The 454,915-nt window shown below is 37.8% G+C and overlaps 11 protein-coding genes and 2 long non-coding RNA genes across 32 annotated transcripts; 9 read left to right on the top strand and 4 right to left on the bottom strand.

Annotated features, from left to right (window-relative positions):
* Positions 1–475: 475 nt before the first annotated feature.
* Positions 476–89,918, bottom strand: LOC101736721 (GPI transamidase component PIG-S). Of its 2 annotated transcripts, none has more exons than XM_004928915.5 (11): positions 89,705–89,918; positions 20,165–20,255; positions 10,969–11,108; positions 9,156–9,368; positions 8,207–8,404; positions 7,780–7,880; positions 5,150–5,327; positions 3,970–4,148; positions 3,102–3,243; positions 1,747–1,939; positions 476–630 (listed from the first exon to the last, which is right to left on the bottom strand). In XM_004928915.5, the coding sequence occupies exons 1-11, from the start codon at positions 89,736–89,738 to the stop codon at positions 516–518; spliced, it is 1,584 nt and encodes a 527-aa protein (XP_004928972.1). In that variant the 5' UTR covers positions 89,739–89,918; the 3' UTR covers positions 476–515. The 2 variants fall into 2 exon arrangements, with proteins under 2 accessions (XP_004928972.1, XP_012548186.1); XM_012692732.4 differs by lacking the exon at positions 89,705–89,918 and adding an exon at positions 42,891–42,998.
* LOC101743692 (protein I'm not dead yet) lies at positions 43,008–106,654 on the top strand. 2 transcript variants are annotated; one of them, XM_021349740.3, is made up of 15 exons: positions 43,008–43,244; positions 91,357–91,489; positions 91,821–91,968; positions 92,567–92,832; positions 93,507–93,621; positions 94,331–94,428; positions 94,841–94,966; positions 96,142–96,267; positions 96,679–96,793; positions 97,128–97,219; positions 97,543–97,643; positions 98,386–98,478; positions 99,002–99,195; positions 99,825–99,962; positions 101,247–106,654. In XM_021349740.3, exons 2-15 carry the CDS (start codon positions 91,440–91,442, stop codon positions 101,526–101,528), a joined length of 1,944 nt encoding a protein of 647 aa, XP_021205415.1. In that variant the 5' UTR covers positions 43,008–43,244; positions 91,357–91,439; the 3' UTR covers positions 101,529–106,654. The 2 variants fall into 2 exon arrangements, with proteins under 2 accessions (XP_021205415.1, XP_004929095.1); XM_004929038.5 differs by lacking the exon at positions 43,008–43,244 and adding an exon at positions 91,192–91,282.
* Positions 106,655–107,364: 710 nt separating this feature from the next.
* Positions 107,365–137,349, top strand: LOC101736577 (alpha-tocopherol transfer protein-like). Of its 2 annotated transcripts, XM_021349744.3 has the most exons (6): positions 107,381–107,767; positions 114,085–114,209; positions 125,199–125,295; positions 128,128–128,148; positions 132,022–132,163; positions 133,485–137,349. In XM_021349744.3, exons 1-6 carry the CDS (start codon positions 107,475–107,477, stop codon positions 133,731–133,733), a joined length of 927 nt encoding a protein of 308 aa, XP_021205419.1. In that variant the 5' UTR covers positions 107,381–107,474; the 3' UTR covers positions 133,734–137,349. The 2 variants fall into 2 exon arrangements, with proteins under 2 accessions (XP_004928971.1, XP_021205419.1); XM_004928914.5 differs by lacking the exon at positions 128,128–128,148 and having other exon boundaries at positions 107,365–107,767.
* Positions 137,350–138,834: 1,485 nt separating this feature from the next.
* LOC101743551 (probable inactive serine/threonine-protein kinase scy2) lies at positions 138,835–143,127 on the top strand. The gene is made up of 2 exons (XM_012692730.4): positions 138,835–138,989; positions 139,396–143,127. Exon 2 carries the CDS (start codon positions 139,402–139,404, stop codon positions 141,067–141,069), a length of 1,668 nt encoding a protein of 555 aa, XP_012548184.2. The 5' UTR covers positions 138,835–138,989; positions 139,396–139,401; the 3' UTR covers positions 141,070–143,127.
* A 25,325-nt stretch (positions 143,128–168,452) lies between these two features.
* On the top strand, positions 168,453–169,110 carry LOC101736449 (uncharacterized). The gene has a single exon (XM_004928913.4). The coding sequence runs from the start codon at positions 168,453–168,455 to the stop codon at positions 168,972–168,974; it is 522 nt and encodes a 173-aa protein (XP_004928970.1). The 3' UTR covers positions 168,975–169,110.
* A 13,664-nt stretch (positions 169,111–182,774) lies between these two features.
* On the bottom strand, positions 182,775–328,753 carry LOC101743410 (WW domain-containing protein tag-325). 4 transcript variants are annotated; one of them, XM_038016404.2, is made up of 13 exons: positions 327,489–328,753; positions 228,097–228,219; positions 214,988–215,132; positions 213,921–214,138; positions 211,311–211,457; positions 209,887–209,999; positions 208,891–209,005; positions 208,276–208,387; positions 195,716–195,853; positions 188,997–189,172; positions 187,915–188,053; positions 186,783–186,888; positions 182,775–186,299 (listed from the first exon to the last, which is right to left on the bottom strand). In XM_038016404.2, exons 1-13 carry the CDS (start codon positions 328,713–328,715, stop codon positions 186,095–186,097), a joined length of 2,964 nt encoding a protein of 987 aa, XP_037872332.2. In that variant the 5' UTR covers positions 328,716–328,753; the 3' UTR covers positions 182,775–186,094. The 4 variants fall into 4 exon arrangements, with proteins under 4 accessions (XP_037872332.2, XP_037872333.1, XP_037872335.2 ...); XM_038016405.2 differs by lacking the exon at positions 327,489–328,753 and adding an exon at positions 253,279–255,174; XM_038016407.2 differs by lacking the exon at positions 195,716–195,853.
* Positions 251,224–259,193, top strand: LOC119629688 (uncharacterized). Its single transcript, XR_005245614.2, has 3 exons — positions 251,224–252,543; positions 256,526–256,744; positions 257,398–259,193. It is a non-coding gene; the product is annotated as an uncharacterized LOC119629688 (long non-coding RNA).
* LOC101736327 (trichohyalin) lies at positions 300,596–339,665 on the top strand. 5 transcript variants are annotated; one of them, XM_021349765.3, is made up of 6 exons: positions 300,596–300,835; positions 323,438–323,557; positions 336,095–336,288; positions 337,264–337,455; positions 338,074–338,253; positions 339,336–339,665. In XM_021349765.3, exons 2-6 carry the CDS (start codon positions 323,515–323,517, stop codon positions 339,561–339,563), a joined length of 837 nt encoding a protein of 278 aa, XP_021205440.1. In that variant the 5' UTR covers positions 300,596–300,835; positions 323,438–323,514; the 3' UTR covers positions 339,564–339,665. The 5 variants fall into 5 exon arrangements, with proteins under 5 accessions (XP_021205440.1, XP_021205438.1, XP_021205437.1 ...); XM_021349763.3 differs by lacking the exon at positions 323,438–323,557 and adding an exon at positions 330,343–330,466; XM_021349762.3 differs by lacking the exon at positions 323,438–323,557.
* Positions 339,666–340,112: 447 nt separating this feature from the next.
* Positions 340,113–391,132, bottom strand: LOC101736190 (rhomboid-related protein 2). 4 transcript variants are annotated; one of them, XM_012692748.4, is made up of 7 exons: positions 390,746–391,132; positions 374,391–374,649; positions 373,132–373,173; positions 348,800–349,040; positions 347,831–348,044; positions 346,401–346,551; positions 340,113–345,841 (listed from the first exon to the last, which is right to left on the bottom strand). In XM_012692748.4, exons 1-7 carry the CDS (start codon positions 390,830–390,832, stop codon positions 345,693–345,695), a joined length of 1,143 nt encoding a protein of 380 aa, XP_012548202.1. In that variant the 5' UTR covers positions 390,833–391,132; the 3' UTR covers positions 340,113–345,692. The 4 variants fall into 4 exon arrangements, with proteins under 4 accessions (XP_012548202.1, XP_012548203.1, XP_012548204.1 ...); XM_012692749.4 differs by having other exon boundaries at positions 348,800–349,004; positions 390,746–391,127; XM_012692750.4 differs by lacking the exon at positions 373,132–373,173 and having other exon boundaries at positions 348,800–349,004; positions 390,746–391,127.
* Positions 366,361–367,365, bottom strand: LOC134200308 (uncharacterized). Of its 3 annotated transcripts, XR_009975149.1 has the most exons (3): positions 367,211–367,365; positions 366,877–367,127; positions 366,361–366,772 (listed from the first exon to the last, which is right to left on the bottom strand). It is a non-coding gene; the product is annotated as an uncharacterized LOC134200308 (long non-coding RNA). The 3 variants fall into 3 exon arrangements; XR_009975151.1 differs by lacking the exon at positions 367,211–367,365 and having other exon boundaries at positions 366,361–366,683; positions 366,877–367,204; XR_009975150.1 differs by lacking the exon at positions 367,211–367,365 and having other exon boundaries at positions 366,877–367,204.
* Positions 391,133–391,654: 522 nt separating the features above from the next.
* On the top strand, positions 391,655–409,930 carry LOC101736053 (uncharacterized). 3 transcript variants are annotated; one of them, XM_038016502.2, is made up of 7 exons: positions 391,655–391,847; positions 396,902–397,384; positions 399,041–399,251; positions 400,242–400,397; positions 401,090–401,225; positions 403,172–403,407; positions 409,113–409,930. In XM_038016502.2, exons 1-7 carry the CDS (start codon positions 391,771–391,773, stop codon positions 409,428–409,430), a joined length of 1,617 nt encoding a protein of 538 aa, XP_037872430.1. In that variant the 5' UTR covers positions 391,655–391,770; the 3' UTR covers positions 409,431–409,930. The 3 variants fall into 3 exon arrangements, with proteins under 3 accessions (XP_037872430.1, XP_037872431.1, XP_037872432.1); XM_038016503.2 differs by having other exon boundaries at positions 401,099–401,225; XM_038016504.2 differs by lacking the exon at positions 396,902–397,384.
* Positions 409,931–411,743: 1,813 nt separating this feature from the next.
* On the top strand, positions 411,744–449,417 carry LOC101735927 (carboxypeptidase D). Of its 3 annotated transcripts, none has more exons than XM_012692745.4 (22): positions 411,744–412,416; positions 414,500–414,741; positions 417,235–417,416; positions 417,824–418,020; positions 419,257–419,369; positions 420,655–420,758; positions 426,049–426,279; positions 428,245–428,439; positions 429,521–429,606; positions 430,883–431,083; positions 432,349–432,434; positions 433,267–433,423; positions 434,459–434,625; positions 435,360–435,470; positions 437,229–437,385; positions 438,566–439,232; positions 439,922–440,094; positions 440,508–440,646; positions 441,410–441,612; positions 442,250–442,349; positions 442,621–442,752; positions 444,979–449,417. In XM_012692745.4, the coding sequence occupies exons 1-22, from the start codon at positions 411,970–411,972 to the stop codon at positions 445,077–445,079; spliced, it is 4,191 nt and encodes a 1,396-aa protein (XP_012548199.1). In that variant the 5' UTR covers positions 411,744–411,969; the 3' UTR covers positions 445,080–449,417. The 3 variants fall into 3 exon arrangements, with proteins under 3 accessions (XP_012548199.1, XP_004928966.1, XP_012548200.1); XM_004928909.5 differs by having other exon boundaries at positions 426,070–426,279; XM_012692746.4 differs by having other exon boundaries at positions 426,118–426,279.
* Positions 449,418–450,016: 599 nt separating this feature from the next.
* LOC101735799 (uncharacterized protein KIAA2013 homolog) lies at positions 450,017–454,586 on the top strand. The gene has a single exon (XM_004928908.5). It carries the CDS (start codon positions 450,182–450,184, stop codon positions 452,054–452,056), a length of 1,875 nt encoding a protein of 624 aa, XP_004928965.1. The 5' UTR covers positions 450,017–450,181; the 3' UTR covers positions 452,057–454,586.
* Positions 454,587–454,915: the final 329 nt, after the last annotated feature.

A 454,915-nucleotide genomic window follows, 5' to 3' on the forward strand; every position in this document is an offset into this window, starting at 1 on the left:
TGAATAGCAATTTATGGCTAGGTCATTTTAATGACACCAAAATTAGCATATTTTTTATTTTAATACAAAAGGCGAATCCCGCGTTTTTTTTAAACTAAAATTTAATTCATCTTATTGGTCGCACCTTATCAATCAAGTGATTTTGATTTCAGTCTAACAAAGTGCGTACATGGTTTTTTTTCTTTTTTTTACTTTGTGGTTTTTCATGTTTTTATTGTAATTTTTTTTTTTCGAAACATTAATACTAATTTAAGACAATTGTTACTTTGTGGGCAATTGTGTTGCTTTGTGTGTGACGACTTTCTTACGTATTCTTCAGTTCTCCATTATCCCTGCCTGTATCACTTCAAAAACTCTACCACGAAAACAGCTACAACTATATGAGGGCTATATTAGCTATATTAGAATATTATCTTAGGGCTATATTAGCTATATTAGGGCTACATTACAATTTTAGGATAAAATAAAACGCACATAACCTAAAATATTTTATTTGTAATACTTTAAAATAAATTTCAATCAGTTTTTTCTTTGTGCACCGGCTTCCCCATGAACCATAATAACAATATTCTCAATGACAAAACCACCGGGAACATTATCGGTAAAAACAACGGTATGTAGATCGCGTATCTGAAATGTGAATAAATATATAAATGTACATATATTAAACATTCATACGACAGCAAATGAATTATGCATGTGGGAAACTAGAATAGTAGCAATAACGATTAAGTTTTTTACATTTCATTGTGTATAATTTATTTTAATTTCGACACGCTTTCATTAAACAATTCAATGTCCAAACAGGAATATTATCTATCAATTTGTAAGGAAATTCAATATTGCCAGTTTGACTTCGATTTTTTTTTTAACAAATGAATAAGTTGAATTTTAATATAATTAAAATTACTTTCACGGTTTATTGTTGTTTTTAGTAAAAAAAATTTTGGTCACTAATGAACTCAGGTCTTTTTCGTTGACATCTGAATGTTGTCCTAGCTATTTGAACCTCTTAACAACAGGTGACCTGTGCGCTCGTCCACCCATTTAAGCAATAAAGAAAAAAGAAAATATATATCACAGAAGTTACATATATATATGTCAGGGAAACCGCATTATTAACACCATCGTCAGACATCATAGGGGCGAATAGCTAAGGTGATCGAGTTAAGAGAAACATTGAGTACACCAAATATGTTTGTTGTCTTAGAACAATTTAGAAATCTTCTCTTGACGTTAGCAAACGAAAACGAATGACGGTTCTTAGGACGGAGGCGCCGCTCTTCAAGAAGGCTGGTTGGTAAGTGTGATGGCGTCTACGCGCCTCCATCGGCTAGGCTCTGTCGTAGCACGAAGTTAGCCGAGTTCCGATGACATTACGATCGTGTTGTCACCTCTCGGGAATCGTGCCGCGTTTCGTTTTGCTACCAAACTAACGACCGTCTCCGACATATATTTAATAAGTGTAATCTATACTAATATATAAATCTACAGTGGTTTTTACGGATGTTCTGTTACAACTACTGAACCGTGCATCCGATTGACTTGAAACTTGGTATTCATGTAGAAAATACATGTACTTAATGGATAGGCTAATATTTATATGAGTGTTGGACTCCCTAATAATGATGACAATAAATAATTATGTTTATTTTAAATGCCCAGCGAAGCGGGCGAGTACGGCTAGTTATAATATATAAGCGGTACGCTGCTTGTATTACTCTTGTCTATATGCTATATACTAACTTCTGATCGTCCGGGAAGTACAGCAGTGCGAGTAGACCGGGGTGCGTGAAGGCGCGCTGCGCATGCGCGTGCGCCCGCCCCGCCCGCGCCGCGTCCGCCCCCGCGCCCTCCCCCGCGCCCGCCTCCAGCTCGGACACCGCGGCCGCGATGGACGCGCCCACTTCATCGTTTATCACTATGTTCGATATCTCCTCTGAAGAGAACAGCGGCGGCTTAGTACGCAGTGGACGCACCCTCGTATACATCACCAGCTACTAACACACTATTCATATCCCGTCATCAGGACTAAAACCTGGTGGAAGGGTAGCGGAAGCAAAAAGAAATACCAAACTCATAAATTGCAGGTGGTAGGACCTCTTGTGAGTCCGCACGGGTAGGTACCACCGTGAAGCAGTAATGCGTTTCGGTTTGAAGGGTGGGGCAGCCTCAAGTTGGGTGGCGCATTTACGTTGTAGATGTCTATGGGCTCGAGTAACCACTTAACTCCAGGTGGGCTGTGAGCTCGTCCACCCATCTAAGCATAAAAAAAAATTACTGTTGGAATTGTTTAATACCTAAACGCATCCCAGTAATATTAATATCAACTGACAGCTGTCACTCGCCTAATATATGTCAACGTCAATTGTAGTTGTCACCCTCTCTTCCCTTTTTGGCCTACGACCACTGACAAATAAATGCGTATCGCTGTTCGAATAAAAACTATCCTTGCAAATCTCCGTCTTTTCATACGAAACCCAGACTATTAGTCCAACAATTACCACTTCAAAAGCTTCGGGCCGGAATGTAGGTATGATATTTTATTTAAAGGTATGAGTTTTTTTAGTGAAATAATCGAATGATTACTGGTGGCTCGAAGGCCTTTCCAGTTTCACTAGGACAGGTGGGCGAGCAAACGCTCAGCCAGGAGGAGTGGGATTTGCTAACAACTGCCCGAACGCCTCCGAAGGAGACCTAACAATTCAATAGCAGCTGCTTCGCGAATGAATCTACTACTACCGGATCAGAACCGCGACCCGACGCTGATGCATGGGTAAGGTTGCACGTCGAACTCTTTGTCGAGTCGGTTACCGGGGTCCCTAAGCCTGCTCCTAGACGCTCCTGAAGGCGCTTATTGCAAGACCTGTTGGACCTGATGGATGCGTAAGGACGGTATGAAAGTTAACAATTAATATAAAATACTTAAGTACAGTAGTAATCCTTACTATGATTGCCTTTGGTATAAAACGAATTGAAAACGCTCAGAATTCAAAAACAATAATGTAATAAACGTTAATTTTTTGAAATGTTGTCAATTATGATAGTTGTTTTGAAAAGCCCTAACGCTACTTTATATATAATAAGTCAAGATGTATTACCCAATAATTGCGCTAGAGACTGTAGAGTTCTTTCAGCGGATGTGACCTGCTCTAAGGTCCTGATGCGGAGTAGCGCGTCCACCTCCCAGCGGCGCGGCGACACCGACCTCGAAGGCTCTAAGTGTGCTCCTTCGATTGCGTCCTGTCAATTGCCGAAAAAGCTATATTAGGATTAAAATCCTACATTAGACTTCCAATGAGAATGATCTACTAGATTACACTGCGCCATGAGTATAGGTATTCCAACAACAAACCTACCACAGCACGAAGTCACTATTAAGAGTGAGGCACACAAAATAACTCCTAAACAAAACCAGTACACGCAAAGCCAGACTGATGACCTAACTTTCAGATTCTGCACGATATTTGCTTCAGGTATCGCGACGGCCAGCAGAGTCTATCGACAAACTTGTTGTTCAGGGTAGGGTCAACAGTAAAAGACCTCGTGGACGTGGCCTCAAGTGTTGGACTGATCAACATTATATATCGGCGCAACATTACTATTTAGTTAACTAAGATTAGTTAAAGTTAACTGTCTTCTTAATATTGACATAGTTTGTTGACTATTGTAAGTCCAACGCGTGTAAGCAATTGTTTAAGACTGTGTTCATAACAATTCATGAATCATAACAAAAAAGCTTCTTCAGCTATCTGAATGGAGAAAACTTAACTGACGCTTAAAAATATCGAACCGTTGATGCTAATACCAAATAAAACGGACATTTAATTACAAAGATGAATGTCGCTTATTAAGCGAAACGTCTTAAGCTATATGGCCTTTCACCCCCTCGATATCTTCTTCCCATTTGGTATATGGTCTTTCCTTTTCTTAGTCCTAGTTTTGTGAATTACTAAAACTGAAAAATACCTTTTTCGTGATCCCGAGCAACTCCCTGAGGTGGGACACGAACGCGCCCATGATCTGTCCCACGCTGGGCTCGAACTCTCGGACCTGCTGGGAGCACTGCTCGGCCGGGGGACTGGCGATCACCACGCCCCCCCACTTGGGGGACATAAATGCTTGTATCGACAAAGGATTTTTGCGACCTACAAGGAAAAGCTTCATTACGGCGACCTGAATACGCCGTTTGGTTTATTAAAATCGCTATGATATTTTTTTTGTTATTATTTTTTGCTTTTACAGGACGTTTAGTGAGACCGCACGTGTAGGTACCTCCGCCCTGCCTATTTCTGCCGTGAAGCAGTAATGCGTTTCGGTTTGAAGGGTGGGGCAGCCGTTGTAACTATACTGAGACCTTAGAACTTATATCTCAAGGTGGGTGGCGACATTTTCGTTGCGGATGTCTATGGGCTCCAGTAACCACTTAACACCAGGTGGGAGGTGAGCTTGTCCACCCATAAAAAAAATCACAGCAAATGGATAACGCAACGCGAAAGTCATGATCGTAGGGCATATTCTGAGCCCACACGGGTGCGGACCATCATCCTATCTGCTTTTGCCACGAAGCAGTCAACCTTCGTTTGGAGTGAGAGACAATCACAATGCCATAAAGTCGAGATTTCAATGTCATGCCTTAATAGTTCAGCGAACTAAGAATCGAAATAAATAGATAAATAAATAAGTCGCACCGCTCGATACGATTATATCGAAGATCTCATCATTTAGGCCACGGCGGTAAGAGACAGAAGGTCAGATATCAAAATTCTAACTTTCCCAATTAAACATTTTAATTTGTCGATAATGTCGAACGCATTAAGGTTTTTTTGTTATTGCTTAGATGGGTGGACGAGCTCACGGCCCACCTGGTGTTAAGCGGATACCGGAGCCCATGGACATCTACAACGTAAATGCACCATCCACCTTGAGATATAAGTTCTAAGGTCTCAGTATAGTTACGATGGCTGCCCCGCCTTTTAAACCGAAACGCATTACTGCTTCATGGCAGAAATAGGCAGGGTGGTGGGACCTACCCGTGCGGACTCAAAAGACGTCCAACCACCAGTAAAAAGGAAAAAAAAACTACAGGTTTTTTTTTAAAGTGACGTATTCCTAAGTTTTATCTGATTTCCTAAGGTAGCGAGTTTACCTTCATTATCGTATATAATGATGGGAGCTTTATCGCAGGGAACGATGTAGAGCGCCAGGTTGATCGTTGATAGCTCAGAGACGTGCGTCGCAGCTCGTTCCTCGAGCCTTGTCAATAACAATGACAGCCTGTCCTGACGCACGGCGAAGTGACGTCCCCATTCACTGACTTCTTTTACCTTAATTATGAATAAATTGTGAAAGATTAAAATACAGTTCCCGCCGATAAACATTGCACAACGACTCATTAAGAGAAAGAAGAAAGCGACGATCGGCTAATTTCGGCTTCGGAGACAGAGATAGCGCTATACGAATGGGAATGCTCTGAGGAATTGTTTGAGATGTTCCCCTCATCTCCTTTTTATCATCGTACCTCCCGCCATCGGAGCAGAGTTCATCCATATTATCTGGAACCGCTGCGTTCATCGACAGTGCGTTTCCAGAGGTCTTTTTTGCCACGTACCATCCGGCTATGGAATGAGCTCCCCTCCGCGTTTTTTCCCCAGCGCTATGACATGTCCGTCTTTAAAAGAGGCTAGTGGAGAGTAGTATTAAGCGGTAGGCAGCGGCTTGGCTCTGCCCCTGGCATTGCTGAAGTCCATCGGCAACGGTAACCACTCACCATCAGGTGGGCCGTATGCTCGTCTACCTTCAAGGGCAATAAAAAAAAAGAAGCCTAAATTGGCAGATGTGCTCATAGATAATACACATAAATTAGTTATAGATAAGCAACTCAAGCACTCAACAAAAATGTTTACGGGCGTCGGCCATTAGATGGTTTCGCTTTGATTTGTTTCTCATTGCTCCTGTAGGTGGCAGTAATATATTACCTATCCTATATTTTATTTTATAATGAAGGATTTTGTAAATTTTCTGAAACCACTAATTGATAAAAATCAATTTGTCTATAACAAATAAAGACTTGTATGATTTATTAATTCTTTATTTTCTGTGTTTAGTTGCATAATATTTAAATGTCTTAATTTTAACAACATATAAGTTTAGGGCATCCGCTACAAGATGTCGATAGTTACCATGTAAAAAAAATACTTGTCTTTAATTATCGCAGTTTCAGAGCTCTGGATGTTCTGTATTTTTCCGCGTTTACAATATTCCGTTTGACATTGACAGCAGTGGCTCTGACAGATAATCTATATACTAAAAAGTTTTTGCTTCACTTTTTAGTATTACTAAAACGTGAAGCAAAAACTTTGAAACCCTTTTTACGAAAATTGCGCGGACGAAGGAGTATGAAATTTCCCACACTTATAGAGAATATAGAGAAGAAGTGTAGTATACTATTTTTTTTTTTTAATTATGCATAAAAAATGCATTAAATCAATAAAAAATACATTACACACACTACCATGTATTTGACACAGACACGCATGTATACTCTTTTGTTTATTGTTAGTCTGTGGTCTAATTGAGAATAGATTAATATTGTTCGTCTATACTCTATAGTGTAGTTTTGACGAAATCTGTAAATATAGAAGTATAGTCTTTGACAATAGAACCATGATAATACTCAAACTTATAATTTAAACTAATTATAGTCGTATTTCAATCACTGGGCGACCACTAGTATTAATTTAAAAGTCAACTAATAGAAATCAACATTACGAATTTTCCTCTCTTCATCATTTAAAACTATAGTTATTTTCTTAATGTTTTTCTTATTAAATAATTTTTCTGAAATTTTTTGGAAAAAAGCTAGCAAAAAATGGGCACTTTTGGTAATTTTAGAACGTTCTTGGTTCCTGCAACTAATCCGTACTAATATATAAATCTACAGTGGTTTTTACGGATGTTCCGTTATGCAAACAGGATAGAAAGAATCCAAAAACGGTTCCTTTATCATCTCGCTTTTAATGATAATAAGTGTCACCAACTGAAATCATATAAGGAACGCCTTTCGTTCTATCGGATCCAGTCATTAAGCGCACGACGTAAAGCAGCTGATATTGTGTTCCTTTACAAGCTTATACACAGCATAATAGACTCACCAGAAATACTTGAACGTATTCACTTAAGCGTACCGCGCTTGGGCAGCCGCTTATGTAATCGGAAAACTTTCCACCTACCAAAAATCAAAAGTAATCTTGGCCAGCACTCTCCTGTCTATCGTATGACTTCCCTGGCAAATAGTATACGTAATGAAATTGACATATTTGTTCGCCATACTTCTCTAGCCTCACTTAAAATAAATTTAAGTTCCGTGATCCACACCGAGCTGTAGACCAACCACATTTATTTTTATTTCTATAGAACATTCATTTCCCTCTTTTAATTTTTTATTTTTATTGTTTTTTTTTTGTAAGTTTGTATATGCAGTTTTTTTTGTTTTCTTTGTCTTAATTTAATATTAGTTAACGATATTTTTATCTTAAGCACAAACGCTCTTAAGCAAGATGTGTTCACACCCAAAAGGGTGAATTCTATAATGTATTATTTTATGTAAATAACCTCAATGTTTATGTGTGCAGTTTTCATCCAGTTGTGTGAACCTAATAAAAAAAAAAAAAAAAAAAAAAAACTACTGAACCGTGCATCCGATTGACTTGAAACTTGGTATCCATATAGAAAATACATGTACTTAATGGATAGGCTTAATATGTATATTAAGCTTACCTCTCTAGCTTGAAAGTCGAAGTCGAGTAGATGAAGCCATTGCGACTTCAGCGTGAAGTTGTGCAAGGAGCTTAACTCGTCGACAAAGCTGCCAATGTAATCTGAGAAATGTATACATTTTTTTAATGGTTTAGATGGATGGACGAGATCAAAGCCTACATGGTGTTAAGTGGTTACTGGAGCCCATAGACATCGACAACATAAATGCGCCACCCACCTTGAGATATAAGTTCTAAGGTTTCAAGTGTAGTTACAACGGCTGCCCCGTCCTTCAAACCGAAACGCATTACTGCTTCACGGCAGAAATAGGCGGGGCGGTGGTACCTACCCGTGCGGACTCACAAGAGGTCCTACCACCAGTAAAAGTTGGACACTTTTAACGGACCAAATCTGGAAATTGCTGAATTAGGTGAAATCTTAGCCATACCCTCGACAGCTTCAGCGGCATTCCAAACAACTTTCATTGTATCAGGCCTTGGATGCACTATGGACAGTGTGATGTGGTAGGCCGACTCCGGCGGGAACCTCGTGCTTCGGGCTTGATCAGGAGTGTCCGATCTGGATCCTCGGAGTACCGAAGTCTGATATATCCAGCCGTCTAACGCTTTCACTATCGTTTCTGATGCTGTACACATTATTAGATGGGAGTTTTTATTCGCATACGAGCAGATAAGTTCACAGTTCACCTAGTGTTATTGATCTGTAGCTGGGTTCGTAAAGATACAGCAACTTGAATGACATGGCTTGGAGAAATGAGTGGAAGAATTTTTAATGTTGCTATACAGATGGGTCTACAGATGCGAGCCTAAATTACTCTTCTCCACTAGTAAAATTAGAATAGACATTAGGGGCGAGAATGGTAACAATTTCGTGAGAAGATATAAATTGGAGACAGATTATAATCATTTACGATCCTCTTACGCAAAATATTATTTTTTTAATATCACTAGCGACCCGCCCTCGCTTCGCTTCTGAAACTGTAATATATTATTGGTTTCTCCACTATTTAATGGATGTTATTATACATATAAACCTTCCTCTTCAATCACTCTATCTATTAAAAAAAACCGCATCAAAATCCGTTGCGTAGTTTTAAAGATTTAAGCATATATAGGGACAGATATAAGGACAGAGAAAGCGACTTTGTTTTATACTATGTAGTGATCCATAAAACGTTCATAACATATAGCCCTTCTATACCACTGCTTCTCATTCTCTTTAACAACTTCTTCACAATCACGACATACTTGAAGTAGATGATAATTTTTGATTTATGATCTGTCTAAATAGGTTTCTTAATTTTGTTGGAAAGATAAAGCTTATAAAGGAGATTATAAAGCCTTTACGAACTGTTTCAGATTGTGGATAAAATTTACCTTTCTCATCATCGAAGAACATTATTCTTTCGTTGCCAACCCAGATATTGTGAGACAACGATTTCTTTTGCACCACGTGGAATATATTTTCTTGGTCGAGGTCCAATGTAGAAGCTAGTTCTTCGACGGCTTTCTCCATATCAACCACCGACCGCAAAATGTGCTGTTGTCGCTCCGACATTACTGTTTTCTCGATTTTGATCTTTATTATATCTGGAAATGTTTTGAAATTAATTTGAAATTGCATACGGGCAATTAACATAATCTTAAGTACATCGATGGGGTGGTCTGTTTTGAACACTACCCAATAAACTTCAGCGTTGCCATCGACTACGCAGGAATATGATCGTGCCAAACCAATCCAGCATAATTAATTAATTGGCATACTAATACTGACACTTCTACGATCATCCAACCCCAACTCGTAACTCGGGTTCAGTCCTCGCGACCGTAACATTTAGCATTAACATTAATTAATTACTAGCTGAACCGGCAAACTTCGTAGTGCCTCAATCGATAAATAAAAGACCTAAACTTTTGTATAAAATAAACGAAAAACAAACAAAACTGTTATTTTTATTTAATTCCAAGCATTTTCATATTTATCTACCTTTTAAACCTTCTCTGGACTTCTACAAATAATTCGAGACCAAAATTAGCCAAATCGGTCCAGCCGTTCTCGAGTTTTAGCGAGACCAACGAACAGCAATTCATTTTTATATGACACCATTAATTTTTAACATTTTAATTTTAACATTTAACTATTATATATTTAACTATTTAACTTTTAACATTTTAGCATAGAACATTTGTACATGATTGAGTGTATTAAAGTGAGTTAGTAAAATAGAGACTTATCATTAGTAAACGACTACTGCGCCCCAGCTCTGTGCCCAAACGCTAGGATCCCATGTGTTCCCAAATTATTACCATGAAACCGTTGTCTTTATATCTGCTAATTGTTTATTAAGCTCGGGTGGGCGTGGGCATTTAAAATCAGGTGGGACGTGCGTGTGTGGTGGGCAGGAAATACGTCAGCCTGCCCGTCAAAGGCAAGGAAATAAAGAACTTTTCTTTCGATTAATTAACACTCGTTAAAACCCTCTGACCTACTTACGAAAATGAAAGTAAACAAAACATAAATCTTGTCTGTTCATTTGGCCGAAAATCAACAACGAGACTGCAGTCAGATAACACAAACTTTTGGTCTACGTAAATTAGGTCTCGGAAGATATGCCAAATAAAGGTGGCCTCAGAAATACAAAGTAAACAGTGCGCAGTCAACAGCCTCAAGCAAGGAAATCCATCCGTGATAGGTATCTGAAGCGAGAGAAGAATAAGTCTGGCACTAGCTGCGGATGATTGGCATAGCGGGTTCACGAAGATCCCTCTATAGCTGCAAAGATGCCGCTTGCTTGGTAAATGTGTCTTTCGGTGGTTGTGGAATGCCTTACCCTGCGTAAACCATGTTGCTAAGTTATGAGTGGATTTGGATAGACAATTTCGACCTTATTTTACTTGTGGTAGGACCTCTAGTGAGTCCGCGTGGGTAGGTACCACCACCCTGCCTATTTCTGCCGTGAAGCAGTAATGCGTTTCGGTTTGAATGGTGGGGCAGCCGTTGTAACTATACTTGAGACCTTAGAACTTATATCTCAAGGTGGGTGGCGCATTTACGTCGTAGACGTCTATGGGCTCCAGTAACCACTTAACACCAGATGGGCTGTGAGCTCGTCCAACCATCTAAGCCATAAAAAATAATATTTAGAATGCCTACAACAGACCAGATCCATTTAATTAAAAAAGGACTTACCAGATTCAGCAAATGCCTTCTGTATCTCGCTGACGATCTTAGATGCTGTAGCGTCATCGTTGGCTAAGACTTTCAGTTCAGTTGTGACGAAATGCGATAGAGGTTTGAACGATGAAATCTTTTCGTACGGCAGCGACACCCTGGAAAATTTGAATTGGGGTTTCTCAACGGTTTGATCTAAACATAAGCTCTGCGAAATAATTACAATTATCTCCCCTATAACACGGTAGATTGGATCCGCGTTATAGGAGACGCGTTGTAGGAGTATTCTCGCATAACACGCTTGTATGAACCCATATAAAGCGCTATGTACAAATATAATATATAAAGAAACATAATGCAATACAAATCAGAAATCAGAAAATTAATCAGAAATCTCCAAACGCTTGAAGGGGGCTACACGTGATGCTATAAGGCTGGCTGGTACTTTGCACAGAGAGTGAGTCTGGCTGTGCAACGAGGTAACGCAGCCAGTATCTTAGGAACTGTGCCCCCTTCAAGCGCATTGGAACATTTGTTCTACTGTATATAAAACTAGCGACGCGCCCTCGCTTCGCTTCGGAAACTGTAATTTATTATTGATTTCTCCACTATCTAATGGATGTTATTATACATATGAACCTTCCTCTTCAATCACTCTATCTATTAAAAAAAACCGCATCAAAATCCGTTTCCTAGTTTTAAAGATTTAAGCATACATAGGGACAGAGAAAGCGACTTTGTTTTATACTATGTAGTGATAAAAAAAAAGTAAGAACACAAATTTAATAAATTAATTTAATTTCATTTTATAACAACACAATTAGCACACGTGCAAGGGTACGTGAAATTCATTATGAGCTGTAGAAATTATTATATATTTCACAGTATGTTCAGAAATGTAGAGTGTGGAATCGCGTTATATGGGGGAATATCCGTGTTATACGAAGGATTGAAACCGCGTAACATGAAAGATTGCGTTATAAGACTACCGTTTTATATGGGGGATTACTGTAAATTAAGATCCGAAAGAAACTTTTGAGTTCAAAGTAAGCACTGCCTTATCTCACTGTATTTTATGAGAACCGGATTTTACTGACGGTAGGACCTCTTGTGAGTCCGCACGGGTAGATACCACCACCCTGCCTATTTCTACCGTGAAGCAATAATGCGTTTCGGTTTGAAAGCCATTGTAATTATACTGAGACCTGAGAATTCGTATCTCAAGGTGGGTGGCGCATTTACATTGTAGATGTATATGGGCTCCGGTAACCACTTAACAACACGTGGGCTGTGAGCTCGTCCAAACATCTATGCAATAAAAAAAACTTAAAAAAAAAACCGGAAATAGTCAAAAGGATTTCATATTTAAATAGCGCAAAACAAAAAGGTAATAAATCCAATTTTCGTGGTACTGAACCTTGGCCGAATTTTCGCCTACGCACGATCTTGTCTACGTCATCTATGCCGAATGAAAGTCTCTACACATCGGATACGTTAGTCACCGATAACGGTAGGAGCATCGCGATGAAAAAATCTAAGCCCTAATCTCAACCTGTAATTTAACTTCACATTCGCAAACAACTTTTTTTTTCCTACCTAAGCTGATAGTCTTGACAAGGCTATTTCAGCGGAACCTTAACTAGTAGTTGAGCTCACGGGGCTCAAACCTGACGACGTTGCTAACACGAACCCTAGCAACAGCCGTGCTTCGCAGAATCTACCATCGGATCGGAAACGCGACCCACTGAGAAGATCCGGCGAGAAACTCAGTGGGCTGTGTCTGAGGGTTAATTATCGAGCCCTTAATCGCAAGCGACGGGTTCGACGAGAACGGTGACCGGTGCTTGAGGTACCTAAAAGCACCGTTAGTGGATCGAGAGGATCCGAAATGACATGTTTCCGGCGACGTCGACTGCTTTCCATTCTTTCCGCAGGATCGGGAATGACAAACAACCAAGTTTGCTACGACACTATCGCAACGTCTACCACCGGAGTAGAGTTCATCCATACTACCTGGAGCCACTGCGTTCATCCACAGTGCGTTTCCAGAGATCTTTTCTGCCACGTAACATCGGCCTTTGGAATAAGCTCCCCTCCACGGTGTTTCCCGAGCGCTATATCCTTCTTCAAACGAGGCTTGTGGAGAGTATTAAGCGGTTGGCAGCGGCTTGGCTTGGGAACTTGCATTGCTGGCGTCCATAAGTGACGGTAATTCCTCATCATCAGGTGAGCCCTATGATCGTCTGCCAACACGGGTGATAAAAAATAAAAACTAAAACCTTCATCAGACTCAATTCCCATGCAAATTCAATGATTCAATTGATAGCTACAGTAAGGACATGGTGACTTTTAGTAAATCCGTTATTGCTTCTTGTAAGCTCTCGTAACTATACTGAGACCTTTATATCTCAATGTAGGTGGCGCATTTACGTTGTAGATGTCTCCAGTAACCACTTAACACCAGGTGGTCTGTGAGGTCGTCCACCCAACTAAGCAATAAAAAATAAATAAATAAAAGTCGCTCGTTATGAATGACATTGTCAAATCAGGCGTTTTATGAGAGCGACAATATAGAAGATAACCTGTGACATGCTGTACCAAAATGCAACGTTATCGAATTATATAAATATAAGTTTACTTCAAAAGATTCGGTTATCGTTACAGCGAAAGGTCGATGAGCAATAAAACGCGGATAATTTGGCGATAAGCGTTCGCGAGACTGTTTATTGTTATGTTAAGAGGTTAATTAATATCTAGATTTAATTTAAATTAAATTTAGGTATTGAATTCGATCACTTTTTTTTTTTTTTGTGCAAGACGTGTCACCTGATGGTAAGTGATTCACCGCCCCCCACGGTCACCAGCGACGCCAGTGCGTTGCCTATCCTTCAGGTAAGAATAAGAATAAAATAAAACTTCGCAATTGCTAACCGTGATAATGGTTGTGTTTCCTTTATTCTACGGCTAGCCTTTTTTAGTGGTTAGACTACATCGTAAATACATCTGTGTTCCATTTATTTATTTTCTTTGTTTTCAATGCGTCCTAACAAATGTCGACAAACACAATAGTCTGGCTTACTTCTATCGCGAACCACTCATACCTCCGGCTTTGAAGGGATCCAACTGAGTTTCGGTCTCATGTTGCAAGTTCTTTTTTTTTATTGTTTAGGTGCGTGGACGAGCTCACAGCCCACCCGGTTTTTAAGTGGTCACTGGAGCCCATAGACATTTACAACGTAAATGCGCCACCCACCTTGAGATATGAGTTCTAAGGTCTCAGTATAGTTACAACAGCTACCTCACCCTTCAAACCGAAACACATTACTGCTTCAACAAATGGAGAGGCTGGAACTTAAATTCGGTCTGCTTAGAAATAGACAGTTAAATTTCTGGGCCGTAGATAAGATAAGAAGGATCGTCGTGTTCCCTTGTAGGGGCACGGAACGGGCCTCGAGGCAAACCCCTCTGCCCGGGCAGAACCGTGATAATGGTTGTGTTTCCTTTATTCTACGGCTAGCCTTTTTTAGTGGTTAGACTACATCGTAAATACATCTGTGTTCCATTTATTTATTTTCTTTGTTTTCAATGCGTCCTAACAAATGTCGACAAACACAATAGTCTGGCTTACTTCTATCGCGAACCACTCATACCTCCGGCTTTGAAGGGATCCAACTGAGTTTCGGTCTCATGTTGCAAGTTCTTTTTTTTTATTGTTTAGGTGCGTGGACGAGCTCACAGCCCACCCGGTTTTTAAGTGGTCACTGGAGCCCATAGACATTTACAACGTAAATGCGCCACCCACCTTGAGATATGAGTTCTAAGGTCTCAGTATAGTTACAACAGCTACCTCACCCTTCAAACCGAAACGCATTACTTCTTCACGGCAGAAATAGGCAGGGTGGCAGAGATAGGTAGCATTTAAGGCCGTGAGTGAGTGTGCTGAGCACGCTGCGAACAGCCCTCCACCATCTCACCCCTGCATCACTTCACCCCGGCCCTGAGTGGCAGAGAACTTCTGCCCGGGCAGAGGGGTTTGCCTCGAGGCCCGTTCCGTGCCCCTACAAGGGAACACGACGATCCTTCTTATCTTATCTACGGCCCAGAAATTTAACTGTCTATTTCTAAGCAGACCGAATTTAAGTTCCAGCCTCTCCATTTGTTGAAGCAGTAATGTGTTTCGGTTTGAAGGGTGGGGCAACCGTTGTAACTATACTTGAGACCTCAGAACTTACATCTCAAGATGGGTGGCGCATCTACGTTGTGGATGTCTATGGGCTCCAGTAACCCTTGTACACCAGGTGGGCTGTGAGATCGTCCACCCATCTAAGCAATAAAAAAAATAATTAATAATCAACAGTTTTAATGGACAATCCTCCCAAAATCAAAACACTTGTTTGAATATGAACGCATTTCCCTTGCGGCAGATGTATGCAAGAGGCAGTGGTGTTGCCACCTAACTTTACCATAATTAATTGAAATTATAAGTTTGTACACTATTATGATTCTATTGTCATAGACTATTATTATGCTTCTATAATCACAGATTTCACCAAGACTACACTTTAGACAAATATTAATAGAGACAAACAATATTCAATCTATTCTCAACTTATCCACAGACTTTAACAATAAACAAAATCGTATATATGCGTGTGTGTGTCAAATATATGTTAGTGTGTGTAATGTTTTCTTTATTGGTTTACTGTATTTTTTATGCATTATTTAAAAAAAATATTTGTATTGTGCACTCCTTCTCTATATTCTCTATAAATGTGGGAAATTTCATACTCCTCCAAGTTGCCAATTGCCAGAAGGTTCAAAGTTTTTGCTTCACTTATTAATATATAGATAATATGGCGGTAGCCATTATAGAACCAAAGATATTTGACACATGGCTGAATTTCGCTAAATGACATTTTCAAGATAAGCTTGCATATACAAGTCCCGAGGAATTTCACCTCTTCGATTGAAGATCTTCCCTTTGTCGTTAACTCTTAAAATAATTAGACTTCCCCAAGTACAACGACAATATAAATACAGAGTATGATACTGCAGTCTTATATTAGGTTAGTGTGTTTTGTTAATATTAGTAGAGTTTATCTTATTTATTTTTAAGTGAGCAGTAATTTTATTGTAATTTACAGTGAATCTAATTGCTGCGGTAATTTTTCTTATGCGTTAAGCATTTTTTCTCGTTCCGAGCTAAATTAAGTCGTTCTTCTATTTAATTAAGTATTTGTAAAAGTTTTTCTGGCGGTATCCATCATACAACGCAAGATATTTGACAGATGCCTGAATCTCACTTACGACATTTTCAAGATAAGCTTGCATATGAGTCAACTATTATCAAAGCCGGCAATCTGACTTTTGGACAATGATTGGTAAATCAGAAAAACGAATTATTAACTTTGTATTCCATTGGCAGTCACAAAACTCTTCGGAACGACATCTTAGATAAATAACAGGTTAACTATTAACCTTTATTGAATGCAGGTTTTGAATCGTATTCTTTGAAGGACACGATTATATTCAAATTAATCTGTATTGACATATCAATAAAAATGTTTGTCCAAATGCACAGATTGCCACCTTTGATAATAGACGACTCATATTATCTATACTAATATATAAATCTACAGTTGTTTTTACGGATGTTCCTTTATAACTACTGAACCATGCATCCGATTGACTTGAAACTGGGTATCCGTGTAGAAAATACATGTATTTAATGGATAGGCTAATATTTATATGAGTGTTGGACTCCCCCTACACCAGTTGCAGGGGTGTTAATGATAAGAATCTTTGTGGGGGTAAGAAATAATAATGTTAATTTTAAATGCCCAGCGAAGCGGACGGGTACAGCTAGATATATACAAGTTGTAACAATAACATTTGTACCGTCGGTCTACCGAGCAATATCACCCGCTCGGTGGAAGATTTTCCATCCGTCGTTAAGCCCAAACTTTCAATTTATTCTTTAGTTAAAATTAAATAAATAAAAATAAATCAAGTATTTGTAAGCATTTTATTTTAATCGTAAATGAAGCGTATCACTTTTCGCTCATTATCGTTGTGTAATTTTACGACCGTTCTTGGATGTTAATTAATATGATTCAAGTACAAACGAAGCTTAAATTTTTAATACAATCCGACATTGATAACGGGCAGTGTTTTTGAGTGTCTTTGATAAAAAAAATACATTTTCAGGCCACAGCTATCCACTGCTGGACATATGTCCCTCTCAAATTGCGGCAGAGCCAAATTAATAGCGCTCCTCGTTCGAATTCTTATATAACGTCGCTTTATGTCTTTTTTTTTCCTACCTAAGCTGGTAGCCTGGAGCGGCTATTCCAGCGTAACCGTGAGCTAGTAGGTGAGCTCACGGGGCTTAAACCTGATGCTAACATGAACCCTAGCAAGAGCCGTGCTTCGCAGAATCTACCACCGGATCGGAAACGCGACCCACTGAGAAGATCCGGCGAGAAACTCAGTGGGCTGTGTCTGAGAGTTAATTTACTCGTCGAGCCCTTCGTCGCAAGCGACGGGTTCGACGAGAACGGTGACCGGTGCTTGAAGTACCTAGAAGCACCGTTAGTGGATCGGGAGGATCCGAGATGACGTGTAAGCTTTATGTCACTAGAAGTGAAACTTCTTTAGCGGTGTGCAGGATTCTGGTTTTCTTCACTTTTCATCCATAAATTAAATTTCTCTTGTTATAGGAAATACTGTGTATAAGAGAAACGACTTAGCTTGTTTAGTCCTTTCCCTCTCCCCACGGTCGAGTGGTTCGCGAGACGCTTTATCTATTTTCTCACTCTCGCTCCTCTAAATTGTATCTTTTCTCTCAAGCCGTAACGAATCTGTCACGAATTAAATTTTACTCTCAACGCAGCTAAAGAAGTTTCACTTCAAAAATCACAACATGAATATTTTCTTCCGTTAGCGCGTATCGGTTATTAGAAATCAATGTGCTTAGTGCGAGTTACTTAACGTTCTCGATAGCGTAAAAGTTAACCCAATTTTGTATGCAGTTGGAACAGCGCCCCTAACGGCAAACGTACGCAAACGATCCCATTCCATACAAATATGAGCTATCTTTTACGCTATCGAGGTTTTTTTTTTTTTTATTGCTTAGATGAGTGGACGAGCTCACAGCCCACCTGGTGTTAAGTGGTTACTGGAGCCCATAGACATCTACAACGTAAATGTGCCACCCACCTTGAGATATAAGTTCTAAGGTCTCAATTATAGTTACAACGGCTGTCCCACCCTTCAAACCGAAACGCATTACTGCTTCACGGCAGAAATAGGCAGGGTGGTGGTACCTACCCGTGCGGACTCACAAGAGGTTCTACCACCAGTAATTACGCAAATTATAATTTTGCGGGTTTCATTTTTATTACACGATGTTATTCCTTCACCGTGGAAATCAATCGTGAACATTTGTTGAGTACGTATTTCATTACAAAAATTGGTACCCGCCTGCGGGATTCGAACACCGGTGCATCGCTCAACACGAATGCACCGGACGTCTTATCCGTTAGGCCACGACGACTTCAAAACTCGCACTAAGCACACTGAAATCAGTTTGAAAAAAAAAAACCTTTTACGTTTTGTTTCGCAATGTTTCGTGTTCCGGCAGATTGAATTGATTAGGATGCTGTTCAAACAAGATTTTACGCTAGACAAGATTGATTATACGATTCGCGATTTTAAGCTTACACGTTGAGACCGGCGAGCGCGTCCTATACTCATTCCGAATCGCGATTAATCAGCGCCTTATCTTACATCTTTTTCACATTATGATGGAGTGTGTCCGCGGAATGATGATTTGAGACAACAATTCTTTGCAAAATATACAAATTTTCGACAAGTTGGAGGTGTAAATTGCGTATTAGCCTTCCCGGAATCCGAAATGGCTAAGTCACTTTATAAAATACTAGCGCCCCGCTTCGGCTCCGCTCGGGTCTTTAACAAAAATTTCAACGATATTTGACGTTGTTTTATTTTTTTAAATAAAATAACACTTATTGTGGCATAACTATAATAGTCAGACATATGATGTCGCTACACTTTTTGTAAATAATAATGTGTTCTACAAAGTCGTAGTACATTATTGTATTCTATCATCAATAGTTTTCGCAGGGCACGCGATGTAAAGCATATTTTTGGTGATTTTTTTACACCTTGAGTTATATTATTGGAGTTTTAGTAACGATCCCTATTTTTTTTCAAAAAAGATTATAGCCTATGTCACTCGGGAATAGTGTAGCTTCCAAACAGTGAAAGAATTTTTCAAATCCGTTCAGTAGTTTCGGAGCCTATTCAATACAAACAAACAAACAAATCTTTCCTCTTTATAATATTAGTATAGATTATAATATTAGTATAGATATAATAAAATAGTGTTGGTGGGCCTTCAGAGACGACAACAGTTTCCTTTTTTTTTATATAATTTTTTGTTACTATCTTTTGTTGCACAATGGAGTGACATATTCACTAGGTGAATAATCTCCTTAAATAAAGATTTAAAAACAAAATCTTACATCTGTTTACACGGTTTGAGAGACCGAACAGACATCCTTTTGATGACCACGAGAGAAATTTCCGTGACCTTGATTTATTCTCTACACTATATCGACATTGGTTCCGTGGTCTCCATTTCGCAATTGCTATGCCCGCTGCCGGGGCAGAGTCCAAAACACCAGTGTGCTTAGTGCGAGTTTTTCAACTTCTCGAACGCGTAAAAGTTAACTCAAATTCGAATGGAGTTGGAACAGCTACCCTTAATTTGCTCCTAACCCGCAGTAAGCACACAGGAGTCATTGCATTCATACGGTTCCGTGAAAAGAACTCGTTTTCACTATGCTGGGCGTTATATCATGTCATCTGGCTATGTTATCGGCAATTAAAACATTCGAACCACGCTGATGACTTTTGTAACAATGCGCGTGTATATGGAGAATTCATAAGACCTCTCCATCCAGATATTCATATATCAGCTTGTGTTTAAAACTGATAACATAGTGATAAGAGACTTGTCTCGTACTTTCGAGCTTTGGGCTGTCCGCACGATGAGCCTTATATATCGGGCCGCATGAAAATTACGTCTATGAGTAAGTGAAAGCCGCTCGCTTTCTCTTTTTATAGGCAATTGAAACTATTGTTATTAATGGACATTAGTATAATGACAAAGACAAATGCCATGGTTTACCTGTAGACTTCCGTAGTTTTCCACCATAGCGGCATCCCGATGATGATTAGGACCCCTACGAATGAAGCAGAGGCCCACATTCGGTTTGATTCTGTAAGAAAAACAAAGAAACGTCTCGGTTTTACTATATATTTTTTTTATTGCTTAGATGGGTGGACGAGCTCATAGCCCACCTGGTGTTAAGTGGTTACTGGAGCCCATAGACATCCACAACGTAAATGCGCCACCCACCTTGAGATATAAGTTCTAAGGTCTCAGGTTTAGTTACAACGGCTGCCCTGCCCTTCAAACCGAAACGCATTACTGCTTCACGGCAGAAATAGGCAGGGTGGTGGTACCCTCCCGCGCGGACTCACAAGAGGTCCTACCACCAGTAATAAGCGAGTGAGCCTACAGTGCAATACCAAACTCAAATTTCCGTTTAACAAAACAAAACAAAAACATTCTTTCAGGGTTCTGACGTAAAAATATCATTATCAAACCATTCTACGCATCAATTGCTTGTATAAATTTGTTTGTGTCCCACAATAGAACATCCCTAATTGATTCTGATTTTTGTACAAGGCTTGTTGATGAGCCCGCATGTCAATGATGCGAACGACAAATAAATCATCATTTACGTAATGTCATTCTGAATGAAATTTCATCGCGAGTACAAGATAAAACCAGATAACGAAGACCCATCAACTAAAACAAGGTTGGCGGACTATATTGCACAACTCACTCCAGTTTTTATGATTCTAATATTGAACTAACGGACGGTTAGCGTGGTATGGACATGTGATACGTAGAGAGAAGATGCATGTGACTAGGAGATGTATGGTAGTGCAAGGTAGAGGGGGAAGAGGTCGACCGAAGAAGACATGGATGGAGTATGTGAATTACGATATGAGAGAAAGAGGAGTGAATTTTGAGATGACGGCTGATGGAAGAGAATGGAAGAGAAAAATTAACTGTGCCGACCCCACATAGTGGGATAAGGTGGAGAAAAAGAAGAAAAATATTGAACTAATCCAACGAAAGCGTATTGTTTGCGTGCTTGTAAAATTTTCATTTAGTCTTAAACTTGCTAAGATAAATTGATTGTACATCTTTTATATATTGGTTTTCATTGTTTTAAGGAGCATGTTAGAGACAGTCTGAAAGTGGCACCTGTGACAGAGAAGTTGAGAAGTGCGCGTTTGGGATGGTATAGACATGTGATGAGACGAAATGACAATGAGGTTGTTAAGAGAGTTTTAATTATGAATGTGGAAGGCTTTAGAGGAAGAGATAGACCTAAGAAGATATGGATGGATTGCGTGAAAGACGATAATTATGTATAAGAGGGGAGTGAGCCGACCCTAGTGTCTGGGAGGAGGCAGGAGAATGATGATGATTGTATAACACCCGGGAAATCATCAATGCGTTGGACCGACCAAATTAAGACTGTAGTGGGAGGTTTTCTAATTTAGTGCAGTAGAATGGCCTCGAGCAGGGAGGGATGGCGAGATATTGTGAGACGTATCAAGTTAGAGGGCAGTCCAACACCATATGACGATCATCACCATTCTATGAAGAGTGACATGATTGGGAAGGAAGGTAACAAGAGAATGCAACCACCATCTTTGAAATGTGAGGCTATAGTGTTAATTGTATCACGACTCTCCCCCTTTAGACCCGAACGCATGACTACTTCGCGGCAGAAATAGCCAAGACCTTATACCTACTCGTGAAAAGAAAACGCCCTACCCGCAGTTGATAATAAATAGAAGATCTGTCGTATTTAACGCAGCAGAGCAGACGTAAGTTTCACCAACCCCAGCGGACTCACAAGACGTCCTACCACTAGTAATTACGCAAATTATAATTTTGAGGGTTTGATTTTTATTACACGATGTTATTCCTTCACCGTGGAAGGCAATCGTGAACATTTGTTAAGTATGTGTTTCATTAGAAAAATTGGTACCCGTCTGTGGGTTTCGAACACCGGTTGTGTGGCTCGACACAAATGCACCGGACGTCTTAACTCTTAGGCCACGACGACTTCAAAATTCTAAGGTCTCAGTATATATAGTATAGTTACAACAGCTGTCCCACCCTTCGAACCAAAACGCATTACTGCTTCACGGCAGAAATAGGCAGGGCGGAAACATTAAAGTTGATTTATATTATAAAACTTACACATTATGTATTAACAGAATTCAGTATTTGATGCAGATCGGTACGTAAACAATATATTTGCCAAATAAATATTTTATCAGTACCATGTTTTCTTACGAATGGCCAATGCTTCGCCACCCCTGATTCACTCTATTTAATTTGGCTTCAGGGCTTTTAATTAATTGGTTTCGTTTGTGTGATACGCAAGGACAGTGGCGCAACGGACCGAATTATGAAGATACAGCATCTAGTGCATACTTTTTATGTCACTGGGTCTTCGTAAGCTGGTTACATATGGGAGGCAGCGTGGTCGACAATAAGATGGGTCAGGTGTTAAATAAAAGTAATTGAGAACAATTTACATGTATTTTTTGTGGGCGTGTCTATTTGACGTTTTTTTTTTCTTTTCGATGACGTCCATTTTGTTTTGATTTGCTGGCAACACTATACGCAGTGTTGGCGAAATGACGCATTTCGTTTAAAAATCAAGGATAAATCAATACGGATGTATTGTGTAGTGATATATTACCACAGTTTAAAGCTGTAGACGTGAATGGATATAATTACTGCGTAAATAAGAAACACGACTGATGAAGAAAGTTTAGTGGTGGTAGGACCTCTCGTGAGTCCGCGTGAGTAGGTACCACCGCCCTGCCTATTTCTGCAGTGAAGCAGTAATGCGTTTCGGTTTGAAGGGCGGGGCAGCCGTTGTAACTATACTTGAGACCTTAAAACTTGTATCTCAAGGTGGATGGCGCATTTACATTGTAGATGTCTGTGGGCTCCAATATCCACTTAACATCAGGTGGGCTGTGAGCTCATCCACTTAAATAAGCATTAAAAAAAACACGATAAAGCTTTGTTGGTTGGACGAATTACTATAGACTCGAAAAAAAATTAACTAAAAAATTAAAAATAAATAATACAGTCAAAACCGTTTACTGCGACATCGTTTAATACAACATGCCGGTTATAATAACCAAGAACAAAGGTCCCGGCTGAATGCCATATGACCGCCTTATTAAAAATATTGCTTTCTACGACATTGGTTATAATGACATACCTCATAAAACGACCACATTTAACTAATATTTCGGAGAATTAGATCTGTTAGAACGACCGACTAAGCTGTATTGTAAACAATTTGAATAGGTATCCACATTTGTCTTCAATGGCTTTTAAAATCAGGAAAGAAAACAATAGGATTTAGTTTAGTGTAGTCTTTTCTAATTCTTAGAAACAAAACACGTGCATGCGGTAGTCAAAGCCCGCTTCTTCATATCTCTTCAGTTAGTTTGTTACTTCTATATCTATACACAAGACGCACCGAAACTTTGTGGAGTTGTTCGTGAAACTTTCAAAATGTCGCAAAGAAAAATAAAACAAATTAATATTGAATAAAAATCGCGTAGTATCGCGTATTATAAATATATTTTTCCAATAATTCCCTATCGATTTGTTTGTACTTGCACGATACACATTAAACATCACCGGTTGTTACGACTATCGGTTTTTACGACTGAATATGAGCAGTCCCTTCGATGTTGTTATAACAGATTTTGACTGTAGTTAAAAAAAACTAAAAACACGCTTTTTATAAAATTCAACTAAAAAATTAAAAAATTTCTATTAATTTATATCTAATTATTATTATATTACATCGTGTATTTGTATGTATATTTACGGGTAATATGTATGTTTATGTGTATGAATATGTATGTATATATATTTCACTGGATTGATACACCGCGCGTAGTTCGTTTTCTAATGATTCTTGTCCACCTGATGGTTGTCTGGAAGACATGGCTCTTAGTGATAAGACCGGCAACTGTACTTTTTTTTGTATTTAATGTAGGTATAGCATTATTTATTTATTTTTGGGGGTACAATAAAGAATACTCTCTCTCTCTCTCTCTCTCTCTCTCTCTCTCTCTCTAATTATCTAATACTGAAAACTGAATGTTTGTTTTATTCTTATTGTCTGCATTGCCACACGGTCCAGCCGATTGCAATCCAAACATTTAGTGCTAGTCACTGCGGGTTTCAATAGTTTAATATCAATCCTTTCGAAATTTTTCGAATATTAGCAAAACCGGATTCACCTTGCCGATTTAAGAAATCTTCGTCATCAAAGTGGCCAGCGAAAGAAAGAGATAACGAGATGTTTCAGGTTTCTATTGCGCATCTGCTCTTTTGTATAAAAAAATCTCTACGTCATTTTACAAAAAAAATTAGTATGAACTTAGCTTGTACACATACTGTATAAAGTAATTTAAAAAGTAAAGTAAATATTTACGTAGACAATAAATTGCGTATAAGCTGGAATTGTATTCCAACAAAAATATATTATAGTTTCCACAAAAACACTTCTAACATCCCTAACATTAGAACATCAGTGGGTAATAATTCCTAAATTGGCAGATAACATTACTAGGCACAATGGGACATTGAGCTAGAATCTAGACAAGTTATGCGGCCTGAATGACTATGACAAGGCTAATGGGTAGTTATACTGCAATATTTATTAATGAATGCGGCTTTATACAAGTGGCAATGATGTATCTAAAAGCATCTATATTAATACGTGAAGCAAAAACTTTGTATCCCTTTTTACGAAAATTGCGCGGACGGAGGAGTATGAAATTTCCCACACTTATAGAGAATATAGAGAAGGAGTGCACAATGCTTTGTTTTTTTAATAATGCACAAAATATACATTAAATCAATAAAGAAAACATTACTCACACTGCCATGAATTTGACACCACACATATTATGTATATATACTCTTTGTTTATATGGTTTATCTTTAATATTATTTGTCTATAGTGTAGTCTTGGCGAAATCTGTGATTATAAGAAGTATAATAGTTTTTGACAATATAACCATAATAATGTTCAAGCTTATAATTTCAATTAATTATAGTCGAATTTCGACTACTGCGGGACCACTAGTAATATTAAATCAATCACTGGCATGACGTCACAGACAAACTTTACGGATGCGAGGTAAAATACATCAGATTAAAAATGATTATAATTAATTATGAAAAATAACACCGTAGCTAATTGATCAGGGGGATAATTTTAATCTACATTCCGTTCATGCTAATATTAGAAAGGAAAATCTAACAAAGCACTTAGATTTCTCTGACGAAAATCGGATGACTCACGCGTCTTCAAGACTGAAGGCAAACTTCAAACGCAGTATAGGATTACGGAGTCATGTGATTGTTTGGCCAAAATTATTCAGCTATCCGACAAAGACTATTTGGATAGCCTCCGTCAAGTCTATTTTTTCATTTTTACGTCAAGACGACGATAACGTTTCCGTGTATACAGTCTTTCGGGGGATTAATTTTGGAAATTCTGCGGCGTTTCATTGTAATCACGTCGCAATATTTTGATGAGCAGATAAAAAAAACAAGTATTTTCCTGCATTACAATACAATTAGTGGATACATTATCAAAACTTATTTAGAAGACTATTTTAAGAAACCGAATCTGCACGGTGTTCTTAAGCGACAGCTCGTAAATATGGTATGTTATTAAATAGGGTTTGGACTACTATACCTCCTGTTTTTACCGTGAAGAAGTCATCTTGGGTGGAGGAGTAATACAAGTTTAGTAATACAGGTTACAGTAATACAGGTACACTAATACAGTAATACAGGTACGGTAATACAGTAATACAGGTTACAGTAATACAGTAATACAGGTTACAGTAATACAGTAATACAGGTACAGTAATACAGGTACAGTAATACAGTAATACAGGTTACAGTAATACAGGTTACAGTAATACAGGTACAGTAATACAGTAATACAGGTTACAGTAATACAGGTACAGTAATACAGTAATACAGGTACAGTAATACAAGAAACGCGTGTTTATGTGTGTGTGTTGTTAATTCTTCAAACGAGGTTCGAAATGAATGAATACGGAAAGCAGCGGCATAGCTGGATGCCTGGAACAGCTGTTTTCCTTGAGCGATATTGACCGATCACCAGCAAGTGGATCTGCCTTCGAAACAAACAAAAAACTAGATAGATCGAAAAATCGTTTGATAGTTAACAACAATCAAGAATATCCTAATAATTGTTGAAAGAAAAAGCATGGTACTTCATTTCTTTTCGGTCTTTGCACAGTGACCACACCGTTTATATGTTTGCTCTGGCGGTACGATGTTATCCATTAACTATCCTTTGTTGGCGGCACATAGGATAGGACTTGGGCCGGAAAATGACAAACAAATTTTCCTAAGCTGGACTATTGTTCTCAGATAATCACGCATGTTGCTGTTGGCGTCTGTTATATGATCCACGCCATGTCTAATTTAGTCGGAGATTATCTTTACGCTTTAAATTTTAAGATATTGGAAAATACATTAAGAGATTTTTATAGGTTAACCGATATGATCTATTGTCTCTCTCTCTCTCCCTCTCCCCCTCTCTCTCTCTCTCTCTCTCTCTCTCTCTCTCTCTCTCTCTCTCTCTCTCTCTCTCTCTCTCTCTCCCTCTCTCCCTCTCTCCCTCTCTCCCTCTCTCCCTCTCTCCCTCTCTCCCTCTCTCCCTCTTTCCCTCTCTCCACTCACGTACCTACTCGTTTTCAATTTTATTGAGCATGGTCACGCCGTCTAAAACCATGCCGAATGGGAAGAGACTCAGTACCTTAATGCAGACCTTCTGTAACCGCTATTGGTTTTGTCTGACCCATTACTGTTCGTACCATTGATCTCGCAACCCTGTACATGTCAACTACGATGTTAACATAATGTTCGGGTTTATTCCTCATGCGAAGGCTCCACCAGATCGTGTTTCTTGGCATGCGGTCAAATGCCTTTTTCATGTCCAAGGATGCGACATACAATGGCCGAAGTTTCGCACGATACTCCTCAACGATCGTGCTTATAGCAAACATAGGATCGGTGGTAGATTAGCCCTGCATAAAACCATAGTGGTTTTTATCTGGTACATGATCTGCTGACTATGAAACTGGAATTGTTAAGAAAAACCATTAAAATCCGTTTATTTGGCTTTTAAATATGATTTTGCCTCAATTTCAGCGAGCACAATTTATTGTAAAACATTTATAAGTAGGTTAATTTTTTTATCCCTCTCCAAGGAGTTTCGAACCTCACTATCGAAAACCTATAAAAATATAAACATATTCAGTTAATTACGAAATTTGTCGCAATATATATGCAAAGACAACATAAAACAAAGAACAAACAAACTTCGCATTTACAAAAACAATGTACTGCGCACCTTATGCGTATGTACCTTATCAGGCGGCACACACTAGTACCCAAAGGATCAATGTAAGACTAAGCAATTAGCGTTGAATTACGTCAGCATGTAAACGCGTGCAACTCTACAACGATGTTGTCATATTCGTGAGTGACACTTTCCGGTGTAGATTCCGATCCGGTAGTAGATTCATTCGCGAAGTAGCTGCTCTTGAGTTGTTAGGTCTCCTTCAGAGGCGCTCGGGCAGCTGTTAGCAAATCCCACCACTCCTGGCTGAGCCTTTGCTCGCCCACTTCTCTTAGTGAAACTGGAAAGGCCTCCGGGCCACCAGTAATTCTACAATCATTAAACAAAACAATCATGTGTGGTCTGTAGACTGTCTAATTCGTGCACGGTGCATTCTTATCGAGTAATATACATAATATATATTTAGAAATCACGACTCAAAATATAAATGTGTTTAAAATAAATAAAATATAATTAAAAAAAATATTAACAAAAAACAATTCTCATCCCCAGGTTAGAGCCCCGTGAGCTTACTTACTCGCTCTACGAATCTAGTATAACCCGTCGAGGTTACTAGAACAGGTAGGGAAAAAAAACAATTCTAAACAATTAATGATTTTAAATAGTAATGACCAAAATTCGGGTAGGTAAGTTAATACGCGAATGTACATCGTCCGTCTACCCCTGGCGCCAACAAGCGAATGAGAATGAGCTTCTTCTCATGCCGACCATGGCGCGTCCGGTGTGGCCTGATCGTGACGTAACATGGCGTGATCGGCAAACCACGCCCCCTCTTCGTCAGTTTTATGCATATTATATTATACAATACTATAATCTCTATCGTTACTATAATATCTTTAACATAATCTCGTATATCGGGGTGTACTAAACAATCCCAGCGTCGCTTCCTGCGCTCCCAAAGTATCCGATTTCCGCCGAGACATAGAATGGCAATGGCGTAACATAGATACTTTGAATAGGTTGAGTTTTTAAGTTCTTATTACAGTAGCATTTCTTTTCAGAGTTTTATCTATCTATCTATAAATATAAATAAATAATAATATCTATCTATCGAACAGTGATGCGTTCCGCCTTCTTGTAACGGCCGCGGTGTTTTTATTATTACGTAGTTGTTACTGCGTAGACGCAGGCAAAAGATCTCGTGATCTCGCGAGCTCGATCTCGACTAAATCCGCACCGCTCTGGATACCACCGTCTACGACGCCATGTACACCGCCGAGAACAGAGGAAGATGGCGAAACATCATCAAAAAAAGGATAATGGGAGGAGATGGTTACGACCCTCAGACATGAGGAACGCGACTCAGGGAGGAGGAGACGCAGTTTACGATCTGATGACCCGGTCGTAGACGTCGCAACATGGATGCCGCCACCCACCTTGAGGCTTGAGGTTTATGTATAAATTGTTCAGTAATTCCGCATTTTACAATTTTTGCGCGTTTGCTTTTTATCACACGATACTACTATGCCTTCATCGTCGAGATAATTCGTGAACGTTTCTTATATAAGTATTTCATTACAAAAAAAATTACCCGCCTGCGAGATTCGAACACCGGCACCGTCGCTTCACTTCATATGAATACACGGTTTTATCCTTTAGGCTACGACGATTACTACTACATCTATATATTAACACGTGAAGCAAAGAGTTTGTATCCCTTTTTATGAAAATTTCGCGGACGGAGAAGTATGAAATTTCCCACACTTACAGAGAATATAGAGAAGAAGTGCTGAATATAATAATTTTTTTAAATTATACATAAAAATTGATTTAACGAATCACTGCAACAAGACATTACAGTAACACCATTGAAGTATGGTCTATGCATTACACACACTACCGTGTATTTGACACAACACATATATAATGTGTTTCTTATCATAATTTTGTTATTGTTTAAAGTCTGCATTCAAATTATGAATAGATTGATATTGTTCGTCTTAACTGTTAATCTGTTCTGACGAAGCATGTTGCGGATAATAACATGTACTTTTAGGTTAGGAATATTGTGTTCTTTTTTTTTAAATAAATAAAATTGAAATTTCCATCTGTAAAATCTGTGACTATAGAAGTATAACAGTCTTTGACAATAGAACCATAATATTCACACTTATAATTTCAATTAATTGTAGTCGAATATTTCGACTACTGAGGGACCACTAGTTACAATAGATACTTCATTCTATACTAATAGCGGATGGCGGTATTCAAGTTGTAATGCCACTTCGACAAAGCGGCACGACACGAGAACCCTCTCATCGTGGCCGAACGTAACTACATTCCCGATCCTGCGGACAGAATGGAAGCAGTCGACGTCGCCCCAAACACGTCATTTCGGATCCACTAACGGTGCTTTTAGGTACCTCAAGCACCGGTCATCGTTCTCGTCGAACCCGTCGCTCGCGATGAAGGGCTCGACGAGTAAATTAACCCACAGACACAGACCACTGAGTTTCTCGCCGGATCTTCTCAGTGGGTCGTGTTTCCGATCCGGTGGTAGATTCTGCGAAGCAAGGCTCTTGCTAGGATTCGTGTTAGCAACGTCGTCAGGTTTGAGCCCAGTGAGCTTACTAGTTAAGGTTGTGCTGAAATAGCCTCTCAAGGCTCTCAGCTTAGGTAGGAAAAAAATGTTATAATGTCTGTGTTATTCACCAAAAACACAACTCCCGGTGGGCCATGCTCTAGCCCACTCATTAAAAGCGTAAAAAAAAAATTTAAAAATGTTTAGTCAACAAATTCACAGATCTATGTCACAACAAGTATGCTGTGTTTGAACGGGCTACACGTGCAACAAACTTTGACTAGCACACATTCATCATTCTTGACAAAATGACAAAATACGAATTAAATGTTTGCAATTCCGAATTCTTATCTGTTTGTGGTGGTTTAAATTCTTGTTTAATTTAATATTACTTATTTAATGTTAAAGTAAATACATACACATTCATGTTTTGGAACGATGGCCGTACGATAGTAATATAGTTCAATTCAATTTAATCGTGCTTGTGTTAAAAAAAGTATTCTGTGAATGAGAAAAATTGCAAGGGTGTTGACTGAAAAAAAAATAGGTACCGAATTTGGATACGCCCATTAGTACACAGCTCACGGAATTTCTCGCCGAATCTTCTGAGTGGGTCCGATCCGGTGGTAGATTCTGCGAAGCGCAGCTCTTGCTAGGGCTAGTGTTACCAATTTCTCTCAGGTTGAGCCCGTGAGCTCACCTACCAGTCCGCGTGAAGTTGGAATAGCGCCTTAGGATTTACCAACGATTAGGTAGAGAATAAAGAGCCATTTAATGGTGTCGTGGGTCGTAATGTCCACGCAGGAGTGATCACCGCCTGCGTTCCAGTTTTAAGGATGGGAATCCCTTACTCGCCTTTTGCGATATTCAAGGGAAGCGAGTGGTACTATTCTAGACCCATCGTTTCCAGTCGCATCTATGTTAAAATTACACGATTATGACGGTACATGTAAACGAAACCTTGACGACTGACGTTATCGCAATTCCTTGACATCCATCCATTGAAACTTCATCTTTGTACCGTGAAACATTAAGAATATATTAACACGTCAACAATTTTAGGAACGATAATATTTGCTTGGTTTTTTTTCTCTGTGATATACGATATATAAATTTGCTAGTCGTTTTGGACATAATGACGAATTGCTTTTACGATTCTATCTCGCGTCTATACGGCGTGCAAAATAATTACCATAAATTGTGTGCAAAGCGCTCCCAACATAAGTATTTATATACACACATTTGAAGGTAGTTAACATAACTAGCAATGAGGTAAAGGTGAAATGTCGACAATGAACTACATGTGTGCGCTGGTATCGCCTTATAGTCAATAGCAACCATGAAAACTGTATTGGAAACATCGGAAATTATTAATTGAATGCATCGAACGGTAAATAGAATATAGTTTCAATTCTATGTTTAATACTGTTACGCTCTGGGGTTCGGGATAACTAAAAATTGTACCGATTTACAAGTTAACACTGTATTAGCACTTAGAACACTTCACAAGCACTTTAAAATTCTCAATTCGCTTCTTTCGCTTCGCTTCCGGTGATCCGTTCGCTGTTTCGCTTCGAGTAGTTTCGATTACTAACAGACTGCGTGACATCTCTGCAACGCTTTTATAGTCGAGACGAAATCCCTAGCATCGTCGAGAATATTCCGCACAAGTCGAGTATTGTGTGTTTCACCAATCTGACAATAGATGGCGTTGTACTTCTCGAGCGTTCTAGATTCTAATAGATCCTTCGATATTCGTTCGGCTATTTGACGATAGATTGCGTTACTCTTACAGGTGTAACAACACGTTTACACGTATTCTTGTAAAATAAATTTTAAACGTACCTTTCAGTGTCTTCAAGACGTGCGATTAACTTGAAAATTTGCAGTCGTATCAGCTATTAGTAGTTACCAGTTGCCAGAGATAAGATCACACATCGCGAATACAATGATGGTGAATCAAGATTAGAATCAAGCATGTTTTGTACTTTTGAACTGGATGGCGATTGGTGGCGGAAACACGTCGCACCTTCATATTCAAGTGAAGTATTAGATTTGGACAGGAAAATAGAGTGATTTAGGGGCGTGTTATGAGCCCGCACGGGTAGGTACCGCCAACCTGCATATTTCTGCCGTGAAGCAGTAATGTGTTTTTTTTTTATAGCTTAGATGGGTGGACGAGCTCACAGCCCACCTGATGTTAAGTGGTTACTGGAGCCCATAGAAATCTACAACGTAAATGCGCCACCCACGTTGAGCAGTTACAGTTTGAAGGATGGATAAGCCGTTGTCCTGTAAAACTGAAAGACTTATACTCTATTCCAATTACGAAGTCCCTTTTGACATTTTTAGAACGTAACTCTTCACGTTTCGCATGATTTGAAACAATAATCATTTTAATACGCTTTTATTAGCTTCAGACGTATGTATGTTAGTATGTAACGGAATCTTTGAACATGATTATTGATTGAAAACGTCGGATTAACTCCAAATTTGATATACTTATTAATGACCGATGACAATTCAATATTTAAACGCACACGCACACGCACACACACAATAACAAAATAACAACATCTGTCTCATGGGACTTCGTAATTGGAATAGAGTATAGAACTCATGGTTCAAGGTGCGTGGCGTCATTTACGTTGTTAATGTCTATGAGCTCCGATAACCACTTTATACCAGAATACCAGGTGGATATGATCACGGCCACCCATCTAAGCAGTAAAAAAAAGTCTCCTAATATTATTAGTACTAGAGGTCCCGCAGTAGTCGAGATTCGACTATAATTAATTGGAATTGTAAGTTTGTACACCATTATGACTGTATTTTATACTTCTATAATCACAAATTTCGAATTTCGCCAAGACTATACTATAAAAAATATTAACAAAGACAAACAATATTTAATCTATTCTCAATTTGACAACAGACGTCAAGAACAAAAGTTTGACAATAAATAGTATGCATGCGTGTGTGCATCAAATACATGGTATGTAGTGTGTGTAATGTTTTCTTTATTGATTTAATGTATCTTTTATGCATTATTTAAAAAAAATATTAGCTTTGTGCACTTCTTCTCTATATTCTCTGTAAGTGTGGAAAATTTCATACTCCTCCGTCCGTGCAATTTTCGTAAAAAGGAATACAAAGTTTTTGTTTCACGTATTAATATATAGATAGTCAGAAAACTTTAAGAGTGGCTACAAACGCGCATAGCATTCTCCAGACCTTGCCATTCGCCTTACGGATCAGTGGTGTGTATTAGATTCAGGACTCGTCAAAAAAAGGCATTGTTAAAGATGCCACCAGTTTTAATAGTTTTTTTTTTTTTAAACAATCACGCCACGTTACCTGGTCCCGTCATAAGTTCGTAAAGAACTTGTGTTACAGATACCAGATAACGGAAATAAATGTAAGATTTTCATTATACACATACATATATTTAATATACATCCATATAACCCTGGAAAACACATTTATATTTATCATACAAATATCTTCCCTTGGCGGGATTCGAACCCGCGACCCCCTTTTGTAGTGACCATGTCACTTACCACTACACCAGACGGCCGTTGATTGTTAAAGATGCCATCAGTGTTAATAGATAATTACGTCACAATCTCGCGTATTAACGGGTTTCCGAGCGCCAGAGATAGATCTCTGTTATATGTGATAATATTAATTAAGCGATCTATTATGTTATAATACATTACGTCATTCGTTATGTGACAATGCGACGCGACGTGAGCAAAGTGTGGATAATATATTAGGCATCCATTCTTATTTACTTGATCCGCCGACAAAATATTTTCATGTTCTACACAGTAGACGGATTCGTGTCTAGATTATATTTAGCGACTGCAGATATGACGTCATTTTTTTTTATTAAATTCCGCTGGCTGGTCGTTGTGTCTAGGATGAACTTTTTCCACGTTTTTTTATATATGTATGGAGTGGGATATGCTGAAATGTCTATATATATATATACATATATATTTTTTCTTGCTTAGATGGGTGGACGAGCTCACAGCCCACCTGGTGTTAAGTGGTTACTGGAGCCCATAGACATCTACAACGTAAATGCGCCACCCACCTTGAGATATAAGTTCTAAGGTCTCAGTATAGTTACAACGGCTGCCCCGCCCTTCAAACCGAAACGCATTACTGCTTCACGGCTGAAATAGGCAGGGCGGTGGTACCTACCCGCGCGGACTCACAAGAGGTCCTACCACCAGTAATTACGCAAATTATAATTTTGCGGGTTTCATATTTATTACACGATGTTATTCCTTCTCCGTGGAAGTCAATCGTGAACATTTGTTGAGTATATATTTCATTAGAAAAATTGGTACCCGCCTGAGATTCGAACACCGGTGCATCGCTTAACACGAATGCACCGGACGTCTTATCCGTTAGGCCACGACGACTTCAAATGCCCTGTAGATCCGGTGTATGTCCTAACTGGTATCAATTGATGAAACCGCTGAGATTTAAATCCAGCAGGAACTGTCAGTAGCCATTGACCATTTCTTTTATTTTATTATAAATCAACTTTGATGAATAGTCGGCCCCCTGATTACAGAAAACAAATTTGTAACGAAGCATAATTACATAATTACCATTATTTTTAATCAAATATGTAAATAATTTGTTTGTCTTTAATTAAAGTAATATTGACTTTATTCAAACAGATACTTTAGTTTAAGCTTCTACATATATCTGTGTACGACTCAAGTGTCAGTTTTGATTATTATCTTATTGATGACTATCCAAACTAAGCTCTCAATCATCTGCCTTAAAAGGATATTTGAGTTCTTCGGTCACATTGCCAGAAAGAGTGGTGACAATCTTGAAAAATTTCTGCTATCTGGCAAGAATGAGGGCAAAAGATCTCGTGGCCACAATCCAATGCGCTGATCCGACCAAAACCGCACAACTCTGGATACCACAGTCTACGATGCCATACACACCGCCGAGTACAGAGGAAGATGGTGAAACATCATCCACACAAAAATAATCGGAGAGATGGTCACGACCCTCAGAAGACATGAGTTGCTTAGATGAGTGGACGAGCTCAAAGCCCACCTGGTGTTAAGTGGTTACCGGAGCACATAGATATCTATAACGTAAATGTGCCAACCTCCAAACACTTTTCTAATTTAAGCTCAGAGTCTGAAGATACGCATGACTAAAACACTTTTAAAGCTTATTTATCAAGGCAGTTTATAACAATGATGAACATTTTCCCAGATGTATTGTACTTAGATAATTGACATTCACATAGACAGAAGGATGAAAGTTAACAATTTTTCTTCAACAGTTCCACTGTCTTCATGTCACTGATGTTACCAAATTGAAGCGTGGGACAGCCGTTGTAACTATACTTGAGACCTTAGAACTTATACTTCGAGGCGGGTGGCACATTTACGTAGTAGATGTCTATGGGCTCCAGTAACCACTTAACACCAGGTGGGCTCTGAGCTCATCCACCCATATAAGCAATAAAAAAAAAAGTCTCCTACTCATTGATGTATTGAAAAATATTTTATATACTCTCTCCTAATACATAATTCAACTTCCCTTACACCTTTTTTATTTCTTTATTGCCCTTGTAAGTAGACGAGCATATGACCCACCTAATGGTGAGTGGTTATCGTCACCCATGGACTTCAGCAATGCCAGGGGTAGAGCCAAGCCGCTGCTTACACCTGACTCACATAATGATGGTGCTTACAACTAGATCCAATACCGTTGACATTATTTCAAATTGGTATTGTCTTTTGGCGACAAGTAATTAACTAAAAACTAAGAATAGCCGTTGATTACTTTTAATTTTAATGTTTTACTGCATTATGATAGATAAGAATGACCTGACGATAACAATACCAATGGACTTTAAAAGTTATCTGTCAGTACTCCGCAGTAATTATGTTTAATGTGTTACTATTATATCGTTCATTCGTAAATATAATAATCCGAAACCAGTTTAGAAAGAGATTATTGTAGATTATTATTGTTGTAACAAAAAAATATTTAAAGGAGGTTGGCTGTTATAACTTTTTGTTTTTCAATTCATTAAAATAAATAAATAAATTGCCAGACGTGTTAATTTGTTCTGCGTGAAACGAAACGTAAAAGTCTAAATGTATATAAAAATTAAAAATAAATATAAATACGTTTGAAGTCGTCGTGGCCTAAAGGATAAGACGTCCGGTGCATTCGTATATAGCGATGCACCGGTGTTCGAATCCCGCAGGCGGGTACCAATTTTTCTAATGGAATATGTACTTAACAAATGTTCACGATTGACTTCCACGGTGAAGGAATAACATCGTGTAATAAAAATCAAACCCGCAAAATTATAATTTGCGTAATTACTGGTGGTAGGATCTCTTGTGAGTCCGCACGGGTAGGTACCCACCGCCTCGTCTATTTCTGCCGTGAAGCAATAATGCGTTTCGGTTTGAAGGGTGGGGCAGCCGTTGTAACTATACTGAGACCTTAGAACTTATATCTCAAGGTGCGTGGCGCATTTACGATGTATATGTCTATAGGCTCCAATAACCACTTAACTTTTTTTTTTAAATATACGGTAGTCGGAACAATATTTGTCGATGAAAACCACTTCAGTCGTCCATGATCTCGAAAACTGTAAAATATTTGAAACGTCGGACAAAAAAAAGTGACGATAATAATAAAATGCAAAATTCAACCGTAAAAGTAATTTTTAATTGTGTTTTTATACTGACGGTCTTTAACATCACGATTACCATTTATATGTTACCATACCGTAGCTTGAATATTACGGACATATTGGCAGAAAGCTAGGCGGTAATTAGTTAAGCCTGACTGGCTGGTCTGGACTACTGGTCAACAACCAATTATAACATATCAAAATCCTCAGTTATGATGAGAACTTAGCCCACTGAGTTCCTCACCGGATCTTCTCAGTGGGTCGTGATTCCGATCCGGTGGCGGAATCTGTGAAGCGCTACTCTTGCTAGGGCTAGTGTTAGCATATTCTCTAATATTGAGCCCGTGAGCTCACCTAACTAGAAGCCAGAGAAGCTAGACTATTCCTAATGACCTATGCTTTAAGGCTACCAGCGACTTAATAGGGGTTTTTTTTTGAGAACTGTGCACGTAGGAGTACTATTATTTGACATTTCGCTTTTTCGCATTCATCATCATCATCATCAGCCTATAGCAGTCCACTGCTGGACATAGGCCTCTCCAATTGTTCGCCACTGTGCACAATCCTCGGCTTCTGCCAGCCACCCTGCACAGATCATCACCCCACCGAGCCTGAGGGCGTCCTGCACTGCGTTTTCCAGTTCGCGGTCTCCACTCAAGAACGCGTTTACCCCAACGGTAATCGGTTATCGGTTAACGGTTGTTTCGCATTAAAAGTGTACAATTTCCAAAAATATTCGAAATTGAGTTAGCATGCGTGTAAACATTTGGTATCACCAATATTTTTCTCATAAATACTGTACTAGTTTAGTTTTTGTTTTTTTTTTAGACAAAATTAATACATAATTTTATCTTACTTTAAAAGAAAGAAAATGTAATTGTTAAAAAGTTAATGTTGCAATGATGATTAACATTAAAAATATTACATATTAAACGCTTTAAAACGCTCTCCTGTAAAATTAGTAAGTTTTGAGATTATACAGTTTTAATGCGAGAAAACGATTTACGACTACCTCTTTTAAATGCGCGAAAGCACCAGACCCGCAGTCAGAAGGAAAAAGAAAAGAAAAAGAATTGTGAAACCATAACGAATACGACCCCCACACCAAGAATGTGGCTACGCAGAAGAAAATGCCTCTATAATAATATGTGTAGCTTAAAAACAGAAAAAAAAAAACACGCATAGATAACAAACTCATTGTGCTTTTTGGCCCATCCGGGTGATGGAAGGCCGGCTATCCTCGACCCACGCTGGTTCTGGTCCAGCGGGGTATTCCGTAGGATAGCTCACTCTAACCGGCGCCATCTAGGCGGGCTTCAGATAGCCTGCCGACCGAGAGGGCTGGTGGTCGTGACGCCGACGACCGCCAGTCTGGCGTCCCGAGGGGGAGGGTGATGGGAGAGATGTGCTCCGCACTAAACGCTTCACTTTCCCCCCTTTGCCTCTTCATGAGTTCTGTCTCATGCGAGGTTTGGACGTTGGTTGTTGAGCGACAGGAGGTTTTAGTCAGTTCGACTCTGACACACCCCACCCTCCATCCCCAGGAGGGCGGGGAAGTCCGGCGATTTCCTGCTGAACAAAAAAAAAAACAAAAAAATAGATAACAAACTGAAAGAACAGTTTTTTTTATCTATTTCCTTATTCTGTCGCCACTGGTCAAGATATTCGAATAGGGAGCTTCTAAAATTATTACTGATGCAAAATTTCAGGTTAATCCGACGTCTTGGATCCCGCTTCAGAATTACTCTCAATGATTCCGTTACAATGAGAACGAACATACATACGTACGTACGTACGGAGCTAACAAAAGCGTGTTAAAACAAAAAAACCGTTTATTATACACAGATGCAAGCCATCGAAACGTGTAGGTACGTCACAAGCTGTAGACTGCGTAGGTACTTTCGTGTCTGTCTTGCGTGTCAAGGTTGGCGCCGCGCCCCCACCGAGAACCGGTTACGCGAGCTAGGAAGCTAAGTCTTGTATTCAATCTACGTTATTAAAAACTAGATGCGCTGTTCTAAAATCTGCATTATATCTGTGGACCGAATGGTAAACAGTCGATGTCGCCCTAAACACTTCATTACGGATCCTCCACATCCATTAACGGTGCTTTTAGGTACCTTAAGCACCGTCCTCGGGCTCGTTGAGTAAATGAACCCATAGACACAGCCCACTGAGTTTCTCGCCGGATCTTCTCAGTGGGTTACATTTCTGATCCGGTGGTAGATTCTGCGAAACACGGCTCTTGCTAGGGCTCGTGTTAGCAACGTTATCAGATTTGAGCCCCGTGAGCTCACCTACTAGTTAAGGTTCCGCTGATATAGCCTCTCAAGGCTATCAGCTTAGGTAGGAAAAAAAAGGGATCGTATTCCTTAAAAACTTCAATATCAAAGTACAATGATCCCAATGCTTGCCGAGATCTCTCATTAAATAGCTGATCTAAGATCTGTTCAAAACTGTATACGTTGATTAACTATAAATCTATACATCTATCTATATATATAAAAACGAATTGCTGTTCGTTAGTCTCGCTAAAACTCGAGAAAGGCTGGACCGATTTGGCTAATTTTGTTCTTGAATTATTTGTGGAAGTCCAGAGAAGGTTTAAAACGAAGATAAATATGAAAATACTCGAAATTAAATAAAAATAACAATTTTGTTTTTCCTTTGATGTTATCTCCCGTCGGACGGATTCCTTTTGTTTGTTTTAAGTTTATTTTATACTAAAGTTTAGGTATTTTATTTATCGATTGAGGCACTACGAAGTCTGCCGGGTCAGCTGGTTAAGAATAAATAAGAATCTAAGGTTATTATTACGAGTGACATTTAAAATTTAACTTCCGATTTCTACAAGTATACCTTACTTCCTTGCTCTGGCGTTTTAAAAATAATCTGTGAGTAAATTAAAAACAAAAACAAATTGTAAATCAATCACTGTCAATAAATAATGACAATAGTTTGATCATGTTCTAAATATATAATTAAAATGATCTGTTACCCCTAATATTTGATTTGCGAAACTCTAGACTTCTGGTTTTATAGATAGATAACGAAATGTAGATTAAATCGATACAAGAAATTCAAGTTATAAAATACTTTATAATTCGTCTCAAGAGAAACATTCAGGAAAACGCATTCAGAAGAGATGGACCGCGGTCAAACCTGTACGATTTCAACTTGACTTACACGATTATCTATGATGCGTTTCACTGTATCATCTACATCAAATTAGTAAAAAATAATGTTATACACGATACAGAGAAGGACTCATTAAGGTATTCAGTAGTGAGCAAACGATTTAAAGGACACGACTAATTAGTTTAACATAGAAATTACAGTTTGGGATCAACATTAATTACAGTTAAGTACCGAAATTATAGCTAGAGTAGTTATACCAATTACAGTTAAGGACTGTGTGTCTAGTGTGAGTTGTTTAACGTTCTCGATAACGTAAAAGTTAACTCAAATTTGTATGCAGTTGGAACAGCATCACTAGCGGCAAACGTAGGCAAACGTTAAACGCACAGACAAACGCTTTGGTTTCAAGTATCGTTAGGACTAGTCGCATCCGGAGATGGACCGCGGACCTACGAGATTCACGAAGATATCGAATACGGGATCATGTTATTGCCTATTTAACACGACGTCGTGTCTCAATCCATGAAAATTTGTTAGACAAACAAACACAAGCATAAGATTTTTATGGCAAACTGGTGGTAGGACCTCTTGTGAGTCCGCGCGAGTAGGTACCACCACCCTGCCTATTTCAGCAGTGAAGCAGAAATGCGTTTCGGTTTGAAGAGCGGGGCAGCCGTTGCAACTATACTGAGACCTTAGAACTGATATCTCAAGGTGGGTGGCGCATTTACGTCGTAGATGCCTTTGGGTTCCAGTAACCACTTAACACCAGATGGGCTGTGAACTCGGCCACCCATCTAAGCAATTTTTTTTTTGGCAAGCTATATTGTTTACATTTAAAAGCGGTAACAAGGTGTGAAATATTGAAGACTATGCTTATTTAATGCTGCGAAATACGTCTTATACGAAGCGCTAATTAGGTATCTCGTGATGATTGTTTCGTCTCTATGTCAAAGTCCACAAGACCCGGTCGTAGTGAGACTATGGAACGAAATCGTGTGCGATATACTGAATTTTCGAAGTCAAAAAGAGATGTCTATTGACTTTAGTAATAGCCATATAACACTAACGAAGACCGTCTTCTTCTTATTCAAACACACAAAAAAAAAGAAACTTTTTAAGTACTGTAATGCGAATTTATAATAAAATTATAAAGCTGAGGATTTAATTTGTTTGGTTGAACGCGCTAATCTCAGAAACTACTGGTCCGATTTGAAAAAAACTTTCAGTGTTAGATAGATCTAGATCTGTTATTCAAATATATTTTCACCTTCTACGTAAATTAAGACAGGGGTAAAATTTAGCGTTATCCCAAAGTAACTAATCCACGAGGACGAAATCGCGATCAAAACCTTGTTAAGAATGTATTTATATTTTTAAACATTTGTAATAATAGTGAACACGTAAATAACGTTATGAAAGTGAGATGTTTCAATGCTTTTCCGTTCTGGGCTGCCAGGGCCGGTCCTACGTTATTTTAGGACTAAACAGAACAAAAAAATCCGAGGCAATGCCAACAGCTTCCTGCTTCGTCTGGTACGCGGTATGATCTGATGCTATTTTCGTCATTAATAAATTTATTTTCACGATGATCGGGGTTGAGGGTTAAAAACGTAATCCTTCAAAACGGAAGTCAGGACTGCTTCACGATAGAAATGGACAGATTTTTTTTCCAACCTACGCTGATAGTATTGAGAGGCTATTTCAGCGTAACCTTAACTAGTAGGTGAGCAAACGGGGCTCAAATCAGACGACGTCGCTAACACGAACTAAGAGCCGTGCTTCGCAGAATCTACCACCGGATCGGAAACGCGACCCACTGAGAAGATCCGGCGAGAAACTCAATGGGCTGTGTCTGTGGGTTAATTTACTCGTCGAGCCCTTCGTCGCAAGCGACGGGTTCGACGACGACGATGACCGGTGCTTGAGGTACCTAAAAGCTCCGTTACTGGATCGGGAGGATCCGAAATGACATGTTTTGGGCGACGTCGACTGCTTTCCATTCTGTCCGCAGGATCGGGAATGTAAGGTAGGGACGGGTTTGTGGTGCCTACTTATGCAGACCTATAATATACCTTATGACTAGTGTAAATATTATCTTTTTTTATGAATCAGGGATTACTGGTGGCCCGGTGGCCTCTCCAATTTCACCAGGACCGGTGGGCGAGCAAAGGCTCAGCCAGGAGGGTTGGGATTTGCTAACAGCTGCCCAAGTAAATACTATCGCTTCTTATCTCTATATTGGGAGCTCCGGATTCGATTTCTAGTCGAAGCATTTACTTTGTCAAATACATTTCGTAGACCCATAGCAAAGGAGGAAAGGTTTTCCTATCGGGGTAGTTACTTATAAAAAATTCATTTCATCGGAACATGAAATTAATATTCTGTTAAAATTGATGATATTCATGACATTTCGCGCGCATCGCACAGAGTCTACAAAAAATTCGCGCGCATTTAATGTTACATAATATTCAGAACATGCCTCTACACTCAAATTAGACTCGTGGTTAATGTTATTGTTATCTCAATAAATGTATTTTTATACACACAAAAAATCTCATAGTATACATAGTTGTGTTTATTTTGTATACATAGCATATTTAATATAATCATTATATTTTCCTTGTTAGAAGCGCTAAATTAAACATTATACACGTGTTAGTTATTGCAACGTTTTATAGTACATAATACGTATTTGTAAGACTGTTATTAAGATCTTTGCGACGAAATGATCGTTTTGTTTTTCTTACTTACGATACATTGTTTTGCAAAAACAGGAAATCGATATATTTACGTAATACTCGTTCGTACGGATGTCAACGTAACAACGGTCATTTCCCCGGCGACCTTCTCTCTACGCCAACAAAACGGCTCAGTTCCACGCCTCAATAAAACATAAATAATTAATTACTAAGAGCGCACACGTGAATTTAACGCATGCATTACGAACCTTTGCACATCGCACGAAAAAAAAAAAAAAAATAGGCCGTCGCGTTCTCAACCCACGAGACTAGAAGCGAATACTGTCTAGAAAAAAATAAAGTCCAGCATATAATAACAGCAGTTGCCCAGTTGCTCTGCGTTTGACAGTTCTGATTTCAGTCAGTCAGTCCGCATTCGTGTTGCGTGCTGGACGCCTGTGCAACTAATATATTTTCCCGCTAAAATTTATTTACGTATTGTGTTTAAAAAAAAAAAACATTTTTACATTAAATTAAAACGTGCTGTGCTATTTTCTATATTTATCATTCGTACGTGATTCGATCTGTATTCGGTGTGAATACAAAGGATTTTTTAAATTCAGGTGAGTTTTAATGAATGTGTCTCATTTATTATTTATTAGAACCGCGCCACGATGAATGCAAGTTTTATGTAGACAATGTGTGATTTAAATATTCATAGCATTAATACACAAACGATAATGTCATAAAAAATGAATGCTACGAATACAACTGTAAAATAAGCCATAAAACCCCGATAAAGAATAAGCTTTAGAGATTGCAAATACAAAAATTAGCTAGTAGCATATATTTTTTTTTAAATTTTTTTTTTGTTGTAATTGGGCAAACGAAACATCAACGTACGTACCTATCAAATACCGGAGCCTTTAGACATTACCACAGAGTACTCGTTTTGTGGTATAAAATCAAAATGTCAAACTTTAGGGTACATACCCCGATTCCAATCAGAAATCATATCCGTAGTTGAACATGCTGTGAAGATGCAGCCGTTTTACCAATGAAACCACCAGATCCAGCAGACTGATTTAAATTTAAGGCACAAAACCAATTAAGTATGTAAAATAAAAATGTGTATATGCTGATAAAGAAAAACAGTGGTATAACCAATTTGCATACAATATATATTATAGTCAAAGACACTATGACTTGTATTTTTTTGTTGAATACGTTTGTTTCATCGTTGGAGGTCAAGATAATTCCAATTGAATATATATATAGCGCGTGCTTTCGTCCTAGCCTCAAGTTCAAAGCTTATAAAAGCATCTACAGTCGAAAAATGAATTAGAGCTTTTAAGATTTACATTAAAAAGCATTGCAGAACTCTGAAAGGTTCATATGATGTCCACGAGACTGCCAAATTAGAAAATGACTATGTCATTCAATATACATATAGCCTTTACGAGGTTAGGTACCTAGTATTATTATCTACCTGGTATTTTATAAGCTTACCTCTACGCGTCTTTAAAAAAAATATCAAGAATTGTTCTAGAATATAAAACAGTGGTTCTCAACTTTTCTTTTTAAGGCACCATTTGACACTCTTACGTATTCAGTTAAGTACCCGATTGAAGTTAATGAAAATCTATATATATAAAAATGAATTGCTGTTCGTTAGTCTCGCTAAAACTCGAGAACGGCTGAACCGATTTGGCTTATTTTGGTCTTGAATTATTCGTGGAAGTCCAGGGAAGGTTTAAAAGATGAGAAAATATAAAAAAGCTCGGAATTATATAAAAACAAACAATTTTGTTTTTCCTTTGATGTGTCCCCTTGATGTGTCTTTTATTTATCGATTGAGGCACTACGAAGTCTGCCGGGTCAGCTAGTAAAAAATATAGTTGATCAGTCATCATTTCAAATTTCGCCCACGTTCATCACCCACATTTCAAGTTGGTAAAAATCTCACAAAAGGTTCCTCTTATTGCCGTTGAAAGCAAACGATCATAATGCCCATCTGAGGGTAAATAGTAATCTTCGCTATTAAAAATCAGCGAAGTAATCAACCAAGCGGCTGCCTAGTGCATCTGTAAAATCGCATAACCCCGAAACTTATAAGTCTTAAAGATCTAACATCACAAATAAATAAAAATTCGAGTTATCAATTTAGGGTTCGTAATTATTTTTTTAATAAATGAATTTGTCAAAAACTTCGATACACTTAATATTTTGTGAAAATGCACAACCCTAGAGTTAAAAAATTCAGAAAAAAATAAGTAATATTATAATTTTACAAGGGTATACCGGAACCTTAATAACACCGAACCATGAATGGAATTAAAATTCTCTTACAGACTGCGGTAACAAGAGCTTTGTAACTGATAATAAATAAATCTTTGTTATACGAAGAAGGTATATCAAATAGTAATGATGATGCTGAAAGTAATAAGAGCTCGTTATTTGAGGAATATTAATCATATAATCTTGTAATCCTAAGAAACAGTTTCAAACTTATCACAATTGATTTTATAAGTAATTTAATATTCATTAGAGTTAGTACGTCCGCACTGTAATTAAGTACTGCATATTTATGACATTAAAAATACCAGTTTAATACTAGCTGATCATTACTAGTTACCGTCAGGGTTAGGGTCAGTAACAACAATGATAACAGCCACGTAATAATAGGTTCTGAGGTATCACAATCATGCATTAAAATAAACATTTAAAGAAAGCATTCAAGTAATTATCCACGATTCGTCTATCGTAACTGGGCTATATTTAAATATTTACGACCGTCGTGGTCCAAAGATCACGTTGGCACTGTTGAAGTTCCGGTTTTGACTTTCGTTGCGATAAAGTTTTAGGGGCATATTTTTTGAATAGGGCACTTCTTTTTATTGCCCTTGTAGGCAGACGAGCATACGGCCCACCTGATGATGAGTGGTTACCGTCGCCCATGGACTTCAGCAGTGCCAGGGGCAGAACCAAGTCGCTGCCTACCGCTTAATACTCTCCACAAGCCTCTTTTAAAGAAGGACATGTCATAGCGCTCGGGAAACACCGTGGAGGGGAGCTCATTCCATAGCCGGATGGTACGTTAATTTAAACATCATTTATTCAATTTATCTATGTTATACCTAGTAATACATAACGGTAATAATAGTAATATATGTATTATAATATACAGTTGAGGAGTTTTATTTCGTTTCATCGAGCTTGAAATCACAACGATTCTAAAGAAGTTTCATTTCAATATATTATACTTTTGTACTCACAAAAGTTTCATTTTTACCCCCCAAAATTCCGGATGGTACGTGGTGTAGGAATATCTGTGTGCATTGGCGGTGGGAGTGAAATTGTAGAGGCATAGTCCAGTAGTAGCTGGATATAGTGTTTTACCTTCGATTACGTAACTTCAATGTCGTCGTTTATCTAGAGATCCGAGATTTGAAACTCTATTACATTGGAAAAGGGTTATAGTAACATATATTTCTAACTAAAACGCTGTTACAGTTAAAATTCCTGAGTACCGATGTTAGTAAGTGTAGCGGACTTGGTTTAGTCGAGTCGCACACAATAAACATGTTGCAGGCTGTCGTGTCCTTTATCATTATCACCTTACATAATACTCACGCTCTGTATATAAGCACAGACTCAATAGTAAGCTTAGCAGTCAATGCTTAAGGGACGTAATATCGCAAAATCTGCCACTCACCCTGATACCTAAGTTTGAACCTTTCAAACTGAAACGCATAGTAGCTTCATGGCAGAAATATTCAGATTTTTTTTATTGCCTAAGTGTGTGGACTAGCTCACAGCCCACCTGGTTTTAAGTGGTTACTGGAACTCATAGACATCTACAACGTAAATACGCCACACACCTTGAGATATAAGTTCTAAGGTCTCAGTATAGTTACAACGGCTGCCCCACCCTTCAAACCGAAACGCATTACTGCTTCACGGCAGAAATAAGCGGGGCGGTGGTGCCTACCCGTGCGGACTCACAAGAGGTCCTACCACCAGTAATGGAGTAGATAAGATAGTCTCTTCATAAGCGATAAAGGCCTAATCCCTGAAAATTCATTTACTTCCCTGGCTCGATATATTTACTTGAAGACGTCCGATAGAACAATATCGGAAGGATTGATTTTTATAACCATTTAAAAATATTAATTATACATTCTGCTATATAATTTTCCTCGATTCATTTGCAATGTCCTTATTCTTGACAATCGCTATTACCGAGTTAAATAATTGAATTAAATGAAGGCCTTTCATGTTATAGAAGACCTTGCAACTCTCCTGTGACAGCTTCCATATAATGACTCATTTTAAATCGTTTAAGATTGTAATTTTCAATATTTTTTTTATTGCTTAGATGTGTGTACGGGCTCACATCCAAATTTGTGTTAATTGGTTACTGGAGTCCATAGACATCTACAACGTAAACGCGCCACCCACCTTGAGATGTAAGTTCTAAGGTCTCAACTATAGTTACAACGGCTGCCCCACCCTTCAAACCGAAACGCATTACTGCTTCAAGGCAGAAATAGGCAGCGTGGTGGTACCTACCTTCTGGTAGGCGACAGCATCCACGCTTAAGTATGTGGTAAGAAGGGGTTCCTCTAAAATCAGTCCATATCGTCGAAAGCCATGGAAAATACTGCTGTTTATTTCATCAGAACGAAAACAGCAGATCTTCCGGGAAATTTCCCAAAGTAAATATTTTGATATACGTAATACTACATTACATCTTCCGTCGCGGCGCATGCAAGTAACCCAGACCTTTCGCGAATTCTGAACTCGATAACAATGCATGTGACGCGTGTGCGCGGACTAACAAGAGGCGCACATGTTTCAGGTTCAATTCAGATATCATATTATGAGATATTGTGTAATACTATTTAGTATTTTTCTCAGTTTTATTCAGTCTTAGACATAATTAGAAATTACTTTAACGAGTTTAAGCTCGCGTTTTTTAATGTTGCGTTATTTTTTTATTTTTTACTAGCGACCCGCCCTCGCTTCGCTTCGGAAACATTAAAACAGACATGAAACAAAAAAAAAAAAAAAAGCCTATGTTCATCAGGGACAATGTCGGCTTCTAATGGAAAAAGAATTTTTCAAATCGGTCCAGTAGTTTCGGAGCCTATTCGAAACAAACAAACAAACAAATCTTTCCTCTTTATAATATTAGTATAGATTACATTGATGGGTGGACGACCTCACAGCCCACCTGGTGTTAAGTGGTTACTAGAGCCCGTAGACATCCACAACGCAAATGCACCACCCACCTTGAGATATAAGTTCTAAGGTCTCAAGTATAGTTACAACGGCTGCCCCGCCCTTCAAACCGAAACGCATTACTGCTTCACGGCAGAAATAGGTAGATAGAATAATACTATTTAGTATTTTTCTCAGTTTTATTCAGTCGTAGACATAATTAGGAATTACTTTAACGGGTTTAACTCCAATTTTTAATGTTGCGTTATTCTTTTATTTTTTATTACATTGATGAGCTCACGACGTCACGGTTAGGAAGAAAAAAAAAACGGCTGTTTATGAATATTGGAATCCCATTGAGATTCTAATGGAACGTACAGAAAAGTTCTGCGAGTGCTCCCATTGCTTTTGTCATTTCAACGTGCATCTTATCAAGTTTATTTTAAACTTGTAAACACAAGGTAATTTTAAGAAAAATTTCAACATTTTCTAGAAAAAAATAATCGTTGTGCTTTTTGACTTATCATCATTTGCAAAATACAGAAATCTTTTTTAACACGATATTACGTGATCTATATAATATTTAACTATGTACGTACGTGTTTCAGTATAATTTTAAACAAATGCAAGTCGTCTGATTTTTAACTGGTCCACACGGGTAGGTATCACAGCCCCAGCCTATTTCAGCCGTGAAGCAGTAATGCGTTTCGGTTTGAAGGGCGGGGCAACCGTTGTCACTATACTGAGACCTTAGAACTTATATCTAAAGGTGGATGGCGCATTTACGGTGTAGATGTCTATAGGCTCCAATAACCATTTAACACCAGGTGGGCTGTGAGCTCGTCCACACATGTAAGCAATAAATAAAATAAAACTTGAATTTTAGCATGCGTTTCATGAAACAATGACAAAATATACAATAAAATTTTATCATTTCGACCTAAAATCCTGACCACGATAACGAGAAAATGTTCATTTAAAATTTTACTATTAATGAAATACATACCTACGTATATTATGTGATAATAACCAATGCTGAATAAACTAACAAAAGGATAAACTTACCTCCTCATACAAACACATCTATACTAATCTATATATACTAGGGGTCCCGCAGTAGTCGAAATTCGACTATAATTAATTGGAATTGTAAGTTTGTACACTATTATTATTGTATTTTATACTTCTATAATCACAAATTTCGCCAAGGCTACACTATTAAAAAATACTAACTAAGACAAATAATATATTATTATAACCTATTCTCAATTTGACAACAGACGTCAAGAACAATAGTTTGACAATAAATAATATGCATGCGTGTGTACGTCAAATACATGGTATGTAGTGTGTGTAATGTTTTCTTTATTGATTTAATGTATCTTTTATGCATTACTTTAAAAAAATATTAGCATTGTGCACTTCTTCTCTATATTCTCTACAAGTGTGGAAAATTTCATACTCCTCCGTCCGCGCAATTTACGTAGAAAGGGATACAAAGTTTTTGCTTCACGTATTAATATATAGATATCTATATATATAAAAATGAATTGCTGTTCGTTAGTCTCGCTAAAACTCGAGAGCGGCTGGACCGATTTGGCTAATTTTAGTCTTGAATTTTTGTGGAAGTCCAGAAAAGCTTTAAAAGGTAGATAAATATGAAAATGCTCGGAATTAAACAAAAATAACAATTTTGTTTTTCTTTTCCTTTTGTTTGTTATAAGTTTATTTTATAGAAAAGCTTAAAATATTTTATTTATCGACTGAGGCACTACGAAGTCTGCCGGGTCAGCTATATAAATATACAGTGGTTTTTACGGATGTTCCGTTATAACTACTGAACCATGCATCCGATTGACTTGAAACTTGGTATCCATGTAGAAAATACATGTACTTAATGGATAGGCTAATATTTATATGAGTGTTGGATTCCCAAATAATAATGACAATAAATAATATTATTAATTTTAAATACCCAGCGAAGCGGGCGAGTACGGCTAGTATATAAAATATATATACAGTCAACACCGTTTACTGCGACATCGTTTAGAACAACATGCCGGTTAGAATGCCAATAACCTAGAACAAAGGTCCCGGCTGAATGCTATATGACCGCCTTATTAAAAACATTGCTTTATACGACATTGCTTATAACGACATACCTCATAAAACGACCACATTTAACTAATATTTCGGAGAATTTGATCTGTTAGAACGACCGGCTAAGCTGTATTGTAAACAATTTGAATAGGTATCCACATTTGTCTTCAATGGCTATTAAAATCAGGAAAGAAAACAATAGGATTTAGTTTAGTGTAGGGTCTTTTCTAATTCTTAGAAACAAAACACGTGCATGCAGTCGAGTCAAAGCCCGCTTCTTCATATCTCTTCAGTTAGTTTTACACAAGACGCACCAAAACTTTGTGGAGTTATTCGTGTATGTATATACAAAACGAAATTTGCATACATACACGTTCGAATGAAATTTACGTCACTGCCCACATCGAAATCAAAACAGAGTCGTTGTGTTTATCGAGTCGAATGAAACTTGCATAATTTGTGGAAATAAACGGTAAGATAATTTTAAAAAGGACCACATTTGTACAAATATTAGTATTAAATAACACATGTCTAGTGCAGTCTACAATGTAGATAATAATAAATGAATCGATGTTACGATAAAAAAAAAAGAAGTTTAAACATTGCATTAATGAGAAGACAAATTTTATTTTATTAAATAATTGTATCACAGTTTACACGACACAAATACTTAAGTTTTCTTCTATAAATAACTATTCTTTTGTTTTGATTCTAAGTTTGACAAACGGACGTAAATCAAAGAGCAACTTTAAAATTAATTTATTTTATTGCCTAGATGTGTGGATGAGCTCACAGCCCACCCGGTGTTAAGAGGTTACTGGAGCCCATAGACATCTACAACGTAAATGCGCCACACACCTTGAGATATGTTCTAAGGTCAAGGTATTTACACGGTATTTTAGTGTAATAAAACGATGATTTAATCACTGGCCTGTAAAATACATATTTATGATTTACGTTTTAAACGAATTCTAACGTTTTTTTCACGTCAACGTGCACAGTGACAGCGTGTGACGTCATATGTGGCTAATAGTTGTGTGTTCGTTGTATGATCCATTGATCGTGAGACGTTTGCGAGATTCACCAGAGAATAGGCAGCAGATAAGTATGTATTGTATGTATAAGCGTACTTAACACCGTCTCCTCTTCCTTGCGGCGATAAACCCCAATGCCGAGGATCGTGGCCTCGTCTAAGAACTTTCTCCTGGATTATTGCATTAATAAGCTCATTAGTGAGCTTTTTTCAGTTCGCGCAACGTAATTTAGTATAAGTAGACACGTTGTGAGTCCGCGCGGGTGGGTACCACCACCCCGCCTATTTCTGCCGTGAAGCAGTAATGCGTTTCGGTTTGAAGGGTGGGGTAGACGTTGTAACTATACTGAGACCTTAGAACTTGTATCTAAAGGTGGGTGGCACATTTAAGTTGTAGATGTCTATGGGCTCCAGTAACCTCTTAACACCAGGTGGGCTGTGAACACGTCCACCCATCTAAGCAATAAATAAAAAAACCGCAAGCTCAATGGTTTCGGACGAGAGGTCATCGCGCCACCGTTTGTTTTAGATTGCTGGCTCTCTAGACATTTTTTCTCCTACCTATGCTGATAGCCTTGAGAGGCTATTTCAACTTCGCCCTAATGTGTAGGTGAGCTCACGGGGCTCAAACCGGAGTGTTGCTAGCACTGGCTTCTGCAAGCGCTGTGCTTCGCAGAATCTACTATCAGATCGGAATCGCGACTCATTGAGAAGATTCGAAGAGAAACTCAGTAGGCTGTAGGTTGTCTGTGATTGCAATGTATAAGTTGATTTACAGGTCCAATGAAAAACATATTGTAGTATTAAATAACATTTCCCTATATTGTGAACATTCCATTGATCTTGCGGTTATGTGTATCATCATTACTAGTTCATTTAAAAGTTATTTGTTTACGTTCGATTGTTTGTTTTTAACTTTGTTGAATGAGTGTTTGTTGTTCGTCACCTTTTCTGAGTTCACAAACACAGATTGGTATGAAATTTTTAATTTTGCAAAAATTTGCGATCTTTCCTTGGCGTTACGGAATGAATTGACTTAAAACCTTAGTTAGTTTGTATTTTAATCAAAACTTGGCACTAGTGCTAATTTAAGATGATATTGTAGATATACTTTTTTGCCACGTACCATCCGGCTATGGAATGAGCTCCCCTCCACGGTGTTTCCCGAGCGCTATGACATGTCCTTCTTCAAACGAGGCTTGTGGAGAGTATTAAGCGGTAGGCAGCGGCTTGGCTCTGCCCCTGGCATTGCTGAAGTCCATGGGCGACGGTAACCACTCACCATCAGGTGGGCCGTATGCTCGTCTGCATACAAGGGAAAAAAAAAAAAAAATACGACAAAGAGATCTTATCACCACCGAGCGAGTGATATTGCTCGGTAGACCGACAGTCCGAATGTTTTTTTCCCCTACCTATGCTGATAGCCTTGAGAGACTATTTCACGGCTATTTCTAACGTGTGTAGGTGAGCTCACGAGGCTAAAACCGGAGTGTTGTTAACACTGACCCTAGCAAGAGCAGTGCTTCGCAGAATCTACCACCGGATCGGAAACGCGACCCACTGAGAAGATCCGGCGATAAACTCAGTGGGCGTCCGAATGTTGTATGTAGTTCAGAACTTGTATATACGCAAGCTTATCTTGAAAATGTCGTTAGCGAGATTCAGACATCTATCAAATATCTAAATGTTCTATGATGGCTACCGCCACAATATTAATTCCTACCCTTCGTCATAGACATTTACAAAATAATTTTGCACATTGAAACCCTTGGCTTATACCGTCTAAGCTAATACTCGTAGTAAAACTATTATAAAATTTCATACCAATGAAACTTCACAGAAACGTACTACTTGCAAATTTATTACATACCTTTTGTTTAAACATAACGACAATAAATTCACGTTTTCTTTTCTGGTGCAAATGCAAACACGAAATGAAATATTGTTGGGGCTTTGATCATCCTGACCCAATTATTTCAAAATCAGAACGAGCTTCAAAGTACCAAAGTACCAGTACAAGTAAGTAAAAATATAAAATAAAAATATAATTTCAAACAGTTGTTTATGACAACTGTACTTCTCGATTATAGAATCTACTTTTGAGCGACGGTCTTTCTGACGTTGAAAGATAGATAGATCTATTTCGACAAAGTTTTATGGCAAATATTAGTAAAAAGAAATACGTATTTATCATCAAATTGATTGTTAAAAAACAAAGTGTACTTATTTTTATTTTGTTTCAGTGGGTGGACGAGCTCACGGCCCACCTGATGTTAAGTGGTTACCGGAGCCCATAGACATTTACAACGTAAATGCCGCCACTCATCTTGAGATATGAATTCTAAGGTCTCAGTATAGTTACAACGGCTGCCCCACCCTTCAAACCGGAATGCATTATTGCTTCACGTCAGAAATAGGCAGGGTGGTGGGACCTACCCGTGCGGACCCCCAGGACGTCCTATCAGCAGTAATTACACGAATTATAATTTTGCGGATTTAATTTTTACTAAACGATGTTATTCCTTCACCGTGGAAGTCAATCGTGAACATTTGTTAAGTACGTATTTCATTAGAAAAATTGGTACCCGCCTGAGATTTGAACACCGGCGGCGCACACGAATGCGCCAGACTTCTTTCGAATGGTAAACCGTCGACGTCGCCCAAAGCACGTCATTACGGCTCCTCCTGATCCATTAACGGTGCTTTTAGGCACCACAAGCACCGGTCACCGTCCTCGTCGAACCCGTCGCTTGCGACGAAGGACTCGACGAGCGAATTAACCCATAGACACAGCCCACTGACTTTCTCGCCGGATCTTCTCAGTGGGTCGCGTTTCCGATCCGGTGGTAGATTCTGCGAAGCACTGCTCTTGCTAGGGTCAGTGTAAGCAACTCTCCGGTTTGAGCCCCGTGAGCTCACCTACAAACGTTAGGGTGAAGCTGAAATAGCTTCTCAAGGCTATCAGTATATGTAGGAAAAAAAAGACGTCTTATTCTTTCCACGACGACTTTAACTTGGTATTGCAATTAGCATCGTAGACAATGGTGCTCTAATGACATCGGAATAACTCTAAACAATTATAATTACAACGATTACTGTACTTAATTATCGAGCTATTTCATTCACATATCCTTTTATGTAAGTGTTAGATTGAATGAATTCTATCACCACAACGGCGGGTTGCTATATTTACTACTGATCACTACAGCCTTACTCGCTACAGGCTAGTATCGCAATATTGGCACATGCCACTGTCGTGCTGTAACGCAGACAAAAAAAAACGATTTGTGAGCATGCGTGAGCAAAGGTCACCTCAAATTAAAATAACAAAGAGATGGACGAGCTATTTTAGGTAGGTACCTACTCAGATTTGAATGCTCTCTCTAAATATGTGCGTCATCCCTCTACGCCATACAACGTATCGCACATACGTTAAATGCTGCTATTTATGATTTTTAAGACTTCAGAAAGGTCAACTCGTTACGATGCTCCCATTTTAAAGTCTCCATTTATAAATAAAACATGTGCACGTTTGAAATGCATCAATCCCAAATTTGAATAAGTTCTAATGATGATACCATTTGAAGACTTTATTAGAGTTACTTATTTATTTTTCCTCAAATGTCTTTCGTTGGCAGCAGGAAAACAATGGACAATCCACCTCTAGGGAAGACTGAGAAGCCACAACTTATACATGAGTTTACGCTTGTTACTAAAGCGTCCAATCTCCGACGAAATATATGGGACAAGATCGGATCCTTGCAACTTGTCCCTCAGTGCTGAGGGCCGTGACCTTTACGGAGCACTATTGTTCGGATAAGGTTCCTCCATTGATTCCTATTCTTTGTGCAGTGGATGGCGGCACTGATGTTGGAGTCCATTGTCGTCTTAATTTGATCAGACCAGTGCATGGGGCTACGCTTCCTTGGCCTTTTTGCCTTCCACTTTGCCAGTAATTAGTAGTCTCTCGAGATTGTCACCCTTCTAAGATCGGCTTGACGAGACAATACTGCCGAAGCAGCTCTCTAGCTCTATTAGCTCTGCTTATAGCCTAATGCTCAGTTGATTTAACATCAAATTTATTTATGATTTCTTGAAACTTTGTTCCTCTTCATCTGAGTGATAGCATCTAATGTTTATTTCTTAATACTTCCTCGTTTATTTGGCAGCTACGTATTTAACTGACCTTGCTTGATGTTGGTCGAAAGATTCGGTTACGTAAACCGTGAATTAAATTATCAATCACGGTGGTCAAATAAAAAATAAAAAATGACATTGAATATGTATTTGCCTTTTGGATTATTGGTACCGAAAACAACTACAAGGAATGATGCCGATATGCTTTTTTTTTGTTTTTTTGGAATTCGAAAACGGTTAATGCCAAATTGCTTAATGAAGCGATTTTAATTATCTGTCATTTGTAGACAGTCTGAGAATCTATATATTGATACGTGAAGCAAAAATGTTGTATCCCTTTTTACGAAAATTGCGCGGACGGAGGAGTATGAAATTTTTCACACTTATAGAGAATATAGAAAAGAAGTGCACAATGCTAATATTTTTTTTAAATAATGCATAAAAGATACATTAAATCAATAAAGAAAACATTACACACACTACATTGTATTTGACGCACACACGCATGCATACTATTTATTGTCAAACTTTTGTTCTTGACGTCTGTGGTCAAATTGAGAATAGATTAAATATTGTTTGTCTTTATTAATATTTTTTATAGAGTAGGCTTGGCGAAATTTGTTATTATAGAAGTATAAAATACAATCATAATAGTGTAAAAACTTGCAATTCCAATTAATTATAGTCGAATTTCGACTACTGTGGGACCTCTAGTGTTATTAACGAAATGTGAGTTAGGTCACAATTTAAAGACATACATATTATGTATGTACATACCTCTGATATTTGTGTACTTAACGCACTGCGTTTATCATACTGAATTTTGATCATGAGCACTAAAAGCCAAGCCAAGCCATGGACCAAGGAATTATAATCTCGCATTAACAACACCTCATTCTCGTACAATAAAAGTAAAAATTAAATTTTCTGATACTAAAGAAGATTCAAAGTTGACCAACTGAAATTATCGCGCATCACGAGGTATTTGGGTAAATAAATTTCGATCTGATAATATCGAATAGAATATTTACGGAAATTATTTCTTTACTCTTTCGGTGATTTGTCCTTTACTTATTTTTAATATAAATTTCAGTAATTTGTTTAAATTTTCTCGTTCTATATACATTATGACTCATATGCTTCGTTATCTTGGAAATTGTGACCAACTCGTGTACAGAGTTCCGATTCAGATTCAGATTTAGCATGATGATTCACGTATCTGAACAAAAGACTGAGATGGGATACATCGTATTTGTTAATGTTTAATAACATTATCGTTAAAGCTTGACTGGCTGCAAAACAGTTTTAGATACCGAGTTTTTTAGATGGGCGGACGACCTGGTGTTCATTAATCAAATCATTAATCATTCAAACGTAGTGTGGGATGCCCTCAGGCTCGACGGAGTGATGATCTATGCAGAGCTGGATGAGAGAACCCGAGGAGTAGTGTCCAGTGGCGTGCAATTGGAGAGGCCTATGTCCAGCTGGCTGGTAGGCAGCGGCTTGGCTCTGCCCCTGGCATTGCTGAAGTTCATGGGCGACGGTAACCCACTCACCATTAGGTGGGCCGTATGCTCGTCTGCCTACAAGGGCAATAAAAAAAAAAAAAAAAAAAAATGTCCAGCAGTGGACTGCTATATGCTATATATAGAGCCTCTTGACCAACTTGATCATCTACTCACCGATTCTCTGGCTTCAATCTAACAAATGTTCCAGCTATTTAGTGGTAATCACAGCCTAGAGGTGACTAGACGACAAAATATCTGATACCTCATATTTTAATTAGGATAATCGTTCATCGTAATTTTCATAATTATAAATTGTAGTTTATAGCTTGTTATAATATATGTATTTAGGGCAAAATACCTTCTCCTTTCTGATTAAAAAAAAACATCAAGGTAATAAATACTTACGATGTGCGTTAAACTAATTGTGTAATATTTTATCTAATTAATGATAATTAAGATCATTTGGCGTTTCTAAGACCAGTGAATCGGCAATTTCAAACATATCTTTAAAACATATCCTTAAAGCTTCAGCAGAAATTTCCAAAAAGCGGAAGTATTCGGGTTTGGGGTCTTCTTATTCTTTTTTGCCTTTCGCGGTTGAGACGATGGGCCCTTGGGGCCACTACTGAACCGATTTTAAAAATTCTTTCACTGTTTGGAAGCTACACTATTCCCAAGTGACATAGGCTATAATGTTTTTTGAAAAAAAATTAGGGATCCTTACTAAAACTCCAATAATGTAACCCAAGGTGTAAAAAAATTACCTAAAATATTCATTACATCGCATGCCCTGCGAAAACTATTGATGATCTAATAAAATAATGTACTACGACTTTGTAGAACACATTATAATTTACAAAAAGTGTCGCGACAGCATATGTCTAACTATGATAGTTACGCCGCAAGGAGTGTTCTTTTATTAAAAAAAATAAAACAACGTCAAATATCGTTGAAATTTTTGTTGAAGACCCGAGCGGAGCCGGAGCGGGCCGCTTGTACGACATAAAAATAAAATAGAAATTGAAAAGACTTGCACGATAGTCATTAACGATGTCTTAGCACCTACTTAAACGCAGAAGACAGGGCATTAAACATGATTAAGCTGGAATTTGCATCAATTGAAATTCTTATTCAAAATTAACGATATAGATATTCTTTTTATTATTTCGTCACCCCATGTTCCGTCTGGCACAGACAAATCATTGAACTGTGTGGCGAGACGAAATCTTTAAATATCTTCGTAAAAAACGTTAATTTTTTTCATTTACGCCACAGAAATTTTCCTCACAAAATTTAATATTCTTACTTCGTAATTTTACTTTCCCTTAAATACTTATACTCGATGTGGAACGATGGCATGCAGCCGGCACGATGTCTCGCGCCGTCAATGTTATCGTCAATGGCAATAGGTCACATACTAATTATTACAGGTTCGTGTGAACTATTACATATACAGTACTTATCTGCGCGCGAGCAGTTACGACTATGTTTATATATATCATGGTTATTGGCTTATTTATGGCTTCTTGGCCTTTTCAACCACCCACCCACGATGGTGGTTTAGACAGATTTTTTTCATTTACATGATCGGTTAAAAGTCTTGGCATCTTGGTATCCTAACTATTTACGTTTGTTTACTATATCGGTTAACTCAAGGGCGTATTTGCTGCTAAATTGTTCTAATAATTATGTTAAATTTACGTGATAAAAACATAATATTTATATCATTGTTAACAAGATCATGTCATGTTTCCTTTTAAAAATAATATAAACCTCAAGTAAAGATTTGGAAATCTTTTCGTTAATATGTATTTCAAAATTTCGAAAAGTTATTTCAATGATATAAATAGTAAAATATAAACAAATATAATACCAGACTCTTTTGAAAAAATATACCGGGTGTTACAAAATGCCCCATAAAAATATAATTAATTATCATAGCCAAAAATTGTGTCAACCCTAGTAAGCTGTTATGTCAGGGAACCAGATTATTTTACAGAAAGGCCTATTTTACCTAATAATTGTCTACTTTAATAGTTTTTTCTATTTTTCATTCATAAATGTTTGCTACCTCAATACAAGGATATTGTCATTAGACTCAAGTACTGGCTTCAAAAAATATCCCGACGAGCGAGGTTATGTACTGAGCAAGGCGGAGCACACTTTAAGCCCACGTTATTACGGATCCTCCCGATGCATTAACGGTGCTTTTAAGCACCACAAGCACCGGTCACCGTCCTTGTCGAACCCGTCGCTTGCGACGAAGGGCTCGACGAATCAATTAACCCATAGACACAGCCCACTTTTTTTTTTTTCCTACCTAAGCTAATAGCCTTAGGGGCTATATCAGCGTAACCGTGGCTAGTAGGTGAGCTCACGAGGCTCAAACCTGATGACGTTGCTAACACGAACCCTAGCAAGAGCCGTGCTTCGCAGAATCTACCACCGGATCGGAAACGCGACCCACTGAGAAGATCCGGCAAGAAACTCAGTGGACTGTGTCTGAGAGTTAATTTACTCGTCGAGCCCTTCGTCGCAAGCGACGGGTCGACGAGAACGGTGACTGGTGCTTGAAGTACCTAAAAGCACCGTTAGTGGATCGGGAGGACCGGATCTTCTCAGTGGATCGCGTTTCCGATCCGGTGGTAGATTCGGCGAAGCACTGCCCTTGCTAGGGTCAGTGTTAGCATCACTCCGGTTTGAGCCCCCTGAGCTCATCTACTAGTTAAGGTTACGCTGAAATAGCCTCTCAAGGCTATCAGCATTGGTAGGGAAAAAAAAACACTAAGCCGTTTCTGTAAATTTGACGTTTATTGTTAAAAAGTAAGCGTTCGTTTAGGTTGTTTCTTTAAGTTACGTTTTTTTAAAAATGTTGTCGTATATGTAGGTACATTCTGCGTACTTTATTCTTTAACTTTACTGAAATAGGGTTTGCACAGCAGTGAAAGTAATAATTTATTTTTTATTTTTTGCGGTATGTTATACAGCGTTACTACGGTTCTTAAATATTGTGAATGGACTCGTTATAAGGACTTATTTAACCTCCTTTCGGCTTTATGAATAGTTTTGTAACACCCTGTATAGTTGAATGATACCCATCCAATCAGTCTACCCGTTGGACAAGCTGAAATGTATACAAATTGAAATAATGGATATTTGATAAAACGCATTACGAAAACCATGGCATCAAAACCTAATGCAACCGGTTTTCAATTATAAATGGCATGTAATTGTAAATTTTATCTATGTTTGTTCTATATTCATGAGTCATTCATTATTTACGATGTACGAATGTGTAAGACGTTATCGACATGTGGTCACATTGTAATGAAACCTTGGCAGTGAACTAAGAACGGAGCGGATCGAAAATGATTGAGAAGCCTTTTAAGATAACCGTTTGACTCTAATATGAGTCGTCTATTATCAAAGGTGGCAATCTGTGCATTTGGACAAAAAAATGTTATTGATATGTCAATACAGATTGATTTGAATATAATCGTCTCCTTCAAAGAATACGGTTCAAAACCTGCATTAAATAAAGGTTAATACTTAACCTGTTATTTATCTAAGATGTCGTTCGGAAGAGTTGTGTGACTGCCAATGTAATACAAAGTCAATAATTCGTTTTTCTGATTTACCAATAATTATCCAAAAGTCAGATTGCCGGCTTTGATAATAGTCGACTCATATAATACAAGATCATTGCCTGATTCATATCGATCATTTTAATTTCCCAAACAATAGTGGTAAAGTTTTTCGACTATAGACGATATCTACAGTGTATATTTATTCAGTACTGGTGGTAGGACCTCTTGTGAGTCCGCACGGGTAGGTACCACAACCCCGCCTATTTCTGCCGTGAAGCAGTAAAGCGTTTCGGTTTGAAGGGCGGGGTAGCTGCTGTAACTATACTGAGACCTTAGAACTTATATCTCAAGGTGGGTGGCGCATTTACTTTGTAGATGTCTATGGGCTTCAGTAACCACTTAACACCAGGTGGACTATGAGCTCATCCACTCATCCAAGTAATAAAAAAAATTGTATAGCTAAATCGGAGTGATGCATGAGTAATAGAGGTGTATTTATTAAGTATCATAATTGTCACAATATAGGGTACAGGGTTCTAAACTTTTTTTTATTTTTTTTATTGCTTAGATGGATGAACGAGCTCACAGCCCACCTGGTGTTAAGTGGTTACTGGAGCCCATAGACATCTACAACGTAAATGCGCCACCCACCTCGAGATATAAGTTCTAAGGTCTCAGTATAGTTACAACGGCTACCCCACCCTTCGAACCGAAACGCATTACTGCTTCACGGCGGAAATAGGAACTAGTTTATTATAGCTTTAACTATGTGAGGACCGGTTCGCCAAAGACCTTTTTATTCGCGCATGCTTCATTCGCGTTTTCACTATTCGGGGGTAAAAAAAATGCGACTAAATTTCTATATTCGCGGCAAAATCTTTCTTTATTCGCGGATCTAATCTGTACATCGGTACATACACATTGATAAAAAGGATCCCAATATGTAGGTATCCAACCGAATATCCTTTGTAAGCGCGCTTTTCCATATTCACGTTTTGTGTATTCGCGGCATATTTAAAAATCATAAGCCCCGCGAATAAAGAGTTTTTACTGTATTACTAGCTGACCCGGCAGACTTCGTAGTGCCTCAATCGATAAATAAAAAAGACCTAAACTTTTGTATAAAATAAACTTAAAACAAACAAAAGGAATCCGTCCGACGGGGGACACATCAAAGGAAAAACAAAATTGTTATTTTTATTTAATTCCGAGCATTTTCGTATTTATCTTTCCTTTTAAACTTTCTCTGGACTTCCACAAATAATTCAAGACCAAAATTAGCCAAATCGTTTCAGCCGTTCTCGAGTTTTAGCGACACTAACGAACAGCAATTCATTTTTATATAATATATAGATGGGTTTCCGAAATATACACGTAAAATAACATTGTATTTAAACTAGTATATAAGATTGTGATAAAAAGCGCTCTCTCAATATGAGCTTCTCTTTCCTAATTACATGTACAGTATGGTAAATTACAAGAGGAATCCACGAAACAAGCACAACTTGATTTCAAAATGACCAATCGGTATACACTCTAATTATACGAACAGTATTTCTGACGGGCCAAACTGTAATATATATATGTCGTGGTTAACGACTTTTATTAATATTAAGAAGTTGTTTTGACTATTATTTTAAATGATGAAATGTTGTTTTGATAAATGTCACAAAATGTAGGGTACACTACGTGGCGCCACAGTATAAAATGGCGGTACGTGGACAGAGTCGTGGCATTCCGTGTCAGACAGTCATTCCGTCCGTCTCAGTCAGTCGGTCTGTCGGTATGTGCAACGAAACTGTCGGTTTATCCTGTCATTGTGAAAGTTGTGTGTGTTGAGTTTCAATAACTATTATTCAAAAGGTTTTATTGACTAAACTGAGTTCAATCGAATACGAATGATGACGGAACCTACCGCTCAGCCATCCCTGGTCGCGCTGCCGCCGACATCAGAAGTGGGATCAGGACTCTACTCTCATTGGCGTGACGTGTTTGAACATGTTCGAAGTACAGCAAAAAAACATGATGCAGATCAGAATACTAGTAGTGGTACGCCACAAGAGCGTGAATGCAGCATACGTAAGTCGTGTCATAACGTCTGCTACCTCGATGGAAGATCTGAGCCACGAAGAAATCGTCACATCTTACGTTCTGGCTCATGTTGCCCAGTTGACTCTCGACTTATCACATGGTATTTACTAGCGGAAATACGACACGTAACAAGCTATTGCTTAATTAAGGCAAGTGCAAGTCTCAGGTGAAACTTCGATCGCAATAATGGATCTGTCATGACGAGCGGGTAGTTCCGACAAGAATTATTTTAAGCGGCTGACTTCTGCTAGAGTTACATGGCACTAGTGCAGTAAACCAGGACATGAGACTGTGAATTGTCGCTGAAACTTTAGAATCTGCTAGATTCAATACCAATAACACTACACGTTCGATGACTTCGGGCTCCAGCAATCAAGCAAACAAGAAAGCAAGCAAGTTCCCGTGGGGAAGAAAAATTGACACATCTGAAGTCGTCGTGACCTGTAAGATAAGACGTCCGGTGCGTTCGTGTCTGGCGATGCGGCGGTGTTCGGGTTCCGCTGGCGGATGCAGGTTTTTCCGGTGAAGTGCGTGCTTGTGCGTGCTTGACAAGTGTTCGCGGTTGGCTTCCTCAGTGTGGGAGTAACATCGTGTAGGAGAGGTGGAACCCGTAAAATTGTAGATTGCGTGGTGGCTGGTAAGATTCGCTGTGGTAAAAAGTTTGCGTGGTGGTAAAATGTCTTGTGAGTCTGCACAGGTAGCCGGAGGTGAGTCTTCCGCGGTCGCGGCCTACCCAGTCCGCGAGAACCGGGCAGATCGCCTCGACGGTACGGAGGCCGGCCGACGGGTCCGCCAAACGACGAGACCACGCCTCCAGCACGGACTGCCGAGATTGGAGCCCCCGCGCTCCAGCTACACTTGCGCTAGGGCGCGCCACCTCGTAGGAGACTGTGAGGTATCCTTGAATGACTCTGAATGCGATCGCGCGCTGCCGGCGTCGCAGCGCGGCGACGTTCTCGTGGGTAAGGACGTGGCACCAGACGGGTGCTCCGTATAGTGCCATCGACCGCACGGGTACCGTCACCCTGCCTATTTCTGCCGTGAAGCAGTGGTGTATTTCGGTTTGAATGGTGGGGCAGCGGTTGTAGCTATGCTGAGACCTTGGAACTTGTATCTCGGGATGGATGACGCGTTTGCGTTGTGGATGTCTGTGGGGTCCAATAACTACATGGCACCGGGTGGGTTGTGAGCTCGTGCATAGTCCACCCATCTAAGCAAAAACATTGCCATGAGTTGCCGCCGAGGCAAATTGATGCCGCAATGTCATCGACGGCCGCGAGCAACGCAGCAGCGGAGCGACGTGTCGGTGGCTGCGTGGTGTCGGGTATTTTTGGTAAATGAGAAAAATCTGGTGAGTCGTTTTTATTTTTATTTGGAATCTGGTGCCGAATGTTCTCTTGTCGAGAAATCTATATGCGATGGTTCTCATAAAGGGTCTGTTGTTTTGACCAAAACTGTACAGAACAAATCCTTTGCGATGGTTTATTGCTTACTCATTTTTATGTCATGTACTACCCGATAGTTGTTTTAATCGGTTCAGTGAGATTGAGCATTCAGCGAAATAAGCACTTAAATCTAGTGTGTCCTTATTCGAAGCCCAGACTTGCGCTATTGCTGACCAAGCTCGCAATGAGCTCATGGAATTGTTCTTGACAAGAAGTGCTAGGAGCATATCTTTTTTTAAATTGTTCTATCCAACGTATAAAATAGTCACAGGGATGACTGTTGATTAGAGTCACAGGGGTGACTGTTGATTAGAGTCACAGGGATGACTGTCGATTAGAGTCACAGGGATGACTGTCGATTACGGTCACAGGGATGACTGTCGATTAGGGTCACAGGGATGACTGTCGATTAGGGTCACAGGGATGACTATCATTGAACACTTGTAGTCACAGGGATGACTATCATTGAACACTTGTAGTCACAGGGATGACTATCATTGAACACTTGTAGTCACAGGGATGACTATCATTGCACACTTGTAGTCACAGGGATGACTATCATTGAACACTTGTAGTCACAGGGATGACTATCATTGAACACTTGTAGTCACAGGGATGACTATCATTGAACACTTGTAGTCACAGGGATGACTATCATTGAACACTTGTAGTCACAGGGATGACTATCATTGAACACTTGTAGTCACAGGGATGACTATCATTGAACACTTGTAGTCACAGGGATGACTATCATTGAACACTTGTAGTCACAGGGATGACTATCATTGAACACTTGTAGTCACAGGGATGACTATCATTGAACACTTGTAGTCACAGGGATGACTATCATTGAACACTTGTAGTCACAGGGATGACTATCATTGAACACTTGTAGTCACAGGGATGACTATCATTGAACACTTGTAGTCACAGGGATGACTATCATTGAACACTTGTAGTTACAGGGATGACTTAGTTACTGTGTACATGAATTGTATGGGGAGAACTTGCAGCAGTAGTAAATCACTTATTTTCGTTTGTGTAATCTTTCAATGTCGTTATAGAATTTGTGTTTAGAATAAAAATTATTTGATGACTTTTAAATTTTACGATAAGTCGTAAAGTGTAGTCAGGAGTGATCGAGCGGAACAAGTGTTCTCGTGGATGTTTTTGATTGTAGGTTAACCATCACACGAGGACGTGTGACGTGTCAGAATGGCCGTGTCGTGGTTAACGACTTTTAGTAATATTAAGAAGTTGTTTTGACTATTATTTTAAATGATGAAATGTTGTTTTGATAAATGTCACAAAATGTAGGGTACACTACGTGGCGCCACAGTATAAAATGGCGGTACGTGGACAGAGTCGTGGCATTCCGTGTCAGACAGTCATTCCGTCCGTCTCAGTCAGTCGGTCTGTCGGTATGTGCAACGAAACTGTCGGTTTATCCTGTCATTGTGAAAGTTGTGTGTGTTGAGTTTCAATAACTATTATTCAAAAGGTTTTATTGACTAAACTGAGTTCAATCGAATACGAATGATGACGGAACCTACCGCTCAGCCATCCCTGGTCGCGCTGCCGCCGACATATATTTTACTGCACTTACCTCGAAAACAATTTCAAAACTAGTTAGGCAACTTATGCACATTTCGAGGTAGACTAACTAGGATTATTCCCTTCGTTGAAAGTAAAAATTGTCTGTGTGCTTAGTGCGAGTTTTTTAAAGTTCTCGATAGCGTAAAAGTTAACTCATATTTGTAGGGAATGGGATCGTTTGCCTACGTTTGCCGCTAGGGGCGCTGTTCTAACTGCATACAAAATTGGGTTAACTTTTACGCTATCGAGAACGTTAAAAAACTCGCACTTAGCACACTGAGCTAAAGCACGTTTTATTTTGGACATCAAAGACCGCCGAGCTTATTATACCCAACGGTGAATCATTGTGTATCACACTGAACAGATCACGTTAAAACCACCAGATGGATTTTTATATTTGAGGAAAAGGGTGCCAGGAATGAAAAGTAGAATATTTTACTTGTTTCCCTGGCATTTACAAGCGCATTCACGCCGTCCTCGTCCAGCTCGTTGATTACGACGAAGAGTTAAGCGGGTTTCAGACTACGCTATAATATATAATATATAGCTCATTTGCAAGCCGAAAACCGAAGCCAATGGAAGCTGATGGTACAAAGAGCCACGAAGGGCTTTCAGGGACACGACCTCCAGCAATGAAGTATTCGACTAAGAAGAGAGATATAACTCATAGCACAACAATATCGCACACCGTACATTGTTATGGAGACGTTCACACTGTACTATATATATATTTATTATTGGCTAAGTATAGGCTGCTATACTATATGGCACATAGTATAGCGTAATCTGAAAGTAGCTTTTGACGAGCGAACATTACCCATAGACACGGCTTACTGCGTCTCTCGCCGGAATTTCTGAGTAAGCCGCGATTCCGATTCGGTGGTCGAAGCACTGCTCGTGCTAGGGCCAGTCTTAACAAGTACTTCTGGGTTGAGCCCGTGAGCTCATCTACCCGTCCGTATAGCTGGAATAGTCCCGTAGGCTACTAGCAAACAGCTAGGGAAATATATAAAGCGCATGTTACACCATTGATCTCTATTCTCGGGTCGCCGAGTCGTATCGCTTCGAGTGAATATCGTCCAATCGAACAATGAAATGTCGAGTGTGTCACAATTAAAACTACTGTTTTGGTTTTAACTCACGTTTATTTATATATTAATACGTGAAGCAAAAACTTTGTATCCCTTTTTACGAAAATTGCGCGGACGGAGTAATATGAATTTTTCCACACTTATAGAGAATATAGAGAAGAAGTGCATGTCGGCGTTACGCCAGGGTTTACACACAATAAGGTCTTTTACAATTAAAATACAATACAATTCTATAAAACTTTAACATTACTTGTTTACAACAAAAAGCCACGCCTGAGTTATTCAGTGGTTCTTACACAATTAGCCATTTTGTGTTGGTTATAGCAACTACAACTTCTTTTATACAAACAAATGTAATTACTGCGAAACAATTCACAAAACATAGCTTAATATTCAAAATACATATTTTAGTGATTTTACATGACTCACATTTAATTTATTTTACATGAATTACTTTTAAGTAATATTAACTAACATTGTTATTATCCAGCCTAATAATAGATGGCGCCAACAACATCATTGCATAACAATTACAATACTTAATTAAATTATTAGTACTGTTAATTATAATATAAATTATTATTAATATTTATGCTTTATTCATATTTAATCATTTATACAGTCATTTGTGTTTTTAAACAATAATATAAACATTAAACATATTCTGAACATTTTCACATCAAAACAGTGCCTGCTAATTATTAAATATGGTAGAATAACAGTTTTGTTGCTAATAATAAATAAATATTAACATAGAATAAACTAAACTATATATTATTATGTTAATTATTGCCAACAGTGGCGTTTGCGCCCATATGCACAATGCTAATATTTTTTTTAAATAATGCATAAAAGATACATTAAATTAATAAATAAAACATTAGACACACTACATACCATGTATTTGACGCACACACGCATGCATACTATTTATTGTCAAACTTTTGTTCTTGACGTCTGTTGTCAAATTGAGAATAGATTAAATATTGTTTGTCTTTGTTAATATTTTTATAGTGTAGTCTTGGCGAAATACGTGATTATAGAAGTATAAAACACAATCATAATAGTGTACAAACTTTTAATTCCATTATTTATAGTCGAATTTCGACTACTGCGAGACCTCTAGTTATTACAAGTCCAGTCTGGTATGAATCGGCCAGATTCGCTAGATCGATGTAAATTGATGTCTAATTATAGCGCCGTCCGCTATTTAACTGCTGAACGAGATCCAAGACCGAAATCCAAGTTCGATGATATTCAATTTTTTTGAGAATGACGTATGAAAATACGCTTCTTTTTTTGATTTAAGACGATGAGTAAGATGCATCCGCAAATACCGTGTGTATAAACATCGCAATATTTTTAGATTTGACTTTGCGACCGCATTTCGTCCCATTTTCGTGCAAGCATTTACGTTCCAAGATATTATTTTGTGATGCCTTTTCTCTTTTCGCTGTTGATGATAATTGTTTAAAGGTTGGTCGAAACAAAGAACCCTATAAATATCAGAGCTTTGGGCCGAGTCTAAGGTGAACGTTGAATAGGTGATTGAATTCCAATGAAAGTCATTGACTATAAATTATGTAGTTAGGTACTATTAAACTTTCATGGGTATTGCCATTCTGCCGATATAAAATCGCGAAGTATTCGCGCTTTCCTGTATTAAGATGGAGACAGCTGTTACAGAATACTATTTTGAGTGACTTGGTCTTGGGGGTGAGGGAGGGTATCCACAATATGTGCATGTGATCTATGGGCACCGCGGATTACTTAGCTGAGCGGTGAGAACGAAAAGATCACAACAAAAATTTGGTTTTGACTAGTCTAAGTTGAATTCAAATGTCATCGGATCGGATAAAACTAGATTACATTTTTTCGAAGTTGGCTGACGCAAGAATGAGTACACTAATGTAATCTGTACCAATTATTTTTCAATGTTTTTCGTTAGTTATTTATTCTTTTTTATTGGACTAGGTGAGTGAATGCGTTCATAGTCTACCTTAGTTGTTGAGTACATTGAACTTTTTGGTGCATTTCAGCATTAAAATACGCAGACGAGGATGAATAACTGGTTATTTGTGTGAATCGTCCAAATTCTACAGAGTTTTTTTTTTACGTATTTTTATGTTTTCTTTTAATCATATTTACTGTCTTCAATAAATTTATACACATAAACAAACCTATAAAATATGCTTATTGAAGCGGCTAACTCAAAAACCTTACCACCAGTTTCCCCACGCTTCCAACCAAAAGCGGTCCGAATAGAAAGTTCTAGAACTCTAGAATTAACCTTACCACCAGTTTCCCCACGCTTCCAACCAAAAGCGGTCCGAATAGAAGGCTCTAGAACTCTAGAATTAACCTTACCACCAGTTTCCCCACGCTTCCAACCAAAAACGGTCCGAATAGAAGGCTCTAGAACTTTAGAATTAACCTTACCACCAGTTTCCCCACGCTTCCAACCAAAAACGGTCCGAATAGAAGGCTCTAGAACTCGAATCGTAAATTTCACACATTGCAATCTAGTTTCACACCACACGATCCAGTTTAATCTGTTGTAATAAATTTAATTAAGCTTACTTTCAAATGTTTTACAAGCACACGCTGAAGTAGCAGCACACGTATAAGATGATAATAATAATAAAAAAATGGATTACGGTGATCGTTTCAGTACACAGACTTTTTTATTTGATAATGTTCTTTTATCATATTTAGTGTTGGTTATTAGGGTTTCTGCGTATACCTTTTTATATGTACACAGACATCCGTATCATTAAATGTTATTGTCCCTGCATTATGTTACCGGTATATTAAAGCTTGAAATTTAAGGTATTAAAAATTTATATTCCTTTATTTTTGGATGATTTCACTTTTAACTGTCTTCGACATTAAAAATCTGTAACGTGTATTAGTCATGCTTCGCTGTGATCCGCAAAATTTATGGAATCTCAATTCAATTATGACGACTCTAGCTCTATCTATTTTACAAGGAAAGTATTAAAAAAAACTAAAGTACTAACAACTGCCTAGAATAAATTAACATAAATCTGATTCAGTCAGTATAACTAGTTCAGTAAGTCAAAAAATCAATCCTAGGCCTTCAAAATCATATTAGTGAATGCATTTGATATTTAATACATAATTAACAATTGAAATTAAAATGGTTAGTTTTTTAATACCATTTGCATTTGGCATAAGTTTAGTGACACAATTTGTCCTCACGTACGCTATGATAAAAATTGAACTAACATAAGCCGATGATGGAGATTTGATTTTGTTCTTTTAATGCCCAAGACCGATGAAAACGGAAGAATTTGATTTGAGCCCTACACCCCAGCAGAGGGTAATTGGAAAGAAAGAAGGAATGTAAAAAATAAAATAAAATACATTTAGGTATTCAGTGAAGATTACACAAAGTGTAAAAAATAATTAAATAAAGACATTAGCAGCGAATGCACGACCTGCTCGGCATTCTGTTGCAACCTTATCCTTTATGAGAATATTTTTTGTTCGTTGGTATTTCTTTCATGAAGTTACAGAACGACACGAATCCTGGGTACAGTTGATAATGAAACAGTCAAGCTGGAAGCCGTGTGACTGTTTATCCCGCCAAAATGTTTCCCGTCGAAAGAAATTCAATTTTGTCTGCTCTGGGAGTCAACTATAAATAGGTTAGAAGAAATAATTGCGTTTTAATATTAATTACCGTTCGCTCGGTGATCGAAATTCGACCATGAATTACATTTCCAATTTTGTTTGACTGTCGATATTTTGCAAATAATTCTGACTACCTCCAAAACTTTCAGACGTTCGTTAACAAGAAAGAAGTTGTAAAATATTCGAAATCTCGGAAATATCATAAAGACAAAAAATGCGATATTAAAAATATCATACAATTAAAGTTCGTTAACAGCTAGTAAATCACAAAGAATAACGATAATCGGTTGAAAAAAACAGACGAGGGAATACACAACAGTTTTGTGTTTGTCTTTTTTAAATAAATTTAGCCCTTGACACAAATAGTACTATAATAGCGGCACACACTCGCTAATTTCATTCAAGGAAGCGACAGACAGACATTTTTGACGGACCTTGGAGTACATAATAATATAAAGCTATAAATACAAGTTTTCTTCGATCTATTTTGGCCGCCAGGAATAGAATTTTATTGCCGATAGCATTTCAACGATTTGAAATTGTTATGATCATGTACCGAAATGATTTTGTAAATCTTCGATCTCTTATAATGGCTATAGATACGCTATATTACAATACACAAGTCACAATCGGTAGACTACAAACAGATAGCCGAGTCCAGAAATCATTCGCCGACGTTTCATTAATTTCTAGATGATGACCGGTTTTTTTTTTCGTAACGCCATCTTGTTGTGTCTTTAAAGCGGTTAGTTGCCCTCAATTAAGAAAAATAGTATTATTATTCGCCAATACATGTCGGGAAGAGTTGATTATTGAAAACACGAATAAAACAACATTTTCTGAAAATAAATCGTAGCTAGATCGATTTATCGCCCCCGAAATCCCCTGTATACTAAATTTTATGAAAATCGTTGGAGCCGTTTCCGAGATTCAGATTATATACATATATATTAATATACAAGAATTGCTCGTTTAAAGGTATAAGATTTTCCCTTACTCGGGTTCGTTATAATCAGGGATCAAGCCTTTACTGAAGGCTACATATATGAGCATATAACCAGAAATTTGTGACCAAACAACACCAGAAGTGGACCGATGTTCTGCTAAAGATCGCGACTATCCGCTGGCTTTGAGCTGCGCAAGATCGACCATTGTGGTGAGACCTGGGGGAGGCCTATGTCCAGCAGTTGAAGTCTGTGAGCTCATGACGAAGACCATAGTCAACTGGCTTTAGTTAACGCTTCTAACGGGCACGGCTTTTGGGTCAGAAATATGCAAATGTGCATCGACTAGTTAGTTATCCAAACATTAGAATATTGTAATAAAGAACTTATTAAAAACGTATTAATATTCAATCATTAATAACTTTAACGATTAATATCATTGTTATAACTTAATAGTTGTCTATTATTTCTATTGATAAATATGTACTAGAAAATTCGAGCTAATAGATATAATTTGATTAATTATACTTTTGACTGACTAGGTGGTGTTAGCGCCCTTGACTGTTGTGCCGAGGATCGTGGGTTCGATTCTCATATCGGGCAAACATTCGTGTGATGAACCGGTCTGTTTGCTCTTTGTTTGGGAGTTTATTATGTATGTACTTAAATATATATAAGTGCGTTTATCAGTCTTTGGCACCTATAACACAGGGAATCGTAATTTGGGGCCGAATGACCGTGCGGGATATGTTCCCAGTTATCTATTAATATAATTGTAGTTGAAGAAGATGGTAAAAATTTGCATGTAACACACTTAAAAGTAGCTTAATTGAAAAATTCCTACTTTTATTATAATGGACTAATATTATAAAGAGGAAAGATTTGTTTGTTTGTTTGTTTCGAATAGGCTCCGAAATTACTGGACCGATTTGAAAAATTCCTTTTCCATTAGAAGCCGACATTGTCCCTGATGAACATAGGCTACTTTTTTTTTTTTTTTTTTCTTTTTGTTTTCATGTTTGTTTTAATGTTTCCGAAGCGAAGCGAGGGCGGGTCGCTAGTCGTGTAATAAAAAGCAGTTACGTCTAAAATGTTCAATTTCCAAAACCGCAAAACAGAAGATCGAGATGCAATGTTTTTGCGGTCAAGTGGAAACCTTGATTCCGGGAGTTATTTTGATCGGCGGTACCGAGAGCCAACCTATACAACGTAATTGGCGCCAAACAGATATTTTATAACTATAAAGATAGCACTGTTTCGCATTATTACGTGCAAATAGAAAGAGAAAGCACTCTAAAATTAATTGAATCAAGATATTATATCTATACTAATATATAAATCTACAGTGGTTTTTACGGATGTTCCGTTATAACTACTGAACCATGCATCCGATTGACTTGAAACTTGGTATCCGTGTAGAAAATACATGTACTTAATGGATAGGCTAATATTTATATCAGTGTTAGCTCCCTACACCAGCTGCGGGGGCGTTAATGATGAGAATCTTTGTGGGGGTGAGAAATAATAATGTTAATTTTAAATGCCCAGCGAAGCGGACGGTTACAGCTAGTATAATATATATATTATTGCATAGATATGTAGACGAACTCACAGCCCAACTGGTGTTAATGGTTATCGGAGCCCATAGACATCTATAACGTAAATGCCGCCACCCACCTTGAGATATGAGTTCTAAGGTCTCAGTATAGTTACAACGGCTGCCCCACCCTTCAATTGAAGATATTCAATCAGTACAAAAGACGAGGGTTCTACTAACACTACACTACACTAACAGCGCATTTAAACGGCCGTCTGGTATAGTGGTAAGTGATATGGTCACTACACAAGGGGGTCGCGGGTTCGAATCCCGCCAAGGGAAGATATTTCTATGGTAAATATAAATGTCTTTTCCAGGGTTATGGATGTATATTAAATATATGGATGTGTATAATAAAAAAATCTTACATTTATTTCCGTTATCTGGTACCTGTAACACAAGTTCTTTACGAACTTATCACGGGACCAGTTACCGTGGCGTGATTGTTAGTAAATATTTATTTAAAAAAAGATAAAAAAAAGTGATTTATTTTATGATAATTATTAATTACCCTCAATAGTCTTACGTGTTACAAAAAAGTTTTTTAATTATCTTCTTTGGTATACAAACACATTTAGCGTTTTAAATTGTAACGGCCGTGGTTAGACGAAGTCATTTCCTTCCTGTTGCCGATAAAATGTAGTTTGATAGTGCGGTCAATAACTGGTTTTATTGAAAACTTGAATACTGACTGACTCAGTGTTCTTTATGTTGAATATTTAAATAAATGCATGGTGTTATTAGTCTATACTAATATTATAAAGAGGAAAGATTTGTTTGTTTGTTTGTTTCGAATAGGCTCCGAAACTACTGGACCGATTTGAAAAATTCTTTTTCCATTAGAAGCCGACATTGTCCCTGATGAACATAGGCTAATTATTTTTCATTTTTTTTATTTTATTTTTTTGGTTTCATGTGTGTTTTAATGTTTCCGAAGCGAAGCGAGGGCGGGTCGCTAGTTATAAATATTTTTCTGACAGATATGAGTAGAAGAATTATTATTTCAATAATATCTTAAAAAGCACACCATGATTTTTTTACAATAAAATATATTTTTTAACGGTAGGCTGTGGCTTGGAACTGTAGGCAGGGGCTTGGAACGGTAGGCAGCGGCTTGGCTCTGTCCCTGGCATTGTTGACGTCCATGAGCGATGGTAACCACTCACCATCAGATGGGCCGTATGCTCGTCTGCCTATACAGCAAAAAAACACTATTTTCAATTTATTTCAATTTATGAAAATTTATTTTCTATTTTTTAGTTGAATTTTATATAAAGCGTGTTGTTTTTGTTTTTTTAAACCATTATATTATTTATTGTTGCGTAAATGAGTTGATTCGAGCTCACAGATCGCTTCGTGTTACGGGAACCTATAGACATCACCATTTACATGCCGCTACCCACATCGAAGTTGAAGTCACAATGGTATTGCGTAAAGGCTGTCGCACCCTTCAATCCGAAACGCTTGGGCTGTTTTGGGGCCAATATCCGCTGATATTGGCCCCAAAACAGCCTACCCTACCCTACCACTGTACGTAAGTAAGTACAGTTTCATTGTACTTATCCTTACGATTTTACAGAACGTCTTATCACCAGTAAAGCCAATCGGCGATTCCGTTACCTTGGTATGCTTACAGAACCCTACTGCTGATTTTTCGGTAAATTATTTAGACGAAGTGGTATAAGGTGGGGGTGTCGTGGCGTACAACCTCTTTGACAGGACATACGCCCTACAACGACTGGACATAAACTAAGAGAGAAACTTGAAAGACGTGATTCGAAAAGAAATTGAACAAAGACGACCGTTCACTACACAGATAACCACCCTTCACCGAATCCTGATCATGCAGGAGCCAGTCACCGTCGACGCCCTAGACACGTCCTTACGGATCCATCAGATCCAATAACCTTTGCATTAGATGCCTTCAGCTCTAATACTAAGAGCAGGCTTAGGGACCCCAGTAACCGTACTCGTCGAAGTCGACAAAGAGGTCGACGTGCAACCTAGCCCATGCATCAGCCCGCTGAGTTTCTCGCCGGATCATCTCAGCGGGTCGCGATTCCGATCCGGTAGTAGATTCATTCGCGAAGCAATTGCTCTTGTGTTGTTAGGTCTCCTTCGGAGGCGCTCGGGCAGCTGTTAGCAAATCCCACCCCTCCTGGCTGAGCCTTTGCTCGTCCACCTGTCCTGGTGAAACTGGAAAGGCCTTCGGGCCACCAGTAATCTCTCAATCATAAAAAAAGATAACCACCCTCCATCCCAACCCCATTGGGGGTTATCTGTGGTTCACTAGCAGTGATCATTTTCTCAACGTCATTCTTAAAATACAAACATCGAACTAGACGACAAAGAATGGACCGATCATTCAAGTGGTATGTGGTGCTTTTTCTCTAATGGTTTTTGCACTTTAAGGTGATAATAACAATGCTCTAAATCGATTATCTCGGGCGAACGCAGGAGGCGCTTACTATTGTCGTTATATTATTATTACGTAACGAAATATCTTCTTTTTTTTTTATTGCCTTTGTAGGCAGACGAGCATACGGCCCACCTGATGGTAAGTGGTCACCGTCGCTCATGGACGTCAGCAATGCCAGGGGCAGAGCCAAGCCGCTGCCTACCATATTATATTATATTATTATATGTATTTACTAAAAGACATTTTCGTGTATAGTAAATTATGGGAAGTTTCCATTTATTTAAGACTAAAAGTTTATTCCCCTTTCGTTTCCCGAATCTATAAATATAAATTAGACAGAGACAAAATATTTAAGTACCATTATTTCGTCTTCAACTGATTTTCTTTTTTCCACGAGATAATTAGCTATTGGCGAAGCTTTAGTTTTGACAGTTTTCTTTCTAAAATATCAATAACAGAAGCTGTTTTAAAATTAGTACAAATATTTATATGATTAGCACGTGCCCGGTTCCAAAGGAGCGACTGATTGACTGAATGATCGAATGAGAGACTATATACAAGGCTGAGTTATAAATACATATCTTCACTCAAGATGTTGTAAACAGCAATACAGATGTTTGGAATAACTGATAAATTCAAAAATGTTTGGGTAACTTTTTTTCTGTAAATTTTATTAGTTTAATGTTGTCGGTTTCAACTGTGAAACTGAACCAGACCTAAATCTACTGTAAACAGAACTAATTGGATAGAAAATCTTAACAACCGTAGGGACAGAGAATGAGGTCTTGGAGAAGAATGAATTAGCGTAATTACGGTCGGTTCGGTTACGACACCTTAAAACCGAGAATTGGTTACGGCATCTGTGTGAGGGATTTTCTTCAGATCAGATGCAATGCTTTAAGTAAGAAAAAAAAGTTCTATGTTGCAGTTCAAGACTAACATGATGAACCGTGTGGTCGCCATTTGTTTGTCAATTTATAGTCAAATCAAAAAATACGAAACTTGACTGCGCCGAGCAACTTATTTTCATCACTACATAGTATAAAGCAAAGTCGCTTTCTCTGTCCCTATGTATGCTTAAATCTTTAAAACTACGCAACAGATTTTGATGCGGTTTTTTTTAATAGATAGAGTGATTGAAGAGGAAGGTTTATATGTATAATAACATTCATTAAATAGTGGAGAAATCAATAATAAATTACAGTTTCCGAAGCGAAGCGAGGGCGGGTCGCTAGTTCAATTATAAATTGTTGATGTTCACATGGTGCGCAATTGGCGAATACGACAAAAAACCAACCAAAATCTTAAACTTCCAAGGTTTTTAATAACAACATCGATGCCAAACAAATAGATTAAATGCTACATTAGGAATAGGCCTTTGATCCCAACCTATTTAACAAACAAACGACGAATGATCTTAATATTCGGGAAATAGCTTTCCACGCATATTAGAGTTCATCAGGCACTTTTAGTATCAAAACAAAGTAGGTATTTAGTGTAAATTGAAAACTTCTTCTTTTTTTTCTCCACCTTATCCCACTAGGTGGGGTCGGCACAGCAAATTTTTCTCTTCCATTCTCTTCTATCAACCGTCACCTCAACACTCGCTCCTCTCTCACTCATATCGTCATTCACACACTCCATCCATGTCTTCTTTGGTCGACCAAGAGGTCGGGGAGGGAAAACCCCTCTACCTTGCACTATCATTTCCATACATCTCCTAGATTGAAAACTATTAATATGAATCGAAAATGGAATGGAAAAATGGAATGCCCACGAAATTAAACAAGATTTATAATTTAATTTAGCACTACGCTACGAGAGGTCTTAGATCTTTTTCATGACATCGTTTCTAAACTCACGAGAATAAGCGCTTTGACGTAATATACAAATTACTGTTTGGACATATATTTTCTAGGCTTAGAGTAAGATAATAATTTTTTGATATTATATTAGATTAGTCGGTATCAATAAATATACGGCATGCTGTTCAAACCTTGTAGTGAATTATATTTTTTATAGAATTTGGCAACATACCAGAGATGTAAATAAGAAATTGCGTTAAACACAAATGTATTCCCAACGTACACGTGTAGCAATCGAAAGTATTGTCAAAACAAAAGTATGTTATCTAAATATATTTGATAAAACTGTTGTTGGCACTAATTTCAAAAATTCACTAAATTGGTTTAAGGTTTAGCACATCGGCTATGAAAATAAGGAAGAGGCTGATAATGTCTAAATATTTTTGACACTAAAGGTCGTTATAGTTGACACAAGCATTAAATTCGTATTGAAGGTAGCGAGCAAACCATGTATTTATTAAAAGACATTGCGAAATATTTATTTAGTTAGTAATATGTATTAAAAAACGGTAACTGTACACATTTCGAAGGTTTGCTCGAGGCCAAGACTCCTTTAGATTTTCCGTGTCTGAGAAAATATAGGTATACTTTAAAAAAAAAATCGCGACGTTTCTAAAATATTTTGCTTCAATACGCATGTTAGATATTTTAATGCATTTCCAAACTTGGAACTAGAGAATGTTTTATATAAATTTCGATTTAGTACGTCAGTGCAACCTAATTATGCCGTTATTTTGAGTATTCATATTCGGAATATGTTAGGTCGCAGGAGAGGATTTAGACTTAATGCCGCTCCTGGGCACGGGAAAAAATCCGCCCCAATACTGGAATTTTACCTAAACTTATAGTTTATATATTTTATTTTTCAAAATTAAAATAACCAATTCATTGCAGAAGCTTTATCATATATATTCCAAAAACATAAATAAATATTTGTTTTTTTTCTAACATTTATAAATTTTGCTGTAAGGGAGACTCATATATTCACAAATAATGGATGAATTGAATTTGTTGAATTATCAATTAAACAGAAAATTATTAATTAATAGAATTAATTAATTATATTGATTACTCTTGATAAGACTAAAAAAAAATTTTTTACTTTCATAATTTTGCCGCCCTAAAAAATTTGCCGCCCTGGGCACTTGCCCCGACTGCCCCTAGTATAAATCCAGCTCTGTTAGGTCGGGTATTTTGCCGTGCCTGGCAGTGACTTGGTTGCCGTCACTTGAAGAGTTACTGTTTCACAGTGCGACACCGATGCAACAGGCATCTTAAAAGCAAAAGAGATTTTACTATACGGGTAATAAATTGTTCTCAATTTAAGCCATTAGAATCTTACTGTTCAAATGTACACAAACTCCAATTTTTTAAGCTCTCGTTTTTTTTCCATAACAATTACAAAGTATGCTAATTTTTTTTTTAGTCTTTTAACGACTTGCATGAATAAATAACACAATACAATCAAACATGTCCTTCACGATTCAATGGTACGCGGCTCACGCATTGAAATTGAAGACGGCATTCAACGTTCGTTACATTAATGAAACATTTACTGCAATTGATCTGTAAACAGAATTATTCTCCGTAATAGGTCTGTTATGGAGATGATGTAAAATAGCCTTGCTATTAGAACTTGATTTGCGGAAAGATTCAATCAGAGAAAGAGCGTATGTGGCTAGCGTGATTATATTCTGAATAATCTATATATTAATACGGGAAGCAAAAACTTTGTATCCCTTTTTACGAAAATTGCGCGGACGGAGGAGTATGAAATTTTTCACACTTATAGAGAATATAGAGAAGAAGTGCACAATGCTAATATTTTTTTTAAATAATGCATAAAAGATACGTGAAATCAATAAAGAAAACATTACACACACTACATACCATGTATTTGACGCACACACGCATCCATACTATTTATTGTCAAACTTTTGTTCTTGACGTCTGTTGCCAAATTGAGAATAGATTAAATATTGTTTGTCTTTGTTAATATTTTTTATAGTATAGTCTTAGCGAAAGTTGTGATTATAGAAGTATAAAATACAATCATAATAGTCTACAAACTTACAATTCCAATTAATTATAGTCGAATTTCGACTACTGCGGGGCCACTAGTTCTGAATAATCACACTAAACACATATGCGTTTTTGATAGTTTATCTATTGCGGAATTACAGACAGTCATAGTACCATAAAACGCAGAACTTACAAATGCATGTAAAAACTCAAGGTGGTCAAGAAATAAGCACATTGATCATCATTTTTCTAAGTGTACTCCAAAATAACCTGCATCAATCCAACTTTCTTATTGGCTCCTTAGAGAATATTCCCTCGTTTATAGAAGCAGGGAATTCTGGATCTGAAGAAAAGTTTGTCAAGAAATTCCGACGCGTCAAATAAATTACTCAGTTACTAATTTAGAAATAGATTAGTCCTTTTTGCTTATTGCCAATGGAACGAACTAATATTTAAAAGTTAAGAACATTACATACTTAACGCATCTTACATAACAACATTCAATGGCGTCTAAGTATTTGTGATGACGTCTTAAATTACCATAGTCAATTCGAACTTTAGACAGGAACATTTTAAGTGTCTTTGCTTTTTAATGCAAATGAAATATTTACGACGCAATTTTCTAGTCTGGGGTCATATAATAGCACACTAACATTAATTATCAAACGTAATAAAAGACAAATATGACAATATGAATATATATATACTGCACTAGCTGACCCGGCAGACTTCGTAATGCCTCAATCGCTAAAAAAAACCTACACTTTTGTATAAAATAAACTTAAAATAAACAAAAGGAATCCGTCCGACAGGGGTGGGTCATCAAAGGAAAAAGAAAATTGTTATTTTTATTTAATTCCGAGCATTATCATATTTATCTACCTTTTAAGCCTTCTCTGGACTTCCACAAATAATTCAAGAACAAAATTAGCTAAATCGGTCCAGCCGTTCTCGAGTTTTAGCGAGACTAACGAACAGCAATTCATTTTTATATGTATATATAGATTAGACGAATATAGATTCGACGGATTTAACCCTGTTATGCAACGTAAGCAAGGAACCCATCATGTGATTCGTGCCGCTTGCAGAAGCCATTAATAAACATATCGGATGCTACGCGTTTTCAAATGTACGCCCATTATTCAAGATCATCAAGACAGCCGAAGATACAATTTAGAACCAGAGGCAATAAACAATGCGCATACCGAATATGTTTTGGTTCGAACCGGTTGCCGTCTTATATTGCAGAATGTTTGATCAAACTGTGGTGAAGCTGTTGACGTCATCAGACACGCCCCCCCTTATATTAAAAACTCCAGCGTCACAGATGTGGGCGTTTGTCTTAAAGCACCTTGGACTTTGGACGTTGTTTTGTTCATGAAAGTTTTCCTTGGTACAGTTTGATTTCGCTCATTTTTCTTGGTGATTATTCCGAGGAAGTGTATACGATGATTTTCGTTTTACACAACACGTTTTTTTTTTTATCGCTTCTTCTTTCTGTATTAACATTATGAGACTGTTTACTTTATTAACGGTCTTTACTGAGGTTGGTAAGAAAATGTTAACTATGAATGTGGAAGGATATAGAGGAAGAGGTAGACCTAAGAAGAAATGGAGGATTGCGTGAAAGACGACATGGGTAAGAGGGGAGTGAGTGAAGAAATTGTATATGATAGAAGAGTATGGAAGGAGAAAACATGTTGCGCCGACCCCAGGTGACCGGGAGAAGGGCAGGATGATGATGATGATGATACTTTATTAACGGCCGTGAAATCAAACGACGCGTATTTTGTCATCTTAATCTATACTAATATATAAATCTACAGTAGTTTTTACGGATGTTCCGTTATAACTACTGAACCATGCATCCGATTGACTTAGAACTTGGTATCCATGAAGAAAATACATGTACTTAATGGATAGGCTAATGAGGTGAGTGTTGGACTCCCTAATAATAATGACAATAAAAATAATGTTAATTTTAAACGCCCAGCGAAGAGGGCGAGTACGGCTAGTTTCTCATAATATAGTAGTAGTCATTTTTAAAAGTACGAAAACAAGGTTTTTTTTTAATGAACATCGTAGGTAGTTTTTCGAACTTTTTCCGATTTCAGTGGTCGTTTTGAGCTTTTTATTAATATATTTCAATTGAACAGAATTATCTGGTAAACAGGAAATAAATTGGTTAAGGTACCTAATGTATTGAGTGAACACTGTAGTGTATGAATTGAGCACTGGCGTTTCTATAACGACGGAAATATCTTTCAACACAATTGTATGTTTCTTTTATTTGTTTATCGCTTAGGTGGATGGACGAGCTCACCACCCACCTGAGGTTAAGTGATTAGCGGAGTCCATAGACATATACAACGTAAATGCCGCCACAGATCTGGAGACATGAGTTCTAAGGTCTCAGTATAGTTACAACGTCTGCCCCACCCTTCAAACCAAAACGCATAACTGCTTCACGGCAGAAATAGGCGAGGTGGTAGTACCTACTCGTGCGGACTCACAAGACGTCCTACCATCAGTAAAAGTTTGTACAAGACTTTTGTTGTGACTGTGGATTTTTACATACAAAATAATATAACATACGGATTTTTTTTTTTAATTTAATAAATGCCACTGAAACTCAGGGACAATGTTAAACTGGTACACATAACAAAAAAACCCAAAACGCAAGGTTTATTGACAATGTCATTAGCTTGTTTCCGTACGTACATTACAAGCAACTTACTAGTTTTCAGCAGCAATAGTGCGTGTCAATAAATTATCCAAACTTCGGTTCTCCTTTAGTTTAGTTTACTGCTAAACAGAATTAACACATTTTTGCTAAAATCGTGACTGGCCATTAGAATTCTATTTAACATGTAAAAATTCTCAAGCATCTTCTATTTACTAATGCGAATCATGTGATGTGTGAGCTTTTGCAAAAATGGAATAAGATTCATAGCGGAGTACCTTGTAAGGAATTTGCGAGTCTCCGACATGATCAACAATTGAGTCGTCTATTATCAAAGTTGGCAATCTGTGCATTTGGACAAAAAAATGTTATTGATATGTCAATACAGATTGATTTGAATATAATCGTCTCCTTCAAAGAATACGGTTCAAAACCTGCATTAAATAAAGGTTAATACTTAACCTGTTATTTATCTAAGATGTCGTTCAGAAGAGTTTTGTGACTGCCAATGGAATACAAAGTCAATTATTCGTTTTTCTGATTTACCAATAATTGTCCAAAAGTCACATTGCCGGCTTTGATAATAGTCGACTCAATTATAAATTGTTATTGGCACTTCAAGAGCTCAACAAAAAAACAAATCGATCCAAACCATGAAAAAGTAAATCCTTCAGGCAAGAGATATCTTCTTTGCTATCTATCATAATACTAGATATTGTCAGTGGAGATTAGGACCTTTAGTCTTAGGCCCGTCAAACCCTGGTATAAAATGAATGTGTTTCAGATTGAAGGGTGGGTTTGAACAGATATTAAGGGCATCCGATATTGTACTTCAAATAGTAGTTGGGATTATGGCATCGGTAGTAAGTGTGCTAAACATTTTGCGGACCAAGCCTCTTTTGTTATATAGTACCCACTTTCTATTATACATTTTTCAACAAACGTACCACGATTAAAAAGGGGTCCAAAATAGGGATGTGAAAAAATAATCAAATTTGGAAATAATCGATTAAAATCGATTTTTTAAAGTAAAAATCATTTTATTTTCAATGTTGATTATTGTAAAACTTTAATTTGTGTTAATAGTCTGTTGTTTATTTTTAATTAATATAATAATAATATTATAAAGAGGAAAGATTTGTTTGTTTGTTTGTTTCGAATAGGCTCCGAGACTACTGGACCAATTTGAAAAATTCTTTTTCCATTAGAAGCCGACATTTTCCCTGATGAACATAGGCTACTTTTTTTTATTTTTTTTTGGTTTCATGTGTGTTTTAATGTTTCCGAAGCGAAGCGAGGGCGGGTCGCTAGTAATTAATAAAACTTATACACAATAAATAAAATATTTAAGGTATATTAATAATTTTGAAATTAATTAAAAAATTAAGATATAATCGATAATTTCTTAAAGAAAAATCGATTAATTAAAATCGTTTTTTTATGCAGAATATTACAACCCTAATCCAAAGGCCCTTGACAAAAATGTGGTCGAGTTGATTAACAAAAATCTAGCATGAACCGGTTCAAACATTCATTTTAACCGGTAATATCGTGATAGAATATAATATTATAAATGTACCGCTTATTCTTCTCAATACTAAACAAATCCGAGTACAAACAATCAGTAGTTTCATCTTTGATCATAAAAACTTATCAGCGGCATCCTTGCGAATCATAATGATAAGCCTTACCACATTAAGTACGCGTTTTTTTACCTACCTAAGCTGATAGCCTTAGATAGGCTATGTCAGCGTAACCTAACAAGTAGGTGAGCTCACGGGGCTCAAACCTAAGAACGTTGCTAACACAAACCCTAGCAAGAGCAGTGCTTCGCAGAATCAACCGCCGGATCGGAAACGCGACCCACTGAGAAGATCCGACGAGAAACTCAGTGGCCTGTAGCTGTAGGATAATTTACTCGCCGAGCCCTTCGTCGCATGCGACGGGTTCGACGAGAAAGAGTACGCGTAGCCGTCCTATATCTTGACTTTCTGCTTGAAGAGGGGGGTCATTATTTTTAGCCCGTTATTCCGTTGGGGTCGAGATTTCGATTTAAGGTCTTCCTGGTATAAGCCGCACACTAGTGACACTTGGCCTCATGTGGCTATCGAAGAAATCATATTCCAGACCACAAAGTGGAATACCCAAATGTTTTGACAATAATGATTGCAGCGGGCTTTGTTTAGTCCAGGGGTTCCCAAACTCATTTTGTCCACTGCCCACTTTGAGAATAATTTATTTTTAGCGCCCCCATTTTTTTATCTACTTAAAACCACTATAGCGAGATCTCAGTCGGTGTCTAAGAGTCCTCCTAGATGAAATTACAAATCACCTCCTAACCCTCTACATAACGCCCTCATTTTATGGGGTACGGGGTTACGGGGTATGTGGGACTTGACGATCTGAATAGCAGACCGCGGGCCCAAGGAATTTTAGGGCCTACCCACTAAACGACCCCCCTACACTCGTCGTCAAAGCGTCCGATCCCCTCCGGGGTCAGAACCCGGATGAGGTAGGCGGGTTACCGCGGTCAACACTGCAACCAGACAGCGCAGCTCACCCCAAGGACGCCCAGCCGACGGAGCCTTCGAGGCGAATCGAAGGCTCTGAAACGTCGGCCGTCTCGGTAATTAGGCCTGCAGCGTCCACAAGGGGCGTTATCACCCACTTTGGGAAAGGCTAGTTTAGTCTGTGTCGAGTCGTCGCACAATAAGCAGGTTGCAAACTGACGCCTCTTTTATCATTATCACCCTACATAATACACACACTCTATAACACAGACTCAATTGACTCAATACGATCATGGACCATTTGAACAACGATGCTTCGTGGCAGAAATAAATAAGAAAGGATTCTGTGCCCATAAGAACTCACAAACTATCCGGTATCTGCTAATGTATCCTATTATAAAATTCAAGCCTATCTTATTAAAATTATCCAAGTCAAAACCTTGATAAGTTTACTTTCTAACTAGAAACAAATGCTCGAATTGACATTAACAATATATAATAACACGAGTATAATACATAACTAAGTCTTATTAATTAAAACCATAATAAATAAAGCTGAACGGCGCTGTTGCTCATTTTCCTGATTCGTGCAGTCGGTTTCCGGATTGGTGACGTCGTAGGTTCACGGCCTCAGTCTTTAGCGAACGGACAAAGTTAATTGAATTGCGTCCGTGGCTTTGCAGGCAGGTCGCCCGGTATAATGAGATCGAGTGCATTGAACGTTCAAGAAAGACTGCCGATTAAAGAATGAAATCGTATATTAAGATCATACCCGCAAAATACCAAATATAAAAACTTTTTTTTTAAGCTGTACTGTCGAAAAATATTCATCTATACATGTAAATAAAATTGGAGTGTCTGTTTGTAATATTGTAAAGCTTTTTACTACATTCATACAATATATATACGGTACATACACCAAAATAGCATTTTTTACAATTTTTGTCTGTCTGTCTGTTTGTTCTGGCTAATCTCTGGAACGGCTGGACCGATTTTGACGGGACTTTCACTGATAGGTAGCTGGTAATATAAGGAGTAACTTAGGCTACTTTTTTAGACTAGCTTCGCCCCGTGGCTTCACCCGTGGTACGACAATAACCGCGGGTAACATCGCGGGACTCGGCTATCAATAATAAAATTTAATGTTTCCGAAGCGAAGCGAGGGCGGGTCGCTAGTTAAAATTAAATAGAAGAGAGATAGAATGATTAAAACGCACGACCGTAAAAGTAGTTTTAGAATTATCTAGAACTCACGAAAATCGAAGAAAAATACAATACAAAAAAACGTCTATATATTCCTGTACATCCTGGTGGTAGGACCTTTTGTGAGTCCGCGCGGGTAGGTACCACCACCCTGCCTGTTTCTGCCGTGAAGCAATAATGCGTTTCGGTTTGAAAGGTGGGGCAGCCGTTGTAACTACACTTGAGACCTCAGAACTTATATCTCAAGGTGGGTGGCGCACTTACGTTGTAGATGTCTATGGGCTCCAGTAACCACTTAACACCAGGTGGGCTGTGAGCTCGTCCAGCCATCTAAGCAATAAAAAATTTTTTGTTATAAATGCAGCATACACAGTAACAATATATTAACGCATTTGAACCACTAAACACATAATTATCAAGATTGTTCAGGTTCAGGTTGTAATGGGTTTTTTCTTCGTGTAATAAACGACAGAATGTTGACCCAAGTTAGTTCTATAGCGCGGCATTCAATGGTTTTCCTGTTTTTAACACGGCTTCCTAAGCGTCGATTGCACAAAACATCAACTTTCAAGAATACGCGGAAATTCGTTATCACCGTGGATAAGTTCGTATTAAAAATAATACACCTTGTCTTTTTCTACACTCAAATGACCTCTCGACATATAACAGACTTTGATAATCATTATTTTTGGACCAAGTTGCAATTTTGGTCTGATAACTAAGCCCCTATACACTAGATTGGCTTTAAGCAGTCTCAATTATTTGCTGTAACGCTGTTCATAATGTAAATGAAGCTTAAATTTTGCACAATGAAACAACGTAATCATTAATAAAAAATTTAATTCTCATTAACTTTTTTTTTTAGTTAATTAGAAATGTTTTTACTCAGTACGCACAATAATTATTCCTTTCTTCTTGCTTTACTGCTGGTAGGACCTCTTGTGAGTCCGCACGGGTAGGTACCGCCTATTTCTGCCGTGAAGCAGTAATGCGTTTCGGTTTGAAGGGTGGGGCAGCCGTGGTAACTACATATACTGAGACCTTAGAACTTATATCTCAAGGTGTGTTGCGCATTTACGCTGTAGATGTCTATGGGTTCCAGTAACCACTTAATACCAGGTGGGCTGTGAGCTCGTGCACTCACCTAAGCAATAAAAAAAAAATTGCTGTAAAATAGAAGCAACGCTACTCTATACTGATATTACGACGATCGTGGTGTGTTCATTAATGGACGAGAAATCAGGCACGCGGACGTGGATCGAATTTATTTTAATATGGCGGCATACAGTCTGTCAACTTTTTTTCCAGTTTCCGTTTTGTTCATACACATTTATTACCCACAAATTATGAAATTTAGCAAAAAGTGCAACACGCATACATAAAACGCTCTGAGGAATTGTTTAAGATGATTCCATCATCTCGTTTTTACCATCGCACCGCCCGCCACCGGAGTAGAGGTCATCCATACTACCTGGAGCCACTGTGTTCATCCACAGTGCGCTTCCAGAGATCTTTTTTGCCACGTACCATCCGGCTTTGAAATGAGCTCTCCTCCACGGTGTTTCCCGAGCGGTATGACATGTCCTTCTTCAAACGAGGCTTGTGGAGATTACTTAACGGTAGGCAGCGGCTTGGTTCTGCCCCTGGCATTGCTGTAATCCATGGGCGACGGTGACAACTCACCATCAAGTGGGCCGTACGCTCATCTGCCTACAAGGGCAATAAAAAAACGTAGTACTGATAGATATATACTTAAATAGTGATGCTATCTTTTTATTTTAAATTAACTACCACTGTTATGTGCGTAACATATCTTTCATTTGCCATACTGCCGTTGCCAGCCATATAATCTACAAAAAAAAACAACTTACATAAGAATTGGCAACATATCTATCGCCATATTCAAACATCCCAAAGCAATTTGTGAGCAAGAGAAAATAAAAGCAAAACATATATTGGCATACAGTCGTGGCATCAATTACGTAAATTATAGTATTATTAAGGAATGCTGATGTAGAGGATTCCGAATAGATTTAAACAAATTCATCGCCTTGAGCATCCCGAATGGATCATGAAATGTTTTAGCTCTTACTGTAAATACCATTTAAAGAAACCGAATTCTTTTTTCGTAAAATGAATTGAGAAATAAATACCCTATTCTGTGTTCTAAATGCCAGTTTTTTTGCGTTATCGATAACGTAAAAGTTGGAACGCTTGCCTACGTTTGCCGCTAGGGACGCTGTTCCAACTGCATACAAATTTGAGTTAACTTTTACGCTATCGAGAACGTTAAAAAACTTGCACTAAGCACACCGGTCGACAAGAAACGGGTTTCTCAGCAGCAAACGGGAAGCGAGCACTGTACAATTTTAAAGAAAATTAGTAAGTACATATGCGATAACGATGGTAAAAAACGGGTTGAATTTAGCTTTTATATGTTGTATGCTATAATATTTTGTATGTTGCGCGTATATATATATTTTTTTTTTCCTACCTAAGCTGAGAGCCTTGAGAGGCTATTTCCGCGTAACCCTAACGTTTGTAGGTGAGCTCGCGGGGCTCAAACCTGATGACGTTGCTAACACGAACCCTAACAAGAGCTGTGCTTCGCAGAATCTACCACCGGATCGGAAACGCGACCCACTGAGAAGATCCGGCGAGAAACTCAGTGGGCTGTGTCTGAGAGTTAATTTGCTCGTCGAGCCCTTCGTCGCAAGCGACGGGTTCGACGAGAACGGTGACCGGTGCTTGAAGTACCTAAAAGCACCGTTAGTGCATCGGGAGGATCCGACATGACGTGTTTTGGGCGACGTCGACTGCCTTCCATTCTGTCCGCAGGATCGGGAATGTAGTTACCGGCGGCCACGATGAGAGGGTTCTCGTGTCGTGCCGTGCGCGTAAAGAAGCGGGAATGCAAATGGGTCGTTCGTGAGTTCTAAATTCAAAAATACGTTGTTCAGTAAACTTTTTGAAAATCATACACCTTCAAGGAGGATTAATTAGATTCCATAAAGAAGGCGTCACAATCATGTAAGCTCTAAATCTATAACTGTTTTGGAAAATAAGAACCACCACCGCTAGCCCTGAAAATCACAAATCTGAGTATCAGGTACCTATTTGTTTCTCTATTTGCGTCTCATAGTATTTTCATGTTTTTGAGAGTAATATTAGCTACATTGGCAAAATATTTGATTTAGGTACATTAGATAAAATGTTGATAATTTAAGCACCATAAAATGTAATGAAAAATGTTTTAGCTATGCTGATGCAATAGTAAAATGTACAGTAAATAATTTAGTCAACCATGATTACTGCAAATAATTTAGTCAATCATGATTTTAACTTATTTTTTATTGCCTAGTTCGATGACTGAGCTCATAGCCTAAATTGCTTTTGATTAGTTACTGGAGCTTAAGAGACATGACAACAGAATACCGCCACACGCTGTGTCATGAGCTCAAAGCCTCAAAGGCTCACACGAGACCCTACTACTATAATCATGAAAAATATTACTTGCTGGTTTGATTTTAATATACAATGTATTTTTTCTTCTTGGCAGTCATTTCTGAACACATTAATTACATATTTCAATCTTTTTTGACCTGCGTGCAGTTGTTCGATTCGAAACTGGGCATGTTATTTTTGAGGTCACTATATCTTTTCGCCTCCCACCTTGAGATTGAGACTAGTCTCAATTAAGTTAAAAAACATAAAATAATTACTAAAATACATAAATATAAAAAGTATAATAAAAGCCCAAAACAGAAGGAAGAAAAGGAAATATGAGAATAAAGTTATAAAAGATCATTCATCATCATGAGCTCATAGACATCCACTAGATAGGCCTCGCACAAGGGTCACCACAATGATAGGTCCTGGGCAGCCCGATATGAGAGAGAGAGAGGAGTGAGTGTTGAGATGACGGCTGATAGAAGAAAATGGAACAGAAAAAATCGCTGTGCCGACCCCACCTAGTGGGATAAGGTGGAGACAAAGTAGAAGAAGCCAGTTAACCAAATAATGAGTGTATCATTTTCTTTAAAGACAAAAATCTTGTTGATATTAAACGGTATTTATTGCACACACATAAATTCTGATTTTTAACCTTAACAAATTGATCTGTGTGACGAGGTCAATATATGATATCTGTTATTACAATGAAATATATAATTGTAGCTATTTACATCAAATCTAAATATTTGTTAGATTGCTTACCTAAAGCATTTACAAATTTATAACCTATAATTTAAAAACATTTTATGCTTATTATCCTGGCCAAAATTGTCTTTATTTTGTCCCAGAATACATATATGTGTATAAGATCATTTGTATTATGTAAAATTACTGGGTTTAAACTACAAATATGACTTACCATCAGCATTGCTTATATTATTTTCACTTCCCATTTTCAACACTGGCCGTGTTTATTGATTGCTAACTATTACGAGGTGTATTACAATCACTGTTCACTATTTTTCCTTCAAAATGAATTCAAAGTGTATGTTATAAATCGAAAAAATACCACATTTACTGTTTATCAGCTGTTTTAGTAAACAAATTTATGAAACTGACATTTATTTTTGTTATGTTGGTCATCGTTTTTTTTTTGTACAATTTTTCCTTATTAGGAAAGGCAAAAGGATCTAAGCCCATACAGCCTTGTCTGTTCTATATAATTTCTGAAATAAGGTCATTTGCATTATCTTTTGATTGTTATTTTATATAGGGATTTTATAACCTGGTATCTAAGACCTTTAGGTCAAGTCTTATTTTAATTAAATTCTTAATGATAATATTATGAAGTGAAATGAAATGAAGTTGATTAATATGAAACTTGCCATGAAATGAAGTGAAATGAAATAAAATGAGTTGAGATGATATGGTATGCAATATAATCTCAGTAATATGGTGGCCATTTACTGAGATTTTTTCAGTGGACTTTTTGGAGGATCCCGAGAAGTTACATCCAGCGGCTTTGTTTTATTTTCCCACATTTGCGCACTTTCACAGTTAATAAACCACCGTTATTACACATTGAAACCTGAAGAAACATTAAATAGAAAAAATAAAACAAATGACACAACTTCAGTTCTCGTGTTCTCGCCAAAAAGTCTTTTGGTTATGTATCTTCAATGTTCAGAATACGTGCATCAGGGAGCAATAAGAAAAAAAAACGTGTGAATTAAAGTGCGACAAAATATTTTTTGTCGTAATTGAATTATTTTTAACTCATAACTAATGTTTAACACATTTTTTGCTGAGATGACTGAACGAGCTTACGGCTCACCTTGTGTTAAGTAATTATCTAAGTATGGAAATCAATCACTGCTGGAATGCACTCTTTGATAAATGTGAGGTCTAAGTTTCAACTGTATAGTAGTCCAACACTAGAAATTGAAATTTATTATTGATTCGCAGCAGACAATAGACTATTTTCAATAGAATTTATTTAGACAGACAATAGGTATTTATTCATTTAGGCTCTCAAAAGCACCAGTATGAAATTTCACAAAAATACATTGTGACACATTGATGCGTGTAGTTCATTACATGTATAAAATACTTAAAAATACATCTTTAAATCACAAGATCTTTAAATCATTTTTTGGTAATCGAAAGGGAAGAATTATTTTCTGTATGTTAAAAGTGAATTTATACCTTAAATCATATTCATAGCCCTCAAGAGACTGTTTCATGTTAGGGAGAAACTTGGCTACGGCTCCCGTTGTTGGTATTGATAGGCGATTATTCAAATAAACCACAAAAATCATTAATTACGATAAAAAAATCCACGACATTATTCTACATAAGTAAAAAATAATTCGCACAGTCTGCTCAATACCTTACTAATCTGTCTCACTACGTGAATGTTGGCTAAACATGACGCGACGCTTGCGTCACGTACCCAACTTCATAAATTCCGCGATTTTAGAGTCGTTTTGAATTCAAGGTTTCGCTCATTTGTATTGGAAACTTTAAAATTTATCGAAAACTTCTTTTATACATTTGGATATTTTGTTTCAGATGTTTTGAGAATGTAAACACATCTGCGTGAAGAAGAAATTTTGAAACCCGATCAAGTCCATTACTTGGAGAAACAAATTACGATGTCTACCGCCGTGGTTGAGAATGGACAAAATGTTAATGATGAAATTAGGTATAATTATTATTTAACTACTACACTAATGACATTAAAGCTATTTTAGAAACAAACTAATGCTTAAGCACTAATTTTTAGTTAAATTTTATCAGGTTCAATTATAAAAAAAAATTAAAGTTTAGAAACATTTTAAAGTTGCCATAATCTGCGGCTTATTAAACTTATGTTTAAACGAGTACCAAGGGATCGCTTGAAGTCAAATTACCAATTCAAGTCATTATCACACTTTTATTACTATTAAAATAATTTTGATACCAGCCATTCGACTATTAAGCTCCAGAACATATAGTAATTCAAAGTCAGTAATAAAGTAAAAAACTTTTTTCAGGGGTCAAACATACTACTTCCCTGGGGGTGGGTCGAGTGCATCGCTATGGCAACGGATAAATTTATTTATATCTATTTACTGGAAGTCTATAATAGTAGTGCTAACACCACTGCTACTGCTGCCCATACCGATCTTGAATAATGGACCAGTAAGTTTAAAAAAAGTACCATAAAATGTATATGTAATGTGAAACTACTGCTGCAGTTATTAAAAAATTATAGATTTATTTAAGATTGAAAATTAAAATATTTGATTAAATTAAGCGGCTACCTTATTTATGTATTTATGTGGTACTTGCAAGAATCTATTTAGCGGTAGGCAGCGGCTTGGCTCTGCCCCTGTCATTGCTGAAGTCCATGGGCGACGGTAACCATTCACCTTCAGGTGGGCCGTATGCAAGTCTGCCTACAAGGGCAATAAAAAAAAATAAAAGAAAAATATTAACCCCACTGCAGCAAATATTCCATTAATGCACCTATAATGAGCAACAATATTTCAAAACCAAATCTATAGCTGCGGTGGCATTAATATGCAAATATTATTTTTATTTACAATATAATGAATGCATACTTTTGCTTTAAAATATTCTTGGTTAAATGATTGTTTTTGCCACTTTGCATTATTCCAGTGTCATCATACTCTATGTATAAAGACAAACCTATTGGATTTGTGAATAAAACCCTTTTCAATGACACATTTTGTAGTCAATAAATTTTTATATTGCAGCCAATTAACACAATTTACAGGCCTACAGATGTATGTACGTGGTCCTAATCATGGCAGTGTTTTGGGTCCTCGAACTCCTCCCCCTACCGGTAACTTCAATGTTGCCGATCGTCCTGTTCCCGACTATGGGCATCTTGGATTCGGATAAGACCTGCGCGGCCTACATGAAGGAAACCAACATGATGTTCATGGGAGGCTTGATGATTGCTGCTGGGGTGCAGCACTCCAAGTTGCCAAAGAGGGTTGCACTATGGACAGTTCAAGTCGTAGGCTGTTCACATAGAAGGTATGTAAAAGTTTTGTTTAGTCTTGTTTTTTACTAAACAGCGATGATCGTTTGATCATAATCGTATCGTCTTCTCGCATTAAAACTGTATAATCCAAAAACTGACTAATTTTACAAGAGAGTGTTTTAAAGGTTTAATGTGTAATATTTGAAACATTTTTTTTTTTTACCAATTACATTATCTGTCTTTTAAAGTAAGATAAAATTACCAAGAATTTTCAGGCCCTTGTTTGTTTTCTGTACTCCAGACATGTAATATTTTATTAATGTCGGTCATCTGAGTTGTTACACCAGACCATCATCTAAAGTTTTTCTATTCCTTGAGAATAGTACTTTAATCTCCCTGAAAAAACAGAAATTGGCATAATTACTTCAGTGCACCACATAGGGCAATAGTGAATTACGTGGCTGTCAAAGGGTTAAAATTGTAGATTAAAACCACAACAAAATTTAGGGTTGAACGGAATGAACCAAATTCAAAACGAATACATTCTGTAAACTGTACTTGAGACCTTAGTACTTATATCTCAAGGTGAGTGGCGCATTTACGTTGTAAATGTCTATGGGCTCCAGTAACCACTTAACACCAGGTGGGCTGTGAGCGCGTCCATCCATCTAAGCAATAAAGTAGAAAACTAATCCCCATCTTTGATTTTGTCAATTTATTTTTTCAGGTTGAACTTTGGATTGACGTTTGTGACTATGTTCATATCTATGTGGGTATCTAATGCAGCTGCCACGACCATGATGGTGCCAATCGTAGATGCCATACTCGAAGTTTTGGAACAGGTAAACAATAAACTTAGTAATTAATGATATAAACAAAAATTTAAATAAAAGAAAAGTAATATAAAATTTTCGGGTATGTGAGTCGACTATTATCAAAGGCGGCAATCTGACTTTTGGACAATGATTGGTAAATCAGAAAAACGAATTATTGACTTTGTATTCCATTGGCAGTCACAAAACTCTTCGGAACGACATCTTAGATAAATAACAGGTTAACTATTAACCTTTATTTAATGCAGGTTTTGAACCGTATTCTTTGAAGGAGACGATTATATTCAAATAAATCTGTATTGACATATCAATAAAAATTTTTTGTCCAAATGTACAGATTGCCACCTTTGATAATAGACGACTCATGTGAAAGCCATCACAAGAATCTATTTAGAAGATAGACATTGCGGCAACAGATCACATACTAAATTTATGAGAGTGAGGACTAGTGTAAGACTAGAGTTTTGCAATGAGACTTTTTTATTGTAATTGTGAGTGGTCACTGGTGCTCATGGACGTCAGCAATGCCAGGAGTACTAGCGACTAGTTTCGCCGCTAAACTTTACTAACAAAGTCTGACAAATTTCATCCAGAGGAAGTGTATCATACATTAGAGATTTCATATTCCCCCAGCTACAACACATCTAAAACTATATAGTGAAAATGCTAAAGAAAACTTTAATTTGACATATTAATGTAACATTAATATTATCCGCAGCAAGGCCTAGGTGACGTGTACATAAATAAGAAGAATCAGCCAACAGAAAATGGTAAAGAAGCGAAGGCCAGTGGACCAGTAAAGAACACTGATGATGAGTAAGTGGAAAATTATTAAGTTCATTAATGTTGCTGTTAAGTGACAGAGTTAACTGTTATCGTATTTTTTGTTGCTCTAAAAAGATCAGCTCCTCAGCTAACACATCACATAGTGTAAAGTAGTCATGAGATCTCATAGACTTGGATGATTCTCACTCACATTGAGGCCCAAGAACAGATTCTCTGAGTTCTCTGTGTGATACATGCCTGTGTGGGATCACAAAATGACATAAGTGCTATAAAGATTGGCCCAACCTATATAGTAAAATAAGTAAGTATAAGTGCTTAGTGGTGAACAATTGGAGACGCCTATGTCCAGCAGTAGACAGCTATAGGCTGATGATGAATGAATGAATGAATATAGTAAAATTACAAAATTATCCGAAACAATTTTTTTTTTTTATTCCCACAGAGCACCAATGCCAAGTAACATAACTATATGCTACTACCTAAGCATTGCCTATGCCTCGACCCTTGGCGGTTGCGGCACTCTGGTCGGGACAGCAACGAATTCTGCGTTCAAAGGAATTTTTGATTCGTAAGTAAATATACAGTTGGTTTTAACTCTGGTAATACAAAACAGAAATTTCACAAACGGAGCCTGGCCCCGTCTAGAGGCTTAACGGTTATAGCATCACATAGACAACATGACGTCGAAAATGTTGTCAGACTTTTGATTGCTTTTTTAAGGGATTTTATGACCTGGTGACTAAGACCTTTAGGTCATGTCTTATTTTAATTTCTATTCTTATTTTTATGAAAAATTATAATATGGAGTGAAATGAAATGAAATGAGATGAGATGATATGGGATGAAATATAATCTCAGTAAAATGGTGGTCATAACTGAGATTTTTTCAGTGGACTTTTTGGAGGATCCCGAGAAGTTACGTCCAGTGGCTTTGTTTCATTTCCCCAAATTTGTGCACTTTCACAGATACTAAACCGTTAATAAACCACCGTTATTACACATTTAAACCTGAAGAAACACTAAATAGACAAAATAAAACAAATCACACAACTTCACACCTCGCGTTCCCGCCAAAAAGTCAACTTTTGATTGCACGCCATTGAATCCACAGAAAATCGTTGACATATACTCGGATGCTTAGACACAAAAAATTTTTAATTGCATGATTTATCGAATACTATAAGTTTTACAATCAGTGACGTATTTATAAAAAAAAATGTTACGTCATCGCATATATTCGTTTTGTATAGAAGTTTAAAAGTCCACATGTGAGTTGGCAAAGTATAGAGACGGCAAGCAGGTTGCGGACCCTGGGCCCTTGGCGCTGGAGGCTGAATCTCACGCGTCTTCATGGTGCCGCTACAAGCATCAGTATCGTCTAAATAGAGATCACTGTAGATAACATCACTACTAAATATAGTACAGTGATGTTTGTTTGTAGGGATAACTCATTACCCGACGCTACCGGAAACGGTCGTAGTACATCTTGTACACATAGTAACAGATTTCTAATTACAAAAAAATAGTTGGCAATTTAACAAAATCTATTACCAAAATCTATATTGGAAATTCATATGTTTTTTACACTAAGACAAAATATTGTAGTGTTACTCCTAGGTTTGCCAATAAATAAACTGATTTTTGTGTACATTTTCTGTTTCATTATGTAACTGTATTTTGCTAAACATACTTAGTGAGGTAGTAAATATGTTGTAACACTGATGATTACTGTTATTATTACAGTGAGTTTCCTGAGTACTCGAGTTCGGTGAACTTCTTCTGGTTCATGGCGTACAGCACTCCGCCGATGCTGCTGATGCAGTTCCTCGTGTGGATGTCGTTACAGATCACCTTCATGGGAATGTTCAGGTATACAGAACTAACTGAAGTCCAGTTTTTGCGAGTCGCAGACATAACTAGCACTAATTTTATGGTTCACGAGTTGTTCCATCGTGACCACGAAAGCTTTAAACTAATAAAATGGAAATAGTAAATTTGACATTAAATTGTAAAAATAGGTTTGATTACAATCCAAGTCTGTTGTTATTAACCATAAGCCGGACATGAGACTTCTGCAACAGAGTACCAGCATATTGTATAGAGCTAGACTAGAGCGTAGTAGTCCTCAGTAGGGAGCAGTGCGGGTATGGCCGAGTCTCTTGTCTCCTGTCTGCTACTAAGGACTCTTCTCAAGCCTCGTTTGAAGAAGGAAGGGTCACGTGGGAACATCCAGCGCGAGCTGGAGCATGATGTATTAATGGTAACAATAACTGCCTGCAGACCTAACAGCGAAGCCGCCAAGGCAGTGAACCTCGCCAGCTCCGGCTCCACGAATACCATGAAGGTTATCAAGGAGACGTACAGGAGTCTAGGACCCATCACTTTCCATGAAAAAGTGAGTTTTTACTATCACGCACTTATACATATTTTATTATTATCCACGTCCGTATCTGTTCCTCTCACTAAGAAACAAATACTGTGACAACTGAAACCTTGGAACTCATGTCACAAGGTGGTTAGCGGCATTTACTTTGTAGATGTCTATGGGCTCCGGTAACTACTTAACACCAGGTACGCCCTGAGATTGTCCACCCATCTAAACAAAAATAAATAAATTTCGAAGGAGTTCTTGAACAGATTCCAAAGAGGAATTATTATTATTAAGTAGATGTAAGACTCCATAATGTTCGTTTGAGGAGGAGGAGTAGTTAACCCATGGTGACGTTCAGGCTTCAGGTTTCCTGTTCATCTTTGCGGTGCTCCTGTACATCTTGAGGAAGCCAGGCTTCATGCCGGGCTGGGCTGACGTCCTCACCGCCATGTAAGTACTGCACGCACTCCGACAGTGCTTTGTAATTATATTATCTAAACAATTAATGTATATTTGAATCAGTGAATTTATTTATCAAGGGCTGTTGTACTCAGAATCCAAATTTGGCGGTTTGTAAATTTATTAATTATGAGTTATTTAGTTCACATCACTGTAAAACACAATTAAAATTTCTCTCTGCGCAATGTCTGTATTTGTGTGTCAGAAATATCGTTCGTTTAGTATATTAATTTATTGCATTGTTTTAATAAAATTAGTCGAGAAATTTGTGACAACCCTGCGTTTCCCAACTCATGTCCCTTATATAATTTCAGGAAAGTGAAAGACGGCGTGACGTCAATGTTCATAGTGATCCTGATGATCATACTGCCCATGTCCACGGACTTCCTCAAGTTCTTCTCATCTAACGCTTCTTGTGAGTAGATCGTTCGTTGCCAACACATTTAATTACAAAATTAAATTCAAATAAATTTCAAAATTAATCCTTTTACTGCCGTGTAGGTCACCGGTGCCCTACGCGGCGCACTCAAGTAATTATGTCGATTTCTGTTACTAAGCGCCCGGACTGCCTAACTTTGCATTTTTTTTATTAATATCCGTTTTAGTCTCTTAGGTCTCTTAGAAATAGATTCATTCTCAGTATCTTTTTACTGGTGGTAGGACCTCTTGTGATTCGGCACGGGTAGGTACCACCACGCCGCCAATACTGCCGTGAAGCAGTAATGCGTTTCAGTTGGTAGGATGGGGCAGCCGTTGTAACTATACTGAGACCTTAGAACTTATATCTCAAGGTGGGTGGCGCATTTACGTTGTAGATGTATATGGGCTCCAGTAACCATTTAACACCAGGTGGGCTGTGAGCTCATTCACCCATCTAAGCAATAAAAAAAAATCTTCAGGTTCGTCTTTCTCAGTCTACTAGATATTCTGGCGCCTTAGTAAGAAGATCTGCGAGAAAAATAGCGTAATTACTTGAATGCGCCGCGTAGGGCACCAGTGACCTACATGGCAGTCAAAGGGTTAAGAAATTGCTAACGGTGATCTCTGGCAGATAACCGACTATTAAAGTAATATCAACCCAAAGACGTACAATGAACACTAAAAGTTCTGATTGATCTGTCGCTCACAAACACACCTGACCCGCCGTGTGCTTGCAGACGAGGAGCTGGCGGCCTCCAAGCCGTCGCCCAGCATCGTCACGTGGAACATCCTCAAGGAGAAGATTCCCTGGGGATTACTGTTCTTGTTGGGTGAGCATTACTGACTTGTGGATTAATTACTGTTATTGTTGAATGTGTAGTATTATAAAAGATGTACCAAACTATTTTAATCTGTACTAGCTAAACGGGCAGACTTCGTAGTGCCTCAATTGATAAATAAAATACCTAAACTTTTGTATAAAATAAACTTAAAACAAACAAAAGGAATCCGTCCGACGGGGGACACATAAAAGGAAAAACAAAATTGTTATTTTTATTGGATTCCGAGCGTTTTCATATTTATCTATTATACTTTTTAAACCTTCTCTGGACTTCCACAAATAATTCAAGACCAAAATTAGCCAAATCGGTCTAGCCGTCCTTGAGTTTTAGCGAGGCTAACGAACAGCAATTCATTTATATATATATATATATATATAAGATTCTATCAATAAGTACGATTAGAACTGTTTATAGATTTTATATACATAATAAAGAGTAAGAATTAAAAATTGCAGACGTTTATCGCGATCAAAATATAGTGCTGTGAATTTAAATAAGCGGATGTTTCCAGGCGGAGGGTTCGCGCTGGCGGAGGGCAGCAAGGCGACGGGCTTGTCGTCCATGATCGGCAGCTCGCTGCAGGGGCTCGCCGGGCAGCCGCACTGGCTCGTGCTGCTCGTCGTGGTGCTCGTCATCCAGTTCATCACCGAGTTCACCTCCAACGTGGCCATCGCCAACCTCACCCTGCCCGTGCTGGCCAACATGGTGGGTCTTATCTCCGTCTCGATATCTACTAGAGTTTATTACATATGACCTTTTGAATATGTGGCTCAATTAGCGCGCCCGCCCGCTGACGTTGGAAAGTCCTCCGGACCACCCTTAAGTAACATTGTTTGGCTTGTTCCATAAAGAAATCATACTTTTATGTATTTTTTTTTTATTGCTTAGATGGGTGGACGAGCTCCCAGCCCACCTGGTGTTAGGTGGTTACTGGAGCCCATAAACATCCACAACGTAAATGCGCCCGCCGCTCACCTTGAGAATAAGTTCTAAGGTCTCAAGTATAGTTACATTACACAAGTATAGTTTCATCTTTATTGAATACGCTACCTAATGGATTAGACAGAACAGAAACATCAAATGTATTTTTATATCAACAACAATGTTTATTGATGTGTGATGTGATGAGTGCGTCATGCGTAGCAGCAACGTGGGTTGGCTGGCGTGCGGGACTCGCTGTATTTTACACAGAGACTTGACATCACGTCTCTGACAGCTACCTTAGCACCAGATGGGCTGTGAGCTTATCTGGACAATAAAAACATACTTCAGAGTATATTAAGGCAGAGGTGATTACGTTGTACTAGAATATTAATAGTATGCTGTTCCTCCAGGCTCGCGTTCTGAGGATAGACCCGCGCTACCTGATGGTCCCGGCCACGCTGGCGTGCTCCATGGCCTTCCACATGCCCGTGGGCACGCCGCCCAACGCCATCGTGGCCGGGGTCGCACACATCCCCACCGCCAGAATGGTGAGCATCCAAGCGATTTCAAAATTATTGTAAAACAATATATTTCAGTACTGTATACACAATACGTACACAATACGCAGTGGAATGTAAAATCTAGCGACGCAATTTTTTTTTAAGGGATTTTATGACCTGGTAACTAAGACCTTTAAGTCATGTCTTATTTTAATTAATACTGTTATTTTTATGAAAAATTATAATATAGAGTGAAATGAAATGAAGATGATTAATTTGAGACATTAATCAACTGGGATGAAATGAAATGGGATGAAATATCTCAGTTAAATGGTTGTCATTTACTGAGATTTTCTTAGTGGACTTTTTGGAGGATCCCGAGAAGCTACGTCCAGCGGCTTTGTTTCATTTTCCCACATTTGTGCACTTTCACAGATATTAAACAGTTAATAAACCACCGTTATTACACATTTAAACCTGAAGAAACACTAAATAGACAAAACAAATCACACAACTTCACTCCTCGCGTTCCCGCCAAAAAGTCCTACTGACGCAAGGGTCATCGTCTCGTGTCACTGATCGCTTTACATTGCTGGCTGTCGAATTACTAACAAACGACAAGTATTTTTGTTTAATTAATTACTTCAAGAAACATTAACCTAGTTTAGCGTCACTACATTGATACAGCAATTAAATCAATTAATAACTGGAAAAAGTTCGCATCGGTGAAGAATAAAACTATTACTGAAATGCAACATGTAAAAACATCTCACTATTTAATGTTTCGTAGGGATCAATAAAGGCCATTTTCATAACATTTAAGAACAAACTTTTTTTTATTGCTTACATGTGTGGACGAGCTCACAGCCCACCTGGTGTTGAGTGGTTACTGGAGCCCATAGACTTCTACAATGTAAATGCGCCACACACCTTGATTAAGTTCTAAGCTCTCAGTATAGTTACAACGGCTGCCCCACCCTTCAAACCGAAACGCATTACTGCTTCATGGCAGAAATAGGCAGGGTGGTGGTACCTACACGTGCGGACTCACAAAAGGTCCTACCACCAGTAAAAAGAAATCAAATGTACACGTAAGCGCTTGCGCATGCAATTATTGCATTACGCTGCACCAGTTGCCCGGCGGTCTTTATGTAAAAACATATGTACCATCTTACAGAATAAACTTTGTCTTTCATTACTGTGTATTAGTTCTTTATTATTGAAGTCACAATCGGTAACAACATCTACAGAAGTGACCCAAAATCAAACATATTATGTATATCATTTTTTTTATTAAATCTGATTTGAAAACGAGCATGAATATAATTCCAGGCCGTCGGCGGGATCGGACCTAAGATTATAACGACATTAATAGTGTGGGGCTCGTACCTGACTTGGGGCTCGGTGATATTCCCGGTCGGGGACGCGCCGACCGCGCTGTACAACGCCACCGCGACCGCGCTCTCCGCCAACGTGACCCTGGGCTGCGACATCGCCTACTCCTCGCTGCCGGCCGCCGGACGCTTCAACTGTACCGTCCCCGGGAACGGGACCGCGCTGGCCGAAGTCGCCAAGGGACTCTTCAGATGCGACTACCTGCCCTACGACAGTTGAACTTTGGTGTCATAATGCCGGATGTCTAGAGGCGTTTCAAATGTAACTTAAAACGGGTTTCACTGTCCAACTTGAATATTGAATGGAATAGTTTGTTCTCATTAAACCAAGCATTATTATTATTATAAACCTATATAACATTTGATATTGGAGTTGGATGAGTATTTGGTGTTTTTCTAAAATATATAGTTATACAATTTTACCGTAGAAAAATTTGAATACACTGTATGAATTAATGCGGAGTACTTACAAAACATACAGGAGACTATGTTTCTCTTTTAAAAATTATGTACTTACTTGTCATTTTCCACAATAATTCAAAACGAGTACATACTTAAATTTTTTAAAATATCCGCGTATTATATAAGACTTCAAACAAATATCGTGAGAAAGCACAAAGCTATTTTTATATACATTACTTGTTTTAAAAACTATTCGCTCGTATTTACTACGAGTTCGGATTACAGTTAAATCCTAAAATATGTGTAAGTCACAATTCATTGCAGTTACGTTACACTTGCCTCCACAAAACTTACTGCAGTAAACTCCAAACCCAAAGTTCAAACATTCAGTGGTCGCTCAAACTTTTTTCTAAGTGTCTTAATGTTACTTGAAATGAATTCACAAGACACTTAAGAACCGAACGCATGATTTTTAAAACCGAATCGCATTTTAGACAATAATACTTAACTTATTTACCTACATATGTGTTATACCAACGAATATATACAAATATAGTTTTGTATGATTTTTTGTAAGTTCCGGCAACCCACTAAGCATTTTATATACGTATGAATTCAGTCGTGCTACTCCGTAGATGAATTTCGTTCGTGTTAAATTGACAGCCCGAAAAGAAAAGCCAGGAAACTTGTTTGTATTTTAAAAAGAAATTACTTATAAGAAAAAAAAAGGTTATTCAAATGTTGGTAACAAAAAACCTACTAGAAAAATAATATTAATCTTGGCAACACAAATAGTGTTGCCAGCGTGATTTCTGACATTTAGTAGAAATATTTTTCTATAAATAGTAGTAATGTTTCGAGATCCTGTTCTCTGACAATTCTTTCTACTTTTCTTCTTTCATTGTCATTCAGCACGTGTGACGTTCTGAAGGTTGAAGGTTGCAGGTTGTAGTCTTGAAGTTTGTCTACAGAGTAAACGAGAATTCAGTTATTTAATCGTAGCATTTATCTTATTAACTTCGTGTCTGGTTATTCATACTGATGTTGTTTGGAAATATTTAAAACTCTGTTCATTGGTTAATATAGTTTTTAGTACTAGCGCCTCTGGACACTGCTAAGACTTTCTTGTTCGTGTTGTCTAATCGAGGCATTCTAAAGAGACAACCGCATACCATAATTATAATACAGAATACAATATATCATAGTGTTACGCACTGGGGTTCGGGATAAATAAAATTCCAGCAAAGTATAAATTAACACAATATTAGCACTTAGAACACTTCACAAACACTTTAAAACTCGTAAAACTGTTTCGCTTCGAGTAGTTTCGATTACTATCGGACTGCGTGCCATCTCTGCAACGCTTTTATAGTCGAGGCGAAAACCCTAGAATTGTCGAGAATATTCCACACAAGTCGAGTATTGCGTGTTTCCGCTATCAGACAATAGATGGCGCTGTACTTCTCGAGCTTTCTAGATGCTACAAGATCCTTCGATATTCGTTCGATTATACGTCAATAGATGGCGTTACTCTTAGGCGTAACAATACAATATTCAAAATTAATACGGGTACTGGTTTAATTTATTAAAGTTTTGGCTATGAGTGGCGGTGCTCTATTATATTCCCTTTCCGACATCCGTAACTTTGACGTCACTATACAAAATTGCGCGCTTCTCTGTGTAACATAGCTTCCTTATTTGGGAACAGATTCTGAATTTATTTTGTTAAATGGTTAATTTATGTTTGCTGAGACAGTAACAGCCATTAAACAAAGAGTTTGAAATATTTCCAAAAATTACATGCAGTAGTCGAAAACTGACCATTTTCTGATATTAATGTATTTGTACCGGTCTATTTTTATACGTCTTATTAAAACGTCGTAAAGAATTAAATGAGTGCCTACTATTGTAGGACGTTATTTATAATCTATGCTGAATATTTTCTTAACGACCCAATCACGGGCCTTTGTACTGTAATGGCGCTACGTGATTGGTCGATTTTTAAAGAGCATTCTTTTTAAACATATTTTGATGGGTCGTCTCTCATTTAAATGTGACATTTTCTTGGATGACTTAGTTCAAACGGAAATAAAATCGTCCCTTCCTATAATGTCACGTACGATAGAGACGAATATTGAATTTAACGATAAAGTAGAGAGAGAGATATATATATATTTTTATGTAAAATTTTATTAATCCGGAAACGAACGGACGTTCCTAATTTCGTAGTAGAAGATTGATCTGATAATGTGTGAGAGTGTAGTGTCTTTTATTGAATATTTGCGTCTCATGTCTACGGGATGCTCGAGAATTAGACAGGGTGGGTACGCACAAATTTGTTCATTTTTAACATTATTAACCCTTTTAGTGCTGAGCTAAATTGCTAAAAAAGATTATTGAAAGAAAGGACCTTATATAAAACTTTATAAAAAAATAATATAAAATCAATGCTAAATTAACATCAAAATAATTTTAAATAGTTATTTATAAATGTTATTGACTTGTTACAAGTGAGACCTTAGAACTCATGTCTCAAGGTGAGGGGTGTCTTGAAGGGCTAATAAACACTATAAATCGCCTAAGAAACTAATTAGTTTTGTAATTGTTGATTAAGGAATGTATGTTTTTAGCATTCGTGACCACAAAATTTAACGTATTCTTATTTTTCGCGTCGGTCCCCCGCTGTGGTGCATGCGACTGTGTTGTAACGAGTACTTAGGAAAATTAATGACGACGGAGATTCATGTGTGTGTGTGCTTAGTGCGAGTTTTTTAACGTTCTCGATAGCGTAAAAGTTAACTCATATTTGTATGCATATGGAACAGCGCCCCTAGCGGCAAACGTACCAACTCCGTACAAATTTTAGTTAAGTTTTACGCTATCGGAGAACCTTAAAAAAACTCGCAACTGAAATAATAATTAGTCACAATTCAGTATGTTTTTGAATGTGAGCACCCGTGAACACAACATCAGTAACGTGCGTCCAGCGTAACTGTCTTAACGCGAAAGCTTAACTAACAAAAATATACACAAATCCCGTAGATTAATTTAAGTGTGTGTCTGTAGTAGTTAAATAAAATTGTGAAGGAATAAATAAAAAAAAATTCTGGTAACACTTTTAGTTAAATTATCAATCCACAAGAGTGGCGGTAGCGTTATATTAGTCATAGTTTTTTTTGTTGTTGTTTTATGAATCATTTAATACACATCCCTATTCTAGGGTGCAAGAAAATTTAGCTTGTCATTGTTATTGGCACGGAGAAGAGGTGTGTATTTGTAAAACTGCATCGTAAAATTTTATTTTTAGTGAAAGTTATCTAACGTGTAATGGCAATAATAAATATGTAAAAATTCTATTAATCTCGGGCGACATTTCGAGGTATGGAACGGTGATGTGTTTTTGCTAGTAAATTAAGAAAATTCCATTTGAGACAGAGTACTATGAATACCAAACGCACCGATCATTGTTTTCAAGGTCGTGTGGTGTTTGACTAAATTAGTAGCCGCGACGAATTTCTGTGTATGCAGAAAGAATTACAACCTTTGATACATAACCTAAAAACTCTTTATGCATAATTTGAAACAATATTGAACCCGTCGTCGATTTTCGTTTATCGCTATTCTCCATCCGCATATTGTACTTGTTACGATAAAAATCTGATTCCGTAATTTCCTAAATCTAGACCTCGATAGTCTACGGAGCAGTTTCTGATTTAGCCAAACCCACATTCCAAAACGCCTGATTACTGTGTATACTTCAATGGGAATATGTATATAATTGCTTAACTTCGATGGCTATTCTATGACATTGACCGAAGAAATTATATCTACTACACCTGTATTAAACAAGTGAGATTCACTCACGTGCCGGTGAACACAATGTAAATGGCACTTATTTGTCTAAAAGTGAATGTAACTAGAGCTTTAGGACGGTGAGTAGATTTGAGTCTATAAGAGTATGACATTGACAGAAGAATATCTACTACACCTGTATTAAACAAGTGAGATTCATTCACGTGCCGGTGAACAAAATCTAAAATGAGACCTATTTGTCTAAAAGTGAATGTAACTAGAGCTTTAGAACGGTGAGTAGATTTGAGTCTATAAGAGTATTTTAGGCGCTTGTGAATGTATGCGCCATAAGGCGCGTGCGTCGCTTAAACTATCTCAATACCAATAATAAAAGGTCGGATCTACTTATTGTGAAAATCGCCGATATGAGGATTCGTTTAGTTTTTTATGTTCAGGTCTCATAAGTCTGAATTGTGAGATAAACTTTAAATAACTTATCTTAAACACATACATCAGAAGCAATTACAATTTAAGTCTTGACTTAAACTCTTGTTAAGTCTTAACTTGGTTATGGTTATAACTAGAAGCTGGCAACACTAGCGATTTGAAGTTCGTTATTGTCTTTCAATAGTCAAACTCAGTGGTAGCCAAGTTGAAGTTAACCAATGTTATCCTTGATAAACAATGATGCTTTGAAAAATTAAAATTTAACTAAATTCATTTTCGAAGTCAGTTTATACGCCACAGTTTATCAAAGCGAAACTGGCTAGCCGCAAATTACGAAGTACCTGCATTAAATATGTAAAAAAACTTTATAAGCGAAACTGGAAAGCCGCAAATTACTAAGTACCTACATTAAATATGTAAAAATGTAATTTTTTATTTCGTAATATGCGGCTTTCTATGTATTCCACATGGAATACCTATGTTTTCCAGAATATGTTCCCAATTCTCAGTATTTCCTAAAAACCTTTTTTTTTTTTATTTTCTTGCAAATTCACAATTCGTACACGCTGTTCTGCTCGTGACCACGGTTGATGTTGCTCGGTTTTCTCATTTTGTAGTAATTAACTATTGGCGTTAGTAAAAGCTCATTTGTAAATAAAGGAATGGAATATTGTTTGTTGTTAATAAAAATTCCAATGTATTAAAGTGTGAAGTTTTATTTCTTCGATGTATTATGATTCTCAAGAGTGTAAATGTATTTTGCAATGGAAAAGTAATGAACTTCTAGTATATGTTGTGTGTATATGTTGTGGATAATTTTTGCCAGCCATCGTATTCCGTACAGGATATCAAAATTATAAAAATCTTCAGTTTTTGTTTATGTCGTTTCACCGTGAGAAAAATCGTAATAGACAAAATCTGTTCATCCGATAAATCTTTTGGCACATAATTTGGATTTATCTAATTTTTCAGTCCAAGATCTATGCTGCTTTGTGAAAATATGTCCATCGACGCAGTGGACTGTTTATAATCAAATTCTAAATCTACGGGCAACTTCCCGTTTATTTAGTGTTCAGTCAATTTTAACAGGTTAATAATGATAATCTAGCTTCTGGTCTTGAGTACTTGATAGAATATTTATGATGTAACATACATTTGTCATATTGATAACAAGTATTATCATAATCATTTTATAGGCGAATGATGCGAATTTGGTTTATTTTCGTAGAAAAATAGCTTCGGCTACAATTTAATACATAAACCTTCAAAAATGATGATATGGTCGACCGTCATGATTTTAATATAGTAGAAAATTAAACTTTCAATGTTTATCAATTTCCTGGCAACATTAAAATGAAATGACAAATCTATATTGACTTAAAAGTCTTACTTACCAGGTCATAAAATTCCTTTATATAAAAATAGACAAATACATTCAGTTTTTCTTTAGTTGTCATAATAGTGCGAAAGTGGGAGTGTCGTTAAAATAGACCGGAAACTAAATAAACGCGAAGTTAAATTAAAAATGCCCGTAGATTTAGAATTTGATTATAAACAGTCCACTGCGTCGATGGACATATTTTCTCAAAGCAGCATAGATGAACTAAGAGCTTGGACTGAAAAGTTAGATAAATCCAAATATGTGCCAAAAGATTTATCGGATAAACAGATTTTGTTGTTTTACAACGCTTGTTATGGTGATGTTGAAAGAACAAAGTCATGTATAGAAAAATATTATTCTTGTAGGAAGAATGCACCTGAATTTTTTGACAATCGATATCTCCATTTGGAAGATATGAAAAACGCGCAACAAGTTTTGTAAGTTATTTTTATTGAGAAGCTTTTCATTCTGATATGCTATTATTATTACTATTAATTAAATACTAAATAATAAAAATATGTATGTATTGACTTTTTGCAATATTCTATGATTTTTTTATTGAACAAATCTTATTTCATAATTGAATTCAAACTCTTATAAGTATCGAATATATGTGTAGCGTTACGTAAATAAATTATTAAAACAACGATAACACTTGTTTACCAAAATCTACTGTTAAAAATTCAAATTTAATACAACATTTTCACAAAATACTAATGGCCAGAAACTTTTTTAACAAGCAGTTTATCCACTTAATATTGAATTGCCCATATCTATCACTAACTAGCTAAACTAGCTAGCTACCTATTATTTGCGGCTACGCCCGCGTGATCAGAGAAGAGCATCTGTGCAGCTTCCTGTGGGAATGAAATGTCTTTTTGGTGTAGAAAGTAGCCAATGTCACATCCCTGACCTAATACTATCATTTAAAAAAAGTCATATCAATCCATTGCATTGTTTCAATGTTAAAGAAGAACAAACAAACACACTTTCAAATTTAAAATATTAGCGTTTGTTTTAATCACTAAGGTGAGCAGATGGACTGCTTAATATGAAGTGATTACTGATATTCCTTAAGGACCTTATAACATTGATGATGCAGTGTATCATCAGAGATAATTGAAGAATCAATTGTAATAGTAGCAGCGTAAGAAGCGTAATTGTTAAGCATACTGTAAGAGGGACTCCTCAATCTGATTGCTTTAAGCTCCCACTCAATGTATGGTTGCTTTATGATAGGAATAGTTAGGTGTAGGTACCTGCCCTTATACCTATACCAAACCTTGGTACCCATTTAATTAACATAGAACAATACAGCTATGTAAGGAACAAATATTATTATTTTCATATAGGGAAAGACAGTACTTATCTGTTGGTAATTTCTTATATTAATTTCTTAATTAATTTCTTATATTCTTCTTCAATTTGCATTACCTTAAACATAAGTTTTAAGAGTCTAGAAGAGTAATTAAAAATGCAATTGGCATTTCAGAAGATGTAAATAATTTATCATGTTCTATTTTAGTGCTTACAAAGGTCAAGGAATATTTAAAAAAATGAATTATTCATTATGCTATTCACATCTTTGCAAAAAGGTACTAAAATTAATATTAATTAGGTTAAAATTAAAATAATATGTGAGATAAATTTTTTTAAAGTAAAATTTGGTATCTAATAACTATTTATATTCTGCTGCTACAATATTAAGATTTACACCTGACTGTGTTCTCAAGTCAAGTTCCTTGAAACAATGCTGAAATACTTTGGCAGATGAGCATTCATTTGCATAATCGCTAAAATGCAGTTTCAACACTGTCTCATGTGTGTACATTAATGTAAGGGACTATGCCCATTCTGACTGAGTGAATGATGTTTTCTGTCACTTAGACTTCGAAACCCCTCAATTTTGTGTGAAAAAATCGCTAATCGTTGTATAATAAGTTCAGCACGAGTGATTACGACAGGAACGTGTATTTATTGAGGATTTCTCAGTATATTGTTCTGCCGCCTATTGTGACTGAAGTTTTGGAACACATTTATCAATAATACTAATTTTTTATACCTTATTTTAGGGAAAAAAAACAATAATTAATTTATACAGTTAATATATCTATCTCCCATCATTGTGCGCCCCCTGTAAACAAAGAAAACAAAAATATACATCAATGGCGAAATTTGAATATTGCTAGGAATCACGTCGCTTCGAAATTTGAATCGAATCTATCGATATTAATTTTATTATCGATTTTTTTTAATTGTAATTTGACAAAAATAAATATAATAAAATAAATTGTCAAACCGATGGATAATAAATTACAGAAGATTGTTGTATAAAACCGGATGTGCGCATAATGATTTCCGTCTGGTCCATGACGTTACTGTAAATTATGCTGTGTATATTTAAAGTTAAATTTAGGAGTATACCAATTAGTTTTTCGTTTCACATGGCCTCTTGATTCGCTACATTGATAGCAAATTGTTGAAAACAGACTAGAATCAATAGGCAGGATGCCTGACCTCGCCCCCGTTCGCAGTCGCCTGTCTGGCCGTCGCCTGCAATGCGAGCTTAAAGGTGATTGATTCGTCCAAGTTTATTTCCTACTTGGACCGATTGTATCTATGTTTACATGTTACTTCAATTGGCTGGTCCTGTGACTGTCTATGGAACATCAATTACAGTTTGTACCATACACATTATGCTTAATCTAAAATATAAGAAATACAATAATGGTATTTAAATGGCCGTTGTATTCGCGTTCGAGTGATGCGTCTTTTCGTCGGTTCAGCGTCCCTAGTCCGAGTTTTTTAACGTTCTCGATAGCGTAAAAGTTAACTCAAATTTGTATGGATTTGGAACGTTTGCCTACGTTTGCCGCTAGGGGCGCTGTTCCAACTGCATACTGAGTTAACTTTTGCGCTAACGAGGACGTTAAAAAACTCGCACTAAGCACACCGATAGGCATGTACCAAAACTTGCTACTAAATAGATATGTGTTCATAGCATCTTGTAATAAACTATACCACAAAAAAAATTACAATTACCTTCATTATTGATTTTGGGCAGATTGTGAGCTAGCAAACAGTGTCCTAAAATCTAGAAACACGCAAACTTTGAACAGAATTTGCACACGAAAATGTGTATGCGTAAGATTTCATAACATGATTTCTTCAAAACGGCCACAATGGACACAAAAATGGGGCCACGGCGAACATACAGCCTTTAGAGTAAATCGGATATGGGTATCTGTTGTCATTTAGCTGTGCTAAGGCGTGACAACTTTTTGAGTGAAATAATATATCGAGAGGTGAAAGGATATTTGGTTTAAGCGACATTTTTGCAACTTTACAGGAGAGCTATACAAAGCGATTCTGCGAAGCACTGCTCTTGCTAGGGCTAGTGTTCGAAATTTTTCTCAGATTGATCCCGTGAGCTCTTCTACACACGTGTAGCTAGAATAGCCCCTTAGGCTACCAGCGAATAGGTAAAAGAAAAAAGTTACCATCCTGAATTTTCATGAATGATCACATTTTAGCCCTCGAAGGACAGCATAGCTTTATGTAATTGTTTTTGAAGTTATACTTCTTTAGGCGCGTTATGAAAAATTGATGAGAGTGAAATTTTACGAAGTTGCCCACTAAATCACTCATTACAATACGACCGACGTAACTTGGCGAGTCTGAATATAGCCGCAGGTGAATTTTTCGAACCGTACCGAGAATTACCGAATTTATACGATGTTAAGACAAGGGATGTCCAATATGCGTGTTTGAGGATGTTGTTTAATCGATTAAAATTGAAATAAAAAAAAAGAAATAAATTTAATAAAAATAAAGTATAACTTCTTACGCGCGTACATAAGTACACGCACCCTTTTTTTTGTATCTCCGGCATTACAGAACGTCTCGGAACAAATAATGATTTCGTGATAAGTTATTTTTTACGTAAACCTACGCCATCGCAAACGATTCAAGGCATTTCAGAGCGACCTTTATTTTTTGAATTGTTTCACCCTATTGCATCGGAGAATGCTCTATTGTATCAGCCCACAGACGTCCACTGTTGAACATAGGCCTCTCCTAGGCTCGCCACAAAGATCGGTCCTACGCTGCTTGCATCTAGCGGATTCCCACGATCCTCAAAATTCGTCGGTCCATCTTGTGGGGCTACCCACGCTACGTCTACCGAGAATGCTCACGTTACCTGAATGTCTTTTATATTTTTATTAATTCCAAAAACAACGAAAAATAATCCGAATTTGCTTAACAACGATGGTTATTATAATACCAGTAGTACTTTATGGTAATCGATTTAGTTCTAAATATAGATCCAGACGCTTTTTCTATGTTAGGGGTTGTGACCTTTAATCTTACGAGAATGAATTATTGTGCGTTTAGACTTCTAATAATCTATAGAAATGTGACCAACACCCCATCGCGCAAGACATTGTCCGTCGGAAATGGCGTTGGATAGGACAGACCCTACTGCGCAACGGAGTCAACGCAGCATCAATCGCGTTTCAGTGGCAACCGCTTGAGAGGAGAAGACCTGGTCGCCCTGTACATACTTGGTGACTGACCGTGGAGAGTGAGATGAGGACTACCAACGTGACCTGTAGTGATGTCAAGAAGCAAGCGCAATATAGGGTCAAGCGGAAACAAACCCTCAGATACAGCCCACTGAGTTTCTCGCTGGATCTTCTCAATGGGTCGCGTTTCCGATCCGGTGGTAGATTTAGCGAAGCACGGCTCTTTCTAGGGTTCGTGTTGGCAACGTCATCAGGTTTGAGCCCCGTGAGCTCACCTACTAGTTAAGGCGACGCTGATATGGCCTCTCAAGGCTATCAGCTTAGGTAGGGAAAAAAAAGCGGAGACAACTTGTGAGGGCCCTATGTACCAGCGGGGTACCCTAGGATTACAACAACAACAACAACATAAGTCTATCCACCAAATTTTTTCATTTGTGGGAATTATCTGTAGTTAATTAATTCTATAGATATATAAATTTATAAGTTTTTATTGACAGAAGACTGACGAGCTTAATAATCTGCTTAATGGTAAATAGTTTACCGTCGGTCCTGGACATACGCAAGTCCAAGGCATGAGAAACCCGGTTCCCAACGCTGAAGGCGCTTCCAACTTCAATTATCTTGCTCTTATTGTATCTATATAGTTACATTCCAGCTCATTACCTGGTCATCCATCTTCCCTTAAGAAACAAGATAGGAATAAAATGAGAAAAGATTTTGATAGTGGAATAGTTGAATTTTTCACTTTCTTCGCGTTTCCACTGTAACGTATTGTCTCATTGTTTTTACAGCTGCATCTTCTCACCGAAGTTGAGCTTTAAAGTTCAATTGAAACATGCACTTTTAAACGTAGGGATTACTTTACTTTTGTCCAAACATATCCAGGTTTTCCTAATTATTTGATTGATTGATTTGCGAAAATTCCGGAAACAAAAACACGTTTTATCTCATCGATCGCTACTCGACCCTCGCCTTTAAAGGGCATACGTAATCTACCGTATCTGTTTTGATTATTTAACGCGAGCCACAAGGAAGTAATGTCCTTTATCTAGGACGTAAGAATTTCCTGTCCTTTTTTTTTAAATTGCGTAAATTGGTGGACTTGTACGCTTATATTCCACGCGTCTTAATTTTTCGTGTAATTTAATAATTACGTCTGATTTTAATGTTTCTAAAGCATCCGTTCTCGTAACGAGATGCGGGGTAAACCGGTTGTTAAATCTAATTTTTTGTGTGTTGTCGAAGCTCGTATACAATAATTAGAAGCTTTTTTTATTTAAGAAGTTTCATTTTTTTATTTTTATAAATGCTATTGTTGTTGATTCGCCATGTGAATTTGATTATATCGACAATACAGTTGAAATAATTGTTGTCTATTAATTAAATCTTGCCAACATTCTTGTTTTGTTTTATATGTTACTAGCTGACCCGGCAGACTTCGTAGTGCCTCAATCGATAAATAAAAGACCTTAACTTTTGTATAAAATAAACTTAAAGCAAATAAAACGAACCCGTCCGACGGAGGACACATCAAAGGGAAAACAAAATTGTTATTTTTATTTAATTCCGAGCATTTTCATATTTATCTATCATAATTCAAGACCAAAATTAGCCAAATCGGTCCAGCCGTTCTCGAGTTTTAGCGAGACTAACGAACAGCAATTCATTTTTATATATATAGATAATGGGAAAAAAATTACACAGGTAAGAAAGCACGTATTGGATAACGCACAGTACATGGTTAAAATTTAAAAAGTTACTGTATTTCAGAATTTCAGAATGCATTCCATCGCGTAGACATACAGAAACCTTATTTATCTATTCCGTGTACAGAACAATTTATACATACTAGTATATGTATAGGTCGCGATTTTTAATGTGTGCCATCAAATTTTGAAATAGTTGAAAGAAGGTTTAGAATCACTGTTTTCAACATTCACGATTTTTTTTTTATTGCTTAGGTGGGTGGACGAGCTCATAGTCCACCTGGTGTTAAATGGTTACTGGAGCCCATAGACATCTGCAACGTAAATGCGCCACCCACCTTGAGATATAAGTTCTAAGGTCTCAGTATAGTTGCAACGGCTGCCGCAGCCTTCAAACCGAAATGCATTACTGCTTCACGGCAGAAATAGGCAGGGCGGTGGTACCTACCCGTGCGGACTCACTAGAGGTCCTACCACCAGTTGATAAGTTTGAAATTTATGATGAAAAAAAAATTGTTTCAGAGAATTCTCATTTCTGCCAGGGAAGTCTTGCGATGGCTACGATATCGTCTACCACAGGCTCCACGATACAGATCCGTCGAAATACAGCCTTGAGACCGGAGTCAAACTGCTCTTCATGACTTTAGGTAAGATTTCTTCACCGCTTATTCACTTATAATAGTAAACTACTGGTGGTAGGACGTCTTGTGAGTCCGCACGTGTAGGTACCACCACCCTGCCTATTTCTACCGTGAAGCAGCAATGCGTTTCGGTTTTAAGGGTGGGGCAGACGTTATACGGTAAAAACTGAGATCTTTCAACTCACGTCTCAAGGTAGGTGGCGGCATTTACTTTGTAGATAGATGTAGATAGGGCTCCGATAAACACTTAACATCAGGTAGGCCGTGAGCTAGTCCACCCACCTAAGCAATAAAAAAAACAATAGGTTTAATTAAATTATATACTTATTTATAATTGAACTACATACTTTTGTCATGGATTACGAAAACTAACCTCGTAGTATTCGTAACGCCGAAATAAATATAAGGACAGTAAAAAAAACGCGAGCTTAAACTTTAAAAATATATATTGAAGTGTGTGTGCTTTTCAGGATATTATCAAAATAACCCTTCTGCTCATATCTGTTCATCAAATATTTATAAGTAATAATACCATGCACCCCACGCTTTTTTTACAATAAAATCATTTTTCTAATACTATTTGTAATTCAAATTTAGTATCATTTATTTTCCTTTTTTTAGTTGGTTTTTTTTAAAAACTTATTTTTGAAACTATTATTTATTTTTCATTTTTTTTAATTTCTATTTTTTTTAAATTTTTTTTTTCAATTTTTCAAATATTTCATCTTAATCAGTCGGTAACTTATCCGAGGAATAAATAGGTGATCGGCGCGCCCGGTAGTTTCCTTTCTTGGTCTTGACGCAGACACTCCGCGTCTCATGAAAATAAAAAAAATCGCTAATCCTGATTATCCTAATAAGGATAACGGATCAAATTGCTTAAAATATTGAATTGTCATCGGTCCTGAATAGGTATGCCAAATTTCGAGTTAATCCGATGTTTTGAAGGATTCAAAATCAGTTTCAAAGATTCCGTTACATACTAACATACGTATAAAGCTAATAAAAGCGTATTAAAAATAGGGGAAGTCGGACAAAATATTATATTTACCAGACCCATTGAAAGAAACCGACGAATTGTATCAGAATTTAAAATCTCAGGATATTACAGAGGCCAGACAAAACCTTGACATTTTTAGGTTAGTGCCTTTTGCTGACGCGAGGTTGTAGTTCTTTCAGCTATAAAGGGTACATACAGTTGTTGTACATCTCCGATGAAACTAACCCTTAGAGCGCGAACCGTCGATAGATCGACTCTATTAATGCGTGTAAAGTGCGGAGCGTCGGAATACCGACTATTTGCGGTTTGTCCTTTACGGTATTAAGGTATCGACCTGTACGGACGTGTCTTAGCGCAAGCATGTATAACGTTTTTAATAAGTTAATAACATTTAGAATGAGCATTTAAAATTATTTTGTGGGGAATTTAGCATTGATTTTTTCATTTATTTTTAATTAAATATTCTTACAAGGTACTTTTATTAAAAAAAAATTAGTAGTTTCTGCTAAAGTATGTAAAAATAATATCAGCACTAAAACAGTTATGGATGTTGGCGGTTATCATCTATGCCACTATGAGTGTGCTAAAAAAAAATTAGTTTAAAAAAAAAAACAAAAAACCACGCTTAATAGCAAACGGAACCAACAATTAATTTCATATTTTTTCATCTCTTCATACTGGTCAGGATATTAGAGCGAAGCTGTAAAATTATTGCATAGTCGTCGGTGGACGAGCTCACAGCTCACCTGGTGTTCAGTGGTTACTGGAGTCTATAATGTGCCACCCACTAAGGTCTCAAGTATAGTTACAACGGCTGCACCTTTCAAACCGAAACGCATTACTGTTTCACGCCAGAAATGGGCGGGGTGGTGGTACCTACCCGCGCGGACTCACAAGAGGTCCTACCACCAGTTCTTACATGAAGCTTGTGTTTGCGCACGTTTAAGAACAAGTTAGCTGCTAGAAACTACCATAGCCATATTAAAACGCAGGAGAGGCGCGGATATTAGCTTTTAAGTTAATAAACAGAAAATTTTGGTCGCCGTGGAACCATGATGATGGTGATGAGGGTTTCCACGATATTGTATCCCAATCTATCTAAATAGACAACCTCGCATCAGTCTATCATACCATAACACATTACCGTGGATGAGAGAGTTAAACAAAATCACGCTATTTCGTAACGCGCTCAAACTTTTTATGTCAGATACCTTAAACAAATATGAGGTTTACGTAATTTTCAACCGAGCACGAAATGTGAACGTACTGTGTTGTAATGTTAAGTTACGAAATTATAATAATATATTTGTTGGTGTCGTGTAAATGTATATGAAATCAAACTTAAATCCGGGACAGAAGGTGAATATTAATGTTTTTATTTATTTATTTATTTATTGCTTAGATAGGTGGACGATCTCACAGCCCGCCTGGTGTTAAGTGGTTACTGGAGCCCATAGACATCTATAACGTAACCTCGAGATATTGAGTTCTAAGGTCTCGGTATAGTTACAACGGCTGCCCCATCCTTCAAAGCGCAACGCATTACTGTTTCACGGTAGAAATAGGCGGGGCGATGATACCTACCCGTGCGGACTCACAAGAGGCCCCATCACCAGTAAAATGAAATATTCTTTCTTTTTCCCTCATCTAAAAAAAGTCTCCTTCACTTGTTTCTTTTCTTGCCTACCTATGCTGGTAACCTCGAGGGGTTATACTAGCTTCACCAAACGTGTAGGCGACCTGACGCGGCTCAGTCTGGTTAATTTGGTAATACCAGCCCTGGCAAAAGCAGTGCTTCGCAGAATCTACCACCGCATCGGAATCACAACCTACTAGGAATATCCGGCGAGAAACTCAGTGGGCTTTTTTATTTCTATTAATTGACTTTCGAGCAGCGTGGTCTGTCAACACAGATAACCCCCAATCTGTGTCTGGGGGTTATCTGTGTCAAACAGCTGTCAAGTTTCGAAACGACCCGGATTTTTGGGAAGGGATTCATTTGACGTTTACCGCGATAAGGGACTTAAAAGTAAAGTTAATGGTTAGGTTATAAATGCTTAGGTATGAAAGGTAGGAGCAAATATTCATACGCGTACCTTATCAGCACGTTTAGAACCTCTTGTGAGTCCGCGCGGGTTGGTACCACCACCCTGACTATTTCTGCCGTGAAGCAGTGAAGTTCGGTTTGAAGGGCGGGGCAGCCGTTGTAACTGTACTGAGACCTTAGAACTGATATATCAAGGTGGGTTGCGCATTTACGTCGTAGATATCTATGGGCTCCAGTAACCACTTAACACCAGGTGGGCTGTAAGCTCGTCCACCCATTTAAACAATAAATTAAAATAAAAACAGTTCGCACCAGAGAAATCTGCGATGAAGGAATAACATCGTCTTATATAAATCAAACCGAAGTAAATTTTGCTGGTAATAGAGACTATTGTGAGTTCATACGGGTAGGTTCTGTCGTCCTGTTTATTCCTTCTACGCAGTATTCTTGTTGTCCGGTCTGAAGGGTAGGATTGTAAAACACAACTGAGACTTTAATCTCGTGTCACAGGATAGGTGTTTTTTTTTTATTGCCTGTTTTGCGATACATTAAATACAAAAAAGTACAATTGGCGGTCTTATCGCTAAGAGCGATCTCTTCCAGACAACCATCAGGTGGACAAGAATCATTAGAAAACGAACTACGCGCGGTGTACCAATCCAGTGAAATATACATATATACATTTACACATATACACATACACACATACACATATACATATATGTACACATAGATATATCTAGTTCTTTGATTACTTCGCACGAAACTCTCAAAGCTCAACTAAAATCTGACAATGGTTTCCGATTATTATCATTATGCCATTATCTATTAAATACACTGAAAATATTATGAACTTAAAATCTTCCTTCAGCTTATCCATAATTATTTTGTGAAATAAAAAGCACGTGGTATGCGCGAGCTTGTAAGTTTGGCTTTTATGTTCAACTCGACGTTGCGTCACGTCGCGTGTCGTTATCTGATGTATCCACAGAAGGTACTTCTTACTATTCCAACACGTCATCGCGAGCTAATAAATCACGCCCAACACTTCACCGGAAAGCAATAACAATATTCAATATCTGTATAGTTTTTATTGTATCATTCTTAAATACCTGTAGCTTTTTTTTCCTAGCTATGCTGATAGCCTTGAGAGGCTATATCAGCTTCTCCTTGACGTGTAGGTGAGCTCACGGGGCTCAAACCGGTTTGGTCGCTAACACTGGCCCTAGCTAGAGCAGTGCTTCGTAGAATCTACCACCGGATCGGAAACGCGACCCACTGAGAAGATCTGACGAGAAACTCAGTGGGCTGTGTCTATGGGTTAAAACCTGTAGCGATTGGTAAAGAAACAAAAGAAAAGAGACAGTGATATAAGCGCAGTAATATTTTACAATACTAAATTTTTTTTGTATGTTTTTAATTCTTAAAATCCTATACAGCGTACCCAAAACTAAAATAAATAATAAATAAATATTTACTAACAATCACGCCACGTTAACTGGTCCCGTGATAAGTTCGTAAAGAACTTGTGTTACAGGTACCAGATAACGGATATAAATGTAAGATTTTTATTATACACATACATATATTTAATATACATCCATAACCCTGGAAAAAACATTTATATTTATCATACAAATATCTTCCCTTGGCGGAATTCGAACCCGCGACCCCCTTGTGTAGTGACCATGTCACTTACCACTACACCAGACGGCCGTTTAAAAATGAAATGTCGAAAATGAATCAATTTAGAAGTGTACACGTCAATAAGTCAAAACAGGATTTTAAAATCTTAATAATACTAATAAGGAGGTCCTTAAAATTACTACACTTACCTAAGTGCTATAAATCGGCCCGACTGAACTGACTCCAATAAATTTATGACTGTGGTCACTTGACTACAACATCACTGTCAAGATCGAAGGTCGACAACTATGAAAGCTGCTCAGAGGCAATCTTCGTATTATTAACATTACTACGGGCCGCTGGTTCGTTTTGATGATTCGATTACCTAACAACATTACAAAATATGCCACGAATTATAATCAAAACTACTTTTCGGTCACGAAAGTGAAGCATTAGAAACGTCGGGGATAATATAGTGACAACTTATTGGTGGTAGGACCTCTTGTGAGTCCGCACGGGTAGGTACCACCACCCTGCCTAATTCTGCCGTGAAGCAGTAATGCGTTTCGGTTTGAAGGGTGGGGTAACCGTTGTAACTATACTGAGACCTTAGAACTTATATCTCAAGGTGGGTGGCGCATTTACGTTGTGGATGTCTATGGGCTCCAGTAACCACTTAACACCAGGTGGGCTGTGAGCTCGTCCACCCATCTAAGCAGTAAAAAAAAATCCGTATACATTCTTAATTTGTATGTGTGATATTACCTTTTGTATTTAATTCGTATATCGACAATGAACTATGTGAATTCACTGTAAGTAATTAAAACTGTGGTGAATGTTAATGCTGAGTTAGTTAGCGAGTGACAAGGTCGACGAGCTGACTCGCCACCGCCGATACAATCTCGAACGTAGATATTGCGTACTTCGTTGATAGTTACGGTGTTAAGCCGTTGCTTTTGGTCCACACCAAAGAGGTTTATCGCCTTCCTGGAGCAATAATTGATCTCTCTTCCCAGTTATTTAACCCACATGGTGGTGGGGACAGGTTTCCTTACTGTACTTCTCCAATTCGCTCTGTCTTCGACATCCTCGTCAGCAACATTGCATTCCCTTTTGTCCTTCAGCACTACATCCTTCTACCTTGTCTTGGGTCTACCTCTAGGTCTCCGACCGGGGTGGTCGAGCAGTAGTGCCAAATTTCCGACGTAGTCAGGTGGCTTCCTTTCTACGTGATAGGAAACACATCACACAACGTCATTTGGCCTTGAACCACTTCTTTCTTCTTCTTAGTCGAATACTTTATTGCTGAAGGTCGTGTCCTTGAAAGCCCTTCGTGGCTCTTTGTACCCTCAGCTTCCATTTGCTTCGGTTTTCGGCTTCTCTCAGGGCGTTGGTAACAGAGAGTCCAGTGAGCGCAGTTATCTGATCCTTTATTTTGACTTATATACATTTATTTATACGAGTAGAACAGAAAACGAATCTATGTGTCGATGTGGGAAACAAAATCACGATCCTTATTAATTTACCTATATATTGTTACGCGCTGGGGTACGGGATAAATAAAAAAATCTACCGAAGTGTATATTAAATCTGTATTAACGCTTAGAACACTTTAAAATTCTCAATTAGCTTCTTCCGCTTCGCTTCGGGTGATCCTTTCGCTGTTTCGCTTCGAGTAGTTCCGATTACTAACTAACTGCGTAATATCTCCGCAACGCTTTTATAGCAGATACCACATCCCGAGAATTATCGAGAATATTTCACTCATTTCGAGTATTGTGCTTCTGCTATCTAACAACAGATGGCGTTGTACTTCTCGAGCGTTCTAGGTGCTACTAGAACCTTCGATATTCGTTCGACTATTCGGCGATAGATGGCGTTACTCTTACCGGCGTATGAATATTAATACGTAAAGCAAAAGCTGTACCTTTTTTAAGAAAATTGCGCGGACGAAGGAGTATGAAATTTCTCGCACTTATAGAGAATATAGAGAAGGAGGGCAGAATGCAAATATTTTTTAAATTATGCATAAAAATACATTCAAATCAATAAATAAAGCATTACATACACTGCCATGTATTTGACACACACACGCATATATTTTTGTTTTGTTTTGTTTATCGCTCTTTTGTTTATTTTAAAGTTCGTAGTCAAATTGAGAATAGAATAATATTGTTTGTCTTTAATATTATTTGTAACATGATATATGGTAAAAATTAGAATAATCAAATACTTAGGTACTAACAAAAAACATGTTCTTGAATGTGTTATTGAGTTTGCCCCTTTTTTTTTAATTAAGCCTTTTGTACGGAAATAATTAAGAACCGGTTTGTAATATTTGAAGATATAATATATAAAATAATTTACAATGGGAGTTTTGAAGCGTTACGTGGCATACCACGCTGAAGCAACTTACAGCGTTCCGTTATGTAGGTACCATAGCTGGTGATTAAGATTGGTTGGTGGATTTTTATTTGTGGTAGGACATTATTGTGAGCTCATACGGGTGGGTACCAAGATCGTTGCCTATTTTTGTCGCGAAGCATTTTTTATTCTTTTATTGCTTAGATGCGTGGACGAGCTCACAGCCCACCTGGTGTTAAGTGGTTACTGGAGCCCATGGACATCTACAACGTAAATGCGCCACCCACCTTGAGATATAAGTTCTAAGATCTCAGTATAGTTACAACGGCTGCCCCACCCTTCAAACCGAAACGAATTACTGCTTCACGGCAGAAATAGGCAAGGCGGTGGTACCTACCCGCGCGGACTCACAAGCGGTCCTACCACCAGTAAAAATGTCAATTATGTCAATTAATTTAATAATAATTGTAAATAGAAATGCTTTAACAAAAACGGACTTCAAATAGAAAAAAAAGATATTCCGAAACAAATTAATATATACTAAAAACAGTAATAATCGAAATCGGTTGGCGTGATATTGAGTTATTCATCTATTTGTCGCGCACGTACTTAATGCAAATTTAAGACTTACATGGTTTTCTTAGGTATACTGTTATCAGAACGGGACTAAAAGGACCACACGGGAAGCGACAGCTTTCTAATAAAAAAAGAATCATCAAAATCGATTCACCCAGCTAAAAGTTATGAGGTAACAAACATAAAAAAACATACAGTCGAATTGAGAACCTTCTCTTTTTTTGAAGTCGGTTAAAAACGCGAGACATTTTATAACATAATCACTACATAGTATAAAACAAAGTCGCTTTCTCTGTCCCTATATCTGTTTGTTTTTTTTTTTTTTTTTTTTTTATTGCTTAGATGGGTGGACGAGCTCACAGCCCACCTGATGTTAAGTGGTTACTGGAGCCCATATACGTCTACAACGTAGACGCGCCACCCACCTTGAGATACAAGTTCTAAAGTCTCAGTATAGTTACAACGGCTACCCCCACCCTTCAAACCGAAACGCATTACTGCTTCACGGCAGAAATAAGCAGGGCGGTGGTACCTATCTGCGCGGACTCACAAGAGGTCCTACCACCAGTAATTACGCAAATTATAATTTTGCGGGTTTGATTTTTATTACACGATGTTATTCCTTCACCGTGGAAGTCAATCGTGAACATTTGTTGAGTACATATTTCATTAGAAAAATTGGTACCCGCCTGCGGGATTCGAACACCGGTGCATCGCTTCAACACGAATGCACCGGACGTCTTATCCTTTAGGCCACGACGACTTCATCGATTCGACTTCACGACGATTTGTCCCTATGTATGCTTAAATCTTTAAAACTACGCAACGGATTTTGATGCGGTTTTTTTTAATAGATAGAGTGATTGAAGAGGAAGGTTTATATGTATAATAACATCCATTAAATAGTGGAGAAATTAATAATAAATTACAGTTTCCGAAGCGAAGCGAGGTCGCGGCGGGTCGCTAGGTACATATATAAAAACGAAGTCAGGAGTTTATTTAGTTAAAAAAAATCGCTTGAGCCAAGTCAAATCAAACGGAGATAACACAAATACGTATGACGAATTTGTTTTTAATTGCTCGATGTCACCCCTTTATCTTGGAACCATATCGAGGGGTGAAAGGCTATTTAGTTTAAGTGACTTTTTGCAGCTTTATACGAGAGCGATTTAAGGCTTAAATTAGAAAAAATATGTACGGATTAAACTTAATTGAAGTTCAATTAAAAACGTCGAAGCGTTAATGATAATACCAAATAAAACGGATCTTTAATTACAAAGAGAAATGTCGCGTTTTAAGCGAAATGTCGCTTAAACGAAATAACCTTTCGCGTGGTGGTAGGACCTCTTGTGAATCCGCTCGGGTAGGTACCACCACCCTGCCTATTTCTGCCGTGAAGCAGTAATGCGTTTCGGTTTGAAGGGTGGGGCAGCCGTTGTAACTATACTGAGATCTTAGAACCTATATCTCAAGGTGGGTGGCGCATTTAAGTTGTAGATGTCTATGGGCTCCAGTAACCACTTAAGACCAGGTGGGCTGTGAGCTCGTCCACCCAGCTAAGCAATAAAAAAAAAGAAGCGATATATTATTCTGAAAATTCGAAAACCCGCTTGAAGATTTTAGCCCCGATTTGGTCATCACATCATTATAATCTAATAATATTCATAGTTTAAGGAATAACCGTTAATATTATAATTAAGCATAAAGTTTTCCAAGAAGATTATTTGCTTAGATAATACAATTTATATTAACCTGTTTTATTCATTAACATTAATCATACACATACTTGTGTGAAGTTTTTTTTTTATATCCTTGCGTCACAGATCACTATGGTTTTTATTAATTTTGAAAATATTCGACCTCTGTGATTGTCCATAAAGCATATATTAAATTGATTTTTCAATGTCCGAACCGCTCTCAAGGTTTTTTGGAGCCAAAAGTAGTTTAGGGATTCGTGAATAGTGCAACAAATTTTTTATTGTCTCTTTAACGTTCTCGATCGCGTTAAAGTTAACTTAAATTTGTATGAAGTTGGAACAGCGCCCCTAGCGGTAAACGTAGGCAAACGTTCCAGCTCCATACAAATTTGAGTTAACTTTTACGCTATCGAGACCGTTAAAAAACTCGCACTAAGCACAGAGAACAGCGTATAACACTACTTGGCAACGCTCAGGGAACATCGTGGAGGAGAACTCATTCCAGAGCTTGTATTTTGGCCAAAATTAATGAGCTTCGGTAACCACTTAACACCAGGTGGACTGTGAGCTCGGCTACACATTAACGCAATAAAAGAAAAAAAAAACTTGTTAAATGTTAAAAACATGTAATTCTTATCATCACCGGGTATTTTATGAGCCGTTAATGTGTTTTAAATCGTAAAAAGATGACAATGTTGCCTCTTGGTTTGTTTCTTAACCGGGTGAAGGTTGAACTAAGTAACACATATAAGTGGACTCTCAATAAATTACTGCTCTTCTCTACAACCGCAAACTATTAAAGCCTAGACAAAGAAAATAACATCCTATTAGGGTTACCTTTATTCTCGATCGACTTCCACGGTGAAGGAATAACATCGTGTAAAATCTAACCCGCAAAAATTATAATTTGCGTAATTAATGGTCCTATACGAATTTCAATTTTTCAGTACAAATCGCCAATTTCATACTTTAAATCCCCCTTTTTTTGGTCAAGAGGAATTTGCCGGACTTCCGCCTTCCACTGCGGATGGAGGGCGGGACATGTCGGAGTCGAACTGACTAAAACCTCCTGTCGCTCAACAACCCACATCCAAGCTTCGCATGAGACAGAACTCATGAAAAGGCAAAGGGGGGAGAGTGAAGCGTTTAGTGCGGAGCACATCTCTCCCATCACCCTCCCTCACTTTAACCCCTATTAATATTGAATAAACATTATCCTTATCACACTTTAATGTCGTATGGCGTATGATTTTAAAATGTTATCAACATAATTTGAGTGCTATAATAACATTTAAGGTAATTATATTGAATTTTTGTGATAAAAATAACAATGTCGCCATTATTATTATTATTATAATCATTGTTATTATACCATTGTTATTATAGATGTATTATAGGTATATTATATGTATGTATATGTATTAAAAGTATATTAGAGGTAATATTTTTAGCCTACCTATGCTGATAGCCTTGAGAGGCTATTTCAGCTTCGCCCTAACATGTAGGTGAGCTCACGGGGCTCAAACCGGAGTGTTGCTACACTGGCCCTAGCAAGAGCAGTGCTTCGCAGAATCTACCACCGGATCGGAAACTCGACCCACTGAGAAGATCCGAAGAGAAACTCAGTGGGCAGAAGGTATATAGATGTTGCGAGCTTTATATAAAATTATCGTCATCATTTTCAGATGCCTGCCTTTACAAAAGAGGTCCATCACCTGGTTTTATATTTCTATTCGACATGCGCGGTGTACGTTTTGGACACATAACGAGAATTAGTTTATTGTAAGTATGTTATTTAATTTAGTATATTGTTTCCAGTGGCATACCCTTATAAGTGAGATATAATAAGATTTATCGTCGTATCGTGAGATATAATAAGATTTATTATCCCTATAACGTCAAAGTACCATATAAAAAGAACACTGAGAAATTAAATTTCACTAATTTACTCAATATGTTTATTTATTGTACACATCAAAAGTCAGCTGCTCACGATTTTGCGTGAGACCCGCGGCCATGGCTCTAAGAATCTGGTTCACAGAAAAAAACTGACTAAACAAGTATTTATGATTCACTTAACAACCGAATATCTTTATTCATGTACATTAATATATACTAGAGGTCCCGCAGTAGTCGAAATTCGATTATAATTAATTGGAATTGTAAGTTTGTACACTATTATGATTGTATTTTATACTTTTATAATCACAAATTTCGCCAAGACTACACTATAAAAAATATTAACAAAGACAAACAACATTCCTCCTCCTTCTTTTAGATAATTTGGCTCCAACGCCTTTGGCATTGATTTTGCCAATGTCAAAGTTTTAAAAAAAATGACAGGTGCTTATAGAGAATCTATTCTCAATTTGACAACAGACGTCAAGAACAAAAGTTTGACAATAAATAGTATGCATGCGTGTGTGCGTCAAATACATGGTATGTAGTGTGTGTAAGGTTTTCTTTATTGATTTAATGTATCTTTTAAGCATTATTTAAAAAAAATATTAGCTTTGTGCACTTCTTCTCTATATTCTTTATAAGTGTGGAAAATTTCATACTCCTCCGTCCGCGCAATTTTCGTAAAAAGAGATACAAAGTTTTTGCTTCACGTATTAATATATAGATTATTTAGTTTTCGGGATCGTCTACTCTAGTATGACTATTATATCGAGAAGTGAAAGACTATTTTTGGCTTAAGAGACTTTTTTGCAACTTTACAGTAGAGCTAATTAAAGTTTAAATTTTAGAAGAAATATCATAACAGAAAAGTTCAGATTTTTTTATTGCTTAGGTCGGTGAATGACGGCCCACCTGACGTTAAGTGGTTACCGGAGCCCATAGACATGTATAATGTAAGTGCCGCCACCTACCTTGAGATATAAGTTCTAAGGTCTTACAGTACAACGGCTGCCCCACACTTCAAACCGAAACGCATTACTGCTTCACGGCGGTAATAGGCAGGGTGGTGGTAAGCTATTTGAAAGAGTTAAGATAATTTTGAAGATCAATTAAAAACATTGAGTTGTTGTCTTTTGAAACAACCGCGTTCTATTGTGTATTCCAAATTTAATCGACTTCAAAACCAGAGGAGGTTCTTCATTAGACTATTTTCTTGTGTGTTACCTCAGAACTTTTTTCTATGCGAACCAATTTTGATGATTCCTTTTTTAATTCAAAACTGGTGGTCTCAATAAATTTTATCAAGATTTGACCGGTAATTTTGAGTTAGCCTCAATAATTCGTATTTAATTGAATTCGATTATATTCATGATGTTCTTTTTTATTTTGTTGAAGTCGGTTTATATTTTTGGTAAAATTTTGTATTCATACCAACATAAGTTTACCTAAACCCTTTGGAACCTCTGGAAGAATCTAAGTTTGTTATCCTAGCACCACGATATGTCCTTCAAACGATTGTTCTGATACCTGGCCGCGTTTATACGTGTATAAACCGCGCAAATAAACGAATCTAAAATGGCGGCGGCGATCATGCGCTCTCACTCTAAACTATTGCTGTCTTTAGTCGCACACGGCGCGTACTGCATGCAAAAAAAATATCAGTTCTGAATATTTATTCATATCATATATCAAAATATCAAATAAATAAATAATTAGTAAATATATATTATTATATTTTTGTTGCATCCCAGATGAGACACCTCCCCCTCTGCCAGGGCACCAAAGTAAAGTACATTCACATTTGTTTTTTTATATTTTTTTGCAATAAACAACTTTTTCTTTGTATCTTTCTTTTTTTATTTGTTGACCCTACCATCTGTCAGTGCAGGTACATAGACGCCATTTTCGATTCGTTTCTTTATTGGCGCGGCTTATACATAATCTACTGCTCTTGCTAGGGCTAGTGTTAGTAAATTCTCTCAGGTTGAGCCCGTGAGCTCACCAACCCGTCCGGGCGTAGCTGGAATAGCCTCTTAGGCTACCAACGTATAAGTAGGGGAAAATAAAGAGTGACCACCTTCTTTACATTCTTCACAAAAGCTGTAAATACTCCCGTTCGTTGGATTAAGCTTAACTTAACCTTTCTTCACTACATAGTATAAAACAAAGTCGCTTTCTCTGTCCCTATATCCATATGTATGTTTAAATCTTTAAAACTACGCAACGGATTTTGATGCGGTTTTTTTTAATAGATAGAGCGATTGAAGAGGAAAGTTTATATTATGTATAATATCACCCATTGAATAGTGGAGAAATCAATAATAAATTACAGTTTCCGAAGCGAAGCGAGGGCGGGTCGCTAGTTCGTGATAAATCGCCACCATACCAATGTACCAGTAGAAATTTGGTGGGTGGCGCATTTACGTTGTAGATGTCTATGGGCTCCAGTAACCACTTAACACCAGGTGGGCTGTGAGCTCGTCCACCCGTCTAAGCAATAAAAAAAATAAAAAATAATTAACACATTAAACCTGACCACACTTCTTATGTTGGTGATTTCCCTAACATTCCGCCCTCGTGGTATCCATTTCAAATTAATTCAATTCTCCCAAAAAAGGTGCGTTAATGCGCTGCTAGTGTATACATTTAGTACTAGTAAAGTAATTAAATTTTAAATCATATTTTTAACTATTTTTTCTCAAAATCTCTTAGCTGTCAAAAGGAAAGAAAAAGGTAAAATATGGTATTGTTTTTTAGTTGTCGTGTTTATTTCATTCGAAAATTCTAGTTCACATACATTAATCTTAGTCGTCGTGGCCTAAAGGATAAGACGTCCGGTGCATTCGTATCGAGCGATGCACCGTTGTTCGAATCCTGCAGGCGGGTACCAATTTTTCTAATGAAATACGTACTCGACAAATGTTCACGATTGACTTCCACGGTGAAGGAATAACATCGTGCAATAAAAATCAAACCCGCAAAATTATAATTTGCGTAATTACAGGTGGTAGGACCTCTTGTGAGTCCGCACGGGTAGGTACCACCGCCCCGCCTATTTCTGCCGTGAAGCAGTAATGCGTTTCGGTTTGAAGGGTGGGGCAGCCGTTGTGATTATACTGAGACCATAGAACTATATCTCAAGGTGTGTGGCGCATTTACGTTGTTGATGTCTATGGGCTCCAGAAACCACTTAACACCAGGTGGGCTGTGAGCTCGTCCACACATCTAAGCAATAAAAAAATAAAAAATCTTACGTATAAACGCATGACCCAGAATCTGTTTTATGGTTTAATCTATTTTAAAAGCACTAACTTAGTATTACCTCATCACGCAACAGTAGGAAACGTCCTCACAATGTAGCTTGAATTCCTTAGTGGATTGTAGCAAGCATTTTCACTGTGCCCCTAACAATGACTATAGTCAGGTGTTGGGTAAGCTTGTCTATATTCTCTGGGTAATATAAAATTAATGTATTAAAAATAAGATAAAACCATATAATATATGAGTTTCAAGTTTCTTTGTAGATTTAAATGAGAAAAATTTGTAACTAAATTCTAGATTGTTCTTTTTTAATTTTCATAATGAGTATGTTATTTTAAACTGTATAAATTTATATAATAACTAGTCAGGTCATAAGTATTGTCACACAGTAAAAACTTTCTTTTAGAATGCTGGCCACAAAAAAGTTTATTGAATTCGAATTTCGAATTGTTCATGAAAATAAAAATGTATACTTTTTAGAATTTTACTCATTTTTAAATATAGAGTGGACGCTTAAAGAAGACCGGGTTGCAGTTATTGCGTTGCATCGTTGCGGTTACGCGCCAATTCAAATTTTTAACATACTGAAAAATTTGAATATAACCAAAAGATTCGTTTATCGTACCATCAAATGATACAATGAAGACTCTAGTGTAGATGACAGGTCAAGAAGTGGTCGCCCTCGGTCTGTTAGGACTCCAGCAGTGATAAAAGCTGTGAAGGCGCGAATTCAAATATATCCCAAACGTGAGCAGAAACTGTTGGCCCTTCAGATGGGGTTAAGCAGAACCACGGTGAAAAGGGTGTTAAATGAAGACTTAGGGCTTCGGGCATATCGAAGAAAAACAGGACATCGTTTGAATGCTCGTCTAATGGACCTGAGACTGAAGAGATGCCGCGCTTTGCTGAAGCGGTACGCGGGAAAAAAATATCGGGAAATTCTTTTTTCGGATGAAAAAATTTTTACCGTAGAAGAGAGCTACAACAAACAAAATGATAAGGTGTACGCACACAGTAGTGAAGAAGCGAGCAACCGTATTCCGCGTGTCCAACGAGGTCATTTTTCATCCTCGCTCATGGTATGGTTGGGAGTTTCTTATTGGGGCTTAACAGAGGTACATTTTTGTGAGAAAGGTGTAAAAACGAATGCAGTTGTGTATCAAAATACAGTCCTGACGAACCTTGTGGAACCTGTTTCTCATACCATGTTCAATAACAGGCACTGGGTATTCCAACAAGATTCGGCGCCAGCTCATAGAGCGAAGAGCACACAAGACTGGCTGGCGGCGCGTGAAATCGACTTCATCCGGCACGAAGACTGACCCTCCTCCAGTCCAGATTTGAATCTGTTAGATTACAAGATATGGCAACACTTGGAGGAAAAGGCGTGCTCAAAGCCTCATCCCAATTTGGAGTCACTCAAGACATCCTTGATTAAGGCAGCCGCCGATATTGACATGGACCTCGTTCGTGCTGCGATAGACGACTGGCCGCGCAGGTTGAAGGCCTGTATTCAAAATCACGGAGGTCATTTTGAATAAACTTTAGTGTCATAAGAATCTATGTTTTGTTAAGTTCATTTTGGTATATGAATGGTTACATAATGAATAAACTTGTTTCAATAATTTTATATTAAACGTGTGACAGAATTTATGACCTGACTAGGTAATATGTATACGTATTTACAGTGACATCTCTTCGATTATTATATATACGCTTTCTATAAAATGTAATGATACTATTCAGTAAACAGTTGTATTACAAACTGGATTTTAAAAAACCTGATTTTTAATTTGATACTTCTTATACATTAAATTACATGTTGTTTTGGAATATTTAAAAAACTACATCGTAATGGTTTTATTTATTCAAATATGGAAATTTTAATTTTTTTTTTTTAGAATAATTTGTTTTAGAATAAATTAATTGTAATAGGTACCGTTAAAATTTTATAGTTTCATGGTAGAAGCATAGTTGTGAATTTATAAAATAATTTACCTATTTTTCCTTTTTCTTTTTGTCTTTGCTCGTTTTCAAAGCCAAGGGGCGCGCGATTTCGAAAATTTCTCAAAGCTTAGAGGAAGCTTCTTTCGAATATAATTAGAACTAAAATTAACGTCCTTAAATGCAAATCTAGACCTTTTTGATTCCACAGGATGGACATGGTTCCGATGACGATAATTTTAATCAAAATTTTCGATGTTGTGGCTTTTTTGTATAGCCGCTGTTTCCACTATTGAAAACATGTCCCTGGCAAAATTGTTTTCGATTGCTTAGAATAGTGAATGAGCTCACGGACTACACTGTGTTAAGTGATTCCCCATAGACATCAAAAACGTAAATGCTACTAAACGTAAACTATCACCAATCGATTAGATTGTAATGCCAATCCAGTATAAGCCAAATTCTTCGTTTTACCAAATTCCCAAAAACATCTTCTTTGTCTCCACCTGATCCCACTAGGTGGGGTCAGCACAACGAATTATTCTATTCCATTCTCTTCACCCATTTTACTGGTGGTAGGGCTTCTTGTGAGTTGGCGCGGGTAGGTATCACCGCCCTGCCTATTTCTGCCGTAAAGCAGTAATGCGTTTCGGTTTGAAGAGTGGGGCAGCCGTTCTAACTATACTGAGATCTTAGAACTTATATCTCAATGTGTAACTCCTACAGTAACCACTTAACACCAGGTGTGAGCTCGTCCATCCATCTAAGCAATAAAAAAAAAAGAAAAAGAAACAATATATCAGCCGTCATCTCAACTCCTCTCTCTCTCGCTCATATCGTCATTCACACACTCCATCCATGTCTTCTTCAGTCGACGCCTTCCCCCTCTACCTTGTCCTACCATTTCCATACATCTCCTAGTCACATGCATCTCCTGTCTACACATCACATGTCAATACCACGCTAACCGTCCGTTCTTTAATTTTTCAATAACACAATTCCCAAAAACGTAATACCAACATATCGTTGTTAACCGACTTCAAAAAAGGCGGAGGTTCTCAATTCGTCTGTATGTTTTTTTTTTATGTTTGTTACCTCATAACTTCTGACTGGATGAATCGATTTTGATGATTCTTTTTTTATTAAAAAGCTGACGCTTCCCGTATGGTCCCATTTCAATTTGGTCCAGTTCTGATAATGGTATCCATGAGAAAACCATATAAGTCTTAAATTTGCATTAAGTACGTGCGCGACAAATAGATGAATAACACCATAACTCAATATCACGCCAACCGATTTCGATGATTATTGTTTTATTTTAGTGTATATTAATTTGTTTTTTTTTGAAATCGGTTTTTCTTAAGACATGTCTATTTACAATTATTTGCAAAACAATTCCAGGTCGCTGCGTAAATTCTTCAATTACATTCAGGAAGGCGTCCCGGTCCGTATGCGGGCTATCCACGTTCTGAACACCGAACCCGTTTTGGATAAACTCATATTGTTGATCAGGCCGTTTATGGACAAAAAGTTTTTTGATATGGTAAGTGCAATCGACATTGACCGCGCGTTTCTTAGTGAGAAACTAACGATATTACAACGCAGTAATTGTTCTAATATCGTCTCCTTGCATTAATACTGTGTAATCTCAAACATACTAATTTTACAGGGGAGTGTTTTAAAGGTTTAAACATGTAATTAATATCTTTAATATTAATCATCTTTGCAACATTATTTTTTTTTTTTTACTAGTTACATTATCTGTATTTTAAAGTAAGATTAAATGATGTATTAATTTTGTTAATAGTAGTCAAAACATAGGTAAACTAAAAAAAAACTATAACTAAGCTACGCTCTTTTGACAGTATTTATATTAACTCAATTTCGAATATTTTTGGAAATTGTACACTTTTAATGCGAAAAGGCGATATAATGTATATACAGAGTGTATTCATATTCTGAAAAAAGAGTGATTGCTGATAGGAAAACATAAGTCGTCTGGAAGTCGTGATCTAAAGGATAAGATGCCTTATATCTGGCGATGAGACTATAGCGGTGTTTAAATCCCACAAGTACCGATTTTTCTATTATAATAAGCACTCAACTCGTGTTTACGAATGGCTTCTATAATGTTTTTTTTATTATTATCATAATAGGTGGACAAGCTGACGATCCTCTTGGTTTAACGCTATTAAAACGCGAATAGCATCGCTAGTATCGTTCCAATATACAATATACAGGGTGTATTCAAATCTGAAAATAGAGTGATTGCTGATAGGAAAACAAGTTGTCTGGAAGTCGTGATCTAAAAGATAAGATGTCTTGTATCTAGCGATGAGACTATAGCGGTGTTGAAATCCCACAAGTACCGATTTTTCTAATAAGCACCTAACTCGTGTTTATGAATGGCTTCTATAATGTTTTTTTTATTACCATAATGGCTGGCTGACGACCCACCTGATATTTTGAGTGGTTACCGGGGTCCATAGACATCAACAACGTTTAAAATGAACTATCCTTTTCAGGTGTTTTCTTTGTTAAAGTGCGTTATTGATAAAATCTACTCGTTTTTGTTATTTGAAACATTTAAAAAACATATACATCATATAATAATATAATATATAATATCATATCATATAATATATAATACAATGGAGCTAAGTTTATTTTTGAATTGTGGTTTATTCTAGTTTCAGCTTGGGAATTGCTTTTTTAAGACCCCGTATATTTTTAAGTGCATTTAATTAGACTATTCCCGGCCAGTGCAAATAAAAATTAATCCAAAAAAATTGTCTCAGAATCAGTCAGATAGTTGCGGACTAACAAATAAAGCCATTGAACGCGCTCATATTATTTACTTCCAGATAAAATTCCACAACAAAACCGAAGACCTGGAATCGTTTTACGAAACGGCAATACCCAGGTCGTCCCTGCCACCGGACCACGGAGGAACGCTTCCCGACACCCAGACTCTGCACAAGAAATGCATGCAGCAACTCCAGCTCCTAGAGCCGTACTTCAAGGCTGAAGAGGAACAGAGAATCGCCGCTCTGCCCGACAAGAAACGGGAGAAGGCGATGGAGAAAGCCTTCAAGAATCTAGAGATAGATTAATTTGACAATGTTTTGTATATGTTACGGTAAATGTACGCTCTTGGGAAATGTACAATTTTACCGGTAAATGTACACATTGACCAAAAAGTTAGGTATTACTGGTGGTAGGACCTCTTGTGAGTCCGCACAGGTAGGTACCACCACCTTGCCTATTTTTGCCGTGAAGCAGTAATCCGGTTTCGGTTTGAAGGCTAGGGCAGCCGTTGTAACTATTCTGAGATCTTAGAACTTATATCTCAAGGTGGGTGTCGCATTTACGTCGTAGATGTCTATGGGCTCCAGTAATCTCTTCACACCAGGTGGGCTGTGAGCTCGGCCACCCAACTAAGCAATACAAAAAATAAAAAAAGGTATATGTGAACTGAATATAATGTATATGTACATTTCCAGGTAAATGTGTACTCTTGCCTTCGCGTTTTGGTAAATGTATACTCTTACCTTCATGTTTTAAGAAAAGTTGGAATCTATATATTAATACGTGAAGCAAAAACTTTGTATCCCTTTTTACGAAAATTGCACGGACGGAGGAGTATGAAATTTTCCACACTTATAGAGAATATAGAGAAGAAGTGCACAATGCTAATATTTTTTTAAAATAATGCATAAAATATACATTAAATCAATAAAGAAAACATTACACACACTACATACCATGTATTTGACGCACACACGCATGCATACTATTTATTGTCAAACTTTTGTTCTTAACGTCTGTTGTCAAATTGAGAATAGATTAAATATTGTTTGTCTTTGTTAATATTTATTGTTAATATTTTTTATAGTGTAGTCTTGGCGAAATTTGTGATTATAGAAGTATAAAATACAATCATAATAGTGTACAAACTTACAATTGCAATTAATTATAGTCGAATTTCGACTACTGCGGGACCTCTAGTACAAATAAATTAATAATGTTGTTGCAGTAAAAAAATATTTATTTAAATAAACATAATACAAAAGGCTTTAATAAAGAAAATTATTTTTTATTAAAAAATGTAAATGACAAACAAAACATACTTTTCTTTGCATATTATATAATATGTCGTAGGTTAGGTTAGGTCACTTATTGATTTCGTATTTTGTATGTCATGCTGACATTTACCAAAACGACATGGTCATTGTGAATTCTATGTACATTTTCCCTTCTTTGAAATTGTAAATGTTAGTTGAATGCACATTACCCAAACGAGGAGGTAAATATCCACATTTACCGGAAAATGCCATGTACATTTGCCGCAATATCTACTTTTACCGTGACATATATATCGCCCAACAATAGCTACAACAATAGCTATTGCGCTTTGTATTGAACTCTCTTCTTCCTTGCCTTGTCTAAGTGTTAAATTTACTTATCTTCATAGTTAGATATTAATGAGAATCTCATAAGGTCGATAATTCGGTGGTTGTCTATTTTTAATTTAAGCATCATTATTTTTACCGATTTAGGATTTATTTTTTCTTTTATAACGAGAAATACATAGGAGATAACAAAAAAAAACACAATTACATCTGATACACGTGAAACTAAATTTAAAAAAAAACTTGGTGCACGTGAATGAAGTGAAACTTCTTTTTCTATGTGTAGTATTGTGGTTTTCTTCATTTTGCGACATCTTCAACATTTATATTATATATATATTTTAAATTATAAATAGAAAAATAAAAATATATTATATATTCTTTAAATGCTTCATTGAATTAATGGATGCTACTCGTTGCTAACGCTGGCGCTGTAGCAGGTTCACTCTCGCTCTGTCTCTTTCTATTCCCCCTCCACCGGACCGTTAAACGTTTAACGCAACCTTGCTGGAAGTCGCATTAGAAGTTTCACTTCAATTATTTAATTAAAACTACTTTATGATTTAGTCGTCCGTCTGTCCACGGAAACTGTAAGGTGCTCGTATGAACGTCGGAGATAATGAAATGACTATAAAGAAACGCGATATTAAACCGTAAAAATAATTCTATGTTATGTCTATGAACCGCGAAAACCGAATAAAATATTTCACTAACACAATATAGGTATATAATATGAAGTCGTCGTGGCCTAAAGGATAAGACGTCCGGTGCATTCGTATGAAGCGATGCATCGGTGTTCGATTCCCGCAGGCGGGTACCAATTTTTCTAATGAAATACGTACTTGACAAATGTTCACGATTTACTTCCACGGTGAAGGAATAATATCGTGTAATAAAAATGAAACCCGCAAAATTATAATTTGCGTAATTACTGGTGGTAGGTCCTCTTGTGAGTCCGCACGGGTAGGTACCACTATCCTGCCTATTTCAGCCGTGAAGCCGTAATGTGTTTCGGTTTGAAGGGTGGGGCAGCCGTTGTAACTATACTGAGACCTTAGAACTTATATCTCAAAGTGGGTGGCGCATTTACATTGTGGATGTCTATGGGCTCCAGTAACCACTTAACACCAGGTGGGCTGTTTGCTCGTCCACCCATCTAAGAAAAATAAAAAAAGTAACAGCCAGCCTTAGTGTAGCTTCCTTCTAGCGTTTGGAGATTTGTGATGATATTCTTCTTTAATGGAATATTATGTTAATTACCACTACGGAGCGACTAAACTAGGACCATGACGTACAAACTAAAAGAATTAATCTTTGTAATAAATTCAATAAAAAAAAAACTGTTCGATTTAAAACTCACACGCTTGGGTTATGACATTCTATCTATTTATTTATTGAGACATTCGTCACAACATTGTCTGAGTAGAGAGCCGTATTACTAATAATACTCGTAGTATTCTATTGAACAGCATAGTATAGTATAGTATACATTTCTATAGTAGCTTCCACCTCACGTTACAAGGCAGGTGACTATTAGTAATATTTATATTAGCTATTCCTTTATGAAAATAACTTTTAAAATATATTTACTGGTTTATTTGAAAATTATGTAGTACTTAATTGTTGTAATACATATTATTATTTAAAAAAATAAGTAAATATAATACATAAAATACATAAAACGTGTAGCACATTGTATGACAAAAAAAAAAACTCAGGGACCTGATTATTGTGAAATGGTAGAATAAAGTAGTTTATTTTGTGCTCTGGCATCACTGACATGACAAGTATTGCATCGCTTAGCTAAATAATAAAAAATGTTATAATAAAATTCGTTTAAAAAACGGTAAAGTTTGTTAATGATAATAATTGTACTGATAAGCATTACTCATACATAGTCGAAATTTTTTTATTAAAAAGTAATATTCGATTTTTATGATTGTTGTTATTCAAACAAATTTAAATACCGTCCGCATCTGACCGAAGTCATTGTATCATATTTCTTTGCTGTTTCGTTAATATCGTATAGGTAAAAATTAAATATTTTCCACTTAGTTCTAAATAAATCTTGTTATTTATCTATGTCTCAATAAAAAAAAAAACTACTATAGGTGGTGGTTGTATTAGAACTTATATATTATATTAGAACTTATATATATTTAAATTAGTACTAAAGGTACAATGTATTAGAAGTGTAGGTATCCATCACGTTTTTTTTTACTTAATTTGTGATAATTGTTGTGGTGTAAAATTATTTGTTTGGTTCAAGGAACCGTCGCTATGTGATTTTAGATTAAAATAAAATGAACAAAAGAAATTTGTGGGTTTTAATTTTTGATCATGGTAAAAACCACTTTTTATTTATACAAGTCTTCAGTTGACTATAATACATAAAGAAATAATCAAATATTCTATATTCGACGGCTCCAAGCCAAGGTCTGTCTGCTGTAGTATGGATGTCAAAATCCAAAGACTGAACTGAACATTACATAGAACTTTTCCAGCTACTTCCGGAAGAACAATAATGTAGCGTGTAAATAGCTACATCACATTGTGTGTGATTAGGGAATGGTTAAAAATGAAGCGATGCGATTTGAAAAGAGAGACATTTTGGTGCGCGCGGGCAAAATGCGAAATCATAACCTGAATCAGAAAATAGAAAACTCGTGACCAACCTGATGCTCTTAAAGTCCTCGTCCTCTGCAGCGGTAGGGCTTCTTAAATGGTTATTCAGCGGTGAACGGGAAGCGAGCACTTCATAATATTAATTAAAGTTCTGGTATGATAAGATAGTGGCGCGTAAAGTCAGTTTAATCCAGATTAATTTTTCGCGTTGCGCGGGAAAGACCAAGAATGCGAATGTGACGTGCGTGAGTTCTAAATTCAAAGTTACGTTCTATGGTGATTCATTTTGTAAATTCCTACGCATTCAAGGAGAATTTATTGGATCTCAAAGGCATCACAAGCGTAAAAATTATAAATTCAAAACTGTGTAGAAAAAAATACGGCGCTCATACTCTTTTTAAATATCTGCTTTTTAAAAGAGATGGCATTCACACTATGCCGTCTATGGGTTTTAATAATAGGGAAGTAGATTGATAAAATATGTTTTTGAATAGTGGAGATAATGTTTCAAACATGTAATGCCGAGAGATGATCAGCGCGTTAGAATCCTGCGAAGAGTAGTAATAACGCTTATGTCATGAAGCTGGAGGAGCAGTGACTATTTTGTCTCTATATGTTATCTCTCAGAAAAGAACCGTGGGGATCGAAAGCCAATGCTATACCGATATTTGGAATGATAATAAATAATAATACAAATTTAGGTGTGTGTTAAATTTACTACAATATCACCAATCGTTAAATATCCCTCTATAAAATATTGAACTGGCGGCCGCTAGGTGCGGAGTATGCAAGCAATGCACAGAACAAAAAAACGGTTAGATAAATCTCCAAACCATTGCTAACTAAGTTAGGGAAATCAAATAAAATCGTCAAAATAGCAATGACCTTACTATTTCCCTAGGATGGATCGCCAGTTCAATGATCCCACAGGATGTTAAGGGCAGCTACTGAACGCACCTACCACTGTTTCCGATATCGACCTACTAAGTAGAACTGGTCAGAAACTCACCATGCTCATATCATTTAATTTTGTTAACTTTCATTCTATAATCAATTACATATTATATTTTACATTTCACTTCTTATACAACAGACTTTGTTACAAAAGGTTTCGTTGTATGGCCTACGTTCCCTTAGCGTGCTTAATGGACGAATAAAAAAAATAGTTTAACCGTCACTGTACACCTGCCGAGTTTTTTGTTTACAATATTTTAAACAGAAAGTTGTGAATGAAAATTATCTTTTTATTTGATTTTATTAATTACATATTTCTCATATGAATGTTCTGTGTTCGTAATTATCTTACCACGAGATTTATGTACAGATTTGCAGGTGAACATTTACTTTTTCTAAAATCTGTGTAACGCTGCTTTAATACTGATAATAACTAATAAATGCGTACGGATGGGTGAATTTACTTTTTCATTGTCCTTAGAACATAATTTTATGGAATTACAACTCTTTTTAACAAAGTTATTTGTAGTTTATCATTTTAAATATATTGTGGGATACATATACTTCGACGTATTTCTATCAAACAAATAATACCATTCTAATTATTATAAATAATAGACGTTCTATACCGTAAAACTAATGATATTTCTAATATTAACTATATTTTGTTAAACAATCTCGACAATCTTTGATTAATTAAATAAATGAACCCGCATTTGATTTGGCAAAAAAAAAATACAAATAAATTTAATACTGTTTCAAAAAGCTGTTATTCTATTTCCAGTTTATTATGGAACCAGTCAACAACAATCAGTTTGAAGTAATACCAGATTTAAATAAAAGGAAGATCACAGCTCCATCACAGAATGTGTACCTCAACCCAGCATTGGATCTTCTTGCCAATGAAGATCCCATGTGCAATAATGCGATGGAAATTGTTCCCATAAAAAAACGCAAACGAGCAAGAAGCTGTGACATAACCGCATTTGAGAATACTGCCCTTGATTTGGGCATAAGTAAAGCAGCGGTCAATGAGTTTTTAGTTAGAGAACTGAACAACGTAAAAAATAATTTAAGAATGCAATCAATGGATATTAATGATAGACCTAGTTTATCATTACCAAACACATCCATAGATAAACCGGAAGACATTAATATGGAGCCTATGCATTCAGAACCAATTTATGCTAATATTAACACCAAGCCTCTTTCCACAGACACAATTAACAATACCACAGATAGTACTCGAATGTTTGAAATCGAAGAAAATTCCAAATCGGATTTTTCCAATAGAGATTCTGGTATTTCAGTTTTAGAACCAAAGAACGTAACCAACACCGATATATCCAGTGTAATGAATCTATCAAATATAACTAATATTGAAAGTACTGTAACAAGCCAAACATGTAGTAACAATACTAACAACATTAGTCTAAGTTTTATAGATCATTTGGCTTTAGACTCACCGAGTGTTTCAAATCAATCACTTTACTTAGATGACGATTTGAATGAAAGCAATATAATGGAAATTAAAACTATAACAATTATAACAAAGAAGAAACGTATACACACATCGAACAATACCAACCCGTTTCTTGTTCCTAACTTCAACACAGGAAGCTATGTACCAAGTAGCAATCCTTTCTTCGATAACATTCAACCAGGAATCGACTATACCAACGAGAATCTTAATATACCAACACAAGAAAGTAATTTATTACCGAGGAAATTATTCAGTGATACCAATAGTACAGTTTCGACTGAATCAGGATTCAATATAGAAGGAAATGAATATGAAAAAGTCGATAATTACAGAGCAGAAAGTCCAGTTTACGAAAATATAGACGAGACATACAACAAACAAAGCAAGATATTGGGATGCAACGTTTCACGATTCAGTGCTGATGATATAATGAACATTAATAAAACCAGCCAATCAAACAATGATTTGAACGCAAGAAAAGACATAAAACACCAGTTAATGAAAGTGAAAAATAAATTATCGAAAAAAGTTTTTAAATCGTTGAAAAAAACATTCAGAACCGAGAAGGTTGATAGGACATCGAATCCTTATGAGGTGCCGAGGAAAATGAAACAAAAAACTGAGGTGCCCGGTATAGAGAATCCGGCCCTGCGTTTGGACAACTCTGATGAAATTGAAATAGAAGATGTCGATGAACATGAATATGAAAGTGTAAAAACGCTTAGGAACACTCAATTAAATATGAATCTCACTCCACTGAGAGAGAAAAATGAATGTAATCTCTCACATAACAAAACATACACTCCCGGTAAAAAAGTGCGTTTCGACTCAACTTTAAATCAAGAGAAAGTGATCACCGGCAACAGTTTTGATGGGGACATCCAGAGTCCAGGGTTCGACGTCAAGATAGACAAGTATCATGATGAACTGGAGAATTGTATTAATGAAAAGAAATTCTTGCAACAAAATATGTGATGTTACATAAGACTGAATTATGGAATAAGTCATCTTCCTTTCATCATCAGCAGCTTAGGTCGAATAAAACACAATCTATCCTTATGTTTGACCTGAAGTTGTTTATAAATTATACTTGCACTTCTTTCTGTCTACCCCATAGACCGTAACTTCATATTAGCCCAAAAGACATGTCACTGGTACACTTCGTAACAAGCAAAGCGACCAAGTCGGCGGTTTTTAAGGTAGCACGTACTTAACACTTTAATCTGTTATGTTTAGCGCCAGTAACCACTTAACAGCAGATAGCTGTGTACTCATGCTCTCATAAAAATAAAATATTATATGCAAATTAAAATCTTTACCTAGTAGGTAACTAAAATTAAAATACAGTAGATTGTGGGGAATAGAGACTAGAGTTAGAATAGGGACAAATCTGGGACGTCACAATACTTTTGTTGAGTTTTTTAGATTAAACTTTGTTGAACTGAAAAATACTTTTATTTTATTTTATTTAAGTTAAATAGTTTTAGTCATCAAAGTTTTATAACTCATTAAAGATATTAAACAGTTAAATGCATAAAGTTAGGTATCTACCAACCTAACAACTAAATAGTTCCAGCCCTATCGAAAAACTATTGTCCCTATATCTAACCTGATTCACCCCAAAGCCAAGGTGAATCGGGTCAAGCTAGTTTTTGTGTATATTTTGTAATGAACGATGTATAATAATAACGCATCGTATATAAAAATTTAAGCCTCCGGAACCATTTTAATCTCAATTTTATTGGTATTATTACCCTAAGAAAAACCATAGAAAATTTGTGTTGGATTTGGAAAGGGTCCCGATTCCCCCCAATCTACGGTATAGATTTTTATTATCTCGGTGGTGCAGTAATTAGCGCCCCTGACTGTTGCGCCCAGGGTCGTGGTTTCGATTCTCACATCGGGCAAACATGCGTGTAATAAACAGCTTTGTTTGTTCTTTATTTGGCTGTGTATTATCTATATAATGTATATATTTAAATGTATACAAGGCTGTATGTCAGTATCTGGTAACCATAATACATGGAATCCTAATTTGGGGCTGGATGACCGTGATCTGTTTCTAGTTTTTATTTATTTATTATTTATTATAGATTGTAGGTTTTTTTTTACAAATAATATATTATGACCTTTCACGGATGCAATCTCTGTTACTCCGGTCTCCAGATATCTCATTGTCTTAACAGGAATTTCTCTATACGCTTTCTATTTGGAAAATAAAGCTGTAAGCTTCCCAGGGTTGGCACCGGTTTGAATAATTAATATTTGCTGTTCGTTTTCGTTCTTTACATTACCTTTGAGTTTCGGTAACAGCGTAACATCGTGTAGACATATTATATACTGTACTGTATAAGCAGTAAATAAAAAAATCTAACATTTCAAATCATAATTATAATTGCTTCATGGTTTAATCTCGCGTTTATTATTTTTAATTTATTATTCTCAAGTACCCAATTCTAAACGTCGAATTATATTATATCCGAAACATTTGTAACTTTTTTATACATTTAGGATTTAAACAATACCTTGTAACTAGGTACCTATCTAGTACCTTGAAAGCTTCAAGTAAGAATTTGTCTTAGGGGTCAATATTTAGATCTCGTGAACCCCAAAATGAATTCTCGTATATGTCGATGGGAAACCTGTTGGTATCGATGGAACCTGGGATCACTTTGGGAATCCCTACCGAAAGCGGTACACGGACCCCTGTCTCGTACTTTAAGATCTAACTTCATAAACTTCTAAGTTAAATTCTGCTATTTTCTTTTTCTTTGTAATTTATAAGTATTCTTTATAAATTAAGTTTAAGTACAAGAATAGATCTCATAAAACTGAAGTAAACCCACCAAAAAACAAAAGCCAAAATTAATGTTCTGTGAAGAATTCTCGACCTATTCTTAAATTTTAAGTTAACAACATATTTAAATACGTAATACGAATTTTTTCAATAAATTATTTTTAATGGGTGTTGTACCTAATAAGTTATTTAATATTCAATAAATTTACCAATAAATCGATAACAGGAATTACGAATTTTTTGTTTTATTTACCTCAGTATAATTTTTGTCAGGTAGGTACTTGGAAAATTAATAATAATTCCTTAATAGTGGAATAAAAATTACAGTGATTATATCTTTATTGAGGTAAACATCGAGGCAGAATATTATCCTCCAGAATGTAGAGTGTCAGTACATATTTTTGATTTTAGTTTTTAAAATGACTACTAGATGCCGCTGATGTTTAGAATTGCGGATAGCGTTTTGTACTCATGTTCCTCTGTTAACCCGAATTGTAAAATTATTTGCATCTGCTTTTTATAAAAAAAAAAAGATATTTTGTTTTTATTTTAGAAACGTTCTATATTTTTGCCCGTTTTCTCTGCACTTGTCAGATCTACACCAAACAAGCTAGAAAAAAAAGCAATAAATATACGCATAGGGGCATAGAGTGTTCCTGAAATTGTTGACAAATTATAAAAAAGGTATTTTTTCCTACCTGTGCTGATAGCATTGAGAGGCTATTTCAGCTTCGCCTTAACGTGTAGGTAAGTTCGCGGGGCTCAAACCGGGAGTGTTGCTAACACTGGCCCTAACAAGAGCAGTGCTTCGCAGAATCTACCACCGGATTGTATATGCGACCCACTGAGAAGATCCGGCGAAGAGGGCCAAGCTACCACCTTCAGTACTGAGGAGAAAAACGAAGTTGTAAAATTGGTCAACGAAGGCAAATCTTTGGAATTTATTGGAGCGAATCATCCTAATCGATCTGTCTAATACTGCGACTTTTTGTTTGTTATTGCCCTTGTAGGCATTGAGCATACGGCCCACCTGTTGGTGAGTGGTTACTGTCGCCCATGGACTTCAGCAATGCCAAGGACAAAACCAAGCCGCTGCCTAAAGTGTAAAGTTTGTAATATGCTAACACCAAATTATCAAATTGGCTTTAGAAAAAACGCAATCACTGTCGGCAGATTTATTTGGCTTTAACTTTTTCAAGGTAAATTCGATCTCTAGTGTCAGGTTTTTGGGTTCCAAGGGAAAATCAGCTCCACTGTGTCAAGAACAACTTCGTCGGTAGTAGATTTATTTGCGAAGCAGTTGCCTGAGCGTCTACGAGACCTAACAACTCAAGAGCAACTGCTTCGCGAATCAATCTACTACTGGATCGGAATCGCGACCCGCTTAGATCCGGCGAGAAACTCAGCGGGCTGATGTTTAGGTTAGGTCACAACTCTTTGCTGAGTTAGACGAGTAGTGTTACCGGAGTTCCTACTTTTAGTGTTAGAGCTAAAGGCATCTAATGCAAGGGTTATTGGATCCGTAAGGACATGTCTAGGGCATCGACGGTTACTGCATCCTACATGATTAGGATTCGGAGAGCATTGATAATACGTCTCGACGTGTTGACTGAGAGGGTGCACAGTTTTCAAAATCACTGAACACGTAAACGCTTAAACTAACATTAGATTAAACATTAAAAACCATTTCTTTTCCCAACGACCCAAAAACGATATTAGGAAAAACACCAATGAATATGTGTGACAATGTATACAATATTTATTTATTTCAGGTATTCTAGGCCAGACGATCTTGTAAACGAAATGTTTAATACGGATCTGCTCGCCCAATTTCGTCTTAGACTTCATTTCACACAATTTAAGTATTAATCTTCCGGATGTTTCACAAATAGAAAATGGCGTCACGGTGTGCAAAGTCGTAGGTACCGACTGACCTTGGCTGCGATGCACCGTGTCTGCAGTTTTATTGGATAATCTCTTGAGCACGTGGAACTTATTCTCGTAATAGATAAATTGACTTCGAGAACAAGGAATATAAGTAAATTGGCACAGTTGATGCGAACGAAACAAATATCAAGTTTTTTTCTAACTTAATATTCGGTCAAACAAAGTATTCAGCTTAGAACTTTAATACTGGTCTGTACGTTCATATTTTTAATTGAATTTAATTTCTTAAAGTGCGTCTAAGTTTGTCGTGCGTTAGAAAATTGTGTCATATAGGCCGTCAGCAGAAAAGTGGCTTAACCCACAATTTTTCATATTCGTGCTCATATCTTACATTATTTGAGTCGACTATTATCAAAGCCGGCAATGTGACTTTTGGACAATTATTGGTTAATCAGAAAAACGAATTATTGACTTTGTATTCCATTGGCAGTCACAAAACTCTTCTGTTCTGAACGACATCTTAGATAAATAACAGGTTAAGTATTAACCTTTATTTAATGCAGGTTTTGAACCATATTCTTTGAAGGAGACGATTATATTCAAATCTATCTGTATTGACATATCAGTAACATTTTTTTGTCCAAATGCACAGATTGCCACCTTTGATAATAGACGACTCATTTAAAACAAAATAAATTTTGATGCAAAACTGGCCTATACCTAATTTGAACCATAGATATCAGATGGCTTTGTAAACATTATTTTGGCGCGTATTGTTTTTGCCTGCGAAGCAGTGTAAAAGTAAATTCAAGCCTCCATACTAACTATGGTAAGCTTAAGCTACTTTTGCGCTGACAGCCTCATATATACACTCTTTCACAGAAATACTGATCATTTGTTGTAATCAACATTTTAATCCAACCTGTCTGTAGCTGTGTATTACAAAAAACTTAGGTATGTCGGATTGTTTCTTGCATTAGTCATTAGACCCTCACATTCCACTTCGTCTTAAGGTCGCGGTTTGTTTGTTTTACCTCCCAGTAGCCTTGAGGGGTTATTTTACTTTCACCGGACAGGTAAGCTCAACCTGAGAGAACTTGCTAACATCTCACCTAGTAAGTGGCTTAGTGACTTAAAATACTCTGTGGCTATATGCTGTTGGCTAGAATAGAACACCAGCCAGATGGTCAGATCTAGTAAGAGAAGTACTTGGCGGTAGTCTGTACCATGCGGTCCATACCACCCACGGTCGAGCACAGTGGAAGAACATCACATGTGGTCGCGATCCTCAGTAGTGAGGGAACGATATAGAAGAAGAATAGGACCACCCATGTCTTCCGTTTGGAATCGTATATGGCCATAAAGTTATTTTTCGGTTGATTTTTAACAGTATTGACTTTCTCTTATTGTCCATAGAACCACTAGGGAACTAGATATCTGATTGGGTTATACCAGATATCTAATTTTCTGTTGTTAATAATTAGACATGGCATTAAATGTTTTTTTAAAGTTTGTACCTAAACCTTACTGAGACTTTGAACGCGTACAGTTCTATAGTTCTACTGGGGAGGTCTAGCTTCATTAGACAGAATTTTCTCTAGTCCTTTAGGAGGACTAGAGAAAATTAGCTTAGGCTTCTAATCCAACAAGTCAGTTATACTATTTATCTCTTTTATTTGAATTTATGAATTTGTTTTATGTAAGTCCGTATTTAATTTTAACGCGCCGAAGCTGTCAGTATCTCCGGATTTAACGGTCGTAATATTTTTCTGCCAACAAAGCCTACTGCCATAATTCTGCACTGTGTAACTGCACGTAATTACGCGAAGTGTGTAGGTACTTCAATTTGTTGGAAGACGGTTATTTTTATGCTCCATTAAAGTAAACGATCTATTTTTTCCGGTCGTTTGCTTCCCGGGATTATTGATTAGGCGAACAAAGGAGGAACTTGGTAGCTTGTCCGACGAACAATTAGCACACATCGGTGTGCTTACTGCGAGTATTTTAACGTTTTCGATAGCGTTAAAGTTAACGCGAATTTGTATGTAGTTGGAACAGCGCCCCTAGCGGCAAACGAAGGCAAACGTTCTAACTGCATACAAATTTGAGTCAACTTTTACGCTATCGAAAACGTTAACTCGGACTAAGCACACGGTATGAGGAATAGAACTTTTCGAAAACAAGGGCTAGTCCTATTTTCCTGTAAACATAGTATTCGTATTCGTATGTCGTATCACTATTATCAGAGCGGTCGTGGTCGTCATCCAGCATCATTGCTGTGGGCAGACGTTATGCGCCACACGAGCAATCGCCACTCCTCCCGGTTTGTGGTGAGCCTGGTGCACTCATGCAAACAGCCGCCAACTGCCGACTTGATCTGGTCGGTCCATCGCATGGGCACTCTTCCACGCGGTCTGGTGCCTTTTACTTTGCCCTGAACGACAAGGCGCTCTATGGAGTCATTTCCTCGCCGGGAGACATGGCCAAAAAATGATAGTATGCGTCCATGCACGCTGCTTAATGTCGAGTTCTCGAAGAATAGAGATATTGGTGCGAAGTTCGGTCCATGAAATACCAGCATTCGTCTCCAGCACCACATATCTTGAGCATCAACCTTCTTTCTCTCGACCTGCCGCAAAGTCCACGTCTCCGTAGCGTATAAGAATATGGGGAAAACAAGAGTTTGTACGAGCCGGATCTTTGTGGCTTTGGTAATGCTTCTGTTCTTCCATATCTTCTTCAGACTGTCCATTGCATTTCTTGTGATCGCCATACGCCGCTTTACTTCATCTACGCAACCGCCATTGTTCGATATCAAGACTCCAAGATATATGTAGAATTGTAATAATCTTAAAATAATCTTCCTATTGATAAGAAATGATTTATGTACGTTCTAAAAATGTTGTTTATGTATAAAAGATAGAATACTGGCAATGGTAAAGTCGAATAGGTCGGGTCGTCTGGCGTCGCTCGGGTGTCTGCGCAACGAACAGGAAAAGGGTTACCAGCTTCAAGAAAAAATAAGAATAGACCAGATTTTAATATATATTTTTTTGCTAAGGTGGTTAGGTTAGGTTAGGTTTTAATAATATCATGACCATCTTTAGCAGATATAGAAATGTACTAACTGTACCCGTCCGCTTCGCTGGGCATTTAAAATTAACATTATTATTTCTCACCCCCACAAAGATTCTCATCATTAACACCCCTGCAACTGGTGTAGGGAGTCCAACACTCATATAAATATTAGCCTATCCATTAAGTACACGTATTTTCTACATGGATACAAAGTTTCAAGTCAATCGGATGCACGGTTCAGTGGTTACAACGGAACATCCGTAAAAACCACTGTAGATTTATATATTAGTATAGATGACAAGACGTTTCATGTTAAATTTTTGGTCATTAAATTCCTCAGTTTTAAGCGAACGAGAAAAAATTACTTACATTTGTTATTAAAACTATCTTAAAGCGCGACTTATCTCATAGTATTTGTTATTTTAATTCGATTATTTATTAGAATGATGTCGGTGATTCGCGAAACCCTAATAAAACACATATATTTTTAATACGCTTTTATTAACTTCAGACGTATGTATGTTTGTAACGGAATCTTTGAACATGATTTTGACCCCCATAAAAACGTCGGATTAACTCGAAATTTGTTATACTTATTAAGGACCGATGACAATTAAATATAAATAAAATAAAAACAATTGAAAATATTGAAATTCAACTAAAAAATAAATTTTAATAAATATGAATAAAAAATAGTGTAAGAAAAAATGAATTTATTGTAAAAAAAGCAGTATCTTATATAATCAGTAGTTATAAATATTTTGTGAACAGATATGAGTAGAAGGGTTATTTTGATAATATCCTGAAAAGCACCCCACGCTTTTTTACAATAAAATCATTTTTTCTTACACTATTTTTTATTCATATTTATTAAAATTTATTATCTATTTTTTAGTTGGATTACGTATTTTGTTAGTTTTTTTTAACCTATTATTTATTAGTAGCTTAGTTTCATTACTTAACCTGTGATCTGAAAGTAGATTCAATTATTTCGCAATATGGTGACCTAATATATAATTTGATTTTGTTCGACCATGACGTATGTACATATGGGCGCAAATGCCACTGTTGGCAATAATTAACATAATAATATATAGTTTAGTTTATTCTATGTTAATATTTATTTATTATTAGCAACAAAACTGTTATTCTACCATATTTAATAATTAGCAGACACTGTTTTGATGTGAAAATGTTCAGAATATGTTTAATGTTTATATTATTGTTTAAAAACACAAATGACTGTATAAATGATTAAATATGAATAAAGCATAAATATTAATAATAATTTATATTATAATTAACAGTACTAATTATTTAATTAAGTATTGTAATTGTTATGCAATGATGTTGTTGGCGCCATCTATTATTAGGCTGGAAAATAACAATGTTAGTTAATATTACTTAAAAGTAATTCATGTAAAATAAATTAAATGTGAGTCATGTAAAATCACTAAAATATGTATTTTGAATATTAAGCTATGTTTTGTGAATTGTTTCGCAGTAATTACATTTGTTTGTATAAAAGAAGTTGTAGTTGCTATAACCAACACAAAATGGCTAATTGTGTAAAAACCACTGAATAACTCAGGCGTGGCTTTTTGTTGTAAACAAGTAATGTTAAAGTTTTATAGAATTGTATTGTATTTTCATTGTAAAAGAACTTATGTGTGTAAATCCTGGCTTAAAGCCGACATACACATATGAGTGTGTACGCTCTCAGGCGGCTTGGTTTCTCAACGAATCTGCTCAGCTGGTCGCGATTCTGATCAGATGGTAGATTCATCTATTGAACAACTGCCCCTTCAGCTTGTAGACCTCTCTTAGAGACTTTTGGGAGTCGTTAGCTAGTCTCCCTCCTCCCGGATTAGCCATCAAGCTGCCTCATTTGTATATCAATCCCTATATCTTAAAAAAACATACATTTTAAAAGCCGATGTAAGCTAATTAAGTGACGCCATATGTGTCTATATATATTATTTATTTGTTACCTGTAGAACAAACACTGAATTTCTTATCGATTACTTTCAGTGGTTAATCTGCATTCCGAATATGCTGGTAAAGCCGGAACGATCTGAAAACCGATCTATCTATATAAAATAGAATTAGGCTTCAACAATGACCGATCGTACAAATAAAAAAATTAAAAAACATTGCTATAAAATTCACAGACAGCTGATAAATCCTGACGCGCGCCGGTCACCCAGTTCTGCGGCCGGGTATGACCGGGGTCGTCGACCCGGCTATCCGTGTCACGGAAGCCTCACGTGCCCACACGTCCCGCGCTGGTATCCGCAATATATTACGGACCTTTTCCGTTTCATAAGGATGAATGGTATGGCATTTCTTTTGAATCATGCTTCCTATCGCGGTTTTCGGAACATTTCGTTCTCATAATTCTGTGGCTCTCAAATTTGTTAGCAAAATAAACAGTATTTCATTGGAGGTAAAGTATTGAATATTAGTATAAAGTATTGGAGTATGACTAGGACAGGGTTTAGTTTGAGGCTGCACAGATAAGTATCACGAACCTGCCTCTTTCTACCGTGAATAAGTCCAACATTCCAGTCTCAAAGATGGGATGGGTCGACTGAAATATCACGACAATAACGTAAAATAACATAACAACCTATGTATTATATATAAAAAATAAATATGTTAAGGAAAACCTTTATTATTTAAAACTATTTTATTTTTAAAAAGGATTTTTCTTCGGTGTCATGGAGTGAAGTCTGTCATTGAGTAAAAAGAGAGTTAGGTAAGTTTTGGATAGTTTTTTAATACTGTTTACTGTTTAATTTTTAATATTAATTTTAAAATAGACTAAAGGGCTTTAAATGTTGTCTTTTTATTACGAGTATATCACAGAAAACACAATTAAGTTTTCTATTGTTTGTTCATTCCGAAGTATTCCATATCATTATATAAATTAAATATGATTGGTGTGGATTGAGAGAGGCCTATGACAAGCAGTGGACGACTGTGGGCTGATGACGATGATGATGATATATAGAAAAACATAAAAATCAACTTCACAACTCTTTTATTATCGTGCGAGAATAATTCTCGAGGCTCAAATGGTTTTAATCAACGCCAATTGAACTCCTCGGAAAATAACGCACACTCCAAACTCGAATAGCTATTAACATTTAATGTCGATTTGTCTATCACGTGATTTTGCGTAGAGACCATGAAGATTGTTATTAAAACTTTTTAACTACACAGACAATATTCAATGATGAGATAGGACGGGATTAACCCCAACAATTCCTCAGAGTGTTCCCCGTAGAGCATACGTTACAAAAATGGAACCGAAGTCCTGTGTCCTTAGTGCGAGTTTTTTAACGTTCACGATAGCGTAAAAGTTAACTCAAATTTGTATGCAGTTGGAACAGCGCCCCTAGCGGCAAACGTATGCAAACGTTTTAACTGCATACAAATTTTAGTTAACTTTTACGCTATCGAGAACGTTAAAAAATTCGCCCTAAGCACACTGTAGACTCAGAAATTCCAATTCTCGAGAACCACTGCTTCTGCATTTAAAATGCTCAAAGAATTAATAGTTCCATAGAATAAGATAATTTTGAGTACTTTACTAATGTCTTGTTTATTACCTAGAAAACAAATTTACGTGGTAAACATTAACCTTTGCATCGATTCAAATGGTATTATTTTATTTCTATCATCTGAAAATCCTACAAATATATCTAGGTTTTAACAGCCAGACAAGTCGCGTACGTGGATTAAAAGATGCAAATCATTTCTAAAAATATATAAAATACTTACTTTCCCGTCTCTGTGTATTTTGAAGCTCATTTTGATAATGAAAAAACAATCCAAAAGTAAGGTTTCGTATGTAGATACAAAACTATCAGATATTATTAATAAAAATAGACGCGACAGTAACAAACTATGTACATATTGCAATCTACTATCTATACAGTAAGCTAACTAGTAAGGCAGATAGCACTATTGAATTATTAAATGATAGATATTGTCAAACTATTGTTGTTTTCGTTTTCTAATTAACTAAAGGTAATATGTAGTGATGAAATTACATTTTTTACTTTGTACGCCTGTGGCAAGACATGTTTAATTAACATGGAGGCGTTGAAACCTAACAAAACAACTTCCAATGTTTTGACAGGTATATGTTTCACTGTTTCTTTCTTTTTTTGGGGTTACAGGGGATGCTCTATCCTTTTCTTAGGTTATAGAACTTGTTTAGCACGTTCAAACATTAACGTTAAAGACGTTTATCTTCTTTAATTCTAAACCGATGCTCATTTGTGATTATTAACATCTGTAGTTGTTTATCGTTAATTATTTTACAAGATATCTAACTTAATTATTACAACATCTGTTCACATTAACATTTAATAATATTGTTACGCCGGTAAGAGTAACGCCATCTATCGCCGAATAGTCGAACGAATGCCAAAGGATCTAGTAGCATCTAGAACGCTCGAGAAGTACAAAGCCATCTATTGTCAGATAGCGGAAACACAATACTCGACTTGGGTGGAATATTTTCGATAATTCGAAGGGTTGTGGTATCGGCTTTAAAAGCATTACAGAGATGGCTAGCATTCAGTTAGTAATATAACAGTAGTAACATAGTAATATAATAGAAACAGCGAACGGATCGCCTGAAGCGAAGCGGAAGAAGCGAATTGAGAATTTTAAAGTGTTTGTGATGTGTTTTAAGTATTCTAAGTGCTAATACAGGGTTAATTTGTAATTCAGTAGAAGTTTTTATTTATCCCGAACCCCAGTGCGTAACAATATGCTCTATATATCATTAAACGTTTTAAATAAACAGAGCTAATAAAATAAATATATGTAACGTGAATTTATTTATTTAACTGTTAGTCACGGATCCCTTTGTCTACAATTATTTAAGACGGCAATTGTTCTCTTGATTTTATCTTTACAGCGCTGTTTGTGATTCTTATCACGAAAACCAGCAATCTTTGTGCTACAGACAAATACATGTATATGTACATCGTGTACTCACACGATAAATTCAGAGTATATTGAATGTTATAGTATGCCTTTATTGAAGACTAACTGACCCGGCAGACTTCGTAGTGTCTCAATCGATAAATAAAAGACCTAAACTTTTGTATAAAATAAACTTAAAACAAGCAAAAGGAATCCATCAAAAAAAAGGAAAAACAATTTTTTTATTTTTATTTAATTCCGAGCATTTTCATGTTTATCTACCTTTTAAACCTTCTCTGGACTTCCACAAATAATTCAAGACCAAAATTAGCCAAATCGGTCCAGCCGTTCTCGATTTTTAGCGAGACTAACGAACGGCATTTCATTTTTATATATATAGAAGAAGATAAATAGATAGATAGATAGATGTTATTTCCCTTGATTACTGCAAAATAGCATATCACACGATGCAACAGCAGACGAACCCAAAATGATTTGTTTAATTCACAATTTATTGTCTTTAATGAATCACACGTGTGCTTAATATAATTTTATGTCATCAAAAAATACTTTTCTAGTCTTTATTTGTTGATTTTTATCGTCTAAAATATCTATTACATTGTACAATAGGGTCACCGTATTTTAAACACGACCTATATAAGCAAAAGCCTCCAAAGATCGGTCTGGTCTTTTATTACTTTTGAGTTCCTGCCTTGATAAGGTCCCTTATTATCCACATCTCGTGTTTATTCATTATAACATGGTCTGTCCATTTTCAATCTTCAACCTCAAGACAATAATTTACCATTTACATTATTTTATTATTATTACAAGAGTGATATATTTCATGATTTATTATTTTTGCTTTAATAATTTTAGTTTAACCTTTAGGTTCAAGAGAAAATTAGGTAATGGTCGCACGTAACGAGTGAAATATCACAACGACATCTCTCACTTTGATCTTATACTGAATTAGGACGAACGAAATGTTTTACTTCGAAGCAATCATACGTTCCCGTTTGAAGCAAAAATAATATTTAATTATTTTTGCTTCAAACGTGTCGGCTCCGGGACAGCCCGAACGGCCTCCTGGCCGCGATAGGGAGTCGCTATTGCTGCCCTATACTGAGGCACTGGAATGAAGTCCATGGCTCAAGACCAGCCATGGTCAATGTAAAATAAATATTTTTTTTTGTATTACTAACACTGCATATGGAATTTAATTCTGAAATAAAAATTTATTATTATTATTATTATTCATTTTTCGACCACCATATCTCAAGGTTGGAGTTCTTGTTGTATTCTCTGACAAAGCATTCTCTCTTTGTCCCTGTAAATAGCCAGAGTTCTGTTTTTTAGCTGCTGCCTGATCATTTAAATCCTTGTCTTGATTTCCTACCTAAGTGGATGGGTTGACTTTGAATATTTTATTAAATATCTCCACCATATTTATGATAAAGATAATTCCAATAGCGTAATCATAATATAATATGCTTAACCCAGCACATTATATAATGGTAATAATATTATAGTTATTACTGATTATTGTAATTCTTTCGAGGTAATTAATTTATTTCAGTGTTATTTTTCTCTATTTTAGATTTTCCTAAAAGATATATATTTTTCTTATTTCTTTATTGCTTAGTTGGGTGGACGAGCTCACAGCCCACCTGGTGTTAAGTGGTTACTGGAGCCCATAGACATCTACAACGTAAATGCGCCACCCACCTTGAGATAAGTTCTAAGGTCTCAGTATAGTTACAACGGCTGCCCCACCCTTCAAACCGAAACGCATTACTGCTTCACGGCTGAAATAGGCGGGGCGGTGGTACCTACCCGCGCGGACTCACAAGAGGTCCTACCACCAGTCTTTCTGGTTGTTTGAGGTAAACCTTGGTTTTGTTTTAATATGAGTTCATTAATTTTTTAGCTTTGTACATTTTTTTGTTCACAGTTCTAAGGTGTGTTTTCCTGTAATCAATGATTGTGTACTCCCGTACGAAGAACTCTTTTTTAATATTTTAACAATACTTATATTGCGTATATACTTTAATGGAAAACATAAATCGGTAAATAATTCAGAATCAGGAGAATTATCATGTATGAAGTTTATAATATAGTAACAAAAAAGAGTAAGAACCTCCGTGCTTGCTCGATAAAACAATGTTTTATTCAAAATACATACACTCTCACACAGAATGACATACCCGTGTATGTAAATCTATGTTTAAATTCATTTCAACAATAAAACATTGGTTAGATACAGTCCCATGAATAAAAAATAAAAAAAAACGGATCCTTATAATTCTACTAAAATGCATAAAACATATTTTGTTACGTATCTTATAGAATTTACAATTCGAAACTTTGTATTTTGAATTTTAAATATTTACAATCCTCTCCGAAACAGTGTTATGGAATTTTGGAGAATTTTAAATGTATTCACTGGTGGTAGGACCTCTTGTGAGTCCGCACGGGTAGGTACCACCGCCCCGCCTAATTCTGCCGTGAAGCAGTAATGCGTTTCGGTTTGAAGGGTGGGGCAGCCGTTGTGACTATACTGAGACCTTAGAACTATATCTCAAGGTGTGTGGCGCATTTACGTTGTAGATGTCTATGGGCTCCAGTAACCACTTAACACCAGGTGGACTGTGAGCTCGTCCACACATATAAGCAATAAAAAAAAAAAAAATGTGATGAAATTGGTAGCTCCAAAATATGCTATTATGGCACTCAGTATACTTGTATCAAGCGATGCCAAGTAGAAAAATACAATACCATTTAGCCCACAGAGTTTCTCGCCGGATCTTCTCAGTGGGTCGCGTTCCCGATCCGGTGGTAGATTCTGCGAAGCTCTGCTCATGCTGGGGCTAGTGTTAGCAGCACTCCGGCTTGAGCCCCGTGAGCTCACCTACTAGTTAAGGTTACGCTGAAATAGCTTTTCAAGGCTATCAGCTTAGGTAGGGAAAAAAAAACTTCGTAGTACTAGGTATATCAAAATATAGATAGATCTCCAAGTTCGCCGAGAGATTTCCAATCTTTTAACACCGTAGTCACGTCAACGGTAGGTACCAATAGTTTTAGTGTAGATTTTAACGCGAATTCGATTTTTATTCGCTGTCATCATAGCGGATATTTTTATTTCATAAAATAACCGCTAATAAATTATTTAGGCGGCAAATTTCTCATTCGTCCGGCGTCTGTGAGTGATTATTATTACTTCGGTAAACACTCAGTTAAAGATGTTATCTATTTTTTTTTTGTTTTCAAAGATATTGATTACTTTTTAACTAGTTTACGAATAAGCTTATTTAAGCAAATCTTTAAAACTCTTAAATAGTGATTTTTCATTCTCGATACTTACCTTAGTATCCAAGTATTGAGATATAGAGTATACTGAACGAACACAATGTTCGACTTTTGCGTATCTTGTATCAAACTTTTGATTATCTACTCTTTTTCCCCAAAATAGCGCTCACACGAGTTTTGCGACAGTCCTGGAAGACAGAATCTTATCTGCATATATATTATACGTGAAAGAAAAACTTTGTATCCCTTTTTTCGAAAATTGCGCGGACGAAGAAGTATGAAGTTTCCCACACTTATAGAGAATATAGAGAAAGAGTGCCGAATCCTAATTTCTTTTTAATATGCCTATAAAATATATTAAATCAACGAAAAAAACATTACACACGCTACCATGTATTTGACGCACACACGCATGCATATTATTTATTTATTGTCAAACTTTTGTTCTTGACGTCTGTGGTCGAATTGAGAATAGATTAAATATTGTTTGTCTTTACTAATATTTGGCTAAAGTGTATACGAAATCTGTGATCATAGAAGTATAATCAAACTTATAATTTCAATTAATTATAATCGAATTTCGACTACCGGGGGACCACTACTAAATTCTAGATTCTTGTCCCGGATAGCATCCACAAGAGAGCATCTAATAGACTTCCATAAAGCCTTTGTCTATTGTACTTTTAACTTCAGAACTGTTTCGCATTCGTTAGTCCTGAGACATTTCTCCGTTCTAATAAGGTTTCGACGACAGGTTAATGCTTCTGCAGTCCCGTGCCAAGATCTTTATTAGGATTCCCCTCCCCTTTTCGATCTCTTTCCGATACTCATTTTAACGTTTCTATTCTAATTATGCATACGATAATTATTTTATATGTCGGTTCGCCGCGCCAAGTCGGTCGACGAGTTAAATTATTTTCCAACGGAAAGATAATACGTTATTTTTCCCGCGTTCTTCGTCATTTTCTCTGTGTCTACGCGTCGCTGTACGTACGCATGCCTCCCCCCAGTATTGAATGGACGCTCGTGACAAGCTGAGCTATGGCGGCTCTATCGATCTGAGCAACAGTCTGCTAATTTTACATAACAAGAGCAAAAGTATCCGTCGTTAACGTGTTGTGCGAGTGTATTTTTTTTATTTTCGTTTATAAAAATAATAATAATTATTATTAAATAAAAAAAATATATGTATATACATAAATATAGTTTTGACGAAGTGCCTTTTCTAAATCGTGACAACTTATAAAACAGGTAAGCGCTTCGGTCAAAGATTGTTTATTTTTGATATTATTTTTTTTGATAGATAAATTTTTTTTGTTGTTGTTATTGCAAAAAGGAGTTCTGAGTTTGGAGGTTGGATGCATAATCGTGTTTTTGTTTACGTCGCGTTATCGATTTTGTACGTACCAAGAAGAACCAGGCGCCGTGAAATATAAGTATTGTATTTGTTTTTAAATTTCTTCTTTCGAATCACGGATTAGCTATTAATCAGAGAAGTCGCGTACCCTTTACTTAATAACCGGATATCGTTTAGCGAAGCAATTGTTTTGTTGACTACATTCATAAAAGCGATTTATGTTCATTGATTTACCAAAAAGCGAACGAAACGGAAACATTTCAATAAATATTTTATTGAATGATAATTTTATTGAAAAAATGTATGCTACATTTATAATAACTGTGATTTTATTATATTATATACTTATTATAAATTATTTTGAGGTAAATGGCTCATTGTATTTAAAATGACAAAAACATATAAGTTTAATGAAACCATGTCTATTTTCGGAACGGGAAAAAGTGACAATTTGCATTGCAAGCAATTAATATTTGCGAAAATAATTTAAGATACATTATATTTGTTTGCGAATATATCTTTTTAAATCGAATTAAGATCATAACAGCTTCAAACATAAACAACATGATTAAAAACTAATGATGTTTTTAAATTATCTTGTTCCTCTGTGAAATAAGTTTTTCTTATTTAAATTTTTTTATAGGTCATCTAACTAGTTGATAATTTTAAAATGAGCCAAATATGTTTATTACAGATATACGTTTTTTGTTGATGGTCTGACTGACGAGCTTCTTTGATTGTGCTATGCGGTTTTCGTTAATATATCTTAAATTAATATAGGCGCCATTTTTTTTAACATCATAATATAGAAACCAAAAATAAATATGTACAGTTTGAGGGGTCAAGCCTATTGTACTGGTAAATTATTTTTTCAATATCAAATACTTGAAAATGAATGATTTTGTACTTATAAATTACCATCTGGTACTTCCTTCGCTTTTTGGGAATTGTAAATATAAAGAAGACTTTTTTATGGTTTAAGTTCACGTGTTTTACGGCTTACTTACTACTTACAACGACGCGACGAAAGGTTAACCGTAAAAGTATTGTAGTTTAAATATACGAACAACATCGCCTAATAAATAAAAAATTAAAAACCCACAAAATTATAATTTGCGTAATTACTGGTGGTAGGACCTCTTGTGAGTCCGCGCTGGTAGGTACCACCACCCTGCCTATTTCTGCCGTGAAGCAGTAATGCGTTTCGGTTTGAAGGGCCCACCCTTCAAGCCGTTGTAATTATACTTGAGACCTTAGAACTCATATCTCAAAGTGGGTGGCGGCATTTACGTTGTAGATGTCTATGGGCTCCAATAGCCACTTAATACCACACAACTAAGCAACAAAAAAATAAAAAATAAAAAAATATTATCTTCTATTTCTTTTGAGCAGATTACAATATGAATGCGATTTTTATGTTTGATTTGAGAAACTGTGTCAGTCATTCGTGCGACCACGAAAACTATACAGCATCCGAAATTTCAGAAATAATTTAATACAAAACAAAATACGCGACATTAAACCGTAATCTTGATTTTAATTAATTACCGTTTTATTTCACTTGAACATCACTACATAGTACAAAACAAAGTCACTTTCTCTGTCCCTATATCCTTATGTATGCTTAAATCTTTAAAATTACGCCACGGATTTTGACGCGGTTTTTTTTAATAGATAGAGTGATTGAAGAGGAAGGTTTATATGTATAATAACATCCGTTAAATAGTGGAGAAATCAATAATAAATTACAGTTTCCGAAGCGAAGTGAGGGCGGGTCGCTAGTAGGTATTTATATATGAATGCGATTCGCGAGTTTGATTTTATTGTTAGCTTGTTGTCCCCTGCTTCCATTGATGGTCCCCTTAAGTGACGTGCCCTTGTATTCAGGAAGAGGGACTTCCACAACTTCCAGACACAAATACTTTCGAATGAAACTGATACGAAATGGTTTCTCTCACAACTGTGTAACTACTATCAAGTTTTTAAGCTATTGCATAGCTTTTATTGAGCGCGATGACCGAATCATGAAATTCCGTAACGAAAAAAACCTTACACCCTCACTCCGCCTACCATGTAGCTCGCGTTCAACACATTCACACGTTGCGCTTGTGTAGTGTCTGTGAATAAGCGCGTGGCGTGACGTCACACTGCATGCGCAACATAAAAAGTCTGCCCATCTCTCTCTCGCGCGGTCTAGCTTATGAGTGTGAAGGGGACAGTTAAGGTCGTGCTTTTATTAATGTTTAATATAGCGTGGTCTTGTTTTATTATTGTTTTAATATTAAATTATCATTGTCTAATTATAGTTGCATAAGTTGATAAAAAATACTATGCAATAGCTTTACCGCGGCAGTTTCCGAGTGCCACACGTTTTTTTTTATAATGAACTGTTTGTTTTTTATTAACATTTTCTTGTGTTTTAATTGGACTTTATTAGTTTGACCTGCTAGCTATCTTGACCTATAATATCAATTTAGCGGAATTTTTAAAAGTAATTTTCGTTAACCTCAAAACGTCTGATAAACTTATAAAATTTCCACACGCATCAAGAACTGATGACGATACAATAGTTTTGTTACTTTAGTCTTGCGTCCTGTCTAGGGTTGCCCAGATAAAAATCGATTGTATAATTTTTAGTTGGCTTTTCTGTTTTGATGTATTTAGCTTTCTTTAAGCTGAAAATGTAGCTTCGAACTTTTCTTCTCGACGGACACTTTTGTTTGTTCCGTGATGTCATGGCGTGAACCACGAGAAAAGTTAAGAACTATAAAATGAAGTTCATGAAATATGTCGTCCCATCAATTCTCAGGACGTGGCATGGAGCTTTGTATACGTGAAGGTTACGTCGATTCCACGTTATTAGAATGACCGGCCGCTCCTAGCTCGTCACGGGGAAAACAAATGAAGCAATGGTCAACAAATGTTCACGATTGACTTCCACGGTGAAGGAATAACATTGTGTAATAAAAATCAAACCCGCAAAATTATGATATGCGTAATTACTGGTGGTAGGACCTCTTGTGAGTCCGCACGGGTAGGTACCACCACCCCGCCTATTTCCGCCGTGAAGCAGTAATGCGTTTCGGTTCGAAGGGTGGGGTAGCCGTTGTAACTATACTGAGACCTTAGAACTTATATCTCGAGGTGGGTGGCGCATTTACGTTGTAGATGTATATGGGCTCCAGTAACCACTTAACACCAGGAGGGCTGTGAGCTCGTCCATCCATCTAAGCAATAAAAAAAAATAAAAAAAAAAAAACTTATTTCTCAAGGTGGGTGGCGCATTTACGTTATAGATGTCTATGGGCTCCAGTAAAAACTTAACACCAGGTGGGCTGTGAGCTCGTCCACCCATCTAAGCAATAAAAAAATAATGATATATAAAAATATTGAAATATATTTCTGTTCAGAAGCAGTATAACATGGTAATTAATTAGTCCCACCCAGACACCAGATAAAACGGGATTGAAGTGGTGGTGATGGAAGTGGGGTTGCGACATTAATATTGTTCCGATATCTACTTTACAGCAGGTGTACTGGGAGTCCGTTTTCTCAATGCGTTATTTTTTTTTTCCTACCTGTGCTGGTAGCCTTGAGAGGCTATGTCAGCGTAATCGAGCGAGTAGGTGAGCTCCCGGGGCTCTAACCTCGGGGTGTTGCTAACACTAGCCCTAGCTACAGTAGTGCTTCGCAGAATCTACCACCGGATCGGAAACGCGACCCACTGAGAAGGTCCGGTGAGAAACTTAGTAGGCTAATGCGGTTACTGTGTTTTCTTTGCTCTGTGATTGATGTAGACATTTTTTACTAGACGTCTCTGCCAGTCAGACGTCCTTGAAGTGACCCGCGTGTCTAGTGATCGCGGTAGCCTCTCCTATCTCTCTCGGTCCCTATCTTGTGGTTTGGACATTTGAGAGTGCAGGGGAGCCATTTAGTGGGTCTCCTCGTCATGGGGATCTCGTAAGGAGATTCAGTCCCCGGTCCAAAAAAGGAACTTATTGTTCCCTTAAATCATATTTCGTTTTCATAAATAATTATTAAATCAGTAACAAAAGAGAGCACATAGCAATAATGTCTTCACTCTTATATCTCAATTAACAATTGCATTCGAGCCATTGACTTTTTTTTTATTGCTTTGGTGGGGGACGAGCTCATAGCCTACCTGGTGTTAAGTAGTTACTGGAGCCTATAGACATCTACAACGTAAATGCGCCACCCACCTTGAGATATAAGTTCTAAGGTCTCATTGTAGTTACAACGGCTGCCCTATCCTTCAAACCGAAACGCATCACTGCTTTTATGGCAGAAATAGGCAGGGTGGTGGTAACTACCCGCGCGGACTCACAAGAGGTCCTACCACCGGTAAACTCCAGTAATTTAACCACAAAGCCCGCGGCGCACGATGGCGAAACTACACGGTCGCGCAAAAGCGTCGACGTTGTTAATTTAGAAAAAGAAAAAAACAAAAATATTTCGCGATCACAAATAAATTCGGATGCTTACATTTAACTATAAATAACGCAACACTCGTCCAATCAAGGTCGTTTGTCATATTACTGTGATGAAAATTAAATTCATAATATGATCACATAATCTTCGTTGCATTATTCGAGCTCTGAATTTAGATCGATAGCTCGGTTCGAAAGAGTAAGCAGTGCGTGATTCAATGGCAGTAAGATATTTTAGCTATTAAGTTTTATTTAAACTAGAGAAGTCCCGCAGTAGTCGAAATTCGACTATAATTAATTGGAATTGTAAGTTTGTACGCTATTATGATTGTATTTTATACTTCTATAATCATAAATTTCGCCACGACTACACTATAAAAAATATTAACAAAGACAAACAATATTTAATCTCAATTTGACAACAGACGTCAAGAACAAACGTTTGACAATAAATAGTATTGCGTGTGTGCGTCAAATACATGGTATGTAGTGTGTGTAACGTTTTCTTTAATGATTTAATGCATCCATTGTGCATTATTTAAAAAAAATATTAGCATTGTGCACTTCTTCTCTATATCTATACTAATATTATAAAGAGGAAAGATTTGTTTGTTTGTTTGTTTCGAATAGGCTCCGAAACTACTGGACCGATTTGAAAAATTCTTTTTCTATTAGAAGCCGACATTGTCCCTGATGAACATAGGCTACTTTTTTTTAATTTTTTTTTTTTTTTTGTTTCATGTGTGTTTTAATATTTCCGAAGCGAAGCGAAGGCGGGTCGCTAGTTCTCTATAAGTGTGGAATATTTCATACTCCTCCGTCCGCGCAATTTTCGTAAAAAGGGATACAAAGTTTTTGCTTCACGTATTAATATATAGATATGTTTGCCTGCAATTTCGTTTAAAAAAGGCGCGAATGATGTAATGAATGATTAGCCCACTGAGTTTCTCGCCGGATCTTCTCAGTGGGTCGCGATTCCGATGGTAGATTCTGCGAAGCACTACTCTTGCTAGAGCTAATGTTAGCCAATTCTTTCAGGCTGAGCCCGTGAGCTTACCTACGCTGGCAAACCCATTTAAGGCTAACAGCCTAGGCAGCAAAAAAAATCGTTAGACTGAAGATAGGAGGGAGGGCCGATATTTTGCGCCGGCCCTAAATACTGTGGGATAAGGACAAGATGAAGTTACTTTCAATTTCTCAAGAAACAAGTCGATGAATTATTCACTAGTTAATTAATACAGTTTTCAATAGTTATGATACTTTTCTGTTCTACAAAGAAAATAAATAACAAAAATATTTAATAGCTGTAACTATTTGTCATAAGAAAGAAAGGCGTTTGTTTCACACTGTATTATCATATTAGATACATCCATAATTCTATATCTGAGATTAATGAAATGATTACTTAAAAGAACACACGGGTAAATGTATAATCAGTAATTTATGGTCTTAAAATTATCTCATGAGAACATTAAAATGTTTTTAGATTGATATACTCTGGTAGCGAAGTTCCGGGTGATTGAATTATTATAAGTGAAGACTGTTGGCAGGTCATGTTTCGCTGTGTGTGGCTATATAGTCATTTGTTAAAACCACACTGGCGCCATCTGGCGCCCGTGTGGTTTTAACTGTTTATAGTGTAGTTTGTACTGTAGATACAGTACATTGATAGTACTATGACAGGAACTTCCCTTAGCTCCGAACAATTGTATACGGGTTACCGTACTCGTCAAACTCGGCAAAGAGTTCGACGTGCAACCTAACCCGCCTAACATCAGCCCGCTGAGTTTCTCGCCGGATCTTCTTGCGATTCCGATCCGCTAGTAGATTCATTGGCAAAACAGCTGCCCTTGAGTTGTTAGGTCTTCTTTGGAGGCGCTCAGAAAGCTGTTAGCAAATCCCACTTCTCCTGGCTGAGCCTTTGCTCGCCCAGCTGTCCTCGTGAAACTGGAAAGGCCTCCCAGGGCCACTAGTAATCCCTCAATAAAAAAAAAATACAATTCTATCAAGTTACGTTGCAAACGGATAAATGTTTTATCTTAATACTTGTAAAGAAAAACCTTTATCATTTAAAAGCTTTAGTTTTAAAAAAGATTTTTCTTAGACGGAATCACTCACCTGTCTGTCATTGAGTGAAGAAAGAGTAGTTATTAATTTAAAAAGAGGCTTTAAATGTTGTTTTCTTATTATAAATTTTTTTTATTGCTTAGATGGATAGACGAGCTCACAGCCCACCTGATGTTAAGTGGTTACTGGAGCCCATAGACATCTACAACTTAAACGCGCCACCCACCTTGAGATATAAGTTCTGAGGTCTCAGTACAGTTACAACGGCTGCCTCACCCTTCAAACCGAAACGCATTACTGCTTCACGGCAGAAATAGGCGAAGCGATGGTACCTACCCGCCCGGACTCACAAGAGGTCCTACCACCAGTAAAAAATGTTTGCGCTGAATTGTTTAAGCATCATAACGGATAATATCTCAAGGGATATTCCTACGTCCTGGAGCTTCGGAAACCGCTCATCAACGTTCTGGTCGCGGTCTCATCTGATCTGTCTCAATAAAAAAACAGTTCCATTGAAAATACGCGAAGGTCAAACTGGTGATAACGTCTTCTAAATTTAGTAACAAACCACGCAACCATATTGAATACGAAAACACGCACGAATATTTACAATTTAAATTTGTTTTTATCTTGTTTTGTGGCGGAGCGGTTTCGTGTATCGCATTCGACATATAGAAACTGAGAAACTGGAAGTAGTATGTATATGTACTCTTACATACATACATACATATTACATATAACGTGCTCACTGGTCGCCTGGCGTTTAGAAATGAGGTTTATATCTCAAGTGTATACGACTGTACCTTCAAACCAAAATGCATGTCTTCGCCGCAGAAATATGCAGACTGGTAGAATCTTCGTGCGAGGTCATAAGACGCCCTACCACTAGGCATTCGTGAACATGATTTAAGCACGTAATTTTCTAGAATAATTAGTACCTATCTGCGGGATTGGGACGCCGGCATCGCTATGTACTCTTTACGGCTTTAGGTTACGGTTACATATTATTTACGTTGGAGAATTCATTTTAACAATGTCTAGCCGAAGGAGAGATAGAGTTTTTTTAGATAGAGGTCTTTAGCAGATCCTGCAGACCGAATGGTAAACAGTCGACGTCGCTCAAACCACGTCATTTCGGATCCTCCCGATCCACTAACGGTGCTTTTAGGTACCACAAGCAACGGTCATCGTTCTCGTTAAACGCTTGCGACGAAGGGCTCGGCGAGTAAATTAACCCACAGACACAGCCCACTGAGTTTCTCGCCGGATCTTCTCAGTGGATCGCGTTTCGCGTTTAGATTCTGTGACGCACTGCTCTTGCTAGGGCCAGTGTTAGCAACACCTCCGGTTTGAGCCCCGTGAGCTCACCTACACGATAGCGTAAAGCTTAAATTGCCTCTCAAGGCTGTCAGCATAGGTAGGAAAAAATAAATAAAAAGCCACATAACTGTGGTACCTACCACCCACCATGCCGCCACCCACCATGAGATATGAGCTCTAAGGTCTCAGTATAGATACAACAACTGCCGCATCCTTCAAACCGAAACGCATTACTGCTTCACGGCAGAAATAGGCAGAGCGGTGGTCCCTACCCGTCAATGGCGGATCCGGGGGGGGGGATCATGGGGGTCATGACCACCCCCTGAGCTGGTTCCAGGACTTAGGTGGACCACTAATTGAATATAATAATTTTATTTATATATTTTGTCACCATACAGATTTTATGTAACTACATACCTTCAATATTTAATTCATTTAATATAATATATAAACTTTGTATAATGGCAAACGTTTGGGAACGAACGCATCTAAATTTGACTATGTAACCCCCTCCTGGCGCCAAAGCTGGATCCGCCCTTGCTACCCGTGCGGACTTACAAGAGGTCCTACTTCGAGTAATTTTTTTTATATAGATTAGAGTAGAGTCGCGATTTGATTAAAACCCCTCTAATCTTTATTGAATATCAGATGACGATGATGGAAATTAAAGATACATACAGCAATTTAACCACACTTTTTTACTGCCAATGCCAACCAACATAGGACGAGCCTCAACTAAAGTACGAATTTTACTCTTAATTCTTAAATTGACGGGGACCAAAACAAGCTGATTCTCACTGGTGGTAGGACCTCTTGGGAGTCCGCACGGATAGGTAACACCACCCCGCCTATTTCCGCCGTGAAGCAGTAATGCGTTTCGGTTCGAAGGGTGGGGTAGCCGTTGTAACTATACTGAGACCTTAGAACTTATATCACAAGATGGGTGGCGCGCTTACGTTGTAGATGTCTATGGGCTCCAGTGACCACTTAACATCAGGTGGGCTGTGAGCTCGTCCACCCAGCTAAGTAATAAAAAAAAAACAAATACTGCCTAAATTTTCGTAATAAAAAAATATATAAAATATACGAAAACAAAGCCTAAATCGGTATCTTTCAAGATAGTTTGAGGTATTGTATAACGGGCCTTTAGATTGCCTTTAAATCAATAGAGACGCAAGTAGGTCGGTCAACGCGGCGTCTTTCAAAACATTGATAAGTGGTACGGTTATTTGAACGTAATTATATTCGTTACTATTCTATTGTTTATGGTACAATAAACCAGTAATGTTTGTTTATATGTGGCATTATATTGTTGATTGTAATTTAGATGGATATTAGCAGTCATAGGAAAATTTTTGTTTACTTTATACGCTGGTGTGAGAAAAAGAGATAAGGTATAGATAAACACGTAATTTATGTTCGTTGCCGGGCATTTTGATGCACGCTAAACTCGTCGAATCAAGGGAACTATTGAACACGCGACATCGCTTCCTCCTGTCGAGTTCTTCCATATCTAGTCTTCGTAAAAAAAACCCGTAAATAAATCGAAAAAATAAAAACCGCGAATCACGCAACGTGAAAGCCACGTTTATAAGTAATCGTGAATTGAGCATTTGCCAAATTTTATGCGCATCTTCATTCGAGCGGGGATACGGTATGAGGGGATCGATCGGGCCCGCACGCCGCTTCGATAAGTAACTTTTTAAGCTCACTACAGTTTGGAAGAGGCCGGTCGGTGCATTGTTTGCAAGCGGTCGGACCGTAACGCGCTCATGACCGATAACCTCGCGTTGGATCAATACCAGCCAGCTCACATTAAGCTGGCAGGTGTCCCTCGGGACGCCCGCACGGACCTACCTATCAGGGCGAAGAGCGTCTGCTTGGCGGAGCGACTCCGCTCCAAATATGCAAGGGCCGTTCGCAGCGCCGATCCAAAACGCTTGCGATATCCCGATAAAACGTTTGTTCATCGCCAACCTTCCGCCGCCGATATTAAGCGTAGACAGTGTGCGAATAATAACGTTGTGATCAAACCGCAAAATAGGAAAATAGCGCAGAAACTACCGTGCGCTGTCTCCGTCCAAACTCTGTCTATAGCAATGAAGTATGCTGATAATCCCAAATCTAGGCATTCAACCTCCAAACTAAACCAGAACTTAGGTAACAATAAGCAGGTCGATATTAACAAGACTAAGCCAAATAATCCTCCTAAACAGGTCGCCGACAACAAGAGGCTGTGTCAGACTGTCGGCAGCGGAAAAGAGACGGAGAACAAACTATTATTACAGATCAGGGAAGCCGAACAAGTGTCTGACTTTGAAAGGATTCTTAATACTAATGCAATACTCTGCGAACGCGCGAAGAAACACGTGTGGCGCGCCTGCGGTCCCGCCCTTAAGCCGTCAGCATCCGTCTTGCCGCGACCGCGCTCGTCCTACTCTCTCTACACCGTGAGCCAAGCGTACCACTATCTTTTCAGACAGCACGAAAAATCTCTTCAGCCCCTCATCGATGAGTACCGCCAGACCACGGACGAGCAACGATCCGCCTGCCCGCCGTCGAGCCTGCTAGGCAACAACTGGTTTGATAATTTGCAAGACTTATCCGAATTTTACGAAGACGACCAAGCGTTGCGTAAAGAAGTAGAAACAATAACGGATCGCATAATAGCCGCTGAAGTTAAGGCTTCGGAGGTAAAACAACGATCTGACAAGAGGAGCAAGAACTTCAGAGTTAATTTGGCGGGACTGATCGGTCTGCACGTCAACGGCGAAGGCTGCTCCCCGAATCACGACGAATCTGGAACGTCCCCGGAAGTCGACAGGGACGCAAAGAACGAGGAGGAATGGCCCGCACCGATTATGAGCACGAACTCTAATGAAGAACGAATTTCACAGAACGCTATAAACGTGGAGTACTTGGCACGGAGTTTAGATTTGGTTAAAATCGAGAGTGATGGTAAAATACCGACAATAACGTTCAGTGATTGTTGCGACGGATGCGCTAAAAACGTTCTGCCCGACAATACGAGCCTCGCCGCGCATCTGGCCGTGCCCCCTGTTGACATCGTTAACGAGGCCCGCCCGCCGACGATGTGACCTCGTCTCTCGCCCATCTGCGCATTATCATTTCATTATTGAACACAAACAAAATGATCGCAATAGAAGCTGAACAGCAGGCGTTGCCCAAGGACGACATGATCCAGAAGGCGGAGCCGACAACGTCACAAAGAACGCTGACTCGATCGAGCGCCATCAGCCAAAAGTCAGTGGACGTTATCGTTCACCCAGAGAGCTCGAACAATCCTCTTTACAGATCGAAGCTCGCGCCGGTCAGGTCGTCGTCAGAAACCCAACCGGGCAAGAAGACGATTACTTTGAGGAAAACAAAAAATTCGTCAATAGAATCAACGATGAGCCTTCCAAACCAGAAGTCTTTGGAGAAGAAGCACGGCGGGCTGCGGCACCAGAAGGCGGTGGGGGCGCAGTCGGACATCACGCTCACCACGCAGACATCCATCACGGACGACCGGAAGGCGTTGAGGGAAGCATTGTATCAGGGTATATTTCATAGGCACAGGAGGACGATTTTCGCGGTCGGCTCCTTCCTCAGGATGCTAAGGAGCAAAACTTCGAACTACGACTCAATAAGGTCGGATTCTGACGAGATATAGCACCAGGATATTAGTGCATTAAACGATGGTGCCATAGACTGATTGTGCTTATAATATTAGTTAGTTATTTAATACGATGTTAACTAGATTATTAAGGGTATTATGTTCAACTTTTATATTAAAATGTTCCTAATTAGTTGTGACTGATTTAATTTGACCCCGCTCCACAAGGTTGCTGTTGGAATTTATGGTGTTAAGTTACGTTGGATTCGTTTAATTAATTAGTCGGCGAAGTTGTCCAATAGTATCGGATTTCTTTTCATGTTTCATTACATACTCGATTGGGAATTAATTGCCAGGGATTGTTTTTATACGTTCGATAGCAATCGCAATAATTTAATTTATCATTAATGCGGCTAAAAAGATCTTTGTGTGAAGAATTTAGATTTTTCAAGATTCAGAAAGTACCTAATGTTAAAAGACATACCTGAAGAGGACTTATTTTAATTATGTTTTTTTTTAATGTTTAAAGCACAGATTAGTTTGAATAATATTCATTGTTTGACATTTATTGACGTTTCACCTAAATTCATAATTGTTGTTCTAAAAGATTTAAATTTTGTAGATATCAACCTTTTTACCGTTTAAATAATATGTGAAATGATTTTCGTTAATAAACAAAATGGTTCTGTGGTGCAGCCCTGATCGAAATCAGCATATCGCGTGACACGCAACAAGGCCGCCCCTAATAACCTTGAACGAAGAAGCAAACAGGACTAAGTACTTTTTATTACTTGACAATTGTATCGAATCTGTGCTCCACTAATAATTTTGAGGGGCCTTTTGGCGGGAACGCGAAGAGTGAAGTTGTGTGATTTGTTTTATTTTGTCTATTTAGTGTTTCTTCAGGTTTAAATGTGTAACAACGGTGGTTTATTAAGTTTAATATCTGTGAAAGGGCACAAATGTGGGAAAATGAAACAAAGCCGCTGGACATAACTTCTCGGGATCCTCCAAAAAGTCCACTGAAAAAATCTTAGTAAATGACCACCATTTTACTGAGATTATATTTCATCCCATATCATCTCATTTCATTTAAATTCATCCCAGTTGATGTCTCAAATTAATCATCTTCATTTCATTTAATTTCACTCAATGTTATCATTTTTCATAAAAAATAATATAAATTAAAATAAGACATGACTTAAAGGTCTTAGTTACCAGGTCATAAACTCCCTTTAAAAAAAAGTAATGTTGGTATTGACCATGGAGTTAATAAGTACCTACAACAACTCTATGGTATTGACATTAAAATGGAAATGGAAATAGAAGAACCGGCTTTTTAAACAAAAAAAAACAATGATAAATAAATGTTGTCTATGAAATTGTAAGCCGGCGTGAACAAGTTATATTTTGTGTGAGAGTTAAATAAAAGGTTTCTTTTAAATAAATATAGAAAGTTTTTTATAACTCCAGTGGATGAGAACGAAAATAGCTAACCACTATAAAATTTGGCAAAAATGTTTTTATATAAAACTCAAATAGGATGACTAGTATTAGGTGAATAAATATGTCAAAATATGCTTTAGTTATTTTTGTCTCCATTCGCATTTCAGAAATGTCACCAAAATTGCCTTTTTTAATTTTTAACTTTTGTTTTTAATTGTTTAAATTGATTAATATCAATGGTTATAACATGTCTTGTTTAAAAAAAAACAATTGAAACTTATTGTTGGTTAGTTTATAGATATGTAATTTAAAAAAAATGCACCGACGTATTTTTCCTTAAGTATTGTTTGTTATATATTGTTAGCATAATAAAAGAACCGTAAGAATTATTTTACATATTTTTATTTCTTTTTTATTATAAATAGTATGTGTGCATCGTAATTAAGTGTTCATGATTATCAACAAAATTGGTATTTTAGTGATTTGGATAAAGCAATTTCTACGAAAGGATTAGTGCTTAAAAAAACAAAGAAAATACGAAAACATCAGTGTGCTTAGTGCGAGTTTTTTAACATTCTCGATAGCGTAAAAGTTAGCTCATATTTGTATGGTATGGGATCGTTTGCCTAAATTTGCCGTTAGGGGCGCTGTTCCAACTGCATACAAAATTGGGCTAACTTTGACGCTATCGAAAACGTTAAAAAACTCGCACTAAGCACACTGAAGTGCAGCCTCCAGCCGGCTTTACGACAAAGAATAGGACATATTTGTCCACTGCACTATGAATACTGTAGGATTAATCTGTCACAAAGCAACTGGCCAATCTAATTAAATCTATAAACTTATTTATCGCCTGCAATTTGCTTTTACTTTTGGACGCGTTTACGACACATAAAAGTTAACTCATATTTGTATGGAACAGCGCTCCTAGTGGCAAACGTAGGCAAACGCCCAACTCCATACAAATTTGAGTTAACTTTTATTGTTATCATATCAATATTTATCATAACAATGTGTCCCTTTCTCTTCCGATCCAAGTACCTATGCCTACCTCAATACCCTGCCAAATTATTCCTTATTTCGTGTGAATTCAGTTACATTCTGTAGGGGAAATATATCCACGGGTGGCTATACGTGTTAAAGACACCAGTGTGCTTAGTGCGAGTTTTTTAACGTTCTCGATAGCGTAAAAGTTAAATCAAATTTGTATGGAGTTGGCACGTTCGCCTACGTTTGCCGCTAGGGGCGCTGTTTCAACTGCATACAAATTTGAGTTACTTTTACGCTATCGAGAACTTTAAAAACTCACACTAAGCACACTGAAATCTATTTGGGAATGTGTAAGAGAGTAAAGCGTCATACTCATCTTTTCATTTTCAAGTTTTTTATCTTTCATTTGTAGCAGTAATTTATAAGCACAATATACATCAATGTTAAGTGTTGCTATGACAAAGTTCATATATACAGGGCGTCCCAGAAAGAATGGATAATTCTGAAACACCTAATACTCGTAGTAGAGCTATTGAGGACTCAAAAAAATTTTTTTTTTCTTAAGTATTACCCAAATTAAAAATAAAGAAAAAATACCAAATTTCATGATTAAAATTTAAGTCCAGATTAACTTTTATAAAAAAAAAACAAAATGTGTGCAATTCACACGTGGTAGAAGTGAAACCTTCCAAAATTAAAATACAATTATCCTAAACGTCTTAAGTATATGTAAAATTTTGTCATTAGTAAATAATTGTAAGGTAGCGCCCTCTGTGAATTGATATTTTAATTTCACGTATAATCCTAAATTAAAATTCACTACAAGAGCTTTCATACACATGTTAGTATTAAAAAAATCTCACAGATGGCGCTGTATTAAATAGTATGTATATTTCTGTCTCATTCTTTGCTGGCTTCATCCTACACATTTTTGTATTTGTGTCTCTTACCTGTCGTTTTTTCCGTTGCATCCGGTTTGAAATCACAACGATTCTAAAGAAGTTTTCACTTCAATTACACTAGCTACTCATACGATTTCCGACATATTCCTTAGTATAGTCCATGTAGAATATTATAACACCAAAAAGCCTATGGATTTCATTTATTTGTAGCTGTTGTATATTCCAGAAACGCACAGCAGTATGGAAAATATCAACTTTTTTTAAATACGTAATTCGGGTATTACCTGAGAATTTGTTTTATTTTTTATTTTGTGTCCCCAATAGCTCTACTATGTGTTTTAAGATTATCCATTCTTTCTGGGACACCCTGTATATAATTATTTTAATTCACAATCGACCACATCTCAAATGTTCTGTCACCTGTGGCTTAGAAACTTTTTTGTTAATGCTTAATAATAAGTAAAATTAAAATATTTCTTACGGATATTTTAATAAAGTGCTTTTAATAAATAGAGCTTATAAGAAAAAGTACCGTTAATACATTTTACATGTAGTTTTTGTATATCATTTGCCATAGTATATGATTTGTCATTGAAAGTATTTACAGATGATATTGTACAAGGTGGTTATTTTGTTTTGTTTGTTTTGTATATAGAGGTTATTAATTACTAATTATTACAGCTTTTCCCATCAGAAAATGCATGAGGTTTTACTCAATTTTTTATGTATGAAAACTTTAGCTAGTCCATGAAAATAAAATTATGGGACTTTGATAACGTTTGTAACAGAAAAATCCTATGTTCTGCAGCCTCCCTCTGAGAGACGTCCTCCGTGCGTCGTGTTCCTCAGTGCTGAGGATCGTGACCTTTACGGAATACATACGTAAAGGTTTTCATCCTAATTATTTCTATTATCATTACCTAAATTACAAGATACGATAAAGACTAGAATTTATTACTTTTGATTTGACTTTTTTTAAGGGATTTTATGACCTGGTAACTAGCTCTTTTAGGTCAAGTCTTATTTTAATTTTAATGAAAACTTATTGATATGAAAAACGATATTATGAAATGAAATGAAGTTCATTAATATGAAACAACATGAAATGAAATGAAATGAAATGAAAACGAAATGATATGAGATGAGAAAATTGGGATGAAATTTAGTCTCAATAAAATGGTGGTCATTTACTAAAACTTTTTCAGTGGACTTTTTGGAGGATCCCGAGAAGTTACATTCAGCAGCTTTGTTTCATTTTCCCAAATTTGTGCACTTGCACAGACACTAAACAGTTAATAAACCACCGTTATTACACTTTGAAACCTGAAAAAACACTAAATAGACAAAATAAAACAAATCACACAACTTCACTCCTCGCGTTCCCGCCTTCTTGGCGGTTGTGTCACAGATATACCTAACCAACGACTAATAAAGCTCAATTCTAATGTGAGTGAAATGCAAAACAGTTGTTACTCTTTTTTTTTATTTAAGGATGTTGCTGAAGGTTTTTTTTAGATTATTTGCCGCGTTTTTGTCGATATCTAAAAATAATAGGTTCAATGACAAATCATACTACAGCGATAGCTATTATTATATTATGTAAATATGACGTAAATGTTTGTGAAACCATTTTTGGAACATTTTAAAAGTACTTTTATATAAATGTGTAGGTACGAACGTAAGTGGACTTGTGTATTTTGTGAACAATCACTTATGAGGATTTAAAATAATGACGTTAAAAGTCTAATTTTACTCTGTAATGGAATTTTGTTTGTCTGAAACAAATTTATTTGCGTGCAGAATATAAAAAAAAAAAAGTGTCCGTTTTCGAAATGAGAAAGGTTGAAAATTGTAACGATATATTTATTACGTGTTTCGTTAAAAATAAATGCTCACGCCACTGTCTAATTTATTTTTATAAGTTTAGTTTGTATGAAGCGTTTTCCGCTGTAATAATTGTCATGTTAAGTACGTTTTAACAAAATTGAAGACTCCCGGGTAAAAAACTCGATCACTTGCAAAACCTAGTCCAGGATAAATTTAATAGCCTCACCTACCGTAGATTGAAAACACAATTTTGAACTTTATATGACATAAAATCTTTCCTTAAAGCAATCGTGTTGATAATAAACAAAATTAAAACGTTCTGAATTGAGTTTGAACCTGTTTGGACAAACAAACTTTTTAAAAGAGACACACAATGTCATTATTTTAAACTACTAATGCAAAACTGATAATGGAATTAATTGTCTATACACTAGCTTTTTATACGAGATGTAGATTTATGTTATTAGTTTTAATTATAAATTGAGTTAATTTTGTAAGTTATTTTACAAATTGAATTGTTCATTACCGCGTTAAATTGTTTAAACTTTTCCGTATATTTTATAAGAACTATGTTTGTTATGTTTAAGTTCATATGATAATGCAATTAAAAACGATAAAGTGTAAATAAAATTGAGTTAAATTGTCCAAACGTTGAGAAGGTAGATATTGGTGGAGCGAATTTGTTGATTTATGAAATACAGATGTATTTTATGACAAAGCCGTAATATACGACAATAGCGTGCAATTTTTTTCTTCTTCGCAGTCTTATTATTCACCCCACAGACGTCCACTGCTTCACATAGGACTTCCATACTACTCCGCAGTATTGACTTTTAAAATCTTCAGTAGCTAGGTTAAAAACATGATTCTTTCGTTATCTATATATATATAAAAATGAATTGCTGTTCGTTAGTCTCGCTAAAACTCGAGAGCCGCTGGACCGATTTAGCTAATTTTGGTATTGATTTATTTGTGGAAGTCCAGAGAAGGTTTAAAATATAGATATGCTCGGAATTAAATAAAAATGACAATTTTGTTTTCCCTTTGATGTGTCCCCCGTCGGGCGGATTCCTTTTGTTTGTTAGTTTAGGTCTTTTATTTATCGATTGAGGCATTACGTCTGCCGGGTCAGCTAGTAATATCATAAAGTTTAAATATATTTCACTCACCAGTGTTTCCCGACATGTCATGTTCAAACGAGGTCATATTGAAATATTACGCTTAATCAGTACGACAAATTTCCACAGCGCTCCTGAAACGTGTGTGATATACTCATGTATTTTACATTTTGTATTTAAGTGTGAAACTATAGATGTGGGATAACGGCAATACTTCGAAATTATAAAAAAAAGTATGAGTCAAATTACGATTTAAAAATTGCGGAATTTCTTCTTCCTAGCGTTTACCCGGTCTGGTGCTAGGGTCCGCTTTCCTATTTAAACTCCTCCACTTTGTCCTGTTTTCGGCATCCTTTTGGCCAAGGTTATTCTCGTCCATATCCGCCTTTACCACATCCAACCAGCGTTTCTTGGGGCTACCGCGGGATCTTGGAGCTGGTACGTAGAGGTTAAGATATCAGGAATTTGCTTGTCAAAAATTAAAAGTCCTGAGGCATTCTTTCAGTTGAGATGTTCATGTAAAAATAATCTTTACATAAACAAAATCTATACGATCATCGGATTGACATTTTTCGCAAAGGTCTTATCGGCCAACCTCAATAAACCTCATTCTAATTAGTCGAAGTTCTGCCAACGTTTCAGATCGTAGCCAACTTGAAGTTTTTTTTTCCGTCTACCAGAAGGCCCTAATATTTAATCCGTTTAATTTTATCATCTGACAAATTACAGCAACTAAAACCTGATCTAGTAAATTTCTTTAGTCCAATTTTAGTTGCGGTTTTCCTTCTCCATCTTATCACCCCTAAGTTCTTGGAGTACTGTACGATGCCGTCCGACCATCTGAGCGTGGACCTATCTCCTTACCTTTAAACCAGTTTTATGGCGCCGCTCGCTCACCTCAATCTTTAAGATGAGGAGGAAATCTAAGAGGCTAGCGCGGATTATCCAATCGTCATTTAGGCCAGTTATCGGCCGTGTTTTGTTTTGTTATAGACAGATCAAGGTATTTGCGAAACTCAATAGCTGTGATATAAACTACAGCAGTTCAGTTTTGATAGAGGACCAACTGAAGCTCTATCGTCACCTCGATCAAAAGCCGTAGATCCTATTGTATTTTAAAGAAGATACAAGTTCGGCAACATATTGAATGCATCTATTAAATTATTGTATGTAGCCGAGCTAGTACTTTTATAGTATTTTACTGGTGGTAGGACCTCCTGTGAGTCCGCACGGGTAGGTCCCACCCCGCCTATTTCTGCCGTGAAGCAGTAATGTGTTTCGATTTGAAGGGTGGGGCAGCCGTTGTATCTATACTGAGATCTTAAAACTTATATCTCAAGGTGGGCTCCTATTGTAGTTCTGCACTCTACCAGATAGTAAACAAAGGAAATAATGAACAAAGTAAGCTTACTTTGTTCTGAAACAACAACAAAGGAAACTTACTTTGTTCTATGAACAAGAGTACAGTACAGTACAATTTACAAGATACCGAAGTACGATGATCTTGTACACGTGAGCCATAAAAATGTTTTTTTTTTATTGCTTAGCTGGGTGGACGAGCTCACAGCCCACCTGGTGTTAAGTGGTTACTTGGGCCCATAGACATCTACAACGTAAATGCCGCCACCCACCTCGAGATATGAGTTCTAAGATCTCAATATAGTTACAACGGCTGCCCCCCCCCCCCCCCGCCCTTCACGTTAAGTTAATTATTTCATAAATATTAACAAAATACAAATGTTCAGTAAAGAAAACAAGTTAATTTCACACAAGCTAACCGAGGTCATTGTGTTAACAAATACAAAAACTTTAACTGAGAAAATGTTTGGCGCTTATCTTAGACGTCTTATCGCGAAGATGAAACTCAAACAAGCTGCAGGCCACCAAGACTATGTTAGTTCCTTGTGTGCAGAGTTGGCTAATGTTGTTAAATATAAAAAAAATCGGAAATGTATATAATACATACACGAGATTAAATCTTAAAACTAGTTTTCATTGTTAACAAAATTTAGTTCAAGCTTAATGTTTCTCGCAGTGTATTTTTCGCATTTAATAAACATTTTGGTAATCGAAATAAATAAAAAAAACATTCATCATTTAAATAAACATTGTTTTGCATACATTTCTTGATATTGTTACGATTTACAGATTTAGGTGAACAATTAAAAACAAAAGAAGTTTTTTTTTTATTTTTAGCCATCATTACTTACACACATAATTATCGTAGGTACTATACAAATAATAATTTGCTATCGAAGTAAAAGATAATAAAACAACTTTGAACTCACGATTGCGTCAAACAAGATACCTATCCTTGACATTTGACGTAAGATGATTGTTACAAAATGGCGGGAGTAATGCAATTTGAATTTCAAGGAAAATATTATGTTTTAAATGGATTATTTTAAAGTTCTTGCGTTTGTTGTTCATAGAAAGATTAACTTTAATTAAATTTAAACACGTAGTTGCTTCGTTTATATTTTCATTAAAGATTATAACTGGAGATTTCAATCTTTGGGCTTTGTGAAGGAAGGAACCAGAGGAATCTTGAAAAGGTCTTTATAGTTGGAAGCAGTCTATAAATAGTCAGGTCAGCACGGATGGTTTAACTATGTGTCTTTCGTAGTGACCAATATTTGTTTACGCTTGAATAGTCATGGCCTCAAAGAGCATTATTACGTAGGTTCATTGCGTAGCTGTAATTTGATCAAAGTATCTGTGGGTCAACCCTTTCGCTCTACTTCATTCGGCGTTTGCCCTTTTAGGACCGTTGGCACGGTCACTATATAATAATCACTACATGGTATAAAACAAAGTCGCTTTCTCTGTCCCTATATCCCTATATATGCTTAAATCTTTAAAACTACGCAACGGATTTTGATGCGGTTTTTTAATAGATAGTGTGATTGAAGAGGAAGGTTTATATGTATAATAACATCCATTAAATAGTGGAGAAATCAATAATAAATTACAGTTTCCGAAGCGAAGCGAGGGCGGGTCGCTAGTATATTATATAGATGTGGATTAACATTGGGGTTGCCACCTTTTTTTTGCATATAAAGTACATTGGTTATTATAGGTAGGAAAAAGTACATAGTATTAAAATAAAGTACAATTTATTATTTATTATTATTATGTTTAAATATGTACATATTTTAATTACAATTGAATAAATTAAACAAGAAATTGTGACGATGAATTACAATGACATTGTTGACATTTGATTGTTGATTAATTTGCGTTCAGAAGAGTACAATTACCTGAAATAACGTACAATACTTTATTATAAAGTACGGGTGGCAACCCTAATTAATATTGACGCGATTAAACAACTTTGGCATATCTGTAATAAATGATGTTGGAAAACTCAAAGCTGGAATTGCGTCTTTTTCATTATGTTTTCAAATCGATTAAAATCTCAAACTGTGTTTTACGATACCGTATTGGTCCCTTGTTAGAGCCGGCTAGAAACACAGCCAATTGGTATAGAAAAGTTTGCTTCTAAATTTTAACCTAAATGAAGCAGTCAAAAAATTATTCGTATTTTTGCAGCGAAGCGCCCTAGTTTGAGACAGCCATTATACAATGCTATCGACAATTCGACCTCATGTGCCAAAGTTCATTCAAACAATCACATTCGGCAATTACTTGACACCGGCTTTCAATGAAATTCGATTAAAAATACAATAAAGTACATATTGTGTTACTTTATTATACATACATATTATTAAAATTATTATTTCCAAATTTTTATTTATCTGATACTGACCAATGCTATTATTAATAAAATACGGACCGCTAATTACATTTATTTGTTAACCGCATTTATCGCTGACCGTAACACAACGCGCCATGTTTGTTTATGAAATATAAATTAAGAATACGTATTTTGAAAAAAAATATTGAGGTAAAACCTAAAAAAAATATCGCAATGTTTTAGACCAATGTTTTTTTATTTATTATGACGGTACATTAGTTTCTTGTATGAAGATGACCTTATTTTGTAGTCGTCGTGACCTAAAGGATAAGACGTCCGGTGCATTCGTGTCTAGCGATGCAACGGTGTTCGAATCCCCCCGGCAGGTAGCAATTTTTCTAATGAAATATTCTTATCCTTTAGGCCACGACAACTTAAAAAAATATTTGTAAGTAATTTTGCAATTTATTCAAAAATCGCACTCCAAAATGGGGTGTTAATAATAAGTCATTACTTTCTTTATTAAAAAATTACAATCCTAATGTGAAGTGGGATAATGCAACCATGAAATTCGGCATGAAATAATGAATAACGATTTGCAATAACTTTTTAAATTATATATCTATGTCTGTCCGTGTTAGTTTTAAAAATTAAGAAGGTTTAATGTTAAAAAAATGTATTTTATTTCGTGATTTTGTTAAAAGACATTCCTGATTCTGAAACGGAATGTGAATATGTTGTGTGAATTCGATCTGTCCGTAAATTACGAGTGTATAAAAAAAATTAAATAAGACTGCGTAAAGATTATGAATAATTGATAATTAATTAATGAACAAAATTGTGTATTTCTGTCATAAACATGATTGTTATTACAGTACTGGCATTGTATTGTTTGTTTTATTTCACTCTATCGCTTCATTAATCAGGCCGTAAGCGACTATTTTAGAAGTCGTCGTGGCCTAAGGGATAAGACGTCCGGTGCATTCGTGTTGAGCGATGCACCGGTGTTCGAATCTCAGGCGGGTACCAATTTTTGTAATGAAATACGTACTCAACAAATGTTCACGATTGACTTCCACGGTGAAGGAATAACATCGTGTAATAAAAATAAAACCCGCAAAATTATAATTTGCGTAATTACTGGTGGTTGGAACTCTTGTAAGTCTGCGCGGGTAGGTACCACCGCCCTGCCTATTTTTGCCGTCAAGCAGTGATGCGTTTCGGTTTGAAGGGTGGGGCAGCCGTTGTAACTATACTTGAGACCTTAAAACTTATATCTCAAGGTGGGTGGCGTATTTACGTCGTAGATATCTATAGGCTCCAGTAACCACTCAACACCAGGTGGGCTGTGAGCTCGTCCACCCATATCTAGCAATAAAAAAAATTATCCTGATCATCGCTGACATGCATTGAAAGATAACTCCATAGTGGGGTTATAAGTCACGTTGAGTCTATATTGAAGCCCTGAATCAATGGTTCTGAATAATTAATTGACCTGGAACAATTGACCCTTGGCCATCTGGCTCCAAATTGCGAATACCACTATGTGAATCAGATACACACTTAAATCATCTATACATATAAATAAAATTGGAGTGTCTGTTTGCAATATTGAAATAACCGCTTTTTACTATATGCATATGAATGAATATGTATACGGTACATACAGCAAAATATTTTTTTTTACAATTTTTGTCTGTCTGTTTGTTCCGGGTAATCTCTGGAACGGCTGGACCGATTTTGACGAGACTTTCACTGATAGGTAGCTAATGATATAAGGAGTAACTTAGGCTACTTTTTTTCGACTAGCTTCGCCCCGCGGCGTCACCCGCGATACGACAATAACCGCGGGTAACATCACGGGACTCAGCTATCAATAATAAGTTTTAAATAAATAATCAGTCAGGACACTGTGACGGAAATACATTACATTAATTTTAGAAACGTGTTTTTTTTATTATTTCTTCCTAATCTGTATATTAAATAAACAAATGTCCGGAAGAAGGATTCCTTCTTCTTCCAAAAGTGATGAACTTATCATATAAGTTTTTTTATTGTCCTTGTAAGCAGACGAACATACTGATGGTGAGTGGTTACCGTCGCCCATTGACCACAGCAATGCTAAGGGCAGAGCCAAGCCGCTGCATACCGAAAGTGTTGAAACGTTTGTAAGTTTTCAACGTCTATTTTACCCTAAAAATTCCGATAAACGGGCACATTTATTTCTTGTGGTAAGAACAGGTATATGAAATTTGGTGCGTCTCACTTTGAAAACGACGGTTTTCCATACAACCGTTCTTCTATTGTGCGACCTTCTTAGGGGAAAAAAACCTTAGATGCTTACACAATATAAAATACATTAACTGCCAAAGTTTCAAGGTTGTTACTCCAAGCGCCGGTGAATCAATCAGTCAGCAAAATTATTATACTTATATGTATAGATATCAGGTCCAATGAGGCGAACCGATGGACTGGTGGAAAAAGGTGGTAAGATCGAAAGGTAAGAGACCAAAAAGAATGGAGTGCATATGAAGACACCTACACTCAAAATTGGGTGGACACGAGTTGTAGAAGTATAGATTAAGCCCCCATACAAGGAGAATACAAGCCCGCTGAATGTTTGGCCACAACGGAAATGTAAAACTCTGGTTTGGTTGCTAATTACAATAGAAATTAAAATAAATTGTGCATTTTGTAGTGGAGAAACACCTAAGTCTTTAGGTCTTTTGGTATCAGCGTTAAGAATCTGACTGCCGAGCATCCCGCATATAACTCGTAGGTATTAAAATTGGTTATGGTATTTAGTATGGGGTCTGTGTGTAATGTTATCTTTGTGCTTAGTGCGAGTTTTTTAACGTTCTCGATAGCGTAAAAGTTAACTCAATTTTGTATGGAGTTTGCCTGCGTTTGCCGCTAGGGGCGCTGTTTCAATCCCATACAAATTCGAGTTAACTTTTACGCTATCGAGAACGTTAAAAAGCTCGCACTAAGGACACTGGTCTCGAATGTGAATTTCCATAAAAAAGGATAAAACAGGACGTTTGTTTAATTTGCATTTGCCCCGCTGTATCTATTATAGGTGAGGCAGGAACTAGCAGCGGAACGTAATATGAGGGTGCATTATGGTTTGTCGAGGTAAAAATCAAACTTTGATCTCATGGTTCAAGACAGGACCCTAAATGTCACAAATAGTGTCGTGTATAAATTTAATACGCATATTGTAATTTGTTTACTATAAATATAAAAACAAATAAAAAAGAAAATAAACAAAATAAAATTATCATTAACGTTGTCAAAGGTAATTAAATATGCATTAGTAAGGATAAATCACTGGTCAGATCTTGATAAAATTTTAATGGCACCACATGAGCAGTTGCTTTGAAATAAAGAGAGAATTATCCAAATCCGTTCTCCTAGAAAAAAGTTCAGATAATACTTAGAAAACATATAATACACAAGCGACCCGCCCTGGCGTCGCTTAAGAAACATTAAATTTTATTATTGATAGCTGAATCCCGCGATGTTACCCGTGCTTATTGTCGTACCGCAAGTGACGCCGCGGGGCGAAACTAGTCTAAAAAAGTAACCTAAGTTACTCCTTATATCATCAACTACTTATCAGTGAATGTCTCGTCAAAATTGGTCCAGCCGTTCCAGAGATTAGCCGGAACAAACAGAGACAAAAATATTAAAAAATTTCATTTTGGTGTATGTACCGTATATATATTCATATGCATGTAGTAGAAAGCGGTTATTTCAATATTACAAACAGACACTCCAATTTTATTTATATGTATAGATAAAAAATAAGCGAATTGCAAAACTCCTTTTTTTATATTAGGTTAGAAACTATGTTACGTGAAATAAAACATTAAAACAAATTGAATAAATCGATTTAATATCTTGTAATTCTTCATTAAACCGTTCACATAACCGTTACATATACACTCTATGATCTATACAACAATATATTAAACTTTAATAAGCCGGAATTCAAAACAACTTTGGTCATTAGCTTATCGTTTACAATAATCATTAAAATTGGTGTTCTTTCTTGAGTATTTTAATGTAAATAAGCATTTATTTATATATGTACATCAGAGCTTAAAGGTCGCATATTTACGTGTTGTTATCAAATCACTTGGTTGCCATTTATCTCAAACAATTAACGGATATATTTTATTGCTTAGATGGGTGGACGAGCTCACAGCCCACCTGGTGTTAAGTGGTTACTGGAGCCCATAGACGTCTACAACGTAAATGCGCCACCCACCCTGTGATATAAGTTCTAAGGTCTCGAGTATAGTTACAACGGCTGCCCTACCCTTCAGACTGAAACGCATTACTGCTTCACGGCAGAAATAGGCGGGGTGGTGGTAACTACCCGCGCGGACTCAGAAGAGTTCCTACCACTAGTAATATTCTTAAAATTAAGTAATACGTTAATGGCGGCTTGAAATGTTTTTTTTAAAGTTGATAACATACAACCTTTTGCCTCTAATGTCGAGATTATAACAAGGCATCTTTTGACAATAGTAATGTCATTGTCTGTATATCACTACATCTTATTTGTATACTAGCGTAATCATTACGCAGATTTCTATGTGTACTTTTTAGGTTAGACAATAACTTCTTTGTCTTATTAAGCGATTTCAAAGCTCAGTTCCATTTTGGATTTGATTACATTGGATTTAATTACTAATAATTATTTTATTACATTGTATTTTTCAAGTCCGTTTATTATTTAGGACTAGAGCCGTCGACATACAAGCATCGCTATTAATAGTTCAAATATATATTTATTTATACTTACAAACATTTATAAGAAATAATAGTATAAAATGTTACAACAACGCTGTTTGTTTATCACATAAAAATAAGTATTTTGGTCATCTAAGATGAATATTTACAAAAGAGGAGAGAGATGAGATCGATTTTTATAACAAGTTCGATTAGTTGATGTGGACGTTTGCATCGAAGTGAGCAAGCTTCGTGTGATGCCCATTGGCTCACGTCACCACTTATCACTAGATTGGCTGTGAACTCGTCTGCCCGACAACGGAAACACAATACATTTCTTTGGCTTCACTGTGATAAAGACAATAATAGACGCTAAAACAATAAAAGATATCTAATTATTTTTGAGAGCCAATTCAACAACAAGTCCAACAAGTCATAGAGCTTTTATTGGACATCAAGATAATCTATACCCTAAATTATTTAAACATCATTACGGTTCTATTACAGACATTTCTTTTTATTGCCACAAAACTCGAAATATCCAACTACATATGAGGCCGTCAGCGCAAAAGTGGCCTAACCCATAATTTTTCATAATCATGCTTATAATATCGACGCTTGAAAGGCAAACGTGACTAAGCGACAATAACTGCTTTGTACATAAATGATAGGCAATAACCATATTCGATGCGCAAAATATATATATATTTCTAGGTCTATTAAAATCATTTCAATCCTACAGCTACTAGCTAGATTCTACTACAGCTAGATTCGTTAAAATAGATTTTTTTTCAGGTATTTCAACTTTAAATTAGTCTACTGTAAAGTTCACGCATTGTCGCTTAGTCACGTTTGCCTTTCAAGCGTCGATATGTATATTGCAATTTATTTTAAATATAATAAATTTTGATGCAAAACCGGCCTATCCATAGTTTCACTCATAGATAACAGATGGCTTTGTAAGCATTATTGTTTTTTTGTCTACTCAAATTCAGATTCATGAAAAATTAATCATCATTGTTCCATAATAACTATGGTAAGCTTAGGCCACTTTTGCGCTGACCGCCTTATATGTCTTAGATTTAAAAAAAAAATTTTCATTCATAAACAAATTGCTATTATCTGTGCACACTCTGGAGCACTATAGGCAAAAAAGTACAAAAATTATTGATGTAGAAGCAGCAATGTTTTTCACAGTACATATTTACGTGCTCCAACTCGAGTCGTGTAACCAAGAACTAAATAAAGCTCTTAACAATAATTTATGTATAAAAAGCGATCTCATATAAGGCACAAAGTCTAACTTGGCTTCAAGCCTATGTCTAATAAATGTAGGATCACACTAAACTCTCAAAGAAGCGGTACGAATAACGTATAAAAAAATTTAGAGTTTTATTGAGAGTTCGAGAATTTTAAATCCATACGAATATTTTGGACCCGGAAAATAACTTTGGAAACTACGCATACATTTAAAACTAAACTAAATGGTTACGTTATTCATTTTGATCTCTGTATAATTTATCATTTATATATTATTTAATTTTTAATTCTATATTATATCTTTATAAGATAAAAACAACGGTATGTTCGTCTTATTGCTTGAAAGATGATTAGGATGAGTCCGAACTAACCGCTAAAGTTCAATTCAATCTCTCAATCTCTTTCGCTCGCCTTCAGATATGACTAGCGGAACAGAGTCAACAAATAGTTGATGTTTATCATCATTATATTTTAATTAATATTAACAATTACTTATTCGTAGTGTACTTTATTTACAAAAACCATATGTAATTAATTGTACATTGCTCGTTCTAATGAACCAACCTTCTGTTTTGTTTTGTTTTTAATCAAGATAGTAATCTTGTTATTCATTTACATTAAGAACCTCATGCAGTCTACAAGAACATTTTCAAACATTCAAAACACGATGGACGTGATTCAAATTTCGAGAAAATTTACAGCGATTCTGTGATTTAAACCACTTTGAATCCAATTTTAATGTTCAGTAACGAACCGTTGCTTAATAACAATTAGTAAGATTTTTGCAACTATATGTTTAAACCAAGGCAAACCAAACGCAGTAAGTTGAGAAAAAACAAGAACGTCATCCAGGTATAGTACGAGAATATATTTTATAAAATATATTTATCTATTCAATAAAATTACATATAAAAAAACACAAGTTCTAACGTGTTTCACTGTTTATTATCCTTCTTTAAATATTTATTTTTAATAATTCCGCTAGTATTATTCGCCTAAATTTAGATATCTAAATACGTCAGTTCTCTCTTTATTTGATGAAAACCACTGATCATATTCACGAGTACCAAACTTAAATTTAAATGATTTTAAACTTACTTATACCATGAAACCATGTATCTGATTGGCACTACTTTATCGTTTAACTTTTACTTACAAAACAATTTTAGACTAAACCTGTTTTAGTTGAAATCAAAATCACGCTTTTTTCTTTGTTTTGTTTTCTTCACTGAATATCTCATTGAATTCGTTCAGGAGGATGTCGACGACGTTGTTCTGTTGGATGCAGTCGACGGCTATGTTACGTGCCTTCGCCGTAACCGGGGCCCATAGTATCGTCGGCCCGAATACTATGGCTAGATTGGCTATGTGCATCCTATTTTTTTCACTGTACTGCTGTACCCTGTGAAATAACATAGTTCGCTATAACCCATCAAGTTAAGGTGAGGAATTAACGTGATTGGAAGGTAGTCCACGTTTTGTTCGAGTTGTCATAGCATATCAAGTTAAGGTGAAGAATCAACGTGATTTGCAAAAAAGTCCACGTTTTGTTGGAGTTTTCCTGAGAGTAACTCGTCGAGTTTAGTTTGCAGGAAAAATGAGAAGATAAAATACCAGTAGACACTTAGCGTTGTCGATGACAATGAGCACCGCAAGTGACCAGTAAGATAATTGAGTCAATTCACTAACATGTGCAACCGTTATATTTGATTAAGAAATAAATTATATCAGTCAAATGACTTAGTTCGCAGAGCACTAACCCGCGAACTTCCAAACTCTAAGTGTATTTCTTCTTTACAAGCCATAAACTCCGAAATCTTTCTTCAGACGAGACTTACGGAAATTCACTCAGCTATGATTGAGCTTAATAAACATATTCAGTTACCTTAATAAATGTTCTAATAAGAATTTGAGCGTGTCCCTGTTGCATTGCGGCAGCGCTTGTATTATTTCCCTGAACTCTTTGATCTTCGCTTCCCTTGGCTTTATAGCTGCAAACGAATTGTTTACGATTAACCATTGCTTTCGATGTACACCCAAGCTTTCGGTTCATACGGTTTTAACAGGTTAAGGACCGAGATCTTTTTGCGATTTTTGCCAAAAGTAATTAAATACATATGGATAAAGAATTACTCAAATAAGCTATTCCTAGTTTTCGTTTTTTGATTATACTATTATGTTTTCAAATAGTTCCCCTTCAATTTGTTATAGCTACTAGCCTATATGAGCCATGGGGGTCTGCGTTTCCTACATATTCAATAGAAAACTTGCGGTCTGGGGTATTCTAGGCAGGTGAGTTGCGGAGATCACAAGGGATCGCTAATGTTGTTTTGCCAAAGTAATAGTATCCACCCACAGGGACCGCTCCGGTCCTTAATCTGTTAAGCTTGAGGTGGAAGCTTCTATTGTTTTGTAATGATAAAATATAAGGTGTGAAACTCCATGAACCACCAGCTATGTATTGATAATCGAGGAAGTTTGGAATGACTATATTTAAGGAGAAGTAGGCGTATACGTTGGGACGACGAGAGGAGAAGTCTTAAGCAATTTTGTGGCGACATCAACGCCGTAGCAATGATATTCTCTAACTATAATACTTTAACAATTGGGCCGGCTATTAGAAAAATATTAAGCCACTCCTGTTTAATAGATTTTTGTCATATTTTCTAACTAACTCCTCAAATTCAAATCCCAAGTGCATATCTTAATTCAAGGGACGAGGCATGATTACGTTAGAATCCATCGCAGTTTTGAAAGTTGACAAAACTGATTACGCTCGAGTGTGTAACGGAAATTCATACGCAAATATTCATCATCATCATCATCATCATCATCAGCCTTTATCTGCCCACTGCTGGACATAGGCCTTCCCCAATGCCTTCCACAGAATGCGGTCCTCCGTCTTCCGCATCCAACGACTTCCCGCCGTGCGCACTAAGTCGTCGGTCCACCTGGTCGGAGGACGCCCCACGCTGTAAGCGAATTAAGCTATAGTTGAAAGTCCTTGCTAAACTCACAGCAAGCGGCGAGAACTCTATGGAACAACGAGTACGGTATCAGCGGCTCCTTCAGCTCCCTGAAGAACAGTTTCAAGGAGCCCGTCAGCACGTGGATGTCGCTGTTCTTGCTTATCACTGAGGTGTTGTTCTGATCGATCTGAAACCAATTTATCAATAGGTGGTAGGACCTCTTGTGAGTCCGCGCGGGTAGGTACCACCGCCCTGCCTGTTTCTGCCGTGAAACAGTAATGCGTTTCGGTTTGAAGGGTGGGGTAGCCGCTGTAACTATACTTGAGACCTTAGAGCTTATATCTCAAGGTACATGACGCAAAAAAAAGGTGTATTACGCGAAATGCTTGTTTCTAACTGTAAGGTTTGTCCAAACAACCTTCTGATGTGATAGTCATAATAATTCTTTTATTTTTTATTGCTTAGATGAGTGGACGAGCTCACAGCCCACCTGGTGTTAAGTGGTTACTGGAACCCATGACAAGGTAAATGCGCCACCCACCTTGAGATATAAGTTCTAAGGTCTCAGTATACTTACAACGGCTGTCCCACCCTTCAAACCGAAACGCATTACTGCTTCACGGCAGAAAGAGTGGTGGTACTCTAATGTATTGAGTAATTGTTTATTGATAAGCTTTTAAAGTAACTGACCGATATGTATATGATACAAATTGCGACGCCTTACTGATGGCGATACACGAAATGACTGGAAAATTAGTGACTTATACGGTGGATTTTTACAGATGCAAATGCATTTTTACAGCTTCATTTTTCACATAGCATAAATAATTCAAAATTTGACGCTGGCAATAAAAAATGCAAGAAATCGATTGCCATACTGAAAAAAAGGAGAAGGAGAAAGACACCTACTATTAAAAAAAGTAGTTATTCTACGACTGAAAGTCAGCCCATAAAAACAACAATTTTGGAATATAATTCTGTGCATTCTACTTTGATTTTCATCTCCATTGGTTACGTTTTAGAATCGCAGAAAACCATCGCTAATGCTACACTCATGGGTGTTACCTTATGCTGATTTCCTGAAGATTTTAAATTTTTTGTTTTAAAGGAACAAGTTCGTAAGTGCTCACCTCTAACCGGATTTTCTGGACTTGGCTGAGGTTTCCGGAGGCTCTGTACAGGCCGTCAGTGCAGAGATTCTCATCGCTACTTTCGATTTCATTGACGCAGGCCACCACGAATTCCGGGACCTGGGGGCTGGTCTGCGGGCACACCTCCGCAAGGTTCCTCCCGAAGACCGGTTCATCTGTTAAATTAAAACATCAACCTCAAGTATTCACATTAACAATTACATCACGAAAAACAATTTAGATACTATTTATGTACATTAATATATTACTAGAGGTCCCGCAGTAATCGAAATTCGACTATGATTAATTGGAATTGTAAGTTTGTACACTATTATGATTTGTATTTTATACTTCTATAATCACAAATTTCGCCAAGACTACATTATATAAAATATTAACAAAGACAAACAATATTTAATCTATTCTCAATTTGACAACAAAAAGAACAAAAGTTTGAAATAGTATGCATGCGTGTGTGCGTCAAATACATGGTATGTAGGGTGTGTAATGTTTTCTTTATTGATTTAATGTATCTTTTATGCATTATTTTAAAAAAATATTAGCATTGTACACTTCTTTTCTATATTCTCTATAAGTGTGGAAAATTGCATACTCCTCCGTCCGCGCAATTTTCGTAAAAAGGGATACAAAGTTTTTGCTTCACGTATTAATATATAGATTCTTAGTACGTATATGTTTTTTTTTCTTATAACTCACTAATTAGATTTTTATTAAGGAAAAAATAATGTATGTTCATGTTCTATACATGTTCTTTTCTCATTAGTATTAACCAAGAAATTGCTGCACTTCTTACATCAAAATACGACATCAATTTTTATTCTTTAACAAGCTTCGTCAAAAAGTCCACAGATTACCTAGTTTTTCCCCCCTACCTATGCGCTAATAGCTTAAGGGGTTATTCCAACTACGCACTGGCTGGTACGTGAGCAAACTAGTGTTTAGTAATAGTCGGAGTCCATAGAAATAATCTTGAACAACTTCGAGCAACTTAAAATCTTGAATGTTTTTTTAATGTCAGTCCAAAAATAGATCGAAATGCCTTTCTGACTTCCATTAGTCGTTACCAGTTACTCAGTAGCTACCTTTGCTAGCAGCCTTCCTTCCTTCTAGCCCAACCTGCATTTACTAGCTCTGACAATAATTCTCACATCTTCAGTACTGATGGTTGGCTTCGTAACCTAGGTGCGTTGGTCCCACCATCACTATCGCGAACCACAAAAGCATTCCAGTTTGAATAACAAAACAGCTCTTACTCTATACGCCTTTAAGACTTGGATTTTAGATTGTGAAGGTCTATGCACCGACTAAAGCTAAATTAGCCTCTAATTAAGATAGAAAGTAACAAGTTTGTGCCGTTAAATAGATTTATGTGTCAATGAAGAATTAAGTAATCTAATATAAAATATAAAATTAAAATATTTAAAAACAAAAACATTCTGTAATTTATAATAGCCCTCCGCACTAGTGAAACAGAACAATAAATAGTTAGTTCTATTGAATATTTGTTATAATGTAATAATAATACCACGACGATAAATCTATACTACACCAGGTGGGCTGTGAGCTCGTCCACCCAACTAAGCAAAAACAAAAAAAAAACAACTAAAAAAAATAAAAAAATGTGAATTATGAATTATTCGGATACGAAAAATCGATGGTGAGATGCGTTTGTCATTAATGTTTTGACATTAACAACTTGGAGCATGTATGCTGTGAAAGTGATGAAGAATCATTGATAGTGGAGTGCAAGCGGCTTGACTTATTTCGTTATATCGATTTGAAAATCGATATCGTTTATTTCGTTAAATACAATTTAATATAAATTTCTATTTAAAAAAATCGATATCAATCATTCGATAAGTCCAAGACTTGTATTATTTTTACACTTTGCAGTTTTGTTATTTGTTTTCCAACAAAAACACACACCGAAATGAACACACAGTTTTAACCTAGATTCGCGTACATAAAAACAAAAAAAATATACACATGTCTTAATTATATCGTACAACCATCCACCGCAAACTTAAATATAAAATGGAAAGCACTAAATTAGTAGTAATAAAGGGTTTGGGGTTTTGATAAAAACAAAAACAAAATAAAACAATAAAATAAAACAGCAAAACAATTTTGTTATATATTAAATCGTACAATCGTAAAACAAAAGCGTTAAGGATCTTTGAGTCGATTACTTTCAGCAATTGTTATAAAAAAAAAAACGAATTTGGATAAGGAACGACCTATGTACATGTCTTCTCGCATTAAAACTGTATAATCCCAAAACTTACTAATTTTACAGGAGAGTGTTTTAAAGATTTATAAGAAGACATGGATGGAGTGTGTGAATGACGATATGAGAGAGAGAGAGGAGTGAGTGTTGAGATGACGACTGATAGAAGAAAATGGAAGAGAAAAATTAGCTGTGCCGACCCCACCTAGTGGGATAAGGTGGAGAAAAAGAAGAAGTGTTTTAAAGATTTAACTTCTGATATTTTTTATTATATATTAATCATCTTTGCAACATTAATTTTTTATTTTTTACCAGTTACATTATCTGTCTTTTTAAGGAAGAAAAAAATTAGGTATTACATAGGTAAAGTAAAAAAAAAACTAGACTACGCTCTTTTGACAGTATTTATGAGAAAAATACTGGTGATACCAAATTTTTATGCATATTAACTCAATTTCGAATATTTTTGGAAATCGTACACTTTTAATGCGAATATGTTCATATGGGGTTTTGTATTCTGACATAGTAGCAACCGCCAGTCGCGCTATACATCTGAACATTCAGCGGAGGGTAAAATACCTTTTGCCATTTACCTGGCTTTTACCAATCTAATAGGACTATGCGTTTTCATTCGAAGAGCCAAATAACCATATTATCTAAGTTTCAGAAGGACAAAACAATTAGAAGTAATCGAAAATTAAATCGGAAATATTTTTTATTACTTCACATGAAATAAGCCCACGGACCGCTGGTGAGTTTTTACCGGAATCCACAGAAATCAAAAGGTCGTCACCTGGAAGAGATCGCTCTTAGGGATAAGACCGCCAATGGTACTTTTCTTTTTGGTATTAAATGTTTCGCATTGTTTATTTTTTTGGTGTACAATAAAGAATACTTTCTCTCTCTCTTTATCTCTCTCTCTCTTTCTTTCTCTCTCTCTCTCTTTCTCTCACTATCCATCTCAGGTCGTGTTGAAATATCGAATGTAACAACTTCGCGCTACCATCAACTCAACCTCAAATCTGGTAAAATGGCTTTACTATTACTGTCCTGGAGAAACACAAGACCAACCAATTTTTAATAGTGATAGTCTTGAAAATAGTTTTTTTTATCTTAGATAAATGGACGAACTCACGACCCAGCTGGTGTTAAGTGGTTGCCGGGGCTCACGGAAATCAACAGCGTAAATGTCGCCACCCGCGTTGAGACAGATCTAAGTCTCCGTTCTACAGTACAACGGCTGCCCCGGGCTTCAAACCCCGGATCAAGACACCCCACCATTACACTAATAACGCAAATTCATTTACGTCTGAAACTAATCGACTCATTTACAACTGGCTTTATAAAACTTACCTTATTAATATTTCTAAAGCAGATACAATAGCACCACCGAATAACAATTAACTATTGCATATTAGTATTTGTTTGATCTAATTTCAGAACCGCACACATCAATTATATGCCTATGGCATTAAGTCCGCCTTTATACTTTCTAGTATAAGAAGTTATAAATAAATAAATAAATAAAAATTATAATAATAATTATAATTTTTATATTACCTCTTTTAAAAGTACATACTCGTACAATAAAAATACAATTCAAAGTAAAAAAATATTTTGTTAACCTTTCTCTGTACAAGGTTCAAAGACTTGCATTACTGATCTCAAAGCTCTCTTTTCCCCCCTACCTATTCGCTGATAGCACAGGGGGCCATTCCAACTACGCTCGGGAAGGTAAAGTCACGGGCTCAAGCTGAATTTGCTAACACTAGCCCTAGCAAGAGCAGTGTTTCGCAGAATCTACTACCGGATCGGTATCGCGACCCACTGAGAAGATCCGGCGAGAAACCCATTAGGCTCGCCAAGTTCCTCCCTTCCTAGTTTAGGTTAGGTTGTGAGCGGAACGCGCGAGTTAGCGCTGAGAGATTGAGAGAGAGAGAGCGTGTAAAATTTTTTTTTCCTACCTGTGCGTTTACCAGGGCGTTATAGAAACTTGGTTTGTTCGCAAGGACTTGATAAAAAAACTTCAAGTGTTTGTGAATAGGTGCCTGCGTCAGATTTTGAAAATCTTTTGGCCTGAGAAGATCACTAACAAAGAGCTGGGGAGGATCACTAAGCAGACACCAATGGAGAAGGAGATCCTTATGCGGAAGGTGCATTGGATTGGTCACATTTTGAGAAAGCCCGATACCAACCTATCAAAGAGAGCACTGACCTGGAAAGTGTCTGGCAAAAGGAAGAGAGGCCGCCCCAGAACAACTTGGCGTCGCTCGGTGAAGCAGGAGCTAGGGGTCTTGGGCATGACGTGGGAGGAGCTAGAACGGACTGCCTAAGACCGTTGTAAATGGAAAAATTTGATTCGAGCCCTACACCCCAGCAGAGGGTAATAGGAAATAATGATGATGATGATGATGACCTATGCTGATAGCCTTGAGAGGGTATTTCAGCTTCACCCTAACATGTAGGTGAGCTCACGGGACTCAAACCGGAGTGATGCTAACACTGGCCCTAGCAAGAGCAGTGCTTCGCAGAATCTATCACCGGAAGCGTGCTATCCAATGCAATGCCGAAATTCGATCTATATACCCCTGTTTCGTTTTATTACAAATCACCGACAACGAAGTTACCGTTGCCCGGACTTCATCCATCTACTAATTACAATTTTTTTTTTTTATTAAGATGATCTCTCGTTCAAAAATAATTTTGACATGAACGTATATAATTTATTTGAGAATCTCACACTGAAGTTATACTTAAATTACCAAAACACAACTATATACGTCCAATTGTATTTTTTATTAATCCTAAAACTGCGCAAATGGCATATATATAAACACGACTTTAAACATGTTTTTTAATTTAAGTTGTTTTCTGCGACCCTTTACCCTAACATTAACAGGGCTTATAAAGGCTGACTGGTTGAACACTTTACACACTCAAGGACATGATAATTCATGGTCACATGAAATGTTTAAAATCACTACATAGTATAAAACAAAGTCGCTTTCTCTGTCCCTATATCTGTCCCTATGTATGCTTAAATCTTTAAAACTACGCAACGGATTTTATGCGGTTTTTTTTAACAGATAGAGTGATTGAAGAGGAAGGTTTATATGTATAATAACATCTATTAAATACTTGAGAAATCAATAATAAATTACAGTTTCCGAAGCGAAGCGAGGGCGGGTCGCTAGTATATAATAATAAAAAATTATAAATGAACCACAGAGAAAACCTTCATTAAATAAATTTGCTAAAACTCGAAATTTGTGGACACCGCGCGACGTGAGTGACCACACTTTATTGTTTTGAATAGATAATTAAACATAAATTAGGCAGATATTAGGCACCTATTTTTTTTTTGCTTAATTATAACGAGAATCGAGTACCTGAGTACTCTATATCAATATGTGAAGTGCTCAACCAGTCAGCCTGTATTTAAAATTAGTTACATTACCGCAAAAACAATTACCTTTCGATATAAATCTACTAATACATTATTTATGTACAGTATATTAAAATGTTTAAGTATTAAAAATAACCAAAACTACTAACTACAAGAGATCTATGTACATACAAAAATATTACTAACATGGACGTGATCGGCAAGGATTCAACATGTGGCCTGGGTGGTTTTAGAAGTCTACTGGGTGCGTTCGTGGAGATAAAGTTTCTGTCCCTCTCTAACGTGGGCTTTAGAAGAGAGTGTGACCGATCCACCAGTATCCTATCAGTTGAGGGGTTATACCGTGAGAATCTTGCATAATAAGCAAGTGAAATTGTGGCACTCTTTCTTATTCAATTTTAAATACACGAGCTACGTCAATCAACTGGCAAGCATCTGTGAAACCAACCATTTTTAATGCGATTAACATTGTCAATTTGTTGTAGACTAATACTGATGAACCAAGAAGATTATTTTTCAACAGGCTCAAAGTTCTGAAGCGATCTGTGCTTGTGTGATCCGTAGAACTTGAAACTCGAAAACAAAAATTATTTATGGTAGTAGTAGTAGGTAATTATTAGATATTCAAACAATTTATGTGGGAATGTTCTTATAGATTCTAAATATAAAGTTAATTTTCAAATTGTCGAGAAACAAAGAAAATTTGTTTGTTGAACAGATTTTATTTTCGATTTGGAAAGATTCGATTGGATTAACTATTAAAAAATTCATGATTAATTAATTGAATTTGCAATTATTTTTTATATCACAACTACACGGACTATATTGATCGATAGTAACAAGGATATTTTGAGTCCGGTAATCCAGAATCGATTAGCGGTCAGAGCCAGTAATTTTGCGAGAGAGACTTTTTGCGCAGAAGAAAATAAGTCTTTATTTATTCCTTAACCTCCAGAAGGAATATCATCATGATCCACGCCAAGACCACGTCCATGCTCTAAGCTAAACCAAACAACCGATAAAACCAAAGCCCGAACGCAGCCACCAATTAAACAAATACCGAACCTTTGTAGATTCCCTTTTTGACGAGTACCTCCATCGCCGGCCTCTTCGCAAAGAACTTCCTCAATCTACTTTTCACGTGGGTCTTTTGTATCGACGTTTCCGTGGAGTCGCTCAGGTCCTCGTTGCTGCTTCCGCCGACTGGAAACGAAATTTCGAAAATTGATAACAAAGATATCGATAAAATATTAACAGAAGACATTAGCAATTTTAAGGCTTCAAGAATACGATGTAGGCTGTAAATCTGATACAATTAATCTGTGAATAATAACTTTGTCAGTATATGTGCATACCAGACATGACATTTCAGTAATTAATGATTGCTTTACGTTTAATTTTAAAATTATTTGACTTCTAAATTATGTTGAATAAATCTAATATAGAACATTCTATTTGTGACAACGACTAATTTAGGTTTACCACCATTTTAAAGTCGTAAAAGTGTATTAGATTTACAGCACGATGTATGTATTGAAATATAGAAGCAATTTACCACAAAACCTTTATATTATTCAGACAGGCAGGAACAGAGTAGCTTAGAAGCAAGAGACCGATTTAGTATTTACGAATCCCCACCTCCACATGTTAAACATCACAATACATTTTCGCATACAATTTGACGTACAAACGGATCAAGAAATAGAAATTGTTTAGAATTATTTAGACGCATCATTAATACACAAACAGAGGGAGCAGAAGATTAATTTGAAAAGAAAACAGAATCATTTCGATTTCTATAGAAAGACACATACGATATTGACGAAACACACGACACATCCGCGTATCAATACTGAATGTAGGTAGTTCACACTAAATATTTACCTTCATTTTCGTGTCCCTTCTGTAATGCACGACTCGATAAATTTCAAAACCGAATAAATATTATATTAAATATTTACAAACGTCACAATATCATCAATAGCTCCGCGCGAGGAGATAGATAATGATAACGTATCGTCGATACGCGATAAAAAAAAACTCCTTTGCACTTTTAGTTAAATATATTCTCGTATAATTTTACATAATTACATTCATGTTATTATTTGTCGTCTAGTTTGACGGGTGTCGCATATGCATAAGATTATTTGAACTGTCATGGTGTTTAGAGAGGTTATGAATGCGCTAATTGGTATTTTGGGTTACGAGATAACGTAGCGGTGACTGGATTAAATAAATTTAGTATTTTTTTTTTTATAAAAACCAATTCTTTCACTGTTAATTCTATAAACAGCTGGCATTCGTAGCTACCAGCCAAACTTCATAGTTTATATCTATACATATAAGTAAAATTGGTGTGTCTGTTGGTAATATTGAAATAGCTGCTTTTCACTACATGCATATATATATACGGTACATACACGAAAATAACATTTTTTACAATTTTTGTCTGTCTGTTTGTTCCGGCTAATCTCTGGAACGGCTGGACCGATTTTGACGGGACTTTCAATGATAGATAGCTGATGATATAAGGAGTAGCTTGGCTACTTTTTTAGATTAGCTTCGCCTCGCGACGTCACCCGCGGTACGACAATAACCGCGGGACTCGGCTATCAATAATAAAATTTAATGTTTCCGAAGCGAAGCGAGGGCGGGTCGCTATTATTTCTATATATCGAGAGGTGAAATGCTATTAGGTTTAAGAGACACTTTTGCAACTTCACAGGAGAGCCATTTAAAGTTTAAAATTTGGAAAATAAATATCATAAACAAATAAACTTCTTCTGCTATTAGAATGTTATAAACTTAATTGAAGTTCAATTAAAAAGCATCGAACTGTTGATGCTAATACCAAATAAAACGGACTTTAATTTACAAAGATGAGCGTCGCGTATTTAGCGAAATGTCGCTTAAACCAAAACGCCTTTCACCTCTCGATATATAAAAATAAATATGCACAGACACAACCGTAACAATTTGTCTCCTCTGTTTAACAAAGAATCCTGTCTTTTTTTTATTGTTTCGCCGCTATTACTATATCTATGAGCGTGTTTCATTAAAAGTATTAAAACTATGGATATAAAACGATGGATAGTTGTACAGACACTGGTGGTAGGACCTCTTGTGAGTCCGCACGGGTAGGTACCACCACCCCGCCTGTTTCCGCCGTGAAGCAGTAATGCGTTTCGGTTCGAGGGGTGCGGTAGCCGTTGTAACGATACCTGAGATCTTAGAACTTATATCTCGAGGTGGGTGGCACATTTACGTTGTAGATGTCTATGGGCTCCAGTAACCACTTAACACCAGGTGGGCTGTGAGCTCGTCCATCCATCTAAGCAATAAAAAAAAAAATAAAAAAAAAGTCACATGTAAATAATTGAGGCCGTCAGCGCAAAAGTGGCCTAAGCTTTCCAGTTATTATGGAGCAATGAGGTTTAAGTTTTCATGAATCTGAATTTGAAAGTAAACAAAAAAAACAATACGTGCAAAAATAATGTTTACAAAGCCATCTGTTATCTATGGGTGAAACTATGGACGGGCCGGTTTTGTATTAAAATTTATTATTTTTAAAATAAATTGCAATATACATAATTCTTCTTCTTCTTTTTCTCCACCTTATCCCACTAGGTGGGGTCGGCACAGCTAATTTTTCTCTTCCATTCTCTTCTATCAGCCGTCATCTCAACACTCACTCCTCTCTCTCTCATATCGTCATTCACACACTCCATCCATGTCTTCTTCGGGCGACCTCTTCCCCCTCTACCTTGCACTACCATTTCCATACATCTCCTAGTCACATGCATCTTCTCTAATATAATATATAATATATACATTCTCTAATATACATAATTATAAGCATGATTATGAGAAACTGTGGGTTAGGCCACTTTTGCGCTGACAGTCTCAATTACGCGAATTAATATGACTTTCCGAAAATCAAAGATTTACATACGTTTTCTTTGATTAACTTGAGAGAGACAAGCGACTTAAATGCAATTTGTTGTCTATGTAATGTAATTTGACAATGTTCGATTGCCAGCCCGCAGAACGTGAGCACTTATGAACACACACCTCCATATAGCATAATTATGTATATAGCTGAATCTATCAGCGAACGAAAGGTGTTGAGAACAAAAGGACTTGAAGTCGTCGTGGCCTAGAGGATAAGACGTCCGGTGCATTCGTGTGTAGCGATGCACCGGTGTTCGAATCCTGCAGGCGGGTAACAATTTTTCTAATAAAATACGAACTTAACAAATATTCACGATTAACTTCCACGGTGAAGGGATAACATCGTGTAATAAAAATCAAACCCGCAAAATTATAATTTGCGTAATTACTGGTGGTAGGACCTCTTGTGAGTCCGCACGGGTAGGTACCACCTCCCTGCCTATTTCTGCCGTGAAACAGTAATGCGTTTCGGTTTGAAGGGTGGGGCAGCCGTTGTAACTAATAACTATACTGGAGACCTTAGAACTTATATCTCAAGGTGGGTGGCACATTTACGTTGTAGATGTCTATGGGCTCCAGTAACCACCAGATACGGCTGCCCCACCCTTCAAACCGAAACGCATTACTGCTTCACGACAGAAATAGGCGGGGTGGTGGTACCTACCCGTACGGACTCACAAGAGTTCTTACCACCAGTAAAGGTCCTACCACTAGTAAGGGTAATGACAACATCTCCGAAATATCCGGAAGAGATTTAATGTAAGAGATGTGGTAAGAACCATATACTGTTGGAGTGTTGGAGTGGATGCTTCGCATTACATATTTCTTTATTAATACGTGAAGAAAAAACGTTATACCCTTTTTTACGAAAATTGCGCGGACGGACGAGTAAGAAATTTCCCACACTTATAGAGAATATAGAGAAGGAGTGTAGAATGCTAATATTATTTTAAATTGTGTATAAAAAATACATTAAATCAATTTACAAAAACCTTACACAATGACATGTATTTGATGCACATACGCGTGCATACTATTTGTTTATTGTCAAACTTTTCTTATTGCTTATAGTCTGTGGTCAAATTGAGAATAGATTAAATATTGTTTGTCTTTATTAATATTTGTCTAAAGTGTAGTCTTGGCGAAATCTATGATTATAGGAAGTAAAATAGTCTTTGACAATAGAACCATTTTTTTTATTGCCCTTATTTTTTTTATTGCCTAAGCAGAGTAACATACGGCCCCCATCTGATAGTGAGTGGTTACCGTCGCCCATGGACTTCAGCAATGCCAGGGGCAGAGTTAAGCCGCTGCCTACCGTTAATATTGAAATATTGATAATGAGTAATGTTCAAAATAATCATTTCAATTGATTATAGTCCCTCGGTGTTTCCCGAGCGCTATGACATGTCCTTCTTCAAACGAGGCTTGTGGAGACTATTAAGCGGTAGGCAGCGGCTTGGACTGCTGCCTACCCTGGCATTACTGAAGTCCATGGGCGACGGTAACCACTCACCATCAGGTGGGCCGTACGGTCGTCTGCATACAATGGCAATAAAAAAAAAATCGACTACCGTAGGACCACTAGTATTCTTTATTTCTAAGACCCGCAAAACGCAAAACTACCCCTAACGTTTATGTAAGTGAAGCGACTGAATCGATCCGAATATGTCCCTGAGCTTATTATGTTTCTCTGTTGGACTCTTCTTCTTCTCCATCGAACTGCCCTCGCCCGATATCCAATGCTGTGTCACGGCATCTATTATCTGAGTCTCCATGCCATAAACCATAAATACCACGAAAAACCACCACTAAATATCTTCAGAGCGCGGTTATTTTCACATTAATTAGTCAATAAGGCACTGTTTACGATAAATTCTGTACACGTTTTATTGGGAATTTTATTGTTTGAACAACTAGATTTCTTTCACAGTTTCCCCCTCACATATCAACTGAATCAACAGCACTAATTCGCGATTAACAATCGTCTTTTATCTATTTCGTTTCGTTATCTGATAACAAAACGATTGTATTGGCATTGTGTTTATGTTACAGGAACCTTACCTTATAGGATAATAATATCGACGCTTGAAAGGTAAAGGTGACTAATGCGACAATGCGTGAACTTTACAGTAGACTAATTTAAAGTTGAAATCCCTGAAAACAAATCTTATTTTAACGAATCTAGCTGTAGTAGAATCTAGCTAGTAGCTGTAGGGTTGAAATTATTTTAATAGACCTAGAAATATATTTTTTTTGCGCGTCGAATATGGTTATTGCCTATAATTTATGTACAAAGCAGTTATTGTCGCTTAGTCACACGTTTGCCTTTCAAGCGTCGATATAACAAAAATAAATATAGGTTTAATTCCTTAATCTAATACGTGTGAATTTAATATTTGTTTTTATGTTTATAATTTAGCTTAGAAGATGTTTATAATTTAATACAAAATGTAACAAACAAATTAACAAATAAAAAATAGGTGTGTTTCATATATTTAGGGACACTCACAATGGAAGGTTACTGGGTTTCAATAATCTTTATAATGATGTAATTAAATGATTCGATAATATGTATTTTTTGTGTAGGTTTATTGGTGGTGTGTGGGTGGTGTTTAGATATAGAGGAGTAACTCCCCCTTTTGTATTTTTTTATTGCATATATCGACGAGCTCACAGTCCACCTGGTGTTAAGTGGTTACCGGATCCCATAGACATCTACAACATAAATGCCGCCACCCACCTTTGAGATATAAGTTCTAAGGGTCTCACTATAGTTATAACGGCTGCCCCACCCTTCAAACCGAAACGCATTACTGCTTCACGGCTGAAATAGGCAGGGTAGTGGTACCTACCCGTGCGGAGTCACAATACGTTTTACCACCAGTGATCCCCTGATGCTAAACAGCTAATCTCTTCTCCAGTACTACAGCATTTTGTTCTGATTTATAATGATCAATTAAAATTTTTATATTTCATTAAACAATTTATTTATTTTTGGATTTTCCAGCAAAGGATATTTATTAGACACGATAAAATTATTTGCGTTAATTAATTACAAATAAATAAAGAAAATTTGCACAGAATATGTAATGCAGTTTAGTTTTTATTTCACGCAAGACACTGAATGTACGTACGGCTATAACTTCCAACGATTTTGCTTAGAGAGTTGTTGAAGATTAGAATGAGTATGATGGGCTAGAAGGTTTAGTAGCTGATGGCCGTAACAAAATTCGAGTAAATCTGCCTTATTCTACTAATTGTTATGACATCACACGCTGACGTCATACATGGCTTGTTATTTAGATAATTTTACCGCGAACTGAGCTGTTCTGAAAACAAATTTGTGTTTGGTTTTTATATTTCGTTAGGTGAAAATTGACGTTGTACAAACCTCAATGGAAGTCAATGGATAGGATTAGGGTTGCCACCTGTACTTTATAATAAAGTATTGTACGTTATTTCAGGTTCACGCTACGGGCAAACATTTGTGTGATAAGCATTTTTGTTTGGTTGTTTGTTCATTACAGTAAAAGGTATTTATTCGCGGGGTATATGTTCCGTAAATATGCTGCGAACACAGAAACCGTGAATATGGAATGGTAATTTACATATATATAGGATTATAGGATACACGTTCCTAGCTGACAAAATAAAAACATACTTTAGGATGGGTTGTAATAAGGTATATTTTACTTTTTTATAAGTCCATTTGACGAAGGTCAAAGGTCTTCATTCGCGGGGTATATGCTCCGTTAATATGCCAAAAATAATTTAACGCTTAGAGCGCGAACCGTCGATAGATCGACTCTGTATTAAGGCGTCTAAAGTGTGGAGCATCGGAATACCGACTGTTGCACTATTTGATTATAGGTATCGATCTGTTCGGACGTGTCTTAGCGCGCGCACGTGGTACGTTTTAAATAATTTAATAAAGTTTATAAATAGCCATTTAAAATTATTTGGCTACGAATTTATTTAGTAATTTTTTTTTAATGAAAGTTTTTTAAAAAATTTGTTCTTTTTTTATTTTTTTATTTAATATATTTTGTACACACAGCTGTTAGAAAAAAACACGACAATAAGGATACAGAGTACAAGGGCACTACTTATTTCATGTTGAAATCTCTTCCAGTAGGCCCGCAAAAGGAGAGGAGAATTAGGAACTCAAACCTAGTGCATACAGTAAACATCTATATATTAATACGTGAAGCAAAAACTTTGTATCCCTTTTTACGAAAATTGCGCGGACGGAGGAGTATGAAATTTTCCACACTTATAGAGAATACAGAGAAGAAGTCCATAATGATAATATTTTTTTTAAATAATGCATAAAAAATACATTAAATCCATAAAGAAAACATTACACACACTACATACCATGTATTTGACGCAAACACGCATGCATACTATTTATTGTCAAACTTTTGTTCTTGACGTCTGTGGTCAAATTGAGAATAGATTAAATATTGTTTGTCTTTATTAATATTTTTTTATGGTTGTAGCCTTGGCGAAATTTGTGATTATAGAAGTATAAAATACAATCATAATAATGTACAAACTTACAATTCCAATTAATTATAGTAGAATTTCGACTACTGCGGGCCTCTAGTTACATATAATAATATCACATATTACATATATAATCTTTGTTAATTTCTGCAAAATAAGTCAAAACAAGCTCATATCACTACTAAAACGTTTAAAGATCTTACGGTAAATAGACAAACGTCGGTCGCTATCCGGCAAACAACCACAAAGCACAGCCATGTTGGATATCCATAGTTCACAAAAAAAACAAAAAAAAACCCGCCAAAACGCGTTAAAACAAAAAAAAAAACAAAAAAACTTTCCGACGCTCGCAAATACTGGAACTGTATTTTTTTATAACCAACACGATCACAATTAAACATCAACAAACTCTGAACGACTTTCGAAGCGTATTAAATTCATAAGCAAAACAACGACTCGCTTTGAAACAATCTCGTGAAGTACTGACTATGCGACATTTATTAAGAGGATAATTCTAGGGTCAGCAGACTAAAGCACATAAGTCAAAAAACGCTACTTTACAGGAATTAAAAAAAACTATTTAGAACCTTATACATTAACAAACTTAATAATGTTTATTTGAATTATATAAGTCTATAACACTAACTTATTATTAAAATTAAATATTTTAAAGTAAATGTGATTATTTAATAATTAGATGACTTAAGTTATAAGGAACGCAATAATAGTATGAGTTAAGTGAAAAAGATCAACAATTAAAATATATATTATAATAATATAAGTCATAAATATAAATAACAACTTAATGTTTAATTAAAATTCTTCTTCTTCATCGAGTTCTAAAATATCTGGATCAGTATTTCATAAAGTTTCCAACGTGGGAAGACTTATTTAAAATTCATGGAAAATATCTAGTATTAAAGGGAGCAGCGAAATTAAATCTTTTTTTCTCTCGATGGATATGGGTAATGGCTGTATAGATATTATATCATCAGTTTGAGAACCCCCTATGGATGATCTCCTTTTCATAGCAACTGTCTTTATAAAATTGTCACTTTCATCTAACGGTTTCATTAAACATCCTCGGCAGACAGGTTCACGTTTACCATGCACAGTAAAAAAGTCTTTTTATGTCTTCATTCTAAGCTTTTGCTTTTCAGGTTCAATAGCTCGTATTCTTTGCTTAGATTTATCTTGAATTTCCATTAAAGACGCCAAGTATACAGATCTTTTTGCATATGACCCCATTTGCCAATATTCTGTAAATATGGCATGCCTATCAGTTAAGGTATACGTTCTTTACATTTCATTCTGCAAACTCTTTCAAATTCAAAATCATTTATTTCAACTTAGATGTCAGTATAACACACTTGTTGAATGTCAAAATATAAATAACAATGTTAACTCTACCACCGGTTCCAAAAAAAACCACAGTCCTGAGAAGAACTGGCGAAACAAACTCAGCGGCCTTTTTTTTGTTTTTTCTGAATTTTTTTTTTGCATAGTGCGATCTGATATACATTTCCCTTTAAAGTTTTGTATGCCTGTCCTAAGTTACGTATTTTTTTTCTCTCTTTTTATAGTACGTATACTCTTTTTTGGAGACACATTAGGATTCATTGAAATTTCATCACAAGTACTTGAACTCGATGTGATTGGAAGTCTCGGTAATTCATAACATGGATCTCGTACAGAATCATAACTAGAGAAGTCAAGTACAGAATAGTATGTTAAACTACTGACTTGACCTGATGATGTTGACGGTATAGGATCGTCTACTACTAGGTTCTCTGTGTTCAAAACCGACTGCTGATTTACATTTTCTAAAAAAGGACAAGACCTATTTATAATGATATAATATTGATATAATTACGTAATTTGCAAATCATAATTTTGAAGATATGTGAAAATATACCTTCATTGCTTTCCAGATGAGTGGATAACACCATTTCAACGAATTTCTTGCCTCTTTGAATATTCATCTTAAATAATTAAAATACTTAAGCACTCACACACAACTAACCAACAAACTGTGCACAATCGACAACATTAGTAAATTAAAACCACTTACCGAAGTATTGTTTACGTTATAACTATTTTTAAGTAACCACTTTCTCTAAAGAAATGTTACATTTTGATGTTCTTTATAACATAAGTCAGACTTCTTACGTTAATAACTTTGTACTTATGGTGTTCCTTAGAACATAAGTCCAGTTATGTTTTTTAGTTCGTTTGATTATATTAGGATTTGATAAGGTTGATACAGAACGCCGCTTGAATACGCCATGAAATACTTGAGTTTGACTTATGTGCTTTAGTCAGATTGTGTGTTGAGCAAAATGTAAACCGATGATGTAATAAAAAATAAATTGAAAATTTTGACTTATGTGCTTTAGTCTGCCGACCCTAGAATTGTGACGATATCTCGGTATTAGTGAATCATTGTGAACTGTTGTACTTTGAATGCAATTAATTGGTTGCTTAACACGTTGACTGCCGCGTAGGTCACCGGTGCCCTACGCGGCGCACTGAAGTAATTACGTCGATTTCTGTTACTAAGCGCTTGGATGGCCTAGATTACCCTAATTTTGTTTGTTAATGTATGTTGAAATAGATTCGTTCTTAGTATCTAAAATCGGATCGAACGAACGAAAGACGACTTTCCCAGAGTCTGCTAGATATTCTGGGGCCTTAGTAACAGAAATAATCCACTGAGTTTCTCGCCGGATCTTCTCTGTGGGTCGTGATTACGATCCGGTAGTAGATTCCGAAAGCACTGCTCTTGCTAGGGCCAGTATTAGCAATTCTCTCAGATTGAGCCCGTGAGCTCACCTACCGAACCGCGTCAATTTGGAATAGTCCCTTAGGCTACTAATTCATCATTCTCCTGCCCTTCTCCCAGTCACCTGGGGTCGGCGTAAGATGTTTTCTCCTTCCATTCTCCTCTATAATATACCATTTCTTCGCTCACTCCCCTCTTACACATATCGTCTTTCACGCAATCCATCCATTTCTTTTTAGGTCTACCTCTTCGTCTATATCCTTCCATATTCATAATTAACACTCTCCTACCAAACTCATTTTCATTTCGTCTCATGACATGTCCATACCATCCCAAACGCGAACCAAGACCAACTAATTACGTAGAAAAAAAAAACATAAATCGATATATGTAATTACATGAGTGCGTCGCGTAGGACACCGGTGACCTACGTAGCAGTCAAAGGGTTAAATAAATTGTTTTTGTTGGAGACGAAACAGCGATGACCGCAGAGAGAATTTACAAAGCACAGCCCCGCCTTCGAAGAATAATCCGGTAGTGTTGTGTGTCGTGTCATTAATACGACATATGATACTGTTTCCGTGTTATTGGGTAGTGTAGGAGCTTTAGTGTTCGATGTGTGATCAAAATTCGACCGTAATAACGTACGCTTTAGGTTTTAGATAAATTTTTTCTTTCCTTTTTAAGCTGATAGCCTTGAGAGGCTATTTCAGCGTAACCTTAACTAGTAGGTGAGCTCACGGGGCTCAACCCCGACGGCGTTGCTAACACGAACCCTAGCAAGAGCCGTGCTTTGCAGAATCTACCACCAGATCGGAAACGCGACCCACTGAGAAGATCCGGCGAGAAACTCCGTGGATTGTTTCTGACGGTTCATTTAATTGCCGAACCCTTCGTCGCATTCGACGGGTTCGACGGTGACCGGTGCTTGTGGTACCTAAAAGCACTGTTAATGGATCGGGAGGATCCGATTTTTTTATTATTTTTTTATTGCTTAGGTGGGTGGACGAGCTCACAGCCCACCTGGTGTTAAGTGGTTACTGGAGCCCATAGACATCTACGACGTAAATACGCCACCCACCATGAGATATAAGTTCTAAGGTCTCAATATAGTTACAACGGCTACCCCACCCTTCGAACCGAAACGCATTACTGCTTCACGGCGGAAATAGGCGGGGTGGTGGTACCTACCCGTGCGGACTCCCAAGAGGTCCTACCACTAGTTCTTGGGCGGTTTTACGTGCTTACGTGGTTTGGACGTCGACTGTTTACCATTCGGCTATGAGTTGCTTCTAAAAGTCATAATCCCGTATGCAAAGTGAATAATACAAACAAAAACTAGGAGTAGCCATCGAAGAAGCTATCTATACCCATCTTATATGAGGAGTATATACCCGTCTGGGGGTAGCTAGAATAAATAGTCCCATAGGCTACCAGCGAATAGTTGGGAAAAAAAGACCTATCCTGCCAATCCTATTGACCAATGTGATTAAGGTTCGAATTACACCAGCATCAAGATTTTTTTATTGCTTATATGAGTGGACGAGCTCACAGCCCACCTGGTGTTAAGTGATTATTGGAGCCCAAAGACATCTAAAACGTAAATGCCGCCATCCATCTTGAGACACTAGTTGTAAGGTCTCACTTTTAACGGCTGCCTCGCGCTTCAAACCGAGACGTATTACTGCTTCACGGCAAAATAGACAGGGTGGTGGTGCCTACCCGCGCGGACTCACTAGACGTCCTACCACCAGTAATTTCATTAGAATCACGAATACTTCAAATCTCAAACCCGCATATACATCTACTTAATAGACAGGACGTAATGTGCCTAGTTAATGAATAGTTTTGGTTTGCATCCAATGATTTTACTCAAAACAGGCTTCAGTATTTACACTTCTAGTATCTATATTTAGTAACGCCAATATTTTTAGTACATATTATTATAATATATACATATTACACTATACTTTACATTATTATATATGCATCGAGAGGTGAAAGGTTATTTTGTTTAAGCGACACTTTTGCATATTTACAAGAGAGCCATTTAAAGTTTAAAATTTTGAAAAAAACATTGCATTCCAAAAAAAACTTCTTCAGATATTTGAATGGAGTAAACTTAATTGAAATTCAATTAAAAACGTCGATTACAAAAATAACTGTCGCTTAAACCAAATAGCCTTTGCCCCTCGATATGTATTCCAAACCTTCAAAAGCGGCATCAATTGACGAGTCATAAAAAATGATAATGCGACATTAAAAATCAAATAATAGAAATAAGCGCCATCTCTTGGTGTTTCTATGCATTTAATTTCCGCTCAAAAATATTGCCAAAGCCGATATAACATTGAACTCTGCCGTATACAGGTTAAGGTACCTTTTTGTTTGTTTCTGTTGTGACGTGAGGTCGGGGGGGTGCGTCCGAGGCTGTCTAGATCTGTGCTGCTCTGGTTCGATGGAGTCGGACAGTCGTAATCCGCTGTCGGGTACTGATTGAAAAAAAAGCACACATATTTTTTTTTTTATGTAAAAAAGTTGTAGTCGAATGAAATAAAAAACTATTAAAATATTGACGTGATTCGAGAAGCTTCTTATTTGTATATTTTAAGATGCACCGGTGTTCGAATCCCGCCGGCGGGTACCAATTTTTCTAAGGAAATACGTACTTAACAATTATTGTTCACGATTGACTTCCACGGTGAAGGAATAACATCGTGTAATAAAAATGAAACCCACAAAATTATAATTTGCGTAATTACTGGTGGTAGGACCTCTTGTGAGTCCGCGCGGGTAGGTACCACCACCCTGTCTATTTCTGCCGTGAAACAGTAATGCGTTTCGGTTTGAAGGGTAGAGCAGCCGTAGTAACTATACTTGAGACCTTAGAATTTATATCTCAAGATTGTAGATGTCAATGGGCTCCAGTAACCACTTAACACCAGGTGGGCTGTGAGATTCTCCACCCATCTAAGCAATAAAAAAAACAACTTACCAGCGAATAAATGACTCTCTGAATGGCTTGCAGCCATTTCCTGGCTCCTTCCTCGGTCTCGTCCTGCACGAGATACTGATCGTAATCGACGATCAGCACCAGAGATCTGTTGTGCCTGTAACGAATGTGGATTGCTCAAAACATTTATTATTCGCCGGCAATAGGAATAAAGTCAAATAAAAAATCGGCCGACAAACAAAAACAACGCTCACACGGGTTTATCTTGATTTATAAGTATTTATTTGACGTACAAAGCTTTATAGTATATATGAGTCGACTATTATCAAAGGCGGCAATCTGACTTTTGGACAATGATTGGTAAATCAGAAAAACGAATTATTGACTTTGTATTCCATCGGCAGTCACAAAACTCTTCGGAACGACATCTTAGATAAATAACAGGTTAACTATTAACCTTTATTTAATGCAGGTTTTGAACCGTATTCTTTGAAGGAGACGATTATATTCAAATAAATCTGTATTGACATATCAATAAAATTTTGTTGTCCAAATGCACAGATTGCCGCCTTTGATAATAGAAGACTCATATATAAGTAAAATTAAAAGAAAATAATGAAATGTTTATCTGTTTGTTGCGCTGTTTTAAGGTTCCTTTTGAAAAACATTTATTTTCTCTCAGATAGCGCACATACACACATCCATACACACTCGCTCACGCATCAATACACATGAACTAACATACACACAAACACTAAAACATAATTATTATTTTAGACATAAAATTTAAATGTAAAAGTCACTCTTTAACTGTAATTGTAGTTGTAGTTGTAGTTGTGATTGTGATTGTGATTGTGATTGTAATTGTATTGTAATTGCATTGTAATTGTATTGTTGTATACAGTAAGCCTTTGCTAGTCTGTAATACTTATCACAGCTAAGGCTCGCTGAAAGCATTTATTGCAGCAGCTGTTTGTTAAAATGTTTCTCTAATGAATTAATTTTCCTTAGTTATATTATAATGACAGTGGAGCCTACCTTCTCGTGTGCATGGCTATGCATTGCCTGATCCTGGCGTCTCGCAGCGGGAGCACCAGCTCCGCGCGCGGCGCCGCCGGGCTGGGGGGCGTGCCGGGCGGCTTGAACACCTTCTGCAATAACCAGATCGAACATCAATAAGGGCTAAGGGAACACGCAATGTATGCCTAACACGTATTCACGAACGACTACTAAGCCCGCAATGTATGCCTACTGTATGATTACTACCTACCTTCATTACTACGTCTATTGAAAGAAGCCACATTTTTTATTGCATAGATGGGTGGAAGAGCCCACAGCCCACCTGGCGTCAAATGGTTACCGGATAAGAGTTCTAAGGTAGTAAATAATTACAACGGCTGCCCCGCCCTTCAAACCGAAACGCATTACTGCTTCACCGTAGAAATAGGCAGGGCGCACATGCTTTAATGATTCTACTTAAAGCCACTTTAACGGGCGCAATTCGATTATTTTCTTTTGACAGGCGTGATTAAACCGTGAAAGAAACCTTAAATATGCAGTAGGTGAGCTTACGGGCTCAACTTGAGAGAATGGAAGGATTATCTCGAATAATTCCTCAGAGCACTTCCCATCGTAATTTAATCCCACGATTATAATCCTCACTGTTACATCTTAGAAGACAGTCGAGCACAAAGTCCATCTGATGGTGAGTGATCACCATCGCTCACGAGCCCGGACAGCTGCCGTTTAAAACTCTCCTCAATTTACGAATTCCAAAATTCCGAACACTTTCTATTTTTTTATGAACGACTGGCTTACCATTTTTTGTATTGCTAACTACCCTCTAATATTCATAAAAAATTATATTTACTTGTCCTTTGAATATAGAATTCATTAACATTATCCTGAAGTTTCTAGTAGGTTTGAGTTGTCGATACATCATCACAATACGAAGTTGCTTCGATTGAGAAGATGTTTAGATCAGAGATAATAAGCTATATTAATATTATAAAGAGGAAAGATTTGTTTGTTTGTATTGAATAGGCTCCGAAACTACTAAGCCGATTTGAAAAATTATTTCACTGTTTGCAAGCTACACTATTCCCGAGTGACATAGGATGTAATATTTTTTGAAAAAAATTAGGGATCCTTACTAAAACCCCAATAATGTAACACAAGGTGTAAAAAAATTACCTAAAATATTCTTTACATCGCGTGCGCTGCGAAAACTATTGACGATAGAATAAAATAATGTACTACGAATTTGTAGAACACATTATTATTAACAAAAAGTGTCGCGACAGCATATGTCTAACTATTATAGTTATGCCGCAATAATTGTTCTTTTATTTTAAAAAAAATAAAAAATCGTCAAATATCGTTGAATTTTTTGTTAAAAACCCGAGCGGAACCGGAGCGGGCCGCTAGTAATTTAAAAAATTAAAATAAAACATATGACTGACCGTAGCGTTATAAGTCCTTTGGTCCTTGTAAAACACGAGCGCCGTCTGTATGAGGATCATATAGCAGTCCGTCCAGCTCTTCTTCATCTTCTTCCTTCCTTCGAAGAACTTGGTCCGTTTAACTGGACCTTCTAATATCACCAAGGCCTGTAAGAGGAAGAAGTCAAACGCATCCTTTACAGAGTATTCGGGTGACACAAGTGATTCTAATTCGGAATGGTACCACGTGTGTCCCTAGTCCGAACGTAAGGGATAGACAAGATACCATAAACACAACATAATAGTCTAAATTATTTATTATTTATTTATTTATTACACTTCATGTAAATTTTACATTGGCGAACTTAATTCCTAAGACATTCTCTACCAGTCAACCAAAGGTAGTGGCAGAGTAAATAATGGTAGGTGCAATGAAATATATATATATTATATATATAAAATTCTCGTGTCACAGTTTTCGTTGCCATACTCCTCCGAAGCGGCTTGACCGATTTTGATGAAATTTTTTGTGCTTATCCAGTATCTATGAGAATCGGCCAACATCTATTTTTCATCCCCCTAAATGTTAGGGGTAGTCCACCCCTAAATTTTTATTTTTATTTTTTAGACAAAATTTTTAATTTCTATTTTTTTATGATACAGCGTACAAAAATACATACAACCCTAAATTTTCACCCCTCTACGATCAACCCTTATTTTTTATTTGCTAATTAAAAACTTTAAAATTTTTTGCGAGAATTTTGTTTTTATTTTGTCATGACGTAGAATAAAAAAAATCATATTACTCTGAAATTTTCACCCCTCTACGATCAACCCCTCTTTTTTATTTGTTAATTATAAACTTTAATTTTTTTGGCAAGATTTTCATTTTTATTTTTATTTTGTCATGAATTAAAATAAAAAATCTGATGTTACTCTAAATTTTTCATCCCTCTATGATCAACCCCTATTTTTTATTTGTTAATTATAAACTTTAATTTTTTCGCAAGTTTTTTATTTTATTTTGTCATGACTTAAAATAAAAAAAACATATTACTCTCAATTTTCACTCTTATACGATCAACAACTATTTTTCCATCCGATTATATATTTTTTTTCTATGCACAGATCCGCAATAAGGTTGCAAGATGGCAATCAAATATTATAATTGTAGTACGATAAATTCTTATTCAGAATTTATAATTTCAAGTTCCTTTAATTATGATTTTTTTAAATTGAATTTGATCTCCCGGCCTCGCCGGTCGACTATTGATCAACTATCAATCGATCAGCTTTCCCCGCCAGGTGTCACCACTCATCCAGCAAACATCACGTAGTAGGGATGAGGACGAAGCCGGTCTCCTGTCTTACTTACTCACTATACATCATAGATTATATACTTAATATATTTGAGAGCTATACAATACTATACATTTTTCAGCCATATTTTTTTGGTTTTATTTGTGTATCAACAGTATGTTCAGTAGGTTTGAGAATCGGCTACTATCTATTTTTCATACCCCTAAGTGAAAAGGGTTGTCCACCTCAAACATTTATTTTTTATTTTAATTTTTTGGATATTTTTTATTTATTTATAATGAGGTATTATGTGGTTAAATGAGGTTTTTTTTCTACAGTAGAATTTCCCTAGATATCTTATTTAAGGCAACACAACGTTTGCCGGGTCAGCTAGTATTATATATACATACATATAATAGTTATACAGTATTAAAAGGAATTTATTAATAAATTTAGTATTAGTCGTTAGCAATTATGTTTTCCGCCACTATATGCGACTGCTGACAAGTTTAGAATGTTTCAACTGTGAAAATCAGTTTTTTTTTGTCTACCTATTTCCTATTAGCTTAAGAGGCTATTCCAGCTACGCCCTTACCCACTGAGTTTCTCACCGGATCTTCTCAGTGGGTCGCGTCTCCGATTCGGTGGTAGATTCTGCGAAGCAGATTCTCTTGCTAGGGCCAGTGTTAGCAAAACTCCGGTTTGAGCCTTGTGAGCTCACCTACGCGTTAAGGCGAAGCTGATATAGCCTCTCAAGGCTATAAGCATAAGTAGGAAAAAAAAAGCTACGCCTGGACGGGTAGGTGAGCTCACGGGCTCAACCTGAGAGAATTTGCTAACACTAGCTCTAGCTATAGTAATGCTTCGAAAAATCTACCACCGGATCGGAATCGCGACCCACTCAGAAGATCCGGCGAGAAACTCAGTGGGCTGTGTCAATGGGAAAATCAAGTATGCTTTCATGTCGGAACGCAAAATCTATCGTACTATATATATCATACCTATTATCCAACAAACTGCATTAGAAGTTAATTATATATTATTATATTGAGAATGGCATTAGCAACTTCAGACGTCATCTGTACCAGTTGTTTGTGTCGAATAACAATATCAACGATCTCTGTGGCTCTGATGGTGAGTGGTTACCGTCGCCCATGGACTTCAGCAATGCCAGGGGCAGAGCCAAGCCGCTGCCTACCATTAAGTACTCTCCACAAGCCTCGTTTGAAGTCATGTCATAGCGCTCGGGAAACACCGTGGAGGGGAGCTCATTCCAAAAGCCGGATGGTACGTGTCTTTAAGAAAAGGCGTTTTAAAGCATAATATCCATACCTCTGGGTTCTGTTGAAGAGCTAATCTAGGTGCTGGTACTGGGGACTTGTTGATCCTTTTGTTAGGAGCCACCATAGACCTCGACTTCCTGGACCTGGCATGGGAAACCTCTCTATCCCGGATCTCAATGTCTAAGCTGTCTCCTGACGACGACGCAGGAATTTGAAGGAAATTCGGTCTTCTGACATTTGAAATCAGCAGATTCTCCGTCGAACCGCCTGGAAATGAAGCAAACGTGGTATTAGTACAGGTTGTGAAGTAATCGAAGGAAAGTAATTTCATGACAGTCTCTAGCAATTAAATCTCATAAAGAGATACTGGTGGTAGGACCTCTTGTGAGCCCGCACGGGTAGGTACCACCACCCCGCCTATTTCTGCCGTGAAGCAGTAATGCGTTTCGGTTTGAAGGGTGGGGCAACCGTTGTAACGTACTGAGACCTTAGAACTTATATCTCAAGGTGGGCGGCGGCATTTACGTTGTAGATGTTTATGGGCTCCAGTAACCATTCAACACCAGGTGGGCTGTAAGCTCGTCCATCATCCTAACCAATAAAAAAATATGTATTTGTGCATGTCACACACGGTAGAAGTGGAACTTATAAAAAATTAAAATAATCGCAAGGGTCAAAACCACTCCACAGTGCAATGGAGCAGCCTCACCCTGGGGAAACCGCCTGCATAATCACGGTATCCCTAAGCCAGGTAAGTACGATTTTGCAAGAGAAATACGAGAACGTCTATCAACTGTGTAACATCTCGTCACCGGGATTCAGGAATTGTTGAATTTACGCGCACCAACATCTTTTGATAACAAACTAAATATAAATAAAAGTATCTCGGGGCGCTCCGAGAGCCCCGACAGCGTGCACGGACGTCAAAAACACGCTGAACTAGTCGGGGACGCGAGACCGTGTGGAGCGCTTCGTGATTTGTCGGCGCCGCTCGGAGCCGCTTCGGCAAGCCAATCGCGGCACACTTATTTTTTCGTTTCGTTTCATTTCGTTTCATTGAGTTTGAAATCACAACGATTCTAAAGAAGTTTAACTTCAATAAAATAAAAAACTCACTTAGATTTTTATTGATTCTTATGAAAGGGGGACTTTCGGAAGCATTCTTGCTGAAGTTCCGCTCGAGCTCAACCCGGTTCCTTCCTAAATTGGAGTTCCAGTTCTGCCTCTCGTTCCTTGCTTGCAAAGACAAATCTGAGCTGTCCTGAAAACGAAGTTAATTATTAGCATTAACGACGATAAAATTTGTTTATTACTAAAATTCATCTTAAACTGTTGATAACATTATCATGGCACGCCAAAGGTCAACGGTAAATATGCAAATATGCATTTCTATGGCTCGCAAATGATAATAATAAAAAAAACCCCAGTAGATTCAGTACACTGAGTTCCTGGCCAGATCTTCCCAATTCCGGTCGCAATACCGATCCGATGGTAGACTGTGCGAAGCGCTGCTCTTGCTAGGGCTAATGTTAGTAAATGCTTTCAGGATACGGATTTCTTTTTTTTTTATTGCTAGATGGGTGGACAAGCTCACAGCCCACCTGGTGTTAAATGATTACTGGAGCCCATAGACATCTACAACGTAAATGTTCCATCCACCTTGAGATATAAGTTGTAGGGTCTCAAGTATAGTTTATAAGTTCACTTCGTGAAGTTTAATTGAGTTTTTTTACGAAGGTTGATTTACTTTTCTTTTATTATATTTCTATTTTCAACGCACTTCCATTACTGACAAAACGAGGAAAAATAATAATTTATACGTAGTGTAATTGTGATTTTAAATCTATATTTAGATTTATGTGGGTGCATAATTATTATGAAAATATGAACTATCCATACGACCTTATAGAATAATAAGAGACTAATAAAGAAACTAAACTAACTAGACCAACTAAAAGAGAATAATAATTAATCAACCCTCGATAGACTAACACCAATACCCAACGCTTATTTTAACTTATATTTAAAATAGTCCATCTGGGTGCAGGATCACATCGTGGACCCTATGACCTATTGAGGGCATCAGCTGATTTCCAAGTATAAGTACATTACGTGCGGAACAACAGTAACTAAAGAATCATGTAATATTTCGTTATAGCAAATATAAAACATATATTGTGAACCCGCAATGGATTAAGAAAGTAACCGGCAACGTGAGCCCTGCTTCTTACAAGGTCATTGACCTGAATTAAAAAAAAAACATTTATTTTAATTCTAATTCGAATTAACGGTGTACTTGAATTCACCAGCTCTATAGGTCTATATTCTTTGCATTCAGAAACCTTTGTCCTTACACAGCTTACAAACACCGGTCTTCATTGCATGATCAATAGATAAACAGTGAATAGTTTTAAGGGTGTTTTAAGATTAACAATTAATTCCAACATCATTAATAAACTATATTTTTGTGAAATAATGCCATTCATTCGAATTCGAATGCCACGTACTATCCGGCTATGGAATGAGCTTCCCCTCCACGGTGTTTCCCGAGCGCTATGACATGTCCTTCTTCAAACGAGGCTTGTGGAGAGTATTAAACGGTAGGCAGCGGCTTGGCTCTGCCCCTAGCATTATTGATTACGTCCATGGGCGACGGTAACCACTCACCATCAGGTGGGCCGTATGCTCGTCTGCCTACAAGGGCAATAAAAAAAAAAAAATGTGGCTGGTCGTTGTATTGTCGTACCGTATATTATATCGCAGTAGTTATATTAATCTATGATGGTATATAATACGGCTATACTGGTGGCAGGTCGTCTTGTGAGGCGGCACGTGAAGCAGTAATGCGTTTCAGTTTGAAGGGTGGAGCAGTCGTTGTACTGTAAAAACTGAGACCTTAGAACTCATGTCTCGAGGTGGGTGGCGGAATTTACGTTGTAGATTTCTACGGGCTCCGGTAATCACTGAACACCAGATGGACTTTAAGCTCGTCCACGCATCCAAGAATATTTTTTTTGCCCCAAGTGACCTTGAGCCCCGGTTAACGCCACGTGTTGAGCCAAGTCCTAAAGATCTTCTGTACATTACCACATCTCTACTGTTATATCGGCTCATTTTTCGACATAAAAAACAATCGTAACAAATTTAAAAAGGGCATCTTCGTCACTCGTCTACAATTGAATACACCTACTAATTCCAATCTCAGTTGATTCATGATCTCTTTCGATCCCAAGAATTAATTTTCGAGGCATTCAAAGGAGGATCGTCGCCTAAGGTCGCTCAAACCGGAAATTTATACAAATTTAAAGTACTCGCATTTACAATTGTAACTATGAAACCCGTTCAACTTTTGTCACATTCAAATTATTGAATGAGCATTTATTTATCAGTTATCACAATTATTCAGTGCACGCAATCACATATGTCTTTATCGCGGAGTATCCGGACTCTGTCAATAATGTGACATTCGTGAACCTTTAACGTTCTGTCAAGTTCTCAGTGAGCTGTCAATTTGTTGACGAGCTGCCCGTGCCGTGAAAAGCTTATTAAGTGTCAATGTCATGAACCTTTTTTTCAAACGCAGACTTAATATTTGTTAATTAATACGTGAAGCAAAAACTTTGTATCTCTTTTTACGTAAATTGCGCGGACGGAGGAGTATCAAATTTTCCACACTTATAGAGAATATAGAGAAGAAGTGCACAATGCTAATATTTTTTTAAAATAATGCATAAAAGATACATTAAATCAATAAAGAAAACATTACACACACTACGTACCATGTATTTGACGCACACACGCATGCATACTATTTATTGTCAAACTTTTGTTCTTGACGTCTGTTGTCAAATTGAGAATAGAATATGTTAATATTTTTTAAAGTGTAGTCTTGGCGAAATTTGTGATTATAGAAGTATAAAATACAAATCATAATAGTGTACAAACTTACAATTCCAATTAATTATAGTCGAATTTCGATTACTGCGGGACCTCTAGTATTTGTTAATACTTAATACCACTTAAACGCCTTCTGTTTTGACACATAAAATTGGTATATACATTACGTCAGAAATAAGGAAGAACTCGATACCAACCTATGCTCCCACGTTATACTCCCAATTTAAGACCGTCATGAATTTGGAAATGAGAAGAGTTACCACTGAGTGCGTAAAGGTAATGCGGAACTAAAGTATTGATATTATCAGCTGACCAAGAGCAGATAAACTATAATATTTGGTCTTCTAGCCAATTTAGTTTAATCTGAGTACATGAAAGGACATTGATATTAGCATTGTCTACAAAACAGAACGACACAATTGGAGAATTTGGCTGTTTTCACCACAAACACTTTTTGACTTTTCAAGGTCTCATGATAGATCGCGCAAATTGTGGCCAAAATGCAAAAAATACACAAGAAATCCTATTCATATAGAGATAGCCCTTTTGAAATTTTGCCGTTCAAACCAAACCTACGATGTAGCCGGCCAATTAAGACCCTTATGTGATTCGAAACGTCTCCGACCAAACCAAGAAGGAGAGCAAGATTAAACTAGTTTGTCCGTGTATTGAAACAGAAACATCGGTAAAGGTGTTACGCCTATCCATAACTGATCGAAAACCCAAAGGATCAATGCTATAAATAAAGATTACATAGCTTGACGTATCCATAGAAGGAAGTCTAGAGAGCAAAGTGGACTAAACTGCGAAGCTGACTCCGCGATGCAGGACTAACGCTGAGAACATACAAAACGATGTGCGACATACCCTTCATAAATTTCTTCACAGAAATGTACGTCGTGAACCGTGATCTTAAAGACACGAACTTGCAACTCGTTTGTCAAAAGCAGGGCGTTGACATAAAACTTTCTGCGTGGAACGAGACAGCAAAATAAACTTTAAAAAATTGAACGCATTTGCGGACGATTCTGCCAATTCATCATCCGACTCGACTGGAGTTTCTGGTTAAACTGGGCGTAGACACGTTGTTGAGGGCACAGCGTGACCACCAAATAGTTCGAACTCACCTCCTTGATCCACGTCTTTCCCCTTTTCTCGCGCCATTTAAATACGTTCATCCTACGGCTAAGAACTTTACATTTCTCACACTCAACTTGTTTGATTTGAACATTTCATAATTGTCAATTAATTAAACTTCATTTAATACGAACGTTGCAACGGCCACGCATGACGAACACTATACACAGAACTGAATAACAAAACGATATGATTCTAGTGATGGGAAATTGCAAATGTATCGATAAAATGTTTCATTAATTCCATTGCCGGCTTGTTATAACCTTTTTTTTATTGCTTAGTTTGGTGGACGAGCTCACAGCCCACCTGGTGTTAAGTGGTTACTGGAGCCCATAGACATCCACAACGTAAATGCGCCACCCACCTTGAGATATAAGTTCTAAGGTCTCAAGTAAGTTACAACGGCTGCCCCACCCTTCAAACCGAAACGCATTACTGCTTCACGGCAAAAATAGGCAGGGTGGTGGTACCCACCCGCGCGGACTCACAACAGGTCCTACCACCAGTAAAAGCTATTGCGAGTAAGGGTTATTTTGTATATCTAATACAATATAAAGATTATGGTAGTGGAAGAAACTGTTATGGATGTTAACATATTAATATGTGATACCTAAATAATATAGTGAATGGTATTTTCCAATGCAAAATCATTGTAAAATGAAATCCATTTTTTATCATTGCTTTAAAGAATGGATTTAAAAGAGTCCATAATACACCGAGACGAAAATCGTCGATTGGTGACTTAAGCCTTTTTTTTGTAATAATTTAACGCTTATAAAAATTTAAACATAAATAATTACGTAATTGTCAAAGCATTCGCGAAATCCCTATTTAAAAGTTGTTCGAAACCAGGAAAATTGACAATTATCCCGTTGAGCCAACTCTAGTGCTGACCACCCAGTGAGTAATACAATACAATAGCTCCTATTATCCTTTTTCATCAATCACCATTATTATGGCGATGAAAGAGACGACCTCAATTTTGTTGTTCTGTTCACGTTTTCGCTTTAGCTATTGATGTAATATTAAACTGAGATAAAGGAAGAATTGGTAACAGCCATTTTCAAGTGTCTACTATTTGCGTTATAAGAACAGAGATCGACAACAATAGAAGCATTTCGATTTTTTTTTCTAGTGTACATACGTACAGATAAGCTCAAAGTCATAATACGAGCCCACAGACCACAACAAAATAGTCGCCTAATAGACATAGGGCGGGTCAGCGAAGACATTTAATCTATGTTAATAAATAAAGTAAATGCTGTTGTTAATTTCGTTGTACCCTATGCACGCAAAGTTCTATTCCCGCCAAAAAGTCTGATATCGCGATAATAAATCAGGGTTGATTGGTATCGCCATTCCTCGTAGTGAGAGCCACGTGAAGGCAGAAAAGGATATATGGATAAAACAGTGAGATCTGCCTTAGAAACAACCACCAAGTGGCATTTTGGTTCAACTATTTCTGTCTAGATGGCTCTGCCGCACGGTTTCATACCAACTAGCTTCGGGCATCTTAAGAATCCTTAGCTACCCAACTGGACCAGGTAGAAACCGGTTAGTTTTATCAGGGCGCGGATTTTTGAGTAGTTTTATGCGCTTTGGTGCTTTAATAACTGGCACATTGGGTGCGAGACATCGCCACTAATGTGAAGCAATTTTGTTTTTTTTAAACACGATTTTTTATCTTTTTGGTATTTGATAATCTATATTTTAGTGTAATGTCAAAATGCAAATGCTAAAATGAGAAACGGATGAAGGTAACTAAACACCAATAGAACAAACAGAAAAGTTCCTCCCTATGACACGTTGCAACTTTTTTTTCGGGCCGGGGGCCGAACCTCCTACGAGGTCCCCGCGCCTAGGGGGCGCGCGGGGTATGTGGGACTCGACGATCTGCAAGGTGTTGGGAGCAGACCGCGGGCCCAAGGAATTTTAGAGCCCTACCCACTAAACGACTCCCCTGCACTCTTACACCCGACGCCCGATCTCCGTCCGGGGTCAAAACCCGGTCAGAGTAGGGGGGTTCCCGCGGTCAACACTACAACCAGACATGGGGCGCCACCCCGAGGACCGCATCGCAGTCCGCAGCCGCCGTCGCGTCGTCCCGTCCTCCTGGTGCCAGCGCGCTAGACTGAAGGTAGCGTGCGGGGCAGCCTCAACCCCTTTAGGTTGCCCCGTGACCATCACCGGGAGGAGACTGCCTCCTTAAAGGGCAACTTTTTTTCCTACCTTAACTGATAGCCTTGAGAGGCTATGTCAGCGTAACTTAACAAGTGGGTGAGCTCACGGGGCTCAAACCTGGCGACGTTGCTAACAATAACCCTAGCAAGAGCAATGCTTCGCAGAATCTACCACCGGATCGGAAACGCGACCCACTGAGAAGATCCGGCGAGCAGCTCAGTGGGCTGTGTCTGTGGGTTCATTTACTCGCCGAGCCCTTCGTCGCAAGAGACGGGTTCGACGAGAATGTTGATCGGTGCTTGGGGTACCTAAACACAACGTTAGTGGGATCGGGAGGATCCGAAATTACTTGTTTAGAGCGACGCACGTTGCAACCTAATTATATAACTACTGCAGATATTACCAAAAGAGGATCGATATCAGTTAGGTTGTGGATTTCGACTCCCACGAGATTTCGACTCCCAAGATAGCTAATCGGTTTGTTCGTCGTCTTCTATTAGTATACTAACATCTATGGTTAGTTCACTTTGGCCAAAAATGACCTTATGGGCAATAGAAGGCGTTTGGCCAAGGATCCAGAACAATTAAAAAATATATACCTCTCTGATTTTCTGTTCAGACAACTTGAATTTTAACTGTCCAAATCTGTTTTAGATCGACTAAATTTGGAATAATCGTCAAGCTGGCCATATGTGATGGATCGTTGCAACTTAGCTCCAGTCGTAATGGCGAACGCGCAGTGCTCTGTCTTGCAATGTAAATAATACGACTGCCGATTCTAATATACATCTGACTTCGATACACTAAATCAACATTTGTGTTTATCGATAAATCTTCTGACAAAATGAAAGGAAATGTAATTATTCACGTCACTAACCAGTTATCAGCGCAGACCGTCGATTCGTTAGGAAGTGTACGTTATCTATGCTTTATTGCTTCAAACACTGATTAGTTTTTACATGTTGTGTTAGGAAAGGCAAAAAGTCTAGGTCTTCCAATACAATTTTAGATTTGGAGTTAATTGCAGTAACTTGTGTAGGGATTGTAGGAAGGATAGGTTTTATGATCCCATCTATTTGGTTGCGAAATTTTTTCATGATGATGATTATAGGTTGACTTTTTTATTTTTTATTATGCGCGTTCCTCTGACGAGTCATTGTCATGGACATTTTTTAGGCTTATTTGCTAATTTTATTTTTCACTATCTGTAAGTTAGGTTCGTATTTCGTTCTTTTATAATTTTCGTTTCTCTGCTTATTATTTTACATTTTATTTCTTTGCCTGCATTTACTTTTTTCCGATACATTTTCATTTTCACTTCTCATTCTCATTAAATTGTCTAAGTCTGTTACATTTCTCATTGTAATAAGTTGACTTTAAACCACTAGATGAACCTTGGTCTTAGAACAAGTGGGCGGGGTGAAATATCTGGGGACAGAATCGAACTTAAGTACCACAGGTGGGATACTGTGAAAAATGCCGCCCCGTGACATGATATATAAATTGAGTAAAAGTATGTAGCATGATTCCTGAGTTAATATGTACTAATAGGTGGAAAATTAAAACTTTTTAGGTTAGAATGCATACGCTAGCGCTTCGTGTCCAAGATGTATATTGTGTGTATTTTAATTTAAGAATATTTTTAATGCGGCTCACACTTCTCAAAGCTTTTAAATTTTTGCTCACACAAAAATTTTCTCTGGTTTTGAACATTCCACCATCCCGGCCTAATCTAACCCCGACCCTGTCTCTAGGCTAGTCGTATTGATCCTTATGTTAGATTTTTTTTTTCATTAGGCATTTCATTAAACACGTGTCATGTTCCGCTAAATGTTTGTATTGATAACGGAATTATCTCTGAGTCACCTTTCACGATATTTAAAACGTCACACGTTATTTTTCTGATTCTTGTATATTCATTTAAAGTACAATATATATATAACTGTGATAAATAGTATCCAATCTAACTAAACCGGTCGGAAATAACGTATTTTGTTCCTCATAACATGAACGTCTTAATTTTGTGGATTTTCCATTGCTTCTTAAGGATAAATTTCTTCTCAAAGGAACCTATTTACCGATACGAAATAAATATAATCATGACCATCATCCGTCTTGGAACACGAGCCGAAGTAGACGCTCCCAACCTTGAAACTGGAACGCATGACTGCATTGAACAAGGAAGGGGATAATAGTGGCAGGAAACGGCCTCACAATATGATATTACTTCTTCATCGTGAACGCGTACTTTGAGGTACAAATTTATTGGGCAAAATGATATTTACTTCAGTTTGCTTAGTGCTAATTTTATAACTGCTCGATCGCGTAAATGTTAACTCAAGTTTGTATGGAATTGGAAAAGCGCCCCTACGTTTGCCGTTAAATCGAGAAATGAAAAAACTCGCACTAAGCACACAGGCTTCAAATTAGAAAAACACGAAATCAGTCGATATTGATCGATCCGGGGCGTCTTAAGTCACCGGTGACCCACTATTTTGGACATTATTCGCTTTGACGTACAAAGTCTTAAAACTGCCAAATCTGATTCACAGTTTGATCCATCTACGCTAGTAAATAAAGCCAATCAGTTGGGCTTAGTGAATTGTATGTACAACAGGCAGTAATCAGAGATACTTAGGTAGTTGCTGGTGGTAGGACCTCTTGTGAGTCCGCACGGGTAGGTACCACCGCCCTGCTTATTTCTGCCGTGAAGCAGTAATGCGTTTCGGTTTGAAGGGTGGGGCAGCCGTTGTAACTATACTGAGACCTTAAAACTTTGCATCTCAAGGTGGGTGGCGCATTTACGTTGTAGATGTCTATGGGCTCCAGTAACCACTTAACACTAGGTGAGCTGTGAGCTCGTCCACCCAACTAAGCAATAGAAAAAAATATAAAAAAAACCGGGGTGTCTAAAGTCACTGGTGACCCACTATTTTGGACTTTATTCACTTTAACGTAAGAAGAGGTCTTAGAACCACCAAACCTAATTCAGTATTTTATCCATCTACGCTAGTAAATAAAGCCAATCAGTTGGGTTTAGTGAATTGTAAGTACAACAGGCAGTAATCAGAGATACTTAGGTAGTTACTGGTGGTAGGACCTCTTGTGAGTCCGCGCGGGTAGGTACCACCACCCTGCCTATTTCTGCCGTGAAGCAGTAATGCGTTTCGGTTTGAAGGGTGGGGCAGCCGTTGTAACTATACTGAGACCTTAAAACTTTGCATCTCAAGGTGGGTGGCGCATTTACGTTGTAGATGTCTATGGGCTCCAGTAACCACTTAACACTAGGTGAGCTGTGAGCTCGTCCACCCAACTAAGCAATAGAAAAAAATATAAAAAAAACCGGGGTGTCTTAAGCCATCGGTGACCCACTATTTTGGACTTTATTCACTTTGACGTACACAGTCTTAAAACCGCCAAATCTGATTCACAGTTTGATCCATCTACGCTAGTAAATCCAATCAGTTGGGCTTAGTGAATTGTAAGTACAGCAGGCAGTAATCAGAGATAACTTAGAAAAGAAAGGGCTCTTTCATAAAATCTGCGAGCCTCATTCAACTGACACCGGACGCGGTGCTCCATACAAGCACCCACATTGTATTCGCGGGCATAATGACGTCGGTGTAATGAAGATAATTTGCATATTAGTTTGGTCCAGTCGTCCGCTGACTCATATCTCGCTGAATTAGTAAAGAAATATGGTAAAACCCACAGTTAGATATCGAAAAGCGGTCATAAAATTCTTTGCTGACGTTTTATACTTTTACTGGTGGTAGGACCTCTTGAGACCTTAGAACTTGTATCTCAAGGCGGGTGGCGCTTTTACGTTGTAGATGCTCATGGGCTCCAGTAACCACTTAACACCAGGTGGGCTGTGAGTCGTCCACCCTTCTAAGCAATAAAAAAAAATACAGAATGCGTCTTTGGAGATACGGAATTATCAATAAACTAAACTAGTCAAGCCCGGTCACATGCCGCTGTGAATTTAACAATTTGGAAAAAAGGCATTGATTTATTAGAGTTAGCACAACGTTCAAAGAGGGTAAAGTATTCGAAAAGTCCGGTCAATAATTTTCCAAAAAGAACCTGGAGATTTAACCGTAAACTAGTTTTAAGTATGTATGAAGAAATATTTAATAAAATAAATTAAACTTTCATTAAATTATAAGACGTCCGGTGCATTCATGTTGAAGCGATGCACCGGTGTTCGAATCTCAGGCGGGTACCAATTTTTCTAATGAAATACGTACTCAACAAATGTTCACGATTGACTTCCACGGTGAAGGAATAACATCATGTAATAAAAATGAAACCCGCAAAATTATAATTTGCGTAATTACTGGTGGCAGGACCTATTGTGAGTCCACGCGGGTAGGTACCACCGCCCTGCCTATTTCGGCCGTGAAGCAGTAATGCGTTTCGGTTTGAAGGGTGGGGCAGCCGTTGTAACTATACTTGAGACCTTAGAACTTATATCTCAAAGTGGGTGGCGCATTTACGTTGTGGATGTCTATGGGCTCCAGTAACCACTTAACACCAAGTGGGCTGTGAGCTCGTCCACCCATCTAAACAATAAACAAAAATAATAAATTTTTTTTGTTACTTTCTTGGTTTTGTATGGTTCTGGAGAACAGGCGACTGTAGTTTGTCAGTCAATCGAGTCGAGTGTTCGGACTACAGGTTATGTTCCTCTCATCGTACTATCAACGAACTGTTATAGACTGCTCCTATTCTGCCAATTCAAAAATCCTCACTTATATTCATAGATGAGTGTCAGAAGCCTATGCCCTATCACTCTCAGTGTCCATCCTACATCCCATCCCCTATTTTAAACTAGTGGTAGGACCTCTTGTGAGTCCGCGCGGGTAGGTACCACCGCCCTGCCTATTTCTGCCGTGAAGCAGTAATGCGTTTCGGTTTGAAGGGTGGGGCAGCCGTTGTAACTATACTGAGATCTTAGAACTTATATCTCAAGGCGGGTGGCGCTTTTACGTTGTAGGTGCTCATGGGCTCCAGTAACCACTTATCACCAGGTGGGCTGTGAGCTCGTCCACCCACCTAAGCAATAAAAAAAAAGCCCGACGGTTGTGTAGCAATACGTGCACTTTTCTGTTATATTCATTTTTCAAGAGTGAAGGCTCTTAACAGAACGTTAGGTGGTGGTGGTACGTGGCACGACTGGTTTCAACAACTGAATTGTGGTGAAACATAAAAAACTTAAACATGGTGACGAAATAACTACATCGAGGGTTTTTTTTATTGTCCTTGTAGGTAGACGAGCATACGGCCCACCTGATGGTGAGTGGTTACCGTCGTCCATGGACTTCAGCAATGCCAGGGGCAGACCCAAGCCGCTGCCTAACGCTTAATACTCTCCACAAGCCTCGTTTGAAGAAAGACATGTCATAGCGCTCGGGAAACACCGTGGAGGGGAGCTCATTCCATAGCCGGATGGTACGTTGCAAAAAAGACCTCTGGGAACGCACTGTGGATGACCGCAGTGGCTCCAGGTAGTATGGATGAACTCTACTCCGGTGGCGGGCGGTGCGATGGTAAAAACGAGATGCCGGTATCATCTCGAACAATTCCTCAGAGCACTCCCCATGGAACATACGGTAAAAAGGCTGGAAAGCGTGGAAAGGCTTATTTGGTTTAAAATACATTTTTGCAATTTTACAGGAGAGCCATTTAAAGTTTAAAATTAGGTAAAATTATCATAGCAAAAAAAAACTTCTTCGGCCATTTGGAATGGAGTAAACATAATTGAAGTTCAATTTAAAATATTGAATTATTGATACTAATACCAACGGATCATTAATTACAAAGATAAATGTCGCATATTAAGCAAAATGTCTCTTAAATAAAACTAGAGGTCCCGCAGTAGTCGAAATTCGACTATAATTAATTGGAATTGTAAGTTTGTACACTATTATGATTGTATTTTATATTTCTACTATAATCACAAATTTCGCCAAGACTACACTATAAAAATTTTTTAATAAAGACAAACAATATTTAATCTATTCTCAATTTGACAACAGACGCCAAGAACAAAAGTTTGACAATAAATAGTATGCGTGCGTGTGTGCGTCAAATACATGGTATGTAGTGTGTGTAATGTTTTCTTTATTGATTTAATGTATCTTTTATACATTATTTAAAAAAAAAAATAGCATTGTGCACTTCTTCTCTATATTCTCTATAAGTGTGCAAAATTTCATACTCCTCCGTCCGCGCAATTTTCGTAAAAAGGGATACAAAGTTTTTGCTTCACGTATTAATATATAGAAGCCGTCACTCCTCGATATAGTTAGTGTTCGTCATAGCGGTACGTACATTACCGACATCTCATACACAATTTACTCAACTTTGTTGCACAATATTTAAGACGTATTAAATAATATGAATTGCAATTGTAATGTTAATGTAATCAATGACTTCCACGATGAAGGATTGTGTAAAAAAATTAAACTCGGAAAATATATAATTTGCGTAATTACTGGTGTTAGGAGGTCATGTGAATCCGCACGAGTAGGTACCACCACCCGGTCTATTTCTGCCGTGAAGCAGTAATGCGTTTCGGTTTGAAAGGTGGGGCAGCCGTTGTAACTATACTGAGACCTTAGAACTTATTTCAAGGTGGGTGGCGCATTTACGTTGTAGATGTCTATGGGCTCCAGTAACCACTTAACACCAGGTGGGCTGTGAGCTCGTCCACCCATCTAAGCAATAAATAAATAAGTAGTTAGTCTAGTTCGCGTATGGAAAAATTGACCAAATTTATTTGTATTTAGATTTAAATTTTTTTCTTCTCTAAGCACCTGTCACTTTTGTACATACTTTGACATTTGCAAAATCAATGCCAAAGCCGTTGGAGCCAACCTCTTATAAAAAAAAACCTTCATCTTGTCTCAAGATGAGTTGCGGCGTCTGAATGCTTGGCATCAAATTGGCGGTTAGCTATTCCGCACATTCCGTTTTTCTTTATACTATCTATAAGAAAAACCTACCTCTGGGTAAGGTTGGGTGATCCTCTGGTCCCGTCTTGGCTGTCGGTACTGGGTGATCCGTGGTATCACCAACGGAGGACGCTGATCCCTCGTGTAGATGGCACATTCTTCAGGAGTTATCCACTGCGGATAGACCAAAAGAAAACTGTTAGAATAATTTTAAATGGAATCGAAGTATCGAATGGTGCACTCAGCGGTGTGCTAACATATTACAGGATTGGGCACAAAACATTACTTGTTCGTTTATTTACAACAATGATGGTATAGGTGACGCACTCATTACTAGAAGTGTCCTTTAGCCAAGTCAAGCAACAAGATAACCTTCAATAGAATAGTCAATTATTTAAATTTAATAAGACTTCATGTAGTGAGTAGGTAGCAGTGGTCGTGGTAACTCGTCTTTGATCGGCGTCATTTAAAATGATTCATTTATAAAATGCTTTTGTACGTTCTTCTAAGTCAGGGGTTCCCAAACTTATTTTGTCTAGTGCTGTGAGAAAAATTTTTTAGCGCCCCCATCTTTTCACCTACTTAAAACCACTATAGCGAAAACTCAGTCGATGTCTAGGGCCCTCCTAGATTAAATTACAAATCGCCTCCCAACCCTCTACACAATGCACCCTTTTTCTGGCCTCTTACCGCCCTTACCCTTAGGCCTACAACGCCCACAAGGGGGCGTTATTACCCACTTTGGGAAAGGCTGTTCTAAGTCATGGGACCTTTGAACATATTTTTCACTAAATTCAAAACTTCCGATTAACTTGTAAATTGGCACACGTTCAATAATCGATAATGACTCAATCATTTTAATACTATAGCCCGTTTTTTGACCAAGATCACCTTAGAGGCTATAAGCCCACGAGTTTCTCGTCGGATTTTCTCAGTGAGTCGCGTTTCGGATCCAGTGTTAGATTCAGCGAAGAACTGCCCTTGCTAGGGTTAGTGTTAGCAAATTCGTCAGGTTAGAGCCCCGTGAGCTCACCTACTCATTCTGCGAATCTAGCATAACTCCTCGCCCGGCTAAGCAGAAAAAAGGGTTGGTTGTTTAAGTGTTTTCATCTTTGAATCGTTTTTAAGCTGCATATCAAGTCTTTTTTATTGCTTAGATGGGTGAACGAGCACACAGCCCACCTGGTGTTAAGTGGTAACTGGAACCCATAGACATGTACAACAAATGCGCCACCCACCTTGAGATATAAGATCTAAGGTCTCAGTATAGTTACAACGGCTGCCCCACCCTTCAAACCGAAACGCATTATTGCTTTACGGCAGAAATAGGCAGGGTTGTGGTACCTACCCGTGCGGACTCACAAGAGGTCCTACCACCAGTAAAATAAGTATTATAATTTTTAACAATAATACTTATACATAGTTGAGTGAAGAATAAAATAAACGTAAAATTACCTTAAGTCTAGGATTGTTTAGATGTTTTAAAAAACCCAATGATTAAAATCCTCATTTTTACATAATAATAATAATAATTTAATATAAATACTCATTGAATTTAATTCACGACAATAGATAGTTACATAAGCATCCAACAAATATGTTACGGGCCAACAAAGTGAAATCTAGGTTTTGTATTTATTGTCGAATCACGTGCTTATTGTTATAACGATAAATCCGTTCTGATCACGTAATCGATTTTATTTGTAAATTTAAATAGTATTTTTATACAGCTCTCGCTTCAGACGTCATTCGTTCCAAAAGTGTTTGCGACCTGTCTCGAGACGTGGGGTCGAAATTGCGATTGAATTGTTTAACAATTGCCGCGTAATCGTATCGAATTTTTTGATAAAAAAAGGACAATTAAATTTATTTAATTAATACATTGGTAGCCTCTATACGATTTATCTTAAAAGTGGTTAATATTTTATAAATATGACATAAATAGAATTTCGAATATTGAAACATTAGAAGAAGGAGCATTAGAAATATAAAAGCATTTTGAAATATTGAAATATAATAAATATAAAAATAGTGGTAAAGCAATAGCTTTAAATGTTGTTTCTCTTTATAAGAGCAACTCAATTTGGGCTATAGTTTTACTAAGCTAAACTGTATTTTGATGTAAATAAAATAATACATTATACATTTCCATATTTATTTTAATGTGTTGCAATGTTGTAAGCAATGTTGTAATAATAAGTGAAGCAAAAACTTTGTACCCCTTTTTCCGAAAATTGCGCGGACGGAGGAGTATGAAATTTTCCACGCTTATAGACAATATAGAGAAGGAGTGCAGAATGCCAATATTTTTAATAATACTTTAATAATACATTATATCAATATATATTTTTTATTATATTATTGCTTAAAGTCTGTGGTCCGATCCTTCACGGCACCGTGTAATTGGCAAAAAATAACGTTGAGATCCCATGACTGCTTGCCGGCAGAAACACGAAGGCACATAATAAACAGTTCGCCCAGTAAAACTTTGTTATGAGTAAACTGACGGCACCTCCATTGCACTGTGTACGTAAATAAAATAGCTAGCCTTGGTATGTTTCGTAACCAGGATATGAACGTTACGAACCGATGACCGATACTATCGTGATTCATAATGCATTCGGTGCAAAAAATATTGTTATGTTATGTCAAATATTTAGAATGAAGTATCTTAGTGAGAAGACTCGTAAGGACTAAGCCCTTTGAGTTAGTGTAGTGTTTTTTCTTAATCGAAATAGTGTTAAATTAATAGTGACAGAACTAAACAACACACGAACAAAGTGTTTAGCCTTAATAGACACTTAGTAATATCAGTGGACTTGATTCTTAGAGGCATTAGTTAAAATAGTAGTTTATGTTAAATTAAAATAACTTATTAGCCTTATGGAGATAGATTGTAATCCTAATATTGTGCCGCACATAAGTTTTGGTACATTACATAAATAAATAAACGATATTTAGTAGTTATCCTAAATGATAGGTAGTTTCCTGATTAGGAGATTTTCGCGTCGATAATTCCTTGTCGCTGATATATACCTGATCCAGTGTATTATTATTTTTTTTCCTACCTTTGCTGATAGCCTTGAGAGGCTATTTCAGTGGAACCTTAACTAGTAGGTGAGCTCACGGGGCTCAAACCTGATGACGTTGCTAACACGAACCCTAGCAAGAGCCGTGCTTCGCAGAATCTACCACCGGATCGGAAACGCGACCCACTGAGAAGATCCGGCGAGAAACTCAGTGGGCTGTGTCTAAGGGTTAATTTACTCGTCTAGCCCTTCGTCGCAACCGACGGGTTCGACGAGAACGATTACCGGAAGGCTACGTGTGGGACTTAAACCATATAAAATTAAATCGGTCAATGCCTTGTTTTCTTCAAACGGCGAATTTAGTTTTATTGCAATAAATTGGCCAACCTGGAGTGATGTCAAGAAAGAAACGCAATACAGGGTCAGGTAAGAACAACTTGCAAGGGCCCTATGTACCAGCGGGGTACCCTGGGACTTTAACAACAACAACAAATTGGCACACCAGTTCAGGGGTCAACTGACACTGGCTATCCAAGCCACAGCACAAGCGTCGGGTTAAGGACAAGTCACTTCTCTAAAAAGTCTGATTTGGAAAAATTATTCACGAATCTAAAAATTCACGTGGTCATAACTGTTCCTTAATATCAATTCAAAAGTTGAATCACCTTAATGACCTCGAGCGTTGTAGACGTAACACTGAAACATCATTGGACCCTTTCTAACTGCAGCAAAACAGCTACGTTAGAACGAGACTGGAAGCAATGCCAATGAGACACGATTAAAGTTGATGATGAATGATTTGTATTGAATGAATTCGTTTGACTGTATTCTTACACTTAGCTCTTGTACTGTTATAAGCGTCAATGCTTCAGTCAATGTTTTATTAGCTAAAACTAGGAGACGGGCACTGCGTTAGTCATGTCTGATTGTGACATTCGTGAACACTCCTGAACACAAATATATAAGGTTGGGGAAAAAGTCTCTTCGCATTTTTTAAGAAAATTCACTAAGGTTGGGGAAAAAGTTTCTTCGTCTTTTTTAAGAAAATTCACAACATTTCTTCGCATTTTTTAAGAAAATTCACAACATTTTTTAATATAGTTTATTTACGTTTAACTAAAGTATGTAGGTACCATTTTGTTTGATAACTTTTTGCCATCTTGTAGGTAGTACATGGTCCCATTGCTATAGAAATTTTGGGGCTTCTGATCAAAATACCGCGACAATTGGTTTTGGTAGTCTTCTCATGATGTTAACCTGACACTGCCTAAAGAATTCTGAATAGACCGAAACAAGTGGAAATCTGAAGGTGCCAAGTCAGGACTATACGGCGGATGCATTAACACCTCCCAGCCAAGCTCTTTTAATTTTTGCTGAGTGGCTAAAAATGTGTGAGGTCTAGCGTTACCATGATGAAAAACCACAGCCCTTCTGTTGATTAATTCCGGCCGCTTTCTTTCAACTTCTTGCTTTAATCTCATCAGTTGTTCGCAGTAGAAATCAGAATCGATGGTCCTGCCTGGTGGTAACAGCTCATAATGAATAATGCCCTTCCAATCTCACCCCACACACAGCATCACCTTGTTGTGAGTTAGCCCGGGTTTCGCCACAGTCTGTGAAGCCTGACCGGCCTTTGACCACGATCTTTTTCGCTTTTCGTACATGATCTACTTTTCATCACCAGTTATCAGCTTCTTCAAAAATGGTTCGGTTTCATAACGTCGTAATAAAGAATCACAAATGAGTACACGGTTCATTAGGTTTCTTTCAGTGAGCTCGTGAGGTACCCAAATATCGAGATTTTTTGTGTACCCAGTTTTTTCAAATGCGCCAAAACTATTTTATGGTCAATTCCCAGTTCTTCAGCTACGTCGTAACTACTGATATGCCGATCTTGCTCCACCTTTTCAAAAATGAATTCCATTTTATCCGTAATAGGGCGACCAGAGCGACGTGCATCTTTGACACCAAAATATCCGGATTGAAAACGCTAAAACCAAATTTGTGCTACTCTCACAGATACTGCACTAGGTCCATAAACATTACAAATTTTTTTCGCGGCTTGAGTTGCATTTTTACCTTTTTTGTAGTAAAATTTTAAAATGTATCAAATTTCATCATTAGGTTCAGTCATCTTGACAGTACGAAAAATAAATAAAAAATCTCACATCTTCTTAATTTGAATTTGAAATTATCTTCTTTAAAATTTTAACTTGTAATGATATTAAAACCAGCCAGATACAAATAGTATAGCCAAAGAGATTTTATTACAAGTTCATACATACAATAATGCGAAAAGACTTTTTCCCCAACCTATTACAATGCAAGTGTTCACCAGACACGAGCCAAGAAAGGGCCCGTTAACATGACGTGAGGTCGAAATCTCAATTACTCTACCCACACCAATAAAATCTCGCGACAGGCTCGGTCACAGTGTCTAACCCTGACGTCTTTTGACGGGATGAGATCACACAGGCCCGTAGATAATTTTAGCTCAGCCATAATTTTAAAGACCGCCAAAATCTCTCGCATACTTATCGAAGAAGATGCGCTACAGTCTCTGCTGCGTGAAGTGAGTGTTGTAGAAGACAGCTAAAGAATTGAATAGAGAATGAGCTTTAACATCCTACGAATATTAAATCAGCATAGTTCGATCACCATTCGCCTATTTCTGCCGTGAAGCAGTAATGCGTTTCAGTTTGAAGGGTGAGGCAGCCGTTGTAACTATACTTGAGACCTTATAACTTATATCTCAAGGTGGGGGCGCATTTACGTCATAGACGTCTATGGGCTCCAGTAACCACTTAACACCAGACGGGCTGTGAGCTCATCCACGCATCTAAGCAATAAAAAAAAAGCCTTTCACCTCTCGATATACATATACCATGCTATCGTTTCCCAAACGAACACAAAGAATGAACAGCAACAAAGAAAAATATACACGTGTAGCTAATTACGATTGGTGTGAAAGGTCTTCTTCAATTAACATACTGTTTCGAAGCATTCATTAAATATAGAACGATTTTTTAAAAATCGAAACAGTAAAAGCAGACGCAGTGCGTGGATATTGCAGTATAACAACGTTACGAACAAAGCGGGTCACGTGGCCCGGACTGCGTCAAGCTTGATTCCAACAATCAGTGACGATACTGGTATCCTAAATAAACTTTAAAATACATAAAATAAATTAATCTTACACTGATATTTTTTAAGCGGTCACAGGAGAAAAACTAACTAATCGCCATCTTGGGATATGAGATAGTAGTCTCGATTGCACCGTATTAGAGCTGTGCTTCTCCTTAAACTAGAGCGCAGGACTGTCTTATGACAGAAATAAGCTAGTGGTACTTAGCCGAGCAGGTTCACATACAGATTATGTGTCATTTGTTTCATATGTGCCATTATGTCAAACTGTTGGGATTAAGTATACGGACTCCGCGGCTGTTGCAGTAACTGCTATATGCAATGACATCTGAAGGTGGATGTGAATGACAGCATTCGTGTGATAGCGCCCGCCAACAGGCCTTGTCTCGTCTTGGTTAAAAAAAAACAAGTTGACTGACTGCTGTTTTCTTGCACTACGTTAAAGGTGCGAGCGGTTCCCTATATCAGCCCTGAACAGTTCGATGACCTATATAACAGCTGACGTTCGATACATTACTATAGGAACTCGAAAACTCTATCTTCATATACGTTTACGATTTTTAAAACCTTCGAACGCAGTTAAAATATCAGTTATTACGTTATTGTGTGATGTATATTTATTGTCTTGTAATTATCTTTTTTGTTTTTCTACGATTTTTTATCGCCCTTAAACGAGCATACAGCCCGATGATGAGGGGTTAGCGTCACTCATGGACTCAGTAATGCCAGGGGCATAGCCAAGCCGTTGTCTACCGTTAAGTACTCTCCAGCGTGCTACTTATTGATCGCGTCCCGTTGAGTGGCCTGTATATATCTGGAATCACAGCAGAAGACAGTATCAGACTGTCAGGCCGGGACCAAAGAAGTTCTCTGTCGTTGTAAGGTAGAGCAAAACACGGTTCAATACACTGGCAGATTGCATAGTTTTATTCCCATATCAGGAAATGTTTAACGACAGCACCACCACTAGGTGTCGTATTAATCGTTTTGTAGAGATTCTAAGTTTAGCCATAATTGTGAATAGTGGTCGTAGCGTAATAGGAACTAAATAGATATGAACATACGAATTTGTATTTTGTAGTTATAAGGGGCCAGGTGTGATCCCCGTAAGCCTAATGGTAATTAGGCCTGAAGAAGAAGAAATATTCGAACCTGTGTGCTCAGTGTGAGTTGTTTAACTTCTTCCCTACGTTTGCCGCTAGGGGCGCTGTTCTAACTCCATACAAATATGAGTTAACTTTTACGCTATCGAGAAGTTAAGAAACTCGCATTAAGCAAACTGAGCCGTATCTGTGAACGTGAATCTACCGTAAGGAAGCATTGTCATCACACCTTATTTCAAAGAAGCACGCTTACACGAAACATTCATAACTTCGGATCGCTATCGAGTCGTATTCGATATTATCAACAATAGTAGAAGCCATATTTTTAGCATCGACTTTTCATAGCACATGTAATGTCCGATGTGTATATTTACGTGTGTAGTGTTGTCTATGAGCTGAATGTACCGCAAATAAGAATGATTGTGTTATTTAGATACTTCACCTTTTCTTTGTTGTAGTTATTTGATATCTACCTATTGTTTAGAACAGCAGAAAATATTGAAAATTAGCGGATTCATCAATAGGAAAAGTTGGCACATTTCGTTTTATTGCTTAGATTGGTAGATCAGGACATAGCTTGTCTGATGTTAAGGGTCACCCGACCCCGTAGACAGGAGTTTTAAGTCTCAGTTTGCCGCCCCGCCCTTCGAACCGAAACGCATTACGCTTCCCGACAGAATTAGGCAGAATGGCAGTACCTACACGTGCAGGCTCACAAGTCGATCTACCACCAGTAAAAAACACTGAAATACTTCAAATGTGGGATGATGTATAATGTCCAGTTCATGTAACGACCAGTGCATTAGATTTGAATATTACAGCTTAAAATAAATGAGGCCGGTTGAGGAAACCTGGCGACTAGTGATAAGGTACATTGCGAGTGACTTTACCCCGACTGCCGCAACGCAAGATCTTTTTTTTTTTTTCTACCTAAGCTGATATCCTTGAGAGGCTATATCAGCGTAACCTTAACTAGTAGGTGAGCTCACGGGGCTCAAACCTGACGACGTTGCTAACACGAACCACTAACCCTAGCAAGAGCCGTGCTTCGCAGAATCTACCACCGGATCGGAAACGCGACCCACTGAGAAGATCCGGCGAGAAACTCCGTGTGCTGTGTCTGAGGGTTAATTTACCCGTCGAGCCCTTCGTCGCAAGCAAGCAAGACGGGTTCGACGAGAACGATGACCGGTCGGTCCCCCGCACTGCAAGATCAAGGAACCTAGCATGCCACTACTAAGCCACGGACATAATATTCAATAATACAAAGCATTATTCATTTATGTAAATATGTTTGCGAATCATTCGATTCAATGGCGGACTGATACAACGACTTCGCTGATAAGAGCAAGCGGTTTTACCACGTGACAACCGCAACTATTCAATTCAGTAGCCCGCGACCACGAAATTGTAAAGTATTCGGAAAGCTTTTTTTATTTCATTCCTTAGGACGAGCTCACAGCTCAGTTAAGTGGTTACCGGAGCCCATAGACACCTACAACGTAAAGGCTAACACTAAATTTGAGACAACAGTTCTAAGGTCTCCGTTTCTACAGTTTCACGCCGAAACGCATTACTGCTTCACGGCAGAAATAAGCAGCGTGGTGGTCGGTACCTACCCGTGTGTAATTACGCAAATTATAATTTTGCGGGTTTGATTTTTATTAAACGACTAGCTGACCCGGCAGACTTCGTAGTGCCTCTATCGATAAATAATAGACCTAAGCTTTTGTATAAAATAAACTTAAAACAAACAACTCGTCCGACGGGGGACACATCAAAGGAAAAACAAAATTGTTATTTTTATTTCATTCCGAGCGTTTTCATATTTGTCTACCTTTTAAACCTTCTCTGGACTTCCACAAATAATTTAAGACCAAAATTAGCCAAATCGGTCCAGCCGTTCTCGAGTTTTAGCGAGACTAACGAACAGCAATTCATTTTTATATAATATATAGATAGATAAATATAAAAAAAAGTCCTGAATTCCGCTACTTCCTAACGCTTAGACCAACATCTATAATACAAATGTGTGCCTGGCTAATTATGGTCACGCCGCACCTTGTGTAGCCATGGTTTCCTTGTCTGGCGTCCGTTTGTCTGTCTGTTTGGATACGTGACTTGATGCGTGTTACGACCGCCATTACAAAGGAACCCTGGTTAATGCGAATGCGAAATATTAAGTAGTATCCATACTTATTGGGCGTCAAGATAAATTGTGGTATTGGTTCCAAAAGGAGCGACAATTTCGAAAAGAACTGGCGAAACACATCCGTCGAACCTGTCCCATTTATATTCTTGTATTTAAGCATTAAATGAAAAAGCATACTATATCTATCAAAATTAAAATACTTCATACGTAAAAAAAAAAACAAGGTTAACCAATAGTTAAGTATCATTCTTTATTTAGTTAGTGTCTACGTCTGCTCTCACTCACCTAAAACTTTCCGCCCTTGTTGTGCTCGGGTAATTTGCAATATTGTGTTTAGTGTAAGAGTGGCCTTCCACCACCCGGATGCCCTTGCGTAAAATGCGTGCAGAGCAGCTTGCACGTCGTCTTCTTAGGCCCCCCTCGCCGGTCCCCGGACCGACATGTGAAGGGGACCCGAAACACTTAGAGGGCCAGGGCTTGGACGAGCTCCGCCTCCCTGGCCCCCAATTTAAATTACTAGCACCCTATTCTTAGAAACATCATATATTTTGTATTTTCTTCATAATTCGCGAGTGGTACTACTTATATGATTTTGTTTACAATCTTGTGGTCACGGCCGTGAGTCGTGAAATTAATTTTAATTATGATATAATCACAAACATTTAACATTTGTATAATCGGTGTATTTCACATCTGCATTACAAAAAAAAACAGGATTCGCAAATCGAAACAAACAATAATTAAGAAAACGTGTTCACAATTAATTACGATCTTGTGGCAGTCGCGCTAATCAGAGAACTCCATCGTCTGCCCCATTTCTGGTTATAATTAACTTCGACGGGCTGACGAGTAAACGGTTTCGAACAATTTTATTCACAATGTCAATATTTTATTATGTTGCCCTAATTTGATCGCTCTCACGCCCAATTGGATTTCTTGGACCGATTGAATTTGATATTTGAATAAATAAATATTAAATGCTGTCCGTTGGTAGATCCAATAAAATGTTTGAGGAAGGAAAAATTAAAAAAGTTCTGTTCCATATCGACCAAAGACCGTGTTAGTCGTTTTTTTGGTCGCTTAGTAGTACGACAATTCGTTACCACCATACATAGATAGGTACCTACAATATGAAAGGGTTTTTTTTTATTTAAAAACAAAAAACATCTCTGAATATTGAAAAATTAACAAACAATATTAAATTATTTACATTTACATATTACATTGGCGAATCAATTAGCTTTAGGTTTCAAATAATCAATTTCCCTACCCTTAAGAACCAAGGCTAAATCTAACTAAGGCGAACTAAGGCTTGTTTTCTTCCTCTCCAAGGTGAAGCAGGCCGAATTTTCACAGCGTCTGTGGTATTTCAAGGATCACCAAATGATTAAGAGACTGACAGTACTTTTTTTTATGAAGGAAGGTAGGCGAGAACGGACTCAGCCAGGAGGGTTGGGATTTGCTAACAGCTACCCGAGCATCTCCAAAGCAGACCTAACAACTCAAGCTGCTTCTCGGATTAATTTACTAACGGATCGGAATAGTGTGGATTCTTTCACTAACCATTTAACACAAGGTGGGTGTTGAGCTCGTCCACCTATCTAAGCAATAAAATGAGAAAAAAGAAAAGATTCAGGGTTAATGTCGCTCAAAAATTAATATAGAAAAGAGAGCGTAAAAATTTGAGAACCGCTCAAAAGGACGCGCTCCATCATAACCACTTTTCAACTTAAATGTTCTCAAGTGCTTAAACACACCAATTAAATATGTTGTTTTACATCAACTAGGCTATAAAACGTAATAATAACGCGTTCGTTATCACTCGTGCAAGTCGGTCGGGCCATCTGTTCGAGGGCCACTCAAATAGCCAACGTTAGAAATCTCTAGATATGAAGCCGTGAGAGAATGATTTCCAACGCCCGCGGACCAATGGAGAGACGATGCGAAATATGAGACTATAGTCCGTAAAATATAGTTTGATACGCGTTGTATATTTCAGGCTTCCTTTTTGAAATAATCGATTGTGAAATGTTTTTGAAGAAAACAATGCACTGGACCACTAAAATGGCAGAGGAAAGGCGATTGCATGCAGCAGAGATGCGAATGTTGCGATGGATGTGTGGAATAACGAGAATGGATATAATATGCTAGAGGAAGTCTGAAAGTGGCACCTTTGACAGAGAAGTTGAGAAGTGCGCGTTTGAGATGGTATGGACATGTGATGAGACGAAATGAAAATGAGGTTGGTAAGAGAATGTTATCTATGAACGTGGAAGGACATAGAGGAAGAGGCAGACCTAAGAAGAAATGGATGGATTGCATGAAAGACAATGTGGGTAACAAGGGAGTGAGCGAAGAAATGGTATATGATAGAAGCAGAAAACATGTTGCGCCGACCCCAGATGACTGGGAGAAAGGCAGGAGAATGATGAATGCAATTTTTTAACATTGTTTCGATAATCGATTTTACCAATCTACCTACGATCTCCCGTATCACACTTTATTTTACAAACTATAACTATAATTCAGGATGAACTTTCCCGACATACGAATGTGTAATAAAAATAAAGCCCGCAAATTTCTTATAGGTATTATTAGAATAATTTATCTATTTTAAAATCTAATTTAAAAACAGTATTGTCGGCGCCGTTGCGGTAAGATGTTGGGCGCAAGGCTTATCAGGATAAAAGTGAACTGTATTTACAACTGGTTTATTAATCGGATTAAAGTTTGTACAGTTTTACGAGAACGATGTTGATTATGCGCATTTTCGTGGCTGCAAATCGTTTTATCTTAAAAGTCCAGCCGCTTCCAACGCGGTGAGGAAAATAGGGTTGCGATGTTTCGAACAAGTATTTTTTTTTATTGCTTAGATGGGTGTGGTGCTAAATGGTTACTGGAGCCCATAGACATCCACAACGTAAATGCCGCCACCCACCTTGAGATATAAGTTCTAAGGTCTCAAGTATAGTTACAACGGCTGCCCCACCCTTCAAACCGAAACGCATTACTGCTTCACGGCAGAAATAGGCAGGGTGGAGATACCTACCCGTGCGGACTCACAAGAGGTCTCCTACCACCAGTTCAAAATCAACCTATCCAGTATCAACCTATCCTTAATATAAAGCTTGTATTCAATAATCAAAGAAGCGTATTTCGTCCGATGATACTATACGCAGAAATACAAGAAGATTATAGGTCAATCAATGTCTTCTGTAGTTGTTATATGCAACATCGATATATTACCACTAGATTCCGCGTAAAGGCGTCAAAAGTAACCTAACAAAACAGTGCTTAGATTCATATTAAGCACTGTTTTGCCGTCAGTGTCACGCCGACCGTCGAGTGGAACGATGCCAAAATGCGCTGTAAAAAAACACGCTTACAAAGAGAAAACAACATGAAATTTAGTATTTTTAATAAGTTTTATAATTTTTTAATTGTGAATGTTAAAACAATCTAAACTGCACTTTATTACTTCGGAAAACGGCATAGTTTACGTTACAATTATTATACCTTTACATCGTTTTTCTGCACTTGATGGTATAGTCAGATTAGTTAGTCGATGCCATATTTGTGTTTGGTTTTTGTTTGTGAGGCGTTATCTAGTGGTAATATATCGATGTATGCAAACATTAAACTTAACAAACGGTACTTAGTACATATAAGTCAGCGAATAATTTGAAATAATATGAAACCGGAAAAGGAAGTAGCGTAAAATGTTGTCCGCATAAATATTATAAAAGCAATACGCAATCAAAAAGACAAAAAAAAAAAGACTGTGTTTGGAATAATAAGCAAATCAACGAAAGCGGTTTTTTTTTAATGAAGGATTACTGCTGACCCAGATGCCTTTTCAGTTTCACCAGGACAGGTAGGCAAGCAAAGGCTCAGCCAGGAGGGGAGGGATTTGCTAATAGCTGCCCGAGCGCCTCGAAAGGAGATCTAACAACTCAAGAGCAGCTTCTTCGCGAATAAAATTACAACTGGATCGGAATAGCAGCCCGCTGAGAAGATCCGGCGAGAAATTCAGCGGGCTGATGCATGGGTTAGGTTGCACGTCGAACTCTTTGCCGAGTTCGACGAGTACAGTTACCCTAGGCCCTAAGCCTGCTCCTAGTTAAAGAGCTGAAGGCATCAACTCCAACAGTTATTAGATCAGATGGATCCGTAAGGACGTGAACGAAAGCGAGTAATGGAACGCTAATGTCAACAAAATTGCGGTAGGCAGCGGCTTGGCTCTGCCCCTAGCATTGCTGAAGTCCATGGGCGACGGTAACCACTCACCATCAGGTGGGCCGTATGCTCTTCTGGCTACAAGGGCAATAAAAAAAAAACAGAGTTAATAAAATTTTGAAAATTGAGCACAGCGTATTTCCCTTTTAGAAAAAACGTCTAATTGCACTCAGTCCAATGAAGTAAAATATTGGTGCAATTAATAAATTAATGAGGCGTAGCTGCTTAAATACAAACACGTTTTTGTACATACACAGCAAACATAAAACGTATGCTAATTCGTTATTATAAACGCGAGTATTCAGTACTGTCATAGACAAAAGTATTTTTTTATATTTTAATTGTTTTTTATTTAATACTTTTCTTATACGGAAATCGTAGTCAAGCTACACGAGTATTGTTGCCAGTTAGCCGTTACCCGGACAACAAAAATCTGGCTTCTAGCTTGCAGAATAAAATACAAGTCTTGAGAAGAGGGCTGGCAGCTAATGAGTCATTTTTAACATAAAAAGTGGCTCCATCTTGCTGGAAAAAGGTGTTGCGGTTGTAGCCATACTGGTTTTGCATATCTGTAGCCAAAAAAGTCCGAATCATATGGCAATAACGAGTAGTCAATTCAAGAACGAAAAACATTCTGGAACACCCTTTATATAGATTCTTGTGTATTCATTCTGCAATAGTTCATACGGTTCGGCAGTCAACGTCCGTGACGTTTCCTGTCGTCGGGCACACATGCCCAATCACTCGGAACCGGTCAGCGTGTTCACGTGTATACCTTCTTACAAAACATTCGTTTTTTACTTGAGAAATTTTAAGATACGTAATATAAGAATTCGAGGGATGAAAGCGAAATTTTGCTTAATACGCGACATTTAAGGGTGCGTTTTATTTGATACTAACTAGCTGACCCGGCAGACTTCGTAGTGCCTCAATCGATAAATAAAAGACCTAAACTTTTGTATAAAATAAACTTACAACAAACAAAATGAATCCGTCCGACGGGGGACACATCCAAGGAAAAACAAAATTGTTATTTCTATTTAATTCCAAAGCACTTTCATATTTATCTACCTTTTAAACCTTCTCTGGACTTCCACAAATAATTCAAGACCAAAATTATCCCAATCGGTCCAGTTCTCGATTTTTAGCGAGCGATTTTTATATATATAGATTAGCTTCAAAAGTTCGACGTTTTTTAATTGAACCTCAATTAAGTTTACTGCATTCAAATAGCTGTAGAAGCTTTTTTGTTATGTTCTTTTTTCCAAATTTTAAACTTTAAATGGTTCTCTTGTAAAGTTGCAAAAATGTCGCTTAAATAAAATAACCTTTCACCCTTCGATATGATATAATATAATATATTATTTACATATGAGTACACATAATATTGAGTAACAACACTTCAGTTGTCTGTGACCGCTTTTTTTTTAACTACCTATTCTAGGAACCTCGAGGGGTTATTCTAGATTCGCCGAGCTTGTAGGGGCTCAAATCCGACAACGTTGCTAACACGAACCCTAGCAAGAGCAGTGCTTCGCAGAATCTACCACCGGTACGGAAACGCGACCCACTGAGAAGATCCGGCGAGGAACTCAGTGGGTTGCGTCTGTGGGTTATTTTACTCGTCGAGCCCTTCGTCACAAGCGACGGGTTCGACGAGAACGATGATCGGTGCTTGAGGTACCTAAATTATTTTACTGGTGGTAGGACCTCTTGTGAGTCCGCACGTGTGGGTACCACCGCTCTGCCTATTTCGTGAAGCAGTAATGCGTTTCGGTTTGAAGGGTGGGGCAGCCGTTGTAACTATACTTGAGACCTTAGAACTTGTATCTCAAGGTGGGTGGCGCATTTACGTTGTGGATGTCTATGGGCTCCAGTAACCACTTAACACCAGGTGGGCTGTGAGCTCGTCCACCCATCTAAGCAATAAAAAAAATAAAAAATAAACCTAAAAGCACCGTTAGTGGATCGGGAGGATCCGTAATGACGTGATGTGACCGCGAAATCTGTAATGTATTCAAAAAGTCTGGCAATAATAAAACGAAAGTAATAAAATCGATTTTGAATCGTATTAAATTCGTTTTAAAACTTAAAAACGGTTAATGTATCTGATTAGAAGTAATAAAAAAATTTTACAGCATTATAAAACTTATAGCCGAGATTTAGCGTTTATATAGGTACATATTAGGATGCATTAAAATGGGAGATATTACCTTTTTTTCACGATCCAATACGAATTGTTGACCCTCATTTACATTCCACATACATACGGGGTAGGCGCGTGTATAGCCTTAAATTGAATCATGTATATATGTAACGTTTCAAGGCTGCACACGAAATATATAATAGTTTAAAAAAACTAACAAAATACGCTTTTACAGAAAATCCAACTAAAAAAAAGAAAATAAATTTTAATAAATTTGAATTAAAAATAGTGTAAGAAAAAAATATTTTATTGTAAAAAAGCGTGGGGTGCTTTTCAGGGTATTGTCAAAATAACCCTTCTTACTCATATCTGTTCATAAAATATTTTATAACTACTGATACCACGCACCCCACGCTTTTTTTTACAATAAAATCATTTTTTCTTATACTATTTTTAATTCAAATTTATTAAAATTTATTTTCTTTTTTTTAGTTGGATTTTCTATAAAAGCGTATTTTGTTAGTTTTTTTAAACTATTATTATTATTCATCATTTTTTAGTTGAATTTAAAAATTTTCCATATTTTTTTTAATACTAAATTGTCATCGGTCCTTAATAAGTTGGTATACCAAATTTCGAGTTAATCCGACATTTTGAAGGGGGTCAAAATCATGTTCAAAGATTCCGTTACAAACTAACATACATACGTCTGAAGCTAAAATAAAAGCATATTAAAAACGTCGATTACGACAAAGAGTTCGACCGGCAAACTAACCCATAGACACAGCCCACTGAGTTTCATGCGGGATCTTTTCAGAAAGTCGCGATTCCGATAGCAGATTCTGCTTTTTTTTCCGCTTCCTATTCGCTGGTAGCGTAATGGGCTATTCCAGCTACGCCTAGACGGGTAGATGAACTAACGGGCTTAACCTGTGAGAATTTGCTAACACTAGCCCTAGCAAGAGCGGTGCTTCGCAGAGTCTACCACCGGATCTAAAACGCGACCCACTGAGAAGATCCGGCGAGAAACTCAGTGAGCTGTGTCTATGGGTTAGTTCGCTCGTCGACGAAGACGGTGACTGGTGGTTGAGAGCCTAAAAGCACCCAGAGTGAATCCGGGGGATCCGTCAAAACGTGTTTCGGGCGATGGCGGTTTTGCGTTGCCTCGTCGCGGTCGAATAAGAAGATTCTGCGAAGCACTGCACTTGCTAGCTTTTATTGTGACGCTAAATATAGGCGCTTTGTCTAACGTTATGTCACCATATGCAGTTATATATATTATGTAGTTATATTAATATGTATGTTTTTTGTTACTGTTATATTTAGTATTCGCTACAGATACTGTACAGATATTGCTGAAGGTCAGCGAAGGTTACTCGCATAAAATGATCAGCTTACGTCAATATTTTTTTTTATTGTATACATTGGTGGACGAGCTCACAGCCCACCTGGTGTTCAGTGATTACCGGAGCCCATCGACATCTACAACGTAAATGCCGCCACCCACCAAGAGACATGAGTTCTAAGGTATAGTAAGTATAGTTACAACGGCTGCCCCGCCCTTCAAACCGAAACGCGTTACTGCTTCACGGCAGAAATAGGCAGGGCGGTGGTGCCTACCCGTGCGGACTCACAAGAGGTCCTACCACCAGTAAGATAGGGCAAATGAGTATTTTCCACACGTACAATCTTTAGTTGTGACCACAGCATAACCCCCAAGAAATCATTGGGAGAGTCATATTATTAAACGTGTTTATTACCGTTTTTTTCTCGATTGTTATGGATATCAAAACTAAAAATAATCACGTCATGATACTAAAATTATACAATCGACTATTTACCAAGGTTGGCGATAGAATTGCTTCAAACGTTCAATCACCAACGAGAATTATCTAGGTTTTTCTTCTCCTAATCTTTATTAATAAAAGTAGATATTTGTATGTCTGTGTTATCTCTCTAGAAATCGACACGGCAGTACCCATTTTGATGACATTTTCAGGAACTCTTCAGCTCTTCAATGGCGATCAAACCAAAATAACATCAAAGATCGTCAAACAAATTTGGCTGGGTTATTAGAATATTCAAAAACTTGTACATACATCTTATATATAAAATTCTCGTGTCACAATGTTAGTTACCATACTCCCCCAAAACGGCTTGACCGATTTTTATGAAATTTTATATGCACGTTCAGTAGGTCTGAGAATCGGCTACTATCTATTTTTCATACCTCTAAGTGATAAGAGTAACCCCTAACATTTTTATTTTTATTTTGTGGACTTTTTTTTGTTATAATGAGGCATTATGTGGTTGAATGAGGTTTTGTTATTTTTATATTCCCTCATCGTTCACAGCGCTACATCATTACATGCCTCTTTCACTCATATACCACATCCTTACACACTTACATCAGAGTAATTGCATACGCCGCGCATATTTTTTTTTTCTACAATAGAAATACCCTAGAAAAATTATATATGGCAAAATAACGTTTGCCGGGTCAGCTAGTATTATTATATTTCGTTGACAATTAGATTTTTCTTTGACTATCAGATCAAAATAAAATCTAAAATCGTCTAGCACATTTTACCAGAATTATCAAAATATTCAAAGTCTCTCAATAAGTTACAAAAATAATCTAATGTAATAATGCTTTTAACATAACGCTTAAGTGTTTTACAATATGGTAATAACATCAACAATCATTCACTAAAACCATCGCCGTCATTATTCTTTTTACGCAACGCATCGCGTGCGAGTCTTGTGTAATTCTGTACAAAAAAATCGCAACACACTACAATATTAAATTTCGATTTAGAAATTATTTGGTTTTTTCCATTAAACGCTTTTTGAAGTGAAACTTCTTTAGGCGCATGGGGGTAAAATTTTTACAGAACGTCACGCAGGTATGCAACGGAAGTGACATCAAACTACTATTGAAATTAAGTACTTGTCAGTAGTAGCAGTTGTTGTATTTTTCCAACTGGAAAGGCAAATGTATCATACCATACAGCCTAATATTTTATATTTTTTTTGTGAAAAATGTTAATAGGAATTGAAATCAAATGAAAAGAATTAGGAACATTAATCAAATAGCATGAAATTAAATTAGTCAATTCAATTGGCAAAATATTCGTTATTTACAATTTAGAAATCTAAACATAATGTGACCGTCAACACTGAGGTTTGAGATTGACATTTGACAGACTTTTGGTGGGAACATATCTTCCTTTTTCCCTTCCTCTAAGTCTCGGAAATCTAAAGTTTTAGATTTGTATAAATATAAGCAAGACTTATAAATTAGTTCGCCAAAAAAATTTCACTTCTGACATGTGTACTTTGTACGCACGCACTTTTTATTTAAGCACTACTCTTTCTTTGAACTCTAAAAAATGGGTCGTTTTCAAATTTGGGGCCAAAAGCGAGTTATTTGATTTAATTCTCATAACTTTAATATTACCGTAATTATAAGTACAATAAATTTATTGTCCTGACAACAGGCACGTGGTCCTATAACGATATATTCGTAAATACTATTAAAGGAGTTATACATTAAAAACTACCCCAAATCTCAATCGTATCACTGGTTCGTAATTCAAATTCTAACTTGTTTGCTATTTTTCCAGTAATGCGTGTTGAAATTCGGCAATTTTACTTAATCAGTATCAATCGTCACCCGTGTTGGCGTTATCAAATGCGTAAAATGAAAAATTTAAATGAATATTATCAATAAATGAGTGATTGACTTGATGGTGATGGAGCATTTTTTATTCAGAACACACCTAAATGCAAAAAAATGGAAAATTAGAGAAAGTTTAAATTCATGAAATCGTTAAGTAGGTACTTTTTTGGCCACCAATTGAAAACGACCCAAATCTATATATTAATACGTGAAGCAAAAACTTTGTATCCCTTTTTACGAAAATTGCGCGGCCGGAGGAATATGAAATTTTCCACACTTATAGAGAATACAGAGAAGAAGTGCACAATGCTAATATTTTTTTAAAATAATGCATAAGAGATACATTCAATCAATAAAGAAAACATTACACACACTACATACCATGTATTTGACGTACACACGCATGCATACTATTTATTGTCAAACTTTTGTTCTTGGCGTCTGTTGTCAAATTGAGAATAGATTAAATATTGTTTGTCTTTGTTAATATTTTTTATAGTGTAGTCTTGGCGAAATTTGTGATTATAGATGTATAAAATACAATCATAATAGTGTACAAACTTACAATTCCAATCATTATAGTCGAATTTCGACTACTGGGGACCTCTAGTAAACAATAATTAGCGCAGGGTTGTATGTAGGTGAAGATAGCCATTAAAAGCTTTAGCTATTAAAACTTTCTTTTTTAATGCAATTAATTAATACATATAAAAGTCTTATCTAATGTATTACAACTTTAAACGAATCATCTTTAAAAGGTAATTCAAAAGGTCACGCAAAAATATTCCATTTTATTGCTTTTTTTTTTGTAAATTTATTTAAGTTTATTAAAATTGATAAACTGTGACCTACATCGGTTGATACATTTAGGTACGTCAATCGTTAGTTATATTTTTCAACTAGCTAAGCCCGGCCGCGCTTTGCAGACTCTTTTTCCTTCCTCTTCATTTTTAACTTCTTTTTTAAATGCAATTTAAACTATAGCATACATACTCATTTTATTTATTTAGTACACTTCATGTAAAATTTACATTGGCGGACTTAATGCATAAGGCATTCTCTCTACCAGTCAACCAAAGGTTAAATAGTGTAGAGTAAATATTTTACCATCACCTATCTGCCCAGTGAGAGTCAGTCCATTTATTATTTCCATTTTTTGTATCGATTTGTATTGTTCAGCGAAAAAACCAAACTTTACTGAACTTTTTATTATTGTTGCAGATCACAACGCCCTTCAGAGGAGAAATCGAATTGTCAGGACAGGAGACAAATGCGAGACAAATGTATAGTTGTTACGAACAGTTAATATGTGGCATAGTAATAGGTGATATAGTATAATAATAGGTGGTATAGTAATAGGTGGTATGGTAATAGGTGGTATAGTAATAGGTGGTATAGTAATAGGTGGTATAGTAATAGGTAGTATAGTAATAGGTGGTATAGTAATAGGTGGTATAGTAATAGGTGGTATAGTAAACATATTTCAGAGGTTACCACGACTTTTTCGACATCGACGTAAATAGAGTTTGTATTTGAAAAACCAGAAATTAAAATAATTAAAGTAAAACACAAGTTCTTCTGAAAAGTGTTGTATCAAATAAAATCTGACTTTTCTATATCGAGCTGAGTCGTCAATTAGATGATCATCTTTTAATACCAACTAAAGGTCCCGCAGTAGTCGAAATTCGACTATAATTAATTGGAATTGTAAGTTTGTACACTATTATGATTGTATTTTATACTTCTATAATCACAAATTTCGCCAAGATTACATTATAAAAAATAGTAGTTGAAGTCGTCGTGGCCTAAAGGATAAGACGTCCGGTGCATTCGTGCCGAGCGATGCACGGATGTTCGAATCCCGCAGGCGGGTACCAATTTTTCTAATGAAATACGTACTTGACAAATGTTCACGATTGACTTCCACGGTGAAGGAATAACATCGTGCAATAAAAATCAAACCCGCAAAATTATAATTTGCGTAATTACTGGTGGTAGGACCTCTTGTGAGTCCGCACGGGTAGGTACCACCGCCCCACCTATATCTGCCGTGAAGCAGTACTGCGTTTCGGTTTGAAGGGTAGGGCAGCCGTTGTGACTATACTGAGACCTTAGAACTATATCTCAAGGTGTGTGGCGCATTTACGTCGTAAATGTCTATGGGCTCCAGTAACCACTTAACATCAGGTGGGCTGCGAGCTCGTCCACACATCTAAGCAATAAAAAAATAAAATAAAATAAAAATAAAAAGAAAAACAATATTTAATCTATTCTCAATTTGACTTTACAAAGTTTTTGCTTCACGTATTAATATAATTATAGATACCAATAATATCTCTAATACAAATAAAACATTATTGTAATACCGATGATACCTGGAACGAACCTTCCAGGAAGGACATCTCTTTGAACAGAGAAGAGGTATCTTAAGTTCCCGTACAAGAATCTTTTTGAAATCATTTGTTTGTTTGTCTGTTCACACAATTTAGATTGATTGAAGTTGGAGCTTGCCGGGGGCCAGTGATCGGTTAGAATGAAGATAATGTTTTAATGGTTCTGTAGACGATAATAATTTCGTATTGTTCGGCTGTCGCAGCTATTTGGCTCGGAGGCCACGGTTATGAAGAGACCGCAAAGCCATAATTGTACCATAATTATATTTATACTATCTTTCAAATAGGGAAGGTATGATCAGTTTACTCGGCGCGGATGCAATGCCATTTGGTTAAAAAAACCATCGTCTATGAAAAAAATAATACAAATTCAAAAATATATAATATATATTTCAACAAAACAAAATTAGATATCGTTAATGTATTCGAAGTCAATTAAAAATATGCGTAATTAAAAAAAGTACCGGTCAGACCTTGATCAGATCTGGAAAATAAAATGGGACCACACAAAAAGCACCAGCATATAAAAAATAACAATAAAAGATTTATCATTTTACTGGTGGTAGGGCCTCTTATGAGTCCGCACGGGTAGGTACCACCACCCCGTCTATTTCCGACGTGAAGCAGTAATGCGTTACTGTTTGAATGGTGGGGTAGCCGTTGTAACTATACTAAGACTTTAGAACTTATATCTCAAGATGGGTGGCGCATTTACGTTATAGATGTCTATGGGCTCCAGTAAACACTTAACATCAGGTGGGCTGTGAGCTCGTCCACCCATCTAAGCAATAAAAAAGGTTCATCAAAATCGTTTCACCTAAATAAGTTTTTAAGCAACAGACATGGATACTCAAACGAATTAATTTGTGTTGAGAACGGTCACTCATGCTGATGTGGCGGGTAGCCATCATACAACGCAAGATAATTGACAGATGCAGCACCAGTGGAAGTAGTTTGTAGGTATACGACAAAGGGAAGATCTTCCACCGAGCAGGTGATATTTGCTCGGTAGACCGACGGTCCAATGTTGTTGTTGTTGTTTGGAACTTGTATATATGCGCTTTATCTTGAAAATGTTGTAAGCGAGATTCAGGCATCTGTCAATTATCTTGCGTTGTATGATGGCTACCCGCCACACTGTCATCAACAATGACAATAAATTATGAGCAACCCTGAGTACTCTTGCGTTTTCAACTAAATTATACTCCTAAAACGCATCAGTGCCGGAAAACAGGAATGGCCTTTTGGGTTTTCTTAAAAAGCACATTGAAACTTCTGATTTCCACCAGTAAAACAATGAAGATTATTTTAATAACTAGACTAAAAGGTTAAGTTACTAATGGCCGTGAACGGGCTGATTAAAAACAATTAAATCTGGTACAACTAAACCTACGCATAATCAAATGACGTGTGACCGACAAAAACAAAATTTATATTGTATCAATAACAATTTTAATTAATAAAACGCAAGTTTATTTTACATTAAAATTTGTTGTGTCACAATAACAATGGCCGCCCGTTGTAAAGCAACAATGAATTTACACATGACGTCTCCTCGGATATGATGTCATTCGAAGCGATTAAAAACATCTTCGCCGATTCTTATTATGGCACTAGTTTTTACGATTACAGTAGAACGCCATATTGTTTTTTTTTTGTGGAGGTTACGAAATTATTTTTGGTTGCTGCAACTTACAAAAAAAAAAAAAAAAATGTCAGTGATTAAATTCGCGCCAAAATTTTTTAGACGACATTCACGTTTCATTAGTTTTGACCAAAAATGTTTTTAAATAATTATGATCTTAAGTGGATCTTGAAATATTTTGCATTTTTCATTACTGCTAACTTTAGAACAGCTTAGTTCATTATACAGCAAAACAGGTTTTGATGACGTATTTTTTATGTTTTACTTTCATACATTCAAACCTTAATTGCTTTTGAGTCACTAATTTAAACGACTAGTGGTAAATCGTCTTTTGAGCCCGCACGGGTAGGTACCATCATCCTGCCTATTTCTACCGTGATGTAGTCATGCGTTTCGGTTTGAAGGATAGGGCAGATGTTACTAAAAATTATCCGTAAGAAAATAAGTTTCTTTAAGTGTATGTCTAAATTATAATTACTATTGCACATATGACAATTGAAGTTGCATTATTACATGAGTTCGAATTACAAATGTGAAAGAAAACATTTCTAAAAGTCATATCGTAATATCAATGAAATCGCTCGCAAGCCGCGTTCGAAGTTCTCAAGGTCATAAATATCATTTAAAAAAGAAATCGAAAGTTAGATACGATTTTTTTATTTTTTCTAACCCAACAAGAAGGTTAGATGCATGCAGTTTAATACAGAAAATAAAAAAGTTATTCTGGTTCTAGCACGTGCTCTTTTATCTTTCTGCTTTACATTACGTACGAACCATAGAGACGAGGTTTATCGGATATTCTCCGTTGCACATACGTTTGATGTGTTTGGCTAATGGAATGTAACTTGTGGCCCGCGCGTTGCATTCACACTAAATGTACGTAATTCTCTGAAGCGGATTTATCGAATTTAGAATAAGATTCGAATTCAAATAATTTATGTTCTGTGATAGATTTTGAAGGAAAAGAGGTTTGTTGTTTTTATGATTATCACGAAATGCATGCAGTAAGTAACCAACACAAACGTTTATTTTTCGACAAGTTTTCAAACAATAAGCATAAAATAAATTGCGGTCAATGAATCACGAAACGCTTTATTGTATGTTTATTACAAGTCGAAAATGAGTAACTGTGCATTTTGTTTACATAACATTTTATCTCTGACGTGTAAACAAAAATTAGTACGTTGTTGTAATGTTGGTAATACAGAGAACAAAGCTGACACTTAATTTTTTCTTTTTTTAATTTTCGATCTTCACATTAATTGGATTGGTGTTTTTAATTGAGGATCGGATTTCTCAAGCATACAGCCACGTTATACTATTTATGTTTACTTTCTTAAGCAAATATTTGAATTTCGCATCGTAAGATAACACGTATTTTCAATGTAATTTAGATAAAAACGTAGCGTAGTCACAAATAACAATAAAGGTGGGGTTCATTGATAAAATACATTTACAATGAACAATTAATACGTTAGAATCTTTCATGGAAGTAAATTAATAGAATCTATTAGAAGCGATTGCTCTGATGCTGTTATTAATGAATATGCAGTATTTAGTCGTATCCAATGGATCACACACAAACACACTAATGAACAGGTAAAATTTAAAACCAGTAGCGTTGTGATTACGCGCGTCCTGTCCTCGGCGCGTCGCAATCAGACGATCATCAATATTCAACAATAGAAACAAATTGTACCAACCTCGTCCTCTTCGTCTTCGTTGTAGAACGGATCTAAGAGTAGGTTCTTCCAGAAGATGACATCCGGAGTTATCGCGTACGCGTCGTTGTCTGTCAGGTTTGCGTATAACGGAGTCTCGCGTCCGGAGCTGGTGGAGTAGGTCTCGACCTCGACGCTGGTGCCGCAGGAGCATCCCTCGTCCGTGTAGCTGTACTCGATCTCCTCGTAAATGTTTTCGTCGGTGAGCGCGTCCCGCACGGGCTCGTAGTCGGGGTCGATCGGCCGGTCGGGCGTCATCGCGGCGACTGGCGATACGCACCTGTCCCCCACCTCGTGCAGCGCGTACACCGAGAACGACGCCGGCTCCAGGTCGCGGGCCGAGTCCAGCGAGAGGCAGGACACCGTCGCGTGATTCTGACGAAGCACGCTCCGCAGGATCTCGTCCGAGTTGTGGAAGCCGCTCGAGTGGGACCAAACCTCGGCGTAGGTCCCGCGACCGTCCTGCTCGGTCTCCGTACTGCACTCCTTGTAGCTCCAACACGTGCTCTCCGAATCGCTATCAGACTGGGTGCACTTGGACCGTTGCTCACCGTCAAGATTTTCTTCCATATTGTCCCCGACAACCACAGAGGACGACGATTTGAATCTAGTCCTGCGCGGCGGTACCGGTGTGCCCTCGCCCTTATCAAAAATACAATTCACGTCACTGTTTACATCGGCACTTTTCGCGGGCAAACTCGTCGCCATGGAAACGTCGGATAGAGTCGATTCGCACTCACTGCACTCTTCCACATTTCCATTACACTGTTTTTCCGACATCCGATCTAAGCATTCGTCAAATATATTGAGGATGCTGAGGGAGACCTCCTTCTCTGGCGGAGGGAGGAGGTTTTGATGGTACTCCTCGAGCTTGAAGATTTCTTTTCCGAGTTGCGAGAGTATCTCGTCGAAGGCGCTATCCGGGGAGGCGCGGGACGATTCTTCGGCAGGAACAACGACGGGGAGTTGGTCGTAATCCTCAGTGGAGGCTCGCAATGCAGTCAGCCAGGCGAGGACCGGCTGCACGGAGCTAGCGTCGCGCAGTGTGACCGCGACCGCGTCCGGAATCCAACTTGCAACCTCACACATGATTCCGCTCACCGTTCGAAACGCGATAACCGGTGTATGAATCAACGCGCGGGATTCCACGAAGGGACGTTTGACGTCTCCATAGCGCGGAGAGAACTGACATCGACGTGGTAACGTCAGAGCGCTCGGAGCCGCCGAGTCGACGACATTTGCACTCTAACGCGATTGCTTATCGCTCTGTTTTCTTCCTAATTACGAACGACGGACGCATCTCTGACCTTTACGACGATAACGTGGATATATTCGCCGATTGTTTAATTATACTTATTATAGAATACAAAAAAAAAAAAACACAGAGCGCGCACGTACGGACTTGCTCGGTTTTCCTCTGGGTTTTTTTGTTGTTTTTAATAACGGGAGGCAAGCGTCCGCTCGGCTCGCGTCCCCGTGGATAGTGGTTCATCGCGGGCAATTAATGCGGAGCATTCTATCTTCCTGACCGATATAATACGCGTTATTTCTGTGTGCGCCGAGATACTGTGGCGTAACCGAACTAAAAACGAAATGCACTGTGCATTCAAACGTCTTAAGGCTTCCTGAACGTTAATACGATTTCCCGTTCGGAAATCGGAACCGTCTATTAGCTTAGATGTATTTAGTTAGTATTAATTGCATGTTATAATGAATTGTTTTTTTCCTTGTTCATACGGCACGGCGCGGCCATTGTTCGATGACGCGTTAAGGATAAATTATTTAAATTTAAAATGCGCGTCGTTTGTGTTACATACTGTGTTGTTAATTTTATGCGTACATATAAGTTTTATAAAACAAAATAAATAAAGTTCAAAACAAAACTGGTTTCAAACGTCTTAAATAATGTATACTGTTATATAAAAAAAGATTGTTTGTTGGTGTATAAAATTCGAAGACATTCTGAAAGCTCTGGTTTTAATTCGGAAGCGTCGTTGACTATCCGGCAGCGCACAATGCACATAAATCTTTACTAAACTTTGCGAGTCGCCGTACTTGAGAGATAGAGAAACATTTCGGAATTTCGGACAGTATGCGTTCCGGGTTAAGCGATTATCCTGACACATTACTTTGTTTTATAATCTCTTATATAGTCAGCGTTAAATATCTTGAATAATATAAAATAAAACAGCTAATGATAATTACAAATTATAATAAAAATAAATAATTAAATTATTTGTTCTTTTTTGCAGAAACTTTGAAATCGAAATTTTGAAAAAAGAACATCTTATTAGATATTAGAAAATTCATTCGTATCTATCAATTCTATGCATCGAATTGAGATTTCTTTAATGAAGCTTTATTTTTTTGTGAATTATTATCCAAATTGAAATAACAAAATTCGACTCTTATCATCATTTTCGACTAAAGAAGACTTTGTTTATCGCCATACGAAGATGGTCTATAGTTTCATTGACATAAACTGAATATTGGTGTAACAGATTTAAGGAGGATAGGACTTTTCTTCAGTAAAATATTGTATGAATGAACGTTGTTCGAATTCGCATGTGCCAAGTTGATTTCTCGATTTGTTTTGTTCTAATGCATTTTATTAATTAGGTTCTATCTAGACATTAATGGCATTAAGTCGATTTCAACTTTAAACACATGCAACTTTACAACAATGTATAATCTATATATTAATACGTGAAGCAAAACCTTTGTAACGCTTTTTACGAAAATTGCGCGGACGGAGGAGTATGAAATTTTCCACACTTATAAAGAATATAGAGAAGAAGTGCACAATGCTAATATTTTTTTGAAATAATGCATAAAAGATACTTTAAATCAATAAAGAAAACATTACACACACTACATACCATGTATTTGACGCACACACGCATGCAGACTATTTATTGTCAAACTTTTGTTCTTAACGTCTGTTGTCAAATTGAGATTAAATATTGTTTGTCTTTGTTAATATTTTATTATTATATTTTTTATAGTGTAGTCTTGGCGAAATTTGTGATTATAGAAGTATAAAATACAATCATATTAGTGTACAAACTTACAATTCCAATTAATTATAGTCGAATTTCAACTACTGCGGGACCTCTAGTTTAGATAAAAATTGTAATTTTCTTTATATTCAGTACAATATTTTCATATTTTATATTGTTCATATTTTAAATATGAGTTACGCAGCAATTGCTTTTAAATATCATTTTAGGTTGAGCCGATAAGAAAAAAAAACTGTAAACGAATTCCCACAAAAGTGATATTTGCCAACAGAAGATTTCTTTTTTTGGCTTCCCGTGTCGTAATCCTAGATCTTTGACGACAGTGTGCAAGGTTATTCATCAGAAGGCGTATCTTGAAGAGGCTAGCTTATTTGAGGCTTTAAATTCGGACCTCAAAAATTGCCTAAGAATGTCGTGAGGCCGATAATGTGAGTGAGACGAAGAAATTATATGTCCGGTTTTTAAACGCGTCTATGTCAATAACAATGTTCCGAGCCGTAAATTAATACACTGTAGACATTAACACTTTAAAAAAAAAAACTCGACTGCTTCAAACCCGTGGTCTGTTAGTCACGTCTACTGCTCGTCACTTTAAATTAGGGCTGCCCTGGGTAGATGTGTTAATGGCTCAGAAAAAAATATTACGGTCAGAAATGGCGGGAAAAATGACATATTTTTTTTTTCAATTAAAAACTGAACTTAGTAACAATCATATTTGACTTTTTGGCGGGAACGCGATGAGTGAAGTTGTGTGATTTGTTTTATTTTGTCTATTCAGTGTTTCTTCGGGTTTAAATGTGTAATAACGGTGGTTTATTAACGGTTTAGTATCTGTGAAAGTGCACAAATATGGGAAAATGAAACAAAGCCGCTGAACGTAACTTCTCGGGATCCTCCAAAAAGTCCACTGAAAAAGTCTCAGTTAATGACCACTATTATACTGAGATTATATTTCATCCCATATCATCTCATCTCATTTCATTTAATTTCATGCCAATTTATTAACTTTCTTTCGTTTTTTATTATTCATAAACTGTAAATAATTAAAACGGCGAATTATAAAAATCTTATTACTTGACAGGTGGGCGAACAAAGGCTCAGCCAGGAGGGGTGGGATTTGCTAACAGTTGCCCGAGCGTCTCTAACAACTCAAGAGCAGCTGCTTCGCGAATGAATTTACTACCGGATCGGAATCGCGACCCGCTGAGAAGATCCGGCGAGAAACTCAGCGGGCCGATGCATGGGTTAGGTTGCACGTCGAACTCTGTGTCGAGTTCGACGAGTACGGTGGCCGGGGGTCACCAGCGGCGGCAACGAAAAGACCTTAGAACTCATATCTCAGGATGAGTGGAGGCATTTATGTTGTCTATGGGCTCCGGTAACCACTTAACACTAGGTGGGCCGCGAGCTCGTCCACTCAACGAAGCAATAAAAAAAGGCATTTTCCAAACATTCAAACATGATTATTTGTTTTTATTGCGACACGTTTTCTTTTTTAATGGATCCGCGGCCCGTAAAATTTGTCGATGGTATTACAACCCTATTTTAAATAAACAGCTGGACCGGGAGAATAATTACTAATTGTAGTCGATTAAACCCAATTAAATCTATCTGTTTTTGACTCGGTTACTCATGACGGGAACGCGAACATAATATTCGTTGTTTCCACAATATATCGGAACAGTTTGGTAATTTAAACCATTATAGTCAACGCCTAGTTCTGTTTACCGTGAGTTCGCAACGATAGATGCAACAATTTTGCCTATTTCTGCCGCGCGGGATAGTAGGTGCAAATATTTTGCCTATTTCTGCCGCGCGACATGGAAAAGTACAAACCGAACACAAAAGCTTAAGGACGTGCAATTAAATTGAAAATTAACTCGCGTTGTTGACGACCTATGATCTCGAAGAATTGTCCTAATACCTGACGAGGATATAACACATTGTTGTATTACAAATCTTTTGACAGTCTCACGATGTTCGACTGAAGTATCCTCTCTAGACCATCGGCTTAGGTAGGAAAAAAAAGAAGTCCATGGACGACGGTAACCACTCACCATCAGGTGGGCTATATAAAAGAACGTCACCGAAAATGATCTAGAATGTTCTTGGCTTCAAATCGTTTACCCGAACCTAGCAACGTTCTTCTGAGCCACGTGCTCTTCGAAAACGATCAATAAACACTTTCCGGTGCATTATAAATAAAGTAGATATAAATTTAGTCATTTTACGACGTGCCCTTAAATATTAACGTTATTTTACGATACCCGATAACTTTAAAAGGATTGTTGGTTAATTATAATATTATTACGTTCTATAGACACGGTGTAGATGGAAGATTTTAATAATATAAACATGTTTGTATTATCTCAAAAGAACCTCTCTTACCGTGGTCAACGCTAATTACATATACGACCCAGACGTCGGGGCAACACAAAGCCGCCGTCTGGAACATGTCTTGTGCTTAGTGCGAGTTTTTAACGTTCTCTATAGCGTAAAAGTTAACTCAAATTTGTATGGAGTTGGACTGTTTGCGTACGTTTGCCGCTAGGGGCGCTGTTCCAACTGCATAAAAATTTAAGTTAACTTTTACTCAATCGAGAATGTTAAAAAACTCGCATTAAGCACACTTGTCGGATCCCCCGGATTCACTCTCGGTGCCTTTAGGTCTCTCAAGCACCGGTCACCGTCCTCGTCGACGAGCGAACTAACCCACAGACACAGCCCACTGAGCTTCTCGCCGGATCTTCTCAGTGGGTCGCATTTCCGATCCGGTGGTAGATTCCGCGAACACTGCTCTTGCTAGGGCTAGTGTTAGCAAATTCTCTCAGGTCTCCCATGAGCTCACCTACCCTCTTAAGGCTATTCCAATTACGCCCGGACGGGTAAGCCTAAGGGCTACCAGCGAATAATTTGATATGCCTCATACTAAGTTAAGAATAAATAAAAAAAAATCTGAGCTTTTTACAATCATCTATATATTAATATAGGTGAAGCAAAAACTTTGTATCCCTTTTTACGAAAATTGCGCCGACGGAGTACGAAATTTCCCACACCTACAAGAGAAGAAGTGCACAATTCAATTATTTTTAAATTATACATGAAAAATACATTAAATCAATAAAAAAAACATTACACACACTACCATGTATATGACACACACACACGCATATAAACTCTGTAGTTTATTGCTAAAGTCTGTGGTCAAATTGAGAATAGATTAGTATTGTTTGCCCTTAACATTATTTGTCTATAGTGTAGTCTTGGCGAAATCTGTGATTATAGAACTATAGTCTTTGACAATAGAACCATAATAATGTTAAAACTTATAATTTCAATTAATTATGGCCGAATTTCGACCACTGGCGACCACTAGTACGTCTAAAACGTTAATAAAACCAAACATCGATACGTCCTGTTGTATATTTTGGGCAGTTTAGGTCATTCGATTAGATATCGTAAGATTATAAGACTTAATTAATTTATTAAAAGTACTTTTATTCATTACTAGCGGTCCGCTTCGGCAAAAATGTCAACGATATTTGACGTTGTTTTAATTTTTAAATAATAGAACACTTATTGCGGCGTAACTATAATAGTTAGACGTATGCTGTTGTGACACTTTTTGTAAATAATAATGTGTTCTACAAAGTCGTAGTACATTATTTTATTCTATCATCAATAGTTTTCGCAAGGCACGCGATGTAAAGAATATTTTAGGTAATTTTTTTGAAGTGAAACTTCTTTATCGGCGTTGGAAAAAAATTTACCGTCACATTTTTCGGTTACGCGTCACATTTTTCCGTTACGCGCCATCTTTTTTGTATTCATGTCTATGATAATAAAATCCTTTTGTTTAAACTTTATCTAATTTAACTTTTTTGTATTCATGTCTATGATAATAAAATCCTTTTGTTTAAACTTTATCTAATTTAACTTTATTTAACCAATTTCTAGAAAGTTGCATGTAGATCATTTTTCGAAAAATAAGGCCATAAAGAAGTTTCACTTCTTACGTGTGTACACTAGTACACGCACACATTTTTTTTTTTACACCTTGGGTTACATTATTGGATTTTTAGTAAGGATCCCAATTTTTTTTTCAAAAAAGATTACAGCCTATGTCACTCAGGAATGGTGTAGCTTCCAAACAGTGAAAGAATTTTTCAAGAATTCAATTTCAAGAATCGGTTCAGTAGTTTCGGAGCCTATTCAATACAAACAATCAATTTCTGCCGTGAAGCAGTAATGAATGCGTTTCGGTTTGAAGGGTGGGGCAGCCGTTGTAACTATAATGGAGACCTTAGAACTTGTGTCTCAAGGTGGGTGGCGCATTTACGTTGTAGATGTCTATGGGCTCCAGTAACCACTTAACACCAGGTGGGCTGTGAGCTCGTCCACTCATTTAAGCAATAAAAAATAAAAAAAAACAAACTAATCTTTCCTCTTTATAATATTAGAAGAAGAAGAAGAAGATTGGAAAAATATAGTAAATTGTGCGTTCCTCTGCACCAGCGTAATTCCTCCGCCCCATGCTTCATATTGGACCAACCGCGACTGACTGCGAGTAATGGAACAAGACAAGCAGCGACGCGTAATAAATTAATATTGATGCCCGATCGGGAATCGAATCCGCTACATACTGAACGCATATCAATTGATTGTTGGCTAATAACAATATTATTATTCATTTTTATTAGTCTTCCGTGCGATTTGCGTTAAACTAACAGGTTTCTCTTCTCTTGTCTATATAATTATGTGTGTAACGAGAAGTGTTTTGTTTTTATTTATTTATAAAAAAAAATTATACGACATATATATAAATACATAATAATAATATAATACATATAAATGAATTGCTGTTCGTTAGTTTCGCTAAAACTCGAGAACGGCTGGACCGATTTGGCTAATTTTGGTCTTCAGTTATTTGTGGAAGTCCAGAGAAGATTTAAAGGTAGATAAATATAAAAATGCTCGGAATCAAATAAAAATAACAATTTTGTTTTTCTTTTGATGTGTCCCCCGTCAAGCGGATTCCTTTTGTTTGTTTTAAGTTTATTTTATACAAAAGTTTAGGTCTTTTATTTATCGATTGAGGCTTGAGGCACTACGAAGTCTGCCAGGTCAGCTAGTAATAAAAGAATATTTTAAATATTTGCGGACTTTTTTTGTGTACCGTTCGGAAGCACGTCGAGGCGAAGTTTAATGAAGTTTTTTCGTGTTCCATTGGTCAAGTCTTAGACATAATTAACCCTTTTAGTGCTGAGCTTATTTTCACATATTTTGCAGAAGTTGCTACAAAATGCAAAAATCAGTGCCAAATTCACAGGAAAATAATTTTAAATGGTTCTTAACGTCGCTGTGGACTAAAGGATAAGACGTCCGGTGCATTCGTATCTAACGATGCAACGGTGTTCGAATCCCGCAGGCGGGTAACAATTTTTCTAATGAAATACGTACTTAAGAAATGTTGAGGATTGACTTCCACGGTGAAGGAATAAGATCGTGTAATAAAAACCAAAACTGCAAAACTATAATTTGCGTAATTACTGGTGGTAGGACCTCTTCTGAGTCCGCACGGGTAGGTACCACGCCTAATTCTGCCGTGAAGCAGTAATGCGTTTCGGTTTGAAGGGTGGGGCAGTGGGGTGGGTGGCGCATTTACGTTTTAGATGTCTATGGGCTCCAGTAACCACTTAACACCAGGTGGGCTGTGAGCTCGTCCAGCCAAGCAATCAAAAAAAAAAATGTGTGCGTGTACTAGTGTACACACGTAAGAAGTGAAACTTCTTTATGGCCTTATTTTTCGAAAAATGATCTACATGCAACTTTCTAGAAATTGGTTAAATAAAGTTAAATTAGATAAAGTTTAAACAAAAGGATTTTATTATCATAGACATGAATACAAAAAAGTTAAATTAGATAAAGTTTAAACAAAAGGATTTTATTATCATAGACATGAATACAAAAAAGATGGCGCGTAACGGAAAAATGTGACGCGTAACCGAAAAATGTGACGGTACATTTTTTTCCAACGCCGATAAAGAAGTTTCACTTCAAAAAAAACCAGTCGTGCTATCGACGGTTCGCGTTCAAAAGGTTAAAACTACTTTTACCGTTAAATCCCGCTTTTTTTATTGTCTTCATATTATTTCCGAACAATATAATCACACCAGCGATGCTTACAAAATATTGTTCAAAGAATCGATTGCTCACCCTATATTGAAACTGATGACGGCGCCCGCATCCCAAAGACACTCATAAAAACTATTGATCGATACTTTTTTTAATTAAAACGAGGGGTTTGGTTAATTTAACCAAGTTTGGGAAAAGATTTCTAACGAAAATATAATGTTCTAAGTCTAATAATCTACCGAAGTACTTGATATCTTCTTCTTCTGTATATATAAAAATGAATGGCTGTTCGTTAGTCTCGCTAAAACTCGAGAACGGCTGGACCGATTTGGCTAATTTTGGTCTTGAATTATTTGTGGAAGTCCAGAGAAGGCTTAAAAGTTAGATTAATATCGAAAATGCTCAGAATTAAATAAAAATAACAATTTTGTTTTTCCTTTGCTGTGTTCCCGTTGGACGGATTCCTTTTGTTTGTTTTAAGTTTATTTTATACAAAAGCTTAGGTCTTTTATTTATCGATTGAGGCACTACGAAGTCTGCCGGTTCAGCTAGTAACGATTATTTTTTTGTTCCCTTCCGATTTGTTATATCTAGGTTGCACTGTATTAATAGAAAAGTGTCCTCTGGAGGGACTATTTCGATTTCCTTATTTTGACGTTTCTTTTACTCCTTCCGTTTTTGGCTCTATGATGGGCATTTTGTTATTATAAAAAATTACTAAAAATTTAGATTTTGAAATAACATTTTTTTTTTATATATTATTCGTTTTCCTGGTCTTTTTATTGCATAGATGGGTGGAAGAGCTCACAGTTCTCGGGAAACACAAAATAAATTATATGTACTTATTATTCAGACTTGCGCACCGAAGTTTTCTGAATTCCGTTATCTTTACCTTTCAGTTGGTTGATTATTAGACTACTAAGGACAGCACTTACCTGAAACAAAATTAGAATAATGTATAAACAATATTGACGTAAATATTCACATTTCATCCACACTACAAGTGCATTATAGAAATCAATTTCTTTACATACAATTTAAATTGGGAAAACACAGCGTATGTAACACTCAATTCAGATCAGCGATTTGGAGATGATATACGAGTATCCACTCACCATCAAGTGGGCCCTATGTAGGTCTGCCTACAAAAACAATTGATGAATGAAAAAAAACAACATATCTAAGTGTTTAGAAGTGTTTTCGAACTCCCACGAAAATAACGTGTTCCATATAATAAATATGTATTTCATAGTATAATCGATTAAACTATAAATAACATTTTCTTTCCCGGCGCGTGGATTTATGGTTTTTACCGCCATATGGGAAACAAACATGGCGCGCCCGGGATGTGGTCATTTCGGATATCCTTTTGAGACGAAACAAGATCAGCTCACGAGAATAGCGGTAACGTATAATATTTAGATATTATAGTTGTTAATATTTTTTCTCACGACAAATCTTCTAATCCTGAATTATGCAAACCAGCTAATATTTTTTTTATTTTAAGCAGTAATATTTTTTTTGAATGTCAACAGTAGTATTATTTTTATTACAATTACGGTTAAAAACAAGGTAAAATATTAACATAATAATAATAACAACATTCTCAGCAAGAGTTCATACATTAAAGTGTGGTTTGTTGAAATCAAAGCGGAGTATTCCATTACAGCGCCATCTAACGGCATTTCTATGTACGAAATTTGTTTCAAGGAGATCTTAGTTGCGTAAGTAATTGTAGCGTCCGCGTAAAACGCAACACATTCTGCTAAAGTTTCGATAGATGTCGTTAGTAGATTATAAATAAAATCTCATTTTAATACGAATTAATTAATTTTTTGTGTGTCAGTAGCAAAGTAAAAAACACTACTAAACTATATTATTATATTACATCACGAATCGATGACATTTCTTAATACCAAATTAAGAATTAGTAGAATAAAGTATTGATGCCAACACAAAACCGGCTTTCACTCATCAACGACCTCAAAATGTAAATTTCGAAATATAAATCATTGACCTTTCTAGGTCACAGAATCAGCTGCATATTAAATTGAGGATAAAGTTATCGTATCGTTTTAATCGATTTGGAAAATCGATTTTATTCGGACGAGAATTGCTCAATAGTTTTAGTTTTGTTTGAATTAGTTTTTTTGTTTTGCTTTGTTTGAATTATCTGAGAAGTAGGTACATCGTTGTTATGTTATTCTTTAAGTTGATCACGATGACTTCGCGATTACCAGTGCGAGTTTTGTCGTCAGGTCTGGGCCCCGTGAACTCACCTACTTTTTTTTATTTTTTTTTATTGCTTAGATGGGTGGACGAGCTCACAGCCCACCTGGTGTTAAGTGGTTACTGGAGCCCATAGACATCCACAACGTAAATGCGCCACCCACCTTGAGATACAAGTTCTAAGGTCTCAAGTATAGTTACAACGGCTGCCCCATCCTTCAAACCGAAACGCATTACTGCTTCACGGTAGAAATAGGCGGGGTGGCGGTACCCACCCGCGCGGACTCACAAGAGGTCCTACAACCACTAAAAGTAATTTGTTCGACATGCATGACCATATATTATTATACACATGTATGTGTATAGACCACATATCGTATGACATAATTGATATTTTCTGTGCTGGGTCACAAAATGTGTGTCTTTTAATCAATTTAACGTAACATATAAAAGATTAAAGTATTATATATTTCACTTTCATTAATTAAAACTAATTTTACGGGTTAATCTCGCTTTTGAATTAACTTTCATTCAGTATGTTGCCTAACTCTGCCAAAAGAACTTTGGTTTACATAACATTATTAAGGCAATAAATTATAAGTATTCGATTTATGAATGAATATCAATGGAAACGGATTATTTGTGTTTCCCGAGCGCTATGACATGTCCTTCTTTAAAAGAGGCTTGTAGAGAGTATTAAGCCGTAGGCAGCGGCTTGGCTCTGCCCCTGGTATTGCTGAAGTCCATGGGCGACGGTAACCACTCACCATCAGGTGGACCGTATACTTGTCAATAAGGGCAATAAAAAAAAATTGGTCTATTTATTTATTTTTCCTAGCTATTCGCTGGTAGTCTAAAGTTATTTCAGCTTCACGCGGACGGATAGGTGAGCTCACGGGCTCAGCCTGAGGAGAATATTTGCTAAGACTAGTCCTAGCAAGAGCAGTGCTTCTTTTCCTACCTATGCTGATGGCCTTGAGAGGCTATTTCAGCTTCTCCTTGACGTGTACGTGAGTTCACGGGGCTCAAACCGGGAGTGTTGCAAACACTGGGTCTAAGCAAGAGCAATGCTTCGCAGAATCTATCACCGGATCGGAAACGCGACCCACTGAGAAGATCCGGCGAGAAACTCAGTGGGTTGTGTCTATCTATGGGTTATTTCACTCGTCGAGCCCCTTTGTCGCAAGCGATGGGTTCGATGTGGACGGTGATTGGTGCTTGTGGTACCTAAAAGCATCGTTAATGGATCGGGAGGATCCGTAATGACGTGTTTAGGGTGACGTCGACTGTTTACCATTCGGTCTACATAATCGGGTATGTAGCAGTGCTTCGCTGAATCTACTACAGTATCGGAATCGCAACCCGCTCAGAAGATCCGGCGAAAAACTTAATGGGCTTATTCAGTCTACTTTCGATGCGTTCACGTATTAAACAAAACAAAACAAAAAAAAAACATATTCAATGTGCAAGATTTGAATACGCGTTTAGATAAACCAATCAGTCGAAAGAATTAGAGGGATCGAAACAAAAATTCCATAATTTTATATGATACTAGCTGACCCGGCAGACTTCGTAGTGCCTGGCTGAGCCTTTGCTCGCCCACCTGTCCTGGTGAAGCTGGAAAGGCCTCCGGGCCACCAGTAATCTTTCAATCATAAAAAAAAAAAAAAACTTCGTAGTGCCTCAATCGATAAATAAAAGACCGACGGGGGACACATTAAAGGAAGAAACAAAAAAATATTTAATTCCGAACATTTTACATACTTATTTACCTTTTAAACCTTCTCTGGACTTCCACAAATCATTTAAGACCAAAATTAGCCAAATCGGTCCAGCCGCTCTCGAGTTTTAGCGAGACTAACGAACAGCAATTCATTTTTATATATATAGAAGATTCAATAGGCTTGAAGTAAAACAATGATGTACGACTGTCTACAAGCCTAAGGTTAAGCCTCCTAGAAATATTACGGGATAAAGTATGAAATTGCCGATTTGTACTGAAAAATTGAAATGCGTTTTTTTTTCATTACACATATTTATTTAATCAAAATGGCATCTGTAACGTAAATACAGCCACCCACCTTCAGATATGAGTTCTAAGGTTTCGGTATAGTTACAATGGCTGCCCCGCCCTTCAAACCGAAAAGCATTAGTGCCCCACGGCCGAAATAGGCAGGGTATCTTAACAATAATCAGCACGATTTTGCCTATCGAGCTAGATATACAAATACATGGTGATGGATATTTTAAGGAATCCGTCTCAAAACAAAACGACATCCTCGTAATTTCATCCCGCCGGACCGTTCGTTGTCCCAGCTATTTTACTCGCAAACTATCGGCCTGGCATTAATAAATGAGGTAGGCAGGGGTGGGATTAGGGGTATCAAGTAGTGGGCCCATTCAGGATAAAATAAACGATCAGTTGGTGTTTCTTAATTTTTCCTAGTCGGTATTAAGTTCCTTATCTTGTTTAAGGCGGAACAGTGTGTGGATTGGAGTAGAAGTTATATGGAGTCATATGGAGTTGGAACGTTTGCCAACGTTTGCCGCTAGTGGCGCTATTCGAACTGCATACAAATTTGAGTAAACTTTTACGCCATCGAGATCGTTAAAAACTCGCATTAAGTACACAGATAATATCGACCGCAGAACCCATACATTTAGTGGTGGTAGGGCGTCTTGTGGTACCACCGCCCTGCCTATTTCTACCGTGAAGCAGTAAAGCGTTCTGCGTAAAAACAGAGACTTAGACCTTGTCCCGCAATAGGCGGGTGCCATTAAGCAAGTTGATGTATATGGCCTTCGGTGACCACTTAACACAAGGTGGGCCATGAGCACGTCCATCGATGGCAGCAATAAAACAAAAATGTATCCTTAGCTCATGTGTTTTCACTTGAACAATTCATTTCACATACACTATTATTTAACGGGTTCCTACTCACGATCTTCAGACTAATGTGAGTGCATTTTGTCGGGACGTGTCATAGAGCTCCAGTGGTAACACAATTTTTTTTTTTACTATATGTGTGAGAAATTTCATACATACAAATAGTTGTCCGCGCGCGCAATTTTCGTAAAAAGACGTACAAAGTTTTTGCTTCACTTATTAATACGAGTATATAGATACCCCCCATCTCAAGTCCGCCTAAATGAGGACCTGACCTGGACGTTTATAACTTGACGTGCCAGCATTCCTCGTGGCTCCGTCGCGAATCGAGTTTGGTACGACGCCAAACTGTCTGCCCCACTTAACTGTTGTATTTCTGTTTAGTTCGACACTCATTTGGGAATGAACATTTTTTTCGAATTCGCCGAATTCTCCGATACATGCTTTAACGAAATCACTACATAGTATAAAACAAAGTCACTTTCTCTGTCCCTATCTATATCTGTCTGTCCCTATGTATGCTTAAATCTTTAAAACTACGCAACGGATTTTGATGCGGTTTTTTTAATAGATAGAGTGATTGAAGAGGAAGGTTTATATCTATATTATATATAAAAATGAATTGCTGTTCGTTAGTCTCGCTAAAACTCGAGAACGGTTAGACCGATTTCGCTAATTTTGGTCTTAAATTATTTGTGGAAGTCCAGAGAAAGTTTAGGTCTTTTATTTATCGATTGAGGCACTACGAAGTCTGCCAGGTCAACTAGTGTATAATAAAATTCATTAAATAGTGGAGAAATTAATAATAAATTACAGTTTCCGAAGTGAAGCGAGGGCGGGTCGCTAGTGAAGAATAAACGACTGTTATATTGTCTAATATCCACGATAAACGAAACAAGATATTTTTTTAAAACTAAAAACAACTAATGTTTAACCTTTGTCTGCATGGGGTTGCCAATTTTCCTATTTTAACCCTTCGAGCGCGATCCGTCGATAGATCGACTCTATTCATGCGTATAAAGCGCGGAGCGTCGGAATACCGACTATTTGCCCAGTTTGATTATAGGTATTAGGGTATCGACCTGTGTACAGACGTGTCTTGGCGCGCGCATGTATAACGTTTAATAAGTTAATGACTTTTATAAATAACCATTTAAAACTATTTTGCTGTGAATTTAGCATTTTTTTTTAAGTTAAAGCTATATTTATTAATATAATATTTATATTAAGGTAGTTTTTTTCAAAAATCCTTTAGCAATTTCTGCAATATATGTGAAAATAAGTTCAGCACAAAAAGTGTTAATAATAAAATGTCTTTTTTTTCCTTAATAAACAATTTTTTCGTGATATTTGTTTGAAAATATTTTTCACAAAACGTGACAGACATTACAACAGATTTAGTGTTAGTGTATTTGACGATACAATTAGGCCCCGTTTTGTTGCTTACGAGACTAATTTATATTTGTACAATAATTTGTTTAGAGAAAAAGTAAAGAAGCGGGAATGGTTCCCTCGCAAAAATTTTAAGCGACAGATTATGTTAAAACCACAGAGTAGTTAGCTCAAATCGATTAGTTTAGTATAGACTATACACGACACACAGAAACGGCAAAGGGGTTAACGGTTAGTTAAAATAACCACATCCATACGTGGATATAATTTCGCAGAGTATGTCTGGGCGTGGGCGGTACTACAAAGCGGTTATAATGTCAATAACGGTTTATAGATGCGCCCAGGCGCCCATTACTGGTGCGTCAGATCGAACCGCGACCGTCAGAGGAGAATCCAGCACGGCAATGGCAATCTTCAGGACTAAATTTGCCGCGAAGCCTGACACCGCTAAGATTCTTTTGTTTTTTTATGAATGAAGGATTACTGGTAAACAAACTTAATTTCGGATATGGTTCTACATATTCTTCTTTCCTTCACTGCTTTGATCCCCTTTTAGTACGTCTACAATATGGCCGTAGATTATTTTTCTGTTACAAACAGAAGAGCTTTTATTATATCTATCAAAATCCAGGTACACAAACTTTGATTATACATAGTCAGGTCATAAATTCTGTCACATGTTTAATGTAAAATAATTGAAACAAGTTTATTCATTATGTAACCATTCATATACCAAAATGAACTTAACAAAACATAGATTCTTATGACACTAAAGTTTATTCAAAATGACTTCCGTGATTTTGAATACAGGCCTTCAATCTGCGCGGCCAGTCGTCTATCGCAGCACGAACGAGGTCCATGTCAATATCGGCGGCTGCCTTAATCAAGGATGTCTTGAGTGGCTCTAAATTGGGATGAGGCTTTGAGCACGTCTTTTCCTCCAAGTGTTGCCATATCTTGTAATCTAACGGATTCAATTCTGGACTGGAGGAGGGCCAGTCTTCGTGCCGGATGAAGTCGATTTCACGCGCCGCCAGCCAGTCTTGTGTGCTCTTCGCTCTATGAGCTGGCGCCGAATCTTGTTGGAATACCCAGTGCCTGTTATTGAACATGGTATGAGAAACAGGTTCCACAAGGTTCGTCAGGACTGTATTTTGATACACAACTGCATTCGTTTTTACACCTTTCTCACCAAAATGTACCTCTGTTAAGCCCCAATAAGAAACTCCCAACCATACCATGAGCGAGGATGGAAAATGACCTCGTTGGACACGCGGAATACGGTTGCTCACTTCTTCACTACTGTGTGCGTACACCTTATCATTTTGTTTGTTGTAGCAATCTTCTACGGTAAAAAATTTTTCATCTGAAAAAAGAATTTCCCGATATTTTTTTCCCGCGTACCGCTTCAACAAAGCGCGGCATCTCTTCAGTCTCAGGTCCATTAGACGAGCATTCAAACGATGTCCTGTTTTTCTTCGATATGCCCGAAGCCCTAAGTCTTCATTTAACACCCTTTTCACCGTGGTTCTGCTTAACCCCATCTGAAGGGCCAACGTTTCTGCTTACGTTTGGGATTTCTTTGAATTCGCGCCTTTACAGCTTTTACCACTGCTGGAGTCCTAACAGACCGAGGGCGACCACTTTTTGACCTGTCATCTACACTAGAGTCTTCAATGTATCGTTTGATGGTACGATAAACGAATCTTTTGGTTATATTCAAATTTTTCAGTATGTTAAAAATTTGAATTGGCGCGTAACCGCAACGATGCAACGCAATAACTGCAACACGGTCTTCTTTAAGCGTCCACTCCATATTTAAAAATGAGTAAAATTCTAAAAGTATACATTTTTATTTTCATTAACTACTCGAAATTCGAATTCAATATACTTTTTTGTGGCCAGCATTCTAAAAGAAAAGTTTTTACTGTGTGACAATACTTATGACCTGACTAGGTAGTTTCAAATTTACATGTAATATTTATTTTTTCATTGTGACAGTATTTATGGACAAATAGTGTAATTTTCTTTAATTAGCGCCCCCATAATTGCTTTTTATTTATTTTATGTTTGAGAGATTACTGGTGGCCCAGAGACCTTCCCAGTTTCACCAAGAAAGGTGGGCGAGCAAAGGCTCAGCAAGGAGGGGTGTGATATGCTAACAGCTGCCCGAGCGCCTCCAAAGGAGACTTAACAACTCAAGAGCAACTGCTTCGCGAATGAATCTACTACCGGATCGGAATCGCGACCCGCTGAGAAGATCCGGCGAGAAACACAGCGAGCTGATGCATGGGTTAGGTTGTACGTCTCTTTGCCGAGTTCGACGAGTAGGGTTACCGGGGTCCCTGCTCCTAGCATTAGAGCTGAAGGCGTCTAATGCAAGGTTTATTGGATCTGGAACGTTTTTATGATTCTGTTGAGTGTCCCTTGTATGACGCTAATGTACTGGTGGTAGAGGGTCATGTTTGCCCTCACGGATATTTATAACCAACAAAATAAGCAACAGTGCGTTCCGTACTGAAGGGTGGGGCAGCCGTTACAATAACGTATCTTCTACACCAGACCCGTACCTAAAATGCCAACAGTAAAAATCGTGCAATTTACCGCATAATCGGATCATCATCTCACACAGTACATAATAGAAATGGTATTATGGATGCCTGAATATAATAAAAAAAGAAAAAACATTGACTTCACTTTATATGGGTATATCAAAAAAGTTGCACCCACTACATTAATATACGTGAACATAAGTACTAGATATACTATAAATGTATCTATATATTAATACGTGAAGCAAAAACTTTGTATCTCTTTTTACGAAAATTGCGCGGACGGAGGAGTATGAAATTTTCCACACTTATAGAGAATATAGAGAAGAAGTGCACAATGCTAATTTTTTTTGAAAATAATGCATAAAAGATACATTAAATCAATAAAGAAAACATTACACACACTACATACCATGTATTTGACGCACACACGCATGCATACTATTTATTGTAAAACTTTTGTTCTTCACGTCTGTTGTCAAATTGAGAATAGATTAAATATATATTGTTTGTCTTTATTAATATTTATTTATAGTGTAGCTTTGGCGAAATTTGTGATTATATAAGTATAAAATACAATCATAATAGTGTACCAACTTACACTTCCAATTAATTATAGTCGAATTTCGACTACTGCGGGACCTCTAGTAGTATAGAGATTCAGATCAACACCGGCCCCCTCTGACCTCGTGTAGAGCGCTGACGTCACTATTACAGGACGAATCTTGAATTTTCATAATTATTTATGTCCGTGGCAAAGGGTTCTGGCGCCAGCGAGAGAAGTGTTGGCTGGGTCATCGAAGCGTCATTAGCCGTAACGAATGACCGGTCATTAGCACGCCGAAATATATAATACATGCGTAATCACCATCGTAAAACACTTTAAATCCGTACTACCTATTTCATTACGCAGTGATTACAGTAACGCGCTATTGTTCGGTGATAGTCGGTCGTTACTTCGAATCCAGGCTAATGTTTATTTGTAATGTGCGTTGGGCAATCGGCGGTTTGATGAAAACAAAATCTCTGGTTGGTTAATGATTTTTTTCTCCTACCCACGCCCACTCCGCCCCCCCACCCCTTGCCAGGGCTTCGCCCCTGGACCCCTGCTCGGTGCTCCACGAACTTTCGGCCTGGTAGGAGAAAAATTAGTATGTGCACCGCGGGAAAAAAGTAGGACATCTCATCCCGCGTGTTTGCCACCCGAGCCGAAGTTTTTTAACGTTCTCGGCAAACGTAGGCAAACGTTAAAAAACGACAAGGAGAATGTTAAAAAACTCGCAGTAATCACACTGAAGTGCTTACGCGATTATTATAAGAAACGGCTGCCCGGCCCTTCAAACCGAAACGCATTACTGCTTCACGGCAGAAATAGCCAGGGCGGTGGTACCTACCCGTGCAGATTCACTACACGTCCTACCAGTCCTTACGCAAATTATAATTTTGCGGGTTTGATTTTTATTACACGGTGTTATTCCTTCACCGTGGAAGTCAATCGTGAACGTTAAAATCGTTAAGTACGTATTTCATTAAAAAATTGGTACCCGCCTGCGGGATTCGAACACCGTCGCATCACTACACACGAATGCACCGGAAGTCTTATCCTTTAGGCCACGACGACTTTTAAATATGGATAAAAGTTTATATTTATTTATGGATAATACGCGATTTCTCTTTTGTTTGCTGTAGAAGAGCACGAGAATGCCTATATTACAGTCTTAACAACATGTACGAGAAGACGTATAATACTACTCTAAGCCCACTGAGTTTCTCGCCGGATCTTATCAGTGGGTCGCGAATCCGACCGGTTGTAGATTCATCCGCGAAGCAGCGACTCTTAAGTTGTTAGGTCTCCCTTGGAGGCGCTCGGGTAACTGTTAGCTGACCCCACACGTCCTGGCTGAGCCCTTGCTCGCCCACCTGACCTTGTGAAACTGGAAAGGCCTTCGCGCAACCAGTAATCCAATTCAAGTAACCAACCCTCAATCGTAAAAAAACACACACAAAAATACATAATTAGAAAAAGTTTATAATTAGAATTACTTTTACGTAAAAAAATTATATACGACTCCCGAAATCTAAGGAAAACACAAAATCGTGTCTTCTGTTTGTAGAACACGGCATGTGTTTGCAGGCTATTTATTTTAGATTCGTCACTAAAGTTGAGCAGACGCACTCACGTCGTGAGGTTAAAGACTAAATTGGATTGTATTATTAGTTTAATAGACGTCACACTCTTCAAATAGAACTGTTTCGTGGCAGAAATATTCATAAGAGCGAAAGAAGCCCTAGAACTTCATTTGTAATTATTATTTTGTCAACACTCAGATAGAATCTATTTTAAAATGACGCATCATTTCGTCTGAGTGGAATATAATGAGCTTCAGGAATATAAAACAGGAATGGGAAGGCCTCCGGGAGTTTATTCATCAACCTCCACAACTCTGGGAGGCGGGACGATCAGTGTTGCTAGAGGTAAAATTTGGTTTGCCTAATTTGCTTTTGTTGTTTTTTTTTACCTTTGGACAGAGGAGTTAAAGGCTCATTTGTTGTCACGTCGTCACCGAAGCTCATGGAGATCACAAGATGACGCAATCTCACGTAACAAAATAGGGTGCATGATTGCTTTGCGATAGATATAAGCAAAGTGATCCTACCTAATGCGAGTTCATATTACGCACTACCACTGCATACTAGATTTAAGAATTCCACAAATAGAAATCAAATAGAAGTGTAAATCTAAAAAAAATATGTAAAATAATCCTAAATAATAATAAATTATGTAATGTCACTATCACACTACACCTACCAAGGTTCATCTCTGCACTCCCCTAAGATTGACTGTCAGAGAATGCCTATGGCATTAAGTCCGCCTTTATACTGTCAAGTATAGAAAGTTAAAAATAAAAATAAAAATCTGTGCATCAAATCTATTGGGAACGTGGCAACACTAGTTACAAGGTCTTCATAGGTGGAGGTTTATGGAGGGTGCGAGGGTGAAGCTCCAATATACCAATCTTGTTAGAATTAACCCTGACCTTTAGAGATCTGGCTGGAATAACATTTCATAAGAACAGTAATCCGTGTTGGAGGTTTAACGTCAGGGAATGTTGAAATATATAGACTGTGGTGTTGTCTCTTTATTATTTAATTATTTTTTTCCCAGTGCCTCTTCAATCCTGAAGGTTGGCCGTTAGCTTCCTGTATTCATTTCTGTCAGCAGCCAGCCGGAACAGCTGTTCGACGGAGGCAATACCGGTCCACTCCCGGATATTCCGGAGCCATGACTTTTTTCTTCGCCCAGCACGTCTCTTTCCGTCCACTTTGCCCATCATTATCAGCTGCAGCAGCATGTATCGATCGTTTCTGAGTACGTGGCCGAGATATTCTATCTTGCGCTTTTTGACAGAAGGCAACATTTTCCGGGACATATGAACGCGTTGAAGCACGGTTTCGTTCCTGATAATTTTAATTATACAGACGTTCAAATTGTTGAAACGATCAGGGATCGCAATGATAATTAGTGATTTAGATCCAATGAGTTTGTGTACGACCACCATGTGCATCCGCTGTCACCAAGATAATGTCTTGACGTTCGCGCGCCATGACAAACGCAATCCATTCGGTGTTGCCCGATCTTAATTAAAATTAGCATTCAATCGAATATAAAATCGTTAACCTTTATCGAAATAACAGACGTTTATCAACGATTATATAATAAAAAAATAAATATAATACAACTGCCAAAATTATCTGATTTCATTAACTAACTAGCTATACCCGACCGCTTCGCTGGGCATTTAAAATTAACATTATTATTTCTCACCCCCACAAAGATTATCATTATTAACGCCCCCGCAACTGGTGTAGGGAGTCCAATACTCAAATAAATATTAGCCTATCCATTAAGTACATGTATTTTCTTCACGGATACCAAGTTTCAAGTCAATCGGATGCACGGTTCAGTAGTTATAACGGAACATCCGTAAAAACCACTGTATATTTATATATTAGTATAGCTAATGTATCCTAGTTAATTTTCAATGTTACGTCACTCAGCTCGACAATACCTTTGATAATTATTTTAATATTATCCAATACCAAGAGGTGTAAAAATGTGTGTATGATTTGCTTTAATCTATATTTCTCAAAATTTTAACGTCTTAAAAGGTACATTGCCCTACTTATGCAATTGTTAGCATTTTGTAAGCGTTTCGCTAATTAGTACGTTAATGTACCAAACGGTAACAAGGTCAATGCACGCGCACAAGCTCAAGTCTCGTTGAGAGCGATTAGCGTTTTAATATACAGGTTTTTAAGGAATTATATTATGACCTGGTAACTGAGACCTTTAAGGTCAAGTCTTATTTTAATTTTAATGATAACTTTTTTTTATATGAAATATGATATACTATGAAATGAAATGAAGTTGATTATTATACAACATGGCATGAAATGAAATGATATGGGGTGAAGTATAATCTCAGTAAAATGGTGGTCAGTAAAATGAGACTTTTTCAATGGGCTTTTTCGAATATCCCGAGAAGTTACGTTCAGCGACGTTTGTTTCATTTTCCCGCATTTGTGCACTTTCACAGATATTAAACGGTTAATAAACCACCATTATTACACATTTAAACCTGAAGAAACACTAATTAGACAAAATAAAACATAATCACACAACTTCACTTCTCGCGTTCCCGCCAAAAAGTCCTTAATATACAGGTGGCGTTTTTACTTCGTATTAACATTTATTTTTGTAACGTACAAGACAGACAAGCTAGTCTTCAGGTTTTTTTTAATAGCTGATTGATTGCTTATAATATAATTAATAAATTTGAAGTTATCGTGGCCTAAAGATTAAGACGCCCGGTGCATTTGTATCGAGCAATGAGACTGAGTCGGTGTTCGAATCCCGCGGGCAGGTAGCAATTTTTCTGATGAAATACGCACTTAATAAATGGCCACGAAGGACTTCTACAGTGAAAGAATAACATCGTGTTTAAATATCAAAACCCCAAAGAGTATAGTTTGCGTAATTACTGGTTACCACCACTCTACCCATTTCTGCCGTGAACCAATAATGCGTTTCGGTTTGAAGGGTGGGACATGCGTTGTACTGTAAAAGCTAAGAACTTAGAACTCTTGTCTCTAGGTGAGCAGCGGTGGTGGTTGATGCTTTGATGGTGGTTAGTGGTTAATGATGGGTGCCGGAGAGCACTCAACGCCAAATAGGCCACGAGCTTTTTCACCTATTCACGTAATAAAACGGCAATAAAAACATTTTGTAAATAGTCTATTGATATTCTCCCGTTTGTTGAATACGTGATATTACCGCATATCAATTGTTTTTATCTATTATATTTCGAATTCAGTCACGTTTATAATCAGATTCGTTGATTAACACTGATGCTGCGTGTATTTATTATTATATTGGATGTAAAATTGTAAACTGTTATATGTTACGGTGTTTTTTTTTTAGCTTACAGTTAATGTTTTTTGTGAAAAAGGCGATTGCGAAATGTGAATTCGGCCACCGACTCTGTGCGACGAAATCGAAATTTTTATTGCGGCCCTGAGGGCGGCTTACTGTAATCATAAAATTCCGTAACGAAAAAAACCTTACACCCCTCACTCCGCCTACCATGTAGCTCGCGTTCAACACATTCACACGTTGAGCTTGTGTAGTGTTTGTGAATAAGCGCGTGGCGTGACGTCACACTGCATGCGCATCATGAAAGTCTGCCCATCTCTCTCTCGCGCGTTCTAGCTTATGAGTGTAAAAGGGACAGTTAAGGTTTTGCTTTTATTAATGTTTAATATAGCGTGGTCTTGTTTTATTATTGTTTTAATATTAAATTATCATTGTCTAATTATAATTGCAAAAGTTGATAAAAAATGCTACGCAATAGCTTTACCGCGGCAGTTTCCGAGTGCCACACGTTTGTTTTTATTGTATTGTCAAATCGAAAATAAACAGTGTGCTTCGCAATAAGCACACTTCATTTTCGATTTTCGAATATTTTTTTTCATTTTTTTCCAAAATTTCGCGAAAAACCGGCGGACCTTTTTGCGCAGTTTGATTATAGGTATTAATTAGGGTATCGACATGTTTACAGACGTGTCTTAGCGCGCGCATGTATAACATTTAATTAGCTAATGACTTTTATAAATAACCATATAAAATTTATTTGCTGTGAATTTAGCATTGATTTTTTTTAAGTTAAAGCTTTATTTATTTATTATTAACTATTTATTATAAGGTACTTTTTTTTTAAAATGTTTTAGCAATTTCTGCAAAATATGTGAAAATAAGTTAAACACAAAAAGTGTTAATAATAAAATGTCTTTTTTTTCTTAATAAACATTTTTTTCGTGATATTTTATTGAAAACACTTTAGAACACTGTCAGTTTTTAAGTAAATAAATAAATAATATATATATAAATGTATAAATTAACTTCAGAATTGAGTCCTACCCCGCATTCATAGAGCATGCATAACACAGACACGTGCGTATTTACCTAACACATCACGCAATAAAATCTAATTAAGATACTTTTCGAAACCTTACGCGTATAGGATTCTAATGCTGTTAATTATTTACACAATAGTATCATAACGCGACTGCGACCTAGGCAAATGTCAGGAGAATCGACGCGATCGATATCTCGGCAGCCTTAACCGGAACGATTTGGTCGAGTATGACCTTTATGATTGGTAGGTTAAGGACTAGTTTGATTATTTTTTTTATAGCCCTTGTATGCAGACGAGCATACGGCCCACCTGATGGTGAGTGGTTACCGTCGCCCACGGACTTCAGCAATGCCAGGGGCAGAGCCAAGCCGCTGCCTACCGCTTAATACTCTCCACAAGCTTCGTTTGAAGAAGGACATGTCATAGCGCTCGGGAAACACCGTGGAGGGGAGCTCATTCCATAGCCGGATGGTACGTGGCAAAAAAGATCTCTGGAAGACTAGTTTGAATACAGCTGTGTGGCACGAAAAGTGACATGGAATCTACAGAAGTTCATATTTGTTTGATAGATATTACTAGTTCTCCGTAGAATGGGATTCCAACAATACATGTTTTTTGGATTATAATACCAAACACAGTGGTGGAATCGCTGTATCGTGTTTATTTTGTCTATGTATGTATGAGCTATTTTGCATTGGTTGGTAAATCTTGTCTGGGAAGATAAGCTACGACAGACCCACTGCAATTGTTATTCATTTCTTAAAACGTGCCTAGAGGAGCTTTCAGTAAATCTTTTGGGCCCGCTTAGTAGTTCCTAAATTTAGAAAGAGAGGTGATAATTTAGAAAAGCTATTGGTAATAGGCAAGATATGCCGAGAAAGGTCCAGAAGAAAAATCCAATGCGCTAGTTTGACGAGATACGCTCTACTTTCAACGCCTCAGTCCACGATGCCATCCGCGCAGCCCAGGATAGTCCAAGAGAACGTTATTAAGGGAGGCCACAGCCCTCGGCATTGAAGATTATCGATGCAAGGAGGAGAAGTAATCTATACTAATATTATAAAGAGGAAAGATTTGTTTGTTTGTTTGTTTCGAATAGGCTCCGAAACTACTGGACCGATTTGAAAAATTCTTTTTCCATTAGAAGCCGACATTGTCCCTGATGAACATAGGCTACTTTTTTTTTTATTTTTATTTTTTTGGTTTTATGTGTGTTAAAACTTCGGAAATATTAAAATGTTTCCGAAGCGAAGCGAGGGCGGGTCGCTAGTTCCTAAATAAACATACGGTTCAAAGACCACGGTCTGGACGAACTCCCTATTCCGAAATTATGCTACATTACCATGACTATGCAATATTTAGATTTATAATTAGATAAAACAGGAATCACCTATGATTTGGACAACAGTTCTGTTACAGCTGTTCTCTAAAATATTGGTGGTGAAGGGAAACAATGTTTTAGGTAAGGAGTAACTCGCAAAGACACTGCAAGAAATTACAAAAAAACACCGATAGAAACTCAAATAGCTAGAATCCATAATGTACATTAAGCTCGAAAGCTCGACTTGTGTAGAAAAACCACAAGAAACTAATTGAAAACCTAAGAATGTTATAAAAACAACAAAGGCAAAAATACCCGCTTACAGAAACACCGCTGCTCAAACCCAAAAAACCATGTCATTGATAAGTGAAGAAAGCTACCAGTAAACTTAATATAAAGTTCACACTTTCTTACTTTGATGAAGGTACTTACTTACTTACTTTAGAAAATTTATATTAATAGAAATATTGTTAAGCTGGCTCTATGAGTCGCTTCGTAATGAACGAAATTGAGGAATTCAAGAAAGACCTTGCCTATACCTCGTCCTAACGTCATATTCCTCAGTGCTGAGGGTCGTAGCCGATCTTTTGTATCATCATTTTCGACGCACGAACTTTCTCCATCTATTCTTGTCAGTGGCGCTGTGGAGGGCGTTGTGAAATGTGGAATCAAGAGCGATGCGGATCTGGTCGAACCAACGTATTTGGCTTTTCCCATACACCCGAGACCTTTTCCCCGGTTTCCAATTTACCGGTCACGAGCCTCTCAAAATTGTTACCATCCTTCCTTGCAATGTGACCGAAGTATTCAAGGACCTACTTATACCAATAAGCCTTATTTTTATTGAAGAATTGGCTTGCTGAAGCCAACTGATTAGTAGACGAAGATCAGAGTCCATCTGGTTTAAACCACCGGATACACGTGCATTATCTTGAGACATGAGGTCCGTCGATTGTATTTTATAACAAGTATGGCATCCATCCAATCGAAGCCCGCGTCTGATGCGCCGCAAAAATAGGCCAGATAATCCCTAACGCTGTTGCTTATTCCCTGGTGAATACCTTAGTCGTCTTTTACGAGACCCACAAGATAGCGATATGAAGCTACCGAACCGAAATATGTTCGCGTGCTATTCAGTGCCATAACCGCTTCGAAGATAGCATGTTATATTACTAAATAGCGTGTCGTATTGCGAAGTTAATTAATGATTTCAAACCTTGATCGTAATAACTGTTGTTTACTTGTAAAACTGTTGTATAATCTTAAATTAATGTTATTGTAGATGAGAGTTACGTCCATCTAAGCTTCATCTTGTACTTTATAGTATATTTTATTCGGTTTTCACCAATAGCGCCATTGGTTTCCCTACCATTTCTACTTCTCCGTCGTTTAACTATTGAAAGAGTGGTCATGATCGTTATGTAGCCTTGGAGTGAGCAGATCTGACGATGTCCTACCATCTCTCCCTCCTTGAGGCCATTCTGTTGCACTCATTTAAGAAGCCTCCCACTGTAGACCTAATTTGATTGATTTGGTGGATCAATTTAGTCAAATTGGAGACTTCCCGCGCGATCTTGTGCCGTCCACCCTTGCACGACGAGTCCTCCAGGCGTCTATCGCCATCACCCGATAGCTTTCTTCGGGCTAGTTTCTAGACGATACTGTAGCCGCTAGGAAGCTGTACATGTCGTGTCGTGACTCGTGAACCATGAACCCGCCCTTCAAAAGCGTTAATGCATGATGGCTCATACAGAAATATATGAAACAAATGAAGTACATATACTTTCCTCTCATAAAAATATAAGTTTGACAATCATTGATTCCATTTAATATTAATATTATGTTTATTGTTAGGAAGATTTTATTGGTATTTTAAGGCAGACGACTGTCGGAACGCAAGTAAATCCGGAATTATTAATTGTATCGCATACCAAAAGTCTCGTTCTTCAAATCGAAATATCCAATTCCTACGTGGCACAAATAAGTAAAATCACCTAAGCAATAAAAGAAAATGGCCATATACTTTTTAATAGATAAGCGGACTTTATAAAACGCCCTACGGCCAGTAATTGTAGATTATTCTAGAAAAGTAAAAGTACTTAAAAACGCTGCTACTCATTCTCCATCAGTCGCCTTCTACGACACACAGGGAAAAGTTGGTGATATTATCCTAGGCATCACACAGTTATAGTCCTGCCTTTTGAGAGACACGCGTATTTCCAATGAGGTGGTGAGCCGCATCTAGTACAATATATTTAAATGTGTGTGTACGCTCTATAATATCAGGTGAACGTTTGGCCTCGGTGTTCAGAACAAATTGTATAATGTTACTTCGTATGAGGAAATTCGACTCTATTGTGTTCATTAACTTAGATATCTACTAAAATTATTTTATTACGTAAAAGCAGAAACATATGAGGATTTTTTTCTACATTGCCATTAAGTACTCTTCTTGCAATGTTTTTAGGAAAACGATAATTTACGTAGTCTGTATTGGAGTGGTTTTCGTAGTGAAAATTAATGTACTATTACCCTGAAGTTTACATAAATCAATACTAGTTCCAATAAATAATAACAATAATTGCTGTTTATGTTCGTTCGTATTTTGTCAACGAGATTTTTATTCTGCGGCGTCTTTTAAGCTCGCCGCCGGCTTCGGTGTTATATGATTTTTGTTTAAGTGATACATTGCGTGGAATTCAGTAAATATTAGTGTTATATGCTAAGGAATCAGGAGCACTGTCATCTGACTCCGCTATAAGTAACGCTTAGGTTGTTTGATATCATTAACATTTCGGTTTCTTTTACCCGAGTTTTTTTGTTGCTATTGCTAGTAGCCTCAAGGGACTATTGTTATTTCACGATGACTTGTAGGCGAGCTCACGGGGCTCAGCTTGGCGTATTTGCTAACCTTAGCAAGGGCAGTGCTTCGCTGAATCTACCACTGGATAGGGAACGCGACCCACTGAGAAGATTCGACGACAAACCAATTGGATTGTGTCTATGGGCTAGTTCGCTCGTCAAACTTTTGCGTCAACGTCGCGTTTGACGAGTTCGACGTGAACGGTGACCGGTGCTTGGAATGCCTAAAGTCACCTACAGTGGATCGGGAGGATCTGAAATGACGTGACGAGTTTGTGAGGATGGATGTTTGTTTGCTTTGACGCAAAATTTACCAGACCCATTTTGATCGGAGTCTTCACTATAATTTAAAAACATAGAATATAATAACGTATAGATTATATAGGAAGATCAGTTTGGAGTAATTGATAATTTTCATACAATTAGCGATAGGCATCGCCGAGCTCGACCGGGTTTACTAGTATAAGTATATATGTATATACGAGTAACAGTACAGGGTTAAAGTTATCCAAGTTATAGAAACTGAGTGCTGTGGATAGGTATCTATTATTTTTGGGTAGTCATTCAAGGGACGGGCTGTTAAACTAGCACAAAAAAAAGTTTAACCTTTTTTTTCTATTTTACTGCTTTTTTTAAAATTATACTTCCTATAATTTCATTTCAAAAAAGGAGATGATTATCAATTCGTTAGTGTATTTTTTCTAGGTAATCAGTTTTTTAAAGCTGGTGCTTCTTATGTGGCCACATTTAATCCGACTATTAATTTTTGATTATCCTTCATAATGCATAATTTAACTGCCTTCAACTACATAGCTGATATTCGCATTTTATCTTGTCGTAGTCGGATTTCTGTTTTTGCTAAAATTTTGTGTTATTGTTTAATCATTAGAGATGTAACGATAGTTTATTTATAACGTAGGTTAACTAACGGTTAGACACAAAATTTAATGGATGCTTTGATAAAACGAAAACATTCATGAAAAATAAATATTAATTTAAAACGATTGTCAAATCGATGTGACCATGCATCCGCACGGATTAACGCAATCATGTGTATACTAGCTGTTAAGCTAAAATATGACTTATCAAGAGGTGATAGGGTCGCGACGAGCCAGGAAGCGGGGCACAGCAGGATGCAGACAATTGTACCGATTTGCCCTTGCAAGATCATCCTGTGTCGGCCGCTTTGTTTAGTTTACGACGCTTGATTCAGTAAACAAGTTTTTAACTGAAATAACAATCTCTAACAGCTGTTCTATTGGTAAGAAGGTATCGTTTGTTCAATAAAATCATTTAGGCATTATAATATACCATCCCTGTGCCTTCTATTTTTTTTTAAGGGATTTTATGACCTGGTAACTAGACTAAGATTGCCTTCTATTTAACTGTAATTCGATGATAGATTATAAAATTTATATACACAATTGAATATTTTTCAGCAGAATAAGCACTCGCTCCGCGCCATCTTTTTATTTACAAAAGCAACATTTAAAGCTAAAATTTGTAATCAACGGCTTACCATTGAGTTATTTTATGAGGATTAATTAATGCAGTAGTGCAAGGAATTACTTAATGTGCTACAATGAATAACGATTTCGTCCTAAACAAGGTTCTTTCGCGTCCAATCATTAGTGGCCAAGTCAAATTGCCTTTTAATTCGGTACTGGGTTATTCTATGATCCCGAAAATAGCGTCCCGATGGGAAGCAGCCGTCAAATACTGCTTATAACATCGAAGGGTGGAAGGCTATTTAAAAAATAATATATAAAATATGACTAATAAAAAAACCTAGACATTTCATTACAAAAAAACGCCTGCGGGATTCGAGCACCGAAATAGCCGCATCGCTTGATACGGACGTCTTATCTTTTAGGCCACGACGACTTCAGAGGTTTTAATGTGATTGAATATTTTTCAAGAATCTCAGTGACAATAACCGCACCTGATACATTCCCTGCGGTTTCAGCTCTGTATAAGTCGTATATTATATTGCACAGCCGCAAAGATGCGATCAGAATACATCGGGTTGCACTGCACGATATAGTTTGGCCGCTCTGATCACAAGCACATCAGACGACCCCGCGTCTATCTAAACGCGAAAAGACTAAAATTACATTATTATAGTATTATACTAGCGATCCGCCCTCGCTTCGCTTCGGAAACTGTAATTTATTATTGATTTCTCCACTATTTAATGGATGTTATTATACATATAAACATTCCTCTTCAATCACTCTATCTATTAAAAAAACCGCATCAAATTCCGTCAGAGAAAGCGACTTTGTTTTATACTATGTAGTGATATTGAGGTACACATCGAACCAACGCATCTATCTGTATTTGCTAAGCTCACAATCAAAACAAGGCCTTCCAGCATCTGTCTTAAGTGAATCCACGAATACATCACACGCATTGCCAGATAGGGAGAAAGACATAGACAATCACGAAGAACTGGTGGTTACTGGTAAAAGGGAAGGCAAAGATCGAGGATTCACAGCCTAATGTGATGCTTTGACCAGATCCGCATTACACTTGATTCCAGCATCCACGAAGCTCTCCGAGTAGACGAAGACAGGATGCGATGACACAATACTGGGAGGACAAAAGGCATGGATGAAAATGATCACGACCCTCATACATGACGACCATGACTTAAGAAAGAGGTGTTATTGTAGCTCCGTACGAATATATAGTTAGCAATTGGTTTACTGGTGGATGAGTTGATGAGCCCGCTCGGGTAGGTACCACCACCCAGTCCACGAGAACCGGGCGGACTGGGTGGGCCGCGACCACGGATGCCTCACCTTCCGGCTGACGCAGATGTTGACTGGCCATGGGTGTTTTGGCCGGTACCTGTTCAAGATAGCCGGCAGGGAACCGACGGCGCAGTGCCACCACTGCGCGGACCGCGACGAGGAAGACACAGCGGAACATACATTGGCGCGTTGCTCTGGATTCGACGAGCAACGCGCCGCCCTCGTCGCGGTCATAGGAGAGGACCTCTCGCTGCCGCGCGTCGTGGCTACGATGCTCGGCAGCGACGCGTCCTGGAAGGCGATGCTCGACTTCTGCGAGTCCACCATCTCGCAGAAGGAGGCGGCGGAGCGAGAGAGGGAGAGCTCTTCCCTTTCCGCACCGAACCGTCGCCGTCAAGCCGGGGGCCGGAGGCGGAAATACGCCCGTACGTCCCGACCCCTGTAGGTAGCGGCCTCCCCCCGGCGAAGGTCAAGGGGCGACCTGAGGGGGTGAGGCCGCGCGGCGCGCTACCAGCACTCTAGCGCGCTGCCGTGGAGTAAATAGAGCGACCGGTCGACGGTGTATCGCGTCCTGACCCGGCAGGCTGGTTCTGGTCCAGCGAGGTATTCCGGGACACCAGCGGCACCGTCCAGGCGGCCCGACGGGCTGCCGTACCGAGACGGCCGACGTTTCAGAGCCTTCGATTCGCCTCGAAGGCTCCGTCGGCTGGGCGTCCTTGGGGTGAGCCGCGCCGTTTGGTTGTAGTGTTGACCGCGGTAGCCCCCCTACCTCATCCGGGTTCTGACCTCGGAGGGGATCGGACGTCGGGTGTAAGAGTGCAGGGGAGTCGTTTAGTGGGTGGGCCCTAAAATCCTTGGGCCCGCGGTCTGCTCACAACACCATGCAGATCGTAGAATCTCACCCCGCGCGCCCCTTTTGCGCGGGGACCTCGTAGGAGGTTCGGCCCTCTACACGAAAAAAAAAAAAAAAGAAAAGGTACCACCACCCTGCCTATGTCTACCGTGAAGCAGTAATTTGTGAAAGATAAACAGCAGTCCTTGTAGTAAAAAACTGAGACTTAGAACTCAACTATCCAGGTAGGCAGTAGCATTAACGTTGCTGATGTGTAAGCTTTAACGGTGGACAGCGGCTTGGCTCTGCCCCTGGTATTGCTGAAGTCCATAGGCGACGGTAACTACTCACCACCAGGTAGGCCGTACGCTCGTCTGCCTACTTGGGCAAAAAGGGCAATAAGGGATTAAAAAAAAAATGAAGGCTTCACCAAATGTCCCGCAAAATTATAATTTGCGTGATCACTGGTGGTAGGACCTCTTGTGAGTCCGCACGGGTAGGTACCACCACCCCCGCCTGTTTCTGCCGTAAAATAGTAATGCGTTTCGGTTTGAATGGCGGGGCAGCCGTTGTAACTATACTGAGACCTTCAAACTCATATCCCAAGGTGTGTGGCGCATTTACGTTGTAGATGTCTATGGGCTCCAAAAGCCACTTAACACCAAATGGGCTGTGTGAGTTCACCCATCTAAGCAATAAAAAAAAGGCCCAAAAGTAACCGTAAGACCTAAGGGCCTGTGCACACCACGTTTTTTAAGCGCGCCGTCGACGCGCGTTCGTGGCGATACAGACGCGATACGCACGCAAGTCAGACGCAGCCTGTAGACCTTTGCACACCTGTATAAATTCAAATACGCGTTTGAATCGATACAGACGCGATGCTAACGCTTGTTTGTATCGATTCAAACGCGCGTTAGCGTCACGTTTGTATCGATACAAACAACAAGAAACCATTCTGTGGGATAAAAACGCGCCGTCGACGAGCGTTTGTAGCGATACAGACGCGATGCTAACGCGCGCTTGTATTGATACACATGCGCATTAGCATCGCGTTTGTATCGATACAGACGACAACAAACCGCTCTGTAGGATAAAAGCGTGGTGTGCACAGGCCCTAAAGTCCGTTTATAAAACGCATTATCAAACACAAAAACCCATTAGTTTAAATATCAGATGTACCATACTAATGTTCGTGCAGCAGTAAAATCTTAATAAAAAATAATAATAAAAAAGTATAAATAAAAAGAAAGTGAAATCACAATAATGATAACAATAAAAACTCAAATAAGGAAACAATAACATATCTACTATGTGATATCACACGTGATACGTGCCGGCGACTGTTACATCACGCATGCAAGTCCATTAAATGCTCTTACGTAAAAACTAGGTACCTATGCGGATTTAATAAAAAAAAATACATATATATGTATATATACAAGGTGTCTCAGAAAGAATGGATAATCCTGAAACACCTCATAGTAGAGCTATTGGGGAGACAAAAAAAAATTCAGGTAGTACCCAAATTACGTAATTTTTTTAAATTTTTTATTGTCATTGTAGGCAGACGAGCATACGGCCCACCTGATGGTGAGTGGTTACCGTTGCCCATGGACTTCAGCAATGCCAGGGGCAGAGCCAAGCTGCTGCCTACCGCTTAATACTCTCCACAAGCCTCGTTTGAAGAAGGACATGTCATAGCGCTCGGGAAAAACCGTGGAGGGGAGCTCATTCCATAGCCGGATGGTACGTGGCAAAAAAGATCTCTGGAAACGCACTGTGGATGACCGCAGTGGCTCCAAGTAGTATGGATGAACTCTACTCCGGTGGCGGGCGGTGCGATGGTAAAAACGAGATGCCGGTATCATCTCGAACAATTCCTCAGAGCACATTTTTTTCAGGTATTTCAACTTTAAATTAGTCTACTGTAAAGTTCACGCATTGTCGCTTAGTCACGTTTGCCTTTCAAGCGTCTATATATTCATGGGGCTCAAACCAAGAGTGTTGGGTCCAAGACTAGCAAGAGCAGTGCTTTGCAGAATTTACCACCGGATCGGAAACGCGACCCACTGAGAAGAGCCGGATTTAAAATCGTGTTGTATGTCGTATGTCGACAGTCACGACTACGCTACCAAGAGTATTCCACTAAGAAGAAGAAGAATGTATACTGCCTGTAAATAAATGATTTTACTAGGGTACATTAACAGAACAAGCGATACCAATCTAAAATTCAAGTTTTCCGAATTTTCCATCAGACAATGAATCAATTTATTATGATGGTAAGAGGCCATTAGCCTTCGGTACGCATTGCATACACATCTTCTGATGAAACAGAATCTAAAGACACAACTGCAGGGAACGAAACGGCAATGAATAAAATATTTTTTTTTTTTTTTTCTCTTATGTTTTAATGTCTCGTAGCGATCTGTTTTTCAGTTAACAATGAGCTATTCCTCTGGCTGAATTTATTCTTAATAGATTTATAAACAGAATCAGATGTCCAGTGACACCTTCATCTTTTATTGTTAGATTTAATTTCTGTTGTGTAAGGTAGGTATACTGTGCCTCCTTAATCTAGTAAACTGCACAGCTCCTGTGCCTCCTAGGTCCGACGCCAATTTATTGACGTGTGTCGATAACCTGGCTTGATATTTTTTGCTGTAAGCTACTATTTCCTCTTTCACTGTGGGAATATTTAGGTCCATTTGTATGATCTTGTTGCTTATGTAATGCGGTATTCTTAGCATTGTTCTGAAATTTTTATTTTGAAACCTTTCCAGGATCTCGACGTTGCTATTGCTGGCAGTTCCCCAAAGCTGTATGCCATATGTCCATATTGGCTTTAAGATGGTTTTGTAAATTAAAATTTTACTTGTTGGCGAAAGCTGGGATTTCCCTCCAGTCAACCAGTACATATTTCTTAGCCTTATGTCTAATTGTTTTCGCTTAGACCAGATGTGCTTTTGCCATGTCAGTCTTCGATCCAGATGTATGCCAAGATATTTTGCATCTTCCGCTTGCGGTATGTTTTCGTTATATAAGCTTACAGGTGGACAGGTTTGTTTCCTGAGGCTGAATGTAACGTGGGATGATTTGCTTTGGTTTACTTTAACGCGCCACATATTAAACCATTTCTGAAGGTCATCTAGATGCGATTGTAAGTTTTCAGAAGCTGTTGTAGGGTCGTCATGAACAGACATTATAGCTGTATCATCTGCGTATGTTGCAATGATAGTGTTTCTGTTAGTGGGTAAATCTGCTGTATAGATGAGGTACAGGACAGGGCCGAGTATGCTGCCTTGTGGCACACCAGAAGTAATCTCATGCATCTGTGATGATTCTCGGTTATGTTTAATCTCAAAGCATCGTCCACTAAGATATGACTTAATAATAGCGTAATAGCTGTGTGGTAACATTTTTTTCAATTTGAATAACAGTCCATCGTGCCACACCTTATCAAATGCCTGCCCGATATCGAGAAAGGCAGCTGAGCAGTACTGTTTATTTTCAAGTGTTCCACTTATGACATCCACAAGGCGATGAATCTGTTCAATTGTTCCGTGCTTTTCACGAAAGCCAAATTGATGTGCGGGAAGGACACTCGGCAGATGTTTCTTCATCCTGTTAAGAATGACCTTTTCCAAAATTTTACCAATGACTGGAAGGAGGCTTATTGGCCTATAAGAACCTGCATCGTGAGGTGGTTTTCCAGGCTTTGGCACCATCACCACTTGGGCTATTTTCCATTGACTAGGAAAGCACTCCAGTCTAATGCATGCATTAAAGATGATAGTCATGAGTGTTATGCCTTTTTTAGGAAGATGTTTAAGCATAGTTGCATCGATTTCATCATAACCTGGCGATTTGCCTTCTTTCAGGTTCTTAATTTAATAATTCTAAATGAATAAAATCAACGACAAACCGTTATTTGCGAATAAGACTTATCGTTTTTTAGGTAATTTGGATTTTCTGTAGCATTCACTGTGTTATCTATATATCTATATATTAAAACGTGAAGCGAAAACTTTGTATCCCTTTTTACGAAAATTGCACGGACGGAGGAGTATGAAATTTTGCACACTTATAGAGAATATAGAGAAGAAGTGCACAATGCTAATTTTTTTTTTAAATAATGCATAAAAGATACATTAAATCAATAAAGAAAACATTACACACACTACATACCATGTATTTGATGCACACACGCATGCATTGTCAAACTTTTGTTCTTGGCGTCTGTTGTCAAATTGAGAATAGAATAAATATTGTTTGTTAATATTTTTTATAGTGTAGCCTTGGCGAAATTTGTGATTATAGAAGTATAAAATACAATCATAATAGCGTACAAGCTTACAATTCCAATTAATTATAGTCGAATTTCGACTACTGCGGGACCTCTAGTGCGTACTAAAACTCAAGAGCTGGCCTGTACGAGCGCCTATGTTAACAATTCTCATGTTACGAAACGATCGTTCTAATGGTACCTCTGAGAACTCTAGACAATAAATACGCGCAATGAAAAGAATCCGTATTGTTCGACTCGCGATTACAGTTAAATGAAACAGAATTAAAGTTACAGGTTTCGTGGTAAGTATAATATAAAGACAAATGAGGCCACGAAGCAATTGGAGTCCAGTAGTTACTCTCACAGAGCACGATGTGAAAACCACATTGGGAAGATCTTCAATGGAGCGGTTGAAATTGGTAGACCGACGGTCCGTATACATAAGCAAACTTATCTTGAAAATATCGTAAGCCAGATTCAGGCATCTGTCAAATATCTTGTGTTCGATTATATCTACCCGCTAAACCTCCACCGAACTTTCCGATCCAAGTCCTCTTCTTCTTCTTTTCGCTTCGGTTTCCTCAATACTTAGGGTCGTGACCACCTCATAGCAACAAGAGTTTATCGCGGATCATTCCACGACATTTGCTCCTATCTGCCGCCGATTTAGAGCACCGTGAACTGTGAGGTCGAGAGTAGTGCGAATCTGGTCAGACCCAAATCCAAGAAAGCAAAAAATGTGAATTTTATATATAGATAAAACGAAATTTCTTTCTTTTGTTTGCTGTAGAAGAGCACGACAATGCCTATATTACAGTCTTAGCAACACATACGAGACGACGTATAATACTACTTACTCTAAACCCACTGAGTTTCTGGCCGGTTCTTCTCACTGGGTCGCAAATCCAGTGGTAGATTCTACGAAGCTCTGCTCTTGCTAGGGTAGATGTTAGGAAAATCTCTCAGGTTAAGGCCTTTGAGCTCGACTACCAGACAGAATGAAGCCAGAATAGCCTCTCGAGACTATAGGCAGATAAGAGGAAAAAGCTACTCCAGACCCCACAAAAATGGTAATCGTAGGTGTAGGTAAACCGAAGACTCCTCACTGTTCTCTACACAACGGTGACATCAGCAGCCGTTATGTGCCTCCTTATTTATTATTTGACAACTACCTACGCCGATTTATTATTCTTATAGTTTCTAATTAGTCATTTTATAACGGACTTATGTTCTTATTATTTGGTTTTTTTTTTATTGCCTAGATGTGTGGACGAGCTCACAGCCCACCTGGTGTTAAGTGGTTACTGGAACCCATAGACATCTACAACATAAATGCGCCACACACCTTGAGATATAAGTTCTAAGGTCTCAGTATAGTTACAACGGCTGCCCCACCCTTCAAACCGAAACGCATTACTGCTTCACGGCAGAAATAGGCGGGGCGGTGATACCTACCCGTGCGGACTCACAAGAGGTCGTACCACCAGAAAAACCTGGTCGACGCCAGAGACGAAATGTCGGATTTCCATTATTTCGAATTTACAAACTGACTCTTATGTGTTTAGTGATAACGATGCGACCTTCTCCGGGATAAGATTTAGTAGCACATCTAAAACATTACAGCCGCGAGAAATCATGGAAGTGATCGGTGCAAAAACGTTTTTTGCAACAATGAAGAATCGGAATTTATGAGTGCTAAGCTTAGTATTAAGTAAGCTACATATTTGATTTTCATTAGTTTCAGTCATCAGACGTCAAAATAGAATATTATTTATAGATCTATATATTAATACGCGAAGCAAAAACTTTGTATCCCTTTTTACGAAAATTGCGCGGACGGAGGAGTATGAAATTTTCCACACTTATAGAGAATATAGAGAAGAAGTGCACAATGCTAATATTTTTTTTTTAAATAATGCATAAAAGATACATTAAATCAATAAAGAAAACATTACACACACTACATATTATTTGACGCACACACGCATGCATACTATTTATTATCAAACTTTTGTTCTTGACGTCTGTAGTCAAATTGAGAATACATTAAATATTGTTTGTCTTTGTTAATATTTTTTATAGCGTAGCCTTGGCGAAATTTGTGATTATAGAAGTATAAAATACAATCATAATAGTGTACAAACCTATTATACAATTCTAATTAATTATAGTCGAATTTCGACTACTGCGGGACCTCTAGTAGATATTAAACTCCCGGCTATTGCTCTTCTGACATCAACAACAATAAGAAAACATATAAATTTTAAAACTACGCTTCAAGTTATGATCAAGAATCTTCAGTTAATCTTTGGATAACCTCATATTATTAATCTTTATGTACCGAATGGCGTAAGTGTTGAACACGCTTAGTTGAAGCAAGATAAAATACGGTTCATTTTGTGAGTTCAAATGCTACTAGTTTACTGGTTACGGTTAACGGCCGTCTGGTGTAGTGGTAAGTGACATGGCCACTACACAAGGAGGTCGCGGGTTCGAATCCCGCCAAGGGAAGATATTTGTATGATAAATATTAAAAAAAAAGTCTTTTCCAGGGTTATGGATGTATATTAAAATATATGTATGTGTATAATAAAAATATTACATTTATTTCCGTTATCCGGTACCTGTAACACAAGTTCTTTACGAACTTACCACGGGACCAGTTATCGTGGCGTGATTGTTAGTAAATATTTATTTATTTATTATTTACTGGTATCCCATGGCTTCACACATTCATTTGGACTTAAATTCTTGGAGCATGATGACTAGCTATTGGTTCCGGTTTCCGTGGGTCGCAGACACAATCAAGACTACCTTCACTGTTTAATCTTGCTGTTTTTATTGTCATTTTATCGACGGTTGAAACGTTATTTGGTTTAAGCGTCATTTTTGCAATTTTACAGGACATCCATTTACAGTTTAAAATTTGGAAAAAAAAAACATAAAAAAACTTTTTCGCCTATTTGAATGGAGTAAACTTAATTGAAGTTCAATTAAAAACATCGAACTGTTGATGTTAGTACCAAAATAAACGGACCTTTAATTACAAAGATAAATGTTGCGTATGAAGCGAAATGTCCCTTAAACCAAATATCCTTTTACTCCTCGATATTATTTCCGAATACCAATCATTGAAATCGGACATCTAATTTTCTGGTACCTATTTCGGCCATACGAAAAATTCACAGGAAAATAACCCTTATAGAATCCGAATCCTCAGTTTTAACGTCAACATACAAATGAGCCACCCTCGAGGTATTAGTAATGTGTATAAATTTATCCTTCGATAAATGGACGTGTTTTTTTCTTAAAGCATAATTTGAATTTCTCATTAAACACAACGGTATTAATATACCATCCTATACCAATATCCTACCTAAATTTATTACAGGGAATTGCATAACAATATTATTGGAAGCCGCGAACACGCGATTTAAGCAATGTCCCTGATTTATATACTACACTTTTCTTGAACAAGTTTTATTGATTGGCTCAACTACATACATACACTAGTTAGAACTCATGTGTGGGTTAAGACACATCACTAGTACTACTTGTGACGGCTTACTGTGATAAGGTCAAGAATTTATCATGGGCTTGTATCAAGTCCGTTATTTAATTACTACAACTGTATTACATTAAGATTGAACTAAAAATTTCTCTTTTCACATGGCGAACAATAGCATAGCATAACGAGCGTGAATTGAAGTTAAGGTGGGTGGCGACATTTACGTTGTAGATGTCTATGCGCTGTGGTAAGCACATAACATCAGGTGGCTCGTGAGCTCGTCCACACATCGCACATCATCTCGGATCCTCCCGATCCACTATCGGTGCTTTGAAGTACTTCAAGCACCGGTCATTGTTCTCGTCGAACCCGTCGCATGCGACGAAGGGCTCGACGAGTAAATTAACCCACAGACACAGCCTACTGAGTTTCTCGTCAGATCTTCTCAGTGGGTCGCGTTTCCGATTCGGTGGTAGAATCTGCGAAGCACGGCTCTTGCTAGGGCCAGTGTTAGCAACGTCGTCAGATTTGAGCACAGCGAGCTCACCTACTAGTTAAGGTTACGCTGAAATAGCCTCAAGGCTATCAGCATAGGAAGGAACAAAAAAAAAAGACGCCCGATGCATTCGTGCGATGAAAAGGCTAGCGGCGAGAAACTCAACGGGCTGATGCATGGGCAGGGACAATGAAGCGTGCATAGCAGAATACGTCGAGCATCTATTTCAGAGCAATGTTCCTCCTCAAAGTTTTCCCTGGTTTTCACCAAAGACCTTCCAATCCAAAGACGCGTTTCATGTCTCATTAATATCGATATTAATTATTAATATCCATATTAATGACACATTAAACAGTTACGGGTCAAACTACTTATTGCAATTATAAATTAGATAAAGCACGCTAATTAATCAATGTTTACCCTCTTTGTAAATATTTACAATATCCGCGTATTACGACGCTGTCAACTTCTAAATTTGCATACTTGTTTATGGAATAGTTCCATGTCATTTCTTTTGAATCTGAACTCACTGAAAATCATAACTAGACTGTTTTATTTTCCAAACATAATCACAAGAAACCTTCGTTTCAGATCAAAATAAGTGAACTAATACAATCTATATAATAATACGTGATGCTAAAACTTTGTACCTCTTTTTACGAAAATTGCGCGGACGGGGCAGTATGAAATTTCCCACACTTGTAGAGAATATAGAGGAGAGGTGCAGAACGCTCATATTTTTTTTAAATTATTCATAAAAAATACAATAAATAAAAATAAAAAATCATTACACACACTACCGTGTATTTGACACACACACGCATGCATACTGTTTGTGTATTGTCAAACTTTTCTTGTTGCTTATAGTCTATGGTCAAATTGAGAATAGATTAAATATTGTTTGTCTTTATTAATATTTGCCTAAAATTTAGTCTTGGCGAAATCTGTGATTATAGAATTTGACAATAGAATCATAATAATGTTCAAACTTATAATTTCAATTAATTATAGTCGAATTTCGACTACTGCGGGACCACTAGTAATGATAAATACACTAAAACACAACGATATATTTAATCATAATTTTATGATTGATTTAAATTTTAATTGATGTAACAAAAAAATTATTAATAAATTTTGTTAGGTAATTAATATAGTATTGGCTGAATTAAATTACTAGTGACTTTAATATTTAGAAAAAAAAACGATTTTTAGTATCGTTTTATTTAAATCAACTTCCTTTATTTAACTGGTTTGTGAATTGTACTGTTGTTGGTGTCCGGATGACCTAAAGCAGTGCTTCCCAACCTTTTTTTGGGGATTAAGGGGTGAATTAAACTTTTCATTTACGAGTACCCCGCCACTAAAAACTCCATCCTTATTCCTCTTCGATCAACAATAGTAACTATTAATAATAGTTAATATTAATATATATTCATTTTATAATTATATATTGTTGACAACACGTTATAATGATGTTTATGTAAGTTAAGTGCAGCTGTACTCGTACCACAGGTTGGGAATCGCTGGCCTAATGTAACCGACACTAGACCATACTCAGAGTTACGTATCACAACTTTCTCATATAACGCCTCAGTCGACGGTCATTTTACTCGATTTTAATTACTCAATGCTAACGATTATGATTGGACGATTAAATGCGTGATGTGTTAATTTATTTATTATATATTTTACACTTTTAAATGAACACGTTGTTTTATACAAAACGGAGTCACGAACAATGTTATTGCCACAGACTACCTTCAGGACATTATGGCAAAGATTATATCTGCACGTTTTTTTTTTTTATATCCATCTACGGTGACATCTATGGGCCATCAAAGGAAGCGTTTTTTTTTATTGCTTTGAAGGGTGGACGAGCTCACAGCCCACCTGGTGTTAAGTCGTTACTGGAACCCATAGACATCCACAACGTAAATGCGCCACCCACCTTGAGATATAAGTTCTAAGGTCCCTAGTATAATTACAACGGCTGCCCCACCCTTCAAACCGAAACGCATTACTGCTTCACGGCAGAAATAGGCAGGGTGGTGGTACCCACCCACGCGGACTCACAAGAGGTCCTAGCACCAGTAAAAAAGCGTTTCAGCAATTTTGTATTTAAAACACTCTATTTGTAAGAAACATCAACGCGTCTCATTTCTTGAAATTACTTAGACCCTTAAAATCAAAACACATGACCCCAAAAATATGTCGATAATTTGATAGGTTTTGAAAACCATTTTCGCGAATATAATTTGTAATTATTTCCGTAAAACAATCAAATAATGTACCAGAGAAACGAGAATAAAGTGGTTTGTTTACTCTATGACTTGTTTACGGGCGTCGTTGAGTGTGAACGGACCATACTTTAACCACCAGCCCACTGAGTTTCTCGCTGGATCTTCTCAGTGGGTCGCGTTTCCGATCCGGTGGTAGATTCTGCGAAGGACTGCTCTTGCTAGGGCCAGTGTTAGCAACACTTCGGTTTGAGCTCTGTGAGCTCACCTACACACGTTAGGGTGAAGCTGAAATAGCCTCTCAAAGCTATTAGAAAAAAAAGACCGCAAAAATATGTCGATAATTGGATACGTTTTGAAAACCATTTTCTAGAATATAATTTGGAATTATTTCCGTAAAACAATCAAACTATTTAAAAGAGAAACGAGAATAAAGTGGTTTGTTTACACCACGACTTGTTTACAAACGTCGGTGATTGTGGACGGACCGGTGCCTCACCACAGCGCTGCTGAAGCCGGTAACACAATATCACCGGGAGGGCTCAAATCCTGTTTTTAGCTCTTGTAGAACTTTTAGAACCAGGGAAAAACAGGAAGTCTATCGGATTACACAATTATATTCTTCATGTTTGCCGTTTCCTGAACAATTCCATCCACACGCGTAAATAATTGATTTTTGACTTTTACCAAAAAAAAAACTCCATCAAAATCAAAAATTTTATGGACTAGCGCCTAAATTATACCCGGACAGACTATCTTATTTTGACAAAAAAACTATTACAAACGAACATCCATTAACAGTTAAATCGGAATATCGTAACAGATTCATGATCTATTGAACACGTTTACAGCGGGTATGTTTTAATATATATTCATCTCTTTCCTACACTTAATCAAATTAAAGTTATGGCCTCGGCACGACAGTCTAGGACCTTCATAGCCTAACGCAAGGAAGATACGGATGAGGTATATTATTAAACCTTACGGCCTGGCCACGGGGATCGGCGGTGCGAACAGCGAAGCGGTGGACGAGGCGACCATTCGCGCAGCACCGTTTGCAGGCCACGGGTACTCACGTTCGCCGCCGCGACTAGTAAGGAAGTCCGACAGCGAAATGTCTATATCGAAATTATCTCGATATTGCTTACAAATTAATCGTTTTTTGGTTCAGGACCTATTATTTGGAAAAGATTGTGAAGTACATGATTTGAATAAGAATCGGAGTATACCTATAGATGGAGAATTCCACAAGAAGTACGAGAAATACTTTGGGTGGCTACTTCCAAATAGCTGGTCTAGCTAGTATTTCAGCTTTTTTTTTTATTGCTTAGATGGGTGGACGAGCTCACAGCCCACCTTGTGTTAAGTGGTTACTGGAGCCCATAGACATCCACAACGTAAATGCGCCACCCACCTTGAGATATAAGTTCTAAGGTCTCAAGTATAGCTATAATGGCTGCCTCACCCTTCAAACCGAAACGCATTACTACTTCACGGCAGAAATAGGCAGGGTGGTAGTACCCACCCGTGTGGACTCACAAGAGGTCCTACCACCAGTAATTACGCAAATTATAATTTTGAGGATTTCATTTTTATTACACGATGTTATTCCTTCACCGTAGAAATCAATCGTGAACATTTGTTGAGTACGTATTTCATTACAAAAATTGGTACCCACCTGATATTCGAACACCGGTGCATCGCTCAACACGATTGCACCGGACGTCCGTTAGGCCACGACAACTTTAAAAATATAAAATAAAAAATAAATAAAAAATTTAAAAATTTCGGCGTTAATTTTTCGAGGCGAAAACAACTAAACTCATTTAATCACTGTACTATTCGCCGCGACTACCGCTCGACTCCGTGGCTCGCGCCGTCCGTATTCATGCATTTGTTTTGCTCGCCCGCCGCATCGCGCGATTCGCTCGGTACATTTCGCCGGTCGCTTCGCCGGTCGCCGGTGCGCGTGGCTTCATAAGTACATTTCTATGCGCTTGTTTTAGTCGCTAGACGCTTCGCCGTTCGCACCGCGCGAATATTCGTATCGGCGAATGTCCCGTGGCCAGGCTGTTATTTCGCACTTAACATGAAAAGCCGCAACACAATTACAATTAAAATTTTGAAATGAAGAAAAGTTTGAGTACCTGCGGACATTTTATAAAATCGTTTTTTTTTTCGCAAATTTAGGAGCGTCTATGATATTTGCGATTATCACTTAGCATCAGTGTGCCTAGTGCGAGTTTTTTAACGTTCTCGATAGCGTAAAAGTTAGTTCATATTTTTATGGAATGGGATCGTTTGGGATCGTTAGGGGCGCTATTCCAACTGCATACAAAATTGGGCTAACTTTTACGCTGTCGAGAACGTTAAGAAACTCGCACTAAGCATACCGGGCTTAGTATGCCTCCGATGTCAACAAATAAAATACTTATAACTCACGGACACAGGCATCTGATCTGTGGTAGCGTTTCAGGTGAACGCACGGGTGTCAGGGAACCGTGTCGGCACCGGTTTGCTTGCCGGTCACCACATCCGCAGAGTTTTATTTATCGTTATTCTCTCAAATACGATATACATAATAGGAATTGTTTGAGATGATTCTCGTTTTTATCATCGCACCGCCCGCCACCGGAGTAGAGTTCATCCATACTACCAGAGCCACTGCGTTTCCAGAAATCTTTTTTGCCACGTACCATCCAGCTTTGGAATGAGCTCCCCCCACGGTGTTTCCCGAGCGCTATGACTTCTTAATGTCATTTCCTATACGTAATATTTCCAATCTAAGAAAAGTGCATTTTAAATTTGTTCTCAACCAAATTAAAGATTTTTCTAGTTTCGTAAATATCGAACCTTCTTGTCGTGTTAGTAACTTTTTTTTTTATTGCTTTGATGGGTGGACGAGCTCACAGCCCACCTGGTGTTAAGTGGTTACTGGAGACCATAGACATGCACAACGTAAATGCGCCACCCACCTTGAGATATAAGTTCTAAGGTCTCAAGTATAGTTACAACGGCCGCCCCATCCTTCAAACCGAAACGCATTACTGCTTCACGGCAGAAATAGGCAGGGTGGTGGTACCCACCCGCGCGGACTCACAAGAGGTCCTACCACCAGTAATTACGCAAATTATAATTTTGCGGGTTTCATTTTTATCACACGATGTTATTCCTTCATCGTGGAAATCAATCGTGAACATTTGTTGAGTACGTATTTCACTAGAAAAATTGGTACCCGCCTGAGATTCGAACACCGGTGCATCGCTCAACACGAATGCACCGGACGTCTTATCCGTTAGGCCACGACGACATAACAAACTCTGTTTTCTTCGAACAAACAAACCCGCGGTTTTTGCAGATTTTTAACTTGAACATTTTTTTATTTAATATCTCGTAATTCTAAAAATCTATGTACGCGATGTGGTGGCGCAACGACTTTATCGTCCACACGAGTTTTAAGATAATTATACCGTTTTATAAAAAATGAAAATGCATTCATTACGACTATCACGTAACAATTGCGTTGCAACGGATCGCGCTGGATCTATCGTTGAGCAATAGTAGAAACCCCAAAGCCTTGCCACGGTCTAAAGATTAAAACTTGGTCACTCTGGTATATATGTCAGTTTTTTTAGAATGGAAAGATAACTGGTGGCCCGATTGCCTTTCGAGCTTAGCCAAAACATGACCGAAGAGTCAGCACAATCTTCTAGTCAGCCTTATGTCTAAATTCATCGGTTATGGTTCATTTAGATATAAAATCTCTTTCTAAGTTCACAGATATATAACAATAAATTACGTACAATTAAAATAGAAACGTTGTTATGATCATTTAAATCCGAATAGTCGAGGACACGTAACTAATCTAAGTAGTTCCAACAAATCAAACGATTTTGGAAATTTGCTTTGACACATAATATACATTTTCAGTCTTCGTCAGAAAAATACCTAATCGAAATAAATGATATTAAAATGTGTGCCTAAATGTGAAGCATCAAACAATCAAATCGTAAGGTCGACATTGCCGCGACCTCAATTTTGTATTTCTGGTTTCTACCGTTTCCTTTCACGCAGTTCATTCGATGCAGTCAAATCTTGTTATAAAATTACGAGTTATACAATAAAAATTGACAAAAACTAGCACCTAACTCAATTTGTTTTGGCTGTAAAATAACATCAGCAAGTACCATTCACAATAATTGAACTTTCTTTCGCGTTTACTTTCTTTGAGTAATTAACGTGCATACTAATAACTTTTTTACACGAAACTTTTTCATCGCGTTTCCATGACAGAAGAATTTTATTAATGACACTTCCTTTCAAATCAATTTCCAATGCGTCAATTCGGTTATTCCGGGCAAGAACGCTAACAACTTCAATTACGGTAAATTCTAGTATAACATGAACACCATAATTTCAGACCGTGCGTTAAAACGAGCATACCTGTGAAAATCTATCTTCTTCAGCACTGAGAAGGTCACCGACGGATGATGCCTTCGCCTGGCTGGCGAGGTGCCTCCTATTCAGCACATAAGACAACTCATCCAGGTACCGCAACGTCAGATTCGCCATTTTAGCACAGCACAATCACACGGAAACTATCATTTATTGTCACAAATACAATGGTTTGGCAACAATGAATAGGAAATTATTCACGTAAACACTAACGCAGCGGCGCGTCGAAAAAGACAACGTACGATACGTTCCATAGTCTGTGACGAACTGAATGGCAGACGGCAGTAATGGCGTCAAATTCGAACCGCAGTTGCGCGAGGTTCAAAGATTAGTGATGTTGGAAAGTTAATAGAACGCTATCTGTTATCGTAGGCGATTAATATGAGGTCAGACTAAGGTGACACTATTAATTACATTAAAACTAGTTGGGTCTGCGAGACGGGGATCAAGGTATAATGTAATTTCCTTCGTTGCAATAGTAGTATCCTCAGCCATTGTTCCTAAGACTTGCTCACAATCCCTCAAATTTGTCTTGATTTCGTTAACACAATACGTTGGGAAAGCGTTTATTTGTAACTTTAACATTCAAGTTTGCCTTATGATGATGTAGAATACATTTGAAAGATTCGTTTTTGCCGTGTCGGAATTATATAAATTTAATTTATTTCTAATATTACTCTAGTTTATCTGTACAACAGACCAAAATGTCCATGACCTTATAGTTATTCATGATGCTAATATGCGGGAATTTAAACTTAATACTATATAGTAGGGACTTCTTTATTTGCCTCAGACTCGTAGATACCGTTGGTATTAGAATATTGTAATTCCACATGAGCGATATAAACATCATACCTGTTTATAAAAATGTGTAGCTATGGTGCGTACCGGTACGCGATAATTTTGATTAGTATGAACTTTAATTACTACTTAAAACAGGAATGGCATGGCCAATCTCAAAAAAACTTCAGAGGTGTCAAGGGACACCCGGATGGAACGAAGTTCCTTTCGATTAATTAGTGAAGGAATTGTAATTTTTTTTTAAGATATAATAATAAATTACGGCATTATGAAGAAGAAAAAGACAATACTATGAACTAAATTACTATAGTTGAAACGCTATCTCGAGAAACTGTACTCATTACGCGGACCAATCGGATACGAGCAACGTCACGCGATAAGCGCCTACACGTTGATTGGTCAGAATGACGGATCTAAAAAGTGTCGTGACAACTTTTCGTAAGAATTTTTTCCGTCTAGCCCCCGTTCACAACGCGCGATAAGGAACTTCGTGCCAAAAAAAAACAATAAAATTTTGATATATATTCCCTATAAGAAGTATTACGGAAGATGCGCTCTTATTTTTATCGAGTCGGTCGTATTTTTGTCTTACGTCATTAGTCACTATTCGAAGAACCTTTAAAGGTTTTGCTATCTACTAATTTGACATTACTTTCGAAATTTTATAGTTTTTTTGGCGGTGAATCATCATAAAAGTATTTTGTTAAATTATTTGGCGCGTCTACGAAAATCTATGGCGGTCTTGCATCCGACTCGGAAACATTTGTGGCAGGCAGCATCGGTTTCAGCTGTGACGCGTTGCGAGGTAAATCCAGGGATCCATTTCTGATTCAAGCATTACGTAAACGCAATACAAGGACGATCCGAATTATAAATACGAAGATACTAAAATTTTATTCACTTGAAAACGTGGAGTTTTTATGTTATATTTTGATCATATAAATAGAGAATCACACAGAGGACAGCCAAATATCATGTGTTGAAATAGTACGGACTTGATACCAGGATTTTAGTACGATTTTTGGGTGAAAGAGGTCACGGCTCTTCTAATTTTAAGTGTTTATCCTATAGACATCAGGTTGAAGTTTCAATTGTGTATGGTTTAACGGTTTTCTGATTCTTAGAACTTGAACGCATGAATGATCCTCATCAGGAATTATCCCCATCAGGATAGTGGTAATTGATTATGCAAATTTATATTTTTTACGGGTATACATTTGAGAACATTATTTTTCCTTAGAAAAAACCTGCCTTTGGCATTTAACACTGGAATAGTCGCCTAGCTCAATACGAGTATATTGTCTTATACATTAAGCCCTAATTAATTCGAAATGTGTATACTCCGTAATGACATGCTTGATTGAATTGAAAAATTTAAAATGTCCTACGTTCTTCCCTTTCTGTCTCCCTAGAATAGACGTAATATAGCTATAATATATATGTAAGATATATTTCGGATGTCTATCTCATAGCTCATGTCATAGATCTATCCATACTAATTCAGAAGTCGGAGTTATTTTTACACCTAACTTTTTGTATGCGATTGGCTCCTTTTGCTATAAATCACCGATAAGCTTGAAATATAGAATAGAAGCAATAACCAATTTTATCAGCTACAGCTTAAATGTTTTGTACTTTAATTATTACGACTCTTAACATTCATACTTTGATATGTGTTACACACACAATGCCAAATCGATTAAAAAAGTTATATAATAGAATCGATTTTGTTTTAAGCACGTTATCATTTCATAACACTGCTACCACATCCGTATTATGTTAATTTTTTTATTGTTGCAACACTGACATATAAGAAATTAATTTAACATTGAAATTCAAAGCACAATAAAACTGAATAGTGTGATTCCCTCGACTTTCACTACATTTATAATATTATATCGTACATTAACACTTCCATACTGTCTTCGGTTGATCAAATGTAAAAGAAAACTACTTTAAAAAAAAACAAATAAACAAACAGCAATTTGCACTAAATAATATTAAAAAAAAAACATAAATTAAGTGATAAGTAACGTTAATCTTATAAAAATACTCAAATATTGTTGAAAAGTTGGTCTTTTTTTTTTAATATACCGACAACACTTAAAAACGCTGCTCAGAGCTAGATCTAAAAGCTGTATGCAGAATTAATGCATTATGTAGTGCAATGTCAAAAATTGCAAATGAGCTAGCTTTCCTTAAACCAACATGCGATAATAATAATATGAGCCGGAGTTACTATTGAGATTCTGACATAACATTCAAACTTTACGGCTTAATCTTGCCCTTTTTATTATCATTATAAAAATATAGCAGACGTTGCCGATACCTTACAGTTTTCGGTTTAAATTTTTCTAACTACCGTCTTTTTTATTTATGTTTTTTTGTGTATCTTGACTACGTTACAAAATAGTCTTAATAACGTCTTAATAATATGATTAATGTGTTTATACGACACGGGAAAACCGTATATAATTATTGCAACATCATAAATTATTATTAGTTTATGGATTCGTTGGTCGTCTCGTTAAAGTGTCTTATCGTTGGGGGATCTCAAAATAGGAAGTGACCGGATTAAAATGGCGACAAAAAAACCGGTCTTTATAATTGCGATGTCGGTGTTACTGCGAATGTCGGACTAAAACACCTACAGCACTGAGTTCGTTGCCCGGGTCGATGCATTTTGTCGGAACTTTTTGTTGGATTTGTTTGTTTCGCGTTTTTATTATCTTGATATGTATGTATATATATGTGTGTGTAAAGAAAAATCTTTAGTATTTAAAGCCTTTAAAACTCTTTAGTTTTAATAATTGTAAATGACATGCTTTAACAGAAACCCACTTCAAATTAAAAAAAAAAGATATTCCAAAACAAATTAATATACATTAAAAACAATAATCATCGAAATCGGTTGGTGTGATATTGAGTTATTCATCTATTTGTCGCGGACGTACTTAATGCAAATTTAAGACTTGCGTGGTTTTCTCATCAGAACTGCACTAAATTGAAAGTGATGTGGCCCAAAGAATCGTTCGCATATAACTACAACAAAAAAGTGCATGCGTACAAAGTACACATGTCAGAAGTGAAACATTTTTGGCGAACTAATTTATAAGTCTTGCTTATATTTATACAAATCTAAAACTTTAGATTTCCGAGACTTAGAGGAAGGGAAAAAGGAAGATATGTTCCCGCCAAAAGTCGGTCAAATGTCAATCTCAAACCTAAGTGTTGACAGTCACATTATGTTTAGATTTCTAAATTGTAAATGACTAATATTTTGCCAATTGAATTGACTAATTTAATTTCATGCTATTTGATTAATGTTCCAAATTCTTTTCATTTCATTTCAATTCATATTAACATTTTTCACAAAAAATTATAAAATATTAGGCTGTATGGTATGATACATTTGCCTTTCCAGTTGGAAAAATACAACAACTACTACTACTGACATTTGACAAGTACTTAATTTCAATAGTAGTTTGATGTCACTTCCGTTGCATACCTGCGTGACGTTCTGTAAAAATTTTACCCTCATGCGCCTAAAGAAGTTTCACTTCAAAAAAGGGGTTTAAGAGATATATTTCTTGTACCAATTTTCTGTTTTACCCAAGTGAATCGGATAAATGGTCTAGTTAGTAATGAAATAGTGTTTCACCGTTATTTTTCATGTAATGTTCTATTATCGATTATCGATCATTCGGCGACTCGAATGTTTCGTTACAAAATCAGTTTTATGATTGCAACAAAAAACGTAACGTCTCTAGATCTTGGAATTGGAACCGTTCGTTTTGTAATTACTTGGTGTTTTGTTTACTTTGTTTAGCCGTCGATAAGCGAGAGAGAGAGAGAGAGAGAAAGAGAGAAAGAGAAAGTATGCCTTATTGTACGCAAAATAGATAAAAATGCAAAACATTAAATACAAATCGGTAAAATGACAACACCAAATAATACTTAGGGTGGGATGTGAATGAACTCAGTGCAGTGGTAGCTATTATAGAACACAAGATAATTGACGGATACCTGAATCGCGTTAACGACATTCTCAAATATAAGTTTAGATATGTAGAAGTCTAAGATTAATTTTGCGACGAAGGGCTCAACGAGTAAATTAACCCATAGACACAGCCCACTGAGTTTCTCGCCGGGTCTTCTCGGTGAGTCCGCGTTTCGGATCCGGTGGTGGATTTTGCGAAACACTGTTCTTACTAGGGCCAGTGTTAGCAATACTGCCGGTTTGAGCCCCATGAGCTCAATTACTAGTTTGGTGAATCTAGAATAACCCCTCGAGGTTAATAAATAGGTAGGAATAAAAAATAAAAAAATAATTGAAATAGGTACATATTTGCATTAACATTAGATATTAAGCAGATGCCTGACTAGGACTAAATATGTTTTCAAGATTATTTTACATATATAAAGTTCCGTACACATATGGACCCGCGATTCAATGAGCAATTTTACCAACTCGATGGGAGATCTTCCCTTTATCGACTCCTTTCAAACTGATATTGGTTGTTCATGGCCGTGGACATGACTTCCCAACAGCGTGGCTATAAGTTTGCCTTCGACGGTAAATATACATTATTTCGAATTTCATTTTCTTCCTCACATACATGATACGAAGTTCGACGAGTGAACTAGCCCATAGACAACTAAGACAACCCACTGAATTTCTCGCCGGATCTTCTCATTGGGTGGCGATGCCGATTCGGTCGTAGATTCTGCGAAGCACTGCTCTTTCTGGAGCTAATTAGTGTTAACAAATTTTCTCAGGTTGACCAGCGAACAGGAAGGGTAAGAAAAAAGAAAGAAAGAATGAGACATTTCTTATTGATAAAGAGATGTTTGTATCACTCACTCTCTGCTTCATAAAGCGCCAGACCTAAAAAAATGGTTACCTTGTTAATTAGGATTAATAGTTCTTAGAAGGTTTAGAAGGTTTTTAGTTCTTAGAAGATTTTTAGTGAGCGTTCAACTCGCAAAAGTAGTATTGGAAGGATTGTTTCGGAGATCTCGTGATGAGTAAGAGGTATTTCGTTTTAAAGATTGAAGGTTTTTATAGATTGAAAATCACTGGGCTTTAAACCTAGAAGTGTTTATTAAAACAATACGTACGTATCTCTCTGAGAAGTGAAATACACACAGTCTGCAAGCACTCGTGATTTTTGCATACGAATTGGTCAAATTTCGACCAAAAGCAATTGTAGAACTAATCTGTCATTGAAATTACGGTTTTCGTTTGTTTTTTTTTTTTCTCAAGTCAGTAGGAAGTCCATTTTATGTGCCGTTACAAACAATTTAAAGTTGAGTCGACGAGTGAACGATTTTTTTCTGACTTCCAATCTTCTTTTAAATAACCTAGTTTAATGCTGTTTCGTGTTTTCGTATTACAATGAAGTTTTTTTTTTATTGCTTAGATGAGTGGACTAGCTCACAGCCCACCTGGTGTTAAGTGGTTACTGGAGCCCATAGACATCTACAACGTAAATGCGCCACGCACCTTGAGATATAAGTTCTGAGGTCTCAAGTATAGTTACAACGGCTGCCCCATCCTTCAAACCGAAACGCATTACTGCTTCACGGCAGAAATAGGCAGGGTGGTGGTACCTACCCGCGCGGAGGTACTCAAGAGGTCCTACCACCAGTAAGAGCAGGCTACCTAAGATCTAAGAGCAGGGTTAAGTGTAAATAATTATGCTGTTGTTTAAGTCCTTTTCTTGAGACGATCATTACGTACGAGTACCCAGAGTCTTCAATAGGTTAAAGTCGGCCTAGCAAACGATTGGTTGGGTTTGAAATAAATTTTGATTGATGTTATAGTGACTGAGCTCACGGTTCACTGTTATAGTTCATAGCTCATAGATGTTCATTTGATACTCGAATCGGGTTTCGATTCAATGAAAGTTTTTAGAATTGTGAGCACGCACAAGCGGGTAGGGGTATCTTGCTTATTTTCGCCGAGACCCTTGTTTATGCAATGTCTAATTGAGACATGAATATTTTCTTTCTTTCTAAAGGCGGGTTTCAGGGCGAATGTTGAAATGTAATGAGCAAGCTCTGAGTTGCTTGCTGAGATTATTTTGTAATTGTTTTTTTTTTACCGTCAGTAGCCTGGCCTATTCTGGCTTCACGCTAACTGATAAGTAAACTTACCGTACTTAGCCTAAAGGAGTTATCTGTCCTAGCAAGCACATTGCTTCGCTGAATCTTCAAAATCCTGCGAAGAGCTCATTGGGATGTGTCTATGGGACTTTGGGTCATGACTGTTTGAAAGTTCATGTGAAGGTTTACTTAAATAAATAGACTTATTCATCTGAACGTAGACAGTAACGTTCATGATGTGCTTGATGTCTATGGGCTCCGATGCCCTTAGCTACCTTCCGATTGACGTTAACCTAGTCTTGATATAACAAAATTTTTAATTAATCACCTTTTTACTCTAGTTTCGAATTAACACCCTTTTGGCACTCAACAGAGTTGTAAATACAAAATTTGTATTCGTGTCATGTTTGACAGCTCGCTACCAACTGACCCACTGGTTGAGATAGATGACACAGTGTTGACCGAATGGCGGATTTAATTAATAGACGTCCGAATATCTAATTTAAGAAAATATTCTAATTTGTTCCTCAGAAGTACTAAGTAACTACTGCTAGCTCTTTACTTCAATGACCTGCCTTTTGCGATTCAAAGCGGAGCTCGCGAGGGTAGATATCAGTCGTATCCTTCCTTCGTATAGTTTCTAAACGAATGTTGTTAACGATTATAACTAAACATGCGTTATTGTCAATCAAGATTGATTCTAGTAATCATAAACGACAAAAGAAATTAAAACAGGAGCTGTGTTGTGTTAATATTTTATTGATTAGCATGCAATGTAAGATATACAAAAATTAACTAACGCGGACAATCTATAAGGCGAGGGAACGCGGGAGATGACAACCGGCTTCCCTTACTAAAGTTACAGATGATTATGACGAATGAGAAGTGCAGGACGATAAAATGATGACTTTTTTTTCCTACCTAATCGCCGGTAGCCCTGCGGGGGTATTCCGGCTTTACCTAACTGATAGGCGAGCTCACGGGCTTAGCCTGAAAGACATTGCCGACATGTGCCCTGGCGAGATAAGTGTTTCGCTGAATCTATCACCGTATCTTACTGCGAGATCCAGCGAGAAACTCAGTGGGTTGTGTCTGTGAGTTAAGTTACACGTCGAACTCTTCGTCGCCTTGGGGTTCAACAAGACATGTGACCGACAATTGGAATTTCCCCTCTTGCTAAGGGCCAGTTTTATCAACGCCTCCTGGTTTGAGCCCCGAGAGCTCACCTACACGTTAGGGTTACGCTGACATAGCCTCTCAAGGCTATCGGCTTAGGTAGAAAAAAAAGGAATTCCTAAGAACCGTGCGTGGATAGATTTCGAAGAAACGAAATTCTTTTGTTAAAAAAAATAAGGGTATTTTCACGCGCGAAACTCGCTCCGCTTATGATTCTCGTTCTCCTCTAAGCGCACGAGTTTGGTTTAGGCACGTGCGCCCTCGTGTCCGGGAAGCACGTGTGCTTTGAATGTACCACGCGCGTTGGTAATCGTGCAACGAGAACTGGAGTTTTCGAATTTTATTGGCTTCAAAAGTTTTATTGGTAAGCACAACTTTGAGACTTACAAACGATATTATGTACGTATACTTTTCCCGATTTTTTATTGTCATTGGATTATTTCCACCGTGCGAATGCTTACGTATATGGTGAATATTGAGTTGTCATAGGTCAAGTTACGTGACAGAGGCTACGTCATTAATATGGAAGATAATTAGCCATTAATAAGAACTAGAGGTCCCGCAGTAGTCGAAATTCGACTATGATTAATTGGAATTGTAAGTTTGTACACTATTATGATTGTATTTTATACTTCTATAATCACAAATTTCGCCAAGACTACATTATATAAAATATTAACAAAGACAAACAATATTTAATCTATTCTCAATTTGACAACAAAAAGAACAAAAGTTTGACAATAAATAGTATGCATGCGTGTGTGCGTCAAATACATGGTATGTGGTGTGTGTAATGTTTTCTTTATTGATTTAATGTATCTCTTATGCATTATTAAAAAAAAAAAATAGCATTGTGCACTTCTTCTCTATACTCTCTATAAGTGTGGAAAATTTCATACTCCTCCGTCCGCGCAGTTTTCGTAGGGATACAAAGGGATACAAAGTTTTTGCTTCACGTATTAATATAATATAATAGAACAGGAAGGGTATATTTTCAGCAACGTATTAAGGCTATTAGAATTCTCTACAAACGTGAAAATGTTGTGATCATATTTCTCCAAACTAAAGCATTTTGGAATCGTCATGAAGCATCTTCTTCATCAATGGTTGTTAAATTTGTGAAAAATCTTGAGGTGTTGGGACAATTTAGTGATGTTGTGAATCGAAACTGTGTAGGTATTTTGTTTGAGATTAACCCAGAATATAATTGAACATAAACGTTTTATTTTCAACGAACCACTAATCGGCAGAGGGTAGAAATGGATCCTACCCAATCGTTGGTAGCCTAGGGGAGTCTTCTAACTTCGTTTGGATAGGTAGACCAGCTCAGGGGCGCAACAATTTTTTTTTTTTTTTGGGTAGAGGGCCGAACCTCCTACGATGTCCCCGCGCAAAAGGGGCGTGCGAGGTATGTGAGACTCAACGATCTGCATGGTGTTGTGAGCAGACCGCGGGCCCTAGGATTTTAGGGCTCAGGGGCGCAACCATAGATTAAACTTCTTTTTTGATTTCAATACGAATACAAGCGTGGCTTGGCTAAGCTCAGAGGACATTTTAACGTGTGGCAACATTTTGCTTTCCATTCTTTTTACTTTTTAGCAGCAATCAAGCTGAAAATACTTAAACTTGCTTAATGCAATTCGACACAAAACAACAGCTGGTGATTTCCAGTGGCCATTTTGAAATGAACATTTTAAACCCTCGTAACCGCTTAAACTTCGAGATAGCTTAAACTCTGGAGGTGAACTAAACTAAGATTGAAATTACGAATTGATCGTCAGTGACCGCTTAAGCTTTCGATTCTAGTTTAAGTTATGGTAGGCAGCGGCTTGGCTCTGCCCCTGGCATTGCTGACGTCCATGAGCGACGGTGACCACTTACCATCAGGTGGGTCGTATGCTCGTCTGCCTACAAAGGCAATAAAAAAAGCCTTTCTGGTTTTCTGGTGGTTTCTAGTTTTCTGGTGGTAGGATCTCTTGTGAGTCCGCACGGGCAGGTACCACCATCCCGCTTATTTCGGCCGTGAAGCAGCAATGCGTTTCAGTTTGAAGGGTGGGGCAACAGTACACTGTTACAACTGAGACCTTAGAACTTATATCTCAAGGTGGGTGATGCATTTACGTTGTAGATCTCTATGGGCTTTAGTAACCACTTAACAACTATGTGCTACATATAAGCAATAAAAAAAAAACTACGAACGATATTACGGGCCTAATAGTCTTAGGTCGGTTTTAGGCTGGTACTTCAAAAAGCATTCAAATTACATACACGCCTCACTGTAATAATATTGTTATGAGTGTATTGTGGGTTGTAGAATCGCGTTTCGGATCGACTCCGCGTCCGTGACTCGTTCGCACGATTCATTTTCGGCTTTTACTTTCACGTCGTCGCCTTCAAGGCAGGGCCGTTCTCTGGGATACACGAGGGGGGCATATTGTGAATTGATTGTCAAATAATCCTGATTTGAAAGTCATTTTATTGCATGCTAATCTCTTACTGGATATGGTACTTTGAATATAAATATACTATTTGCATTAATCGATTAATGTTTAATTTGATTTTTTATTTTTTTATTTAATAAATAATAAAAAATCTATTCAAGCTAGTAATTTTAAATAGGTCAAATATCCATGAATAGAGGAAATAAAAAATATTATTATTTATTTTATATTTTTTTATTGCCCGTGTAGGCAGACGAGCATACTGCCCACTTGAGGGTAAGTGGTTACCGTTGTCCATGGACTTCAGCAATGCCAGGGGCAGAGCCAAGCCGCTGTCTACCGATAAGTACTCTCCACAAGCCTCGTTTGAGGAAGGATATGTCATAGCGTTTGGGAAGCACCGTGGAGGGGAGCTCATTCTAAAGTCGGATGGTACTTAGCAAAAAAGATCTCTAGAAGCGCCCTGTCGATGAACGCAATGGCTCCAGGTAGTATGGTTAGACTCTTAAAAACGAGATGATGTTGACATCTCAAACAATTCCTCAGAGCACTCCCCATGGAACATACGGTATGAAATACAGAGGGAACCGAAGTCCCTCCGCAGACCCAGAGGTTTCAAACGATCCGTAAGAATGGAATGAGAAATATTTTTTCTATACCACACTTCTCTAAATATTTGTTGAGAGGATGTCGGACAAGAAATTGTTGCAAGTTAATTTTTAATTTGTTTCTCAGATTTTACGTTAGTTCGGGGGGCTTATACCACCCAATCGTTGTGAAAGTTTGTCTCTGTGCGTCTCGTGTCGTCGGTCGATTGCGTATTATGATATCTAATGACCAAGCGATTAATTCGTGTGACAAGAAATGCTATATGAATATGGGATCAATTAGGAAACATTTCTGTGCAACGCAGAGTTGAGTTGAATCACGTTTGTGGCTGGAAGGTAGCTATAAATATATACATATATATATAATAAACAACTAGATAAAGAACAAACAAACTTGTTCATCACCCGAACATTTGCCCGATGTGGGAATCGAATCCACGACCCTCGCCGCAATATTCAGGGGTGCTAACTATTACACCACCGAGTCAATAAGCTACGAAGTTTAACATTTATAACTTAAGGCTGCTCTTATGATTTCTTTTCGCGTTTGATATTACACGTTCCCGACCTTTACAAGACTTTACGGTTGTCCAAATTGTATAGTGTTCGAGAAGTAGTATCTGAGTATCTTCTTTTCAATCGTTTGCACTCTTGGTAGAGTGGCCGTGATCGTCATTTGGGGTGGTGGTGCGCTTTTTTTTTATTGCTTAGCTGGGTGGACAAGCTCACAGTCCACCTGATGTTAAGTGGTTACTGGAGCCCATAGACATCTATCTTTATTTATTTATTTATTTTATTAGGCTCACAATACACATCACAAGCTAAAGATACATAAAAAACACAAATAAAAAGAAACAAAATCTGGCTTGCAACATAAGTTATGTGCGCACGACAAAACAAGACATATAGTGCTGAATTTGTATAACAATGTTCCTTACAATTATGACAAAACAACACAATAACAAAAACTAATCTAACGAATAATGTAAGGAAAAAAAAATATTCACAATATAATACATTAAACAATTACATTAACCTACCTATTAATAAAGTGGAGGATGCCCTTGAACATTTTTCTAAACGTAACTAACCTACAAGTAAAAATATCTACAACATAGATGCGCCATCCACCTCGAGATATAAGTTCTAAGGTCTCAAGTATAGCGCTTCACAAGACGTCGCCATTCCTCACGTCACGCTGCCTTTCTTGTGCATTCGTTGATGGAACCGCTTAGAGCTAGCTGCCTTTATTCTCTCGGTCCATCGTAACGGTGATCTGCTGCTGTCTCTCTCTTGACGGCAGAGTATCTTTTATTTATTTATTGCTTAGATGGGTTAACGAGCTCACAGCCCACCTGGTGTTAAGTGGTTACTGAAGCCCATAGACATCACGCAAATGCGCCACCCACCTTGAGATATAAGCTCTAAGGTCTGAAGTACAGTTACAACGGCTGCCCCACCCTTCAAACCGAAACGCATTACTGCTTCAAGGCAGAAATAGGCAGGGCGGTGGTACTCACCCGCGCGGACTCACAAGAGGTCCTACCACCAGTAAAGTCTGAAGTCGTCATGATCTAAAGGACAAGACGTCCGGTGCATTCGTATGTAGCGATGCACCAGTGTTCGAATCCCGCAGGCGGGTACCAATTTTTCTAATCAAATACGTACTTAAAAAATGTTCACAATTGACTTCCACGGTGAAGGAATAACATGGTGTAATAAAAATCAAACTCGCAAAATTATAATTTGAATCCGCACGGGTAGATACCACCGCTCGGCCTATTTCTTTTGCAGTATTGCATTTCGGTTTCAAGGGTGGGGCAGCCGTTGTAACTATATTGAGACCTTAGAACTCATATCTCAAGGTGGGTGGTGGCATTTACGTTGTAGATGCCTATGGGCTCAGGTAACCACTTAACACCAGGTGGGCTGTGAGCTCGTCCTTCTATGTAAGCAATAAAAAAAATTAAAAATCTTGTACGACTCGTGAAAACCGAAGAAAATAATTTATAAGTTACTTTGTATTTTTTTACATCGATCGAATATTATTGTAGCGATTTTTTTTGCATCTGAATACATCCCTGTACAGTATATTAAGCGTAAAGAGTCTAACAAGTCTCTGTGACACAACCAGTTGATGCATTAGACAATAGCTCATAATTGTGACTGAACGGATTCTAACCAGTCCTAATAAAATATAATGATAATTTTCAGTTAAAAAGGCTGTATGTTTATTTACCTATTTAGGCTATCGAGTCGTCGTGGTCTATAACAAAAGCGTTCGCGGTAATCGGATCTAGCGACGTGACTATGCCGGTTTTAAAATCTTGCAGGAAGTCATTAATTTCTAATATTTCGCATATGCTCACGTATAACTTCCATGATTAAGTAATAATCTATATATCTATATATATAAAAATGAATTGCTGTTCGTTAGTCTCGCTAAAACTCGAGAACGGCTGGACCGATTTGGCTAATTTTGGTCTTGAATTATTTGTGGAAGTCCAGAGAAGGTTTAAAAGGTAGATAATTAAGAAAATGCTCGGAATTATATAAAAATAACAATTTTGTTTTCCCTTTGATGTGGCCCCCGTCGGACGGATTCCTTTTGTTTGTTTTAAGTTTATTTTATACAAAAGCTTAGGTCTTTTATTTATCGATTGAAGCACTACGAAGTCTGCCGGGACAGCGAGTATCTTTATATATATACTAGCTGTACCAATCTGCTTGGCTGGGCAATTTAAAATTATCATTATTATTTCTCACCCCCACAAAAATTCTCATCATTAACGCCCCCGCAACTGGTGTAGGGAGTGTAACACTCATATAAATATTAGCCTATCCATTAAGTACATGTAACACATAAGTACACAGTAAGATTTTTTTGTATGCGTTTGGGTAGTACTCTGGATGGTTTAGATTTACAAATCAACCCGGCAGATGGTGCTGCAGTCGGTATCTAGGCTATTTATCTATACTACAACTAAACGGCTGGATCGACTTGAATGAATTTTTACAGGACAACGTCTGTCGGATCAAACCGCTTCCGTTTTGAATGGTTGCGATAAGTATTACGACTCAACATCTTGCAGACCGTTGAGACCCACATACCCCGTGCGCCCCCTAGGCGCGCGGACCTCGTAGGAGAATGGGCACCCGGCCCGAAAAAAAAAAGTATTACGACCATGCAATTGAGATTAACAGCTTTATCTCTCAAGACGTCTCGAGGTTATTATGGCATTATGGGTTCCGGTAGTCATTTAATAACACCACAGAACGTGGACTTGGTTAATGTATGTCTTAGAATAGAAAAAATACGACGTAGTGTGCGTTAGAATAAATGATACATTTGAGGTTTTCAAGAAATAAGTGAAAAGCGATTTAGCGTGTTCATCTTGCATAAAAAAACCAGTCACCGTCCTCGTCGAACTCGTCGCTTGCGACGATGAGCTCGACGAGTAAATTAACCCACAGACACAGCCCACTGAGTTTCTCGCCGGATCTTCTCAGTGAGTCGCGTTTCCGATTCGGTGGTAGATACTGCGAAGCACTGCTCTTGCTAGGGTCAGTGCTAGCAACTCTCCGGTTTGAGCCCCGTGAGCTCACATACAAACGTTAGGGCGAAGCTGAAATAGCCTCTCAAGGCTATCAGCAGAATTAGGAAAAAAAAAATCTCGATCCTTTCGCTGGTAGCCTAAGGGATTATTCCAACTTCTCGCAGACGGGTAGGTGAGTAGGTGAGCTCACGGGCTCAACCTAAGAGTTACTAGCCCTAGCAAGAACCGTGCTTCGTAGAATCTACTACCGAATCGGAATCGCCACCTACTGAGAAGTCCTGGTGAGAAACTCACTGTGAAAAGTCAGCGAAACAAAGAAAACTGAAGGGTCTTCTTTCCACGTCACTAACGAACGTTGACCCCGCGCAGCAATCTTCAACCGTTTTGATTTTCGCAGTGAAATATTAGTTCAAATATTCAATTACAGTATGTTTCCAGCCAAGATTGGCCGACGACATTGATTATATGTTTGAAAGAGCAAGCCCTGAGTTCTTTTTTTTCTATCTATTCCAGTAACCTCGAAGGGCTATTCTAGATTCACCCAACTAGTAGGTGAGCTCACGGGGCTCAAACCGGGAGTGTTGCTAACACTAGCCCTAGCAGTGCTTCGCAGAATCTACCACCGGATCGGAAACACGACCCACTGAGAAGATCCGGCGAGAAACTCAGTGGGCTGTGTCTGTGGGTTAATTTACTCGTCGAGCTCTTCGTCGCAAGAGACGGGTTCGGCGAGGACGGTGACCGGTGCTTGTGGTACCTAAAAGCACCGTTAATGGATCGGGAGGATCCGAAATGACGTGTTTAAGGCGACGTCGACCGTTTACCATTCGGTCCGCCGGATCGGGTATGTGAGTTTGTAGCCGTTTCTTCTTAGCGCTGGTATTGCGTTTAGAATTTGTATAAAATCATGGCGATTGAAATGCACTTGTAAAAGACCTATTACAAATGTATAAAAACCACCGTAGCACCAGTATGTAAGATATATGGGTTTATGATAATCACGGATTTAAACATTATAGGGTTAGATAAGAGAATAGATGAAAGCGTACGGATTACAGAGCAATAAATACATTGCCTCGAGGTAACATATCCATATCATCGTAATCATCTGACTGTTGAGATCTTGTTATCTTGTTACTACCCGGTGATTTCAGTCTTTTGAACGGGTCCTCCTTCTTCTTTTCTGTCCGTTATGTCCTCTTATCGTGCTATATAGAAATTCGGCACGAGTTTTACAAACAGCCGCCTACCAGACATATCAACCCTCCTTGGGTTATATCTTCAGTAGCATGTCGTGCCCTATTTATTAAACAAAATACTAACAATTCTATTTTTTTTTATCGCTAGATGGATGGACGATCTCACAGCCCTCCTGGTGTTTAGTGGTTACTGGAACCCATAGACATCTACGACGTAAATTCGCCACCCACCTTGAGATATAAATTCTAAGGTCTCAAATATAGTTACAACGGCTGCCCCACCCTTCAAACCGAAACGCATTACTGCTTCACGGCGGAAATAGGCGGGGTGGTGGTACCTACCCGTGCGGACTCCCAAGAGGTCCTACCACCAGTGATTACGCAAATTATGATTTATGTCCTCTTATCGTGGTATATAGAAATTATGTATGAGTTTTACGAACAGCCGCCTACCAGACATATCAACCCTCCTTGGGTTATATCTTCAGCAGCATGTCGTGCCCTATTTATTAAACATAATACTAACAATTCTAGTTACATTTATAAAAGCATTTCACACGCGACTTAAACTCCAGAAATCATCAGTAACAAATTAAATACCGCATGCACATCTTATCGATCATTTTATGAGTCGGATCATGTATTTTTTCAATTTAGAAGTATAACTACTATCGAAATAGCTATGCGCTTGTTTGAAGACAACAAAAAGTCGTTTTCAAATCATTGACAGATAACTTGAGTGATGTGACATCAAGCTGCAATCGATAAACATTGAAAAAGTGATCATCACGCCTCTTTAGTTTTAAAGTTAACTGTGTGCTTAGTGCGAGTTTTTTAACGTTCACGATAGCGTAAAAGTTAACCCAATTTTGTATGCAGTTGGAACAGCGCCCCTAGCGGCAAACGTAGGCAAACGATCCCATTCCATACAATTATGAGTTAACTTTTACGCTATCGAGAAGGTTAAAAAAAAAAAAAAACTCGCACTAAACACACTGTTTTTTTTTTTTTTGGTTGATTTAAAATGTATGGCCACGACGGACCTAGCTAGGATATTAATTCGAATGTTGTTTAATTCGTTGAACAACCTTAAGGACTTGGGTGTTTATAATGTAATATTTTTATCACAACGTAATTTTTACTGGTGGGGTAGGACGTCTTGTGAGTCCGCACGGATAGATACCCTGCCTATTTCTGAAACATTTCGATCTGAAGGGTGGGGCAGCCGTTATACTGTAAAAACTGAAGCTTGGAACTCATGTCTCAAGGTGGGTGGCGGCATTTACATTGTAGATGTTTATGGGCTCCGGTAACCACTTAACACCAGGTAGGCTGTGAGCTCGTCCACACATCGAAGCAAAAATAAATAAAAAACGTGGTTACAGACATTTAGGGATCGGATATATATAGAGCACTGTAACAATAAGTAATAAAAGCGTGCTTTGGGTGCACATTGTGATTACATCGCTACTGTTTGAGTAATAAATAATAGTTTAAAAAAACTAACAAAATACGCTTTTATAGAAAATTCAACTAAAAAATATATATTTTTTTTTAATAAATTTGAATTAAAAATAGTGTAAGAAGAAATGTTTTTATTGTAAAAAAAGCGTAGGGTGCTTTTCAGAATATTATCAAAATAACCCTTCTAGTGATACCTATCTGTTCATAAAACATTTATAACTACTGATACCATGCACTATAAAATTTACTTTCTATTTTTAGTTGGATTTTCTATGAAAGCGTATTATGTTAGTTTTTTTAAACTATTATTTCTTTTTCATTTTTTAGTTGAATTTCAATTTTTTCAAAATTTTTTTATGTCATCGGTCCTCAATAACTTATACCAAGTTTCGAGTTAATCCGACGTTTTGAAGGGGGTCAAAATCATGTTCTTGTTCAAAGATTCCGTTACAAACATACATACGGTCTGAAGCTAATAAAAGCGTATTAAAATACTTTGATAGTCAAATTTTTTTATTGTGAACGAAAAACACAAAAAAAAATCTGTGTTTGGTCTTCTAACACAAATAATACTGTGGAATCTTAGTCGGTCCGCTGTACATACCCGGAGGTCACAAGATCAAACGATTGACATTTCATGAACTTGGTTGCGACATTTCCTATTCTAGTTTATGTACTATATATCGCTGTATCTATATATTAATACGTGAAGCAAAAACTTTGTATCCCTTTTTACGAAAATTGCGCGGACGGAGGTGTATGAAAGTGTTCCACACTTATAGAGAATATAGAGAAGAAGTGCACGTGGCTAATATTATTTTTAAATAATGCATAAAAGAAAACATTACACACACTACATACCATGTATTTGACGCACACACGCATGCATACCGTACTATTTATTGTCAAACTTTTGTTCTTGACGTCTGTTGTTAAATTGAGAATAGATTAAATATTGTTTGTCTTTGTAAATATTTTTTATAGTGTAATTTTGGCGAAATTTATGATTATAGAAGTATAAAATACAATCATAATAGTGTACAAACTTACAATTCCAATTAATTATAGTCGAATTTCGACTACTGCGGGACCTCTAGTAGGTATAATTCCATGACCGCGCCCACAAATAAAACTGTAGCGCTATTGTTTTTATTTTTATTTTTATTGGACAAATGTGTTTGTTTCGTTGTAGACTAAGAATTTATAACGAACAGCCAAAGTGTGAGAATAACGTGTAATAAAATCGATTCTGCAAAAGTTCAATTTTCATAATTACGTTTCTTTTTTTTTATTTTTTTTTTTATTGCTTAGATGGGTGGACGAGATCACAGCCCACCTGGCGTTAAGTGGTTACTGGAGCCCAAAGACATCTACAATGTAAATGCGCCACCCACCTTGAGATATAAGTTCTAAGGTCTCAGTATAGTTACAACGGCTACCCCACCCTTCAAACCGAAACGCATTACTGCTTCACGGCAGAAATAGGCGGGGTGGTGGTACCTACCCGTGCGGACTCACAAGAGGTCTTACCACCAGTAGTCACAAGAGATCCTACCACCAGTAGTTTATTATCTAGGGTGGATGGGTGGACGAGCTCATGGACTACCTTATGCTAAATGTTCACCTGAGATCATAGACATCAACAGGGTCGCCACCCACTCACAGACATGAGTTCTAAGTGTCCGTTTTTGAGAATAGCGGCCCTTCAAGGCAGAATGGTGGTACCTACCTGTGCTGTCTCACAAGACGCTACCTGCTAGAAATAATTCGGCTATGAAAGTTTTCGGATTTTATTTTTGGGTGGGCTTTCCGTTTCTATTACGAATGTCATCATTGCACGGCCGGCAAAACCAAAGAGAATAAATAGATGCAGTTTTGTAAGATTATATTTAGTAAGTCTAAACCAAGAGTCGTAGAGTTGGGATACGATTGCACGAAAGTATAACATTTTGTCCACACTCGGGACAAATAATAAGTTGGTTTTGTGGAAGTAATATATACAGTAAGATATAACGTAATATAACATTTATATATACATATATATAGCCCGACAATAACACTTAGATAAAATATTGAATATTTTTTTTTTAAAAAGGCGCCAAACTCGTAATTGAGTGAAAAATGCACAGATAATATAAAAAATGATGACGCCATCCAATTTTTCGGTTCAATTATTGTTGTACTATATAATTCCTTCGTCGTGAAAGAAGCACGTGGAAATGTGCCAAATACGCAATTGCTTTGAAAATTTGGTCTGTGGGATTCGAACACCGTCATTATCGCGTTGCTTGACACGAATGCACCGGGCTTCTTATCATTTAGGCCACGGCGGCAAAAATTATAAGTTAACCAAGAGGATATTGAAAGTATTATACACTGCGTGAAGTAACTTTTAATGACTGGGAACAAATCACGCACGTTCATCCGACCCCAATTTAGGAACCTCTGTGTTATGGGTTTAATATTATTATAAGTTTAATTTAACTGATAAATAAACATATAAGTTTAAATATTCACATACATAGTTATTGTAGGCAGCGGTCTGGCTCAGCCCCTGGCATTGCTGAAGTCCATGGGCGACGGTAACCACTCACCGTGGGCCGTACACTTCGTCTGCCTACAAGGGCAATAAAAAAAACATAGATAATAAACTAAGAAACACCCAGACGAAGAGCAAACAAACCTGTTCAGCGAATGTTTGCCTGATGTGGGAATCGAACCCACGACCCGTCGGCACAGCATTCAGGGCCGCTAACTACTGCTCCAGCGAGTCAGGCAGTCATTAAAGTAGGAGTTTTTTTTTTCTTTTTAGTTTCCGGGAGCTTTTTTTTTCTTTTTTTCCCTACCTATGCTGACAGCCTTGATAGACTATATCAGCGTTACCCTAGCGTGTATGTGAGCTCTCCGGGCTCAAACCAGGAGGTGTTGCTAACACTGGCCCCAGTAAGAGCAGTGCTTCGCAGAATCTAACACCGGATCGGAAAGGCGACCCACAGAAGATCCGGCGAGAAACTCAGTGGGCTGGTGGTTAAAGTATGGTCCGTTCACACTCACCGACGTCGGTAAACAAGTCATGGTGTAAACAAACCACTTTATTCTCGTTTCTCTGGTACATTATTTGATTGTTTTACGGATTTGACTTACCGGATTCGGAGAGCTCTATTCGTTGATAAATCTACTATACAGTAAAGTAGATGCCTTAACATGCGATCACCTCAGCTCTTAAATTTGTAAACACAGTTTGGTATTTGGGTTGGGCGTTATCTCTTTATCGCGAAGCGTTCGATGAAATTTTTTATCAAGGCTGCTAGTGAATGAATACCTCTATATATTGCACCTGTATTAAATATAAAATCAAAAAGAGATTAAGCACAGTCATAAGCATGCTCGCAATTTTAGACTCCTACTATGTTAGTTCGGTTAAATAATGCTCTTTTATTAACTTTTAACAAACTTCAGAATGATCCCTTCTTGTTAGTAAATATGTTGGAGTATCGTTTCGCACTTTCCGAATACTTATGAACGATTATCGACAGTCATCGATTATCCGTACATCACTAATTCTCGGAGAGTGAAAGGCGACGCGTTCTGCACTGAATAGCGTGCACTCTGCGTGCTGTTTCGCTTTTACTACCCGCGATTTTGTGTCTAATGCTGCTACCTACATGTGAGTTGAAGGGACGAAACTTAATTATCAACGATTCTATTACAGCCACGCCTGGGAAGCTAAAAGATTGCTTAGACTCACAGCCCACCTGGTGTTAAGTGGTTACTGGAGCCCATAGACATCTACAACGTAAATGCGCCACCCACCTTGAGATATCTATCCTTAATATTATACTTATTACTTATATTACTTATTAATATTATAAAGCTGAAGAGTTTGTTTGTTTGAACGCGCTACTGGAACTACTGGTCCGATTTGAAAAATTCTTTCAGTGTTAGATAGCCCATTTATTGAGGAAGGCTATAATAGGCTTTATAATATCACGCTAAGACTAATATACAAGCGGAGCACTAATAAAGAATGTTTCAAATCGGGGTTTTTTCCCTTTTGAAAGCTTCCGCTACGTGCGCTGCAGAAACTGTTAAAGTGTCGCTAAAATAATGTATGACAGAATTGTTCCCCTTTAAAAGATCTAAAAAAAGTGCACGATAGCATATGTCTATATGTTAAGGTGGGCTCACTATAACGTTTTTTATGCTAACCAAATTTGTTCTAAAATAAAGCATTATTTGTGAACTATTCAACGCGGACGAAGTCGCGGGCAAAAGCTAGTAAGTTCTAAGGTCTAAACTCTAAAGTATAGTGACAATGGCTGTTCCACCCTTCAAACCGAAACGCATAATTGCTTCACGGCAGAAATAGGCAGGGTGGTGGTACCCACCCGCGCGGACTCACAAGAGGTCCTACCACCAGTGTTTGGTAGTGTAAAGACAAAGGGAATATCTCCTACCGAGCGGGTGAAATTGCTCGGTTGACTGATACTCCGAACCTTAGCGTTCGTAACTTGTATACGAGTATATTATGTAGGATTATCATGAAAATGTCACTAGCGAGATTCAGGCATCTGTCAAATGAAGACATGAATGGATGAAGGGGTCAATTACCAATTTTAAGGTTTTTTGAGTTTTTACATTGAATGAAGGTGCTATGTGCCTATAAACCATATTAGACCTAAAAACTTCGGGTTTACAGGCTATTTTTAGAAATCGTATGTGACGAAGGAGTACGAAGAAAAAGTACAAGTAACAAAAATTTGTTGCCCGTTTTTTCAAAATTAACAAAGTGTATCATATCCCCTTCGTTCACTCACGTCTTCAAATATCTGTGTGTTGCCTGACAGCTGCCCGCCACAAGTGTATCAGAGTCATTGAAGACTTAGAAGGCGGTCTTTTAAGCAATCCAAGAAGTTAGTGCCACAAACGAGGGATCTTTAGTCAATTCGAACTTAGCATGACAGCACTGCGGAGTGATGAAACGAAATCTAAGAAATAATAAGGAAAGTGCTTTTAATGTCAAAAATAACTTGGTATGCTTAGAACATGTCAGCAATGCTGAAACGTAGTCACCTGACCTCTGACCAGCTTGGCTCACGTGGTCGCTCGCTGGCTATTTTTTTACTGCGTTCATGGTACTAAATATGTAATAAGACAGGTCAAATTCCGGTCAAAGTTGACCTGCTATAAGACTATGGTACAGCCGCTGGTAAATCGCATTAGTTCTGAAACAGGCTGATGGCGAACAATTGGCAAACATTTAGAAATCATATCCAAACACTAATTGCTGGCGTAGCCGACTTGCGAAACGAGGTGATTAGTGGAAAAGTGTCAATTACAGTGAGCACCGCATTAAATGGGTCGTGACAATACTGAGCGAGCACGGTAAGCGATGGCCTGCTATGTGGAGTAGAAAACATGACATTGATGTCTCCTCATCGACATGGGTTAACTAGCCACGGTAAGTAAACTGTTTTACTGAATAAACAGCGTATAAGGAGTCGCACGCTAACATGGTGATTTCGCAACGTGAATAAAAGCCGTATCAATTGAGTTAGGCATAGTTGTCGTTTTAGTAAAATAGTTGGCGAGCCCGTAATGAAAAGCGTACCACTAACAGTGCTTTTAGGTACCCCAAGCACTGGTCATCGTTGCAGGCGACGGGTCCGACGAGTAAATTAACCCTCAGACACAGCCCACTGAGTTTCTCATCGGATCTTCTCAGTGGGTCGCGTTTCCGATCCGGTGGTAGATTCTGCGAAGCACGGCTCTTACTAAGGTTCGTGTTAGCAACGTCGTCAGGCTTGAGCCCCGTGAGCTCACCTACTAGTTAAGGTTACGCTGTAATAGCCTCTCAAGGCTTTCAGCTTAGGTAGGGAATAAAAAGAAGGTAGGTGGGGGCCGCATCCTGCTTTTCCTTTCATTCCTGCTTTCAGTAGTACCTGCCAATCTTCTAAGCTAATTCTTAATAAATTTTCACATTTGCAATCATGCGTCTAAAACGTTAATAAGTATATACATCGATACGTGCCCACTGAGTTTCTCGCTGGTTCTCCTCGGCGGGTCGCGATTCCGATCCGCTAGTATATTGATTCGCAAAGCAGCTACTTTTGAGTTGTTAGGTCTCCTTTGGAGGCGCTCGGGTAGCTGTTAGCAAATCCCACCCCTCCTGGCCGAGCCCTTAGTCGCCCACCTGCCCTGGTAAAACTGAAAAGGCCTCCGGGCCACCAGTAATCTCTCAAACATAAACAAAAAAATATCGATACGTACTGTTGTATATTTTGAGCGATTTAAGTCAATGGATTAGAGATTATAAGATTATTAGAATCAATTAATTTGTTAAAATTACTTTTATTCAATATTTACACTTATTCTATAATTTTGTAAACACTAAATAAATACTATATTGAAAATCTGCACGTTCACTGATCGCGGAATTGACCAACAAAAACATGATTAAAATTATTTATTGAAAATTACATTTCATTGCACATCGATAACGCAAGTTCCAATCGGAATGAAAAGTGTGTATTTTTTTGTTTGTCACCGCGTACGACTTAAGGAAAACTATATTTCTAAAATCATAATTTACTTTTTACCTTTTTACCCACTTTTTAACACAAACTTATAATGCACTTTTTTTACTGGTGGTGGTAGGTCTTGTGAGTCCGCACGGGTAAGTACCACCACCCCGCCTATTTCTGTCGTGAAGCAGTAATGCGTTTCGGTTTGAAGGGCGGGGCAGCCGTTGTAACTATACTGAGACCTTAGAACTTGTATCTCAAGGTGGGTGGCGCATTTACGTTGTTGATGACTATGGGCTCCAGAACCCACCTAACACCAGGTGAGCTGTGAGCTCGTTCACCCATCTAAGCAATAAAAAAAAATCCATAAGTGATTTCGTATTTCGCGGCTCCTCAATGTAAAGCTTTTAAATGCTTGGGGTCAACAACCTGTGATCACGTGACAACTGGCCCGTGTCTGACTCTCGAGACGCGTTTGTATTATTTTTTTGTCGGACCTGGGTAGAACCCCCCGAGGTCCCGCCGGGACCGAGTGGCCGAAACACTGCAGACTCCAGCTGATTTTCAATTTTCTCCTCGCCTTATGTCATTTCGTCTTCTCGCATTAAAACTGTATAACCTCAAAACTTACGAATTTTACAGGAGAGTGTTTGAAATGTTTAACCTGTGATATTTTTAATATTAATCATCTTTGCAACATTTGTTTTTTATTTTTTACCAGATACATTATCTGTCTTTTAAAATATGATAAAATTATGTATTAATGTACTAAAAACAATAAAACTAAAACTAAACTACGCTCTTTTGACCGTATTTATGAGAAAAATACTGGTGATACCAAATGATTCTGCATATTAACTCAATTTCGAATATTTTTGGAAATTGTACACTTTTAATGCCAAAAGACGATTTATTGATGAAGGTTGACAGTGTCTATTTTAAAAGATTTATTAGAGCTTATAACAGCTTATAGGTAATGTGGCAATACGTTATTTTAGGACTTCGTTCACGGTCTAGCAAGCACTAAGTCGTGGTCTAATCCCTTAACATTTCCACGTGATATTCGAAATGTTTTTCAGCCTGAATAATAGTTACCTAGTTGAAATTTAGAAAGAACATTGATTATACTAATCACACATAGTATAAAACAAAGTCGCTTTCTCTGTCCCTATATCTGTCTGTCCCTATGTATGCTTAAATCTTTAAAACTACGCAACGGATTTTGATGCGGTTTTTTTTAATAGATAGAGTGATTGAAGAGGAAGGTTTATATGTATAATAACATCCATTAAATAATGGAGAAATTAATAATAAATTACAGTTTCCGAAGCGAAGCGAGGGCGGGTCGCTAGTATTATTATATTTGGTAATAATAATAAACAAATATTATTGATATTATTAATTGAACATTGATTATACAAATATTATTTAGTAATAATATTAGTTCTATCTCGGTTCAGCGTTTTCATTGAACTTATCCTATGCGAGGAAGAGCTCGACGTGCAACCTAACCCGTGAAAACAACCTTCTGAGTCTCTCGCTGGATATTTTCAGTGGATCGCGATTCGGATCCTGTGGTAGATTCAGCGAAGCACGGCTCTTGCTAAGACTAGTGTTAGCAAGTTATCATAGGACGAACCTTGTGATATCGCCTATTAAACCGGTGAAGCTGGCATACTCGAGTCTATTAGCGATCGAACAGGTAAAACAGTCCAGGCTTCGTTTTTGAAATGTTTGTAATGTCAAGGTCGTTTGTTGAAGTCGTCGTGGCCTAACGGATAAGACGTCCGATGCATTCGTGTTGAGCGATGCGCCGGTGTTCGAATCTCAGGCGGGTACCAATTTTTCTAATGAAATACGCACTCAACAAATGTTCATGATTGACTTCCACGGTGAAGGAATAACATCGTGTAATAAAAATGAAACCCGCAAACTTATAATTTGCGTAATTACTGGTGGTAGGACCTCTTGTGGGTACCACCACCCTGCCTATTTCTGCCGTGAAGCAGTAATGCGCTTCGGTTTGAAGGGTGGGGCAGCCGTTGTAACTATACTTGAGACCTTAGAACGTATATCTCAAGGTGGGTGGCGCATTTACGTCGTAAATGTCTATGGGCTCCAGTAACCACTTAACACCAGGTGGGCTGTGAGCTCGTCCACTCATCTAGCAATAAAAAAACAAAAAAAGGTAACGTAAACATAGTAGTCCAGTGAGTTTCTAGCCCACTCACTCACCTCACTCACTCAAGCACCGGTCACCGTTCTCGTCGAACCGTCGAAAGAGCTCGGCGAGTAAATTAACCCGTAGACATAGCCCACTGAGTTTCTCGTCGGATCTTCTCAGTGGGTCGCGTTTTCGTACTGGTGTTAGATTCTGCGTAGCACTGCTCTTGCTAGGGTCAGTGTTAGCAACACTCCGGTTTGAGCCCCGTGAGCTCACCTACACACGTTAGGGTGAAGCTGAAATAGCCTTTCAAGGCTATCAGCATAGGTAGGGGAAAAAGTAAACATAGGAAAACTATACACATACTTGCCTTAGTCAGTTTACAAAACATTAATATCGTTGTAAACTTTGATAACACCCGACACCCGAGTCTGTTTTAACGTCGAAGTACTCAGGCGTTCTTTTGAAAATGTATAAAATACCACACGCTGTTGCAACCAACAACGGGTTACACATCCATTGTTACGTTTGAAATAACTTTCAGTTGTTTTTTTTTTAATTTATTTAAAATGCATAGTTGGATGATATGTCTTAAGTGCGCTGCACCCTGATTGAGAAGCGCACGTAACGCGGAGGCATCAGTGCGTGAAGAATGTAAAACCTTCGGTATAGCGTGCCAGTAATGTTACAAGCTAAGTACTCACATATTTCGTGGAGCTCATCCGTCTGACGCGATTGATTACCTTCTTCTGTCCTCTCCTATATTTATTAGCTTCGTTTAGTCTGGTACCTTCGCTAGCCCTGTTGGCTTCAGCCGTCTTGTCCTCCAAAACGAACCAATCAGTAACCGAGCCCCGTCGATTCGTTCTCTCACCGGGCACGACACTACCTCTATCACTTAAAACTTTAGACAACTCGTTTTTAAAATCCTCACTGATTTCACTCACTTTGTTCACTTGCAGGATCCTGGGAGACGGGAGAGTGGTGAACGAGGAACTCTTTCTCTTCTCCTGTACAGTCATTTTATTCGTTTTAGTGTACGGTTCACTGTCACTGAGATAAGTCTCACTGAATAGTTCCACGGCCTTGTTGAATTCGTCCAGCAGATCTGCTACGGACTCACGTTTGAATATGGTCTCCACGTACGCGCTAGATCCGGATGTCGCGGTGGATATGCTCGAATTGTTGTTCGAAGACTCGGACGGAAACTCTCTGATGCTCTTCAAGAAGACTCCATCTTCGTTATCGTAGTATACGTTGGAAATGTATTCCAGGCTCTCGTTGGAAGTCCACGCGTCTCCCATAGTGTCGCTGCTACCGAATACATACGAATTACTGTTCTTCAAGACAGACTTTTCTTTTGATTTCTGATTGTCTTGTTCTTCTATAGCTCTGGGTAGAAATTCGAAGCTCTTACTCCTCTGATAAATAGGTGAGTCGGTTGCCTTTTTATCCATTTCCTTGTTCCTGAAGAACCAGAAACGCTTATTCGATTTAAGGTCATTATCCGTCTTTTCTCTCCTCAACTCTGGTGGGTCTTCCTTTGGTCTCTCATCTAAATTCCTTTCGTCTTCAACGATCGTTTTCCATTTCGGTTTCTCTTTGTCTTTCCCGAAGAAACTGATTCGTGAGAGTTTGTCGCGGAAACTGAAGGACTTTTTCAATGGCGATACACTTTCCTCGTCGGATGGGGTCAATATTTCGGGTGAATCGGCAATGACAGGGAGGCAAGCCGACAGCAGCGTCGAAGGTCTGGCGACTAGTTCATTGGAATGTCCTCGCACCGGAACTATGGGAGGTTTCAGTTTGTCCGGCAGCTCACCAAGCAAACCCCTCTCGATCAAATATAGGCTTTCGTTGTTTAATTTCTTCAAAACATCCGCCTTCCTAATGATTTTGGGCTTATCTTTGTCCATGGCGGCGTTCGCCATCGCCCGACGTATGATGTCGACTGCCTCTTATCGGCCCGCACATATCTTTGATAACTGCGTACCAAGAGATAAACGATAAGGTTCTCTTGTTTTGCCAGATATAGCTATTTACTAAATGTGTTCTGTAAATGACGTTTGCAACCAATGTAGTTTTGAATAATTATATACGTGTTTAATTTCTGGTAAAAGAACTGGATGATTATTACTGGTGGTAGGACCTCTTGTGAGTCCGCGCGGGTGGGTACCACTACCCTGCCTATTTCTGCCGTGAAGCAGTAATGCGTTTCGGTTTGAAGGGTGGCGCAGCCGTTGTAACTATACTGAGATCTTAGAACTTGTATCTCAAGGTGGGTGGCGCATTTACGTTGTGGATGTCTATGGGCTTCAGTAACCACTTAACACCAGGTGGGCTGTGAGCTCCTCCACCCATCTAAGCAATAAAAAAAAAAAGATACTTTAAGATTCAATCAAAATACATTTAACACGTGCGAGCAATCTTCTGTAAAATCGGTCTTTTCAATGGCTTACAAAGATCTCTCCGCATACTTTCTAAGTTGCATAATGTAGAGTTATATTAAAGATATTTATCACCTACGTAATTTTGATTCGTTTGCCCTTAGCCATTGTTGGTGAACAGATCGGATTTGTCACAAGCATTTATGTGTATTATCTATACTCTATAGTCATAAGAACCATACTGATTCCCGCAAAATAGCGATAACCTTTGTAACGACAAAATTTTCTGCAATTTTTTCAATGTTTATTACAATTTTATCTAAAGAAAGCAAGAATTTAGGACTTAATTAATAATAGTCACTAGTTAATAACGATATTTATTTCACAACACACATAGTTATTACAAGAATAATTAGAACGCCATTTTCTTAGTCTCCGCGTGTTGTTCGGTGTATGAGATAAGATTTTTATCGGTCTTGTCAAAGTATGTTTAAAGATATTTGAAGGTTTCGTAACGCTAGGGCGACCTCTGTGAGGCAAAGGAAGAACTAATCTGACGTTTCCTGAAACGCGATGTTGACTTTTATAATCTAAAATTCTTGAGTAGGGGTCATCAAACTCTTTTTTAATACGCTTTTATTAGCTTCAGACGTATGTATGTTAGTATGTAACGGAATCTTTGAACATGATTTTGACCCCCTTCAAAACGTCGGATTAACTCGAAATTTGGTATACTTATTAAGGACCGATGAAAATTCAATATTAAGAAAATAATGAAAAAATTGAAATTCAACAAAAAAAACAAAAATAAATAATTGTTTAAAAAAACTAACAAAATACGCTTTTATAGAAAACCCAACTAAAAAATTGAAAATAAAATTTAATAAATTTGAATTAAAAATAGTGTAAGAAAAAAAAACTTTATTGTAAAAAAACGTGGGGTGCATGGTAAGTATCAGTAGTTATAAATATTTTATGAACAGATATGAGTAGAAGGGTTATTTTGATAATATACTTGATAAGCACCCCACGCTTTTTTACAATAAAATAATTTTTTCTTACACTATTTTTAATTCAAATTTATTATGTATTTTTTAGTTGGTTTTTTTCTATATAAGCGCTTTTTGTTAGTTTTTTTAAACTACCATTTATTCTATACAAACGAATACAGGTGATAGTGCCGGATATTTTACACGACACGCAATGCAAGACAAAATGATGAGTGAGGCCGCAATGAATGTTAATTACGTTCAACGTTCTGTCAACTTATACCTACGGCTCCACAGCCCTGGAACGTGAGTAAATAATCCAGTTAACATCGCGGCGAGAATAAGCCAATACGACCTTCATACGTTTCGGATTCTGTGGTTACGTGAAACGAACTAACTATAATTTATACAAATAAATAAAATTGGAGTGTTTGTTTGTAATAATAAAATAATCGCTTTTTACTAAATGCGTAAGTATGTATACCACAGTACGTATACCAATTTTTTTTATTTTTATTTTCTCACCTACATGTCCAGAAGAAGTTGAAATAGCTTCTCAGGGGCCATAGACATCTTAACGTCACACATCACCTCAACATTAGATAGATCATCGAAACAAGTTGTAGCGGAGGACTTCCTTCACCGCTTCAAATTGTCCGATGATATTAGGGAACTCCTTAGAGCTAAGAACGCCTCGATACGCGCCTACGACAGATATCCTACCGCGGAAAATCGTATTCGAATGCGTGCCCTACAACGCGACGTAAAGTCTCGCATCGCCGAAGTCCGAGATGCCAGATGGTCTGATTTCTTAGAAGGACTCGCGCCCTCCCAAAGGTCTTACTACCGCTTAGCTCGTACTCTCAAATCGGATACGGTAGTAACTATGCCCCCCCTCGTAGGCCCCTCAGGCCGACTCGCGGCGTTTGATGATGACGAAAAAGCAGAGTTGCTGGCCGATACATTGCAAACCCAGTGCACGCCCAGCACTCAATCCGTGGACCCTGTTCATGTAGAATTAGTAGACAGTGAGGTAGAACGCAGAGTCTCCTTGCCACCCTCGGATGCGTTACCACCCGTCACCCCGATGGAAGTTAAAGACTTGATCAAAGACCTACGTCCTCGCAAGGCTCCCGGTTCCGACGGTATATCCAACCGCGTTATTAAACTTCTACCCGTCCAACTCATCGTGATGTTGGCATCTATTTTCAATGCCGCTTTGGCGAACTGTATCTTTCCCGCGGTGTGGAAAGAAGCGAACGTTATCGGCATACATAAACCCGGTAAACCAAAAAATCATCCGACGAGCTACCGCCCGATTAGCCTCCTCATGTCTCTAGGCAAACTGTATGAGCGTCTGCTCTACAAACGCCTCAGAGACTTCGTCTCATCCAAGGGCATTCTCATCGATGAACAATTCGGATTCCGTACAAATCACTCATGCGTTCAACAGGTGCACTGCCTCACGGAGCACATTCTTGTGGGGCTTAATCGACCAAAACCGTTATACACGGGAGCTCTCTTCTTCGACGTCGCAAAAGCGTTCGACAAAGTCTGGCACAACGGTTTGATTTTCAAACTATTCAACATGGGTGTGCCGGATAGTCTCGTGCTCATCATACGGGACTTCTTGTCGAACCGCTCTTTTCGATATCGAGTCGAGGGAACCCGCTCCTCCCCACGACCTCTCACAGCTGGAGTCCCGCTAGGCTCTGTCCTTTCACCCCTCCTATTTAGCTTATTCGTTAACGATATTCCCCGGTCGCCGCCGACCCATTTAGCTTTATTCGCCGACGACACGACTGTTTACTATTCCAGTAGAAACAAGTCCCTAATCGCGAAGAAGTTTCAGAGCGCAGCCCTAGCCCTAGGACAGTGGTTCCGAAAATGGCGCATAGACATCAACCCAGCGAAAAGTACTGCAGTGCTATTTCAGAGGGGAAGCTCCACACGGATTTCCTCCCGTATTAGGAGGAGGAATCTCACACCCCCGATTACTCTCTTTAGTCAATCCATACCCTGGGTCAGGAAGGTCAAGTACCTGGGCGTTACCCTGGATGCATCGATGACATTCCGCCCGCATATAAAATCAGTCCGTGACCGTGCCGCGTTTATTCTCGGTAGACTCTACCCCATGATCTGTAAGCGGAGTAAAATTTCTCTTCGGAACAAGGTGACACTTTACAAAACTTGCATAAGGCCCGTCATGACTTACGCGAGTGTGGTGTTCGCTCACGCGGCCCGCACACACATAGACACCCTTCAATCTCTACAATCCCGCTTTTGCAGGTTAGCCGTCGGAGCTCCGTGGTTCGTGAGGAACGTTGACCTACACGACGACCTGGGCCTCGAATCTATACAGGAATACATGAAGTCAGCGTCGGAACGGTACTTCGATAAGGCTATGCGTCATGATAATCGCCTTATCGTAGCCGCCGCTGACTACTCCCCGAATCCTGATCATGCAGGAGCCAGTCACCGTCGACGCCCTAGACACGTCCTTACAGATCCATCAGATCCAATAACCTTTGCACTAGACGCCTTCAGCTCTAGGAGCAGGCTTAGGGACCTCGGTAACCGTACTCGTCGAACTCGACAAAGAGTTCGCCGTGCAACCTAACCCATGAATCAGCTCGCTGAGTTTCTCGCCGGATCTTCTCAGCGGGTCGCGATTCCGATCCGGTAGTAGATTCATTCGCTAAGCAGCTACTCTTGAGTTGTTAGGTCTCCTTCGGAGGCGCTCGGGCAGCTGTTAGCAAATCCCACCCCTCCTGGCTGAGCCTTTGCTCGCCCACCTGTCCTGGTGAAACTGGAAAGGCCTCCGGGCCACCAGTAATCCTTCAATCATAAAAAAAAAAAAAAAGCTTCTCAGGGCTATCACCATAGGTAGGAAAAAAGCCATCGTTTATCGCTAGGGGCGCTGTTCCAACTGCATACAAAGTTGAGTTAACTTTAACGCTATCGAGAACGTTAAAAAACTCGCACTAGAGCACTCCAGGATGGGCGACGACATCTATATCTCCGTAATGTATATATCTACTTAATAAACAATAACCCAACAGTAAGCTTAAACGGTTATTAAATCGATAGTTTCGTTTCCATGACAACCAGTTTTTTCATCACGACGCTGTATCAGTTTGTATCCTAAACGTACAGTCGTTATAATAATAATTACTGTCGTCTTTATACATTGTTTAATTCTTATTATTATGTCCTAATTAGGGTTCGGCACTTACTTATCTAATTTATATCCTATTATATACGAGTATATGCCTAACGTAATTTTTTCAATTCAGTTTTTCAAACCTATTTTTTTTGTAGACTTGTGTTAATTACAATTTAGTGTTTTTTTTGTTTTTTAATTATACAATGTTAATGTAGCAGTGCTCTTGAAGTGTGATTGAGTCTATAAGAAAACGTGGACGTTGAGTTGAAATTAGTATTTTTTTTGTACCTACAGTAAGTTTGTCAGTTGTTATTGTATTAAATTTTAACAGACCGCTTCGGATATTTTAATTGTGCACGGAAATATAAAGAGTAATAATTTTATTTGAAATAAAAGTAGCATATTATATTATTTAGTTTAAAAAAAAAATGCTTTATTAACAAACCGAACTAAAATTTAAACTAATCATTCTTATATTTATTTTATATCCGAATTGGGATATTAGATCCATGTAATACTAATGTTATGTGATAATTACGTTCAAAGATTTTGTAACATAAACATTTAGATAGGGATCAAGCTAATGAAAATACATAGACTAGAGTTGAAGATCAGCATACGGCTCACCTGATGGCGAGTGGTCACGTATATAAAAATCATTGATTATGAAGTTTTTAGATCGAGAAAGACCAAACAGCAATAGCGATAATTTTAAGTAAAAAATTGTAATATATCGTGGCTAATCGACATAGAGCCGTAGAGATCACTCTCAATAGAACTGGAAACTGAAACGGATGGCTTTGTGATGCCATCACTAATGTTGATTTATCTAGACTAACACGGAAGTGAAGTAAAGAGTATTATTTTGCAGTACAGACAAGCAGAAGAGAATAAACTCTTAACAAAACAATTAGTTACCGAACTTTCGAGGAACACTCGCTAACGTAACACAGCGTGATTATAAAGTTCACACGCCAATTCAATTGTAACGGGTTTTAATATAATGGTTTTTTGTTATAAAATAATAACTGAGACGCCAAGACGGATCGGCCTCTCGCCGAGGAAGAGTTCTCCGGTTCGCAGAAAAAATGGTGCGTTTATTTCACTATTTTTTTATTTTTTATTGCTTCAATGGGTTGACGAGCTCATAGCCTACCTGGTGTTAAGTGGTTACTGGAGCCCTTAGACGTCTACAACGTAAATGCGCCACCCACCTTGAGATATAAGTTCTATGGTCTCAAGTATAGTTACAACGGCTGCCCCATCCTTCAAACCGAAACGCATTACTGCTTCACGACAGAAATAGGCAGGGCGGTGGTACCTACCCGTGCGGACTCACAAAAGGTCCTACGACCAGTAAGTACTGACTGTACTATTTATATTTGTGTGAAAGACGACATGAGAGAGAGAGGAGTGAGTGTTGAGATGACGGCTGATAGCGGAGAATGGAATAGAATAATTCGCTGTGCCGACCCCACCTAGTGGGATAAGGTGGAGAAAAAGAACACAGACGTATCGTAATCTAGATAATCGCGCCGTGTCATTTCTAAAATATGTATTTTTTTCAGTACAAAAAATAACCTACCGCACTGTTAGTCTTTCTCAAGTCCAGAATTTATCTCAGCAAAAGATCGCGGCATTAAAAATAAAACCAATAAAACGCACTTTTACAGTTATAGCCATCGATATATGAGTCGACTATTATCAAAGGCGGCAATCTGACTTTTGGACAATGATTGGTAAATCAGAAAAACCAATTATTGACTTTGTATTCCATTGGCAGTCACAAAACTCTTCGGAACGACATCTTAGATAAATAACAGGTTAACTATTAACCTTTATTTAATGCAGGTTTTGAGCCGTATTCTTTGAAGGAGACGATTATATTCAAATAAATCTGTATTGACATATCAATAAAAAATTTTTGTCAAAAAATACACATTCACACAATACGAGAGATGAACAAACTGACATTATTTTTTTTATAATGAAAAATATACAAAGGCGAGATTCGTGAATGTTTTCAAACTTTTGGGAGGCGATTTCTCTCATTAGCATTTTGGCCGTTTCCGGGTTTTCGTCGTGCATTCACGGAAAGAAAAATAAACTAAATTAGGCAAATAGATTTTATTATCTATACATGTAAATAAAATTGGAGTGTCTGTTTGTAATATTGAAATAACCGCTTTTTACTACATGCATATGAATATATATACAGTACATACACCAAAATAACATTTTTTACAATTTTTGTCAGTCTGTTTGTTCCGGCTAATCTCTGGAACGGCTGGACCGATTTTGACGAGGCTTTGACTCATAGGTAGCTGATGATATAAGGAGTAACTTAGGCTACTTTTTTTTAGACTAGCTTCGTCCCGAGGCGTCACCCGCGGTACGAAAATAACCGCGAGTAACATCGCGGGACTCAGCTATCAACAATAAAATTTAATGTTTCCGAAGCGAAGCGAGGGCGGGTCGCTAGTCTTTCATATTATTATAAACAAAGTCCAGATCAGAACATAACCTAACGTCTATTATCATCGTCATTTTTCTTGTACACACTTCTTCTATGCACAGGATACACGATATTTTTAAAGTCGCCAATATACCTTGCAATATGCTTATATATACCAGTTTGAAAAACGATTTTTTTTTCCTTTCGGTTGTTACCGGACCTAAAGATAATTGTTAGATGTTTTATAATGTTCGCATTAATAATTTGCATTGATACGTATTAAACGTAAGTAAACCGACAATACTACAAATAGTTTCAGCTCTTAATTTGTCGCAAGTCCTGGGACCTGTGGACTACGATGGCAGCAGCATCTTGGATTCGATCCCGGAGAGGGAATGGCGTCTACTGGCTGCACTGGCGAAGAAGCGAGAAGAAAACGACGAAAGAGAACGTCTTGCCGACCAGTTCAGGAAGATGTGGCAGAAAGAAAAGGAAGAAAGAGAAATGGTAATTTTTTATTGACCCTATTTATAGGTCATTGTCACGGATCGTTTGGAAGTTCTGGGTCTGCGGAGGAACTTAATTTCCCTCGGTACTTTGTTCTGTATGTTCTATGGAGAGTGCTTTAGAGGAATTGTTTGCGATGATGATGATGAGTGAGGGTAGGGCAGCCGTTGTAACTATACTGAGATCTTAGAACTTATATCTCAAGGTGGGTGGCGCATTGACGTTGTGGATGTCTATGGGCTCCAGTAACCACTTAACGCCAGGTGGGCTGTGAGCTCGTCCACCCATCTAAGCAATAAAAAAAATAAAAAAATGATACCGTCATCTCGTTTTTACCATCGCACCGCCCACCACCGGAATACAGTCCATCCATACTACCTGGAGCTACTACGTTTATCCACAGTGCGCTTCCAGAGATCTTTTTTGCCACGTACCATCTAGCTTTGGAATGAGTCCCCTCCACGATGTTTCTCGAGTGCTATGACATGTCCTTCTTCAAACGAGGCTTGTGAAGAGTTCTTAACGGTAGGCAGCGGTTTGGCTCTGCCCCTGGCATTACTGACGTCATTGCAATAGAAAAACGTTACAAAATTATTAAATTAAAAACGGAACAAGAAACTGCAACTAAAAGCAAAGTTTTTGACTCCCAATACAATCCGGACTCAGTACAGTGCTGTCAGTACAGACAGCCGCTGGCTTAAGTAAGTAAGTAAGTTAAGAACGCGCCGCTTGGACACTGAATGCAAACGAAAAATAACAAAAAATCGAGTGTTTTCATTTTTTTATAGCTCGTTGTTCGAGCTCACGGCCTATCTGGTGTTAAGTGGTTACCGGAGCCAGCATAATGTAGGCATAACGCAGACCGTTCGGATTCACAAGACGTTTCGCCACCAGTAAATTGCATTTATCATAATTTTATTATACTTGTTATAATTATGTTGTACTTATTTTGTTAACCATTCAAGAATGCGACAGGTAGAAGCGGAAACATCTGAACAATACAAACGTTACATTCACGCAAAAAGACAGCACGAGCGCTCTCGGCTGGACTACTCGAGGTTCCAGAGGGGCTTGGAGCAACAGCTGAAGAGAGGACAGCTTGTAAGCTGCATCAAATTTAAGGAACGTCGTAGCGCCGACCTGCTGGCCTGGCATGATGATAAGAAGGTGACGATCAGTTATCAGGACTATAACTTAAGCTTTGACGTAATACTGACAGACCTTAACACAAATCAAATCAATACCAAATCAAATAAAAAAAAATGTATATACTTGTTGAACGTAAAAAGAACTACCGCCAATTCACAAAAACTAGCCTCCGTCCTGAGAAGAACTGCCAAAAAAACTCAGCGGGCCTGTCTTTTGTTTTTGTTAAATATATTTTATTTATTTATTTTTTACAACTTATGCCTATTGAGTTACTCGCCGGGTCTTTTCAGTGGGTCGCAATTCCGATCCGGTTTTCGATCCGAAAAGTTCTTGAGTGGCGATCGCGTACTGGAAAACGTAGCGTGGGTAGGCCTCGCACCAGATGAACCGATGACCTATTGAGGTTCGAGGGGATCCGCTGGATGCAAACAGCGCAAGGCCGATCTTTGTGGCGAGGCTTGGGGGAGACCTATGTCCAGCAGTGGACGTCTATGGTCTGATAGAATAGAGCCCCGTGCGCACGCCTACACGTTAGGCCCTCGAGGTTACCAGCATAGATAGAAAAATAAAACCACTTACTTCGATTTGAATGCCAAACGATTCACTATGTGCTCAGATGTTATTTATGTCTTCTAGGCTACGGAGACAGTGGGCAAAGCGTTGGAAGAAGAAGCGAGGGCTATTTTAGCTGCCGATAGACGGTCGCGGCATGTGGAAGCCGAACAGTGGAAGAAACAAGTTGAGCTTTTGGACGTGAAGAGACGTGTCCATGATGCCAGCAAACGGAGGGAGGAGATGTTGAGAGACGCATCACAGGTAGCTACTTGACTTTTGGGTCTCACAGTATGCCCTATTTATTTCAGGCTGGTGGCCGAACCTCGTGACAGTTTGCCCTAGGATAGTGGTCGGCAACCCGCGGTTTTATGTCTCCTCGGCTAAGACACTTCCGCGAAAGTTTTACACGCTTTATATTATCTTCACTTGTATGTATGTTTGCGTGTTTGTAACTGACTCCTTTAGACTCGATTTTGACCCACTTTAAACGGCCAGATTTCATTCAAACTTTGTAGATTTATCGAGGTCCGATGACAAATCAACATTAACAAAAAAAATTGAAAAAATTAAAATTCAACTAAAAAATGAAAAATAAATAATAGTTTAAAAAAAAAATAAAAAACACGCTTTATATAAAATTTCGCGCTTTTTTTACAATACAATATATATTTATTTACACTACTTTTAATTTATTAAAATTTATTTTCTATTTTTTGTTGAAGTTTATATAAAGCATGTTTTTTAGTTTTTTTAAACTATTATTTATTAGTTCAGGCACGGAATGTTATCTTGCCTTGTAAGAAACGAATAAATGTTTTTGACACGGAAGGCTATAAAAGTATAATATTAAAAAAAAAAAAGAATGGCTCTATGAATAAATTTCAATTGTGTGTTATCTATATTTGGCTCTGTTGGTTGACAAGGTTGACTGACCACTGATCTAGGACAACCATCTGCTCATGATAATCTCAAGAATCTTACATTTCTATGAAGAAAAACAGCTGCAGCTACCTTCAGTCTGTGGAACATGCGTCCTTTAATTTTACTACCTTCAATTTCAATCTTTTGTATAAAATTGGTGCACGATATTTGTAATCCGATTTTTTCGCAAAATTATCTGAAACATTTTTTTTTATTGCATATAGCATGTTTTTTTTTTTTTTTATTGCCCTTGTAGGCAGTCGAGCATACGACCCACCTGATGGTGAGTGGTTACCGTCGCCCATGGACTTCAGCAATGCCAGGGGCAGAGCCAAGACGCTGCCTACCGCTTAATATTCTCCACAAACCTTTAATAAACAGGAGCTTTTAATGAACAAATCTGTAATACTTATATACTTCAGCGTCTGGCGATTACGAACGCTCTTAGCATGTGGGAATCTTCGCTGCTGCGTCAGGAAATATCTGCAATGGAGACGGCCCGCAGGGCGGAGCATGCTGCGAGAGCGGCCCTTACTGATGCGAGGAGCTCCCGACTGGCGAAGGACAGGGAGAGGACACTCCGGAGAGCAAGGAAGATGGCAGCCCTCACTGCCAGGATGAGGGAAGCCATTATAACGGGGAGGTCTTGAGAATTAAGCAGTCTCTTTCTTTAAATTCATTTTATTGTGTTTTTAAGTGGAAATTTAACTAATTTTTTTGTAACAATAAACGATTTGTATTCATTTAACAAATGTATTTGAAAATAGATTTGTTAAGCCACACTTATTAACAATGTATAACCCAGAAAAGAAAATATCTTTTTTTAATCAATCTGATTAAAAAAAGCATTGAAGAAATAAAGAAGATTAATAATATTGGTACCAGAATTGCAACTCTTCCTGTCACAAAGCAGCCACGTATCCAGTTCGGAAGCTGGGTCATTTGTTACACAATATAGTTGAGACTCCGACCTCATGTCTCAAGGTGGACAGCGGCGTTCATGTGTTATGTCTGATCAACACCAGGAAAGTTAGTTAGTTCCCGAACGCATCCAGCACAGATAAAAATAAAAGCACCAAATTTTCCCGGAAATGAGAAAAAATATCAAAATCTGGCACTTCGGAAACAAGACCCTCAAAGTCAAAAAACATGAACACCCTACTCGACCAGTTATTTGATAAAATAAAAAGACAAGAACGTGTAATAAAATGTATTTATTCAAATTGAATTTAAAATGAAATATTTTCACAACACAATCACTGTACGTTTACATTTTAATTATTAAATATTAAACAGGAACTAAACATTAACAGTAGGTAGTTGCCAGAGCGCAACAACGGGGTTGCCATTAATAAATTATTGTTTTCCAACATTAACATTAATTAATTGAAATACAGAACAACAGTAATTTCTTTTTGTTCTTCGCTATTGATCCTTAAATTGGTCCCTTAATGATTTGAGGGAATTCAAAAATCTAAGGTCCTAATTAGACGAGTATAAACATTTTGTTTATTTAATGACTAATTTTAAGGCCGTAATGTGTTTACTAGTTTGATAGATTAGACCAGTGATTCTCAACTTTTTTTTTGTTGCGGCACATATTTAACGATTTCAAAATTTGGCGGCACACAAAAAAAAAGATAAAAATTATTTACTTACTAGAACACACTGCATAAATAGTTTATCAAAAAAATTTAATATACGAAATAAACTAAAATATACTATAATTTTTTTTTGTGGATTTAAATATATATACATGTTTAAAATATTTTTTCTTTTAAAATGATATAATTTAATAATATTAACATTAATATAAATATTCGCAAAATTTGGCGGCACACTTTTGAAATTTGGCGGCACACAAAAGTGCCGCGGAACAGTGGTTGAGAATCACTGGATTAGACACATACGTTAATAATAAATGTTGGTTATTTAACCCTTTGACTGTCACTTGAGTAATTAAGTCGATTTCTGTCACCAAGCGCTTGGATTGCCCAACTTTTCTTACTTTCATTTTTAATTATGACTAGCTGACCCGGCAGACTTCGCAGTGCCTCAATCGATAAATAAAAGACCTAAACTTTTGTATAAAATAAACATAAAACAAACAAAAGGAATCCGTCCGACGGGGGACACATCAAAGGAAAAACTAAATTGTTATTTTTATTTAATAACCGAGCATTTTCATATTCATCTACCTTTTAAACCTTCTCTGGACTTTCACAAATAATTCAAGACCAAAATTAGCCAAATCGGTCCAGCCGTTCTCGAGTTTTAGCGAGACTAACGAACAGCAATTCTATTTTATATATATAAATAGATTTAGTCTTTTAGATCTCTTACAAATATATTAATACTCGGTATCTTCGGATTCGTCTTTCCCAGAGTCTACTAGATATTCCGGCGTATTGATAACGGTGACCTACATAGCAGTCAATGGATTAAATAACCCACATTTATCCTCGTTCACATTCAAGTTAATCTGTGGTCCACTCGCACACACTCCACTGTTATTGTCACTCATTTTTAAATAACAATAAATCAATAGCATAGAACATCATACATGTTCAAATTAGACAACAAAGGCCCATTTCTTTATTCCGTATAAAAATAATTAATCACTTATCTTAAATATTGAACACATTTATTTACAGAGAATTGTAAGCTTTGAACAATTTCACACACAGGTAGAGGTACTTAAATAATGAATTTGTAAATTTATTTATCCTGCATTCCTTAAGAGCACACATCGTTAATGTTCAATAGATAAATAATAAATTATAATAATAAGTAACCAAACGTATTTAATTGTTTGCATTAAAAATTTAATTAATTTAAAAATAAAAATACTGATAATTTATAATTCACAACTTAAATCAGTAGGGTTTTTTTTTCAACTACCTTCATTTTTTAGAGTACATTCACTATTGAAAGTTCTAATTGTGGTGATTTCTTTGAAACTGCTCGGTGCAACTAAGTATTCCCACAGTACAAATGATTATTGAAATTATTAAATAAATATGCGTATTTTGAGTGACACGCCATCTATGATGAAATATACTCAGGGTGGAAATATATAGGCAGCCGCAACAGGCCCCTGAAACTGCAATACTTTAAGACAAATTTTCCTTTCTGTTGATGCTAATCATTACATAGTATAAAACAAAGTCGCTTTCTCTGTCCCTATATCCCTATGTATGTTTAAATCTTTAAAACTACGCAACGGATTTTGATGCGGTTTTTTTTAATAGATAAAATGATTGAAGAGGAAGGTTTATATGTATAATAACATCCGTTAAATAGTGGAGAAATCAATAATAAATTACAGTTTCCGAAGCGAAGCGAGGGCGGGTCGCTAGTACCAAATAAAACGCACCTTTAATTATTACAAAGATAAATGTTGCGTGTTAAGCGAAATGTCGCTTGAACCGCCTTTACCCTTCGATGTGATAGTATCATCATCATGAAATTGCCTTTTGAAAGCTTCAGATGTAATGCTCTCAGACTATAGCTAAACGAAAAATACACCGGTTTGTAAAAACTTCTTCTGACGTGTCCTATGACAACAATCTTCTCTGAACCTACCCACAAATACTTTACGGCAATAAGGCGCAGACGACAAACGTAAACAAACACACATTCGTTTTTTTTATATTCACTCCAACATATTATTCTCAAACTACCCACTTATATTTTAATATTTAATTTTACATATAATTACATAGATTAAAATCATCTCATCCTATCACAGAGCTACAGCTGAAAGATATGGTCTGGTTTGTGTTTTAATCCTATAAATGTGGAAGACTGTTCACGGCCCGAACGATGATAAGTCACCAGAATTTACAAGTAGCCCTAACTTATCATCCATCTAGCATCACTCAAAATTTTCTATAGTCAAGAAGCTACCGACAAACTCATCTGTGTATACACAGAGACTTCGGTTGATTCCAAATATTCACCTACGTTTACAAAGAGAGTATTATTCTATTGGAAGGTTTTTTTTTGTTTTAATTTTTTTTATTATTATTTCACAACGATTGTTCAGAGTAAGTAACCAAGGATATTAATTTTATTGATTTCAATGTTTGCAGTCGAGGCTAAGCAATTCTCGAGGTGAGGTCTTAAAATAAGTGAACTATCCGTAATTAAAAAGATAGCGTCATAAATTTGTGCGTGATGATATATTTTTAATCACTAATTACAGCGATGTTTTTATTTATTGCATAGATGGGTGAACGAGCTCACAGCCCACTTGGTGTTAAGTGGTTACTGGAGCCCATAGACATCTGTCTACAAAGTAAATGCCGCCACCCACCTTGAGATATAAGTTTTAACGTCTCAGTATAGTTACAACGGCTGCCACACTCTTGAAACGCATCACTGCTTCACGGCAGAAATAGGCAGGATGGTGGTACCTACCCGTGCGGAGTCACAAGAGGTCCTACCAGCAGTAATACGTGTGAACGTGTCTAACTGGTATTAAATAGTTCCCGGAGCTGTGCGGTCACCTACCTTGAGACGTGAGGTCGAATTATCGATCGTGTAACAACTACCAAACCCTTCAAACCGAAACGCATTACTGCTACGCGGGGGAAACAGGCGAGAAGGTGGTGCATACCCGCGCGGACTCACAAGACGCCCTACCGCCATTGTTTCAACAATTATAAATTACACATTAAAATTAATCTCGTAAATGCATAAAAAATACTGTAATAAGGCACGAATATACCCCAGATAAGGCACTTTATATTACTGGATACCAGAAACGAGCTAAAATCTACTTAGGCATTGCGAAAATCTTATAGAAAAAATTTGCGGGTAGTTTTTTTTTTTTTTATCTCTCCTCTACATTTTTTCCTTTTTGTAAATTTCGAAGTTTTTCACTAAAATTGAACACAACTTTTGCCGTTTTCTTGGATATTTTGAAAAAAAAATTAGGGCCCTAGTCGAAAATTTGGGTTATTTCTAATTCACCCAATATGGTACTTTAACTCAAATACTCACATACTCTTAATAAAAAACGAATCAAATCCCCAAATCAACACTGTCCCAGTGAGTGATTAATATTTTGATCCCTTCTCTTACATTCCCAAGATGTCCCCACCACACCATTATCATCCGTGTTATTAGACATATCCAAATTGTGCAATTGAATATACTATTATCCCGAACAAACTTTTTATCTCACTTCATCCCTATTAAGGCACTCTTTGATCTCAAAAACATTAATACTCCATTTCAACTAACATCAAATTTGAATATGGTAATCTTTAAAACATTTTTCTATCTGGCAATACTGAATATAAACGCGAAAACCGTAAGGGCACTTTCTAAATTCGAAGTTCAATATAAGAATTCATAGTTTAAATTAAAATTTCACATAAATGCGTATGCCTTAGAAAAAATAATAATAGTACATTTTCACTTATGTAATAATAATAATTATATAATACATTTTTAAAGGTTTATGGCAACAAAAAAAATACCGGATTACGGCATTTGTTCATTAATGTACGTAAATAGAAAATTAACACTGAAAATTCTAACAATAACATTACAATTATTATGCTCAAATAAATATTTACAAGTACATTGGTATTGTGATAAAGCTAAAATTTACAAAATAAAAAAAATAGCTGCTACTCTATTAAAATTGTATAGTTTTTGTTAATTTTTCCTTAGGCTGACTACCGGCGCAATACGCTTCTTTGTATCAAAGAAACAATGATTGAAACTTCTCAATACATTAAATCTCATTTAGGCTGATTTTTGAACATCAGATAAAAAATCATCATTAAGTGTATATCGACGCTTGAAAGGCAAACGTGACTAAGCGACAATAACTGCTTTATATATAAATGATAGGCAATAACCATAATCGACGCGCAAAAAAAAAAATTTCTAGGTTTACTAAAATCATTTCAATCCTACAGCTAGATTCGTTAAAATAGATTTTTTTCAGGTATTTCAACTTAATATTAGTCTACTGTAAAGTTCACGCATTGTCGCTTAGTCACGTTTGCCTTTCAAGCGACGATATGTTCTATTGAATTTCGAAGATAGGACGCACTCACGACCCAGTGGGTGATAATCGTCACCGAAGTCCATAGATATCAACAACATAAATTCCGCTGCCTCTTTGTGATATAATATCCAAATCTCAGTTTTAACAGCACAACATCTGCCCATCAAACCGAAGCATACTGACGACAGAAATAGGCAGGGTGGTGGTACCTACCCGTGCGGACTCACAAGAGGTCCTAACAACAGTATATTATACTATTCATGTTTTATTGCAATACAATGTACTCTTTATTTTATAAAGTTCGCTCAATCATTTTTTTCCCCCGATAATTCAAAAATCAGCATCAATCAATCGTTTTTGTTGGTACAGTCCGCGACAATAGCGGTGTAACTTCGGCTGCATTTTCCCCACAAATACTCACATCGCTATGCGAGCGTTCGGTACAATCGTTGCTCTTAGTAATAACACGTGCGCAGTTAAAGACTACCCACACTTTCATAAAATAGGCCTTATAAATAATGCCGAAGAAAAGTAAAACAAGAAAGTCCACTGGAAGATACCTTCACCGCAAGTCGTGCACCGAACCAAACTGACCTTAATTTTAAAAGGCACATGATCGAAAGTCGCTTAAACGATCGCGTATTTCTCGCGCGAAACTAACAAACTCAAAATTATAAAAACGAGAACATGTAACAACTATTAACATTACAAAAATCGTCCTTATCGTTGTTGAATTAAAGCTTGTATTGTCTTATATCACGAACCTCTCCGTCCAGAATATGTTGGCGAGTACCCCAGCGATCATTAGCGTGAAGTACAGGAGTATGGCCGCCCACCACAGGCGCCTCTCCCACTTCCTCTTCTCCAGATTCCTTAATACGCCAATGCCAACCAGCAGACCTGAAATTGTTTTATATCTCTTCAAACGTGGATTCCCTAGTCTAAGAGTCCTTACTCTTAACGATGCCATGTTGAAATCAATTAAAAACTCAATTGAAACATCAGCGCGCAATGTACCTTGCTGATTTGTATAGGTTAGACCAGTGTTTCCCAATCTTGTCTCGATGATGGACTCTGGGTCCAAGTCGTTATGGAGGTCCAAGTTCCTCACGTACAACGGAGTTCCGACGGCTATCTTGCGAAAACGGGATTGTATGCCAACAACTATCGATGACGCTAACTAAGCTTTTTTTTTAATGCTTAGTTGGGTGGACGAGCTCACAGCCCACCTGGTGTTAAGTGGTTACTGAGGCCCATAGATATCTACAACGTAAATGCGCCACCCATCTTGAGATATAAGTTCTAAGGTCTAAAGTATAGTTACTACGGCTGCCCCACCCTTCAAACCGAAACGCATTACTGCTTCACGGCAGAAATAGGCAGGGTGGTGGTACCTACCCGTGCGGACTCAATAGGCAGGGTGGTGGTACCTACCCGTGCGGACTAAGCCATGAGTTACCTGCTATAGCGCCGGCCAGATGCGCCACGTAACCGATGTTCTGGGCCACGTGCCGCCAATACCGGTCGTACACCGCGGTGCCGATGTCCACAGCCGCCAGCAGCAGAAACACCAAGAGCTGGATGATCGCGAACTCCATTTCTGACCAGTTCTGAAATGACGAACCAAACTTCATTATCACATTTCCTCGCTTCCCTTTAAATATAAATCTTGTCTATACCATACTTTTTTTGCAACTTTTTCGAATGGTGTGTACAATGTTTCAGACCATTAAAAATGTGCTCCAGTTTTTCCTATTTGACAACAGATAGCGTTACTATTACCGACATCATGATTCTTAGGCCGAAAAATAATAGCAACCTAATGTTCACCAATATAGATTTCATTTTTGAATGTGTCAAACCTGATATACAGGGTGTTAGAAAGAAATGAGTGAGAACTATAAGGTTTAAGAGGCTAATCTAATAGATTGCCGCTTGTTCCCTCTAATGACAGTTCGGTATTTTTTAATACGCTTTTATTAGCTTCAGACGTATGTTTGTTAGTATGTAACGGAATCTGTGAACATGATTTTGACCCCCTTAAAAACGTCAGATTAACTGGAAATTTGGTATACTTATTAAGCACCGGGGACAATTCAATACTAAAAAAAAAAAAAAAAAAATTCAACTAAAAAATTAAAAATACATAATAGTTAAAAAAAAACTAACAAAATACTCTTTTATAGAAAATCCAACTAAAAAATATTTTTTTTTTTTTATGAATTTGAATTAAAAATAGTTTTATTAGTTTTCATAGCTTCAAACGTATGTATGTTAGTATGTTAGTATGTAACGGAATCTTTGAACATGATTTTGACCCCCTTCAAAACGTAAGATTAACTGGAAATTTGGTATAATTATTATTAAATTAGATTAGCGGTTTTCATTTGTTAAAGGTGTGGTATGACGTATACGTCTCGTTTTTGACGTGGTATTTATTTACGTTTGAGGACCATTTTTTTTTGTTTATAACGTTGACGCCGTGGCGGCTATCATAGCAGCTGTTATAGAAGAATTGAGGGAAACCTGAACAGGTTTTTTTTTTGGTCTGGAGGAAATCGCCGGACTTCCACCCTCCACTGGGGATGGAGGGCTGGGGATGGAGGGCGGGGCATGTCGGAGTTGAATCCAAACCTCGCTTGAGACAGAACTCATGAAAAGGCAAAGGGGGGAAAATGAAGCGTTTAGTGCCTAGCACATCTCTCCCATCACCCTCCCCCTCAACCTGAACAGGCTAAGGACATTTTCAATATAACTTTGCATGTATACAAGTTTCGATGACATTCGCTCGATCGAAGATCATCCCTTGTCAAAACATCAGCACTGTGGTTTCCATAATAGTCGAGTACTAAGTAATATTTTAGAAAAAAACCATAAAATATAACCAACCATTATGATCGTGGCGATGTGAGCTGCAATCAAAGCGTAAACGCCTCCGGAAGCACCGGCCAGATAGACTTTAGGATCCGTGAGGCTCGTGGCCAGAGAGCCGGCCGCCACGCCGGCCAGGTACACCAGGACCACGCGCCACCATCGATGCACCATCTCTAGAGGAACACCGAGGAACAGCTGCACCAGGAGATTTACTAGCAGATGGACTACGCTGAAATTAAACAAATTCATTTGCTAGATACTTGGTTTGGAGGTTATTTTATTATGTTGTTGTTGCAGTCCTAGGGAACGCCGCTGTACATAGGACCCCACAAGTTTTATTTTATGATAAAACAATTATGATATAGTTAAATTGATTCCTAGTCACTGCAATGGCCGAAAATATTAATGACCCAACGGACAAGCCTTTTTAGCGGGTAGGTATCGCCACCCAGCCTATTTTTGCCGTGAAGCAGTTATCTATGCTATATTATAAAAAGGAAAGATTTGTTTGTTTGTTTGTATTGAATAGGCTCCGAAATTACCGATATGAAAAATTCTTTCACTCTTTGGAAGTTACACATTAGTGTATAATAAGATCTTTTTTGAAAAAAATTACTAAAACTCCAATAATGTAACCCAAGGTGTAAAAAAATTTCCTAAAATATTCTTTACATCGCATGCGCTGCGAAAATGATTGATGATAGAAAAAAATAATGTACTACGACTTTGTAGAACACATTTTTATTTTAAAAAAGTTTCGCAACAGTATTAATCTAACTATTGTAGTTATGCCGCAATAAGTGTTCTTTTATTTAAAAAAATAAAACAACGTCAAATATCGTTTCAAATTTTTGTTAAAAATCGAGCGGAGCAGGCCGCTAGTGCTTTATAAAACAATATTCAAGACATAGGAGATTTTTAAATATTCTAGTCACGTGAAATTAAACCGATAATGTACTTTAAGAAAATATATTTTGAACTTACCCAACGTGGACCAACATGTACGTCAGGAAACGCCACGCTTCCTGTCTCTTGTGAGGATTGTAGATGAATATCTGGGCGATGGGCCCGTTGGCCTGCGTGTTCCCGTGCACGGCATCGTAAACGAAGAAGATGATCTCCACCAGGGATATGAAGATCATGCAGATGGCGGGAGGCCAGCAGCTGTACTCCTCCTCGTATGTCCCGTCTGAATACGTGAAGTAAGTTTTGCTACGGGTTTGGGCTGAACGAAACACAAATAGGATTCTCGAGGATAGGATTTCCGGGGTTTGTGTGGTCATGATTTATTTGTTATACGTCATCACAAGTTTATTACAGCGGCCATTTTTAATTGGACCAATAACGACGTTATGCAATACGGGACAATTTATTTAATTGAATTTTATTTGATGAAACATTCATCGTTTTCGAACAGCATTATGCAATGAATAACAAATGATTGAGTCCCGCATATAGCAAGTTTGAGAGTACAATGAGATTAACACGTGTGCGGTGCACGCGTCGTTAGTGTGTCAGGCGAAGTTCACAGGACGCATTAATCGATTCAATGGTTCAGATGAAAAGGCAAATTGACGTTAATTTTCACAATACAACAAGAGGAGCGAGGGATCAAAAAACAAACAAAAAAAACACAGAAAAAAAGTTGTTAGTAGTTATTTTGGCGCTTACACTAGTAAATAACAATAATGTCAATTGTCTAGTATGTTAATTGGCTATCGTTGTATTATAGCAGCGGTCGGGGAACCGGGGTAAATTATCCCCAAATGGGGTAAAATGAAATTTTGGGGGGTAAAACTTTTGTGAGTAAAAAATATATGTTGAAGTGAAATTTCTTTAGAATCGTTAAATTTTTAGTTATTGTTTTCTTTTAAAAATTATCATGGGGGCTATAATATGAAAGATGCTAAAAAGAAGCGATTTCGTTTTTTTTTTCTTCGCCATGGGTAATTAATATCAACTTACACAAAAATATTTTGAGGTAATAATCAAAAAAGTTTCCCGACCGCTGTTGTATAGGAATCTAGATGTACTCTGAATGGTAAATTAATTATGGTGGAAATATCTTTAGGGACAAATTCATTTATAATTCAACCGTTCGTGAAAGTTGCCTTCCAATACAGAACAGTGTTTCCTAAAATCTAGATTAGATCCTTAGAGGAATGTTCAATATAAATTAGGTGACCTAAACCATAAATTATTGTACATTAGGAAAATTAAAAATAAATACCAACACCATAGTGACATTCTTAAGAACTAATGGCGATAAGCAAATTTCAGCAGTTTCCAAAAAGCCATGCCTTAAAGAGTACCTTTGACAATGGATAAATGAAAAATGTGGGTAGCATTAAAAAAGCGTGATTGTAATGAGCGTATGCTTCATCTGTATCGTTAATACACAATTTACAATATAAGTATGTGTGCTTTTCTTTAATCCGACACTCAAATGTTATTTTTGAATATTTACAACATACGTAACCTTTTTTCGAGCTGAATAATTGAAAAATGTGTGGAACGAAAGACGTTGCTTTAGCATAAGGGCGAATTTACATTACGAAATTAGTGGTATAAATAGTTATAACAAAAAATATATTTGTTACTAACATTATATAAAGTAAAATTAAGTTCATAAAATGTATTCTCTACTTATACCTACAAAAATCATAAAATCATTTTGGAAAGCAAATATTTAATGTAGTAGTAATTTTGAATTGAAGTTGCACGACCAGTCAAAATGACTGGTCTGGTAAATCTAGTGTTAATTTCGTGACATTAGTTTTACCAACAGTTTTACGTGTAATTTAACATTTTCGTAATGCATGCATTAATTTCATGAATGCAAATAAGTTTCGTGCCCTGCAGGATTTTTTGGTGAAATTAGTGTCATGCAACTAATTTCTAGCCCACTGAGTTTCTCGCCGGTTCTTCTCAGTGGGTCGCGTTTCCAATCCGGTGGTAGATTCTGCGAAGCACTGCTCTTGCTAGGGTCAGTGTTAGCATCACTCCGGTTTGAGCCCCGTGAGCTCACCTACACACGTTAGGGTGAAGCTGAAATAGCCTCTCAAGGCTATCAGCATAGGTAGGAAAAAAAAAACTAATTTCACAGTGTAGACGCGACGTGAGTCTTCAGGTAAGCTCTGGTATACAATATGCGGTGTTTACGGGGTCACCGACCACCTGACCAGGATCACGATGGAGTTATCTCTCAGTCTACGCTGGCAATCACTTAAAAAAATTTAGATATCGAGGGGTGAAAGGCTTTTAAGCGACATTTATCTTTGTAATTAAAGATCCGTTTTATTCGGTATTAGCATCAACAATTCGATGTTTTTAATTGAACTTAAATTAAGGACACTACTAACTAACTACTGGAAGAGATTTCAACATGAAATAAGTAGTGCCCTTGTACTCTGTATCCTTATTGTCGTGTTTCGTGTCTAACAGCTGTGTGTACAAAATATATTAAATAAATAAATATGTTTACCTCATTCAAATAGCTGAAGAAGTTTTTTTTGTTTGTTATGATACTTTTTCCGAATTTTAAACTTTAAATGGCTTTCCTGTAAAGTTGAAAAAATGTCGCTTAACCCAAATAGCCTTTCAACCCTCGATATGAATAGGGCCTGTCACGTTAGAGCAGGCGAACGATCTCATTATAAATAGTGGCAATAATAATTGCATTATAGTGGCAATGATAATAGCAGTGGTAATAATAGTATTCAAAGGACCGTGATTATTCAAGGAAGTGACGATTAATTTAGATGTGTCTTCTTCAGCCTCGCCTAATCCAATTATTTAGTTCTTCCCTCACCCCAATATAGACTGACCCAAAGGGTTATATTTTAGAGGGAGTTCATTAACTAACCGAGTATAGTACACGATAATCGGGATATATTATTTTCTGTGTGCTTAGTGCGAGTTTTTTAACGTTCTCGATAGCGTAAAAGTTAGATCAAATTTGTAAATAATTTAGATATATGTGATTGCCGTGACTGTCACTGGTAAGAAAGAAAAATTCTAGAAACTTCTCGATCGCCTCAATTTTACGTTGATGGTGCTATGAAAGAACCTTCCCTAGAATGCCGATAGCTGTACCAAAGTTCATCACAATCGGATGAATGGCTTAGCAACGCTTATCAGAGAAATATACACAGAAAGACAATTAGTTCCTGAACTAAATTTAAATCCGAAAACGATTTTGATACCAACATGAATGTACTGTGTTGCTGCTATAAAAACTTATGTGATTTTAATGAAATAACTCATTAACACTAATATCATTTTGATCTTGTATCGTAAGTTAGTCGAAATTAATTATCTACTAATGATATCAGAAAATAATATATCTCGATTATCGTGTACAATACTCGGTTAGTTAATGAGCACCCTCTAAAATATAACCCTTTGGGTCAGTCTATATTGGAGTGAGGGACGAATGAAATAATTGGATTAGGCGAGGCTGAAGACCAAAATCATCAACGAACTTCAAAAGGCGTGTAATCATATCGGCTATAAGTATAAGTACTTACAAGTACAATATATAAAAATGAATCGGGAAAAAATAAAATTAAAATCATAGTGCTACAATACTGGCCATAAATGCTGTTACAATACCATTTCAACCCACCCATTAATTCCACATCAGTGGCTTTATGGTCAACAAATCAGACTGGAACTATAAGAAACGTTTTATGAACCTTTGAACTAATTGCTATATTTTTATATTATCCAGAATTTCTGTAAATTAAACGGTTGTCTGGAAGAGAGATAGAGAGAACAGCTTTTAGCTATAAGACCGCCTATTGTACAAATGTATCTGCTTGTTGACTGTTTTTGAATGTAAATTGTGTTTTGGTGTGCAATAAAGTGTACTAGAGGTCCCGCAGTAGTCGAAATTCAACTATAACTAATTGGAATTGTAAGTTTGTACACTATTATGATTGTATTTTATACTTCTATAATCACAAATTTCGCTAAGACTACACTATAAAAAATATTAACAAAGACAAACAATATTTAATCTATTCTCAATTTGACAACAGACGTCAAGAACAAAAGTTTGACAATAAATAGTATGCATGCGTGTGTGCGTCAAATACATGGTACCTATGTAGTGTGTGTAATGTTTTCTTTATTGATTTAATGTAACTTTTATGCATTATTTTAAAAAATATTAGCATTGTGCACTTCTTCTCTTATAAGTGTGAAAAATTTCATACTCCTCCGTCCGCGCAATTTTCGTAAAAAGAGATACAAAGTTTTTGCTTCACGTAATAATATATAGATTCTCTCTCTCCCTCTCTCTCTTATTACCTTTATCTTCCCAGTTTAAATGCACATCTAGAAGATTAGTACGTAGACAATCATGTAAATTAATGTATGTGTGAGTTAATTCGTTTAAGGCGGCCCGACTTCTCGTAGGACACAGTAGCACACTATTATTTAACAGTAATTTGTCAACTATGAACTGGATAATTTACCATACGTTTTGCTATTGGCCCAAATGGACGGGAAAGATGCCCACTTGATTTTTAGCTATTAAAGGTTCACGGACGTCATAATGTACCTAAACGCCTTGCCGACTTTGTGGCGTGTTTGAGGTCTTAGTAAAACTGTCTATAAATTTTTTTTATTGCATAGATGAATGGACGAGCTCACACCTGGTGTTAAGTGGTTACTGGAGCCCATATACATCTACAACGTAAATGCGCCACCCACCTTGAAATATCAGTTCTAAGGTATTGTTACAACGGTTGCCCTGCCCTTCAAACCGAAACGCATTAATTACCGCTTCACGGCAGAAATGGGCCGGGTGGTGGTACCTATCCGTGCGGACTTACAAGAGGTCCTACCACCTCCTCCTCCTCGAGTCGTGTTCCTCATGTCTGAGGGTCGTGACCACCATCACCCATGAGCTTCAATCTTAGGATCTTTTTCCACTCTCCCCTGTCCACGGCGTCATGCAGCGCGCTGTACACTGTACTGTCCAAAGCGGTGCGGATCTGATCGGACCAACGAGTATGGCTGCGGCCTCTAGATCTGTTGCCTTCAACTACACCTACCACGGACATTACAATGTAAACTCAACTTTACGTCGTGAGAGAGAGAGAGAGAATACACTTTATTGCACACCAACACAATTTACATTTAAAAAAAAAACAAACAGTCAAAAAGCACATATGTACAATAGGCGGTCTTATCGCTAAAAGCGATATCTTCCAGACAACCATTTAATTTACAGAAATTCTGTAAAATATAAAAAATATAGCAGGTGCGGTGTACCATATACAATACATTATTATAGAAAATATATACATATAATAAACAGATATATACCGTTTACATAATATAATATATACCAATATACATACTTACATACAATACATACTAATATACTTACACACACATAATAAATCAACAGTATGGAAATTATAAATGATAATGATGCAACAAACAGCACTAAGCAGATAAGTAGTGTTCCTTCACCATTCTTTTAAAACAGTTTAAAGTTGGAGCACTTCTCACTGCATCCGGCAGAGCATTCCACAATCGAACCGCCTGGACGGTGAATGAATTGTCAAAGAATGATGATGAATGCACCGGCATTTTCAGTCTCAGGTTATCTGATGATCTCAGAGAAAAATTATGCGTATCACCTAGGAACTCGAAACGTTCTTTGAGATATGTAGGGGTATGGGGGTTAAAGAGAGTACAGTATAGTAATGAAAGGACATGAGTATTGCGGCGAAGGCGAATTGGTAACCACTTGAGCTTAGTGCGAAATTCAGATATATGATCATATTTCCGTAACCCAAATATGAATCTTATGCAGAAATTTTGTAGCCGCTCAAGTTTATCAAGTTGTGTTTCGGTTAGATCCGGATAGCTGGAATCAGCGTAGTCAAGAATTGGAAGAAGTAAAGACTGTGCAAGCGCAGTTTTAGTGGCAGTTGGAAGAAAATTTCGTAACCGTCTCAACGATCCAGCTGATGCAAACACCTTCCGGCTAACCTCTTTTATTTGTGCGTTCCATGAAAGGTTTTTATCAATTAAGATACCCAAATTTTTCACAGTATCGCTGATAGGAATTTGTGCGCCGTCAAATAAAATAGCCGGAAGCTGCGACCATGTAACTTTCGAACACGTTCTTGAACTACCGACAACAATGACCTGTGTCTTTGACGGGTTCACCCTCAATCCATGAGACTTACTCCAACGGGACAATATCGATAAGTCATTGTTCAGGATCTTTATCGCGTTGGTCAGCTCTGGTAAAGAAGATTGCGTATATATCTGTAGATCATCTGCGTACAGGTGGTAGGAAGAAGTAAGTTGTAAAGAAATAGAATTTATAAAAATTGAAAAGAGTAAAGGAGATAAAACGCCACCCTGCGGTACACCTACGTGCGTTTCTCACCATGAAGAATAAGCATTCTCACAGTGAATACGCTGTCGGCGACCAGACAGGTAACTGCGAAACCAATCAACCACGGTTGGAGATATGTTAATGGAGCTAAGGATGGCTAGAAGTATGTCGAAATCGACGGTGCCAAAAGCATTACTGAAATCCAGCAATGCCAACACCGTCAGTTTCCCACTCTCCATGCCAAATCTGATGGCATCCGTAATATGCTCGGATGCTATGTCGGATGCTATGTCGTGCTTGAGGTCTTATAGTAAAACTATCTATTTAAAATGATTGTTTAGTGCAGAGATTTTATCTAACGGGGTTCATAGGTACCTTGCGTTGTGAGTTTGGCGCAGTCTTATGTACCAGTATACGTTCATTACAATCTAACTGTACTTTAACGAGGAAAGCTCGTTAAGCTCCCACCAACTAAAAGCATGCACTTTCTAATTACGTACGCGACACAAACAAACCAAAAAAAAAAAACACATACCAAAATACTCTTTAATTTTTTCAATCAGATCCAATATGTTCATAGACAACCATTTAAAGAATTTAACGCGTCTACTTTCAACTCTCACTTTGCATTTTATATTTATATATTTACACATTCCACACACACACTAAAACGAACTGATCGAAAATCGCCAGTAAATACAAATTACATATCCGATTTTTTTCGTAACCAAATTAGCTAGATCCGTTTGATTTGCGTTCTCGAGTCGCGTCGTTTCACGGACTACCTTCGTTCGGGTTCGTTTATTGCTGGTCGCGTCTCTATGCAGCGTGCAGTCAGAACGATTGCAGGGCAACGTGTGTGTGTTGTAAGCTGTTAGCCAACTCGCCGTCAAATGGACTGGTCGTTGTGACGTCACCGCGAAATGATAGTGCTCCTTTGTGCCCGCATCTCGGGGTACGACCAGAATTGGACATTTTTTTTTTTTTAATTAAATGCTTTGGTGTATGTATATTGGGTACCTTGTGGTCTCAAAAACCATAGTTTATATAGAAGCACAAAGAAAAAAAAAACGGATTTTTTTAAACTTAGAATTTAGGAGGGTTTAATGTTTCCGATACAAAGTTCTCTCTCTCTCTCTCTCAAGTTTCTGTTTTCAAATATCAATTTGTTATCGATAAAAGAAATATCTTCAAATGACTCGAAGTGTTGGATTACGGTATCTTGATTGGTCCAACACTGACGTAATAAATGAACGTCCAAACAACTGTTACAACGGTTGTACTGTTAAAACAGAGACCTTAGAACTCATGTCTCAAGGTGGGTGCCGGCATTTACGTTGTAGATGTCTATGGGCTCCGGTAACCGCTTAATACCAGGTGGGCCGTGAGCTCATCCACCCATTCAAGCCATAAAAAAAAAACTTATGTTCACGAGCGACTTCCGTTGAAACTTTTTTTTTATTGCTTAGATGGGTTAATGTGCTCACAGCCCACCTGTTGTTAAGTGGTTACTGGAGCCCATAGACATCTACAACGTACATGCGCCACCCACCTTGAGATATAAGTTCTAAGATCTCAGTATAGTTACAACGGCTGCCCCACTCTTCAAACCGAAACGCATTATTGCTTCACGGCAGAAATAGGCAAGGCGGTGGAACCTACCCGCGCGGACTCACAAGAGGTCCTACCACCAGTATGACTCGCAAATGATAAACTCGCATAAACTCGCAAAAAGCATACAATTGAGACAGACCTCAAGTTTCAAGGTAACGACATTCACGTCACGATACCTATGAGCTCCCGTACCGACTTAACACCATGTGGGCCACAAGCTTGTTCACCCATCTACGCAATAAATTCAAAGTTAGCTGACAGTCGTTCTCCGCGTTTCATCGAGGTGGTTTAACTTTGATACCTAATCAAAGTTTTCCTGCCCCCAAACCGAAACGCATTACTTCTTAAGTAAATCACGTACTGTATCATGTACCTACATTCATTTTCATTGATGTAATAATTCATCTTGTGTTTTCTTTAACTTCCTCAAGCAGGTATAATTAAAACGCATAGCAGCGAAAACTTTCGAATTATCTATATATTAATACGTGAAGCAAAAATTTTGTATCCCTTTTTACGAAAATTGCGCGGACGGAGGAGTATGAAATTTTCCACACTTATAGAGAATATAGAGAAGAAGTGCACAAAGCTAATATTTTTTAAAAATAATGCATAAAAGATACATTAAATCAATAAAGAAAACATTACACACACTACATACCATGTATTTGACGCACACACGCATGCATACTATTTATTGTCAAACTTTTGTTCTTGACGTCTGTGGTCAAATTGAGAATAGATTAAATATTGTTTGTCTTTATTAATATTTTGTATAGTGTAGCCTTGGCGAAATTTTTGATTATAGAAGTATAAAATACAATCATAATAGTGTACAAACTTACAATTTCAATTAATTATAGGCGAATTTCGACTACTGCGGGACCTCTAGTACAAACAAATTCATGAATAACTTTAGCTCACGACTAAGCATAAAACCATCCGCTTTGTTTGTTTTCTGGTTGCAATCAAATGAATGAAGCAATTAGGTATAATTAATAAAACGTTTTCCTCGACATTACTATATTAAACATTTGCCTGGAATAGATCGGAGTTTAATGACCTACAGTATATAAAAGTTACAGAAGTCTGATTATAATTTGCGTAATTACTGGTCGTAGGACCTTTTGTGAGTCCGCATGGGTAGATACCAAAACCTCTTCTCTTTCTACTCTGAGACAGTAATGCGTTTCGGTTTGAAGTGTGGAGCAGCCGTTGTAACTATACTGAGACCTTAGAACTCATATCTCAAGGCGGGTGGCGGCATTTACGTTATAGATGTCTATGGGCTCCGGTAATCACTTAACACCAGGTGGGCTGTGAGCTCGTTTACCTAAGCAATAAAAAAAAAGAAAATGAAAACTGTAACTGAAATATTGAACTACAGATATACCCGAAATCAGATTGATACCAAACGGTTGCCACAGAACCTTGAATATTACAACGTGCCCACTGCGAGATGGCATATAGGCAGTAACGCAATTACCTCAGAACATTGATCATTTTCACTTTAAGCCAGAAAACCAATTCCCTTTTTGAGACACCCATTTTTTTTATCTACCAATTTGCTAGTGGTCTAAGTGTGCTATTCCAACTACACTGTGACTGGATAGTCAGATCACGGACTCAACCCGAGCGAATGTGCTTTTTTTTTCTACCTACGCTGATTCAAATTCAAATTCAAATTCAAAATCATTTATTTCAACTTGGATGTCATCAAAAACACACTTGTTGAATGTCAAAATGTAAAAGAAAATGTTAACTCTACCACCGGTTCCAAAAAAGGTAGCCTTGAGAGGCTATATTAGCGTTACCCTAGCGTGTAGGTGAGCTCTCGGGGCTCAAACTGGAGGTGTTACTAACACTGACCCTCTCACAGAATCTACAACCGGATCGGGAGGGAACCACTGAGAAGATCCAGCGAGAAACTCAGTCGGCTGTGTCTATGGGTTAATTTACTCGCGCAGCCCCTTCGTCGCAAGCGACGGGTTCGGGCGAGGACGGTGATTGGTGCTCGAGTTAAAAGCACCATTAATGGTTCGGGAGGATCCGTAATTAACAACATCTGCCCTAGCAAAAGCAGTGCTTTGAAAAATCTATCACAATTTCAGAATCGCGACCCGCTAAGAAAATCCGACGAGAAATTCAGTAGGTTAGACTCATCCAGGCAACTACTGTTAACCTCACTAGACGCGACAGATATGATGTCTTTCTGTGATAATTCAACTTCCACGAGCACTGGTTACTGGTTGCGCTGCCTAATTTTCCGCTAAAGAAATAAATTATCACTACATAGTATAAAACAAAGTCGCTTTCTCTGTCCCTATGTATGCTTAAATCTTTAAAACTACGCAACGGATTTTGATGCGGTTTTTTTAATACATAGAGTGATTGAAGAGGAAGGTTTAAATGTATAATAACATCCATTAAATAGTGGAGAAATCAATAATAAATTACAGTTTCCGAAGCGAAGCGAGGGCGGGTCACTAGTACATTATAAATGAGACTTCAAATTCGTATCTCAAGTTGGACGGCGACATTCATGTAGAGAGAACAAAAGTTTAATTACTGCAATACATTTGCACTGTGCGCGCCAAATCTAAATACTGTATTACGATATGCGGCTTGTACCAACGCAAATGTGGTTTCATAAAAAATACATGAAAACCTAGTAATAAATTTCATAGATGATTAACTAATTCTGTGGTGGGATTTATTTTATTTATTTATTAGTGTGTCTGTACTGTGTTCGCGTTCCTACAGTCAAATAGGTAATTAATACAAGTCTTTTTTCATTGCCTTTGTAGGCATACGAGCATACTGCCCACCTGATCGTAAGTGGTCACCGCCACCCATGGACGTCAGCAATGCCAGGGGCACAGCCAAGCCGCTGCCTACCGTTAAGTACCCTCTACAAGCCTCGTTTGAAGAAGGAAATGTTATAGCGCTCGCGAAACACCGTAGAAGTTAAGTTAAACATAAAACTAGGATATACTTTACTGGTGGTAGGACCTCTTGTGAGTCCGCGCGTGTAGGTACCACCACCCTGCCTATTTCTGCCGTGAAGCAGTAATGCTAATGAAAGTACTGTAAAAACTGAGATCTTAGAACTCATGACTCAAGGTAGATGGCGGCATTTACTTTGTAGATGTCTATGGGCTCCAGAAACCACTTAACATCAACATTAACTTAACATAAGGTGGGCCGTGAGCTCGTCCACCCACCTAAGCAATAAAAAAAACATGTGTGGTGTCGTGGGACACCGAATAGTAACGAAGTTTCTTATTATAAAAATATTAATTTTAAGTTCTATTCGAGGTATAAAGAAAATAAAACTGGAGGTTTCGCAACAACCCACGGTCATTCAGTAGCGTGCGAACTTATTGTGGTACACTTCATTCACGGTTGTTTGCATAAGAGTTACGGCCGTTTTCAATAACCTATCTATCCCTAGTTTCGGTTACTAAAGATAGACAAATCTATATTTTTGTCCTTACTTACGTTCCAATAACCTATCGACGAGCAGCAGTTCCTATCGGATTTATCTATCCATCGTCGGGAGGACGGATAGTCTGCTAAAGATAGAACGCTCATACAAATCGTGCTTACTTCCGTTTCAATATGAGTTTTAAGTAACTCTCCGGTAGGCGGCGTTATCTCTAGTATGGGCATTCGCTTATCTGTCAAAATCGGTCGGTTACATGTTTATCTTTCGAAAGTAAATCGCTATAATTTAATAATGGGGGACAAAGTTGTTCGCGTCCGTAGGAGCTACCTAACCACAACCCTACACGTGTTCCCTGGGTGGTGCTAAAGAACAACAAACGCCGAGTCGTAGGCGGCGGTCAACTAACCTACTAGCGGGCTTAGCAGCTAGCTCCCGTAGAAGTAGGAAATGACTTCTGCAAGCCGTAAACTCGCGGTCATGTCTCGTGAGAACGGTGACCTTGGCTTAATTGCCTGGGTTAAGAGGAAGACAACCTCCATAAAAAATAACCCCAATCCTAAGGTGGGAACCGCGCCGATAGGATGAATGGCTGAGGGAATTCAGTCTCTAGCGCCAACCTCGATGGACCTGGCCACATCGTTGTATAGTGCCTTCTCACAGGAATGGGCGTCACCCTGTGAGCTACCAATAATTCGACCCTTCTCGTGGGAACAAAAATGAAGTTAAATCCCTTAAAAAACCCTCAACCACAACACAAACTGCTTACTCAGCAAGCACTCCTTCCAGGCTTGTTTGACAGACAACGTTCGTCATCCCTTTCCGACCTGGGAAAGTCACCACAAGATACGACCAATGTAGATCAACCAAATGTAGCCAGTATCACACCGGTAGCAACCTTGCTGGAAGACATTCCTCAACCCCCTGCTCCTCCACCATGGCAAAGGGTACCATCACCCAATAGCAGAAGCAGTAAGAAAAGAAAGTACTCCAGTTCCTCACCAGAGGCCCCAAGTACCACTGTGAAAAACCGCTTCAGCACCTTACCTCTAGACGCAACGGATGAACCATGCACTACCGATCGCCCTAAGCCCAGCAAACCTCCACCTATAGTACTCAATGGTATAGAAGATGTTACAGAGCTATCGAAGTTACTTCAAACCGTCAGTAGCAAAGACGATTTCAAATTTAAACTAATTAATAAAAACCTACTTCACATTCTGGTTAACAATGCTGAGGAGTATAAAAAAATCATAGCGGTAATAAGAGCAAATGGACTCATAGGACACACATTCACCCCTAAAGATATCAAATGCTATCGCATTGTCATAAAAGACCTCCACCACAGCACACCCCATGAAGCGATAACTGAAGCCATTGAGGCAACTAACAATAAAATTAAAGGCGAAATCATCAATGCACGTTACGGACCCGACAAGAAACCTACATCTACATTCTTTGTAAACATTGAGCCCAGCGTAAATAACCCGGCAGCCAAGAATATAACCCATATATTTAACCAAAAGGTCAAGATAGAGGATCCTCGCAAGTCAAAAAGCTTTGTTCAATGTCAACGTTGCCAGCGCTACGGCCACTCAAAAAATAACTGCATGAGACCATATAGGTGCGTTAAATGCGGTGAGGGTCACAAAACCTCAGAGTGCCAAAAGAAAGATAGAACCACACCGGCTAAATGCGCTCTCTGCTTGTGTGACCACCCGGCTAACTACAAAGGCTGCGAAATTTACAAGGAAATCCTTGCCCGAAGAAACAAAAACTTAACTCCAAGAGAAAGGCAATCCGCTCTATCTATCACAGCCTTGCCTATTAATCCAATCAGCTCCACATCGACAAAAACTGAAGGTATCGAAAGACCAACTCAACAACGAACTTATGCTGAAGTCGCCGATGGGAGGAATTCCCAATCTAATCAACAATCCTACAGCAAACTGGAAAATATCCTACTTAAACAAAGTGAGAAAATGGACCTCCTATTACAACAAATAGGCTCCTTAGTGAGTCTTATAACTTCTCTCGTCTCCAAGCTTCTAAAATGACCTCGCTGCATATTGCCACTTGGAACATCAACGGCCTAGCCCCTAATAAAAACGAACTAGTGACGTTCATCAAATCTAATAAGCTTGATGTTTGTCTTGTCTCTGAATCGCACACCACACCAAGAAGCAGAATATGTGTTCCAGGCTTTTCGGTGTACATCACCTGTCATCCTGATGGAGGGGCCCACGCTGGCACCGCGATAATTATCAAGAACAGTATAAAGCATTACCTCCTGGAATCTATTGCGGCTCCCTATCTCCAAGCCACAACTGTAAGGGTGGAGGATCGTTCCGGACCCCTAATTCTTTCTGCAATATACTGTCCACCGCGCCACGCAATAAAGGAGAAAATGTTTACTGAGTTTTTTATGTCTTTAGGCAACCGATTCATTGCTGGTGGCGATTGGAATGCCAAGCATACATACTGGGGCTCAAGATTAACAGTAACTAGAGGTCGGGAATTAAAAAAGAGCATTGAAAATAATCACTTGTTAGCTATGACAACTGGAGAGCCGACATATTGGCCTACGGACAGTAACAAAATACCTGACCTCCTGGATTTCTTTGTTACTAAGGGTATTAGCGCACAAAATACTCTGATAAAGGCAAGTCTCGACGGCAGCTCTGACCATTCACCTGTCTTGCTTACACTTAGCTCAATGGCCATGCCCAGCGATACCCATACCGTCTATCTCCACAATTATAAAACTGATTGGCAATGTTTTCGGGAATTCCTCGAATCAAACATAAACCTATGTATCCCACTAAAAACCAAAGCTGACGTTGACGACGCATGCCTCTATATTACAAACCTTATTCAAGTGGCGGCTTGGTCTAGTACACCTGAACTGAAGGGTCCTTCGAGAGAGGCGCCGGTCCCTCTTGTTGTCAAGGAAAAAATCGCCGCCAAACGTCGCCTTCGCAAAATTTGGCAGACAACCCACCGATGTGCGGATAAAACCAGACTAAATCGAGCTATTAAAGAACTCAAAGATCTTCTGGATTACGCTTCAAACGATTCACTCAAGCAGAGATTGGAAAAAATGTCTCCAAATGCAAATGGCTCTCACAACCTCTGGAAGGCAACAAAGTACCTCCCACAGCCGCAACGGTGCTCTCCGCCTTTAAGATCCGGTAATAAATGGGCGCGAACTGACCAGGAAAAATCTCAGGCCTTCGCTATATACCTGGCTGAAGTATTTAAACCCAACAATACGGATAGTCCAGAGGATCCCGAAATAAATCGAGTATTAAAGCAAGACTTGCAATTATGCCTACCCCTGAGTCCTACTACACCAAAAGAGATTGCTAGAGAAATAGTCAAAATGGACCGTAATAAAGCGCCTGGATTTGACTTGGTTACCCCCAGACTGTTGAAAGAGCTCCCTAGGAGGTGCATTCTCTTTTTGACCATTCTTGTCAATGCTACATTGAGAATATCGCATTTCCCTGCACTCTGGAAAACATCCCAAATTGTGATGATCCAAAAACCTGGTAAACCGCCTAACGAGTTGTCTTCTTATCGCCCTATAAGCCTGACACCGGTTTTGTCAAAGTTATGGGAAAGGATCATCTTGGCACGATTATCTCCTTGCCTAGATACATGCCATGTAATACCTGACCACCAATTTGGCTTCCGAAAGCACCACTCAACCATAGAACAGGTACACAGAGTGTATTGCACAATAAGACATTGTCTGGAGAGGAAAGAGTACTGCTCGGCTGCTTTTCTCGACGTGCAACAAGCTTTTGATCGGGTTTGGCATAAAGGACTGCTCTGCAAAATTAAAAAGTACCTTCCACATTCCTACTTTCTGCTATTAGAGTCTTATCTCAGTGACAGAAAGTTTCAAGTCAAGCTCCGTGATGCCAGATCTTCTCTTTTTGCCTGCAGAGCCGGAGTGCCTCAAGGCTCCGTACTTGGTCCGGTCCTCTACAACATTTTTACTTGTGATCTACCCCAGTCACCAGAAATAGCGATAGCAACCTTTGCCGATGATGCAGCCTTCCTCAGTTGTAGCAGTGATCCCAATGAAGCGACCAGACTGTTGCAAACCCAGCTCGATATCACTAACACTTGGATGACCAAGTGGCGCATAAAAGCAAGCGCCCCCAAGTCTCACCACATCACATTTACCCTAAGACGTGAAACTTGTCCTCCAGTCAAACTCGGCCCCGATACATTGCCGCAATCAACCTGTGTTAAGTATCTTGGATTTCACTTGGACCGAAGGATGACATGGAAAGACCACATAAAAACAAAACGTAATGAAATTAACATTAGATTTAAAAACCTACTCTGGCTTCTCGGTAGACAGGCTGCCTTATCCCTATCCAACAAGTTAAGGGTGTATTGCTCAATAATAAAACCGATTTGGACGTATGGAATCCAACTGTGGTCGACAGCAAGCAAATCCAACATTATGTGCCTCCAGAGAGCTCAAAACAGTATCCTGAGGGTACTTTCGTCGGCGCCTTGGTATACTCGAAATTCGGAAATCCACGAGTACCTGGAAATCCCAACCATCTTGGATGAAGTTAAACGATACTTAGCCAACTATAAGAACCGCTTGAAAGCTCACCCAAACCCGTTGTCCGGCTTACTATTGCAGCCAAATCCAATTAAAAGACTCAAGAGAGCCGACGTGCTACCCTACTAAGGCGAGACGGAGCATTGGCTCTGTCCCTCCAAACCATAACCTCTCGCAACTCACCTGATTATAGTCTTGGCGACTGATCGCAGGTGTTAAAGTAGAAGGAAAAAAAAAAAAAAAAAAATAATTTAATAATTGTTTCTCTTCATATTGGCATATTGTAGCAGTGATGATAGTGATATGGAATTATTTCAAATGATAATGGATTGTGATGCAGATAGTGATAGTGAGGCCGATATCATATGGCTAGGAAAATAAAGATCGTCTGAATTACATGGCGAAGATCAATAATTACGAATTTGACTATAGATTTCTGAGCAAAGGTGTTGTGAATGAATTGATTAATTTAATGAGACCATATTTGAGTATAACGTCAAAAAGGTAAGATAAATTTTAACCATAAAAGTACTCGTTATTACAACTTATATTTCTTTATAGCAATAGCAAAATTATACCTAATTTTTGTTGTGTTACAAAATCACACTCAACAAGAATTCTATAATACTGCTGGATTCCCATGGTGCCCTAAATGACATTCATATACTAATACAATAACCTGGTAGGCTATTTACCTTCATTCTTATTACACACTGATACCTCTACATTTTATATTTGTGTTACAGATTCAAATATAGGAGAGGAATTTAGAAATAGAAAAAGAGTATTTTGAATGTGTAATTTGTGTGCAATGCATCATTGATGTTTCAAAATGTTGTTGCTTGATGGCCTGGGTCTACTCATGATACAACTATAATTAACCATTCCGATTGAAAAGGTATTTCTTATTTATATTACCTTATTTATATTATTATTATTATATTTTTATTTATTTATATTATATATTTAGGTGTTTATATGAATTTAATATGACACTATTATAATAAATTATCTACATATCAAGAGAACATTGATAACAAGGTGGACTTGGAAATTGCTATTTGCTTGCCGATAGAGGCTATCCCCACAACCCTATCTTTTAACGTGATTAATTAACCCACATACTCAATCGGAACGATTTCAAATGAATCACATATTAAAACAAGAAATACTATAGAGAGGTAATCTTTTTTTTTTAGTTAAGAGCTTGTTATACTGTATTGTAAAATAATTTAAGCGAATAATGTATAATTTTCAGATGCATTGGTGTTTGTAAAAGAAGACTCCCTGTATATCATTGAAAAGTAGATTAAAACTAGAAAATATGCAAGCTGTTATTATAGCTGCCATGCTGCATAATATTGTCAGAAGTATGAATTTAGAAGAATTAGAATCAGAAATTTCAGTCGCAGATACATTACAGGAAAATAATATAATTGTTCGTAACAATTTTTCAAAACTTACATCTGAAATACAACTATGTACTTATAAATAATTGCTTCCAAAGATAATTTATAAAATAAACTCCAAAGATAATTTGACTATTTTTTTTTTTCCAAAATGATAATTACATGGTAGTTAGTACATGCAAGATATTTAATTTAGAATTTGTACATATACTTAAAAAACTATCTAACATAAAATTATTATTGCCTACTTAATTTATGAAATTTAATATTCCTTTTAAGTAATTTATAATTTTTTAAATTATCTAAATCTAACTTAACTTTTGCTACAACAATCTCCTTTTCTTTATTTTCCAAGTCAAGTCCCTTTTTTGCTATTAGATATTCTGCTAATGCATTGTCCCTATGCTAGCCTTGCATTTCTTTTCTTCCATCTTGTTTCCGCTTGGCTGTAAAAGTGTTAAAAATATTATATGTGACCTACAACAATGTGCATGCTTTATCCAAAATTTCATCTGCAATCCTTACCACCTCCAGCCTGTAACAAAGAGCATAATTATTTCAAATACTACGGCAACCTGAAGAAAAAATCATGTTTATCAATGTGTTATTAGAGACAAACAATCAACTAATTATACTAACCTTACTTATAAGGTTGTTTCTTATGTTGCCGTAGCGTTCTTTAAGTTTTCCCATTTTAGTCGAAGCTGCGATGGAGTTCGTGGGAAACGACGAATCGACGAATTAAAATCATTTACAAGGGTTTGCCAAGCCTGCTCCTTCAATTTATTGTTTGTGGCATTTGTTGCCTTATTATTGAAATGTTTTTTCGCCGCCACAAGTTCTGCTAGAATCATCGTCTCATCTTTTGTCATGGGTGCTGCCTTTCTTGACTGAAAAAGATATATTTTCTAAACTTGAACTCAAAGTTTTCAAAGTAAAATTATTATTATCAATGTAGTTCATAGATACTTACAGAATTCATTTTATTTCACTGCTCTTTAATTATAAACACACTTAGAATTATAAACGAAAGTTTTAAAGCGTTTTGGAGGTAAGTCATCATCTTATATAGTAGGTAAACAATAGAAAAACAAACAAAAGAAACTGATCACTGCTTATTGGCAAACGGACTGTCAAAACGTTTCATTTCATAATTTCGACTAGGATAAAAATAGCAATACGTCCAATTTAAAAAAATCTACATATGTTTTTATTACTTTTTGTTATAAACAAATGTGTTTATGATAGTCTACAATATGCTGGTTAAATTATAGTTATAATTTAGAATAAAATAAAATAAGTCTTGATCCTGATGTTGTTTCGTATTTGTAGTAGAACGAAACGTATCAAGAGGCTCGGATAAATCGGAGGGAAGAAGCTATCTACTGTTGGTTAAAGAGAGATAGCACTTATCCGTGATTGTGAAACGCAGACTAAGGATAGATACGCTCTTGCTGATATTCGGAGATAGCTATCTATCCGAAAACTCAGATACGTTATTGAAAACGGCCGTTAGTCTATTGCGCAAACGAACGCTCTGAGATCGTGGTCAATGAATGATAAAAAAAATATGTTATTTTTTGTACGTTATTACACAGTTAAGTCGTACACTGTGCGCATTACTAATAAAAATCTTACGTTACGGACGTTTTTTTCCGGTTAGGGTACCCCTCCGTATCGTCCCTTATGGAATTTCGTTCCAAAAAAAAAAAACTTTAATGCAATTAGAGCAAAATGTTAAAGTGACAAAATCGTAAATCAAGCTAATCTTACAAACTAAGATTCAATTTTCTTACTTTAATGAGACATATTTTTTTAAACAAACTGCATGTACCCTCACTATTTGGTTAGAAATCGGTCATCGACCTCGCTTACGTAGAATCATGCGTGTAAACTATTTTATTTTTTCAATTTAAAGTTATACCGCCGTACCCTGCCTACATCAAGATTGTGGGTCTTGATAACGATATTCAAACGAGTCATTGCTCATTCACATTTAAATCTAGATTAGTTGGCAATTCGCTATCAAGATTTATCGGTGATGATACGTATTAATTATCAGGTCCTTAAATATCTTTAACATTGGAACACGCGCAAGGGCGGATCCAGCTTTGGCGCCAGGAGAGGGTCACATAGTCGTGGACAAGTTAAGAACTTATAATTTAATTTTGATAACAATAGATAGTAAATAAATCATGATGTTCTTCAATTAGTCCAAGTTGGTTCAAGTCCTGGAACTAGCTCAGGGGGGGTCATGACCGCCATGACCCCCCCCCTGGATCCGCCGTTGAACACGCGACATCATAACATTTAGATTATCGGAATTCAGATGCCAATGTGATGAAAATTAATTAATTTATGTTTGAATTGTGTTCACGTTTTTTTTTATATAACACATGCTTCAAATTCGACTTAAGACACAGAATACTGCTAATGAGTTTTAATTGTTTGTAATTTTTTTTTATTGCTTATTTGGGTGGACGAGCACACAGCCCACCTGGTGTTAAGTGGTTACTGGAGCCCATAGACATCTACAACGTAAATGCGCCACCAACCTTGAGATATAAGTTCTAAGGTCTCAGTATAGTTACAACGGCTGCCCTACCCTTCAAACCGAAACGCATTACTGCTTCACGGCAAAAATAGACAGGGTGGTGGTACCTACCCGCGCGGACTCACAAGAGGTCCTACCACCAGTAAATGTTATGATGCGCGCTGCAATACGCGGGGATTTGTTTTGTTGTCCGATATACTACAGTATGCGATGCTACTGAGTTTTTTAAGTTAAATTTTGATAGCGCTCCTGACATACGCACTCAATACCTACAACAATCATATTTGTTTATCACGAATCGATGTTTCGAAGAAAAAAAGATAACCTAAAAAAGAGGCAATCAGACTACGTCGGAAATTTCTGCAACCGAATCTCCCCGATCGGCGACCCAGAGGAAGACCCAAGACAAGGTGGAAAGTTGTGCTGAAGAACAGGAGGGAATACAATGTTACTGACCAGGATGTCGAAGATAGGGCGAAATGATGGAGAAAAATAAGGAAAGCCGAACCCACCACCATGCGGGAGCTAGGACGAGAAAGAGAGGGGAGAATTTATATTTAAATATTTCGCGGGTTTCACTTCATCAAACGCTATTATATTTTGCTCTTGAGAATTCAGCGTAATTACGCCTCATATTCACGACCAATTTTATTTTTAATAGTTACCAGAGCCTATAAACATAAAAAGTGAATGTTATCACCCAGCTTGAGACGCGAAGCTCAAATTTCAATTGGATTGCATAATAGCTATATCCCACCCCACTTCTTTATATCCTTCTTCAAACGAGGCTTATGGAGAGTATTAAGCGGTAGGCAGCGGCTTGGCTCTGCCCCTGGCATTGCTGAAGTCCATGAGCGACTGTAACCACTCACCATCAGGTGGGCCGTATGCTCGTCTGCCTACAAGGGAAATAAAAAATAAAAAAACTACCACGTGACTACTTCACGGCAGAAATAGTGGTTTTATTCTTATTTTTTATGATTGCATGTTTAGGTACTGGTGGCCCGGAGGCCTTTCCAGTTTCACCAGGACAGGTGGGAGAAATAGTGGTACCAATGCGATGCCTTACCACCAATCGTTTAAATTTATACTTTATTGGCATATACTTACCGAAGACAAAAATTACCTTACAACTAAACCACGAGTTTTTCAATCCAAAATCCCTCACATCAGATACTTTCAGTTGCTGTGCCGACAATAAGTATCGCCGCGCGAAATCCATAGTACAACGGAACTTTGTGTGTGTTTGTATCAATATCAATGTTTTTTTTTTATCGTTTATCAAATAAAATACGATATAATATAAGCGGTTATGTGTTTATTATATCGTATCAAGGTTATTCGATTGATATTTTTCGTCAGTAGGTGTGGCATATTAATAAAAGAAATGCTAGAACTGCTGCGATATATTTGGTCAGAACGTGTCATCGAATTTATTTGATAAGGTTTTTTATACAGACGCGGTTGCCAAGCTTCCCCGTTCGAAGGAAAATACACCTATTTGGCATTTCCGTTCGATTCACGTCCCAAATCTGTATTGATATTATAACTTGAACGTTTGCACGTTTGGGTATCCTGTTGATTAATCGCGAAAAAATGACTTACAGAATTTGGATGTAGTTTCCCACAACGATTTTTATATGATAGTTTGGTACAAGGGGACATTTTTTGTCGTGGCAATATAAGAGTAATTCCAAGAGTAATAGGGAGCAAGGGAATTCTGGGAGTTTCTGGTATATAATAAAATAAACCAGTGCTTCGTGAGTTTACGTACTGAAGGGTCTAGAAATCGACTGGCTATTAATCGACAAGCACCTCTTATGCCGGGTTACTTCTGATTATTCAGATATATTATATTATATCCGGGTTATTTTCCGGTTATTTCTGAATTCAAAATTTACCAACCGACCCGAACTAATATTATGTACTGTTCTCTGCAGACAAGTCTCTAATCAGGTTTCCAATGATTTTTCATACTTAATTACAAATGCACTTGACTTCCACAATTAATGAATAGCAAGCATCGAGTCATAAAAATCAAACTCGCAATATTTTTTTCTCAAGATGAGTGGCCACATTCACGTTGAGATGACTATGGACTGGTAAGGTCGTTCATCTTCAAAAATAATTATACCGGAGTCAAAAGATTTAATATACGAGAAATGAACTACCCTACTACGAGGTAAAATAATGTTAGCAAGCAAATATAATAAGCTTATGCAATAGTTGGTCGTTTAAAAACCTATAAAAAACATTTTGAAACTTCCAAATGTCGCATAAAAACATTATTATCTACAGTAGGTACTCATCATTATTTTAAGAAGGTCGCCACGTAATATTACAGTAACAATAAACTTTAACGATCCCATTTTATTTTTTACCTAACAAGCAGTCATTTTTCTTCGAGAAGGTAAATTTGGATGACCTAAATTTGAGGGTATGAGAATGAAAACACGAATGCACCGGACTTCTTATCCTTTTAGGCCACTTTTTAGGTGATATTTACGATGAAAACATGTCCATGTCGTCAGGGGGAGATAGAGAAATATAGATATAAAGATAAAGAAAGAGATAGAGATATCTATTATCGCATACCACCGCGTAACACCAGACGGGCAGTGAGCTCTTTCAGCTGTATATACAATTAAAAAGAAAATTCAGGACAGGAGGTCATTTGATGTAAGCGCAAACATTCCACGCCAAGTTGCCGAAGAAACTAAAAACTATAACAAACAAATTGTACAGAGGAGGACCGCTAAGCTAACCACCTAACGGACCACGACGAAGCGAAACCATGTTAGGATATTATTGAGGTCAAGCTTTAGATTCAGTGGGTCTTAAAGTCATGTTGCCACCGTAGCGACGTATTATAAAGTGGTGGTCCGGTTTAAATAAACAAAAATAATAATCTTGAAACAGTTTACTGGTGGTAGGACCTCTTGTGAGTCCGCGCGGGTGGGTACCACCACCCTGCCTATTTCTGCCGTGAAGCAGTAATGCGTTTCGGTTTGAAGGGTGGGGCAGCCGTTGTAACTATACTTGAGACCTTAGAGCTTGTATCTCAAGGTGGGTGGCGCATTTACGTTGCGGATGTCTATGGGCTCCAGTAACCACTTAACACCAGGTGGGCTGTGAGATCGTCCACCCATCTAAGCAATAAAAAAAAAAGTTTACATTACTAAGTCTCGCCATAAATATTGTTAAAGCATCGTTTCTTTTTTCTACTCAACTAAATATTTAATCGTATACGTTAGTTTATACATCAATACAATGGTATTTTAAAAAACAGGGAAATACAAAATGTTTTTCGCCGGCTTTAATTACGTACCATCCTATAAAGTCCTGTGGTTAGTTTTCGATTGAAATAAGCATATCGCTATGGGCAAAATTCGGCGCTGTCAATATATTGTAGCATGCTTTAAAGACATAAATTTGTCTTGGCGTTTATAAGGATTGGCGCGAAAAAGAGAAAAAATAACGTATGTAACAAATTCCAAATTCAAATTATTTTCTTTTTTATTGCAACAGTATTTATGGCCAGTTTTTCGTGTTTACCGTCCACATGAAGGTTCATTAGTGCCAACAGTCAATTATCGTATTCAGATATTGTCCAGATTATAAAATCGCTCATATTATATAAATGCACGTGTAGCGTACAACACTGGCACACCAAGTCGCATTCGGGAGTTATCGGGCGCGATCTGAATTCCCGAAGGCGCAGGTGTCACCTGACGTTAGTCAATAAGATTCGCGCGCCGATTTTAATTGAACATAAATCGTAATATTAATAAATTTAGTATCGTCTAGTGCAGCCTTTCCCAAAGTGGCCGATAACGCTCCCTTGTGGGCGCTGCAGGCCTAAAGGGGGGTTAGAGATCCAAGAAAAAAGGGGTGCCTTGTGTAGAGGCTTGGTAGGCGGTTTGTTATTTAATCTAGGAGGACTCTTCATCGACTGAGCTCTCACTATTGTGGTTTTTAAGTAGGGGCGCTAACAAATAATTTATTCTCAAAGTGGGCAGTAGACAAAATTAGTTTGGGAGCCCCTGGTCTAGTGCCTAGCGTCTTTTCTCCTTTTTTGTTGTTGTTGCTAATATTATAATTTTGTAAGCATCGAAAACATTATAAGTACTTATGAAATAGTGTATTTGACTTATGTACTTATTCTGAGTGAGTTTCTCGCTAGTACGAGAAGTAACAAACCACACACGGACAAACAGATTCGACAACAACTTTGATAGTTTCGATGGTAAATAAGCATGACTTCCGCGTTTTAGACGAAACGAATGATGAATGAATGACGTATGCACATGATAAATGTAAAAAAAAAAACAAATATATACCGCTATCCGCAGTAGAAACTGGCCGGAAGCCTGTCCGTGTTCCTATAGAAACAAAACAATCACGTTATTTACATGCCTACGTGTTTTACGTCATCGTGTGTGAGATTTTTAACGTTCTCGATAGCGTGAAAGTTAACTCAAATTTGTACGGAGTTGGAACGTTTGCCTAAGTTTGCCGCTAGGGGCGCTGTTCCAACTGCATACAAATATGAGTTAACTTTTACGCTATCGAGAACGTTAAAAAATTCGCACTAATCACACAGATCGCCTGCAGTCAACGCTGCTTAGAAGCTACCTGGAAAATTCATAAAGTAAAACAAACAAAAATACATTTATTCACCGTTGGCACTTGCTTTGTGAACGAAGCGACATATACATTTCTGGGTAAGCAATTTTTTTAAATACATTTTTTTATATTAAACACCCAGACAAAGGGAAAATAGATCTGTTCATCACACAATATTTTCCCGACGTGAGAATCGAACCAACGACCCTAGACGCAACAGTAGGGGCGCGCTAACTACCCCACCACCGAGTCAGTCATTACTTCCATATTTTACTGACATAGATGAACGGTACCAGAGGATATAGCAAAATCTTTTTGCAAGTAAACACGGACAGTCTTCAATAACATTATCATCGTACCGAAATTAACTGAAAGTCTTTAAAATCACCTAACTAAAATAGTTTGTGCGGTCTAATTTTTTTATTATTATTGCCGTTTTAAAACTACTTATATATTACATATATCTATTTACATTAATGTACAATTAAATTTAATTTTATGATACATACATCCAAGGCAGATTAGATTAACTTGTTGCTGCTCATGTTAGAGAATAGCTAATTTTGTACATCCGTTAAACACTAAACATTGCCATTACATTGCGGCATGCAAGAGCAAATAACTCAAATATTATACACATATCTATATTAAAAATACCAATTTATATTAGATTAATCTAATTTCGAGGATATTATCCCCAAATTATAACAGATCTGATAGAAACAATGAAGGAATTGGATGCCTCGTCAGAAACACGCGAATCTTGCGTCAATGCATAGCTCAAAGTTTGGATCTAGAGAAACTAAAATAATTTTAACAGCTTTTTCAGTATCGACTAAAGAACTTTCAAACGTTATTCTTGTCAAAAGTATTTTTATATTTTGCTTTACAAAAATTCTTGCTTCTACCTACTGTTAAATTATCCTTAGATGCAAAAGGAGTCATGCTAATCCGTTAACAAATCATCACATACCTGTCGTATCGACGGGGCCACGGTTAGGGATAATCGAATGGATATATCTCGCAACGAAATGCCCGAAAACCGCCTTCAGATCAGGATTGTGCATCATCGCAACGAACTCTTGGAAGTCGAGGTATCCCGAGTTATCGCTGTCCGCCAACGACATGATCTTATCCACCACGTTATCGGGTAAATCATGGTCGTATTCCCGAGATTCTATTATGTTCTTTAATTCGACGTAGGATATGCGTCCATCGTTGTCTTTGTCGTACTGAAAGGACAAGAAAAATTTAAATTAGTCTGTGGGGCGAGATAATGCGTAACGTTACATTTAAATTCTTCCATATATCACGATGTTTAAGCTGTTTTTAGACTACGCTATAATATACGAGTAATAGCATATAGTATAAAGGCATAGCACAACAATATGGTGCACCATACATTGCTATGGACACGTTCACACTGTACTGTACTATATATTATGAGCTTACTATACGCTGCTCTACTATATGACACTAGTATACCTTTTTTTTTATTGTTTAGGTGAGTGGACGAGCTCACAGCCCACCTGGTGTTAAGTGGTTACTGGAGCGCATAGACATCTACAACGTAAATGCGCCACCCACCTTGAGATATAAGTTCTAAGGTCTCAAGTATAGTTACAACGGCTGCCCCACTCTTCAAACCGAAACGCATTACTGCTTCACGGCAGAAATAGACGTGGCGGTGGTACCTACCCGTGCGGACTCACAAGAGATCCTACCACCAGTTAACGTACTCTGAAAGCAGCTTTACTCACGATTGCTCAATGATTATAACCTCATCGAATCTTTTCAGCCCTATAAACTATGTTAGGGAATAGTGATTGAATTAATTTAAATGTAAAAACTAAAGAATTAAGTGAAACTGAATTAATTTGACCAAAATCAGGTTTTTGTTAACAACAAAAAATTCAATTTGGCCACATTTATTAGTATTTTCTTCGAACTGCCTATAAAAAAACATTCCAATAAAAAACGTATCCTTAGTTTCCAACTGACAGGAGGATTACGGATAACAAATGGTAGGTAAAATATTTGTGGACAATTCAAATTGTAATCGTTTCTTGCCACAAATGAATGATTTACAAACCGGTTATCTTTGTTGAGCATACCGGCAACTATTCAGATTTCTATTTTTTTCTATCACTAAAACTAAAAAAAAGCGAAGGAAAGGCCCATTGAATATCCAAACATATTTCTATTCATAATACTACCGAAACGTGAATTTTGTTTACTTTAAGCATACATTTATATCAGTTCGTTTACAAGTTCATGATTCACACAAGTGTGTTAAAATAACCTCATTTTTAGGCGCGCAACACCAGCTAGTTCACGGTTATTTACATTTTTACTATAATATTTTGAGGTATTTCGTTTTTATCGTAATTATTTCGAATGGAATGAAGTTTGTAGGAAGCGGCTTGCTTGGCTCTGCCCCTGGCATTGCTGAAGTCCATGGGCGACGGTAACCACTCACCATCAGGTGGGCTGTATGCTCGTCTGCCTACAAGGGCAATAAAAAAAAAGTTTTCTGCAATTGTGAAAAACACCGTCCGACTCATTTCATTGAAAACTAAACCTATATATTTCGGTTTGAAGGATTCATTAGGGATATGACCGTTCTTTCAATAAATTAACAATTTTGGGGACTGAAATCGAGTGTTTTTTTTTTATTTATTGCTTTGGTGGGTGGACGAGCTCACAGCCCACCTGGTGTTAAGTGGTTACCGGAGCCCATGGACATCTACAACGTAAATGCGCCACCCACCTTGAGATATAAGTTCTAAGGTCTCAAGTATAGTTACAACGGCTGTCCCACCCTTCAAACCGAAACGCATTACTGCTTCACGGCAGAAATAGGCAGGGTGGTGGTACCTACCCGCGCGGACTCACAAGAGGTCCTACCACCAGTAAAATAATTCTTGGGCTAATAAGCTGAGGTCAATATACCTTTTATCGCATGAGAACATAATACATTAATTACATCAAGAACATTAATAATTTATCTCGATCTCCTCATTGCGACGATTACCAAAATAACCGGTATCGGAAAACGTGTAATTAAAAATGTCGACCTAGACTTGTTTTTTTTGTACAAATCGCGTTTCGTTCTGATCGTTCTCCAAGGTCTTCAATATTTTATAATCTAATCTATCAAACAATGTACGTTTGTTTTATCGTGTTAGCGGCATCAAGTCACAATACAAACACGGATGACTTGTTAATCCACGTACACAATAGCCCAATATTTACTTTCAATTTATGAACGTATCGATCGACCGTACGCATCTATATACTAATACGTGAAGCAAAAACTTTGTATCCCTAAAATTGCGCGGACGGAGGAGTATGAAATTTTTCACACTTATAGAGAATATAGAGAAGAAGTGCACAATGCTAATATTTTTTTTAAATAATGCATAAAAGTTACATTAAATCAATAAAGAAAACATTACACACACTACATACCATGTATTTGACGCACACACGCATGCATACTATTTATTGTCAAACTTTTGTTCTTGACGTCTGTTGTCAAATTGATCTATACTTATAGTGTAGTCTTGGCGAAATTTGTGATTATAGAAGTATAAAATACAATCATAATAGTGTACAAACTTACAATTCCAATTAATTATAGTCGAATTTCGACTACTGCGGGACCTCTAGTATAATATACTTAATTTAGACCTGAAATCGCGAATTACAGAGGCTAACGCACTTACACATACGAGCAGTTATTATTGTATTCTAGCTACATATTTTAAATTGGTTAAGAATAGAGAAGTGTGTGTTTGTGTTCCCGAAGTTCCAGGTTACGAGAAAAAAATATTCTGGATTAAAACTATGGAGTGTATCTTACAAACGCGAAACGGCAGAGTTATACGAGCGGTACTTGAACAGTTAATCCACGCTTCAAGCAGATACGCAGATACAAATGTTTAACGCGATGCCTCCAATGAACACTAACTACTCTAACTCCAAATTCGTAGGTTTACATGAGGAGAGTTTAAACGAAAAAAGTTGATAAATATATCTGCAATAATAAAGATTTTATGGTTTTGTCTTGTGTAACTAGTTGATTTACTCTTGCTTCGAACCCCAATCAATAATGATTTGTAATACTTTTAAAATAGTGAAGCGATTTGCGTGAAAAACGAAAATTTCAAAATTTTAAGTTAGAGTAGTAGTGTTCATTGGAGGCATCGAAAGAATAATAAGAGACCAAAGGAGAGATTTAACAAAAATATATACATTTGTACACGATTACGCACGCAAAAATGATGTGAATGTGTTATTTGCGTAATGCAGATCGATAAAACATAAACGTTAAATGGTTCAAAACTGGCGTCTGGTTAAGTTCTTGTTTTATTTTATAACAGCTTTTGCCCGCGACTCCGTCCGCGTGGACTTTGGCATAACGCTAAATTTTCCCCATTCTTCATTTACGTAGAAAGTGAAAATATTTTTGAATTATAAAATTTTAAGGAGCTATTTAAACCCATATTTTGAAACATTCTTTATTGGTGCTCCACCTGCATTGGTCTTAGGGTGATGTTATATAGCCGATAGCCTACCTCAATGAACGGGCTTTCTAACACTGCAATAATTTTTCAAATCGGACCAGTAGTTCCTGAGATTAGCGCGTTCAAACAAACAAACTCTTCTGCTTCATAATATTAAGCATAGATTATTAGCTTAAACAGCCAGGCGAAGTCTGTCTACTTAGCTCTTAGAGAGCGCGTTGTGACCACAATATAAATATAACTGACATTGAAACGAAATTTGCTGCTACAATTACAAAAATATCTATAAATAAATTTTCGGGTGTACTCATAGTAGGGCATCTTGTGAGCCCACACTGGTAGGTACCACCCTGTCTATTTTCTATCGCTAAACAGTATAAGCGTTCCGGCTTGGAGGGTGTGGCAGCCGTTTTCCTATAGATCGTCAGACTTATAAATCCACGTCTCAAAGTGGAATACGGCATTGACATTGTTTCTCCAATGATCGTTTTCACCCGTCTAATCCTAATAATCTCTAATCCAAATAAAAAAAAACATGGGATCCGAGCTCATGCTAGAAAAAGAACTCCAAAATAGTCATACTTCATCCGAATTACTAATCATATGAGAATGTGAAAACATGCGTTCATGAAATGATTAGATGAACTGTGTCGCCTTTGTTTAATGTTTATGTCATTCCTCTAAAATGTGATCTCATTATTTTATTCTGTGATTACACTAATTTAGAAAACTAACTAGGCTATAGACAATGATGAGTTCTGTACATTTTAATCTTTCATTGCTTGGTTATTTGTCGGAGAAGCGGGCCATTCTATCCGTCAAACTAAACTACAACAAGATACAGTCGCCTAAAATACCGATAAAAATTATAGCATTAAAGTTATGATGATAAGAGATAACGCCCCAAATACAAGCTGAGAAAGGACTTGGAAGATAAAAAAGATTGTCATTGATGAAGGTGGACTAGAGTTGCGGTAGAATATAAAATGGAACATATTAAACAAACGACAATTCTCCGATAGCAGCGGAATAAGAAAAAAAATTTCTACCTTTCTAGTGAGATATATGAGCCATTTTTTGCAAGCAGAATTATTAATAAATAACAAAATACCAGTTTTATTAGGGACCAATCTTGGAAGTGCCTTGTGAAGTTACCCCACCAACGGACTTTATTGATAAATTTCATATAAACTGCAGTTTATTGTAGAGCATTAACAGTATTCGCTGGAGACATTACCAGAACTCGTTGCTTTCCTCATTACGAGCGAGTGCATTTGTCGCGAAACTTTCGATTATGTGTCACGACACTCATGGTGTACCTTAAGTTAGTTTATTGTTCCGGTGCAATAAAAACAACATATGGGCGTCTAAGAATACTCCCAACCCAAAATTAGCTCATGGATGTCGTAGAAGGCGACTAAGAACCAAAGCCTGACCAAAGCCAATACAACCTAGGCTCAAGATCAACAAAAGCATTCCCAAGTAGGGTTGACATCAGGCAGGCGGCCGGTCATAAAAAAAATTGCCAAAACCAATTGAGCAACATGAGAACGGGAGTAATGAAAGAGAAAAAATGTTGCGCCGACCCCAAGTGACTGGGAGAAGGGAAGGAGAATGATGGGAGGTATAGGACAAAGTCACTGATTTATTGTTATGTGTTAGCTGATGTTTTTACAAGAGACGATCTTCCACCGAGCGGGTGGAATTGCTCGGTAAACCGACGGTCCAGGTTATGTTATTGTTTGGAACTTTTGTTTATATGTAAGCTTATCTTGAACATATCGTTAACGAGATTCACACATCTCTCAAATATCTTGTATTGGATGATTAGTGGCATGCTGCTGCAGGTCTTTCAAATTACATGCCACTGAACTTAAAGGACCTTTTGTCATCGAATTTTTTTTCAGGCATTATCTAAATACTCTTTGTCTTAAGCAATCTCACTTTAATCAAGGACAAAGATGATCGAATGCTAATGATGATCAAAAACATGATGAAACTGAAAGGAGATTCAGTGTATGTTTAACATGTAGCTTGTAAATCAATTCTCGATTAGTTTTCTATTCAATCTGCGTACTGCTTTAATAAAATTAACACCAGACGAATGATTAATCAAGGTTGTTCTCATTCTGTGAACGATCATTCGCTTCGTCGCATAACTATATTTTTTCACTTCTGCGAATGGAGGGTAATAAATTTTACTTGTGTTCTAGGACGATTCAATTTATTTATTTGTTCATCTGTTTCGTCCATATTTGGAGTTACATTAAATTTATCACATAATAATGACTGATACCCTCATGTCAGTTCCGGATGTTTAAATCTTTAGTTTGTTAATACTAAATGTTTGAGTATTGATTTAGTAATAAGCCACTGAAACTGAAAACCAGCTTTTTGAAAATCAATACCAAACCGTCGAGATAAATCTATATTGTTAAAGTAAAAAAGAAACCTACAAAATTAAGGTTGGCTTTCCTCATCAACTTCGTTCCTATTACCGAACTCCGAAATTTGACGGTAGTTGAAGATACATTTACATTTAATCAAGGTTTATTCGATATACCGCAAACATATTTATTACAATACATAATTCTGACCAACATTATTACTACATAATATAAATTATAGAAGAATATCAAGATCAGACGACCCGACCAAGTTCGGTCAACTTTCAAAACAAGCTACATGACATCGAAGAGAAAAAGTAATCTTTCATCGTGGAATCACAACCCTCAGTAAGAAAATGCGATCAAAACAAATACTTAATAGCATTGTCATTGATATAACAAACGTTATGTAGATTTTGTAATCTCTAAAACATATTTTACACACACAAGCTTGTTGGATAATCCAAATAAAGTTTTAAAATCTATAACTAACGCCAGACTTAATTGATTTCGTTGGATATACTCTTTCATTTTATTCATCTCGGATTAAATATGTTTGGGGTAAATGATCAATCTTATTCTCTTTATAATCCTATACTATATTCACATAATATTCTGGGTTTAAATTAAGTATTTCACACTTTTACGGTACATACGAATTTTAGTGAACTCGTTTAGTCATTTTCCATAAATCCTTCATGCGTTTATTTATATCGTGCATTGAGACTTCCTCAAATAATACCAATAATGAATGACACATCATACGTATCTTTACGCTTAGTTCCTTGAATTCGTCAAACCTTATTTATGCGTCCGAATTTATTGTAGAGTACCGGCATTTTTGAGATTTGGTACTGAGAGGTACCTTCAGATACTGAGTTTCTCGACGGATTTTCTGTGGGTCGCGTTTCCGATCCGTTGGTAGATCCTACGAAGGATTGCTCTGGCTAGGGCTAGTGTTAGCAAATTCGCTAGGTTAGAGCCCCGTGTGCTCACATATTCGTTCGGTGAATCTAGTATGACCCCTCGAGATCACTAGAATAGGTAGCAAAAAAAAAAGAGATTTGGTGCACAGCTCATTTAATTCATGTTACTTCTTTTTTACCAATGGTTTTACTGGTGGTAAGACTCCTTGTGAGTCCGCAAGGGTAGATACCACCACCCTGCCTATTTCTGCCGTGAAGTAGTAATGCGTTTCGGTTTGAAGGGTGGGGCAGTCGTTGTAACTATACTGAGACCTTAGAATTTATATCTCAAAGTGGGTGACGCATTTACGTTGTAGATGTCTATGTGCTCCAGTAACCACTTAACACCAGGTGGGCTGTGAGCTCGTCCACCCATCAAAGTAATAAAAAATAATAATACTAATATGCTATCGGCAATTTTCACAGAATATCCGACTGTATGGTAAAGCGAAAACCGTTTAGAATTACGTACGTAATCCGCTACATATAATTTCAATACGGATTCGTCGAACTGACTCACTGTCTCACTGGCCAATTCTAACAATTGGTAGTGATTATTTTAGATTACATTAACTTTTATAGAGACACGTATGACATATATTATGACTCAGGTTCTTCTTGTCACCGTATCGCGCCATGTGCAAGGAAGAAACACACTATTAAAGGATCATCAGGGTGACAACGACAATTGAGACACTACATCCACACGAAATAATATTTCTCTTTAGTACACGTTACGGCGGGTAGAATACGAATGATGACCTATATTAATACAAACTTAGTAGGTAATATTAAACATTGTTTATCTATATATTAATACGTGAAGCAAAAACTTTGTATCCTTTTTTACGAAAATTGCGCGGACGGAGGAGTATGAAATTTTCCACGCTTATAGAGAATACAGAGAAGAAGTGCACAATGCTAATATTATTTTAAAATAATGCATAAAAGATACATTAAATCAATAAAGTAAACATTACACACACTACATACCATGTATTTGACGCACACACGCATGCATTTATTGTCAAACTTTTATTCTTGACGTCTGTTGTCAAATTGAGAATAGATTAAATATTGTTTGTCTTTGTTAATATTTTTTATAGTCTTGGCGAAATTTGTGATTATAGAAGTATAAAATACAATCATAATAGTGTACAAACTTACAAATTACAATTCCAATTAATTATAGTCGAATTTCGACTACTGCGGCACCTCTAGTCTTAATTATTCTGCTGATTATTTACGTACAATTATTATTTAATAATGTCGAATTATGTAACATAAATGACATTAAGGCTTATTGCGCCGGAAGCTGTCAAGCGGAAGGCGCCAATAAAATATTATAAGTATAAAGAAATATGAATGAACTATTTACTTGATTATGAAATTACTTTATAAGACAATAATAAATTCTATATATTTCCTAATCCTATATTTCCTAGGGTGTACCTTAACTAGTTCGTTAATAATTTATTATGTGAGGCCGGAAGTGTTACTAGATAACACTACAGAAACAAGCGCCAACCTCTATGTAACGAAGGAATCGCCTTCAGTATTTATTTATTTATTTATTTAGACACACCAACAGCAATACACATAAAACATTCAAGCTTAAATTTAACATGTACAAAATTAAGTACTGGTATGTAAGCCAGTTACAGGCATGTACAGCAATCTCTTATAACACACTATGACATGTTACAGCAATTTTCCAAACAGCGGAAAAATAGGCTAAATTTAAATGTTAACAGTACGACAAAAAAAGTGTATTTGAAAACAACATGAAAACAAGAGCTAACTTACACACACTACCAACGTCACAGATTACTAAATAAAAAAGTCGAGCGCGGCAATGCAAAAAATATAAATACATAGAACAGACTGCGCAATGTAATCAGAATGACATTCTCTCATCAATTATAAGCAAAGGAATTTGGATACTAGTTTGTTTTTGAGACCAGGACACGTGTCGTTAAAAATGTCAATGCCGTCAATTAATGCACATATTTGGTTATATATATATATTCATTGGACATAATGATTTTCTTTAGAGGTATTTTGACCAAGACCAAAATGGACCGACGACCTGGTCAAAATAGTTGGTAGGGACTGTATGTGAAAGACAAAAGACGAAAAGAACGGAATGCATATAATAATAACAAGCCCATTTTATTACAAAAAAAATTAAAACACCTTATAAAATAAAAGATACAAATATGTTATTGGAACCCCATTCGGGTATAAGCCTCCTCCAGCTTACTCCACTCTTCCCTATTCTTGGCTTTGTTTCTCCATTCTTTTCCAGTTGTATGGAATGGAATGCACATAAAGAAACCTATACCTCAGCATTGGGTGGACCCGGTTTGAACAAGAAGGTACATACATATAAAAGCAACTGTAGACTTGACATGACCCGATAAAAATTCCTCATTACACAGCTTAAAAGCTCGAACGGAAAAAGCAGCAGCTTAAGAGTTCGAAAGCTCGAACGGAATTGAAAAAGAAACCGACTGATGTTTTTTTTTGTGATGAACACATTCCGTTAGAGGTCACGTTTAAATAAATTATATTATAGAAGAATTCTCTTACTTTAATAAAATTGTTATTATATGAACTATCAAGTACCACCATCCTATATCTGCCGCGATTCAACCATGCGTTCTGTTCGAAAGGGTTTTAGACTTCGATGTCTCAATACAGTTGAGACCTCAATCTGGTGTCTCAAGGTTCCGTCATTCAGGTTGTGGTATTCACGTGCACTGTTGTTCTGCCGTGTCATGTCGAGTCATCAATCTATCATAGATAAAAAAAAAAACAAGGAAAATAAAACTAGTCATAAACTGGATATCGCTAAATATATTTTCGAATCTTGCGCTAAAAAAAACCCATCATCACTGCGCGTGATTTAAATATTTATGTATGACCAACAAGAGAATGGTCGTTAGGATTATCCTTTGAATAAAATTATCATTCCGACAATTTTTTTATTTTTTTTATTGCTTAGATGGGTGAACGAGCTCACAGCCAAAGTGGTGGTGTTAAGTGGTTACTGGAGCCCACAGACATCTACAACGTAAACGCGCTACCCACCTTGAGATATAAGTTCTAAGGTCTCAGTATAGTTACAACGGCTGCCCACCCTTCAAACCGAAACGCATTACTGCTTCACGGCAGAAATAGGCAGGGTGGTGATACCTACCCGTGCGGACTCACAAGAGGTCCTACCACCAGTAAAAGATAACAGATACCTACATATATTCGCCCATCGATAACATATGGCTTTGTAAACATTATTTTTGTGCGTATTGTTTTTTTGCCTACTCAAATTAAAATTAATTAAAACTTAAGCCTCATTGCTTCATAATAACTATGGTAAGCTTAGGCCGCTTTTGCGCTGACGGCTTCATATACACTAGTACACACGTTGCCTCCTCCTTCAATATTTTAATTTTGAACCGAGTTTAGTCTTCGCTTTAGCGAAGTTTGGCTGTTATATCTCGCGCAGACTTTAAAAGAAGCGATTTATATATTTATAATTAAGAAAAAAGCGAATACGGACTTTTTTATTAATTTCCAAACCAAAATTATTTACTTTACTTTTATGAATTTTCTTAATATCACCAGTAACTCCGCAGGGACGAATCAAGGCTTTGAGCGTGACTATCAAAATACTTATCAGCTTCGTCAGCCATACAAGGATAGGGATGACACTCCGAAATTTGTTGTAAATTTACCTAAATCTATACTAACATATAAGTAAATCTACACTGGTTTTTACGGATGTTCCGTTATAACTACTGAACCATGCATCCGATTCACTTGAAACTTGGTATCCATGCAGAAAATACATGTACTTAATGGATAGGCTAATATCTATATGAGTGTTGGACTCCCTACACCAGTTGCGGGGGAGGGGGGGGGTTTATGATGAGAATATTTGTGGGAGTGAGAAATAATAATGTTAGTTTTAAATGCCCAGCGAAGCGGACGGCTACAGCTAGTCGTTTATATTTTTTGTTTGCAAACATAACAGGTTACTAGGTACATTTTCAATTACGTGCTTTGAAACTATGCCAAATATCAATATTATGTTACGAAGCTCACGCTGCTCACACGCTAATCGGATTCCTCTAAATAGATTCATGCAATCCATTTTACATGTGAATCATGAATGTGATAAGACGATTTATATTATTTTCTTTGACCTTGTGCTTTTGTCTGAGATCAATTTTAAATAAGCCCCATCAACATGATTAATTCTGAAGATTATATGACAGACTATTTAATAAGAAATCTGCTATATATAAAAGTTAAACGTCTCTTACGCATCACGAGATCCCCGTAAATATACTCCTCCGTTTTATCTTCAGCCCTTTCAAGCTCACTGCCGGGCATAGCTCTCTTCTTTTTATGTTCGATCTCCCATCATTCTCATCTACATCTGCGCCACCATCCAATTTTTTTCTACTTATGCTGATAGCCTTGAGAGGCTATTTCAGCTTCGCCCTAACATGTAGGTGAGATCACGGGGCTCAAGCCGGAGTGTTGCTAACACTGACCCTAGCAAGAAAAGTGCTTCGCAGAATCTACCACCGGATCGGAAACACGAACCACTGTGAAAATACGGCGAGAAACTCAGTGGGCTGTGTCTATGAGTATCCACCGTGCCATAGGTCTTCCGGCACGTCTACGACCAAATCGTAGACCATACCATTCGGTCACTGTCCTACTCCATATATCATCATTTCGCCTTGCTAACTGTCCAACCCAGTTCCATTTCATATCTGCTACTGTCTTACCAATATCTGTAACTATTTGCCGTCTAATCTGGGTATAACAAACCCTATCTATCAAATTGATGACCAGCATATACCGTTTCATCGCTCATTGCACAACGCCCATTCTGTATATTTTCTCACAAGAAAGGGTCCATGTTTCTGCACAGGAAAATACATTGATCGTAGTCTTGTCTTGAGACAATGTGAGATGTTTTTTGGTTTGAAGATATCTTCCAATTCAGTCCTTATACTACCAAATTACTTTAGCCGTCTTCACTCAAGGAGTTAGGAATGAGAAGAAGGAATAAATTTAGACAAAATAAGTTTAAGTAAAGATATTTGTTTTTTTTTGATGCAATGACTTATGTAAGTTGCAAACTTCAAAGATGTCAAGGCAGAAAAATGTATGATACTTTGCAACAGAACGGATGTTTCCTTGAATAATATGGGACAGAACTGAATTAGTATTATCTATACATAAAAATAAAATTGGAGTGTCTGTTTGTAATATTGAAATAACCGCTTCTTACTACATGCATATGAATATATATACGGTACATACACCAAAATAACATTTTTTACAATTTTTGTCTGTCTGTCTGTCTGTCTGTTCCGGCTAATCTCTGGAACGGCTGCACCGATTTTGACGAGACTTTCACTGATAGGTAGCTGATGATATAAGGAGTAACTTAGGCTACTTGTTTTAAACTAGCTTCGCCCCGCGGCGTAAAACAATAATCGCAGGTAACATCGCGGGACTCAGCTATCAATACAATACAATCTTATGTTTCCGAAGCGAAGCAAGGGCGGGTCGCTAGTACGATATAAACGAAACGAATTCACAAGATGGTACACAAGATGTTTGACTTCATTTAAGGCACGTATCGCACGTACATTTCACATTAAGATGCCAACTGATTTTTAACAACAATTTAGGATTTCATAAGTACAGCGTGTACGTTATAAATGATCGTGAAATATTTATTACCAGAGAATAAAAATAGGATTCGCATAAATACGAGTAAGTTATTTCTCGTTTCTTTCAGTTAGTTATTTTTGTATGTTCCATGGGGAGCGCTCTGAGGAATTGTTTGAGATGATACCATCATCTCGTTTTTACCATCGCCTGCGAACGGAGTAGAGTTCATTCATACTACCTGGAGCCACTGCGTTCATTCACGGTGCCTTTCCTGAGATCTTTTTTGCCACGTACCATCCGGCTTTGGAATGAGGTCCCGTCCGCGGTGTTTCCCGAACGCTATGACATATTCTTCTTCAAACGAAGCTTGTGGAGAGTATTCAACGGTAGGCAACGACTTGGCTCTGCCCCTGGCATTGCTGAAGTCCATGGGCGAAGGTAACCACTCACCACCAGGTGGTTAGGCCTTACGCTCGTCTGTCTATTAGGGCAATAAAAAAACAATAAAGTCTGTGCAGGAAAAGGATTTTGGACAGCACCTGTGTATTGTGTTGAAAATAATATAGAGAATATATCACGGAATGTGACGAACAAGTCTTAGTCTGCGGTCAGACGTATACTCACAATGTTAATTTATTTTTTTAAGGGATTTTATTACCTGGTAGCTAAGACCTTTAAGTCATGTCTTATTTTAATTTATATTCTTATTTTTATGAAAAACTAGGTGACCCGGCGAACTTTGTTCCGCCTTAGAGGCAATAAATGGGCAGACTTTTGAGTTTATCAAGATCAATTTTAATGTAAATTAAAACCGCAAGTATTTTAATGATACTTTATTGGCCATGTATTTTAGTTGTTATTATTATTATTACATTTTTTTTTGTTCTTCTTCAGTCCTTTCAGCCGCAACGTTTCGAATCCTAGTTGCATTACGGCTACGTCGGGAAGGATTTTTTCGTGTTAGTCGCGACATGGCTTTTTTAATGATTACCTATCTAGGCACAATATTATAATAGAAACTCGAAACAAACACATCAACCGGTCAACTTCAAAATTGTACAATAATTCACCATAGACTACATTATGCTTAGCTGTCAGTTGCGTTTTGTTATTCCATATCAGTTGCGTATTGTTACACCACGTTTTATGTCACGTCGCACGGGAACGTAATAAAAAGTATCCAATGTCCTTCTCCTGGTTCTAAGCTACCTCCCCACAAATTTTCAGCCAAATCGGTTCAGCCGTTCTTGAGTTATAAATGATGTAACTAACACGACTTTCTTTTATATATATAGATGATAATATGGAGTGAAATGAAATGAAGATGATTAACTTGAGACATTAATCAACTGGGATGAAATTAAATGAAATGAGATGATATGGGATGAAATATAATCTTAGTAAAACGGTGGTCATTTACTAAGATTTTTTCAGTGGACTTTTTGGAGGATCCTGAGAAGTTGCGTCCAGCGGCTTTGTTTCATTTTCCCACACTTGTGCACTTTCACAGATATTAAACAGGTAATAAACCACCGTTATTACACATTTCAACCTGAAGAAACACTAAATAGACAAAATAAAACAAATCACACAACTTCACTCCTCGCGTTCTCGCCAAAAAGTCTCACAATGTTAATAGTTTTATAATAAACGTCTACCCTCCGAAAAATATTAATGCGGCGGTATTAAAAAAAAACTACTGAGTTTATTTCGACAATTCCTTTCAAGGCTGCCTGGCTTTTTTTTTACAAATAAGTATATATGTAGCATGTTTTGACATTTACTGACGTATAGGTACCATCGGCCTATTTCGGCCGAGAAACAGTAATGCGTTACGGTTTGAAAGGTGGGGCAGCCGTTGTACTATAGACAACGGAGACTTGAGTGTCAGACTGTCTCAAGATGGGTCGCCGCGTTGTTGATGTCTATGGGCTTCGGCAACCAGTCAACACCATTAATCATTAAAAAAATTTAGCAAAGTTTTTATAACATGTAAGCCAAAAGTGATTTAAGTGTTAGGATTTCTACAATTGCGACTTTTTTTTTAAGTTTGAAGTATTACTGGTGGCCCGAAGGCCTTTCCAGTTTCACCAGAACAGGTGGGCGAACAATGGCTCAGCCAGGAGGGGTGGAATTTGCTTACAGCTGCCCGAGCGCCTACGAAGGAGACCTAACAACTCAAGAGCAACTGCTTCGCGAATGAATCTACTACCGGATCGGAATCGCGACCTGCCGAGAAGATCCGGCGAGAAACTCAGCGAGCTGATGCATGGGTTAGGTTGCACGGTTACCGGGGTCCCTAAGCCTGCTCCTAGTGTTAGAGCTGAAGGCGTCTAATGCAAAGGTTATTGGATCTGATGGATCCGTAAAGACACGTATCATATATCGCGACTACCTCACGACATTTATAAACAAATAGGATCGGGGGTAACCAGGTGGATTGCGTCGGAGTAGTTTTGACATACGCCCATCACATATAATTACGAAAAATGAAAAATTTTCCAAATCTCATTTTTGTTACATAATGTGATAATGGTACATAATGTATCCCTCCATTGTGAAAGTCATTCGTGAACATGTTATGTAAGGATATGTTTTGAAAAATTGGTATCTGCCAGCAGGATTTGGACACCCGCATAATAGCATTGTTCGATACATGTACGCAGAATGTCTTATCTTTTATTTAGGGCATGATTGTTTCAATAATATCATCATCCATCACATATACTCATGGACCTATTCATAGCTTTTTTTCTCTATAAATAAACAAAAGATATACATCATATTTAAACAGAGTCTTAGAGTTTTCAATTAATATTTCATTAATGGAAATGTACATTTTCATTTGTTTTTGTAAAATTTTATCCTGAAAACATTTTTAGATGTATCAAGATGTGTAGAAAGTACATTAAAGTACTTGCATATATATTATTTATAATGTTTTCCTATAAAAAAAGCAGCTTTATAATTAACAAATGAATTTCTCATGTAAAATTTCAGCCTCTATTGTTTATAAACACTGAAAGATTCTAAACATATACATCTATTTCTAAATGCTAATATGTATTTAAATTTTAGTAGTTCTAACTCTAAAAATTACAGATTCCCATACAAACATCCATCTCTTATTTTGCATCCTCAGAGATAGGTTTACGAAAATCCTTTCTTAGTGTGTAGTGCTTACAACATAAGAGGCATCAAATTCAAAAAATTTAAGTCTGCAACCTTAGCTATTTGGGCTTTATTTTAATGAATTGGCCAGTCAGAATAGCTAATTTGTGTACATTAAAATACAGGGATAGTAATCAGCCATGAAGGGTTCTGTAGTGGGCAATACCTCTCAATTTCATGTACTATGAACCTGTTTTTTTTATCATATTACTCCTAGTCCAGTGATACATCTGAATCTTATTAATAAATTAGTGCAGTCTCTTAAGACTAAGAAATAAGGTCGTAAGCCCTGTTTCTGCCTAACGTCATCTGGGCCTAGGATTCCTCTGTACCTCTTCGCGAATAAAACTTACAAGGAATTTTATTATAAGCTGACAATGCTTCTGTCAGCACTCCTTGATAACACACATCGCTTTTAACAGCGTTTTTGGCCCGTATTCCTACTTTGAAAACTGTAACGAATATACGAAATACAGTTTTTACTGATAATTGATTAGTGTAGGTACATAGCAGGGTTTTTCATTCTCTAAGGAACGGATCGCGAACGCATCTCGAATTTTGAAATAAATAACTTACCTTATTAAATATCCTACGCCAATACAAGTCCGATCGTGTAGGCGTCAAAGGAATAGAAACCGCTGTATCACGTTGTCCCGAAGGCATTTTCACCGAAATTAAATATATTGTTCAAAAAATTAAACTTGTGAGCAGCTTACTTTCTCATTTACACAAAAATGCTATGAGAACGTTGCTGCGATTGCACATGATCGATAGATCCACAATAATCTAAGATAAGATAATATGGGATGGTAAAGTTCGATATTTTTGTTATAACTTTTAAAAACTTTGTTTACTGAGAGCACTTCATGCGAAATACTTCCTCACAGCAGGAGTGTCGGCAACTGACTAACCCATAGATTATAGTCACTTATTACACTTAATTTAAAGAGACTAACCATGAGCAAAGTGCTCTTTGCTCATGCAAAGTGTTTTGTTACTTTTGTCCCGACGGCAGGCAAAGGAACATTATCTGTTGCGCTATTTACTTAATGGTTAAGTGGACTTTTTAGCGGGAACGCGAAGAGTGAAGTTGTGTGATTTGTTCTATTTTGTCTATTTAGTGTTTCTTCGGGTTTAAATGTGTAATAATGGTGGTTTATTAACTGTTTAATATCTGTGAAAGTGCACTAAAGTGGGAAAATGAAACAAAGCCGCTGGACGTAACTTCTTGGGATCTTCCAAAAAGTCCACTGAAAAGATCTCAGTAAATGACTACCATAATGAGATTAAATTTCATCCCATATCATCTCATTTCATTTCATTTCTTTTAATTTCATTTTCATTTCTTTTCATGCCATGTTTCATAATACTCAACTTTATTTCATTTCATAATATCATTTTTCATTTAAATAGTTATTATTAAAATTAAAATAAGACTTGACCCAAAGGTCTTAGTTACCACGTCATAAAATCCCTTAAAAAAAGCTGTTTGTTTGGGTCCTGTTGCATTTCTTTTCCTTGGTAAACTACTGCGCTGTTTTATTATAAGCCAGTTTCATTTTGATTTTGAGTACCTTCATACTTTTGAGTAATTAAAAAAGATGAGTAGTCTTCATCGCGAAGATGTAACAACTGGAGTACATTGGTTAAGACACCCTGTTGAAAGCATTAAAATTAAGTAAGAAGATCAATGTTTCCTATTCGATTTAATGGATGTGATTTTTTTTTATTTGTAGATGTCATTTCTACATATTGATTTTTTAGGAACCTCGTAATATTTGAAAGCTGTAGGCTTGGCTGCTCATCCAGAGCAATAATAATATATCTTATATATTTAGGGCTAGCCAAACAGAAGTCCAACGCCTCGACGCGTGGTATACTTTCTTTCTTTTATCTACATTGATCTCTAGACTTCAAGAGACTAGGCACTAGGATTTGGATACCCATTGCCAAAGGTTTTGACCTTGTCCTCACTAAGGTGTCATGCTTACAAAGTATGTGATGCATAGTCAAAGGTACTTCTTCCAAATAGAGTCAACAGGTTGTCAGTCAGATCCACTTTACAGAGCTAGAGCAGTTCCGAGGTCAGATTACGATGAAGCCTTTTTTTTTCTATTCTTTTTCACACTTAGAAACTTCGATCTATAGAAATCCCCAGGATTTATTACTCCATTTATATATTTAGGTATTTATAAAACAAAATATAGGTTTATTGCACAAACTCATATAAAAGTTGCCATAAGGGATTCTCTACCGTTTAGTACTGGGTTGTAATGTTGAAATATGTAGGGCTATGCAGATAGGAGCCCAAGGTTTGATGAGAAAATAGGAAAAACAAAAATTCTAATATGAAATTAAATGAATGTAATATTCACTTATCTTCTGTATAATTCCTATGGTTTAGATTTTATGAGCGGCTTGCTGAACATTATATGTTCATATATATAAATTAGATTGTGATTATAATAGTCTACATACTATCATCACATTTTATGAGTTCCCGATAATTCAATATTGTTTCAAGTACATACCATGATCATAGACTGAAGACTGCAGATAGAATGTTAGGAGCAGACCAAATTGTCCTCCTTTAATCTCTCTAGCCCTTTCTGGTCTATTTTTGGATGTGTCTTCAATCTATCCATGATTGTGGCTCTTACAAAAGTATTAAAATATAAGGCACATATTAGTTGTATCTAAAATCAGAACTGACATGTTACTCGACATGCTTAAGCTTAGTTAATTAAGCTCTTCAGCTAACTTCAGATATTTAAATAATGAAGCATAATAGTGGTGACAAACTAAATAAAATATTGTTTTGAAGCGAACAAAAAGTGCCTAAAAAGGGCTTTTTTAGCTCCAGTATGCGTTATTGAAGAAAAAACAACATTAGTAGGTAAATGAAGTACATGCCGTATTATCATAGAAGAGCATGGGAAAGGATATTCGCATGATTCAGGGCACTAGCCTGGGCACAATTAATATGACTCAAGCCAAGGCAGTGATGTCAAATGCCAAACCTATGGAAATTAATGCGGTCAACTTCAAACCTCATTTTCCACCGTCCTGTTGATCAACAGTGAAAAGTGTCAATATATTAATTCCAATTTGTTAAACTTAATAGAAAAAAGAGCATATTGAAAAAACCATTTAAGGAGATAAACAAGAGAAAGTATTAATGATGCAGATGATGAATTTCAAGCACAATTAAATGGTATTTACAACATTGATGCAAGAAGTTGGCACATACCAGTTCTCAAAGTAAAAGTGCTACTAGGATGGTGTACCAGTAATTGACTCGTGGCGTCGAATACGCTCCCGGATGTCCTAAAAGCCTTTTACAAAAGTTACATCTTTGAAAAAGTCTCCAATCATAGTAGATGCTCAAGCCATATGCTAGTACAATATGAAGACTTTGTGTGCTCTGAAGGTTATTGTCGCTCAAAGTTGTTACGACGTAATTGGTCTGAAGTTTTGGGAAATGTTAATATTTGTGGAATGTATACGACAAAGGCAGGATCTTCCACCGAGCGGGTGAAATTGCTCGGTAGACTGACGGTCCGAGGGTTGTTTTTTTTTTTCCTACCTATGCTGATAGCCTTGAGAGGCTATTTCAGCTTCGCCCTAACGCTTGTAGGTGAGCTCGCGGGGCTCAACCGGAGAGTTGCTAACACTGACCATAGCAAGAGCAGTGCTTCGCAGAATCTACCATCGGATCGGAAACGCGACCCACTGAGAAGATCCGGCGAGAAACTCAGTGGGCTGTGTCTATGGGTTAGTTCGCTCGTCGAGCCCTTCGTCGCAAGCGACGGGTTCGACGAGGACGGTGACCGGGGTCCGAGGGTTGATGTTCGGAACTTGTATATATGCAAGCTTATCTTGAAAATGTCGTAAGCGAGATTCAGGCATCTGTCAAATATCTTGTGTTGTATGATGGCTACCCACCGCATACTACTAAATAATTTGATACGACTAACGTAATTTTAAATAAACAATACGAAGGTCTCAGACTAGATCTCGATAAGTACAGTGGAGATCTTTTGAATATGAATCTAAAACCAGGCGCAGTTCCAAGATTTAAAGCATGCCTTGTACCGTTTGCTGACAAAGAAAAAGTCGAAAAGGAAATCGGTCGGAAGCTGAAGTGCTCTGCTCCGTATTTTTTCTGAGTGGGCTACTCCAATTACTCCCATAGCAAAAAAGAATGGAGATATACGCCTCTACGGAGATTATCGCAGTACAGTTAATCAGGCTAAAGACTATCCAATGCTCACTGCAAGGAAGAATTCCGCCACCTGAAGATCGTTTTTTACGTTAGATCTTTATGGTGCTTATACTCAGGTTGTTGTCACTCATGATATGACACATTTTCGTCAATCTTAAACACTTTTAAAGGTTCATCTCACAGTTAATCGGCTAGCTTTTGGCGTCAAAATTTCACCCGGATTCTTCCAACGGCTAATGACGACAATGTTGACTGGTATAAATCCGATGTCGCAGTGTTATTCGATGACGTCATTATTACCGGTAGAACAGTGCAGAAGATTACACAACTCAATAAACACAACTGTAAGTTTTGAAGGGAACGAGTAGAATTTTTCGGATTCATATTTGATGCTGTGGGTAAACGCCCTGTACCGAGTGAAGTAGAATCAATATTGAATACACCAGAGTTTAAGATTATACAAGAGCTTCAACCTTTTTTGGCCTTTATAATTTTTATGAGAGATTCATTCCTTGCTTGACCAGTCACCGGACTAGAACCTTACCGTGTTGCTAGACAAAGTACACAATTGGCAGCGGTCAGAACGGGAACAGAAAATGGCAAAACGTTTCTTGTCTTCGGAGTTAACCTTAGATCGTTACGATCCTGAAAACCTTGGATAATTACTTGTGATAGTTGAGAGTATGGAGGCAGCTTAGAACGAGTGACCGGTTGGAATGACCTATTGCTGTGGATTCCAGGACACTTCACATTCACGAACGAGGTTATTCGCAATTTCATTAAGTTCACTATTCTATTCTAATCACTATTGTAACTGATTACAAACATTTGTTGGGTTACATTTGATCTAATAAAAACTATTCGTCATAAAATATGTTGTCACCAAGTCTTACAAGAATAGAATTACAACTTCACACAATTATGACTTATTTTAAAACTGAAAAATGCATACAGTCGTACAGATTGTTTGAGTCGTTAGCCACAACCTGTATCAGAACTACCTGAAGTATAGCTTCAGGTTATATTACTATTGACTGAAGCCCCTCGGCGAATTTCCAATAGATTTAGTCAATGGTAATTGCTACCAAACGAGACTCAGTACGATCTTGTGTATGACATCATGTACTTTGGATGGTCAACTGGATGAGTCTACGTCCATACAGGCTTCATCAAAATTAATTCATTACGCCGCCAGTTTTAAATTTCTTGAAAAAAACCCATAGTTCAAACTAAAATGATAGCTCAGAGCTAAGTATAACTAATTACTAAGTACTAACTAAGCTAAGGCCACAATGTTATTGAAACGTTGGCAAAGAACCGTAAGCGATGTTTGGAAAATCTTCATATACCCCTTATAACGACTTATGAATGGATAAGTCCAACCCAACCTCGGTCTTGTATAAATCTCGATTTTTCTGGACTAATCCAAAATATTTCTGATTATGGTTTACGGGATTACTAGCGATGACCAGAATTTGTTTATCGTTAAAAATATGACTTCGCCGACTGCTGTTAGAGACCCTTTATACAATTTAAGCGATATAGCGACTGCGTGAGAAGTAATGGTGTCTGAAAATTTCATACCTTTTGAATCGGGAGAAACGAAACAATTTCTACAGTCCAATATAGTTAGACACATTAGGTGCCAGACTATTCGCTTATTAATGGACAGGCATAAATAATGGCTCATACAGTCGACAAATTACGGAAGATGGTCGGTATGTCAACATAATGCTCTGAGGAATTGTTCGAGATGATACCATCATCTCGTTTTTACCATCGCACTGCCCACCACCGAAGTAGAGTTCATCCATACTACCTGGAGCCACTGGGGTCATTCACAGTGCGTTTCCAGAGATTTTCTTTGCCACGTGCCATCCGGCTTTGGAATGAGATCCCCTCCGCGGTTTTTCCCGAGCGCTATGACATGTCCTTCTTTAAACGAGACTTATGAAGAGTATTATTATTATTATTATTTTTTTTTTATTGCTTCGATGCGTGGACGAGCTCACAGCCCACCTGGTGTTAAGTGGTTACTGGAGCCCATATACATCTACAACGTAAATGCGCCACCCACCTTGAGATATAAGTTCTAAGTGGTTACGCAAATTACGCAAATTATATTAAGCGGTAGGCAGCGGCTTGGCTCTGCCCCTGGCATTATTGATTACGTCCATGGGCGACTGTAAGGATGGTGAATGAACGGCTCACCTGAGCTTAAGTAGTTACAGGAGCTCATAGACATCTACAAAGTACATCTTGCCAATCACTTCGAGTTATTAGTTCTAGGGTCTCCAATTTTACAGTACAACGGCTGCCCCACCCTTTAAATCGAAACGCATTACTGCTTCACGGCAGTAATAGGCAGGACGGTGTTATCTACCCGTGCGGTCTCACAAGACGTCCTATCACCACTAACAGTGAAAACTGAAATGCATCTGTATTACATAAATGAATACGTTCTAGTTACGGGCATCATGAGTTATTGCGTATTTTATTAATTACAGGGTAAAATTAAAACCGACAACTATATTATCATCATTACTGAATTATAATCCGGACGATTCGAGTTTCATAAAAAAGCATCAAATTATTGAGGAATACGTCTTTAAATGGCAAGGGAAGAGCTGGGACGTATACGTTTGTAGAGAACAACCCGAAGCCGACACAAGTCTAAGGACGAAACCGGCGAAAGTGTACTGCGAAATCCTGCAGGAAGGTGTTACACCGATCAGCAGATTGTTTGCTTACAACCATGATGATCAGCACTTGGTGTTGCCATTGAGTTGTGTAAAAAAATTTACTGAACAGATAGCCAATTTGAATTTAGGAGGTAGATGCACGAAATCGAACAATCCCATTAGGAGTCTCATAAATCGTAAACAATCTAAATCCCAGCAGAGGTTGTTTGACAGCGACGACAGCATTGACTCGTTGAGTGAGAAATACACGACCATGCATATTATGTTTGATAACAACGATTATTTACAGTGAGTGTTTATGTATGGATCTGGATGGCTGGTTCTGCACACATGTTGTAATTTAGAAATGAAAGCACTTAGTTTGGCTTAGGTGTGTATTTAATTTGCTGTATTTTAAAAAAAAAATTAAATTTTTTACCTAAATATTTTCGCTTTCAAAATGGCGTAATTATTTTCACAATCATATTGCATTAGTTAAATTTGTGTAGATAGATAGAACGATAACTTTTTTTGAAATAAGTATGCATGTATATGTGTATAAGCTTATTTTTCAATTCATTAAATTAATTACAGCTTTGAGTTTCACATAATATCTTCTATAAAATCTATCTGAGTAATTCAATCATTACCTATTATTAGCTTATTATTAATTTATTGTAAAATTCTATACTAAAAGATACAATATATTTTACTATTGTATTGATGATAAGAAAAAAAAACTTATTTCTACTCTAAAAGAAGGCTTATCTATTTTCCTACCCAATCATTTCTTGGAAAGGTTTTTTTTAAATTTCGAAAAAAAAAACTTGTTTGTTTTGTCAGTTCTAATTGATGGTAAGCCGGATATTTCATGATTTAGCTTATTATCTGGCTTATTAATGTTGTGAACTTCGATTAATACTATTATTGCTCGAAGGTTGTGAAGCAAACGTGTATTCTAATTTGAACAGTACCTACACAGCTAACATTGTTTTATTAAGGTAAGGTACATATCGACGCTTGAAAGGTAAATGTGACTAAGCGACAATAACTGCTTTGTTCATAAATGATAGGCACTAACAATATTCGATACGCAAAAAAATATATATTTCTAGGTCTATTAAAATGCTTACAATCCTGCAGCTAGATCCGTAAAAATAGATTTTTTTATTTTATTTATTTATTTTAATTGAAAAGTATTTTAACTTTAAATTAGTCTACTGTAAAGTTCACGCATTGTCGCTTAGTCACGTTTGCCTTTCAAGCGTCGATGTGGAACCGTTCATATTTTGTTGTATCTATTGACTCTCCCACCTATCAAAGAGAGCACTGACCTGGAAAGTGTCTGGTAAAAGGAAGAGAGGCCGCCCCAGAACAACTTGGCGTCGCTCGGTGAAGCAGGAGCTAGGGGTCTTGGGCATGGCGTGGGAGGAGCTAGAACAGACTGCCCAAGACCGATATAAATGGAAAAATTTGATTCGAGCCCTACACCCCAGCAGAGGGTAATAGGAAAGCATGATGATGATGATTGACTCTCGTGATCAGTTAATACCAGCTATAACTATCACATTTTATGTCATCTGTACTTCGTGCGAGTTTTTTAACGTTCTAAGCTAACTCAAAGTATGTAGTTGGAACAGCGCCCCTAGCGGCAAACGTAGGCAAACCAGAACGTCAAAAACTCGCGCTAAGCACACTGAACGTCTTTATAGTCGCACGTCTTATCCTTTCAGCCACGACAACTTTATTTAAAACAGTACATACATAGTCTTATTAATTTTCAAATTATGAATACAATTAAACTATCCATGTTCGATGACTGTTCGATTGCTTGCTACAGCCTTCTGGAACCTCATAGAACATTTAATTTAGTTTATCAAACGGATATGTCTAAATCTTTCTAAATCTCTTAACAGCGGTAGACATGTCTAAATCTTTCTAAATCTACAAAATAATTATTTCAAGGGATACCTATGACATCAAGGCAAGGAAGCATACTTGTCTAGTATGCCTTTGCTACAGCAAGAAGCACAAGTATTTGACGGTAACTCCGGAGATTAACGATTTGGCATTGAATCCGTACGAAGTGGCAACTGTTGAGGGGGAGCACTGGGGCTATCAGTACAGCATTAACATTGACTTTGACGATGACTGTGCTGATGGACTAGCGATTTTGGTATGTTCTAGTCTTGATTGATTTAATGCGATATTTAAGAGTTAAGTTACTTTTTTATAAAGGATACTGTCAATTTAAGTAGCAACGGTTAGATGAATATATAACCCAAGGAGGGTTGACATCAGCATACAGCTTGATAAGAGAAGTTGCGCCGGCCACACATAAGGAATTAGGACAAGAAGAATCAGAGAGTTTTCTTTTGTTATCTATGCTGATAGGCTTGAGAGGCTATATCAGCGTAACCGGGCGAGTAGGTGAGGTCACGGGGCTCAAACCGGGAGTAGGTATTGCTAACACTGGCCCTAGCAAGAGCAGTGCTTCGCAGAATCTACCGCCGGATCGGAAACGCGCTCACGAGAAGATCTGGCGAGAAACTCTAATCTTAATCTAAATCTTAGTTTTGCTAACTTGTTAACTTAATTGCCTTTTTAAATTTGATTATTTCTCGTCTTACATATCAAAGTATTTGACATTTAGCTTTTATATTAAATACAATTACCTATAGTTTATACATACACATGTAATAAACACTCAAAAATTTTCAAAATATATATATATATGTATTATCTTAATGTCACCCGTCCTTTTTGGAAACACTCGATCCAAAAAAAAATGCATCTGGAATTCAGAAAATGAAAATTTAAGCAACAAAAATTTATTATCCAAATTCTTTGATATGATGATAATGATATGATATGATATTTAATAAATATTTACTAACAATAACGCCACGTTAAGTGGTCCCGTGCTAAGTTCGTAGAGAACTTGTGTTACAGGTACCAGATAACGGAAATAAATGTAAGATTTTTATTATACACATACATATATCCATATATCCATAACCCTGGAAAAGACGTTTTATAATAATTATCATACAAATATCTTCCATAGGCGGGATTCGAACCCGCGACTCCCTTGTGTAGTGACCATGTCACTTACCACTACACCAGAGGGCCGTTAATCTTCCGTCTTTATTCAAAAAAATTTCAGTTGACGAGACTGCAGAAACGATGGAATAAACGTAACAAGAACCTCATCTACTTCTCCGGGCCCCCCGTTGACTTCAGAAACATCTATTTGTCTTTTGAGATTATATCTGTCGAGGACTTCCAGCTGCAATATTTGTATATTCAATATAATGTGAAGGTAAACCGAAAACTGGAAGGGAATAAACAAATTTTTTTTTTTTTAATTACAATCTTAGTCATCCGACGAAAGCTTTTTTTTTTACTAGCCGTAAATGGCTTGGGTTCTTGTCCTTTAGCCAAAACTACTTTAATCCTTTTTTTATTGCTTAGAGGGTAGACGAGCTGCCCACTTGGTGTTAAGTGGTTACTAGAGCCCATAGACATCTATAACGTAAATGTGCCACCCACCTTGAGAAATAAGTTCTAAGGTCTCAGTATAGTTACAACGGCTGCCCCACCCTTCAAACCGAAACGCATTACTGCTTCACCTCAGAAATAGGCGGAGTTGTGGTACCTACTCGTGCGGACTCACAAGAGGTCCTACCACCAGTAAGTTCCTAATCTATCTATCTATCTAGGTATATATATACAAATGAATTGCTGTTTGTTAGTCTCGCTAAAACTCGAGAACGGCTGATCCGATTTGGCAAATTTTCGTCTTGAATTATTTGTGGAAGTCCAGAGAAGGTTTAAAAGGTAGATTTAAATATGAAAATGCGCGGAATTAAAAATAAAACTAACAATTTTGTTTTTCCTTTGATGTGTCCCCCGTCGGTCTTTTATTTATCGGTTGAGGCGCTACGAAGTCTGCCGGGTCAGCTAGTTTCATTTAAAAGCATTATGAAAAGGTAAGATAAAAATTTGTTCAAGTTGGGGCAGGTATACCAGTGCGACCGCGGCTCCTTCGGACGCACGCACAAGAAGTTCCCGGACGATAGTAAAGCGAATCATTATTGCGAAATCGGACACGCCGTCGACTTGAAGCTGTCCTGCCTCGCTAGCATTGGTACGTTTACATTACTCGTCATTACTTATCTTAGTGTTTGCTCACGCAGACAACCTCCAATCCCGCTTTTTCAGGTTAGCCGTCGGAGCTCCGTGGTTCGTGAGGAACGTCGACTTACACGACGACCTGGGTCACGAATCAATCCAGAAATACATGGAGCTAAATCGTGAAGCAGCTGCTCTTGAGTTGCTAGGTCTCCTTCGGAGGCGCTCGGGCAGCTGTTAGCAAATCCTACAGCGCTGTGTGCTTATTTACCTAGTCAGGTCATAAGTATTGTCACACAGTAAAAACTTTTCTTTTAGAATGCTGGCCACAAAAAAGTTTATTGAATTCGAATTTCGAATTGTTCATGAAAATAAAAATAGTATACATTTAGAATTTTACTCATTTTTAAATATGGAGTGGACGCTTAAAGAAGACCGTGTTGCAGTTATTGCGTTGCATCGTTACGGTTACCCGCCAATTCAAATTTTTAACATACTGAAAATTTTGAATATAACCAAAAGATTCGTTTATCGTACCATCAAACGATACAATGAAGACTCTAGTGTAGATGACAGGTCAAGAAGTGGTCGCCCTCGGTCTGTTAGGACTCCAGCAGTGATAAAAGCTGTGAAGGCGCGAATTCAAAGAAATCCCAAACGTAAGCAGAAACTGTTGGCCCTTCAGATGGGGTTAAGCAGAACCACGGTGAAAAGGGTGTTAAATGAAGACTTAGGGCTTCGGGCATATCGAAGAAAAACAGGACATCGTTTGAATGCTCGTCTAATGGACCTGAGACTGAAGAGATGCCGCGCTTTGTTGAAGCGGTACGCGGGAAAAAAATATCGGGAAATTCTTTTTTCGAATGAAAAATTTTTTACCGTAAAAGAGAGCTACAACAAACAAAATGATAAGGTGTACGCACACAGTAGTGAAGAAGCGAGCAACCGTATTCCGCGTGTCCAACGAGGTCATTTTCCATCCTCGCTCATGGTATGGTTGGGAGTTTCTTATTGGGGCTTAACTGAGGTACATTTTTGTGAGAAAGGTGTAAAAACGAATGCAGTTGTGTATCAAAATACAGTCCTGACGAACCTTGTGGTACCTGTTTCTCATACCATGTTCAATAACAGGCACTGGGTATTCCAACAAGATTCGGCGCCAGCTCATAGAGCGAAGAGCACACAAGACTGGCTGGCGGCGCGTGAAATCGACTTCATCCGGCACGAAGACTTGCCCTCCTCCAGTCCAGATTTGAATCCGTTAGATTACAAGATATGGCAACACTTGGAGGAAAAGGCGTGCTCAAAGCCTCATCCCAATTTGGAGTCACTCAAGACATCCTTGATTAAGGCAGCCGCCGATATTGACATGGACCTCGTTCGTGCTGCGATAGACGACTGGCCGCGCAGATTGAAGGCCTGTATTCAAAATCACGGAGGTCATTTTGAAACTTTAGTGTCATAAGAATCTATGTTTTGTTAAGTTCATTTTGGTATATGAATGGTTACATAATTAATAAACTTGTTTCAATTATTTTACATTAAACATGTGACAGAATTTATGACCTGACTATGTATAATCATCGATAGAAGGTTCTAAGTTCGCATCATCATCCCGCCAAAAGCCTTTTTTTATTGCATAGACGAGTGGACGAGCTCAAAAACCACCTGGTGTTAAGTGGCTACCTGAGCCTATAGACATCTATAAGGTAAATGCCGCCGCCCACCTTGAGATGTGAGTTCTAAGCGCTCAGTATAGTAACAACGGCTGCCCCACCCTTCAAACCGAAACACATTATCTACCATGGTGGTACCTACCTTTGCGGACTCACAAGACGTCCTACCACCAGTAAAGCATTTTTATTAGCTATAAGAAATTGTACATATCAAACAAGGACATTTTAACGCCAAGTACATAGATTCTTGCGTGTTTAGCTGATTGGCTCACCGTCTCGCCCCCAGAGCCACCGCCGATCCAGATAGTCTTCGAGGTGCAGTCCGCGGAGTACCCAGTGATCTTTCGCACGGAGGGCTACGGCACCCTGACCGTGCCGGTGACCGCGGGGCAGTTCACCGCGACCCTCACCACCTTGATGCCGGAAGACGTGAACTACGCGGAGGGCGCCACTCGACGTTTCTTCATCGGAGGGCGTCACTTGATCAAGGACCCAGTTCTACTGGACCACTCACAGTCCACGGTGAATATTTTGTATGTTCCTTAGGGAGTGCTCTGAGGAATTGTTCGAGATGATACCATCATCTCGTATGTACCATCGCACCACCCGCCACCGGAGTAGAGTTCATCCATACTACCTGGAGCCACTGCGTTTATCCACAGTGCCTTTCCAGAGATCTTCTTTGCCACGTACCATCCGGCTTTGGAATGAACTCCCCTCCCACGGTGTTTCCTCAGCGCTATGACATGTCTTTCTTCAAACGAGACTTATGGAGAGCATTCCGATCCAAGCACTCGCCGCGTGCTGACGTGCTCATTGTTCGTTCGATCGCCCGACCTCGGTTCGTGGCACATCTGGCGTCCAAGTGTTTTCTCGGAAGTGACTACCTGTGCTAATTGCGTCGCACCGCCGTTTGTGAACGGGCGGACCCCTAAATTCCTGGAATTCGTTCAGCAACTTAGTGGCCCGTTTGTGAACGGACGGTTGTGTGCCGTAATTAATCGTGATTATTATAGTTTTGGGGCCTCGCCGTAAGGCGAGTGTGTTTAAAGTCCCGGGGTAGCCCCCCCTGGGCACGTGACAGTTACAATGGAGTCCACGATCGATCTGTTCGCGGAATTCCTCCGTCTGAGGTACCCGACATTATCGGCCGAATTTTTAGAATTTAAGGCCAATCACGCCGCGAACTCAGAAGCGGTCTCCGTCGCGCCCGCCGCTCCCGTGTCCCCAATACTCGCGAGCAAAGCTCCCGCGTCGATCGCTGCGGTCTCGGTTCCAGCCCTGCGCTCATCCGCAGCACACGTCGCGTCCACGCGTTCATCCGCGGCCTCCATCGCGCCCGCGCCGTCCTCTGCCCCCGAGCGATTGTCCGTGGCCTCCGTCGCGACCGTCAACCCCGCGCCCTCTAAAACGCCCGCCTGCGGGTCGCCCGCGCCCTCCTCTTCATCCGACTCGGAGTCGGACATGGAGGTCGATCTTTCCCCCGCCCCCTCGACTGATGGATTCACAGTAGTCCAAAAAGGTAAGAGGCGCGCTGCGGAAGCCCGAGCTCCCGCGGCCGCCAAAGTAAGCAGAGCCGCGAACGCGTCGCGCCTCCGTCCACCGACCCCCGTTGCTCCCCCTGCCCGTGCTACACCGTCGCCGCGCCCGGTAGTACAAAAGAAAATCCAAGCCCCTCCCCCGGTAATCCTTCAAGAGAAGGCAGCCTGGGAACGAGTTTCCCTGGCCCTTAAGGCCAAAAATATTAATTTCACGAATGCCCGTAACCTCGCGAACGGCATTCAAATTAAGGTTCAAACACCCGACGACCATAGGGCCCTCTCTTCTTACCTCCGTAAGGAGCGTATAAGTTTCCATACGTATACGCTCCAGGAGGAGCGCGAACTTCGTGCCGTCATACGTGGCATCCCTAAAGAGTTGGATGCCGAACTCGTCAAGGCCGACCTTCTGGAACAAGGCCTACCAGTAAATTCAGTGCACCGCATGCACACCGGCCGCGGTAGGGAGCCATATAATATGGTTCTAGTCGCCCTCCAGCCTACCCCCGAGGGTAAGCAAATTTTTAACATACGTACCGTCTGTAGGCTCTCCGGTATCGCCGTCGAAGCCCCCCATAAAAAAGGCACTCCTAGCCAGTGCCATAACTGTCAACTGTACGGGCATTCTTCCCGTAACTGTCACGCGCGCCCCCGATGCGTCAAGTGTCTAGGCGATCACGCTACGGCCCTTTGCACTCGCGATCAAAAAACCGCGACGGAACCGCCTAGCTGCGTCCTGTGTCGAACACAGGGTCACCCCGCAAATTACCGCGGATGCCCCCGAGCCCCGAAAATAAATCGCCGCGTCGCCCGCCAAAACCGCCTCCGAGCTTCCCACCCAGACATCAAAGCCTCGGCACCCTCTGTGTCGCAGGCTAAGCCAGCATTCGTTCCGGCGCCGGTGCCCAGTGGCTCGGCCTGGGCGAAACCGCTGCCGTACACGAACACGGCTACAACTCCCTCCTCCGCGATTCGTCCCGCCCCCGCGATACGCCCCTCCCCCGCGAATTGCCCTCCGACAGCGTCCGACAATCTTGCTCTAGCGATCGACTTCTTTCAATCGATTAACTTTGAGCGCGTTAACGCTTTAGGTGACGCCATCCGCGCCGCCTCCACTGCACAGCACTTCATCGCCGTTGTGCAAGAATACGCCGACGTATACGCGTCGTTAAATACGTACGTCCTCCCCTCACTCCGCCGGTAATCAATGGCGTACAAAAGTAGGCTGAAACCCCTATCCGTAACAATAGGATTTTTTAACGCATACGGTCTCGCAAATCAACGTGATCAGGTTTGTGATTTTTTGCGTGACCATCAAATTGACATATTTTTAGTACAGGAGACTCTACTTAAGCCCGCGCGCCGCGACCCTAAAATCGCGAACTATAACATGGTTAGGAACGACAGGCTCACTGCTCGTGGTGGTGGTACCGTCATCTACTACAGAAGAGCCTTGCACTGCATCCCGCTCGATCCCCCCGCGCTCGTTAACATCGAAGCATCAGTATGCCGAATCTCACTGACGGGACACGCGCCGATCGTTATCGCGTCCGTTTATCTTCCACCGGATAAGATTGTTCTAAGCAGTGATATCGAGGCGCTGCTCAGCATGGGAAGCTCTGTCATTCTGGCGGGCGACCTAAATTGTAAACACATCAGGTGGAATTCTCACACCACAACCCCTAATGGCAGGCGGCTCGACGCGCTAGTTGATGATCTCGCCTTCGATATCATCGCTCCGCTAACCCCGACTCACTACCCGCTAAATATCGCGCATCGCCCGGATATACTCGACATAGCGTTATTAAAAAACGTAGCTCTGCGCTTACACTCGATCGAAGTAGTTTCAGAGTTAGATTCAGACCACCGTCCCGTCGTTATGAAACTCGGTCGCGCTCCCGATTCCGTTCCCGTCACGAGGACTGTGGTGGATTGGCACACGCTGGGCATCAGCCTGGCTGAATCTGATCCACCATCGCTCCCGTTTAGCCCGGACTCTACCCCGTCTCTTCAGGATACCGCTGAAGCCATAGACATCCTAACGTCACACATTACCTCGACATTAGATAGGTCATCGAAGCAAGTTGTAGCGGAGGACTTCCTTCACCGCTTCGAATTGCCCGACGATATTAGGGAACTCCTTAGAGCTAAGAACGCTTCGATCCGCGCCTACGATAGGTATCCTACCATGGAAAATCGTATTCGAATGCGTGCCCTACAACGCGACGTAAAGTCTCGCATCGCCGAAATCCGAGATGCTAGGTGGTCTGATTTCTTAGAAGGACTCGCGCCCTCTCAAAGGTCTTACTACCGTTTAGCTCGTACTCTCAAATCGGATACGGTTGTAACTATGCCCCCCCTCGTAGGCCCCTCAGGTCGACTCGCGGCGTTTGATGATGACGAAAAAGCAGAGCTGCTGGCCGATACATTGCAAACCCAGTGCACGCCCAGCATTCAATCCGCGGACCCTGTTCATGTAGAATTAGTAGACAGTGAGGTAGAACGCAGAGCCTCCTTGCCACCCTCGGATGCGTTACCACCCGTCACCCCAATGGAAGTTAAAGACCTGATCAAAGACCTACGTCCTCGCAAGGCTCCCGGTTCCGACGGTATATCTAACCGCGTTATTAAACTTCTACCCATCCAACTCATCGTGATGTTGGCATCTATTTTCAATGCCGCTATGGCGAACTGTATCTTTCCCGCGGTGTGGAAAGAAGCAGACGTTATCGGCATACATAAACCCGGTAAACCAAAAAATCATCCGACGAGTTACCGCCCGATTAGCCTCCTCATGTCTCTGGGCAAACTGTATGAGCGTTTGCTCTACAAACGCCTCAGAGACTTCGTCTCATCAAAGGGCATTCTCATCGATGAACAATTCGGATTCCGTGCAAATCACTCATGCGTACAACAGGTGCACCGCCTCACGGAGCACATTCTTGTAGGACTTAACCGACCAAAACCGATCTATACGGGAGCCCTCTTCTTCGACGTCGCAAAAGCGTTCGACAAAGTCTGGCACAACGGTTTGATTTTCAAACTTTTCAACATGGGCGTACCGGATAGTCTCGTGCTCATCATACGAGACTTCTTGTCTAACCGCTCTTTTCGATATCGAGTAGAGGGAACCCGCTCCTCCCCGCGACCACTCACGGCTGGAGTCCCGCAAGGCTCCGTTCTCTCTCCGCTCCTATTTAGTTTATTTATTAACGATATTCCCCGGTCGCCGCCGACTCAGCTAGCCTTATTCGCTGACGACACAACCGTTTACTACTCAAGTAGAAACAAGTCCCTAATCGCGAGTAAGCTCCAGAGTGCAGCGTTAACCCTCGGACAGTGGTTCCGAAAATGGCGCATAGACATCAACCCAGCGAAAAGCACAGCAGTGTTATTTCAAAGGGGAAACTCACCGCTTATTTCCTCCCGCATTAGGAGGAGAAATATCACACCCCCGATCACCCTCTTCGGCCAACCTATACCCTGGGCTAGGAAGGTCAAGTACCTGGGAGTCACCCTGGATGCATCCATGACATTCCGCCCGCATATAAAAACAGTCCGCGATCGTGCCGCATTTATTCTCGGCAGACTCTATCCCATGATCTGTAAGCGGAGTAAAATGTCCCTTCGGAACAAGGTGACACTTTACAAAACTTGCATAAGGCCCGTCATGACTTACGCGAGTGTGGTGTTCGCTCACGCGGCCCGCACACACATAGACACCCTCCAATCCCTACAATCCCGCTTTTGCAGGTTAGCCGTCGGGGCTCCGTGGTTCGTGAGGAACGTCGACCTACACGACGACCTGGGCCTCGAATCGATCCGCAAACACATGAAGTCAGTGTCGGAACGTTACTTCGATAAGGCTATGCGTCATGATAATCGCCTTATCGTTGCTGCCGCTGACTACTCCCCGAATCCTGATCACGCAGGAGCAAGTCACCGTCGTCGCCCTAGACACGTCCTTACGGATCCATCAGATCCAATAACTCTTGCATTAGATACCTTCAGCTCTAACACTAGGAGCAGGCTGAGGAACCCCGGTAACCGTACGCGTCGAACTCGACAAAGAGGTCGACGTGCAGCCTAACCCATGCATCAGCCCGCTGAGTTTCTCGCCGGATCTTCTCAGTGGGTCGCGATTCCGATCCGGTAGTAGATTCATTCGCGAAGCAACTGCTCTTGAGTTGTTAGGTCTCCTTCGGAGGCGCTCGGGCAGTTGTTAGCAAATCCCACCCCTCCTGGCTGAGCATTTGCTCGCCCACCTGTCCTGGTGAAGCTGGAAAGGCCTCCGGGCCACCAGTAATCCTTCAATCATATAAAAAAAAAAAACTTATGGAGAGTATTAAGCGGTAGGCAGCGGCTTGGCTGTACCCTTGGATTGCTCGCGTTTATGAGTGACAGTAAAAACTCACCATCAAATGGGCTGTAAGCTCATGTACTTACACGAATAAACAAATTAGAAATAAATAATTATATATTATAGTGCTTACAAAAAATTCTCTATGTCAAATATAACGTCTATGAGCCGGATTGTTACAGATATTTCATGATGAATGAACAGAATTTCACTTTGATTTTATCTATAGATAAGGTATTTTTACTACCCACGTATATATAATATTCAATAAATCAGTACTAGTTTCTAGTATCTTCAGTATCTAGTTTTTTTTTTTATAATTCTTTCAGGATTCTGAGTACAGCAATCAGGAGGCCGGTACAGTTCACCTTCGCTGGAGTATAAGGACGGAGGTCGGCCCTGGGCTCAGGACTGTTCCAGTGCCGGCAGTCGGGACTGCTTCCTCTGCTGTGTTACATGGGGCCGAGGTTGCTGTGATGAGATATAGACTGGCCAAAGCCAAACTTCAAGCAGCCACAAAGGAAGAAGAGCCCGCGGAGGGAAATGATTCAGCCAATAAAGAGTCTACAGAAAGCGACGACTCTCCTATAAAAAAGTCCACACAGGAAGATAATACTACTGGAAAAGAAAAAAAGAAAGAAACATAAATATTCTGGTATGTGATAGGAAATCAAACTTATCAGTATTATTCAAAGTATATTTTATACGCAATGGGATCGTTTGCGTACGTTTGCCGCTAGGGGCGCTGTTCCAACTGAATACAAAATTGGGTTAACTTTTACGCTATCGAGAACGTTAAGAAACTCGCACTAAGCACACTGTTATAAACGTAATTGTAGTTGTAGGTAAATAGTTGAAAGAAGAATAAGTTATATGTTTTCTAGTCGTATTTATAAAATATTAATTATGACTTTAAATGTTAAAAATAATTCATTAAGTATTCGAAATGTATTTACGAATTTTAACACGACTGACCTGGGATACGGACGTATCTTAACCTTGACGTATGATGAAGGCTAAGCTACGTTATTTGACGGAAAATGAGGGTAGAAAGTTATTTTCGTAAACATTTAAAATGCTTATAAAATCTCGTCTATATATTCGTGTATTTCAAAGTGTTTAATAAATATAGTCTTGACGTGTTCAATGTTTGTTTTAATTTGCTTCTATTGTGTGTTGTCGAATATATATTTTTAAGTTATTGCATAGCTTACGAATCAAGAAAAGCGAACGAATCAAGAAATTCCGTAACGAAAATAAAACCTAACACCGCCACTCCGCCTACTAATTTATTTTGGAATCAGAGTAAAAGAATAGATTTAAATTTTCTATGGTCACGTACATAATTATAATTCAATGTTTAGAATAAGTCCAAAAGAGGTAAAATATCATTCCATGCGAAGTATGTTTGTTGTGACAACATCAACATTTTTTGGTTTTCAATATACAGACAGAATGTACAGATTCATTAAAACCGATAGATATCTTAAACTCGCCTTCTTTAGAATTTTCTAAAAAAAAATATTGGTTCTGTATCAGTATGCATCAGACAGAAAATGGTTCAAAGCTTTGGTGATGTGGTGCTGGCGTCTGGGCGACGCACTGACGTTTCCATTTGAAAACAACTCGGCATCGATAATGACCAACCCCTCTCTACAATATGCCTCTGCCCTCTACAGGGTATTTCAGTACTTCGGTCACATAGAGCGTCAGAGTACAGATAATCTGAAAAAATGCATAATTACGGGCAATGTAGACGGTAAAAGATATCTGGGAAAAGCATTGGTTAGACCCCAAGTGCACAAGTACAGCCGAAGTACTCAAATTGCCAGTGCCTCAGACTTTCATCAAGCCGAATATCGTAGCAAATGGAGTTTGCTGAAGCGTTTCCGTCGCAGCCGCGATTTTCAGCATCATGCTTCATCCTTTTTTCATTTTATTATATAAGATTTGGCTGTATGAGCTAATGGATAAATAAAAATAAACAATTATGCATAATGTCATTTGCGGCCGTCAAAACTAGCTTTTTAGTGTTGTCAGGGATAGAATTTTAAAATATGTTACATTTTTTCAGTCTTTGCAATCTTGTTGCAATTTAATTAATATGTTCAAGGAACGAATTATACCAAAAAGAGTGGTTAAGTCAAATATATATAGTGACACAATTACTTAAAAATACCTCGATTCGGATTTTATTAAAATTGTTTAAGTCTCTGAATTCCAAACTACATTTATTGTAGTTTGGGATTGAAACATTCATTTAAGTATTGACAATTTAGGAATCATTCTGTAGAACTTCATTTCGCGCACTCGCAACTCAACCAAACTGGTGTACTCATAATAATATGAGCCAATCAACAAGGAGTTTTTATCAATTCGTTCCCAGCAAACACTGCAAGTTAGTAGTAACTTGATAGATCGACATACTTTACACAGTTGTCAAAAATACTACTACTGAACCTGAACCAGTGTTTACTATGCAGCGAATCTGGTAGCACTGAAAATCTAGATTTTTGCAGGACTTTTTGGCGGGAACGCGAGGAGTGAGTTGTGGGTTTTGTTTTATTTTGTCTATTTAGTGTTTCTTCAGGTTTAAATGTGTAATAATGGTGGTTTATTTAACTGTTTAATATCTGTGAAACTGCACAAATATGGGAAAATGAAACAAAGCCGCTGGACGTAACTTTTCGGGATCCTCCAAAAAGTCCACTGAAAAAATCTTAGTAAATGACCACCATTTTACTGAGATTATATTTCATCCCATATCATCTCATTTCATTTCATTTAATTTCATCCCAGCTGATTAATGTCTCAAATTAATCATCTTCATTTCATTTCACTCCATAATATCATTTTTCATAAAAATATGAATATAAATTAAAATAAGACATGACTTAAAGGTCTCAGACACCAGGTCATAAAATCTCTTAAAAAAAAAATTTTTTGCATACGTCAGTCAGTCACTGTCAGTCAGTCTACAGATTTTGGGTAGGTAGGTGCTTAGGTGCATGTTAGTCATCGTCATTGTTTATTTAATTAATAAAGTGCAATTGGACATCAGTTCTTTGGAATTTCGCTTTTACGATATGTAAAACAATCATAACATAGCTTATGAATCGTTTACGAAGATAGTGCAAATGCAATACAGTGATCTCTGATTTCGAAAGCCCCGTTCATACGACAAAGATGTATCGCTGGATTCGCATGTTGATACTGCTGTTTTCTCTAACAATCGCCAAAGCACAAGTTTCAGCAGTCACAAATGAGGACGAATCCTTTCTAAAGACATCAAATTATACGAAATACGACCAACTTGGTATTCTATTTGACAAACTCGAAAGCACCTATCCGGATCTGGCGAAGTTATATTCGATTGGGAATTCCGTCGAAGGTAGGAAGTTGCTGGTACTACAAATAACGCAGGACGTGCAGAATGAACACCCGGAACGTCCAGCGTTTAAATACGTGGCAAATATGCACGGCGATGAATCGATTGGAAGACAAATAGTGATATATTTGGCTCAGTACTTGTTATTGAACTATGGTAAAAATGAAAGGGTCACGAAGCTGGTGAACAGCACAGATATACACTTGATGCCATCTCTGAACCCGGATGGGTTTGAGGCTAGTGAGGTGAGTACTTTTCAAACAACTTTTTCATTTAAATGAAGTTTTATGAAATAAGGTTTGAGCAAGGAACTCGTATATTGGCGTTATCATAAAACTTTAAAGGATATTTGTTCATGTTAGCAATTGTATATTCAGACTTGTCTGTATATTCATATTTTTCCTTAATTGTTTTTGTGTTACTAAAATTTTACAATATTCCAATTGAATTAAAAGTTTCTACACTAAGTGAGAAGTCAAACAATGTTTCATTATGAACAGTCTAGCTGTTATCTGTGACATCACCTGCTTATTCAAGGAAAACTGTTAATGCAGTTTTTAGTAGGATTGAGATTTTTTTTGTGATAAAATGTAATCTCTCGCAATCCTCACCTGTACTGTCACTTTAAAGGAACCATCTCATTATTTTGCTTTGTTTCATTATGGAATAAGGGACAAATAAACCCAGGAACACAATTTCACATTTATAAAATAAAGTATGGATATTGTTTAGTGTCTTTTGATTTATAATAGCTGTTAATTTTTTTTATTGAGAATCATAAAGTAATTTATCAGCTATAAATAAGTTGAAAAATCAATCTAGAATGAACAATGTGCTTAACACTTGTAGCATATAAGTTTATTAAAACTGTCATTGCAAAGACAGACTTATGTGAGAATGTTATAAATATTACATATGACATAGACATGGCTTAAAGTAAAACCACCCAATTTTCTGTGGGAATAATAATAGGTGACTGGGATTTATATATCAGCGATCTATGAACAATAGTGAGTTTCATTAAACTTGAACCCTATCTCAGTAGTTTTATTGAGCCTGGATAGTATTATTTTTCAAGTTTACCCATAGATCATTTTAGTAAAAGTAATCATAAGAATATATTTAAAATATTGCTTAATCAAGATTACCAGAAATGATTATTAAAATAACCATTTTATCTTAATGTAATTGAGTTCTAAATTGCATTCTTCTGTAAATAACATACTGCTATTATTAAGATGTTCTGGCAAATTACAAAATTTCATTCATATGGATTTAACTGAAACTTAATTCAATATTAGATTATCTAGAAGTGTTCTAATCATAACTATAACTCAGAAAGACTTTAAGAGATATGAAATTGCACTGTATAAGCTATTAATCGTGTGCTTGTTCAGTGCATTGACCTCAGTTCTGGTGACTGCAACATTAAGGTCATTTTGCGATAAGATATAAACTGTTTTATTGCAAACCCCTTAACTATTTATACACAACAAGTCATTTCAAGTTATTATTCTGAACATTATGGAGTTGTTCTATGTATAGTAGTTGAAATATTACTAAAATATGGAAAATTAAATATTAAAAATCCTTTTTTTTTTTGTACCAGATAGTTCTAAAACTTCCCAGTACAAAAAATATCATATTAGTATGATGTTGACAAACATTTTTTACTACCATAGTTTTGGAGGATTTATGGCGAAGGCTTCTATGCAATGGAAAAGAGAAATATACAATTTTTTATCTAAATACTTAATTACTAATTATTTCTTCATGGCTTACTGCTATTGTGGTGAACCAATTAACACTAGACTGTAAGCTCATATTATCAATGACATAAAAAAAATGAAAACAATAACAAGATTCGTGAGGGTCAAGATCATTGATATGACGGGGATTTACTAAGATGATTTATTTATCTGACCGAAAAACATTTGAATAATGTTGAACAATTAAATTACTTGGGAACATTCATGTCCTGCTTTTGGGCACTCTGTGCGGCTGTCCCCAGTGAGGCCGACATAGTCCCGCTTTTGCAAACAGACCAAACGATAAATTTAGTTTTCAATTCAATATAGACCTAGAAGTGTTTAAATGGGCTTATTTAACAAAAGTGCCTACATGGGAAGAGGTACAGAAAGTGCTTTAAAGTACCGCAAATATCTCACTTTGTTAAAATAAGATCACATTATGTATACTGTTTGGATAAAATAGTAAGGGGCCCATTTTTTATTTATTAACTGTAGACTGTTAGTTCTTACTGTAGATCTTCCCGGCTAGACGACTTTAAAACGTGATTAATTCACGAACCTGCATCGACCATTTCAGGAAGGAAACTGCGAATCGTTAAGAGGCTACGTCGGTCGTAGTAATGCAAACGGCGTGGACTTGAACCGCGATTTTCCCGACCAGTTCGACAAGAATCATGCGAACGATGACGAATATTTATATAGCGGACGGCAACCGGAGACCGTGGCCCTCATCCGGTGGGTCCTGAACAAACAGTTTGTGCTGTCGGCTAACCTTCATGGAGGGGCTATTGTGGCGAGCTATCCATACGACGACGTAGGGTAAGTGTATTACTGGTGGTAGGACCTCTTGTGACTCCGCGTGGGTAGGTACCACCACCCAGCCTATTATTTCAGCCGTGAAGCAATAATGCGTTTTGGTTTGAAGGGTGGGGCAGTCGTTGTAACTACTTGAGACCTAGAACTTATATCTCAAGGTGGGTGGCGCATTTACGTCGTAGATGTCTATGGGCTCCAGTAACCACTTAACACCAGGTGGGCTGTGAGCTCGTCCACCCATCTAAGTAATAAAAAAATAACACAGTAATCACAAAGTAAACACAGAAAAAAATAATATAAATCATACAAATCTTTATTTGTTATAAACAAATTGACTAAATTTTACCAATTTGTGGTTTCTGAAAATTCACTTAATCCTTCTTTAAAAATAGAATATAGAATAGGTGATATGTTACTGCCATCTACAGGAGCAATGAGAAACTAATCGAAGCGAAGCCACCTAGTGGCCGACGTCCGTAAACATTTTTGTTGAGTGCTTGAGTTGCTTACTTATAACTAATTTATGTGTATTATCTATGACCCACACTGCGTACGTGCTGGTACCGCGTTCATGGACGTCAGAAATTTCAGGGGTAGAGTCAAGTCGCTGCCTACCGCTCAGTATCCTCTGATAAACCTCAGTTGAAGAAAAACATGTCATATTCCTCGTTCAAAAGATAATGGTTTGACTGTACCCCTATGTGCTTAGTGCGAGTTTTTTAACGTTCTCGATAGCGTAAAAGTTAACTCAGATTTGTATGGAGTTGGAATGTATCCCTACGTTTGCCGCTAGGGGCGCTGTTCCAAATGCATACAAGTTTGACTTAACTTTTACGCTATGGAGAATGTTAAAAAACTCGCACTAATCACACTGATATTGCTTGTTTTGACAAGCGCCTGACCATTCGCCGTAAGCTGTACCTATGTATGTTTTAAGTGAAATTAATTTATTAATGTTATTACATGTAGCTTACCTTTACACGAGAATGTTCGTTACGGAAGAAAGATCGAACTGAATGACAATGACGCATTTGTTACAATTAACCTGTTTTAGTCACCGGTGAACGCTGTCTATGACCTCGGCTAATCAGACACTTGACGTTTTAAATCAATTTAAAAAAAAAGGGAACTTAAATCTTTGGTTTTGTTTTTTTTTGTACATTGACAAACAACATCTAAATGTAGGTACAAAATAGTTTTTTTTTATTGCTTAGATGGTTGGTCGATTTCACAGCCCACCTGGTGTTAAGTGGTTACTGGAGCCCATAGACATCTACAACTTAAATGCACCACCCACCTTGAGATATAAGTTCTAAGATCTCAGTATAGTTACTAAGGCCGTCCCACCCTTCAAACCGAAACGCATTACTGCTTCACGGCAGAAATAGGCAGAGTGGTGGTACCTACCCGTGCGGACTCACAAGAGGTCCTACCACCAGTTATTACCGTAATACTGCCGGTTGTGCTTTTTGTGTGTAATGTTTCGCCATTGTTTTGATATTATATTATGTCGAAGATTTGCGGAAACGGTAAAAGAAATTACTAAAGTATTTACTGGCGTACAAACATGAGGATACAGTATTTGATTTGTCTTTGGCTTATCGGTCAGTCCAATCTAGTATCAATCTTGAGAACAAATCTTAAGACTTTGCTTGTGCATTCACGCGTATAAATGCATATTTGTCGCTAAGTGCACTAATGTAGCACGATCGCTTAGCGCCCCATAGTTAAGGTACCGTTTGCAGAAAAACATTTAAAATCGTCGTGGCTTAAATGATAAGACGTCCGGTGCATTCGTACGTAGCGATGCACCGGTGTTCGAATCCCGCAGGCGGGTACGAATTTTTCTAATGAAATACGTACTTAACAAATGCTCACGATTGACTACCACGGTGAAGGAATAACATAGTGTCAATCAAACCCGCAAAGTTATAATTTGCGTAATTACTGGTGGTAGGAAGTCTTGTGGGTCCGCTCAGGTAGGTACCACCGCCTTACCTATTTCTGCCGTGAAGCAGTAATGCGTTTCGGTTTGAAAGGTGGGGCAGCCACTGTAACTATTCTGAGACCTTAGTTGTAGGTGTCTATGGGCTCCAGTAACTTCTTAACACCGGGTGGCTCACAGCTCGTCCATCCATCTAAGCCAGCGGTCGGGCAACTTTTTTAATTATTACCCCAAAATATATTTGTGTAACTTGATATTACCCCATGGCGAAGAACAAAAAAAAAAAAACGAAATCGCTTCTTTTTAGCGTCTTTCATATTATAGCCCCCATGATAATTTTGAAAAAAAGTATTATTTTTTCGTTTCGTTTGATTTCGTTTCATCGAGTTTGATATCACAACGATTCTAAAGAAGTTTCTCTTCAATATATACTTTTTACTCACCAAACTTTAATTTTTACCCCATTTGGGGTAATTTACCCCGGCTACCCGATCGCTGATCTAAGCCATAAAAAAAGCACAAATCTCAGTGAATTCTTTCGGCGAAGACAGGCACGGAAAGAACAACGGGAAGGATTGTTGCGAAGAGAGCAGGTCGCCCGACGATGCCGTGTTCAGACACCTGGCCAATTCGTACGCGTCTAGGAACGCGGACATGAGGGCCGGGGACCGATGTAAGCCGGAGAACTTCACTAATGGCATCACCAACGGCGCTAACTGGTATTTCGTGCAGGGTCAGTATCGTTAGTTTTTATTGTATATCAAAAGGCTGGTGGTGGTACTGTGGTCTTACAGATGGTAGGAGGTCTTGTGAGTCCGCACGGGTAGGTACCACCACCTTGCCTATCGGTTAAACACGCAAGAATCTGTGTACGTTGCGTTAAAATGTCCTTGTTTGATATGTATAATTTGCTATAGCTAATAAAAATGCTTTACTGGTGGTAGGACCTCTTGTAAGTCCGCGCGGGTAGGTACCACCACCCCGCCCATTTCTGCCGTGAAGCAGTAATACGTTTCGGTTTGAGGGGTGGGGCAGCCGTGATAGCTATACTGAGACCTTAGAACTCATGCCTCAAGCGAGGGTCTTCATTCGTATTGTGACATGAAAGGTTTCCTAGTAAAATTTCGCCTCACATCTTAGGTGGAATGCAAGACTTTAATTACATCCACTCGAACTGCTTCGAGGTGACCTTCGAGCTCTCCTGCTGCAAGTACCCGCGCGCCGAGGAACTGCCCTCGTATTGGCACATGAACAAGGAGGCGATGGTCGCGTTCGTCGAGCAGGCTCACATCGGCATCAGCGGCGTGGTGCTGGACGAGGACGGCGCACCTGTGAAGGTGAGGAGGCGAGCTCGACGGGGAGGTGGAAGGTTTTATATTCGCTGATCACGTGATCAAATGAAAATATCGAGGGGTGAAAGGCTATTTGGTTTAAGCGAAATTTTTGAAATTTTACAGCAGATCCATGAGAGAGCAAGTTTAAAATTCCAAAAATATATCATAACAGAAAACTTCTTCAGCTGCTTGAATGCGGTAAACTTAGTTCAAGTTCAATTAAAAACATCGAATTGTTGATGCTAATACCAAATAAAACTGACCTTTAAATACAAAGATAAATTAGTTAGCGGAATCATGATGAACTTATTAAGATGAAGTTATTTGTTAAGGAAATTTATTAATATATTCCTTTTAATACTATATAACTATTATATGTATGTATGTATGTGTGTGTATGTATGTATTTATGTATGTATGTATGTATATACTTTTTGTAACTTAATATAAATTTCATTGCACCTACCACTATCCACTCTGCACTACCTTTGGTTAACTGGTAGAGAATGCCTTAGGCATTAAGTCCGCCAATGTAAATTTTACATGAAGTGTAATAAATAAATAAATAAATGTCGCGTATTAAGCGAAACCTCGTATAAAACAAACAGCCTTTCACCCCTCGGTATAAACATAGTTGAAAAAAAAAAATAACACCTTTATAAACAAGCTGAAGTAAAAAGTTGTCACAAAAATAGGTCAGAATATAATAAAATTATTTTAGGGTCATCGCTTTAAGATCATCGGACGTTAATTAGCTGATGAAAGTAATGTTAAAATTATATGTTACATACATATCGACGCTTGAAAGACAAACGTGACTAAGCGACAATAACTGCTTTGTACATAAATGATAGGCAATAACCATATTCGATGCGCAAAAAATATATATTTCTGGGTCTATTCAAATCATTTCAATCCTACAGCTACTAGCTAGATTCTACTTCGGCTAGATTCGTTAAAATATTTTTTTTTCCAGGTATTTCAACTTTAAATTAGTCTACTGTAAAGTTCACGCATTGTCGCTTAGTCACGTTTGCCTTTCAAGCGTCGATATATAGACGATAGATAAGTAAAGCTAATAAAAGCTTGTTAAAAATGAGCGGAATCTGTTGAAACGCGGCCGCTGAATCGTTTACTTGTGTTATCAGATCCTTCAGCCATTCTCGATGTGAATAAAACAAAGGTATTTTTAGCACTAGACTCTCGGAGTTAATAGTGACAATTGAATTCCTGCATCAGGACGCGCATATCTTAGTGGACGGCATCAAACACCCGGTCAGCACCACGCAGCACGGCCGCTACTGGCGACTCCTCACTCCCGGACAGTACAATGTCACTGTCAAAGCTTCAGGGTATGTCGTTTGCATGTTTAGTTAGTTACTAGTAAATTCCGGCGACGCTATTCGTAAAATATTTGTCGAAGCGACTCCGCCGCCATCTGTCTTTGGTTGGCGGTACTAAATCGGAAACTTTTCTAGAAGCAACGACTGCACCAAGCTCCAATTAAATCTTAGACAAGACTGAACACAAACTAACATACAAACATATTTAAATATTCAATATATGTAATCGTGACAAACAGTACAAATCATTAGGCAGCAGTTTGGCTGGATTGGTGATGTCCCTGGGTGACAGTGACTATCTTCCACCAGATTGGTCATATGCTGGTTCGCTTAAAGGGCAATAAGTAATGTAGACGAATCTGTATTTAGATGATGTGCAATAATGCGATTCCCACAAAATTTGTTCAGAAAAAATCCCACAAGCAAAAACACTTCTGTGACGGTATTTTCAATTTTTTTTTATAGCTTAGTAGGGTGGACAAGCTCACAGCCTTCTAGTGTTAAGTGGTTGTCCGAGCCCATAGATAGCTACAACGTAAATTCCGCCACCCACCATGAGATATGAGTTCTAAGGTCTCAGTATAGTTACAACGGCTGCCCCGCCCTTCAAACCGAAACGCATTACTATCGGATACGGATCTAATTTCGTTTGATTACGCTCTTCGTTTTAATGTGTGGACGAGCTCACAGCTCACCTGGTGTTAAGTGGTTACTGGAACCCATAGACATCCACAACGTAAACGCGCCACACACCTTGAGATAGAAGTTCTAAGGTCTCAGTATAGTTACAACCGCTGCCCCACCATTCAAACCGAAATACACCACTGCTTCACGGCAGAAATAGGCAGGGTGGTGGTACCCATGTGGATTCAAAAGAGGTCCTACCACCAGTCATTACGCAAATCACAATTTTGCGAGTTTTATTTTTATCACACGATCTTATTCCTTCACCGCGGAAGTCAATCGTGAACATTTGTCAAGTACGTATTTCATTAAAAAAATTGATACCCGCCTGCGGAATTCGAACACCGGTGCATCGCTAGATACGAATGCACCGGACGTCTTATCTTTTAGGCCACGACTACTTCATGTGCATATATTCTACGGAAACAGTGCAGCATACACTGATGCCCAAAGATACTGCTGATGCTCCGGTACATTGGATCTGCGTATATTTCTCAACCTTTTTTTTTCATACCTATTTTAGTAACTTCGAGGGGTTATTCTAGATTCGCCGAACTAGAATTTTCAGCAAACATCCCGTAAAACCACTGTATTTCTCTTTGTTCCAAAGGTTCGTTTCCCCACCGCCCACAACGGTGACCGTCCCAGAAAACCAGACCGCCGCCGTCCCGCTCAATCTGACCGTCCACCGTCGGCCGCGTTCGATAGTCGACGGTAAGTCCCTAGAGGCATTAAGGCAGACCGCTTCACCGACCTTAGTGAACTACATCATAATGCTGTCTAACATATTGCTCATTCTGGTGATGGTCGCCTGAGGACAGACTTTAGGTCTAGCTCTGGTCCAGACTTGCTGCTTGGGATACTTGTGGGTACTCGCGCGCATCTACTACACTCTCTGACTCTTCAATGTGTAATGTTGCCAGTAACAAAAAAAAAATTGATTTCCGGATATATAGATATTCAAAGGCGGCCTCGCCATCAAATATTTTTAGTAAGCGTCATATTACGGTGATCCGTCAAATGGCTTGCATTCAGCATCGTTTCTTATGTAGTCTATATTTAAATTTCCTATAAAACACACACAAAAAATATGCAAAAAAAAATATTCTTACAATATGAATCCGATGTAATCTCAACAGAAATTGTCATAATTTATTTGGACGTCAAAGGGCTAAGTCGGGCATGCAGTGTACAGTTTTCAGCAACATTAATTAAAAATTTTTGTTAGTAATAAAAACTGAAAAATCTCAAACAGCCAATGTCAGTTGGATCAAACGTTTGTCATAGAAAATTGACCAGATCCAGTAGGCATTATTAATGTAGTTGGTAATACACGACGTATATTCTTTAGATAACGATTGGTAAAGCACATAGTTAATATGTCATTTGAATTTAATTTTTATTCAGATGACACTAACGACGAAATTCTCTAAAGCACTCAGGTTAGTGAAAGTTTCTTTGATGTGTTCTGCTGATAGTGTTGTCAGTGTATTGCAATAAAAACGGTACTATGTATATTAGTTGTAAACAATAATAGTCGATATGTGTAGGTGTATGATTAGTTATAGTGTTCGTCATATTCAAATATGATTTAGCTCAAAGTAATTTTATAATATTATTATTTGTTGATATAATGGTGGAAATTATTTTTCCTCAGTGAAATGAATTTGTCTTTAGTTTTAATGTACGTCTTATAAATTATAAAGGCTTAGAAATAAAGCAAAGTGCTACTTATTATAGACTTTGATATTAGTTTGATATTTTAGTTTTAGAAAAATAGAAAAGAATTACAGAAACTATTATTGATTAGAAATCAAATCGAAAGTGTTGCTGTAAACATTGCGAATGTAACTCAAAGTAATGATGATATATAATGAGTGTGATATATACATAAGAAGTATATACGTAAGTAAACAGTATCGATCCAAAACTATACAGATTAATGAGTGGAATTTTGGAATAGCCAATTAATTAGCAACCCCGACTATGAATTGTAGGCCTACTAACAGTTTAAAGTGGCAGAAGATAAATTGATCAGTTTCAAGTTAAAAAATTTATTAAAGGACATTAATAAATAGCAGAGAAAAGAACAGTTATTTATGTGTACTCTGTAATGTCTATTGTTGAAATTTGTTGCCAAGTTTAATCTTAGTAAAAGCGCCAAATATGTGCCAAAGCTTCTACTAAAATGTTAGACTTCCAATCTGTCCGTCTTCCAGTGATAGTAATATAAATGATTCCTAAACGATTTTAGATTATAAAGATCTCAAAAATCATTATTTCTAAAATCAATGTGATAATATTTTATTTAATGAATAATATTTAGAAAAATTAATACGTTTTGGTATAGTTGTAGTGCGCAATATTTATGTATTTATTATTGAAAAATTATAAATTTAATTTTATTAAGCAAACGACTTATTTACTTTGACAGCCAGATAAATTGTAATGCATATTGTAATTTTAATGAAATAATAATACTGCAGATTGATTTCGCCAAAAAAATTTAATACCTTAATGGAAATAATTTCAGCAAAAACTTAAAAATTTCCTATGGCAACACTTATAGTCTCAATTTTTTTATTATCTGGCAATACAAATAAGACTGGGTAAATTGTGTTGAGAGTCATATTATTGAAAATCATATCAAATTGTGATTCGTAATCTAAATGATCTCTATATTGTGATTAGAATTTATTTTATTAAATTTTCATTCCAAAGGCTGATCGTGCGTAAATCAAATCATCAGTTTATATATGAACTAAACTATAATGTTTTTAATCATTTTAATTACTTCAAATCAAAATTAAGGAAATTACTAAATACGTTGTAATTTTTTTTTACTAAATTTATACTTTTATATTTACTATTGAATTTTGTTATCGATGATACCATCTGTTCAACGTTTGCAAATATTCTACGGTACGTAGTGTACAGTCTCTTAATGATTTTGTAACGTCCATTACAAAGAATGTAACCAGGAATGTGTTAAAATTAAAAAGGGTTAAAAAATTAACGGATTTTTATTATAACCTTGTACGTTAGGTGCGGTAGACGTAATATGGCGCACAATAGTAATAACATAGGCGGTTGCGTCTCTTAAAAATAAATTATGCTTATTAATGGTCATTCAGGAATAACTTTTCATTGATGCACTCGATGACGATACTAATAGTGATAAAGTTCAGTTTAGAACAGAATCCGGGAGGAATAAAACTTGAAAAGAAGCTTACTTTCGAAGGGTCTTGAAGGCACTCATTAATTTATGTGGGAACAGACTTGAGAGAGCTTAGGGTTCGCTCAGAGATCGAAAATCAACCGTAATCACTAATAGCTCAAGGCTTAGGTTCATTGTATGTTTGTTTGCGTGTTATGGAATTTTTGAGTGCCATTGTCATCGACTTTAAAACGTCGGATTAAACTGAAAATTTGCACACACGTCAAGGACCGATGATAGTACATTACTTTGTAACTTCGCTCTAAGATCTTGACGAGCTAACAGTGTTAAAAACAATTGTTAGTTTGGTTTGCTATTTAAGCGTATTTTTGTTGTTGTTTTAAACTACTAATTTATTATTTTATATGTTACATGGTGTCTATTATTTAATTGTTGACAATTTTGGTTGTAAAATCGAAAAAACACTGAATATGTATTTTTTTATTAAAAACACTAAAGATATTTAATATCTAACAAAAAGTAGGAGAACATCTGTCGATAAACAGGAAAAATGGTACTTACCTGTTTTGTCATTTCCTATTTATATATAGACAGAGACAAGAGAAACTTAAACAAAAAGTAGCAACAAATCGGTGTTGCCAGTTTTTTTTTCTTTCTTAAATCGAACGCAAAATATCTACAAACAGTCCTGACAGAAAAATAGCTATTCGGATGTAGGTATTAAGTAAGGTATAGTTATTATTAAGCGTATTAAGCGGTAGGCAGCGGCTTGGCTCTGCCCCTGGTATTGCTGAAGTCCATGGGCGACGGCAACCACTCACCATCAGGTGGGCCGTATGCTCGTCTGCCTACAAGGGCAATAAAAAAAAAGTAGGTAAAGCGGGCTGTACGATTACCGACAAACAAAATGGTGTGAAGTGATCCTGATGACTCACTGATCTAGTATTAAAAAAAAAACAAATAGCCAATATTTTTTTTACCTTCTTATCAAATTAATACAATCGAATTAATTTGAGAAATGTTGTGTGCCCGTTAATTAATTTGCGTACATTAGCGGGTGCGGGTATGTCGAAATGAACAAAATGATAACTTATTCACGTACCTATATCTATTATTTTATATTTAGCATACTATTTTATTCCGGTTTCCGCTTTGGAAACGAACTTACACCCTGTATACAAATATCCATCTTCTGAAACCGTCTATAGACCTGTATAAGGATTTTTTTATATAAAAATTTCCTGAATTTGCAGGCGAACGTCTGTTTAAAAACATACACAGTATACTGAGTGCTAGGAGACCGCTTCCAAAAACGAAGACAGACTATAGTACTAATGATACCTTTGATGATGGAGTTATTTAGACAAATGTTGTAAATAAGTATTTGAGTGATCGCGCGAGTCTGCGCCGCGACGCGCCCGGCCGTTCGTTGATCCGAGCATCAGCTGTTTTTTATTTAGTGTCCCATTGCTGATTTTTTTATTTCTTACTTATGCTGATAGCCTTGAGAGACTATTTCAGCTTCACCCTAACGTGTGTAGGTGAGCTCACGGGGCTCAAATCGGAGTGTTGCTACCACTGACCCTAGCAAGAGCAGTGCTTCGCAGAATTTTACTGGTGATAGGGCCTCTTATGAGTTCGCGCGGGTAGGTACCACCGCCCTGCCTATTTCTGCCGTGAAGCAGTAATGCATTTCGGTTTGAAGGGTGGGGCAGCCGTTGTAACTATACTGAGATCTTAGAACTTATATCTCAAGGTGGGTGGCGCATTTACGTTGTAGATGTCCATGGGCTCCAGTAACCACTTAACACCAGGTGGGCTGTGAGCTCGTCCACCCATCTAAGCAATAAAAAAAAAAAAAACCACCGGATCGGAAACGCGACCTACTGAGAAGATCCGGCGAGAAACTCAGTAGGCTGTGTCTATGGGCTAATTCGCTCGTCGAGCCCTTCGTTGCAAGCGACGGGTTCGACGAGTACGGTGACCGGATTTTGTAGTAAAGTAATGTATTTTTTTATGAAACTATCGTTTCATTTAGCTGCACTAACATGATGGAGCGTAAATAATGCTAATAAAACATTTAAAAAATTAGATTTTTTTCTCAATCAGGATCGTTTTTTTTTTCCATCCCATCATCAAAGGTGTCATTAGTACTATCGTTTGTCTTCGTTTTCGCAAACGGTCTCCTAGCACCCAGTATATTAAAAAAGTAACACATTTATTAATACAAAGTTTATCCGTAATATGGTAAGTGCGTTTTTTTTTTAAATGAGCGTGTATGTGTTTTGACTTATTGCCTCTTGCTTTTATTTTTTATTTTATTTTTGCGAATGCAAACCAGTCAACGGCTCGCCGATTCGAAGAGTGTTTTTTTTTTGTGTGTTTTTTTTTGTATACTTTATTTTGGTGTTGTATATTTTAGAGAGCCTCTTATTTTGGTGTTGGCTAATTTTCCGTTACTCCTGCTATGGTCGAACGATTTGCCCATTTTAATTTAGATTATGCTTCTTCACTTGTAGTTCACGCGTTTTCACAAATAGTCTAGAAAGATTTTGTGTTTAACACGATGCAAAACATTAATTATATAAAACGTTGCATGTAATTGTTTTAAGGCTAAACGAATTTAAAAAGTTTGTATTGTTGCGAATGCAATATCTATATTGCCACAACGCTAACAAAATTCGCACGTAACACGCATTGATAAATTAGAAAATTAATCAAAAGACATATGATTATCTAAATGACTTGTTAAATAACAACACTCAATATATTGTGTCTATCATCGACACGTAAAGACTATAGATTTAACACAAAAGATAAAAACAGTGCATCCGGGCAAATCTCCAGTCCATAGCAGGACGACGCGTCGTCACAATATCGACGGGCTTTCCGCAGAGGATTTTGTCCATCACAATTACGAGAAGATGGAGTCTTACCTCAAGGACCTCAACGCGATGTACTCCAATATCACGAAGCTGACCAGCATCGGCAAATCGGTGCAAGGAAGAGAGTTATACGTACTGGAGGTTACCAGAGATCCAGGCGTGCATATTCCCGGTAAGAACATATATTAATATTCTCTAGTAGTTTAAATCTACACGAAGCTATTTATTCTTTAAAATACTTCAGGTTCGAACATAATTGTAAATAAGTAAACAACTCTATCTAGCCTCTCTAGATACCACCGCTAATCCAGTACTGTGCTCGATAGAACCTTCGCTAGATTAATATTCGTTTTTGAGCTTATGAAAAATATGATGCTCATTCTTAGGCTAAATACCAACTCCAACGCGTGATCCATCAAATCTTGGTGAGTCGACACTTAGAACCCACTAACGCGTGATCCATCCCAAAATATCTTGGTGAGGCGACACTTAGAACCCACTAACGCGTGATCCATCCCAAAAAATCTTGGTGAGGCGGCACTTAGAACCCTCCAACGCGTGATCCATTCCAAAAAATCTTGGTGAGGTGACACTTAGAATCCTCCAACGCGTGATCCATCCTAAAAAGTCTTGGTGAGGCGACACTTAAAAACCTCCAACGCGTGATCCATCCCAAAAAGTCTTGATGAGGCGACACTTAGAACCCTCCAACGCGTGATCCACCCTAAAATCTTCCAAATCTAGCACGGCATCGTAAACGATACCGCAGTTTTATTTTATTTAGTGAATTCGGTGTGTCCAAAGACCGATCATAAGATTTAAATTTGTTTGGTATTGTGTACTAGAGCAAATTAATATAAAAAACTATATAAAACACTAGCGTTTGCCCGCGACTCCGTACGCGTGGGATAGTTACTTTGGCGTAACGCTAAATTTTACCCCCACTTCATTTACGTAGAAAGTGAAAATATTTTTGAATTATAAAATGTTAAGGAGCTATTTAAACCCCTATTTTGAAAGATTCTTAATTGGTGCTCCACTTGTATTTTACCGTGATGTTATTATAGCCTTTCTCAATGAATGGGCTATCTAACACTGAAAGAATTTTTCAAACAACAACAAACTCTTCAGCTTTTTGAAACAAACTCTTCAGCTTTATAATATTAGTATAGATTGTGCTCTTGTGTTTGTCTTCGATGCCTTCGGGCATAGTTCGTCTGATAGAATTGATAATTTCGTTTCTGATACTACTACAGTACTGCGCTGGCGCTATGACCCCGAATTGGGTTTTAGGCTCCAACAATAAACGCCACCATTCATCTCGGCGCCGCGCAACACCTTGCCAATCCGATACTTGGAGCTCACGTTAATTTCCTTCCACAGCGTCAAACCAGCGATACTTAGGTCTCCCTACGGGGCGGCTTTCCTCCTGTACATGGATGTACCGCAGTGTTTCTTACCTATTAACTTTACATATAGTTCTTGAGTGGCGACCTCATACCGGGAGACGTAGCGTGGATAGGCCTCCCACAAGACGGACCGTCGACCTATTGAGATTCACGGGGATCCGCTGGATACAGGCATCGCAGGACCGATCTTTGTAGCGAGGCTTAGGGGAGGCCTATGTACAGCAGTGGAGTGTTAATTTAACCATCTATATATTAATACGCGAAGCAAAAACTTTGCACCCCTTTTATGAAAATTGCACGTACAGAACAGTATGAAATTTTCCACACTTGTAGAGAATATAGAGAAGGAGTGCAGAATGTAAATATTTTTTTAAATTACGCATAAAAAACACTTGAAATCAATAAAAAAAACATGACACACACTACCATCTATTTTACAAACACACACTTAAATACATGTATAGGTACTTTGTTTATTGTCAAACTTTTATTATTTAAAATATATGCTCAAATTGAGAATAGATTAGTATTTATTGTTTGGCTTTAATATTATTTGTAGTATAGTGTAGTCTTGGCGAAATCTGTGAATAAATATTGTATAAGTCTGAGAACAGAACCATAATAATGTTCAAATTTTTTATTTAAATTAATTATGGTCAAATTTCGACTACTGCGGGATCACTAGTATAAACTTACAATACCTCACACGAATCATCATTTGGACACAGGGAAACCGGAATTCAAGTACGTAGCCAATATGCATGGAAACGAAGCCGTCGGACGCGAACTTCTGCTGTTGTTAGCGAAGTACTTGTGTCAGCAGTACGTCGCCGGCGATGAACGAATACAGAACATGCTGAACAACACGAGGATCCACTTGCTGCCGAGCATGAACCCTGACGGCTACGAGACTGCCAGACCTGGTGAGCGTTGCTGTTGTCTCGGCGGCTTGAGAACATTGTAACTCGTTTTAGGAGGAAGATTTGATAGGAGGCACTTTGGCAGTGTCCCTGGTATTGCTGACGTCAATAAGTGACGTCAACCAATCCCAATCAGCTAGGCTGTGTACTCATCTGCCTACAGTGGCAACAAAAGCAAAAATAGATAAGAAAAAAAGAGGTGTTTTCTTCGTCCACTTCTAAGTACACAAATATGCTCGGTTGGCAATTATACTTGGTGTTGTTGGAATGTTTAGTCATGATTTACCTCCATGGTTAAGCGACCGTTCTGACAGACGTATTGCTGTCCACGTCGGTAAATTCTGGAGCCCAAACTGCATTCACATAAGGTCTCTAATCCGATAGCTATTCATTTATAGTTCTTATCAAATTTGTTATGTTTCGGTAGTAGGGCAAATGTGTGCATTCCTGGTGCTAAGTAATAACCAGAACTGGAACCAAAATAAACGATGAATCAGATTTAGATTATGTACTAATACATTTCAACATCTCGCCACATATGACGTCATACTCATAATTCCCAGAAACAGGCTCAATTAAGATCACTTAAATTTACTATTTTAATTGTTTTGTAATTTTACATATTAATAACTAGTATTTTTAAAGTAGGAGAGTATGATTAAAGAAGTAAAGTATGATATCATCATCTCGTTTTTACCATCGCACCGCCCGCCACCGGAGTAGAGTTCATCCATACTACCTGGAGCCACTGCGGTCATCCACAGTGCGTTTCCAGAGATTTTTTCTGCCACGTACCATCCTGCCTTGGAATAAGGTCCCTCCCTCCACGGTGGTTTCCGAGTGCTATGACATGTCCTTCTTCAAACGAGGATTGTAGAGAGTACTTAACGGTAGGCAGCGGATTAGCTCTGCCCCTGGCATTGCTGAAGTCCATGGGCGACGGTAACCACTCACCATCAGGTGGGCCGTATGGTCGTCCGCCTACAAGGGCAATAAAAAAAAAGAAAGAAATTTCATTCACAGTACAGTGCCGTATAGTTATCACAAAAAATAATTCGCCCACTTAATTTACTAATTGTTCCAGGTGATTTCGATGGTTTGAAGGGTCGCACTAATGCACACGATGTTGACTTGAACAGGAATTTCCCCGATCAGTTTGGAAGTACCGAGGTACGTTTGCGAGAAATGAATTGTTAGCATTGTATGACGGTTTGTAATTAATGTTACTGGTGGTAGGACCTCTTTTGAGTCCGCGCGGGTAGGTACCACCACCACCCTGCCTATTTCTGCCGTGAAGCAGTAATGCGTTTCGGTTTAAAGGGCGGGGCAGCCGTTGTAACTATACTGAGACCTTAGAACTGATATTTCAAGGTGGGGTGGCGCACTTACGTCGTAGATGTCTATGGGCTCCAGTAACCATTTAAGACCAGGTGGGCTGTAAGTTCGTTCACCCATATAAGCTATAAAAAAATTACCTTGAAGATCGATTTTTGTTCTCACTTCGGTATAGAGTCTGTCAAAAAGGAATTAATTTGTACTTTGGAACTTAGGGTCTGCGTACACTGAAATCTTAGGATAGTAGCTTAAAAACTTCCCACCATTTGGCGTTATTTAAATTTGTTTTACAATTTTACTGCTATAGATCCCGCAATTATTTAAAAACAAAATATTGCTTTGGAGACGATTGAAAACTTATAAAGATCAATTATCTGAATTATATTCTTAAAAGCTTGTAGCAGCCCTATAGCACCGGCTTGGTTTTTTAGGCAACAGCTTGGCTCTGCTTCTGTTATGGCTGAGATCCATGGGCGACGGTAACCAATCACCGGTGAGCCGCATAATCGTCTGCCTACAAGGGCAAATATAAATAAAAACGATAGACAGTTATGACAAAACAATTATTAAACACTTTAATAATTGTTTTTTTAATACGCTTTTATTAGCTTCAGACGTATGTATGTTAGTATGTAACGGAATATTTGAACATGATTTCGACCCCCTTCAAAGCGTCGGATTAACTCAAAATTTGGTATACTTATTAAAGACCGATGACAATTCAATATTAAAAGAAAAAAAAATTGTTTTTTTTTTAAATTCAACTAAAAAATGAGAAATAAATAATATGTAGTTTAAAAAAACTAACTAAATCTGCTTTTAGAGAAAATCCAACCAAAAAAATTTAAAATAAATTTCAATAAATTTTTAATTAAAAATAGTGTAAGAAAAAATGATTTTATTGTAAAAAAAAGCGTGGGGTGCATGGTATCAGTAGTTATAAATATTTCATGAGTAGAAGGGTTATTTTGAAAATATCCTGAAAAGCACCCCAAGCTAAAAAAAAAAAAAATGATTTTCTATTTTTTAGTTGAATTTTCTGTAAAAGCGCATTTTGTTAGTTTTTTTTTAAACTATTATTTTATTTTTAATAATACATGATTTTTATCAGGAAAATGAAGTCCAAGAGCCGGAGACGTCGGCGGTGATGAAGTGGTCGCAGTCGATCCCGTTCGTGCTGTCGGCCAACCTGCACGGCGGCGCGCTGGTCGCCAACTACCCCTACGACGACAACCCTAGCATGCGCAGCGGGAAGGAGTTCCTGTCTCCCGACAACCCTGTCTTCGTCCATCTCGCTCATGTTTACTCGGACGTAAGTAGACGTGAACGAGAAAGGAGATCTTTTGTACCATGTACCATCCGGCTTTGGAATGAGCTCCCCTCCACGGTGGTTCCCGAGCGCTATGACATTGTTCAAACGAGGCTTGTGGAGAGTACTTGACGGTAGGCAGCGGCTTGGCTCTGCCCCTGGGCATTGCTGAAGTCCATGAGCGACGGTAACCACTCACCATCAGGTGGGCCGTATGCTCGTCTGCCTACAAGGGCAATAAAACAATAAAAAACCCGATGTATATACTTCTTATGTATACATCACACTCATTATATATCACCATTACCTTAAGTTACATTCGCAATGTTTACAGCAACACTTTCGATTTGATTTCTAATCAATAATAGTTTCTGTAATTCTTTTCTATTTTTCTAAAACTAAAACTAATATCAAAGTCCATAATAAGTAGCACTTTGCTTTATTTCTAAATATACGGCAACAACAAAAAAAAAAAAAATTGATTCATAGTCAAAAGAAGCGAATTGAGAAAGAAGAGAAAGAAGTGAATTTTATTACGTATCAATTATAACGTAATTTAGTGTTGAAATATTTTCTGTTACTATTATTAAGATATTGTTTTCACAAAAAGACTATTTAACTTCTTTAACCTCTTTTTTAATATACAAAATCAATGAAATTAATTTTAAAACAACTAGTTAATAACAATGTTTTTTTTTTTTTGATAAATTGTCTTTTATAGAAATTATATTTAAAATACGAATTACATATTGATAAATTTATGAAATGTGAATAATATTTTTCGATTTTACCGACAGAATAATAAAAAAATATGAACTGGTTGTTTATTTAAGGAAAAAATCAAAATTATCGATAAAGTTGATTATTGAAAACACGAATAAAAACAACATTTTCTGAAAATAAATCGTAGCTAGATCGATTTATCGCCCCCCAAATCCCCTGTATACTAAATGTTATGAAAATTGTTTTGGGAGCCGTTTCCGAGATTCAGATTATATATATATATATATACAAGAATTGCTCGTTTAAATATATAAGATTCAATATGTAAAAAAAAAATAACGAAAATAGTGACTATTCATTTTTAAAAAAGTCTCCTCATATATTATGTGGCTAGTTAAAATAGTATTAAATGTATAATTCTTCACTATTTTCTATGATCGCTTATCAACTGTTCGTTACCACAATTTTAAGGTACATATAAAATGTAATGTTATTTAAAGAGAAAAACAACATTTGTAATGGCATGATTGTCTTGATTCAAACAGGCCCACCTCAAGATGCACTTAGGGAAGCCCTGCAAGAACTACTCCAGGGAAATGTTCCCGGACGGCACCACGAACGGAGCTAAGTGGTGAGTAGGAACGCATTGCTGTTTGACGGCAGAAACAGGCAGTGTGGTGGTACCTACCCGCGCGGACTGACAAGAGCTGCTACCGCCAGTAATTACGCAAATTATAATTTTGCGGGTTTGATTTTTATTAAATGACTAGTGACTCGCTCCGGCTTTTACAAAAAATAAAAACGATACTTGACGTTGTTTTTATTTTTTTTAAATAAATAAAAACTTATTGTGGCTTAATTATAATAGTCAGAGTAATGCTGTCATAACACTTTTTGTAAATAATAATGTGTTCTACAAAGTCATAGTAAATTATTTTATTCTATCATAAATAGTTTCGTAGCGCACGCGATGGAAAGAATATTTTAGGTAAATTTTTTTCACCTTGTGTTACATTATTGGAGTTTTAGTAAGGATCACGATTTTTTTTCAAAAAAAGATTATAGCCTATGTCTCTCGGAAATAGTGTAGCTTCCAAACAGTGAAAGAATTTTTCAAATCGGTTCAGTAGTTTCGGAGCCTATTCAATACAAACAAACAAACAAAACTTTCCACTTTCTAATACATATTAGTATAGATGTTATTCCTTCACCGTGGATGTCAATCGTGAACATTTGTTGAGTACGTATTTCATCAGAAAAATTGGTACCCGTTTGCGGGATTCGAACCCCGGTGCATCGCTACGCACGAAAGCACCGGACGTCCTTTAGGCCATGACGACTTCGACGTGCGTTCATGACGTCATTATCGACGTGATGACATTACTGGACACGTAACACACACTTGTCCATTAATGTCTGGATCTGAGAACTAGCCAGTACCGGGGGACGCTGTCTGTCTTCAGGTACGTGCTCGCGGGCGGCATGCAAGATTGGAACTACCTGCACACAGACGACATGGAGCTCACGCTAGAGCTGGGCTGCTACAAGTTCCCTCCTGCCGCGGACCTTCCCACCTACTGGCAGGACAACAGGGAAGCTCTCTTGCAGTACATAGAACAGGTAACTCTCACTACTCCTTTTTTTTTTCTCGATAATATACCATAAACCAGGGCCATCCATACAATGGCCCGCATGCTTTAATCAGAAAATAGTTTGGATGATAGAATTCTTTGTCCAAATTTATCTTTATTCTTGTAACATTCCATTCCGATAATATCGTTTAAAAGTGGAGCTATCTTATACTATTACTTATACTATTATTTACTATTATATTTGCAAAATAATTTTTTTCTCCTACCTACGCCGAAAGTTCGGTTTTCCTTCCGCTGTACAGGGAAGAAAGTAACTTTTCCTCCCTGGGTACAAGTGCGCATGCGCGTTAGTGTCAACAATATGTAAAAGTGAAATAAACAAAAGGCAATAAAATTTAATAGTGAAGTATTATTAAACAAAGATGAGTTCATCAGACAGTTCTTATTCAATTAGTAGTAGTTTATTTAAAAGATAAAAAAACAGTTAAATTGTTTTTTTATGAGTAAGGAGGGCTCCCCCCCCCCCGCCAGGGCTTCGCCTCTGGAGCCCACCTGGGCTTCGCCCCCGGCTTGGTACTCCACGAACTTTCGGCCTGGTAGGAGAAACAATAGTAACACCGCGGGAAAAAAGTTGGACATTTCCTCCCACGGTTTTGCAATTTTACAAGCGGAAGGAAATGTCCAACTTTTCTCCCTTGGTGCACAATGTACTATTTTTGCGGTCCTCCAGTTTTTGAAGTCCATTTAATTAGCCCGCAAACGTATGTAGGTTGCATATCCTTGTCGTAAACCATTCCCTGAAGACTTCGAAATTATCTAAGAACAGTAATTGGTATAATGAAGAAGGCAAAAGATCTGATCTAATCTCGATCTAATGAAAGCTGTCTTTTTTTATTGGCCTTGTAGGCAGACGAGCATACGGCCCACCTGATGGTGAGTGGTTACCGTCGCCCAAGGACCTCAGCAATGCCAGGGGCAGAACCAGGCCGCTGCCTACCGCAAAGCATCTGTACTCGAGTCCCCAGGCTCCGACAACTGCCTAACTAAATTAATATCCCTCCAGGTCCACACCGGAGTCCACGGCTTCGTCTATAGCCACATAGGTCACGGCTTGTCCAACGCCACGATAACTGTGTCCGGGATCAAGCACGCGGTCCACACGGCCCGGGCCGGCGACTACTGGCGGCTGCTGAGGCCGGGCGTGTACAACGTCACCGCCAGCAGACAGGGGTGGGTCGCCGTCGCCTCCACTGGCGGACTACGTCCTGCTGCAGCTCGCGTCCTAAGGGGCCATCCATAAATTACGTCACATTAACCCTCAGACACAGCCCACTGAGCTTCGCCGGATTTTCTCAGTGGGTCGCGTTTCCGATCCGGTGGTAGATACTGCCAAGCACTGCTCTTGCTAGGGTTCGTGTTAGCAACGTCGTCAGGTTTGAGCCCCCTTTGCTCACCTACTAGTTAAGGTTACGCTGACATAGCCTATCATGCTGTGAGATTAGGCAGGAAGAATTTTTTTATTTTTTATTGCTTAGGTGGGTGGACGAGCTCACAGCCCTCCGGATGTTAAGCAGTTACTGTAACCCATAGACATCTACAACGTAAATGCGCCAACCACCTTGAGATATAAATTCTAAGGTCTCAATACAGTTGCAAGAGTTGCGGTTTAAACCGAAACGCATTACTGCTTCACGGCAGAAACAGGCAGGGTGGTGGTACCTACACGTGCGGACTCACAAGAGGTCCTCCCACCAGTAATAACATAAGCAACATACTATAGTGAAATATATATACATATATACACACATACTCGTACATATACACATACATACATACATATATACGCAAATACACATACAATTAATACACAATGTAATATAATAATTATTAAAAAATACATATTATTTACTAGCAAATACGCTAATTATATAGGATTTGAGATTAAAAAACATTCGTTATTTCAGTTATGAGAGTGTGACGGAGGAGGTGACGGTCCCTCCCGCCGGCGCGGTCAGCCTCAACTTCACGCTGATGGCGGACGACTCGCAGCACTGGTCCTCCGCCTACGACTTCCGGTGAGTCCGTAGCCGCTGCCTCAGTGAGCGTTGTTCATTAGGTTATGCTGAACTAAGCTACGATATAACGAGCACCATTTGATCAACGTACAGGGTGTTGTTTTTGTTTTAGGCAAACAGGCACAGTAATTGAGAGCACCCTTTGAATGATACGGACCGTTTGATTAATCTACAGGGTGTTGTTTTTACCAAAAACAAACGGGCACAGTAATTGAGAGCACCATTTGAATGATACGGACCATTTGATCAACGTACAGGGTGTTGTTTTTGTTTAAAGCAAACGGGCACAGCAATTGAGAGCACCATTTAAATGATACGGACGATTTGATTAATGTGCAGGGTGTTGGTTTTTTGAAAACAACCTTTTTATTTTTTATTTATTGCTTAGATGGATGGACGAGCTCACAGCCCACCTAGTGTTAAGTGGTTACTGGAGCCCATAGACATCTACAACGTAAATGCGCCACACACCTCGAGATTAAGTTCTAAGGTCTCAGTATAGTTACAACGGCTACCCCACCCTTCGAACCGAAACGCATTACTGCTTCACGGCGGAAATAGGCGGGGGGGTGGTGGTACCTAACCGTGCGGACTCCCAAGAGGTCCTACCACCAGTGATTACGCAAATTATAATTTTGCGGGTTAGTATAATATAATATAATATTACGGTAACTAGCTGAGAATAATGGAATCTAGATTATTAGAAATTTCTTTAGGCGCGTTGATAGTAAATTTTAACTCGCGACAGATTCGTTACGGCTAGAGAGAAAAGATACAATCTAGGAAGAGCGAGAGTGAGAAAATAGACAGAGCGTCTCGCGAACCACTTGACGTGCTAGGTCGTTTCTTTTATACACAGCATTCCCTATTACAAGAGAAATTTGATATAAGGATAAAAAATGAAGAAAACCACAATACTACACACCGCAAAAGAAGTTTCACTTCTTTCTCGTGCAACATGTTGCACAATTTTTGCTGTTACTGGATTGGCTATGGCTATGGCTATGGTTACCCTCGCTCGCTCGAGAAACTCATCCTGAACCTAAATTCGGTTTCTCTTTCAATGTTCGCGAAAGCTTCTAAAGCTATACAAGAAAGCATTTTTAATAATTATTGTTATATTATAATACTTTGTATTAATTGTATGTATATTAACGGAGATATGTATGTGTATATGTATGTGTACATATATGTATCTGTATTTCACTGGAATGGTACACCGCGCGTAGTTCGTTTCCAAATGATTCTTGTTCACCTGATGGTTGTCTGGAAGAGATCGCTCTTAGCGATAAGACCGCCAATTGTACTTTTTTGTTTTTAATGTATCGCACTGTTTATTTGTTTTGTGGTGTACAATAAAGAATACTTTCTCTCTCTCTCTCTCTCTCTCATATTTTGTCCGATAAATAAAACAATTTTTTCCTCTGCAGAATCTAGATTTGAATTGTTTTTTTTTTTTCACTGTATCCTAATTAATAAGGTGGGTGGCGCATTTACGTTGTACATGTCTATGGGCTCCAATAACCACTTAACATTAGTTGGGCTGTGAGCTCGTCCACCCATCAAAGCAATAAAAAAAAAGTAATTTAGTGTAACAATCAAGATACTTAAGTTTAAGACAACATGAAACATGAACTTTAAAAATGAAGACAGCATGAAACTTTACAAACATTACGAAACTTTAGCTCCTAAAGTTTCTAAGTTAGTTTCTAAAGTTTCACAATGACAATGCCCTGAATATATCATATATGTTTCCAGTATATTGGATAACGTTTTGAACACGATGTACCACACCCCTCTGCAAATGTACGCGGCCCTATCTGAATTGGAGAACAAGTATCCGAGCATAGCGGAGTTCCGGGCCGGGGACAGCCTGGTCACCTCCAAGTTCCATCAGCTCAAGATGACTTCGAATGTAAGTCGTTTCTTCCTTCTTCTACGTCCTTCTTCGTACTGTTATGATTATTTGGTAGGCAGCGGCTTGGCTCTGCCCCTGACATTGCTGAAGTCCACGGGCGACGGTAACCACTCACCATCAGGTGGGTCGTATGCTCGTCTGCCTACAAGGGCAATAACAAAAAAAACCCTCTGGTTCCTAGCTTTGCTTTCATCATCACCTTTCCCGAATAGCATCAGCACTTATGATCCTTTATTAGAGAACAACCCCCCTCATTAGTCAGTCCTATTCCTAATTCCACACAGCACGGTTGCCGTCATTCTCGTCGTAAAATCTTTATATGTCAATTTCATCATTAAAAAATTTTTTTTTTAAAGATATTTTTTCAATTCCGTATAAAACAGTACGTGTATCTTCCAGCACTCATTGTTCGAAAATCGATTATAAACGATTTGGATACCCTTTATGTATTGTATCTTTTGTTTTATTATTGATACTGTTAGGCGCTCGGGTTCGGAATAAATAAAAATCCACCAAAGTACAACTGAAAATTGTATTCAACATTTAGAACAATTAAAACACTTAATAAACACTTTAAAATTCTCGATTCTCTTCTTCCGCTTCGCTTCAGGTGATCCGTTCGCTGTTTCGCTTCGAGTAGTTCCGATTACTGACTGCGTGCTATCCCTGCAAAGCTTTTATAGTCGATACCTCATCCCTAGAATTATCGAGAATATTCCACACATCTAATATTGTGTTTCCGCTATCTGACAATAGATGGCGTTGTATTTCTCGTGCGTTCTAGGTGCTACTAGATCCTTCGATATTCGTTCGAATATACGACGATAGATGGCGTTACTTTTACCGGCGTAACAATACTATGAAGAACAAAATAATTGACGTGAAGTCCAAATTTGAAAGGCTTCGATTTACCTACTTTAGGGATTTATTGATAGGAACCAACGCGAGAAGCGAAGTCGTATAAATTGTTTTATGATGTAATAATGTGTAGGTAATAATAATAGTGGTTTATTGATCATTTGGTATCTGAGGAAGTGCTTTAGTGTGGGAGAATGACGCAAAGTTGCTGGATGTTTCTTCTCGGATTCCTCCAAAAAGTCCACTATAGCCTCAATACTATCCCCAATAAACCACCATTTACTGTCACCATCAATTCACGCTGATATTTGGTGTTCAGGTCGGCTCTCCAGAGGAGACCAAATTCCACATTGCGATAATGAGCAGCCTGTACGCGACCCAGCCTCTGGGCCGGGAGATGCTTCTGAACTTTGCACGTCACATCGCCACCGCCTACACCATCGGCGAACCGAAACACCAACGCCTACTGAACAACACCGTCCTCCACTTCATACCGAACATCGACCCGCTCAACTCGAAGATAATCAAGCAATACGACGGCACCGACAAGTGCGACCTCACCGCCCTCGAGGAAGAGTTCGGCGATAGCCTGTACAACTACCTGACGAAGACCAACATGAACCCACTCTCGAATTACACCAGCGAAACGGCCTTCATCGAAATGCTCAAATCGGAGAAGTACGACTTGATTCTAGAACTCTCTTCCGGCACAGAAGACGTGTCTTACCCTGAAGCTTCGAAGGAACTGTACGAGAAATACGCCCGGACGTACCAGGACCACAGGAACCCAAGCGATAAGTACGAGTGTCGGCCGTTGGACAGCAGTGTCCACGGTCAGCTCGTGGACTTGCTGTGCGAGCGGCTCGACGTGCCCGTGGTGTCCGTGGGGTTGAGCTGCTGCAGGATGCCCGTCGCCGACCAGATCGGCTGGGTCTGGAGAGACAACCTGGGCGGCATCATGAAGTTCGTCGAGCAAGCCAATACCGGTGAGTTTCTCGCCGGATTTTCTCAGTGGGTCGCGTTTCTCATCTGGTGGTAGATTCTGCGAAGCACTGTTCTTGCTAAAGATAATGTTAGCAACACCTCCGGCTTGAGCCCCGTGAGCTCACCTACACACTAGGGTAACACTGATATAGCCTCACAAGGCTATCAGCATAGGTGGGGGAAAAAAAGCTGTAGCTCCTCCTAGATGGTGAAGGGTCGTCGTCGCTCACGAACATCAGCATTCAAATCAGCATCAGCGTTTAATCGAAAACCTGTCAACAATACTTGTGTGTGTGGAACTTTGAGATATATGTATCTCGAAGTCTTCACTGCGATACTTTACTCTACTGGTGGTAGAACCGCTTGTGAGTCCGCACAAGTACATACCACCATCCTGCCTATTTCTGCCGTGAAGCAGCAACACGTTTCGGTTTGAAGGGCGAGACAGCCGTTGTAATTATACCGAGACATTAGAACTGATATCTCAAGGTGGGCGGCGCATTTACGTTGTAGATTTCTATGGGCTCCAGTACCCACTTAACACCAGGTCCACACAATAAAGCAATAAAAATTCTGAATGCATTAGTGCTTGCGATTTCGGTACCGGACCACCTGGGCTCATAACGTTACATCGTTGGACAAGTATTGGACTCAAAGCTAATCGAACTAATCAGGTCAATTGTTTGACCAGGCGTCGTGGGATACGTAAAGAACGAGATGGGAAAGCCGGTCCGCGACGCCACCATAGCCATCACCAGCTTCTCGAAGCAGTACCGGGTGACGAGCAACATGGCGCACTACCACGTGATGCTGCCCGCGGGCGTCTACAAGGTCATCGTGCGCGCTCACAACTACAAGGATCGGGTGAGTTCTTATCCCAAAGGGCGTAAAGTCAATTTTAGGTACGTCACAGAGATTGACGGCTTTTTGAAGGGAAATTTGCGTTCTATTTTAAAAGCAATTAGATTGATTTCGCATTCGATTATAGTCGCAAGATTATAACTGTACAAGTAGTTCATCGATTTTGTCATTATCAAGAAATGAGATAAGGTCCTAACTACTATTAATAAATTAGAGTTCGTATTGTGACCTCCGATGGGTAGAGCGGTCGAAGTGTTACCGTGCAGTAGTCCATGGGCTCCGCTGAGCCGTGCCATCTGCGTCTATATACAGATAATCTGTTACAGCTCTATATTATTTAGCTCGTGTTTCGTCGCAGTAAGATCTACAATCGCATGTTGCTAATTTTTTGAATGACTACCCTCTAATCGAAACAGATCCTAACTTGGAACGTCCTGGACTCCAAACTGAAGCAAATCGACATAATACTGCAGAGGACGAATGCGGAGAGGATATCTGGTGGTCAATTCGAGGACATCCAAGTTCCAGAGGATCCTAATGTCGTTTATACCATGGGTCAGTATGTCCTTTACAATCTGGTTTGAGGTTACGTGGTCGCAAATTGTCCGGTCAGAAGTGAATGTCCGGGGATTCAAAGTCGTAATGGCATGAAAATAAGTCAGTAAATTGATAACAGCGATAATAATAATCTATTTATTTATATATAAATGATTATAAATTTATATATAAATGATTATAAATTATTTGTGGAAGTATAGAGAAGGTTCAAACGGTAAATAAATATGAAAATACTCATAACAATTTTATTTTTCCTTTAATGGGGGACACATCGTCGGACGGATTCTTTTGGTTTGTTGTAAGTTTATTTTATAAAAAAGTTTAGGCTGTCTTATTTATCGATTGAGGCACTACAAAGTCTACCGGGTCAGATAGTTTTTTAAGGACTCGCACGGGTCAGCACCGCCGCCCTGTCTCTGTAGCTAGGCAGCCAAGCGCTCCGGCTTTGAGAGCCTAATATCCGTCAAATAATACATTTTTTTTATTGCTTAGATGGATTGACGAGCTCACAACCCTCCTAGTGTTGAATGGTTACCGGAGCCTATAGACATCTATAATGTAAATTCCGCCACCCATCATGAGACATAAGTTCTAAGGTCTCAGTATAGTTACAACGGCTGCCCCACCCTTCAAACCGAAACGTATTACTGCTTCACGGCAGAAATAGGCAGGGTGGTGGTACCTACCTGCGCGGACTCACAAGAGGTCCTACCACCAGTGTCGTTCGTTTCGTCGTAGTTAAGTTAGAGACGGTTTCCAGGGCTGGTCCTGTCCCGCAGCAGCGAGCCGCTGGGCGGGGCCGAGCTGGCGGTGCGCGGGGCGCGCGCGGGCGGCGTGCTGGCGCGCAACACCAGCGACGCGCACGGCCGCTTCGTGCTCGCGCTGCCCGCCGGGTACAAGGGGAAGCAGGTCGCGATATCCGCCGCCTCCGACGGATACGTCACCAAGCAGATGGACGTCTTGGTGGGTTCTTCCTTGTAACTGTATTTATGTGTGTATGGAGGATCGTTTGCCGCCGCCTCTCTCTCCCCCACCCCCATCCCCCACGCTCCGCTGTGGATGTCAAACTGTTATGAAACTTTTTATAATCAGATACTAAGTTTCAATACTTCGTTCTTGTCTCTGTCAGCTGACCCTAATACACAGTCCACTGAGTTTCACGCTGGATATTCTAAGTGGGTCGCGTTTCCAGTCCGGTGGTAAATCCTTTTTCTTATTGCTCCTGTAGGCAAACGGGATACTGCCCACCTGATGGTGAGTGATTACCGTCGCCCATGGACGTCAGCAATGCCAGGGACAGAGCTAAGCCGCTGCCTACCGCTTAATACTCTCCACAAATCTCGTTTGAAGAAGGACCTGTCATAGCGCTCGAGATACACCGTGGAGGGTAGCTCATTCCAAAGCTGGATGGAAAAAAATGTCCGCTGATTATGTCTCTCTTCTTTACCGTTTATATTTTACGAACAATAAAATAGCTTATGGTCCAATGTCGCGCCCTGAAAGACGCACGATCACGTCACGCGTAACGAACGCAATTTTTAAAATTTCAAATTAAACAGTTTAATTTCTTGAATCGTTTATGTTTGATATTCGGTTGCAGATCAACAGCGTGGACAACTTAACGCCCAATTTGATATTTAAGCTGGACAGCGACGACAATGTTCTAGGGATGCCACGTCTCGTTTTCGTCATGTTGTCTGGTGAATATCTTTATTTTTTTGTATTTTCTGTTTATTGCTTAGATGCGTTTCGGTTTGAAGGGTGGGGCAACTGTTGTAACTATACTGAGACCTTAGAACTTGTATCTCAAGGTGCGTGGCTGTATTTACGTTATAGATGTCTATGGGCTCCGGTAACCACTTAACACCTGGTGGGCGGTGAGATTGTCCACCCACAGAAGCAATAAAAATAAAAATCTTTACGAGTGTAATCTCACGTTCGTATTACATTACCGCTCCGTGTTGTCGCCAGGCGTGGTGGGCGTGTCGCTGGTGGTGCTGGGGGCGTGGTGCTTCAGCTGCCGCGAGCGCGCCCGCCACTCGCGCCGCGACTACCTGTTCACGCAGCTGCCCGGGGACGACAAGCGCCCGCTCTGCGAGCCTGGTGAGCTGACTACCCACCACCACACTCTAGTTTTTTTCTTTTTTTTTCCTACTTATGCTCAGAGCCTTGAGAAGCTATTTCAGCGTTAACTAGTAGGTGAGCTCACGAGGCTCAAACCTGACGACTTTGCTAACACGAACCCTACCAAGAGCCGTGCTTCGCAGAATCTACCACCGGATCGGAAACGCGACCCACTGAGAAGATCCGGCCAGAAACTAAGTGGGCTGTGTCTGTGGGTTAATTTAACGTTGACCGGTGCTTGAGGTATCTAAAAGCACAGTTAGTGGATCTAACACTTCCGCGACCCTCGCTTCACTTGTATCAACCCTACGACGAATATTACGTACCCGGGCAATGTAACTGCGGTTATAGTAATCGGCAAACTTCTTGAGCAAATGACCTTGACTGCGCAGAACCGAATTTTAGGTCACTTTGGTGGTGAGGGTGAGGCGCGACGGCAGGGGAAATCGTATCGAGCGCGTTATTGGTAGATCAGTCGAACCTTGCGTCCCGCACCGCGCCCTCGTTCCGCTTGCTCCCAAAAGTACGCTTGCGTACAGTGGAAAGTCTATCGTTATTAATCGTTAAGTTATTTGTTATAATTGCTTGTGGACTTTGTTGCCATTGCCATTTGTTGAGTGTTTGTTGATTTTTTATAAAACATACACTATGCCGTGACAAACTGGTGTAGTACTTAAAAGAAAGGGTAGAAAATTTGTGTACGACGTATATTGCTTCATTATAAAACAGGGGAAGAATGATATGGAAAAATTAAAACAGACTTCGGAAGCAACAAAAACATCAGTGAGTACTGTTAGGTGCATTATTAACGAAGCTAAAGGCTCTGGCTTGCTCGCAGTGTTTCGGACTCCGGGTAAGAAAAGATCAGGGAAGAAGAAAGTTACCGGAATGGATAGTTTCGTTCAATCTGTAATAAAAAGATGTAATCATAATAACTACATAACAAGCAGCGAAACTCCGTACCGTAGAAAGGCTTCGAAGAATTTAAAGAAGATATAAATTTTAATGGCTCGGAATGAAGCTTACGACGAATTATGAAAAAAAGAACAGAAAATAATCGGAAGCTGGTAAATGAAAAAAGTAACATTCGATTACTACGAATCGAATATCTTCAAAAAATAATTAATTATAGACAAAAAAGAAGACCGAATCGACAGAGTTGTAAACTACGCCGATGAGCCCTATGTCGACTCATCACGATGATAGCGACTCGGGTGATGAAAACAGTGATGGTGATGATGGTCAAGATTATGATAACGAAAAAAAAATTACAAATACCAGCTTCGCTTTAACTGAACCAAGACCTGGCAACAGCTCTAGTTTTGACTTAATAGAAGGAATATCTATTTTACCCCAAGATTAAATTATTACAATTATTAACCTATATGTTTTGTTGATGTTCTAATAAATATATAAATAAATACATATGTTGATTTTAATAATTTAATAGCATTATGACGCAGAGTAAGTAATGTTTTTGCACGTGAGTGTACCATGCGCAAACTTACCCCCACTACGTCAACAAATGCTCAAGAAGTTTGCCGGTTATTATACTTCAAATACAAGCTGAAAGGAAGCTTAATAATAACTAGTGATCCCCCGGTAGTCAAAATACGACTACAATTAATGAAATATGTGTTTGAACATTATTATCGTTCTATTGTCAAAGACTCCTCAAATTTTACTAAGACTACACTGTAAACAAATAATATTAACAAACTATAAGTGTGGGAAATTTCATACTCCTCCGTCTGCGCAATTTTCGTAAAAAGGGGTACAAAGTTTTTGCTTCACGTATTAATATAGATAATAAATAAAAATAAAATATATTATTTCGAGACATCATACATACATACATACATACATACATCATCATCATCATAGTGTGTTAGTATTACAAATAAATAAAGAACTATGTTAGTAAATATTCTATTTTTATATTAAAGTAAATCTAAGTATATCATATCGGTCCCTGGCAGGCCTTAACAAGCAGCATTTAGAACATGCAACTAGATGAACCTACCAAGGCTCGGTCGATCCAGCCTTTCTGCGGATAATCTTAATTAATTATAATATATAGTAAAATAATTAATATTATATTCATTTTTGGGACACCACTGTTTTCCTCCTCTAACTCAACTATCACTTCGATTGAGATGATGTTCCAAAAAACTTGTCCACTAACACAGTGTTCCACTAATGCAGATTTGATCCGCAAGCCGTTCTACGACGAGGAGGACATCCCGTTGACGGAGACCGACTCAGAGGAAGATGTCGTGCTGCTGCAGACCGGACGAGAGCAATGATTTCCGGTGGGGAGGGGGGGAGGGTTCAAGTCCTGCGGCAGAAGTGGGGCTGAGGAGGCTCCAGGTGCGTGCACCAGCCTCTTGTTCCTCAATTACTCATCCTATTCTAGTGAACGAGGAGTCTTGAGCATATTAGGCTTCCACATGGCAATCTTGACAAAAGTCGATATTGGTTACCAACACTATTCTATATGTTACCAATCGACCTAAAGTCATTGATGCTTACGGACTAAACTTGAACGAGATATTCGAGATCTCGTTATTTCAAATTCAACATAATCATGATAACGAAAATCGATATTTTTAAACTCATCATCGATATTATCACATCTCATCGTAGACAACCCTATGAATGTCGGCATATCGAATTAGCTCTAGACAAAATCGTGAATTGGATTGCAATCGATTGTAATAAAAGATACTGTTGGCTCACCGTTTTTACCTGAGATGTGAATTGAAATGTGAAATGTGAATGTCAATTCTGAAACACTTACACGTGATAGCAATATTTAAGGTATGTTATAGTTTTTGTAAGAGTCAGTATCACGTCTTGCCTCTTTCTGCTGTAAAGCAAATCTCCCGTTTTGATTCCAGTCTTAAATATCTGCTATACAAATAGAATGGAGGTTTTTATTACAATATGGCGCCATTAGCTTTGTCTATGGAAAAACCTTGAAATGATAAAAAGGACTAAATACACTAGTATCGTTTATAATAATATAATTTTGTCTACGGATAAACTCTGTAATGATAAGGACCAATTTACTATTATATAATAATAATTGTCATCAATCTCTGTGCAAACTCTTGTGCCTTTATCTCGAATTAAAAAATAGTTTATAAGTTTTACTTTTAATTTTTAATCGGTAAATTCAATTCAGAATATTATTTATTTATAAGTATCATAAATTAGCTCAGTAGTAAATCATTAAAACTCCTGAAGCGATAATCTCGGTTGGGATTCATAGATCCGTCCATACATTGATTAATTACAAAATCAAAATTATATTTAACAACTAAATCGCTTCTCAAGACTATTTTTCGAACAGTATTAAAAAAATGTTATGGGAATTCAAATTTTCAAAATTCCCAGGTTTTTCTTTAAAAAAAAAAATTATATATGGACCGTTTATTTTGAAAGTGGTGTAAGTCCATTTTCTTTTTTTTTTCGAGAAAATTAAAGGTTACTATATTTGTTGATTTAAAAATACAGGCAAATCATATGAGGTCTGGCTATGCCACCTACCTCTGTCAATTGGACTTACCCCACTTTCATAATCGATGATTATGCAATTTCACTTACCGACCGATTTTAAGTTGTACAAAACATGAGTTTTTTTTGAGAAATTAAACACGGACTAGTTATATATAAAAAAATTACATGAAATTAAGCATGAATTACGTGATAGCTCATTTTTCTCAAAAATGGACTTACACCACTTTCAAAATAAACGGTCTGTATAATTGTTAACAGTTCCTTTTGGATAAAATTAAATAAACATATAAATATATTTATATTAAATTATTATGAATTTCGTTCACAATAATACTAAATAAATTAGGAAAATAAGAAACGGTAAAAAAAAATTAATAAAAAAATAAAGAATAATTTAAAAAAAAAGTTTTTTCACAGATGAAAATATGTACTATATATAAATGTGTTAATTTGTTGAGTTTGCTCTGAGTTTAGGGGCGAGGCTTAATCACAATGTCGCACGCAGCTTGCGAACCAAATTACGAAGGGAAGCAATGATTTATTATATAAAACCATCAGACTATTTTTAAGGCTCATAAAATCAGAATACACAATTTGTTACAATATTATACTACTTATATAAACAATATTGTTATGATGAATCAATTATGATTAAGTTGATACGAATTAGAAATATATATTATATTGAAGGGTGAAAGACCATTTGGGCTAAGTGACATTTTTGCAACTTTACAGGAGAGCTATTTAATGGTTAAAATTTGGAATAATAAAAATCGGTTGTCTGTAAAGTCGGCTTACTGACGATAGTTGAACGTGACAACGTCATAAGAAAATACTGATGGAATGGTCTCATTTTTCAAAAGAAAATTTTAATTTTATTTGTTTGATAGATATTTTGTATGGACAATTGACACCACATTCACTTTTCACTGAACTTCAGACTTGACGAAAACATGTAAATGTATTATTGTATAGCAGCTGTCCACGCGGATGCAGCGCTCACTCAAGTAGGAGAGAGACAGATGTGAACGCTGTCGAACGCGGAGGCCGATTGTGCCTCTTTGTCGCTCGTTGCGCGTTCTCGCTTGCACTTCAAGCCTTAAATGGAACGCCTCAGTTTTTTCGTGCGTGCAGCCGGCTCCATCGAATTATAAGACGTTGTCACGTCAAAAATGTAACAAAGAATACATCGAACTGTGGACGTTAATACCAAATAAAACGCACCTTTAATTACAAAGATAAATGTCGCTTATACCAAATAGCTTTTCACCCCTCGATATGATGTAATCATATAACCCATACGAATTAGAATCTTAAAATATCAATTATCGGTATTAGTAGGTGTAAACAAATTATTTTGCGCAAACTGAACTTTATTGTAATAGTAATAAGGGTATCTTTCTCAAGTCCACTTGACTTATCATGTAAGATAAATCTAGGTTGTAACTGAAAATTTAGTAAAACTGTAATTTAGTAAAAACATAATTGGGCTCGACTACCATTTCTTCAGATTGGAATTCAATGTCAGCAAAAAGAAATCTCAATGTTGATATAAAAAAAAAACTCGAATGAGAACTAAGTAGTTTAAGACCGTATGGTCGGTCCCATAAAATAAATTGATTAGACATTCCTTCATCAAAATGTTCACGCAAAGGTATCAATCACGCATTACTATATTATCTAAGTTATTGCTTTTAATTTTTTTTTTATGTTTTTCTTGTTTAACTAACAAAAAATGGTTTGGTGAACTTTGGTGCCTTAGCTTTTTTTTAATTAAACGTTTATACTGCCTTTACACCGTCCCCTTTAAGTCACTTATCGACCGAATTAAACTTTTGGAACTGGCAATACTAAACCGTGTTTTTTTTTAAAGCGCTCGTGGCGTGTTCTTTTATCTCAGTGCTTCGTTTAGTGAATTGGTTAAAAGTGATTTAGGCTCAAAGATAGTTTTAATAAGTTGCCTTGTGTACTGAGCTTAAGACGTCTCTTGGTTATAAATAGCCACGTGTATGTAGACGCGGTTTTAAATGAATTTTATGTCTTAACCCTATGACTGCCGTGTTGGGCAACGGTGCCCTACGTGGCGCACTGAAGTAATTACATCAATTTCAGTAACTAAGGCGCCGGAATATCTAGTAGTCTCTGGGAAAGACGAATCCGAAGATATGAATAAATGAAGAATGAATCGTATTTCTAAGAGACCTAAAACATTAACAAACAAAAGGCAAAGTTAGGCAATCCAGACGCTTGATAACAGTAATCGATGTAATTACTTCAGTGCGTCGCGTAGGGCACCGGTGACCTACATGGCAGTCAAAGGATTAAGAGAAAATGGGAAAACAATTTGCACATAACTACAGAAATTAAACTACTTTTGTTGACTAAGAGCTCTACACGGGACAAAGTGAGGCGTATTGAATGTGCCCATTGTTGCGATCTCTATATACAGGGTGTAACAAATTATTCCAACACCAGACCAAATTATTTAAATTGCTCTTTTAAACACTACTGTTTTATGTAAGGTCGCCCAGTGGTCGTATTTCGACCATGACCACTGACCCCTCAAAACATAAGTTTGTTTTTCTCTTTTCTTTTTAATAATTTTACTTGTGCAGTGCATAAAAAAAAAACATTCCTAGATTTTCTTGTTGATTATAAGAAATAAATAGTAAATTTAAAGCGGACATGATATTTATAGCACCAGGAATCGTCCGAAAAAGGGCATTCGCTTTTGGGGAACAGCTCTGGCTCCTCACAGAATAATTGGATTATGTTTTCTTTAAACTGTTGTAGATCTACAAAATGTATTCCGTTTGCTGGTTGACCAGGATATCATGGTAGATAAATTAAACAAAAAAAACTTATCGAATTTAATAATGTATTTTCAAATTTTAATTTAGAATCTCTCATAGATAATAAACTTAGTTGTGACTTTGATCTTATGTTAATTAGACGATTGATAATTGATATAACGCCTCCTTTGTTAATAATATTTATATTAAATGATTACGAAATGGTGCTTGTATTAAATATCACTATTTTTAAGTCTCAATATTAATGTTTAATGTATTCGTGATAAGTTCAGTGTATAATGAACAGTGAATAAATTGTTTTAAAATATAGTTGTATTTTTTCTTTCTATAAACGCCTTTACCAGTTTAGGTAGTTGCACTTAGCTTAAGAAAATTGACTCGGAAACGTGTTAATGTGAAAGCTGTTACCCACATCGAACGAAGTCTTTAAAGCTCTGAAAATATTGGTTGTCTCCCTTTATACCGTAATAAATAAGACGTTAGTATTCACCAGTTCGGGAGCATTGAATTGCCAGTGGTTAAGATGAGAATTCGGGGATGAAAATATATGTTTTTTAAATTGCTATGATGAGTGGACCAGCTCACGCGAGCTGCTACCTGGTGACCACTTAAATCTAGTTAAATGATCACCAACGCTCATAGACTTCAACCAGATAAATGCTGCCGTCCGTCTAAGTCTAGATACATGAGCTCAAAATCTCAGTTTTTGCAGTAAAACGCCGCCAGCCCTAGAAATCGAAACACGTTACACTGCATAGCAACAATAAACTCGTGCGGGCTCAGGGGCCCTATTCCAATTCGCACTGCAAAGAACAGATACGGCATCGGCCTTTCTCGCTGTAGATATAGTCTATATTTCCTTTGCATGTCTATTTAATAAAAAAAAAAGTATGACAACTTTTAAAAGATGACAAACAATGACAACTGACATATTTATTTCCTGTGAATCTTGTGATGTGATTACAACTTCAACAAGAAAATAAAGAGAACATTTTTAAATAATAAACGAACGCGTCACAAATCGCTTTACTCATGTGAAAGAAACGAGAGAACTTAAATTTGTGCTAATTGTAATGGAAGTGAGAAGTGAATACCCCGATATGAGTCGGCGAGCCGGTGAAATTTTCAGGCGTATCAATAGATTCGCCGATGGCCCTATGACTAGAAAGAAACTTGTGCTAATATTTTTAGTCGTTATCTTTTTTATGCTTTACGTCGGGCCCACGCTTATGAACTGGTTATTCGGGGATGAATACACTGAAAACGGTCAAAACGCTTGTCAGCAACACTTTTTGCAACCGTTCGAAAGAGCGTTAAGTGAATACGATGCCTATTTACGGCACGAGACGTCGGCTACTTCGTCCTCGTTGAGCCACAACTACGTGCCTTATGTCGGCAACGGCCTGTTTGGCTTGGCCTTAGAACACGACTCGCATTTAAACATTAAATACAGACGAACTTTATCTTTACCTGTGTATTATCACCCATTGTACATTGTAGATGATTACGAAATCAAAGAATTTACTGTTGCGGACTACAAAAATGGAATAGTAAACAGATTTCAGTGTTCAAATACTGGCATTCATATTTCTTATCAATATTACGCACACCGGACGATACCATCATTGTTTGTGCAAGAAATATTGATAAACAATCCAAGTAACAAGCCCAGAGCATTAAAAATATCAACACCAAGAGTTTCAGACTGGCCAACAGCGGTTAAGCAAACCATAAAATTGCATCAAGGCATCGACACTAAAGAATATGAAGTTGTGACAGGAATGATACCAGTACCTGAAAGTGAGAATGTTATTGCCGTAGCTGTTGTGTGCCGAAAAATGAGTAATGTAATCCAAGTCGGATCTAAAGATAGCCTTGACCTTCTGATTTTCACAACCATTCAATACAGCAAACCGGTTAAGAAGGCTGATTATGCAACACAAAAAGACATTGTTGAGAAACTTGCTATAGAGCAGATGGAGAAAGTTATTGCTGAAACTGGAGATATAACGGCTCTTAGAAAACTACGAGAGAATCATTCAAGAGTGTGGCAAGGCCTGTGGTACACGGGCTTCTATATTTCAGACTCCAAAGCTCAAGGAATTATCAATGGTGATAGAATTAATGCAACAATCTATAGCATTCTGTCACAGGTTCGTAGTTATGAACATGAAGATAACATGAAAACATCAACAAAATCAGAGATATTAAGGTCATTGACTTATTCGGAAGGCTGTTATGAAGGCCATTCCACTTTGGATGCCTTGAATTTATGGAAACCATTGAATTCCCTTTCAAGTCTTAATGCAGTAGCGAGTGTATGGCTTTTGACATTAGAAAAACAAGGATGCCATAATCTACTAAAAGCTGGTGCTAGTGGAGTGAGCCAAGCCATGATACTGAGCTTTGGAAGTCTACGTTTCAGTAATCAGCATCTAGAATACAATATCGAACCCTCAAAATTACACAGAGACTTCCTATTCAGAAGAATCAATTATGGAAACATGACACATGTTAATATAAGTGTCATTGTACAAGAAGATAACAAGGCAGCCATATTTGTAGCTTTAGATAGATCGGATAAGACGTACTATGCTTGCGATGCGGGCTGTTTAGATTCACCCGTGCAATTGGGGCCTTACAGAAAATATTTCCCTGTCAAATTAACAGAACCATTAACTGCTATATTATACATAACGGCTGATAAACAGCATATGGAGGATTTGAGGCATGCCATACATGTGAAGGAGGTTGTAGAGGCACCTCCTCACGAGAACCATGTGATAGCTTTACACAAACACGGGCATAGCTTGGGTGGCTTAAATCCATTATTCTGGATTTCTATAATAGTCTTAATAGTCGTCTTCCATTTGTTCCTCTGTAGAATAATAATGAATGAGTTTTGTGACAGCGGTGTTAGCTATCGTAGGTTATACAATAGGCCTTGACTTGCATATCGGAAGTTTCCCTTTGCGGTCAATTTAATTATTGCTTGTCTTCGCACAAAATACATTAAGTAAGTTAAATTTGAAAATTCTGTTTGTATAGTTCTGAAAATGCCCTTAAATTATGCTTCATGAGTTTTAGTTTTGTTGTTCCACACTGAAATGGTCTGTTTGACAATGAACATTTGACCTTAACTTGAGTTAATATAAATTAGTCATCAATAAACAGAGAAAGTAATAAATTTAGGGATACAATTTGCCTATATTCAAGTATTCAAATACTACCAAGTATTATAATTATTTATAAAATATGATTTAAGTAAGAAAGAGATGAAAATAAAATTTCATGTTTTAATTGCAGCACAGAATCATAAGTACAGTAGATGCCCAAAAATAAATATAATTATTTAAAAAAACATAGTTTATACTCGTGTTTTCATATTATGAGAATCAATTAAAATAATAGAATTATTATTGTCTCCAGAAAACCGCGGAATATTCCCAGATGTCTTTCTCGTTGCAATTACATATTTCCCATGGTATACTTTAAACGATTCTCCAAGAACTGAGAACAAAGGAGTTCATCAGCGCTTTTAATAAAAATAATATAGAATAACACGGTAGCCCTGAGAAACAATGGGTGATAGTGTAAAATGGAAATTTATTTTTGGGCGTCGATTAAATTTAAATTATTGACGACAAATGAATACATAATAATGACAGTACAAGTCAAACAGCTACATATAAAAATAATATTTACAATTACTTTTAACAGCAATACTTTCGTTGATATGTATTGTAAGGTGACCAACTATTTTTTGTTTGAGAGTATACTTTGCAAGTATTTCATATGTGAAAAAAAAGAAGAAACGACAAAAAATATATTTTTAAAAACATTTTTCAAATCACTGTCAAACTCGTGTCTGGTGTTTGCCCTGTCCTCTGACGTGCCGGAAACGGCAAGCAATTTAAGCGCGTGAAATTCAAATCACTCAATTTTTTTTTAAATATTTTATAAAATTGAAATAAATTAATCAAAAAAAAAGTTTAAGAAATACAAATGAGTACTTTCAGAGTACAGGATTTAAAAAGAGTACGGTTTGCGAAAAAAGAGTACAAAACTCAGTAAATCAGTATAGTTGGTCACCTTAATGTAATGATTTAAAATGGACAATATTTTTTTTGTTTTTTAATGAATGCTCAAAAGCAAATATATTCCAATATTTCGGAAAAAAAGTGAGGTTTGTCCACATAGACAGTTTTAGAAATATCATCATAGTCCATTGGCTTTTACTGTTACATTACATTTGATTGTTAAAGATTGAAATTGGACATTCTGCTTGTTCGCGATCGTGTTACAATGGGGGCTTCACATGCGGAAACACGAAAGCGCCCATGACGTTTCCTGAACATCTAATGAACGTATCTTCTCTGTCTGTATCGTGAAAGTTACGCAGATGGTAATGGCATGGCCAATGTTTGTATCCTCCCATGAATTTTATTTATTGGCATTCACAGAGTTAGTAAGAAAGGCACGGTTCGGAAGTAAAACTGTCTGGCTTAAACTCATCCTCTTGTTCCTTGCAATTTAAGAATATGTAGGAGATAAAGTGAGTTAGTTGTATTGACTATCCTCCTATTTGATAAAAATCGGGAATTAGAGAATATTAACCATTTCAATTGTAGGCTATATTATTATAGCGCACGTGCGACCACAATTAATCTCATATGTCACGAACGTTCTTATTGAAGTTAAGAAACGCCGCAGCTCAATTTAACTTGATGATCAATGATTCCCAAAGTAGTTCGTATTGTTTAAATCGACAGCGCTGGCGTATGGCGGGAAAAATGGCGTCTAAATGTCTGAGAGTGGATGGAGTCACTGAGAAAAATAAACCGTGTAATGCCTATTGGAGTTTGTCGAAAACGATAGCAGATCATAAAATCTGATTTAAATTAATCAAATTATTCATAACAAATGTCATAATACAATTTGGTCACGAGAATGTTTCGATTTAGGCAGATGTTGTTTAAAAAGTAGGTATTCAAATTAAACTAAAAATTACTAAAATAATGTGAATTGCGAAATAATTAATTCTGTTTATGTATCGCGTCTGCAGACCGAAAACAATTGAAATAAAAATTTACAGTGTATGGTACCTGCAAATTAAACGCGCGAATATGACTTTTCCTAGCAGCCATTTTTATTAAGTTCTTCAAATCCCAATGTTTGATAAAGAAAATGCCTTTGTGTAATTTGCGTCCCACTCGTCTCACTACGTTGTAGTGTTTATTAGTCGCATTATTTATTATCTATATCGTTTGTTTGCGATCGAAGTGTTTAACTATTTTTACATATACGTACTCTGTCGGTGTAGTAAATGTGCAACCGTATGCCTTAACGCTTTGTTCATTTTAAATAGTTACAAGATGAATATGTTTATATATATATAGAGAGAGATGATAATGATGTTTGTTACTAAGATTGTGGTGTATATTTTTTTAAATTAAAGTCAGTTGTACGTTGAGGTAATATTTATTTCATTGTTTCTTTAATTTTCAAGGATTCAGTCGTCATTACTTAGAGGATGAAAAACGCGTTGCATTTGTAAGCAATGCGACTGTGCCGGGGTTCGAATCCCACAGGCAGATATCAGTATGTGTAATGAAATACGTATTTAACACATGGACATGCATGCATTGACCACGATGAAGAAATTACATGTATACTAATATAAAAATCTACAGTGGTTTTTACGGATGTTCCATTATAGCTACTGAACCGTGCATCCGATTCACTTGAAACTTGGTATCCATGTAGAAAATACATGTACTTAATGGATAGGCTAATATTTATATTAG

This window comes from Bombyx mori, chromosome 16 (assembly GCF_030269925.1).
Source record: "Bombyx mori chromosome 16, ASM3026992v2".
In the NCBI taxonomy this organism is placed as follows: domain Eukaryota; kingdom Metazoa; phylum Arthropoda; class Insecta; order Lepidoptera; family Bombycidae; genus Bombyx; species Bombyx mori.

Coding starts and splice junctions, on each gene's coding strand:
- LOC101743551 (XM_012692730.4), top strand. CDS start 139,402: ATGGAACCAGTCAACAACAATCAGTTTGAAGTAATACCAGATTTAAAT.
- LOC101735799 (XM_004928908.5), top strand. CDS start 450,182: ATGGAAGTGAGAAGTGAATACCCCGATATGAGTCGGCGAGCCGGTGAA.
- LOC101736053 (XM_038016502.2), top strand. CDS start 391,771: ATGAGTAGTCTTCATCGCGAAGATGTAACAACTGGAGTACATTGGTTA. Junction 391,848..396,901: donor GTTGAAAGCATTAAAATTAA/GTAAGAAGATCA, acceptor TATTAATTACAG/GGTAAAATTAAAACCGACAA. Junction 400,398..401,089: donor ATATTCAATATAATGTGAAG/GTAAACCGAAAA, acceptor AATTTGTTCAAG/TTGGGGCAGGTATACCAGTG.
- LOC101736721 (XM_004928915.5), bottom strand. CDS start 89,738: ATGGGAAGTGAAAATAATATAAGCAATGCTGATG. Junction 4,149..5,149: donor CATTATATACGATAATGAAG/GTAAACTCGCTA, acceptor TTTTCCTTGTAG/GTCGCAAAAATCCTTTGTCG. Junction 631..1,746: donor TACTTCCCGGACGATCAGAA/GTTAGTATATAG, acceptor TTCACATTTCAG/ATACGCGATCTACATACCGT.
- LOC101736577 (XM_021349744.3), top strand. CDS start 107,475: ATGCCCGTAGATTTAGAATTTGATTATAAACAGTCCACTGCGTCGATG. Junction 107,768..114,084: donor AAAAACGCGCAACAAGTTTT/GTAAGTTATTTT, acceptor AAATTGTTTCAG/AGAATTCTCATTTCTGCCAG. Junction 128,149..132,021: donor TGTCAAAAGGAAAGAAAAAG/GTAAAATATGGT, acceptor AAACAATTCCAG/GTCGCTGCGTAAATTCTTCA.
- LOC101735927 (XM_012692745.4), top strand. CDS start 411,970: ATGTATCGCTGGATTCGCATGTTGATACTGCTGTTTTCTCTAACAATC. Junction 426,280..428,244: donor TCCAGGCGTGCATATTCCCG/GTAAGAACATAT, acceptor ATTTGGACACAG/GGAAACCGGAATTCAAGTAC. Junction 434,626..435,359: donor GTCACCGCCAGCAGACAGGG/GTGGGTCGCCGT, acceptor TCGTTATTTCAG/TTATGAGAGTGTGACGGAGG.
- LOC101743410 (XM_038016404.2), bottom strand. CDS start 328,715: ATGGCGAACGCCGCCATGGACAAAGATAAGCCCAAAATCATTAGGAAG. Junction 211,458..213,920: donor CTCTTCAACAGAACCCAGAG/GTATGGATATTA, acceptor TTCCTCTTACAG/GCCTTGGTGATATTAGAAGG. Junction 189,173..195,715: donor CAAAAAGGGAATCTACAAAG/GTTCGGTATTTG, acceptor TTAATTTAACAG/ATGAACCGGTCTTCGGGAGG.
- LOC101736449 (XM_004928913.4), top strand. CDS start 168,453: ATGATCGCAATAGAAGCTGAACAGCAGGCGTTGCCCAAGGACGACATG.
- LOC101743692 (XM_021349740.3), top strand. CDS start 91,440: ATGTCTACCGCCGTGGTTGAGAATGGACAAAATGTTAATGATGAAATT. Junction 97,220..97,542: donor GCTGACGTCCTCACCGCCAT/GTAAGTACTGCA, acceptor ATATAATTTCAG/GAAAGTGAAAGACGGCGTGA. Junction 99,963..101,246: donor ACATCCCCACCGCCAGAATG/GTGAGCATCCAA, acceptor ATATAATTCCAG/GCCGTCGGCGGGATCGGACC.
- LOC101736190 (XM_012692748.4), bottom strand. CDS start 390,832: ATGCCTTCGGGACAACGTGATACAGCGGTTTCTATTCCTTTGACGCCT. Junction 373,174..374,390: donor TGGCCCCGTCGATACGACAG/GTATGTGATGAT, acceptor TTGTTTCTATAG/GAACACGGACAGGCTTCCGG. Junction 346,552..347,830: donor ACATCGCCACGATCATAATG/GTTGGTTATATT, acceptor TCGTCATTTCAG/AACTGGTCAGAAATGGAGTT.
- LOC101736327 (XM_021349762.3), top strand. CDS start 300,775: ATGATGCCTTCGCCTGGCTGGCGAGGTGCCTCCTATTCAGCACATAAG. Junction 300,836..336,094: donor ACATAAGACAACTCATCCAG/GTACCGCAACGT, acceptor TACTACAAATAG/TTTCAGCTCTTAATTTGTCG. Junction 336,289..337,263: donor AAAAGGAAGAAAGAGAAATG/GTAATTTTTTAT, acceptor AGAATGCGACAG/GTAGAAGCGGAAACATCTGA.